General features: G+C 37.3%; 2 protein-coding genes, 1 long non-coding RNA gene and 1 other non-coding gene across 4 annotated transcripts; 2 read left to right on the forward strand and 2 right to left on the reverse strand.

Annotated features, from left to right (window-relative positions):
* Window positions 1-84498: 84498 nt before the first annotated feature.
* Window positions 84499-486002, reverse strand: LOC134751464 (uncharacterized). Its single transcript, XR_010128665.1, has 2 exons — window positions 485932-486002; window positions 84499-84575 (listed from the first exon to the last, which is right to left on the reverse strand). It is a non-coding gene; the product is annotated as an uncharacterized LOC134751464 (long non-coding RNA).
* Window positions 120915-478805, forward strand: LOC134751431 (uncharacterized). The gene is made up of 7 exons (XM_063686839.1): window positions 120915-121052; window positions 452477-452691; window positions 453034-453169; window positions 453395-453528; window positions 476877-477058; window positions 477679-477824; window positions 478630-478805. Exons 1-7 carry the CDS (start codon window positions 120998-121000, stop codon window positions 478689-478691), a joined length of 930 nt encoding a protein of 309 aa, XP_063542909.1. The 5' UTR covers window positions 120915-120997; the 3' UTR covers window positions 478692-478805.
* Trnat-cgu (transfer RNA threonine (anticodon CGU)) lies at window positions 424480-424551 on the forward strand. Its single transcript has one exon. It is a non-coding gene; the product is annotated as a tRNA-Thr (tRNA).
* LOC134751587 (uncharacterized) lies at window positions 457398-458252 on the reverse strand. The gene is made up of 2 exons (XM_063687062.1): window positions 458069-458252; window positions 457398-457804 (listed from the first exon to the last, which is right to left on the reverse strand). Exons 1-2 carry the CDS (start codon window positions 458250-458252, stop codon window positions 457398-457400), a joined length of 591 nt encoding a protein of 196 aa, XP_063543132.1.
* Window positions 486003-487587: the final 1585 nt, after the last annotated feature.

Below are 487587 nucleotides of genomic sequence, written 5' to 3' on the forward strand. Positions count from 1 at the left end.
TATACTAAGTTATCAGTACGGTTTTTACTCACTATTATTTTTAGTCGCTTTTGGCGACATGTTTCGGATTCTTTGGGAATCCATCCTCAGGCACGAGTGTCCGCGGCGGTTGTACGTCGTGCACTGCCCGAGCGACGAGGCGGGCGGGCGGGACGTCGTGCACTCACGACGTACAACCGCCGCGGACACTCGTGCCTGAGGATGGATTCCCAAAGAATCCGAAACGCGACATGTTTCGGATTCTAGCGAAAGCGACTAAAAATAATAGTCAGTAAAAACCGTACTAATAAATATTTTGAAATATGTCTCACGATAGTTTAAGTGCGACTATACTAAGTTATCGACACGCGCCGATAATGTTTTGCTGACCGCCATAAGGGGTAAGACAAAAAATCGTCCGTATGCATTACGGGCGACTTTTCATCTTATCCCGCTTGAAAAACCTATTCAATCTTACCCCAACGCACCCTATGACCCTCGGGAGAAAAGAGAGGTTTTCTTCAAAATACACTCGCTTCGTCTAATAGCGCTGTGCATCCGTCCATTATAATGGTTCTCGGCAGAAGAATCTTGTTATTAAAACGAAGAATATGAAAATAATCTGCTCCTGCCAATCCCCAGCCTCGGAGTGTTTTCGTGCCTTTTTTCGTAGATTCACCCATTTTTAATAGCAAATGTTTTATTCAAAGGATTTGCTTAGGTGCTCAAATTAATCAAAATCTTTCCCTCTTTTTATTTGGGCCATATTTCCGGATTGTCAATAGATTTCTTTTCTATCAGCGTGAGGCAAAGGACCGTTTTGTTTTAGTCTAAAAATGTGGATTTACTAATTTTTATACGGAATGAATTTTAAGAGATTAGGAGTCTTGAATATTGAAATTATCAAAAGGAAAGTTTTTAGAAACGACACTTGAAGAAAATAACTACAGAAGGATGAAAACTGACGTTGTTTAGCTGTTTTTTAGAACACATTAGTAGCAAACAAGCATACGGCCCGCCTGATGATAAACGGTCGCTGTAGCTTATGGAAAATGAAAAATTTTCACTCCTTTTCATGTTCAATGCATGTATATTTGTATTTATTATATTAAAGTATATAATTGTTTGCGTCTTCAGTTTGTTGAATTAAATGTTTATTGGCACTACCCGTTCAATGGTCGTAAGTTCTTAGTTTCCTGCTACCTAAAGACTATCTGGAAGAGATCGCTTCTTAGCGATAAGACTACCTGTTTTTACCTAGCATTTAACTGTATTTCATTTTCTGTCTATTTTTACTGTATGGCGCACATTTAAGTATATTTACTTACTTAAGCATTTCAAATGGGACTCGATTAATTTGAATTATGCAGCGCAGGTGAACAAACCACTTTCCTCAAGCACCGAACCGAGGCACGGTGGTTCGTGCGCCTCAGAAATGTGGACAAAATAATAAACTTAGCACTTTTTCATATTTATATAGAACAACGACATTTAAGAGGCAGGGAATTTGAGGGAGGTTTTTTTTATAATTAGTAGTATTTTAGTTTTGTCCCTTAGGTTTTAAGGTTTAGTTTTAAGTTAGAGTTTTGAATGATTCACGGTTAGTTTCACTAGACTTATATCGACCGGGACACGAACGCCAACGAGTGTGAACGCGACCGGACCAACAAGTGTGAATGCGACTGTTGGTAACGTTGAAAGTGAACGCAGCCGACGCGCAAGAATGAGGGTAGACAGAGCGCTGTCTACACAACTTTGACACCCACCCGCTATCTTCAGTCACCCGTGAACATGACGCATGTAACTGCTCACAAATAATACAAAAGGTAATCACGGTCTATATCCCGGTCATTATAAGTCTAGTTTTAAGTTATTCATTTTATCACTTAAAACCATAGTCCTACGCAATATAATTTTACTGACGTTTGATTAGATGGACACTATATTTAAAAATAATTCATAACAATTGTGATGAAGCGTAAATAATTTTCATTAGATTGTTGTTATATTACAAAGTATGAATCAAAAAACTGAATCCTCCTAAATTCCTATGCCGTCATTTCTAAGCGTCCTACAAATTATAAATAAATAGAAAAAATGAATTCGTCTTTATCCGTCATCTTGACATTTTGTATTTGCAAAGATAGATATAACTCCGTAATAGATGGATACAGTCTAAGGAAAAAACGTGCCTCGAAAATCAAGAAAATTTGATTTTCGTTCAGAGGGCGCTACTAGTTTTGGCCTACAGTCGTATAGATGGCGTTGACGGTTTCGTTTGTTATTTAACAATTTTAACGCATATCAGTGAAAGAACATGGGTCAAAATCATCAAAATAATTAATGCAAATAAAAAAAATCATTTATCTATATTTAAATATATTTTATCGTATTTTTACAAATCTTCATTTTTAGTTTTAAAGTGTGTCGACAGATGGCAGTGAATTTACTGGGGTTACAAAATTTACTATGACAGTACCGCTCTAGTATAAGTTACTCTATGGTATTTGTTAAAGAGATATAAAACATTGTTATTAAGAAGGGTTATATTAACTTTTGTCTAATTTGTCAATGCAAGCGGCCCACCGTGCGGCGGTCTAATGTTCCCGTCGAATTAATTTGATCTGCGTTCAATCAGCGAACTTGCCAGCTCATGGGTTCTCAATTCATTCACGGATCTCCGATTTGGGGTTACTCTTATTAAGATTCGGAAATACCTACTATCAAGCTTAAGCTGAAAAAGTTTTAATAATGAAAGTAATTACTTAAATATATTGAGGCTTCTTTATATATTTTATTGCATAATAAGATAAAAGGAACAGCGATACATATAATAAACTAAAATCTACTTAACTATTACAAAAATCTTAACCTAAATTAAACTAAATCCTAAACTATATTCACAAAATACGCCCCGCGCCCCTCCAGATGCAAAGAAGCCCATCACGCTCGCCGCGTTATCACGTTAAATATCATGATGGCAACTAGGGTTAGGTTAAAAGTCCGCGGAGAAAAAGATCCACTATGAACTATAAACTATAAATTAATTATTTATTGACTTGGTTATTTTGGCCTTCATTTTATTAATGTACCAAATATAAAAGTTTCACCAGCAACATACGTATAATAGTTATTTTTTTGGCAAAGTTGGCAAACAAGCATACGGCCCGCCTGATGGTAAGCAGTTACCGTAGCCTATGGACGCCTGCAACTACAGGGGTGTTACATTAGTTCTGAAAAATGTGACGTTCTGAATCAAACGGTACCACATTGTCGCTTGCCATAAGGACGCTCTGACAGGTTATTCGTATAAAGATACGAGCAAAATTCATCCTTATGGTAAGCGACAATGTGGTACCTTTTATTTTATTAGATTTTTATAATAATTGGAGTATTAAAAGTATTAGTCTCTTGGTTTCAGGTTTACTGAAGAGGCTAGTTAAATTTAAAAGCCTTTTATTAAATAAATACAAACGAACGGGCATATCAAATTTATAATATTTTCTATAAAGTTAATATCCATAGAGGAAAATGGGGAATACGTTTGTATGAGAAAGCGTTTCTAAGCGGTCGTCCACTTTCCTCTTCATTAGGTATATTTTTAAATCTGGCTTCTTGTTTTTGGCAATACTTTTATCTATAAGAAGACATTATTCAAAAAGCTAAATAAAACAATGTTGTTTGAAAAAGTATGGTAAACAAAATGTTTATATTTTTTTATAAATTATAATATTGTATATTCTTATAATCAAAATAAAAAAGTAAAAACCATTTATTTACATACAAGATATATACAGTGGTACTACTAAACGAAATTAATAACTAGCTCAAATCTAAAATAGGCCCTTGAGGCATTGTACCAAGGATGCTGGCGGCATTTCCTCGCTGTATGGCAATGCTGATACGTTGCGCGTGGAAGCCGCCAGCTCTTCGGTCACCAGTTACGTCAACCAGACGCTTTGCGATTTTAACAAAGTATAAAAATTTTACAAAGTATTTTTGATTTTGTAGGTTTTAAGAGCTGTACCGGAATATCTGTCGTTTCCAGACGAAGGAGCTAACTCGATCTCAGCGGCGATTGTTGCTGAATGTTGCTGCGGTTTGGGCCTGTCTCAGGCAAAGGGAAGGAGAGAATAATTTGTATTTATTTAATAATAATTAAGGGTCCCGGCAAGCTCGGTTCTCCATACAACGTAGTCACGCTCTCATTTCACGCTATGTATTAGATTTTATTGATATGTATGAGTATGTAACTATAAAGGAGAAAATATGATCACTTTTTATTTATTTTATTTCAACTTTTTTGCAAAATAAAAATACGTACAAATGGCGGACTTAATGCCTTAAGGCATTCTCTACCAGTCAACCATAGGGCGAAACAGAGATTCTCGAACGGGGATTCTCCTATTGTTTCGGTTATAGTTTTATAAGAATATCCCCAGACTAATATATCCCAGCATTGAGAAATATTTAGGTTAAATTGGGTTCACCTTGTTTGCCTGTTTGACATGATTTTGAGAGTTTTCCCTTATTTGTTTGACTTTGTGTGTATTTTTTAACGGAATTAAAACGGAAGTATAAATAATAATAAAAAAATTATAAATATAATATTGGTTATTCTATTTTTAATAGACTAATAAACAAGAAAGGGCATTTTTTTGGCATTATTTTTATTTATTTTATTTTTTTACCTAGTTACCATATTAATAATGTATTGTGTGTTCTTAACACTATCTATTGCGTAATCAGTCAGCTTTATTAAATATTCTTCTTTTGTTTGCGTAATATTAGTAATTATAATCTATAAAAACAAAATTCTTTAGATAAGTTTATGTGTATTTTTCCAAAGGCTTTTTGTAACCAGTATAATGTTCCGTTTAAACTCCTGAAGCCCCTAGACATGTATTTGCCGGACAGTTTGAAGCTAAAATTCTAGCCAAAGGCATTATTCCCAACAATTAAAGAGCAGGGGCAAGGTAAAAGATCAGATGAATTTTCTGCCCCAACGCGCATAAAGGTGACATTCAGATGTCAACTGCATCTGCATTACTGCGACATTGCTACATTATTGCCGCTGTATCTGTCAATTTCCTTGACGATTTGCGATTATGACGATCCATCACTCATTTTATGAAGGAAATTGACATATTCTTAGTTGACCTTACGAAAGTTATGTTTATTTATGCTATGTCAAATGCTATCTTCTTACTTTCCATACTTACGTGTAAATTTGATACAGATCCTATATGATATTGCCTGCCTGTCAAATATCTACCAATAATGCGACCAAAATTGGAATGATGTCAAAATAACGTCATCGGAAGTTGTATCTATTTGTATTGAATTCAAAAATACGAGTAATATGTGATTGCTTAAAGTATTGGCTTTTCTAACAGTTCTAATATAAGATACCCACCGTGTCTTCCGAAAACAGTTTTTCGTATTTTTCATGTGGCGCCATTTAAGACCTGTGGTCACACCACACCTGATCTCGTGTATACAATAGTAACACGGCCTTGCCAGGTCGCGTTATGGCCTTAGGGAAAATGGGCGAGAGAAGCGTTAGAACGGGCAGTGTATTCCCGTAGGTAGCAAGAGCACTGGCGAGTTGAGTTGATGGGAGAGTACTGTGAGTAGGTAGGTTGTTTCGTAATACCACAGAATAAGTAATAGAATAACATTCAATAACAACGTACAGTCGCCATCAGATATATCGGAGCGGCCGAGGGACTCAAAATTATCTGAACACGCACCTAGCGCCATGACAATAGAGGCGTGTTTAGATATTTGTGAGCACCTCGGCCGCTCCGATATAACTGATGGCGAATGTACATTAACGCGGGCGCTGACACTGTCAATTACCTTGTCTTATGGTTTTCGGAGGCCCTTAGATCTTTTGTGCAGTTACCCCCCAGGAAATTTTCTTGGTTTGGTTCCAGATAGCCTGAAATTTTACTTTAATGATGACACTGTCACACTTTTTGATTGCAAATGCCATGCAGAGTTGGCTTGGTTCAACTCTAGTCTAAATTTATTCTTAAATTCTTTTTTCTGTAGGTATTTCGAAACAGTGTAACGATCCAACACCGAACAATACTTTAAAGCGAGACAACGACACGACATCTGTCGGCGACTCGGCGAAAACGACACAGTAATAGAATGTCACTGTTGCAATGCACAGCGTAGATAAACAACAGTGCTTCACTCATAAACTGAAATAGGTAGATAGATACTAAAGTGACCAAGACGGGTCACTCAAGTATTTTAAGTCGAAGAACGCTCGACATGTTTCACTCCGTACCGAGGAATATCGTCAGGAGCTTGCGTTGGCCCGCTGGTTGAGTGACCCGTTTTTAATATATTTAATACTAATTTTTTCCCGCGACTTCGTCTGCGTGGAAGTAATAGTAATTAGAATATTGAGTTTTATTCCGTACTTAAGAAATTATTGATTTCCCATACAAATTTCCACCCCCTTTTCACCCCCATAAAGGATGATTTCTGGTATAAAAACTACCCTATGTCCTTCCCCCGGACTCAAACTATCCTATACCAAATTTCAGCTAAATCGGTTCAGCGGTGTAAGCGTAACAGACAGACAGACAGACACACTTTCGCATTTATAATATTAATATGGATGTCTGTTTCTCACGGAAGTTTTGTTAAAGTGACCAAGCCCTCCAGTGGCAAAGGCCGGATTCGAACCATCGCTGGTTCGAATCCGGCCTTCAGGTTAAGCGGTTAGCGGCCTGGACATCTAGGCTCCTGGGCCATGGCGGTACCCTACCCAATTTCTCGAGTACGAGTATATGCAATCTTCGATAGACTAGGCGACTCTAAGGGCGTGTATCCCTTACGGGACTACGTTATAGCGAGCGATTGTGTTGCCATCTGTACAACTTACGAGACGTAGGGAACAAAAATGTTTGTTATTAATAATTTAATTTAATATATAGTGAAATTTTAACCACCGTTGATACTCTACGTAGTGACTTTATAGGTCATACTGAACAACTTTTATTATGGGACCAATGCCGAAATCCCGCAAAAAAAAATGCTCTTTCATTCATTCCGACTGATATGATGCCGCTGATTTCTATGGGACAGCCAAAGTTTTTTTTTGCGCTTTCGGCATTGGTCCCATAATAAATTAGTATGATCTATAAAGTCACTACGTATAAAGTATGAACGGTGTTTAAAATTTTTACCTTGTATAAATAATTTGAAGTTGTAGTGCTTCAGAAATCAGAAATCAGAAATTATTTATTTGCATTACAGTATGGCGATGTTACAATAAAAATGTTCACTCGTTATTGGAGTATTCTTTTATCATCTTCAATTTTTATTTCAGACAATTTTTTATATATCATATGGGTGGTCAATAAGCACATATCCCACCAAATAGTAAGCATCTACGTGTCACATACGGATCGACAGATCCGGACAAGACGAAATTATAAGCGATCCGATTTTGCCATTTTGGAACCCGAAAAACCCTCAATATGTTCCATTGGACTTGGGATGAAAATTCCGGTAAAAATCTGATGATTTTTTCGGGAATTTTACAAAATTTCGTTCTTTTCGGTTTTTTCCAGTTCTATTCAGAAAAATTAAATACGTCACACACAATGCCACTGATGAGTGATGACAGTGTCAATGCCATAAACAAACACATTAGACATGCAACCTTAACCTACCTGTTTAAATTCTCAATTAAGTACCTATGTGACTTGACTGACAGACTGACCAACGTAAATCCCTAGTAGCTAAGGTTATTAGCATTAGCACCTATCTTCACCTTTAGACATACTTTTTTTTTTTTTCAATCTAGTTTTTAATTCACTACCTGGTCGCCCAAGATACAGGCTATGCCTAGTTTGGGGACCCCTGTTCATACTGTTATAAATGTACCGGTGTATGCGCGCAACCTGGACCTCATGTATACTCCATCTGCAAATTCCCATCTTTGTGTGCAAAATAAATATATTTTACAGTACATATGGTGCTACTTTCTCGCACTAGTGCGTAAAAGAGCACTTTTCGTGCATATGTCGAAAGTTTAAACGGCCATATGTACTGTAAAATGTTGTACGATACACGTGCGAATAGGTAATTCGTAACTCGTGTCGATTTAAAACACTCCCTGCGATCGTGTTTTAATTTATCGCCACTCGTTTCGAATTTCCTCTTTTCCGCACTTGTATCGTAAATAACTATTTCATTTTTCATTTTCATTTTTCATTTTTTCATGTACATTGAAAAATACAGAAGTTTTGATAAACACTTGGTTTTTTCAGCTTTATTCTTTTTTCGGAAGTATCGTAACTGAAATTTGCAATGTTTTTTTCGAAAGAAACTTTTAAAAAAAACCAGCCGTTTTGAAATTTTCCCGTAATTTACCGGGTGTTTTCAACGCTACATTAGACTACCATTGGACTTGGTGTGCTATGTGATAATCGGTATGTCACTCCGTGCAGCCGGACAGCATACTGTCACTTAAACACATTGTGAAAGCTCTACTATTTACATTGTTAACAGTATTTTTATTTTAGTATTTTGGTCCTTATTTGTAACAGGTATTACGGTATTACGTAAACCTAACTTAAACTTTTGACATAAGCACCTTCCGACATCCGATATCGGAAAGGCGCTTACGATAAATTCAGCCATGTCGGAGCCCCCCGTCAGCTGTCGGACCCATAATAGTTGTTTGTGTGCGTATGTGTAGGCATAATGATCGTTGTAGTGTGCGTGACCGCTAAAGATGGCGCCCGGGCGCGCCCCCGCGGCCTGACTACGCGGATGTCGGATCCTACATCCGATATCGGATCGGACAATGTGAAAACGCTTTAAGAATGCACCGCCATACTTCATTTGGAACGTGACGGATCGACAAATAAAAGAACCGGCCAAGTGCGAGTCGGACTCGCGCACGAAGGGTTCCGTACCATTACGCAAAAAAACGGCAATATAATCACGTTTGTTGTATGGGAGCCCCACTTAAATATTTATTTTATTCTGTTTTTAGTATTTGTTGTTATAGCGGCAACCGAAATACATTATCTGTGAAAATTTCAACTGTCTAGCTATCACGGTTCATGAGATACAGCCTGGTGACAGACGGACAGACAGACAGCGGAGTCTTAGTAATAGGTCCCGTTTTTACCCTTGAACCCTAAAAACATTGGTCATTGATTTTCTTGTTAACATTCTTTTGATATACAAGTTAGACTCTTGACGACATTTTTCTGTGTCCTGTCTCTAAAACTTCTTAATTAGATACCTGGCGTCCTGTCACACGTAATGTTCCCCTGCCATTTCCTCACGTATCCAATACGAGTAATTTTCAATCAAAAACCAGTGAGCCGCGCGTATTGCCCGCGCTAACGGACAGGCGTGACAAGCCAATTAGATTTGTTTTCTCACAGCTGCCGGGCTAGCACATGATTAGCGTGAGAGTATCTCGCCGCGACATAGACTACCCGTCCCCCTTTAATTCATACAGTTAGTAAAAGACGGGTAGTCTATCTCGCGGCGAGATACTGTCGCGTCAATCATGTGCTCGGCCTACTGGACGCTGCTATTAGTTGGAAAGATAGTTGTGACTTTCGATTTCACAAGTAAAGGTTATATTCGAATTATGACTGCAGCGGTTACTGTGGCAAAGTACGAGATGAGAGAGAATTCAAATTCCTTTACTGTAGACATACATAGACTACACTTATCCCTTCATATAGTCAGGTAAACATCCCACTGGCCCAGAGCCGCAAAACCGACGCTTCAGAAAACGCCTCAAATATTTACCACGTTCTTTGTTACGGCATCAATTATTCCTGGTCTAGTATTATATTTGCTTACTGACCATACGAAAGCATTTGACTTGAATAACCAGTATAAATTAACCTCTAAACCTAATAATAATGCCTAAGCGTTAGTCATACGTAGACTGGTTTGACGTAGATCTCTGCGGTTATCATCATAAGCTCGTCGTATCCCTTTCCGACTTATGACAAGTTCTGACCGGTATTAGTATAGATACACTTTGGAGGTTTTGTGAATGGTAACGATAGTACGTGCTTATGTGTGTGTGTGTTGTGTGTGCTTGTGTGCATGTATAAGGGGACCGTAGCCTCGTGGCCCAATGTGTACTCAGGCTTTACAAGTATATTAAGTAGTTGGTTGAATGTCTGTTTTCTTTCTTTAATTATTATAAAAAGAAAACTTAGTACTTTATAAAAAAAATCTTTTTAAACTTTTATGCATAAATAAATAAATGAATATTATAGGGACATTCTTACACAAATTAACTAAGTCCCACGGTAAGTACAAGAAGACTTGTGATTTGGTTACTCAGACAACGATATATATAATATACAAATACATAGAAAACATCCATGACTCAGGAACAAATCTGTGCTTATCACACAAATAAATCCCCTTACCGGGATTCGAACCCAAGACCATCTGCTTCTTAGGCAGGGTCAATATATACCCACTAGACCGGTCGTAAAGGAATAAATAGAAGACGTTTGAATCGAAGATAAAAGAAGGAACGTGGGAATTGGTCAACATCTGTTTCTGTGTATCCCTGTGTATCTGGTACTGGGCGTTGTATTTAAAATATTGTTCTCTATTTTTTCATGTCACTATTTGATGTAACTATACATGTATTACTTGGAAAAAGGCCCGGGATAAGTACCTTTTTGCAGTTAGTTTTGAATTTGTAATTTACTTTCTATTCTACTCAATTTTAGGACAATCTTTACAGGGCTTCTATAGAATCAGAATCATACCTTAAGAACTAAGTACAAATATAAACATGAATGATTGGGCAATGGGCTCCAATCTCAGCATATGCGAAGCACTCCAAGCAGAGGGCCTAGCGCTGGTTTTCAGATTGGACCCTTGAGATCGGTCTGTCGCAGGTTAACAAATTACCGTGATTAATAATTAAAAAAAGGGTAGAATATCTTTAATGACTTACTTAAGTAAAGCCAACTATTTACGCCACAACTAGGCCAATATGACACACCCCTAAAAAGCGCCGTCGAGTGAGTTGTTTCCCAATCAGGCTCATGAATTATTTACCAGCATAGGGGGGAAAGTAGTTTCATCTAACCTGGGAATTTACCTAATGATCCTTGAAAGATGTTTTGAACACGTGGCTTTTGAATTAGGTTATATATTGGGTAAATACATAAACAATATAAAGAAGTAAGTAGTAATATTTAGCAACCATAAGAATGGCGCTTGACATATCGAATTATATTAAACGCAGGAACGTTTATAAAATTCAGATTCACACTTCACCAAATTTTTTGATGAATCTGATACGGAGCATATCCATCAGTAATAAATCAGTTTTTTGTTCCCCTTTCAGTCTCCAGAGAAATAAATTTGAAGTAGTGCAAATTTAATTTCGGACAAGAATTAATATACTTACACAATGCTCATTTGCTAATGTATGGTTTTATTTTCTTGTTTTCATAATCATAATCATAATCATAATCATTTTATTCATAAAACCAATTTACATGTCAAATACTTATAATTACAATACAGTTAAAATATAAAAAGAGATAAAACTTAAAACTTAAAAACTTAAAACTTCATTGTGCTAACGTACTTTTGGCAATATTATAATACATGTAGAGGCCGATTCTACATTGCATATGAATAATTTGATATGGTTTTTATCTTATTTTGATACGACCTTGATCATGAGTACCAATCAGCATCAGCGGCTAACACTGAGCCGTTAGACATCTCGTACGTATCGTACGCGTAATAAAATGAGATGAAAACCATAAACTCTCAATGCGCTTGGCTATTGTCGCACACAAAAATAATATACTTATAGAATAATAAGTTCTAAGCTATGACAAAAAAATATCATAAGACAAACTGACTGCCAATTTGAACAATGATCTAGATATCAACTAGATATGATACAGAAACGATAACGAGATATTTAAGAAAGTCATGTCAAATTTGACATTTCCGCGATTCCGAATATTCCTTTGAACGATCTCTTTAAGATTTTTTTAAGATATTACTTAGACATCCAATGGATATCTAATGGATATCCCAAAACGTCATAATAATTGTAGCGTGAAATGCCAATTGGTTTCTCGAATCGAAATGCAAAAGATAACTAGTTGAGAAATAAACTATAACGTCTCTATTAAATTTCGTATTGTTCTCGTATCTAGTAATTATCACGTTGTTCAAATTGACCGGTGAGTCCCACAGTAAGCTCAATTCAATTGATGTGTTTTATTTGCATGATAGAAATGAGAGAAAGGAGCTATAAAATAAAAAGTAATCCATTTTCATAAGTTTCATAACCCTAGATTACCTACACTTTGTTTTTATTTCATAGCAGTTTGTGTTTATATTATAAATAATATATCATGCATATACTTGTCGTATCTTGTCGGTATTACCAACTGACCCTAGCAACCGCTACAAATGCCAAGCGGCGGACCATGAATTCTCAAAGGAGGTTACATAATGCGGAAAGCCACTGCTCATGTTTACCTACCATGCATGACAACCGTATGTGATATATGATGTTCAAATTAATACTAATTTTCCAATGACAGTTAAGGTAGCATTCGAATAACGACAGCATTACTGTTGCAACGTTACTGCTGCAGAGTTGACCGGGTCGCTCCTTGAGAAACATAGTGTCATTAAGAGAAAAACGTGTTTTAAGGGTACAGAGCTTTAAAATTTTGGAAGTCTTCAAGTACGCCTTAAACTACCGTATTCTTGTACCGTAAGATTCTACATGCTTTATTAGGATATGCAATATGCGATATAACGTCGGTCCCTTAAGTCGAGTATGGGTAGAGTTGTGGCGTTCTCGAGAACATTCTCTAGAATGCTACAACTCTAAGCAAGCGTGTGTGTTATATTTTAAGGTTTATCTCGCCCTCCATGCTGTACTCTATAATGTTATTATTATATATGTAAACACCTTGTAATACCATGGTTGGCATTCAGTAAATGATATGATATAAAAACTATTTTCCTTTCAACAAAAATATCGATAAGTAGTTTTCCCTTGTCATTGCGAGTCTATCGCTACTCTTCCGACTTTCCTAATGAAGACGTCTAAAAAAACTTACATAATGCTGCGGAACCCAAAAACTATTTATACTGGAAACTAAGTGATTGCGACATTAAGTCGCGACTCGCGCCGAATATGCCGTATGCATTATGCATCGCGCGCCTGCGCTCTGTGCCGGCTTCGTTCACACCGTTACGGCTCTATATATCTGTGATATCGGCGACACCGCTTGTTACTGGACTAACCTACTTGCCCTTATTAACTTGTCGAATTCGCATAGAAAAGTATAAATATTGTTATACCGAAGTTAATAACTGGCGCAGTCAGTAGGATACGATTTTTAAAAACCAAGAAAGGACGCTCTATAATGATTATATATCCACGTTCAGTCTGAGAGAGTTTCAACATTAATGAAATAGTCTATTAATCTGTAATATCGGCGACACCACTTTTTACTGGACTAACCCTACATTACATACCCTTATTAACTTGTCGAATTTGGATATAAAAGTATAAACACTGCCCTCCTAAGCCGAATATCTCAATAACAAATGATTTTGAAAATGGAATTATTAGCTATAGAAACTAACGTTTATCTTAGCAATGAATATTTGTTTGAGACAGGGCTATTTGGCTAAGTAGTTGCTACTGGCGCAGTCAGTAGGATACTAAATTTAAATTTATTTCATTTTATTTATTTGGGATCACCAACAGACAATACATGATGAAAAAATAATCTGTAGCTTTCATAACATTGAGGTTAGATGTTTCATAATCATAATCATTTATTTGCACATAAAAAGGGTTTTACATAGATATTATAAAAGTTACATGGTCTAGCCTTTTTAGCTGTTTTTGGCAGCATGCAAATGGGTCCTTATAATACATCCAATCCAATCCAATCAATAATAAATCAATAATTTGTCCAATTATAGGTAACCACAGCTTATATACAGCTTATGAAAACGAAGAAAGGACGCTGGTGCTATAATGATTATGTAACCAAGCTCAGTACGGTGTAAGAAAGTCTCTACACTAATGAAATAGTCCATAAATCTGTGATATCGGCGACACCGCTTGTGACTAGACTAACCTATTTACCCTTATTAACTTGTCGAATTTGCAGAGAAAAGTATAAATATTGTTATACCGAAGTTGATAACTGGCGCAGTCAGTAGGATACGAATTTAAAAAAAACAAGATAGGACGCTGGATCTATATTGATTATATAACCACGCTCAGTACGGTGTAAGAAAGTCTCTACACTAATGAAATAGTCCATAAATCTGTGATATCGGCGACACCGCTTGTTACTAGACTAACCTATTTACCCTTATTAACTTGTCGAATTTGCAGAGAAAAGTATAAATATTGTTATACCGAAGTTGATAACTGGCGCAGTCAGTAGGATACGAATTAAAAAAAACAGGATAGGACGCTCTATAATGATTATATATCCACGTTCAGTGCAGTGTGAGAGAGTCCCAACATTAATGAAATAGTCTTAATCTGTGATATCGGTGACACCGCTTTTTACTGGAGTAACCCTACATTACATACCCTTATTAACATGTCAAATTTGGATATAAAAGTATAAACACTGCCCTTCTAAGCCGATTATATAACCACGCTCAGTACGGTGTAAGAAAGTCTCTTCACTAATGAAATAGTCCATAAATCTGTGATATCGGCGACACCGCTTGTTACTAGACTAACCTACTTACCCTTATTGGCTTTCTTTTATTGGGGCTCGTTAGCCGGGATGATTTAGACTGAGTTATGGGATGTCTTATTATAAAGCGGTGTCAGGCGTTTGGGGTTATTTGTTATTGAGTACCAGCTATAGGCAAGAAATACACACGGCTACATTGATTTATTGTAACATCGGTAGTGAATTATTAGTTATTAAGTTTTCGCAAAGCTGCTTTGAGACTTATTATAAATGGGTTTTTATCTTTGTATGGAGTCCACTCTACTTATTTCTTTATGGTCTAACCCTAAGCATGTATTAACACTTAAATGACCTTCAGTGCGCCTTATTGTCTTTGTAATAAGGATTGTCAATTGTCAAATCAACAGTGATGAAACAGCAACACTAAGGTACTGTTCGGATTCAGAATTATCGTCTGAATCCGGTACCTTTAAATGACCAACGACCATTTAATATTAACAGCAACATTCTTAACTGCCAACACTGGACCTTAATGTCTTTAAAACAAGGTTCAATAACTGTCAGTTTTCATACGCTGAGGGACCTACCGCGGACACCGGAGTTCGCAAATTGCGGGCATCTTTCTCTTTTACACCAATGAAGGCGTAATTAGAGTAATAGAGAAACATGCCCGTAATGTGTGAACTTCGGTGTCCGCGGTAGGCCCTCTGGTCGCATATGGCGACATCGTTATTCAGACGCCCCACATTAATATGGAGTTAATAGGGGTTTATAAATGTTAGAATTATGTAGGTGTCATGTTACTCTGTGCATGGGTTTTAGGGTTGCAAAACCCTTTTTAGGGTTTTAAATGAGTCTGTGCAATTAGGTCAGACGTTTGTTAAAATGTCAGCTTTGTTGATGAATACACTAAAAAGAAATGAAAACATACAAGGTGACCCGTTTTTAATGATCTTTGGTAAGTGTTTTGGAAGTTACTACAACTACTCTACTATTATCTACTACAGTCAAGTAGGATAACTAGATAAGAGGAAATATTCCCTAATTATATGAACGCGGCTGACAGCAGTGTACTTTTTACAATCTTTGAATCAGGCTTTATCAGTTTAGGGTCAATTTTTTAACTAAATTAATCGATAGTAAAAAAAATCTAAAGCTACCCCTCTGTCTCCGGTTATCCCACTTGATGCCCTTGATGGTACTACTGCGATTACCATTATTCTAATATAATATGGTAATTGGTTACCCCAATGGTTATTATGGTAATATAACAATTAGCGAATTCCTCGTCCAGTATTTAATTGCATTAATAATAAATAAATATTATAGGACATTTTTACACAGATTGACTAAAACCCACGGTAAGCCAAAGGAGGCTTGTGTTATGGGTAATCAGACAAAGATATATATAATATTTAAATACTTAAATACATAGAAAACACACATGACTCAGAAACAAATATCTATGTTCATCACACAAATAAATGCCCTTACCGGGATTCGAAGCCAGGACCATCGGCTTCACAGGCAGGGTCACACCCGGTCGTCAAAAACCAACAGCAAACAGCAAGCAGCAGCAGGTAATTGCATTATTACATAAGTACGCGATGTAATTATTTTATTACAACGATAATGCAGCCAGGAATGCAAAAATTTTAAAGTTCATTACGACTTCCAAACTCGCGTTCGTCTTGTAAACGTTAAGTTAATTGTTAATAAATATTAGCGAGCCGGCAATCTCATTAGCAGGCCCGGGATTACGGGCTTACCCGCTTTTTTGCCCTGTTGGCACGCGATCGGAAGGACTCCCGTTTAATTATTGTTTGTTTAAGACTTCACTATTCAGCGTGGTAAAACGGCTTGTGAATTTGGAAATTTGAATACCTAAATACTTGATAAATCCAACTTTCGTATCTACCTACGTAAGAGGAATTTGTGGTACCTGTACCTACAATTGATTCAGTGATATAGATATATTTATTTTTTAATATTTTTGATCGAGAAAACGTGAAGTGCAAGAAAAACATATAAATTTCAGCTTGTGCAAAGAAACTTCCGTAGGTATAGTCCGACAAGAAAGTAAGAAAAAATATATGCGGGGGCCACTTTCTACGTAACTGTCACATTTTTGACGTAAAATGCTTAAACATGGCAACACAAGAGAGCCCTATTCTGCGCCACTTCACGCCAGTTAGGTATTCCGAGGGCGGACAGGTCTTTTAGGGCTTCGTCCCTCCAGCGGTATCTGGGACGCCCAGGAGACGGACGTTCTGCGTGCCCCACATACACGGAGAAAGAGCATGTTCAATAACAGTTTTTTTTTCTTAATTAGATATTGACTCGTAAACAAAGAGCCACTAATAATTTTAAATAGTGTAGAATACAATAACTTAACTAACTTAGCGGTTTCACTCACGTGTTTTTAGTCACTCGCGCGCACAACATGTCGCGAGTCTGACGTGAGTGAAACCGCTAAGTTAGTTAAGTTAATATGTCTCACGATAGTTAAAATTCGAGAATACAATAAGTTGTGTTGCTCGAATTTTAGCATTTTACATATAAAATTGTACCTATTTGTGGTGACCTCGTGGTCTTTGTAAACGTTTCACAAAGCGGAGTATGTGTAGTCTCTGAGATAAACATTCCTTCAGACATATACTTGTTTTGCTATAATGAAAAATGAGGGTACTTTGTGTTACAAATGTGTTGTTATTACTAGCATCTTGTTTGCGCGGCAAATGTAACGAGTTCGTAAACAATTACGTGCTTAGGTGTAGATAATATCTGTAATTGCTCATCTCTTAGCACAACATATTATGAAACTATATTAGCAAATGTATACTATATTACTGGGTCTCTATCGTTTTCCATATTAGTTTTAAGTCATAATGTATTGTTTGTCCGCATTTTCGTTAGTCCTAATTTGGTTTTCCTCAGAAACGCGTAACTTTGCATGATTGCCATAAAACAAAGTTAACCTAACCTATCTATAGGATAACCTGAAAAGTTAACAGTTTCATAATGACAATCATTACATTATGACTCAATAATTATGTCAAACAAAGGGACCCCTATATTATATGTATTAGCAGGAAAAGGGGTCCTGTGTTGATAAGGGCGATTATTTATTATATTACCCTGCCCTTAAAGGGATAAGTTCGCGTTTGTACTGCCTATTCTGTGCCATATTTGTGTTCCTTGTTTTGTACAATAAAGAGTTTATACCTACATACATACATATTTTGGACATGTAGCCTCGCCTTATTCGCTAATGGCCATTCTACCAAGAATGACCCGAGCAAATCACATTATTTTAATTCCAAAAATTAGACACCAAAACCTGTATTCAAATAAAACACACACAGGCTACAACTACAGATGTACTTACAAAAAGAAACAACAATGTTATTAAAAATAAAAACATTCAAAATCCGTCGAAGTAAATATATTTTTTCCAGGCTAATCTGGCGTTTGCTCATACAATACCTACGCCGCAGGCCTATCTCATTTGCTTGCCGCAATGATGCTAAGTAATCTGTACAGTCAGCGACGCATATGAATTGTGTATGATTTCATCTCCGCTAGTTCGCGGGATGAGTCCAAAGTTACGACATTTGTAACAAAACACCATGGAGCGTTAGGGAGGGGACGTTTTGTTGTTTTGTCAGAAATTGGTCGACCTTCCCACGCACAGATCGAGATTGTCTAAAACACAACTACTTACAAGGTAATTCCGTTAAAATCTTATTGTAGGTACTTCAAGCACATAAATCTATAAAGCGCACATCACACAAGTGAATAATGGTAGCTACTAACGGTATAAAAACAAACAATCTATCGTATTCACATATTATTTAAACTATCTGAAATCCTTGAATACGTCTATAGTAATAAAAAGTGTAAATATTGATGAATAGGTATAAATAATGCAGTCAGGAGCCCGTTTCTCAAAAGCTTGTAACTTGTATTACAAGTGGAAGTCCCATTCTAACAAAAGCTGTTAAAAAGTGACAACCGCTTGTATTACAAGTTACAAGCTTTTGAGAAACGGGCCCCTGGAATGCCTTAGATTCATTACGATTTCATTACGACATCCAAACTCGCGCTCGTCTTGTAAACGTTGTTAATTGTTAATAAATATTAGTGAGCCGGCAATCTCATTAGCAGGCCCGGGATTACGGGCTTACCCGCATTTTTGTCGGCAACCTCGCAATAAGCTTAAAAATTTAAAAATATAAAATACTTCGTTAAGTCCGCATTTCTTGCAACCTAGCAACCGAATCACACTTACTTCCTAGAATAAATTTTATTCAAAATAAAATATTTATATCTACAAATCTTTTAATTCTGTGAAAGTACTCATTCATTCATCGACATCGGTTAATCAACAAATACATGTGAAATTCAAGAAATGTTTTTAGTATGTTAAAGACAGACGATTTTTTTCGTATCAGATGGGGCAATCACCGGATAACCAGACCGGTTTAGAGTAACTAGAGCCGGCTGTCAATATTGTGCTTTATAAGTGCATTTATTCTTCCTAAGTTCCAAGCGCACTTACTTGAAATTAAAACGTTGTGCTCGCGTGTGAACCTACAGTTATTTTATATCCTTTTTATTTTAATTGTATTAGTTAATAAGTTTTAGAGTAGGTACATATTTCATGGCACCTACTTAACTACGTTGTTGGATATCTATATCACGCGAGTGACTAAAAATACGCGGGTTAACCCGTCAAATCAGGCGTACAACGTGTAAATATAATAATATATTTTTTTTACCTAAAATAATTCCGTTTTCAATTTCCTTACATTTAGCTTCATTTTACTCTAAAAGTTAATATATAAAACTCATTTTGAGTTTCAAAATCGTTTATTTAGTCGGTGGAACGTCCCTAGCATGAAGGGAAGAAGCAGGGTTCCGCATAATGCAATATCTCTAAATCCCATGAATACGGTATGACAGCGGAAGCGGAGAACTGCGTTGGGAGGGTGGAGAGACAGTGCTAGCGTTTTTCGACGTGCTTCAGAGCAGTTGGGACTTATTTTGCTAAATAGTCAACTTGATTGAGAAAAAAAACTGTAATAGATGTCATATATTAAAGAAAAAGTGACGAAGCCCTCCAGTGGTGAAGGCCGGATTTGAACAGGCGTCTTTAGCTATCGCGGATAACGAGATTGAGAAAGTTGATTGAGAAAGTAAAAATTCCATTATTAGGGCGTTTTCTAAAATAAATATTGAAGACGTGATTCTTACCGATCCTGGTGTTTTTGGGTTCTTTCAACTCAGAATCACTAGCATATTCAATCCTGATGATAAAAAAAATGTCCAAAAAATTTGTATGAAAATTGTACATTCCACTTACGTCACACAAATAAAAAAAATACGTAACGTAACGTATGGAACGGGCGAACGTTCCATTACGTTACGAGTGTCGATTCTGAGTAGAATGAGCCCGAGAATGTCCAGATTTGAAAGAATCAGGTTTCATATTTATTTTAGAAAACGCCCGTGTTTGTTTCTTCACAAAGTGCTACATTGGTAGTACCTATCCTGCTACCAGACAGGCGGCATGTTTTTATTTTATATTTTTTTAACGCTTTATACCTCAAAAGGCGGATTTAGTTCCTCGTGGTATTCTCTGCGAGTAAAACATAGAGCTAAACAGAAATTACATCAAGTATTGCAGTACCTACATTATCATATTACACCATAACCGAACCGTCATAACACGCTAAAGGTGACGTTCGGATGTCAACTGCAATTTCATTACTGTTGCGGAATCGTTGTTGCCACCGCTGTAACTGTCAATTTCTTAATAAATTAGTGAAGGAATGAACGTTATAATCGTGGCAGTAATGCGGCCGCGAAACTGACAGATAGACTGTCGGCAACAACTATGTCGCAACATTTATTTCATTTATTTCATTTATTTATTTGCACACATGGACAACATATAAAGTATTTACACCAATTTTTGTGAACATGTACCCTGAGAGGGTGTAGCAACATAAGTACTTAATACTAAAAACTACAAACTAAACTTAAAACTAAAATAATTAACTTACAATAAAATTAATTGTTTTAACATTACTATATATATGTATATTATATGCTTTGTATTACTAGGGCCACTTATCATTCAAGAACTCTGTTATATCGTAATACACTTTGTTCACAGTAACGCAGCTTCAGTTGATATCCGAACGTCACCTTAATATAAAGGATCAACTCCTGTCATCGCTGGCAATGTGACCCATTCTACTGCACGCTAACATTGTGGCCCAACCTAGTGTGCGCTAACATTGTGGCCCAACCTCGTGCCCGCTAACATTATGGCCCAACTCTGAGCTAGCAGTGATTTGCGGTATGGTCGTAAACTAGTTGTTACTTACCCTCGTAAAAACCGAAACTACTTGACAGACGGATAGTGCACGCTTTATATTTATGAATAGTTTATTAAATATTTTATACAAGATACCGTATCATTGACGTTGAGAAGGAAAAGTAGTTGGAGGAAATAATAAACACAAAAAAAAACAGCCTAATATCAGCATGTATCATGGATAGCTTTATCTATACCTTACACCTTAGTTCAATAATTTCCTGACTAGTCGCACTTGTTAGTAGTACAGAAATTGTGTACATGATGTATATTTTAAATGTATCTATTACCATGTGTTGATGAATAAACTATCTATCTATCTATCTATCTATCTATCTATCTATCTATCTATCTATCTATCTATCTATCTATCTATCTATCTATCTATCTATCTATCTATCTATCTATCTATCTATCTATTTATCTATCCATCTATCTACCTATCTATCACTTTTTAATACTACGATGATATAGAATTTTTATGTAACGCAGTGTCGTAGACAAATTTAAGGTTTTATTAGTAGGTTATAAATATTGTGTTAGTACATGAGTTATGTCTTGGGTGTGAGAATGAAAGCTAACACAAATAAAGGGAATTAAAAAGAAAGAAAAAAATCAAAACTTAAGAAGTATTTAAGTACATTTTACTCACTGGCTTGGCAAGCTTTGCTTTTAACTATTTCATACGTATTTGATAGTATTATAATTATGCACTACTTCATTCGTACCATTGACGTCATCATTATATTTATTTTATTTTTAATTTATTATAATTCATCAAGAAATTGATTACATATATAGGTAGCTTGAGTCTACCAGTTCAAAATTATGAATGAGTAAAATCATAAAAATTAAATCAAGATTTAAACTCCTAAAAATAATCAAGGAAAAGCCTTTACTATAATTATTTTAAATCGACGTTTAAAACGTCCTGTTCTAAAACACAATAAGTAAAACCCCACTTTACTGTAAAACATTTTAAACGTTGCAAATTCCATTTGGCAGCGACTTGTCGTCTGTCTGTCGCGTTTTTGCTGCCATTAGCCGCCTGTCGGCGATTAGTGTGGACGTGCTCTTATTAATAAAAACAGCTGCCTTTGTTGCAATGTTGCCTTATCTTTCTGTTTATTATACTAAACTCATATTAAAGTTATCCATTTATTTACATACAAGATATATACAGTGGTAGGCTAGGTAGGTGGCCTGTGGTAGACCATGTCGGTCTCGCATCGGTCTATTCAGCCACCAAAAACGGTGTCTCTCCGGTGTTACACCATAAATCGTCTGCAATAGACGCAAAGGCCAATGATGATGATGAATACTAAACGAAATTACTAACTAGCTTACATCAAAAATAGGCCCTTGAGGCATTGTACCAAGGATGCTGGCGGCATTTCCTCCCTGTACCGCAATGCTGATACCATAGAGTAACTTATACTAGAGCGGTACTGTCATAGTAAATTTTGTAACCCCAGAAAATTCACTGCCATCTGTCGACACACTTTAAAACTAAAAATGAAGATTTATAAAAATACGATAGAATGTATTTAAATATAGATAAATGTTTTTTTTATTTGCATTAATTATTTTTATGATTTTGACCCATGTTCTTTCACTGATATGCGTTAAAATTGTTAAATAACAAACGAAACCGTCAACGCCATCTATACGACTGTAGGCCAAAACTAGTAGCGCCCTCTGAACGAGAATCAAATTCTCTTGATTTTCGAGGCACGTTTTTTCCTTAGACTGTATCCATCTATTACGGAGTTATATCTATCTTTGCTGATACGTTGTGTGAGGAAGCCGCCAGCTCTTCGGTCACCAGTTATGTTAGTTACATAATTATATTCTTCAAATGTTGTAGAGCTTCACTATGTAAGAAATTATTATTTTTTAGCTTTTGACACCTTCAAATCAGGCCAACTTGGACGTGTACTTGACATCAAGCCGATATTTGAATGACATTAGAATCATATCTGTCCGCCATTTCCGGGTTCTAAATACCATCCAAAATAGTATATGTCTTTCCCGAACTTAAATTACCGTAAGCAGTATTTCCCATGTGAGTGCGAGCAGGCAGTAAATTTACTAGTAAATTTAATATTTCCTATATTGGGTAATTTACCGGTAAATATGAAAAAATTCCCAGTAATTTTGGAAAACTTTTTAATCAGTATATTTATGTTAATCTATTTTTATATATAATGCAATAGTATAATGTATACGTAATGTTTTAGTGTAAAAAAAAACATTGATAATAATAATAGAAAAAATTGTTTATCGTAAATTACTGATTTTTGGGAACGATACCAGACGCTACTGGGAATTTACTCGCCTTGGAAAATTACCTTTTTTTTTTGTCGGAGTGGGAATGCACTTACGCGCGGTGTGTGGGACTCGCCGCTCCTTTTCCCTCTCTTGGCGAGAGGGGGGGAGAATTAGCCCTACCCACTAAACCCACTCCGGCGTTTCACCCTCTTGGCCGTTCGTGAGGGCGCACTGGGATCGATAACATTCCACCACGGCGCCCTCCGGTTGGAAAATTACCTGGGAACGGCACATCACTGCTCCCGCCCCTCCGTTACCGAAATTCTGAAACTAACACGTCATAGTACAAAATTTACATATGCATTCGATCAGGTTCACATTATAAACACTTGAATAGTATTGGCGAGATAATGCCTGCAACTACCTCGAGGATCACGAGAACACAAAATGGTACTGCATACCAGAACCAATATGTACAGTAAGTTGCAGAGATAACTGACCCCCCAGGCAAACAAATCTATATGCAAGGGGGTCAGTTATCTCTGCAGCTTACTGGTACTTGAACCAACACCAGAATCTAGAGCTCTTCCTAGTGAAATAAGTGGGTACCTATGTTAACAATGTTTTTTAGAAAGTGCTAATCGCCCGCAGAAGTCTGCTTGAGGTTATGTTGCGGAGAAATTACATGAAGGAGACAGGTTTAATAAAAGCTCGTACAAAATGTAAGTGACTGTTTTAAAACATGGCTCTTTTATGCGACTTTTCCCCTATCACTGGTTGACGCAAGTCCTCGACTCGCTAATGCTGTATGCAAAGAGAACACACGATCAGTTTTATTTCGCAATAAATAGCGATGCGGCAATTTATGGAGCATCAGATGCGAAAACAAGCGCGTGGCAACATTTTTCAGGCGGTTGACAAGTTTTGTATGCGATATTTATTAAATTTATGTTTATTTCAATAAAATCTGGATTTTATTTGACTTAGAGTTTTGTCATGGGCTTACATATTTTTACCTGAGTATTGCAAAACCAAAATGAAAGTTAAAATTTTAGCAGTATTTATGTAGGTATGTGTTACCGTAAAACCGGTTTTAGTGAAAACGCGTTTTACCTAGTTAAACCTAGTTTTCCGTATTGTCTTAGTAAATACGCGATTTCACTAGTTTTCCGAAATGCCTTGGTCAAAACTAGTTTCCACTGAGATTTTCCAGTTAAAACTAGTTTTATGTGGCAGTTATCTTATAACATTATTTTAGGAACATTCGCTCACATGGAAAATTACTGGTTACGGTGATTTACTATGGGCACAACACTTTGGCAGGCAAGACTTGGGATACGTTGCCAAGCGGACCCCAGACTCCCATGAGCCGTGAAAAAATGCCGGGACAACGCGAGGAAGATGACAATCTTATTTTACAAAAAAATATTTTTTTGTGTTATGTGCTTCGTTTAGTCAAAACTAGTTTTCATTCAAATATATTTTTAAACAATTAGTCATTACCATAATAACCATAACCATAGATGGTGCTGGCCGGGGTGCAGGCAGGCCGAAAAGGAGATGGCGGGACGACTTGGACGCATTTTATCCGGATTGGCGGGACACTACAAACGACAGGGTCGAGTGGAGGAAAACCAATTTTTACTGAGGCGATATAAACAGGGAAAATGCGTTTTCGCTAAAAATGGGTTTTTAAGGTTACATATTATGCATGTAAGTGTGTAAGTGGATGAATATGATTGTGTCCTTGTTTAAACGACTTCTAAAATAGGAAGAGGTTTTCCATGCAAAGAAAAAAAAACATGTTACCTATACTTGTACCTATACGATACTTAAGGTATATCGTAACATTTTTTCGAGCTTCGTTTACTTGGTAACAAGTAAAGTGAGGATCTAATACAGGCTTGCCAACCTTTCAAGAAAAATAATTCAGCTAATAATTCTTCTATTATTACACTATTTTGGAGCTCGTATCATGTGAGATTATTATTATTTTATCGCTGATACATTCGTGCTAGGCATTCTAAAGATGACTTTGTATAAGGTCAGAAAAATAGCACATTACTACAAAGGATGGGAAGTTAGGGATTGCGTGACGGGAATACGTATTGTGAGTCAGGAAATCTCTGCTTTTGTTAAGGTATACAGTTTTTTTTAAAGAACTTATTTATACAAAAAACCGGGTGAGTGCGAGTCAGACTCGCCCACCGAGGATAAAAAAATCAAATTTTTAATATTTGTTGTTATAGCGGCAACAGTAATGCATCAACGATGAAAATTGCAACTGTCTATCTATCACGGTTCATGAGAAACAGCCTGGTGACAGACAGACGGACAGTGGAGTCTTAGTAATAGGGTCCCACTTCTTTATAATATAGGAAGCAAACGACCAGACAAATAGCCTTACGGTAAGCCATTTTTTTTTATTCAATTACCATCGCCCATGAACACCTGCAACACCACAAGAGTTGCAAGGCCGTTCTAGCCTTTAAGATGGGAGTACGTTTGAAGGTCGTCTCGGTCCGGAAATATGAAATTTAGGTATGCGAGGCAGGAAGTTTGTAGAAAAAGGCACAGTTGACACAAGACCAACTGTTTGAGTGGTCAAGATAAAAATTTTGCTTATTTGTAAAACACATTAACAATTTGAGAAACCATTACAGAGTGAATCAATTGCTAGGAATATCAATTGATCTATCTAACCAACTAGTATATATTTATATGTACATTTACATTTATTCATTAGACATAATATATAGGTACAATGGAACCGGGTATGTCCTTAAACTGCGTCCGGACCCGGATATGTCCTTAAACTACGTCCAAAAGAGAGGTATGGGCACTGTGAATGACATCTCGCTTTGTGTGGTAGGGCACAGGACAGCGGATGTCATTCCAAATCTAGAGCAGAGCCCAACTGGGGAAGTACCTCCACCTTACAGAAAACCGCAGCCAAATAACACTAGATCCTACTCATAGTGTTGTGTTCCTGCCGGTAAGTAAGGTTGCCAGAGCTCAACGAGGGAGAGGAGTGTTACGGTCGGCAACGCGCGTGTAATATTTCCGGTGTTGCAGGCGTCCATAGGCTACGGTTAATGCTTACCATCAGGCGGGCCGTTTGCTTGATTGCCACCGACGTGGTATAAAAAAAAAGACTTCTCGAAAAATAGTCCTATCTTATCCCAACACACTGCTAGAAAAGACAAGAAACTGCCTAGAACCGCTATAAACCTGGTTCTGTACACAAAAGAGTATTTATTCCAATTAAAAACTGAAAAAACTCATGGAACAATTGCTTCTCGAAATAAAAATACTTTGCGATTAAGGCGGCACCTGCTCAGATTAAATAAATATAGACTTGTGGAGGCTTATTAAACAGAAAATGAGGAGTTTATTTGTTTAATCGTTTGACCAAACAATAGATTCGAGTAAAATATAAGAAATAAGAATTATAAAAAAACCGGCCAAGTGCGAGTCGGACTCGCGCACGAAGGGTGACTAAGGGTTCCGTACCATTACGGAAAAAACAGCAATAAAATCACGTTTGTTGTATGGGAGCCCCATTTAAATATTTATATTATTCTGTTTTTAGTATTTGTTGTTATAGCGGCAACAGGAATACATCATCTGTGAAAATTTCAACTGTCTAGCTATCACGGTTCATGAGATACAACCTGGTGACAGACAGACAGACAGACGGACAGATGGACAGCGGAGTCTTAGTAATAGGGTCCCGTTTTTACCCTTTGGGTACGGAACCCTAAAAAGCTATATTCAGTGTCTTTGTCCGTAGGACTGCGTCTTCACTAGGCGCGAGCAGTACCCGTACCACGAGTCACTAACAGTGTCAAAACTGACATATACGCTAACGTCTACGTAATTTCCTTTCTACATCTCGCTCGCACTAATATGCGAGTACGAGCGAGATGCATAGAAAGTAAGTTACGTTCTCGATAGCGTTTATGTTAGTGCCAAACTGGTGGTAGCCACACAGGTCTGGTTGACATGAAACTCTCTTAGGGCAGTCGAATAAGAGAAATAAGGAATTAAAGGATACAAAATAAATAAATAAAAAAGTACTTATTAATGAAATAAAAAAAAATGCAAAATATAAATCTGTCAAACGGCCTGATTCGAACTTTAAGATACGTCAAAAATTTGCTAAAGATACGATATGGATCGGATATGTCGTATATTTAACAAATTTTTGACGTAATTTGCAGTTCGAATCAGGCCGAAGGCCTAGTAAAAGGTCCCACTTTGCCGCTTACCATAAATAAGGACAAGATTTGCTTGTATCTTTATACAAATAGCGTCCTTATGGCAAGCGACAAAGTGGGACCTTTTGCTTGGAAACGACACAAATATCTCTATCGAGTTGTAATAAAATAAATTATGTATAAAGTCTCATAGAGTTGTACCCATATAATATCATGAAAAGAGCATACAATTTCATTTTATGTAGTTTTCGTGAAATTAAGTAATATTTTACTTTAATCTTAACATACTTCACCTTAAGGAATATCTCAAAAAAGCGGAACATAATAGTAAGTTTAAAATGAAGCGGGATTCAGCCCGCAATTATCCGCGCATAATAAAACTTGCGCCTCAAAGGATCGCGCGGAATAGCTAAGGATGTGCCGCGGAGGCCGCTACCCATACAAGACAATTTTCTACAGAATTTTACTTATCCAGAGCTATGGCAACGGACGGGCCACATAGCCCGAAGAAAGAATGACCGTTGTGGCGTTTAACCTCTGTTAGGTAAATAAAATATATGTCTGATAGCTTGTTAGATATAACAGACTATATAACGCCACAGGGTTTGCCATTTTTATTAACTATTATTAAAATTAACCTATAAACCTAAAAACAAATTAAAACTAACAAAAATAAATTAAACTACGAACTAAACAAACTAAACTAAAACTACCTAAAAAGTCCTATAAATTTAACGCCTATAAGCTGTATTTATATTCCAAATTCAAAACTCCAATTCGATTGTACCATTTGTTCGAACAATCTGTTATTTCAGTACCAAATTGGCAAAATTGATCAATTGCTCGTAAAATTTGCTGAGAAGTGCATTTTGTGGCGATTGATGAGAGCGGCCTAATGTTCAAGAGTAGACACAAAACTAACAGTCGTAAGCCGTAGTGTTTATGGTATTCTCACGCAATCAAATTCAAATTTAAACTTAGCGGATTTTACAAAGCTACAAGTTACAATTGTTTAAGCTGGCACCCTTCGCGCGGTTGTTTTATGCGATAAACGAAGCGTTGAACGCATGCATCAACGAAATGTAGGAAAAATGACAATGCGATTAGCGCGTAAAACAATGTAGTGTCATTAGATTACCTATCTGATGTAAAAATGGGTGTGCGACAACCACATTGCGTTTATCGCATTTCTAAGATTATTGCAAGTGCAAGTCAAATCATTTGTAAACATTTGTCTTTGAGTATAACATGAAGATTTCTAAAATACCGTAACAGACTGATATTACTAGTTATTAGTTTATTAAAAATGACTCTTGTTTAGGTGTAGTTTTCTTATTAATATGAATGATTGAAAATGTAATTTTTTAATTTAATCTTCAAAATATTTTTTACATGTAATGATTGTGTGCATTTACGAAATATATGAATATGAATAACTGATGAATATTAACAGCCGACAATGTGGTATTTTAAATGAATATTAATATGAATGGTTGAATATGGACACAATGTGGTAGTTTTTGCCAAAAAAAAAAAAAAAACCGTTTGTATGGCGACCGCCGCCTCAACGATTCAAGGAGCGTAGTTTTATTTCCAGTCATTCTTCTGGCTTTTATTTAAATGTCTCTTGTGAAGTCTTCAATGCTGACTACAAATTTAATAGATAACTCGAATCCGTTGGGAGCTATTGGCTATTCAGGACTGGAATTATGCATGCGACTGTACCAAGGTCTGAAATATCAATGCTAACAATAAAAATAAAAAAATCTCTTCTTATTATGGCTTTGTATATACGTACGAAAATTGGTTACATTTATCGTTGGTTATGTAAAAATGGTGTATCGATATTTTCAACTATAATTTCAAGTAAGTACTTAAAAATCTCACCAAGTATTCATAATCAATTTAAAGTTGCGATGTGTGTTGGTAGTTACAGTTAAGTATAGACTTTAAAAAAGATCTTTGTAAAATATTGAAATTACATAACCAAAATATATGTTCAACTACGAAAGTCTACTTAAGAGTTCCCGGCAAGCTCGGCCGATTTCACCTTCCCATACAAACGGAGTTTCGTTCTCATTTTAAAACTACGTGTTAGATTGTAATGAAACTTTGCACATACAATGACATGAGGTATATCAAGGTCTGTAAGTTTATATAAACTGATATATAAAGCAAACGAAACAGAGCAAAAACAAGTTTTGTATGAAAAATTTAAATTCGCTTAAATTAAAACTTAAATTTCAAAACAATCTAGTTTTAAAATGAAAGCGTAACTACGTTTGTATGAAAAACCGAGCTTACCGGAGACTCTTAATATGTTCACATAACCACAGATCTAACATCCGCCTTTGGCAAATAATACGTGTATATCGACTAGACATTTTTCTGTGAACAAAGACACTTCGCTTGATAATAAACGGTAACCGTAGTCCACTAACTAAAACTTACTATCACATACAGACGGGTCTCTATTGTTTCCTATAAAATTTTAAGTGATAATGTATTGATTGTCCACATTTTCGTTAGACATAATTAGCTTTTTCTCAGAACCGCGTAACTTTACAGGATTTCCAAAAAACAAACCTAACCCAACCTATCTATAGGATAACCTTACGAGTCCTAAAATATAACGAGTTCAGAATTGACTAATGATAATCTGAAGTTACATTATGACTCAATAATTATGTCAAAGGGACCTCCATACAGACATATTGCATTCAGACGCTTGCAACTTAAAGGTACCGTTCGGATTTAGAATACACCAGCATTACTGCTGCAGTATTGCAGCGTGACATTACTGCCGATTACATTGCTGTCGCAAATGCCAAAAACCAAGACAAACACATAAATTTTCACATTTGCTTAAGTAATGCAGTCTGAATCCAAACCGACCTTCAGTTGGAAGTGTCAGATGCGCGCCCCCATAAAGACCTTGTTTTTGGAAGAACCCCATGTTGCACTCGTAGAAATCCCTCTCCCTTGTTCTTACACCCATAGCGTTAAAGCCACCCGATTTATCAGCCATGTTACAAGACGGGTGCGTTGTCGCTAAGTCAGTAAGTTGCGAACTCGAAATCGTGTCGCTAATCTAGCAACCGCGGCGGTCGCTAACACCGTACCTATAGTATTTATACCAACTTATACTTAAGGAAACGGGTGATTATACAGTTTCAACGTGTATGTGACAGCCATGAAGAGGCGAAGATCCATAGACTGCAGTAATCGCTTGATTGAATTATGTTTCAAACTTTGCTGTCGTCTTGTAATCTTATTCATAAAAAATCCTTACTTATTTACTGTAACTTACTTATTAGGGTTCCGTACCCAAAGGGTAAAGACGGGACCTTATTACTAAGACTCCGCCCTCCGTCTGTCTGTCTGTCACCAGGCTGTATCTCAGGAACCGTGATAGCTAGACAGTTGAAATTTTCACAGATGATGTATTTATGTTGCCGCTATAACAACAAATACTAAAAAGTCCGACTCGCACTTGGCCGGTTTTTTTTAGGAAACACTTTTGACGCGTAGTATGATCCTTTACTTTGGATACTGACTGTATATATATAGGCCTCAACCAAGTTTTGATTTTTTGTCAACTTGACAGAGTTAAATTTAAAATAGCATCTTGATACCCAGTTGTCAGGATGCCAGACTCGTCATTTATATTTCTGGACTAGAACCATACAAAGCTGTCACGCGCCCAATATTATTAGAACGGTAATGGAACCCGACAGAACCCTCGACACGCGGAGTGCACTTCCTCTCGATCCGGGGCACGTCTCTTTTATATAACCTTGGAACAGTGGGGACGAGAACAGTAGAACCTTTTGGTGACCTTAGTGTGTTTACCTAAGAAACTGCTTTGCATCTAGGTATAAGGATTGTGGAAAACACTGTAAAAATAATATGTAGAGGACAAAACCAGGGGGTAAGGGGATAATCAGGGCCATGGAATACTGAGCTAAGGTCTAAAAAAATTTAAAAATTGGACAAAAGAAGGCAAAAAACCGAAATAAATACATAATAATTATACATACTCTGTATAGATTACCTCTGTACCTCTGTTTAGACTACCTAAGTCTAGAGTAATGTATAAAATAGATGCAGAGATTTGATGTGTATAGATTAATTTATATATATATATATATATATATCAAAGCAAAGAACAGATTTATCGTAAGAGCGTGTAAAAATTACAATGACAAATATTCTCATGTTGACTTGTTTTTCATTCCGTCAGTACAAAAATTTGTTTCTGCAATTAAGAGCAAATGAACAAATAATATAAATTCAAATGTTTTATTCATGATAAACTTAAAACTAAAATTACATACAAAAGTATACTAAAGCTATAGAAACTTATAAAATAGGTAGGAGTTGAAGTTTACCACGAAATGGTCTCGCCTCAGCATAATGCTGAACCGAAGGTCAGCGCTGATCTTCCGGCGGGACCATTTTGGGTCACGATCGCAGCCGTACGACACGGCCCAACCATAAGCTGAACGCAGCCTTTGCAGCAGCGACCAGCGCCATCTTGTCTACTGTCTATGGCAGTACTTGACAATGTCATTATTGACAACAACATGTGTATGAGAATAAGAAATGGCTATGCCGTACAACGCGATAAAATATATTTTGCCTTTCATACGTTTAAATGTACAATTAACAAAAGAGATAAAACAAGTACAACAGAACAAAAGTGGTGATATTTACTTTGTCGAGGTGAAAGTTTCAGCAGTTGACCATGGAGTGATATAGTTGGGAGTTTATACTGTGCACTAAGGGAATTACATATACTCGTATTAAGGAAAATAAATAACGAGATAGCTACAAGAATATAACCACACGGGCAATTGTAATGTGGGACAGCAAAGAAATTCATTACAACAACAACTATATACAGACGCGTTGGGTGACCGTGTATAAAGGACAGAAAAAACAGGTATACATTATTATTGACTTGGCTATATGTAAAATACGTAACTATGACTAAAATTATATTACATTATATTCTATTAAAATTATATTAAAAGCAACTTGTGTCATGTCGTAATGCCTCCTGTGACTGCTGGTGTTGAAGTATAAGTATTTTAAGTTTAGTTTTAAAACTTGTTAAACTTTGTAGGTTCCTGATTGGAGGGGGGATAATGTTCCAGCACTTGGTCGCTACATACCTAAAGCTCCCACGAAAAGCCGCCGACGCATGTTGAGGTGTCATCAATTGTACACTGCAATTGCGTGCTCCAAGTGACCTACGAGTGGACATCCATGACAACTTCTCGAAGAGATATGACGGGGAGATATCTCGAAGAGATATATAATATAACTCTGCTACTATTAGGGCAAATAATATAATTGATTTTGATAGTTTACTATTGTAAAATTAAGTTAAATTAATGCATGTCACGTTTGTGGTTTCAAATTCGCATTGTTTAGTTCTTTAGCACTAGATCTAGAGATAGTTTAATTGAATTGTACAAACAAGTCTTGTCTGAGCAACCATAATTATCTAATTTCAGTAGTGGAAACTGTTTTGGCTTATGTATGTATTTAAGTGTAATTATCTATATGTGTCATCTTTCGCTGTTTGTTTCCCATTATCAATAAATAAATAAAAAAAAAAATATATATTAATTATATACCTAATAGTATTAAGCAAACGCGGATCGGACCGCACGATCTCGCCAACTATTACATAAACCCTAGAGGTTTACAATAGTGGCATGCTGGCAAAATTTGTATTAATATTTAAAGTGAATAAATAAAAAAATAAAAAAGAATATAGACGATTTGCCGGAAGCATGCAGGACTTGTTAGCACTCATACCGGAAGCAAGGGATTTACTACTCAATTTATTTAGGTATTAAATTGTAAATATTTCATTTCTGTGTACAGTACAGGAATTTAATTTTCGACCCATTTCCCCATCCCATTCCCATTTTACCTTGTCAGTGACAATCAATAATGAAAGTCGTACAAAATGGGTCGGAAATCAAATTATTTAACTGTAAATTATATGTTTATTCAAGAATAAAGCAAACGACATAATAATAATACTCTGTACAGCACGTCGTGACATGTGGGTCTTGACCCACAAAGGGTTGTAGCGTCACAATATGAAGTACCGTAAAATGGGGTGAGTAGGAAGAAAACCAACATTCAAACATCGATAACATTTTATTTTTACATATGCAAACTGAATGGTGTATGTTCCGGACGTTTGTGTTTTAGTTTTTATTTTATTTTGGGTAGTTCCATTTCAAAACTTTGACGATAAACAGGAAACCCCACCTCACCCCGTAAGTCCCTCGTAATTGGGGCGAGATGGGTTTTCATCAAAAGGCGATTTTGGAAGATTGTTGGATCGATTCTTTTTTATTATGAGTATTACTATAGCTCCATTTTAAATTGGAATACATTATTTTTGTAGCAGTAGCCTTAAAAACCCATCTCACCCCCCTTTCAATCCTTCTCTCCCCATTCATAACCCAACTCTCCCCGCGAACCCTACTCACCCCATTTTACGTTAAGTAAAGTCGGTTCTACTGTTTATTGTGTGTACTATTAGTCCATTGGCACCTCTGTCACGTGCCTAGAGAATCGTCGCGTCGCAACCCGGGTAAGTGACGAATAACAAGTTTATCCGGGCCTAAGTTTATCTCAATTGTTTCAACCTTACGAATCCTACGAAACTTACGAATTATATTTAATGGCGGATTGGAAGTGCTTTATGGAGGTTTTATTTTGGCTAGTTTTTAGGGTTCGAAACCCCGTTTTTACCCTTTGGGTGCGGACCCAAAGGGTAAAAACGGGACCCTATTACTAATACTCCGCTGTCTGTCTGTCTGTCCGTCTGTCACCAGGCTGTATTTCATGAACCGTGATAGCTAGACTGTTGAAATTTTCACAAATGATGTATTTCTGTTGCCGCTATACTTAACAACAAATACTAAAACCAGAATAAAATAAATATTTAAGTGGGCTCCCATACAACAAACCTGATTTTGTTGCCGTTTTTTTTTTTTTTGCGAAATTTAAGGTCCCTCCTGTGATGGAAAGCCACATATTACCCATGTAAACAATTTTAGTGCTATAAATTTACAAATTACACAAGCATGTATGCGCATAAATAAGTTTTTTTGTCAATAATTAAATTTTTGATACAAGCTTTTATAGCTGTCTGTACTTTTCTGTCAACAGACAACTGACACTCATCAAGACAAATCTAACAAACCCAAACACAAACATGTTGTGTTGTTACGTCACATAGTTCTTATGGCCACCTTCTGTGTCCATCATCAAATCATCTATGTATATGGTACCATAATATTTCATTGGTACCCAAACTATATGTTTGTGAAGTTGTAGTTCAATTGGAAGTGGGCCTAATTAATAAGCTTGCAATATTTGACCTTAACATATCAGTACAAACAAACATACATATAGCCTGCATCTTCTCAAATGATTTTTACGCTAAAAACAGTAAGCTGTTAAACAAAAGCCATTGTTCCTTTTGTGCGAGCGGTCGGACATTGTGTGACATTGACTCTGAGCGCGGGCTACGGCGCGTGCCATTGTCAGACCGACCGCTCGCGCAAAAGGAGCTTTTGTTTAACAGATTACCGTCTCAGGCGTAAAAATTATTTCAGAAGATGCAGACTATACACACATTGCAAGTTAAACAAAACCTTGTAAAAAATAAAGCGATAGGTACGGTGTGACACACAGCCATGTTGTAACAAATATTCAACTGTTAGCAATATCTCTCTGTCACTCTTTCGCGGCGGAGCGAAAGGCCGTCAGTGTTGACAAAAATTGGCAAATGAAAAAAGTTCGCGAACGAGTGAATGAGTTGAGTGAGCGGATTGAATGGACGTGAACTTTTATTCGAATGGTGTATTTTTCATTTGGATTTCGAGTGACTTTTGGATTAACTTCACGGTATTTTGATTAGAGTTTTATGTTATTCATTTTTTATAAGTAATAAGTGGGTAATGTCAGTAATGTTTAAGAAGTGTCATTTGCCTTTATACTCTTGTTATTCGAAACGTGTCATTATGCATATGCAGCTGCATTGCTGTTGCGACATTACTGCGACCATTTCCTTCATAAAATGAGTGATAGATTGAAGGTTATAAAAGCTACTACAAGTATATTATTCTTCTTCTTTTTCCTAGCGTACAAAATTCCGAAAAACTCATTGGTATGAGCCGGAGGTTGAAACCGCGACCTCCGAATTGAAAGTCGCACGCTCTTACCGCTAGGCTACCAACTCTTCAAAGTGTAAATGTAGTACTCGTTCATACAAAATAAGAAAATGCTTTTCCACTTCTAAATAATTTTCCATTCTCCATAATTTTTAGTACGTTATTGACACAATGAAAAGTCTTTCAAAAACATTTTTTTTTATATTTTTTTTAATCGAAATCTAAAAACCTAGCGGTGGAACCTGATGTGCGGAAGCTCCAGGTTCAAGACTGACGAGAAACAGCACACGACAGGGATCCGTGGCGAGCAGTCGTGTTGGAGGCCTAGACACACTTTGGGTCGCAGAGGATTATAAACCTAGAATATATTATGCTGAAGCGATCGACATCAAAATCAAAGCCCTCAAAAAGCGCAAATACGGGAGTCTCGACACCAGCTACAACTTTGTTGCATTTGGAGTCGAAACTCTTGGTCCGTGGGGCCCCGCAGCACAGGGCCTATACCGGCAATTGGCAAAACGGCTGGTGGATGGGACCGGGGATAAGAGAGCTGGCAGCTTCCTCGCCCATCGAGCATAGCGATTCAGCGAGGAAATGCTGCCAGCATCCTCGGCACCATGCCACGAGGGACCATTTTAGATTTGGATTTTTAGTTTTATAGTAGTTTTAGTTTAGTTAATTGTAGTTTATTTGTATAATTTGATTCATTGTAATTGTATGTCATATGAAACAATAAACTAAATCAAAGTGTCTTCGGTTACCGCGATAGTTACTCATGAAATAAAACTACAACCAGCCTTAAAGTTTATAGTCTATGATTGTTCATTATTTTAGTATGTGGGTATTTTTGCACTTTGTAATTTTTCCTCAGTCACCCGTTGAACACGAACGCTGTAAAGGGTTCGAAACGTCGGGATGTATTATGAATTCAATATACGCGATATAATCCGTTTTCATAGTTTTATTTCATAAATCAAAGTGATTTGTTAATTTATTTAGTGGAAACCGTTTTCTCCCGAAATGGAAATTGTATCAAAAAAGTGCCATTTGTCAGCTATTCCCTCTAGATTAAACGCTACTGCAAGTATATTATTTTCTAGAATAGTAATAATATACAGTTAAAGCAAGCGCTGTCCGTCGCAGAACAGCTGAAATATTTCCACAACTGGCCAAACTATTGCGCTGTAGATCAAGCTAATGCGTAGATCCGATATCTAAACATTTTTTTTTATCCATATATTTTTTTTTAGATAATTATTATTCAATTAAAAGTAAAACTAAAACTAACCAAGAATAAGAACTTATTAATAATAAAAATTAAAAAAACAAAACTACTCTTAATTAAAAAACATCTAAATAAGGCCCCTGAAATAAGGCCATTAATATCTAAATAAGGCCATTATTTATTGAATGTGACAATCTTACAAATCTAGAATGACGCTTACGCTAAGATAAAGATAAAACACAAGTTTCTTGAGCTTACTATGGGACAGTCAATCTGTGTAAGAATGTCCTAACCATAATATTTTTTTATAATTGCATTTCTTGGGGATACTTTCAAATAACAATTTAGGTATATAATATTGTCTTCGGTTACCGCGATAGTTACTCATGAAATAAAACTATGAAAACGGATTATATCGCGTATATTGAGTTTATAATACATCGGGATGTATTCAAATACAATAAAAATGTCAAATGAATGAATGAAGGAATGTGGGTTGTTATAAATTCAATATACGCGATATAATCCGTTTTCATAGTTTTATTTCATAATTTAGGTATAAATATCAGAATGAAAATTGTACAATAAATCCATCTCAAAACCAAATTTTTTATTGCTTATCTTAAAAAATATATAAATAACGTACTTGGAAAGTGAAATGCTCTAGAGCAGAAACGTATCACTTTCTTCACGCTTCATAGAACAACAATGACCCACTTTCAGAGCATTAAAAATGAAAAAGCCATTACTTGTATGAAGTATGAACATTACATGAGAGTGAAAGAGGCACATTAAAAATTAAAAAAAACTTGGTCACTTGAGCTTCATAGAGATCGCTATGGCTAAAAAATACGAAAAGCTATATTTAGAAGATACGGCGGGTGGTTAACCTTAGAATATTATTTTGCAAAGGCAAATAATTTACGCAATCACATAATATTATTTCTGAATTCAATAACTATGACACTTGACATCATTCTAATATTGGTCGTACTTTTGATATCTTGTACATTTCAGATCTGTGTATTCTCCATTCTTTTACTCAGAACCTAACGCTCAGTACCTTTCAATGTCGACTAAACACTTCGTACTTATTTATTTTTTCAAAATCTGCCGTTCCCCTACATTTCTTATAAACCTTTCTGAGCTTACAAACTCCCATTTTAAAGCTCTCGAGTGAATGATTGAATGATTGATGTGCTAAGTGAATGGAACGGGTTAGCGCGCGAGGCAAATGAGCCGATTTGGGGGTGTATAGGAAAATGATTATTTGATGACGAGAATTCGTCATTCCAAGTGTGAAGTTATTCATATTTCACCCTGTCGACTATATGAATAGATTGTAATATCATAAAGTAACTTATACTAGAGTAAGTACTACGATAGTAAGCTAGTAGCGCCCTCTGAACGAGAATCAAATTTTCTTGATTTTCGGGTCACGTTTTTTCCTTAGATTGTATCCATCTATTACGGAGTTATATCTATCTTTGGTAATATGGAGATAAGATGTTGTTGAGTAGTAATATTGCGGAAATTCTCAAAAGAAAGTTTTAAGGAATTGTTGGGTATAGCGCAGGATTTTTAAGCCTCCGTACCCAAAGGGTAAAAACGGGATCCTATTACTAAGACTCCGCTGTCCGTCTGTCCGTCTGTCTGTCACCAGGCTGTCTCTCATGAACCGTGATAGCTAGACAGTTGAAATTTTCACAGATCATGTATTTCTGTGGCCGCTATAAATAACAAAAACTAAAAAGTACAGAACCCTCGGTGCGCGAGTCCGACTCGCACTTGGCCGGTTTTTTTAATGATATAGTCGCAAATGGACACCCGCAACACCATAGGGGTCGTAAGTGCGTTGCCGGCCTTTAAGATGGGATTACGCTCTTCTCTTGAGGATCGATCTTTGGAGAGATTCTTGAGGGATGTGTATAACAGACATTGAAATTGACATTATATAGGTATCGATATTTTTGACATAAACTTACAATCGTTGTAAGCATGTATATTATTATTGTATATTTAATTTTAATTTTATAAATTTTGGTTAAATATATTAAATATATTAATGACGGGTCACTCACGTGTTTTAAGTCGAAAACGCTCGACATGTTTCACTCCGTACCGAGGAGCGTCATCAGGAGCTTGCGTCGACGGTGACGGACCGGCGCAGACTGCGGGCCGCAGCCCTCCGCGCCCGATGACTCGGCGCGGGCGCCGGTGGCGGCAGGGGGGGCGAGAAACTACCCTACTTACTACCCTACTTTTGGTTAAATAAAATCAGTTATGAACTTTAGAAATAACTATATATTATATAATACAACTATGAAATTATTAAAAGTTAAATAAGACACTGTCAAATATATTGTACATATATAAATTAATCTTTAGATTTAAGATAATTGCCTTGCCCTACCAGGGCCCATGTGAAACTATTATATATGTAACACCTGTGTACCATGGATGCAATAAATAAATATGAATATGAATATGAACAGAACGATCTCAGTTATCAGTCGCGCGTTAATTTCGCTCGGACTTGTCCGTACATAAATGACAACAAACTGACATCATTCAGATATCATTTTGATGTTGCACGCTCGAATTGGCCTGTTAATTACCAACGTTTTTAAACCAAAATACATTTTATATAACAAGCTGACCCTTATTAAAATTAATCTATCATCTGATTTCGGAATCCTTTGCCAAATTGAATGGTAATTAAATGCGGGGTAAATGAGCGAATGAGTTCACTCAGTGCAGCAATTATTATGTTTTAATCTAGTATTTTAAGCCCTGCATTTTAATGCTTTGAATATAAAAGTATGATAATTGGTACAAGAAATTAGTGATATAACGATTTAACGTTTAACCTCAACAGATATTAAATCACATTTAGAAACGGGTCTATCGCGAATTTATTTTGTTACCTTTATTTACCGACGTTTCGACACAGGTTTCACTGGTCGTGGTCGCGGCTAACTGACGTCCCAGCAAAATGTCAAAACAGTGATTTGTGTGACTACCCCACGAAAAGTGCATTTAAAGTTCGAGGTAGACATCACATTTTCAAACCACCCACTACACATAAAAGTTAATTATTGTCAATAGTCCGACACACAACACTCACAACATCCGCGCACACATCCGAAGATAGATCCCTTGGCTTTAACTTCTGGATCACTGGTCCCCAAGTTGCCGATAAGTTAAAACCATCTTCCCTATTAAAATTTCTGGGGTGCTTCTTGATTTCAATCGCTTCTCGCACAACTCGAGGATAATAATGGCGTTCAACCTCAACAGACTTCGCACTGGCCACGGTCGCTGTGCTTACTACAAACACCGCTGTGGATGGGTGGAAACATTCAAACACAATAGAGGATTGCCCCATAACGCGCTATGCCAATGGACCTCAACGGAATACAACTAAACAACAATCAAATTTATTATTTATATACGTATTACTTTCTTACTGCATTTATAAACTATAGAAAGAATTATCCAGTAAAAACTTAAGATCCTGATCCGACAAGACAATGTAACCAAAAATTCAATTTACTGTAGATACTTACGAGTAATAAGAGAACGCATTTCACTTGGCAACTAACCGATTATCTATGAATACCTACAGAGATATCGCTGTGCCAAAGTGAATGTAAATTTCAATAAGTGAATGAACGAATCCATTCCATTCACTCTCTCGACCGCAGTAATATCCCACGTTAAAAGTTTGGACGTCCACTTCGGGATTGTAATGAACATGTCAAAATGTGGGATATGGAGGAAGTTGGGAAGTCTAAATGACTGTATATAATATGTCTGCGGTCTATTTGTGACTTTGTATGAAACTTTTATTAGGAGGAAGTGAGTAATTTATTTTGTCTTTGTCCAAGACTTAGGTGAGATTTGAAACTGCAGCTGTATTTCCTTGATAAAATGAGGGAAACGGAACGGAATAAACATCATAATCGCGGCAGTAATGCGGCAACTAATGTCACTCATTTTGTCAAGGATATTGACAGATAGACCAAGAAAAGTCTGCAGCGATTTTGTAAGCACACGCAGTGCAAGTGTTATTTATACGTCATAATTTCATAGAAGTTTGACGTTTAAAATAACACTTGCACTGCGTATGCTATCAAAATCGCTGCAGACTTTTCTTGGTCTAGCTCTATAAAGTGTATTCATCCTTACTTGTAACCTACCATGTAAACAGACACTTTTCGAAGACATTATCACTTTTCTCGGGAATTACAGAATAATCATTGCTTAAAGTGGTGTTGTATGCTTAAACAGACTCACAAAGTATTGAAATCAACCAAATAACCACTGAAAAATATTATTTCTAATAAGATTTTCATCAATAATCGCAGTAACGAACGGATCACCTCAAAAACATGTGACATTACGCGATGTCTAGATTGTCTATAAATCGTATTGTGGGAATCACACTGACGTAAAGTTTGTTTACATAATAATCATTAATCATAATCATTTTATTCATAAAACCAATTTACAAGTCAAAAAACTTAAAATTACAATACAGTTAAAATATAAATTGAGATAAAACTTAAAATTAATATCTAAACAATAAATATACAATTAGGTATAACAAAAATAAAGAATAAAATAAAGTAAATCAAGGTCGAAATTAGAAATTAATATCAAAAACAAAAGTCAATTCACATGTCACAAAAAATTATGTAACATTTATTATAATTATAGTTTTTTTTTTGTTTTAGTTTTTTTTAGACACGTGAGGATGAATATACACTTTAGCGGCGGCGGCAAGTGACATTCTGATATTACTGTTGCGAAATTACAGTTTATGAGTGACGTTCGCATTACTGATCTGATTGTGACGTTCAATTCGTGAATCATTTTGTCAAGACAATTGACAGATACAGCGGCGGCATCAACACCGCAGCAGTAATGTCGGAACAGTTATGCAGCTGTAGTTAACACCCGATTGCCATCTTTAGGTACAGATGCATAATGTGTCAGGTCCCTCAGGTCTTTATCCTTACACATGCACTAAAACCAAACATTAAATAATTTCACGGTTTAGACAATTGTTTTAGTCACTCGCGCGACATGTTTCGGAGAGCCCAGGTCTCCTTTCTCAAGCACTAACAGTGCGAGCAGCGTTCGTGATGGCCGTGTATCGCGTACTGCGGCGCGCCGAGAAACCGGTTGGGGGAGACCTTGCGCTGTCGTTGTAGGCGGGCATAGTGGTGTGTTTGGGTTTGGGTCACCTAAAACCTAAGAAACCTAGGCTCTCCGAAACATGTTGCGCGAGTGACTAAAAACAAGTCAGTCTAAACTGTGAAATTATTTAATGTTAGTATATCTCACAACAGTTTAAATTCGAAAACCAAACATTTTAAATTATAATTAAAAAAACAAATTGTCAAGCATAGGATTAAAAGCTACGACTTTCATTTGGTTCAATCACTAAGCGCCACTTGCATCATCCCACTGACCCGGGGTTAACCCGTTAAACCTTTAACCCAGTGTCAAATTGTACTGGTAACCATGTTAACCCCAGATTTAACCGGTTAACCCCCGGTTAGTGGCATGGTGAAAGTGGCTAACCTAGTTACATATTTCTAAAACGAAGTGGACGGCGTGCCTAACAGCTCCGACTCGTTAATGCCGTTTAATGGACGCGGGCCTAACTCGATTAGGTCTTGGCACGCTGACGTGTTTTAACGCTGACGTGTTTCAACGTCCAAAGACTTCTTTTAAAGGCCTAAAGTAATGATTATTCTTTTCTTATGATATAGGAGGCAAGCGAGTAGACTGATCACCTGATGGTAAGCGATAACCGCCGCCCATGGACACCCGCAACACCAGGGGGGTTGTAAGTACGATGCCCGCCTTTAAGATGGGAGTACGCTCTATGTCGATCTAGTCTTAACAACAGTTGTTATGGTAATGTATCCTGCGTTACTTTTAATCTCTTGTTTGTGTTTTGATATTTAACTATATGAATATAATTATGATAAGGATCGTGACAGCGATTTTTTTTGCTCCATACAGCACAACCGAGCATAGAACCCACGAGTTTGACCACCACATTTTTATTTTTATTTTTTTCCTATCTGGCTTTTACGCCCTGTAATTTTGCACAGGGTGAATTTGCCAATGTCAGGACCACCACATTTATGTTCTAACAACAGTATAAGGCTTATATAAGGGTTTGGCGTCGCGTTTGGTGGATGCCACGGGCGACCAAAGGGCTGGCCAGTATTTTGCCCAGAGAATTAGCATCGCTATTCAACGGGGAAATGCAGCCAGCCTGTTGGGCACACTGCCTGCTGGCGGCGAGTTAGAGGGGGTGTTTGTAGGGTTTTTTAATGTACATAATTTTAGAGTAAGTAAGTTGACGAAGCCTGTTGCGGATAGTGAGTTTGTGTTCACCTGACGAAGCCTGCGTTGCGGATATAAAATTTAGAAATGTAACATTTAAGTAATAAAAATACCAAAGGGGATTATCTAACAAGTATGTAAGTGCGAAAGTGACCCATGACATGACAGGTGATAAAAACGCGACCATGATACTGCTGCTGGTTCTAAACTGTGTAATTTTATGCAAATCTCGTCCAAAATATTTTTTATAATTAATTATATTTTCGTAAATAAAATGCACTCGACCCAACATCATCATATATTTATCTGCAAAGGATCAGTCTCACGTAACGGCGGCGTAAATATCAAATCTCGGCGACTTCGCCCATAAATTATTTAGGTGTTCCCTTGCCGTAACTCACTACTGACAGATGTTGCAATCCATATCCATACTCGAATTTGAACTGTTGTGAGACATACTAACATTAAATAATTTCACGGTTTAGACTCACTTGTTTAGTCACTCACGACGACGAGCAGCATTCACGACGACCGTGTATTGCGTACACAATACACGGTCGTCGTGAACGGTGCTCGCACTATTAGTCCTTGAGAAAGGAGACCTAGGCTCTCCGAAACATGTCGCGCGAGTTACTAAAACAAAAGAGTCTAAACCGTTAAATTATTTAATACATATCTATACGAATATTATAATTGCGAAAGTGTGTCTGTCTCTCTGTTACCTCATCACGCTTAAACCGCTGAACCGATTTATAGTTGAAATTTGGTATGGAGATAGTTTGAGTCCCGAGGAAGGACATAGGATAGTTTTTATTCTAGAATTCACCCCTTAAAGGGGTGAAAACGGGGGTGGAAGTTTATATGGGGAATCAATAAAAACCAGATTGGTTAAAAATAAGCTCCCCAAATTACTTATTCCACGCAGACGAAGTCGCGGGCAAAAGCTAGTCAATATATAAGGCATTTCTTATATAAAGGCCTCGTTGCCTGATTCAAATATTAAATAAATACTTAAAATGAAATAGTTCATTCGCTTAAACAAATTCTTATTTATAGTCCAAGGAATATCGTGGCGAAATTTATATGAAAATTGACGTTTCCTGCAGTAATGCATTACTGGCGTTCAATCCGTCCCTCATTTTATCAAGGAAATTACAACAGTAGCATCAACAGTAATGTTGCAATAGTAATGAAACGCCACTTTTAAATAACACGAATGAACTGACAGTAGTACACTGGCGGCCCTAACCTTGTTACATAAAACATAGGTACACGTCGCATTTGCGTAAATAAGACGACGGCCGCGACACTTGTGTACGTCGCATTATATATAAACTTGTTCTGTTGTGTTGTGAGTGATCTCCCGTTAGAAACGTTGTTGTATACAGTCTGACAAAGATACCTCTAAATAACATTTGCAATGACAAAGTGTGCCAATGCCATAGTTAATGTCTAATTTCGATGAAAATATGACATTTAATAATGACTCTCCCTCACTTTGTTCTATTCAAATCGGTGCAAAGTTAGCTTGAGATAAGATAAGATAAGATAATCGTTTATTTGATAAAACACGAGTTACATATAGGATGTAAATATGTACAAATTCAGTTCTTTACATGTCTGGCCGGAATTTCAGCATTCAAATATTTATCACAAAAATAATTACAAATATTAAATAAGAAGTACAGAAAAACCAACCTTGGACCAACTCTAACTTCCTATTGCCTTACTTATGTACTTAAGGTGACGTTCAGATGTCACCTTGCAGCATCATTGTTGCTATCGCTGTATCTGTCAGTTCCGTGATAAATGCCGCGATTATGACGTTCAATCCGTCACTCATTTTATGAAGGAAATTGACAAATACAACAGTAGCATCAACGCCGTAGCAGTAATGCCGCAACAGTAATGAAACGCCACCTTTAAAGAACACAAATGAACTGACAGTTGTACACTGGCGGCCGTTACATTGTTACATAAAACATACACGTCGCATTTGCGTAAATCAGACGACGGCGACACTTGTGTACGTCGCGACGTACGCGTCGCGTTATATAAACTTGTCCTGAGTGATCTCTTGTTAAATACGTTGTGGTATAGGTAACTTCTTATTGATTTACTTATGTATTTATTCACTTATTACATTTTACCTTGGTTTGACGAAACCACTCGATGAAGAAAGAACCCACCATCAATTACAATGTCACTACCAGGAAGGTTGTTGTGGATCAGACACGTGAAAATTTTATTTTGGATTTTAACATGATTATACAAAAAAAAAAAACAATTCAAAGTGGCGGCCATTTTTAACAATCTTTAACTACAAATTTATATTAAGCTATCTTTCGGATCCTCATATGTAAACTTTGGACTGGCCTAAAAAGGGCCTCTACGTCTTGGCTTCGGCCCCGTGCACGCCTCCCAAATGTCCGAGACACCATTGTTCCATGATGCGTAAAGACATACTATTTTTATTTCTTTCATCCCATAACCTACCCTGAATCGTAAGGTCAATTTAAAGGTCCAAAGAAGTTAGGTTTAGCTACGATAGTAATATAAAGTGGTTTTTAATTTTACTTGTTTGTTAAGGATTGCTAAAAATGTCAAAACCGTAAACCTCCCATACTTAATCTTCCTGTTGTAATGAATATAAAACTTCATTACGTATAACAGAGTGTCTTCCGCCATCTTGGAAACTTCCGTCTCCTATTTGTTCCACTCCACACTTCCGGTACGTTATGGGGATGAGAGGCCCTATTTGAGACGTTTTCATAATGCTATATCACCGATTTTATGATGTGGATGGTTAGTTAACACGATTCACACTATTTTCTAAAATCCTATCATATTATCTAGGTATGTTAGGTACCGTAAAACGGGGTGACCAGAAATCGAGAGCAGTTTTCGCATTAACAAAAATACCATACTTTTTTGTAACCCAGTAAGGTTTTTGAGGACATGCGGTGAAATTACTCTTTTATTGTACAAGATAGGCAACTCTATCCACCTATCTATATTTTATTGAAATCTGACTTAAAAAATAGACACAAAAATAAAAATCTGCCCAAATAAGTAAAAAAAATTCAGAAGAAAACATTAAAAACAGCTTTAAATAAGTTGTTCCCGAGAGAATTGGGGCAATGTTTTAAGCGGCCAATAAAATATTAATTATTCGTCTAGACGAAAGGCGTTATTGAGATGAATTGGGTCATTTGATATACATACGAGTGTTTCGATTTTCGATTGTAGATTTTTTTTTGTTGATATTATAAAGAAACTAGCTTTTGTCCGCGACTTCGTCTGCGTGGAATTAGTAATTTAGGTAGTCAACTCAACTCATCGCACCTCATCTTATCCATATTATAAAATTGGTGAGTAACAAATAACAAAGAGGCCTATGCTCAGCAGTGGGCGATAAAGGGCTGATATGATGATGATGAAATAACAAAACATAAGGATAATGTTAGTATTACTTAAGGCTAAAACAAAAACTAAAAAGAAAATACCTATTAGTACTATGCTATAGTGATGTGACGATTACTAAAACCGATTGTTGAGCTGCACTCGCGAAAGCCTCATTATTATATATATTTATCATTTATTGCAGACAACATTGGTCCATATACATAATAAGCATAACACAATAAGACAACAGTTGCAATTATAATAAGAATTAAAATAAAATTATAAAATTAAAATTATTAAAATTAAAATTATTAAAATTAAAATTATGTTAAAATTAATAATAAATAAATCTTGACATTTAAATTTAATAGATTGATCATAATAATGGATACTGGTACTGGCACTAATAATAATAGATTGATTATACTCTGGGAAACCCACTTTGTCAGTCGACAAGGAGCGAAATTCAAGTTTTCTATGGAACCTTTACACCTACACCTACACCTCCTTTATACCTACTTTTTCAATTTGCTACGTTATTCTACTGGCGGAAATGGCTTGCCAACTACATTCATGGACAAATTTAGATTAACGCAAAAAAAAAAGTTTAGATACTCATTTTAAGAAATTACTTTAGCACCTGTTATCCAGTAATAGGGATGATGACACATGTTGAATTTTATAACATAACAAAATCTAGTAACATAGATAGCAAATGAGTAATTTATCACAATAATGTAGATATTAAAATAATATACGGAAATAATACAAAAATACAGGACTTAAGTTTCAAAATTTAAGTTTTCAACTTCCAAAAAGGAAAAAAGTAAAGGTACCATTCGATTCCTTACATTTTATCAAAAAAAATAATTGTACAGCAACTATATACATAAACGCAATATTTCACCGACAAAAACGCAATTTTCTTATTTTGTCCATACATTCAAAATGGGCTCTCAGTGAACTTGACGTCACGTTCACTTATCGTTTTGTTAGAAGCGTTTCGCGAGTGAAGTACGACTGTCTGGCTTGGACTATCATTTCTGATTTTTGTACTGCTTTAATGCAATGGGTCCCATATAGACATTAGATCCTAAAAATAAACCTGATCGATTGATACCATTAATGAAAATTTGTCATCTAGCCTTCTTCTTCTTCTTCCTCGCGTTATCCCGGCATTTTGCCACGGCTCCTGGGAGCCTGGGGTCCGCTTGACAACTAATCCTAAGAATTGACGTAGGCACTAGTTTTTACGAAAGCGACTGCCATCTGACCTTCCAACCCAGAGGGGGAACTAGGCCTTGTTAGGATCAGTCCGGTTTCCTCACGATGTTTTCCTTCACCGAAAAGCGACTGGTAAATATCAAATGATATTTCGTACATAAGTTCCGAAAAACTCATTGGTACGAGCCGGGGTTTGAACCCGCGACCTCTGGATTGAAAGTCGCACGCTTTACCGCTAGGCCACCAGCGCTTTGTCATCTAGCCAATTAAACCTTTTTTGCGTTCCTCTAAATTTATCCATAAGTATGTTATATGTTTTATCTCAATAAATAAAACCTTTTCTTGCTGTCAAAATATGTAATTAATTGTAATAAGCCCCGCACCCAAGATGACAAACTTCGATGACCCTTTTGTGGCCTGACCAGACAACAAATATTTAACAATACAAGACCACCAGCTTACCAAGACCCTCCCGTACCTATCAAGTTTTAGTGAAGAGAGTCCAGAAAGTTCTGACGGTGTTTAAGTCAATGTTTGAAACGGAGACTTGCGCCAGACAATGTCCTTTATTAGGTGTATAGTAAACTTGTTCCTTGTGTTTATTAAGGCTTTTTAAGAAGCTCGTTGTTGGAGTAAACAATGAAAGAGATATACAGTTTACAAGTTTTGGTCGGGAAGGTAAGCAGTTTGAGAACGAAATTGACTACCTAAGGGAAGAAAATAAATGTAGTATGGCTAAATTTAAAAATGAGTTAAAAAAAACGTTATTGGAAAAGATACCCTAATATTAAAACTGTAAACTATATTTGAATATACCTTAATTAGTTGTTAAAATAGTCTAAAAGGTGTAGTGACAATTAAACAAAAAGATAAAATAATATATCTTTTTTTTTTAATAGTCATCATAAACTATCGCCATGCATGTTCGCTTTTCGGATAGTATCTAAGTTTAAGTTTAGTTTAAGTTTAGTTTTTTAAGTGCATAAATGCTTAAAATTTTAATGTAAAAATGAGCGCTATCTCGCCAACAAACTGCAATCGCAGTTTGGCGAGGAATATAGTTGTAAGAAAATTGTTGTGATGTACATTGAGATAAATAAATTAAAAAAAAAAAAAAAAAAACTGTTCGTTTGAAAACTAATATTAAAGATATTATACATTTTATTGTTCATTTTTGTTAACCGTACTGTGAATAAATAAAGTTACAAATTCATAACATTATCATTTCATAAGTTACATATTATTATTCATTTCAGTTTGGCGCATTTATAGTATATATAAGTGTGTAATTGTTTTATATGAATAAATTAATTAATAATGGTAAATATTTTGTATTTCAGGCGATTCTGAGTAGTTCGAAGTCCAATAGGTAGTTGATTTTTACTACCAATACAATTTCATACGTCTATTATTATTACAGTTAAATTATCTATGGTGGTATTTTCTTAGCTACCTATATTATATTCTATGATATTCGTAAAATCGAGGGACACTTCTGGATGAGTGAGACTAGCCTAGGACCAGAATAAGTGGCGTACACGAAGAGAGGCCTATATGCTTAGCAGTGGCGGACGACTGAAGGCTAAAATGATGATGATGGTGATGATATTCTATAAATATATAAAACTATAGCCCTATAAATACATACACAATACATAAAGTCTTAGTACCGATATAACTTTCAAATTCTAGTCAACCAACGATCAGGAGGCCTATTAAGATAGTAAAATCTTGTTATCACTTTGTTACGCATAATCTGAGTATGAAAATCACTCTAAAAAGCTATCCAGGATGTTTGTTACTCTTGGATGAATGTGCAGACCGAGGCGTCGTTTTTCCTTTCATAAATAATGAAGTGTCGGACGCCTCGTCCCGGACCCGGACCGTTTTTGTGTGGTGTAAGTCATCCTTTAGGTGTAGGTACATTGATATAAGTTATGATACATTTTAATCAACAAACATGAACAGGTTCAGGCAGACTCAGGACCGGGACAAGTGGCATACTAGAAGAGAGGCCTATGCTCAGCAGCAGTGGGCGATAAAGGGCTGATATGAGGATGATGATGATGATGAAATATGATCAGCAGTGGCGTAGCTAGGCGTGGGCGAAGTGGGCCGTCGCCCACGGCCTCACGCCCCAAGGGGGGCCTCGCGCGAGGCCACTTGGGGCACAGTGAAAGAAAAGGGGCCTCGCAGATGCGATTTCACCCAAGATTAGTTCACGGTATACCACTGATGATCAATTTCACTGCAACAAACTTCTCGCCTAATTATCATGCACACTAACTATTTCTGATTCGAGACAAAGCGAAGTTCAATATCAGTTTATCAATAGTTGCTAATGAATTCAAGTTGCATCTCGCGAGTTGAGGAACAATGAGATACGCGTAAAGCAAGTTGGGCGTTGTTATATTGAGGGACAAATAAAATTGTATCAAGTGTGTATAAATTCACAGAGGTCGTTATTAATGAATAACAGAAACAATAAGGCATAATGAGGCATATGATGTTTTTTTCACTCATTCCCACACCGAAAACGCCGATGTATACAAACTATACTAAACTGACTACTACTAAATACTGTAACAAACTAAAGGAGTTAATGTTCCAGCAGTCCATTCAAAATGTGCAGACTTCCCTAACAGACTTAAAGCAGCAAAGCGACTTGTGTCGCCTCTAGCTGTTGTCATCAGAACACATATTAGCATACGTGTGATACCATGTTACGGTATGTGTAGTGTGCCCCGGGAAAGAGCGGCAAGCGATTTTTAAATTTCTTTACTTTAATTTGAAACTAGCGACCCGCCCGGCTTCGCACGGGTGTATTGCTGAGGTATTATACACATAAACCTTCCTCTTGAATCACTCTATCTATTTAAAGAAACCGCATCAAAATCCGTTGCGTAGTTTTAAAGATCTAAGCATACATAGGGACAGACATCAGACAGCAGGAAGCGACTTTGTTTTGGGCGAGGCGAGGCGATATCTTTGTACTCGTGAAGTAATGATATACTTTCCGCACTAGCATCGAAATGTACTATTATGTTTTTTTTTTAAAGTAGCCACACTACTATACACGGTGGCAAAAAAATTAGTGCATTCCTGTTGCCAGGGAGGTTTTAAAAACAAATAATATAAGTATAGTTTGTCAAAGGACTGTCTCATTTCAAACATAGACAGAAAGAATCATACTATCTTTGTCTTACACTAGTACTAGCACCCAAAAGAAAAGGATGAGTATAGTTTTTTGTTTTTATTTACTGGCAAGATATGCTTGACCAACTTTATAATCCCATATCCTCCCTGGCAACGGGAATGCACTTGTTTTTAGCCACCCTGTATACCAATTATAAACTGAAATAGCTAGATATCATTATACACTAAAGAAAGAGTTACCAAGTCCACCGGTGGGCGAGGCGGGAATCGAAGCGGGGCCTTCAGCTTATGCGGGTAACGTCCTGACTACTAGACCACCCGGCCACGGCGGTACCCGTCCCAAATTCTCTGGTGTATGCTATCTTTGAAAGGCTAGGCGCCTTTGACCAACTCTAAGGGCGAGAAGTGTGTGCTTGCACCTCCTATACGAATCCTTTACTGGATTACGGTATAGCGAGAGAGATGGTGCTGCCATCTATCAACTAGGGAACAAAATTTTATTAGTTTTTTAACGCTTAATCTTATATACCATGGGCCATCGGACATGGCATTCACCGTGTATTGGCTTTGATAAAGCGAGTGCAGCGCCAGAGGCGCACTTTTAATCTATGAAATGGCGGAAATAATAAATATGACTTTGAAAAGAAATCTCCGCTTCGGCAATCGAGATAATTTGCGGTTGTCGGAATGAAAAGACTACTACATAGAGCATACTAATAGAATAATGCAACATAATTTTACAGGGTGGTTATAATGGTGGTTAACTAGCATAATTTGTGGGTATTTTTGCACTTTTAAGTTTTTCCTCAGTCACCCATTGACCACGAACGCTGTAAAGGGTTCGAAACGTCGGGATGTATTATAAATTCAATATACGCCATATAATCCGTTTTCATAGTTTTATTTCATGAGTAACTATCGCGGTAACCGAGGACAATGTTAGCATAATTTGTTTTAAATAAATAAATAAAAAATATGAAGCGTAGGTACGTGCGAATAAAGTGTAAGCTGCAATGGAGCATTCGAAACGCATTTTATTTCCTGGATGATTATTTTTCTGTGCATATTTTTGAACATTTGTCACCGAAAACCGTGATAGCTAGACAGTTGAAATTTTCACAGATAATGTTTTTCTGTTGCCGCCATAACAACAAATACTAAAAACAAAATAAAATAAATATCTAAGTGGGGTGATTTTTTTGCCGTTTTTTGTGTAATGATACGGAATCCTTAGTGCGCGAGTCCGACTTGCACTTGGCCGTTTTTTTAACATCATTTTCATACTTAGTAGCAAATATCGACAAACTAAGATGATCTAAGAGTGTCATACGTACATTGAGTTAGTGTTAAAGCCTGTTAGAATTTAAGGATGACTCACGTTAGACCGGGCCGTGTCCGGGCCGGAGCTTCCGGCGCTTCGTTTTCTTTGGAAAGCACCACGTGAACACCTGTCATGTCATAGAAAAGTAAGCGCCGGAAGTTCCGGCCCAGACACGGCCCGGTCTAAGGTGAGTCATCCTTAACTTGAACAAATCTCTTTATAAATTCATAAAGCGTACGTGCGAGTATGACAAACTGCGATATTGATGATCGGAGCATGGAAATAGAAAATGGCATTGCAATCGCACGAATAATATTTCATATGTGCCGTTATTTGTGAAGAGCTTACTTACACCTTCCGACTTAGATAAACTATCTTACAGGCGTATTCTAATTTTAGTTATTCGATCTGTTTCCGATAGAATCAGTGTCAAAAGTGACATTTCTTCAACCAAAAACGTCACTTGACACTGACAAATCTACTGATCATATCGGAAACAGATCGAATAACTAAAATTCGAATACGCCTGCTAGTTAGTTCCTAGGTAAAAGAAATAATTAGAATTTTTCTCTTCAAGGATTTTGTAATTTTTGTATGATTTTTTTGTAGTTGAAATGCAAGTCAGTGCAGCATCTACTTAGACGGACGGTATTTTTGTGTGTTGCCATTTAAATATGAAATTTATTAATTGCATAAAAGGGCCCACTGATTATCAGGCCGCCGGCCTGTCAGTTTTACGGAACTGTAAAATTTTTGTTCTAACTGACAGGCTGATATCGTTTGGCGGACTGATAATCAGTGAGCCCCTTCACAGCTACAAATTTCTTTGACTACTCGACAGAACCACCATGATCACTATTTCAAGAGTGTACTGCTAACGAAGAATGAAAAATGAAAAAAATATTTATTTTTGCACACACAAAAATGGGATTTTACAGAATGGAATATACATGAGTCGAGGTTGCGTGCATACAGCGGTACTTATATATAGAACAGTATGAACAGGGGTCCCCAAACTAGGCATAGCCTGTATCTTGGGCGACCAGTTAATGAATTAAAAAACTAGATTGAAAAAAGTATGGCTAAAGGTAAAGATGGGTGCTAATATTTTACCTTAATAGCTACTAGGGAGTCTGATGTCAGTCAAGTCTCTTAAGGCTAAGTGTTTATATCTATAAGATAAGTGACTAATTATGTAACAGAGTACTACTTCATATGGGCAGAAGTTGAGGCTTATGGCCGTGATATTTAAAGCATTATACAATGCTTCTTTTCTCCATACAATTGCACCGTAGCGTCACTGCACTATCTCCTCAGTTTTTTTTTTAATATACCACGACGGTGGCAAACAAGCATACGGCCCGCCTGATGGTAAGCAGTCACCGTAGCCTATGGACGCCTGCAACACCAGAGATATTACATGCGCGTTGCCGACCATTTAAAAACCTGTACACTCCTTTTTGAAGAACCCCATACTGTAGGCCCTCGGGAAAACCTCGGCAGGGAGCTCATTCCACAGCCGAAGCGTACGCGGGAGGAAATTCCTCTTAAACCGCACAGTACGCGACCATAATCGATATTAGTTAGCAACCAGTCACAAATAAGTCGCTTTGCCTGTGAAACATAGGTCCTTGATGTAACAGTATTTAAGTATTGAATAATATAATACATGTAGTCCCCTTGTCGTGTCGTGTAACTGAGCCCCACGGAAATGCGTTTTAAATTCACCTGCTCGAGTATCGCATGTCTGTGAGAGGCGGAGCGGGGATGACGGCATAGCGTATATTTTTCAGAGCCACGGTGGTCTAGGAACAGTACCATAAGGGCCCCTTATCCGCGCTATAATTCCGTGCATTCGGAGGTCGAGGAAGTGGGGGTGTGCGCCGCGCCCGTACGTACAAATTGACACCACTCGGTCATGACGCCCAACATTCCTAACATTCCTCAGCCATGCACGGAATTCGCGCGGGGATAGTAAGTGGTTGTCAGCCCTATGGAAAATGGCGTCGCTGCTCAGTAGCGTCAACGTTGCATCGAGTTAGATGCTGACGCTAGTGAGACGCTAGTGTGGAGTGGCTCTAAGACTACAATAGTTGTATCAGGTTTCAATCAATCAATAATAAAAACTGTAATAGATGTCATATATTAAAGAAAAAGTGACGAAGCCCTCCAGTGGTGAAGGCCGGATTCGAACCGGCGTCTTTAGCTATCGCGGCTAACGCCATGAACCCCTAGGCCACCCCGCCACAATAATTAATATATAGTAGTGTGACTACTTAAAAAAACACAAATCAAAAATATTTAATAAAATAATTTGATTTGTTCCCAAACTTGTTCAATCAATAATAATTTATTTCGAACAAAAGTCCATAATGTGTTAGTAACATACATACTAATACTTAAATCTAGGGTTAGTGCAAACATAACATTAATACAGAATTTTACATAATTTTACATAGCATATTTTTCTACTTTTTCTTATTTTTCATGAATAATTCTTGCGAATCTGAGTAGAAAAAATAAGAAAGTAAAACTATAAAAACTTGCGTGAGTACAATTTTACATTTAGCTGCACCCAGTGCTTTAGCCACGGTGAGTCCCACCGGTCGGCAAACTTGCAGAGGATGGTAGCTGGCGCGCCATCGCCTCAACAGCGAGCTACACCGCTTCCTGATGATCGCGTGGAAACCATCGATCTGTATGATTAGTATTTGTAAAATATATAAATTTATTTGACTGTAATAAGGAACAAAGAGTAGAAAACACGAAAAAGGAGTAAAATCTCTATGTTGAATGGGTGTTTTTTAACACTTGTAAAAATTGTAGCATATTTTTCTACTTTTTCTTATTTTTCATGAATAATTCTTGCGAATCTGAGTAGAAAAAATAAGAAAGTAAAACTATAAAAACTTGCGTGAGTACAAATATATTAAAATAATTTTAAACAGACCATTATTTCATTAAAATTATGCGAAAAACTCGTTTAATATATTCAGTATTAATATTTTAACCCATGAAAAGAATGTATGATGCTGTTTTCTAAAAATTCTCATACAATTCAGGTTATTGCCAGTAAGGCTGCCTTTCCTTTCCTTTGCCTAAGGCGGAGACGAGCGGAGATGATAATAGAAGTGCCGGAATCAATAGCATTGATTGTAATTCAGCGGAAAAGGGATGTAAATTACAAACAATACAATTAATTGATTCCCGCACGTGTCCTCTCATCTCCGCTTATTTCCGCCAGTGAAAGCCAGCCAGCAACAATTTGCGATTACACTACTGTTTGTTAAACACTGTGGCTACTACGACAACTTGACCGGTATAAATATGAATGGGTTTTTCTGAAGCACTCCTGCGATTTATCATAGCTGTTTGGATATCACTTTCCAACCTTTGTTGACACTGTTAGCTACGGTATTAACTTTAATGCAACGAGATAAGGGTTAATAGACCAGCCCCGAAAAATGGTAAATGTTTTCAAGTGCAACGAAATCTGTGCAATTAGTTTGCTGTACTCTTCTTACGTCTTGAGGGGCCCACTGATTATCAGTCCGCCGGATGATATCAACCTGTCAGTTGTTCGGAACTGTCAATTATTTGTTCTAACTGACAGGCTGATATCGTCCGGCGGACTGATAATCAGTGGGCCCCTTTACGTATCGTCTTCGTCGTCTTTTTCTTGCATCTGGCTGACATGCCAAAGTTGTCTCATTTACAAGACAGGACTATTGAAATTGTTGACCATTTTTCGGGGCTAGCTCCCCGGCTATTACTATATGGGTGGCCAAAAATACGTTCACAAAAAAGTTATAGGAGCCCCCCTTAAATATTTATTTTATTCTATTTTTAGTATTTCTTGTTAGAGCGGCAACAGAAATACATCATCTGTTAAAATTTCAACTGTCTAGCTATCACGGTTCATGAGATACAGCCTGGTGATAGACGGACAGACAGACAGCGGAGTCTTAGTAATGGTCCCGTTTTTAACCTTTGGGTACGGAACCCTAAAAACTAACTTTTAGTTGCAAATTAGTTCATTCAATCGTAATGTTGACGGCTTATTACTCGACTCCAGCTAATGTTAACAAGATGTAAGGTGACGAAAGAACTAATGAACTAGAGCGACCCTTTTAGTGGAGTATGTCACATGTCACGCGCTATGATTAATAGTTCCAGCGGCGCGGACTGACAGTCATACATATTTTACAATGTGATATTTGCAAGGACTTGTGACGTTAATGCGGCTAATCAACTTAAGACCAAAGGCTGCATTACTGTATTTACTGTTGCGAGATTACTGCTGCGGCCTTGGCGCCGGCGCTGCCACTGACAATTTCCTTGAACAAATGAGTATATAACATTTGTTACTGCATTACTGCCGTGGCGCGATAGGCCCCTATTTCACCACGGTGACAGCTTAGGTGCGACCATCATAACACATCACTGTTGCTAAAGTCACAGGCAATCATGGGCTAGTTACCGCTTACCATCCGGCGGGCGGTGTGCTTGTTTGCCACTAGCATTTTTTCTACCCTATAGGGGCCATACAATAATATATATATATGAACTTAGTATTTCAAATTTGTAACCAAGTGTATGGATAAATAAAAGCTATAATAGCATTTTAATTAAAAAAAACTATTATACCGCCAACACATAAGTACTTATACTGGAAGAGATCCCTGAAAGGGATAAGTTCGCCTTTGTACAAATTATGCGTTTTTATCTTGTTTTATGTTTCTTTTTGTACAATAAAGAGTTTTACTACTACTAATACTACTATTTGTTTTGCGAAGCTAATGACAACAACTGTCACAAGATTTAAAAGAATTTTTGGTAATTCTTGACAGGAAATGAGTTGTGACGGAATTTCGTGACAATTGTCGTGTTTATTATGACAATTTTGTCATTAGCTTCGCAAAGCAAGTACTTATTTATTTAGAGGATTTAGAACGTTGAATCTGTCATCATTCTATCAAGGAAATTGACAGTGCCAGTGCTCGCGGCAACGCCGCAATTGTCTTGCATATAGCTGCAGTTCTCATCTGAATGTTACAACAGTCAAATGGCGAATTCATTTACTCACTAACGAAGAGCCGGAACACGGTTCAAGTGTGAATTATTGAGACAAGTGGAAACTGAGATTCCGGCAACTTTGCTCGTAATTATTAAGCAGATTCAAGTTTCCACAATGGAGTTACTCGGGGAGCTGTACTGGGACCGTTTTTAATCCTTCAGTGTGGAATATGATTTAGTCGAATGATGAATTTATAAAAAGACTTAGCGATCTCTGTTCAGGACTGACAGCAAATATTTAATATGTGCAAAAAAATGAACAAGAGGCCTCTAGGACTATGACGTTTAAAAAAAGGTGGGACTTAGGAGGTTAAGACAAAGACAACAAATAATATTTTTTTGAAGTATATCTAGATCTGTAATAGGTATATTATATTACTTAGTAACCAAAAAAAAAGGCATACCATCAGATCCACAGCGCAGGCTTCGTCACATTAAAATAAGCTCATCCACCTCAGGTTTCGTCAAAACAGAACGTTCGACACACACAACAACACAACAAACAAACACAAACAATATTATATTATGCTATATACCTATCAAAACAAACAATACAAATAATACCAAACACAATAATACACAATAATAATAATAATATACAATAATAGTTACAAATAATATTATATTATATACCTATGGCCATGTACGCAATACTTGACCGTTCGAAAAAAAAACACAAGTAAATGCACTCTGTTAGTTAAGGCTAAATTAAAGAAAAATCTATTACAATAGTTTCATAACACTAAAACCTACTCCTTATTTCAATTTGCACGTTACACTTCAATTGGGTTTTGTTTCCACATGTTGAATTTTATAACTAAATCTAGTTAAATAGATATAAAATGAGCAATTTATCACAATAAATTGAAAACTTTTTATTGTGATAAATTGCTCATTTTCTATCTATTTAACTAGATTTAGTTATAAAATTCAATATGTGGAAACAAAACCCAATTGAAGTGTAACGTGCAAATTGAAATAAGAAGTAGGTTTTAGTCTTATGAAACGATTGTAATAGATTTTTCTTTAATAATCAGTTGTGATTTTTTCACGAATGGTCAAGTATCGCGTACATACATATACATACATACATGGCAATCCAGCGCGGGAACGCTGCCTGCGTGATGGGCACCCTACCAAGGGCACAAAATTTTGATAGGTATTTTTAATTTTTAGCTTTAGTTATTACAATTGTAGTTAGTTTTAGTTTTATTATTTATTTTATGTGTAATTGTTATATTTTTTTTGTACCTATAATACTCTTTGTATTCAACATTACATACATTGCGTACATATTTATGCATTTTATAAATCGTTATTAAGTATTAAAAAAACCCTGCGGCCTGACTACGCGGATGTCGGGTCCTTGGTCTCGGACAATGTAAAAACGTCCTTAAAGGCCCCAAATTTAAACTAGTATTTATGTGGTTTCTACCTACGGAGGAGCAGTGTTACAAGCTTATATGTTTCAGTTACTTACCTCTGACATTTATTTTATACAAAGTAGGAAACATACCTCATGTAAACAGCGAATACATACTATGTATTTTACCGTCTAATCCGCATATAAGAGCCCTAAAATCATAAAACCGCCACAAGGCGCGCTTATTAAAATTGTATACAAACTGCTGGAGCTAACTATAACTATATTCTTGTTAGGTTTTCGAGTAGATAGCTCAGACTTTTCACTTATTATAAACCGCGTGTAAAAATTGTAGGTATGTGAAGTCTGCTTGTTTGCCTCTTAAATCATGAAAATAATCATAAAATGGGCAGAAAATAACAGGGAATAGAAATTTATGCAATCTAGTCAGCTCACTGCATTTAATAATTATTCGGGTTTATAATGTAAACCTCGTCACAGGCGGATCGATAATATATCGGCCAATATCGGCAGATACTGACAGATATCTGCGAGTATAGCTAAGCACCACACTCGCAACGATACCAAAATATAATTATATCGCTCTATGTCTAGCATCACCTACATTGAGAGAGACGAAATATACCGACCGATACATCGCAAGGCATCTGCAGATACCAAAATATATATTACAGCTTCGTGTGTGCTCTGTCAAATAGTACGTAAAAGATATCGGCAGATGCCGTATCTGTCGATATCTGCCGATATATTTTCGCTCCGTCTGTGATGGGCTTAATTTAATAGAGACGCCAGCTAACAATAACATAAAAATACTCGCTCCAGTAATTTGCGTACCTTAGATTATCTACCTGCATATATAGGTACAACTCCAAAAAGTAACAATGTATACGGTAAAAGAGTAACTGACTTTCTACTCCCATGTATACTAAACACCTTACCTAAAAATGTACTGTATGATCTCATTAACATTGTTGAAAACCACGGCAGATGTATGCCAAGACTAAAAAAATACTACCTAAGTCTAGAGTAATGTATAAAATAGATGCAGAGATTTGATGTGTATAGATTAGTTTTTATATATATATAATAGTATAATATTATTATATACCTAATAGTATTAAGCAAACGCGGATCGGACCGCGCGAACTCGCCAACTATTACATAAACCAAAGAGGTTTACAATAGTTGCATACTGGCAAAAGTTGTATGAATATTTAAAGTAAATAAATAAAAAAATAAAAATAAAACATTAGGAATCCATCGTTCAGTGACTGATTTAACTACATCAGTCACTGAACGATGGTTTCATAACCTATGAAATGTGTATAAAAATTATTTATTCTTTGTATGAATATAGGTAGTTACTGATGATCTTTATTAAAATTTATTTCTTAAGCCTTTTTTATATACGCAGTTTTTTTATCTGTCAGTGTTTGAGAAAAACCACACTTTTTCTTTAGTGAGTGTAGTTGACATTTTTATTTAAAGTTCGTATTCGGTATGTGGGTACCTAAATCAACTTTTTAGTCACTTGCTGCCATGGTGACGTTTACTTGAGTCACTATTGAAACCTTCGCTTTGTGATATTTCAATTCAATAAAGATGTATTTTTTTATTAAGATCTTGCCATAAGGGCCTTCTAAGTCCTAAGCATATCAGTAGACAATTTCATGTAACAAATTGTCTACTGATGTCCTCTAGCTGACGGGACTAAATATCAACTAGATACATATCAATTACATTGATCGACAAATTTTCCGAGTGATTGTGTTGTTATCTCTAGGTTTCTCAAACGGTCCCCTAGAGATTCTCTGTGCATGTTTCATGACGGCTTTCTTTCGCGGCTGCCACCGCACCGGCTTCTTAAAATTAACTGTTCAATAACCATTGATGCTTATGTTAGGGAATTAGACTTTAAGAAATTATTTTATAATAGGTACAAACTACAGTGCTGAGTATTAATACTTGAAATCCATAAAGGGGCCCACTGACTATCAGTCCGCCGGACGATATCGGCCTGTCAGTTGTTCGGAGCTGTCAAATTTTTGTTCTAACTGACAGGCCGATATCGTCCGGCGGACTGATAGTCCGTGGGCCCCTTTAGACACGTCACGTGGTTCGTGGTTCAGTATGTACAGGCAGTAGTGGCTCACTCCGCGATTTCGTCGCGTAGCTACAAGTACATGCGGCCCACACCAATTTTGGTGTCTAGCAGTAGTAGTTGTCGCGCACCGCTACGGAACGGAGGCCTGTTCACGCATGCGCCACCTAGCGGTCATATCTGTCGTAATAGATTATTATTTATTCTGTTGTACAGGGGACTAAAATTATAATGTAACATGCAGAAACGAAGGTCAATGAGAGTAGATACATACTGAACCACATGACCTGTTTTATCGATTTCAATTATAATACTCAGTTGTAGTTAGAATTATAAAATAACTAGCTTTTGCCCGCGACTTCGTCTGCGTGGACTTAGTAACAGCTAAATTAAGTATAGCGCCTGGAAAAATTCTTATAGTAATCATTCAATTTGAGCATTATTATGCACACAAATTAGCAGGCACTTTATTAATTACCTCAATTCCACCCCACTTTTCACTTTCTTATGGGATGATTTTCGAGATAAAAACTATCCTATGTCCTTCCCAGGGACTCAACTTATCTCTATGCCAAATTTCATCTAAATCGATTCAGCGGTTTAAGCGTGAAGAGGGAACACACAGACAGACAGACTTTCGCATTTATAATATTATTAGTATGGATTCCATAGCTTATAAGCATCAATGCTGCAGTTGAAATCCGAACATCACCTTTACTGTAGACAGGCTACAAAGAATCCCGCAAAATCTTCACTGATTGGCGCCCGCAGGTGCGCTCAGACAGGTCATATAACCGTCATAAGCGCTGCGTATGCATGATCTCGGGATAATAAGAATACAAATGGGAATTCATCGCGAACACATGGTGCGCGGGCGAATATATTATGGTGATGATTTATTTATAAAGATATCTGTCATAGAGGCCGACATGGTGTACGGTAAGTATAGGTCGTATTAGTGAACAGGAAAACGAAAATTAAAAATAATTGGATATTCTAATTTGATCCTAGAGTAGACAAAAATCAAAAGTCAACGTGTAAATTAACAAAAAACAGGTATATACAATATATTATTATGATTTCGCTTGTGTTACAATTCGCATCTTGTATATTGCACCGTTACACTTACAGATATGAAAATTGCCGAAAGTTTCCAAAAAGTTGGAACAGTACTAGCAAATTTTAGGTAAAATTTTGACGAAAAAAAAACCTTTATTTCGGAAATGAAAAATTTCGTTTCCTATACAAAAATATGTGATTGTCCGAAATGTTTCTAAGTAGAAGCTTTGCAATTATGGAAATTTTCCGACGGAACATCAGTACACTGGAAGCAGCATTAAAACTTAAAAATAAATGATTTGATACTTGTTACTCGCGGTATCTGGCTCATACTGAGCTGAACTGAACTGACTTTATATATTACTGAGCGAAACTGACTGCAGCTATTGTCAAATCAAGTTAAATTCCAATGCTCAAATGCAGCTCTAAGAGCGTTTTCACATTGTCCGATCCGATATCGGATGTTGTAAAGGAGCAAAATGTAAGAAATATGTGTTTCTCTGTATTTATTTATACATTTAATAAATCATTATTGCAAAAAAACGATAGACAATGCAAAAAAGGCGGACTTAGTAGCATAGTTAATGTCCTGCAGCTGTTTTTGTCATAGGCGCCTTACGACATCCGATATCGAAACATCGCTTCCGATAAATTCAACCATGTGGGAGCCCCCCGTTAGCTATCCTGCAGCTGTTTTTGTCATAGGCGCCTTCCGACACCAGATATTGTAAAGGCTCTTAAGATAAATTCAGCCATGTGGGAGCCCCCCGTCAGCTGTCGGACCGATTATATTTGTTTGTGTGCGTATGTGTAGCCATAATGTTTATTGTAGTGTGCGTGACCGCTAAAGACGGCGCCTATCGGAGATGTAGGATCCTAAATCCGATATCGGATGTGAAAACGCTCTAAGGTACTGCGTTTCCTAGGACAGCGATCTCAAAGGTCCTATGACTATTCGAGCACATTCATGCTCGCAGCTGCGCCCAGTAAACGGAATAAATGCAAGTATTTTTCAAAAATCTACCAACTTTCCCAAACATCTATCTAACCCCATGTCTTCATACAAATCTGCACTCTATTTCAAAAGGAACACAGTTGCTTTTGCACTGAATTGAAGCAGAAGATACGAGGTTGAGAGAGTAAAATGGAAATGCACTTCTATGACTGCTGTTAGGTTCTGGGAACAGATATACGTATGTTAAGTGTAGGAGTTTCTTTCAGAAAGGAACAAATTATATTTAAAATACATGAAAATTAATGGTTATAATTGTATTAATGGTGTTTGTTGTATTTTTCCCCCATTCTTCAATACAAGGTTTTAACGCCCCTTTAACCCTAGGATATGATAAAACTTCACCTGTGTAAATAGTAAAAATTCATTCAATGTCGCATGATTGAGTAACATACAAATAAAGCAATAAAAACAGGTAAATTTATATACAATTTTTGCCGTATACGTTCATACATTTGGCATATTATCCAATTTCTAATTATATAGTTATACGAATACACAATACTGAACAGTAAATAGTTTGTTATTTTAGGCAACAAAATGTAATATGTAAGAACCTTTAAAAAGAAGATTTTAAAAGCGCTGTATTTACTCGTAAATCTATCACCGATTTCGTCAGAAGCAAATACATTTTAAATCCTAGAAACTCAATCCAATACTTTTCTCTTTAGATACCAAAGTAAATTTTAGATGAATGTTTTCACGCTCACATCGTCTGCGGGAGTGTTTCATAAATATTTGAGGACACGAGTGCGCTACGCTTTGCTTTTTATTCGTAAAAAATGTCCACATTCATCTACCCCTAAAACAGTAGCCCTACAGTCTACTAAAACACCGTTTAATTTTTTTACAAGCTTGAATTCCTCTGCTTGGGACTGTATGGCTTTTATAACTCTGTGGCAATAGTAGATAAGTTGGTGCGATAGCGAAGCTTCATCAATCAACAGTCAATATGAAAGTAGTTCCATTTAAAGGAGCCGTGGGATACTGTGGATAAATGAGCTAGACGTGTCATATTTGTCAACGTCTCGGGAACATTGGCTCGGCATTTGTCGGGAAATTTGTCCGGAATTTGTTTCCTATTTCCCATGTGCGTATCTTATAGAGGGGAAGTGACGAATTTACACAGGCTGTATAGTGAGATAGAGTGGAGATACCTATAGATAGATAGAAGGAATACTCTTTATTGACACTTCAGTAAAAATATACACTTACTTACTTACTAACTGGTGTGGCGCAACGACCCGAAGTGGATCTTAGTAGTAGTAGTAGTAAACTCTTTATTGTACAAAAATACACATTAAAAATTACATGGTACAAATAATAAGATGTACAAAGGCGAAGGGGATCTTGGCCTCCGACTCCAAAGACCGCCATGCTACTCTGTCAAAAGCCGTTTCTGTCCAGTCGACGGCGTCGAGTTCGCTGAGGTCTTTCTGTCTTCATAAAAATATACAGCTTAAAGAAAAATATTGAGGTACAGGCAGACCGATTTGTAAGAAATTAAAGCAAAATTCAAAATTACGATGGAATATAAAAACTTCGCTCCTAAATTTTCAAATTTGCCGTATTTTACTGCTGACAAAATTGTTTCCCAGACCATAATCATTCTGTATAGTCAGCATCAAAGGTAACGTATCAGACTATAGATAAAACTTAAATACCTGACATAAAGCATTCATAACTCAGGATAAACAGTGTGATAAACACACAAACATATGCCCTTACCAGGACTCAAACCCTGGATCTCCTGCTTCGAGGCATGATCATTGATCACTACCAACTAGGCTAGGAGGTCTAAACTATGCGTCAAAAGTATCTGCCATTCTCTGCTAGCTTAACAAAAAGAGATAATGTTTCTATACACAGAAAAAAAACCACACAGAAGAAGAACAGAACACACACACACACACAATTAACACACACACAGAAGAAGAACACAACAGGAAGAAGAAAGGGCTACCCGAGGTTTTCATCGATTTTTGGCAAGTTTTGAATCAAAATATTTAGATCACTACGGTTTCACTTACTATTATTTTTAGTCGCTTTTGGCGACATGTTTCAGACTCTTCGGGAGTCCTTTCTCAGGCACAAGGTGTCCGCCGCGGCTCTACTCCGTGCACTGCCCGCGCCGCCCGCCTCGTTGCTCGTTGCGTAAGTTTTGAATCGTATCTCCTACTTTTGCACTACAGATAGAATTATAAGACAAACGGCTATCGGTTCTTCAATCTTTTATCTCCATTTTTGCCTACTGGATTTTGAAAGAAATGAATACTTACGTTTTTTTGCATTGTCTAAAAACACACTTTTTTCGTATCTAAGGTATATTGCTGTGAAAGATCTAACATATCCGAAATCTACATATTTGCCCAAGCTGCCCTGTGTTGAGTGATTAGTATAAAACAAAGTCGCTTTCCGCTGTATGTCCGTGTGTCCCTATGTATGCTTAGATATTTATAACTACGCAACGGATTTTGATGCTGATTTTTATAAATAGATAGTTATTCAAGAGGAAGGTTAACATGTATAATTTGTAAGTGTTTTGTGTAAATTGGTTGAACTACCTGTGCGAAGCCGGGGCGGGTCGCTAGTATTTCTCTATGATAACTTCAGATAAGTCACTTGGAGCAATTGTTCCTAGTCCATTAACGGCCGGCGCCGATAACGGAAATTCTCATTAGTGAAACAAACCCATTAGCAACATATATAAGCGCTTGCGCATGACGACAGCCAACAAACATGGATCGTCTCTTGGTAAGAAATTGTTCTAATTAAGTAACGATTATCAGTGGTATTTTCGTCTAGTATAACGGTACATTTAATAAGTTGATTTGCAATTATGTCTTGTATGCCAGTATCATTAAAACAGGTAGTGAAATATGCTCGGAGGTATTTTTGCGAGTTCGGTCAGCAAGAGAACTAATTTCGTCGGCATAGATCAGAAATTTGTCTGACTGAAGTGGAAGTGAGGGGACATTGCTTGATATCCACCGGGGCAGCAATTCGTGAACCGGAGAACGCAGCCCACGAACTGGATCGACAATCGTGTCGTGTCTAACATCGCAGAGAACCGCCGTTACTCTAGAGAATTGGATGTTCTTGTGGAAAATCAGCGTAATGTTAGTGTTAGACGTTTGTTTGCTGACGAACATGTAGTTATGCGAATATGTGTATGCTAGTGTAGGATGATTACTTAGATTTGTTGGACGCCAGTGTAATGAAGTTTCTAGATTCTTTAGAACTTTGCATATTCACAGAGCGCACTTTTATACTAAGTACTGTTGCGTCAGCAATTTAAATGAAGTGATAAACAGTAAAAAATACAGATTACTGTGGCTTAATTCAAATTAAATATTTTTTAAACAAGCAACAACCCTTCTAAATTACGGTGTTAATTGATGGTTAAATAGGTAACTTAATTACTTATTAGAAACTTTTATATAATTATAGGATTAATATCCTAAAATGAAAGAAAAAACAGTGGTCAATTATTCATGCCATATAAATTTAAACCGTAACCGTTTAGGAATAAATCTCTTTTGGGTTTAGTACATTTCGCACGTTTTAGTAGTATTTCCTTCTATAACATCACTATAAACTTTTATACTCCCCATTATACAGTCCCCTTCTAAGGATTAAGAATAATTAAACTAGTTCTCAAAATTCATGTAATACCTTAAATAAATTAATAAATATTCATTACAGATCTTCGCCAGTCTGGCGCTAGCCGTTCAGGCGCAGCCAATAGCGCAAGAAGTGACAGAACCAACAACATTACCAGCTAAACCAGCAATGCTGAGCGCTGAGCAAATCCAGCTACATCACCAAAATGGCTGGACACTACCTCAAGCTGGACCGGGACCTCAACCGACTCACGAAACTCCATCATCAAAATCACAGTCTCTGCTGACTGCTGAGGATATACAGAAACTTACTTTAATGGCTTTTCCTTTGCCAGCTCCAGGCCAAGGAATGCGACCAAAACGTGAAGATTCAATTCCTTCATCAAATGCAGAAATTGCCGCTACTACTGCATCATCTTTGGCCTCTCTTTTTAGTGCTGATCTAATCAGCCAACATAACCTCATGGGTTGGTCTCTACCTGAACCAGGAATCAAATCTAGAACCGTGCGCACGGCACCAAGGCCGCTACCTGCGCATAAAGCCCATGGTCCTCGTGCCCTATTGCCTCATGGTCCATATGCTTCTAAGGGCATTCGTGTGTAAACTCCAAAATAGTTATTTACGTAAGACGGTAACATAATTTTATAAATATAAATAAAATTGCTTTTAATCAATGTTTTATTTAAACTTCTCTGATACCTACTCAACATCGGATATTATGACGTGCATAATTTTTAAAAAACACAACTTTTAGTGCATCCCATCGCAAGATTTTGATAACAAATACAATATTAAGTTTTAACTTCCAGCGTCCCATAGTGGTCCCACAGTCCTAATAGTAGTATAAATTACATCAAATAAAAGGTATTTATATATGAAACAGAGTTGCTTGTATTTTGATCGTTCGATTAAAAAAAAATCAATTTTATTTTCTAATTTTCTAATATACTTGATTCAAAATTGACTGCTAATATTTTTTGTGTAGTGGGCCCCGTGGGTCGCTAGAGATTGAGATCCAAAATTATGTTGGTAAATATAATAATTAAGTTTATTCTAAACTAAAATTTTAATTCACGTAAAATATCAATTCGATCGTAACTACTTCAACGCTCTTATAAAATCTAGTATAAATCAATTTAGACAATGGAAATATGTAGGTAGCCAAGAATGTTACATAAAATCTTAACCTAAAAACATAAGTTATGAGCACGTATAAGGGCGGCAATCCAGCCCTGACGCAACCCAGCTTATCGTCTAATGAGCCGAGCTCATAAAATTACTGGAACACTTTTTCCCATCGGCAAGAAGCGCCATACATTATACCGGCTCAGACGTGCGCGAAACAATCGCTTATTTTCCCCTCTCGCGGCCAAAACCAACATTAACACACAGGTGGCTGAACGAGGAAACTTCATGATTTTCGTACCATATATTCCGTTTTCTTACCAGGATTAGAGAGAGTCAAATTCACAGACTAACCAGCGTAAGTAAAGCTTCTGACTCGTAAGAATTATAACGAAATCGAAAAGCGCTTTTATACTGGTTATGTAAGAGTAAGCAATTTTAATGCGGTGCGGTCGCTACAGCTAAGTTTCATAGACTGTGGCGCCTCTCGCGGCAGATTCGGTATTGTGGTGGTTGTATAAATGCCCTTTTTAAGACGTCTAATGTGTACAAAAACCTGCGTGCGGCAGACAAATGACTAGCGGGAAAAAATATATTACAAGGTAGCGGCTACCTGCCTTAACAACTAAAGCGATACCATCGTTGTGCGTAACGTACATTAATGGTTATGTTTGAGAACGTATGAGAACGTTCCATGTTTAGCTAGCAATGGAAGAGGTGCTATGGATTCGATTGGGAGTGAAAACAATCTTAGATTTTGTCCTAAAATTGCTTCGATTTGAAATATATTTACTCAGGAAGATATAAAATGAACGGAATGAGCTTTTTATACTCTATTAAAGGACAAAGTGCTGTGGAAGTGTTTTAAGGAACTGTGTGGGGTTTACTGGCGTCATTTGATCGGGGAGCGAACGCGAGAGTAATTTCAATGGACATTTTGATGAGTACAGTAAAGGCCGTTTCAGAAAAAGAGCGGGTTTTGTCTGGTTTCAGTTATAAATTATTAATGGATAATTTATGTTCTTCTGTTTCCTGTTTAGACTCTTTGGGTTGACAATCGTTTGTCAAAAATAATTCTAATTAATGGCGGCACATGACATGACACTTAGTAATATTACTATAGAGATGACATACCAAACAATGAAATTGTCGCAATCACGCGACCAGTCGTAAGCGTTTAGGTCGCGAGATTTACGCTCCGCTTCTATGGTTTGATGCCAAAACGGCAGCAACTCATGGTGCAAAATACTGGTTCTCTGTGCCGGTTCTATACATTAGTAATAATAGTTAAATGGCGCATAATCACTTGAACACTATTGTTGCGCTCGTACTATAAAGGAAAGTTTGTCAGAAACCAAAACATAAATTTAGTGAAAAATGTTTAAAATATTGGTTGAAGACTCTATAGTCTATAAAACAATACAGTCATTCAACGAAGCCGTCTAGGGTGCCTGCGGGGTGCGAGGGGCGACGGGTGTACCGCACGCACCCGAGCTGCATACATTCGCCATTATTAGTAGCTCGGTACACGTCAAAGTCGTCGGTCCACTGTATACTTTTTACACTGTGACTACAAAAAATTTTTGGGGGATACTTTCGACGGCCAGAATATATTTTCATTATAATTGAGATAAAAGGTAAAATCCCTATACATTATCTTAATAATAAGATGATAGACAATAAATGTTTGCAGAATAATTCCTCATATTACAACAGTGCAAATGTAGCGATATATAGGAATACTAGGAGAACAAAATTTTAAAATTATACATTCTGGGCTTGACAGCAGCACTTCCGGTTTCCGAGCGCGCCTCTCGAGGCCTTCCGGTTGTTCCATGCCATGTGATGACATTTGAAAAGTTACAAGTCGAATACTAACAGAAAAGCTTTAGAAGGCATATAATTGTTATTTACGATATGTGTGAAAAATGGGATTTCGCGTTTACATGTACATATGGCCCTTTAAATTTAGACGTAGTTACGTAATGTGCTTATTATAGCACCTGATGTCGTAATGTAGCACCAGATGTGTAAAATTTGTTTATACTAAATATATCACCGTATAGGTCACATTGACTGCAACAATAACGTTATGGCTCCCCTACAAGATGGCCCAGCGTAGGCCAGTCTAAGGGACGCAGCTATGCGATAGAATGAGATATCAATATCACTTGCTCCCTCTAACGCGTAAATTCGTCCTTTGGACTGGCTTACGCTGGGTCATCTTGTAGAGGAGCCATTAAAGTTGCAATGCTACAGTGACATCGCCCTAGACGACGTAAGATAGTTGTTATTAATTTGATTAAAATTTGAATCAGGCAATTACAAACTACAATTACATTACAAATCGGGCGTCCTAGATATCGCTGGGGAGATCAAGACAACTGGCATTTACTCGTGTCGGAGGCCAAGTCATTAGACTCATTTTGGGTCGCTGCGCCATTGAGCAAGTAAGTAATATTACAAATACTTTAGACTAACATAAATATTTTCATAAAAGTTATGCCACAAATATGATGTAGCTTTGATTAATTTTTAGTGTACAAAACTTTGTTCACGGAATCTCCACATACACATAGTATAAAACAGTCGCTTTCCGCTGTCTGTCCGTCTGTCCCTATGTATGCTTAGATCTTTAAAACTACGCAACGGATTTTGATGCGGTTTTTTAATAGATAGAGTGATTTAAGAGGAAGGTTTACGTGTATAATTTGTAAAGGTTTTGTGTAAATTAGTTAAACTACCCGTACGAAGCCGGGGCGGGTCGCTAGTATTTTCATAAATGTTATGCCACAAATATTTTGTAGCTGATTAATTTTTTGTGTTCCGTACAAAACTTTGTTCACAGAACACTTATTGATTATAAAATAAAAACCGGTAAGGTAGTGGCTACCCTAAATACTTATAATCTTAAACATGCATTTTTAACCAAAACTTATTTCAAGTAAGATTTGTGCCTGAGACGTTTCAATGCGCATTTGAGGGTATCTCAGACCGTGGCACGGAGCCAGTGGCCGTATTCTGATCTATGATATCGTTAACTTGGTGACATTCGGTTAATCACTTCATTAACTAAACTGCTAATTCGTGAATACTAAAGGACCAAGCTAACTCTGCATGGATTTAGCAATGAATGAATAATTGATTTATTTGCATATTTTTTTGGGTTACTGTAGGTGTTGGGTACAAGTTGCGGATGAGTGACGCCGCGTGCCCGTGACTCCACCCCAAAGGCAGAGACGAACACCCCAGGTTTTTAGTGAGTAGAAATTTCACATATCCTCAGTGTCTCCCCCTGGCACTGGGGAATCTTTCGAAGATTTTTCCTGGGCAACAAAAAAAATAAAGGTGTTGGGTACAATATACAAAAAATACAAATATTTAAAATAAAAAAATGTTGTTGTGTTGAGTAAATGTTTATGGTTCAACTGACATTTCTATGGAATTTTATGGTCCAAATTAGGAGCTCAGCAGCGCTTGTGTAGGATATCACATAGAGGACATGTGTGTCAACAGCTTAAGCTATGCTGATGACATGGTGCTGTTGAGCCCCTCGATGGGGGGTCTAATAAAAATGTTAGGCATTTGTGAAACGTATGCTGAGGCCCATGGGCTTAGGTGCAACGCGTCTAAAAGCGAGCTCTTGCAATTTAAATCAGGCAACAAAAGTTACCAAATGCAGGAGGTTAAGCGTTGTGGAACTCCGTTAAAGAGAGTGGATAAATTTGAGTACCTGGGCCACTGGGTCACAGACACACTGTCTGACGTCGAGGACATCGAGCGGGAGCGCCGAGCGCTGTGTGTCCGCTGTAACATGTTGGCCCGCAGGTTTGCACGTGGTAGTAAAGAAGTAAAGTCTTTCTATACGTGCGGTCTGTAGGCTAACTTTACGCAGAGGGCGTACGGCGCTCTGCGTGTTCAATACAATGATGCATTTAGGATGCTGTTCAGGTTACCGCGGTATTGTAGTGCCTCAGCGATGTTTGCTGAGGCTCAAACAGACCGTTTTTTTGCCATCATGAGGAAGCGATGCGCGTCACTCCTCAATCGCAGCCGAAACGGCAAGAACAGCATCCTAAGTACGCTGGCGCAGCGTTGGGACTCGCCCCTAGTCAAGCGGTACATGCAGCTACACGCACCTGTTGCTGCTCCGCCGCGAAACTTATAAATGTAATGTTCTGTTATGTAATGTTTTGTTCTGTTTGTTTTGTCCAATTGTTTGTTTTGTCTAATTAATTGTAATACTAACTCTAGATTAAGTTATTGTATGACCTAACCCTATGGACGTCAAGTTCGAAATAAAGAATTTAAATTCAATTCAATTTCAATTAAAGTTTTTTTTTATATTTTGAATTTGTTTCACTAAGATTCTACCTACTCGTATACAGGTGTACATGCAGTGTATATTGGCTTGATTATTCGCTACTAACAGTTATGTTTGAGTGTGTGTTTTTAGATACTTATAAATAATGATAATGTTTGTATGTAATGTACGTTTGTAATAGGGCATTGGTAGCCTACCATTAAGCTGTCGGCTCAATCCGGAGGTCGCGGGTTCATACCCCACTATGTGCCAATGAATTAGTAGTTTTCGGAACTTAGGTACGTACGAAACATGATTTGATATTATTTACCAGTCGCTTTTCGTTACATATAAACATCGTTAGGAAACCGGACTAATTCAAATTAAGGCCTAACTTTTGTTTGAATGGTCAGGTGGCAGTAGATTGAAGATCGGAAGGGATTTTACAAATACAAATATTTATTGATAACACCAATGTTACATGCCAAAATAGGTAATTATACATTATATAACTATAATGTTACATAATATAAAATTTATCATTCGCTATCAGATATGTATGTCAATAGCAATTTATCACATCATGTTTTGTGTGCATCGTAACTCAAAAAAGTCTCCCACGCTGTACAAAGTTAAATCAAGCAGTCACTTGCGTAGCCATTCTAAATTATGCGGTGGAAGCTGCATCTCTGATATATACTGAGGTAGCCTATTGTACACTGGCGGGCCCATTATGTAGACGGACCGTACAGATTAAAAGAAAATCTGAATATAAAACTCCCGTGAGACTCAAACATATTAAATTATTTTAAACCGGGTCACTCACGTATTATTAAGTCGAATAGCTCGACATGTTTCGTGCTCCGTGATTTGAAGACGGTCCTCGTAAATTGGACCGAAACATGTCGAGCTATTCGACTTAATAATACGTGAGTGACCCGGTTTTTTTTTAATTTTTTTAAAATCTAAATTTCCCGGAAATTTAAAATCTGAATAGTTCTCCTTATTCGCTGCGTGCAAGGCGCTGGTGTCACACCGGAACCGAGGACGCGATAAATCCACGCAGGCGGCGCGTCATAATGCTAAAAAGAAACGTTCCATAGGATGACCCAAAAATATTATGTTGACAAAGAATTTTCACGAATGTTTTTCTCACCTAAACTATAATCATTTAATTAAAACAAAACGTATCTTCAAAATATTCTCTTTTAGCTTTGATACAAATGCAAACGTTTGTTAAAATGATCAATATAATGTACCTACGTAAAAAGAATTGACAACGTATTTTTGGGCCAAAACGTAATGCTGCAAAGAAATGCTATATATAAACGCGCAAAGAAAATCTGAAGCGCTGCAATCGTCAAAAAAATTTAGCATTTTTTATTTATAGTTAAGAACTCGTAACTTACGGCAATAAAAATCCCGAAATATGTATTTTTTATCAATGTTGTAAAGGACAAGGTTACGGTCCCATATTTGATTGGCCTAACTTGTTAGATTCCAAGTAACCTGAAATCAAATATTTAATTAAAATCATTTTGTTTAGTGATTTGTAAAAGCCACATACCTACTACGCACTTATAATAAAATCAATATCCGAAATGTCATCCACTTATACTGATAACATTGAAATGAAATAACATTCAAGAAAAATGGCCGCAAGAAACAAAGAAACTTCACGAAATCCCACAAATCATAAATAAGGACTAACTTCCGAACTAAATGACTTAACTGACATGGGTTTTGGAACAACTTAAGCTGTTTTGGAGTTAGGGTGGTGTGAAAAACAAAACGCGCCGTTCGTCGCGTCGCGCGACTGACATTATCATAAATTGCGAGATATCGTGTCGCAAAGTTATGGGATGTAGTGCTGGTCAAGAGAACCCTTCTACTGATCTATGGTATTGAGATCATTGATCTGACTATTGTATGTCACTTCGTCCGCGTACAAATTGATATCATCATCATCAGACCTTGTCCATCTTTACAGATGATTTAAGCAGCATCCATGAGTTGTGTTACTAACGACAGCGTCGCTCGTGGCTAAATAACCCGATCCTTGAACGGCACAGTCGTCCACATCTATAACAAGCAAAAGTACATTGAGGGTCCACAGCGAGGCGACCCTCATCGCGGATGCGTCTTATGGCGCGTTTTCGGGCCAAGTCTTGAAACCAGGACCTATCGTGGTTTTCGCGACCTCTTAACAGGCTGTTCCTCCAATCAGCGCGGTTTGTTGCCAGGTCTTCCCATGAGTCGCAGTTGATGTTAAACGCAACCATGTCGCGCTTTACGCAGTCCTTAAAGCGGAGTAATAGGCGTCCCACGTTGCGCTTGCCTACTGCTAGTTGGCTCAGCATGGTCTGTCTGGGCAAGGGTTCATTATCCATGCGTTGCACATGCCCCAGCCACCGTAGGCGTCTCTGTTTGAGCAGCGCGGTAATACTAGAAAGCTGAGCAATCTCCAGCGCACTCTCGTTTGTAACCCTGTCTTTCCGTGTTATGTTTAGTATACTCCGAAGACAGCGCATGTGGAAGGTGTTAAGTCTTCGTTCCTGATTAGCGTACGACGTCCAGGATTCAGCTCCGTACAAATTGATAAAACTGTTCATAAACCTACCTTCTCTCATAAGTACCTACACCTGAAATAACTTACAACGGGTTGTCTAAACTATTGATCAGATACGAAAAATTTAAGCCAAACATTAATTAGCCATTTTTTTGAGCGGTCAACAAACGTCCAACTTAGAGATTAATGGCATAGAGATGGATGGCGACTTCAGCAGCGATACTGTTGCAAGATTAAGGTGACTGCATTACTGTTGCAACACTACTGCTGGGCCTAGTCACGGGCTTTGTATCTGTCAATTCGCTTAATCAAAATACTGAAGTTCGCCGCCGCATTACTGCCCCGATTATGACGTTGAATCCGTAAGTAATTTTATTAAGGAAATTAAGACTTTTGACGCGTAATCTGATCCCTTACGTTTGATTTTGAGTGTACACTTGGTAAAAATATGGGTGCACACATCATACTCAAAAATATGTCCCATAGTTCTTAATTCGCTGACATAAGAGTTATGGAACATATTTTTGAGTACGATGTGTGCACCCATATTTTTAAACTTGACTGTACAACATTTTTTTTTGCTTCTTGCCACAAACTTGTTTATCATTAGTAAAGTTTATTTTAGTGCTATCTATATACTTTCGAATTATTTTCAAAATTATTGATCGTTTTATCAATTCAGATATATTGGACAGTGACTGTTATGTTAGCGTGACATGAAAGCCAATCTCTTAGAGAATTGATCATATTTTAGCGGATTTTCCTTATAGGTACCGTAAAATTGGCAGTGATATATTTTTTTATTACTTTGACATATTATTGCAGATGAGATTTAATATTAACATTAAGGGCCTGTTTCACAATGTCCAAGTAAAGTCCTGAATAAGCTACTTGCCACTTATCTGACGAATAAAGTCATCTTTGGCGTTTCACAATCTTCAAATAAGCTTAACTGGTAGATAAATACCTTAACAACTGAAGGTAGTTTTATCTGGCAGTTAAGTTATTTGTTAATTAGCTATCAAATACTTTACTTGGACATTGTGGAACAGGCCCTTAGTCTCATAAACTGTTAAATTTTGTACCTACTAAAATAGAAATCGGATTTAGACAATAAATATGGATGTTTGCCCTATTTTTAGTGTTCCGTGCAAAACTTTGTTTTGACAAACGGAACACTTATTCACATATACTGCTGAACGAATTAAATAGGATGTAATTTACAACCACAGGACCCTGAAATAAATAACCTAGAACGTACATTTATAATATTCATTCTGGTCAACGGTTTTGAAGAATAGGTCTTACACAAAAGCTAGTTTTACCATAAGCTTAGGTTATTTATATTTGCTTAGCAGCCGTTTTGTAGGTTACTTTTCAATACTTGAATCTAAATACTAGCACATCTAAATAAGCACCTTTCATGTCCAAATTCACTAAGCACCTGAAATCCTTAGCAGCCTCGGGCCTAAGCCCTCTTCAAAGCCACTTGCCATCTCCGGACGGACATATTCCGAAGATTATCGAGAAAAATCATATTTTTTTGCTTCCAACATATTTTTATCCGCTTAAGCAACAATCCGTAAACACAGTTACCAGCAGAACATAAAAGAGGCTAAAGCATATCGGCTCTCGCTTTAATCTGCCATAAACAATCGCGGGAACAAAACCTCGCAATAGTAAATTTCACGAAAAGTCATCCGAGGGAGTAATGGCAGAATTTTCTGATCAGTCTATCCTTTCAAGCAACTTCTAACTCAATCTCCTTTTTATTAAAGTCCCTAATAGCTTGCAGCAAACTCGTAGCTTTGCCAGACTAGGCCTTAAACCTCAAAGCGATTTTTAACTTTATCTCTTCACGTCAAAGTTCGCTTTTGGTTGTCTTTGTGATGGGATGTAAGTCGCCGTTTAATCTGGAACTGTTATTTTTCCGGTAATACATCAAAGCGACGACTTTCCGCGGCAAATTGTATCAAATTCGCTGATGTATGTGAGTTGCGTATGTGTGCGTGGACAGTATTATTATAGTTCATGAAATTTGGTTGTCTGGTTCGGTTGGGTATCAACATTATCAATTAACTTGATGAAATATGACAATTTTTTTTGAAACTAGACTATTCGTTCAGGGAATTCACAATTTACATTTAATAATATACATATAATTATAATAATAATAAGTAAACCTTAATAAAAAATACATTTCAATTATAATCATATTTTACATAATTTAATTAATAAAAGTCAATTTATTATGCATGAAAACATTATTACGAGTATTTAAATTTATAAATATTATTAAGGATCTGCACAGAGTAAAGGCCTCCTCCATTTTTTTCCACGGGTCTCTATCAGTTGCCTTTTCCATCCAATTGTTTCCCGCTCTTTTCACAATTTCGTCGCCCCATCTCTGCGCTGGCTTTCCTTGCTTTCTCTTGCCGGTAGGGCTGGTCCATGTGGTCTTTTTGGTTCACCTATCGTTTTTCATACGTGCAATATGGCCGGCCCATTTCCACTTTAGTTTTTTGCAGTTTCTTCTGCGCTTTTCTTTTTATCTTTTAATCTGAGTTTCAGGATGCTACGCTCCATGGCTGTTTGAGTTGTTGTTATCTTATTTTTAGTGTGTTTATTGAATATCAATGTTTGCGATGCATAAGATAAATTCGGTAAGATACACGAATCCAAGACTATTTTTTTCAGTTTCATCGGAATATTTGAATTAAGAACTTCCTTGAGGCTCCAAAACTTGTTCCAGACCATATTTACATGTCTAGTTAGTTCATCTTTTAAAAGATATTTGTTTAACCGGGAATATTTATATTCCTCAACATATTCTAGTGGGGCGTTGTTAACATTTATGGTAATATTTTTATTGTTTGTCATTATTTTAGTTTTTGTCTGTTAGAAGCGCTGGTGGCCTAGCGGTAAGAGCGTGCGACTTGCAATCCGGAGGTCGCGGGTTCAAACCCCGGCTCATACCAATAAGTTTTTCGGAACTTATGTACGAAATATCATTTGATATTTACCAGTCGCTTTTCGGTGAAGGAAAACATCGTGAGGAAACCGGATTAATCCCAACAAGGCCTAGTTTCCCCTCTGGGTTGGAAGGTCAGATGGCAGTCGCTTTCGTAAAAACTAGTGCCTACGCCAATTCTTGGGATTAGTTGCCAAGCGGACCCCAGGCTCCCATGAGCCGTGGCAAAATGCCGGGACAACGCGAGGAAGACGATGATTATTTTAGTTTTTGTCGTATTTAATTGTATCAAAGTCGCTGATGTATGCGAGTTGCGTGTGTGTGCGTGGGAAGTATTATTATAGTGTATGGTTCGATTGGGTGACAATATTATCAATTAATTTTATGAAATATGTCAAATATTTTGTTTTTGGAAACTAGACTACTCGTTTCGGGTATGTTGGTGATGAAAAACATATTTTACGTAGTAACTCATAATACAAAAAAAACCTACGCATAGCTGAGAGACACCGAATAATTCTTTTGTACAAAATATGAGTAGTTTTTTCAAGTCAAAGTTTCGCAATTTCTGAACTTTTCGAAGGCACATAAATATATTCGATATCTAATTACATACAAATGTCAACATAGGATTGTGTCTTACATTTTGCTCTCTGAATTCGACCCAGAGAGGGACTTTGAACCCCCTTCCCCCATAACCCCCCTCAGTCATTCATTACCGTAAATCGATGTTCTCTTTGAAGTTTATATCCGTCCCAATTCAGTATCAATTAATGGTTCGTCTTCAAATCTTTTCCTCATTTAAATTCAATGGGAGTTTGTGGTATCTGTATATTTCGTTTCTTAATTGGTATTAGTAAATGCGGTGGTGGCTGAGTGGATATGAAATCCTGGCTCGTACCAATGAGTTTTTCGGAACAAGTACGAAATATCATTTGATATTTACCACTAGCTTTTCGGTGAAGGTAAAACATCGCGAGGAAACCTACATAAGTACCGTAAAATGGGGTGAGTAGGCGCAAAACTGACATTCAAACCTCGATAACATTTTATTTTTACATAATAAACTGAATGGTGTATATAATAAGTGTTCCGGACGTTTGAAATTTTAGTTTTTTATTTATTTTGGGCAGTTCCATTTCATCTTTGACGATAAACAGGAAATTCCACCTCACCCTCCCTCATCGTCCCTCGTAATTGGGGTGAGATGGGTTTTCTACAAAGGTGATTTTGGAAGATTGTTGGATCGATTTTTTTTAATATTATGAGTATTACTATAGCTCCATTTTAAATTGGAATACATTATTTTTGTACCAGTAGCCTTAAAACCCATCTCACCCCCCTTTCATCCCTTCTCTCCCCATTAATAACCCAACTCTCCCCGCGAACCCTACTCACCCCATTTTACGGTACATCTACAAAGAAATTCAAAGGTGTATGTGAAGTCCCCAATCCGCATTCGGCTAGAGTAGCTTGTTACCCAAACCGCGTATAGCAAGATGAGAACAACGACGTCCTTCCAGCTCGCCGAAAATTTGTTCGATCTTACCCGGGTATACCAAGACTTTAGCACTTTCAAATGGTTACCAATATACAGGCTCAGCCTAGTTCGGGGACCAATGTGAAGTATACAGTCAACATTAAAAGTAACGGATCAGACTACGAATCAAAAGTATCTACCATCGGTCTAACCCGGGTATACCAAGCCTTTAGCACTTTTAAATGGTTACCAATATACAGACTCAGCCTAGTTCGGGGACCGATGTGAAGTATACAGTCAACATCAAAAGTAACGGATCAGACTACGAATCAAAAGTATCTACCATCGGTCTAACCCGGGTATACCAAGCCTTTAGCACTTTCAAATGGTTACCAAGATACAGGTTCAGCCCAGTTCGGGGACCAATGTGAAGTATACAGCCAACGTCAACAGTAACGGATCAGACTACGAATCAAAAGTATCTACCATTTTCAAATAACTTAACAAAAAGAGGCATGTATCCATGTGTAGAGCAATAAGACTATTACAGATCCACTTTTGAACGCGAATTGTAAAGATATATTTCTATTTGGACTATTCCACGGTGGCAGATAATTCTGGCGCGTTGTTTCTACTACAACGGGGATCAGAATCGGTTTTTTGCAAAAACTTCGAAATAACCATTATATTTCGAATTATTTTATCTCCAAATGTAGGACTCAGTTGTGTTTTTAGGTAAGGGCTTCGTATTATTAGATTGTCCAATTAGAAAGTCACTCACGTATTTTAAGTCACCGTCAACGCAAGCTCCTGATGACGCTCCTAGGTACGGAGTGAAACATGTCGAGCGTTTTTCAACTTAAAATACGTGAGTGACCCGTTATTAATATGTTTAATATGTCTGTGTCTGTCTGTATTAATATGTTTAATATGTCTGTAATATAATATTAGAAATGAAATAATTAACAAAGAACGAAAAAATACCGGTTTTGTTCCCACATAAAAAAATCCGGTATCCGATCCCTGCTACTACTTCTAATGCTGACTGTAAGGATAAAATACGACAAAAGTTACGTCAACTCAATCATATCACAAGTTGACTTTAAAACGCTCAGAGTTCAAACAAAGTATCGTTGGCGGCATGCAGTGAACCGCGGGGGACGAACGAAATTAATGAAAAATATTCCGCTCCGAGCTTATTGGCGTCACTGGCGCTGCATATATTGGAATACTTGCAGCGGCGGTTGCAACGCACTTGCTGGTAAAATAACTGCTAGACTGAATATTCAATGTTTGAGAAACGTTCATGGTACTATTAGTAGGTAAGGGTTTAATACGTACCGTAAAATGGGGCGAGTAGGGTTCGCGGGGAGTTGCGTTATGACTGGGGAGAGAAGGATTGAAAGGGGGGTGAGATGGGTTTTTAAGGCTACTGCTACAATGTTGCTATTATTTTATTATTTCGAATAGCTCAATTACGCAATTACGCACAAACCAATTAGCGCAATTTAAGAGGACCGTCTTCACGGTGCACGACACGTCTTCACTGGTCCAGGCCGCGCCGTGTGTGTGTGTGTGTGCGGTCTAAAATAATTTAATATGTTTGAGTCTCACGGGAGTTTTCATTTTGTTTTTCAGTTTTCAGCTTCAACGAGCACGTCGTACAAATCTCGCTAAATCTACCGGAGCATAATAGTGGCAAAGGCCGCAAACCATCGACCTGGTGGTCTAAAATAAAAGGAGACCTCAAGCAAGCCCATATGTCAGAATCGACAACCCAAGACAGAACGTCTTGGCGCAAATATGTGAGAGGCCCGACCCCAAATAATGGGAAAAGGGATGGAGGAAAAAGAATCTAAAGTGGTGATCAACTTAAGTAAGCTCTTTATTTGCGTTAAATGCGGTTAACAAAAGGTCTTAAACATTATAAATTAAAAAAGTATCACACGTTTAGCTGAATTTGCAGCATGCAAAATATACACCTAAATCTAAAATCTCTCACAACATGCAACATGTACACAAGTTATATACAATTAACATATCTAGGAGTTGAAAGCAAGAAAAACAGAATTTAAATCATTATTAATTTGGCTATTTTGAAATCTAAATTTATATGAATTGTAAAAACAAGGCAATAATTAATATTTAGACTTAATTTGGGGTTACTTTGATACCCCTTTTTTTTCGACGGATATGTTATTGTGGCCACCAGTGTACGGAAATGTAGTATTAAGAAACTCATGTAATACTTCCCGGTTTATAAGTTTGTTGGATTTTTAATTTAACAGCATTCGTACGTTGTTCTTACCTATGAGTATATAAGAGGAAGCCTGAAAGTTGCACCCATAACAGAAAAAGTAAGGGCAAATCGCCTAGCATGGTACGGGCATGTGATGCGGAGGGATGCAGTCATGTGACGAGAAAGGTATTAAGAATGAATGTGGAGGGAGGTACGAGGAGAGGAAAACCTAGGAGAAGGTGGATGGACTGTGTGAAAGATGATATGAAACTAACGCAAGTGAATGATGAGATGACGGGTGACAGAGAGGTATGGAAGAAAAAGACATGCTGCGCCGACCCCAAGTGAATGGGACAAGGGCAAGCGAATGATGATTCGTACGTTGTTCTTACCAGCCTTGTTTATAACTTATACTAGTTAATGCATGCGTCTCTGCCTGCTTGGGATGCAAGTTGGTGAAGCAATAAGGTACCGTCCGGAATCCGGATTCAGACTACACCGCGGCATTGCTGCCGCATTGCAGCGCGATCCTACTGCCGACTGCATTGGGGTCAAAATTCTTTTCGTTGTCTTTTTTCTGACATGTCACGCTTCTATTTTTGTCTTCAGTTCAGTTCAGTTTATGATATACATTTGAAATACGACATTTATATACAATTAAATATGATAGTTAGATAAAAACACATTTTTTTATGAAATAGGAGGCAAACGAGCAGACGGATCACCTGATGGTAAGCGAATACCGCCGCCCATGGACACCCGCAACACCAGAGGGGTTGTAAGTGCGTTGGTCAAAGTTTACAATTCCTTAAATAATGATCGTGCAATAGTTGTTAATACAATAATATTTTAAAATCTCTTTCATAAAATCATCAACAGAGTAACATGCTTGGTGTAGGAGTAAACATTTAATTTTTTTAGTAAATATTGAATCGCTTTCTGTAAATTTAATGTCATTAGGAATTTTGTTGTATATTTTTGGCCCGATTTATGAAATAAATAAAAAACCGGCCAAGTGCGAGTCTGACTTGCGCACCGAGGGTTCCGTACTTTTTAGTATTTGTTGTTATAGCGGCAGCAGAAATACATCATCTGTGAAAATGTCAACTGTCTAGCTATCACGGTTCATGAGATACAGCCTGGTGACAGACAGACAGACGGACAGACGGACAGCGGAGTCTTAGTAATAGGGTCCCGTTTTTACCCTTTGGGTACGGAACCCTAAAAAGTGGGGTGCTATTGCACGTCTTTCTAGCTGTGGATTATAATTATCTCGAGGAAAATTAAAAACTGAATTTCAACTTATACAAAAAGCTCCACTGCGTCACATTTTTTTACGACAAAAAACAAGACAACGATAGGAATTTTGAACCATTGGTAGTAGGATCCAACCCCTTTGGTATTTTTTTTGACAAATGGCGACAAGTTTTTTTTAGTAGTAATTTACTTGCTTAAATAGTAGAATTGTGGTGTTACAATGGTTGAGTGAACGTACATTCAGACTTTAATAAGTCATCCAAATTATTTACTTAATAGCTAAATTTTATTTCTGGAAGCTAAATTATTTCTGAAGAAGTTCACTTGCATGATTCTTGGGACCTTTACTATGTAAACCAAAGTGTAACTGTGTCAAATATATCGTAATATTTCATACAACGTATGTGAATATGGTTTAAATCAAATTGCAATGTTCAGAATCGTAAAACGGGTGGCGAGTGCCAAAAAATAGATTGGACCGAAATAGTCCTTTAGCATTGAGTAATGCGCTTAGAGTAACTCCCACAGACTACGCAATTGAAGTGATTATGAAGATTTAAGGAAGACTCACGTTAGACCAGGCCGTGTCCGGGCCGGAACTTCCGGCGCTTCGTTTTCTATAGAAAGCATCACGTGATCACCTGTCATGTCATAGAAAAGTAAGCGCCGGAAGCTCCAGCCCGGACACGTCCCGGTCTAACGTAAGTCATCCTTTAAGCCAAAAACTTAGGACTTTTTTACTTGATAATGATAAAGATAGTTTTACTAGTACTATTCAAGTAGGCATATAATGTTACAATGCGCTTATGAACATCAAATAAAGCTACGCCGGCTCTAACCCTACACCTCTGCCCCGAGAAGATTTAAATCCCCCCTCAATTGGAGGAGGTTCTCCCAATGTGGAACCGGCAACAAACTCTGCATCTCAAACATGCATTACGAGTAAATAAGAAAAAATACAATTTAAATTACTATAGGACTTAAGATATGAACAAATATCAATAATGGTCGTCTACCATCTTTTCCCCCCTTTTTTCTTCTTCGACCCGTCCCCCCCTCCATAACCTAAAACAGGTCAATTCGTATTCTAGAGACCACGAGGAACACATCCATTCCAGTTTTAGGTATTTAGAAGAGATGTCGACGACTCTTCTCAAAATAGGTCGGTTTCCTCCATTCTATTCCGCTTTCATCATCCATAAAAGTCCGAAGCCTGTAAGTACGTAACTGAATTAAGCGGCTGGCTGATACATTACCTAGTATAATTTTATACTTAAATATAATTCTCATTATCTGGTATCAGTTAATGTAAGATGTATGTATCTAAACACATTATTGTACATAAGACTGATTACAAATATATACAATATACAAAGGCGAACGTATCCCTTAAGAACCATCTAATAGGTAAGTGGTCTATGGTAATTCGAGGGCAGCTGGCAAGCGCGATATGCCAGTCGACTCGCATTCAAGTTAACTTGAAAAAAAAGCAGAGGCGAAATGAATCCAGCATAATGCAAAAAAGAAGGACTTGCGTAATGCGTTTAGGTTCTTCGTAAATTGGATTTGATTTTTTTTTGTGTCTGTGCTGGGCGTTGAATGCAATTTATAAATTCAATGTGTACATAGTTTATTAAGGCGAAGTTTAGTAGTTAATAGGAAAACCGGCCAAGTGCGAGTCCCTCGCGCACGATGGGTTCCGTACCATTACGCAAAAAACGGCAAAAAATCACGTTTGTTGTATGGGTACTTAAATATTTATTTTATTCTCATCATTCGCTTGCCCTTGTCCCATTCACTTGGGGTCGGCGCAGCATGTCTTTTTCTTCCATATCTCTCTGTCACCCGTCATCTCATCATTCACTTGCGTTAGTTTTATATCATCTTTCACACAGTCCATCCACCTTTTCCTCGGTTTTCCTCTCCTCGTACCTCCCTCCACATTCATTCTTAATACCTTTCTCGTCACATGACTTTCATCCCTCCGCATCACATGCCCGTACCATGCTAGGCGATTTGCCCTTACTTTTCATTCTCTTTTTAGTATTTGTTGTTATTGCGGCAACAGAAATATATCAAAATATTTATCAGTACGGTTTTTACTCACTATTATTTTTAGTCGCTTTTGGCGACATGTTTCGGATTCTTTGGGAATCCATCCTCAGGCACGAGTGTCCGCGGCGGTTGTACGTCGTGCACTGCAAATATGTCTCACGATAGTTTAAGTGCGAGAAATACGTCATCTGTGAAAATTTCAGCTGTCTAGCTTCACGGTTCATGAGATACAGCCTCGTGACAGACGGACAGACAGACAGACGGACGGGCAGGGGAGTCTTAGTAATAGGGTCCCGTTTTTACCCTTTGGGTACGGAACCCTAAAAAAGGTAGAAAAGGCTATGGGAAATTGAATTTTTTTATAGCTAGTTTAAACCTCGCGCGAAAACGCCTCGCGTCCATTTGTAACGTCACGGTATAGTTGTTGGTAGGGTGGTGGGTCCCATGAGCAATATGTCCCGCCCACTGTCTTTTTAGTCTCGCCACTCTCTGAGCTATGTCAACAACCTTGGTTCTCTCTTCCGGATCTCCAATTTAAAGTATATTACTACTACTGTGAAGGGCCGAGGGACTTACGAGGATAATACAGACGTATTGGCAGAGCCCGTTTCTCATTAACACCTAATTCCGATGCATCCCTTTGACGGTAACTGATACAATGACGCACATGCTGCCAGTACCTATTCCGAAACGAAGACTAGTCGACTGAAATATTGACACTATTGTAAATTAAACCTTAAATTTAAACAACTAGAATACATACAGTCGCCATCAGATATATCGGATTGGCCAAAGTGCTCATAAATATCTGAATTCACACGTCGGTACTGTCTGTACCATGATAAAGTGTGACTTTAATTAAATCAGAAAAGATATATTCTTCTATCACTTGAGCAACATGTACTAAGTACAAGACAACAAAGACAAGACTTGTACAAGTTGTGTTGTTAAGTGTTGTAAAATGAAAAACACTAAGTATATAAGTCTTATAGTGTGTCTTTTTAAATTATGAATTACTCCCCATAGGAAGTAGTATGAAACGCTCATTCAGACTCAAAAGAGTTCTTAGCAATACTAATTTTAAATAAAAACCGGTCAAGTGTGAGTCGGGCTCGCGCACGAAGGGTTCCGTACCATTAAAAAAACGGCAAACAAATCACGTTCTATGGGAGCCCCACTTAAATATTTACGTGAGATACGGCCTGGTGACAGACGGACAGACAGACAGACAGCGGAGTCTTAGTAATAGGGTCCCGTTTTCACCCTTTGGGTACGGAACCCTAAAAAGGAGGGAGTTCAACTAGTCATGGTAAACCTACGTTACATTTATGTAAATATATCTTTGTGAATTGCACCGCACACACGCAGTGATTATTGGTGCTTTGTGAGGCAACAGAGGGTGCTCGTTGTGGCTTGCCAACCAATGTGTACTATATATTATTAAGTCTATGTAAATATAATTTGGGATTAGTTTATTGTGGGTATTTTTAAGTAATAGGTATTTTTAATGATGGTATTTTTTTATAATAATTTTATTGTAATGTTGTACGAATAAATTATTTCCATTTGGGATAATAATGATGATTGATAAAAACCGGCCAAGAGCGAGTCGGACTCGCGCACCGAGGGTTCCGTACTTTTTAGTATTTGTTGTTATAGCGGCAACAGTCACACACAGTCAGTACATCATCATCTGTGAAAATTTCAACTGCCTAGCTATCACGGTTCATGAGATACAGCCTGGGGACAGACAGACGGACAGTGGAGTCTTAGTAATAGGGTCCCGTTTTTACCCTTTGGGTACGGAACCCTAAAAACTATTCTGTCTCTAAAGTCTCGGGCCTAAAACTATCTGTATACTATATTTCATCTAAAGAAATCGGTTCAGCGGATTAAGCGTGAAGAGGTGACAGACAAACAATAGTTATTTGTTTTACTAGGGGGCAAACTTGCTGTTTAACCGCTGTTTAATCGCTAATTGATACCCGAGCAAGCGAGATTCCAAATTTGATCTACGAGCGTAGCGAAGAGTTCAAAAAGTGGAATCTGGAGCGTTTCGAGGGATTCAAGGCAAGAGGGTTAAACAAAATTTGCCACCGAGTGAAACACAAAGTAAATATTTATCATTCAAAATCATCATTAAAAGTAAATTCTACAAAATTTGCATTAATTTACTTTGCCACTCTTATGGATAAAACGCAACGTTCTCATCAGTTTTTGAAAAATGAAGAGGGCTTTTACTGGCCTGGTGTGGTGAAAAGTAACTTTCGCATTTATCTTTCGCTGTCACGGATCTAACTAGTTGTATTCCCATATATTATTTAAGAACGTTTGTCAAAACCCGTCGAAAACATCAAACATTTTATTCAGCAAATAGGCCACAGGGGCACTTTTACATGTCGAATTTTTACAAGTAATAAAAATAATCAAAAATTACAAAATACAATTACAAATATGGAATCAATTAAATATTAGATACTTTATTAGAGATTAAACTAACTACAACAACAGCGCAAGACCTCCCTCGACCGGTTATCTCATCGCGCGGGCACGCGACGTGGTAGACCGCGGGCCAGGAACAGATTTCCATGACCAATCGCCTCCCGGGCGAAAACTCGTATAGTGGTTAGCGGCTATGTATGATGAACCCTCGTGAACGTCAGCTGCCGCTCCGTTGGTGGGTTGAGGAATGGCAGCAAATAAAGTCTATAAAAAAATTTAGTCATCGCCTCCCGCTTGATACTTTGTCAGATGATAGTTTAGATGCTATTGTGAGTAAACAAAATAGTCAGCCGATTGTATCGCTGTGGAAAGACCGTCAGCTGGTCACATGAATATGTAAAAAAGAAAATTATTTTCAGTCATCGGCGTCATCGCCTCCAGGTTGATACTTTGTCAGATGATAGTTTAGATGCTATTGTTAATAAAACAAATCGTCAGCCGGTCGTATCGCGGTGGAAAGACCGTGTTACGCGTTTCGGTAGCTGCCATTCCTCAACCCACCAACGGAGCGGCAGCTGACGTTCACGAGGGCTCATCATACATAGCCGTTAACCGCTATACGAGTTTTCGCCAGGGAGGCGATGACTGACGAAATTTGCGCCTGGCTCGCGGTCCATGGCGCTCGGCGGTACGTAACGCCCACCCGTCGTGACCGCTACTCACTCAGGCACTATTAGTGTTGGAACATGGAGACCTAGGCTCTCCGAAACATGTCGCGCGAGTGGCTAAAAATACGTGAGTGAAACCGCTGTTAGTTAAATTAATATGTCTCACGAAAGTTTAAATTAGAGATGTATCTAGTCTCTAAATGTCGAATTACACAAAAAAAAACTATAATAAAAAAATATACAAACCACAGAAATACTAAAATCCTTAAAAAAAAAAATAGTTTATTGATACAGTGAATCTTATGATTTAAACAAGGTTAAGTATACTTATTCTAGTTAAGCACTGCTAGATGTTGTTGCAAGATATAGAAATTGCCCGTGACACCTGCACTAGGCTATGCCTGTCTCGCAGGATGGCACTTTTCCTAGTTTGCCAGTTTTTTATTGCTTAGGCGCTAAAGAATACACTACTATCAGCTAAAATACCAAAATGCATGCTACACTACAGTCTACTACTAAGAGATGTATAAGTCTCTAGTCAGATAAAAAAAAACGATCATCAAATTATCCTTAGAGATGTAAAGGGTCTCCAAGAATTGATTTCTTATATAAATAATTAAAAGACTATCAGGCAAACAGACAAGAACAGAATGAAGTGTCTACTTAATGCCACTCAAAAGTAAAGTTACATAGGTACTTATAACATGTAGCCCGTGTGAGTTTTTAGCAGGCCGGTCTCCACAAACATCGCCCGTTCACGAGTATGACGCGTATCTCAGCCATCGCCTCCCTCAACCTTCATTCGATATTCCGCAAATAAAAACCTTTTGTCAACTTCTTCCCATCTCAAAACTAGCCTTTTCAGTTTGTCGGCTATTTATTTATGTAAGGCTGTCAAAACCACCGTCAGCAACAACCCGGCTTATCTCTAATCGAATTCGTTGCTGACCGTACGGTTATTGAATGTCTGGAGGGATGTTTTGAATGGGGCGGATTTGAGAAATCCTCGCAATATTGATGGCCTTTTCGGAGCATTATGAATAAACGCTTTTCAGGTTTTTTTCGATAGGGACTTTTACGGGTAGCATACATTTTTGGTTGGTAAATAATTAGGTTGGTAAAGTAAGTAAAAGATATGCTGGTCTTACAAACAACCACATATTTGCGGCGTTCGCGGTAGAGACCCTGGAGCTGTGGAGACGTGACGCTCATAATCTTTTTAGGGCCTAAAAAAGACTGATTGAAACTTCGGGTGACCCTAGGGCTGGCTCATTCTTTGGCCAAAGAATAGGCATAGCTATTCAGCGTGGGAACATTCCCACATTCCTGGCTCTAGCCAGCCTTATGGGCACCCTTTCATAGGGGACAGATTTAGGGGACTTAAGATAGGTGGGTAAGTTTTATTTAAATATTTATTTATTTTATTAGATTTAATTTACTTAGTGAAAGTCTTTATTCATCAATTTAGACATATTACAATGCACTTATGAATGTCAAAAACTACTATCGGTTCTAAACCTACACCACAGCCCCGAGAAGATACCGGCGCAAGAAACGCGGCGGGACGCAATTTTTAAGACTGTCTGTCTGTCTGTCTGCCTGTGTGTTACATTTCACGCTTAAACCGCTGAACCGATTTAATTTAAAAAGAGCGTATTCCCATCTTAAAGGCCGGCAACGCACTTACAACCCCTCTGGTGTTGCGGGTGTCCATGGGCGGCGGTAATCGCTTACCATCAGGTGATCCGTCTGCTCGTTTGCCTCCTATTTCATAAAATAAAAAAAATAGTTGAAATTTGGCAAATAGATAGTTTGAGTCCCGGGGAAGAACATAGGATAGCTTTTATATCGGAAATCATCCCTATAGAGAGTGAAAAGGAGGGTGAAATTGAGAGATTTAATTAATTGCCTGATAATTAATGTCAAGCAATTGAGCTTACGCTCAAATTAAACGACTGCTATTACACTTCCAGGCGCTAAACTTACTCTAGCTACTGTTACTGATTCCACACAGACGAAGTCGCGGGAAAAAACTAGTAAGTACATGAACTAATGTTCATAAGCTTAACTTATAGGTATTTATGAAATTCCAAACAAAACTAGTTAATTTAAACATGCTTAGGTAAACCAGTGTCAATTAGGATAATATAGAATAGGGAGGGGGTAAATACCCTATAATATTATAATAATATAAACATAAACGAACTGCCGGTAGGTCTCCAACGAGATGGAGCGACGACCTGGTGAAGGTCGCAGGAATTCGATGGATGCGAGCGGCACAGGAACGGTCGGAGTGGCGAGCCTTGGGGGAGGCCCAGCAGCAGAGCAGTGGACGTCATCGGCTGACATGATGATGATGATGATGATAAACATATAAGTAAAGTACTAGCTAGGTCTCTGTCCTCCTCTGTACATGACCATTATATCTCCTTTCACAAAATCTGTTACTTTTACGAATGTCTTTCAAAGTTTTAAAATATTATCTTTTATTCAACGTTTCGAAGCAAATGGTCCGTCGGGAACGTCAACCTTTGAGAGTTACCACACCACCTAACCAAATAAACCAGTATAATTTGATATTTGACTACGTATAGTTCCTTTAAATCTCAAGGTCTTAGTTAAATTGGTTAGCCCAACTTACAGTCAGTGTCGATGCAATGTGAAGACTTGTACGAGACAAATACAATTTCGTATGCCACTAAACAACCCTTGTTACCATAATATTCTCTAAATAATATGATATTTCAAACAGGTGCATTATATTGTTTAGTTTTTAGCTGAAGTTCTTAACCCTATATGTTTTCAGCGTTTTAAATGCACACATTTTTTATGACTATTATTCCACCAAAATAGGTAACGATAATTATATTAATTTACTTGATTTAATTTATTTGACTTGACCGATTTATTAGGAGCAAATGGGTCTTACACGGCACTTTGTCCTCTCATCTCTCCTGTGGACTTAAGTAATCAAAGTTAGCCCCGTAATTAACTTTTTTGATTGATCCCTTATTATACGTAACGAGTGTTTTTTTTTTATCCAGCGGTTTGATATAGTCATCTTACATGCATAAAAATTTAAGTTTTGGTCAAAAACGTATCGAAATATGTCGAAACGTTTATTATACGTGAGTCGTGTCTAAAATAATTTTAATATTGTTTATAGTTTAAAGACCAAAGGGCAATGTCCCCCGCCCAATTTTAATATGTCCTCCGCCCAATTTTAATATGTCCCCCGCCCACTGCCACTTATGTCTGGCTTTCTGAGACGTTTCCTTAGTTATCTTGCTTACTAAAATTAATACAGCATTTAAATAATTTATTATCATCCGGAAATGTTTTACACTAGCCAAAAAATTGGTTTAAACTGTAAAAACAGAAACTATTTTAACATTACTAAGTACATTTGGAGCTAACTACGTATTTTTAATTTATAGTTGGGTAACAATTTTACAATAAACAAAGTTACAAATACACAAAATTATTTCCGCACCCAAAATTCCAGGGTATGAATTATTATACGCGATGGCTAGAAAATAAGTGCATTCCCATTGCCAGGGAGGTTTTGGGATTATACTGAGCAACTTTTACTATGGGAACAAATCCGAATTCGCGAAAATAATTTGGCTGTTTCATACATTTTGGCTGGTCCATTTTCTATGGGAGGGTTAATTTTTATTTCGCGATTTCGTGGTTGGTCCCATAGTAAAAGTTGCTCAGTATAATTCCAAAACCTCCCTGGCAACGGGAATGCACTTATTTTTTTTCCAACCTGTATAAACTAGTTTCTACCCGCGAATTAGTATTTTTATATACTACTTCCTATAAAATCCGCCTTTTCACTCCTTTAAAGGAAGATTTTCGGGGGTAAAAACTATCCTATGTTAACCAAACCATCTCTATCCATACCAAATTTCCTCTAAATTAGGTAGTTCAGTGGATTAAGCGCGAGGTGGCAAGAAACAGACAGACATACAAACATACATACAGAGTTTCTTTCACATTTTTTAGTACCTAAGTAGATATCTAAATTTATTAATTTCTAAATCTAATTTATTTATTTATCTTTGTATATAAAGCGTACATGCGATGAGATAAATGTCGCGTTTCCCTATCTTATTTACTAGAATTTCTATTTTAAAGTCAAAGCGAGGGCATGTTGCTCGCAAAGGCTTTATTGTAAAGAATTTAATGACAGTTAGGTACGTGACATAATTACAAAAGTGTTTATGTCAAGGTAAACGGAACATAACCCGCTCATCATCATTATCATCATCATGTCAGCTGATAGACGTCCACTGCTGGACATAGGCCTCCCCCAAGGCTCGCCACTCCGACCGATCCTGTGCCGCTCGCAACCACCGAATTCCCGCGACCTTCACCAGGTCGTCGCTCCATCTCGTTGGAGGCCTACCGGCAGTTCGTCTTCCGGTACGCGGACGCCACTCCAGAACCTTTCGGCCCCACCGGCCATCAGTTCTGCGAGCAATGTGCCCCGCCCACTGCCACTTAAGGTTTGCAATTCTGCGAGCTATGTCGGTGACCCTAGTTCTACTGCGGATATCATCATTTCTGACTCTATCACGCAGAGAAACCCCGAGCATAGCTCTCTCCATTGCCCTTTGCGTGACCTTGAGCCTTCTTATGAGGCCCATCGTTAGCGCCCACGTCTCAGATCCGTATGTCATCACTGGCAACACACACTGGTCAAAGACTTTTGACTTTAGACACTGCGGCAATTTGGACGAAAAGATACTGTGGAGCTTCCCGAACGCTGCCCAACCGAGTCGGATTCGACGAGTCCCCCGTGAGGAACCCGCTCATACTCATACTCATATATTTATTGCATCCATGGTAGGTGCACAGGTGTTACATTGTAGTTGGTCTCACATAGGCCCTGGTAGGGCACGGCTCTCATTAGGTTTGACCTATATTTTGTCCTATTTAAAGTACGTTAGGCTATATGAGGTTATACAAAAACCTTGCAGCACTACACTATATTTGCTTATCAATTTAGATTACGTATCCAGTTTGTATCACCTCAGTTAATTAACTCTCGAGACCTCTTTAGCGACAAGATCACCGATTGTGTTTCCTCTTCTTTTGAGATTATGATTTGTATATTTTCTTTTATTTTTATTGAGATGAGCAGTAAAAAGTAGGTATTGTATTGTACGTCAAGGTCAAAAACTGTAATAAATTTAATTTTAGTGTGGGATGCTACCTGCGTAGACACACCGGCACTGTCCGTCCTCCAACGGACTAATGTATAAGCGGGCGGAGCTGCGGAAAGTGCCGAAATTTTAAAACGTAATAAATATAAGAGCCTCGGTAAAGAGTACCATTTTGTTCCATTTGGAGTTGAAACTCTAGGTCCATGGGGTCCCAGCGCGCTCAAGTTTGTTTGCAGAAATCGCTAAGCGTCTGGTTGACGTAACTGGTGACCGACGAGCTGGCGGCTTCCTCGCACAACGTATCAGCATTGCGATACAGCGAGGAAATGCCGCCAGCATCCTTGGTACAATACCTCAAGGGCCTGTTTTAGATTTAAGCTAGTTATTGATTTCGTTTACGTAGTACCAATAACTACTATATATCTATCTATAATAATCGTTTCCTATTTTTAAGGCTCAACTTAAAATGCACTATCTGTCACTTCCTTAAGCTTGTTAACCATTCGATTACTATCTCTGCTATATTATATATGTATGTATGTGTATAGATATTGTATTTATTTTTAATATTTAATAGTATGATCTTTAATATGTATGCACCTAACTATTTATGTATGTATATTGTTATATATTTATCTGTGCTGATTTTATTTAAAAAAAATCTTCTACTCTTGTTATCCGTTTATTTTTCTACCCATTTATTTCTTCCATACAGTAAATTCTACTACCTGAAGGTTGTCTGTAAGAGATCGCTTTTTAGCGATAAGACCGCCTGTTGTTGCTTAGTTCGCTATGTTAATTATAATGTATCTAAATTTGTTTTAATTATGCACAATAAAGAATATATTATTATTATTATTATTGATGGTTAATCATTTGTTTAAATACATTTATTTACATACAAGATATATACAGTGGTACTACGTAAACGAAATTAATAACTAGCTTAAATCTAAAATAGGCCCTTGAGGCATTGTACCAAGGATGCTGGCGGCATTTCCCCGCTGTATCGCAAAATTGTTATCTGAGCATATTATTATTTGTATCTCCTTCTGGATTTCACGGGCCTATAAATCCCGGTCTTTTGATAGGCTTGCGTGGGGATATAGATCCAACACGTAGAGGCCCCTTGGAGAGCTTTAATGTCATGTAGAATGCCTGCTGGAACCCGTTCACAGGCGCAACAATAGACACCCATGAACCGGTCGCAGCAGGCATTGGGACTATTGCAGAAAAAGTGAACAGTATACCGGTCTATGGATTGAAGTTTGGGTGGAAAATGAGACTGGGCTATTATAAAGAACTCCGGACACCTGCCATAACAATGTTAATACATGTTATCGAGGCAGGTGGTGACTTGCCGCTGACTAGATGGGCCCCTGAAACTGCCGTCGTGAAGACGACCAGGAGCAACACCGGTGTGAGCGGCTCAGGGGTGTCGAGAGGTGTGCGCCGCTTTCTACCCAGTGGCTGTTAGCAGCCACTGTGCCAACTCGCGTCTTATGCATCTTTCACTTCCACCCCTGGAGCATATAGCTCTTACGACTCCCCTCTGGACGGCCAATGAAGGCAAGCCAGAGCTGAGAGTCCTGCGGGTCCCCTTGGGGTCCACTCCGACCGACGAAGACACGCCGGAGACGGAGACGCTGACCGACTCTCTGGAGCACTCGGGTCCGTGGGGTCGTCACTCCCCAACAGCTCGCCACAAGCTGCCCTGCGGGCTTATTATTATTATTATTATCTTGTATGTAAATAAATGAAATATTTATTTTAAAGCAATTTTACACGCAAACTAGTTGTTAGCACTTCGTATAATCGAAACTATTGCTTTCGAGATTGAAGGACAGATTCAATAATAAAAAACAGCAGCGAACCTGGCTCAATATTCCTATCACTTACGTAGATATTGCCTAAACTCAAATTAAACGCTGGATACATAAGGGTACCCTTTCGGATTGAGACTACATTAGCATTACTGCTGCACTGCGGTGCGACATTGCTGCCGACTGCATTGCTGCTGCAAATGTCATTAATCTGGACAGCAACATAGATGTTTACATTTGCGGCATTAATACAATCGGTAGTAATCCGAACGCTTTACTGAAAAACCACTGAGGGGGACCACATAAATAATAAATAAATGGGGACAATCTTACACAGATTGACCAAGCCCCAAACTAAGCAAAGCTTGTACTATGGATACTAGGCGACGATATACATACATACTTTTACATATCAAACACCCATGGCTCAGGAACAAATATCCGTGCTCATTACACAAATAAATGCCCTTACTAGGACTCGAACCCGGGACCATCGGCTTCGCAGGCAGGGTCACCACCCACTAGGCCAGACAGGTCGTCGAAAGTCTTAAGTTCATGCAGAAAATGGTTCAATTGAGACCCAAATTTATCTGCCATAGGCAATGGGAAGAACAGAGGAGCAAACGCGCGCTGGTGCTAACATTTGCGATATAACGGGCAGCCGCAAACAATTTGAGCGCACAGACTGTACATCAGCCACACCATCACAGTCAAAACCGGCATATATTTTTATTTCCAGCACTTAGATGCTTGGCCGCAAGAGCTCCCGATAACCAGTAGCAATAATATCAACGACATCTATTTCAGTTAGAATTGCTTGATTAGCTTCATTTTTTTTCGATACACACATGAACCACCATAATGTACTCACATCAGATCTTAGTCCATATTTTTTTAAATCTTAAAATCATTTATTTACATACAAGGTATATACAGTGGTACTACTAAACGAAATTAATAACTAGCTTAAATCTGAAATAGGCCCTTGAGGCATTGTACCAAGGTTGCTGGCGGCATTTCCTCCCTGTATCGCAATGCTGATACGTTGCGCGTGGAAGCCGCCAGCTCTTCGGTCACCAGTTATGTCAACCAGACGCTTCGCGATTTCTGCAAACAAGTTGTGCGCGCTGGAACCCCAAGAACCTAAAGTTTTAACTACAAATGTTACAAAATGGTATTCTCTACTGAGAAGCATGCATATTTAATTAATACCTATGACACATGCAAAGCTCACGATCTGTTAACACACGCGAATAAAGCGTGGGCAATCAACGGTTAATCAACTATTGCCAATTGTGGGATTAATTGTATATTGCATTTAAATACGCCTTTGATCGTCGCTTCAATCGCGGCAATAATTTGTTGTCTATTGACTATTGACTTAATTTTTGCAAAGTCATGAGTACAAACTAAGTTTTTTGTACCATGTCAGTGGAAAACAAACATACGATGTGCCTGTTAATAAGCGGTCAACGTAGCCTATATTGTTGCGTCCATTACAGAAAAGAGTCGGATTTGTGACGCTTTAACACTTCTGATAAAGCTAAGAAACCGCTGTGTCATCATAATAGCGTTTGATAACTTAGCCTTAAATTCAGCCGTATATAATCTATATTTTTAAGCTGCCATACTCTTCACGTCCCCGACAAAATAGGCATTTTTATGGAATGCCCTTCGGGGCATTGGGCTATGGGGCAACAGAAGTAAAACCTTATTTTAAGTGACTTTGCTGTCCTAAAAATCCTGTGCAATGTTTGTTTGTCGCCAGTGATTGGGAATTTGATTAAAACTAGCGAAAAATGCGGGACGCGACACTCCGCCCGCCGCGCCCACAAAACGTTAACACACTTTCGATAAAACTTTGATTTACCTAAAATACCTATTTTAGGTTAATTTTGTATGAAGCAAAAACCTCTGCAAACGATGCTATTAAGCTTAGAAACAAATTAAAAATGGAAAAATGCACTGTCTTGGATGGGACACCCAACCCCCCAACAACTTCCAGTGAAATTTGTGATGCAGGAAATTTGTGTGAGCTAGGAAATTTGTAGTATTGTATAGATCGCAGACGATAAACGAAATTAAGTGTGAAGGAGAGGGTGAGGGTAAACTATTATTAGACAAAAAAAGAGTACATAATCCGTGCTTTGAATAATTAGAGAGTAAATGTACGTGTTTGTAAACATGAAGCAAACTTAATAACTAAAACATTGCATAGATGTTAAATAGATCATTACCTGATCGTCTAGCTACCTTGTTAGAGGCCTTTCCCTGTCCCTAAAGCTATTCCTTCGTTTCGTTCATCATTAATTGGTATGAATCTCATTATATGACAATTTGCGCATGCTAATTCTAACCAGGGAATATCCCTAATGAAACTTCATTAAATTATAATTTATACAATGGCGCCACAAAATGATAGCTTACAATTAAATTAGGCTCGATTTGTCTAAATTGGAATCAACATTTTGTGAAGTTATAAGATACTAATGGATTAACTTATTAGTTTTGTTACCGAGTTAGTAACCTAAGTACATGCTTAAAATAATAATGGGACGATAATTATCAAATGGTCGGTTAAAAAAAACAGATGGTCAGCAAGAGTTAGTTTAGTTTAGAATTTTGTTGATCAAAACATAAATTTTTGGCAGACTAATTAAATTATACCCGTAAAGAATTAATAAAATGAAAACCTCTCAAAACCAACATATGAATTAGCCGATTCTCGAATAGAGCAGCGTGTGTGAGCCAGATAGTGAAATATGGGCGTCACCCAGCGACAACGATGAATTTATTGCGGGTCGAATAAGCGATCTAGGGATTTATATGACCTTTGACTTACCTGTCTAGCCAATCATGCTTACATCTTATAGTCGGTTATTGAAATAAGTCGTAAAAATTGATGCAATTTCGTGAAATTGCTCGGTCTGATCGTAGCCGGCCTGAACACGATTATCTATTTCAGCGGAAATTTGAGAGCATGATAAGGGTTTTTTTTAAGCTATCTAGGGATTTATTTGACCTCAGATCAGCAGAGATTTGGGCAGTCAATCATGTTTACATCTCATCTTTGAGTTTGTTATTGAAACTGTTCGTAAAAAAACCGGCCAAGTGCGAGTCGGACTCGCGCACCGAGGGTTCCGTACTTTTTAGTTTTTGTTGTTATTTATAGCGGCAACAGAAATACATCATCTGTGAAAATTTCATCTATCTAGCTATCACGGTTCATGAGATACAGCCTGGTGACAGACAGACAGACGGACAGATGGACAGCAGAGTCTTAGTAATAGGATCCCGTTTTTACCCTTTTGGTACGGAACCCTAAAAATGGCTGCAATTTATGAAATGCATTTATTATGCTCTGCCGAAATTGCTCAGCCTGAAACATGATCGTTATCAAATTCATTTCAGACTCAGAGTCTGATCATTATTTAATGTTACCGTGCATCTTATATATAGGAATCTCCTTTTCATCTAGGAGATTCCAAATTAGTGCGAACTGCGCATAATGTCAAATCAAGTTCAGATTAAGAATTTGAATGTCGCTCCTAGTCTGGCAGAGACGATTGCATGGGACTGAATCTGCGAGTCAGTATTTCAACCGTTGTCAACACAGTTAACTGTTATAATAATAGGAATAAGTGTTTCCGAGCTCTTTAAGGTGCCATAAGTGCAGAGACCAAAGTTTTGAAAAATCATAGCCCTTTTTTTAGATCACAATACGGTTGTCAAAAAGTTCATTATCAATCTTGAAACCTTTCTCTAGTAATTTCATCGATTTGTATCCTGATTTTTTGACTTTCAATCGAAAAAAAAACACGAACATAGGTCTAAAACGCACCTTTAAAATTTGTAACAATTATTGCACAAAAGCTAAATATATGAAAATTGCTTCTAAAAATGAACAAAATTATTTTAACGAACTCATCGATCACTTTTTATTTATTAAAACTGACAAAAAAAAACATGAACATGATATCCTCTATCCTGGGCACGCAAAGCCTCGCTCACGCTTACGCTCATTGAGAGTGATAGAAGAACCTGAACCTACGGGGCCCAAGAGCGCAGCCACACTGGCGATTTGCGAGCGAGTCGCCGCGAGCACGCAACGACTTCGCTCCTATTCCAGTATGACAGTACGCAGCGATATCTAATAACAAAACACATGTCGGCATGTGTGTAATATATTTAATAATATTATAATATAAATAATATAATATTAACATGCCGACATGTTGCTCTACATGTTTTATTAATAACATGTCGAGCAATGATCGACTTTATAAACGTGAGTGACCTGGCCCCGTAGACAACATGCCAATCGCTAACGCTACGTAGCGAAGGAAACGCAACTGTCACTGTCACACTAATATGTAAGATTAATAGAGAGACACAAAGCGATTCGATAGCGAAGCGCAAGCGATCGTCGCCTTGGCTAAGTCGCCTGGTGTACTATATTTAATACGCAGCGATATCGTTGCGCGCTCGCCTCGCTTTCAACTCGCTCGCAAATCGCCAGTGTGGCCCCGTCCTAAAGCATTAAATCAAACAGATGGGACAATCTACGAGTATCTAAATGTGCAACGTCATGCGTAGAGAAACGTCACTGGCGATGCTATGCGAGCAAAGCACGTCATTGCCGAAGCCAAGTCATGCCGGTCGAGCGTCAATTATCTCGTGCCGTCACATACATGACGTGGATAGCAGTAATTTGCGTTTGCCTTTCTCTACTTAACACGCGATTTCGAATACGTGCCTCTATCGTTTACTACCACTGCTAGGGACTGCTTTTAAAAGGGCGAAAGAGGACGACCGCGCCAAACCGCCATTTTATACAATAGTCTACATTTTCCTGTCTGGATATTAATATTATAGAAAATATTTGAAAAAGCCGCCGCCGGAGATTTGAACCGGAACTTATTTGGGTTTGAAAGAGGCACGCCGCTTTTCTCAATTACTGTCGCTTTTGTGTGAGGTTTTTAAGAAAATTTGACTTGTAATAAGGTATTGATAAAATATTTGCATCACCAACCTATACCTAAAACAAAGATATAGCGAAATACCAAAAGTTTTTTTTTTAATCCGTCAACAACTCGAAATAAATCGGAGCAGAACTCGTTCCATAAACATCACCAGAGCCTTTAAACAAATATGGACGCGTTAAAAATTCAAAAGAGGAACGATTTCGATTGGATCGGAAATGAACGAGATTGACGAGCGACGAGTTTAGACGTCTCATTTCCGAGTCTCACTTGATTTTGAGTTTAGAGAGTTGTTTTGTTTAATCATTTGTTTATTTTCTTAAACTTTTGACATTGTCTTAGATTTTAATATATAGGTAATCCTCACCTGACGTTCGGATTTAGACTGCACTAGCATTACTGCTGCAGTATTGTAGCGCGACATTACTGCCGTAAATGTCAAAAATCCGGGCAACAACATCGATTTAGACATATTTGTGGCAGTAGAGACTGACTGTATCGGCAGTAATGTTGCGCTGCAATACTGCTGCAGTCGACTGCATTACTGCAGCAGGTAACGTGAATTTTCATATAAACCTCTCGATAAAATTACTTTTTTTACACGATGTCGCTGCCCGATTTTTGACATTTGTGGCAGTAATGTAGTCGGCAGTAATGTCAAGAGTAATGCTGGTGCAGTAAGCTGGCAAATATGAACCATATTTAAAAAGGTTAAGGTTACTTTAACAGCGTATGCCATTATAATACTTATGAACTTTTGTCGCTGTGGGCACGACAAGAAATGAGCGTACTCCCATCTTAAAGGCCGGCAACTCACTAGCAATCCTTCTGGCCTTTGGTGTTGCAGGTGTCCATGAGCAATCAAATGGTACTTGTGTACCATCAGGCGATGTGCTCGTTTGCATATTATATCATGAAATTTATAAAAATATAAAACGATAACTCACGTTGCTTGAGGTCTGGAGTTGAAAAGTTTAAATATATTATACCCTCGCGTAGGCAGCTATCTCACGTAAAGGCTTGCCATCGCGATACAATGCGGGAATGCTGCCTGCGTGATGGGCACCTTGCCAAGAGGCCAATATATGTTTTAGGTATTTTTATTTTTTTCTTTAGGTATAGTTTTTGTAGTGTTATTTTATAAATAGCCTTAATTTTCGTTGTATTTATCATCTTTTTGCAATAAAGAATATTTATATTATATGTATTCGGTCAAAAACCCTCTGTTAGGGTAAAACAAAAAATAGCGATCTTTATTTTCCAATTCAGGAAAATTAAAATGCATTTATACATGTTATAAATATTAATGATTATTGTACCTATTTCAAACGTTAACAAGAAATAATAAACACAGCGATACCCTGCACTTAGAATGTTTCAAAACTGAACTCCTTGCGGTCACACTTCATCATTCTATAATGAAAAGAAAAACGCAATTTTTTGATAAGCGGTAATTTGCCGCATCTGTTTGCGGAGTCGCGCTAATTCCTCCCGACAAACACAATTTAATAAAACCAACATCAACAGCTTCCAAGAGATGGTATCTCAGACTGCAAGCTTCTTGGTTCTTTTTTTAAAAAGTCTTTTTAACTAGTTTTTAAATGTGAAATGGCAGTTGAGTTTATACTTGTAGAGATAAGCGCATTCAAAACGTTTCTTACTTACGCACAGATTTTTAATCCAATACCACCAACCAACTAACCTTTCTCACTCAAGTTTCCTCTTGTGTTTATATGTAAAAAAAGGTAATTTGAAGTAAATGTGAACTTCGTTAAATTGTAGGATCAAAACAACAATAAAACAATTATATAAGCGTGGTTTTATTTAACCACACAAATATAACTTGTGTGAGCGAGGTTAATTTTTTGCTGTTTAGCTATAATGATGCCAGGGGCCTAAAAATATTCGATTGGTATATGAGAATTTTCGATAGTGCGGTCTTCTTAGACTTCATAATAAGTTTCTTATCAGACTATAACCGCAGGTAGTCCATACAAAAATGTACAAAAAAATAATGAATTGCAAAACTAAAAGTTAAAAGAAAAAAATTACAATAGCTAAACATATTCCAAATTACTACCTGCCAAAAATCCTAAAGTTTAGGTACCTATCGAATCATTCATTCCTTGCAATGCATATTACGATCATTTAAATGACCATCTGTAAACCTTATACCTTTGCAATAAGGTACAAAACTGGTCACATAACAGTGCGGTACAAATGTCGAATAGCCTGGTTTTGTACAGGGTGTCGAGTGTGTGATGCGATGGCCAGTCACGTTTCATCGCCGAGAAAATCAGTGTCGTAAACAATCGAGTACAACTCATATTGGTTTTGGTTTTATTTTGTTATACTCGTACAATTTACTTGGTTAAAAGTGTGTTAGGTGTTTTGTTTAAGTTTACGTTACAAGTACTTAAATACTACAGTCCAGTTCTAACAGTTGTAACAATATTTTTCCATGTTACATTTATCATGTGGGACTTGGTTCAAATTTTCGCATTACTTTAAATGTTTTATTGTGCATTTTCGAATTTATGGACATTAGTTATTTGAAATCACACTTGAGTGGCATTCAAATCTTAAGAATCTGTTATTGTTTTTTCTTGATATGACATTACTCTTAGCGCATTTTACTTCCATGATGCGCTTGATAAAAAAAGATCTAATTGATATCAATCATGACATACCTATGTAAACTCATATTGACCAAGTTAATAAATCCACAGCACGTACATACACACACATAACCTTTGTTTGAAGAATTACCATTCATCTACTCTCCACAGCAAAACGGTATGACCGAGCGTTCGAACATTTATACACCCTTTCAGCTGATCACCTTAATTTTCTACCTCATAACCAAAACGTCATATCTGAAAATCTACCATTCAAATGTCCACCGTATGTTACTTTTTACAGAGGTGAAGTTTCAGTGGATTAAGTTCGATTGTCAGATAGAAACGGTTGCAATGGTGCCATTTGATTAGCTTGGACAAGTGTTGGCGCCTGGGTGCCAATCAACGGAACGTTAGGATTTATTCCTGCTGAGTTGAGCAGTTCCTTTTCGTAGCAATGCAATGGGTTTGATTTTGGTATTATGTTTCTAGTTGAGGTTGAGTTCAAGTGGTGACATTTAGTCTATTGTTTATTCTATTATTATACAAAATTGGCCATAGTACCTAGTCTAGCCATAAATTTCGTTATAACGTAAATTACATTATTAGATATTGTCATCTCTTGCGCATTTACGTGCAATGAAGCAGCGAAGTGCCTCAAAAATACGCACGTCTTTTTCACCACCTACCTCCGTCGGGAATTTTTATGAGCTTTTTTTTTCTGTGACAAACTATTTTTTTTGTATCGCGTAGAGCAGGCCTTGTTCTTTAAGATACATAACATTTTTTTATTCAGTGGATCAAATATTGACTTGCCGAGAGTCAGTAAAAGTTGCCTTAATAACCTTGGTAGATTAATCCATATTCATGCAGGTTTCGGAAAAAGGAGTTACATCTTCATCATATTATCATCATCTCATCATCTCATCATCATCATCATCATCATCTATATCATCTTTTAGGTATGAGCTTTAACAAAACTTAAGCATCTATTACGTTATTTTGTTACACTCGATAAATTTTTCGCAACAATTGTGATTAGGTAGTGACCATTTTGTCAGGGCCTGCTCACAAAACCATGAAATACACGTGTAGTCTTGCAGCACTTTGTTAACTACATCTACCGCTTCCTTCCTTCTTTCAGACAAGGAATGCATTGAAAACTGTAAAGACTGGTCACCTGAATATTTTTTTCAGAACAATAATGTCATATTTTCGCAAAAAATAGTGCGTAAATTAGGCCCTCTTCGCTTACTCCTTAAAAGGCATGTAATAAGGTGAGGGCGGCCAACATGGAATTATTATTAGGCATTTTTATTCGTTATTAGTCCCTTTATTAGGTATATAAAACTTTATTAAATAGCTTTATAGTAATAGTCTCTAGAGACAATTAACTTTGTTACAGAATTTATGGCTAGACTAAGTATAATAAAATTATGGTAGTTAACTAAATATTTTATTAATCATAACATTTTTCAATTTCAAGTTCAATTTATTTATTTCCTTTAAGTACAATTTTAATTTACATCATGTTGTTTATAAGAGCAGGAAACGATTCCTCCGTACTAGTAAAAACTGTATGACGGCAGGAAGCACCACCTCTCCCGGATCACATTTAATCTTATCTAGCAGTAGGTATACATGTATTTGCGCAGTACTAGATATATATACATATATATATGTAATATTGTATAAAGATGACAAGAAAATGAAAAAATAAAGAATAAAAAATAAAGGCTGCAACAAGAAAAAAAAACAAAGCAAATAGCATTGGAAATAAGTGTTTGTGTATGTGCGCGCGTGTGAGTGTATTTGTGTGTGTGTGTGTGTGTGTGTGTGTGTGTGTGTGTGTGTGTGTGTGTGTGTGTGTGTGTGTGTGTGTGTGTGTGTGTGTGTGTGTGATGTATGTGTGTGTTTGTGTGTGTAGTTGTCATCACTAGTGAGATTCTAAAGATCATGAGAAGCATAGCATGTATGGAAGCATATATGGATATATGATGGATATGTAATATGTGAGGGAAGCACAACGTATATAGAAAAAAAAATAGATATCAAGATTATCAAGCATTGCGTGTTCATTTTAAGTGGAGGGTAATTCTTTAAAAGTCCAGGTTTTAGTAAGTTAGGTAACCTTTTTGTATTAATTGTATTTAGTTTAGTTTAGACAGTGATTTTTAGGAGTTTTTCAGTGTCATCGTAGTCGTATAGTTTCAAAAAAGATGTAACGGCCGCTTTACAACGATTCACTGTTAGTTGATTTAAGTTAACATTTTTCGAGATCTTGTTGTACAGAAATGGGCCAAGGAAAAGGGCAAAGTCATGGGCAAAGCTAGTTCTACTAGGTGGATTGATAAAAATTCGGTTTCTCCTTCTCTCAGAAACTGCTGAAGATGGTGCTTTTTTGTGTTGTTTTAGAATGATGGACTTTATATATAATTGTCTTACCGATAGAACATTAAATTCTCTATATATAGCGGTCGTTGAGTATCTGAAATTTTTAAATGTAGCTACCTTAATAACTGCTCTTTGATTCAGCATTAACATGTTATGATTAACAAAATTATAACATGAGACTGACAAAGTATTACACAATTTTTATCAAAAGTTGTCACAAAAAAGGCAAAACCAGGTCAAATACTTACGTCAAGTTTTATATCGTAAGCAGCCTGGAATCTTTGGAACCTTGTCTAACGAGGGCGGAAGCGTTTGGTTATGTGGGAGCACGCGCGAGCGAGGGGTGTTAGAGAGGGGGGAGAGTGGGGATGATTGGATGTTTGCCGAAGGTTCGAGGAAGCTGGACATGGAAATTTGTTAAATGTGTTAAATGTGTATTTATTTAATTAGGGGAGTAAAATGAAACTTCCTTTTAGCTCGTTTAATAAACCCACACTCGTATTTGAATGCCTTTTAATATGTAGCAGTCCGCTGTATGTCACTTAATATTTTATTATCTTCTGCACAACAGCAAGTTTCACTGCACAGGCGCACACGGAACCCTAATACTTAATACTTACACACGTATTTCCGTCCGGATTCCAGCTGGTCCGCCAATTATCGCATCGTCGGACAATGGGATCACCCATTAACAAATTCATTTGTGCCAAAAAACCTCACATCATGCCATGTAATTCCAATAACTAGCGAAAACATGGATATTGTTTTGGGCCCAACAAACTAGAATAACTATATTGTTTTTTTATTCCGTAGACTAAAATGACATTTCATGTGGTACTCAGAAATGTCATGCCTTACACATGAAACGTCATTTTAGTCTACGGAATAAAAAAACAGACCTTAAAGATGAAGTCTGACAAAAGCTCATAAATGACCGGACGTGTATTGTGTCATTTGTGTCGCGAGCGACTCAACTAGGTATTTTGTGCCGCTCGACAACTTCAAATATTGTAATGCTCCGATGTTTAGTCTTGTAGATGTATAATTATGTAACTATACACATAATTGGGTATTATAACACTTGTGATGTTTCATGAAACTCCCTTTCAGCTCGTTTCATAAACCCACACGTGTTTTAATGCCTCATGTTTTAAATATACTTATTTGTAACACGTTTGTATGAAATGTAGTTTGCCATGAATAAATGAGATGTAGATGTTTGACATATAAAATTTTATTTTAGCCAATCAAAACTTTTAGTGACCAATCACAACTTTTTTTAATGGCGGGAAATTGTGTATTGGATAATATTCAAAGCTGCGGAAATTCGCGTATATCGGGGTTCACGGGGAATCCTCTAATTTTCAATTTTTGAAACAGGATGGTCCGCAGGATTTCTGCACCCAAAGACAAGTAAATGAACTGCATACTCGTATTTTTAAGTAAACTGGTGAATCCACTTTATGTGTAGAAAAAGGCGCGAAATTCAAATTTTCTATGGGAGGTCAACCCTTCACGCCTAGATTTTTTAAATTTTCGGCCTTTTTCCACTGGCGGAAATGGCTTGCCATACTATAAATAAGCAATCCGCGTATAACACGAGGCATTTTAGCGCGAATTTGAAATTTGCGCTAAAATGCCTCGGGTCGCGTAAATCGGGGCATTACTGTAATTATAGTCATTTGATCCTCTAAATAAGCCTAATTGATTGATACCGTCAATAGAAACTTTTCATCCAGCATGTTTATGCTAAGGTTGCCAAGTAGACTTCTAGCTTCATTAGGATATAACCGCCCAGGTAGCAAAATGACGTCAAATGACGTCAGCGACGTCATAATGACGTAATAATGCCGTCATTATGACGTCGCTGACGTCATTTTACGTCATTTTGCTACCTGGGCGGGGGATACAACCATTGATTAGATAAAATCTACGGATCTTGAGGTCTCACATATATTTGGTGGACATGAGGCGAATATTCGCACACGTCGGGCGATGAAACAGTCATGATCACTTGATTCACTTAACATCACTGCTTTACAATTGCAATTATTTTTGAGAGCCAGAATGACTGAAGTCCTTGTGAAAGTTAAAGCCACATTATACTTTAACTATTTTGTAATAGAGGGTACATTTAAATGTTAAAATTAATCATGAAGTCTGCGCGTATTCAAGTGTACATTTTCAATTATTTTATTATTTTGGCTTTATCTTTATGATGAGTTGCTGAAAGGTACGAGATTTTTATTTATTTAATTGACATCCATTAGCGGCATGAGAGTATCGAATAAATACTATAGATAAATTCTAAGTATCAGTGTTTTCTATTTCCTTATTTAATAAATAAATCAACATTATAGGACATGTTTACACAAATTGACTAAGCCCCACGGTAAGCTCAAGAAGGCTTGTGTTGTGAGTACTCAGACAACGATATATACAATATACAAATACTTAAATACATAGAAAACATCCATGACTCAGGAACAAATATCTGTGTCATCACACAAATAAATACCATTACTGAGACTGCGTACGCGCCGTCCCCCCATAAAGTATAATTATTATCGTTTATCTGGTTTGACTGGTACTGTACCGGTTAAATTTTTTCTTTGTTTGGTAGATTTATGATAAGGACATATATAAAAATCATATACCAAATATAAAAATCAAAAATAAATTACCGGGATTCGAACCCGGGACCATCGGCTTTATAGGCAGGGTCACTACCCACTAGGCCAGACCGGTCGTCGGTTATTTAATATTTAATATTGATACTAATTTAAAAAATGTTATAGAAAAAGAGTTGTAAGAGTAGAAATGAACAACGATTGCGTTTAAAATTAATTGGGTTATTTCTTTTTTACATTTTCATAAAACAATTTCATTTAGCGTCAACTATACATAGGTAGTATGTACGATTCAGCTGGATGTCAGTATCAAAAGTGACGTTTCTTCAAACAAAAACGTCACTTTTGACACTGGCATATTTAATCCATATCGTATCTAGACGTAATATTTGACGTATCTTAAAGATCGAATCGGGCCGTTAGTTGTAATTGGAATTAAGACTAACAAATTTGCGGAATACTTCTCAAACTCGATAGTTTGCTATTGGAAATCAAATTATGTGAGTTCATACCGGCGGCGAAGTTTGGTATCTGAAGTGGAGACAGAGGCAGCCATACAAGGATATATGTTTTTTTTAAGCAATGTTATAATTGCGAGCTATTTGGTCTAGATAAAATACATACTTATTTCGAAATACGGAGCATGATTTAAAATGTTAAGAATGTGTACGAACAATAGTTGGGATAGTAACCAGTTTTGTTACATTTTTTTTTTGTAATTATTTTAAATTTATTTGTTTTGCGTGTAAAAAAAAATGTCAAGTATTTCTTATCTTTAGCAGCTGAAGAAAAGAAGTAAATAAAGAAAATTCGAAACATTGAATGTTGTTCGTATGGTCTTTGATTGAAAACATTGTAAAAAATTGCCTTTTTTACCCCAATGGATATGACATGTTATGACGATATTTTTTTAACAAAAATTAATTATAAGTATCCCCTTTTTTCCTTTGTGTTCAATACACTATATTATAAAAATAATATATATTTATTTTAGATATAAATAAATATAAATAAATAAATATTATAGGGACATTCTTATACAAATTGGCTAAGTCCCACGGTAAGCTCAAGAAGGCTTGTGTTGTGGATACTCAGACAACGATATATATAATACTTATACAAACACTTAAATACATATAGAAAACATCCATGACTCAGGAACAAATATCTGTGTTCATCACACAAATAAATGCCCTTACCGGGATTCGAACCCAGGACTATCGGCTTCACAGGCAGGGTCACTACCCTCTAAGCCAGACCGGTCGTCAAATAAAATATTTTATTTTTTTCAAATGACGAAGTTACTAAGTTACTGAAGTGACTGAGGTAACATGCCATAAATACGGTCGAATTAATAACCTCCTCCTTTTTAAGAATATGGTTAAAAAATACTGCACATACTAGTATGATGATAAGAGTATTATTATTAGAACAGTAATAAAAGTCCATATTATTAAAAAGTGGTGACCGAAAAAAGTTCACTTATTACCGTAAATACCTATAAAAATGTTTCATGAACTAATACATTATTATTTACTTAATATAAATATATTTTTTAATTACTTTAAAGAGCACATAACAGTAAACTATAAATAAACTTTAAAATAACTTAAAGTATAACTAAAAATATCTCCTCATCATACCTATAAAAATACCTCATTGCCTGACATCATATTCGTTATTTAAATCAATTTTTACGTTACCTATAATTAGATACCTAAACTATAAAAGACAATTTTATAGCTTGAATGCCACTTTTAAAGACAAGAAGTATAATAACCCTGAAGCGGCAATATATAATTCAGTAGTTAAATCTATTTTTAATTTATTGACACGAAATTACGAGATGAAGCTAGACAATATAGCAAGCTTGGAGAGACTTTCACCTCGTGTCAGAGCATTTTCACTTAAAAGTGTACCATATACTTTTTTCGAAAATCTATTAACTTTTGGGTTATTTCTACTCAGAACCACGAGGACTATCGATTTAAAAAGTAAAAAAATGTGTCCCCAAAAAAAATTCAGTTTTATAACGTATTTTCACATACATTTTGTATGGACCGTTACAAAACTGACACCCAAAATTTGTATGATAAACTGAGGACACTTTTTTTTCTTTGTCTCATTTAATAGTACTTTTGATTTTGAGTCTAAATTACCCAAAAGTTGATAGTTTTTCGGAAAAAGTAAATGCACGACGACGTACAACCGCCGCGGACACTCGTGCCTGAGGATGGATTCCCAAAGAATCCGAAACATGTCGCCAAAAGCGACTAAAAATAATAGTGAGTCAAAACCGTACTGATAAATATTTTGAAAAGCAAATGGTACACTTTTAAGTGAAAATGCTCTGACGCGAGGTGAAAGTCTCTCCAAGCTTGCTATATTCTGAAAACCCCTATCAAATCAAATTGAGATTTGTATAGTTTGAGTGCAGCTCCTGCGTATAACGGATGACACTGGCATGTAATCAGTGAGCGGAGTGGATACAACCCCCTCCCGGCGGAGTTGCGCCCCCCATATGTCGTTGTTGCTCTAGTAGAGTTGTTAAGTTTCGTTTTAGTAAATAATTAGATTTTGTACGCCCTTAAAAAATCCTCCTATACCTCATCCGCTCCCTCATATTCACACTCTTGTGTATTGCTGTTTCGCTCGCACTCGTGCTGCGAGCGACATCTAGCGGAGCAATTGTCTCCAATCCAATATGGCGATTTGAGCGTTCCGTGTCGAATCCTCTCGTCTCTAATCAAGAAAAATCTGTGTAATTTATGTGTTAATCGAACAATCCGTATAATGAACGTGTGTGATGAGTGTTTTGTCGAAGACAACGAGAAAAGTCCAAGGCCTTGGTGAAAGTCAGCTCTCATGTGGTGATCGCAAGGAATACACGTGCCGGCATTCCCAAAACGGACATTTTTCAAGTAAGTGAGTGTGAATTTCCCATTTTCCCCTCTGTTTTTCCTTTCACTATTTTACATCCGCAGAATCAGTCAAATACAGTCCACTAAACGCGCTCGTGACTGAAAAGCACAAAAAAGCGCACCGCAAAAATAAAATTAACTATATGGGAAAGATTTTCAATATTTTGATTTAATATCACCCATAGTTTTGGTCACATCGATCCGAATATTCAATTAGTTTTGCAATCTAATTATCAAGTGATAAGCCTATTCTTAAATAACAGTAATATCACACTACTTATTATTCAGTTCGAAATAAATCTGGGCTAAGTACCTACTTTATGCTTGATTAATCAAATTAGTTATTCTCCCTTTTTTATTCATTTCTCAATACCGCACCGCAGGTAACTAATTTGATATTTCGTATTTCGCTCCCGCAAATCGGCATTATAAGTAAGTGTTATTTATACCTAGTTTTATCATTCGAAACGCAGTTGTTCGAGATTTCATTAATATCGCTCAAACACAAGTATTTCGCATAGTTATATCACATCTACCCGAAACTTGAAGGTTCGTTCGTTCTGGATTGTTCGACTACATAGTTCACATAAAAGGTCGTAAGCGCAACTTGTATCGCATACAGTTACGACCTTCTTCCCGCAAACCGCATTGATTTTAATAATTTTACGCACTTTAAATACTTTAAGTTTCATATCGAGTATTTGTCGTTTATAATACGTGAATTCATAAATTTCATTGCTTAGTTGTTTAAATTTCGCGAAATAATATTAGCATTTCAGTTCGCTCTTATTTCATTTGTACTAAGGTTTAATTTGGTACCGTATTGAATAATTACCGCCGCTTTCTGTACGCTGTTATTATTAATTACTGTAGGTATATTTGTTGTAAATTGCCGCTTAGTAACAAGTTTTAACCATGCCCGATGATGATAAAGATGCAGCCATCACCGGCTCCGGTGAACTTGTCATCCTCGAAGGTAAACGTAATGCGTATTTTACGCGTTTACAAAATATTTATACCTTATCACTTAAGGCGCAACAAGATGAAATACAACGCAATTTGTTTGTGAATAATGTCGCGGCTTTGGACCAGTTGCGGTCTGATTTTGAACGTGTCTTGGACACTTATAACTCGCGATTAATCCAACAAAAACCTAACGCTACAGTTAATTATCAACCTTTGATCGCTTTTGATGAGATGTATTGTCAAATAAAACGCGTGCAGGCTGAAATAAAGGATAATATGAATGAGGTACAAAAAAGTCAATCTTATGCTGTAAAACATAAGTTGCCCGCCATTGAATTGTTACCATTTAACGGTGAGATTCAGAATTGGCCTTTATTTTATGAGCAATTCAAAAGTGTCATTCATAACAATCCGCGTCTATCGGACAGCGAACGCGTGCAGTTTTTAGTAGGTAAATTGACGGACAAGGCGAAGTCTGTATGTGCCGGACTGCCGGCCACAGGTGAGAACTATCTCATTATATGGCAAGCTCTTATTGATAAATATGAGGATAAACGCGCGCTGGCTATTGGCTACGCTAATCAATTATTGAATTTTAAAACTATACCGACCGGGTCGGAAGCAAATTTGGATGCCTTTCTATGCAAATTCGACGCATCTGTAAGGGCGCTAAAGGCGCTCAAGTTAAACGACTTGGCAGATTTCCTCTTTTTACATCTCGCATTACAAAGATTGGATTCGGAATCTGTTAAATTATTCGAAATGTTTTATCGTAAAGAAAAGTGCCCGTCTTATGCTAACCTTGTTGAGTTTATCAAAGAGCAGACCAAGGTCGTACCTCACTCGCTGTCAAAACAAACTTTTCACGCGTCTAAACCTACTAGTTATGATAAAGGTTTACCTACTCCAAAAAACATCCAAACCAAATCTTTTGTCAGTCGACCCGCCCAGACACCAATTTGTCAGTTGTGTAAAACCGATAAACATGAACATTTGTATCAGTGTTCCGTTTTTACAAAAATGACACCGCATGAAAGGTATAAATTCGTAAAATCGAATTCAGTTTGTAATAATTGCCTTAGTTACAAACATAAACTGTCCGCTTGTAGTTCTCAACGAACCTGCAGTGTGTGTGCATCTAGGCATCATACACTGCTTCATTTCAATTCGCCGGTAAATAAACAGTCTAGTTTAATGCCGCCGCAAAACTGTTCTTCCAGTTTAGTGCCGCCGTCGGCACTCGCTTGCACACCTGTGCATAAACCGACAAACGATACGCAACCGCGCGCTCAAGGAGATACGGTTGATAATAGTTTGCAAACTAGATCCACTTTAAGCCATGTAGCGTACGCGCCTTGTAGCAGCGAGGCGGAATCTAATGACGATGACGCGGACTGTTTAACCCTTTTAGCTACGGCAAAAGTTAAACTTATAGAAACGAATCATGCTTCTGGTGAATATTTGCGAGTTTTGATTGATCCTGGATCGCAAAAGGATTATATTACTCTTGACTGTTGCAAACGTTTATCTTTACCAATTTCAAATAAAAATCGTTACTCGAACGTTAAAGGCATCGGAAATATTTCAGAAAAAATATTCGGTCTTGCATCGGTAAAGTTTAGCTCTAGGTTTGACAATCCTCATGTCTACTCAGCAAAACCGCTCGTAATTGAAAGGATTACGTCAGAATTACCGGAGGAGTCGTTAGATTTATCGGTAATAAAATTATTTGAAAATTTACCTCTGGCAGACGATAGCTTTTATGAACCCGGACCTATTGAAATGCTCTTAGGTGTCAATTTCTTTGTCGAAATTTTACGGGATCACAAAATTCGCAACGTTGGCATACCGGCAGCCATAGAGACTACTCTAGGTTATTTAATTATGGGAGACAGCAATTGGCCGTCCTCACCACACTCCGAGACGCGCGCCTTCTGTGCGTTCACGCATGAACCGCTTAACGAAAGTTTGGAAAAGTTTTGGGCTCAAGAAGAAGTTCCAAATAAAAGGTTTTTAAGCCCTGACGATCAGGCATGTGAACAAATATTTACCACAACTACAACGCGTAACGATAATGGTTCTTACGCTGTGGACCTTCCTTTCAAAGAAAGTCCTAACGCTTTAGGCAATTCCTTTCTAACCGCAAAAAAGAGATTTTTAATGCTCGAAAATAAGTTTTCTCGCAACCCGCAACTTCATAAAAGTTATAATGAGATTATTCTCGATTATTTGGATAAGGGAATTATTTCTCTGGTTCCTCCTGAGGAGCTCCTCGGTCCAGGTTTCCATCTACCGCATCACCCGATAATTCGCAACGACAAAAGCACTACTAAAGTGCGCTTAGTACTGGATGGAAGTTGTAAGACGGACAGCGGTCTGTCCTTGAATGACCTTCTACATACTGGTTGCAACTTGCAGGCGGATATTTTTCAGATTCTTCTGAACGTCCGCATATTCCGCATTGCCTTTTTCGCCGATGTTCGGCAAATGTACTTATGTATCGAAGTACATCCTCCGCACCGCTCCTTTCAAAGGATATTATATCGCTTTTCGCCCGAAGAACCGCTAAATACCTTCTGTTTTAACCGTGTCGCTTTCGGTCTTCGATCTTCTCCATTCCTTGCATTGCGCACACTTCGTCAGCTCGCTAGCGACGAACGTGATAGGTACCCGCTCGCAGCCGATGTCCTCGAACGAGACGTTTACATGGACGATCTAGCTTCTTCTGCTTCTTCCCACGAGGAAGCAGTTACGACAGCGACCCAGTTAATTAGCCTATTCAAGGCTGGTGGGTTTGATTTAGTTAAATGGACTAGCAACTCTCCTCAGTTGCTAGAACACATTCCCGCAACCCATCGCCAGCCTGAATCCGTCTCTTTCGACGACAGCGGCTCTCTTAAGATACTTGGCCTTCAATGGCTTCCTGGGTCTGATGAGTTCGTTTTCACTGTCTCACCTCCTCCGCTTACAGGCACGAAACGAGCTATTCTTTCTGCCACCGCCCGCTTGTATGACGTTCTTGGCCTAGTAGGGCCCGCTATTCTTTATTCGAAACTCCTCATAAAGGAGTTGTGGCTGTTGAAACAAGGCTGGGATGATTTGCCACCTCAGCACATTTTATGTTTATGGCACCAGTTTGTCAGCGAGCTGCCTCTTATTTCTGACATAAAATTTTCTCGACATCTAGGCATTGAAAAAACCTCAAAGGTAACGCTTATTGCTTTTGCTGACGCAAGTGAAAAGGCGTATGGCTGTGTCATCTACGCACACGTCGTTACGGACAATCAACATCCCGTCATACGCTTAATTTGCTCCCGCTCGAAAGTAACACCGGTGAGGACGGTGACTGTTGCGCGTCTGGAACTTTGTGCAGTTGTTTTAATGTCAAAGCTGCTTCGTGTCGTCCATGACACATTATCAGAACGCCACAGCATTGATGATGTCTACGCATTTTCAGACTCAGAGGTCGCTTTATGCTGGGTGCACTCGTCACCGCATAGGTTCGCTACCTATGTAGCCAACCGCATCGCTCAATGTCAGGCAAATTACGCACCGGAGCATTTCTATCATGTGTCCGGATCTGAGAACCCGGCAGATTGTTTGTCTCGTGGACTACTTCCCTCCCGCTTAAAGGACCATAATCTCTGGTTTAACGGTCCGTCCTGGGCATCCTTACCAGTTAACGAATGGCCTATAACTAAGTTCTCGCCCACAGCTAAGGCACTTTCTGAGGAAAAGGTTGTCTCTTTTGTTGCTACTAATGAAAGCAACAGCAGTCACTGGCTTCTGGAGTTGGGTGAAAGGTTTTCTTCATGGCACCGGTTTCTTTTGCTGATGATTTACGCAATATTAAAAATGGCAAGGTATGCTCACCCTCACTTCGCAAGTTATTTCCTTTTGTCACTGATGACGTTCTACGAGTGGGAGGACGTCTAGGCAACTCTTCCCTGGATTATTGTAGTAAACATCCCGCAGTGTTGCCCAAGAAAGGGCACCTTATTGAAATTTTAATTGATTTTTTCCATCGCGAAAACTTGCACGCCGGCCCGCATCTTTTGCTTTCTATTTTGAGACAGAAATATTGGATTTTGTCCGCACGTCGAATTGTGAGACAGCGCTTTCACAAATGTAACGCTTGTTTCAGAGTCAATCCGACCAATACGTTCCCTTCTATGGCAGACCTGCCAGAGTGTCGCGTTAATGAAAGTAAAGCATTCACGCATACGGGGGTAGATTATGCCGGTCCTTTCAACATTACCATGGTCAGAAAGCGTGGGGCAAAAAGCCAAAAGGCATGGCTGTGTCTTTTCATCTGTATGGTGACAAAGGCCGTTCATACTGAACTCGTCTCGTCGCTCAGTTCTGAGGCATTCTTAGATGCCTTCAAAAGATTTATTTCCCGCCGTGGGCCGTGTCAGGTGTTATATAGTGATCATGGAACAAACTTCGTAGGCGCTAAGGCTTATTTTAAAGAACTTTATTCTTTTCTTAACACCGAAGATTGTTACAAAATGTTTCGCGAGGAGCTCTTAAAGCATCGTATAACTTGGCGCTTAAACCCTCCCAACGCACCTCACTTCGGAGGCGCTTGGGAAAGTAATATTAAAAGCTTTAAAACGCATCTTCACCGCGTCATAGGCAAACAAATTCTGACTTATCAGGAACTATTGACGGTGACAATTCAGATCGAGAGTCAGCTGAACAGTAGACCTCTTTACGTTTTGAGTTCCGACCCATCGGAACCTACTGCTCTGACCCCCGCTCATTTCATATGTACTGCACCCTTGCAGCACTTACCCGCAGCCGATTTGAGTCAGGAACGAACGGACCTTTTAACCCGGTATTCGTTGTTAGATTCAATTGTCCAATCATTTTGGAAACGTTTCCGAACTGAATACCTGCACAACTTGCAGAGCCGGGAAAAATGGAATACTCCAGCTAAGCCATTAGCCGTAGGAACTGTCGTACTTATCAACGTTAATAATGCACCGCCCTTGCAATGGCCTATCGGCGTTATAACACGTGTTTTTCCTGGTCGAGACGGAGTCGTACGAGTTGCGGAGGTGCAAACGCGAGGAGTTAAATTGGAACGACCTATAGTGCGGTTATGCCCACTGCCTACTCAGTAGAGTTCATTTATGTTAACTTTATTAGTACTAACTGTTTTTATTGATACTTAGTTTATAGTTAAGTCAAGCATAACTGGGTGGGTACTTAGTATTCATTTATTTCTATTTTTATATTAAACTTCTATTTCTTTTTTTGAAGGGAATCCTTCAAGCCCGGGGGGATGTTAAGTTTCGTTTTAGTAAATAATTAGATTTTGTACGCCCTTAAAAAATCCTCCTATACCTCATCCGCTCCCTCATATTCACACTCTTGTGTATTGCTGTTTCGCTCGCACTCGTGCTGCGAGCGACATCTAGCGGAGCAATTGTCTCCAATCCAATATGGCGATTTGAGCGTTCCGTGTCGAATCCTCTCGTCTCTAATCAAGAAAAATCTGTGTAATTTATGTGTTAATCGAACAATCCGTATAATGAACGTGTGTGATGAGTGTTTTGTCGAAGACAACGAGAAAAGTCCAAGGCCTTGGTGAAAGTCAGCTCTCATGTGGTGATCGCAAGGAATACACGTGCCGGCATTCCCAAAACGGACATTTTTCAAGTAAGTGAGTGTGAATTTCCCATTTTCCCCTCTGTTTTTCCTTTCACTATTTTACATCCGCAGAATCAGTCAAATACAGTCCACTAAACGCGCTCGTGACTGAAAAGCACAAAAAAGCGCACCGCAAAAATAAAATTAACTATATGGGAAAGATTTTCAATATTTTGATTTAATATCACCCAAGAGTACTCTGCGACATTTCTTGATTAGACATATCTAAGTGACATAACAAGCTCGCACGGATGACTACTTTGCCATAATATGCAAGAGAATTGCCTCGATGCTCTGCACTGCGGGCCAGCTCCAACCCCATCCTGGCTACTGTAGCGGGCCGATAAGACACTTATAATTCGGCATTTTGAGTGTGTCATAACCGCTGTTAGGTGATAGTTATTGTAATTGCTGTCTGTTTTTGCTTGTCGCTTCCTTTTTTTGTTCCACTAACACTTAGTTTTTAGGGTTCCGTACCCAAAAACGGTACCCTATTACTAAGACTCCTTTGTCCGTCTGTCCGTCTGTCCGTCTATCCGTCTGTCCGTCTGTCCGTCTGTCCGTCTGTCCATCTGTCTGTCTGTTCGTCTGTCCGTCTGTCCGTCTGTCCGTCTGTCCGTCTGTCCGTCTGTCCGTCTGTCCATCTGTCCATCTGTCTGTCTGTCCGTCTGTCACCAGGCTGTATCTCATGAACAGTGATAGCTAGAGAGTTGAAATTTTCACAGATGATGTATTTCTGTTGCCGCTATAACAACAAATACTAAAAAGTACGGAACCCTCGGTGGGCGAATCCAACTCGCACTTGCCCGTTTTTTAATCTTACTTGTCACTAACCATTATGGGCCATTGTTGTCTTTTAAATTAATAAATTGAAATTGAATTTGAATTAGCCGTAGGTATACGGGTGCAATTAAATTATATTAAAATTAAAAATCTTTTATTTTGGATTAATTACATCCATAAAATTACATATATTATTATTAAAATTAATTAATATAACCGCTTTTACAATAAGATTAAGATAATTATTATTCAATGTAAATTATTGACAGAATTACTACATTCAAGGTCAGATTTCAGATCTTGATATTTAATTGATAGGTTTACAAATAGATAATAAAGGAACAAACACTAAATTATTATTGTTTACTTGAAGGATGTCACATTTATTATCACGATTTAAAAATTATTTGCAATTGGTATAGATAAAACTTGAGTCGATATTTAATTCTATTTTATTTTGATTTTGACATATTATCTATCATAATATAATATTCATTATTTAAATTTATTGGATCGTGATTTCATTGTTGAGAGTTTAGTTTTGATTCTCTCTTCTTCCTACCCTTATCCCACGTTATGTGGGGTCGGCACAACATGTTTTTCTCTTCCATTCTCCTCTATCTTTCGTCACCTCAGCACTCACTCCTTTCTTTCTCATATCCTCTTTCAAACAATCCATCCATCGCTTTTTGGGTCTACCATACGCTCTCCGTCCATCAACATTCATCCCTAACATTCTTTTGCCTATATGGCATTCATTCCTCCTCATCACATGCCCATACCACGCTAACCTACTACTTAGAGTTTAGTTTTGATTAATTATTTTATTATGTTTTGATCTAATTTTAATGTATTTAATAACACATAGCTATAACCATCTCTTCCTCGGTCTCTCATTGCTGAGGATCGCGACCATATATGCTTCGTCTCCATAGATAGATAGATAGATAGCGTTTATTCGTGGCAAAAAAGAGGAAAACACGGACATAGGAAACACAACATAAATAATATAAGCCACGAAATCGTCCCGACTCAGCATGGTGCTAGCCTGGCTGGGCTAGCGCTGATCTTCCGTCGGGGCCATGAACTAGTGCAGTTCTAAGAATACTAACACAATATAAAACAAATAATAAAATACACGTCAAGATTAATTAAAACAAATAAGATGCAAAAATAAAAATAAACAACAATTCGTTAAATAATAAAAATGAGAGTGTGTGGCGGCATAGTGTGCGGTCATAAGCCATATGGGTCACGCGCTGCATGTTGCCGCCAACTACCCTCTTCGCACTCAGACCATCTCGTGGGACCATTTGGTGGGTGGGTGCTATAACGATGGTACTAAAAATATTGTATGGAATTTTGAACGTTACGAAATAAAGATTTAATTTTTTTGTTTTATTTTAATTACTTAATCACTATCGATTACTCAAATATAATATAATATTAAACCTCATCTGGATAAATGTGTATACTTGAAAATACTATTAACTATTTTTCCTATTGCATGCGTGTTGCTTTCTGTTAAATTCCTGTAAGGGACTCGGCAGGACAGGCTCAGCCTAGTGTCAGAGTCACTGTGAAAAATTTGTTAACAATGTTTTCTGGCAATAAATATTTTGTATTTTGTATTTGTATTTTGTATTTTTTCTATCATCAGGGGAAAAAACGTACCAGTGACGTTTTTGCCCCTGATAAACCAGGCTATAGTGATAATAAATTGAAGACTGAGTTATTAAGCACGTAGTAGACAGCGGAATTTGATCTCGCTCAAAATTGGAGCAACAAACTAAGGAACTACATCCAACTAACATACTTATAAAACCGCATCAGAATAATATTCCGTACATATACTTAATATAGTGTTGTTTTATAAGTAACTAGCTTTTGCCCGCGACTTCGTCTGCGTGGACTTAGTAACAGCAGCTAAAGTAAGTATAGCGCCTGGAAAAAATCTCATAGCAATCATTCAATTTGACCATATTATGCACACTTCATTAATATCTCAATTCCACCCCGCTTTTTACTTTCTTAAGGGATGATTTTCGGGATAAAAACTATCCTATGTCCTTCTCAGGGACTCAACCTATCTCTGTGCCAAATTTCATCTAAATCGATTCAGCGGTTTAAGCGTGAAGAGGGAACACACAGACAGAAAGATAGACAGACAGACTTTCGAATTTATAATGTTAGTATGGATTTGAATTAAAATAAATTAAAATTAGTTTGACTCCAGATATACCCTAGATAAGTAAGTCATGTTTTATGCGAAAAATAATAATATGTGTGATCCCATTAGCTGTAAAGTGTATTTTATCAATAAACTAGCGACCCGCCCCGGCTTCGCACGGGTGCAATGCTAATGTATTATACATATAAACCTTCCTCTTGAATCACTCTATCTATTTAAAAAACCGCATCATAATCCGTTGCGTAGTTTTAAAGATCTAAGCATACATAGGGACAGACAGACAGTAGGAAGCGACTTTGTTTTATAATATGTACTATTATTTTATTTTATTTATTAGGAAAACTTACTAAAGTAACAATTTAGGTAATATGATATAAACTGCCGGTAGGCCTCCAACAAGATGGAGCGACGACCTGGTGAAGGTCGCGGGAATTCGGTGGTTGCGAGCGGCACAGGATCGGTCGGAGTGGCGAACCTTGGGGGAGGCCTATGTCCAGCAGTGGACGTCTATCGGCTGACATGATGATGATGATGATGATGATATAAACTGAAATAGATATCATATATTAAAGAAAAAGTGACGAAGCCCTCCAGTGGTGAAGGCCGGATTCGAACCGGCGTCTTTAGCAATCTGGGCTAACGCCTTGAACCCCTCACCCCGCCACGGCGGAACCTGTCCCAATTTCAATGTAAAAACACATTATGCGGGTAAACGTATAAAGCGAGTTTTATTCTAAAACTAAACACGTGATAACCCTAACAACTTGTCACTCTAAATTCATACGCAAACTGTAACTTATTAAACAGAATCCGCGAGTATAATGAATCTCGTAGCGCTACGCCGTAGCGGCTCTACGGGTGCTACGAATAGCTACGCCAGTGTCGACACAGCGCCCGCGGCAGGCGGACGCCCGTTCGCGACTTTCGCGTGTGAGTGACCGTTTGAAACAAGTGAACTCTAGTGAGTGACTCGAGTGTTGATGACCACCATGAAGCGGATTGGGATCCTGTTTAGACTTTTGTTCCTGTTAGATGGTAAGTAAAAAACTGGCCAAGTTTTTGAAGTTTGCGAGATAATGACAGTTAGAAGTTTAAGTAATGAGTATGTTTATGAGAAATACGAATCCTTACGGAAGGTCAAATATATTAGTGGGTTTTTCAAATCTTTTGAGAATTTAATTCAAAAGAAGAACATTGAATTTTGTTTCGATATAGTCTCGGTTATAACTGAGTTTTTCTTATCATAAACACTTATATTTGTAATTAATAACGGATTCATAAATTATATGACATTTTTTACGTTTAATTTACCTACCCTTTATAGGAATTATTACTTTTGTAAGATATTTATTACTTTTACCTATCTATATTTACAATCAGCAAAAAAACACCAACCTAACCTACAAACTAATTGCACAATAAAAATTTTTTCGGTCTCATTTTTTTTTTATTCAAAGAGTAGAAATTTTTATATTCATAATATGTTTTAATTTACACTAGCCAATAAAAAATGATAAGCACAGAATAGGAATCAATATTAGACCCTTGGCTTTTACTAAGACTCCGCTGTCCGTCTGTCCGTCTATCTGTCTGTCACCAACCGTGTCTGTGTCTGTGCGTCTGTGTCTCATGAACCGTGATAGCTAGGCAGTTAAAATTGTCACAGATGATGTTTTTTTTTTGTGGCTATAACAACAAATACAAAAAAGTACGGAACCCTCGGTGGGCAAGTCCGACTCGCACTTGGCCGCTTTTTTTCTTGTTTTAAGAATATACAGTATGCAAATATAAAGTTAATGAGTTACCGTCCCACCTCTTTCAATCATAATGACAACTTTGTTACATTTAAAAAAATATAAAAATAAGTAAAATATTTTTCACTTTGATTACAAGGTATCGTTAGTGCGACATTAAATAGTAGATTGTACAACAAGGGCATAAAGCGACCTATTACTATACGAGGCAAGTTATTGGTCCGAGCGCAGCGAGGACCAATATAGTCGAGGATAAAAATGGACATTTATGCCTGAGTTTTATACACTCTACTTTTTACTCGATATGTAAATATTAAAATATATTATATGCATGTTAGTAATAATCAAGTAGGTATAGCAACTTAGTTGTAAGTAATACATATTTATATAGTAATACGTGGATCAATAGTTAATCCATTGCTACTAGAATATGCTCATTTTAAGGTACCGACACCATTCGTTAGAGCTACTCTCAGACCTCGCATTTCACCCATGTTCGTAATTCCTAAGACCAGCACAATGACACTAGTCACTAGTCCTCTATTTATCGCACTTAACCATATTAATAACATAATTTTACATAATCCCACTCTTGACATATTCTCGCAATCAGAACCGAAATTCCTAGCCACAGCAGCCCGCTACCTAGAATCAATATCCACGCCCACAACTATTAATATTAATTAATTTAGTGATAAGCATATTATTTTAGTTTTAAGTACATATATGTTTATAACCCATAACTTGCATGTTTGGTTTAACTGTAAATGTAAAGTTGGTTAATAAATAAAATAAATAAATAAATAAAATATATTTCTACGCCGATAGAGGCAGAATATGCCGCACTTATTGTAATTTGACCATCTTTGTACCATATTCTATGAAATAAACATTTGTATTGCATTGTATTGTACTTCGATTGTGAGTAAAATATACACAAACATCCAATATTGTAGGTTATTTTACTGTATTTATTCAAAACTAAAGAAATTTGTACTCGGTTGTGTCGGGGGCGCGGGGCACGCCGGTCGGGAGCGCGCCGGTCGGGGGCGCGCCGGCAGGGCTGGCAGTTTGTATGGCAGATTTTGGACATTATTGCTAAGCCAATAAGGGTCGTAATAGATGATTTAACTTTATGCTATAGAACATAATAAGCAACTTTATGTCATCTACGCACGACTTAAAGTCGAACTTTACGAGCATGACAAATGAAAATGTGCTTTATATTGATATAAATTTAAAAAAATTACATAATTTACAAATATAAAATCAAATACTTTCTTCTGGGAACCTGCAAGAATAATGACTTATTCTAATAGAAATAATGTCTGTTAAGCTCAAAATATTTTGCACGCACTCATATTTCATAGCAATACAGTTTTGTGCAAATCATTTTCACAGCATCCATCACTCGTGTATTGCTGACTGTACTACCAATTTTCAACAGCCTCCTACCTAGCCTTTTCGGTAGTAACCGTGCCTGCGAAGCGGGAGGTCCCGGGTTCAAATCCTGTTAAAGGACATTTATTAGTGTGTTCATCACAGATATTTATTACTGAGTTATGGATGTTTTCAGTGTATATATAACTATATGTCGTCGTCCTAAATTTTAGGGATTTTATATATATTCTTTTATATACACAGATTAGCAGCTTCCACTATCACACTACAACATGGAAATAACTTTTTCAATTAAAACTGTCAGTTTGGTAATGACAATAAAATCAATAATTAATAATACTTATATTTTCTTTTATCAATGTCTCCCGGAGCCTTAAGGTCCAGTTGTATATAAGCTCCGAATAATCAAAATTTTTGTATTTATTAAGTGGTGAACGGTGTTGGTCACACATACTGTAAATAGTGTTAAAACTTCTATATTTAAGTTTCCCTTGTAGTGATTGTTTGTTTACCTAAATAAATTGAAAAAAAAAAAGAAAAAAAAATTAAATAGGATAATAGGTATAACACCCATATAAATAGGATAGTTGACAATTTTTTAATGGTAACAGTCGATCAGGTTTGTTTTGAGGATCAAATATCTATATGGGGCCCATTGTCTTACAGCATACAAAAGTCAGAAATGATGGTCAAAGTCTGGCATCGCCACTTTACTGAGCAAACGCAACACAAATGGCAACACATCGTGGCGTCACTGTGTCACTTTGCTTAGAAGCCAAGAAAAGAGCGTATTCCCATCTTAAAGGCCGGCAACGCACTTACAACCCCTCTGGTGTTGCGGGTGTCCATGGGCGGCGGTAATCGCTTACCATCAGGTGATCCGTCTGCTCGTTTGCCTTCTATTTCATAAAAAAAAGCCGTTCCGATGCATGGAAAACAAGGAAATTGCGATTTTGTCGGTGAAATGTTGCGTTTATGTATAATGTTGCTGTATAATATTTTTTTTAAATAAAATGTAAGGAATCTAATTGTTCCATTATTTTTTTCCTATTTAAGTTTAAAAAAAAAAGTTTTTTTTCGAAACTTGAGGTCTTGCATTTTTTTATTATTTTCGTATATTTTTTAATTTTCCAATTTATTGTGATAAATTGCTCATTTTCTATCCATTTACCATTTTTTTGACCCGGGTATGTCCTTAAACTACGTCCAAAAGAGAGGTATGGGCACTGTGAATGACATCTCGCTTTATGTGGTAGGGCTCAGGACAGCGGATGTCATTCCAGATCTAGAGCAGAGCCCAACTGGGGAGGTACCTCCACCTTACAGAAAACCGCAGCCAAATAACACTAGACCCTACTAATAGTGTTGTGTTCCTGCCGGTGAGTAAGGTTGCCAGAGCTCGAGGGAGAGGAGTGTTAGGGTCGGCAACGCGCATGTAACTCTTCTGGAGTTGCAGGCGTACATAGGCTACGGAGACTGCTAACCAGCAGGCAGGCCGTTTGCTTGTTTGACGTAGTATAATTTTTTTTTAACTAGATTTAGTTATAAAACTCAGCATGTGTTTTGTCATGTGTTATTTTTAAAATACAATAGGGTAGTTGCCTATTGTATTTTAAAAATAAACAGTTAAATTTTCAAACAATAAACGTTTTCTTTCACTGCGCGATCTCTTAAGTGGTTCATCATAGAAACTTTCAGTATGACCCACGTTAAGCTTACTCTACGTAAACTTGTATGAGACCTGCACGGACAATAACGATGTGGTCGCAAGTCTCGGGAGACCTGTGAGTCCATTATATATTGTCCGCGACAGTTTGACCAGCGGGGCAGTTCTCAAGTCCCAAAGGCTAGGCGATCTGGGCTTTCTAACTGTTATCTGTATGATTAGATTAGATTTATTCTCGTATAATGAATTTACATTATAAATTATGCAAGACTAATCTACGTGAATTTATAATATGATCGTCATTAATATTTACATAATATTATTTAATATATTAATAGATACAAATCAAAAAATGTCTTATAAATATTATTAGATTAGATCTTTCATATATAACGTCAAAAAAATGGTTGAACTATAAAGCGCCTTTCAACAAACTTGCGAACTGTCGTTTAAACAACTACATTTGAACAACTTTGTTTTGTACAATAAAGTGATTTACCACTACTATTACTACTACTACAGTCGCCATCAGATATATCGGAGCGGCCAAGGCTCTCACAAATATCTGAACACGCCTCAAGGCGTTAGAGTGCGTGTTCAGATATTGTGAACACCTTGGCCGCTCCGATATATTTGATGGCGACTGTACAACTAGTAAAAGTCCTTGCAAAATGGCCTCTCTATTAAATTTTCAAGTGTCAATTTAGGTTACGTAGAATCTATGGTCATCTTTTCTTTTAGTATATGACATCTATTATAGTTTATAATTTATATATAATAGTGTCTAGCATTTAGGTGAAGGAAAACACGAGGAAACCTGCATACATCGGCGAAGAAATTCAAAGGTGTTTGTGAAGTCCCCAACCTACATTGGGCTAGCACGGGGACTATAGCCCAATCCCTCTCTCGCATGAGAGGACACCTGTGCCCAGCAGTGGAACGTATATAGGCTGAAATATTTTTTAAATATTTATGTATTAGTGTGACTACAAAAAAAATACAAAAAAAATTTAGATTGTTTCCCTAAATCATCTAAATTAATAAGTTTAAAAGAAAACAATAGTAATGACAGTGTTTTATTAAATATCTGATAATTTATGAAAGAAATACTACCTATTTTGTTCAAAAAAATTTAGAGGTTTTTTAGGTATTAGTTATTCTTTTATTCACAGTATTGATACATACTGCGACGTTTATAAACGTTTATTCAGCTCTTCTTTTCTGTCGGTCACTTTGAGGCGTCCTCATCGCGGCATCGGTAGTAGAGGCGGACACAGCTCTTCGCACGATCTCCCGCCATCTCTCTTTGTTGGCAGACTGTCTGGCACGCCTTCTCCTTCCAACTGCAGATTTTATTTGGTCAGTCCAGCGCATAGGTAATTTGCCGCACGATCTGGTTCCCTCCACTCTTCCTTGTACGACCAGTCGCTCCATGGATTCGTTATCTCGTCTAGAGACATGTCCAAAGTACTGCAGTAGACGCGACTGTACTACGGTCGATAAACGCTGTGTGATGCCGAGCTCCTGGATATTCAGCTACTTGAGACAGATTATGTAGACATATAGAAACAAAAGCCATTGTCTCTTTTGTGCAAGCTGTCGGCCTTTGCGTGCCATTGTGTGTTGGCGCGTGCCACGGCGCGTGCGGCGCTCACACACAATGGCACACAATGGCCAACCGCTCGCGCAAAAGAGACAATGGCTTTTGTTTAACAGATTACCGTCATAGACGAAAAAGTCATTTGAGAAGATGAAGACTATAGATGGACCGCATCCCATGTACAACTTGCGTAAAAATTACACAGCAATAGCGTACAGCTTAGTGACCAATAAACCTTGAGGCCCTATTTAGAAAATAGAAGATGGCAATTTTACAACCGAATGTATAAATAATGCGGCATGACAAATTACAAAATTGGTTCGGTCGAGACATTGTTATTTTCTGCCATTCTTTCAAGTCAAATAAGACCCTAAGTTGGTCTATCGTAAATTGTATACAATATAGGCTTTGAAGCCTCTAATAGTGTAATTTAATATTTATAACATACTAGCGACCCGCCCCGGCTTCGCATGGGTAGTTCAACTAATTTACACAAAACCTTTACAAATTAAACATATAAACCTTCGTCTTGAATCACTCTATCTATTAAAAAACCGCATCATAATTTATTAGCCTTAAAATCCGTTACGTAGTTTTAAAGATCTAAGCATACATCCCTATGTATGCTGAGATCTTTAAAACTACGCAACGGATTTTAAGGCTAATAAATTTTGATGCGTAGTTTTAAAGATCGCACGCAACGGATTTTAAGGCTAATAAATTTTGATGCGGTCCCTACAGACGGACGGACAGACAGCGAAAAGCGACTTTGTTTTATAATATGTAGTGAAACCACAAAGGTTGAAACACATGGAAGAACTGAATAATTAACGAAGTGTTAATATTGGTGACAAACGAATATATAAGGTATCCTTAATTAGCTTTTAAACAAAGCCGAAATGAATATCGGTTTGGGCGTTTCAAATACGCATATTATCTACGAAGAAATTAACAATTTACGATTAATTGTTACGGTGCAGCCTCTGTTAAATTGAAATTAACCTTTTAACTGAATTTAAAAAAAACTGTTTCCTCCTTAACGTCCTAAAGAATGTGCATACTACGGGTCAAACACATTTTAGAAAAAGGTCACTTCTCTTCTGTGGAAAATGAAATAAAAGTTAATGACTAGTACATGTTGGTATATATCTATCCTGTTTTTCTTATTTGGACCGTACCTACTGAAAAGTGCAGTGTAAAAATTAGCTTTAGATTCCGTTACCTTTGCGATGTCTACGGGAAAGACGCCAACAATTTAAGCATACTACCTATTAAAATGTGTATGACCCATAACCCAAAAAATACAAAAAAGTTGATGCTATTGGTTCGTCGCTTTTACAGTTGGGCTATATAAAGTATATAATATTAAAGTAAGCCATAAAGAGGGTTAAGGTATTGACCGGTTCCAGATCAATATAAGTCTATTGAAACTAACCGTGAATCATTCAAAACTGTTAATAGGAACATTCTTATTGAATGGAATCTTGAAATCACTCCGATTTTGATCGCAATATTGGTATTTAACAAGCAATTTTGTACATTCTAGACTTGTGTGAAAATCTGAAATCGTTTCGTGGAAATCGAGAACATAATCCATACTAATATTATAAATGCCAAAGTCTGTATGTCTGTCTGTCTGTCTTTCTGTCTGTGTGTTCCCTCTTCACGCTTAAACCGCTGAGCCGATTTAGATGAAATTTGGCATAGAGATAGGCTGTGTCCCTGAGAAGGACATAGGATAGTTTTTATCCCGAAAATCATCCCTTAAGAAAGTAAAAAGCGGGGTGGAATTGAGATAATTAACGAAGTGCCTGCTAATTTGTGTGCATAATATGCTCAAATTTTGATTGCTATGAAAATTTTTCCAGGCGCTATTCTTACTCTAGCTGCGGTTACTAAGTCCACGCAGACGAAGTCGCGGGCAAAAGCTAGTCATATAATAAAACGAGAAGAAAACTTAAAAACTTTATCGTAGACGTTTAGTTCTTCAGCTCATGAAGTTCTTATTAGTTGGATTTGTTTTTTATTCTTAGAAATCTCTCTTTCATGAGCTTTTCAAAACTTCTTCAAGGATGCTTGAGTTATCTATATCGTTTATTTCATATTTCAAAGAAGAAAAATTGTACGGCTATGATCTAGGTGAATTAAAATGTTCAAACGTTAGATACTTAAGCAAAGTTAAGAGAGTAAGGTGGGTAGCCTGAAAGAGATCACTTTTTAGCGATTAAACTACATGTTGTCTACCATAGTTTAATTTATATTCTATAATTTATATTGCCATACATACTACGTACAACACTTTGAACTGAGTTGTGACCACATATTTAATTATACTGACAGATCTACCGCGATTTAATTTTTTTGATTTAAGGCCTAAATCACAGAAAAACAAATAGTACTACCGTACAGATAATTCACTTCTTCACAAAAGTCAGATTTAGATATAAAATTATACCTATACTCGCCGCCTGCAAGCAAAATTGAAACTTATAACCGCGCACGAACCGTGAATTTTCTTTGCGCGCCGCAGTTTTATGACCGAGCTGCGAGTGTCGGCACGGGGTTGTCACGTCACGCGACAAGTTTTTATACCTATACCTACTGGTTTATTTTTTTTAAGATAAATATGTAGGAATTACAAACGTTGATTCTGTAAACATATTTTTTTTATCCGGAGATAGTAGGTATGTCTGATTCTCACGGAAGTAGGTATGCCACAGAAGTACTTATTCCTTTGAAAATATGTCGGTCAAAATAGTCCGGAATTAAAAAAAAATGTTATTTCTGCTTCCTTCTTCTTCCGTTTATTCAGACATCCGTAAACAGAACAATATCTATAGATTTAGGTTTCGAAGGCATTTATGTATTTTCAATTTTGCGCTAGTCGAGCGGCAGCCCACTGCCATACGCCTGCCCGGGAGGCGCGCCGGCCAAATGTACCTAAACTGCGAAGTGAACGTCAGAATTTAAGGTAAAACAATGAAATTAAATAGCGGTAGACCCGTTCGTAAAATTAAATATACTACGTACAGTATTCATACAGACCCAAATATCCATACCTGTTCCAAATATCCATAAAGCCTATAAAATAACATGTTCATCACTAAGATTATCCGACTCCCATTTGCAATATCCATTTCCACTCTTTTTTACAACTCATCAATGGGCTCAGTTGCAAGCCCATTACGGATATTAGTTTCTACAATTTTATTTGATTTTATGGACAATACTACAACATATTTGGAGCTTTCGTCTCACGGGATATACCGGGTCCTTCTAACCGTAAAATTTGTACCAGTACGGGTTTAATATTAAAAAGATAGATGCTATTATTTATGACAATCCAAGTAGGCTGAAAAGGTGGCAAATACTGCGGCTAGACCAGAGGCACTATAGAAGATAAATTATATTCTATGTTTACGCAAATTTGCGCAAGCTCACACGGATGACTACTATGCCATAATACGCAAGAGAATTGCCTCGTTGCTCTGCAGAATGCGGCATGTTTGCGCAAGCTCACACGGATGACTACTATGCCATAATACGCAAGAGAATTGCCTCGTTGCTCTGCAGAGTGCGGCATGTTTGCGCAAGCTCACACGGATGACTACTATGCCATAATACGCAAGAGAATTGCCTCGTTGCTCTGCAGAATGCGGCATGTTTGCGCAAGCTCACACGGATGACTACTATGCCATAATACGCAAGAGAATTGCCTCGTTGCTCTGCAGAATGCGGCATGTTTGCGCAAGCTCACACGGATGACTACTATGCCATAATACGCAAGAGAATTGCCTCGTTGCTCTGCAGAGTGCGGCATGTTTGCGCAAGCTCACAACCCCATTCTGACCACTGTTGCGGGCCGATACGACTCACCTATAATGCGGCATTTTGAATGTGTCATAACCGCTATTAGGTGAGTTGTAAGAATGTTATTGCTGTCTGTTTTTGTTTTGTCGCTTTCTGTTTTTTGTGCTCCACTAACACTTAGTTTTTAATCTTAATTGTTACTAACCGTTATGGGCCAGTGTTGTCTTAAATAAATAAATTGAATTGAATATAAAAGTCAAGAGAGAGTATTAATTGGAAGACCTCTCAAAACCCTTAAAAAGACAGAACATCTGATTATGGCTAGAACGACCGATTGCAGATAAAATGACGGAAAAAAAATTATACCACTTATCTCAGACGTAGACGGTTGGTGAAGAAGTTATACAATGATGTTTTTAGCAAAAATAAGCTGTTTTTGAGGCTAAAACTGCTTAAAACGGCTTAATAAATAAAATAAAATTCTGAAGTAACAAACATTAAAAATAATAATAATAATAATAAACAAATAACCGAATAGAGAACTGTGTAATAATATCGAAGTCTGTAAAAATGTGTTGGGTTGTAAAAACGAATATTTATGTTTTAAACAGAATGTTTGTTTCTTCAGCTGTTGGGGCAAAATCAGATGTTAAACTGCAGCTGCTTTACTGTTGCCGCATTACTGCTACGGTGTTGAGTAATTGAGTCGTGATTGACGGATACACTCGTAACATTCTAATCGCGGCAGAATGCGGCAATAAACGCCACTCACTTTATCAAGGAAATTGACAGTGATAAAGCCCGCGTTGCCATTCGAATGTCATCTTTACATAAAAAGGATATGCAAATAGGGAATATTACGCAAAATTCTGCGTAGAGGGCATCACTGGTACAATCACAGGAGCTTTCGCGAAACACGAAATTCGAAAGTTCGGTTTCTGCCTCTATCACTTGCATATTCGCTTGATAGAGGCAGAGATGACGAAATTTCGATTATCGCGTTTCGCGGTAGGCCATCTGTAAACAAACCGCCTTGATGCGTCCATGTCATAGTAAAAACTTGTCAAAAAAATCGTTATGGCACAGTTTGTATAAGTTACTCTATGGTTTCGAGGTGCTAGTGCTGCACTCTGGCGGCAGAATTTTGCAGTGATACTCCCTGTTGAGCCGTGATTGTCGGATATACTTCACGGTAGAATATGATGGAACTACCTGTGGATAATACCTCCTCCAATTTGCTGCAAATATGAAGGTCAATGTATAGAGTCTGTTACCGACACAAAGTTTTTAGGAGTACAAATTGATGAAAACTTATCTTGGAAAGCCTATACGGAGGAAATGTGCAAAAAACTTAGTCAGTATACCTACGCCCTACATATATTAGCAAAAAAAGCAAGCCCTCACGCAGGAAAGGAAATTCCACAAATAGAGAATTAGTTTTTAAGGCACAAAAGAGGTGCATTAGAGCAATGTGTGGAATCAAAACACCCGACAGTTGCGTACCGTATTTCAAGGAATTAAAAATTTTGACGATGCCCTCGCTTTTCATTTTTGAAGTAATAATGTTTGTAAAAAACAATGCAAGTTTGTTCAAAAAACATGCTGATATTTCTCATAGAAATCTGAGAAACAAGCATATACACAATCTTTGCACAATTCCTGCAAAAACATCATTGTTGCGAAAAAGCGTGTACTACTTGGCCAGTAAAATATATAATAAGTTGCCGACTAATTTTAAGTCACTAAGTATACTAGAATTAAAAAATAAGCTAATGACATTATTGATTCATAAATGCTATTATTCCATTGCAGATTATTTAAATGATGACTTAGAATGATGTGTATTATGACAATTTGTTTTATATTTTTAATAGGCATCTAATATTAATAATAATAATCTATATTTTATATTTTGATATCTATAATTCTTATAAACTATGTACCTGATATTCATTATTGATTTGTCATAGCTGTAAGTAGGATTACAAACTCGTACTTGTTGAGCATGATAGTTTATAGTTTCTAGTATTAAGTTCAATGTTTTTGTACGCCGTTTGGTAAAATATAGTGAAACTGTACATAATTATATAAACTGACCACCACTGTAATTGTACCTATATTTACAAATAAAACACTTACTTACTTACTTACTTACTTGCATTAATTCTAACTTAAGATCACATCAATGTACCATATTCTGACAGATAAATACATTTCATTTCATTTTATACTCGTAACATTCTAATCGCGGCAGAATGCGGCAACAAACGCCACTCACTTTATTAAGGAAATTGACAATGACAAAGCCCGCGTTGCCATCCAAATGTCATCTTTACATAAAAAGGAGATGAAAATTGCCATTTAAGTAAGTACAGCTGTAGTGCATAATTGTTTTCCATCGTATTTTCTCGGAAACGTTCGTAATTGTCATGCTACTTCAGTCAACCACAGTAATTTTTTGTACTGAAAAAGCAAGACACGTTAGTACGTGTCCGTGAAAATACGATGGAAAATAATTATGCATTACATCTGTAATTATTAGTATTAGTAAGTTCCTATAGCAACGATAAAAGGACAGTTAAAACATAACAAAAGATTCGGAAATTTCAAATGCCTTGTATTCAGTTTTCATTGTCTTTTTCTCCCGTCAAAAATAAACGAATTTCAAGCATTTTCGGAATATTTTAAAAGTGCCCGTAGCTCCCTGCGGTCCGGGGGTTCATTCTTGAAACAAATGCCGACTCCCTGGAGGAGAGCACGTCTGTCCACGTTGCTAAACTGGAGTTTTGTTTTATACAGTGTGGAAAAAAATTGAGGGAAAGTTCCTTAAAACCTTAAGTTAGCTCATTGTACTTAAAGGAAGTATTCATTTATGTTTTTAAATAGACAAAACTGCATTCACAGTTTTTTTTTAATTCGCTTGTATCGCCTGGGAATCGAACCGACTAAAAAGGAAAAAAAAAACGTTTGCTATTTTATTCCACTAGTCGATACAGTTCATGTTAATGTTAAAATTTATCCATGAAACATTAGGTCTTACACTCGTCTGTCTAAACCTTTTTAAAAAGGCACTCCCCACTTATAAAATAAGAGTGTTTATTTTATGAAACTTACATTATAAATTCACAAATAATTGTGGGAGGGAAAATACGAAATCATAATTTGTCCCGAAAAAAATGTACCTAAATATCTGCGTGATTTTCCTTTGAATAAAGTATTTATTTTAAGTGAGACTATTTCTATCCATGCACGGACCTGGATAAATTTGATTGAAAATTTACGGATAAAATTCGGCAATGATTTAAACAGGAAGCAATTTGGGCACGGTTTAAGCTTGACACGTAGTAGCGTAATCCAAAAGATGGTTTTATTTTGCACCACGCTCCTGTTTTAATGCCTTGCCGCTTTAAAGAAATGTATGATCCGCCGCAGCCACGTCTCAGGTTAGTTAAAGCGACAGGGGGGTAAAATGAGCGTACCTTTCCTGCCGGTCTCTTGTGGGTTTAATATAATGCTGGAATGAACATTGGAATAAGTCGAAAAGAAAATGTTGGAAGTAAGTTTTTAGCCAGACAGTAGTTAAGTACTCGTAAGTTTTTGTGACTTCGTTTACTTAGCAGATTGTATTTAGTTAAGAGGGGACTAACCAGAATCTTTTGTTTTCTTCTAATATCTCAGATTGGCTGTTGTATTTATAAATATTGCTTTGTATTCTTGTCTTGTCTTGTGTCACTGCAAATGACATTTCGTCAGGTAAAACTCACTAATTACCACTACAAGCTCATAGCCATAGCGAACCCTATTAGTACCGTGATGAGGTTGATTTTTGTGTAATTAAATAAAAATCAACCTCATTACGGTACTAATTTAGTAATTAGGGAATGGAATGGAAGCGCTGGTGGCCTAGCGGTAAGAGCGTGCGACTTGGAATCCGGAGGTCGCGGGTTTAAACCCCGGCTCGTACTAATTAGTTTTTCGGAACTTATATAGGAAATATCATTTGATATTTAATTATTTACCAGTCGCTTTTCGGTGAAGGAAAACATCGTGAGGATGGTCTTGGGTTCGAATCTCGGTAGTCCTTACTATGGATGCTAGGCGACGACATACATACTTATATAGATACATACATAATTATTTATATACATAGAAAACACCCATGACTCAGGAACAAATATTTCTGTTCATCACACTAATTAAATGCCCTATTATTTATTAAGTACAAGTTTTGCTTAATTTGGGGCTAAGATGATCTGTGTAAGATGTCCCCTAATATTTATTTATTTAAAGGACACTAGAGATCCCATTACATTGTCACTGTGACAAGGTACGAAGTTGTCCAAAAATGAAAACAATCCCTACTTATATACGTACTTATACCTAAATGCGAAAGAAACTCTGTCTGTTTGTCATTCTGTCATATCTTCACGCTAAAATCGCTGAGCCTATTTTGATAAAATTTGGCATGCAGATAGTTCAAGTCCCGGAGAGGGACATAGTATAGTTTTTATTCCCAAAGGGTAAAAACGGGACACTATTACTAAGACTCCTGTGTCCGTCTGTCTGCCTGTCCGTCTGTCACCAGGCTGTATCTCATGAACCGTGATAGCTAGACAGCTGAAATTTTTACAGATGATATATTTCTGTTGCCGCTATACCAAAAAATACTAAAAAGTACTGAACCCTCGGTGGGCGAGTCCGACTCGCACTTGGCCGGTTTTTAAGTTAGAATTGGCATCTAGATAGTCTAGATATATAACCTTTTCTCATTGCTTTATCATCAAATTTTCAGACAATTCTATAACTATATTACTTGAGACGTGGCTTGCTTAGTGTTTGCGTTGAATATTTGCCTTATGTCTTAGTCGTCTAGTGCCTCAGTTTTGGGCTTAGTTCGGGACTGTTTGTTTGCGTAAGTTTGTCCTTGTTATTTATTGGATAGTAATACAAGGTCGTTGGATATTTGCTTAATCAATACGATAATCTCTAGTACGAGTATTATTGAGACGCAGTAAGAATAATTACATACAGGGTGATTCAGGGAATGTGAACAGGGTTAGCCCTACGTACTCAGTATTAGTGATATTAACTTTTATTTTGTTATGGTTATATACCAAAAGTTTAAAAACTATTTACGACATGCATGGTCACCATATTATTATTTACGGGTATTTAGGGTTCTCAAGGGTCGGCAATGCTTGAGTGGCTCCTGTGGTGGTGCTTATGTCCATGGGTGACGATGACCGCTTCCCATCAGGCGGCTCGTCTGCTCGTTTGCTGACTATCACATATAAAAAACTACTTCGGTCAAATAGCGATACTCTTTGTCAACGATAAATATGTCAAATTGAATGTCAACAAATGACAAATTGAATGTCACTGGAGTCTGTTCCTATATTATCGGCTTTAGTTCGAGGGCAGTGTAAAAATATATATTGTAAATACGACATAGGTTATTAAATCGAACTTATAAGACGTAAATAAAAACATAAACATGAGAAATAAGTTTTTGGCAAATTTTTCATTATTGGTACAAGCTTTTATCGCTGACTGTACTTTTCTTTCCACAGGCAACTCATCGAGACAATTCTAAAAACCCCGAACACAATTAGGTTGCGTTGTTTTATCACAGAGTTCCTATGGCTACCTCCTGTCTCCATCATCAGATCAGCTCGATGGTACCATAATATTGCATTGTCACCCGACTTACATATATATATGCAAATTTTCAGCGTCATAGGAAGTTGGGAAGTGGGTCAAACTTAACTTGCAAGATTTGACCCTAACAAACATATACATACACATAGGTACATTGCAAGTTAATAAAAAGCTTGTAAGAAGTCCCATCAGCAATTAAGCATTTGATGAATCATACTGTTGAACATTTTGGGACTTGGACGATATGAGTAAAAGTCATTATGGTATTCAGCCATTTTAAGTAGCGTTGAAAAAACCGGAAAATTCCGGGAAAATTTCAAAATGGCTCGTTTTTTTTTCAAGTTTGTTTATACTTAATAAGGAATTTAAACAGGTAGGTTAAGGTTGCTTTTTCAATATACTTAATAAGGAATTTAAACAGGTAGGTTAAGGTTGCATGTCTAATGTGTTTGTTTATGGCATTGACACTGTCATCACTCATCAGTGGCATTGTGTGAGACGAATTTAATTTTTCTGAATAAAACTGAAAAAAAAAAACCGAAAAATCGTAATTTGGAAAAATTCCCGAAAAAAAATTTGGTTTTTTCCGGAATTTTCATCCCTAATTTTAAGAAGGCAACAATTTGACATTCAGGTATTTTAGTAATAAGTTGTTTTGAAATGTACGACAAATAAAGCCAATGGCTTTAAGAAATACAGGCGCAATAAACCAAAGCTCAGTTTCCTTATCCAGGACGTTATTGCCAAAGATTGACACTTAACACGAAGCACATCTAACTGTACCGTTGTACTGTTTCTACCCCCAAAAGACTTTTTCAGCTCACAAGCTGTTTATCATACCCACGCACCGCCCATCGCACTGACACCTGTTTTTGCCTATTTTGGCCATTCCCCGCATTCTGGTCTGCCCCTAGATTTATAGGAGCGAAGGCTTTCAGGCCGTGTTGTCGACATTCCATTCCGTGCCTGTTATTTAAAGGCCTATTTTTTCGGCGGATAGCGCAAAACTTCGAGGCTTTCAGAGACTAGACAAAAAGAAATGTAAGAGAGAAACGATTTGTAGCTCCCATAAGAGCGTTCACACTGTCCGATCCGATATCGAATGTCGGAAGGAAGTAAAATGTAACATATATGTGTTTCTTTGTATTTATTTATGCATTTAATAAATCATTATTAAATACGGACGGCTATCCATCCATCTTCTTCGCGTTGTCCCGGCATTTTGCCACGGCTCATGGGAGCCTGGGGTCCGCTTGACAACTAACCCCAAGAATTGGCGTAGGCACTAGTTTTTACGAAAGCGACGGCAGATGGCAATCTGACCTTCCAACCCAGAGGGGAAACTAGGCCTTGTTGGGATTAGTCCGGTTTCCTCACGATGTTTTCCTTCACCGAAAAGCGACTGGTAAATATCAAATGATATTTCGTACATAAGTTCCGTAAAACTCATTGGTACGAGCCAGGGTTTGAACCTGCGACCTTCGGATTGCAAGTCGCACGCTCTTACCGCTAGGCCACCAGCGCGGTGGCTAATACGGACGGCTATGGGAGGGTAAATTTATTTTCGTGATTTCGTGGTTGATCCCATAGTAAAAGTTGCTCAGTGTAATCCCGAAACCTCCCTGGCATCGGGAATGCACTTATTTTTTAGTCACCCTGTATAATACAGTACACATGGCGGCGAACGCTACTGTGGGAATGTATTTAACAACAAATTGTGTAATAAAGATAAAATAAATCAATACTTATATGTACCTATTGAAATAGTACCCAAATAAGTACATAATTGATTATAATAAAATAAAATAAAAATTATAATAAAATAATAAGTAATTAATATAATAAAATAAGTATAAAATAATATATATGCGTTATTGATATAAATGCGTTAATTTTAATTTATGTACCTAGTTATAGTTTAGTTTTAAGAAATACTTGCTGTGCCCTAACAGGGTTCATGTGTGAACGTACCCTAATGTAACATCTGTTTTGTACCACATGATAATAAGCAATAAATTATGAATTATGAATTATGAAAAACGACACTCAGTTTATTTTATCAAGAAAATTACAAATTCAGCATCGATAACAACAATGCCGCAATACACCTGCTGTAATGCAGTAATACATCTGCTGTTGATATCTGAACGTCACCTTAATCTAAATATTTTACAAATATTGTGCCAATAAATTATCTTTACCTTTATTAAGAATTGTTATTTTTGTAATCGAAAGACATTTAAAATATCTGATGCAACTACATAACTCCGCTTTACTACAAGAATTTCACATCAAAGCGGAAATTCCCGTTTCTTGCATTCCCGACCTCAAGCATTCGGTCTACCTCTAGTTATTTTAAAGGACCATTATTGAATTGTCTTCCCCGAACAATGAAAACTGTGTCACGAAATGTCAAATATAACAAGCGCCGGCAAAACTGAACCAAGAGTCCGATTTTGTTTTTATAGTTTTATAAGGTTTTGATATTTTTAAAAATACGATCTGGGAGTCGTGTTAAAGCACTAACATAGGGGCGTACCTTGATATTTTTTTTTTTTATTGAAAATTTAACAAAAATTATAACATTATAAGTACCTTAATCTAATGTTCGCCAAACTGTGAAACAGTTTGTTGGCGGTGCGCTCTAAAATAATCTTAAACTAAATAGGTACACTAAAATTAAGTAAGCAGTTAAGTAGTTAGGTATAGCATTAGGAACATACTTATATGCTCCGATACCTGTTCGATCGAGTAGAAAATGGTCCGCCATACGTCCGTTAAGGACGCAGCTATGAGTGAACGCGAATAAGAGATAAACTGACCGTACCAAGTTCGCGGTCCAGTACGACCGTCTATTAGCAACATTAAAGGGCATCCTCACGACTCCTGATTACATTCCGTGAGAGCCAGCAATCAGCTTTAGCGGCTGACGCTGATTCGTGCAGCGACGTTATTGTTGTTGTTGTTGTCCTATGGCACCCCAGAAGTGCAAAAAGCCTTCACAAGCTCACGCCACGCCTTCCTATCTACAGCAACCCTTCTGGCCTCGCTCCAGCTCAACCCGGTCGTAGCTCACTTATGACGGACCGTTGCCAAGAGTGTACATGCTGCCCGTGGCCACGGCTTCCGTCCGGCGGTTTTCAACCGAAAGCGATGGTAGCGTTATTCGTTTCCCCTCTCCGAATAGTTTTGTTCTATCCATCTCCATGTGCAGCGACGTACCCTGCCTTAATTACATCAAAATAAGACCATAATATGGTTTGATATTATCAAATTTAACTTTACACAATTAGTCACACTGCTATGAACTGAAACTTGTATTTTTTAAAGCATTGTATCTATTATAAACAAATATGCTCAAGAAATTGGGACGGGACGTAAGCTGAAAGTGCCGGTTCGAATCCAGCCTTCGCCACTGTTTCAATCTATAATCCATATCAAATTGTTGAATCAGAATCAGCCACCCGGGCAGTCACACAATGAAATTGTCATTTGTGCAATATTTCAAGCGAGTTTCAAAGAAAGTTAAGGGGTAAAAGGGGGAAGTTGGAAAAAGTGCAACCACCTGGGAATTATTGGGAACAGCAGTCAACCTCTTTAATTTACTTCCGATTGTTAGTGTTCAGAGTTGAGATTCTTTTTCTTGTAAATAACGTATGTTTGTGCTGTGTAAGTATCTGCAAACATTTGCAAATGGCGTCAATGTGAATTTTGTTGAATAGATTCGATTCATTGAACTATTATTACTAAATTATAGAACCGGCACAGAGAAGCAGTTTTTGACAACAAACCATAGAAGCGGAGCATCAATCTCTCGACCTAAACGCGTAAGCGCCATGAATTTTACGGCGCTTACGACGTTTTGGTCGTTTTTGTGAACGCAACCATATAGAAGACAATGGTTTTATTCCTGTATCCACCGACAGTTATTACTATAGAGAAGCCATACCAAACAATGAAATTGTCGCAATCCTAACCTGTACCACAGGGCGGACACGCTATACATCAAAAATCACTTGCGTTTCTATGTGTGAACGGTACGTCTGTACACGCGTCATGCGTCATAGTGTGAGTAAGTTGCTTAAAAATAGTAATGAGCGGCCGGCAAACGGCCGTCAATCTGCTGTCGCGGGGCGAGGTAATTCGAGTCGGGGCGGGGCGGTGCGTGGCCGTTCTGTATGATTATACTATTACTGTACTACCTGTACCATGCGACCAAAATATCGTAAGCGCCGTAAAATTCATGGCGCTTACGCGTTTTGGTCGCGAGATTCACGCTCCGCTTCTATGGTTTGATGTCAAAACAACATCAACTCATGGCGTAAAATACTGGTTCTCTATGCCGGTTGTATACGTTAGTAATAATTAATAGTTCAATGCCAAAAATATGCATCCTTCGAAATATGTAAGTTTATCTTTTCTTGGCATATTATTTACTTTTGTTTTACTATTAAGATACTATACAAAAACCTGATATAAGAGAACCTCTCAAGACGCACTGTTTTCCTTATTGCGATCGAGCGGGAAATCCCGCAATATTATGTTAAAACGGAAGTTCCCGAAAATAATCCTTGAGATTTTCCCGGATGGCGTCAGGCTGAAACAACCTTCATAGCTCACACATACATATTTTAGATGCTGATTAGGATTGTGATTTGTGTTTTTGTGAAAACACACTCATTGTTGAGTAAAATTAGGGTCAAAGAAGTAAACATTTACTTAAAGTACCTTAGATTCCAGTCCGCATATTGTGTAAACTAAAATTAATTTTAATTAAGTAATTTTATATAATATTGTCTTCGGTTACCGCGATAGTTACTCATGAAATAAAACTATGAAAACGGATTATATCGCGTATATTGAATTTATAATACATCCCGACGTTTCGAACTCTTTACAGCGTTCGTGGTCAACGGGTGACGGGTGGTCGGGATGTATTATAAATTCAATATACGCGATATAATCCGTTTTCATAGTTTTATTTAATTTTATATAGTTAGTGGTGTTTCTACTTTTATAAACAAACTAAAGTATTTTCATAAAATAAGTTGATTGTTGGTAAATAAGATTAATAGTATATATATATATTGTTGTATGTATATATTTATTTTATCTTCATATTAAATTTATATTTGTGCTTATTAATTTAAAGCATTTAGTTTTCGTGTTCTTTACATACCCCGCACCAACTATGCTTCTCTGTTTGGCCTAAAGGTTGACTGGTAGAGAATGCCGAGTAGCATTAAGTTCGCCTTTTGTCACTCTATATTGTTTTACTGTGCAATAAAGTTTAAAAAAAAATAAAAAAAATAATGTTTTTTGGTAAAAACATGCGTACTGGGAATATTAATGGGTTGTTGTTGAAATGAAACACATTTATTATTGGTATTTTGTGATTTTCAAGTAGATTAATATCGTAAATTGCGTGTATGCTTACAATCAATTGTAAACTATTGAGTTTTTTGGTGTAGCGTGACTAACATTTTTATTTATTTTATCGTTATATTCCCCGATTTCTCGCGGACGTCTAGATCCTAAAGAATCAAGGGCTCTTCAAATATAATTGGCACACCTATGATAATTTCGATATCTTTTTATAGAACCTCGTTCATTTGCTCTCGAAAATAACCATTTGCGACTGTGTAGTCTCTCGTGTAGTCTCTCGCGTCTGACTATGATCAATTAGGGTTCCGTACCCAAAGGACAAAAACGGGACCCAATTACTAATACTCCGCGCTCTCCGTCTGTCTGTCCGTCTGTCCGTCTGTCTGTCATCAGGCTGTAACTCATGAACCGTACTATATTTACCACAGCTATGCCCCCTTTCGTTATTTAGGGTTCCGTACCCAAAGGGTAAAAACGGGACCCTATTACTAAAACTCCGCTGTCCGTCTGTCTGTCTGTCTGTCACCAGGCTGTAACTCATGAACCGTGATAGCTAGACAGTTGAAATTTTGACAGATGATGTATTTCTGTTGCCGCTATAACAACAAATACTATAAACAGAATAAGTGGTTAAGGGGGCTCTCATACAAGAAACGTGATCTTTTGCCGTTTTTTGCACAATGGTACGGAACCCTTCGTGCGCGACTCTGACTCGTACTTGACCGGTTTTTTTATGGAGCAGACGTCATAGTTCTTCAAATTTTTTTATACATATTAATCCCAACCAAAAGAGCCTGGAGGGAATTTTCATACGGACCATCATTCAATGCGAGAGGTATAAATGAAGACTATACAATGATGGCCTTATACACAGGATTTTAAAACTGAGTAATTTTTTTACTAGAAGATTTTTAAGTAGGTTATATGTACGTATATAGGAATGTAATCTTCTTATATTAAATCACATTTAATCAATAATAAATTAATTCATTATTTTATAATTGTGTAATCTTCTTCTTCTTCCTGCCCTTATCCCACGGTTTGTGGGGTCACCACACTTCCATTCTCATCTATTTTTCGTCACCTCAGCACTGCTGCCTCCGCTGCGTGCACTCTTCTTTCATCCGTCACTTTCGTCGCCCAGCGTATAGGCATGTAATATACTGTAATAAATAAAACACATTCTCATTAAGTAAATCACCAATCTCCCCACCTGTCAGAAATTCAAGCTTTGTGTTACTAAAATTCCCAATACCCCTTTTCAGCATCTTTCAATCGTTTAAAATAAAGAGACGTAGCTATCTCAAGGACTCAAGTATCGCAGTAATAGGTATCGTAAGCGAACCGTAATACAGACGGCAATTCAGGGTCTCCAGGAAACCTTTGTGTTGAATGTCACGAAGCGAATGACATAATTAATTCAATATAATTTTGGGTAGTCAAAGATGAAGATAGGTTAAAGGTCTCGCAATTTAGAGACGTTGACGGAACAAGATATGAATATGAATATATATTTATTAGGGAGCTTATGCTCCCTGATTTACCTATTGAACTTTTATTCCTAACGTTCTATACGTTATACCGGCACAGAGAACCAGTATTTTGCACGTGAAACTCGCGATCTATACGCGTAAGCGCCATGAATTTCACGATGCTCACGACGTGTTGGTTGCGTACCACGGTGGTACCCACATGTTGTGATTGCGACAATTTCATTGTTTGGTATATCGTCTCTATAGTAACAATAACTCAGCGGATTTACCAACAGATCTAAAATGTTAAAAAAAATAAAAATTATTTTTTTTTTTTTTTTAATTAAAATTTAAACTGTTTATTTCAAGAAAGATTACAAAGGCTATTTACAGACTTAGCCTAATCTACATTCTAATAGATTGTATGTAAGTAGGTATGTAACTGATTGCTTGTCAAATATCAAGTGAATAATTCAGTAGTAGGTAAGATGTGATTGGGTGAATTATTTACCTGTTAAAACAGTATAATATATCAGCAGTTAGTAGGCAGTAGTAGTGTCAGTTCTCTTGAATACAGCTCATATTTTTCAGTCCATTACCTTACGTTTTGGTACATTGAAGCGACACAACTCGCACTCGTGAAATATACAGCCAGCTTCAGAGTTAGTTGACTCCCCCTGCATAGAAATTTGTTTGCAGGGGGTCAATTATCTCTGCAGCTGACTGTACATCTACGAGATGACCTCCCGTTTACACACTTCAATTATTTATTATCTTTAAGCTTAATCGTCATTGTAGATCTGTGGGTCTACCATTCTAAGCATAAAGTAGAATAGTACCATACCAGTCAATTTTTGAAAATTGTATGGAGGAACGAAGGTATCTTTTTGAAAAAAGTTTCATATCTCAATCCTGGATTCGAATGTCACGAATTGTAAAGAAATATTTTAGAATAGCGTTAAACTCCCCCTTATCTTACACAGCAAACAATTGAAAGTCGAGCACGTGTATTGATTCAACTGTATCCGTACCACGAGTCACTGAAAGTGTCAACACTGACGTATACACTAACGTCTACGTAATTTATTTTCTATACATCTCGCTCGCACTTATATGCCAGTACGAGTGAGATGCATAGAAAGTAAGTTTCGTTCATGCTAGCGTTTATGTCAGTGCCAAACTGGTGGTATGGTAGCTGTACTGAGCATGTAATCCGCGACGAGTATTTCAACTCATGAATATTTATGTCAAATAAAATTTATTTTTGAAGAAAATGGTATGAAGAGAAAAGAAGTGTCCTTATAATTTTTAGTCCGTTTGGTTACGGTTGTATAGAAACAACCTTCTATGACCGTAACAAAACGAACAAAAAAGTTTTGTATGAAATTTTGGGGACACTTTTTTCTCGTATTAGGATCGAAAGAGCTCGTGATTCTGAGTGGAAAAAATATAAAAATTCCAAAATATAAAATGAATGGGGGAAATATACAACTTTAAATAGAAATGCCTAATGGGCAATATATTAAAGTACTCAACTAAATCCTTAACTTCTCAAGAAAGATTAGTTTTCAAGAATTCTAGTTTCACTTGACTTTCCGTCCGTGAGGTATTTATTTTCAAACCACTCAGAACGTTAACAGTTTATCAAAACTGAGAAAAGGGAGCCCGAGGCAAGTAAAAAGTCAAAAAATCAAAATAAACATTTGTAATATATCCAAACATATTCAATGTAAGTACCCATACTAACACTTTACTTACTCATATGTACAGCTTTATCACGTAACAAAACAAAAGCTATTTTATACTTAATAACATCTATTAATAGTTTAGTTCGAATCAGAAGTCTAATGAACGACAAACTTGTATATAATATACGTGTGTTGTATAATACCAAACTATCAAAGTTAGTCATAAAAGCCGACTGTGTCCACTTATCCTGGAGTTATCTTGAACTATGGAGTTGGAAAAGTTGAGTTAATCTCTTAAAGTAGTCGGTCTCCCGCTTCAACACTTGCTAATAAAAGTTTTATACATGTTTTATTTAGGTACCTGAAAAACGGGAGACGAAATGAATACGATAGTGAGCAGGAAATAGACATGAAATATGAGTTATAACTACAGTTTAATCAAGTTAGTCATACCGAGCACGTTCGAAATGAGAACGCGGAAAGTAAAGTCAGCAATAGCTTAACACCCCTGCATACATTTTTATATGCAAGGATGCTAAGCTAAGCTAATAGTTTTACTGTCTGTATCTAACAGCGGTAACACTGTGAGAAAAAAGAAGTACGATCAGAAACATTAAAGTTTTGAAATGTAATGTAAAGACAAGTCAGGAAGGCCTTATCTGGGGGCACGGCCGTGCCCCCGCCAAGACGAGACAAAGGGCAAAAGGCAGTGCATATCTTTTCTCGGCACGTTTCGCCGTATTTTCGAACCCTCGTAGTTTCGGCTTGGACAATGCTAGAGAGCTGAAATTTTTTGTATACCATGTACTCAGTAGACTTATCAAAAACACCAAGTTTTATTAAGCTACCTATTATACTTAAAATTTTATAGTACCTTAATTTTCACTGTCCGAAACACATGAAATTCGCGTCATAGAAAATACAGACTACTTCCTGAAGTCTTAGAAGGCTGAAATTTGGCATGTAGGGATGGATCTGTATGCAGACACATATGGTGACCAGAAATCTGTAACTTTCGCCCTGCAACCCCTTAAAATGGGGGTACCTAAAAATACCTCTAATCCTGAAAACATTGGTTCCTGAAGTCCTAGAATCGTGAAATTTTGTGTGGTAGCAGTGATCGGAATGCTAATATAAAAACAACGGTAAAAAAAAACAAAAAGTTTTCGAAGTATCGATTTGAACCAGGTTCACGTAAACCAGCCAAAATAGCGCCCTCTATATTGGCACTGTTTCTTGCACGAATTAATAAACTAGTGAATATGAAATGACAGCTATTTAGCGGCATACATTAATAGCAACTTTCCATTCCAATAGGGTTTTACCGGTTGTCATTTTTAGAATGAATATCAACTGTAGGTAACATATACCACGGTCTAAAATATAATGTCAAAGTTATGAAACATAATCTGTTCTTTAATTATTTCAAAATAGCTCGCCTAACACTAATCTAATACAGCTACTCAACACTGGATGGCGCCGTAATGAACTTTAAAAAATATATTATTAAAATCGCTTACTTATCACACGCGAGTGAAGGGCTAAACAAACCGGTATAAGTAAGCTCTCCGATTACGCTTATTTTGTTACGGAGCTTACGGTCAGGTTACACTGGTGGGTCCGAGATATCTACACGCCTACGAGTAGCCAGCTGTTGAGAACTCTGTCTGACACACCGGTGACGGCAGTGACGTCCGAAAATAAAAGGTCATATGTGAATGTAAGCTTCCTATTATGATATGACTATTTACCGTTCGCAGTAGCATTTGAGAAGCATAAGTTATTTGACATTTAGGATATCGAATATTTTAGACAAATATAAAGAATAACGACCAGGTGGCCTAGCGGTAAGAGCGTGCGACTTTCAATCCGGAGGTCGCGGGTTCAAACCCCGGCTCGTACCAATCAGTTTTTCGAAACTTATGTACGAAATTATATTTATCAGTCGCGTTTCCGTGAAAGAAAACATCGTGAGGAAACGGGACTAATCCTAATAATGGAAATCGCTTTCGTAAAAATTTGTGCCTACGCTTATTACCTATTCTTGGAATTAGTTGCCAAGCGGACCCCAGGCTCCCATTAGCCGTGTCGTGGCTAAAAATGCCGGGATAACGCGGTGACGCGAGATGGTGAACTTTAAACACAAGGGAGGTTCTGTGAGCTGTAGAACCTCGCGAACATAGCCTAAATAAGTGTAGCCTATTAGAAAAAAACATAAAACTGTACTTTTTGTTTTCGGATATCACAGTACCATCAAACAGTTCCCAACGATTGGCAACTCGCGCCGTGTAGAGATCTCGAAACACCAGAGTAACGCGGCCGTAAGATCCGTAACAATGTATGCATATTCGGAGAGCTCATTTATATACCTCTTGACTCGCGTGTGATAAGTGAGCGATTTTAATATTTTTTCAATAAATTCTGCTCAAACAATTTTGCAAAAATAAGTTGAGTAATACGTACGACTTATACAGAAGAACAGCCGGAGAGCTGGAACGGCGCGCACTTCGCACTCGCTAAATTCAAATTTTAATTTAAAAAAATACATGTCAAACTCTAATCGTCGCACTACAAAGCCGCGGTTTTCCAACTGCACCACGATAGCACGCATAGCATAAGTATGTAATGTACCTACACACCAAAGTATCTAGATCCCTAGGTGAAATTTGGCTACTTATTCTCTATTAAGAATTAAATATCTAAATAGATAAAATTTCTGCATTAGATGTTTGCATGTAGATAAAACACATGTCTCAAAAAGAGAAAAATGCCTAATGATATCGAAACCGCTACTTCTTTAGGCGCTGATCTACAAATGACTCCGTGATTTTGTATATTTTCCGAAAATGGAATATGTACTTAGTAGTAAACATGAACACAAAATTCACAAAAATCGATTGAGTGAGCTGAATCGGAGACCTTCACTAACGCTTACTTCATGAAAAACAATTCCGATTATGGTAAAAATGCTTCAAAATTTCTAGAAACTTACAATTTATAATACACAAAATTCCTGACTTTATATAGGCCCTACATAGATAGCGCTAGCAATACGTAAGTTTTATAAAAATCTAATGTTAAAATTATTATATTATCGTAGATTCTATAAACGAATAATTGTCATTTCTAGCTGGTATATCAACTTACAAAAATGAATGAAATCCCACCAAAAACATTTCATGTAAAGTGTTGCCAAGACTAGGCGCATAAAGCTTTTACACTAAAAAGCTATCAGATCCCGTAGTAGGTACCAAGACTTACTCTGTAAGTCCTAACTTTATAAGCTCTAACTGTATAAAGCCAACATCTTGGTCAAACGTACAGTACGGCTTGGCCGTTTCGTTGTGTGGTGGACTTGTTGTATAAAGTAGTAACACAAGTCTTTCTAATTCTGAGTGTCAGTAAGGGATTGTCCAATTTGTCCATTTGACAGCAACGAAACGGTCAAGCCGTACTGTACGTTTGACCAAGATGTTGGCTTTATACAGTTAGAGCTTATAAAGTTAGGACTTACAGAGTAAGTCTTGGTACCTACTACGGGATCTGATAGCTTTTTAGTGTAAAAGCTTTATGCGCCTAGTCTTGGCAACACTTTACATGAAATGTTTTTGGTGGGATAGTAGTATTGTTACGGAATCGATGCAGTATGTAGCGCTTATTTCCTTCTGATTGGAGCGAAAGTGGGTACAAGAGCGGAGCGTACCCGGGCGTTTTCGAAAATAATTATTGAAAACCTGATTCTCTCAGATCCTGATGTGTTTGGGTTCTTTCAACTCAGAATCACTAGCATATTCAATCTGGTTTTTTTTTTTTTTTTTTTAGTTAAGTATTTGTTTTTTGTATGGATTGACATGTTATCAAATAATTAATTAAATTGTATGTAGTTATTACAAATTATGAATTTTATTTTATTTGTTTTTCACTTGTCTTCACTTGTTATTTTATTATTAAAAATATATTTATTTGCTGACATGTCCCTTAATTACTCAGTTTAATTTAATTAAGTTATAAGCATGTATGTAATAATTCGTAAGATTTCTAACACAATGCATTATTGTTAAAGAAATAAATAAATGAAAAAAAAAATGATTATAAAAATGTCCCAAAAAATTGTATGAAAATTGTACATTCCACTACGACACGCGTGACGTAACGGTTTTTTTATTTTTTTTTTATTATTATAAACTGATCGGCGATTGGCCCTAGTCACACCTGATGGAAAGTGAAGACAGGGCCTAAGATGGAGCTCACGGGTTCAGTAACAGCCTATTTACTCTTGTTTTAAAGATACCGAGGTCATGGAATGGTCATGGCCGAGGAATGGATATTTTGGGACATCTTTTTTTAGTGGCAGGATGGAGAATGCTGTCGATTCTGAGTAATGAGACCAAGTAATGAGATTTGAAAGAATCAGGTTTTCAATATTTATTTTAGAAAACGTCCACCCTCGCAGTCTTCTCAGTCAAGACGCAAAAATATAAATTGGTACAAGGGAGATTACGCTGCAAGTAATAATATATCATTAAACTTGTTTTACGGTTTAACTAACGTGTTTTAGACACTCGCGCGAGAAGTTTCGGAGAGCCTATGGGTCTCCATTTTCAAGCAATAAGAACACTGAGTACCGGTTTTATACCACCGCGCACTAGCGCACGTTAAAGAACAAATCAACAACTGATGTTACATTTTTAATTTCATAGTAGTAGTAGTAGGAGGAGGAGGAGAAGTAGGAGTAGTAGGAGGAGGAGGAGAAGTAGGAGTAGTAGGAGTACGAGTAGGAGTAGTAGGAGTAGGGGCAGTAGTAGTAGTTATAGTAACTTTATTGCACAAAAAATACATTTTTTTTTTTTTTTTTACTTTATTTAGAACACAAACAGTCACATATACAAATGGGTTTGAAGTACAAATGTACTTAACATACTTAAGAAAACAGACCTGGAGGTTCATTAGTAAGTACATAATGTTAACATACACACTAAACAGCAAAGATAAAAAGGAGATAAAAGAAAAACAGAAAAACATGAGCCTACGGTTGTCCTACCGGAAAGCCGGAAAGTTACATTTATACATTTACTTATTTATATTTATACTTGACATATTAAAACAACTTATGTCTAAGTTTCATTCTAAGACTAGACAGGGAAGTGTGAAAAGGAAGGATACATAACAGAGAATACAAAAATTAAGCCAACCTTACTGATTTTGTACCTATTCTTTTCTGCTGTCAGGACTTCAAGCAAACTTGTCTAAACATATAGGAGAAAACAGAATATTTCACTGCGTTATACGCCCCCAAACACCGATGTGCTCAAATACTTCGCAACTTTTAACACGATAATTGATTCCCAAAGTTACGGAATTGGTTCCGGATCGGGTTTCATTTGTAAAGCGCCGCTGCAGATTCTTGTTGTTTTTGAAGGCTGTTGGGTTACAGTGCGGCGTCTAAATTGATTGTTGTTACGAATCGTTCGAAAATATACCCAGTTTCGATCCTGTATTCGTTAGGATAAATAGCGAATATTTGTATTAAAAATTAACTTCACAGTTTTATATTATATAATTTATTTTAACGTCTCAATATGTTCACATAATTAATTTAATTCATATTGCATGTTTTTTAACTAAAACATTCAATGATATTATAATTTAAGTCTCAATGTTCTGATTTTAATATGGCAATTTTGTATTCAAGACTTTGACAGTTAGGGCTTTCAAAAACTCACCATTCATTCTCTCGATTCCTAACGACAATTTCACTTTGCCACTTTTGTACTTCTTCGTAGTTTAGAAAGTAAACCAGCATTTAAAACTACAGTCCACTCTTATTTCACCACCTAAACAACACCTGAGACCAGCGAAAATTTTACATGGTCCTTACGAAGCCTCTGAATTGCGAGAAGGCAAGATTGTGGCATCGAGTCGAGCTCCGCCTATTCAACGGACCTTCTCCAGTGAAGCCGTGAGTCATCTAGGTTGGCGCAGGGCACATCCAGCTACGTGCAAGTTCCAGAGCTGACACTCATCGAGTCCCAGCAGTCAGGATCGACGAGTGAACAAAGCCGCGACGGACACACGGAGCGTCCCATTGCAGCGGGAATCCAGCCGTAACCACCAGACAGTTACGGAATCCAGCCCATCCAGCACCAACCAGACCAGTCCAGGAGCATCCAGTGGGGATCAACATCAACCAACATTCAGATTCAGATCCAGAAGCAGTCAGCACAGAAAGAAGAAGCACGAGAAAGTGAGATCGTTCTATTTCCTTTCAATCCACATTTCCTTTGTTTTGTAGCTGCACCATCAATACATTTCAACCATATCCATATAAGTAATTCATATTCATTACTTTTCCATCTAGTGCAGAAAGTAAATTCATTGATTTCATTGCCATCATTTGATCAGTAGCAAGTAGATATTCACTAGATCACTAGTATTCATTAGCGGCATTTATAACTGTAGGCAAACATAACCTCTTAGCACATTTCGTAGTAATAAATAAGATTTCATTTCACAATTACACTTTTAACTTGATACCTAACTGTTAATTAATCACAATATTCATTAATTCATCAATATACTATCCTTTTTTCGATTTAAACATCACAATCGCACGTGAACACGTTATTCAGTCAATTTTTATAGCGAACTGCAGTGTGCCGGGAGCTCGTAAACAAGGTAATTAAACCATTGCATAATTTTATTGCACCTCAGATCTATAGTGCATAAAAGTTAAGCGCCTGAGAATTTCGCATAGCAAATTTTATTAAAGACAATTTATTTCATTTCAAATTAATTTTGAGTAGGGTCATACTTAGTTTATCTTAGTTCACAATGTCTTCGGAACAAGATTTAAAGAAACTTTATTACAAGCGTGGGGTTATTAAAGGCAAACTTAATGCTTTTCAGAAGTTTGTTTCAAATGTAGCAGCCGAGCCGCAATTAAGTGATTTGCAGGTTGCCGAGTTACAGTTAAGATTTGACAATACAGTGCCTATATACGATGAATTTGATGCATTACAGACAGACATCGATATTTCGTTTGCGTCTGCAAGCGGAGGGGATATCGGAGAGGAGCGGGCTCTTTTCGAAAATACCTACTTCGCGAGCATGTCGTCTGCGCAAGTGCTGATTCAAAAGCATTCGAGGCGTTATTCTCCCGGTAATGAGTCGGAGGTAAGCGCTACTAATACCGTTGTCAAGGCACACAATTCAGACTTCATCAATTTACCTAAAATCAATTCACATAAAATACGGTCAGATTCAAATATTGACATCCCGAGTTCGTGGGAGTCAGATTCAATTCAATCACAACAAAGCGTTTGTGAGGAACAGTCTTTAAAAACTGATCCTGATGATTATTTCAAATATTCAATGCAGTTGAAGGAGTCGCCTGAGGTTCTAGGGGACTCATGTCAACGTGCTTCGGCTACGTCTCTTTCAATGGAGCGTCGCTTAGAAAGCAATCCAGATAGGGGATTCATCGTTAATTTGCCAGAAATGGCAGAACAATCCCTTGTTATCAATCAAGAACCTGAGAACACATTCACAAGATTAATACTTTCTACACGGTCACCTCCGCTTCTCGGTGATGGCAATCTCATTTGTGTGGGGGGAAGACTGAGCAACTGTAGCTACGATTACGACATCAAACATCCAGTGTTGCTCAGTTCAATATTCAAGTTACATTACAGCACGTTCTTGCATGCTGATCCAGTCAAGATATCCAACCAAAACGGTAACAGTTGTGAGTTTGTGTGTCTTGCAACGGAAGTAGTTCAAGCAGTGCACCTCGAACTCGATTCACATTTAAATGAACAAGCATACAATACAGACTTGCGCCGGCTCATTGCGCGCTGGAATGAACCTCAGACAATGTCTGATAATGCATCGACGTCATCGGAAGTCACTAAAGGCATCAAGTGTTCATTCATACCATCTTCACACATTACATACGAAGGGATATCTGCTCTTCTGATTCAAATTAGGGCAATTTCAATCTTAAGGCCGCTGACTTCAATGTCAGATGAGTCAAATAGCTTCAGTCCCTTAATTCCTTCCCACTTCCTTATAGGGCGATCCACAATTTTCATACCTCATGCACAGATTGCTAACTCCAGGACTTCGCCAAATCGACGTTCGTGGCACTATTCAACAGGAGAACTCCAGGAAGGCGTTCTGGTTGTCGTGCAGGACAAAACTGCCTCCTCTTCTCTTCTGGCAGCTCGGTCGAGTCATCCGAGGCATTCATGGCAGCGACGGCGTCGCAAGCGGAGCAAGGATTTATAGACAAAGAGAGGGGACTATCCGATGGGCCTTCAAAAACATTCGCCCTCTCCCTATCGACCAATAATTGAAGCTCTCACACTTCAAAGCCGGGAGCATGTTACGAATCGTTCGAAAATATACCCAGTTTCGATCCTGTATTCGTTAGGATAAATAGCGAATATTTGTATTAAAAATTAACTTCACAGTTTTATATTATATAATTTATTTTAACGTCTCAATATGTTCACATAATTAATTTAATTCATATTGCATGTTTTTTAACTAAAACATTCAATGATATTATAATTTAAGTCTCAATGTTCTGATTTTAATATGGCAATTTTGTATTCAAGACTTTGACAGTTAGGGCTTTCAAAAACTCACCATTCATTCTCTCGATTCCTAACGACAATTTCACTTTGCCACTTTTGTACTTCTTCGTAGTTTAGAAAGTAAACCAGCATTTAAAACTACAGTCCACTCTTATTTCACCACCTAAACAACACCTGAGACCAGCGAAAATTTTACATTGTTGTGACTTGTTTATTCAGTACTTGTAACGGTCTTTATTTTAGCGCTTGGTTCGAATTAATTTTGTAAATTTATTTTTGTTGATGGGTAAGATGTCCCAAAAGCGAGATGGAATTGTGTGAATCATTTTTGTAAGACAAACTTGTCATAATAACAACATTTGAAACAGCTCTTTCTTTGGACTACAATTTAAAAAAAATCACCCAAAAATCCTAGCGTCTAGCCATACAAATGATGGAAATACAAACTAATATAGGAATATTAACAATAACAGTCTATTGAATGTGTGAAAATACCACCAGCCTTTTATGTGTTATGCTTTAATTAAAATTTTCTTTGAATTATTTTTTAGGCATTCAATCCAACTTTATGTATATAGACGTTTATTTTGTTTTTTTGTCGCGGTTCCTTAAAGGATGAGTCTCGCTAGAACGGTCCGGGTCCAAGCAGAGGCGTCCTTCATTTCAGTTTTCTATATAAAGCATCACGTTATAACCGAAAACATCAGTACTTACAGCTATCAAACAGTAGACCTAACGACAAAGAGAAATGACAAAAGCATAACCACACATTTTCACTATCAGGTACACCCCTCAAATGACCTACGCACTACTAATATGCATCAACATATAACGACCCGTTTATCTCTCTAGTTTAATAGCAATTGTCGCCGTAACTAGCCACTCCACGCATCCACGGCATATTAATTACTACACGATAACGTAGGCTTGGAACTATAACACCGTAAACGCCTACTTAACAGTAAGTACTATACGGCTTACACGCAGTGGTATAGTATGAATTTTATGAGATGATTTTTTAAACAATCCCTAATGTTAAACAAAAGCCTTTGTTTCTTTTATACAGCGGTTACCAATGCTACTGCTACTGACTGAACGGGAACAAACTTGTTTAAACTCGTAAAAAAATCGATCATCCTACATTACCCAAACTTGTTATCTCAGAATGAGCTGCTACATGAATTTAAACCATATAAATAGGACTGTAAAATTGATTTTTAAACGAGTTTTTTCCCGTTCAGTCCGAAGCAGTAGCATTGTCAACCGCTGCATAAACGATACAAAGGCTTTAAAACAGATTAGCGCCCGAGCCGAAAAAATCATCTCACAAAATTCATGCTACATATATGTACCTACGCCTCTTCACCTAGTTTATAATGACCCTATGAAGCTGAAAATCAGAAAACATAGTTGGCACAATAGCTTAGCTACTAAAAATAACCGAGGGACAGTCATTTTTAACACGAAATCCAAAAAGTATAGGTCGATTTAATGTCATTGAGATTTCTAACATCTCTGAAATAAAGGAATTTGATTTAACCTCATTTATAGTGTCAGTCGAGTTAATATTTTATTGAATATGTGATCAAATGCCGCAAAGGAGGTTATAACATGCGGTTCCTGAAAACATCGTAGAGAGCTTACAGTGTGTAGAAAAAGCAGTGTCGTGTATAATTATGTACATGCAAAATCGATTCATAAGGCTAGTTATGAATCGATAACACAACTATTTTCAAGTAAAGATATATATACGCGATAACGCTACGCCGCCTTCAACCCTACACCTCTGATCCGAAAAGATTTAATTCCCTCCTAAATTGTAGGAGGGTATCCCAATATGGGACCGGCAACAAACTCGGCGGGACACATCTTTTCAAAACATATTATACTCAGAAAGTCTAACATCATCCAACACAAAAGTCTCACAGTCTATGTCTCGCTTGTTCCTTTATCAGATGGACTACCGGATCCCAAGTTGTACATAATTAGTCAATAAAACTTTCTAGTTATGTTTTTATGAAACGAGCAGAAAGCGAGCTTATAAACCCAAACTCGTATTTAAAGCCTTTCATTATGTAGCAGTTACATGTACTACTAAATATGATTAATTATCGTCTTTGTGCTATTGTTAGTGTGGATGTCTACGATCTCTGTGTGTTCACAGTTTATTATTGTACTCTAAATTTATGACTGTGCGGATTATAATTGAGAGATCGTTTCGAGCGTGTTTTGTAGGTGATACAAGCGTTAATAGGAATTGGTAGTTTATTAACTTTACTAACTTGATTGTAATTAAATTTGCATGTACGTTATAAAGGTAACTTGGTGGTAATGGTAAGGGATCTAATATTATTATACAAGTCACACGGGTTACCTTGTGCGGAGGTTTTTAAGGTACTTAACTCATTTTTAAGGTACTTAACTCATTATATAACTGTAATATCTCCGGTGTTGCAGGCGTCCATAGGCTACGGTAACTGCTTACCATCAGGCGGGCCGTATGCTTGATTGCCGACGTGGTATTAATAATAAAAAAATATATATTTTTTAATGCACCGATAACCTTTAATATTATTATGTGTGTGGTGGTCAAAAATCGTGGGTGGGTCAAAATGCCCCACCAATGTATTTTCCTCGTGTTGGAGAAGATAAAAATAATTCTAAAAATACAAAAAGATGACACGATGACTCACTTTTAGACCCGGTTCTGAGTCGAGGCATCCGACACTTCGTTTTCTATAGAAATCATCACGTGATCACCGGTCACCTGTCATAGAAAATGAAGTGTCGGTTGCCTCGGCCGGAACCCGGGCCATTCTGTCATCCATAAAAAGTCAAGATCCTCACCATACACGAACAAGAGGTTAATTAAAATATTTTATTAAGACAAATTACAACATTTTTCAGAATCGAACAACAACAAAGTTAAAAGCAGCGTTACAAAACAACAGTCATTTCCACTCTCTAATTAGCAACTGTGAAAACCTTATTCTCATTACCTAGTTATTTTATAAGAGATTTCATTCCACTGTAAAAGTAACATATATTTTCAGCTCGTTTACTAGAATTTCAGTTTCCTCTCTGGACATTCACATTATATAAAATATTTTAACAAAACTTAATTTAAGTACTTACTATATTTACCACAGCCTATGCCCCCCCATTCGTTTTTTTCTTTATTTTTTTACATCATGGCCCTCAGAAGGTTGTAATAATTTTATTAATAGTCACGGCAATGGAATAGAGTACTAGGTAATTTCAAAGAAAATGTACTCAGCCTTTAAATCAAGTAAATATTAAAACACCGCGGTTCCCGTAACATATTTTATTCCATCAACTGAAATGGGTTACTGCATTGAAGCTCTTTGCGGCTTAATTAAATGCACATAACTTCGCCTTTCATAAGACTTACGCTAGTTTCTGAAGGAATATGTAAGTAAAAGTTTTCTTTGTGCCCACACAATGCCACATCGATGTTTGAAATGACTTTTTGTGATGAAAAGACGGTACGTTCAAGTGTAGGAACACAATTCCAAATGACTTTAACCAAGTACAAAAAAGAAGCGGTTAGGAATACCTTATTCATTAATTGTTTTTTATAGTTATGTATAAGTTTATACACATAGGGTCTGACCACGTTAAGATTTCATGTTTAGTGCTGCTTCTAATATATTATGGCTCTCCTATGAAATACTTATTGTATTTTATATATTTATGTATGTTATATGTATTTTTCTACTTTCAAGTCTGTGCAACTTTAGCGCGTTCAGAGTCCTGACACATATTGTCTGTAGTTTTTGTCGGTGAGGGGCACCATTCGATATAGTAATTATTAACTATTATAGTAACCTGTATTATTTGTTTCAGGTATGACTAATTGTTATTCATCAATCATCGTTCTACTAGTGGATGAATAACTAAGTATGCTAGACATCTGTTTAGAACAAGCAGAGCGTACGGATTCTAGGTATAATAAACAGCACAGTAGGTAAGTTATTGTTATAATGTTAAACAATAGGGCTAAGGGTTTCGTTTGTCCTTTCTCATCTAAAATTAACATTAGGTACTGAAATAAGCAAGAAAGCAACTTAAAACACTATTACAGATACTATGATTTTTAGTAGAATTTATAGAACTCGAATTTACATTTAATAAAATATCGGTGGTCGTAAAATAGCAATTTTCGCATTCGGCGCTTTATTACTCCAGAGCAGCATTCGCATTTTAGAAATATGGTTGTGACTTGACATTGTCTCATTTTACTCTCAGTATATCTCACTCTCACTTGATGTAACGTTGCTGTCGAAACGGCTGGGCCATGGTGCGCCGAGGCCAAAAAGCTGGTCAGGGAGATCGGGCGTCGGTTGAGGGACAGAGGCTGTGACCCCCGTGCTGGATCTTACCTGGTCCAACAAATATCCTTAGCCATTCAGCGTGGCAACGCAGCTGGCATATTTGGAACATTTGGGCCAGGTAGGGAACAGTTCGGGACTTAAAAGGAAATTTTTGACGGGACTAGTTTGTGACGGGACTAGTTTTTAGTTAGTATACTATATGTAGTATACTAAGTGTTTAGTTTAGGTTTAATAGGTTAGTTTTAATTTTATAATATTGTAATTTTATTTATTATAATTGTAACGTTCGGGTGTAATTAATCAGCATCTGCATTACTGCTGTGGCATCGTTGTTGCTGCCGCTATATCTGCCAATTTCTTTAAAATTATTGACGGAAATGTAATAATAGCGGCAGTAATGCGGAGGTGAACGTCACTCATTTTATCAAGGAAAATAGAATATAAATAATTTATTCGTTAGCAACTTAGCACACACATATAGAAAATTATATAAAATAGAGAAACATAAGAAAGAAAAAGTGACACGAAATGGTCTCACCTCAGCATGTTGCTGGCGACTTCCAGCGCTGACCTTCCGGTAACGCCGATGACGCCGCAAGTCATTACTTGCGGCGTCGTTTTCCTTATTGTAGCTGCATTCAGCTACAGTTGATACCCAAACGTCACATATCGTATAATAAAACGTCGTATACATAAAGAGTGACATCTAACTGAACGCATTTTTTCAAGAAACGAATACTATATAAAAATTTGCTACAAATAAATCGCTACTGGAGCTCTCAATAAATTTAATCTCTTAGGATTTATTTATTATCATTTCCAACTTGCCGTTAATTTATGTGAATGACAGAAAATGCTTTTCTAAAATCTTTGGCGCGAGTGCTACAGAAACAAGCAGCAAGCAAAACAGTGTAGACTAAAAATTAATTATTGAATATGATGTATTAAGTAAATAAGATTTATGTATTCATATTTTCATTATTACATTTTTGGACCGGGTATTGTTATTTTGTTTTAAGATATTTGGGGGTATCTGGGTGGGGCCGGAAGGTTCTGGAGTGGAGTCCGCGTACCGGAAGACGAACTGCCGGTAGGCCTCCAACGAGATGGAGCGACGCCCTGGTGAAGGTCGCGGGAATTCGGTGGTTGCGAGCGGCACAGGATCGGTCGGAGTGGCGAGCCTTGGGGGAGGCCTTATGTCCAGCAGTGGACGTCTATCGGCTGACATGGTGATAATGATGATGGGGGTATCTGAAAAGGTGGAACAAACTACTGTTTACTTACATTAAGACCTGTAAACGTTACCCTTTTTTGCAAATAAAAATTATTGTATTGTATTGTATTGTATTGTATTGTATTGTATAGTATATATTTGGGCACATCGGTAATACGGTGTTTTTTTTAAATAATAAGGTTTGCTTTTGGCTACGCTAACTGATACCCTGTCCTCGAATTATAATTGTTACAAATAATTTCTTTTGCACGAATAAATTATAAATATAATAATGTTTCCTAACGAATATTATTGCTTCCAAAATGTAGAGAGAAGGCCGCGTCAGGAGATTATGTTTTATAAAGTGTGGCCTAGTTGTTTCTCTCCTTCGAATATTTACTAAAATTCGGACTCATCTTTTCTGTCATGTCAAATCAAAATAAGATTATTAATTTTCGAATGCCACCTCGAAATTCACAAATAAGTCGTTCTTTCCTCAAGTTCATACTTGAGGATAGATGTAACGGCTGTAAATCGTATAAGCTAAGTGATAAGTTCTTAAGTTATGGGAATGGACCATTCACACACTAATATATTGCGTTGCCTCATGTATTAGTTGAGGGTCCCACTGACTATCAGTATATCGGCCTGTCAGTTAGAACAAAAATTTGACAGTTCCGAACAACTGACAGGCTGATATCGTCCGGCGGACTGATGGTTAGTGGGCCCCTTTACACGTGTGGCCGAAGACACCTGCCGTTATAAAATACTTTTAAATACGTTTTGTCTAGGACATCCCAATATCGGACAATTCTTAATAGGTACCTACCGGTATTAAAATTTAATATTGATCCGGTATTTATACCGGAATTCTGGTTTTGTTGCGGTTATTGGAATTTTGCGTTGGAATTATATAGAAATATTCGCAACAATCGCGGCAACAAAACTAAATAATTCCAATATCGTAATTTCGATATTTTGTAATATCGTAAAAACCGGTCCGTTATTCCGGTAATTCGGGATTTTGGAACTCCGGTAGGTACCTACATATTACCACAGTTTCGATCATATTAGACTCATAATCATCATCATCATGTCAGCCGATAGAGCTCCACCGCTGGACATAGGCCTCCCCCAAGGCTCGCCACTCCGACCGATCTTGTGCCGCTCGCATCCACCGAATTAGACTATCTTCGACATTTTCTCGTAAAGTTAGAATGAATGAATGAATGGCAATGCTCCGTCAGCACTGTAGCAGTAACATTGCATCCGTAATACATACTGGCAGATAATCCAAATATCATTTTTATTGACTGATAGAGACTAGAAGATAGAAGAAGATAAGAAGTAGTAGGTTAGCGTGGTATGGGCATGTGATGAGGAGGTATGAATGCCATATTGGCAAAAGAATGTTAGGGATGAATGTTGATGGACGGAGAGCGTATGCGAGAAGCGATGGATGGATTGTGTGAAAGAGGACATGAGAAAGCACTCCTTTCTTTCTCATCAGTGCTGAGGTGACGAAAGATAGAGGAGAATGGAAGAGAAAAACATGTTGTGCCGACCCCACATAACGTGGGATAAGGGCAGGAAGAAGAAGATTGACTGATAGAGACTACACCTTTAACACATATAGATGTAAGAATAAACATAAAGAAAATCTAATTCCAACGGCATATTAGATTTCAGAAACGTTTATATAGGTAAATACTTATGTACCGGTCTGGCCTAGTGGGTAGTGACGACCCTCCCTATGAAGCCGATGGTCCTGGGTTCAAGTCCCGGTAAGAGCATATATTTGTGTGATGAGGTCTTGGGTGTTTTCTATGTATTTGTATATTACATATATCGTTATCTGAGTACCCATAACACAAGCCTTCTAGAGCTTACTGTGGGACTTAGTCAATATGTGTAAGAATATCCTGTAATTTTTATTTATTTATGTACACACAAAAAATGACATTACGACGATTATTTCACGACCAATACGACCTTCAAGAAAAGAGCACACCTACTCCTAACTTAAAGGCCCTGGTGTTGCAGCTTTTCTTACTATAACGTGACTTGTCTGCTCGTATGCCTTCTATATATATATGTATATAGGTATTATTAGAAATGAAGTAAAAAAACCGGCCAAGTGCGAGTAGGACTCGCGCACGAAGGGTTCCGTACCATTACGGAAAAACCAGCAAAAAAATCACGTTTATTGTATGGGAGCCCTATTTAAATATTTATATTATTCTGTTTTTAGTATTTGTTGTTATAGCGGCAACAGAAATGCATCATCTGTGAAAATTTCAACTGTCTAGCTATCACGGTTCATGAGATACAGCCTGGTGACACACAGACAGACAGACGGACAGACGGACAGCGGAGTCTTAGTAATAGAGTCCCGTTTTTACCCTTTGGGTACGGAACCCTAAAAACTAAGCAACATATACCTACCTACTAGAGCCACGGGGTGTTTGTATAAGCAATTTATTTACCGTTTGGCTTTAGACCACAAGGAAGAACAAAAGTTTCGAGCGGAACCTAAACGTTAGAACTTTGTTTCGTGCAGACCGCCTAAGTTTGGCGAAATCTAAATAGAATTGTTGTTAGTTGCATACTTCCACGTCAGTTCACGCTGTCAATATCACGCTTTAAACAATATTCATGAGAGAAAACGAAAAAAGTGTACGCGTGTAATCTTTGCGCGCGATTGAAGTTAAACTTCTTTGACGAGGACGTTTATCGCTATGTTGGCACTTTGACGTGTGTCCTATTGTGCGTGTGTCACTACTGAGCGTTACTTCCGTCAGAAAAAAAAATCGAGTTACCCTCTAGTCGCGCCTAAAGAAGTCGCTACAAAACGCAAGTGTCAAAGCTCTCCATAATTACCCTTAGCTTCGCCAAACATCGTTAACACTCAAAAGAACGTCAACACAACGCAAATACGCCAATGTCGCCAAGCAGCGCAAACACGCAATTGAACGCATACCCAAACTCGCGCTTGCGCGTGGCTCGAGCGTTCCGCAAATAGAAGGTTCCCCAGGTGACAAAGGTTTGAAGAATACTTGAAAGGAAGATGCTATTTAAATTGTTAAGGTGTTCAATGGCTGGTGCTTAGTGATAAACGAGTAGCGAATTTCGGAATGCGAGTTTTTTTCTCTTAAGATGAAATTTTTGTTTGGATGTCGAATAATACAGCTGCATTACTGTTGCAGAATTGTTTTAGGGTTCCGTACCCAAAGGGTAAAAACCGGACCCTATTACTAAGACTCCTCTGTCCGTCTGTCTGTCTGTCTGCCACCAGGCTGTATCTCATGAACCGTGATAGCTCGGCAGTTGAAATTTTCACAGCTGTTGTTGTTTTAACAACAAATACTAAAAACAGAATAAAATAAATATTTAAGTGGTGCTCCCATACAACAAACGTGATTGTTTTGCCGTTTTTTGCATAATGGTACGTAACCCATCGTGAGCGAGTCCGATTCGCACTTGGCCGGTTTTATTTAAACTTTTTGCTTGTTATTCAACGTTCAACTATGTAGTTACACACAAATAAGAAGCAGGAAATTTCGATTTTTGAAGTAGGTTCAAATTAAACAATTACAGTATGCCCCTAAAATACGTTAAGAAAGATTTTTTATTCGAAATGTTGTTGATAATTTTAACAATCGTTTGCGTAACCAAATATGAAACGGTTTTATAATCCCGTAATTAACAGCTGTTCTTGAGGTCGGGTAGACCCTTGTCACAGTGCACGGCTTAATCTACGGAGACTGTCTTGCTTTTTCTACATTCCAAATACTTCTATTTCATTTTAAATTGTATTACAGCACCTATGAAATTTGTTTTAAGGTAACGAAAAAAATAGTTCTAATACTGAAAAGTGCCTATAAAATTTCATGATTTTATAACCATTTTATATCACACCATCCATCCATCCATCCATCCATCCCAATAACCATCCATCCATCCATTCGTCCATCGCTTTCACCCAATAACCTAGTACATTTTAGATTTCGTCCTTACACCCTGTCGGGTGCAAAAAACCTTTACTTACTTAGAAATAGGGACATAATGGTGACACGTGGGTGACACAGTTGTTCAACAGTAACAAAGTTGTTTCCATAGAGCATTCTCTATTACAAAAATAGCTAATCAGTCTCTTAGGAACCACAAAGATCAAAGATAATAATTTAATCGTATTATGTAAAGTAATATATTACTTTACCAAATCACAGCACTAACCACAGGTTAGGTTACCTAAAAAAAACCTCTGCGTGCGTCCCATGTTACGGGCAAGGGCAGCATCCGCTCCGTGGACCCCTTACATTTCACTAAAGTATCAAAAGGGCATCTATTAAAAATATAAAAGAGTAATAAAATAATATATTTTTTTTTAAATAAAAATTAAATATTAGTTTAATATATTTAATATGTCTGTGTCTCACGGAAGTTTTGTTATTAAAATTAGTTAAATTTGTTAAATATTAGTGTAATATGAAATATTATCGAATTTAAACGGTTGTGAGACATACTAACATTAAATCATAGGCTATCCTAGCTCCTAGCTCCTGGCTTTATATCCTAGGCTCTCCGAAACATGTCGCGCGAGTGACTAAAACAAGAGTCTAAACCATTAAATAAAACTATGAAAACGGATTATATCGCGTATATTGAATTTATAATACTCACTGACCGAAATAATACTCACTGACTGGTGTCACTCGTTGACCACGAACGCTGTAAAGAGTTCGAAACGTCGGGATGTATTATAAATTCAATATACGCGATATAATCCGTTTTCATAGTTTTATTTCATGAGTAACTATCGCGGTAACCGAAGACAATATTAAGAGTCTAAACCGTAAAATGATTTAATGAAATATTATTATTAATAAACGAGTATGAGTATGAGTATGAGTATGAGTATGAGTATGAGTATGAGTATGAGTATGAGTATGAGTATGAGTATGAGTATGAGTATGAGTATGAGTATTGTCCGGAACACCATTGTTTACATCATATTTTTACTTTACGCACGACTCGTTAGTAAAATAGTGTAATACCATTTGGATCCTAAACTTTTAAGTGCCTATAATTTATTTACAGTACATATGGTGCTACTTTTCTGCACTAGTGCGTAAATTAGCACATTTCGTAACTATGTCAAAAATTTTAACTGCTAAATGTACTGTAAAACGTTGAACGATACACGTGCGAATAGGTAATTCGCAACTCGTGTCGATTTAAAAATTTAATTTATCGCCACTCGTTTCGAATTTCCTCTTTTTCGCACTTGTATCGTAAATAACTATTGTTTTATTTTATGCCAGTAACAAAATCGACGATGACGATGATGACTCAGAACGATAATATTCACAATGATGATGATAAAGGGATAAGTTCGCCTTTGTACTGCCTATTTCTGTGCCATATTTGTGTTCTGTTTTGTAGAATAAAGAGTTTATACATACATACATAATCAAGGATTTATAAATGATTAGTTAGTTACCATAGTAGTAATCACTATGTTAGTAATGACAAAACAATTTATATTTAAGTATATACATTATTTACATAAAAAAAATTATACATTAATAACTATTATCATGCTGGTCATTTATTCATCCGGTAGAATAGGACATGCATTGAGGAAAATACTTCCAGAAGGGATTATTAAGCCTCTCTCCAATTTCGGTTAGAAAACTGTTGGAGCTGTTTCTCAATCGGTGCATCTGAGATGCAGTGCTTTTTCTCATAATGACGTAGAAATTCATTCGTGCCTCCGCAAGCATCCCAGATGCACTGCAAAATCGAGGCAGCCCCAACAGCATTCTGTAGCCATTATTAAAATTGGACGCGTAGGGCGCCGTAACGGCCCGGCCACGACATCGCGCGGCGGCGCGGCGGCAGCAGCGAGCGGCGGCCATAGGTGGGAACGAAAGGTCCGATCGCTGTGTCTCGCTCCAACCTATGGCCAGCGCGCGATGTCGTGGCCGGGCCGTAAGTCCGCTTCGTATATGTGATCCATAGGCTGCATGCAATATTGGTTTGGAAGACATGCTTTTGGCACTTTTATCAAAATGTTCCTAACAAGAGATCAGGAAGGGCATTTAGTGCCTGTGAGCCAGCCGGACCACTGACATACAATACGACCACTTCCTCGTTAGCGTCGGGACGAGATCATTTTCTAGATGGAGCACAGGTATCAGGTATTCCTTTTCAGTCTCACTTTATTTTCACTCTCACTAGTCTCGTAATTACCTACAGTGAAATTCAAATCATTATTTAATATAGTGGCTTTTGTTATATTCATTTCTGAAAACAAACAAAAAACTATTTAATTTCAAGTTTTACTGCCAATTTTTATTGTATGGTCGCTAGAGCCGCTCGAGGTTATGAGACGATTAGCTTATATTCAGATGAGACGATCACTTTGAGTTATAACAAATGTTTTAGGTGGTTTTATTATTATATTATCTGTAGAATAATGAAAGCTAATAAACAAATAATTATTATAGCAAAGAAGATAGTCACTTACGGTCCATATAAATAAGCAAAAAGAATAGCATTTGTTTTACTTAGCTAACTTAGCGGTTTCACTCACTATTTTTAGCGTTTTTTTTTGGCGAGCCGCAGTACGTGACGCCCACCTGTCGTGACCGCTACTCACTCAGGCATTAGTGCTGGAGCATAGAGACCTAGGCTCTCCGAAACAGGTCGCGCGAGTGACTAAAAATACGTGAGTGAAACCGCTAAGTTAATATGTCTCTCGTTAGTTTAAATTCGAGCATTTGTTTTGTTTCGTTTCTTTCTTAAACAAACAAATTCATCTAAATTCATACAACAAGGTTCAAAAAAATATAATTTTGTATGGTGGGCCTTACGAGATTAATCTAAAATTATAGATTTTGACTATACAAAGGCAAGAGTAAACGAAAGAATTTTTAGACGGTCTTCCTTAGACCTTGCCCACATTGACCTTATATAATAACTGGGGGCATAGTCAAGATGATAATCGTTTGCGCTACGACAACTAAACGCTAGCTGTATCTCTATCACTCGTCCATATTAGTGCGATAGAGAAAAGATAGCGTTTTATTGTCCTTCGCTAGGCGCTGTGAATCCAGAATCTATAGGAGGTAATCTCTATATAGTCGGGCCTAAACGAGTGTCATCAGATATGCAGAGCGATTCAGCCACCTCACTAGGTAAGGACGTGATTGTTACGAGTTCCATTGGTAGATAAGCCCTTTCTGTTTTAAAGTCAGGATCTTTGTGATGGATCGTCAATTCGGGCGATATCATAAATTACGTACATACAGAAAGATCATTCCGGGCGTGTTTCTGTCCATATACAGGTACTAAAAAATAAGGCGAATATGCCCTTGCCTGAGTTTACAGTGCATTGTGCGAGGGGAAAAATAAGATCATGACTATATACTAAATAAAAGTGACTAAGCCCTCCAGTGGCTGATGCCGGAATCGAACCTGCGTCTTCAGCTTACGCGGCTAACGCCCTGCCCTCTAGGCCACCCGGTCACGGCCGTACCCGTCCCAAATTTTCGAGTATATGCAAACTTTGAAAAGCTAGGCGCCTTTGATCAACATTAAAGGGCGAGCAGTACGTGCTTGTATCTCCTATCCAACCATTTCAAACATTTACCAAAAAATGAAACGACAGGTTTTTTTTATCTAACTAGCAAAACTGCTCATAAAATTTCACGAGATTCGGTTGAGAAATGCAAAGGCCCTTTTTAGGGTTCCGTACCCAAAGGGTAAAAACGGGACCCTATTACTAAGACTCCGTCTGTCCGTCTGTCCGTCTGCCCGTCTGTCCGTCTGTCTGTCTGTCCGTCGATCTGTCACCAGGCTATATCTCATGAACCGTGATAGCTAGACAATTGAAATTTTCACAGATGATATATTTCTGTTGCTGCTATAACAACAAATACTAAAAAGTACGGAACCCTCGGTGAGCGAGTCCGACTCGCACTTGTCCGGTTTTTTTAAAAATCCAAACATACTTTTGAGTTTGACCCTCATCACACACCGCAGTCAACTCTCTGTCCCCTTTTACCCTGTGTCCTGTAACGCACGTACGGCCAGCCGCAATTACTTGTATGCAGTGCGTCACGTACCGCAAACCGCACCGTCGCTTGTGACGTTCGGTTCGGATAGAGACTAGCAGAGTGACGTTCGGATGTCAATTGGAGCTGCATTACTGTTGCGATGTCACGCTGCGGCATTTATGTCGGATTAGGAATTAGAAAATTAGAAATATTAGTGACTGAACGTCTGAATTGTGGCAGTGGCTGCGGCTAATGTCACTCATTATATCAAGAAAATTTACAGAGACAGCGGTGACATAAACGCCTTCAGTTAACAGATTCCTTAAAGGTAAGGTAGGCAATTGGGTAGTTGATAATTTTTTTAATGGTATCAGTCGATCAGGTTTGTTTCGAGGACAGGGACCGGCCCGCTATCCCTTATCGGGGTTTTATAAGGGTATTGCATAAGGCTTAACTCACCATACCCTTTGCCAGACGAAACCCTTTGTTTTGCTTTTAAAAACCCTTATATAAAGCTACCACATTTAAGTAATCGGTAGCCCAAATACCCTTACAAAACCCTTATCATCCGCTCACCAACACCTTGCATATTGCTTATAAGGGTTAGCCTTATAAAGGGCTTCCCTTTTAGCATATAAGCGTGCTAATTTAAGTCATCTACCTTGTTCATAAAGCACACATTACTTCGAATCCGAGCGATCGTCGACGGCGACGGCGGCGTTCTTTGACTAGGCACGTATTTTCTTTTCTTTTCATACACTACCGTAGATATATACTAATCCTGTCTCTTTCACGCAAAGGGAAACCTTTATAAAAAGCGCTTAAAGATAAGGGTAACCCTTATTAAGAGCTAGCCTTATTTTTGGTTAGCTTTTCGGTAAGGGTTAGTCAAAGGTAAGGGTATGAATGGGCTTGCAGTTCAAAAGGGAAAGTCTTTCAATGTGTTAGCCGTGTTTAAGTGTCGCCCATTGAAAGGGTTTTATCGCGGGAAGGGTTGTCCGGTCCCTGTTTGAGGATCAAATGTCTGTATGGGACCCATTGTCTAAAAGCAATACAAGTCACAAATGATGGTCAAAGTCTGGCACCCGCACTTTACTGACGAAACGCTCTAACAAAATGGCAACATATGGTGACGTCACTGTGTCACTTTGCTTAGTATGTGACATATTTTAATTTAGTTTACTTATGGCCGAACGCCTGTTCGAATACACTATCTCTTCTTCTTCTTTGTCCAGCCCATTTCCCAGTTTAGCTGGGGTCGGGCCTCCTCGTAAGTCGGCGCCAGGACAATCTATCCTGGGTTGTCTGTGTTGTCAGGTTTTGTGTCCTCATCTCTTTTTCGACATTGGACCACCAGGTTGCTGGCCTTCTGCCTCTTCCCCTGGGGTTGCTTGGGATGTTCATAGCCTTCCTTACTGTGTAGTTTTCGTCCCTTCGCATAACGTGCCCATACCACCTCATTCTACTCTCTTTGAGTTCGAATACACTATATTATTCTCATTAATTTTCGGGAACAGAATATAAAGATCAAGGTACCTTGCCAACCATCAGAGTTAAGTGGTATGGGTGCCTACTTAGAATGATCCAATAACGTATATTCATACCGGAATCACGCGCCCACAAATCAGATTAGCCGACACGCCGACACGACACGTCGACACGTACGGCGACTTTTATGTCGGGTCGAAATTAGCTGGCTTAGTACGGGAAATTTATGATAAGCTCGTACGTAGGTCAGAGTTTTAAAGCCAGGCTGTTTTGTGATTTTTTAAACCCCTTACGCAAAGAATCTACGTCAATGTCTGTCCGGGGTTATTATTGTTTCCCATAAAGTTTTAAGTCATAATGTATTTAATATTGTCTTCGGTTACCGCGATAGTTACTCATGAAATAAAACTATGAAAACGGATTATATCGCGTATATTGAATTTATAATACATCCCGACGTTTCGAACCGTCTCGACCCAGTCACCCGTTGACCACGAACGCTGTAAAGAGTTCGAAACGTCGGGATGTATTATAAATTCAATATACGCGATATAATCCGTTTTCATAGTTTTATTTCATCATAATGTATTGTTTGTCCGCATTTTCGTTAGTTATAATAAATCATTTATTTCGAGTAACTTTTACAGACTCATAGCTTGTGTTAGTAAGTACTTATAACTATGTTAATGCTTACATCTATCACTATATATACAGAATAATTATTATCATACAATTAACATTACAATAAATACATAAAAACAATATTGAGATAAACTTAGTTATGTTTTTAGAAGTACATACCCAAGTAGCTTATACATAATAAGTACTTCTAGAAACATGCATGTCCTCACAGTGCCTCATATATGGGCAGTCAAACCTCTCGGCTATCAACCGCAGGATGGGGTTGGGGCTGTAACTTATACATACTGTGCCTTTAACAGTTTTTAGACAAGTTTTCAGAGATAATAAAATATGACTCTAGTGAGGCTTAGTAGAAGAATGTACCTATGTAAACACTTTATTGTACATAAGAGAGATTACAAACACAACAAAAACAAAGTATATAGAATATACAAAGGCAAACTTATCCCTATCCTTATCTTCCAGTCAGTTTAGTAGGGTGGTTGCTATAGTTATTCGCCTCTTCATAGTAAGTGGCTACATTAATACTTTCTATTGCCTTGTTTCTTTCTGCTTTGTTAATAATCAAGTGGCCAATTACTCTGGAGGGGCCAATAACTATAGCAGATACCCTATGTACTATAAGTGGCATAATGCACAATTTAGGACAGGTTATCGGCCTTATCGGGGCGCTGTGTAGGGCTGTCGATCGTAATGACGCCACTTTGCGCGGCCATTGTCACTCTTGACCGCTAGGGTTGTCACGCACTGCATGCATGAGCCACAAAATAAAAATAAATATTTAAAAAATGTGAAAAACGATTTATTCGTAATAGAAAAAATAAAACACAATACATTTCAGTAAAGACGATACAAGCTTGAGTACAGAATATGGCACATCTTTAATTAAAAGAAAACACTAATCTACAAATCTTTCTTTCTCAAAAGGTAGTTTCAAAATTATAAGAGAAAAATAAGAGCTACGAGTATTCATTGCTAGAAGTTAAGAAAGGTATAAACAATAACAACCGTGCAATTTTATTTGCCTTTAATTGCCTGGAAAAGTTAATAGTGGTCGGGAACGCGGATGGCAAACGTGCCAGAGGCCGGTCTCCCACCAGGTGAACAGACCAGCTAAAGAACTCATCTTCCTCTAAGTTTTGCTCTATAGTGAAGGATGCGATGGTACCATACACTGTAGGTCAGATGGTGATGACCACGATCATCAGTCATGAGGATCCTACTCATAAATGTAGCACGCACTATTTTTAATATTCTCCAGATAAGGAAGGGCGGTACCTCCTGGCACAGGCTATATTTAAAGCTTAAAAGGAGGTTCTAACCACTAACTTTAAGATGATGAGACTGTTAAAGAAAATAAACATTTTTTTTTGATGAGAAAACGACCAGAGAGAGAGAGAGAGAGATTCTAATTAATTCTATCGATTGAAAAAAAAAAAACTTTAAATAAATTATAATTTTTTTTTAGTAAACAATATAATACGGCTCCAATATTTTTATTTATTTATTTAAACTTTATTACATAAAATACAAAAAACCGGCCAAGTGCGAGGTGCGAGTCGGACTCGCCCACCGAGGGTTTCGTATTTTTTAGTATTTGTTGTTATAGCGGCAACAGAAATACATCATCTGTGAAAATTTCAACTGTCTAGTTATCACTGTTCATGAGATACCGCCTGGTGACAGACAGACGGACAGACGGACAGTGGAGTCTTAGTAATAGGGTCCCGTTTTTACCCTTTGGGTACGGAACCCTAAAAATATGCCTAATGGCTACCAGCCATGGGGCTAAACAGGGAATTTATGGATTTAATTATGAGTTAATACTGGCTTATAAATTAAAATATTAAAAACTAAGTTTATATAAAAACATTAAAAAGGCTAAAGTTTAATAAAAAATAAATCTTGTTAATGATACTAGGACCTATGATCAAATTTTAAGGAATATTAATGTCAAAATATTTATCAGTACGGTTTTTACTCACTATTATTTTTAGTCGCTTTTGGCGACATGTTTCGGATTCTTTGGGAATCCTTCCTCAACGACGCACGACACACAACCGCCGCGGACACTCTTGCCTGAGAAAGGATTCCCAAAGAATCCGAAACATGTCGCCAAAAGCGACTAAAAATAATAGTGAGTAAAAACCGTACTGATAAATATTTTGAAATATGTCTCACGATAGTTTAAGTGCGAATATTAATGTTTTGAATTTCCAAATATGTATTAGCATTTACTTATTAAGGTGCTTATTAAATTGTTAATAAAACATTTATAAATCTAACAAGTTTATTACTTGCTAGCGTCAAATTAAATATTATTAAGTTTTTCTAAGAACTCGAAGGCTAAACAAAATTACCTAATTCACTTGTAAGAAAATATAATTGAAAAAATTGTATACTACGCTTTATTAAACCCATAATATTCTCAACAGCGTTTATCAAATTAATTCTCTCACAATTTAATTTAGCTACTTGGACAAAAATCTCTTATTATTATGTTCATTGTAAGAGTCTAATAAAGCAGGCCAACAATGGCAATATTCGTGAACGCATATCTACTTAAATAAGATTATGAGGGTATTGTATTCGTCCGAGCGGAAAATTACTAGAGCGCACCCGAATTTTCACGAAAGGTCCCGAAGTTTATCTGACTTACGGCCCGATTCGAACCGTAAGATACATCAAATATTACGTCTAGATACGATATGTATTAGATATGTCCGTGTCAAAAGTGACGTTTCTGTACAAAAAGGCCGTCAGTGCCATTGCAATATCGTACCACGCTAGCGACTCGAAAGTTCAGGCTCCTGTTTTACCACTATGACAATTATCACCCTGACATTGACAATTCGCTCTATATTGCCGGTCCAACTACAAATCTAGAATGACGCTTACGAAGATAATGTGTGCAATCAAGGTAATTCGCAACTCGTGTCGATTTAAAACACTCCCTGCGGTCGTGTTTTAATTTATCGCCACTCGTTTAGAATTTCCTCTTTTCCGCACTTGTATCGTAAATAACTATTAGGAGATAGGGTGGGTGGTTATATTAGATTAAGCTGTTAGAAAAGTAAATAATTCACACAATCAACATGTCGTCGGAGATAGTTAAGTGCAATACCGCGTAACTAAAATGTTCGATAGAGTTCGAAATTTAAATAATGTTCCTTTAAAAATTTAAATAATGTAAAATGCTCCTATTTCTGGGCGGTTTGCCCTTCGGGCATCTGAAGCTACCTATCGAACCTAACCTACCTCCGTCTAGTTTAAAGTTTGTCAAAGGACCGTCTCATTTCAAACATAGACAGAGAGAATCATACTATCTTTGTCTTACACTAGTACTAGCGCCCAAAAGAAAGGGATGAGTATAATTTTCCTGCTTGTTACTGACTGACAAATTGGTTTGACCAACTTTGGTTGCGAAGGAAATGTTTTTTTTAAGAAACAGTTCTGGTTGAGTTTAGACTTTTTTCTTTTTCGGCAACTGGTTGCGAAACTACAAATTTTCATCTCATAATCTCAAAATCCACTGCATGATTCAACATAATTTCCAAATAAGTATATGACTTTTATTTTGGAAATTATGTGACATTATTTAAATACTATACCAATTGAATTTAATTGCATTGAATTTTATATGAATGTTTTTGATAAATTATTATTGTATCTTAATATGTAAGTTTTATAAGATTTATAGATATTTTGTAAGATATTTTTTGCTATGCCCTACCAGGGTATCAGTGCCTCTTGCTTTGCAAATACCATCTATGTATGCAAATAAATAAATACTAAATACATTTATCGGTCGCCGTGGTAAAACCTAGGTTTTACCGCACTTCGGGCTTTTACCGTAACATATACATTTTTTATTATTTACAACGACGGGACTTAATTGTAAGTCCCGTCGTTGTAAATAATAATGAGTAAAAATCGTGAAATTTTAAATCAGTATATACATTTTTTACATTATTTACATGGGTAATGAGTTTGGCAAACATAATTTAATAAGCATAATTTAATTGGATGTATTGTATTTGACAGGCAATCCATTCAGGCATATATTATAGGTCCGTGATTGTGGCAGGAAATCGGCAGGCACTCTGAATATACGGCCTGCTAAAAATAATTCAAAGGTCTGAATTAATTATACTGAAAAGGCTGTATAATTATTTAAACCCAATGACGAACTGCTGAATGTTGTAAAACAAGTCGTTGGAGTTATTTTCGGGGTACGGAAGGAAGTTCATTTATTTATTTGTTCTTGGCCTGAATTCGGCGACTGTTAATTTTTCATTGATTTCAAAATAAATAAATAAGTAATACGAGTAGATAATATGTGTCATTCTCAATCAAAAGGGTACTTATTGTCGGTTGTCAATAAGGCGCTATTTCCATATGACTTCAATTTAAAATCAACCTTATTGACAACCGACAATGTGGTACTTTTTAATTGAAAACGTCACATATTGTATCCGGTTACCGCGATAGTTACTCTCAAACGCTGTAAACGTCGGGATGTATAAATTCAATATACGCGGTATAATCCGATTTCATAGTTTTATTTCATTACATATTATAAGTATCAAACTATGTAGTTCCACAGTAAACTGTAAGGTTTGTGTTGTGACTTGAATACTTACAAATGCCCTTACTAGGATTCAAACCCGGGACCTCCTGCTTTCTAGGCAGTAAAAATATAACAAAGCATAAGCTTAGATATAAATATAAATTACAACAAAATTTTAGATTTTTGTTTATTTTAAACTTTATTGTAACACAAGTACAACAGGTTGGAATTGATGCCTTCAGATTAGTCAACCAAATGCCCCTAAACGTAAATGCGATACCTAAATATACTTATATTCGCAATGTGTTTTTTACTATACTTATATAATATATTATTTTATTATTATTATTAGGGTAGTTGCGGGTCTTTGAGTGCCACGTCGACCTATATTATAATATTAATATTATGTTAAATTTTAGAAATCATCAAACTGCGATACATCATATCATCAGTTAACTGTAAAAAGTGTAATAAAACTATGAAAACGGATTATATCGCGTATATTGAATTTATAATACATCCCGACGTTCCACTAGCACCATCCCACTAACCCAGGTTTAACCAGTTAAACCGTTAACCCAGTGTCAAATTGTACTGGTAACCATGGTAACTCCAGGTTTAACCGGTTAATACCGGGTTAGTGGGATGGCAAAAACAAACAAAATTTAATTACCACGAGTGTACCCGAAGGGATTTCCCCTCGGCAACTTGGAACTATCCATATCCAACTTTTGACGAACTAACTTTCTCATCTGCTCAAACCCTGAAGGGTTTCTCAATATTTTCGGTATCACCCAATGTGTAAGAAATTTTATATACAGGATGTCAAAGCAGGGCACAGATTCTATTTTCTATAATATTCACATGTGTATGTTAGTCATCGGATCAGAAGTTTATGTGAGGGTATTTTTAAATTGCCTGTAGTAATATTATTTTATTTCATTTTCATAAATCAAAATTAATGATGGAAATTCCACATCTGTTGAAAAACTCGCACAGCTAGAAGACGTTGATGTCGTCTTTAGCCAGTCTTCCTCCGATACCACGGGGACAATGCCGTCCTAGAAACGTTGGAGGTAATTTTATCGCTTAAGTATACGCGATCAAGTCCCGTTTAAGTAAATACTAATGTGTGGAAATCGTGAAAGGATAAATCAGTTTTCCATTTACATTTACCTTTTATAGAAGCACAAGTAAAATACAGTAAGATTCTCCTTCAGTAAGATAAACACAAAAGCTGTACCTAATTAACAAAAACATGGAGTATTAGAGCAGAATGTAATAAAGCCTAGGTTTTTCTCACAAAAGCCTAGTCCTAGACATTCTTTGTCTAGGAGATAATCTGTGGCGTAATACTTTGACCCGAGACAATTAAGTAATACAGACTGAAGTTTTTAAACGTACGTACGTACGTACGTTCGAATTGGCCTGATTGTAATAATAATATAGATAGCGGATGCGAGACAATCTTTTTGTCTGAAAATTTACTCGCGATCATTGTTTACCTCTTAAACATTGGTTTTGTTACACCACCCATGTCTAATGCACACCGATTTGTTATGGTTTTAACACACGCACATATTATTTGCGTAATTATTGCGACAAATAAAATTAAACGATTATGATTATTATCTGTTTTAAATTTCCCACTTAAACTATCGTGAGACATATTTCAAAATAATTATCAGTACGGTTTTTACTCACTATTATTTTTAGTCGCTTTTGGCGACATGTTTCGTCGCACGCTTTCGTCGAGCGAGGCGGGCGGCGCGGGCAGTGCACGACGTACAACCGCCGCGGACACTCGTGCCTGAGGATGGATTCCCAAAGAATCCGAAACATGTCGCCAAAAGCGACTAAAAATAATAGTGAGTAAAAACCGTACTGATAATTATTTTGTTTTAAATTTTACTTAATTTTATAGTTATGTGACAACTGGCGTCATTTATTTCAAAGTATTAATTTGAAGGATTTATAGAGATAAGCGGGGCTGAAACTGCAATAGGTATTAAAAATGTGTGTCAAAAAACTCACCGTATGGCGCCACCGTATCCTCGGTGTATCCGTATCCTCGGTGTGTCCGTATCCTCGGTGTATACTGGCCCGAGAGAATATCCAACGTAGACCAGCAGATCAAACGCCGCAAGTGGAACTGGATCGGCCACACGCTCCGAAGGGACCCGAATCACATCCCGAGGCAAGCCCTAGACTGGAAACCCCAAGGAAAGCGGAAACGTGGTCGCCCTAAGCAATCCTGGCGGCGGACGATCATCGTAGAGGCGGCGACCATTGGCAAGACGTGGAGCGAAATGAAACGCGAAGCTCAAGACCGAACGGGATGGCGGAGCACTGTGGATGCCCTCTGCCCCATCTAGGGGATATAGGACCATAAGTCAAGCAAGTAAATGTAAAGTTAAGGTATAAGTTTGTCGTTGTACTTGTTTTATACAGTCACCATTAATAAGGTAAGAAATAAACACTTAATTGTACAGTCACCCTGCAATTATATGTTACTAGCGACCCGCCCCGGCTTCGCACGGGTGGTTTAACTAATTTACACAAAACCTTTACAAATTATACATATAAAAAAAGGGGCCAAACTGAAAACCAGCGCTGGACTTCAGTCTAGCACATGCTGAGCTTGGTACCCATGGCCAACATGTATTGCAAAATTTGATTATCTATTAGATTAGACAATAAGTTAGTATTTAACCTAGAATAATTTAACACTATACTTAAACTAGAACTTTTGTATTGTATTGTTGTATTGCTATTTTTTGTACTATCATGTTTTGGCAATAAAGTGATTTGAATTTGATTTGAATTTGAAACCTTCCTCTTAAATCATCAAAATCAATGGACGGCGTAGTTTTAAAGATCTAAGCATACATAGGGACAGACGGACAGACAGCGGAAAGCCACTTTGTTTTATACTATGTAGTGATACAACGAAGGCCGCAAAAATAGCTAACTCGATCTTACAAGTAGCACGATAAGAGCGCGTCACATATTTTTGCGGCCATCGTTGTGTAACATATAATTGCAGGTCACTGTACAAAAAAGTGTTTATTTCTTACCTGAAATACTAATAAGGAATACTTTAAAGAGATATGCAGTCTTTAGTATTAACCAGTCTCTACATAAACCTAAGTTTAAAAACACACAAAAGCAGGTAATTTCCCCTCTTTGTTTTCTTGGCTTTGTGTTAACTTTGCTCCAGTTAAAGCACACGTTTTTATTAGTTTTAAACGTTTATTGTGGGCAATATTAAACTGAAATCATTTAAAATGCTTTTGCACTGTTAAGACTTTTAAAGCTTCGAAATTGAACAGTTTGTGTATTTATGGGTTGAAACCATGGGTTGTTATGCCCAGAGCGAAAACCAACACGCAGAGGGCCTTCCGACAGTTTGATTATGATTACCTATTTAAATGTAACTACACTGAGCAGATGCTTTTGCCCTTGCCACACATTAATATTATTTTATACTGTCATTTATTATATCCATCATATTATATTGCATGATTAGATAGAATAGGGACATATAGAAATGTATTGTGACTTTTTAAGAAGCATATCCTTTTTGTAATTGATAATTAAATTTTATATGATTGTATATTTAATTTTATATTTGCGAGAAATAAAAGGTTTTATTTTATTTTATTTATGTATTATATCTATCCGCCCAGAGGCCTGTGTCCCATTCTATTTTAAATCTTTATTTTGATACATTAAAATAGCTTTTGTTTTGGCAAGTTATGATTTGTGGGCGGCTAAATGATAATTATTGTTGAACATACGAGTACGTACACAGGTTAAAATGAATCAGGTAGATAAAATTAAGCATTAACGAATCCATAGACGTAATGAAGTCTTCTTATCTAACTAAAACACTCCCAATTCATCACTCATTCCTAAAACTAAAGCCCAAATACATCCCACATCCACAAACTGTGTAATACGTCGTCAAATTATCATAAACCACTTTAATGTGACATTCTCAATCAAAAATTACCATGCACTTTGTCGCTTACCATAAGGTCGCTCCGACAGGTTAATTGTATAAAATTACAAGCAAATTTCGTCTTTATGGTAAGCGACAAAGTGGTACCTTTTGATTGAGAACGTCACAAATTAACATATACGTATAGCATCCATCTTCATTCAAAATATTACAACTGCGCAAAGCCTAAGCGACTTCGCTGAGACAAAACCATTCTAATTTAAGAATTTGTCATGGTTTTGAATTAATTTTGATACGACCCTGACGATTGTCTCTGTCACACACGACTTTCACTTCATTTCGCTCGCACCAATCAACGTGAGAGATCCCCAAAACCATAAATAATGGTTAAGTCTTTATCGGGTTCACCATATATAGTTTGGCAAGCCATTTCTGTCATTAGAAAAAGGCCGCAAATTTGCAAAATGTAGGTGCGAAGGACCGATATTCCATATTAAATTTGAATTTAGCGCTTTTTTTCTACTGACAAATTGGGTTTGCCAGAGTATCAAGGTCAACTTAAGATGGCGCCCGAAAATTGGACTTGCGTTCATTGAGGCTCAACTATCCGACGGGTTCATTTGAATGCAAAGCACGCAGCCCGGCTCCGATTATTAGGGTCACCGTGCACCGTGATAATGCTCCCCGATTAGTGATGTGCGATTTTAGGGACGTACGTATTCCTCTCGTTCTGCGTGAAAGCGTTGCTAAAATTTTTTATGATATAGGAGGCAAACGAGCAGACGAATCGCCTGATGGTAAGCAATTAACGTCGCCCATGGATACCTGCAACATCAGAAAGATAGACCTTGAACATGGGGGCGTTCTTTTTTAAGGTTTGAAGGTGGTATCTGTCCAGAAATACCGCGGGCGACCATTCATTCCACAGTATAACTGTGTAAGGCAGTAACTCTGGAGAAACGTACAGTGGAGGACTGCCAGCCATCTAATTGGTGAAGATGGAAATGTTGTCGCGTGGAGCGATGACGGAAAGAAAGTATACGAGTAATTCTTTGGATCACTCCCCGTTATACATCTCTACGCAGCGCCAATTAGACAAGTATATCTGAAGCTCGGCTTATAAATATTTCTTGTAACGGACTTTATCGCTGTTATTTATTTATTTATTTAAGCTACATACGTCGTACAACCGCCGCGGACACTCGTGCCTGAGGATGGATTCCCAAAGAATCCGAAACATGTCGCCAAAAGCGACTAAAAATAATAGTGAGTAAAACCGTACTGATAAATATTTTGAAATATGTCTCACGATAGTTTAAGTGCGATTATTTAAGCTTTATTGCACAATACATGAAGGTACAAAAGGCAAAGGTGTTATCTCTTCTGATGACGCAATAAATTCTATTGATATCGAGTGATTTAAGTTGTGCACTTTTTCCAGTTCAACACAGAATTGTAAAAGACGTCAGAAAGCTCAGAAACATGCAAGTCCATCCACCACATCGATTGTGACTATAAATAATTGTGGTGTTTTATGCCTAATGAATGGGGATAACATGAAGCTTAAGAAACCTTTAGGCATTAAACGCCACATATTATGTCTTTGTTTGTTTATAAAAGCAAAAAAGCAGACAAATATGACATTTTTCATTTTATAATAATCAATTAGGGTATGTGGCGAGCCCACTCACTTCCGTTTTCTTAATGTCAAAACGAAGAAAAGGCGTAGGCATTTTATCTTAGCTAGCAGAGAGGCGTGTTTAAAAATGGTTTAGAAACCTTTGCAAAATAATAACAGAAAAAACGGTTGATTTTAGCCACTTACCAACTAAAAAGTCTCGGTTCTGAGCGTTCTATTCTGCTGCTAAAATAGATCGTCAGTAGCAACCCTCACTTTTTGTCGTAACCGTAGGATCTGACACGACACTTGCGATAAAATTGATGTGCTAATGGACGGTCTTTGTCGCTCGCGATTACTAGTGTCGGACGAGGGTGAACTTGATTAAGTGGAGATTACCTTGTACTACGGTATTAGGAAATGTCAGTCTACTGTTGAGTGTACCTGTATTTTGATGAAAACTAGCACTTTTACTGCCAGTTAGCACCTAAGTTAGTTACAACACCAACTAGGGAGGGGGAGGGGAAGATACTGCGCATTATTTTAAATATTTTTAATTAATTTGTTACGCATATTTACACTTACCAAATATAGGAACAAAATTAAGTTCCATGTTCCTACTAATAGCAATATCAAGCACTGAGACATTAACCCTACCCACCGAAGAAAATTTAGCTTTAATAGTGCACTTGTTAAGAGGGTAACAGTCTAGTAAGTGACGATAACGAACTCCTTCTACATTTTCAGCACTACTTTTAAGACTTACTCAAGCTTTAGTGCTCTATTTGGAGTTTATTTCTTTACAACGTAATATACGACTTCATTAAGTCTTAGAGGATTTATCTTTTCTTGGAGGTCGATTCTAACAACAATTTGTTATGATTTAAATCTGGTTTTGACACGACTTTTTAGCCTTACCACGAGTTTGACACTGACATAATCGCTAACGTCTGCGTAAGTTACTTTCTATACATCTCGCTCGCTATATGTCAGTACGAGCGAGATGCATAGAAAATAAGTTACGCACACGCTCAAAGTCGTCAAAGTCGTGGTAAGCTACTTCAAACCATCAAAGAGCGTACTCCCAGCCTAAAAGCCTACATTTTATCATAAAAAATCGGCGAAGTGCGAGTCGGACTCGCGCACGAAGTATTCCGTACCATTACGCAAAAAACGGCAAAAAAATCACGTTTAGTGTATGGGAGCCCCACTTAAATATTTATTTTATTCTGTTTTTAGTATTTGTCGTTATATCGGCAACAGAAATACATCATCTGCGAAAATTTACTAACTGTCTATCACGGTTCATGAGATACAGCCTGGTGACAGACGGACAGCGAAGTGTTAGTAATAGGGTCCCGTTTTTACCCTTTGGGTACGGAACCCTAAAAATGATCTAGACGATCGTCTTGGTGATTGGCGCGCATCTCACGCACAACTTTTTTTTAATACTACGTCGGTGGAAAACAAGCACTTCATTACGCATGCATCAATAAGCGTGAGCGATTTTCAAAGTTGTATCAAAATAAGCACAAAATCTTAATAAGTTAAATCTGAACTGGGCTCTTGGACTCTCGGTTACCAAATGTACAGTAAATTAGTCCGTTTATTTTAGCGTGAAGGCACATAATAGGTAGGGTAGGGTAGGAAACTGTGGCTCAGCTCGTACAGTGGCTCAGTCGCCCCAATATCGCCTCTATCATGCTGGAATTAGGTTGAGTGAGCCATTTGTACCCGGCAATTTTTTTCCGAGCCACTGTTTCCTACCCTACCCTACATAATAGTATCTGTAAGATAATTTAGCTACTAGTATTTACCAGAGAGAGACATGTTGTTTAGACAGCGCCTATCCTATTATCTGCGTTCATTATTTGAGTCTAGACAATTTGGAGTTACGTGGGTCATATACAATTTAGGTTTTATTGTGTCTTTTCTTTTGAATATAAACACTGGAAAAATAAATGCGCACTGATTGATAGAAACAAAAACTTCGTTAAGATTTGGTTGTGTCCAATTTATGTAGTTATTTTAGTTATAACCAGAAAAAAGCTTATAGTATCCTAAACTTTCTGGAACGGAAGAGCCAATTTCGGTTTTTCTGTTTATGTTTGACCCATGCATAAAATTTAATATGCATGCTATGACATGCTACGGTATGCAAGGTTTTCTCTAGTAGTTACTTCAAGAAAGGACTGTTCAAGGAATCGATAACGTGCGAGTTAACATTCCTGGACTTATAAGTGTTCATAGGCTGATAGCTCCTGCCCAGGATGCAAAGTGACGTCAGCGACGTCATAAAAGTAGTGCGTGGAATCCCTCCGCGCGAAAGAAGTGAAACTTCGTAATGTGGAAATGAAAGCAGTGATGTCAGTGACGTCATAATGACGTCTTTTATACGTCATAATGACGTAACGGACGTATCAATGACGTATAAATGCTACCTGGGTTAGCTTCGGAACCCCTGGTGTAAATTTAATTCGATAGCGTGACGTGCGATCGCGTTTGCGTTATGTCTCATTTTGTATGGGATTTCGAACAGCGTGCCAAACGGGTTTTGGAAACTCAAAATCCCATACAAAATGACACTTAACTCAAACGTCACGTCACGTCACGCTATCGAATAAAATTTACACCAGGGGTACACAGGTGATATGTACGATTGTTTTCTCACTAATGTAGTTTTAAAAATCCCATTAAGTATTATTGACCTCATGTTATTTTACGCTACAATCAAGATACTTAACACATTCACTGCCAACGTTTTCGTAACAGCAGCTTCCCGGCACTCAATGTGTTAAAAGTACCCACATTCCTGTCATCGTGTCGTGTCATCTGCCAGATTATTATCATGCTGAATTGCCCCGGATAACTCGATTGTGAGAGTCAATAAAAACACGAAGCTCAGTTGAATTGTCATAGAATTACAAGTGGAATATTAATGTGAATCGATTAGCTAGATCGGCCGTAATCCAACGTGATTGGACGTTTGGCCTAAGGTATATGCTGTAGCAATTTGAGGCGTTACTTTTTTTTCATTTCTGCATTCAATTGCGAGACTTGTACAGGGTGGCCAAAAAATATGTGCATTCCCGTTTGCCAGGGAGGTTTTTGGATTATAATGAGCAACTTTAACTACGGGACCAACCACGAAATCGCTAAAAAAATGTTTACCCTCCGATAGAAAATGGACCAGCCCGACCAGCCAAAATGTATGAAACAGTCAAAAAAAATTTCGCGATTTCGGGGTTGGTCCCGTAGTTAAAGTTGCTCATTATAATCCAAAAACCTCCCTGGCAAACGGGAGTGCACATATTTTTTGGCCATCTTATATAAATGTCTATTAATAACGATCATTGCTTCTTCTTTTGTCGCGACCTTTTCCCATCTACTTGGGGTCGGCCCTCCTTATCCTTCTCTTCCACTGTGCTCGGTCTTGAGCTGTGCAGGCGTCCAATCCTAATTGTTTTAGGTCTTTCTCGACCGTCGTAAGCCAAGTGGTGGGTGGCCTTCCAGGTCCCCGTTTCGTCGTTGGCAAATCTAGGGCTAGCTTTACCATATGGTCCTCTGGCCGTCTTTGGATATGGCCGTACCAGCGGAGGCGGTTTTCTTTAACTTTTTCTGTGATAGGCAGAACCTTAAAGCTTCCCCTGACAAACTCATTCCGGATTTTGTCTAACCTGGTGACACCCGCAGACCAGCGAAGCATCCGCATTTCAGTTGTGTGTAGTTTGTTGAGGTGCTGTTTGGTAGTAGCCCAACATTCTGACCCATACAGCATTGCGGGACGTACAGCAGTTTTATACACATGGCCTTTCGTTTTTATTGGAATTTTTGTGTCACACAGAACCCCTGTAAGTTGTCGCCATTTGAGCCAGCCAGAGTTGGTTCTATTTGTTACATCCACATCAATTTTTGCATCGTTACTAATTACAGAACCGAGGTACTTAAATTCAGTTACAGTAGGTACTTGAGTTGTCCCAATAGTGAACTTTACGCTATCGGATGTTGTGATACTGTCAAATATACATGACATGTGCTCTGTTTTCTTTCTGCTTATTCTCAGCCCATTGTCTTCGAGTGCCTCTACCCAGGAGTTGAAGTTGTGTTGAAGCTCGTCCACGTCATCCGACATTAAAACAACATCGTCTGCGTATAAAACATTCCAGGGTAGTGACTTTTGGCATTTTCTTGTAAGATAGTCCAATGTTGTATTAAAAAGCAGAGGGCTGAGAGTAGAGCCTTGATGCACTCCGACCTCCAGTTCGAACCTTTCACTGATACCAGCTGGACTTAGCACCTGTGTGGTGACCGCTGTGTACATATCCTGGATTAGATTCACATAGCACTCGGGCACTAGTTGTTGTCTCAGTGCTTCCCAGATCAGGTCCCGTGGTATGTGGTCAAACGCTTTCTCCAGGTCTATGAAGATCATGTGGAGATTTTTGTGGTTCGCTTTTGTCTTCTCTAACATTATTCGAACTGTCTGAATAGCATCAGCTGTACCTTTTTGAGCCACAAAGCCACACTGATTAGGCGTTAGTATTATAATGTTGTTTAGCCTACTGTTAATAACTCGTTCCCAGATTTTCATAGTATGTGTCATCAGTTTGATCGCTCTGTAATTGCTGCATTCTCTTACATCGCCTTTGCCCTTGTAAAATGGAATTAAATAGCTATTTCTCCACGAGTTTGGTATGTTTTGACCCTGAACAAACTTATTGAAGAGTCTGTATAGGAAAAGAATGCCTTCTTCGCCTAAGTGCTTAAAAACTTCGTTAGGTATTTCATCTGGGCCCGGTGATTTGTTGTTTTTAGATTGCTGTATAGCTCTTTTAACCTCCTGAGGTTCGATCGCCGGGATCGGGCCATAAGTTACATTTGGACGATGATAATTGTGGTTTCTGGGATGCGTTATATTAAGAAGCTCTTTGTAGTATTCCGTCCACCTATCTTTGATATCACTGTCTTTAGTTAAAAGTGTGCTTATTTTATCGTTTATGTATTTTACCGACGAAATATCTTTTGTATTGTTATGACGCATTCTCGCTACCTTATGGATGTTAATATCTGTGTCAGCTGACTGAAGTTTTTCATAAAATTTGCTATTTGAATCCGCCACTGCAATTGCCACCTGCCGTTTAGCGTTTTTCTTACTGGCTCGGTACGCTTCAAGATCCACTTCTTCCTGTGTGGATTGCCATTGTTTGAATGTGTCTTTCTTCGCAGAGATGGCATCCTTAATGTTTGAGCTCCACCAGTTTGTTTCTTTGTTAGGACCTTTTCTACTTCTTGTTCTTCCGAGATGTTTTTCCGCTGCCGTTATGCAGGTTTTCTCAAAGTTACTCCACATTTCGTTCGCTGAAAGGTTTTCACCGTCGTTCAAATTGAGGTGATCTTTAAGGTCCTTTAAAAAGAGTTGTCCTGCTGGCTTGGTTATATCGCTCCACTTGATCTTGGGTATTAGTTTCTTACTCAGATTAATAGCTTTTGGCAGTTTATAGACCGCTACCAGAAGTCTATGTTGGGTTGTCAGTGGCTCTCCAGGGATGATCTTACAGTCTTTGTATTTTCCCAAGTTGGTGCGTCTTGTCAGCATGTAGTCGATTTGTGTACTATGTCCGCCACTTTTGTAAGAAATTAAGTGGGTTTCTTTTTTCTTAAAGAAGGTGTTTAATATGGCTAGATCGTACGTGGACGCGAACTGCAGTATGGTTTCTCCATCATTGTTTCTTGTACCATATCCGAATCCACCATGCCATCTATCATAACCTGTACTTCTTGTGCCAACGTGACCATTCAGATCTCCTCCCAGATGTAGCATTTCACAAGGTGGAATTGCAGTAATAAGATTATGTAGGTCTTCCCAAAATGCCTCCTTTTCGCTGTCAGAACAACCCGTTTGTGGTGCATAGGCTGATACAATATTAAAGCAAGGCTGATTCTCCAACGCTATTTTTACTGACATTAATCTGTCGCTGACCCTCTCAACTTTAACAAGTCTATTGGTCAAATCCTCCGACAGGACAATGCCTATGCCATTTCTGTTCGCCTGGGATCCATTATATAAAAGCTTATACCCTTCGCCGATCTTTCTTGATTTTGACCCTTTCCACTTGGTCTCTTGAACACAACATGCATCTATTTTCCTTCTTTTAAGGACGTCGCTGAGTTCAGCACTTCTGCCTGTCATAGATCCAACATTCCATGTGGCCAGTCGTAGAGATGCGCTTGTGTAACTTCGACCGTCGCTTCCGGGGGACGCCCTAGTATAGCAGCCTCGATCGTCGCTTAAGGGGGACGCCCTAGTGGTTAAACGTTTTTCTTTAACTTGCACTTTCATTAGGATAAGGAGATTTGTAATGGCTTTGTAGTTTTACGGCCGGTTGCCACCTGACGCCAAACGATCGCCGAACGATCGATTAATAACGATCATTGCACCGGTGCAATCAGAACGTATCCATCTTTCTCTGCAATAACTATAATAATAAGGTTTTTTTGAGTTTTTGGTGTATTTTTTCTTGAAATAAATTTATGAAAACGGATTAAGGATGACTCACGTTAGACAGGTGATCACGTGATGCTTTCCATAGAAAACGAAGCTCCGGAAGCTCCGGTCCGGACACGGCCCGGTCTAACGTGAGTCATCCTTTATATCGCGTATATTGAATTTATAATACATCCCGACGTTTCGAACTCTTTACAGCGTTCGTGGTCAGCGGGTGACCGGAGAAAAGCTACAATGTGCAAAAATGTTGTATTGGATGATGTTGGACATTCTGTGTATAATATGTTTTGAAAAGATGTGTCCCGCCGAGTTTCTTTCCGGTCCCATATTGATATACCCTCTTACAATTTAGGAGGGAATTAAATCTTCTCGGGTCAGAGGTGTAGGGTTAGAGCCGGCGTAGCTTTATCGCGTATATCTTTACTTGAAAATAATTGTATTTTATAACCAGCCTTATAAACCGATTTTGCATGTATAACCACCCTTAAAGTTTATAGTTTATTATGGTTAGTGTGATTTGGTAATTATGGTGGAAAAATTGTTTGACCTTGGATTTATTTCGGGAAAATGTGGTACCTAAACAATTCAATGATTTTGTGTCGCTTTTTCTTGTTTTCCGTGATGAGGCAGAACAACTAGCGGGACAACTAGAGTTCATCTCAGCTAACTTAGCAACGACTTGAACAGAACAAAGTGAGGGAGTATCATCACACTGACACTGACACTGATATTTTCATAGATATTTGACATTACTGGTAACATATAGCTTCGTTCGTCTAGAGAGCAATTGTTACGTTCGAAACATAAATATTAGGTAATTTTATGATGATCAGAAATAGAGTAGCCACCGTTGTTAAATCCTTGTACAGTCGCCATCAGATATATCGGAGCGGCCGAGGTGCTCACAAATATCTGAACACGCACCTAGCGCCTTGACAATAGAGGCGTGTTCAGATATTTGTGAGCGCCTCGGCCGCTCCGTTATATCTGATGGCGACTGTACTGTGTCACTTCTGTCATTTGTCAATTGCAATTGAAATATTAATGTTGATCGATTGGATAGTTATAGTGTAATTTGAGCTTAAGGTATAAGCGACAGCGAAAATATAAATAATATCATTTGTTTAATCAACAAGTAGCTTGTGCGTGGAAAAATATATATTATACATCCTATCCATACAAAAAGAGAAAATGTTTTTCCACTTCTAAATATTTTCCATTCTCCATGATTTGTAGTATGTTATTGACACAATGAAAACCAGGTATATAGGTTTTCATCTTTTCAAAATTTGCAATACAAAAACATTTTTTTAAGCGAAACCTTTAAATCTAGATTATATAATGCTGTAGCGATTGACATCAAAATCAAAATGATTTAATTGTTAAGATTTAATTAGTGGAAACCGTTTTCTCCCGAAATCGAAATTTCATAGAAAAAATACCGTTATTTCGTTACGATCGCAAATCTATTCTTCCATATTAACGCTATACTTATTTACAATAAAAGTTGTCATCTACAGTGAAATGTATACAAATAGCTGGGTGAAGAAATACTTCAGAAATTTTATTATTGAAGCAAAACTTCTTTAAGCGCGACTAGAGGGGTAACTCAGATTTTTTTCTGACGAAAGTAACGCTCAGTAACACACACGCACAATAGGACACACTTCAAAGTGCCAACATAGCGATAAATGTCACACAAGTTTTACCTCAATCGCGCGTAAAGATTACATGCACACACTTTTAGGGTTCCGTACCTCAAAAGGAAAAAAACGGAACCCTTAAGGATCACTCGTGCGTCTGTCTGTCTGTCTGTCCGTTTGTCATAGCCCATTTTCTCCAAAACTGCTAGACCAATAGACACATATGTAAATTTGTGACCCAAAGATAGTTTAGAAGTTAATAAAGAAAATAGACAAAAGATGACCCCCCCCCTTTATCTCCGACACTACTGGGTATTTGAAGAAAATACACAAAATAATCCTTTACCTATAGATGACAGGAAAACCTATTAGAAATGTACAGTCAAGCGTGGGTCGGACTTAATTACTTAGTTTTTGATCCGACCCCTACGGGTTTTTAAAGATATATCATTCACGTTTCACATAAAATAATACTTTGTTCAAAATAGTGTAATGTACGGAACCCTTGGAACGCGAGTCCGACTCGCACTTGGCCGGTTTTTTTTTGTAAATATCTGCCACTACAAGCATGATGCTCATTTACAAATTTGTTACGGTTAATATCTTATTTTGATATGACCTTAAAGCTCGCTTACGCTGATTGGTCCATGCGAAATAAATTGAAAGTCCTGTGTGAGATGCGCACCAATCACCAAGAGAATCGTCAAATTCGTATCAAACCCAGTTCAAAACCAAAACAAATTATAAAATATATATATATATATATATTTATTGTAGTATATATTTATTTTATCTCCATATTACATTTATATTTGTGTCTATTAAAGCATTTAGTTTTAGTGTTCTTTACATACCCCGCACCAACTATGCTTCTCTGTTTGGCCTAAAGGTTGACTGATAGAGAATGCCGTGTAGCATTAAGTCCGGCTTTTGTTACTGTATATTTTTACTGTGCAATAAAGTTTAAAATAAATAAATAAAATTTTATCGACCTCAGAATTTCGCCACGTCTTTTAGCCTGTATAATTTATATTTTTGAAAACAATACTGTAGTTTCTAAAAGCTATGAAGTTCAAATGCACTCATACTTTCACCGCATAAAAACCACCACACTCAGGTTCACCGAGTAGCAACAGTTTACTGTTTTATTTTTCCGTCTCTGTCTACACAAAACTTTCATTCCACTTAGTTAGCTCGCCCTTTTAGAATTACGCACGCCGCTTCCCCTGGTGCTTTGAAATCGTCACCTGCTTAACTAGGAATGTTTTTAAAATGCCATTGAATTTTCTGCGTAGGTTTTAATGTGGCAAAGTACGTTCAGTCCCGCAAGGAAGTGCATTGGGTTTTTTTTTTTGCTGCTTTGTAGGGTTCCATACCCAAAGGGTAAAAACGGGACCCCATAACTAAGACTTCTCTGTCCGTCTGTCCGTCTGTCTGTCTGTCACTAGGCTGTATCTCATGAACCGTGATAGCTATTAGACAGTTGAAATTTTCACAGATGATGTATTCCTGTTGCCGCTATAACAACAAATACTAAACAGTACGGAACCCTCGGTGCGCGAGTCCGACTTTCTTTTACTTGCCGTGTTAGTTAGCATGCACAAACAATTGAGGTCATTATTTGATAACTATTTAGACCAGCGACAATGCAATCTAATGATAACTGTTGATTGTATATTGTATACCAAAGATGGCCATAAAAACTAGGTGATAAGACACACAACCTAATTAAGTTTGGTGTTAGTTAAGTCGCCATCCTTCGCCTCGATGAGTAGCAGATAGCTAATAGCCATTAAAAAAAATACTCTCAGTGAAATAAGCTCGTATCATAAACAAATCTTTGTAAAAAAACTTATTTAAGTATTTTACGAGTACTATCAACGAGCGAGCGTAAGCGAACGTGGCGAGCCTTGGGGGAGGCCTATGTCCAGCAGTGGACACGTCTATCGGCTGACATGATGATGATGATGATGACGAGTACTATAAAGATTCCTTTTGTTGATTTAAGTCTACGTCATCTGAATCTAACAGGTTGCAATAAATGTAAACCTCATTTATCAGAATCTACTCTTTGTTTCGACGCTACGTAAATTACATACAAATTACGCCTGTATACATCTAAAAATCTACATCTACTTCTGTAAATTTTATGTAAACCTGTATTGTGTAATTACTACTATTATTACATACTTACTTACTTACTTCAATGGCTCAGTGACTCAAAAAGGATCTTGGCCTCTGACATAAGATAGCGCCACTCTGCCCTATTCTGCGCCACTTCACACCAGTTGGGTATTCCGAGGGCGGACAGACACAAACACATGCACATATCATCATCATTATCATTAAGAGCTGTGGGCTCTTGTCGGTGCAGCGTGATGAAGTTATCTCCACCTTGGTCGATCCGAAGTCAGCCCTTTAGTATCCTGGTACGACACGGCCCCTGCATGCTCCTTTACTTGGCTCATATAACTTTTTCTTGGCCTTCCCCTACCTCTTACCCCTTTATTTTCCCTTCTATGATGTTCTGATGAATTGGTCGAGTCGTAGCAGGTGGCCGATCATTTTTCCTCTTCTAATTTTAATAATGTTCATTATACTTCTCTTTTCTTTCACTCTTTTAGGACGTCTTCATTGGTAACTTTTTCCGTCCAACATATTCCTTCCATCCTTCGCCAGCACCACATTTCAAATGAATTGCAAATACATACACATATTATTATTACATAGAGTACTGAAATTATAACCCTTTCTTTTGTTCGTTCTAGTCTAAATCTTGTTTATCTTTTGCTAAACCTTTTAAACCGTCGTTTGAGATTTTGCAAATCCTCGAAATCCACGTTTAATGCTCTAGTGCAAACAAACTGGCACGTAGAGTACACATAGTAAAGTTTTTTGTTGACGTTCCGCTCTGTTGACAGACTAGTCTAGACCGCGTCACGTGTTTTATCTTTTATTTAGCACGTTCAGCCACAAACAAGCTAGAATTAATAAAATCCGTGAGACACAGACATATTTAATATAATATATTAATAATCGCTCACGTATTTGAAGTCGAAAAACGCTTACGGCATTATTGTCAAATGATGGGTTGTACACAACACTCACTACGTCAAAATCTTTGGCAGAATTGTGGAACATTCTTGTCATAGCTAATGGAACAATTAAGGCCGGTATTTCACTCATGTTTGAGCCACGCGGTAGTTTTAGACCGCGGGCCAGGAACAGATTTCCATGACCAATCGCCTCCTGGGCGAAAACTCGTATAGTGGTTAACGGGTATGTATGATGAACCCTCGTGAACGTCAGCTGCCGCTCCGTTGGTGGGTTGAGGAATGGCAGCAAATAAATTGTCATCGCCTCCAGCTTGATACTTAGTCAGATGATAGTTTAGATGCTATTGTGAATAAACAAAATCATCAGCCGATTGTATTGTTGTGGAAAGACCGTCAGCTAGTCACAATGAACATGTAAAAAAGAAAATTATTTTCAGTCATCGGCGTCATCGCCTTCCGTTTGATACTTTGCCAGATGATAGTTTAGATGCTATTGTTAATAAAACAAATCGTCAGCCGGTTGTATCGCGGTGAAAAGACCGTGTTACGCGTTTCGGTGGCTGCCATTCCTCAACCCACCAACGGAGCGGCAGCTGACGTTCACGAGGGTTCATAGAATATAATAGAAGAATAGAATACATTTATTAACGTCACACGGTAGGTTACATAAGAGAGTGTAAAAAAAAGCAGCGGACGAAAAAAGGAATTAATTAATTAACTCAGCTTAATGCCACGGCTAGCCACAGCGTAATTCCACGGCTGGCCGCAGTGTTGATTTCGGTAGGGACCTAACTAATAACTAACTTAAGATTAACATTAAAGTAACACAGACAAACAATGAGAGAAAAAACTAAACAACAAAAAATAATGAGAAAAAAAGAAAACAATATTTTATTTTAATAACAAAACTTCCGTGAGACACAGACATTAAACATATCCACATCATGTCAGCTCCTGATGACGCTCCTCCGTACGGAGTGAAACATGTCGAGCGTTTTCGACTTAAAATACGTGTGACCCGTTCACCCGTTATTAATAAGTTTAATAATTTATTTATTTATTTTTAATAAAAATGAATAGATTATTATTACAATTTAATGCCGTCGCTAAGTTTAAATAGGTTCAATGTCTATTGCAATTTTGCTTAGTGCGTGGAGGAGATGAATGAAGTAAGTAATTCAGAAAAAAATAAAAAAAGGTATGTAGTTGCTGCCGTTAGGTATTCAGTTGTGTCTTGAAAAACATACATAGCCGTTAAGCGCTATACGAGTTTTCGCCCGGGAGGCGATGACTAACGAAATTTGCGCCTGGCTCGCGGTCTATTTGGCTTGAGTTAGTTAAATGTTGGACGTCGGACGCCATCTGATGGTAGAATGGTGTAAATAAATAAATCTTGTTTTGTCTGTTTAATTCGTCTTTTAGTTATGTAGTCATTCTTCTTCTTCCTCGCGTTATCCCGGCATTTTGCCACGACTCATGGGAGCCTGGGGTCCGCTTGACAACTAATCCCAAGAATTGACGTAGGCACTAGTTTTTTACGAAAGCGACTGCCATCTGACTTTCCAACCCAGAGGGGAAACTAAGCCTCACTGGGATGAGTCCGGTTTCCTCACGATGTTTTCCTTCACCGAAAAGCAACTGGTAAATATCAAATGATATTTCGTACAGTATAAGTTCTGAAAAACTCATTGGTACGAGCTGGGGTTTGAACCCGCGACTTCCGGATTGAAAGTCTCACGCTCTTACCGCCAGGGCACCAGCGCTTGCTACGAATTAAATAAAATATCTTTATTTCGGAACGTTCAAAATTCCATACAATATTGTTAGTACCATCGTTATAACTATGTTTTAGTAAATACATTAAAAACAAAACTTTCCACAATGAAACCACGATCCAACAAATTTAAATAATGTATATAATAAAAATAATTAATATGTCAAATTCAAAATAAAATAAACTAGTAAGAATTAGAATGTCAAAATTATCATTTTTTTATTCAAATTCATATAAATAATGATTTCATGTCAAAAGAGCAACAGATACAGAGCACAAATAGTCTTGTAGACTTTATGATCACATATTGATATGGACAATATTATTTCTTAGTTACAGAACACTCCACTTAAAAAAAATCTTTCCCGTTTTCGATATTGCTGACATTACAGTTCTAAATTAGTGTATGAGACGGAGACATTTTTATTTTATTATTGATGTGAAAAATTATTTTGTTACCTTATAGATTAGCCTAAAATCATGAACTGACTTTATATAATATAACATCTTATTATGTACATGACAATACAATATTGAATAAATGACTAAATTACAAAACTAGTTTGCCCCATACCCGCCAGGGCGGCGCCACACTCATGAACATTACGAATAGAAAACAAAAAAAAAATCCCCGTCCTGTGTTGCTTACCATCGTGCGAGTCGTCTGCTCATTTGCCTCATCTAATCTTTTTCATCTGATCATTAAAAACAACAAGAATATAGTACGACCAAAAACACTGCAACTCGATTTACTGCACTTCGCCATTTAGCGGCTCGGCATCAGTTATGCTAGTTGGAATACTCGGAATATATTTCTTGAAGTACAGCTTCAGGCTGTTGGTAGTCACTTTGCGTTGTCAGAACGTTTAGATTAAAGTTAAATTAAGTTTGGAACGCTGTTAGAAGCAGCTTTTAGCTGCGCTTTTACATGTTGTAAATATGTTAGCGTACTAGGTATGTATGTGTACTATGTCTAGTTATTTGGATTATGCGATGGATAACACAAACGTGATTCTTCCTATTCGTGATTCCCATACAATATGAATTCCACACAACTGCAGTTTACTACATTCGTAGGTAATTCTACACAGTCTATATTTTGACGCAATCGGGATTCTTCCTATTCGCAATTCTACACAAAATGAGTTTGTCGCACTCCATTCGTAATTCTACACAGTCGATATTTTCACGCACTCGGGATTCTTCCTATTCGTAATTCTGTACAGTATGGTTTCAATGCAACCGCAGTTTACTACATTCGTAATTAGACACAGTTAATATTTTAACGCAATTGGGATTCTTCCTATTCGTCTAACGTATCTTATCCTAACTAAAATATTTCGTCAGACAATCATCTCCCAAGTATCCATGCCATGTTATATGGCAATTCAATTTTCTTAGGTAAAGTTTTATTTCAGTAATAATTTTTGGGTTCACGGCATTCAATTTCCGAATGGAGTAGAAGAATTCATGCGGTGATTTCTCGAAACTACGAACCAAAACTTTTGCGTTTTATGTTTTTGGAGTAAAAGTAGTAAAATTCCTTGTTCTAGCTAGCTGAAATTGAAAAGTCAAAAACTGTGTTAAAGAAGTGCGAGTCGGGGTCGCGCACCGAGGGTTCCGTACTTTTTAGTATTTGTTGTTATAGCGGCAACCGAAATACATCATCTGTGTTTCAATTGTCTAGCTATCACGGTTTATGAGATACAGCCTGGTGACAGACAGACAGACGGACCGACGGACAGACGGACAGTGGAGTCTTAGTAATAGGGTACCATTTTTACCCTTTGGGTACGGAACCCTAAAAAACAAGGTTTTTAAAACAACTGAGCTGACTAAATGTATTGTGTAAGTCAGATAACTTAGTATTTTCAAAAAGGTAAAAATATAATTTTACTTAACTAACAAGATGTAATAAAACTATGAAAACGGATTATATCGCGTATATTGAATTTATAATACATCCCGACGTTTCGAACCCTTTACAGCGTTCGTGGTCAACGGGTGACAAGATGTACTTAACAAGAGTATTTTCAAAAAGGTAAAAATATAGTTTTACTAACAAGATAGTGACTTCTACAAGAAGCTTTAAAAAAACGTATGATATAAAAGAAAAATATGCAGATGAATCCCCTGCGGCCATAGCACGGTCGCATTTTTATCACCTGTCACCATGCCTGTCACGTTCTAACAAGTATGTAAGTGCGAAAGTGATAGGCATAGTGACAGGCGATCAAAATGAAACCATGCTGCCACCGCTGATAAGCAATTAGCGGCGCCCAAGGACACTTTTAACACCAGAAGTGTTGAAAGTGCGTTGCCGGCCTAAAGAAGGAAGTATTTACGTTTTTTTTTCTTGAAGGTTTGAACGTCGTATCGGTCTGTAAATACCACAGATGACAGATAAGGTACCTATTTTTAAAGTAACAAATACATTCATACATAATTACGAGCGGCACTCGGAAAAAAGGTACCTACTTAACCTAATTTATCTAGACGTTCGCAGAATTCAAAGTTTTTACCTTAAGGCCGTTCCATCGGTTTGCCGCTGTCTCTGTCACATTTCGCAAGAAAGAACGGGAAAGACCATGCGCGCCAAGTGTCCATTTTTTTATCGAATTTTGTCGATTTTTATTTAATTTAAAAACGTTACCCTACAATATCGAAATTCGAAAGCTATGAAATTACTATTTAAGTTAAGATTGTTTTTTCTTTTTTTTTTGTTTATAGTATCACATAATAAATAACCGAGTAAAGTTTGATTAAAAGTCCGAGTTAGAGGTTACTTTCGGAATTAATTGTATCGAGCGAAGTGTCATAATTCGTGTATCGGAAGCTATGATATTAAAGATAATATAGTCAAGAACTACATATATTTTTTCCACGTCTACGAATATCAACGCCTCTTAGAAAAACATGATCATATAAGGAGATTTTTCGCCTTCTGGCTCAGGGAACCGCCTTAAAAGCTTAACGATACTTCTGTTTACAATATCAAGTATTTCCAAGTAGCTTCCACCAGTCCCACTTTACAGTAATCTCTGAGAGTACTACAAAAAGATTTGCACAATCTACAGCTCCATTGAAAGACCCTCCAAATGTAATCTTCTTTATTGGAAATTTACAAGTAGTTAATATAGGCTGTTAAAGCGGCCGATTCTGTAAGAGTTGTAACAATAAGTGTTTTGTACAAAAATTTCATTTTCGATACAAGCTTTTATCACTGACTAGGTTTCTTTCAACAGGCAACTAATATTCATACACAATTAGGTTTCGTTGTTTTATCACAGAGTTCCGACGGCCATCTCCTGTGAGATTCATGTCCATCATCAGCTTGATAGTACCATAATATTGCACTGTCACTAAACTTACATTATGTATTTGAATTTCGGCTCAATCTGATACAGGGAAGTGGGTATAATTTAGCTTGTAAGAGAAGACCTGAACGTCCATGCAATACAATCTGTACATGCAGGGGGGGTCACCTATCTCTGAATGCGACTGTACATACATTGCAAGTTAAATAAAAGCTTAGCTAAACGAGTCGCCTCATAACCCTTTATGTTATAAGAAATTTCCAATTCAAGCCTCATTGCCACCTTATAAATAGTCCTAAAAATTTTGCAAAATAATTTATAGGATGGTCGTTCTTTCCTTATATCTTATTGAGCCCTTTAATGGTTAAAGCATCTCGCTCGCACTTATTCGTACGCGTGAGATGCCTGATGAGTCCGATGACATTACTCAAAGTCGTATCAAAACAAGATAAAAACCTTATCAAATTATTATAACATAAGGCCGATAACATCTATTCTCAACTTAAGGCAAATTGTTTGATATCCCGATAGTCTCAGTATCCGGGTACTTTTGAATCGGACTGTGAACACAGGGTAGTTTGGTTTTAGATTATTTTAAACCGGGTCACACGTATTATTAAGTTGAATAGCTCGACATGTGTCGGTCCAATTTACGAGGACCGTCTTCACGGAGCTATTCGACTTAATAATATGTGTGACCCGGTTTAAAATAATCTAATATGTTTGAGTCTCACGGGAGTTTTATGGTTTGGTTTTGTTAAATTTTGATAGCTTTGCATATTTAATGATATAGAATTGGTTTTTTATACCTACATATATCTATTATCGATAGTATAACAAACTGTGCGTGTTATTACAGCTTTATTTTTTATTATTAAAGGCCTCCTAGCTAGGTAGGTAGTGTAGCTGCCTACGAAATAGGAGATCCCAGTAAGGTCATTTATTCTTATGATTAGTTTATCACGAATATTTGTTTCTGAGTTATGGCTAAAAGGCTGGCTTCGGATCGACCAAGGTGGAGACAACTTCATCACGCTGCACCGACAAGAGCCTAGCTCTTAAATTGAATGATGATGTTGATGAATTATGGATGTTATACATGTATCTAAGTACATACCTATAATATTCCTTATTTATATTGGAACTTCATAATAACTTTGATTTCTTAATGATAAGTTAAATAAGTTAAGTACATATGTAACTAGAGACTGATGACCCCACAGTCAAAGACTTTATTGAGTTTTGCGGGGCTATGATTATAGTAAGAATACTCTGTATTTTATTAAATAAATAAATAAATTAAAAAAATGCAAAAGTTAACTCGTAAATAAAACAAGTATGTATAACGAGCAGAAAAACCTAAATTCTAAATTACAACGATCAAAATTTTCCAAGGATCTAAATCTTGCCCGCCCGAAAAACTGCGAATGACTTACAAGTGTTAACTTTGATCTCGAAGCACTCTGCACCCTCCTATATACTATAACAGGTACCTACCGATTGAAATATCCATCAGGACTGCAGAGGCAATTCACAAGAAATCCCTCCTCTTCCTGCCTCCCACAGCTACACTATAGAATGAACTAGAGATGCAACGGATAGTTGTTTGACCGGATACTGGATACCGGATATTCGGCCAGACCGTCGCCCACATATTCGGTATGCGGCCGCAGTATATTCGACTGGTTAAACATTTTGAGTTTTACAGGTGCGCGTCGCAGCCCAGGTAGCATTTATACGTCATTATGACGTTAGCGACGTCATAATGATGTCATAATGACGTCATAATTACGTTTTTATGACGTCGCTGACGCACCTGCTACCTGTTTCGTAGTTGACGTTCGCGCGGACTCATTTCTAGGTTCGAAATGAGTTTTATCATGTTATTAAGAGTACGTTCGTTTATAGTATGCGTGCGCTCGCGTATTTTGTTATAAACCAATTACACGTTGAATGTATATGTTACGCAAATGTTACGTCTGGATTTTTCAACTATAATCAACGACTACGATTGACTGACTGTGTTTTAGATTCCATTTGTTCACACCAAAATCAAGCAAAGCTACTATCCGGTATCCGGCCGAACCGGTAACCGAATATCCGGTGCATCTCTAGAATGAACTGTCGTCCGCGGTATTTTCGGACCGATACGACCTTAGAAAAAAGGGTACTCCCATCTTAAAGGACGGCCGACCCACTTGTAACCGCTCCGGTGGAGCAGGTGCGACGGTCATTTCTATATAATATATATATAAAAAAAAAACTAGCCAGAGCCAGTGTGATGAACGCTGATTTTCTGATTACATTATATTAGTATATTTACAGTATATTAGTAATGTGCTTATTTTTTAGTTAGATTTAGTGTCTTTGTTTGTATTTTTTTTGTCTTATGTGTAAATATTTTTTCATAAATTTTAAGTTGAAAAAAAAAAGATTTATTTTTATATGTAGTTGGAACTGTAATGACTTTGATGTATGGAGTTATGTACTTAAGAATTGTCTCGTACGTTTCCTTACATTTGTACAATTTGTGTTCTTGACGACACGACTATTTAGAATGTAAATAGGCATTTGCAAATAGACACCTCTCTACCCTCAGCCCTCACACCGGTGTTGCCCTTTAAATAAATAAATAAATAATAAAATAAAAAGCTTTTATTTCAGGCATTTTGCACCCATATTGCGTACAAAATTAAATACAAAATTAAAAATTTAGCCATCCTAGATGGTCCGCGTAAAATTGAAATTGAAACAAAAAAAAATTAGGCCGACGTCCGGTTTTATATCTCTTGTATTTTGTCCGTCGCTATCAGCCAAATATTTAGTGTAGTTCATTTTAGATTCCATAAGCTCTCAACAGTCCTTAGACCCCTGGCGGGTGCTGCCTCTGCGTGCATCCCATGAAAAGGCAAGGGCAGTATCCGCTTCGTGTAACTTACATTCATTTGAGTGCCAAAAGGAAGAGTCCTTTCCTTAAACAAACGTGTTGGTTTTGGTGAGACATTTTTTTATTAACAATTATTTTAGATATTTTGCTCAGTATTTATTTGTAAGATTACGTGAAAATACCCAATTAAATAAAACACAATAAACCTCGCCCACTGTCACATTGTGCCCGTGAGCTAGGAAGACGACCCTCATTTTGTTTCGGATTTCCTAATTTTTTTATGAAAGCGAGCATTGTCCTTGATTGACTGACCTTTCTAATGAGACCTATTGTGGGAGACCACCACACCGATTTGAACGTACAGTTGATATCAAAACAATACCTAACCTAAACAATGTCAGTTAGTTATCATAAGCGCGAGCGAGACGCACGGGTGAATGATTACTAACTGACATCATTGAGATATCGTTTTGACGTCAAGTGTACGTTCGAATTAGCCTGCACGTACCTAATCGAATTTAAACTACCGTGAGACATACTAACATTAAGCTAATTTTACGGTAACTTACAAGTTTTTAGTCACTCACGCGACATGTTTCGGAGAGCCTAATAGATCTCCTTTTTAAAATACTGACAGTGGGAGTAGCGTTCACGATGGCAGCCCTTCGAACGCTACTCGCACTGTTAGTGCTTGAAAAAGGAGACCGAGGCTTCTGGCCAGTTATCTTGGCCCACAAGTCATTCGGCATGTTAATTATTAAATTACAGTAATTGTAGCTCTATAGTAATCTTTCGTATTTATTTTAAAATAAATACGAAAATGTATATAAAACAGGTAATTAATTTCACTAATTGAAAAACTTCTTGCAATATACATAAAAAAGAAGAAACTTTTAAGCTTCCAAAACCCACCACAAACTCCACACTTATTAAAAATAGTAACTTAAAATCTTCATTAACCCCGAACCGAGATTACAGCAATTAAACTGCAGAAATGAATTAACCCTTCCCCCGCTCGTAATATCGCGGGGGCATAACGGTTATTAACCGTTATAACCCGTTATGAACAGTTATTAACGGAGATAGGCTCTCTTGAGATGACGAACTTTGTCTCAGTAATCTAAATGGGAGGATTTCCTTCACTACGAAGGTTTAGCACCTCTGCCCTCAAATTGGGGTTCTAATTGGTCGGTTATTAATTTTAAATGCTCTGACCCTTTTTTATGAAAGGGGTAAAATGAAATTTGGTAACGAGTTTGCACAGGTATTGTAGTTTATTCTGCTTCAAATATTGTACGGAAATCACATCAAATTGAAACAAGTGAGTCTAAACCGTAAAATAATTTAATGTTAGTATGTCTCACAACAGTTTAAATTCGACCACATCAAATTGTATGAAAATTCATGAAATAAAACAACAATGAAAACGGATTATATCGCGTATATTGAATTTATAATACATCCCGACGTTTCGAACCATTTACAGCGTTCGTGGTCAACGTGTGACGTTTTCATAGTTTTATTTCATGAGTAACTATCGCGGTAACCGAAGACAATATTATGTATGGAAATTGTGTTTTTTTTTCTACTTTGATAAAGTACTTGTTACGATTTTTAACTAGTTTTAATACGATGTTGATGATTGTCTTGGTGATTGACGTGCTTATCTGACGTACGACTTTCACTTCATTTCGCATGCACCAAGCATGAGCGATCTTCAAGATCATAAAAAAAAAAATATTGTAACAGTTATAATTATTTAGGAAAAATTTAATAATTTAATTCCAATTATGTTGTGTATTTTTGCCTTCGATATTATAATTGCTAACTGTAAACCATAGGTTAAACCTTTAACTGTACTAGCATTACACAAACCACCAAAAACGAATCCACATACCTCTTTGATGACTGGCGACGACGACGATGTGCGCTAGATTGTTCACGCACAGATTTAAATGTTTCGACCGGGCCCAGCGTATATCTTTACGCACACACACTTATAGTTATATTACAAATCTTTTTAGGTAAAGATGAGTTCACTTCTCACACTTATTTTTAATATAAATCTTAGTTTGATGCACCGATAAAACTTTTACATTCCGACATTTTTACAACCGACAATCAAATCAATCAGATCATAATAAAATGAAATCAAAACCGTAACAAGTTGTTTAAACTGAATCGGACTCCAGCGAATTTGGACAATTCTTGAGCTATGCAAATTAATTTTTATTTATTAGCCGAATCAACCTTTCGTATGCCTTGTCCCGTATACGTACCACACAATTTGGACTGTAATTTACAATTTCAAGGTTATTAATTTAGTAGCAAATTTTTGACAAAGCATACGTAGGGTTAATTGTTCCACTGATGGACAAAAGCATCCCCTCGTTTCCTCCCTCCTCTTGTTCCGATTTTGCCAACGTTTCGTCGAAATTGTGGATCGGCACATACAATAACAATTTCACGAATTTGGAACTATTTACATCAATAAATTCCCAGTAAATTGTATTATCCTTGTTGATAGTAAACACACGTGTTCCTAATTAATATTACAGCCAAATTAACACGAATCTGGTTTAATTACTGATCGCGGCGACGATTGAAATGCTCGTTCGACGAGCGAGTGCGAGTCGAGGTGTCAAACAAACCGTTACACAGACATTGATTCTTAATCGCAAATAATCGCTAATTCGCTATTAAAAAAACCAGCCAAGTGCGAGTCGGATTCGCGCACGAAGAGTTCCGTACCATTACGCAAAAACGGCAAAATAATCACGTTTACCCCACTTAAATTTTTAGTTTAATCTGTTTTTAGTATTAGTTGTTATAGCGGCAACAAAAATACATTATCTGTGAAAATTTCAAGTCTCTAGCTAACACGGTTTACAGCCTGGTGACAGACGGACAGACGGACAGACAGACAGACAAACAGACAGATAGACAGCGGAGTTTTAGTAACAGGGTCCCGTTTTTACCCTTTGGGTACGGAACCCTCAAAACCGCATTTAAAAAACTCACTCGGTAAGGAATATGATTTGAAAAAACTGATAATTAGTTGTAAGAGGTATCCTAACTATGCAACTAATTCCAACAGACTATCCAACTATTTAACTTTACAGCTATGTGGCCTATGGGGCAAATGCAACTACCTATTCTAAAAATATAAGAAGGGAGTCCAGAGCTAGAACCATTTTTTTTTATTAAGAAACAAACAGTCTTATAAAACAGATACTTAGTTTTATAATTATACCATGGATGAACTCTTTTGCGAAAGCGTGCCATGAATACAAGTGACTCTAGTTCTAAACTTTTTGTATTATAGAGTAGTTCCATTTACCCCTTGCAATTGCCTTGGCTGAACTTAAAAAATTAAAAATAGGTGTTTTGGCTTCCTTGAGCTTTAAATTCGCTCGTGCTTGGCAAGCAATTAAAATAGCAATCCCAGATCTATTGACGTCTACCAAATCACAATGTAGGTCACCTAAATAGATATTGGAATGTGTATTAATGTAAATATACTTCGTGTTTTCTATTGAAAACTACAAACGTGATAGATTTTGCAGTGAATGGAAGGCCAGTTGACAGCTGACTAACTTTATTCATTTGTTTTACTAACGTATCATTCTTTAAGCAGCCAGTAGTACAGGTTGTAACTAGATATTGTATTATTTAATATGGTCTGTGGATAATAGTTCCCTTTTACTTTTGAACTAAGTTACAACAATTGTCTTGTCGATAGCTTAAATCTCTGTAACAGGTAGGTAGGCGGAATTTTAAATTTCCGAAAATCACAAAGTAAACTAATTATATTCATAGGTTCATAGCAATTTAAGCAAGACTCCCTTGTATAGGTATTTACCTATTTATTTTACTAATATTAGTGTTGGCTCCTGTTCAGTATGTCGTGTCACAGCAAATTCAGCTGCACACTTGTGTGCTATTCTCGTCTTCAATATACATTTCACGACAATTAATTTCTCTCGGTATGGAGATGAGGCTTCAGACGCAATATTCCTTTACATTTGCATACACCCCCTCCTATATCCTATTCTTAAACAGGTGTTGTCTCAGCCTTACCATAACTATTGTAACTTGAGCCCCATCTTCATACTAGTTGTTTGTAGTCGGGACTCCTAGATAACTGGACGCGACAGGGTCGCCATGTAAAGCATGTGAATGGTAGCAAATTGCATAGTGCTAACAGCAGTAACGATATTGTTGGTGATAAGCTGGTATTGTAGTAGATAATTGTAAGATGGACGATTTTGGAAAAAGGAACAAGGTTGGTGCGAATAAATAGTTATTTGTGCAACAAAAGAGGAAAGTTGGTTTTCTTGCGAGTGTTTACTTTGAGTCCCGAGAAAGCGAACCGTACCGTACCGTACCGTACCGCACCGTACCGTACCGTACCGTACCGTACCATAAAAAAATGTAATAAAAGTATGAAGTTCATGGCCTTCACTTAATTAAAAAGCTACATTGTTTCACTCCCTGGAGTGAGGAAAGTGGCACTTTTCTCACTCCAGGGAGTGACGAAAGTAGGCTTGTTCGAGCTGCTGAGGTGAAAAAGTATATTTTAACACGCGATGGTTTTTATTCCGTTCACATAATGATTTGTAATTAATTAAACACCTTTTAATGACAGTTACACATTATGTTACATTTTATGAGTTTAGATGGAATATATCCTTCAAAGAAATAAGTTCGATTTTGTACTTGTTTATTCTACTCTGAACTTATTTTATGCAAGAAAGTGCTTGTACAAAAACTTTAAAGAGTGTAATATTTATAATGTAATGAAAACCTACGATTGAAAACCTATATATACCTAAAACCTACTTATAAATACTTAAAATTTATAAGTTTTAGATCTCTATATTGGTAGTTTTTGATGTCAGTAATTTGTAATGTAAGTACCGTTACTTTATTTTATTCTTCTTATTTTTACTTTGGACTTGCAGTTTTATCTATAGTACTAGCGAACATGGACGAAAAATGTATACCCATTCACACTTTAAAAAATGTGATTTAAAAGTAGGCAAGCTGAAGAATCGGGCCATCTTAGGCGTAAATATCTTACGCCACAATTGCCAAAACTTTCGCGATCTCAAGATCTCACTAAAACGTCTACACAACCCCGGTTACAAGGCCCCTAGGGCCCGCCGTGACAGCCCTTACTGATGACGTCGTCAGGCTGACTTATTGCCCGATCTTGTCGGGCAGTCTTAGGTTAAGCCGTGTGTTTAGGTGTATTGTGTGAGAACGTTTTTTCAGGGGAAATTTACTTTATTTGTAAGAGTACTCTACTATATTTCTAAGGGCCGATTGCGCTAAACCATCAGTCAACGTCAGTCTTCGTTATTTGCTTGTATGAAAAGCACAGCCCACAATGTACAAGATATAAGTGGGTTCAAAATCTAAATGATGTCAAGTGGTGTTTCATTTAGAACTAATATGTGATTGCGTAAATTATTAGTAAAACAGGCCAATTCGAACGTACACTGACATCTAAATGATGTTATTCAGTTATCGTCCATTTTGCTGCTACTTGTTCGTTTAGTATTGGCGCGAGCGAGACGCACGATAACTAAATTACATCATTTAGATATCATTCCGATGTCAGTGTAGTCTATTATTTAAAAAAAATTGTAAAGAAACATTACTTACAAAATAAATACGATTTGTGTCGAAAAAAGTTTCATTTACCTAATAATGTGTCGATATTATCCCAGAAACACAAAGTATCATATTACCTAGTTATTTCCATGGATTTGACGTGCGGTAAAAACTTCACACCTCTTTTGTTCTTTTGTATTCATAAAGATTAAGTCAATGGAAAGAAGTATGACGGGAACACGCAGACTAGACAAAGTGAGAAATGAAGACCTGAGACAAAAAACAAAAGTGACCGACATACTCACTAAAATAGATCAGCAGAAGTGGAGATGGACTCATGTTGAGAGACAGGCGGGAAAAATGGAGCAAAATAGTAACAGATTGGTATCCAAGAGGTTGTACACGGGGCCAGAGGAGACCTCGAACAAGATGGGAGGATGAACTCAAACTCACAGCGGGCCCGAACTGGAGAAGAGTGGCCCACGACAGACCTCAATGGAAAGAGCTAGAGGAGGCCTTTACCAAGCGGCACACTGAGCTACGGGACATACTCTAGCTCAGAATAAAAGGGCTAGATAGATAGATAGAGATAGATAGAAAGATTAAGTTTTGTGACCAATCGGTGCAAATTATATTTCGTCAACTATACTACCTATGGGACGTAACGTATCTACGTACCCACTGAATATATATTAGTACTTGGTACAGAAGATTCACTCTCTAACAAAACGCAGGCGTCCATTCCATAGCGGTGGGCGGCAATAACTATGGCAAAACCTCAAAACTGAGGCGGCCGCAGGTACTTGTAGCGACGCGGCGAAATCGCGAAGTGAGACACGCCTGACGTACCTAAAGTATCAATTTTCATCATTTGTAGATTGTATCATATCAATGTCCAAATCATGAAACAATACCGCTCCAGAGATTACGTACAAGTGAACAACGCGTCTCTGACCGCAGCTGTTTGAATAAATAAAGACAGAATTACACAACACGAATGAGCGTTAGCGCTGTAATGTATGTATAACATTGTAATCGCTGAGGACGGTCTGACAGGCTGACCCGCGGTTGTTTGACTTCAGAACCTTGTATCGTCAAATTAAGGATGAGGGGCACGTGAGTTAACTTTAGACAGAGGAAGTACTGAAAAATTCTACAACACCGTGATGCGTATTCAAACATCAAACATCAAACATTTATTCAGCAAATAGGCCACAGGGGCACTTTTACATGTAAATTTTTACAAACAATAAAATTAACCCAAAATTACAAAAAACAATTACATAAATATAAATGTTAAATTACACAAGAAAAAAAAAAACTAATAAAAACTATACAAATAACAGAAGTACTAAAATTGTTTAGAGATGTAAAAGTCTCTAGGTGTCAGAGATAAAATGTATACAATAATAAAAAAGATCATCAAATTATCCAGAGATGTAAAGGGTCTCCGAGACTTGAATTGTTTTATAATTAATAAAAAGACAAAATATTAAATCAGACAAACAGACAAGAACCGAATGAAGTGCCTCACGTTAATGCCACTCAAAAGTAAAGTTACATAGGTAAAATGAAGACCGATATTCAAATTATAATTACGGGTTATAAATTTGATCTATATTTATTACTAGCGACCCACCCAGGCTTCGCACGGGTAGTTCAACAAATTTAAAAAAGCCTTATAAATTATACATATAAACCTTCCTCTTAAATCACACTACCTATTAAAAAAACCGCATCAAAATCCGTTGCGTATAGTTTTAAAGATCTAAGCATACATAGCGACAGACGGACGGACAGCGGAAAGCGACTTTGTTTTATACTAGGCTTTGGTCATATTTATAAATGGGAATAGGACTGTGACATATTATGAACGTAAAACACTCTTTGCAGCATTAATTGACCGAGCTTTAGCGACGGTCTCCTTTTCTGCTTGGGCAAATATGCTTTCGTATGTCCGTATGTTCTCTGCAGGTCGCATTTCTCTGAAATTTTGTAAGCAAGTTTGGTAGCTAGATAGAGTTTTTCTGTCGTTCCGTTTTTTGGAAAAAGCTCTGAATGGTGGTAATTGGCAATATTGGCATAAAGAAAAACCGCCAGTAGGCTCTATAACACTTGAGACTATTATGAGTTCGCTTTGATAATGACTCAACGAAGTAAGTTAGTATTTTTAATTGTTAAGCTTATCGCAACTCGTTTTAATATTGGTTTTTCTATCACCTCAAATAATATTTGGGCGTCTTTCCCGTAGATAATATAAAATAAGTTTTTGACCCTTTACCACTTTCTCCTGCACAACAGTGTAAAGGCAAAGGGCGTAGGGTCCGCGGGGCCAAGCCTCGACAGCATCTTACAAACGGAATTAGGGTCCATTGAATACTTGGACCCGTCTCGCCGAGTTGTCAGTTGTGCCAGGATTATAGAACTGGAGCCGAGATTGAACGAATAAAGCATCTTTCAAATCATCTTTTATATGAAATAAAATTGTATACATCTAAAAAACCAAAACAATTAAGACGGCGCTCGCAAAATTGAACTTTTTACACGTTTTAATAGCTAGTATATTATACAGCCGAGCGAGAGGCCCGAGAGATCTACGCACAAGTTTTAAGCAGAAGAATATTTTTAGAGTTATCGAGATAAAAACCCCAGCGATGGTCATTTTCTTCCATACTAGTTCCGCGGCCCGCTATTTATTTATTTTATTAATTTAAGACAACAGGTTCAACACAATCATTACGTATTACAATGTAAAAAGCAGAATTAAAAATAAAATAATAAACAGTATAGAAATTTTGAAATTCAGAATAAAACATTTAAAATATAAACTATTCATGAAATAAAACTATGAAAACGGATTATATCGAGAATATTGAATTTATGATATATCCCGACGTCCATCCGTTGACCACGAAAGCTGTGAAGGGTTCGAAACGTCGGGATGTATTATAAATTCAATATATGCGATACAATCCGTTTTCATAGTTTTATTTCATGAGTAACTATCGCGGTAACCGAAGACAATATTATTCAGTTAAAAATAATAATTTACTCAAAATTAAATCTATAAGGATCTTCTCTCCCTTTATAATTTCCTGAGTTTACGCCCCAGAATAGAATCGGCCTTGTTGCATAATCCTCGTGTGATACAGGTACAAGTGCGAGTTTGAACTGTATCCTACACATGACGTAATGCTCGACACGTTATATAATCCGTACACCCCAATATTCGGCCCATATCCAATTACATGGCACATACAAACATATTCATGGCTCAATGAACTATACCTACCTAATATTAACCCGGTTTTTCGGGGGCAAAAACGCACTAGCACTAGTGATAATCATTATCGATAATTAAGTATCGATGTGAAATTTCTTAGTCATCAATAACAAATTATTATTTGGAGCTTTTAGCGATAAGATCGCCTGTTTTCTGCGTCTTTTATCAATTGTTTTTCCTGAATCTGTATCTTTTTCTGAGGTATGCAATAAAGAGATTCTATCTATATTTTTTGTAACTTCATTCTTAGCCAGGAAAATTAATAGATTACAACCCAATCAAAATGGACGGCTTTCTGCAGACATGACAAGATTACAAGCATTGTCCTCGTAGATGTAATTTCGTTCCGTTGCCATTTTTTTGCTGTCAATTTGTCAAACGCCAGTTTATGTCTAACTTTGCTTGAAACTGAAACGTATTTTGATTGATTGAAAGAAAAAACAACAATTTTAAATTTTAGTCTGGACTAACTCACAATGCATCTCTCTCGTCCCGATATTGCTGCGTTTGAGTTGAGACAATCGCTATATTATTAATAAAATTTATTTTGGCAGAAACTTTTACTCAAGGGCTATTTACCTACAGTACCTTCACTATGAGTTTTTGTTTTCTTTCCTAGCGATTGTGTCAACTCAAACGCAGCAATGTCAGTACGAGAGAGATGCATTGTGAGTTAATTTAAGCAGTCGCTAGCGAATATGACAGTATCAAACTCGTGATACAGGTTTATATACAGAAAACACAAAAATTTGGAGCAATAGTTAACTCAGCGGTAAACACTGCAGTTATAAAATCTGAAGGATTGGGTTAAGGATGACTCATGCTAAAACGGTCTGGGTCCAAGGTTACAAACGTCCGACTTCGTTTTCTGTTGAAAGCATCATGTGATTGCCATTCTATAAAAAAATCGCCTCGGTCCGGACCCGGAACGCCTAAAGGATGATTCACGCTAGACCGGGCCGTGACCGGGCCGAGGCGTCCGACATGTCATTTTCTATGACGGCTGATCGATGATCACGTGGTGCTTTCCATATAAAGCGAAGCACCGAAAGCTCCGGCCCGGCCCCGGCCCGGTCTAGCGTGAGATCCTTAATGCCCGATAAAAATCTTTCGGATAAAGGTCTATTTCCACTGAAATAAGTGCTAATCGAATTCCATCCTATTTCCCGCGGACTTGAGATTTGATATGTCAACACGTGTTATCCCGTCTCGATATACCAATATCGATGGCTTGGTATTCCGTGTGAAACACAATACTCGTACAATATACACACCTCTGTGTTATACGTGACCCAGAGACAAGGTATTGTTAGAGTCTCGAAAGTCACTTTAGCGAGTACCTTTTTTTTATGATGAATAGGCAGGCGTTTGACCACGATCCCACCTGATGGTAAGTGATGATGCGGTATACGGTGGAGCTTACCTATGAGATACCTATTAACTCTTGCCTTGAAAAGCCCCAAATTGTACTCATGCGGCAACACAGACTCAAGCAGGGCGTTCCACTCCTTGGCAGTTCGCATAAGAAATGTGGAAGCAAAACGCTTCGTGCGTATTTTTGGAGTTCCTACCATGAAGCGATGCCGGAGTGCCGTTTGTCTTGTAGTCCGATGGTAAAAATGGGACTTTCAAATAGAACGCAAGTCTTTACTATTTACAAGTCTCTGTGTCACGTGAACTGTCCATTGTCGCCAGATATCTGATATTAAACTGGCTGGCATTGTCTTATGAACAAGGAGATACATGCCTAGTGGACCGCAATATTTGGCAGATATAATTTCCTGTATTAGGTAAATTCGAATATTGTGAGTGTTGTGTGTCGACCCGGTAGCATCCCTAGTGCGCAAAACGTTCAAGTTAATAAACAAGACCAAGTGCGGGTAGTTCGAAAAACTCGCGCGCCTAGAAGATGTTGATGTCAACTTTAGCCAGTCTTCTCCGAGACCACGGGGACAACGCCGTCCACGAAACGTCGGAGGTAAATTTAAAACTACTTTACGCGATTAAGTCCCGTGGAGATAAATAATAATGAGTAAAAATCGTGAAAGTTTAAATCAGTGTCCTGTATTAGGTATCTACGAGTAGATACTGGTGTATTCATACGTTTAATAGCAATATCGAAGAATAAGTTCTAATTTATTTATCAAAACTTTATGACTTACTAAATCTAAGATACTTGCAATTAGTCTTGATGCCATGTTTATCTGCCCTAGCTAAGATGGCAATAGTTGAAAGAAAACGATAATCAACTTTAATAATGTGTGGAAACAGTCACGTACCCGTATATTGGGATACCCTCCTACAATTTAGGAGGGAATTAAATCTTCTCGGGTCCGTGGTGTAGGGTTGGAGCCGGCGTAGTTTTTATCGCGTATATATATCTTTACTTGAAAATAATTGTAGTGTATAACTAGCCTTATGAACCGATTTTGCATGTACAACCAGCCTTAAAGTTTGTAGTCTATGATTGTTCATTATTTTAGTATGTGGGTATTTTTGCACTTTGTAATTTTTCCTCAGTCACCCGTTGACCACGAACGCTGTAAAGAGTTCGAAACGTCGGGATGTATTATAAATTCAATATACGCGATATAATCCGTTTTCATAGTTTTATTTCATGTCAAATTCTTCTTGTTTGCGTTCCTAGCAATCGGTTTGCGGCAACCATACGATTCACACGCGCAACACCGTGAAATAGGGTTACTTCGATCAATTTAAAAATTTAAAAGTATTAATCTCCCCAAATATGCACTCAAACAAAAGGAAAAACATAATGAAATAATTTAATTTCTTCTTCTATCGATTTCACTAATAAGAAATATTTGAATATAAATATATTTCTTTAAAAAAGGGTTGAGCGCATGATATTAGTCATAGTCATAGTCATTTATTCATAATATTCTAAATGTTACATATCAATTTAATTAGGCAGTAGGTATTCAGTTGTTATACATATAATATTCAAATTAATTAAATTATTTATTAAGGTTACTATGATATCCCCCTTTGTTTAAACGGATTTTGATAGTATCTAACTCCTAAATAGGAAACATTCATCAGTACCGCTCTGTTCTTTGGCCTTTAAACTTAATGACTATACAATTCATCGTGCCTCAATTAAAGCCCGAAGTCCCATATCTCTTGCTCTCAGTGCCAAAGATATAACCGTTACAGTAACATGGATGTTAGAGAGGGTTATGGCTTCATCAAGCCTGGTTCACACTAGTTTAACATTTGGAGTGTGTGATAACACAGAATAGAAGATGGTTTGGTGAGAGTCAAGATAACTGGAGCAAAATAAGTCCATATTTCGTAACGCATTGGCATTTTTAAGTAACAATAAAATTAGGTATACAATCTTTGTTCAATACAATTTTTTTACTATACCTATTCTGTGACCATTTTAGTAGTAGTTTTTTTTTAGTAAACAAATATACTAAAAATGCCAAAACATTTGGTAATAAATTATGTAGTCGTCCACTAACTTTTTATGGAAATATCGATTAGGCTATCGAAATATTATTTGAGCTTTGAGCATTTCACAATTTTGTAGCCTGTTACTTTTGGTTACAAAATAAAGGGAAAATCATACAAAAAAACTTGTTGACAATTCTACAAAGCTGGGTCTAGAACGAAAACACTGACCGAATGAAACCCAGACCGCTGGACTGTGTCACGTTACTCCCTCCTCCACGTATATTGGAGGAGTGAGTAACGGAGCTGGGAGTGAGGAGGTAGAAAGGAAAAGATAGATATAACAGGGGTAGGTTCTTTATTTAACGGCTTTTGTCTAAATATGACACGCTACAGATGGTTTAAATTACAAAAAGAATAAAATAAAGTTTATAGTCGCGCTAATAGCACGTGCAAGGCAGGAGCACGCACACGGATAGGCGCGCTGATAGCACGCGCAAGGTGAGGCGCGCTGGTAGCACGCGCACAGTAAGGCGCGCAGATAGCACGCGTAAAGGTAAGGCGCGCAGATAGCACGCGCAAGGTGAGGCGCGCTGGTAGCACGCGCACAGTAAGGCGCGCAGATAGCACGCGCAAGAGTAAGGCACGCAGATAGCACGCGCAAAGGTAAGGCGCGCAGATAGCACGCGCAAAGGTGAGGCGTGCTGGCAGCACGCGCACAGTAAGGCGCGCTGGTAGCACGCGCACGGTAAGGCTCGCTGGGTAAGGCGCGCTGATAGCGCGCGCACGGTAAGGCGCGCTGGGTAAGGCGCGCTGATAAGCACGCTCTTCAAAGAGGCGAGGCGCAGTGACAACACGCGCCTGTTGAGGCGAGGCGCGCCGATAGCGGGCGAGGCGCGGTGACAGCACGCGCCTGTTGAGGCGAGGCGCGCCGATAGCGCGCGCCTAGGAGACGAGGCGCTCCGCTAGAGCAACTGCAAAGCACCACCGGACTTGGGTGCGTGCAGAGAGCGCCAGACTTCGCCAGGAACACAGGTAACCTTTTAATGAGCGCGATCGAGGGTTTCTTGATGGTGCGGGGCCTGGCTTGGCCCCGCACGGACCCTTACAACTGATGTTCCTTTGTTGGGAACTAGAAGCAAACTGAATTCAGATGTCCGCTGGGCCGCTTATATAGCTAGCGATAACATTTTCTAGAATTATTGTTTACCTTATTATTAATTTTGAAAATATTTGAAAATATTTGTTCACCAGTAACAATTTTTAGATAAAATTTAGAACAAACTACTTGAAAACTATACGACCTAAACTTCATGCTAAAGAATTTTGAGTAAATTATTAGTTTGACGGATAATGTCAAAACAAAGAAACAAATATGTCAATGGAAAATTTATAGTGAATTTTAGGTCGATTAGCTTCGAAATTATTATAAAAACATGAAATGATTAGAAAAACAGCAAGGTAAGTAACCGGACGGGTCAGGGCCGTATTAGGGTAGAAGGAGTTTAGGGAGAATTTAGAAATGATAGCCAGAAAGTAAACATTTTATATCAAAAGTTTCAGGGAGTAATTTGGAAGACGAGAATCAGACAGAAAGAGAACGCAAAAGCGTTAAGGAATTATAGCCGATTGGAGAATCCAGAGCATCAGCCCGTGGGAGTAAGAACTGGGAGTTAGGACCCAGGTATGAGATGCTACATTACCCCAAAAACCACGGAAAAAAAACTTTGTCGTAATCTTAAACGGAAAAGTTTTTTTTTTGTGAAGAGTTAAGTTTTAGGGGAAAGTAAAGGAAGTAAGTAGTTAAGTAAGCAGGTAAGTAAGTAAGTAAGTAAGTAGGTAGGTAAGTCAGTAAGTCAGAAGAAAGAAAGAGCAAGCTCGTTAATGGGGATGAATAAATGGAACGAGAGGATGAGTGATATAATGGAGAAGAAGATGAATAGATCGAGGAACTTCCCTGCACTCATACATCTCCTGTCATAATCACGCATTCATAAGTCTCTGGCAAAGGAAGGGGATGTGGTTCACGCTCTATGACACACACTCCTAAGAAGTCCTCGCTATGACCTGAGGCTTCTTTATAGAAGGGAGTAGTCAGCCGCTCCACTAGAAAAGATAATAAGATAATAATGAACGACCTAAGGCTTATTTTAAGGGAGTAGTCAGCCGCTCCGCGAAGATAAGTTTATGTACAAGTTCTAGTCGGTTTAGAGCCGACGAGAATAGAGAGTAGGGGTAGAACCTACTTCTAGGTTGTGGTAGGGGTAGACCTACCACAGTAGAGTAAAAAAGAAGAGTTTGACCATAAGGCTTATTTTTTTCTTCAGAGTTGGACTACCGCTCTGCAGGGTGAAGAAAAGAAAAAGAAGGGCACCTGGCTTATTAAGCCACCCGAGAATATGAAGAAATATCTACAGATGACACACTCACACAAAATGCAAGAAATGTAAAATGGAAGTTAATGAAGAATGAAAACGAGCTTGAAGAAGAAAAAAAAGGGCGAAGGAGGACGGGCTGAGCTGAAGAGTAAAAGAAGTACAATTATTATAAAGTTAAAGACCTATAAAAAATACATCTTTAGAAATAAAAGTGATAAAAAAAGTAGCTATCTAGTCTGATTGCTATAATAAGATAATCTAAAAAACGTGCCATATTGACTAAGGAAATAGAAAATTAAACAGAAAGAGGCCGAAAAGTTATTTAAAATTTAAAGACACGGATTCTGTCTATAATTTAGAATTTAGTGGGTTAAGAAAGCCGGTAAATTTAAAAGTTGGGCGCCAAAACTGTCACGTTACTCCCTCCTCCACGTATATTGGAGGAGTGAGTAACGGAGCTGGGAGTGAGGAGGTAGAAAGGAAAAGATAGATATAACAGGGGTAGGTTCTTTATTTAACGGCTTTTGTCTAAATATGACACGCTACAGATGGTTTAAATTACAAAAAGAATAAAATAAAGTTTATAGTCGCGCTAATAGCACGTGCAAGGCAGGAGCACGCACACGGATAGGCGCGCTGATAGCACGCGCAAGGTGAGGCGCGCTGGTAGCACGCGCACAGTAAGGCGCGCAGATAGCACGCGTAAAGGTAAGGCGCGCAGATAGCACGCGCAAGGTGAGGCGCGCTGGTAGCACGCGCACAGTAAGGCGCGCAGATAGCACGCGCAAGAGTAAGGCACGCAGATAGCACGCGCAAAGGTAAGGCGCGCAGATAGCACGCGCAAAGGTGAGGCGTGCTGGCAGCACGCGCACAGTAAGGCGCGCTGGTAGCACGCGCACGGTAAGGCTCGCTGGGTAAGGCGCGCTGATAGCGCGCGCACGGTAAGGCGCGCTGGGTAAGGCGCGCTGATAAGCACGCTCTTCAAAGAGGCGAGGCGCAGTGACAACACGCGCCTGTTGAGGCGAGGCGCGCCGATAGCGGGCGAGGCGCGGTGACAGCACGCGCCTGTTGAGGCGAGGCGCGCCGATAGCGCGCGCCTAGGAGACGAGGCGCTCCGCTAGAGCAACTGCAAAGCACCACCGGACTTGGGTGCGTGCAGAGAGCGCCAGACTTCGCCAGGAACACAGGTAACCTTTTAATGAGCGCGATCGAGGGTTTCTTGATGGTGCGGGGCCTGGCTTGGCCCCGCACGGACCCTTACAACTGATGTTCCTTTGTTGGGAACTAGAAGCAAACTGAATTCAGATGTCCGCTGGGCCGCTTATATAGCTAGCGATAACATTTTCTAGAATTATTGTTTACCTTATTATTAATTTTGAAAATATTTGAAAATATTTGTTCACCAGTAACAATTTTTAGATAAAATTTAGAACAAACTACTTGAAAACTATACGACCTAAACTTCATGCTAAAGAATTTTGAGTAAATTATTAGTTTGACGGATAATGTCAAAACAAAGAAACAAATATGTCAATGGAAAATTTATAGTGAATTTTAGGTCGATTAGCTTCGAAATTATTATAAAAACATGAAATGATTAGAAAAACAGCAAGGTAAGTAACCGGACGGGTCAGGGCCGTATTAGGGTAGAAGGAGTTTAGGGAGAATTTAGAAATGATAGCCAGAAAGTAAACATTTTATATCAAAAGTTTCAGGGAGTAATTTGGAAGACGAGAATCAGACAGAAAGAGAACGCAAAAGCGTTAAGGAATTATAGCCGATTGGAGAATCCAGAGCATCAGCCCGTGGGAGTAAGAACTGGGAGTTAGGACCCAGGTATGAGATGCTACAACTGACTGATATACGACCGGTACAAATGCTCTTGATGGAATAAAAATGGCGGACTTACCCGACAAATAGCGTCTTACTTCATTATATTTCACGTCGGGGAAATGTTACTGGAATTGTCGGTGCTTTTAATGTTTTTCGCTTCGCTGTAACAGTTTAGTTTAAAAATCGTATATCAATGGAATATAAAAAAAAACTTACTTATGGTGCCATATGGAGGTGCCAACAGAGCAAAACGAACGCGCAGACATTTGTATCAAAATAAATGAGATAGTAATGACGCATGATTCTGGGCCTGGGCAAGGGAATAATAAGAAAACTAATATTGAAATAAAAAATTTGAAAATTATAATATTACTCTAGCGGTTTGGGTATAAATGTTTTGAAATTATGATTGTAATTGCAGACTCATAAGTCAAACAAATAAAAACATAGAATGGTGATTTCAAGACCAATCTTTGCAATTATTTTCTATCGAGCCGAATACGTTAAATCTTGTACTATAATCATTTATCTTTGAAACATAATCAATATTAACTTATTATATATTTTTTGCTTTACTAAAACAAATAGTTTTTCTTTAAAAACATCAATTTCAAGGGTGTTGATGTTGACAGCCCCGGAATCACGGAAAACATGTGATCTATAGTGTCTTGAACGCAAATGAGCCAGGCCAGTGTCATTAAGTACAATGCGTGCTTCAGTGCTCTTTTTCCATAAACTTTCTGATTCTTCATCAGTAGGTCTACTTCGTAAAATGCTGCTTTTCGAGAGCACTTGCACGTGTAAAAAACACTTTAGGTACGCTTATAAAATTTGAGGAATTATCTCGTTTTCTTAAGGATCACGGCATTAGATCTTCTTGACAATAGGAGCATTTAAAAAGCATAGGTACCTTCACGTTTTTTTGGTCTAGCTGGTAATTAGTATCATTAGGTAAACATAAAAAACCCGATGAGTTGAGAGCCTCCTCCTAGCATCAACCAATAGCATTGATTGTAATCCAGCGGAGCGGAGAAGAGATGATATTGGTTGATTTCCGTACGTCTTCTCTCATCTCGCTTATCAACGCCTCAGTGAAATGGCAACCTTAAAATTGTTGGCGGACCTCTGTGTCGCAACAGGTGATTACTGCTTTTTTATTTACCTAATTTTTAACGCTAGTTTGTCTGTAAGATGTGGCTGCAGTTGACTTCTTATATTAGACATCCAGCAAACTAGATCATTTAACTCTGAAGAACGTGGCATCACACTAACTTCAATCATTTCACCATATAAATCACCAGCCCAATGGCTGAGTAAACGTCCCACGACGGCCGTGAGCACGGAGCGACGATTTTATAATAATTTTATAGGCGATACGTGTCTCTGCCATCGCTTTACAGCCATATACCGAGATTGTAAACTAGGTTGCTTGTTTATTTAAAAAATGGATACGATTACGCAAAATTGCGCTGTTACCAAAGAATGTGAGCTTGAACGTTCAAAGTATGGCTTAAATATATCACCATAGGTGTCGCTGCTGTGTTCTTATTTTTTTTTAGTCTTCGGGTACTTTTTAAGAGTACTATCAACTGTTTTGTCTAAATATTTAATAATATCTCTCCATCGTATTGATACTGCTAGTCCTTAGAGTTCGCCCAATGTGCGTAGCTTTTCAAAATTGCATGTACTCGAGAAATTGGGTACCATGGTGGCCTAGGAATTATAGCGTCCTCCATAAACGACACCGGGTTGAATTCAGCTTCGGATACTGGAGGCCTTGGTCACTTTTCTTGCACATATGATATCCATTTCAGTTTATAAATCGGGATAATGTTTATTAGTATCAATTACAAAACACAAGTAAATAAAATGAAATGAAATTCAGCATTTATTTCGGACACAAATACATCCATATTATGTTAGTAATAGCTTATATTAGGTGTTTTAGTAGAAAGTGTAAATACCATTAGAATTTACATGTAAAAACATCCAGTGAGCGAGGATAGGGACGTCTATCCTCTCAGCGATCACCTTCAGGGGAGTGTTGGTACTACCCGGCACGCGCTCGCCCAGGGACGCCACCCGCTTGCGTAGCACGGTTAATTAAAACGGCTAAATATAATAAAGAAAAACTTATTTAAAAAACCTAGGTCTTTGTGACATGCATGCATGTGTCGTCACCGCGCCTCAGTTCGCGCGTCCGCTGTATCCCATCCTCGTTAGGCTGGTTAGGGTGTACAGAGAGCTGAACGCATTTCCTCGCAGGATGGCAATGCTGATCTGTTCAGGGAGATAGTGGCCAGCCCTCTCGTCACCAGAAGCCTATAAAGGTCTTTAAAGTCTTAAAACGTAAACAATATAATTATTATAGGTCGAAAATAATTTTCTCCTTTGTTATCCGTAATACAGACATTGAGTGCGATCGAAACCGAAGCTCTCAGGCTGACAATACCCTCGTCCATTGTATCAATCAACATAATGGGCATAAACCCATTTAAGCAAACCCTTAATTGGGGCAACAAATAATCACCGTTTAAAAATGTCTAACGTACAGCTAGTAAGGTATTTTGAGGCTTATGAGCAGGGCTGAAGGTTGAGAATTGTGTAAACGATGGTGGAAAAAAAAAGAGAATGGTATCGGTGGATAGGGTCAGCTTGTTTACTTTGGCAATGTACGGTCGTTTTATAACTAGTGGCTCTGGCTGAGTTGTAGACGTCGTTGTAACTAGTGGCTGAGCTGTAGACGTCGCGAACCTTCATGACTCCGCCATTTTGAAAATATTACATAAACCGTGAAGCTAACCGTGAATCATTCAAAACTCTAATATTACATAAAGCAAATCGATAAAAACATTTACATACCTAATTATCGAACCTGCTTACCAAATTTCACGAGAATAATTGGTTGAAAAAAGCCGCCTTGTGAACGAGAACATCTGCACATAATTTATGATTAATGCGTATAATTTTAGATTAAATAAGTATGTTTCCCTATGTGGAACTATGTTGCCGTGCCCTAACAGGGCGTCACATGAACAGCTTATATTTAAGAACACCTGTACCTGCTATGTGATATGCAATAAATGATTTCAATTTCAATTTCAATTTCACATATGTCAAAAGATCTTATAAGTAATATCCGAAATGACATCAAATAAGTTTATGACAAATCATTTTTGAAACAAGCTTATGTCGATGACAGTACTTTTTCTTTCAACAAGCAACTAATACTTGTCAAGACAATTCTAACAAACCCAAACACAATTAGGTTGCGTTGTTTTAAGAATAAGAAAGAGAAAAAAACCTTTTTAACATTTGTCATTATCCTACGGTCCTACACTTTATCACAGAGTTCCTACCACCATCAGATCAGCTCGATGGTACCATAATATTGCATTGTCACCCAACATACATAATTAAGTATGTATAATTTTCGCCCAATCGCCTAAATGGGAAGTAAGTTTAATTTAGCTTGTAAGATTTGACCCTAAAGGCTCCCACTGACTATCAGTCCGCCGGACGATATCGGCCTGTCAATTGTTCGGAACTGTCAAATTTTTGTTCTGACAGGCCAAAATCGTCCGGCGGACTGATAGTCAGTGGGCCCCTACCCTTTGATACATTATAAGTTAAATTAAAGCTTCTAAAAATTAAACGAGTGACCAAGCTGCGTTCTCTGGCAGTACAAACACTCCGAATCACCATTTTTATCGAATACCCAATCCGACCTAACCCTTCGCTATTAAAAATCGGCCATACATTACGCATATCGGCGTCATCGGACCCTCGTCTTTGTTTCCGAGTGTCGTGATGTAGGATAGGAATTGATTTACTAATGGATCAAGAATTTCGGTCGTTTACGGTTACGAAGATGTGTGGCGATTGAATTGGATGGAAACTAAGAGATTTATTTATTTATTTAGCGGCGCTTAATGAAATTAAGTTATATAATAGTTAGATAGCTACCACTTTGCCACCGACGTAGTATTAAAAAAAACTTAAATTTTTGAGATACTGTTGCTTTTTAAAGGGTCTGAACATTACTTATACATATTTGCTTCTGAATTCTTCACCGAATACACTAATACAAAAATAATGTGAATACGTATAAGTTTTACGTAATTGGAAAACTTGCATTTGAAACTTTTGTTAATTGGGTTTAGAAACACACGAACATAAGCAATCCCAAGATCGGAAATGCGTTGCTAACTCTGAATATTACTTGAACTTTAGCACGTAACTGGCGCAGTCAGAGGATAACTACATATAAGTAATATTATTTGAATTGTAGTTTCGATTTCAAATCTTCAAGTAAAACTATAATGGATTCTAAATTAATTTTTAACAAGCAGAAACGTCTGCGATCGATGCTATTAAGCTTAGAATAAATTTAAAAGTGGAAAAATTACTGCCTTGGGTGAGACTTGAACTCACGGCCTCTGGATCGATACTACAGCGCTCTGCCAACTGAATAATTAATTCTGACAAGAATATTTAATTTTACCAGGTCAACATCTAATTGCTTTAGGTATATATCGCTGTAAAAAGCAATTTTTATACCGTTTATTGTGCAAAAAGGGTCTTTATTATTTCCCATGAAGTTTTAAGTCATAATGTATTGTTTGTTCGTATTTTCGTTAGTCATAATTTGGTTTTTCTCAGAAATGAACTTTTCAGAATTTCCATAAAACAAACCTTACCTAACCTAACGTATCTATAGGATAACCTTACGAAAATCCTTAAAAGTTAACGGTTTCAGAATTATGACTACTGATAATCTGACAATCATTACATTATGATTTTATAATTATTTAAAGTCAAACAAAGGGATCCGGTACAAAAAAGATTAAAATAAACAGCTGTTTAGCGTTAGTGCGGTCAGCGAAATAACGTACCAAAAGTATCTGCCCTCGATAATTCGCGTTCAAAATCAGTCTTCAACATTTTAATAATTCAACTAGGGAACAAATTTTATGAATAATTTGATTTGTGTTTGACTAGATTTAGTTACATAATTCAACATGTGTCAACAACCGTCTCCATTAATATTCATATTCCATCATGTTGTCATAGCATCCGTTCTCCATTTTAAACGTACTTTTTTCTAAACAATATCTTGGGCACCTGGCATTCCCAATCGATGCCGCAATTCGATGACCGAAGCAAAGTTCTGACACCACTGGGGAATCAAACTCGCACCTGGACTCGACGTGACGGATGACAGCTCGTAAATACAGAACTTTCATCTACGCAGTTGGATAAAGACGGAGTCGAGGCGATAGGTTAGTTACTTACGACATTTAGAACATTCAGGTCCACCTGAATTGAAGACGGCTGATTGACTGAGTCTGCTATAGGGACAGAAACTGATTGCAACCTTGATGGACCTATGTTCAAAAGTAGTTTAAAGCATAAATAACTTATTATGTATAATAATAAAACTTATATAATATTAAAACTTATTATGTATTGGGGCTACAGTATGAGGTTCTTCTAAAAAGGAGTGTACAGGTTTTTAAAGGGTCGGCAACGCGCGTGTAATATCTCCGGTGGTGTATAGGCTACGGTAACTGCTTACCATCAGGCGGGCCGTATGCTTGATTGCCACCGACGTGGTATAAAAAAAATACCAGCTTAGCATAACAGCATCAAGCCAAAGACATGCTTTGCTTATTATTTATAACCGCTACTTAGGTATGTACTTCTAGAAACATAACTTTAATTATAATAATGATTCTGTATATAGTGATAAAAGTAAGCATTAACATAGCTATAAGTACATACTAACACAAGATATGAGTCTGTAAAAGTTACTCAAAATTTAAATGTGACGTTTTCAATCAAAAGGTACCACATTGTCGCTTACCATAAGGACGAATATTGCTTGTATCTTTATAAGAAAAACGTGTCAGAGCGTCCTTATGGCAAGCGACAATGTTTGTTTTTTTTTTATTACTACGTCGGTGGCAAACAAGCATACGGCCCGCCTGATGTTAAGCAGTCTCCGTAGCCCATGTACGCCTGCAACTCCAGAGGAGTTTCATGCGCGTTGCCGACCCTAACACTCCTCTCCCTCGAGCTCTGGCAAGCTTACTCACCGGCAGGAACACAACACTATGAGTAGGGTCTAGTGTTATTTGGCTGCGGTTTTCTGTAAGGTGGAGGTACCTCCCCAGTTGGGCTCTGCTCTAGATCTGGAATGACATCCGCTGTCCTGTGCCCTACCACACAAAGCGAGATGTCATTCACAGTGCCCATACCTCTCTTTTGGACGTATTTTAAGGACATACCCGGGTCCGCTCTCCATTTAATTTAATAAATATATTACAGACGTATCTCAAGCAAACTGCAATGTAGACTGATTGATATACAGTGTGGAAAAGTTATTGGGCTCTGGAGGGAAAGTAACTTAAAACCTTAAGCTCACTTAAAGGGAAAATACTTTTAATTTTAAAATGAAACAAAGCCACATTCAAAGATTTTTTTAAATTCGCTTCCCTCGTCTGGGAATCGAACCAACTAAAAATTTAATACTAAATATTCGATTTTACGACGATATTTGATATTTTGTACGACAGAGGAGTGTAAAACCTAATGTTTCTTGGAGACATTTTAACATTAACATGCCTTATATCGACTAGTGGAATGAAGTAGCAAGTTTTTATTTTGTATTTTTAGTTGTTTTGATTTCCAGGCGATTTAAGTAAATTAAAAAAATCTGTGAATGCTGTTTTGTTTATTTAAATAAATAAAAGAATGCTTCCTTTAAGTAAAATGAGCTAATGAAATAAAATTTTTTTTTTTTTTTTTTTTTTTTTTTTTTTTTTTTTTATTTCATGAGTAACTATCGCGGTAACCGAAGACAATAAAATGAGCTAACTTAAGGTTTAAAGCCACTTTCCCTCCAGGGGCCATAATTTTTTTCTGAACAGTATATCAACGAAGTAGAATAAGTAGCTATAGAAATCTGACAAGGGCTTAAAAATTATTTTGCGTGTAATGTTACCGTGTTGCACAGGTACAGTTTTTTCACAAAAGTTAACTGCTGGCAGTTCATAAGCTTATTTTTCACTAACGGCACAATAAAAGATGAATGTGAAATGGTACTAAACATATTTTATTATTTTTATTTTATTTATTACAAATTTTATTGAGTCACTTAGGCGCAATGTTTCGGAGAGCCTAGGTATCCTTTTTCAAGCACTAACCGTGCTAAGCAGCAGCCAACGTTGCCCGATCATGCTTGCTGCCCAATGATTTTATTTATGCAATTTCTCGTGCATATAAAATAACTTCATCTTAGCGCTTCCCTGTTTGCATCCCAAAGGAGCTCAAAGTTTGCTTAGGTAGCCAAGGAATTAGCGCATATATATATATATTAGATTTAAAGCGTATTAGATGAAGTTTTTTAATGTTATGGTTAAAATGATTACATTAATACTAATACCTAGCAGACTTTAGATTTAAGACTATTGCTGTGCCCTACCAGGGTCCATGTGAAACCCACTATGTATGAACCACCAAATGTAAACCATAGATGCAATAAATAAATTATGAATTATGAATTATAAAATTTTTGTCGAAAAATCATTTGATATTTAACAGACATCGTGAGGAAAGTTTAGTTTCAAGCTTAGCAAAGCTTAGTGAATACTTTCAAGGAAAACTATAGCGAACTTCCCTTCTTAGTAAAAGTGCGGCTAAGGTAAGGGTTTTGCTTACAATACAGAATACCCAAAAAATATCCCCTGTTTGTAGCAGTATATTATAATGGAGAGGTAACTACGGAACCCTACACTGAGCATGGCCCGACATGCTCTTGGCCGGTTTTTTTTCATTTCAAACGGACAGTAGGTAACTACATTTTACTGCCAACCACTTGTTCCATCGACTACATATTTAAAGCCGGCAAGATTGAATTTCCATGAAAACGTGTTTGCATTCACTTTAAACGCAGCGCGGAAGGAAAGAGCATTTCTCAGTAGCGAGGATTCAATGCGACGCTAATAAGGAGCTGGATGTAATAAGAAAGTAACTTGTGAGCGCGACGGTGCTTTAAGTGCAGAATAGTGCAGAAATATCACTTTGCGTGTTGCTAGTTTATTTATAACGGTTATAATTTTTTTCAATTAAATGACTGCCAGTGATATCGCCAACGCGGCGCGTAGGGCGAGTCGGCGCTTCTATTTAAATGATATCATAATAGCAGTGTTATTATACATTATTATTCACAACGACGGGACTTAATCGCGTAAAATAAGTTTTAAATTTACCTCCGACGTTTCGAGGACGGCATTGTCCCCGTGGTCTCGGCATGGTCTTCTCCGACCACGGGGACACGGGGTCGTTGTGAATAATAATGAGTAAAAATCGTGAAAGTTTCAATCAGTGTAGTGTTATTATAATATGAATATTCATACAATATAGTACAACTACTGTACATCAGTCATTACGAAAATATGATGAATAGGTACATAGCTCATTTTACGGTTTAGCTGGCGTATCTTTAGTCACGCGACATGGTTCTAATCGTGACCGCTTCGTAATTCATGCACTGTGCGTGCCTGAAACTAGAGAGAAAATAGGCTCTACAAAACATGTCGCATGAGTGACTATAAAAATACGTTAAGAATACCAAGTGGATTCCGCAAAATATGCGCAGACGTGGCAGGCCCAGACGGAGATGGTGGGACCACTCAGACACCTTCATCAGTAACTGGCCGGAAAAAGCACAACAACGGGAGTTATGGAGATAGAAGGGAGAAGCCTTTGCCCAGCAATGGGACACTATAACGGGCAAAAAACCTTTCATATGTTTGTGGTTGTCAACAATGGTGGGTTCAAAACTTGGTTGTGCTGTATACAGTGTGTTTTTTTTTATACTACGTCGGTGGCAAACAAGCATACGGCCCGCCTGATGTTAAGCAGTCTCCATAGCCTATGTACGCCTGCAACTCCAGAGGAGTTACATGCGCGTTGCCGACCCTAACACTCCTCTCCCTCGAGCTCTGGCAACCTTACTCACCGGCAGGAACACAACACTATTAGTAGGGTCTAGTGTTATTTGGCTGCGGTTTTCTGTAAGGTGGAGGTACCTCGGGTACCTCCCCAGTTGGGCTCTGCTCTAGATCTGGAATGACATCCGCTGTCCTGTGCCCTACCACACAAAGCGAGATGTCATTAGCAGTGCCCATACCTCTCTATTGGACGTAGTTTAAGGACATACCCGGGTCCAAATTATGGGCCCTGGAGGGAAAGTGCCTTATAAACTTAAGTTAGCTCATTTTACTTAAAGGAAACATTCTTTTATTTTTAAAAAGAAACAAAACTGCATTCAATGATTTTTTTATTTCGCTTGTCTCGCCCGGGAATTAAACCGACTTAAAATTCCAAAAAAGAAACACTACTTTATTCTACTAGTCGGTATCGGTACAGTTAATGTTAACGATAACATTTCTTCAAGAAATATTAGGTCTTACGCTCGTTTGGCGTACAAAACATCCATAAAATCGAATATTTAGTACTCATAAATAAAACTATGAAAACGGATTATATCGCGTTTATTGAATTTATAATACATCCCGACGTTTCGAACTCTTTACAGCGTTCGTGGTCAACGGGTGACTGAGGAAAAATTACAAAGTGCAAAAATACCCACATACTAAAATAATGAACAATCATAGACTACAAACTTTAAGGCTGGTTGTACATGCAAAATCGGTTCATAAGGCTAGTTATACACTATAATTACTTTTCAAGTAAAGATATATATATATATATATACGCGATAAAAAAAAACTACGCCGGCTCCAACCCTACACCACGGACCCGAGAAGATTTAATTCCCTCCTAAATTGTAGGAGGGTATCCCAATATGGGACCGGCAACAAACTCGGCGGGACACATCTTTTCAAAACATCAGAATGTCCAGCATCATCCAACACTAAGGTCTCACAGTCTATGTCTCGCTTGCTCCTTTATCAGATGGACTACAGGATCCCAAGCTGGTGGTAGAGAAAAGCCATCTTCCCTATTAAAGTTTGGATATTTCTTAATCTCAATGGCCTCGCGCAGCATTCTGGGTATGTAACGCTTCTCCTTGGCAAGAACCAGAGGCTTATCAAACTTGATTGAGTGATTGGCTTTATCCATGACATGTTCACAGACAGTAGACCTAGGTCGACGGTGCTTGACATCAGCTATGTGTTCCTTCACCCGAGTGGAAATGCTCCGTTTCGTCTGCCCGACATATGCGACGAAACGGAGACCTTAGTGTTGGATGATGCTGGACATTCTGATGTTTTGAAAAGATGTGTCCCGCCGAGTTTGTTGCCGGTCCCATATTGGGATACCCTCCTACAATTTAGGAGGGAATTAAATCTTCTCGGGTCCGTGGTGTAGGGTTGGAGCCGGCGTAGTTTTTTTTTTATCGCGTATATATATATATATCTTTACTTGAAAAATAATTATAGTGTATAACTAGCCTTATGAACCGATTTTGCATGTACAACCAGCCTTAAAGTTTGTAGTCTATGATTGTTCATTATTTTAATATGTGGGTATTTTTGCACTTTGTAATTTTTCCTCAGTCACCCGTTGACCACGAACGCTGTAAAGAGTTCGAAACGTCGGGATGTATTATAAATTCAATTTACGCGATATAATCCGTTTTCATAGTTTTATTTCATGAGTAACTATCGCGGTAACCGAAGACAATATTATACTCATAAATATTTTTAGACAAGCAAAATTGAAAAAACAAATCTTTAAATGCAGTTTTGTTTCTTTTTAAAAATAAAAGAATGTTTCCTTTAAGTAAAATGACCAGGGCCCATTATTTTTTTCCATCGTGTATATAGAGAAGAAAAAATCGTTCCGGAAAAAATGTGTTTGTGTCAGTTTAAATTCGAATGTGATAAATACAGCTGCACTATCAATGTTGACGCCCAAATGCAAACAAAAAACTAATATTTACAAGGCTTATGCTCGGAAAACGTGAAAGGTTTCTGTTTGCAACCTTTTACGATTCAAATCTAGCAAATATGGTTAGACTGCAAACGCGAACGCGGATGTAAAATGTAGAACGCGAGATTTGGTTCTGTATTCTTGTTTGTACGGAATATGTAGCCCGATTCAGATTGAAAATTCGTTATGGTTTTGAACTGTCGGCTGCCAGAATCACCACCCGCGGCAATGAACGGTGACCAACGATTTGGTTGCCACAGTTTCCGGATCTAAGGTAAGGTTACCTTAGATCCGGAAACTGTGGCAACCAAATCGTCTACATTTATTATACACTTTAGTTTATAATAACTTCCCGTAATGATAATTGTATGTGTGGAAATAAAATAAAATAAAATAAAACTTCATAATTTCATTTAAATCTATCCCAACTTCTTGCTCCATCCCTAAATTTTACTTTCTATATCGTCCCTTTTTCTCGCTAAATACAGTCAAACATTTCGGTCCTTCGAACCGGATAGTTTGATAAAGTTCTTATGGTATGTCGTTTCTCGCTAAATGATGCGCTACTGCCAGGGCAGAAGCTGCAAAACAACATCTTCCACTTCTAATAATGTTGTTTTCACGGCTGCCAGGGGCGCAAAACCTTTTCCAACTTACTCCCGACAATTTGTCATTCCGTGTTTTTAAGAAGGCAAAAGCAATCGGCACCGTTCATGAATATTGGAATAGAAATTCTGTCATCGCGATATTGCCCCAATTGACAGGATTGGACGCACTAGTTAATGAGATGTCTTTTTTTAGGGTTCCGTACCCGTTTTTACGGGACCCTATTACTAAGACTCCACTGTCCGTTGTCTGTCTGTCTGTGTGTCTGCCTTTCCTTTGTCTGTCACCAGGCTGTATCTCATGAACCGTGATATAGCTAGACGATTGAAATTTTCACAGATGATGTATTTCTGTTGCCGCTATACCAACAACAAATACCAAAAACAGAATAAAATAAATATTTAAGTGGGGCTCCCACACAGCAAACGTGATTTTTTTGCGTCATGGTACAGAACCCATCGTGCGCGAGTCTGACTCGCACTTGGCCGGTTTTTTAATTAATGCCGACTTGTGAATTGGGAACGCTTTTTTGTGAAACGATTTGAGATTTCAGAGTTTTCGACATTAAGTAAGTTGCTTTTATGACTAATTAAAAACGTACATGTGAATTAATTAAGGTGACATATTTAAGTGTTTTTCGTATAGTCGCCATCAGATATATCGGAGCGGCCGAGGTGTTCACAATATCTGAACACGCACTCTAACGCCTTGACAATAAAGGCGTGTTCAGATATTGTGAGCTCCTGAGCCGCTCCGATATATCTGATGGCGACTGTACTCGATTGGTTTCTTCTTACCAAACTATTTGATACTTATTTAAGACAGAACTTCTAGTGTAAATTTCATTGAACATCGCACCAAGCGGGACGTTTTGGAAACTCAAAATCCCATACAAAATGACTTAACGCAAACGCGTACGGCAAGTCACGCTATCGAATGAAATTTACACTAGAGGTACTGTTGGTTAAGAGTTACGTTTGAGTCTTTTAATTTACCGATTGAGTTTACTTGGTTGAGTTTAAAACATTGGAGTATCACATAAATATGTCTGCTTGTATAAAATACTAATATAAATATTGTCAATAATTTATTTAAATTTGTGCCTACGTAACTATTTTAATACTTTCAATTTTAAGTAATTTTATAGCAAGTCATTAACCAGCCTAAGTGGAAGGCCTGAGTGGACGCTCGAAGCGGAGCGTTCGGCGGGGCGTGCAGCGTGGCGTCGGGCTCACAAGTGATTTGAGCAGCGTGCACTAAGACCGCTCCTATACGTTTGCATTTGTTTAACATGCACGCCGCACGCTGTACGCCCCGCCCCGCTACACGCCCAACTCGAGGCCTTACACTAAAGCATCATATAAAAAGTTTCCAAAATTATATAATTGTCTACCTCTCTGCTAATTAAACAAAATGATCTCAAGTCTACATTAGTTAAAAACATCGGATAACATAATTCCCTCAAGCAAACATGCTTCTGTCAACGAACAGAACAAATATTAATGACTGTAAATGTGTTTATTTTGAACAAATTAAACAGAGTTTTGTACAAGAAATAATTTGCGAGAAACCTCACAGATGACACAGTTAATAAAGAGTATATTGACTTTGAATAAACGCCATCATCATGACAAAAATAATTAATATGAAACATTAATATTTTTCTTAGTATTCATATTGTATATTGGCACCGGCAGATGAGTAATAAGTACCTACCTTTGAAGTAGACTAATTTATTCCGTATTAACTAGTGATTATTATATAAATGGGCAAGCAATTGTAGTAATACATTCCTAATAATCCTAATATACGGCGATACAACATTTGTCTTAACTGGATCAGCACGTGCGCTCTAACTCATATGTCATGTTATAGTTATCGTCACGCGCTGATAATATTTTGCTGACCGGCATAAAAGGCTAGTGAAAAGGTATTAGGTATCCTATAATTACATAGCCATTATACTGTGGAAACCTTCCTTCTAAGATTTCATAGCGTGTTTAAAATAACTATGTACTTTTCATTATCTATATTGTGTAAGCGCCCACAAAGCGAAACCGGAGACTGAAATTTGTGGAATTCTGGAACTCTGCGGTTTCTGTAATTTAGGAAATGGTAATAATTAGCACGCCACCATTTTGATTTCATAATTAAAACCCCGGCGATATAATATCGCTTTGGAAAAGTTGTACAATTTCTAACGAGTTGACTTAAGAGTTGAGATGAGATGAGGCAGTAATTGAGAAGGGTTTGAAGTTCCAACGTTCGAGTCAAAAGTATCGAGTGGCAAGGTAAAAATGAAGGTACCTACTGGAAATATCTAGGTGTCTTCGTTACCTGTATACTTGATACTTTTTATACAACTTTCTCGATCATTATTTACTTCTGGCACAGAATAAATAATGGTATTAGGTACAGAAGATTCACTCTCTAACAAAACGCGTCTATTCCGACAGATATGACCGCTAGGTGGCGCAAGAATTGGGGGCGGCCGCATATACTTGTAGCGGCGCGACGAAATCGCGGAATGAGTCACGCCTGCTTCTTTCAAATCGTATAGTTGAAATAAATACACACCTTGTAAGGTAATTATTTTTGAAGATCTTCTATACGTAAAGCAAAGCGTAGACTAGCAAGGACTGGAATTCAATTTACGTTCCTAATAATAAATATAATGACAGGAATGTGAAAGCACCTCAGTTTTCCTACTAGACTAGAACGACATGAACTATACAGTTGATTCATTAGAGCATAAGCCACGGACGGACAGAGACTATGATGCGACTATGGAACCCCAAAAATAACTGAGCACCGCGCCAGTTTGCGGACGGCCCCCTCAAAAGCAACTTTTATTTCGTCTTCGTTCCTTAAAAGTAAATAAAAATTCCTTTTTTCACAAAATTAACAAAATAATTGACACGTAAACGTTAACAATCTTATATCACTTAATTAAAAAACACTTTTTAACAAAAGTACCTTTTAGCAGACTTATTACTTATTAAGGTAAAAGGAAATCGAGCTCACAAATAAATGACCTAAAAACTCGGAGACGGCCAACTTTTTATGATTTTCACGGAGAGGAAATGAGAAAAATTTAACTGATTTCCTTAAATGAAATTCAACATAAGGCCGGTGTGTTTTGCACCTTCAAATGTTAATGAAAAAAAATACAGGTGGACATTTTCATTCGAGAAAGCGGGACAGTTAGGAGGCGACAAATTACGCTTGGGGAGCAGTTATAGCGCCGTTTCAACGCGGTTATAGTGTTGTTCGTGCAACGGGTCACTAAGGTGTGTTTTAGCATTTAATATCCTTTATGTGTAAGATGTGTTGTTTAACCATAACTGGGTCAAATAGTGTCGTTTTATTTAAACTTTCGTAGTATCGCAGCTGGAATTTTGAGCTGGAATGTACTTAGTTTTAGCTTGCTGTTTTAGAACCTAGACAAAACTGACTATAGTGATACCTATACAGGATGGCCCAAAATATATTGTCATTTATTTAATGCGGCATATTGTTGATAATTTTAACAAACGTTTTCGTTTCTGTATCATAGCTAAAACAGAATACATTGAAGCTAATTTATTTTCAATTGTATATCGTTACTCTGCATATAATAGCAGTATAATTTTAGAAAAAATCTGACAAGCAACATTTATAACAAAAGTATATTTTCAGAGTAATTAAAATAAAAGTTAATGAGCGTTTCTTTTACTTTGGCAATTTTTTATGTGACCTTTTTTTGCACCTTTTGTGTTATTTTTACTCAGAATCACGATCTCTTTTGATCCTAATGGGATAAAAATGTCCCAAGGTTTTTTGTGATATTGTGTTACCATTTCCCAATATACTTTGTATGGCGGTAACAAAAAGCGAAGTTTGAAAACTGTATGGAAATTTTTTGACACTTTTTTTCTCCTATAAGGATGAAAAGGGCTCGTGATCCTGACTAGAAATAACACAAAAGTGGCAAAAAAGGTTACATAAAAAATGGCAAAAAAAGAAACGCTCTAATGATAAAAACCGTCGCGACAACCATATATGCATATCTTCCCTAGCGCGCCACATCTTTTGTTTTCTTCTAATATCCTGGCACGTTGTACGTGGCTTCTTAAAAAACATCCAAGAATAAGCAAAACATTAACATTTCCGCTGTTAATTCTTATCTAATTCTATTCCCAATCCTATCGCAAGTCCCACGGGACGGCAATCCCGCTGAGCGTTTATTTCGCACGCTTTGACAAACGAGCGCAACCCCCGCATTTGTAACGTGCCTAGTAGCTTGCAAAACTCTCGTAGCCGATTGTTAGTTTAACCGTGGGAGAATAAACCCTAGTCGCTATACATCAATACACCTTAAAAACCGCCCCCGCCGCGTCTGTCTGTCTGTATGTAGGTACGCGATAAACTCAAAAAGTACTAAACGGAATTTCATGCGGTTTTCACCTATCAATAGTGATTCTTGAGAAAAGTTTAGGTGTATAATTTATTAATTACCGGTAACCTTACTGGTTTATGTATAAAGTAAGGTCTTAAATAGCAAAATCTGAAACAGGTACTCATCAGTGATATAACATCCTAGTGGCATTTAATAAATAGTGAACTACGATTTTAGATAATTAATTATCTGTCGCAACTTGTCTGGGTTTTGTATTGATGCGTGGAATAAAAGAGCTTTTTCTTGCCTGTACCAAGTGGTACGTATGTAGGTTTGACCAAGATGGTCAAAATGGCGAAATGCCCGCGTCAGGTGACGTTTTATTTAAGCACATTCTTTAAGGATCCGAATGAGAACATACAATTCTCTAGTTTTAAAATAAAACAATTGACAATCACTTCAAAGTATTTTCAAATAAGAACCAGCATTACTCTGAGCTTCTATTGTCCGATTGAGTGCGAACTCAGCGGTTAAGTGCGGCTGCAACGAAACATTTCCAATAATATTTATTCAATTCAAAATGGCGTCCTGCATTCGTTTTTCGTTCCGTTCCATTGGTTTCTTTGACCAAGCGTTTCCATTGGTTGCTTGAGTGTGGGCAAATTGAGTCCTTGGGCAAGCCAGTGTTATAGAACTTTCTTTTATATAAATTAGTAGTTTATTATCCTAGGTAAATAGGAATTCATCTGAAAAAGGTATGCCTGGAATAGTTCTTACCAGAAAACTGATATGAAATGAAATAAAATTTTTATATTCTGGAAATAAATTTCCACAATATGTACAATAAAATTAAACTATTTAACTAAAGTCTACAAGTAAAACTTAACTTAACTAAGATATAAAACAGTGATTGGTGATGCGAATAACCAAAGATAGATATAACTCCGTAATAGATGGATACAGTCTAAGGAAAAAACGTGCCTCGAAAATCAAGAAAATTTGATTCTCGATCAGAGGGCGCCACTAGTTTTGGCCTACACTCGTATAGAGGGCGTTGACGGTTTCGTTTGTTATTTAGAATTTTAACGCATATCAGTGAAAGAACATGGGTCAAAATCATAAAAATAATTAATGCAAATAAAAAAAAACATTTATCTATATTTAAATACATTTTACCGTGTTTTTATAAATCTTAATTTTTAGTTTTAAAGTGTGTCGACAGATGGCAGTGAATTTACTGGGGTTACAAAATTTACTATGACAGTACCGCTCTAGTATAAGTTACTCTATGGAATAACTGAAAATCTTGAGTCCCATGAACCTAGCTGCCGCGAAGTAACGGTCTCATTTAAAAACGACATGAAATTTGACATGAACATTTAATATACCTATGTTTGGTACTAGTTGTTTTTGTAAATTAGAGCGAGTAAAAGTTTTACAAAACTTCCGCTCGCTAAATTTTGTATTACAATTTTTAGCACGAAAATCAGACGTAAATTAGGTGTAAGTAAGAAAAATATGATTTATGATTAGATGTAAGTGACTGCAATAATGTAAGTGCATTGGTTGTAAAAATATAAATAACAAATGTGATATAATAATATAATGTATAAAATTAGGACTATTAGATATGGGTTTATAATAAAATGCATGCATAATTAAATAAGTACGAGTACCTACCAAATAAGAAAAGAATAGTAAACGATTGCGATTATTGTAAATTAAAATATGTATGACATTGCAAGGCAGGGCCCATATGACTCTGAATGTACCTAACTATTAATTGTACTGAACACACTATGGTTGCAATAAGTAAATGACTAAAATTATTTGTCATCTTTTGGGCCACCCTGTAACTGGCAATTACGAGTAGAAACTCGCGGTCGCTCGCAAGAAACTGAAATACTATTCGCTTGTAATTAAAGTTGTGCCTCTTCTCGGAAATTATTGTTTGCTTTAATATTTTCTTGTTACGAGTTTGATCTTGCTTCGGATTCAATTATAACCAGTTGGTTATAATTGAATCCGAAGCAAGATCTAACTGTAAGTATGTACAAAATTGTATGAAATATACGAAAATCAACCTTATACCCAATTTCCCGGTTCCATATTTTGATAGAATATCTAGTTATTCGTTCATTTCGTATCTGTCGTGGCCAGGCCACGTGAATAGAAAATGGCTACTGTTGCTAGCCGCGGCTGACAGCCGATATTGCTGATATATCGTCAACGTCAGTACGGCGTCGAGAAATGCATAGTGTTTTCGACCACTAACACACATAAGGTTGGTTCAGATGTAATGTAGTTTAATTTTAGTGACATTTTGTGAATTTAAAAAGAGAGCCATCTAAAATTTTCTTTTCACCTCAGCAGCTCGAACAAGCCTACTTTCGTCACTCCCTGGAGTGAGGAAAGTGCGACTTTCCTCACTCCAGGGAGTGAAACAATGTAGCTTTTTAATTTAGTGAAGGCCATGAACTTCATACTTTTATTACATTTTTTTTATGGTACGGTACGGTACGGTCCGGTCCGGTCCGGTCTCGTATCGTATCTTATCGTATCGTACATATTATAATACTTTTTTTTCTGTTTATTCTGTGTAATTCGAAATACATTTTAACCTTTAATATGTTCATGAAATAAAACTATGAAAACGGATTATATCGCGTATATTGAATTTATAATACATCCCGACGTTTCGAACTCTTTACAGCGTTCGTGGTCAACGGGTGACTGAGGAAAAATTACAAAGTGCAAAAATACCCACATACTAAAATAATGAACAATCATAGACTACAAACTTTAAGGCTGGTTGTAAATGCAAAATCGGTTCATAAGGCTAGTTATACACTATAATTATTTTTCAAGTAAAGATATACGCGATAAAAACTATGCCGGCTCCAACCCTACACCACGGACCCGAGAAGATTTAATTCCCTCCTAAATTGTAGGAGGGTATCCCAATATGGGACCGGCAACAAACTCGGCGGGACACATCTTTTCAAAACATCACAATGTCCAGCATCATCCAACACTAAGGTCTCACAGTCTATGTCTCGCTTGCTCCTTTATCAGATGGACTACAGGATCCCAATCTGGTGGTAGAGAAAAGCCATCTTCCCTATTAAAGTTTGGATATTTCTTAATCTCAATGGCCTCGCGCAGCATTCTGGGTATGTAACGCTTCTCCTTGGCAAGAACCAGAGGCTTATCAAACTTGATTGAGTGATTGGCTTTATCCATGACATGCTCACAGACAGCAGACCTAGGTCGACGGTGCTTGACATCAGCTATGTGTTCCTTCACCCGAGTGGAAATGCTCCGTTTCGTCTGCCCGACATATGATAGGCCACACTCACAGTCCAGCCTGTACACTCCTGCAGTCTGTAGAGGGGTATTGCATTTTACAGGCCTCAGGAATTGTGACATCTTCTTCATTGGCTTGAAATATGTTTTTATAGAAGCACGCTTCAAGATGTGGCTGATCCTGTCCGTGACCCCCCTGACACAAGGCAGAATGGCAGGCCTGCGCTCGACTGTGGGGATCTTAATGTGGGACCTCTGGTTGACCCGCGGTATCCTGAGCTCGTTTGCCTGGAGCGCGCGCCTGGCATGCTGGAGCTCCGCGGCCAGATGCTGGTCATCACATATCCTCTGGGCTCTCTGAAACAAAGATTTGCCTACTGTAACAAGTTGACTGGGATGGTGATGCGATTTGCCATTTAAGTACCTATCAGTATGAGTAGGTTTCCTATACACAGTGCGACCTAGGGTGTTATCAGGATTTCTTTTTACCAATACATCTAAGAAGGGGAGAGAACAGTCTTTTTCCAACTCCATAGTAAATTTTATTTTGCTATGGATGGAATTTAGGTGATCCAAGAAAGTTGAAACACTACTTTTTGGAAGTATAGTAAAAGTGTCATCTACGTATCTTTTAAATATCTTCGGTCGCACAGGAGCCAATGAGAGTGCCCTCTCCTCGAAGTCCTCCATAAAGATGTCAGCGACTACTGGAGACACCGGAGACCCCATGGCCACGCCGTCGACTTGAAGGTAGAATTCACCATTCCATAGCAAGTAGCCAGATGTAAGGCAATGTTCCAACAGCTTAGCATATTCCTCTGACATGTTCTGCTCACATAACCTCTTCTTGACAATTTCAATGCAGTCTTGTACCGGTAGGCTTGTAAATAGCGACTGAACGTCAAAACTGACCATGATCTCATCATCAGTCAATGTTAGGTCTTTAATCTCACCGAAATAATAATAATTTAATATGTTCTCACTACTGAGGTGAAAAATTATGTGTGCAACACGAGAGCAAAGTTATTTTACATCCCGTGTTTTTGAGTCCCTCGCTACGCTCAAGATTCTACCATAGAATCACTCGCTTCGCTCGTGATTCAATTATAGAATCTTTTGCTTTCTCGGGACTCAAAATAAACACTCGCAAGAAAAACCAACTTTCCTCTCTTGTTGCACAAATAACTATTAACTATTCATAACTTTTTTGTAACTTATTTAAAGAGATACATTCTTTAGTCGTATCATTTGAAATGATTATAGCTTTAAGACCTACTAAACTATTTATTTACAAAACAGATATTTACAGAGGTATTACAGTAATTGTATAAATACTAAAATAAATTAGTAACTAGCTTAAAACTAAAATAGGCCCATGAGCTCATAGCTTTTAATTCTCAAATGTTATTATTTAAAACAAACTTCTGACATAATTGTCGCTCTCATTTTAAAACGAAATGCTAAAATGACAAAAAACTTGGAATGGATATTCAAGTAACTTATTATATGTATATCAAAATCTGGTATTCGTTTTCTTATCAGAATAAAGAACGGATAAAATAGAGCGTGTACAAGTTTAAAATAATAAAATAAAACGTTAACTATTAACAACCTCTAGTTAATTAAGTTTAGTGTTATTATCACAGTGGTTATTATCATCTAATATCTTGTTCTTGTTTCAGGTAAATTGCTGAGAGTCCTCTGCTGTGAGTTAAGCCGCTAAGCTAGGCTTACCCTGTCAGAACGGAGACTGGAAGGCTCTGTACTCATGTAGTTCTAACTAGTATCTATGTATAGGGTAGGGTAGGAAACAGTGGCTCAGCTCGAACAGGGGCTGAGTCGCCCCAATATCGCCTCTATCATGCTGGCAGTAGGTTGAGTCAGCCACTGTACCCGGCTATTTTTTCCGAGCCACTGTTTCCTACCCTACCATACTCGTATTCCTATATCCCTTACCAAGAGTTTACAAGTATAATCACGGCGTAAACTGCGTCCTGTAACCCTAGTGTAAACTGTGTCCTGTAACCCTAGTGTAAACTGCGTCCTGTAACCCTAGTGTAAACTGCGTCCTGTAACCCTAGTGTAAACTGCGTCCTGTAACCCTAGTGTAAACTGCGTCCTGTAATCCTAGTGTAAACTGCGTCCTGTAACCCTAGTGTAAACTGCGTCCTGTACCCCTAGTGTAAATTTCGTTCGATAGGGTGACGTGACGGTACGCGTTTGCGTTAAGTATCATTTTGTATAGGACTCTGAGTTTCCAAAACGTCCGGCTTGGCGCGCTGTTCAAAATCCCATACTGATGGCACGTGGTCGGAGGTCGAAGGGATCTTCAGTTGTCGGAGGGAAACCAGCGTGTATCTTTTATGACGTATATTCGGAAAATAAACGAGTACATATTTCTTATACCTATTCAACCTATGGCTAATTGACTACAGCGCCACCTATGGACTTTCTCATGAACTACGTACTCTGATGGATGCGTAAAGTAGGTAAACCATCGAGGGTTCGATAGAGAATAGAGGGTTGTCCCATAGATGGCGCTGTTAACGCAAGTTAACACATACAAAAATAGACATAATGCAAACGCGAACGCACGTCACGCTCTCGAATGAAATTTACACTGACTGGAACAGTTAGTCAAGATTTTATTTGGCCTTGGCCATGTTGCCGATTTTGTACTACTACTATTTGTGGTACTAATTCAGTTCACTGGTGAGGAGGCTCTTTGACAAAAGACGTTAAAAGTCATCGAATATCACCGATATAAACAAGAAAATATTTGACTCCATATTATGACTGAGATGGCGAGATATACAATATACTTACTAGGCTAAGCAATTTAGAATTCATTACAAGTATAATATTAATACCATAGAGTAACTTATACTAGAGCGGTACTGTCATTGTAAATTTTGTAACCCCAGTAAATTCACTGCCATCTGTCGACACACTTTAAAACTAAAAATGAAGATTTATAAAAATACGATAGAATGTATTTAAATATAGATAAATGATTTTTTTTATTTGCATTAATTATTTTTATGATTTTGACCCATGTTCTTTCACTGATATGCGTTAAAATTGTTAAATAACAAACGAAACCGTCCACGCCATCTATACGACTGTAGGCCAAAACTAGTAGCGCCCTCTGAACGAGAATCAAATTTTCTTGATTTTCGAGGCACGTTTTTTCCTTAGACTGTATCCACCTATTACGGAGTTATATCTATCTTTGTTAATACCAAACCAGTATCTAAAGCGTCAAGCGTCAGCCAGCAGGCGTAAATAAAAAACTCGCAACACTTAATAATACATTCCCAAGCGACGCGAGGAGAGGGGGGCAAAGAGGGCACAGGGGGGCGTTTGATCAGATTAATACGATATACTGAGTGTTCCGGATTTGAATAAACTAGCCTTTTTCAGTAACAGGCCTCCGGGGAGATGGGGAGATTTTTCATATTTTTCGTTCATTTTGTAAGCAAATGCTGAAGATTTAGGCTAGGAAAAGGAGCTTTTGTATCGTGAGTTAAATTTACGATGGCCGTGCTAGTGCTAGTGGGCTGTAGTGAATTAAAGGTATTGGATAGAAAAATAAAAGTGACCTTTAACGTTACTGCTGATGATTATCAAAGTTATGATTTCGCCAATGTCAAAAGCGTGCACATTGTTCGGTAGTTGATTTTAATAAAGTGATAGCTGGACTTTATTAATAGCAAAGACTGATTTTCGAGTATTGACTAAATAATGGTTAAACGCGCGTCAAGATAGCTGCACATTTTAGTTCACTGCAATGAGCAAAAAACAAAAATATATTCTCGGGATGACTTCGCCATTTTGATGTTCAACCGGGAACTCTACTGCAGCATGATCGACTAAAATGAAATTGCTGCTGAATTGTTACTGTATTGTTACCTCAATAGGGAATATTACGCGAAACTGCGTAGAGGGCGTCACTATCACAATCACACGAAAATCGAAAGTTCGGTTTCTGTCTCTCTATCACTCTCGTATATTCGACCGATATCCCTATCGGTCGAATATACGAGAGTGATAGAGAGTGCCTCCCGGCAGATAACGAAATTTAGATTTTCTCGTATCGCGGTATGCCATTTGTGAACAAACCGCCCTGATGCATCAACGTTATAGTGAAAACTTGGCAAAAAACTGCATAAGGCACAGTACGTATAAGCTACTCTATGGTTTTCGATAGGTGTTAGTGCTGCACTCTGGCGGCAGAATTTTGCAGTAATACTCCCTATTAGAAAGTAAACTGATTGAAGGATTTAACGTTCTTATCTCTGCTGTAACCCGGCAACAACAGCAACGCAATTTTTAAGGAAATGACAGTGACATTTCTATTTGACAGCGGGGTTTGCTATTTACTACAACTACTACATACTGATTTGACTACTATAGACTGTCAAGTCATTTCCGTCAATAGAAAAAAGAGGCAAATTTAAAAATGTAGGCGCGAAGGGTAATCGTCCCATAGAAAATTTGAATTTCGCGCCTTTTTCTACACAAAGTTGTTTAACCGGCTATATTATCTAGTATTAAAGAATCACGGGTTATCAAAGCAATTTGTTGAACTAGGTTATCTGACAAAACTCAGAAGGCGTAAAAACTACTTAGGGTAGGGTAGGAAACAGTGGCTCGGAAAAAATAGCCGGGTACAGTGTCTCACTCAACCTAATTCCAACATGATAGGGGCGATATTGGGGCGACTGAGCCACTGTTGCCTATCCTACCCTATTCTCATCCTCATAACAATACTTCACATATTTAAATAATATTGTTTCTCTCTCATATCCTTGGTTCGGCGCCAACGTCTTCGAAAAACTCAATTTGCGTCTCAAACGACCGGAATGAATCGTGTCTACCCCCTACATGATATGGCTACACGATACGTTTAAACCAGAGACATGTTAGTAACTACAGATTTTCAACGTACAAGATTGCCTGACAAATAATAACAAAACCAACAGCCGTCAGGATCATTATAAATCTGGTCGTCCCGCACATAAGGGCACATGATGAGCACAGTGTATAATTTGTTTGTCACCGCTAAAGATTTAGTCCTTGATATTATTAATTTAACACTTTCGCGCGCGGTAGTCACGGTCGCGGTAGGCAGCTCGCAAATCGCTGCGATGGCAGGATCGCCATATGAGTATGGAAGTCGGGAGACGTATTGATACAACCAGATTCTAAATAAGACTACTCTTTATTCATAAGATCATCGATTATATATCATTGGAATACACTTACATAAGCATCAGTACACTACAAAGGAAAAAAAATTAAAAAGAATTACAAGTGTTCAAGACCACTACATTTAAACGTCAAGTATTAGTAGATGTATATAGTTGATGTTGTAATGAATTTCTTCGCTGTCCCACATTACAATTGCGCGTGTGGTTATCTTCTTGTAGCTATCTCGTTATTTATTTTCTTTAATATATGTAACAGGGACCGGCCTGCTATCCCTTATCGGGGTTTTATAAGGATATTTCATAAGGCTTAACTCACCATACCCTTTGCCAGACGAAACCCTTTGTTTTGGTTTTAAAAACCCTTATATAAAGCTACCACATTTGAGTAATCGGTAGCCCAAATACCCTTACAAAACCCTTATCATCCGCTCACCAACACATTGCATATTGCTTATAAGGGTTAGCCTTATAAAGGGCTTCCCTTTTAGCATATAAGCGTGCTAATTTAAGTCGTCTACCTTGTTCATAAAGCACACATTACTTCGAATCCGAGCGATCGTCGGCGGCGCCGGCGGCGTTCTTTTTCTAGGCACGTATTTTCTTTCCTTTTCATACACTACCGTAGATGTACTAATCCTGTTTCTTTCACGCAAAGGGAAACCTTTATAAAAAGCGCTTAAAGATAAGGGTAACCCTTATTAAGAGCTAGCCTTATTTTTGGTTAGCTTTTCGGTAAGGGTTAGTCAAAGGTAAGGGTATGAATGGGCTTGCAGTTCAAAAGGGAAAGTCTTTCAATGTGTTAGCCGTGTTTAAGTGTCACCCATTGAAAGGGTTTTATCGCGGAAAGGGTTGTCCGGTCCCTGATATGTAATTCCCTTAGTGCACAGTATAAACTCCCAACTATGTAGTTAGGCATGATCATGATCAACTGCGGAAACTTTCACCTTGACAAAGTAAACTTCACCACCTCTACCTATTTTATAAATTCCTATAGTTTTAGTTATACTTTTGTATGTAATTTTTGGTTTTAAGTTTATCACGAATAAAACATTTGATTCTGATTCTGATTCTGAAGTATTGATTCGCAGCAAATCTATGTACCTAACAATGTTAGCAAAACGAAAAAAAGGTTATATGTTGGTATACGTTAGATTCCATTGAGGGTCCAATCGGCTAACAAAATTGATGATCTGTTTTATAAGGTATTTTTGTCGGTTTATGGAGCTAAGCTCGGTCTCATTGGTAGCTTTCCTTTTTTTACACTATTTTGTTCATGAAAAAGTGCACTATTTAATTAACATTTTGTTCCTTCCACTACTTTTCAAAATTTTTTTAATTGAGCCTACTATTAATTTCTAATTAAGCCTACTTAAAACTTTATAAGACATGTACTTATATAAAACTGAAACCTGGCTAAATATAAAATAACACCCACGATACGGAAGGAACCCGCATGAAGTCTTTATTATTTACCGGTCTTTCGGCTAAACTATTGCAATCCGTGCCAAAAAGAAAGTTATAAGCTCCAAGAAAAACGTAGTATTTATGTCCTTTATAAAGACATTTTTGATTCTTAGGGTTCCGTACCCAAACGGTAAACGGGACCCTATTACTAAGACTCCACTGTCCGTCTGTCTATCACCAGGCTGTATCTCATAAACCGTGATAGCTAGACAGTTGAAATTTTCACAGATAAGTAATGTATTTCTGTTGCCGCTATAACAACAAATACTAAAAACAGAATTAAATAAATATTTAAGTGCGGCTCCCATACAACAAACAACATTTTTTGCCGTTTTTTGCGTAATGGTACGGAACCGTTCGTGCGCGACTCCGACTCCCAATTGGCCGGTTCTGTCATATATCACTACTGTGTGGGGGGTTAAATGTGCCTTTATGTCGTTATTTAAGTGTTATGACGTTACGTTGTTTGCTACGGAAGTATTATGAAAGTTTTCGTGATTTGCTTCATACGCATGTAATGTTTCACGTTTACTATGATTTATAGATGTACCAAATAAAAATATGGTACCCTATTTTTATACGGATAATTAGGCGTAAGGGTCGTTAGAAGCTAAAGAACTAAGAAGTTAACTTATTGTGCATCCTTTTTTTTTTTTTTTTTTTCGTTGGAAAAATGCTTTATGCATACCCACACCCTCGGGGGAGAAAGTGCGGGTTATGTGGGACTCGGCAAAAGGCGCCACTACCCACTAAAAAACCAACGGTATGCCTGCGCGCCGCCAATGGGGCGTGGCCACGGGTTCTCTTAAGTACGCAACCGTATTTACTCCCTAGCCCCCCCCCCAAAGAAGGGCCCGCTGCATGTGGTAGTGGCGGGCGGCGCCGGCGTGGTCACGGTTGCGTACTTAAGAGAACTTATTGTGCATCCTATTCTAGCTTAATTTAAGTTAATGTAGTTAGTAATTAATTAAGTTAATTTAAGGTAGTCTTATGTAACACAAATTTAATGTATTATAAGGACCCATTTGCATGGTGCCAAAAACAGCTAAAAAGGCCAGAACATTTAACTTTTATAATATCTATGTAAAATCCCTTTTTATGATTACGAAGCGGCAGCAAATTTTATAAAAAAATATATTCATAATAATATTTGAAATCTTCATACTACTACTATAGTTGACGCCATTTTTTTTTATTGCTCATAACATAATGGCGTTATTCATAAACGCGTTACTGGCCTGAATTAGCTATGAATCGTTTGTCTTTATCTGTCATTTTGACTTTTTGTGTTTATAAGAAAGGGATAAAACATAATTTAACTAAATCAGGCTCTCATTGTACTTTACAAAAATGTCTTAAAATTGATATTTAATTTATAAATTAAGATATCGGTACTACTAGCTACATTTTTTGCTAGTGATATGGTCTCAAGAAATGAAATCAAGATTAGAAAAATGTGGGTGTCTTAGCGCCACTTGCACCATCCCACTAACCCGGTGTTAACCGGTTAAACCTAAAACCCAGTGTCAAATTGTTAGCCGGTAACCATAGTAACTACAGGTTTAACCTGTTAACCCCGTGGTTAGTGAATGGTGCAAGTGGCCCTTAGGTTTTTTAAGCTAACTGACTAAGATATACCACTTAAAACGTTTACTTCCGTCTTATTTACTTGTCAATACTTGTAGAAGCACAAGCACTCTGACTAAAACTTCCCAAAACTAATCCTATTCAGAACGATTAAACAAAAGGTCCTCAAAAGGTCACTTAGCTATTTAACATTGCCATTTGTAAGTGGTTGACCTTCTGGAATCCATTTTGAAATTGGCCGGTTTGGCTTTTGAACCCTTGAATCAAAGAGCGGTCGGCCGAACTAATAATATAAGTACAAAAACTTGTTTATTTAATTGAGGAACTTTAGACTGATAGTTCCTTTCGGTACTATCCTTTTAGGTACTAAAAGTAAAAATACTGAATAGAACAACTTTTTCCTTGCGATTTGAATCATAAAAGAGAACGTATTACCTTACTTCAAAATATTCTCCTTTATCTTTAATACACAAACGCATACTTATATTGAATTTATCAATAATATGCCCCAGTATAAAAATAACGTATTTATGGCCCACCCTTCACTGATGCCAACTATATGTAAACAAAACATACATGCAACGGGATCAATCAAATGAGCCGTTGGCAAGCATCACACCTCTGTTAGAAGCCCCGAGGCCCTTCGGATCGGCATGTAATCACGAGATTGCAGCTTTGTCAGCTTGAAGATAGATGCTCCATGGAGATTAAATACAGATGTACCTATTTTGGTAGATCTGATAGTTCGAGCAAACGCTTAACTATTGCGTGCCTGCTAAGCTTTCTCTTTATATCTGGAGATGTAATACTCTGATTGTTAAGGATATGAGCTGTCAGTGCGAAAGACTATTTTTTTCCACTAGGAGAAACTATAAAACATTACAATTCAACTCTAAATGAACGCTACCATCAATCAAAATGATCACCTAAAAGTCAATTCTACAATCCAACATGGGGAAACGACTCAAAATTTGTATCATATTACTTTGCCACTTGTGAATAGTTTATGAAGCATAAAGAGCTTTTACGAGCTGATAGTGAAAATATATTTGTGTACTAGCCTCTGTCCGCAATTTTATCCGCGTTGAAATCGTTTAAAGTTTCAACTTCATGACATTAAATTTTAAAAATGTGTTAGTGTAGCTCTATCCTCCTAAGTCCCAGCTTTTTTTAAACTTCAGTCCTAGAGACCTCTTGTTCATTTTTTGCACATAATAAATATTTTCTGTCAGTCCTCAACAGACTATTTACAACTCTATGGACTGTCAGAATACTCCGCGCGAGCATTCAAATTTGAAATGCCCCCCGCATCTAAACATTTTGTACCGAAATATGTACTATCGGTGTTTATTACCATAGTAATTTACTTAATGCTGGGACTGAAGGGTGACTTTTATTATGTACAAAATTTGGTACCGCAGGACTTAGGAGGCTATAATAATTTCTGAAGGATATTTTAAATGTCAAAATTATGTTTCATTTATAAATAGTCTTTTGATGTCTATCGACTGTTTTAGATATTTTATATCTAAAACAATCTCTATCTTCTAATAATTAAGTTAAATGCCTAAAGGTGCATCCACAACGCAGTTAACTTGGTAGAGCAACACTGTATACGGTAACATTAGGTAACCTACCTAGTTACTTTTACTCCACAGTTCCTCCAGATGCACCTTATTAAAATCGAAAAATCATGACCTTTATGACTCATGTTTTTAAACAAAAAGCCTGTAGTGAATTGTATAAAAAGACCGTTACTCGGTACTCTATTAAAAAAAGGGATGCACCGGCATGCGAAAAATTGTAATAACCTTTATAAAAAAATACGTAAAACATTTCCCTGAACGCGGCCAAGCTTGTTTGACCATCGGCTAGATAATTAAACTGCATGAATTTGCATAGTGTGCAGTTTTCTATGCACCGTTGCATTATGCATGAGAGAGGACTAATCATACGGTGGGGAAGCGGATCATTGCTCGTCTTTGCTGTATTATAATATAAATATGTATGTACTATATAGTTAATGGCTTTGATACGGGTTAGAGCATTTTCACATTGTCCGATCCGATCCGATGTAAAATGTAAGATATACGAGTTTCTCTGTATTTTTTTATGCATTTAATAAATAATTATTACTAAAAAACGATAAACAACGCAAATATAATCGTAAAACCCGAAAATGGGACCTTCAAGGCCCCCTTCCAGCTCAAGGGCTACGGCCGGGGACTTTTGAGATGTTTACCTCCTAACTAGTCCAAACAAAGTTATAAAGTCAAACATTATGTTCTAAGCATTTCCCTCTACAACTTTTTTGAACATTAATTTCCTGGCCTGATGAGTCACTAATTAAAATCAATAAAAGCAATTCAAGGAACTAAAGACAACATTAAACTAAACATCAATCGGCCGTAATACCAATTAGCACTGATCAAAGTGCAAAATTTTTTAATTATAAAATCTTTAATTAATGGGTCGTTCGTTAAAATGGATCCCAATTTCATTATACTAATTGGGTACCGCTTAAACTTGTTTATTAAGGAAATTAGTGAACTGCGTTCGTTAGAAATTGGAGGGGGTATTTTAAGCAGTTGAGTATTCAAATTGAGTTAAAAAGGCCGTCGTACTAATATTCTTTAAGGGTTGATAGTATTTTAGATTAGCGCATTGAAAAATCATGCATAAATAAATACATTTTCATCATCATCATAATTTAAGAGCAGCATGATGGATCTTGTCGGCGGAGTACCTATGCGCCAGTTTTCTCGGTCCTCGAGCAATTCATTTTGTTTAAAAAAAAATCTAGGTTTGATTACTATGGGCCACAATGCCATTTATTTATTTATCGTATGGCAGTTACACACTCATTTAATTTACATTTGAAATCAAAATTTACAATTCTGCAAATACAAACTCTCCGTGCGATCGGTTAGTTATGAAAATATCAGATTTTTATAAAATTTTGCCAAATTGGATTTTTTTTATTCCGCCCAGAATAAGGAGCTCTTCAAATTTTACAAAATCTAAAACAAAAAAAGGTTGCTATGTTGCATGACTAAGGGGTTAATTTATAAACTTGAATTTGAAATTTGGCGTAGAGATAGTTTGAGTCCCGGGGAAGGACATAGGATAGTTTTTATCCCGTAAGAGGGTGAGAAGCGGGGTGGAATCATGGTGGAATTGAGATAATTAATGAGTTGCCTAATATTTGTATGCATATTATGCTCAAATTTAAAGATTGCTATAAGACTTTCTCCAGGCGCTATTCTTACTCTAGCTGGGGTTACTTTGTCCACGCAGACGAAGTCGCGGGCAAAAGCTAGTAAATAATAATAAACACACTCTGCGGCCCTGACCACCGGCAGCTTGGGCCCTGCCCCGCTGCTGGCGGCACCCTAGGTTAGTTTTTGTGTTCTTATAATTTCTTACTTTTATATATTCATATCATAAATGACCTAGCCTAAGATGGAAAAGAAATAAAGGAATAACTAAATAGATGAATATATATATTTTATTTTATTTATAAACTAACGTACATTGACAGTTAGACCAAACATGCAAGTTATGGTACTTAATATTAATTATAACAATAAGTTTATCATTAACTTTAATTAACATTAATCAGTTGTGAGCGTATATATTGTTTCTAAGAAGGTAAAGGGCTGCTGCGGCTAGGAATTTCGGTTCTGTTTGTGAGAATATAATATCAATGTAGAATAATGATAATAATATGATTAACATACTGAGGAGTAATGACTAGTGTCATTGTGCTGATATCGTGAATTAAGAACAAAGGTGTAATGCGAGGTGTGTTTGTAACGGTACCCCGTTCATAATCATAACTTTAAAAATAAACCGAGAATTAATCGCTTAAACTTACGTTTATTATAAATGCCCTGACGTTTCGAACGTGACGTTACGTTCGTGGCCACAGGCAGACTGGCGAGGAATTGTATCAACGTATTCTTGCTGCGCGGGTTTTGCGAACTACCCGCACTTGATCTTCAATCAATCAATCTTTAGGTAGTATGGCTCCATCGATACTGTCGATGATTTCGCCAACGTCAAAGTGGGGTCCACGTGGGATCGAATTAATATTTCAGCCAGTAAAATAATGGGCCTCTAGGGCTCTAGCCAGACACGGTTAGAGGTAGAAATACCAAATGCTCTTAGAGCACGACGTTGTTCGGTAGTTATTATTTGTAGTTGACTCGTAAAACCGATAGCTGGATTTTACAAGAAGCACGTGGACTACCGGCCGTTGACTCCAAAATGGTGGTTAAACACGCTTTGAGATTAATTCAATTCAAAAAACAAAGTAATTAATCACGAGGCTACTATCAAGATGGCGTTCGAACCGGAAGTCCCGCACTTGATCTTAATTATTCACTTGTACGCGGTTGTCACTGCCTACACATAATACGACATCCGATGGTATGTGATGGGATTTCACCCTTACATTTGCTAATCACTGGATCCCCATAAGTCCCGTTTTATTTTGTTGTTGTAACTCGTGTTAGTTTAAATCAACATAAGGGTACCGTTCACCAAGCAAGCAATTCCTCCTGTGCAATCCTTTAGAGTTCTATTCAAATAAGTATTAAACAAGTAATCTCCCTGTTCGCGAAACATCCGGTTGCCAACGCAACCGCACTCGCGATCCTTACTAATTGTTCCCGTATTTGTCGGTACTCGCACAAACGGCATCGCAGAGCGTTTGCAGCGCACTCTCGTTATGGCTTCTGAAAGCTTTCAAAATAATGCCCGTTTCAAATGGTTATGTAACGTTGAAATTAAGTTGGGTTTTATTTAGCCCGATTCAGAAAATAACGTGTTACGGTTTTGATCTTGTTTTGATACGAAATTGAAGATTGCTCACGCTGGTTGTATGCGAAATGAAGTGAAACGATCACTAAGACGATCATCAAAGTCGTATCAAAACCAGTTCCAAACTAACAATTTGATAAATCTGAATTGGGCTTTGGGAAAACGAATAAATTCATTATTTTGTTCGATTTATTACTTTCTCAGGTATGAGTATCGCTTATATTATGGATGGTATAGAAAGGATCGCAATCTCTTATGGCAGAATTGTTGTAAAAGTGACCGCGTTAAGCTTCAAATAATAGTTCCTAATCTCTCCGGTGGCGCTAGTTAGGCTCTGGGACATGAGTATAACATGAACCATATAAGGCAACAAATAACCCGACCAAATTACGTAGGTTGTTTTTGGTAGTATTTCGGTGTATGGTGGCGCCGCCTAATTACTCTTTTTTGATGGACACTTTTCATACATAGAGATTTGGCTCCTTTATACAGTCTCCATGGCTTATATTTTTGTAACGGTTGCTAGGTATAGTGTGAAAAGACATGTTTTCTATAAAAAAATGTTACTGAATAACTTAGCCAAATATAATTATGTTAATATAGGTACTAATTATGTTATCTTTTGACATTAAATATTATTTTTAGCTTTAAGTAAGAAATATTGTACGCCATTAAGATGGTAGGCTATGGTTTTAGTACCCATAAAATGTAACACCTTTTTTTTTACCTATAGTCACAAAAAATATATTATGATTATAAATAAAAATATATATTTACAAAAAAATACACCCATTAAATAACCCCTTAATGCTCCTGTGCCTAAAAACACACACAAAATAGCCAATAGGCTATTAAGTAACCGCTAAGTAAATGGTCCAAATAAAAACATTACCTACCGCCCACATTTCAAGCTGAAACTATTACTGTAGAGATGGGCCGAAGATGTACTTTACCGAATACGAATATTCGGTCGAACATTCGGTTCAGCTCATACCGAACCGAATATTCGGCCGAATCTTTGTTCATACAAGTTCTGTGTTCTGTGTTCAAGGTCTGCACTCATCACGTGTTTTTAATCCTTCCCCTTCCGAACGACCGGGAAATTTTTAGGAAAAGAAACGGAACCGTCTCATGCCTAAGGGGCCTACCGTGAACACCGAAGTTCGCAAATTACGGGCATCTTACTATGTCACCCTAATTACGCCATAATTGGAGTAAAAGAGATGCCCGCAATTTGCGAATATCGGTCTTCGGGGTAATAAGGCCCACTAATCGCAAGGGTGCACTTTGCCAGCTAGCGGACGCCCTTAAAAAAATTGTTTAATCGGTAAATATTCGGCAGTGCGAACCGAACTATTCGGTCGAATACGAACATTGAAAAATATGCCCAATACCGAATTATCGAATATTTGGCCCATCTCTGTGACATTTTAGTATTGCTTTGTTCAACCAATTTACGATCAACGACAGATTTAACTACAAGAACACAAAGTCTATTATACCTTAACTCAACTAACTGTTATGTGTGTAGCTCAGTACAAAAACGTCGTAAGTGGGTATGAGACTGATACGATTTCTCATTCGTTTTGGTTCAGGATTTCGCATGTAAGCCGATTCGATACAGGCAGTTAATTCATATTTAAACGACCGTAGGGAATACTTGCAAATAACGTCGTGTTAATAAAAGTGTGTTAATAAAGTAAAGGAAAATTTTACACAGTTTTATCGGTTCCAATATCGACTTTAGTACTCATTTTAATATCATTATCATAATTTGGTCTATACACGCTCCACTGCTGGGCAGACGCATCATCTCACAAGAGTGATTAGGCTGTAGGTAGGTACATAGTTTAAAAAAAACGTACAAAGCTTCTACTCGGTCCATTTTATTTGTATATCAATATATAGACATTTTTTATCAGTATCATTATATTCTTTATCAACTATAACTAAATAGATATATTAATGATGGAGGGCTGGCCTATTTTTACGTTCTCCTGTAAAATTTGGTCTGAAGCTTCGTTCGGCAATTTGCGCTTTGCGTTTGCAAAATGACGGCGCCGTTTGTACAAAATGCCTGCGATATCGATATATGTGTATCGGAAGTCGATAAATGAGAACTCCCTATGACAGTTCAAAAATGCCACAATAATTCCGGTCTCTGCTTATAATCCTGCGATTCGTCTGCTCGCTTGCCTCCTATATCATACAATCAATCAATCAATCAATCAATCAATCAAATGTTTTATTCGTATACATATTTAAAGATGGTATTCGGATGATGGCTGTTTTATTGTTGCGGAGTTTCTTGCTGCGGGCGATGTCACTGACAATTTTCATTTGAAATTGAGTGACGGATTGAACGTTCTAATCGGGATGATAAAGATGATGGTTGTGAACTGTAGCTGCATTACTGTTGCGACATTACTGCGGCGGCGTTGGTGTACCGCTGTATCTGTTTATTTCCTTTTGACAAAATGAGTGACGTTCGCCGCCTCATTACTGCTGCGATTTTTTTTTATGTCAATATCCTTAATAAAATGATTGGCGAATTGAACTCCTGTATCGGTATACAGCGCTCGCATCAAGGCCGTAGCAGTAATGTCGCAAAACATTTACATTAAACAAATTCAGAAACAGTCCAGTAGGTAACTCAATGCGTATATACATATACTAAATACTTTGAATAAGTTTAGTGCAACAATTTACTGCAGTTTGCACCCTGACCTTCTAGAAAGTAACTCAGAGCACCCGACCGGCAGGTAAAGCTATAGATAGTTGTGAATTATAGCCGTCACAGTACACACAATTGAAGCAGCAAGCCGTATTGCTGCTGGCAGATTTGATTGGTTAAGTCGCTAATATTGTTAAACAAGGGACGAAAGGCACCGATTTCTGACGAGATATTTTGCTTCGATCGAGCGCGATCGATATAGTTCAAATAAGAATGTGGGAACACACTTGCACACAAATATATACCATTATCGGAATTCAAACTCAGGCCTACTGGTCTTAGGAGCAGAATCGCTACCAACCAAGTTGAGTTTTTTGAGCGAGTGAAGCGAAGGTTTCCGTTTCAACTTAGGCTTTATATATATAATGCTTTCTAATGCCCGGATATTCTTATTTACACGTCACATTTCTCAACCGATTCTCGTGAAATTCTGTGTACAGGTTCAATAATCAAATGGTTTAATTTGTCAATTCTGTATGTGGCTAAAAATAAGTGCATTCCCGATGCCAGGGAGGTTTTGGGCTTCTACTGAGCAACTTTTACTATGGGACCAACCCCGAAACCGCGAAAAAAAATTTTTGCTGTTTCGTACATTTTGGTTGGTCCATTTTCTATGGGAGGGAGATTTTTTTTTTCGCGATTTCCTCGGGAATGCACTTATTTTTTAGCCACCGTGTATACCAATGTTCCAAATGGCAGAGCCATGGGAATTTGCGAGGTCTACAGCTCACAGAGCCACTAGTTGTTAACTTACAATACAACTTGTAAAACTGAGGACTGATTAGACTATAGTTCTCTTTTAACAATTAATAATACTGTTTACTGCGGCCCGTACTTCATTCGGAAGGCGATCTCGCCGCCCGACTCAACGTTGGAACGAGATTGTTCTTCGAGGATCAAGAACATTGTATTTGTAGCTTTATTACACGTTTGTAAACTGTTAACTATGACCCCACGCAAAAACCATTTGGCTTCTCGTGCTCTAGACGGGAATGGTGCCAGCTGAATAGGCTCAGAACCGAACGTGGACTCTGCGGAGACATGTTTAAGTGTGGCTGGCGAAACTCGCCGGCGTATGATTGCGGAGTTCCAGTGCAGTCTATTAATCACATCATCTACGACTGCCCCAAGATGAAATATACCAGTTTCCCTGAACCTGCTCTGCCCTGATGTGAACGCAGCCCGATGGGTGAAAAAACTAGATGTTAAATTATAGTACCTACTTAATAAGCATTTAATTATTATACAGGCGACTTTGTTTGCCATACGATGAAAAAAATTTGTTAGTAAACTTAACTGTTTTAATGGTACTTACAATGGTTTCAGTCGAAGAAAGTGAGTACTTATCGCGAACCTCAAAGATCAAAGTTTCGTCTATTTACCTTACCGTTGCTCTTGCACCTTCGAGCGGCAGAGATAGACGAAACTTGGATTTTCAAAGTTAGGCTATAGCCCTGTGTTTAATATACTTGCCCTCAAAGATTTAGCCCAATGGTCCTCTCTGATGAGCCTTTGGTTGGATAGTTAGCGCATACGCATGTGTATACACGTAAATTTTACGTGTTTTATTTTACGTAAATTGCCATTAATGCATTCTTCATTTTTAAGATGGAGATAGGTAATAAATACCTACCTTTATTATGTGCGCGCAAAGCGTAGTGTTAGATAGAACTTGAATTAGATTAAGATTATCGAATTTAAACCTTCGTGAGACATATTAACTTAGCTAACTTAGCGGCTCAGCTTAGATTAAGATTAGTTTTAATATCGCTCTCGTCCTTAATCAGGAAATATTATTATTTTCGCACTGTAAATTTAGACCTAGACTTCGAAAACAAACGATACTACATATTATATTACTCCAAAATATGAACGGACGCGAAACTTAGAGCACCTATATCTAATTTACTTCCGTAAATTAGTAAAACTGCCATAAGATCCGAATTCGGGCCCCAAAAGTACTTCTTTGCGGCCTGGCCACAAACTTGGTAATTGTTATTAAGCACCCGAGTATTTTAATGTTCTTCGTAATTCGGTTTTATTGGAGCGGCTGCTGTTTTTGCCAAATTTTTTGTTTGAATTTAAAAAATTACGTGTTCGATGTGTATTGCGTTATGTTTGAAATTGTGCGGTTTTTTATCCTTTTTTCTGAGGCATCCATTCATTTGACAAAGGGGAAGCGACTATATTCAACCGCAAAATATGCAGGTGTAAAATTAGTCAGATCCTGTTACTAAAAGACAGCTACTGTAGCGTGTTGCCACATAAAGAAATCGGCTTCCTATCCTTAATTTCTTGAATAAAAATTAAAGTGTCGGGTTACTGGTTCCCTGTCTGTCACTAGTGGCACTACGTTATGATATTATTATATTAATAGTTGCTCGCTATCTGTTCACATTTTCAGCGAGTACCTACGAAGAGTAAATACTTGCTTACGAAGGAAACCTCGCTCATCGTTACTAACATCTCGCTGACTTTTCAAGCTGAGCTAGTTGAAGATCCTATAGTATTGTGTATTGTATTAGAAACAAAAAACCGGAGGCGCCATAAAAAAGGTTCAGAATATCATCTCTAATTAACTGTTCTGGACTGAAGTGGCCGGCACGCGCTATACCAGAGATTATTCCGCCGGTTATATATCGCAGTCGTAGTATAGTTATATATCGTAGTCGCAGTTCATTATTATATTTACTGCCATAGATATTATAATAGATAAACATTAAATACCATTCTGACCCTTTCTTGTATGGCGCCACTGGTTTTGCGATTTCTAAGGCGCCGAACCCACGTAGTGGCGTGGCGCCGTGGGCCCGGTCGAGGCGGTTTAACACCGTGATACACTTCGCGCGGCGGAGCGGTGCCTCGCCGATACGTGGGTTCTGCGCCTAACACCTACAATAAATAAATAATAATAAAATCATTTATTTCAGAAAACACAGGTTCCATAATATGGTTAGTAACTCTTTACTTAAGAACTATGTTAGAATATTATTAAAAGGAAAGGAAAACTGAACTAAAATTAAATTAAATTAAAATTACAAAACAAAAAAAAAAACATATAAGATGCGGCCACCCCCTCCGCCGCTTCATGCATCCCGTGAACTCCTTCTCATAACATGCAGATCCATGAAGCGGCCGAGGACGGGCGAGTCCAGCCTGTCCGCTATCATCTGCAGGATGCTGTTGCTGCTCCCTCGCACACGTCGTATAACGGACGCCGACTTTTTGCGTATTATAGCATAAAAATCGTCGACGGCCGCATCTGCAAACATGCCCGACGCGCTGCAATAACGAGGGAGCCGCATCAGGGCCCTGAATGCGTTATTGTATTGCACTCTTAGTGCATTGTACGCCCGCTGTGTAAAACTGACCCATAGACCACTCGTGTAAAAACTTTGGCAGTACGCTCTAAAAAGAGATAGTTTTACAGGCGCACTACAGCGAGTGAATCTATGAGCCAGCATATTGCCGCGAACGGACAATGACCTTCGCTCACGTTCTATATCCTTATCATCTTTAAGGTCTTCGGTTAGCACATGGCCCAGATATTTGAACTGTGACACTCGCTTCAAAGGCATACCGTTTAAAAGAAGTGGTGGAATGTATAGTGGCAACTTGTTCTTACCTTTGAAAATCATGAACTCACTTTTTTTCACGTTATACCTTAAGCCGTGTGCATCCGCATACCTTTCACATATTTTAATCAGCTACAATAGGTACGCAATAAGATCTCCAACTAGCTCAATGTGCAAACTAAAAATATACAGTTGCTTTACGTCGTGAGTCTTTTCAGTTAGAACAATGTAGGTTAGGTACATTGAAAACAAAAGAAGCTAGAAAGTTTAACATAGTTCCATTTGTTTTTCAAACCCGAGAAAATGTGCCAAGTTCAAAACATGAGAAGAAAGTATCTTCCATTCGACTTTAAAGACCCTTAATAATTTCAAACTACTTTCCACCACCCATAACTTTAAAACTATTCACCTTACAAAGTTCTAAATTTGCGTTGCCTGGTAAGTTTACCCCAATTAGTTACTGCGAAGTTTATTGAATAAAAGTTATGCAGCTTGTGACTTTAGTTTGCTTAGATATTTACCCTGTAAATATAGTCTATATTTATTTAGAGGGTAGGTGAATTAAAAAGGATAGACGAGAAAAATTCCGACACAAAAAAATGTACTTCTTAAAAATTGGCATGTAGAAATACATAAGTATGCCTCCTGTTTTTGGAATCACACACTTAGACCTAGCATATTATTATTAGCCTAACTTCTGGTTAACTAACGTAGTTTTCAGAAGTGTCAAAATGGTGGTATTTGTATGTCCTTTTTGGTACCAGAAAGACAGACGTGAGCACTGAACCTGAGTATGAACCTAGAATCAGGGCAATATTAGGTCTTTAGGCATTAATAAAGCCAGCGTTCGGTAATTAAAATAAGAAACCTTGAAATGAGAAACAGTAATGTTTTTCCCCAGCTATCTAGAGTTTATTAATAATTTTTCTTTTCTGCTATTTTTTTCATCACGTCTGCCCTAACCGTCAGGCAATTTTAATTTGAATACCCGCTAATCTTATCGTAGATATAATATAATAGTCATTGACTGGACTGGACTGAAAACCAGCGCTGTGGCTGCTATTCTACACTGTACCACAGCAACTGCTGAGAGCATCCATTTTGTCACACTGTCTGTTACTTCCTTGTTTAGTTATTAAGAAACTCGGTTTATTTTTCGTTTCCGTTTTACCTTCTTGTATGACTGTGTACGATTATGTGAGTAGCAATAAATCATTACTCTATTCTATTCGAATTCTATTCAAATTTCTACACTTCTTCATCCGTGAAGGATAAGCTAACTATAAGTATTTATATTTAAGAAAATCATGCCAATTATACGAGATGTTGTATTTATCTACGCAATAAGTATGTAGTTATGTTCAAATCAAATGTACCGCTATAATTTAATGGAGGCACGTTTTCAAAAGCTCAGCGTATATATCTTCCAAAGCTTTTCGTATAAATCACGGAAAAATATGAAAACACGCATTTCACGCTAAGCTCACCAATGTTAATGTTATACAGAAAAACTTTTCAGAATGAAATTACGTTAGGAAAATTCCTAAGGATTTATATAAAAAATGTTTTGTAATTTAAATGCGAAAATACAATAAGCGGTACATATTTATATTATTTCAGCAAAGAGGCTTAGAACTAAATCCATAATAAACAACTGTTAAGTTTACATTTGGATATTAGTGTGGCTTCTTAGCCTCAACTGTGGTCCCATCCAGCAGAAATCTCAAATATTAAAAGAGAAATTAAGCATAAAACTGATTTTTGTTAGGACATGGAGCCGTACTATTGTTGATTATTCATAATTATGACTTATATTGTTTAAATTTTAATTTGTATATTGTTTATTTGAATGATCTTAAATTTGTAATGACTAATGATTTCAAAGGAGGAGGTTCTCAATTAGGTTGTATGTTTTTTTTTTGTTTTTTGTTTTTTTTTTAATGTTTGTTACTCCATAACTCCGTCATTTCTGGACCGATTTTGAAAATTCTTTTTTTGATTGTAAATACAGATTGGTCCCGTTTTTGTCAAAAAGCAGTTCTGATGATGGGATCCATGAGGAATCGAGGGAACTCCTCAAATGTGAAAAGCATACATATAGCGATTTTTGTATTTATATCAACAGATCCAGCATTTCCATTTTAAAAAGTGACATTTGATGAAGTGGAACTGCTGATGATGATCAGAATGGAACTCTTTAATGACGCATAGTTTACGTTTGGCGATTTGTCCACTTCTTTATGTTTGTTAAGCAACTTAAGTTTTTAAGACATATTTTTGTCAAGCTCGAGTTCTGATGATGAGACCCACGAGGAACCGAGGGAACTCCTCAAATGTGAAAGGCATACATATAGTGATTTTTGTATTTTCATCAACAAAACCAGCATTTACATTTAAAAAAGTGACATTTGATGAAGTGGAACTGCTGATGATGATCAGAATGGAACTATTCAATGACACATAGTTCACGTTTGGCGATTTGTTCTCTTCCTTATGGACCCAAACCCAAACTTGGACCCGGACTCGGACCCGGACCCGGGTCTGAACATGGACCCCAACTCGGACCCGGACCCGGACCGAACTCTGACCCAAACCTGGACCCGGACAGCCGGACACGGACCCGGACTCGGATCCGGACCCAGACCCGGACCCGGAAATGCTACTAGAAAAGTGGGTTTGGTGGGTGGGTGTGTTTTGAACTGCGATTCTCACAGAACAGAACTGCTATCAGAAAATTAGGTTAGGTTAGGTTAGAGCTGTGACCCTTACAGAAACGAAATGCTACCAGAAAAGTAGGTTAGGTTAGGTTAGAACTGCGACCCTTACAAAAACGAAATGCTACTAGAAAAGTGGGTCGGTTTACCTCCTTTTCTACATAATTAGGCAAAAGATGCTGTCTTTTTCATTTCATTGTCTGGAATCTAAGAATGCTTTCAGCGGCATCCCCCATTAAAGTCGGTTTTTTTTTCTTAAAAATTATAATAGTATTTGAATGTTTCTTCTATAGATTTTTTATTTTGTAACTTAGTATGTAAGCGACTTAGACATGATCTGTAATGCTTATGTATTTTAATCAATAAATCAAATAGCTAAAATAATTTGAAAACTATAAGTCATAACAATATACTTCCAAAAACAATCGTGCTAAGGAGCCAAACTATGTAAATTATAGCTGTAATACTGTTGCGACATTACTGCTGCGGTGTAGATGTCAATATTACATCTGTCAATTTCCTTGATAAAATGAGTGACTTTTGCCGTCGCATTACTGCCACCATTATGACGTTCATTCCCTCACTTATTTTATCAAGGTAATGTCGCGACAGTAATGTAGCTACAGTTTACATCCGAATGTTACCTTAACGCTGCTACAAACCATCTAAGTCTAACCATCAAACCATTTAAATCTTCAAAGTATACAAAAGTATACCTAGTACATAGAATACATTTAATAATATGTGTTAGGTACACAAACGTAACTAATCGTAAACATAGCGGAAAGTAATATAAAGGTTCTATTTACTTAGTATAAAATACGAGAGCACTCAACGTATCTAAAAATAGTTCGATTTATGATCACACAGTCGCAAGATGCTTTCAAGAAAATTGAATACGTACTTACACGCAATATAAAGTTATGTGACAATTTTATATTGGTCTATTATATAATAAACAAAAATCTTGTGTTAAAGTTAATTTAAAGTAACTAACTCACGTTTTAAACTGTATAAACGCTCGACATGTTCGATCAGTATTTGAAGATCCATTGTAGAAAAATCCTGTGTTGTTATGTTATGATTCCATTCATTCCTATCTTAGGTACTTTGTATTCGTCAATCTCACCTAAATCTATGTGGCTTCTAAAAAGCTTAGATCTAACTCACGTAGGTATGCCTACAGTCACTGTCAAATAGTGCATGGCTTCTTCTTCTTCGCGTTATCCCGGAATTTTTGCCACGGCTCATGGGGGCCTGGGGTCCGCTTGGCAACTAATCCCGTGACTTGGCGTAGGCACTAGTTTTGACCAAAGCAACTGCCATATCTGACCTAACCCAGAGGGCAAACTAGACATTATTGGGATTAGCCCGGTTTCCTCACGATGCATTCCTTCACCGATAAGCGACTGGTAAATATCAAATGATGTTCCGAAAAACTCATTGGTACGAGCCGGGGTTTGAACCCGCGACTTCCGGATTGAAAGTCATACGCTCTTACCGCTACCAACACCAGCGGCAGCGCTTTTTTTAGTGCATGGCATTTTCCTTAAACAACAATAATTATGACTTTCGGTAATATGTCAAATTAAACGATTTCTACACAAACGAAGTTGCGAGTAAAGGTTAGTTATGCCTAGTTATGTAAATGTAACAGTTTTGTGTCTCTTAGTTACCTTTCATATACTCGTAAAGAAGTGCATTAAAGCAGAAAGTTCCGTGGCAACTTGAATCCTCAGCTGAACCATATTGCAGGCAAAGAGCTTCATGAATGATAAAGGAATCTCGCCACAGAAGCTGGCTTAATTCCCTTAATGATGCTCGCATTGAACGTGCGCTGACTCGGTCTTTACTAACACATAGGTTATCTAGATAATACGGTGCAGAGGTCCTCGTTATCAAGTTAATAATTTCTGGATGAAACTACTTAAGCTACATATTATTATGTCAAAATTATTGTACATGCTAAAATTAGAGGAAGGACCCAAATTTTTCGGGGTTCATAGTTCAAGCCTATATTCCTGGCCATCAAAGCTAAAATTGGTATTTACTTATCTCAGAATTAGCATATTATTAATACTTGTTTTAGTTTACATACCCAACTCAAGAAGCACTTCTTAAAAATTATCCCCCGCTCAGAAAACCGCCCCGCGAATCCAGTTAGTTATATTCGGATATATCGATAAAAGATGTTCGTGTTCCAGAAAAGAATAAATCTACAGCATACTCAAGTTCCAGTTCTGTCGGTCTACAAATCGCTCCATAGCCCGGCTAACTCAATACATTTTGTTTGTTCATAACCAGAATAATTTGATCTCCCATTTCGTAAAAACTATGCGTAATCGGAGTCCAGCTTGAAGTAGATGTGAATAACTGCCCAGTTCAATCGCTTCGCATGTAAATCGGCATCTTTGCCACTTGCGATCCGATTTCCATATATACCGTCTTGGGTTCTGTTTAGAAATGAATTAAATATCAATATAAGTAATACCAATCCAATAAGATTGAAACTCGAGTAGCAGTGTGAAAATATTAAACTGATCTTTATAGAGATCCTATGCCCAGTGTAGACCGATTTGATATTGGAGACCTTTCAAAGAGACTCAGGGACGCAACTGGGGACCGGAGATCTGGCAGCTACCTCGCTCAACGCATCAGTCTGGCAGTTCAGTGGGGTAACGCAGCCAGCATTTTCGGGATCTTGTCGCATTTTTGTTTCGTCTGTAGGAAACAAAAATGCGGCAGATACAATCTGAATTGATGACTTTTGCCGGAAAATACAGGTGACCTGAGGAAATGGGTAGAGGTTACGTGAGAAGGACATACTTAATTAATTATATAATATGTATGTAACATTGGATCAACTACCGAGGAAGGTCTATGTCCAGCACTTTGTCTATCATGATGATAATAAAAATAAGTAAGTACGCTCAAAATGACTACCTTATTGGATGTATAAAAACTTAGGTTTTGGCAAAAATTAAATTTTTGATACAAGCTTTTAACGCTGACTGTACTTTTTTCCACAGACAACTAATACTCATCGAGACAATTCTAAAAACCCCAAACACAATTAGGTAGCGTTGTTTTATTACAGAGTTCTTAGGACCACCTCCTGTCTTCATCATCAGATCAGCTCGATGGTACCATAATATTGCATTGTCACCCGACTTACATGCGTATGCAAATTTTGAGCTTCATCGGAAACCGGGAAGATGGTTAAATTAGCTACCTTATCTCAAATATACGAGACTTAAAGAATATGGTTTATTATTTAACAGTATGTGTGGGACTAACTGATATATTAGGTAATGTAGGACGTTAGCGATTTATTTCTTGGACATGCTATGAAATGCATATACATCAATCTTACTAAAAATATTCAAAAAAAACCGGACAAGTGCGAGACGGACTCGCTCACCGAGGGGTACTTTTTAGTATTTGTTGTTATAGCGGCAACAGAAATACATCATCTGTGAAAATTTCAACTGTCTAGCTATCACGGTTGATGAGATACAGCCTGGTGACAGACAGACGGACAGAGGAGTCTTAGTCATAGGGTACCGTTTTTACCCTTTGGGTACGGAACCCTAAAAAGAATCAGAAAGTACTTAGCAACTTAAAAACAACAACCCATATCCCGGTCAAAAGTCTAGTTAAACTAACCGTGAATCATTCAAAACTTAAAATGTTTTAAAATTCATAATTTTAAATTGTGCGCTAATTTTAAGTTTTCATGCTAATTAAGTTGCGATCGCTAGTTATAGGTAAGTTTAAGCGAGAAAGTTAGACACCGTGAAAGTTATTGTATTAAAACTAACTAGGCGCTAATAAATTCCGAAGTTGTTTTTTAACTCGTGAAACATCCTCTTCTCCGTAAGCATTTGAGCAATAAATTTGCGGAACTCTACAAATAATCCAAGCGCATATCGCCCGTTCGTTAACGAAATGCTTTGTCTTGATTTTCTGATCGTGCCTAGTATAACTTGACCCCAGGCGAAGCTACTGTGTTCTCTTAACTAGAAATCAGCGGTCAGGGATTGACATAATGAAACTTCATATCATAATTATTTCAATGTTGCTCCTTTGGTGCAAGCAAGATGCACTGCGTTTTGAGTTGACGCAGTCGCATTTAAGGCCGCGTAAAACTCATGGTGAGTGTACTGAAGTATATAACTTAGGCTGTGCTATAGTCAGTAATTTAATTCGCTCGTAATGGTGGAAATAGTAGGTACATTATTATACAATTGTGCTATGTTGGTCATTACACTCAAGGCGATATTGTGCGCGCGAGTAAACAAGCGCGCAATAAGAAAGCGTGATCGTGAAGATGTGTGTAATGACCAAAGCACATGTGTTACATACGACGTTTATCAATACTCTTGCGAGGAAAAAGCAAAATTTGAATTGTTAAAACAATAAAAGTACAATTAGGGCCCGTTTACGAGTATTAACTGGGTTGGTCTACCTGCGACAAATTGCCTGTGGACTGTGAATGCTGTGGGAAATTTACTTTAAAATAAATCACATTGGATCTCCCGTTCATTGAAACGGGAATACCTTTAAACTTTCCAACTGACAGACTAAAATAAACCTTCAAACTGTAAGCAAAAGATTCAAGTTTCACTGTAAAGGGTTAAGGAAAAGTTGAAGACAGGGAATTAATATGAAACTAGAGCGCAATTTGTGGACGTCGATTTTGTTTCGAAAGGAAATTCAATTAAATTGGACTGATAATGGGGGGTATCAATTACAGGTATTCAGTGGAGGGGGGCTGTCGATTAGGATGAAGAGGGGCTGATTTTAGGAGCTTTTTCTTTTTAATTGGGACCAAGGCAGATTAGTCAGGTAATAGGGTAACGATAAATCAATCAAATTTAATTCTGTCTCATTATGGGATATTATATTTAAAGTTATACACAAACCTTTTTTTATTTGGGTTTTTTATTTTATTCCTAATCAGAATCTCGAGCTCTTTTAATCCTAATAGGAGAAATAGTGTCCCAAGATTTTTATTTTCCTACCGTTGCCATTTTTCATAGACTAGCTGTGTATGACAGTAACGGAATAGAAGAAACGAAAAATTTATGGAAATATACTACGTACTAAAATACTTCCTATATATACTACTACTAATAAAAAAATAAAATTTGATTAAATTTTTAAATAAATTATGCAATAACCCCGTGTTCACAGGTGAAGGCCTCCTAATATATGTTTTATAATAAGCTACTTATTACTATGGTAATTTATTTAAAAAGATAAAAAAGATAAAATATATTTATTCGTGACGATTACAACACAATTACGAACATGTACAGACAACAACAGCAAGAAAAGAAGAAATTAACAAGTGTGTATCACGAATTGGACCCAACTCAGCATAATGCTAGCTATAAAGCCAGCGCTGGTCTTCCGTAGGGCCCATTCGGTGATGCCACGACAGATAACACACAAAGATACATATTAAAACATTACAAAAATACACTCAAGGAATAATTACGAACATATAACACAACCAAACCAAAACATACATTAAGAGCACAAACAAAAAAAAAACAAGTATACAAGAAAAAAAGAAAAACATTAAGAAACAAACAAATCCATAGACAATTAATAATTTTGAACGCGATCATACCGTGTGTCAAACCTGCTTGCAGCTGCCAGCGCCAGCGGCTACTGTTGAAACTAAAATTCAATTCATTTACCCCAAATTGGAGCAGAATTCGCCATGGATCCACTTACAATATTAAAAACTTATTAAGAATGTAAATATACAATCTTAAAACTACGCTGCAGCGGCAATTTTCGCTGAAATTAAAAATCCCAGTTCATTCCCGGGAGCTGGTTAAGTTTGACAATTATCACTCCAACTATCCGATTCGCTAATGATGTGCTAATTTCCTGTGATTAACGCGCCTGTGATTGACCAATCAGCGTAACCGTGGGTTATGCATAAATATTGTGTTTACCGTTTGTTTATTAACTTTATGGATCTCCGGGCAGAGGAAGACCAACACGTGAAAAGTGGGACAGGACCAAATTATTAATAATAGACCAAAAGGAAAAATCATTGGCCTTTGCAGCAAAGCAAAGCCGAGCAGCTCGGCAATAAAAACAGTCACTATATGCGACTTATTCCGAATACTTCTCTGGCAATAAATTGCAACCCCAACTTCAACCTCAACATGATGAATTCTGGGCTCTAAAATATTCTTTGACTTTTTCCATGCTGTAAATTATTTTTGTGTCGAACTTCATCGAAATCCGTTTATCCGTTTTTGCGTGATAGAGGTACGAACTTACAAATCTCCAATTTCACTTTTCACCCTTGTGTATCCAAAATTTTATAATATGATTGTCAGGAAAATAGCCTGGAAAATGCATTTTTTAAAGTTTCAATATGAAGAGATTAAGAAGTTAAATGGATCAAAATGTAGGTATGTACAGTCAGCTGCAGAGAGAGGTGACCCCCCTGAACAGAAATTTGTTTGCAGGGGGGGTCACCTCTCTCTTCAGCTGACTGTACATACATCCTTTTGATGTGCGACTGTTCCGTCCATTGCGGGTGCATGAATGCAGTTTTTTTTCCCAAAATACACGACAAGTCACGTGCATTCTGATCAAAATGGCACATGGCACCAATTTCATTGCCGTATGCATGCGTAAAATATATGGGAGAAACATTTTTTCCACACTTTTGTGCAGTTTTTTGTGATACGGCAATATTCTTAAGATTTTCTCTTAAAGCATGACATTTTAGGACTCCCTACACGGCAACCCTGAAATTTGTCAGTAACAACACTTCATGAATGTATTACATATCTAGAGAATAGGTACTTCCTATAAGTTCCACTATATAATATTGTCTTCGGTTACCGCGATAGTTACTCATGAAATAAAACTATGAAAACGGATTATATCGCGTATATTGAATTTATAATACATCCCGACGTTTCGAACTCTTTACAGCGTTCGTGGTCAACGGGTGACTGAGGAAAAATTACAAAATGCAAAAATACCCACATACTAAAATAATGAACAATCATAGACTACAAACTTTAAGGCTGGTTGTACATGCAAAATCGGTTCATAAGGCTAGTTATACACTATAATTATTTTTCAAGTAAAGATATATATATATAAAAAACTATGCCGGCTCCAACCCTACACCACGGACCCGAGAAGATTTAATTCCCTCCTAAATTGTAGGAGGGTATCCCAATATGGGACCGGCAACAAACTCGGCGGGACACATCTTTTCAAAACATCAGAATGTCCAGCATCATCCAACACTACGGTCTCACAGTCTATGTCTCGCTTGCTCCTTTATCAGGTGGACTACAGGATCCCAAGCTGGTGGTAGAGAAAAGCCATCTTCCCTATTAAAGTTTGGATATTTCTTAATCTCAATGGCCTCGCGCAGCATTCTGGGTATGTAACGCTTCTCCTTGGCAAGAACCAGAGGCTTATCAAACTTGATTGAGTGATTGGCTTTATCCATGACATGCTCACAGACAGCAGACCTAGGTCGACGGTGCTTGACATCAGCTATGTGTTCCTTCACCCGAGTGGAAATGCTCCGTTTCGTCTGCCCCGTTTCGTTTCGGGATGTATTATAAATTCAATATACGCGATATAATCCGTTTTCATAGTTTTATTTCATAAGTTCCACTATAGTTAAATCACTAGCTAAAACTAAAAACTTCAAACTCTACTTAGACTAAAGTTTGACAATCCATGCTTCTATTCTCGCTAATGAGCGGCTAATGCCATTGGTCGGGGATTAGCCAATCAACGCCCGGGTTAGTTTAACTAATGCTGATAATCGGACTAAATAGGCTATTCAGGCATTTATCAGTACGGTTTTTACTCACTATTATTTTTAGTCGCTTTTGGCGACATGTTTCGGATTCTTTGGGAATCCATCCTCATAGTGAGTGCAGTGTGCTTGACTTCGTTCGATACAGCCGCCCTACCAGACCTTCACTTGACGACTCCATCTGCGGACTGCCCCGCGCCCCCCGCCCCCGCCCCATCAGCGCGTGCGCAACGAGCGACGAGGCGGGCGGCGCGGGCAGTGCACGACGAACAACCGCCGCGGACACTCGTGCCTGAGGATGGATTCCCAAAGAATCCGAAACATGTCGCCAAAAGCGACTAAAAATAATAGTGAGTAAAAACCGTACTGATAAATATTTTGAAATATGTCTCACGATAGTTTAAGTGCGATTATTCAGGCATTATTGTGTGGATGTGATGGCAAATATGCTGGAAATATCTGCTTTGATATAAAAGTGGATTTCGAAATTGTAGGATCAAGATGTAAAAGAATATCAAAATTACAGATAATTTTGTAAAGGTTGAATGTCTATTCTGATCTGGTACATAATCAAAACTTACCTATGCATGAAATATAATTTATAATTATTTCTTTCCCTTTTAAATACTCGCCACTATTCACTTCACAGTTCGTTACTTAACAAACTTTTCCCATCCTCAAGACAGTTACAATTCAAATGCAAAGTGCTCACAATTTTGATAAATTAGCAGAGAGATTTCAACAACTTTTGACTCGAGTTTACTCCCGAGCGACGAGAGAGGAATTATGACTTAAATGTATAATTTCTCAGGTTAATTAAAATGAATGTATGACAACTGACAAAGCTGTGTTACGAGTATGTGACGCGAACGTTGGTTGTTATAAAGATGGATTAATTAATTAATTGAATACACTTAATTAACAAAATCCAGTACATTCTAATTACAGTCCACTGCATTACTGCAGGAAATGTCAAAATGATCATTATTCCGATATAAAGAAATTTATATTAAATTTGAGGTTTCCTGCATTAACGCAGTCGACTGCAGCAGTATTACTGCGCGACAATACTGAATACTGTATTACTGTCGCAAATGTCAAACTCGGTGTTGCTGCCCGGATTTTTGATGTTTGCGGTAGCAGCAGTCGGAAGTAATGTCACGCTGGAACACTGCAGCAGTAATGCTGGTGCAGTCTGAATCCGAATGTTACCTTAAAGGTCTCTTTCTAATGGCGACTGCAGCAACATTACCTACTGTTGCAGTCTCGATGTAGGCTTCTTAAGAAAAGGATTACCTACTTGATTTGTAGATTGAACGAATAGCAGCATTAGCAGCATTAAAGGTGATGTTCGGATTGAAACCGCAGCAGCATTACTGTCACACTGTTACTACTGCAGCGTTGACGCGGGCAGTGTCACTGACAATTTTCTCGGATTTTTGTAATAAGTACGTAATATCACAGTAACGAAATTTATCAAGAAAATTGATATTCTAATGCTACAGCAGTAATTAGGTCATCGTCAGAATCCGTCCTTTCGCAAAACAATAATAATACATATCCGAACACAACACTGTAACTAACTCAACAGAATTAAAAATGACTGATGTAAAATTTACTTTTTATCGACGGGCAATTGTTAGATTTACTAGGCAGCAAGTGACAATTCAGGCAAACGCTGGACATAAATACTCGTCACCCCTCCATATCTCCCCACTGCACCCTTGTTTGCAGCGTAAATTAAATTTTTATCGCAGCACACCCCATAAAGCAACGCTTCGTATTATTTTTATTCGCTTTGTTTCTGTAAATTACTCTAATCTGCCTCTGGCTTTATATTCCCGGCTTTTAGCGGCTTTTCATTTTTACCGAGCTAACCAAGTTTGCGCTTGTCGGTGATAATTTCTGTAAATTGTGTTAACACTGTGTTAGAGTTGTCAGGTAAAATTGCAGAATAGATAATTAATACAGTAGATGCACTATGTGTATACACGGTGTTACCACTGAAAACCTGAGACACCCCAACAGATTTATTTTATTTTGAACTCATCTTGAGTATTTATTCTTTAATCCGATAAATAATAAAAAAAATATTAGTTGTTTAGTTTTCTTAACAATTCTATTCGACTGGTAGTTCTACACAAGATGCTTCGTCGTTTTAGTGACGTCAAACAATTGCTAGTTACCATCGTAAACACTGTTAACTGACCATTTGCATACCTTACTGCAACGAGATAAGGTTTACCAATGGCCGGTTAAGGATATTGCTAATTGACAAATAACGTGTCAAATGCTAGTTATTCATATTATGGCTTTACAAACTTGTAGACTGGGCATGTAAAAATAGTAAAAATAATTAAAAAATACCCCTTTTAAAATATAGCGCGTTCGATTCTTATATCGATTCTGAACAAACTGTTTTTAGGTGTTAAGTGGGTCATGAAACACCCTGTAGATACAGTTAATTATGAATCATTTTTAATACCACATCGGTGGCAAACAAACGTATGGCACGCTTTACGCTAGCGGTTACCGTGGTTTAAACAACTGCATCTTCATAAGTAGGTGTCACAATAGTCATGCTTGTTGGTGACCCTGTAGAAACATGAAGATAAATACACATCTCTTTTGAAGAACCCTATACTGTCCTGCTAACAAATCAAATACACATCCCATATACATTTTTAGACACGCATCTCCTACCAAAGGGTAGCTACAGATATAAGATACAAATGACTCTCCAAGATTAAGCGCGCATCTTGCTCATTACTTCCCAGAACCTGCAGAATGTGGGATGAGGTATTTCCTTTGTACTACGACATGAGGTCCTTCAAGAAGCGGGTATTCAGGGTTCTCAAGGGTCGGTAACGCATAATTGGCTCATCCAATTTTGTTTATGTCGATGGCGTCGGTGACCGCTTCCCATTAGGCGGCGCATCTGTTCGTTTGCTGTCTATCACATTAAAAACGTAGTAAGAAAAGTGATCAGTAGTATATCACTGAATATTTTGGGCACGCTATCCGAACAGTACATAATTAAGGCACAGCTTAGAGAGCGAAAAAGAGACCGTATCATGCTTTAGGAAAGAACAACATGGTTCATAAGACCCAAGCTGCTGGTAGTTAGGACGGCAAAGTGAGGAACCGACGGACTATCCACGTGGATTCCAACTATTCCAGGAAATCTCACACAATACGATTGAATTCACGCGTAGCTCCGGTGATCCCTAACTACAACGTAACAATGCAGTCGCTTTGTCTTAATCAACTGTTATTCGATTCATTTAGTAACTCGCCTTTATGCTGGGATAATCGGACGATGCGACGGATAAAACGACGAGACGACTGCGACACGATACCGACTAAATGATTGTACGGTACGAAAGTGGTTTGACTATATGCTCTTTTTAGGGTTCCGTACCCAAAGGGTAAAAACGGGACCCTATTACTAAGACTCCGCTGTCCGTCTGTCCGTCCGTCTGTCCGTCTGTCTGTCCGTCTGTCCGTCCGTCTGTCCGTCCGTCTGTCCGTCTGTCCGTCTGTCTGTCTGTCACTAGGCTGCATCTCATGAACCGTGACAGCTAGACAGTTGAAATTTTCACAGATGATGTATTTCTGTTGCCGCTATAACAACAAATACTAAAAACAGAATAATATAAATTTTTAAATGGGGCTCCCATACAACAAACGTGATTTTTTTGCTGTTTTTTTCCGTAATGGTACGGAACCCTTCATGCGCGAGTCCGACTCGCACTTGGCCGGTTTTTTTCATTTATTTCTTTGTATTTCCACGTTAATATCATACCGATATTCACGTGACCGATTAACTGATTGAGTGAAAACGAGATCCGTGTTTTAGCTTTTGTAAAAATGCTTTCACATATCTGAGGAGTGTCTTTTAAAAGTGTTTTTCATAGAGAAATAAACACTTTTGAAAAGACACTCCCCATCTGTCCGTCTCCTTGTCACATTTCCCAATGGATTCTCGTGAAATATTGTGTGCAGGTTCGATAATTATTGTTTATTTGTTTGTTGGTTCAGTTGTTGGATTTTTATAAAAAAAAACATATGTAACATTTCAATGGGGTAATACTTTTACCCATACCTATTTGATTTGAAGAAGGTATATTTGAACAATCCATTTTAAGAAAACGATGTTGGTGCCTGTAAAAAAACAGCTACTTTATTTATTTTTTAAATAACAGGTATTATACATATAAAGTTACAGAGCCCACTCATTCGCTCTTTTGTATTTACAGTTTCGTGTCGCTTAAATGAATGGTTTGTATGGGCGCTAGTATTATTATTGCGATTTCATGTTGATATCGTATCATTCGTATCGTATAAACCGTACTTATTAATTAGCAGTTGGATCTGCCGTAACAGCATCGAGGACAGTTTGAAAAGGCACGAGATACCTGTTGCGGTCGGATTGTGTGGTTTCGTTCAAACCAGTACTAAGGTACATAAAATTTTAACATTTTGGTGATGTTAAAAGAGTACTCTTATTAAAATATGCTACAAAAAGATTGGTTTTACCATTATTGAGGATCATGTAAGAAACCCTGGATTTATAAGTATAAGTTTCAAGTGCCATGGACATAAATATTTTTATCATTACTTTTCTGTATTTACTTTTTGAGTCACGTAAAGGTAAATAACCATTAATCGTGCACGATATGACAAGATATTTGCTGTTTCGTACCGTATAAGGTAATCTACTGCGTTTATTACTCGACTTTATCGTCTTCTTGATATCGTTTCGTATAAACCGTGCTTATTAATTAGCAGTTCGATCAGCCGTAACAGCGTCGAGGACAGTTTGAAAAGGCACGAGAGACCTGTTGCGGTTGGTTTGTGTGGTTCTATTCAAACTGTATGTACAGTTTTTTTTTAAACAGTATATTAACGGTAAAAGAGTACTTTTATCAAAATATACTTTTTAAAAAGTTCGGTTTTACCATTTTTGGGGTTTGTGTAAAAAACTGGTTTTTTTTAAATGTAAGAGTACCTACTCAAGTGTCATGAGTCACATAAAGGTCTAAATTGCTTTTTGAGTCACATAAAGGTCACTATCAAGGTAGGCCTCCGTGGGTGGCCCAGTTGGTAGAAGCGATTGGACCGGTGTTCCAATGGTCGCAGGTTCGAGTCCTGCCGGAAAGGTAAGTTTTCCATTTTTCCTTTAATTAAAAATTTGGGAGTAAACAGTTCTGTTTATTAATTAGCAGTTTGATCCACAGTAACAGCGTTGAGGATACCGTCGCGTCGGTTTCAAAAGACACGGACCTGTTGCGGTCCGTTTATGCGGCTCATTCAGGTATTTGGTGAGCAAATAGGAAGAGGCGTACACAGCATTTGTATGCACTTGACTTATGAATTACGAATTTTGTCTCATTAAATAAACAACTATTTGATGAGTGCCTTAATTTAATTCAATGTTTTATTGATAAAATATACATTTTACACGTCAAATTTAGAGGTACATGTACAGTACTTAATTTAGAGGTACTTAGTTTATTTAATATGTATAAATTATTATGTTAGCACATCTGTGGAAATTTATATACTATTGACGCGATTTAGTTAACTTTTGGCTCAAAGTAAAAATTTTCTCCATACTTATATTGTTCTCAAATAGCAATAACTATAATTAAATATGTCAAAGAAAAATAAAACGATCTTTATTACTCTCCAATACTGCTTAAATCACAATCCTTCATTTTATTAAAACAACTTAAGACTTACCTGAGATCACCTTAAAACTTAAACCAACCCTTTCCACAAAAGTTAGAACTGGCAAGATTTAGAAGAAACTCGATAAAAGCCGCTGCCAAAACTAAAGACCCGAAGATATCGACTAATATATGGACTAGACGGCTAATGCGAAATCCGAACTCGAAGTCTATGTTCGTCTCTATCGCTCTTGCATATTCGTGTAACAGGGATATAATGTCGATGTTCGCGGTAGACCATTGCCGCTGCTGACGCCAAATGTAAATCAGACCCCACTTGAACAAGTTTGTGTGAAACGAGCCCGATTTAGATTGAACAACTTGTTACGATTTTGAACTGGTTTTGACACCACCTTAAAGATCGCTCAGGTACAGACAGGGCGTTTTCTAAAATAAATATTGAAAAACTGATTCTCACAGATCTAGCATAGAGTCACTATTCGATTGTTTAAGGTAAAGTCACCGGAGTATTTAGCGTGCCATTTGAAGTCACATAGCTTAAAATAATTATAAATTGTATTAATTTGAACCCCTCTGTAACAGTGGTAATTTAACAAACACGTTAAAACTAGGATCGTAACAGGTATGACCGAAACTAAATTCGCAGATAGAGCAGACAGACGAACAAACAAACAAATAATGTAGAACTTTTAACTGGAGATAAGGGTGTGAGATACAACTAGTGTTAAAGTTGTGCTAAGTGTGCAGCCTTTTCACTCATAGAAAAACTTGCGGTTATATCCTTATTATAGGTCATTATTATACAAATTGAATAAACCCCAAAGTAAGCTCAATAAGGCTTGTGGGTACAATACAATATCGAAAACAAAAACAAAAGTTGTGTCTTCTGTTTCCGAGTTTAAAAAATACTGAAGTCTAATTTTGATTATGACATATTCGGGAGCATAAAAAGATAAATTAGAATGAATATTTGTTTGACTCGCCTGTTATTATATTTTCATAATTTGCAACAAGAGATGATAAGATAAGATAAGATAAGATAAGATAAGATAATATTTATTGTATAACTGTGTACGATGTTGGTAATAATACATTTAGGATTCAACAGTTTGTTAATCACGGACGTACAATATACTTAAGACTAACCTATAACTAAATAACAAAATTAATGAACGATTTTTAAAGCTGTCAAGCTTATGTCACGTTTATCCTTGTGTAATATATTATTATAAATGCGAAAGTAACTCTGCCTGTATGTTCTGGCTTAAAGCGCTGAACCGATTAAGATGAAATTTAGAATGGCGTTAGCTTGAGGCCCAGGGATGGATAAAGGATATTTTAATAGATTAGATTAGATTAGATGATTTATTTCATGAAAGACAATTTACATAATAAGTTTGCATTAATGTCAAAAATATAAGAATTTCTATCATGATCGTCAAAAAAAAAAAATTATAACAATACTGATGAAAATAAAATTATAGCTCCAATAAGGAATATCAATCATCATTATCATTCCAAGAAGTTACAGGCAGAAGTTAGTTATAAGTATACTTATGTCAGTGTATGTATTAAATTATATTTCTAATAATCGTATTGTTTGTTGCAGGTACGCAAATACTTAAAGGTCATGATAAATCCCAGACATGCTTGATGCCTATTAGAAGTAAAATACTATTAGAAGTAACTTCTAATAGGCAGAAGTGAAATCCTATCGCGTAAGTAACCCATGGTTCCAGTTTTACTGACTTCGAGCAAACACACGTGTATTTGCTGTTTTTGTGTTTCTCATTATTTCATTATTTAGATGGTAACGATGACAAAACGATCGGTTTTGCAAACCCAAAAAGCTCTCTGGGCCCTATCGTGGATTTCGCCCCACCGTCGTATAGTTTGTAATACTATCTGTTATTGCAGTATATTGCTTATCTTTATTCGCCGCTACGCCGTCATAAAAGGTCGTAAAACTTTCTCTCGTAAAATATATTCAATGTAAACAATTTGGGTGCAAATTCAATTGAGTTTTGTTGTTGAGCGCGATATTTAGTTATCTGATTTGTGTACTGGGACCATGTTTTTATTGGTTTAAAAATCGGTTTTGAATTTTAGTTTGTTTTTCAGTAGGGTTAGTATAATTGTTTATGAGTTTAACACGATTGCGTGTCCAATTTGACGGAACATTCAGCTGGTGATAGATAGTGAAGGAGGAAGTCCTCAAGAGTAGAACCTGATAGCAAATAACAATTTAAGCATGACTCACGCCAGAACGGTCCGGGTCCAGGTCGAGACGCCCGACACTTCGACATGTCGGAAGCCTCGGCCCGGACTCGGATCTTTCTAGCTTGAGTCATCATTTAAACGTTATTTTTTTAACATTAGATTTCCGGTTTTTGATCCAAATGTGCTCATCAACTCCACTGACTAGCAACTTCAACTGAAACTAAAATAAATCAACTGCTTTAAACTCTTTATCTTAAGAAAAGAAGCAATAAAAATCTGTTCAGTTTCCTCCCCATAATGGAATCGAGAAACACATTTTAGTTCATCAACATCTTGACAAATTGCTTCTGTACTCATTTGCCAACACCATCTCAGTTCCCCAAAGCGTGTGGAAACACTCCGACTTTAAAACGACTTAACTCTTCACTGAATCCTAGTCACATAAGCTCTTCTTCTCTTACACTAGGATTTAGCGCATAAATTTCCAAACGGCGTAAACTTATATGAGTGCTATAGAGAGTTACGACGTTGCTAAAGTTGTGATATTTGGATCCGCGGATTTGTTAAATAAAGCCCTAATCTTCCCAGACAAACATGGCGAAAGCGTAGATCCTTCGGAGATATGCAAGTGCTAGGGAGAGATGAAAGACTAATATTTCTCTTAGGTTTTGTGATGTTTAGTTGATAATTACTGTACATTAAACCCATGGCTTCAAAATTTTTAAATATTACATCAAAACTTTGGATCCTAATAATAGGAAAAAAGAAAAGAAAATAATGATGCTTACGTATACCATCTAGTCACCCAGACATCAAAATTTCCCAAGATAAATGTAATTTTGATTTGTCAAAATAAATATTTAAATTAGAATGATACGGGAGACTATTTTATAGGCCTCTACCCCTCTTATCCCTCCCACCTTTAAAGGAGTTACCCTACATTTGACTAGATGCTGCTCTGCTCAGTACGGATATGATGGTCGTTCTTGTCCACGTGACAGCGTGATGAAACGGTGTGCATCACTTTCTATCCCGCGATCTGAAAAAGTGACAGTTATTAATCGCGTGAATAAAAGCATCTATAATACGCCTGCAGGTATCTTTGTCATTGAGTTCTATAATAAAATTTTGGTAATCGTGTGTCTCTGAACATTTGTTTTTTTGTTTTTAACCAATTGACTAGCTACTTCATATTATTTTTTGTAACCTAATGGAATCAATGTTAGGTCCGAGAACAGTTCATTTCATCAAAAACTAATTAACGGTTGTGTAGTAACCTTTATGTTTCCTTTGTATCTTTGTTTCCTTAAGTTTCTACGTAAGGACCGTTAAATAGGTCTTTTAACGTTCCTGGAACCGATAACCTTTTCCAATTGTATATTTCTCCTACCGGCGTTTGAACAAATACGAGCCATTAACTCAGAAATGTCGCGTTACAAACTTCAAAACAGAAAACTAAGACGTCTCAGCGTTGTCTCCAATAATTCCATCTTAGTGACCCATTTTCTACGAATCTCCATTCTGAACTCTATGCGGGGAATTTAAAGGTGCTTTTTCGCTTGTAAGTCGAGAATTGAAGGAAAAATGCCACAAATAGTGTCGATCGAGTTCCCATTCGGGCTAGAGCCTAGGAAAGGTGTTCTGTATTGGGTTTGGTGCTACCCTTTCAAATTTAGCTTGAATAACATTGGCTGCACCCTTTCTACGCTTGCGTAACTTTGATTACATGTCGAAATTGGAATTTGTAATGTTTTTGTAGTTTTTAGCGTAAATAAAGCAAATAGAACATCATAGCAGTGGATCCTTGGAAATACCTAGTGAGGTTCCCTGGGAGGTCGAGATTTAACAATTTGTTATTGTTATGAACTAGTTTTGACACGACCTTGACGACTCACTTCATTTCGCATGCACCAAATACTAATCAGCGTCTGCGATCTTGAAGATCGTATCAGAACCAGTTGAAAACTATAATAAATTGTTACATCTGAATTGGGCTCTTGTTCTTCAATGGAGTCGATTTGCTGAATATAGTTGTAAATTTCGTTTAATCTAATCGTGTCATCACATCATTTTTGAAGTACGTTTTTTTTATAAGTAGGCCTCATTTTAATTTTGTTATTATAGTTCCTTTTACATGTAAAAGTTTATTATAAATATGTGGCTTTCCAGTAAAAAAGGATCCATGTCCGTGCACATAAGGACCCTGGAAAGCCACATATTATTTGATCTGTAAAATTGACATTCGTAGACTCATCCCCTCCACCCCCCTTCACCCCGATCAGCAAGTGCAGACACAGCAGTACTCGGAATCAATGTTATTCGGGTCATCGCAGCTGATAGGCAGAGAGCTTTTCATTTTCAGCAGCGGCTTAGGTAGATATCCATTTCATTTTTAATTAAGGTCAACGCAAATCCGTCATAGGGACAATTCCGTATAGAGGATATAATAAATTGGTCACATATATTAATATATCATTAGTATAAAATGCTTAATAGTAGAAAATGGTTGTTATATGGACGTCTCAATTTTCCTTATGGCTCAAGTCAGTATCCATGACATCGATCGGTTTTAAGTCGGTATTAAAACGTGTGATGGGTATTCAAAATAAATTTAAATTAATCTTAATCATAACCATTTATTTCGTAAATGCACACAAAACATTACACGCATTATTATGTCAGTGACCTCAGTAGAGTATTTTAAATGAAATTTTATTTAAAGTTGAGAAAAATTGGCACCTAATGATAAAAAATACTGTGAATTTTGTCTTAGTTTATTCTTTTTGCAAGACTTCTAAAAGAGGCGCATTTCCTAAATTTAATTGAAACATTGTTGTTACTATAGGTAATTTGAAATATTTTTGTGTTGAACAAAGCAATATTGTAACCACAACGATCCCAATCACGTCTAATGCCAGCAGCCAATAAAAGTTCAAATTCCAACATCACAAACAAACATCAAAGCTTCCTTTCCGGTTGGCTTTTTTTTTAATTATCCCGCCGTCTTTTCGTAACACTAATTGGATTGTTTAGGAAACAAAGGGGCTATTGTTTCCCCACTTCTTTGCCTCTTTGTTAGTTATTTTGTGCGATACATTTCCGGGACATATTGCGTGTTTCTATTGCTATGGAATTTTGGGCTGACTTTTTTTTGTGATTGAATCTGGATAAGACCTGTTTGATTATTTTGTGATACTTGTCTTATTTTTATTTTTTGGAAGTACTATCGAAGAACTTGATTTTTTGGCCCACTGTAACCTTTTTCACATTTCATTGGTTTCAAAGTAAAATTAATATGACACTTACTGTGAAAACGTTCTATGCTTGGTCACAATTTAGTTGTTTCGATTGTAGATACATGGAACGAATGGTAAGGGAGATAGGGTTATATACTTTTCACATCACCATTTCGAAAAAGGGATTTTTCTTCCCAGCTAGGAGGGATCAAAGTGGCAATTTTCTTCCCTGCTAGGAGGGATCAAAGTAACACTTTTCTGTTCTAGGACACTATTTAAAAAAAATTGCACATTTTTTAGCTTAAATAATATTTTTAAACATCATAATCTCCATAACCATCTTGGACGTAACACACTTGAATCCCTCACTACGCTCAGGATACTACTTTAGAATCGTTACTCTCGGGATTCTATTATAGAATCCTTTGCTTCGTTTAGGATTTAATGTACGCCCTCGCCGTAAATATGTCATTTTGCTACCTTGTAACACAATCTACTATTGATGTCCAAATTAATTATTAAGACTTTAGGTTACATCCTGATGGCTGATGGCGTAGCCAAAATAGAAATTTTAATTTGAGTTACCAGTATCTTTATTTTGGAGCTCAATATAAATTATATATTCATACAATTCAAATAGACGTAAAAACTACGTTGTCCACTTTCTAGAAAAAAAATATTGAACCTATATGATAAAGATTCTGACCAATTTTTTTGTAATTTCTTGGCCTTTTTAGGGTTCCGTACCCAAAGGGTAATAACGGGACCCTATTACTAAGACTCCGCTGTCCGTCTGTCTGTCAGTCCATCTGTCATCAGGCTGTATCTCATGAACCGTGATAGCTAGACAGTTGAAATTTTCACAGATGACATATTTCTGTTGCCGCTATAGCAGCAAATACTAAAAACAGAATATAATAAATATTTAAGTGGGGCTATACAACAAACGTGATTTATTTGTCGTTTTTTTGCATAATGGTACGGAACCCTTCGTGCGCGAGTCCAGCTCACACTTGGCCAGTTTTTTAGAAAGGTTTTTTTCTGCTCTATAATACAGCACAACCGAGGTTTGAACCACTTTTTGACCACCACGCTCTTAAGAAAGGTGAAAACGTTGATAAACTTTATACCTATTTAAATAAAGAAACCATTATTTCATTACATTCTCTTTTATTTCCTATCTGACGCCGTATTGAATGGAGCGTAGACAGAAATGGACATGTAATATTTGGTATTGGTCCATTGAACACGGCGAAATAAAACGAAGACTTTCAAACGATGTCCAAGAATACAATAAAAGGTTGTAAACAATTTAATGTTTACTGAAACGTTTGTTGTCGTGTTTATTTATTTAATTATGGACGATGGTAAAAATACATTTTGGCGTGAATCGACACTGAACATTTCAAACAAATCTTACTTACTTACTTAGTCCTCTGGCGCAGCGATCCAAAGTTTGTCTTGGCCTCAAAACACGACTGATCCAGTGCTGTTTCTCGCCTGTCTTGAACCTGGAGCTCGCGCAGATCAGCGTCCACCACATCCGCTCATCGATACCCAAAACCGCAAAAACGACGAAGTTGAACAACTAGTTGCTGAACCAAACATCATTGGTGTGACAAAGGTGCAAAAGCTTCGGTGGCTCGGCCATCTTGGGGATGGGACGCGATCGGGCAGTGAAAAGAGCGTTTGAGGGAAAATCGACAGCACGACGCCGCCCGGTCGGTCGACCTAGGTTAACCAAATCTAATGTTTTTAATTTTGTTTTAAGTCAAAACTTGCGTAAATAATACACAGACTTGCATAAATATATTAAACCGTCACTGCAGTCTGCCGCGGTCCGACAACAAGTGCTCCCGGTGAAGCTACTCGTTATGAAGCGAAACATGTCGAGCAATGTTACGTATGTGACCCGTTTTAATACATTTAGTTTCATACCTACAATTTGCCTAATTAACTTTGAATACAAGAGTTAAGTAGTATTTAAGATTATGAATCTACTCGTATCAGAAAAAACCGTTAGGTGTCAAAATTGTTGTGCTTAAATCTAATTTGTAATCAATCTAATACATATTTCTGCTACAATATATAGTCACAAATATTACATTAAAATCTATTCTATATATCTATTAAAATTAAATCTAGATTTATAGTAATTTTAATGTAATTTATAAAAAAAAAACGTTTATTCAAAAATCTTACTTACAACTAAATATATTTTCTTCTGCCAAACCACACAGTGGTTTGTTGGCAGACGAGGCTCCTTTGCGTTTGTGTTAGCGGTTGATATGTAACTTAACTTCATCTTAAACCTAAACTTACCTACTTAACCCTTCACTGCATGCGCAGCCTTATATGGCTGTTATGTATTTAGCTATTAAAGTTTACTTTTAACCAAATACTTTTTTTTATTTTTGACATGAAGTAAGGGGTTAACTTTCTAATCTGAGCTTTCTTTTTATTGTTATATACGAGTGTGTTGTTTGTTATAATTTTATATAAATTATGATCCTAGTTGGCCAAAAAATTTTATTATGAATGATGAAAATTAACTTTTGTAATCGTTGTTTAGTCAAAGTTTATCACTATATATTATTATTAAACGTTACAATAATGTGATGAACTTATTAACAAAGTCAATATGATACTTAACTAGTGAAACACCTGGTGTTTCTGAATGGCAAAATCGTTGACTTTTCAGATGAAATAGTCGCCATCTCTAGCGTTTTGGCATTGCAAGATGCTCAACGTACTTAGCTGCCTCAAACGAAAAGATTCTCTTAGTGGCAACATTTTGTGTCCTCACAAAAGGATTTAATATCCTAGGATCGGATAACATTGTCACAGTTCCACTTATAAATGTGATTGTGAACCCGATTCCGATTTAAAATTTGATGTGGATTTCATCTTGTTTTGACTTAAGCTTGACCGTGACCACCAATCAGCGCTGATTGGTGCTGACGAGATGCAATGAGTACCCTCACCATGAGTTTTAGGCAACCTTAAATGCTAGCGACTGCGTCAAATCAAACGCAATGTCAGTACGAGGGATGCATTGTGGGTTCGTTTACGCAGTCGATAATGAACATGTCAGTGTCAAACTCGTAAATAAATAAATATTATAGGAACATTCTTACACAAATTGGCTAAGTCCCACGGTAAGCTCAAGAAGGCTTGTGTTGTGGGTACTCAGACAAGGACAGGAAGGAAGGAAGGACTCGTGGTAAGGATGCTGTAGTTGTTTCATAAGGCATTTCACTCGAACTTGTTGGTGCGAGTGAGATATCTGTCGCACATCGCCAAACGCCAAACAAAACAGAAAATAAATATAAATAATAAATAAATAAATATTATAGGACATTTTTACACAAATTGACTAAGCCCCACGGTAAACTCAAGAAGGCTTGTGTTGTGGATACTCAGACAACAATATATATAATATACAATTTTTTTTTTTTTTTTTTTTTATTAAGTAAGTATTAAGTATTTTATTAAGTAGTAAATACTTAAATATATAGAAAAAATCCATGACTCAGGAACAAATATCTGTGTCATCACACAAATAATTACCCTTACCGAGATTCGAACCCGAGACCATCGGCTTCATAGGCAGTGTTATTAACCACTAGGCCAGACCGGTCGTCAGAAAAATGTATAGGAATGATGCAACGAAGTCACGAGACTATTACCATACATTATTGATATTTCCCATTGAGCCATTCGTTTGGCCATTGGGGCGGAAGGGTTCTCGAGTGGCGACCATATACAGGAAGGCGCATCGTGGGTAGAACCCCCCAAGGTGGAATGATGACCTCGTAAAGGCCGCGGGAGTCCGCTGGATGCGGGTGGCGCAAGACCGGTCATTGTGGCACTCTTTGGGGGAGGCCTATGTTCAGCAGTGGACGTCCTCAAGCTGATATGATGCTTGATGATAACACGGACTCAAGGTCGTATCAAAAGAAATAAAAACCATATCAAACTGGTAAAATAGAATCAGCCTTTGTGCTTTAGTTGGGCATAGAGAGTCAGATGGCGTGAGATTAAATGGAGGTATAAATACGCTTTTGTGTCTTTCATGAAAGCCGATATAGTCATTGTTAAATAAGATTCGGGCGAAATCACTGATTTCTTATTGAGAATAATATGTAGATATATAAAATAATTATTATAAACTTCCTTTAAATCTTCTCGGGGCAGAGGTGTAGGGTTAGAGCCGGCGTAGCTTTAGTTGACGTTCATAAGCGCATTACAATATGCTTACTTAAATAATAAACCTTTATCTTTCTGAAAGAAACATTAACATAAAAAAAGCGAAACTAAACAAAGTCATAAGAAGTGCCCATCATGTTCACCGCGTTGCCACAGACAGCCCCTGCATCAGGAATGATCCGAAACGATGGTCATGATCTCTCTCCCTTATACATTAAAATTGGATACATATAAACATCTTAAACTTAGTATTTTGCTTAGAATTTATTTAATAGTGGAAAAGTTACTTAGGCGAGACTTGAACTCACGGCCTCTGGATCGATACTCCAGCGCTCTGCCAACTAAGCCACCAAGACCTTATCCAAAGTCAGCAAATCTTCCCAGACGCAGACTACTTGTTAAAAATTTATTTATTACTAGCTTTTGCCCGCGACTACGTCTGCGTGGACTTAGTAACAGCAGCTAAAGTAAGTAGCGCCTGGAAAAATTCTCATAGCAATCATTCAATTTGAGCATATTATGCACACAAATTAGCAGGCACTTCATTATTTATGTCAATTCCACCCCGCTTTTTACTTTCTTAAGGGATGATTTTTGGGATAAAAACTATCCTATGTCCTTCTCAGGGACTCAACCTATCTCTGTGCCAAATTTTATCTAAATCGATTCAGCGGTTTAAGCGTGAAGAGGGAACACACAGACAGACAGACAGACAGACAGACACTTTCGCATTTATAATATTAGTATGGAGTATGGATAGTATGGATTTGGCGTTGGTGTCTGCTATTTTCACGTTTCGTACTGTATAGATTTCTTGGATCTTACCTCTTCATAAGAATCTAATTGCCTTGGTATAATTTTAGATAGAATTTAATTATAATTCTACATTAATTTATCACAAAGGACATGAACATCTTTCCTTTATTATTAATTATTATTCCTTATTCATTAATAATTTAAGAAATTCAATTTCATCCCAATTCAGACAATATTCACACCTACTCAGAACTTTCATGCTAGACAGGGGAAACTTGCTCGCTTGGTGGAAATTTAGTGGCAAACTAAGTAGGATCTTAAATTTCATTTGTATAACTATCATAGCGGGCATTTTTGATATCTGGAAAAGATCGCTTTTTAGCGATTAGACCTCCTGGGAGCCTAGCCAAGATGTCGATCGTACATCGAAAAACGACAAAAGAACAGAAGAAAATGTATCAGGATGACACTACGAATAGTCACGTGACTATCTCCATACAATATTTAACAAGCGTACATTCTTTTAATATCGGGTCACTAAAAAAGTGTCATTTTTGGTAGAAGAAATATCACTTTTGACACTGACAGATGAGATTCATAACTAATCTAGATCTAATTCATAACCTGTTATTAAAATTAGAATACAGAATACAAGCATAAGTTTCAATAGGGAATATTATACGAAACTGCGTAGTGCGCCACTACCATAATCTGAGGGTCTATCGCGAAACTAGAAAATCGAAATTTCGTTATCTAACATCTCTGTCACTTGCATATTCGAGCATTAAAGAGGCAGATATCGAAATATCCTCTGTAAACAAACCGCCTTGATGCATCAATGTCATGTTTTATTGTCTCTGAAAACTTGTCAAAAAACTGTTAAAGGCACAGTATGTATAAGTTACTCTATGGTTTACTAAAAAAGCTAGTGCTGCACTCTGGTGGCAGAACATTGCAGTAATATCCCCTATTGTAACCTTGGCTAGGTCACCTGGATAGAGGTAAACTACGAGTATCCTTAATAAATTGTTTTCTTTTCTGTACTATTTAATTTGATTGAGGTGTGCAATAATAGTAGATTGTGTCACAAGGGAGCAAAATGACATATTTACGGCGAGGGCGTACAATTGAATCCTAAACGAAGCGAAGGATTCTATAATAGAATCCCGAGAGTAGCGAGGAGTTCTAAAGTTGAATCCTGAGCGTAGTGAGGGATTCAAGTGTGTTACGCCCAAGATGGAAATAATTTTGCTACCATATGACACATATTGCTTTTCACATCACCTATGAGGTAATTATAATGTTTAAAACTATTATTTAAGCTAAAAAAATAATGTAAAAAACATGTAAAAATAGTGTCCTAGAACAGAAAAGTGTTACTTTGATCCCTACTAGCAGGGGAGAAAAGAGCCACTTTGATCCCTCCTAGCAGGGAAGAAAAAGCCCTTTTTTGAATTGGTGATGTGAAAAAATATATAAGACAAGTAAGTATTCAAGAGAAACTGTAACTTCCTAAATTCTTGTACGAGTATGTTGGGGTCCGAATCCAGCTTACTCTAATCATAAATGTTTTTATTACACATTTGTTTAATAAGATAAAATGTTATATCCACCTAAGACAAATACCCCAAGTCTGTCCCCTGCGGATGGGTGAGATAAGGATAGCTACATTCCAATACTGAATGGCAAAGAATGAATGAATTGAATGAGACAGCCCTAGGATCACCCGTCGTCTCAAGAAGTCTTTCCTTAGGCCAAGAAAAAGGTTGTAAGCGTCGCGGCTCCACGCCATGGTGCTCCTTTAATTTAATTATATTTGAGAAATAAAATAATTTTAGACATTATTTAGTTAATATTTTTAACCCACCTTAATATAAATTTAGAACCTCTTGGCCGTTCTCAGAAGATTGAATTAAGTGCTCTCAAATTGGACGTCATACTTCCTAAATCACTCGAGCATAATCTGGGACAAATTCGACTTGATTTAAGTATAGTTGGTGACAATATGACATCTATAGTATGTTTACTTTTCTTAGAAGTGATGATAGCAAAGGGGCCAAGTATTAATTTCTTGTATTATAATTCAATAAAGGTGATAAGTTCTTACTTCAACTTGTTACATTTATTTAGGTTTATTTTATTTTACAATGGTGTGATATTTGAAATGTTGCCATTGTATTACCATTTAGGTTTCAAGATATTTAAAACAAAACTGTCACAGTGCAGTAAACTAGTAAAGTAATGGAAATGTGGTATTGGAGGATCGTCATGATGAATAACAGGCCAATAATAATTCTAACGTGCACTGACATCAAACCGATATTAAAATAATATTGGAATCAGATCAGTTAGCTGTATTTCGCGCGTTCATCATTTCGCTCAGTCTTGTCCGCACAGATATTAGTGCGGGCGATACGCCCGCGCTAATGACAGCTAACTTATGTGATTCTAATATCGGTTTGATGTCAGTGCACGTTCGAATTATCCTGTACGACTTTACTTATTTCCAGATTTTGACAAAAAATATGTTCAGCAAATTTCTACAACGGCACAATTTTGATGATGTCGCGATTAATCAAAAGGCAATGTGGAATTTGGGCTCTGTCGAAACACCGGCCTTAATAATAAACCTTTGTTACCCCTAGTAAGGATAAGGAATGAAACTTTTATGGAGTCAAGTTACGCAAGGCTTCTTTATTAGCCAGAGAATCAGGAAAGGTTTACCTTGCCTTCAATTTCTGAGTGAAATTATTTTTTTACTATCTTTACCTAAGTCAATTATTTTTCACAACCAAACATAAAAATTACTGACAGGATTGGGTCATTTGTCTGACAATTCAAATAGAGTCTGACCACGTTAACTTTGCATAAACAAAATTGTAATTTGCAGTGCCCTTTCAGAGTTCATAGCTGTCCAATATCCAAATGTAACACCGCATGTACTTACCTATAAAAGCAATAAATGATACTGGTAACTGATTACTAAAATTAGCAGTAAGAATGCAAACATTATCACCATAAGCTTTATTGTAGCACTTGACATGAAAACTTTGCGAGGTCCGATTTCATAGAAATTTCACGTTTAAAGTAACACTTGCACAGTCTGAGCTATCAAAATTGCTGCCAACTTAGCTTGGTCTAACTATCGGATATTGGTTATTGATTTATAAAAATCATAAGAGCAAGTTATGTATTATATGGCGACTTATTATGAAAGATATTATAATATTGCAGGTGACTTTAAAACTAAATTCCAAAATGAGATGATTTTAAGCAGCCGCATTATCCGCGCCAGCCACCCCGTAAAATATTTGACCTGTAAACAATACACGAATTAAACTAAAATTTAGTCGAGAATTTCTAAATTTTACATTATAAAGGCCAACAATGCCAATATTGTTGAATTCTGGACAGGTAAACTGACTGACAAATATTTTCATAAAGTATTTAATATTCGGTTACTATTTGTTATATTGAAACTCGCGCGCCAAAACCTCTCTAAAAGCTAATATTGCTGCATTTGGAATTTGTTGCTGTAGTAGGTATTCCATAAAAAGTTTAAATGTGGAAGAGGCGAAGTTCAGTATTGATCAGTTAGACCGGTTGATCCGTGCAATTTTACTTTAACTTTTATGTCGGCATGTTGTAGCTCTTTGTATAAACTGTATTTTTTTCGGCTTATTTTATGTTTCTTTCTTTTTGTCTGTACCTTCCGTGATTTTTTCTCACTTGATGGTCTCATCGGAAGGTTAGAGCTGGAAGTCGCCAGCGACTTGCTGAGATGAGGCCATTTCGTGACACTTTATTCTCACTATGTTTTGTATTTGTATTTATTTTCCACACTTACAACTATTTTTACAGGTAAAGATAAGATAAAATATTTAAACCTAAGACAATAGTGTAACTATTAATAAAAAATATCTAGAGTATGTCGTCACGTCTATAACATAATATATACAATGCTGATTTTGTGAATTCATTCAGAGAACATGAGAATATGTCAATATTTTCCGCTGTTATGTTGAGGGTCCGCACAGCGCGCGTCAACGGCGCCAGACCGAGCAAGTTGGTGCGCCCGCGCGGCTCGGCCAGTAATCGCGGCCGAAGCCGGCGCCACACATACCTGTCGGGCACATAGACACTCACATAACTCAACACCTGACTGTTGTCCAATTTGCCCCTGAGTAGCTTAAAAATATATGTTACCAGGCATAGTTCCCTGCGCACCCGCAGCTCGTTGTATCCTACCATACCAAGCACATATAAAGTTGGATACATTAAGGGGTAGAAAGGATATACACCAATATTTCCGCCAGTACAAAAAACGTACAAACTTGTTGTTATTTTTATGTATGTCCATTTGTCTGTGTGTTTACGAATAAAAACATTCTATTCTATTCTAATATTACTTCAGAAAAAATAATTGATATCTAAATGGGTGTCAATTAAGTTTTGTAGGTTCATAGAATTTTGCCTCAAGTAGGAAATTTATGCTTCATCCCTTACTTGCAAGAACATAAGTCAAAATGATAGATTAAGACAAACGGTTAATACAAAATTGAGGTTTGTGTTTAAAATTACTACAAAATATTTAAGTTGGCGAAAAACGTCATCATCATTATCATAACTTAAGAGCTTTGCTGTTGTCGGTGGAGTAATTGCCAATCCTTTCTTTCCTGAGCCAGTCTTTTGATGCAAGATGTTAGGACACCTAATACGAAACGAATAACGTAGCGTACCTATATTAAATTACCTATTCTAAGTTTTCCTCATATTTTTGCAGTACATATGGTGCTACTTTAACGCACTAGTGCGATAATTAGCACATTACGTAACTATGTCAAAAACTCAAAGGGCCATATGTACTGTAAGACGTTGTACGATACATGTGCGTACAGTTTATCGCCACTCATTTCGAATTTCCTATTTTTCGCACTTGTATCATAATGTAGGTACTATTAGGGGCCAACGCGTGTCACATTGCGATAGGTTACATTGAGAAGTTTTCCACTCACCAAGCCAAACGCGTCACTTCAAAACCAAAATAACTGTTACAACGAGTTTTACCATTGTAAGCGCATTTTTGCAAAGTTGGAACCGTTTTGCATATTCCCACTTTTCCAGTTTTAGACGGAAAATATGTCAAGGCTGCACACAGAAGCTTAATTTGAATTTCATGTTGCAGCGTCAAACGAATACAAACTTTAAAAGTCAAATTTTCGTGTCAAAGACATGCAAGTTTTCTTGCAACAAGTAGATGGGACTTCAAAGCGACTTAACCACTGTAAAACTAGTAACTTACGTTACTAGTAACGTAACTTTGAATAATGGCAGCGTTCTCGCTAATTTGACAAAACCTGAGGTGGATGAACTTATTGTAATGTGACGAAGCCTTCGCTGTGGACCTGATGGTATGCCTTTTTTTGGTTAATAAATTACATTGTATTTGTGAAAGTAATGTGTTCCTTGCCACTTTAATTGCTTACTTTTGTCCTCATCTCACCGCATTTTCGATTACAATTTACTTTTTATTGGTGGCAGGTTGCTTAGCGGTCTGTAAGCGCACTCGTCTGTGGAAGTTCCTCGAGATCTGTTTGACAACCTTGTTCAAGAATCTGAGCATGCACTATTTTTTTAAATAACTGTTTGATTATCCAGCTCTGAGGGACGTCAAGACAAATAAACAACCTGAAAGCTTGATGAATATAATACAATATAATGCTGTTTTGTGTTGTTAGATCTATTGCTATCTGTATTTATCCACAAAGTAAAATACCACGCAATAAACCTGCCGACAAACAACCAAAACCTTACTCCAATACACATTCTTTACTGAACCCTAAACTGAAACCTCGGAAGGTCCAATTACCTACCTACCCGCATTAAATAATAACGATCAAACCTAATCCAGATTCGGTTTGTTCGGTTTGGAGCCTCCAGAGGCTGATTGTGATTTAAAAATTTGTTACTACCTTGACAATATCTGACCGGCTAGCATGAGACTCGATGTATAGAGTAGCGACGCAAGAGAACGCAACTCATGCTAGCAGGTCTGACGCTGATTAATGCAAGCGAAATGCATGAAAGTCATGTCATTAGACAACGCTAGCGTTTATTGCTTCACGAAATATGCATTGTGAGTCGTGTCATAACAAGATCAAAACCTTTGAGGCTTTGGACTTTCACCTCCGAATTGGTTGCGGGTTCGACCAACGGCTCGTATGAATCAGTTTTTCGGAACTTGCGATTTAGGTATCATTTGATATTTACCAGTCACTTTTCGGTGAAGGAAAACAGCGTGAGGGTACCGAACGTACCCACTGTATAATGTCTAGTTTCCCTTCCAAGTTGTAAGGTCAGATGGCAGTCGCTTTTGTGAAAATCTAGTTCGTACGCAAATTCTTGAGATTAATTATTTCTAAGCCTCAATGATCCGTTGGGAAAAAGCCTAAACAACGCCATGAAAATTATGAGATGATGAACAAAATCAAAACCAAATCAATATTTTATTTCAGAATCGACCTCTTGGGCAATTTTAGGCGAATTTGATAGATGGAGACCGATTGAGGGTAGCTGATAGTGATAGCCTTGGGCCACCCGATAGTTTTAAACGTATTTTAAGCGCAGTTACCAATGTAACATTTATAATTAAATTTCAATTTTGTAACGTTTATCAAAGGTCCAGTTTGAATTATGAAGTTAACATTATGCACTAATGGGATGTTTACTCGTATATTTGGAAGTGAGGTCTGCGTAAAGATAAATCCAATTGCCGTTTTGTTTAAATTTATCTTTTTTTTTAAGTGAAACTTTTATTTTACAGCCCCAATTGTTTTGGTTTGTCTTTAGCATGTCGCATTACAGAATTACAGCATTAGTAAAATTTTATTTTATTTTATTTCTTGTATTTAGAGTTCATAGTCTTTGAAATAAGCTTAATTATCGGACTAAGGTTGCAATACCTATTTAATTCACGAAGGCTGATATTTGCTTGTGATTTCATACAAAATTTTGAGGACAGTAGACCATATTAACCTTAAATACGGTAAGGTTTAATACAAACTCTCTATCTGTCAAATTCTATGGCGAATGGCAAATAGTCATATCATAATAGGAAGTTTACAGTCACATACGACTTTTTGTTCTCGAACGTCACGGACGTCACGATTCCGTCAAACAATTACCAACGGTTGGCTACTCGCAAGCGTGCAGACATCTCGAAAACCCCAGTGTAACGTGACCGCGAGATCTTTAACAACCTATGCGTAATCGGAGAGTTTACTTATACCGGTTTCAGTAGTCCTTGACTCGCGTACGATAAGTAAGCGATATTAATAATTAATTACAGCGCCATTCCGTGTTACATTGCTGTATTACATTGGCGTTGGGAAACCTATTGTAAGATAATTAAAGAAGATATTTATTAAGATTAAAAACGCGATTTTAATACCCTAAATAAAATAATTTTCTGTCTATTTGTCTAACAAGCCCTAGGTTTACCTAAAAGTCAAATAAAGTCGCTTTTAAAAACTAGGACCTATGCCGATTGACATTAGATAGTCGAGTTATTAAGGGTGCAACGGGATACGTGCCACAACGTAGCGGATTCCGAGCGCCAAACAATTCTCACCACTTTAATTTAAGCAAATTGTCAGCCCGGCTTTTTAATTTTGCAAAGTGTCATTAACTCTGTAGTCGATGTCCCACGGGATAGATTACGGGATCTTTCTTTATCCCTGTCCGTTTAATGTCTTGGGATGAGACTACCGCGTTTGGAGTTTTGTTTTCCAAATTAGATTGGAATATTTCTGAGTTATTTTGATGGCCATGGTGTTTTAGGTGATTTAAACCGGGTGGGCCGAGTTAAAAGCGCGAAACCAGGAAACTAAAAGGAAACAAAAGGAAGAAGAAGATATAACCTTACCTTTTATCTGTCCCACTGTTGAGCAGAAATCCAATGTACTGGAAGGATTAGGTCATGGCCTCTAGGCTAGACCAGAATGGATTAAAGACTTCATGTATGCCTTTGAATTTCTTCACAGATGTATGCATGCTTGTTCATGATCTTTTCTTTATCGAAAATCAACTAATGAATATCGAATATTTTGTACATATGTTTCGAGAAAGATTGATACTAGCTGGGGTTCGAACCTTGATACTTTTTTTTCTTTCTTCAATTGTCATGCCACACCAGGCAAATACTTTATCAAACTATAAATTTGTCGAGTAAGTGAACAGCAGACGATATTCTGTGTTTTCATTATTTTATTATAAATGAAGCTCGAAATAAACATTTTATTTCATTATTTGCATTTTAGTTCGGGTATAAATATTTATTTTTGAGTGTTTTAAGGCTATGATTATTTTCCTAAGCAAATTTTCGATCCTTTGTCACAGGAAATACCTGCAAATGTTCAGTAATTTTGCATTTACACAGGACAACCGGTGAACGAATTTATTAAATGCTCCAAATTCAACTTTTATCTGATTTCTTTCGCCTAACGACACCGTATAAGAATAATATAATACTGTGACACCGTCGTTTATAATATTTTCTTAAGGACGCAACATAATAATATATCCGATCTCTTATACGCAACAGTGAACATTAAAAATGGACTAAGCCCCATGATCGTAAAACAGAACTCCAACTTTATTATTTATATGACATTGAAAGTTTCGTACTTTTTCGCGGCCATCTTTCTGAAAAACATTATCATGATTTCATTAATCAAAGTTTCTTCCTTATCTTGAAATATGGGTAAACAAGATTAAACAGGGTGAATAAAAACAGCGGCAGAAACTTGTCAAAACAAGATGGTGACGCAAATATTGGGGTAATATGTGCTGATCTTACCGAAAATGGTTGTGTTTTTGTAAACAAAATGCTCAGTAATATACTTTGATTAAAGTTTGTGCAGAAACACAAAGAACAAATTTAATTAGGGTTAAAAATGGCGCCAAGGTAACAAGAATAAATTAGCACTTTTTGTTACACTGTCAGGTTTAAGCGAAAGCAGGTGGCTAAGAATATTTGCTAAAACAAGCGCTTTGCTACATAGTTGCTTATCTTACATAAGGTTAAAGGTTCGCTCGGTATCGTATTCTTATAATTTTACTTAGGCACTGGATTTGCTGATCTTTGGATTCAAAGATAAATCTTTACTTCGGTATAAGGATTACGGTAATTTTCTCATGATGTTTTATTTCATTGGAAAGCTTGTGAGTGGTAAATATCGAATGTCTTTTTAGGGTTCCGTACCCAAAGGGTAAAAACTCCGCTGTCCGCCTGTCCGTCTGTCACCAGGCTGTATCTCATGAACCGTGATATATTTCTGTTGCCGCTATAACAACAAATACTAAAAAGTACGGAACCCTCGGTGCGCGAGTCCAACTCGCACTTGGCCGGTTTTTTTCATACGTTAAATGAACTTCTGGATAAGATTCAGGTTTTTCACCGCGAATATAAAAAAAATGTACTCACTACTGAGATATACACTCTTATATGTGAATGTAAATAAGGATGAAAACAATCACAGCTGGGATATCTTTCAAGCTTTTCATTCTCTAGAGCATAAAACAAATTCACTTAAAACCATCATCTCAACGCTCATCTCTAAAACACTCAAATCTCAGTAAAATCCCAAATATACCTCGAAACGCCCCGAAGGCGGGAAACAAACGGCCTTCTCTCAATTATTAATAGAATTAAAAGATGGCGCCGCAATCGCCGACCGCCATTTAAGTTGATGTGGTCGAGATCATTGGATGAGGGTGCCTTTTGGGTTTCGTAATGTTCCAGGAGGGTATTCGCGAATAAAAATTTACAGAATTAGATTCTTTGGTGATTTTTACGAAAGAACTTGAGACAACCTGAATATATAAGAAGAAAGCCAAACAACCCGCTTTGGGCCAGAGTTCAATGTCAATCCAGCAGGTGCAAGTGACCTATGCCCAGCAATGGGACGTGTAATGCCTGGGGTGATATAGTGCTACGCGATAATCCGAAAGTTTATAAATAAATAAATAAATATTATTGAACATTCTTACACAGATTGACTAAGTCCCACGGCAAGCCCAAGGAGGCTTGTGTTATGGGTACACAGACAACCATATATATAATATATAAATACTTAAATACATAGAAAACACCCATGACTCAGGAACAAATATCTGTGCTCATCACACAAATAAATGCCCTTACCGGGATTCGAACCCAGGACCATCTTCACAGGCAGGGTCACTACCCACTAGGCCAGACCGGTCGTCAAAGTTATAAAGTTTAGAATATGAAATAAAACTATGAAAACGGATTATATCGCGTATATTGAATTTATAATACATCCCGACGTTTCGAACCCTTTACAGCCACCCGTTGACCACGAACGCTGTAAAGGGTTTCATAGTTTTATTTCATGAGTAACTATCGCGGTAACCGAAGACAATATTAAGTTTAGAATATTTAAAATAGATAATATCTACTAAACTATAACCACTTTCTACTGTTGTAACAGTAAGCAAGATGCCTTGATAAGCATAACTACCACGGGGTAGTCACGACAACACAATAATAATGACACAATAATTGGGATAGATTCGACGACGCTGTCGACTATTTTTAAGATTGAATTTATCTTCGAATCAATTTATTTGAAATGGGGCCTCTATTGTTTCCCATATAGTTTTAAGTCATAATGTATTGTTTGTTCACATTTTCGTTGGTCATAATTTGGCTTTTCTCATAAACGCGTAACTATTCAGGATTGCCATAAAACAAACCTTACCTAACCTTACCTAGCTATAGGATAACCTGGGGAAAATCCTGAAAATTTATCGGTTTCAGAATTATGACTAATGATAATATGACAATCATTACATTATGTCTTTCAATAATTATGTCAAACAGAGGGACTCCTTTGAAATCATTTTATTTGAAATAATTATATAGATAAGAAATTATCTAAATAACGCCCAAATCTGCTACCTAGTTATCATTCGCTGAATTTCGCTCGTAATGTAATGGCGCGAGCGAGACACACTGGCGAAAAAGATCTAAATGATATTATTTAAGGACTCTGATATCAAAACGATATTACTACCAGTTACTGGCTGCCTTTGATACATTTGAAATGTGGTGATAGCGTCGCCTACTGAGGATACCGTGGACAGCCCATCGCACAAATACCTCTGTTCTGAAGGAGCTAAAATTGGAAACCACGCCGCGTCTGTCTTCTGCCTGCTTGCAGCGCGTTGTGAGATGTTTCGGCCATTATGCGCGCAGCGGCGCGGATAACTTGAAAAACTTATGGTCACAAGAGTGATCGAGGGTAAAAGACCTTCGAGGCCGCAGTCTCATTCGATGGTCAATTGGTTAGACCAGATATCCGAACAGCTGAATATGACCGTGAGCTCTGCACTAGGTACACCAGGCGACTGAACGTAACCGATGGCGACAACTGGTCAACACGGTCATAAGGAGTCACGATCCTCAGCAGTGAGGGAACGATCAAGAAGAAGAAGAGACTGGCCTCAGTTTTAGTAAAGAAGCGTTATTATTAGCGCTCTCATTACGCGACATCCGAGCGCTATAAATCTAAGCCAACTTAAATTGCTTCAACAAATTTATTGCCAGTATTGTGTATTGCTGGCACAGTGGATGTTAGAACAGCAGTTCAATTAAAATTACTTCATAACATTAAAAAATATACCGGGTGGGGCCTGTAAAACGAGCAACTATTTAACTCAAACATAGAATGTACTCTTCAATCGATGACACTTTTGTTCAATAACTTTTAAAAATTATGAAGTCTTTTGTCTTCCAATTTTTCATACAAATTAAATGTTATCTTCAATGTACGCTTGTCGTTGTTTTTCGCGCTTTAAACATAACAAAATTCGCAATACATTTTGTCTGAGAATAAACTTTAAAGTGTCCTAAAAACTAATAAGTCATCATCATGTCATCGTCATGTCTAAAAGTCGTATATTACGCATATGTGAGATCCATTCTTGAATATGCATCACCTATCTGGTCAGTTTGTTACGCTGTTCATAAATACCGCATCGAAAAAAATCCAAAAAAAATTGTAGCTCATTTAAATTTTCTAAATAAATCTGGAAGAGTATATAATTATACTGATTTAAACTTTCACGATTTTTACTCATTATTATTCACAACGACGAAACTTGATCGCGGTAACTAAGTATTAAATAAAACGTCGGAGGTAAATAATTTAAAACTTAGTTTACACGATTAAGTCCCGTCGTTGTGAATAATAAATAATAATATTTTATATTTGTATTCATATACTCGTACTATTTAACGTTAATATTTATTTTATTTACTGGCACAGTGGATGTAGGAACATGTGGTAACTTATTTATTTTCACTAATTAGGTATATACAAACACTCGAATATTATATTAATTGCCTATATTTCCATTCTCTGTTGGTTTAAGTCTCACATTACTCATTATTTAATTAGCAATTTGCTGCTGCTGGTTTAATATTTAAATCATAATTACTTCAATTACGAGTATTTATTATAAATTATTAATTATTAAGTTAAGACCAACATAAATTTAAATTTGTACAATTAAATTATATTTCTGTTATTATTACAGTAGATTGTAATATAATATTGCACGTATTATTTCATATATAAAAGACTGAAACCAACTATTTGAATACCAATCAGAGCTATTTGCATCACAAATATTTGCACAGAACCTATGCATAGTTTAATTTGAAGACCAGTAAATAATAAAGACGATCAATTTATTTACTAATGTTATTATTAAGGCCTAACGGAGATGGCGGGATGACCTGGACAGCTTCCTGAACAACTGGCCGGAGGAAACACCAAATCGGGAGTCGTGGAAATCAAGGGGAGAGGCCTTTGCCCAGCAGTGGGACACTTAGTAGGCTTAAAATATATATATAGAATAGGATTTAGATGTAGACTTAAAATTAAATTGAATTGAATAATGGTTGTACTAATCTATAAATAAAGTTTTCATTTTATCTTCAAAAAAATGTACTACCATCAGAGGGCCTTGACAAGATGATAACCGTTGATAGTAACGTCAATCAAAACTTAAATAACGTATGGAAATAGTAACGTGACTTTTCATAGCATCTGTCACCCCGATACATTTTTAGGGTTCCGTACCCAAAGGGTAAAACGGGTCCCTATTACTAAAACTCTGCTGTCCGTCCGTCAATCACCAGGCTGTATCTCATGAACCTTGATAGGTAAACATTTGAAATTTTCACAGATGATGTATTTCTATTGCCGCTGTAACAACAAATACTAAAAACAGAATAAAATAAATATTTAAGTGTGGCTCTCATACAGGAAACGTGATTTTTTTTTGCCGTTTTTATGGTATTACAAACATACGAGCAAACGAATCGCGAATATAGTAAGCGATTGCCGTCGCCAATGGACACCCGCAATACAGGAAGGGTTACAAATGCTTTGCCCGCCTCTAAGATGTGAGTACGCTCTTTTCTTGAAGGTTTGAGGCTTTGATTACTAGGTGGCCTATTTGAGAGTTTAGTTTAGTTTAGCTATGAAGCGTCTCTCTGATCCCTGTAAATTACCACTATCACCATTAACGCGATTTAAATGAATTCAGTTTAGTTCTACATGTATTGTATTGAATTGAGATTAACAGTCAATATAATTTATTTATCTCTGTTAAAAGCTATGTGGTAGTTTGTTTTCCATTAAGGTTAGTCGATAAATCTTTAATGAAGTTTGCAAAGATGCACTAAAGCTAGGTTTACATAAGCTTAGTACTTTTGGGTCAGATCGAGATCTTTAGGGATACTATTATTGCAATAGTATCTCCAAAGATCTCTTTCATCTATTTTATGCAAGATTTAGTTATTCTGCGATGTTTGGAATTGGAATGTCATTATTAAACATACATTAACATTTTTATTAAACATCTTTTTTCTTTCATCCTATTGTCCTGTGTATGTGTGCTTTATGGAATAAATGTCTTTTTTCTTCCTCTTCTTCTTTCTTCTATTAAAACCATAATCGACGTTATTTTATTATTCACTCGACCCGCCCCGGGTTCGCACGGGTTACACAAAACCTTTACAAATTATACACTAAAACCTTCCTCAAGAATTACTCTATTGACAAGTGAAAACCGCATCAAAATCCGTTGCGTAGTTTTTTAATCAAATTTTAATTATTTAAAGTATGCAGTCTTGCATCTGGCGGCGGCCGCCAGTCCGCGTGGTAAAATATACTCGATCAATAAGAGAAGGCTCCGTTTCCATGCATATTATTAGCAATCAGTTACCTTCTTAACTCAGATAATATACTGAAAAAAAAAACACGCGTGTTTAATATCTAAGATTATGAGCCAAAAATCGGTGGAATAAAAACGTCGTTTTGAGCAAGTGTGTTGAAAAATAAACATAAAATACTATACGCTCTTCGTATCCAGTATAATGATGCCTTAAGACTCCTGCTGAGGTTGCCACGGTTCTGTAGCGCGTCAGGAATGTTTGCCAGGGCGCTTACCGACGACTTTTATGCGATCTGGCGAAAGCGGGTCGCATCTTTCTGTTCTAAACCGCATTCGACGCAGCGACAACAGGATACTGAAGGTAATCGCTGACAGACCAGACAGTTCCATCCTGTGCACTTGGGTCAAAATTATTATTTGAAAATACGTCGCATATTTTAATTTTTTTAGGACATTTGTTTATTTTTATTTGTACTTTTGACATGAAATCATTACTTATATGAATAACAAAATTGTGACATCCTTTTCATTCTAAGCAATTTTTTTTATTATATTTATTTATTAATATATTCATTATTTTAATTAATTTTATTATAAATGGTGTTCTCATTGTCAAAGGTATTGTGTCGATTATATATATAATGTTAAGATTAATTTTAATGCACTTACTAACATGTAGATATTATAATGATAATTATGATGATACTAACAATGTTTTATGGAATTTTTAGATTTCCGAAATAAATATATTTTATTTTAAAAATAGCATTGGTACTTAATTAAGTGTTGAACTTGCGGACCATATTTGTTGTATTGGATTATGGTTGGGTGGTTTCGGTACATGCTTCGTCTAATAAGAAAGTGATCTGTGACAAAATGGAACAAAATGGAATTAACCGCGGTGTCGAGACGCTAACGAGACCGCGGCGCTAATTACTAAATAACGTCGTAATTAAATAGTAAGGAATTAATTCGAGTGCTGGGAAAATGTAGAATTTGACCTGATGCGGGCCTAGTCAAGAGGATATTACTGCAGAAAATGTCAAAACTAATATCGGTGTCCGTCACATATATAAAAAAAACCGGCCAAGTGCGAGTCGGACTCGCGCACGAAGGAAGGTATTTTTACCATTACGCAAAAAACGGCAAAAAACCACGTTTGTTGTATGGGAGCCCATTTACTTACTTATTCCACTTAAATATTTATTTTATTCTGTTTTTAGTATTTGTTGTTATAGCCGCAACAGAAATACGTCATTTGTGAAAATTTCAATTGTTTCATGAGATACAGCCCGGTGACAGAAGGACATACAGACAGACAGCGGAGCCTTAGTAATAGGGTCTCGTTTTTACCCTTTGCGTACGGAACCCTAAAATGGAGCAACAGTAATATATGTAACCTTTATTTTGCTCTTGTAAAACTTGCGAAAACAAATGCGATTCCGATTTTTAAAAATAAAGATTCAAATCAGAATGGAACGGAAGACCTTTTTATAGGTCTCCGGCGACTAGGATATTGCGTAGAGGCAAAAACGGGCTGCATACGCATCCGGTGTGTCCATGCCTTACAGAACAATTTATTACGTGACGACTTCGCTACCCGCAGTCTCAACACACATTCGCGCGGAACGACCTCGCGAAAGCACTTGCAATTCTTTATAGCATTGTCTGAAACAAGGAGCTGGCATGCAAAATTCCCATTCAACAAGCGATAGGATTATTCCGACACCAAAATCCTCAGTTAACTCAATGTGTATGCACATAATGGATTTTGGCAACTGAGATGGGGCGCGGCGCCAAAGCGCTGTAAGTCGCAAAAATTGAATTTTGGGTTTATTAACATAAAAATGGCGTTTAAGGTTCTTGAAGGCAGAGATTTAAAGGTGTTTTATGAGACAAGTATAATATACTTGAGATTTTATTAATGAGAATGAGAGGCAAGTAAACGTAAGATGTTTTCAAAAGAAATCCAATTTAGTTTAGTTGGTTGTAATTTAACCTCTAGCCGCCCGAAGGCCTATAAAAAGGTCTCCCGTTCCATTAAAATTTTAATTTTTATATTGACAAATTAAAATTGAATTTGTCTTGACAAGTGTTGATCGCGGGTGGCTAGAGGTTAACGTTGACTAGTATAATGACGTTGACAGGTATAATATACTTGAGGCTTTATTAAAGAGAATGAGAGGCAAGTAAACGTAAGACGTTTTCAAAAGAAATCCAATTTAGTTTAGTTGGTTATAAGTAATTTAACCTCTAGCTGCCCAAAGGCCTATAAAAAGGTCTCCCGTTCCATTCTAATTTTAATTTTTATATTGACAAATTAAAATTTAATTTGTCTTGACAAGTGTTGATGTTGGGTGGCTAGAGGTTAACGTTGACTAGTATAATGACGTTGACAAGTATATAATATACTTGAGGCTTTATAAAAGAGAATGAGAGGCAAGTAAACGTAAGACGTTTTCAAAAGAAATCCAATTTAGTTTAGTTGGTTATAAGTAATATAACCTCTAGCCGCCCAAAGGCCTATAAAAAGGTTTCCCGTTCCATTCTAATTTTAATTTTAATTTTGACAAATTAAAATTGAATTTGTCTTGACAAGTGTTGTTGACTGTGTTTGTGACCGCAAATCTTGACTATTTAAAATATTTTTTTATACTACGATAATTTCAAAAAAGCATACGGGGTTTTAAGTAGAATGATCGAAGGACTCACTCACTGTGCTGACTTCTCGGGAGAAAAATGCGGGTCGGGCGGGCGAAGAGATGGAGACAGGAGGATGCCATAGGAACTCTGTGATAAAACAACGTAACCTAATTGTGTTTGGGGTTTTTAGAATTGTCTCGATGAGTATTAGTTGCCTGTGGAAAGAAACGTACAGTCAGCGATAAAATAATGTACCAAAAATTATTGTATTGTAAAAAACCTATTAATGTAATGCCATAAAATTAACTAACGTACCAGCAAGTTAATACATAACCTATAAGAAATAAATAAATATTATAGGACATTCATACACAGATTGACTAAATCCCACGACGGTAAGCCCAAGGAGGCTTGTGTTATGGGTAATCAGACAACGATATATATAATATATAAATACAGAGAAAACACCCATGACTCAGGAACAAATATCTGTGCTCATCACAAAAATAAATGCCCTTACCAGGACAACCAGCTAACTATAAAATATACCTAATCCATTATTGGCCACAGCATATTGAAAGATACCTAATCCAGGCTTTATTTATTCTATTATTAAATGTTATAAACATTAATTACATTTTAACGGCATTAAAATAATACGGTTGCAAACAAAAACCGTTTAATAAATCACTGTATCAACAACAAGCTCAAATAACGTTAAAAATGCCGTCGACAAATAAGCAACCGCGTTATTTCAGTGTTATTTATTGCCTAACTAATGGCTGCGAGGTGAAATTGTGTAACTGGTTTTCGAAGTTAATACTAAACTTTACAATGGTAGCCTAAAATGGAGGAGAAATTTATTACTTAGATTTAAGTTTATATAGGGACCGTGCGCGTTGGAGGGTCTGCCATCTTGTGGCCTAAATTGGAACCATAAACATGTACATTGACACTTCACGCCAAAGCAAGTGCTGCCATCTTGTGGGCTACTTTGGAAGCATAAACTACACATTTACGCCTCGCGCCAAAAATCTGACGTCTCTGTGCCCCTACAGTTTATGCACGCTCCCTATTGTATGCGGGATTTCTTATAATATACTTGTTATTAAATCACAATTACAATCGAGTCTATCGCGAATTTATTTTGTTACCTTTGTTTACCGATGTTTCGACACAGGTTTCACTGGTTGTGGTCGCGGCTAACTGAAGTCCCGACTGATAAACCCGATAAACCCGATTGTAAATGTAATTTAACATGTGTTTAAAACGCGAAAATTTAAAATGTTATACTTGTTATTAACGGGAACCCTACAGGGTGCGTAGCTAAAGCCCGGTTCACGTTTGTCTGACGTGTCGTGATGCACGTTGCGTCAGACAAATGTGCTCGCAACCATATTAAATATATGAAACCGATATGCGTCACGACACAACACGACACGACAGACAAATGTGAACCGGGCTTCATGCGAATCGTTTACGCTCCGTAGCGAACGAAACGCAACTGTCACTGTCGCACTAATATGGAAGAGTGAGAGACACAAAGCGTTTAAAGCGGCTAATAGGCACCTGATGTTGTTCTTTCACACGAAATCAAGCGCTTGAAATTCAAAAATCGGGCCCCTGCCCCCTCTACCCCTTGATTCATATAATCTGTGTGTTATGATAATACCTATATAGTCTGTCTGTCTGTTAACTTTTAAGTTAAATAGTCCCTTGTCTGCTCATCAGTACGTCTTGTCACTTCCCAGGTAGCATTTATACGTCATTGTGACGTCCGTTACGTCATTATGACGTATAAATGACGTCATTATAACGTATAAATGACGTCACTGACGTCACTGCTGCCTGGGTTGTCAGATCCAGACAGCACAAAAGTTTTAATATCTTGCCTTATATCCACAACGTGTCCCGTCCCGAACTATGCTGTCCCGCACACTCCGCTGGCTCCACAAAAAACCAGCGCCGTTGACCACGCTAGTCGTGCCAGCTGCATTGCTGAGTGGAGACCATTTCAGCTTCACATCTCTATTTCTACTGTTTCGTTTATCTTTGTCTTGTATTTGCTATATATGTGTTGTATTGATGTGTTGTCTGAATAAATGATTTCTATTCTATTCTATTATATTTCTATATAACACCGGTGTAGCATATAACCTGTCTGCCCTCTAACATAATTCAAACTCAACATTAATGCTCGAAATCCGCACATAAATATGGAAAGTTCGGGAATATTATAACTTGGCCGCAACTTCTTTCTTATTGCGAATGTTCTACCCTTTATTTAGTATCCACATAGAGTAACTTTACTTACCTATATACTAGAGCGGTACTGTCATTGTAAATTTTGTAACCCCAGTAAATTCACTGCCATCTGTCGACACACTTTAAAACTAAAAATGTTCTTTCACTGATATGCATTAAAATTGTTAAATAACAAACGAAACCGTCAACGCCATCTATACGACTGTAGGCCAAAACTAGTAGCGCCCTCTGAACGAGAATCAAATTTTCTTGATTTTCGAGGCACGTTTTTTCCTTAGACTGTATCCATCTATTACGGAGTTATATCTATCTTTGGTATCCAGTACATTACCAGTTTCATGAATGCTATGAAAGTTTGAAAACGCAGTGAGGAGTCACATTATAACATAATGTATTATTATTTTGAATATTATATAACACATAACTAAAACTATAGAAAAACTATAGAAAAATAAAAAAAATATACCGAAGTTATAAAAAGAACATCCCGTCTAAAACCTCCGCCTGCGGCATTGACCCCATAACGCTGGCTACGTTACCTCTCTGTATTGTCAGCGATATACGCTGGGAGAGGTAAGGCAGTAGAAATATCTATAGGTAAAATTGCCTGTATCTCTTAAGGACTTTTCCTATGTAAATTCGGCAACTTCGGAAACTTTTCCTTGGTACAATGCTAAGTAGTTTTAACCATAAATATATCTTATTAGAAATAGCCTCTAACCACGTTTATTTAGCACCTCTACAACCCATTTTCACCCCGCAATCAACCCGCATATCCAATTTGCAATCAGCTTTAATAAATGAACCTCCAATCCTATTAATTAACTAAATCCGAGCTTACGTCGTTTTTCTTGTTTACCCCATTTTTCCGGCGCTGGCGCCGGCGCGAGGCGATTTAAAATCCATTTCCGGAAGGCCGGAAACCGATGCGTTCGGGGCACAGATCACCCTCCATTAGATAGAGCATGTAACTTTACTACTACTAATCTAGTATGCGAGTGAACCTCAAAACTTCAAGCATAGCATTGTCTGTAGGTACATGTTCGTGCATGTTTGTAACTGTCACAAATAACGGTATTTTATCTTTGGCAATCACTTGTAATTTTAATAACAAAACTTCCGTGAGACACAGACATATTAAACATATTAATAACGGGTCACTCACGTATCAATCACGGGTCAATCACTTGTAACTTGTAATACTAACCAATGTCTATTTTTAAGTTAAGTAATACCCTTAGAAAGGGAGATTTGTAATTTTCAAAGTTACAGCCTTTCGTGGAACGGACCTATGTACAGTCAAGGGTATAAATATAATATACATTCCCAAAGTTTCAAAAATATGTGTACGCTCTTACACCTTAGACAATAAAGTCGTGTTCACATATTTTTGAGCCATTTGTGTGGATCGATATTTTTGCCTTCGACTGACTTAAAAATATAATTGAAAATTGAGTCATGGAAAACATAAGCTAACGGTAGGTATAGTTACAATGAGCCAGTGTGTGGTGACCTTGATTTTTTCTAATCGAAACAGTGTGCACAAAAATTTGCGAGGCATAAGTAATTTTTCAGATTTTGCTTTTTATCAGGTTCGTCTCCTATCAATAAAAAAAAACACATAATGCAGAGTCTACTATGGATAATCTATGGTTCGTATAAAATCTGCTGCGGACAACACGACCTAGATAAATAGGTTTTAGGGTATATTCCTGCAGATGCATTTTTGGAGGCTTGCTACTAACAACACTATAACTGATCAAAATTGTACCTTATGCTGTTGAAATACGGTTTACGAATTGTCAATTAACACGATGGTACACTAACAAACAAGTGTACGTGATGTTTTTTGGCGATTGTTTGAGTTCTGATCCAACCGACTGCGCCAATACAAATACGAATGCACTAACAGCGATACACTCAATTAACTATTAATAGACTTTAAGTTAATGCAATAGGGTTTAAAATGGTTATAAAGCTGTGTTGATGACGGTATGAAGTATCTGGATTGATTCAAATGTATGCTATAATTATGGTTAAGCTATAAATATGTATTATTTACTTCATTGACTTACATGCTAGTATGCAAGATTAAATATATAATTTATTTATTTTTTCCTTTTGAAAATATATAAAATAAAGGTAGTATTAGGTCAGATGTTACTAAGGTTTATATGTAAATAATAAGATATTTTTAATCGTACAAAGAAAAATCCTTCAAAACAATTTTTATTTGCACAGCAGATTGCTGTTTTTCTATGTAATTACTAATTAAGAGTTTATTTAGTCTAGTTAGGTTAGTATTTTTTGCTGATCTTTTAAAAAACAGTCATAAATAATACATTACCTACGTTAAAGATGCTATTAGTAATATCTTTAGCATATATATTATAACGTAGCCACAGCACTGCACTTCTAAGCTTCACTTTACTACTTATCAACAAAACGTGAACATTTCCAATAAAATGCTTTAAAACCCTTCAACATGAAACCTAAGACTTCGCAAGAAAAATCAGAAATAACGATAGAAAACAGGCATTTCCAGGCGATGCGTTTATTCAGCTTCTTTTTATCTTTTTTTAAGTAATGCTTTTAATAGAAGCCCTCTGCTTCGGAAAATGAATAAAATAAACTGGGAAATCGTGACTAAAATTTATATTATACACAATTGCTATTCCTGTAGAAATTATTAATAATGAAAATTCTGTTTAGAATTTTTAATTTCTTTTCAATTTATTCAGTGTTCTGTTTTATTTACAATATTGTAATTTATGCAAAAGTTTTAAAACTAAGAAAATATTTTCAGTTCATTGTCTACTTACCTATTCATAGTTTGTTAAGTATAGTTTTTTTATTTTATGAAATAGGAGGCAAACGAGCAGACGGATCACCTGATGGTAAGCGATTACCGCCGCCCATGGACACCCGCAACACCAGAGGGGTTGTAAGTGCGTTGCCGGCCTTTAAGATGGGAGTACGCTCTTTTCTTGAAGGTTTGAAGGTCGTATCGGTCCGGAAATACGGTATGTATTGTGTTATGACACATGATAGCGGATTTTAGCTGACGATGAAGCCTTTCGATCTTGAAGCTTTTAGTTCATTCCACAGTTTAGTTAGTTTGGTACAAGTTGCTTGTCAGAGAGAATCATACTGTCTTTTTCTTATTCTAGGACTAGCTTTTGCCCGCGACTTCGTCTGCGTGGAATTAGTAATTTGGGTACCTTAATTCTTAAACAAATCTGCTTTTTAATCCATCCTTTTTCACCCCCAAATTGGTCCACACTATACATTTCCACCCCATTTTTTACACCCTTAAGGGATGATTTCGGGGATAAAAGTTATTCTGTATCATTTCCCACAGCTCAAACTATCCCCATACCAAGTTTCATCTAAATCGGTTCAGCGGTTATTGATTCCCCATACAAATTTCCACCCCCTTTTCACCCTCTTGAGGGGTGAATTCTGGGATAAAAAGTATCCTATGTCCTTCCCCGGGACTCAAACTATCTGTATACCAAATTTCAACTAAATCGGTTCAGCGGTTTAAGCGTGAAGAGGTAACAGACAGACAGACAGACAGACTTTCGCATTTATAATATTAGTATGGATAGTATGGATTGCAAACCAAACATGGGGATGAATGTAGTTTGTTCAACTAGTATTACTGACAAAATTGATTTGCCAAACTTATTGTTGGCAATGCGCTCGTTGCATCTGAAGCTAGTTAAGTTTTTACTTATGAGTAAAGTTGTCATGTTAAATTAGATGTTAATTTCTTAAAATTAAAGTTCAAAATTGTTTGTGGTATATCTAATGTAAGTAATACAACTCGTTGCTGGCCGCGAGCCTATTCACATACACACTCGTAACGTTTTTTAAGGTTCCGTACCCAAAGGGTAAAAACGGGACCCTATTACTAAGACTCCGCTGTCCGTCTGTCTGTCTGTCTGTCACCAGGCTGTATCTCATGAACCGTGATAGCTAGACAGTTGAAATTTTCACAGATGATGTATTTCTGTTGCCGCTGTAACAACAAATACTAAAAACAGAATAATATAAATATTTAAATGGGTGTCTGTTAGTTCTGGAGTCCCTCAGGGCTCTCACTTGGGTCCTTTGCTCTTTACTCTTTATGTAAATGACATGTCTAATTACATCCAGAACTCTAAATTATTACTTTACGAAGATGACACAAAGATTTTTAGGACAGTTAAAAATATTAGCGATTGTAAAAAATTACAAGATGATTTAAACAACTTAGTTAGATACTGTGAAATAAATAACCTGTTTCTTAACTTAGAAAAATGCAATGTCATCACTTTGTCTAAAAAGAAAAATGTAATTAATTACCCCTACACCTTATCCGGTAAAACCTTAAACAGAGTAACCGAAATCAGAGATCTTGGTGTGATTATGGATACCAAACTCACATTTATCCCACACATTCTGTTTTAGAGTTCCGCGAAGACGAGAGCGCCGTTGTCGTAAAAGAAACTTATTTTCTATACCATTCAGTAGGACTGGTTACGGTGGGAATGTATTCATCAAACGCGCATGTAAACTATTTAATGAGAACCTTAAACTTAATGATATAGACATTTTTAACTGTACACTAACACAACTTAAGAATGCATTTAAATAGTTAATATCTATAACTAAATTTAAATCTTGTTCAAACGCACTTCATTGATTTACATATTTTAAGTATATTTATAGTAATTGTAAAATACAAACTAAGTCTTTCTCTTATGTAGTTAATAGCCACGGACCTATTTATATGTTATTTTGTTATGAAACTATAGGTCTGATCTTCTTGTCTTTAAACTAAGTTCATAAACTATGTATGACTGTTTGTTTCTAAAAAAAAAAAAAATGGGGCTCCCATACAACAAACGTGATTTTATTGCTGTATTTTTCCGTTATGGTACGGAACCCTTCGTGCGCGAGTCCGACTCGCACTTGGCCGGTTTTAATTGTATTTGTTTTTCCGAAATACATCTTCGTGTTACAACATCGGCTTTTCTTCATACGTTCAGACAATTACACACATTTATTTATTTTGAAACATGTTTACCCGTAATATACCCGTAATATTTTATTCGTTCATTCGTTAAAGCAAAGATAGATATAACTCCGTAATAGATGGATACAGTCTAAGGGAAAAACGTGCCTCGAAAATCACGAAAATTTGACTCTCGATCAGATGGCGCCACTAGTTTTGGCCTACACTCGTATAGAGGGCGTTGACTGTTTCGTTTGTTATTTATAATTTTAACGCATATCAGTGAAAGAACATGGGTCAAAATCATATAAAAATAATTAATGCAAATAAAAAAATCATTTATTCATATTTAAATACATTTTAACGTATTTTATAAATCTTAATTTTTAGTTTCAAAGTATGTCGATAGATGGCAGTGAATTTACAGTGGTTACAAAATTTACTATGACAGTACCGCTCTATCTTATTATATCCTCATTGGTTAAAGCCAACATTAATCGTGAAATCAAAGCAATCAGCATCTGACTTGCTTAAACATATCAAAAAATCTTAGAATTTCGCTACACCCGCATTTAGCTGATCCAACATTGACATTTTTTCCTCGACTCATCTTTCATCATTTCGTTGATGAAATGAATTTCGTTAAATGTTGAGTGTTGAGGGGCGGTTTAAATTCATTAAGCTGTAAACATCCCCCTTCAGCCGTCTCAAACAATTTGGGAAGCTTTTAAGGTCCCCACATGAGTTAAATTGCAATTATACTGCGGTCGTCGCCGTAACTCGGCGTTAGCGTTAGTGACGTGGGTCCGCAATGTTTTGGGCACGACAAATAGTGGGGAACTTTGATTTTGCAATATTGGCGAAATTCATTAGAAACAGAGAACTGCCGGTACTTTGACTGGTAAATGCGGTCTGGGCAGCGTACCGTATTCGATGGAGGGATGTCTATAATTTTGTGGATGATACCTACATAGATGTTTTGACTGTTATGACTGACAGTCAAGCCACCAGTCACTAGTACGTCACGTCTGCGAAGCGTCTGGTTGTCGTAACTGGTGACCTAAGAGCTGGCGGCTTCCTCGCACAACGTATCAGCATTGAGATACGACGAGGAAATGCCGCCAGCATCCATGGTACAGTGACTGTGCTTCGCGAACCTATTTTAGATTTAGTTATTAATTTAGTTTAGTATTTGTGCGGTTACTGTAATTATATATCTATGATAATTATAATGTTTGTTTTTCAAGGAGTAACTGGTTGCGTCTTTGTATTTCAGGCTGTTTTTCACGTCATAGCTTTTCCAATAGCCAATTTTCAGTTTTTTTTTTTATAAACTTATAAAGCCTGACCAGTAACATGTGATCATTGCCAAGAGGGCGCTGTTATTTTTATGTATAGGGTGACAGTTTATTATATTATGGGGTAAAATATACAATGCGGATATATTGGGGTCGGTGGGTATTTGTGTTCCGCGCACTTGCGGGGCGCGCCGTCAGCCCGAGCTGCTGGCCGTGCCGCGCGGGCGCACCAAACTGCTGCGCGAGGCGCCGATGGCGCGCGCCGTGCGTTCCCTGAACCTCATAGCCACGCATATAGACCTATTCTCATGTACGATGAGTGAATTCACAAAAGTAGCATTATTAAATCTTTGTTATATTGAATAGGTAGTTATGTAGGAATAAAATGATTTGTTAGATATAGGTACTTGTATTTTGTATGTTTATACATTTAACTTTTTGCTAAATTATCGCATTGGGTTCATCCCGTAATGATAATTGTATGTGTGGAAATAAAATAAAATAAAATAAAAATTATAAAAAAATAGTTCTAGTGAAATTCCGCAACATGGCGCGCGTGATCATATATTCCTGGTCAGGCTTTAATTAAAAATAAAACAAGTTTTTCTGCTTTCAGGTCAAGTAACTAACGAGCATTTACTTTAATGAATGTAAATTGTTGTCTCAGATAGTGGAATTAATTAGTTAATCAGTAACGAAGAGTAATGAAATCTCTTGTAACGAGTTGTTTTGAAGCATTTTTTTTAACACACATTACTAATTCTTGTAGAGATTTCATAAGAAATAATTAAAGGAATGAAGATTAAAGGAAGGGGAGGAAGGAGGAATATGTTTTATAAAGGAATAAATGAATGAATGAATGAAAGGTTTCTAATAATGGAGATTAGGTACCTACTTACCGTTTTCTAAAATCATTTGTGTAATTTCAAACTCTATAACCTAAAGTACTTATATACCTACTGCATGCATAAGCTCTTAAAATTCTAAGCTAGTTAGCTCGCTGCAATAGGAGAACTCAAGTGAAATAATATAGCCGTCTTAAGATTGTGGATGCTTTTAAAGAAAATATTTTTACCGTCGTAAATTCAATCGCTTTTGTTAAAGATTTTTTTCAATATTGGGGTAAATTAGACTTACATTTTCACGCGTTACACATTAATATCGATTCACAAATCTACGAATAAGGTATTGCTAAATACTCAAAAATAATATCTTCTAGAGCTGACTTCTTATCAAAATGTGTTCAGAGTTAATCAATCAATCAATATTTTTATTTCAGGCAAAAAACCCATAGATAAAAATTACAAAGTAAACTTAATAATTTACATAGACATTACATTACACTTATATCAGAAATCAAATTAAAATTACAATTAAAATTAAAATTACAATTAAAAATCAATTAAAATTACAATTACAATTAAAATTACAAATAATAAAATAGTATCAAAATTTACCGGTAATTTTATCCCAGTCTGAACTTAGTGCAAGATGAACAAGGTTTGGTTAATGAGACCAGGCCGTTATAACGCTGTTTCCTTTTTGTAGAACGTAATGTACGGTGTTGTTTTAAAGTCTATTTTAACTCTGCGATATAATATTGTGGTAAGTAATATACGGAACCGTTTTTAGTTTAATGCCAATGCCATTGCCAACCCTATATATTAAAAATATAATTCTAAAATATAGAATCGTCCAAACAGTTGTCATGACAGTTGGCAATGTCATCATTGATGTAAAATTTCTATGAAAGTATGATGTTTGTTATGACACCAACTCACGTTGTCATGCACTAATATTTAGAAATACCTTGCAATAGAAAATATAGAAATAGCCAAACATTAAAGCGGGCAATTTCCGCTCTCATTTTAAAACGACTGGCTAGATTGCTCTGAAACTTTGTACTTACAATAGGATAAGGTATATCTATTGTCTATAATTAGTTCATGGAGCTTCAGATACCATAGTTAAAAAAATACAGCGAATATAAGTTTTTCATACAAAATTTGTTTTTGCTCTATTTCGTTTGTTTTATAAACTGGAGCTATAGAAACTAATTACAGACCAATATACCTCATGTCATTGTAAGCGCAAAGTTTCATTACAATCCAACGAGTAGTTTTAAAATGAAAGCGGAACTACGTTTGTATGAAAAGCTGCAATTCGGTCAAGCTTGCCGGGCTCTTAACGATTACTTATAGTTCTACCATTATTCAGAGCCCACTGTGTCCCACTGCTGGGCAAAGGCCTCCCCCCTCTTTTTCCACTCGTCTCTGTTTAATGCTATATCCGGCCAGCCTGTCAAGAAGGAGTCCAAGTTATCCCGCCATCGCCGACGAGGTCTGCCGGATCCCCGGTTAGACTCGTGGGGCTCCCACTCCGTGGTTAACTTGGCCCACAAGTCATCCGGCATTCGGCAGACATGACCAGCCCAGTCCCATTTCAACTTGGCCGCTTTCCGAGCTACGTCTATTATTAGTTCTACCAATGTTATGTAAAATTAGTAAACGACCAGTTTGTAGCCATACGATTAAATAAACGAACGCCTCTGCTAGCTAGGAAGAAACGCGTTAAATAAAGATTGTTTGCGATAATCGCAGTTCCGGATATAAATCACGGGTATCGCCGCGATTCGAACGCATCAATCCGGGTGATATATTGCTGGATTATCGCTGAGATGGCTAAACGCTATTTTGATATTTCCTGGTCAGTTCTGTATCTTTCATACTTCTCACTGTAAATTATCAGATCATGTGGAACTACATTGTTTTTTTTTGTTACGGTTTTTGTATTTAAGGCGCACAAGGAATAATAATGTTGTCGTAAAAAGTTCGCTTTCGCATTCAAGATTAAAACGTAACCGAAGCGCGAAACTTTTTATTGACACGACAGAGTCCTGCAGAACTCTGCTTCACTCATTACAAAAACTTAAAAAGGAAAAATAGATTCGTTTATAAAAAACCGGCCAAGTGCGAGTCGGACTCGCGTTCCAAGGGTTCCGTACATTACACAATTTAAACAATGTATTTTTTATGTGAAACGTAAGTGAAATGTCTTTAAAAACCCGTAGGCGTCGGATGAAAAACTAAGTAATTAAGTCCGACTCAGGCTTGACTGCACATTTGTAATAAGTTTTCCTGTCATCTATAGGTAAAAAACTATTTTGTGTTTTTTTTTTTCAAAATTTTAGACCCAGTAGTTTCGGAGATAAAGGGGCCCCTGGTCATTTTTTGCCTATTTTCTTGAATAACTTCAACTGTTTATCCTAATATTATAATAAAATATATATTCGAGATTCACTCAATGAGCTCTCTCTTTTGATATATAACACGATATAGTTTCAGAAACTTTATTTTTTAATTTTCTCATTAACCCCCCAAAAGTGGCCCCCATGTTAAAAATTCATTTGTTTACATTACATCTCCGTCTTTGGGTCACAAACTTACATATGTATACCAATTTTCAACTTAATTGGTCCGGTAGTTTCGCACGCACGAGTGATCCTATAAGGGTTCCGTTTGTTCCTTTTGAGGTACGGAACCCTAAAAAGAAAACCGACTTCAATATATCATTTAGCTTGCCAAATAGTTACAATACTAGTTAATAAAATTAAATAATACCCCCAAACATATAATGGACAGCTTTCTTTATTCTCGAACCGCACCAGGGTCGGAATTCGGTTTGACAGTGTGTTGACGCCTTTAAGATTTAGATATTTTACCTTTGAATTTTAAATTATATAATTTAGTACCTACTAAGAACATTAAGTACGAGTATCTGATTTAATTTGCTTACCTATACAACTCTCATGTAATTATGATATATCTGCAAAAATTAATAACACCGTTTGAAAAAATACTTTAAATCAACTGCTCATTACAGGAGTTATCGTAACTCGTTACTGTCTAACTAATTAATTCCTAACTAAATCGAAACTTAAATAATGTATGTTAATTTCGTTTAGTAGTACCACTGTATATATCTTGTATATAAATAAATTATTTAAAATAAAAAACTGGCCAATTGCGAGTCGGACTCGCGCACCGAGGGTTCCGTACTTTTTAGTATTTGTTGTTATAGCGGCAACAGAAATACATCATCTGTGAAAATTTCAACTGTCTAGCTATCACGGTTCATGAGATACAGACGGACAGACGGACAGACGGCCAAACGTACAGACGGACAGCGGAGTCTTAGTAATAGGGTCCCGTTTTTACCCTTTGGGTACGGAACCCTAAAAAGAACATAATAATGTATGGAAATATTCATTTTAAAACGACTAGCGAGATTGCTCTGAAACTTTGTACTTACAATAGGATAAAGTATATCTAGGTTTGTAATTAGTTTATGTGGCTTCAGATACAAAACTAAAATAAAACACTCTTCACACGTCATTGCGGGCAGTCCAACAGCGCGTGAAACGCAACGATATCGCTCAAGGAACGAACGAGTTATGGACAGGTTTATGCGACGAACGAATCGCGTTATGCGTAAGGTTTGCAAATTGTTTTGAACAAAGCTTCAAAGGAAAGAAACCTTGTGTCGGAATTTAGATGTAAGTATATGTGTGACCTTTTTGCTTGTTTAAGTGTGAAATACTCATAAAGGTACAAGTAAAGGGGATATAGCTTTTAGCGAGCTATAAATGTATTAGAGTAAAAGAGTTCTACGTTTCGTTGGAAAGTTAAAGGTGAACGAAATAATTTCGCGATAGACCCGTTAAAATTATGATTTCATATGGGACTTTAAAGGGGCCCACTGACTATCAGTCCGCCGGACGATATCGGCCTGTCAGTTAGAACAAAATTTTGACAGTTCCGAACAACTGACAGGCCGAAATCGTCCGGCGGACTGATAGTCAGTGGGCCCCTTTAGGTTAAAAACCCGTCCGTGTGATTCGTTGCCAAAGCAAAGCGCACTCAGCTCAATGTCAATCACAAAGCCTAGTAACACATTTGCGAGCACTTAGTCGAACTTAGTTCTACTTAGCCTAGCTCAAGCTATTTAAGTTGACTAAACTGTCTCCACAACTGAAACACGCTCGCTCAAAAGTAGTTTCTGGTGGTGTTTTCGGGTTATCGAGAATGATATTATTGACTAATAAAATACATTTTTTAACTCCCCAAATAATATGAAAATAAGTATTAGCAAACAAAGCAATTGAAAAAGACATTATTTAAAAAAACGATATAAATCTAATTACAGTTCATTCCTATGAATCAATGTTGGTTTTACAAAGTGCAGAATAGTTAGAGATGCAAACATATCTATACTCGCAACTCGAAACAAATCAAATTATTCTATTAAATATTTTGATTTGTGTTTTTTAAGTAGTCACACTACTATATATTAATAATAAACTGTAATAGATGTCATATAATTAAAAAAAAGTGACGAAGCCCTCCAGTAATTAATTATAATTTGATTTGTTTCCAAACTTGCTCATAGATGGCAGCACCAGTCTCTCTCGCTATAACGTAATTCCGTAAGGAATTCGTTTAGGAGGTGCAAGCGTGCACTGTTTGCACTTAGAGCTGGTCAAAGACGCCTAGACTTACTAACACGGCATATAGTCGAGAAATTGGGACGGGTACCGCCGTGGCGAAGTGGCCTAGGGGTTCATGGTGTTAGCCGCGATAGCTAGACGCCAGTTCGAATCCGGCCTTCACCACTGGAGGGCTTCGTCACTTTTTCTTTAATATATAACACCTATTACAGTTTTTTATCTTCTTTATTCGTCAGTTGGTAAAAAAATGTATGAAGATAAAAATTTTGCGCATAATACTTAAGATATTAATATCATCCACATTGGACCGCGAAGCACACTCAGCTCAATGTCAATCACAAAGCCCTTGCGAACACTTAGCCGAACTTAGCGCAACTTATCCTAACTTAGCCTAACTTGACTAAGCACCCTCCGCGTTCTTAAGACACGCTCACATTGATTAAGTTCTCAGATAATTAGGTTAAAAGGGTAGGGGCAGATTGTGTTTTTTGTGCTTTTTGTAAGGAATTACAGAGGCTTTGTATTGGATCCATTGTTCATCCAAATTATTGATTAGTGGAAAAGGCATTAGTTTACTTAGGAGAAACATCTAATGTTCGTTATTTTTTCTAGTTGATTCGATTTAGATAATGGAAGTAGAATAGCAAAACTTTATTTACTTACTGTTTTTTTTTAAAATTACGTACGTAGAAAAGTGTTGTTCAATTCAAACAAGCTATACAAGAAAAAATACAGTTCAACTAATGTGCCCAAAGGCAGATAAACGCACTGAGTAACGCTGTCAATTCCATAGAAACTCATCTCCGAATTACGTAAACTTTCAAATTACGTAACTTTTAAAGTCTGAATCTGTGTCTGGAGGATTCTATTCAGTGTGTGTATTTTTATGTGTAAGTTTAATATTGGTTACAAAATTCTATCCTAATACAATAATATAGAAGTACCTAAACGTGTAGCAAGTATTTCAAAAGTAAAATTAGGGCCATCAGAACATTTCGGCAGTAACCTCTATAACCAGATTTGACTGAAAACTGTTCCGATGAATATCAAAGTTTAGAGCCAGCCAGATTCTGTTTTCAAAACCATTCATTTTCAAACTAAACTAAATAGATGCTAAGCTACTACTAAGCTAATTTTACGGTTTAGCTCACGTATTTTTAGTCACTCGCGCGACATGTTGTTAGGTCTCCCTAGGTTCTCCGAAACCGAAACAACCACTCCAAAGCTTACCATTAATTTTCGTTGAACATTCATTGGCCATAATTTAAGTACTGTACACGTATGCGACTACGAGGCGAATGGGTGTATTTTAAAGGATGTCACTACATAGTATAAAACAAAGTCGCTTCCTGCTGTCTGTCCCTATGTATGCTTAGATCTTTAAAACTATGCAACGGATTTTGATGCGGTTTTTTTATAGATAGAGTGATTCAATAGAAAGGTTTATATGTATAATACATCAGCAGTGCACGCGGGTCGCTAGTTTTATATAATCTAAAGACTACACACCTAACAAGCCGTAAAGTAAAAATATCAATTTTAAACGTGTCCGATCGCCGTCGTGGATTGTTCCACAATTACCTTGCCCTGCTGCGAGCATCGCGATGAAAATAAATCTCAATTACAGCACCCATTACTCACTATTACGGGCTTCGATCCGAGACAGAGACGAAAGACTGCACGTGTCTTGCAAGAATCTACTTGCACGTTTATGTGAATTATTCATAAGTGTACACTTTTTCCATAGAAACGTAAAGCACGCGTTAGGTAATTTTAATTCGTTTTACTCATACTCATTTAATCATTGCTTTGTGTACCTTTGTGTAGTATGCACCTTTTTCGTGGCCTAATCATAGATTTAGATCATATCTTGAAATGCCGTTTTAGAATATCACTTCATGATTATGGTTATTTTTACTTTTGTTTCTGAAGATACATAAACATAATTACAGACCTAGAGCCCTTATCCTATTGTAAGTACAAAGTATCTGAGCAATCTAGCTAGTCGTTTTAAAATGAGAGGGCAACTACGTTTGTATGAAGAACCGAGCTTGCCGGGGACTTAAACGCCTGAAAATTCCAAATTTCCATCTTCACCACGTAGATTGTTTGCAGTCTTCTGTGTGTTTGTCCATAAACTTCCTGACTCGCACAGCTACAATGTGAAATGATCAGCTCCCGCGATATTTCCAAACTGATAAGGCCTTCAAGAAACCTTCATTTAAAGAGCGTCCTCTCGCTCGTCTTACAGTAAATATATCACCTTCAGTTTTTTACGGCAATTCTATTTAGGGTTCCCTAGTCAACTATGAACCCTAAAAAAGCCGTAAAAACCTGAAGGTGATATATTTTTGGCCGGTACTGTAAAGGCCGGTAACACACCAAACCCTCTGGTGTTACAGGTGTCTATTGGCGACGAGGAGGCAATTTATTACCATTTTCCTGTCCTGGGGATATAAAATACAAATCAATTATGAATAGAGTTTTGAATGATTCACGGTTAGTTTCACTAGACTTATATTGACCGGGATATAGACCGTGATTACCTTTTGTATTACGCACTATTGCCTGCAGAATTAAAGAACACATTGCTGCGGTCAAGAACAATGACGTTCGCAAGTCAGCTATTGCTCAGCATCTCCTTGAGTCGGGTACAAATCACTGGATCGAGTTGCATAGTCCCAAGGTCATTTCGACAGAACGCCACTATATACCAAGATTGGTAAGAGAAGCCGTTGAAATTCACAAATACAAATATTTTAATCGTGAAGATGGGTTTAAACTGTCAAATGTGTGGAATCCTGTGATTTGTTTGTGTAAAAAACCAGTGATATCCGAATCAAACACGCGTAGTGACACCGTGAGTGTAGTGTGTTTGGAAAGACCAACGAGTGTGAACGCGACCGGACCAACAAGTGTGAATGCGACCGTTGGTAACGTTGAAAGTGAACGCAGCCGACGCGCAAGAATGAGGGTAGACAGAGTGCTGTCTACACAACTTTGACACCCACCCGCTATCTTCAGTCACCCGTGAACATGATGCATGTAACTGCGTCGAAATATCGGGAGCTCACAAATAATACAAAAGGTAATCACGGTCTATATCCCGGTCAATATAAGTCAATTATGAATACTGTACATATTTAGCGTATGAACGCAAAAACATCAATAACGAACATATGTTAACAATTTTTTTTGTACAATAAAGTGATTTACTACTACTCCATAATTTTAAACTAACACGGGACATAGGATCGGTTGCACCAACTGTTTGTGATCGTTAAAGAGTTCGCTAAATTTCATTGTATGGAAAGTTTCATAGTTAACCGCCACGGCGCGCCGGTTGACGTTGATCAGTCTGTGTTAAGACCTATCTTAACAAGTAGCAGATAAGTAGGTATTAGCATACCTAAGTACCTACTTACCTAATCTAGACAGATTAAGTCTCTCAATCGTCCTATGATATGTAAAGGTGACATCTACCGAAACTATTGTGTACTAGTATAAGTGCTCAATAAGCTGTTAGCTATGTTAATGTATGTAATAGTTCCTAACCAATCCGTAGTGTCATAGAGTGGCGCTGTACTTAACTATATAAGCTTCTACATGTATGTAGATAAACGCACTTTTTCTAACCAGCCTTCTGTAAGCATTAAATTTAGATATCAGTATTTCCCTGCTTTCATTTGGTCGCCATTACCTCCAACGCTGAACAGTCTGTTAAGTACGGATGGTGCAACTGGCACTTAATCGCGTAAAAACTTACGTCCCGTTGTCATTAAGTCCCTTGTTAGTTCACACTCCTTTCCTATCCTTATGTTTAATATACATAAATGTAATATTGCCATGCCTAGTACTAGGGTTCACTGCAATGTACCCCTGAAATATAGGGCTACCTCGTTTCACGCAAAATAGGCACATTGGATGTCGATTTGCGGATAATGCCCCGTAAAACTAACTAACTAACCTCTGTGAAATTGTGTTAAATAAAGATAACTAAGTTTTATTTTTAGTTCAAAATTATGAGAGAAAGTCGTTTTAGTTTAGAGCAAAAACATCCGTTTAAAAGTTCTCAGGTTGAAACAGTATTTCAAATAGCTGCGAAAACCGCCCGTCTGTTTCGCGTTCATTAGAGCGGTCTGTTTGTTTGCCGGTCCCTAGTGCACACAGTTACAGTACAGTAGATGTGTTGATCTAGTAAATTGACTAGAAACATGTGCCGAAAAGCTCAAATGTCGATCAGACTAAGTAAAAAGTATAGACACAGAATATGGGACTTAATAAAAATGTGGACATGAGAATATGGCAGATAAAAAGGCCACCCTTGTTTTCAGATTTACACTGCACCGGCGTTACTGCTGGAGTATTGATGTGCAGCAGTGCTGTCGACTGCATTGATGCAGGCAACGTCAAAAACTTAATTTACTAAATTTGAAGTAATGCACAGCATTGAGTACGCGATACACGGCCGTCGTGAACGCTGCTCGCACTATTAGTGCTTGAGAAAGGAGACCTTATAGGCTCTCCGAAACATGTCGCGCGAGTGACTAAAATAAGTGAGTAAACCGTAAAATTATTTAATGTTAGAATGTCTCACAACAGTTTAAATTCGATTTAATGCACAACAATACCTACAGGATATGTGTATTTAATACAAAATTACCATTTTTAGCAGTCCAAACTACGAAATTTACAAATAAGACCGACAAAATCAGTGATTTACGCGCGTTTACCTAAACGTCCATCAGAAAAAAAATCATTACTAATTTAGTGAGTCTGTTTAAAAAAATATCTATTAAACGGCAAGACCAGAAAACATGCTAAGAGAAACCAGTACTTTTTATTTCTATTACGTAACAAAAGGTGTACAATTTCACCGACTAAATTTATCAGTTTTACATTTCTGCGATTAAAATCGATACCGAGCTCTTAACGCTGCTGCAGTCTGAATCCGAATGTTACCTTTAGAAAAAATCCTCCGTAGATCTGTACCTAGCTTAAGTGTAACATACGAGTAGGTAGCACAAAACATTGTGTGTGAAGGGTCGACAAGTTGCAGGCGTCCATAGGCTACGGTTACGGTGACTGCTTAACATCAGGCGGGCCGTATACTTGTTTGCCACCGACGTAGTATTAAAAAAATGTGTTCTTAATTAGTATTACACGTCAAACCAGCCTGCGTAGTATATTTTTAAGTGTAAAATCCAATTAGAACAATCCCAAGTCCCATACAGAAGGCGTATTAATCCCCGGAACAACTTGTTCCATTAAATCCCTCAAAATGCTTAACGCGCCATAAATAATACACCCTGTATACTCCACAACTCCCGAGCAATTATAAACTTTAAACACAAAGCGACACAGTCCAAAACAGCTCGCAACAATTCGCGAAACATGATGAAGCTGTAACAATTCCGCCCATTCGAATTTGGAACTAAGGACGCTTGATTTATAGACCAAATTTGCGCAGCGCCGCGACTATGCAGGACATTATAATAACAATACCAAATAAGACATTTCTCATGCAATAAATTAAATTGTAACGGCTCACAAACGTTCGCAAAGACCTCTCGTCACTTGCCAAATAGCCTTGCACAAGTTGCCGCCACTAAAACCCTATTATTCTAAGCTTAAAGTCTATTTTCACGTAGTTCGGTGGTTAGCGGTGGTGCATTCCCGTGCGTGTGAAATTCCGTTATGGGATGAAATGTGGTGTTCCCGTTTCGTTAATTTGGCAATTCGCTGGCTTTTGTCTTTATGTTGCAAGTAATTATGCCTCAGGCTGTCATGTTTTGCTTGAAATATGAGAAGTCTTTGTAGCTTGAAAAGCAACATGCTGGGAAAACATGTTAACATTAACAGTTATGAAATGTGTTTGTGGCAAACGCGAAATGTGGATGTAATTGTGTATACACTATGACCTAAGAATAATGTTTTAGAGGAAAATGTAGACTTACAAAGGTACAGGTAGAAAAAATATAATGAAATCTTAAAAGTAGGTACTTTATTTACACTTTTTTCTTTCTAAGAAAGACCAATAAAATTAGATTTTTTCGAAGAATGAATCCTTAGCAAGATGGAAATCGTTTTTATACCTTCATTTGGTCCTAAATGGGTGTAATCCGAGTTAGCGCAATCACAGATGGTGAGCATAAATTTTTGCCCTTTTTCAGTTTTTTGCTTGTAGCTCGAAAACGGTCCGACGGAAAATTTGCTCTAGTCATGATGAAAATTGATATTTGAGTATCCGAAAGGTACCTTAATACGAATTGGTCTACAAGTCACAAAACAAAGAGCCAAATAATATTAGAAAGAGTGAGATAAATTTATGAATTGGAAAAACTTCTCAGAAGTGTAATAGGTAGATGTGAACTGACCCGGCTAAGACCTGAAAACTCGGGACATAAGGCCACCCGTATTCGATGCGGGGACCTGTCCCAACTAATCAGTAATAGGCACCTACAAGACATATCAAATATTGCTTTTATAAACCGGTTTTTATTTGTATGAAATTTCGTCTAATAACCGGTTATTAACCGGTTTTATCATTCAACGTACCCCTTAGGTACGGAACCCTAACAAGTGGTTTTGTGAGCTGTAGACCTAATAAACTTAATAAAAAGATACACAAACTAAAAACACTTAAGTAGTATTAAGCGCTTATTTAAGTCCTTTGTTTCCGCTATTTAGAACATTTTACAAAAAACGAAACAAATTTTGCAAATCATTCTATGAAGCTACTTACTATAACCTGCGCTCACGAAAATCGGTTAAAAAATGCAACCCTGTACAAGGCGTGGCTCACTCCGCGATTTCGTCGAGTCGCTACAAGTACATGCGGCCCACACTAATTTTGGTGTCTAGCCATAGTATTTGCCGCACACCACTACGGAACGGTCGGAACGGATGCTTGTTCGCGCTTGCGCCGCCTAGCGTAGCCTTGGTCATATCTGTCGTAATAGACGCGTTTTGTCAGAGAGTGAATCTTCTGTACCCAGTACTATTATTTATTCTGTGCCTGTACGGAATCCTTTTTTTCCGAAGCTGAAACGGAGACCTTCGATGAAAGCTTCGTAGCAATTTTATTTAGTTTCCAAATTTTCCTAAAAACTCCAATATTTTTCCTAATCCGTATTAAAATCATATCAATCTCCATGAAAACGACAATGCGTCGTTAATGGAACATGGCCTAATTTAATTTACATTTCATAACTCTAGTACGACGTGACGTCATTAATCAAGATTGAGGGTGTCATTGTGACGTCAGCACTATGATGTATGTACTCAGCTTGCAAGTTCCTCAATTTACTACCAAATAGTCATTAAACACTGACTTGATCCACTAAAATTTGAAGCTTATCTTGCAAGAAATAGAGTTCATATTCCTTCTTTTACTCATTGTTGTTGCGACGTTGTAACACTGTTGTAAGTTGATGAGTCATCGTGATTTGAGAGTTAGGAAGACGCAAATAAGTTTGGTAATGATAGAACTGACAATGCAGAGGCTGATTTCTGGAGAAGAATAATAAAAGTGGTTGTCATCATCATTATCATCAGTTTTGAGCAATCATCTTACGATAATATAGACAATCCTACTGTCCGTGGCATTTTACTATGTAAGTAATAAACACTACACACTACTACTACTACTACACTACTACTATTCCACTACTACACTACTATTACAGTTTTACACTACTACACTACTACTATTACTATTACTATTTTTTTAATTAATATTGACGATTATTATTATTATTGTTGGGGTGTTGTGGGCCTGTGAGTGTCACGTCGACCAAGCAGCATATTGACGATGCGCGTTGCACATAAGTTACGTGTAAACGAACATTCTGTTTTGACGAAACCTGAGGTGGATGAGCTTTCTGTAATGTGACGAAGCATGCGCTGTGGATCTGATGGCATGCCTTTTTTTGGTTAATAAAAATTGTGTTCATAGTAATACATTTTCTTGAAATCTCTGAGGGCTAATTCACCAATCAGCGCGAGCGATCTTCAGGCGCCGTGATTTCAGGGGGCTTAGCCAAGATGATAATCGTTTGCAGTACATTATTTACGTTTCTCTTAAATAAATACATAAAATATTAAAGGATATCCTTACCCAAATTGACTAAGCCCCACAGTAAGCTCAACTTAGGTACTCTTTGCTATTATCTTAGCGTTTTCTTTACCGTCCGACGTTTCGAGGACGGCGTTGTCCCCGTGGTCTCGGACATGGTATAATAATATCAAGGTACTCTCTTCCGAGACTCGCGAACCACGTGACTGATAAGCCTACGTCATCGTGGAAGAGAGTACCAGGCGGCGTATATTATTATACCATGGTCTCGGAGAATACTGGTAAAATTGGCTAAAATTGACATCAACATCTTCTTGGCGCGCGAGTTTCTCGAACTACCCGCACTTGGTTTTGTTTATTAACTTTTTTATACTACGTCGGTGACAAAAAAGCATACGGCCCGCCTGATGTTAAGCAGTCTCAGTAACTAGAGGAGTTACATGCGCGTTGCCGACCCTAACACTCCTCTCCCTCGTTGAGCTCTGGCAACCTTACTCACCGGCAGGAACACAACACTATGAGTAGGGTCTAGTGTTATTTGGCTGCGGTTTTCTGTAAGGTTCAGGTACTTCCCTAGTTGGGCTCTGCTCTAGATCTGGAATGACATCCGCTGTCCTGTGCCCTACCACACAAAGCGAGATGTCATTCACAGTGCCCATACCTCTCTTTTGGACGTAGTTTAAGGACATACCCGGGTGCGGACGTAGTTTAAGGACATACTCGGGTCCATAATTGAACGTTCAAGACCAATCCGAGACCACGGGACAACGCCGTCCTCGGAGGTAAATTTAAAACGTAAATTTTACGCGATTAAATCCCGTCGTTGTGAATAATAATGAGTAAAAATGGTGAAAGTTTAAATCAGTCTTTTATTCCAATTCCATTAACTCCGTAGTTCTACGTTCAACGTTTAAAGATATTAAATTATCAATGCAGAACAAACGTTGTGCTGCAACTGAATACATCCGTAAAGCTACAGCTAATTTACAATCGCACAAGTTGGTAACTACTTCAAGGGGAATGTGCCAAAACGTCGAGTTATTACGGCCGCCATTTTGCAGTGCTGTTTCCAAAGTTTCAAATGGTATTTATAACTTATTTCAACAATTGTAAAAAATAAAATATTATTATAAACGTGCCCATAAAATAAAATGTTGTTGGCTAAACCATTTTTTAAATGCTGACCACTTTTCAGATTACATGCACCTAGGTATCTTAAAATTTAAGGAGACGCAATTAATACAAACACGAAAAAAATCATCAATTTTGTAGCGCTATTTCGAAAGTTTCAAATGGTGTTCTTTATTATATTTGCAATAATTGCAATACGGTATTTGACTACTAGTCAAATCAGTTTCTTTTTTCGAACTGTCAAAACGATTTTCCTACTATGGAATTTATATGAAACACTAGCATGTGACGTCACAATCAAATTACCTACTCTTTATAGTTATATACTAAAAGTGCTATGACTAACCTCAAAAAGTTACGGAAGAATCGTGGTATAGGCCTTGTTACTAAAGTACGATTAGTGCGGGCGCTGGTATTTTCCATCTTTATGTACGGTGCAGAAACCTGGTGCATCAAAAGCTTGGACAAGAGCAAAATCGATGCTTTCGAGATGTGGTGTTGGAGAAAGATGCTAAGAATCCCATGGACCGCAATGAGAACAAATGAGTCCATTCTGAGAGAACTAAAAATCACCAAACGACTCTCAACAATCTGCCAGGAGAGGGCTCTCAGATTCTTTGGGCACATAATGCGATCGCCACACCACAGCCTCGAACGTGACATCATACTGGGGCAAGTTGAAGGCAAGCGCGCTAGAGGAAGAGCCCCGGCAAGATGGTCGGATTCCATTAGACAAGCATGTGGTTCCATGCAGAGGGCAGCCCACATAGCCCTTGATCGCGTTAAATGGAGGGATATAGTTCTTGGTCACGATCCTCAGTCATGAGGGAACGACGAAGAAGAAGAAGATTGTTATATACGGGTTTTAGAATAGAAATTGTGTCTAAAAATAACTGCTGTCTACGTTTCTCTATTATTCTTCTGGTGCTTTATTCCATGCATGGTATAAAATAATTTATCTTAAATACCGTCAAATGCCCTATTTAAGGTAAGTTTAGAGTCGAACCAAGCTAACTCTGTATGGCATTTGTGGTAATATCTTGCACAGTGTGGTAATATCTTTTAGTAGTATCACTTTTAACACTGACAGATCAGTATCATATAACTAAAACTCGAATTGGCCTGGTAGTAAAAAAACTTTATTAATTTCCTCTTGTAGTTATGTGCAAAGAGCGGCAGATGGATGAAATACGGTAACAAAAGCACAAGATAGATAATACTTTAATTAAACTTCAGTAATATATATGTATAAATATAAATGAAATATTTGAGCAATGGTGATAAAGTTCTAAAATCTACTTTACGAATACGCAACTCTACATCTGTAGATGTATTTATAAAGAGGTAATTTTTTCCCATAAATATAAGTGGATAGTGAACTATAAAACGAATGGACTAAAATATTTAATATAGACATAATTTAAATTATTTACTTCAACAATAAAATTAAAATTATATAACATTTTTGCAATTATTGTCTCTTTTTTAGTGTTCCGTACCCAAAGGGTAATAACGGGACCCTATTACTAAGACTCCGCTGTCTGTCTGTCTGTCAGTCTGTCACCAGGCTATATCTTATGAACCGTGATAGTTAGAGAGTTGAAATTTTCACAGATGATGTATTTCTGTTGCCGCTATAACAAGAAATACTAAAAACAGAATAAAATAAATATTAAAATCGGGCTCCCATACAACAAACGTTTTTGCCGTTTTTTTTGCGTATTAGTACGGAACCCTTCGTGCGCAAGTCCGACTCGCACTTGGCCGGTTTTTTTAATCAATTGTTAGCGTATCTGTATTACGTATATCGTTCGACATCATTTTGACGTAATTTGCAACCGTCAGCCGCCCATTATGTGGCTGTACATTACTCTTTTACATGGAGTTATTGATAAAGATCTGTAAACTTTAAAATGCCATTGAAAGCTCTTGATTCTCATTTTACGGTCGGAGCTAGACGTCCGGACACACATTGCGTTCTGCATTACTTTCGACTGCATGACTGCCGCAAATATCAAAAATCCGGGCAGCAACATAGATCTTGACATTTGCGGCAATGCAGTCGGCAGTAATACTGCTGCAGTAATGCAGCTGACTGCATTATTAAAATACCATTAAAATCGTATAAATACATACATTAAACCAAGTTTAATAAACTTTAATATTGCAGTATATTCACTACAACAAGATCAGAAGCTTTCATGAGCTCATAATTTTCAAAATTATTTAACTTAACACATAATTTCCACTAACATACTAAATGAGCTGTAGCAAGATGCAACGCGTAGTCATTAATAATTATGAATATTATGATTCTAGTTCATGCTCGTTACTACAGCTTAATAACACAAAGTCATAAAACTATGAAAACGGATTATATCGCGTATATTGAATTTATAATACATCCCGACCATTATTTTAGTATGTGGGTATTTTTGCATTTTGTAATTTTTCCTCAGTCACCCGTTGACCACGAACGCTGTAAAGAGTTCGAAACGTCGGGATGTATTATAAATTCAATATACGCGATATAATCCGTTTTCATAGTTTTATTTCATGAGTAACTATCGCGGTAACCGAAGACAATATTAAACACAAAGTCATGTTTAAACGCATTGTTGTTATTATAATTTTCAACCCTATCACTATAATTTTACGATTGAAATTAAAGTGGAGTTTCTATGGGGTTATACGGAGTGTATTATTAAGGCAAGCGACGTAATTTTAATAGGTTTTGTATGGATGTTGGTGGGGTTTTCGAACTTCGTTGAGCTAGATGATAATGTGTTACGAGTAGGCAGGATATTAAATTAAAGACTGGAAGTAGGATTTAGGTAAGTCAAAACAATGTGTAGAGTTAAGTACGTACAGTAAAACAGGCCTAATACGATCGCTATTAAGACACTTCACACTTAAGAGGCCGTAGTCGATTTTGGAGCAAAAAATTTAAATTAATAGATTTAGTCGTTGAAATTATACACATTTTGTTACGTAATATCTAAATAACAAGTATTGGTTTCTATTAGCACGTCTTCTCATCTTGCCTTTTAATAATGAGGTCGCAAGCGTGCGTCACCGATAATATATGAAAAGAAGGGGCAGTTTTTAAAAAATCATCAAAAATTTATGGTGGTAAATTATACAAATTGATGTATAAGAATAGTTTCAACAAATGTTGTAGATTTAAGAATCAAAATTACGTTGAAATTAAGTCGATTTTCAGAGAAATTGTCACTTGTTTTGAAGTAATTTCTGGAGAAAATTGATTTCGTCTAACTTTCATTTACACTACTTCAAAGTCATAATAATAAAAATGTAGTCTGATAAACATCAAGTACAGGATATGTGTAATACAAAATTACCATGTTTAGCCGTCCAAACTTTACGAAGTTTACAAATAAGAGCGACAAAATCAGTGCTTTACGCGCGTTTACCTAAACGTCCATCAGAAAAGCAAACATTACTAATTTAGTGAGTCTGTTTTCAACAAATTGATCTGATAAAAGGTAAGATAAGAAAATGCGCTAATAGAAACCAGTACTTGTTATTTCAATTAGGTAACAAAAAGTGTACAATTTCACCGACTAAATCTATCAATTTTACATTTTTGCGACTAAAATCAACACCGGCCTCTTAACACGTAAACACGTGACTCAGGAACAAACGTGACGTGACGTGTCAAAAACTTTTGCCTGGTTAGCTAACCTTTGAGCAATTTGATAGTAATTTTGTGAAAATTATAACGACTTTTTTAAATAGCTATTAGGTACTGTAAACTGTAAGAAATATGCACTTACATCGTATCAACCATGTTATCACATTTCTTCTAATTCGTAGTCAAATCACTCTAGGTAACTCAAAAACAAAATATATGAAAAAAAGTAAAAATATATTAAAAATTATCCGTCGGTAGATATAACTGATTAAACGAAAGAAAATTCGCTTTACTCGTATTGCAAGACATTAAAAATATTTATAAAATGTCTATATGTTTTCAACATGTACCTCAGTCTTAAAACGCGGTTCAGTTTCAAATAGCGCACAGCAAATGAAAGTAAACAGGAACTGTCTAACTTTTGTGTCAACGTACTATGTTCACAATGCTCGGGCTGCAACCTTTACCACAATATTAAATGCACGTTGCACTGTTAGACCCATAAATAATGCAGCTCATTTTCCACACAACTGCAATCTCGTAACACGAGTGTATTAGCTAAAGCACTAAATAAATCACGTTTTTGGCCATTACAAAGGCTAGTAAACATAGAAGCAGCGTATGTAGTAATTGTCAACTATAATAAAATATTAGCATACAACAACATTTAATAAAATATGTATTCCCGTTGTCACTATTTTATTTCGTTTCTAGCAGATCACTGCTATAACAATACGCATTTTGTCTAGTTAGGAACTAGTTTTAACTGTTAAGACTCCGCTGTCCGTCCATCCGTCCGTCTGTCTGTCCGTCAGTCACCAGGCTGTATCTCATGAACCGTGATAGCTTGACAGTTGAAATTTACTCAGATGATAAAAACAGAATAAAATAATATTTAAGTGTATGGGAGCCCCATACTACAAACGTGTTTTTGCCGTTTTTTGCGTAATGGTACGGAAGCCTTCGTGCGCGAATCTGACTCGCACTTGGCCGGTTTTTTATTAACAAAAAACCTTTCCTAGTTGGTCATGATCCTGACCACAAAGCAGGAGGTTAGAACCCTGGTAAGGGCGTACATACATTTATGACAGCTAGTTTTTAAATCAAATTTTAATTTGTCAATTAAAACGTCATTCCAAAAGTGACCTTACGTTAAATGTCAAAACAAGTCAAATTCTCCAGTTTAAATATTCATGCCTCTGACGGTCTGAGTACATTGAATCCATCACCGAACTCAGCCTGTATGTGCCGTGAGGATTGCTCCTGCATTTTGATTTCATGTGTCTGCCATAGTTGTGACTGTTGTGAGCTTGATGTCGATTCTAATTTAATAATTTGTTATTGTTTTGATAGGACCCTGATGATCGCATCTCACGTACGACTTTCACTTCATTTCGCACAAATCACCGTGACCGATCTTCAAGGTCGTAGGAATGAGACCAAAACTGCATCTAGTTAAATTTAAATCGGGCTCCTAGTTAGGTTTTGGTTACAGCCTGCCTTTGCAAATATCATGGCGTTTGCCTTTGCAAACACTTGTGATAATACAATATAAAAACTTAGTCCCTCTTAAATCATTGCTTCAAAAGTGGCCTTACGTTTACAATGTCAGGACAAGTCGAATTCTCCCGTTTAAATATTCATACCTCTGACGGTCTGAGTACATTGAATCCATCACCGACCTCACCCTGTATGCGCCGTGAAAACTGCATTTTGATTTAATGTGTACCTTCCATGAGTTTACCGCTGTCATAGTTGTGAGCTTTATGTCGATTCTAATTTAATAATTTGTTATGGTTTCGATACGACCCTGATGATCGCTCGAATACTCTCGTTTAAATATTCATGCCTCTGACCAAAGAGAATTAATTAGACATAGTGCTCACTCCATACATCAGTTTTGTTACCAAAAAAAATATTATTATCGTAGTCGACATCTAGCGACAAGTAGCGGAATTTAGTACTGCTACTCGACAATAGATGTCGCGACGAACGGAAAGTCTAATGCCCATCGATTTTCAGCTAATATTATAACCGGATTAACCGGAACTCTATTTTCAACTCCTTCTGTTTATAATATTAGTTGTAAATTGTTGAGCAATACACTTTTCGTCAGTCAGCGACACAAGTGACATCTAGTGTCGAGTAGCAGTACTGATAATTCCGCTACTTGACACTAGATGCCAACTACGAAAATAGTAGTATTTTTGGTAACAAAACTGATCTATGGAGTGAGCACTATTATGTCTACTTAATTCTCTTTGCTCTGACTGAATCCATCATCGAACTGATCCTGTATGCACTGTGAAAATTGCTCCTGCATTTTGATTTAATGTGCACCCGTATTATGAGCTACAGCTGTCGTAGTTTGTACACTGAGCTGCAAAATTGCATGACCACTTTATGAATGACATACATACAAACATTATAATCACGCCTATTTCCCGGAGGGGTAGACAGAGACCAAGGAGTTTTTTTATGAATGAATCCATTTTTAATGTTTTCGTGAAGATAAGATTATTGAACTCAATTTTATGAATTCAAATATCTGTTCGCCGGTTAAATTATCGCTTTAAAAGTGGCCATACGGTTACAACACCCAAATAAAAGCTTACCAGGATTCGAACCCGGGACCTCATGCTTTGTAAGCGACCAATACCGACTAGACTAGGGGCCCGTTTCTCAAAAGCTTGTAACTTGTAATACAAGTGGAGGTCCCTTTCTAACAAAAGCTGTCAAAAAGTGACATCCGCTTGTATTACAAGTTACAAGCTTTTAAGAAAACGGGCCCTAGGAGGCCATCAAAACTCAAAAGGAAATAACTGCCCCACACTAGACTAAGGCATCAAGAAAAGGAACATTTCCATAAAATAATCCTATGAATCTTGTTAGTCTAGAGTGTAGAGCGACCGCGCCGAGACTAGAGCGACACTCGACACTCACCCAATTTGGAGATCACGCTCCGTCGGGAATTTTAAGGATGCGGTATTTGGGTGTGAAATTTACAGTTTTCTGTGTTTATTTTAAGAAAATTCAATATGTACTACTAGAAATTTTGATATTCAGAAATGTCGTGTACCGTCGAATAACTTTATATGTAAAATATTTAGATCAGTACGGTTTCACTCACTATTGAAACATGTCTCACGATAGTTTAATTTTCAACTTTATTTGTAAATAAATGTTTTCAACCCTTTGTAGTTCTCTGCAAGGTGAATTTGTAAACATCCTAAATCACATTCACGTATTTTTGAATCTGTCTTCAAAAACTTTTTACAATTTCTAAGGCAGTTAGGAAAAACTTTGTCAGATTCTCAGCAGGCAAAAAGCGAACAACACGTCTACGATGTTTATCATCACTGAAGCATAACAACTATTCACCTTTCTAAATCTATAATAGTTTCTAAATAATACTTAAGCACTTGATGACTGAAATGACATTTAAATTTAGTTAATTTTCAAATCAAACTAAGAGTTTTCTTTCATTCCACAACTCATATTCCTGGACCATCGACTATAAACTGGCATAAAAATATCTTTCAACATTTCTAGACTTCCCAAACCTTCGACAATGCCCAATTCGTACCCATCACATTACAATTTCCAAGTACCACAAATACCTAACCCTGACCGCATATTCTCATTGTCTGTACGGTCACTGTCAATTCAACTAGTTAGCCATTGTAACAGAACCCCCCTTATAGCAAGTTAGTACGCGTCGGTTGTTACTCTTATACTGGTTATATGTAAGTTTTAGAGTAGCTCGCATTCGGCAAGCAATTTTAACGATAGCACTAGAGTCCGTATGTCAGCGGCAGTCACCATCTCCTGCCATGCTTGAAACTAACCAATATAGTATTATCTTTTGGAACGAAAAGAATATACGTAGAGGGAGTTCAGGGTTAGACTGGTTTTGATGGATACAGATATTTCTCTTGCCTAATTTAAAATTCCACCGACTCTTGGCAGCAAGTTGCCTTTTTAAATCTTTTGTTCTAAGGAAACTTTCAGAATTTCAATTCTCGTCTCATTTGCATGTACAAGTCTGGAACAAGTTGGAGAGTTGTGTTATTTTTTATTAATAATGAAGCTCGAGGTAAGTTTCTTGGAAAATAATTAGTCCATGTCTAAACAGGACAATTTTTTGTAGCAAACCGATATTTTATTCAATTTTTTTTATATTGTGTGAACTGATTTTATTAAGAGGTATACTTTATATCTTTTTTTTTGTAATACGTCTCTCTCTCTCTCTCCTTGGCAATTATTATTCCCATCCCATGCTGCCTTCCTTGTCTTTTCCTTCCACTGTACCCTGTTTGACGTGTCGGCTTCAGAGACATGAAATAAGTATGTATATTGATATTTCGAATCTAGATCAAAGTCTCAATAAGTACATTATTAATCACAGCATAATTAAGTTAAATATATTTATCATTTCGAACAAAACTTGCAGAATGAACCGTTGTAAAGCATCAGCAACATCATTTAAAACGAATCCTTTACAAATTACGAATTTAATTCCATTGGTTCAAACAATTTCATGCAATCAAATTTAAACCATATTGTATACGATGTACGATTTAAATCGTATAAAAGGTTAAAAGGGCTTGATCGTTTTCTGCGCTGTCACTTGTTTCTGTTTACCTGTGCGTGGGAAATTCCGAATGTTTCAGAATACAAAGTTATTTAAAACTTGAAATGAGGTAAAATCAACCTTAACTCTTTGATATTTAAAGTTATCGGTAGAAACTGATATGTTTACGGTGAATGTGGATCCGTACAAAATGCCTCCGTCTCAATTTGATGATAAATATACTGAGGAGATAACATAGTGGCTTGGCGAAATAGGCTTTAGGCTACTTTTCGCTCATGTCGTCGCAAATATGGACATATTTGGTATCAGTGCATTCAGTGTGATGTCCTGAACACAAATATATGAGATGACAAGCGCGATAGTGGTGGGGGTAGTTGTGACGTTAAAAATTCGGCAGTACAAAGTTTTTTACTTTTTTTCTTTAATCATACCATTTGGGGTATCAAATGAAAGGGATTTGTAAGTAGATCACAAAATGTATAACATACTGTAACATTTTCACTACTTAGTTTAACAAATTATTAGAAAACTTTCAAGAATTTCACAATCCACAGTTGACTTTGGACTGCTCTAAATTGAAAATGACTGAATGGGGGGGGGTTGTTTTTTTTTCTTACTATAGCTTTTTGTTTGTTATATAGTTTTTTGTTTGTTTTAATAATAGTTGCAGTTTAATGTAACAGAAAATTATACTTTTTCAACTTGATGTACTTTTCTTATTTTTGGTTATATCTGGTTAATTATTTTTAAACGTTATATAGAGGATATTCACAGTCACTTGGTATGTACTTTGGAATGATCCATTCAGTCATTTTCAATTTAGAGCAGTTCAAATTCAACTGTGGATTGTGAAATTTTGGAACGTTTTCTAATAATTTGTTAAACCAAGTAGTGAAAATATTACAGTATGTTATATATTTGTGATTTACTTACAAATCCCTTTCATTTGATACCCCACATGTTATGATTATAATAAAAAAGTAAAAAACTTTGTACTGCCGACTTTTTGACGTTACAGCAACTACTCCCACCACTTTCGCGCTTGTCATCTCATATATTTGTGTTCAGGACATCACACTGAATGCCCTGATACCAAATATGTCCATATTTGCGACGACATGAGCGAAAATCGATTTCTAGAAGACTCCTAGACCAAAAACCACCGTACTAACAGTGAAGTTTCCTAATTTAGATGTTAACTACAATACATCAATATACTTGAAGGAAGGAAGCACAATAAGATTATTCTTGTCTACTATTTAGTGTACTGAGCGACCTTTAGGCACAGAATAAATATTAGTACTAGGTACAGAAGGTTCACTCTCTAACAAAACGCGTCTATTATGACAGATATGACCGCTAGGTGGCGCAATCGCGAGCAGGCATCCGTTCCGTAGCGGTGCGCGGCAACTACTACTGCTAGACACCAAAATTGGTGTGGGCCGCATGTACTTGTAGCGACGCGACGAATCCTTAAATTAATAAAAACGATTCATTCTATATTGAAATTGTTTTTTCAGTAACTCGAATTTGCATTACAAGCAGATATTTGTGCAACAGCATACGACAGCGATCCCGAGCGAAGGCTTTTACGAGGCGACGGAGCCTGAAAGCGCTTTAGTATTTGAGGACAGATGTCGCCTACTAGATGGAGTGATCCGTACCGTAAAATAAATAAATAAATAAATAAATATTATAGGACATTCTTACATAGATTGACTATGTCCCACAGTAAGCTCAGGCTTGTGTTGTTGATACTTGGACAACGATATATATATTAAATACTTAAATACCTACGCAGGAAATAGCCATGACGCAGGAACAAATATCCGTTCTCATCACATAAGTAAAAATAAGTAAGTAATAAAGTAAGTAAACACTTTATTGTACGAAGAAGAAAGGAATGAAGGTTACATCAGATAAAAGTAGTACAAAGGCGAACTTATCCCTAAGATAAATAAATGTCCTTACCGGGATTTGAACCCAAGATCGGCTTCATAGGCAGGGTCACTACCTAGGCTAGACAGGTCGTCATGTGGTGTATTTATTAAAAGGTTTCAAGGAGTGATTGATAGATAACCATCAAATTAATCAAGATGAACTGCGTGGAGCGTGTTATTTTACGGACAAAACATCACCTATGGGTCTCCCTACATATATACGCGGAATCGGCAAAAACCAATAGAAAAAACCTTTACGTCTGCGCAATAAGAGCGAAAAAGGTGTCGGCGCGTCGGCAACTCGGCAGGCGTCGGCCGATGCGAGCCGAGCCTAATGACGACTTTTCCGCTCTTATTGCGCAGAAAAAGGTTTTTACTATCGGCTTTTGCCGATTCCGCGTCAACATATGTAGGGAGACCCTATGTATGGTGGTCTACCCAAACGTTTCATAAAATGGCATCTGTAGGCGTTAGTCTGGTTTCATGTACTCGTACAAATAGGGACATATGGACATTATTTGCTTTTACTCTCCATATTCTTTATATTCTAGATGCATCTTTCCGTTTTAGTACGGACATAATATTACGTCTGTGAAACGTAGTGAATTGACATTTTGCTTGTATTTAGATATGAAATGAGGAAACAGGGGCCCATTTCTCGAACGATAATAGACTAATATTATTAGTGTGTTGCTATGGAAACTCATACGATTTGACAGTTCGTGGACTAATAATATTAGTATAATACCTTTCGAGAAATGGGCCCCAGGACGTCCACCTTACATTAAACCGCTTTTAATCTATAACTCAAGTTCAGAGGGTCTAGCCAAAATGGCAATCGATGACAGAAAACGCCAAATCTTTTTTTTCCAAAGTTTTGTATAGATGGCAGCACCAGTCTCTCTCGCTATATCGTAAATCCGTAAGGAATTCGCATAGGAGGTGCAAGCACGTACTGCTTTCAGGCACGTTCGGCTTGTAACAATTAAATGCATGTTATTAAGTACCTAGGTATAAAATTGGCACTTTTGCTTTGAGCTATGAGAAATGAGGCAAGAGTTAAATAAGAGTATTTTGTATTAAATCACAACTATAATCGGGTCTATCGCGAATTTATGTTGTTACCTTTATTTACCGACGTTTCGACACAGGTTTCACTGGTCGTGGTCGCGGCTAACAAACGTCCCAGCAAAATGTCAAAACAGAGATTTGTGTGACTACCCGACGAAGTGTATGAAAAAGTTTGGGGTAGACAACACATTTTCAAATCACCCACTAGATAAATGTTAATTATTGTCAATAGTCCGACACGCAACACTCACAACATCCACGCACACACCCGAAGATAGATCCCTTGGCTTTAACTTCTGGATCACTGGTCCCCAAGTTGCCGATAAGTTAAATCCATCTTACCTACTAACATTTTCGGGGTGTTTCTTGAGTATTTTGTAGTTCGGAGAAATTACAAAACAATTTGAGTTTTACAAATAATTTAAAGTGTATCCTTCCTATTTCGGAGCACATTTTTTTTAATTAACCTGTACCAAATTTCCTTGTTTCAGGTATGACTTCATTGCTTTTCAACGATAATTATTTAACAACGGTATTGTACCTACAATTTACTTTTCACCTCAGCAGCTCGAACAAGCCTACTTTCGTCACTCCCTGGAGTGAGGAAAGTGCGACTTTCCTCACTCCAGGGAGTGAAACAATGTAGCTTTTTAATTTAGTGAAGGCCATGAACTTCATACTTTTATTACATTTTTTTTATGGTACGGTACGGTACGGTCCGGTCCGGTCCGGTCCGGTCCGGTCCGGTCCGGTCTCGTATCGTATCGTATCGTATCTTATCGTATCGTACATATTATAATACTTTTTTTCTGTTTATTCTGTGAATTCGAAATACATTTTAACCTTTAATATGTTCTCACTACTTAGGTGAAAAATTATGTGTGCAACACGAGAGCAAAGTTATTTTACATCTCGTGTTTTTGAGTCCCTCGCTACGCTCAAGATTCTACCTTAGAATCTTTCGCTTTCTCGGGACTCAAAATAAGCACTCGCAAGAAAAACCAACTTTCCTCTCTTGTTGCACAAATAACTATTTCAGACGTTAACGAGATTGAAACATCATTTAATTTTGCTCTCTATGTGGCTACCACCAGTTTGGCACTGACATAAACGGTATCGAGAACGTAACTTGCTTACTATGCATCTCGCTCGTACCTACTCGCATATTACGCGCTGGCCACGACATTGCGGGACTGGCTTAGGCTAAGGCGACAACCATAGGTTGTAGCGAGACACAGCGATCGGACCTTAGCCGTTGCGCGTTGTCGCCTTAGCCGAAGCCAGTCGCGCAATGTCGTGGCCAGCGCGTTAGTGCGAGGGAGATGTATAGAATAAAACAAGGGCCTGACACTCTTTGATAGAGAAAGATAGTCTTATTGCGATTCCTATAAGAGGAAAGAGAAAATAGTGCTATGCTTTGTCCTTATCACCAACCGGGTGGCATCATAGGGTAGGAGGCGATGGCGAAATACCGAAATTTATAAGAGTGAAAGAGAAAAAAATCCTATGCTGCCCAAATTTTATATGAATAATCTTTCTCTTACCCCCGGTCGCTCGGTGGCGCGTCTATAACTACTTGTATATACTATGTCTATAAAAAACAACGTAGACGTTATCGTATATATGTCAATTTTGACACTGTCAGTGAGTTATGGTATGGGTTATGTAGGTAAATAGGCCAATTCGAACATGCACTGGCATCAAACCGATATTAGAATGATATTGGAATCATACTCTTGTCTATATAATTAAATAGACATGTAACTTAACGATAAATAAATAAATTTTCATAAAATCAAACAATTTTCCTATATACAGATCGCTTTGCAGAAAATTAAGATTCCAAGCAGTTTCCTAATCAATTGGAACTTTAAGACTTCTAGACCACTTAAGTAAGTCTAGACCGAAGCCAAACTGAAGCGATGCGATTACAAACAAACTTCTAACTTCACGGTATTTTCTTAACTTTACTCGCGCTTTTAGAAATAAACTAGTTTGAACAAAAGGAAATACTTATACAGTGTTTAAAGCCGAATGCGGCAGAAGGAAATCTGAAACCAAAACAGGAGGAAAAATCTTAATAAATAAAACATTAATAAACATTATTCTTAAATAGGTGTAACTAGGCCGATTTTAAAACTAAAAACTACACACATCATAGTTGCGATTGCAATGTATTATTACGCAACCCCGCAGTTTATATATTTTCCCCTCACTAGCTCGGAAAGCAGTCTATTATCCTTGAAAACAAGCGGGGAAAAACTCATTTTATCCACTAGTGGGGAAAGTAATTTGACCTTGGATGGAGCGTGTTTAAGTAGCTTGACAGATAACAAAACGTAAAACGCTCATAATAATGGTTCGTTCGATATTAATTATCATTAAATAAATGGTTTGAGAATGTAATAAAAAATACCAAATTTAGCTTTATTTAATTCTGAACGCACAAGTTGAGTCGATGCAATTTCAAAACGCATCGTTGACATTTCATACGTCAGAACAGAAATGTCAACATTGTCAACAAAATTTTTACTGTTCTTCTCACCTACTCACGTAAAAATCAGAATTTCTAGTGTTTTCTGTTATAATATCGTAAAAAAATTAGTGATTCCAGTGATGAAGATGATAGTGAGGGGAAAAGTTTTGTGTTACACACGGGTGCAAATGTATTTTACTTCTCGTGTGTTGAAACACTCGCGGGTAAAATACAACTTTGCACCCTTGTATAACAAATAACTATATGTACACTACACTTCAATACTGTCCGTCATTCCTTTCATTCTAATCACTACACTATCACTTTTAATGTCATTACTCATGATAGTATCTGGCCCGTGTTAATTAACTATTCTGCCAAACATTGTCCGCCTTTAAAACCAATGCTAACTGGCACGGACGCGTGCGATGGATTTTACTTACAATGGCACCCGCGTACGTGCGCCCGCTGCGTCCACCCGCGCCATAGTTATCGGTTACAATTTTGTGTCCATGCTCCCGTTCGAGTCGGGGTGTATGCTTGTTTAAGTCTAGGTGAGATCAGTACAAGTGTGGTGTATTTGATTTATGTTAGTAGTAGTAGTAATAGTAATCACTTTATTGTACACAACACAGGTTTACAAAAACCACCAATTCTGATTCTGATTCTGCGTGCACCCGCGCCAGCTAGCGAACGCTAAGGGCTAGTGGACGCTCGAAGCGGGGCGTTCGGCGGGGCGTGCAGCGTGGCGTCGGGCTCACAAGTGATTTGAGCAGCGTGCACTAAAGCCGCTCCTATACGTTTGCATTTATTTAACATGCACGCCGCACGCTGTACGCCCCGCCCCGCTACACTCCCAACTCAAGCGTCCACTCAGGCCTTACACTTACTCGTATATTTAGGTTTCCGTACCCAAAGGGTAAAAACGGGGCCCTATTACTAAGACTCCGCTGTCTGTGTGTCTGTCTGTCTGTCCGTCTGTCACCAGGCTGTATCTCATGAACCGTGATAACTAGAAAGTTGAAATTTTCACAGATGATGTAATTCTATTACCGCTATAACAACAAATACTAAAAACAGGATAAAATAAATATTTAAGTGGGGCTCCCACATGGTTTTTTTGCCGTTTTGCGTAATGGTACGGAACCCTTCGTGCGCGAGTCCGACTCGCACTTGGCCGGTTTTTTGTCTGTGTCAACAGTTTTTCTGTGTAGGTAAACTAATTTCTATTATAATTGACAGACATCTAAAACGAGGCAAATATCAATTCTTGGGCCAACAATAAAAATAATTTGTTTCTTCCGAGATCGGTTTTTTCGGGCGTGGAGTGGGAGCGAAAGAGGTCTTCAAAGGATAGCTACTAAGTTTAATTACATCATGTTGCGATGACGTTGGGTTTTTAAGGGCCCCGGATTTTTCGTCGGAATTTCCTTTACCCTGGTGTTATTGATAGTTCGTAATACGGTTTTTAAAGAATTTCGCCTTATACAAATTTTTTTAGTAGTATGTAAGCTTTATGTAAGGCCCGTTAAACTTAATTCGATATTATTAGGGTTCCGTACCTCAACAGGAAAAAACGGAACCCTTATAGGATCACTCGTGCGTCTGTCTGTCTGTCTGTCTGTCACAGCCTATTTTCTCCGAAACTACTGGACCAATTAAGTTGTAATTTGGTACACATATATGTAAGTTTGTGACCCAAAGACGAACATGTAAAGTAAACATATGAATTTTAAACATGGGCGCCACTTTTGGGGGGTAAATGTGATAATTAAAAAATAAAGTATTTCAAACTATATTGTGTTACATATCAAATGAAAGAGCTCATTGTGAGAATCTATACGTGTGTTATTCTATACCTACTCTATTAATATCATAACCACTGTTCCCATTTGGGATTAATTGACTTTTTATTTATTGTTTCTATTTTTATTGTTCTTGTGTGTTGTGTTTTTATTGTTTAGTGTAAGTTTTGACATTTTAAATTTACTTATATTTTGGATTTGTAAGTATTTATCTACTTAATCTTATTGCGATTGTGTTGACAATCCTTATTGGAGCTATAATTTTATTTTCATTAGTATTGTTATTATTTTCATTTTTATTTTGACGATCATGATAGAAATTCTTATATTTTTGACATTAATGCAAACTTATTATGTAATTGTCTTTTTTTTTAATCTTTATTAAAGGGCTTTTTCGAGTGTCGCCCCAATGTAATTGTCTTTCATGAAATAAATCATCTAATCTAATCTACTTGATTATACCCATGACTCAAGAACAAAATAAAACATTACAAAAATCTTAACCTAAACTAGAACCTAACAAACACAAAAACTATTCACAAAATGCGCCCCGCGCCCCTCCATATGCAAAGGAGCCCATCACGCTCGCCGCGTTGCCACGTTGAACAGCGATGGACAACCTTTGCAAAAGGAACGACCCGGAGCGAGAGTCATGACCACTCTCCCGCAACCGTCTGCCCACTTCCCCAATAAAAGTCTTGGCCTCAGCACACCAACAGCCAGCGGTTTCCACGGCAAGAGGGACAAATAGGTAGTGCGTCAACACCGCATACTTTTCCCGCTTCCGAGCCGCCGCTAGCTCAGCCGCTGCCCCCGCCGAACGCACGGTGCGGCTAATATGCGAAGCAGCAAAAGTTTTGACGCGCGTGGCGTCCCACAACACACATTTGCCCCTCTCTCACGGGACCAAGGTCAACCCGTCGGGCCTCTTTCCATCTGATCTGCTAAGACCCGGTGGCTCCAGCACACACGGAACATTCGCCGAGACCAGCGCCCTTCGTACGATACCATTCAAGGCGTGGTGGCGTGAGAACAAAATAAATGTAGGTATTATGTGTTCATCACATGAATTCATGCCCTTACCTGGATACATAAATGAAAGCTAAACAAAACAATGAACCATTCGTAAACACAGCTAAAACAAAAAACACTTCCACACTAAAGACCACAATACCGTAAGCTCTGCCACCAAACGTCTGTATTGTGTCGACTGTCGTGTCTGCGATTGTCGCAGTGTCGGCCTTTGTCTCGATTACGAAATGCATTGTGCGATTTCGCAGTATGGAACTATTGTATTAGTGCATCGGTGTTGTACTCAGGTCACTTCCAAAGACAATATAGACTCCGCATTATAAAGCGTTCACAAAGAACAGGTCACCACACATAGGTGCATTTACTTATTAAAAAACCGGCCAAGTGCGAGTCGGACTCGCACACAAGGGTTCCGTACCATTACGCAAAAAAAAACGGCAAAAAAATCAGGTTTGTTGTATGGGAGCCCCACTTAAATATTTATTTAATTCTGTTTTTAGTATTTTTTGTTATAGCGCCAACAGAAATACATCTTCTGTGAAAATTTTAACTGACTAGCTATCACGGTTGATGAGATACAGCCTGGCGACAGACGGACAGACAGACAGCGGAGTCTTAGTAATAGGGTCCCGTTTTTACCCTTTGGGTACGGAACCCTAAGAACCTCATATTCAAGCAGCACGTTGAGTTGTATTCTACACCATTTTATACTAATAACCAGCCGAGGTACTACTACTAAAGCTTAATTAATAAATAATTTTTAATTTGCATATTTGTACAAGAACGTTTATTTGTGGTGACCGTGATTGTTTCATGTGCTCCGTTTAGTAGTTGAGACAGTCTGTGCTTCCATATCAACTAGATGACTTGGCGCATCTATGACAACATTGATAACTTATCGATGTTACGAAATATTTTATAGGTGTGTTGTTGGCAACATTATATTTTTAAGCGACTTAAAAAAAGAGGTTATCAATTAGAGCTTTTTTTGTGTTCGTTACTTCAGAATTCCATCAAGTGTAAACCGATTTGGAAAGTTCTTTTTTGTTCAAAATTTTTTGGTTTCAAGTTGATCCCACTTTTGACAGATCTAATTCTGATGATAACAGCCATGAGGAAAGGGCACAGTATCAGAATTCAAATCAAAATATTCATAATACCGGTCAATAATAGGTAACCTACCTACCTTACCTCAAAGAACTAATGAAGAGCTTTCTTACTTTCTTCTCGCCTTACAAATATGCCATAAAATTGATTTTCAATTAAGCATAAGCACACTTGCTTAAGTAAAAAGTGTGATGCGAGTTCAAGGCGTAAATATAAACTGTTCTTACTACAACACTTTTTTACTCTTTATACTTAAAAACTACTAACTAAAACAACTATTTTGTAGTTGCTTAGTAAAATAGTTACTTTTTTGCAAAAATGTGATGTTTTTTTTTTATTAAGCACCGTTACCATGCGCACAGATACGGAGTCTGGAAAAGAAGTCTAGTGACGTAGCATAGAGTTCTTATTACCACTATATCGAGACCTCCGATTCCATAGCAACTATACATAGTAACAGTTCACCATTAGACTGGATTTTGATTAGCTGTAACTTGTGCGCCAAGCCATCGAAATGACAATGTTTGCGAATCTGATGGTTGTATTGTGGAAATTGTAGTTAGCTGGCGAGATATGCCAGGGATGATTTGTGGTATTTTTGTCGATTTTCTTGCAGTTGAACTTCATGGCAAGACAAGACGAGACTGCGTCTCACCCAGCCAGGAACATGCCTGCTGCGGGCTAGCCGGCATACCAGGGGATGAAATTTTGCGAGGAATGACACGCTCTGGGATGGAGAAGGGATAGTTATAATCAGCCGGCTATGCAGCCTGAAGCCAATATTGGAAGATAGAGGTAGGTTATGTCGTCGAAGGAGAGGTGAAAAGAAAATTGTGTAAATTGTGCTGCCCGTGATGTTGTGTATCTGAATTTGTCTGTGCAAGTTTTGAACTTAGAATAGAATAGAAGTCATTTATAAACGTTCATTCGTTTATTTATTCGTTCATATTTTTTTTTACTTAAAGAAGGTAGTCTAAGCTAACTTTGCACCGATTTCAATAGAACAAGCTTCATATTTTTCTAGAAATTGCACATTAATAATGACATTGCTACACTTTGTCATTGCAAATGCTATTCAGTTATCTTGTCCCGACTAAAATAACTGTAGATACATAACTGGCAGCGTTACAAAATTATATAAAGATTGGTAGGGAACCGAATCGAAAATACCGAAAATCGTTCGTTAGGTATTTATATTTTTTTTGACCGGCATTTATGGGCACGTAAATTTTCTGATAGATAGATAGATAGCCGTCTGTTATTTGATTATCTAACTGTTACCTGGGATGATGAAATAAATAAATACACACTATACACAGCACCGTATAACTAATATCCAATTATAAATTGGATATTCAGCTATAACAAATATAAAACGGAATAGGCATTAACCACGCACCAACTAACATTTAATTAACATTAAAGTATACACGCCTGAAAGCAGCTAGCTTTCAAACACGGGCCTGTTGATTATGTAATTTTAATGAATGTTATTTCTAAAGCTTATTTGTTTAAATTGAGTTTTTGATTAGTTAGATTGCTGAACATTTATTTTCTAGACTTTTAGAGACAAATTATTTTTTAATATGAATTGTGATCCGAAATCGTGGAAGGTTGAAGTTGAAGGCATTACTTTCCATTTTGACATTGTGAACGTTTAATAAAGTGGTTTATTAGTTACTCTGATCATAGAGTAACTTATACTAGAGCGGTACTGTCATAGTAAATTTTGTAACCCCAGTAAATTCACTGCCATCTGTCGACACACTTTAAAACTAAAAATGAAGATTTATAAAAATACGATAGAATGTATTTAAATATAGATAAATGATTTTTTTAATTTGCATTAATTATTTTTATGATTTTGACCCATGTTCTTTTACTGATATGCGTTAAAATTGTTAAATAACAAACGAAACCGTCAACGCCATCTATACGACTGTAGGTCAAAACTAGTAGCGCCCTCTGAACGAGAATCAAATAATAAAAAATAATATTAATATTAGTATGTCTCACAACAGTTTAAATTCGATTAAATTCGAGAATCAAATTTTCTTGATTTTCGAGGCACGTTTTTTCCTTAGACTGTATCCATCTATTACGGAGTTATATCTATCTTTGCTCTGATTCAGAAGGTCAATTTTATTGGTGATAACGAAATGAAAATAAGTACAGTAGGCAAATTATGGATGGCTTCATTCACGTGATAAAGTAAGTGTCACTTTTTAATACCAATTAAAAGACAAGGACACTGTCTTTATCACGCTGTCACTAAATAAATATAACCATCATATCTGTACGTACGTACGTACGTACGTTTGCCGTATGCCGGATGATTTGTGGGCTAAAATAACAACCAATTGGGTCCCACATCAAGCCCGGGGTCGCGGGAAACCTCGACGGCGTTGGCGAGATGACCTTGACACCTTTGACAGGAACTGGTGGGAGACGAGTCAAGACCGGGATACGTGGAAAGAGGGGAGGGAGGTCTTTGCCCAGCAGTGGGACACTCTAGGCTCATATAAATAAATAAAAAAAGAACTAAGCGAGTTAAGGTAACATTCGAGTAGCAGCTGCAGCCGCGTTATCTACTGTTGTGGCATTACTGCTGAGGCTTTGAAGTGCCCGCTGCCACTGTCGATTTCCTTGATATAATAAGTAACGTTTATCCGTCGATTAGAACGTATAGTCCGTCACTCAACGTCTTTAATAAATTACATATATAGTTAGTTCATAAATTACGAATACATAGTTATGAACGATAACATTTTTGAATGATTTACAGTTAGTTTACTAGAAGCGAACGCAGCCGACACGCATGAATGAGGGTAGACCGAGCGCGGTCTAAACAACTTTGACACCCACCCGCTATCTTCAGTTACCCGTGAACAAGATGCATGTAATGCGTCGAAATATCAAGAGCTCGAAAACAATACAAAAGGTAATCACGGTTCATATGCCGGTCGAAATAAGTCTACTTATGAACGAAACAAATCAAAATTGATGAATTGATGGAATAAATAAAATTATTTTGTAAAATTAGTTGCGTAAAATTGTAATAGAAACCCACAGACAGTTTTGCTGAATCAAAATGTAAATTAATTAATGTACAAAACAAATATACTCATTGGAGCAAATTTTGCGCATTTACATTTCCACGAACAGTATTGACATATCATTAGTTGAACATTATTGGTGCATCTATCATTGCATCAATTTACGGCACTGGCGTGTATCGTATGCAATGACACTAGATCACCTAATTGCCATGTCATCTATCACCATTATCATTATTGCCTCTAGAACATTATTGTACGAGGGTAATGCAGAAAGTTGTTTTTAATACTGTTTAGCGTGCGGAAAGTTGGTTTTCGCGAACTAGTGTTAGCAACACTAGCAATCTTTTTAAATAAATCACAAGAAATGTGGGTAAGAATTGATTTTTAATAAATAACAGGCGGGTATTCTAGAGAGTCAAGATGATCAAGGCGTAACGGCTGGTTCTTTGTAAACAAAAAAAGATAAGTATTGGATAAATTGAAGAAGCTTAATATATTGGTTTACAAATCGAATGGTGTATTGTATTTCCAGAGGCTGATGAAGTGATGTCCTTTAATAATAATGTGGATGAGCTTTCTGTTAGATGAAGAAGCCTGCGCTGTGGATCTGACGAGGCTGATGAAGTGAGGACTTCTAATACTAGTGCTTTTAACTTTTTCATTTTTTTTTTAATTTATACTTGTTCCAATTCATGACTACTTATTGATGAGTATAGTTTCCTTTAAACGTAATCAACATAGAAACCTACTGTTAATGTAAGAATATGAAAAATATACATATTTCATATTTTATTACTTACCTCTTCATCATTATAACACGTTTATTTTTTAATATTGAATATTGAAAAACCGTTCTTATTAATAAGTTGTCTGAATGGAACGGAATAGCTATGGAAGGTAGAGGTAGGAAAAGCTGCCGAAGCGCCTGTCAATGAAGAGGCGTTTTTTTCTTACTTTTACTACTTACCTTAAAAATACACATAAAGGTTTATTTGAAAATCAATGTTCCTAAATGCCCATTCTGAATACTTTCTGGCTTACTTTAATTTTTTTTCTGATTTCAATTTAGATAACATAATGTATGATCAATTGTTTGCAGTTTATTCTCGCGAAATGTTAGACAATCCACTGAAATCTGCGCCCAATTTTTAATATTTGGTTGGACATGGACAACAAAGAAACGGCTAATTCATTACCCTTACCTCCGTTCTAACTGAAAACCCAGCCCATTTAAAACAACCGTTGAAAAACTGGACAAATAAGAGTCGGTTACGCACCCCAAGGGTTCCATAACAATACAATACAAATATTCTTTATTCTGCACCAATATCGAAATAAACTTGACATATAAATTAAATAATAATTAAGCTATATAAAAATATAAAAATAAGGTAGTTTAACACATTGAGTGTTCTGTTCGTAGTCACTTTCCTCTACAAATCGGGAAAATCTATAATCCGCTACGAGCGTAGCGCTACGAAAATGTTGGATGCGAATGCGTTAATTTAGCGATTCATTTGCCTTGTTTATTTTCCTTTAAAGTACACCTCTAAAAATAAAAAATAAAACGTCTTAAACGGCTGCTTTAGTTTTTAGGGTTCCGTACCCAAAGGGTAAAAACGGGACCCTATTACTAAGACTGCTGTCCGTCTGTCCGTCTGTCACCAGGCTGTATCTCATGAACCGTGATAGCTAGACAGTTGAAATGTTCACAGATGATGTATTTCTGTTGCCGCTATAACAACAAATACTAAAAAGTACGGAATCCTTGGTGCGCGAGTCCAACTCGCACTTGGCCGGTTTTTTTTATTTTGATTAGACCGTATTTACCGTATACAGATATTATCGCAGCGCTAAGCGATCTCTTACAGACATCCGTCGGGTAGTTAGTGGAGACAAGGCAAGAAAATAGATAGGTAATAGTATGGCAAATATTATATACACGCAATATTTCAGTGTCAAAATCGTAGTTTTGGTTTTTAGGGTTCCGTACCTAAAGGGTAAAACTGGCTAAGTGCGAGTCGGACACGCGCACGAAGGTTTCCGTAAGTACCATTAGACAAAAAATGGCAAAAAATCACGTTTGTTTTATGGGATATATTATATATTAATTCTTAAATATTTTATTCTGTTTTTAGTATTTGTTGTTACAGCGGCAACATAAATACATCATCCGTGAAAATTTCAACTCAGCCTGGTGACAGACAGACGGATAGACAGACAGACAAACAGACAGACGGACAGACGGACAGCAGAGTCTTAGTAATAAGGTCCCGTTTTTACCCTTAGGGTACGGAAACCTTAAAAAACAATGTTTGTATGTGATGAACAAAAAGCAAATAATATAAACTACATACACATTGTAGTGTTACAATACAATAAATATCATTCAAGAAGAAGAAGAAGAAGTTTGTTAATTATCAAAATAAGTTTGCACCAGCAACTGAAATACTCACTCTACTCGAAACCCGTATATAAAGCGTATAGAATTCCTTTTGTCACTCTTCAGTAGGCTTTGGCACCAATCAAACTCTAATTAATACAGTGAGAATAAGAAGGATATTCCCATACAGGTACGGAACCCTAAAACGGCCTTTGTCCACGTAATTCCCCCTCCCAATTCGTAGTAAATAACTAATCAGGCCCCCAACTAGGCCTTAATCGCACTTGTATCAGAATTCCTTTTATTTCCCCATTCGCCGAGCCTAATTAACTCTCCCAGAGACCCAGAGGACAATACCACCTAAAATAATATCATTTAATTGCGACAAAGTTCTTTAATGCCCCTGGCCGGTTTTATTGTACAACCTTGTCGAATTAAGCGCCGTTTAAGAGGGTTTCAATAAAAAGGGAGCAATTAGCAGACCATTATAGAGGTCAAAGCAGGGTTAACTGTCGTGTGGAAATAATTGGGTTTGTTTTGCGACAATTGACTGAGCAGACATAGGGTTATAGGTAGGTTATTGGGAGCGGTTATTAGGCTACAAATTCTAGTTTTACGTTCATCCGTACGATATTATTCCAAGGGGATAAATTGGGCTTTTTTTCGATAAAAGCTGAAGTGACATTTGACATTTTGTGAAAAATGGCGATGTTGCTTTCAACATCACGCGACTATGACTACAAAAAGCAACGAAGAGATAAAACCCTAGAACAGAGACAGAGAGAGAGAGAGAGAGAGAGGGAGAGAGAGAGAGAGATTTAATATTCAAAAGCTATACATTAAGTTATACAGTTTCCTGCAAACCTGTTTTCACAGTTTGTCTGCAGGTAAGATAGTTAACTAAATTATTCTACTTGCCATGCTACTTAACTTATTGCTTGTTATGCTAAATTATTATTAGTATTGGCACACTTAAGCAACAAACTTAAATTAAAATTAAATATTTATCTAAACAAATTAAAACTAAACTAATATTAAAATAAAACTACTTAAAAATTAAAGTAATATAGATAAATACCCACCCATGAAAGGTCCCCCAAGTCTGTCCCCTACGGAAGGGTGCCCATGAGGCTGGCTACATTACCCCGCTGGATGGCTATGCCTATTCTTTGCCCAAGGAATGAGCCAGCCCTAGGGTCACCCGAGATCTCCAGTAGTTTTTTTTTAATTCGTGAAAAAGGTTAAGGGCGTCGCAGCTCCACGGCCCTAGGGTTTCTACCGCAAACGCCGCAAACATGTGGTTGTTTGAGAGAACAAATTAAATTAAAAAAAAAAACATGAAAATACAAGGTCTTTTTAGGGCTACATTTGAAGGATCGGAACCAACAGAGGTGAAATTAATTAAGAAATTAAAATTAAATACTTAATTTTACACACATACAGCTATACAGATATCTAAGCAAAACCATAAGAAACCTAAGGTACTAAAATTAAATATAAAAAAAATAGAAAACATAAGGTCTTTAAAGATTTTTAACGATTTAGCGTCCTTACATTTTATATTATAAAATATTAGTCCCAAAGGCTAATAAAATATTTACACAGAAACTTTTCCCTTCGTGGCAAGGTTTACAACTTGCGAAAATGTGAAGTGTTTGCAAGTCAACCTAATTGCGCAAAACAGCAGGAACCATTAATGTGGCGCCACCGCTCATGGTTTAGATGTTTAGCCTTCCATCATATCCTTAGCAAATTGAACGGTCGATAATGTAGGCTAACGATTTTAGTCGCTTTCATATTAATCTTTTATTTTATTTTATCGGATCTTAAGGATAAGGATCCAAATAAATCAATTAAAAAAAAGTGTGTGCGTGTAATCTTTACGCGCGATTGCAGTAAAACTTCTTTGACGTTTATCGCTTTGGCACTTTGACGTGTATCCTATTGTGCGTGTGTCATTACTGAGCGTTACTTCCGTCAGAAAAAAAATCTGAGTTACCCTCTAGTCGCGCCTAAAGAAGTTTTACTTCAAAAATCCTACATGCAAACGTAAACTTTGAAAACATCAATCTATAATATCTAAATAGATAGGTACCCCACAACCACCATACTAAACCACTGATGATCAAAGTTTAATACAAAAAGGTCCTGAAGAAAAATAGGCCGTATACTTTTCAGGTTGATCCCATCATAAAGAAAATTTGTACACATCGTCAAAAAGAGTTAATAAAAGCGATTATAAAACAAAATGTTGTATACTTTCAATTCGACCTTAATATAAACTAGTTAACTGGTGTACACTAGGTAATGTTAGTCATTAAAAAATACTAAAATTTTACTTAAGAATAAGAATAATTTATTATTTTAACAGAAACATGGTATAAATTGCACAAATGTTGTCCTGTGCTTCCCAAACTAGGCTGAGCCTGTATCTTGGGACGCACCGAGTCGGTTTTACATGAACATTTTACCCAATTTACCCAATGATATCTACCTATACATTAGGAAGTTACATTACAAACAACAAAAAACAATAAAACACAAACAATAAAATTTTAATATTACATGAAAATAAAAATGTGTGTGTGTGTGTGTGTTAAACCCACAAAGCTTACTTGGAATTCGCATAATATCTTCCGTGTCGTTATATGAGAGGGAAGCAAACCATTTCCTTAACTTCTTTTTAACTTTGAGCAAGGTGCAAAGTTAAAAATAAGTTAATTATCTACTTACATATAAGTAGACAGGTGTCTACTCATTACAGGTTACAGGTAGGTACCTGTATTAATAATGCTAAAGTGCTAATGTTAATGTGTTAAATTGTATATACAGATGTCAATCACAATGAAACAATCAACAATGATCAATCAACTCTGGTCAACGTGGGACTCGAACCCACATCCTTAGATTGCCGGCCCAATGCGTTACCAATTGCGCTAGCTGACCATCCGTCAATCAACGCGAATCATTGCAACTGTGACGATGTCACTAGCGGCATCTGCATATTAAGGTTCACAACCTTGACCACCTCTGAGGACATGCGTTAGCGCATGACATCTCCCAGAGTTGATTAATCGTCGTTGACTTTTTCATTGTGATTGACATCTGTATATACAATTTATAGATTGTAATAATGTGGTACGTCGCACAATAAAAAAGGAAAAAATATATTAACATTTAAGTTAATGTGTTAATTCTAATACAGTTAACTGTATCAGTAATATATTCCTAATATTGTTTAGAACCCACGTTAATTTCGATCTCAATACCTGGGAGCTCCACCGTGATTAATTAACAGCATTACCTAGGCACAACCTAGGCACACCTAGGCACAAGTAGGTAGGTAGGCATACCTAGATACTAAGACAGAGCCTAATTGGGTTCGAATAATCACAGGTGTGGTGAGCCTCAGAAACAATTGGGAGGCATATTTGAGCATTGAAAATCTTATCTTAGTCTGTTATTGATATGATATTAATGTCTGTATTTTGGTCACAGCAATATAAGAAAGAGCGTTATGCACTGACATATAATAATTATGTATTTATTTACACATACATCATAAATCCTTTATGATACATTCAAAAATTGCAAATTACGGCCAGCTTAAATAGAATTATGTATTAGAGCAAATTTCTTATCTGTGAAAATGTTTTTACTGCGTTGTAATTTCGAACAACTTAGAAAAACCTAGGAATTCGATTTGACCTCATTTCCAATAGGTATCAGTCGAAATGACTTTTGATGTAATGTGTGATCATATGCCGCAATGGTGGTCGTAACACGCGGTTACTGAACACGTCATAGAGAACTTTTAATATGTGTAATATGTGTGTTAAGCAGTGTATGTAACTGTACATACATAATTAGGCATTAAAACACTCATGTGATGTTTCCACAGACCCCACGCCCCTATTTTAATGGCTTTCATTATTTAGTAGTCACATAAACTACTATTGTATGTCAAATTTATTAATATACGATTTTTTCAGCTGGAATAGGCCTCTAGGCTTTGGGCTGTGGATTGCTTAGCATTACCATAACAGGATAATAATTATTATTGTACGTACTTAGTTGGTAGGTATTATAAACTAGTATTTTCCCATGACATCGTCTGCAAAAATATTCCATAAGTACTAGATTTATTGTTCTATCTATCTCATTTTGGCCTGCTTTTGCCTCGGGTGATCTACGATGCCCATTCGGTCGCTATTAATTGGAAATGGGAAAATAACTACCCTTAGTACAAGGACCCTTAGGGCCACTTGCACCATCCCACTAACCCAGAGTTAACCGGTTAAACCTGTAGTTACCATAGTTACCAGTACAATTTCACACTGAGTTAACGGGTTAACCGGTTAATCCCGGGTTAGTTGGATGGTGCAAGTTTTTAACGAGACACGAATTGCATAATAAGTGTTTAAGGCTTGCTTTATAATTATAACCATAATTTTATACAAAAAACTGATAAAATCTAATCAATACTAAAGTACTTGAGCTTGACCGCTTATTAAATTTAATTACCGATAATATTTAGTATATTGTTTAGCGCTGGTGGCCTAGCGGTAAGAGCGTGCGACTTTCAATCCGGAGGTCGCGGGTTCAAACCAATGAGTTTTTCGGAACTTATGTACGAAATATCATTTGATATTTATACCAGTCGCTTTTCGGTGAAGGAAAACATCGTGAGGAAACCGGACTAATCCTAACAAGGCCTAGTTCCCCCTCTGGGTTGGAAGGTCAGATGGCAATCGCTTTCGTAAAAACTAGTGCCTACGTCAATTCTTAGGATTAGTTGTCAAGCGGACCCCAGGCTCCCATGAGCCGTGGCAAAATGCCGGGATAACGCGAGGAAGATGATGATTTAGTATATTGTTTATTACTTTTTTGAAGTATGTCATTGCTTTATCGACGATATCGGAAATCGCAACAAAAACCCGTGCAATCATGAATACCGTAACGATGAATTGACTTTGTACGGCTCTTTGGGACCAACGATTTGATTTTTAGGGTTCCGTACCCAAAGGGTAAAAACGGGACCCTATTACTAAAACTCCGCTGTCCGTCTGTCAGTCTGTCGCCAGGCTGTATCTCATGAACCGTGATAGCTAGACAGTTGAAATTTTCACAGATGATGTATTTCTGTTGCCGCTATAACAACAAATGCTAATGTGGTGATGAAAGTTTGGAGAAAATATCATCCTATGAGAGCGATTACTTATAGCAGTAGCGTCCAGGTTTATGACTTGTACTAACGTTTCATCTATGTGTGGTGATCTGGTGACCTGTCGCTGTTCATAAATTAAATGCTTTATATTGCAGTCTATGTAGCTCGGATCGTGCTAATGAGTTTCTTGAAATGTATGTACGAAATATCAATTAATTTAATAGTCTCTGCGGTCATAACCAGATTTTTAGACCATCTTAAAAGCATTCCCATAATGATTCCAATGAATGATAGGAATTTAATGCATTATTTAGATTTACTTGCTCGAGCTGCGCCGAAAAAGGGTCATCGTTATTTTTTTAAACAATAAAAATAATTAGCCGAACTTATTGAGCAATGCAAATAACTGAAAAAGATTTTTTTATCAATATCCTAAAACTGATTTTGTTGTTACAAACTCACCTTTTGGGCGGTGTAAGTGTAACACATAGTTCGCAAGTCCTAACTGTGTAAGTAGTAACAAAATATTGTATTACTGTTACACAAACATTTCCTTCAGTGTAGGTATTTTAGACGAGAAAATTTATTAGGTTTGCTTCCCGAACGCTAACCGTAACAATTTTACTACCAATCGCTATTTGTTCAAGCAACAATGTTTCTGCAAGCTTACATTGTTTGCACTTTGCTGAAAAACGCTAAAACCAAGGCGTGGCTTGAGGCACGACCCGCGATAATTGCTGGCGTCTGTCCCAGTGTCGCCAGCACTTTATTAGCACATACAATGCACTCTACTTCACCTTGACTCCTACACAATAAGGTCTAAGTTAGTTTAAATCAGTAACAAAGAGAAAGCGCGACCGCAAATTATGCAGCTCACGTAAGCATTCTTCCTTTACAATAAGTTTCAAAATTGAATAAACCGCCCGCAGCGTGTTGCTCTAAAGTAGGGATGAGACAATGAGCCCGATGCATATATATGTTTTCGTCTAGTTAGACCATTTTTGGAGGTTCTCCCGTATGTACAAAAGAAATGTTTGTTAAAAAAATATGTTTTTCTTAGCCTATTTGAGTGTCCCACTGCTGGGCAAAGGCCTCTCCCCTGGTTCTCTACAACTCCCGATTTTATGCTTCCTCCGGCCAGTTGTCAAAATCGTCTCGCCATCTTCTCCTGGGCCTACCCCGTTCACGCTTCTTTACGTTACACATGTTTAATAATGTAGTTTAATTTTATATGGAGATATTCTACAAAAACTAAATACAAATACAAAAAATAAAAAAATACCATTTATACTGAAAGAAAAAAATAGATTTTTTATTTTTTCGGGAAGGAATATAAGAGATGTAGGTATGAAGGGCTATTACCAAAAAAAGCCACACAGCTCTGCCAATGTACTGACAATTTTGCTTCGACCTCATGCATGCAGAAGTGCTGAGCAGAGGACTTCATGATTTCGACAACGTTTTCTAACCAATGTAGTAATAAACTGTCATCAACGCCGTCGAAAATTGCAAGTAAACAAACCTGACCAAAACCACGAGTCTTGGCATGTGGGGCACGACATTTACTGACTTTATGAAACTTCTGCTTCTTCTTTATGACTTTGTACTTTCTTTTCTTTTTCATTGTCTTTTTTTTCTTTTTTTATTGAATCAATGGGGGCGAAAAGGTTTAAAGATCATTCATTCAACAATTAAAGTATCATCCAATTTTATTATACGATCAAATTAAACTAGATTAATTAAACATTACTATTATAGCTTCCATTACTGATTCGAATGATCTACACGTCTACAATTTATTAGAATAAACAAAATATTTGTGTATAACTAGACGAACTCCACTGCATCGGGGCTTATAAATTGTATTGTCTATGTATTAAAACGAAACTAGTTAAAATAAATTGTCCGACTCTAGTGCGTAGGTAATACGGCTGGTAGTCGCGTCACGTATAAAACAAAGTTGCTAGTGCTTAGCGACTCACTTAGCCTATATAACTTGTGGTTCCGTTTAAGCGGTCTATTACCTTTTATGTTATGTTTGCAAATGAACTAAATGAGCTGAGAATTTCTAATGGGAGCCAAACGTCACCAATAATCTCATGCGATTTGCAATGCATTGCGGGATTTGGTCGATCGATTAAATTCGGTGCTCCAACTTAGCAATTATCTAGAAGCCTTAACTATAGAAGATTTTCGTCTTCGTTTACCGCGATAGTTACTCATGAAATAAAACTATGAAAACGGTCTTAAAGTTTATAGTCTATGATAGTTCATTATTTTTAGTATGTGGGTATTTTTGCACTTTGTAGTTTTTCCTCAGTCACCCGTTGACCACGAACGCTGTAAAGGGTTCGAGACGTCGGGATGTATTATAAATTCAATATACGCGATATAATCCGTTTTCATAGTTTTATTTCATAGAAGATTTTCTTTGAATTACATAGATTTTTATGTCAATGTCGCCATTACGTTGTCTTGTATATTTATAAAATGTTCTTATTCCATAAATCCCAAAAAAATGCACGTGTTGGTTATATTACTCATATTTAATAAAACCAAATAAAGCACAAGTAAAATTAACACCGACAAAAATCAACATAATATTTTCCTTAAACATGTCAAATAAGCACAGAAAATGATCTTGATGCCGTAATATTTGATATTTTGGACATGTTATCATCTGTAATAATAATATAGGTAGGTAACAGGAAGATATTGTGGAAATATTTGGACAACAAGGAAACGCCTCGTGTTTTGATATGGGACGTAAAGGAGAATGAACTCGTTCATACTGAATATAGGTTTATTCTGTCTTTAATAACAAGTACAAGCCATTATATACTAAGCTATGCACCTGTGTGGGTAAGGCGTAGTAGACACACTACAGTGAACTTAACAGCAGGCATGAACTGAAAACCGATAAATATTTAATTCTCAGGACAATATTTTGATATTATTACTTTGAAAAGTACTGTTCCGTTGCTAGAAATTGATATACTAAAAAAACGAGAGCAAGTGGAAGTTTTAATTTCTTTGTGTTAGAATTATATTTTCAAGTAATTTTACGAATAATACATTTTACGGATACGCTTTTAAATGACTAAGTAGGTACTTAAGCTCCCGTATAGTTTTTACTGAGTGATTGCAGGTTTACCGTTATAAAAAATAAATATTGCGTGGAGTCCCTCCGCGCGAAAGAAGTGAAACTAGCATCAATTACCCTACTTTCGGGAAATTACCCTGTTTAACTTACTGGTCACACTCTTGTTTCGAAGTTAGATAATTTAGAAAAATTTGAGCGTAAACCTTCTTCATAGTTATGTTCGCCTGGTACATGTATGTATATTCAAACAAGTATACAGAGAGAGAGAGAGAGAGAGAGAGAGAGAGAGAGAGAGAGAGAGATAAGAGACACCGTGCTATTCGAGCGAAAGTTAACTTTAGTGAGCTAATAATAGAGTATAGAATTAAATTATCTATGGTAGCGTTAAACGTTTAACGCAACCTTGTTGGAAGTCGCATTAGAAGTTTCACTTCAATAAAGAATTAAGTAGTAAAATTTACTTACTGTCCCGAAAGTAGTTAAAGGAGTACCTGGCGTTTGGCTCGTTGGGTGAACGACATTCGGAAGATTGCGGGTCACTCCGATGAGATTAGCTCAGAACCGGGATAAGTGGCGTACTCGAAGAGAGGCCTATGCTCAGCAGTGGGCGATAAAAGGCTGATATGATGTTGATGATGAAAAATAGTTAACCGAAGACGGGCCGATTTTTATCTTGTTAACGATTTTGTTATCAGGCTGTCAAAGAGAAGGCACAGGACCGCGAAACATGGAAATTGCTCCACCGACAAGAGACTTACTCTTAAAATATATATGATGAAGAACGATTTTTTTAATCGGCGGCTTTAGCATGGTAGGATTTTTATCACTTGCCTGTCACTTTCGCACTTCCATTCTTGTTAGAACGTGACAGGCATGGTGACAGGCGATAAAAATGCGACCATGCTCTACAACTGCAGATTTCGATAAAGTTTGATAAGATAAAGATAAAAGACATTTATTCGTGACGATCACAACACAAGTACGAACATGTACAGACAACAACAGCAAGAAAAGAAGAGATCATCAAGTGTGCATCACGAAATGGACCCAACTCAGCATAATGCTAGCTATAAAGCCAGCGCTGGTCTTCCGTAGGGCCCATTCGGTGATGCCACGACAGATAACACACAAAGATACATATTAAAACATTACAAAGCTACACACATAGAATACCTAATTATATACAAACATATTAACCAAACCAAAAAAATATACATGAAGAGCACAAACAAAAATAAAAAAACAAGTATACAAGAAAAAAAAAAAGAAAAACATTTAAGAAACAAACAAACAAATCCATAGACAATTAATAATTATGAATGCGACCAAAAAACCAAAAATCTGTCAAAAAACCAGCTTGCAGCTGCTAGCGCCAGCGGCTACTGGCAAAACTAAAACTGCCTGCAACTGCAAGCACGGTATAACCTCAACTAAATGGTATTATCGCAACATAAGACGTAATCCTAACATACACTTAAAATTATAAATTAAAAGAAGTAACATGGCAAAGCAAAAGGGACAAAAACGAACGGTAAATAAATACGAGAGACAATTTATATGCAACTAGTGTCATGACTCAAAGTTTCCTGTGATTGTTGGTGTAAATACATAAACTTCTTGAGTTTGCATCTAAAAGTGTTAACATTTTGCAGGTTCCTTATTGGCGGAGGAATGTTATTCCAAATCTTTGCTCCTGTATATCGAAAACTACCACGAAACGCTGATGTAGCGTGTCGGGATGTCAGTAGCTGTATCGCACACTGCCGGCGTTCACGCGTCCTATCGACCGTTTGGTGGATAGATCGTTCCGTATTCTATACAATATAAGTATACGCACAATTTTACAGTTCTTTAAGGACACTTAAAGATCTTCCCGTGAGTTACGAAAACGGTATTTGCATAACTCAACGAAAAATTACAAATAGGTATTTTTTTCGGGACAAGTTTTGATTTCGTATTTATTTTGCCTAGAATGAGCTCTTCAAATCAGTCAAATTTTGTCCAAATCTAACGGAAAATAAAAAAACCGGCCAAGTGCGAGTCGGACTCGCGCACGAAGGATTCCGTATTATTAAGTCTTGTTTTTAGTATTTAGGCAACAGAAATTCATCAACTGCCTTCCTATCACGGTTCATGAGATGTATCTGGTGACAGTCAGACCATGTCAGACGGACAGTGGAGTCTTAGTAATAGAGTCCCGTTTTTAACCTTTAAGTACGGAACCTTAAAAATCGACAACAAAATCAAAATTGGCCCATACACTAAACAAAATCCTCTTTAAAATTGTACGAGTAGCTTTTCATTATCTAAAGGCATTGGATGGAAAATAGTTGGAAGTTTCTCTGAGCCGCAAAAGCCGGAACATTCGAGATTCCGAGTAAGAAGGCTGGTTTAATAACGTTATCGTACCAGCTATACACAATGTAACTATTGTTGCCAGTTGTTTAACTTTGAATTAAACGCCTTATTTCAAGTAAAATATAAAAGAATATCGATAAACTCCAGTTAAGCGTCAATTTAGGCAAACCTAAGACGGATAGTACTTTATTTCTGACTTATAGCACAATATTTTACTGAAATGATAGTTACATCCCATAACGGTTACGATTATTACTTAGTAGAAACACATTATTGTATACGACATTAGCTCCACATTTACAACGCAACCATGATGTGTTTTTAGTTTTTAGTTTTAAAATATATTGTTTTCAATATGTATGCTAGTTTTAAGGTATTTATGGGCCAATAGTTGCCTGAAATAATGTTATTTTATTATTATTCACAACGACACCACCACCACCACCACGGGGACAACGCCGTCCTCGAAACGTCGGAGGTGAATTTAAAACTTATTTTACGCGATTAAGTCCCTTCGTTGTGAATAATGATGAGTAAAAATCGTGAAAGTTTCAATAAGTTATTTCATTTCATTTCATTTCATTTTCAATTTTACAGCATAATAATAAATTTTACTTTTGACAGCATACAGATTTTAGAAATTGATAACAACATTAGACGTCCAGGATGTCATGGTTTATAATTGTTTTGTAAGCTACCTTTGTTTGGCATAATATAGGTATATTAAGTAAGGAGATGTAAGTAGCACAAACTACGAAGTAAATTTATTATATCGCCAATCGTACTACAAATGAAAGGATTTAAAAATATTACACGTTATTAACTTTACTTCCTATTTCCTTCGCTTTTAAGTCTCGCTTCGGAAGTCTCAAAAAGAGGAGAGTTTAAAAGCCAATCAAGTGAGTAATTTCAGCGTTTCTCGCGCAGTCCACTGTATCGGACGCTGTGTGAAGTGCATTAAGTTCGGTACACAGGTGAACTAGTGGTGCAAAGTGCAAGCGGACAGCGGGCATGTAAGCGGAGCGTATAATAATAATAATAATAATAAATTTCTTTATTTCAATAACACAACTAAAAGTTACATTAAGTACTTATAAATAGGTAAGGATGGAGGTACATACATCAGTCTGATTTAGGTACGTAAATAAACTAATTTAGTTGTAAAGTTATACATTATGAGAAGAATGAGTCCTTTACTCCCCGTACTAGTTAAAACTGTATCACGGTGAAGTAAGATTCGTCACCCGCAAACACAATATTATTGCATAGGATTTATGTTAACAGTAGTTACAAATGTGTAAGCAAAAATAAAATTAGAATCGTATACATTTATGAGACGAACAAATAATATCAGTTGACGGTATCTTGCATTATTTCTAACATGCCGGCATCAGCATGTTGCTAAGCGTTAACTTAATCGTAAACAAGTAGAGTATGCAACAATACAGATGCATTCTGTAATTACAAATAGATGTTTACTTAGTAAAATCGTACTACACAGTTAAATTAAATTAAGGGCTTAATTTTAAAAAACACTATGCACACCAGGTATAAATAATGTACGTACTGTGTATGTGGATGTATGTATGTATATAGTGTGTGTGTGTGTGTGTGTGTGCGCATATATATATATACATACATATGTGTGTGTGTGTATGTGTATGGATAGGTAGGTATGTGTTTTGCCATTTATTTTAATAATTTTTCTGTGTCTTCGTAGTTAAGGGTATTCAGAAACTTGTCTAATAGTCTTTTACACTCATATAAACTTAAGCTACGCAATTGAATGTATTTACTTATTATATTGTACAGTTTAGGGGCTAGATTTTTTTGAAACTTTCGCGCAAAAGCAGTCTTCGATGCGGGGATAGTATAGACAATGTCAAGTCTGCGGCGTGAAGTGGGGTGGTCTGGAAGGTTTTTATGTTGAGCTAGGATTAGGCCTTTTATAAATGATTGTCTTATTGTTAAAACCGACGTATCTTTATAAATGGACTGTGTCGGATATCTAAAGGGTTTAAACGTCATAACTTTGAGAACAGCACGTTGAGCGCGCTCAAGTGTAATTAATGTAGTTTTCGCAGCACCACCCCATGCTGTGATGCAATAAGTTGCTATTGATTGACAAAGTGCGTAGTATATGGTGGTTAACAACTTAACATCACAAACATGACGGATATTCTTAAATATATATATAAGCTTTCTAACCCTGTTAGTTAAATTTGTAATATGTCTATTCCAATTCAGGTTTTTGTCTAACTCAATACCTAAGTATTTTATAGAATCAGTACTTTGGATAACAGAGCATGTACACTCAGTCAACAGTGAGCACGAATGAGCTTTGATTGTAATCAAACCAGGCGTAGGCTGAGTATTATTGCGTATACTAAATGTAATATACTTAGTTTTAGAGGAATTTAAGGTAAGGAGATTATAGTTTAGCCACTTAATTACTTGGTTAAATCCTAGTTGCGCTGTCTTTGCTAACTTAGACCAAGTACTATCATGGAAAACTAGGGCTGTATCGTCAGCGAATGTTACTATTTGTCCATTAATTGGTGTAAGGTGACATAGCTCGTCGATATATATTAAAAAGAGAGTAGGTCCAAGGACACTACCTTGTGGAACGCCATAACGGACCTTTTCTTCAGAGCTAAGAAGTTCCCCTACTCTCACAGCCTGTGTCCTATTTGACAAGTAATCGGTTAGTAGTAGAAGGGGAAGACCTCGAACACCTATGCTTTCTAACCTTTTGAGAAGGATGGGGACAGAGACTGTATCAAAAGCCTTTTTTATATCAAGAAATATTCCTAAAACCTTATTGTTATTGTCAATTTGGTCAACTATATGTGAAGTTACATTTTTAACTGCATCACTAGTGGATTTACGTTCCCTGAAACCAAATTGGTTAGCCGAAAGTATATTATTTTTCTCCAAATGTGATCTAAGTCTATTGATATAGCAGCAATATGTGGGCATTGATCGTCCTGCCTACTGTATGTACCTATTACAAACGGAAGTCTTTCTAACAAATCCCTATCTATCTAATTCAACCCGTATCTACTCACTGCTGATAGACCACTTCTTTCGTACCCTTCGTATTACGTTTTTTTTTTTTGTGAGAAAACCAATTTTTTGTATGAAAAGGTAGAACAATTATGAATTCTTTCAAAAGTGAATTCCTCGTTCCTAAATTACACGAAAATGATATATAATTTGCCCTAGTTGCTAAGAGCAGATAGAAATTTAGCACAGATTGGACCTGGGGAATCGACCCTTCCCCTATTTTGGGGGGGATTACACGGTACGATATCGTGGCAACCGGACCAAATCTCCTTATTTGACCTAAGGAACAATCGTGCCAAGCGGTATCGCCTGAGAAAAAAGTGCATACTTCTCCAATTTTTTCAAAAAATTCTGCACTTACTTACCCTAGTAGAAACAACAAATAATACGTAAGATAAACTGCAAAACTATTCTAATGTTTAAATTTAAATTTGATTCTTATTCCAAGTAAAGTTTTCATTTCAGACTTTCGAAGGTAAACTTAATTTACCTCATTTTCATTACACTCTCATGACTTGCACCACACCAATCCACTCCCCAAGTTACGACTTATATTTCACACGTTGTATTTCCACCTTGTTATCGCATGTCGCGCCAACTCTCCCGGGTTTTTACTACCGGCGGTCGCTTCGTTACGAACCACTTGTGAAACAACACACATTTTACCCGTTTAATACTTGGTCACCCTATTTCGCGTATTACGTGCCGCGCGCGAACTACGATGAGCATGCTTGCGGGATTTTAATGGACTTATTTAATAGTTGAAAGCTTTGCTTGGTTCTTGTTATTGTGTGTTGATGGGTTTTGTCGTAAAATTGAGGGCTTCATTGTTTTTATATTGATATTAACGTTAAAATTGAACATGAACGTATACTATAGTGACTTTCTGATGGAATATAATTAGTGTCACGTGTTTTGTTTTATACAACCTTACCTATAACATATGTATATTCGGTACTACTTTTAATCACACGGCTCAACGGCTGAGTACTGCGCCCCAGTCTGGATGAACAGTGCACATACTTCAGCTGTCGACACGCAACTAAACCAGACACTCCGACTAACTACCGGATGCTTAAAGCCTACCCCAGCCCACTGGCTCCCTATTCTGGGCAACATAGCTCCTGCACACCTCCGTAGGAACAAAAGCCTTCACCAAGAAGCCATCAAAATGCACAGTTGCTCTAACCTTCCCATCCACCGAGACCTCAACGAGATGAGCATAGATTTAGATTCAGATTTAAATATTTATTCTCATAATATAAAATTACAATATAAATTATCTTAGACTAATCTACACGAATTTATATTATGATCGTCAGTACAAAAAGTAAAAAGGTTAAAGTCCAGAAACCCTCCTGCCCTACAGATGCCCAATCAACAAACCACTTGGAGTTTGGCGGAGGCGTGGCAAGCGGAATGGGAGCACCATGGGGACCAAATAAACCCTCTCATCCATCTCTCACTTCGAACACCTCCTACCGGCTTCAAAGAGCCCCGCCGCGTATGGTCCGCCCTTAACCGCTTTAGAACCGGAATTGGTAACGTTGCACACCACTGGCACAAATGGGGCTGGAGCGCCTCGCCTGCCTGCGACTGTGGATACCCAGACCAGACCATCGAACACATAGTGCTGGAATGTCCCCTCACAAAATACACGGGCCATGTGAGTGACTTCAATATCTTGGCTGAAGAAGCGGCTGCTTACCTGAGTAGTACCCTTTTAATTTTAAGTTTATTTTTGTATCCAGTGACATATAACGAAGCCATACGATAAATAAATAAATTAATTAATTTAAAGTAGAATCACACAAAAGACGAATTTAGTAGTAAAACTCCTTTCTCTAACGACGGTTTGAACACAAATACCCCTCGACTCAATTGATAGGTGTTCCCAAATTAATTTAACCGTATAATAGCTTGTTTATTAAAATTCCTTCGTTCGCGCTCAGTTCTAAACTCCAAATAGTTGGACTTTTCGGGGGCGCATTCGTCAAACATTCTCTTTACAAAACCAACTAACTGCCGTCACGATTCAAACGAATATAGACTTCTTCTTTTAACGTTAGAGTTCATTAATGTTTAAGTAATTGTTGGCAGTTACGTTTATTTATTTTTGTGCGGTATATCTATTAGTCTACACAGAGAGGGGGGTGAGAAGTATAAGCTAGTATTTATATGCGAAACGCTGAAGTGTTTGTTTATATTCAATGTTTAAGCTATATATTTAGACTCGATTGAAAAATAACACTTTCGAAGTAATTACAGACCCTCCACAGAGTATCCCGATATCTTACCCGGTTTTTAACATTATTTCCTGATCTCGCCCGCTTCCCGCGTGACAGACAGCTAGTAGCCCCCTAATTAGTCGGGTATCCGGGTACTCGCCGAACCGGATAAACCGGGTACACAGCTGCAGCTGCAAGAATCGACCAGCTGGGGATGAACGCGCTAATTGCTTCTAACACCGTAAAAAACAATGGTGGTTGATTCAACAAATATATTTGAAGTGTAATACTTTGATTACACGTTTAGCACATTACCTAATTCATTATTAAAATGTTTTTTTTAACTTTGTAACATTGTACAAGCTTTCCAGCCGCAGATATTTGTTTTCAAAATCTATTTGGTGAAATTGGATGTGAATTAATTTTTTTGAAATCCACATTTATACAGGCAGGCTATGTTCCATCCGCTACTAAGTGATGACAGTACAATAATTTGGGTGTCTTTGAATCACGTTTTATCATAAGGAAAATTTGTCAATAGCTACAAAAGCTGTCACCGCCGCTCGATCGTCAATATACTTTGTAGGTGTTATTTGGGTGGCAACTGCCGCTACATTACTATTGCAATATTACTGCTGCGGCTCGATATAGGCGTTGTATCTGTCAATTTCCTTTATAAAATTAGTGACGGATTGAACTTCACTCAATTTATCAAGGAAATTTACAGAAACAGGGGCCGCAGTAGGAATGTCGGAGCAGTAATGCAGCTGCAGTTGACATTCTTATGTCACCTTATAGTCATAAGTCACCTTTATATACCCTTATACTCTGTCTCTCAAGAAGTCTCTAGGAATAACAAAATTAGGTGTCTTAATCAAGACAAGAATTGTTACAATTCCACATTAGTGGATGACGATATTGTTCCAGATTTCAAGTAATATGTGGGAATCACTCTATTTTATCCCAAAATACTCGTAGCTCAATTTTATTCTTGACACGTTTTTTCTTATAAACCCATTGCGAATAAGGCCTAAGAAATCTAAGGATTCAAAGCAATATAATTACGAAAATTATCAGAAACTCAGGGAAGATTACAGGAAGTCTGACATCACGAGCTTTTTATAAGGCGTATCACGTCTTGAGAACAACCTTGTACAACCAGCCAAGTGACAATATACCCTAATACGTACAACATAAGATCTTTATGCGTCAACTGAATATTAAGAGGTCTTTTATAATAAGTTTTATAAATAAGGTTCTTGTAGGTGTATAGAAGCATTAGAGTTAAATTCGTAATTAATCTTCTTGATATTTAAAATTTCAATTAGGAAAATTTTGTCTAAAATTAAATATTTTGCCTACTTAAAAATACGAACTTATTTAAGGTTTTGGTTTGAAGTATTTTTTTAAAGTTTTAAGTATTTTTTTAAGTTTAATTAATTTTGTGTGTGTACCTACTAACATTAGTTGTAAGATTAAAATGTGTTACTAACCAAATTGATCCTTTGTTGGTCTTAAATAAATTTAATTTAATTTAATTTTAATTTTAATTTAATTTTAATTTAATTTTAATTTAATTTTAATTTAATTTTAATTTAATTTTAATTTAATTTTAATTTAATTTTAATTTAATTTTAATTTAATTTTAATTTAATTTTAATTTAATTTTAATTTAATTTTAATTTAATTTTAATTTAATTTTAATTTAATTTTAATTTAATTTTAATTTAATTTTAATTTAATTTTAATTTAATTTTAATTTAATTTTAATTTAATTTTAATTTAATTTTAATTTAATTTTAATTTAATTTTAATTTAATTTTAATTTAATTTTAATTTAATTTTAATTTAATTTTAATTTAATTTTAATTTAATTTTAATTTAATTTTAATTTAATTTTAATTTAATTTAATTAATTTAATTTAATTTAATTTAATTTAATTTAATTAATTTAATTTAATTTAACGTCTTCCGTAGCCTAGTTGGTAGTGGCCCTACTTTCCCCCCGCAAAAAATGGCAGAAAGATTTGTAAGGACGTAAAAGAAGAAATCTGTGTGTTAGGTACTTATTTTTTAGGGTTTCGAACCCAAAGGGTAAAAACGGGACCCTATTACTAAGACTCCACTGTCCGTCTGTCTGTCTGTCTGTGTGTCACCAGGCTGTATATCATGAACTGTGATAGCTAGACAGTTGAAAGTTGATTTATGTTAGTTACTTTATATAAAGACAACAATCATAACTATGAAAATAAACCAATTCTGATTCTGATTCTGCGTGCACCCGCGCCAGCTAGCGAACGCCCACTCGTATATTTAGGGTTCCGTACCCAAAGGGTAAAAACGGGGCCCTATTACTAAGACTCCGCTGTCGTTGAAATTTTCACAGATGATGTATCTGTTGCCCCTATTACAACAAATACTAAAAACAGAATAAAATAAATAATTAAGTGGGGCTTCTAAACAACAAACGTGACTTTTTTGCCGTTTTTTGCGTAATGGTACTTGTAGTCCGACTCGCACTTGTCCGGTTTTTTATTCTACTGCTACAAAAATACAGTTTATATATCACACACACAAAGCAGAACGATGAATAGAACTGCCAACGTCAGCAAAAAATATGAGTACAAGAGGTAAATATCGATTAGCGACCAGCTGACGGTTTTTATTAAACCGGGCCTCGGTTATAAATTACCCGGCCGGGTACCCGGGTCCACTTTTCAGTATTTTTATGGCCTTTTTATGCCAGTGACCCGGATAAACCGGTAAACAATGCTTTTTAAATATTTACACGTCATTTCTTTTTTAATATAATTTATATTTGTAAATATGTGTTAATACTTACTTACTTATACAATTGACCCTGTTGAGTAGATAATCCTTTTGGCATTAAGTCCGCTATTTGTATTTTTTTTTTTATTCATAAATTGTACATAATGTACATTAAAGTATGCAAAATACAAAGAGACAAAAGCCGTGCTTGTCAGAATGTTATATCTTAAATTATGTTTTACTATTTACTATTGATACTAAATCCGTGTTATTGAGTCCATGACCCGGATAATCCAGTAAACAACTCTCTATAAATATGTACACGTTATGCTGTTGTTTAATACTATCACTATTAAATTTGTATGGATATGTTGTGCCTCGCACAACTAAATTGTAGAATACACTGTCGCCCGCGGTATTTTCGGACCGATACAACTTTCAAACCTCCAAGAAAAGAGCGTACTCCCATGTTAAAGACCGCCAAAGTACTTGTAACACCTCTGGTGTTGCAGGTGTCAATGGGCGACGGTATTTGCTTACTATTGGGCTCTTCAAGGCAAGAGTTAATAGGTATCTAGACTACATCATCACTTACCGTCAGGTGGGATCGAAACGCCTGCCTATTCATCATTAAAAAAAAACTATCAGGCGATTGATCTGTTCATTCGCCTCCTACGAGTATATCATGAAAAAATATATCACATTAATCAAACATTGGATTTGAATTGTATAGCATGGCAATTTACCATTATGTAGAGAACTATCTGTCCATTTTGTAATGTTTTGCATAGGTATACAACGTGCGTCTCAAAAATCAATCTTCATAAAAATACAGTCAGAATCACACTAAAATATAAATCTCCTGTCGTTAGAAACATTTTTTTTAAATATGAAAAGCTTGGCAAATAAATTCTATCATCACTATGTTGGATCTTATTGAAAGTAAGTAACAAACAAATCAATAATCAATTGAGATGAGATGTTTAGGTTGGATTGGAAAGGTAAGTGACATACATGAGTTGGTATATATACACAAGGACTGAGATTACGTCTGTAGTCCGTGGCTAAGCGACCAAGCGATGTGTGTATGTGGTTACGACGTAGCCTAGATGCATCTGATCCTAGCCATGTATTCCCTATTTCTAATGTAGGAACTTGAATCACATCTTTAGGCAAACCAGTGCAACTGTGACTTTGTTGTAGTTACCTATCTACCGCTCGCATTGAATATTTGTCTTTTCTATTTTTTATATTTATCACAAAGAACACAACAATTTTCTAACAGTTATATTCCTCGCCAAACTGCAAGTAAGTAAAGTCTCTATGACATTTAATTTTTATACGTAGTAGCTGTTACGTAAAATGTTTGTAGACATTTTTTTGGAAGTTTAGCATATTAATTCGTTTGAAAGTGTAACATTTAAGTCATAAAAATACGGAATTTCTTAAATTATTTTGTTAAATTAAAGTAAACCAAAAGAGACAAAGCATAAGAACTATCTTTAGACGCGAGAGGGATTATGCTTGGAGCGGATACCTTATTATACTGATTAAATACAAAGCTATTTAAAAAAGGCCCTATTTAGTTGGCATATTTAGCTACAATTAAAATTGACAAATACTCATTATAAACACGTTCAACATCAACAGTTTGATATAAAATAAAAACTGCAAATATCTTACTGAATATTGACAAATTTATGGAATGTGACACAAAAAAATTAAATTGTGACTTTTAATAGACACAATATATAAGAGAAAAAGAGAAAAGGTAAATATTAACAGCTGCCAAATCATTTTGAGCTTTGTCAGGCTAATTGAGGAAAGAAATAAAAATATCGCAATCCGATAAAAAACACGAAATGAGTTGCCGGGAAACGACAATATTTGGTACAATTCATCAACTTTATCGCTTTTTACCGTATTTGTCGGATTGTTATTATTAAACAAGGCCCAGGCTGCGCTCGGTAGGGTATTGGAATAACCCTGGGCTATAAATTACGTCACGACCGGTCAAGTTGGTGAAGCCGGTTAACCGGTACGATACAGCTCAAGTGCTTGCTTGCAGTATACCAATCTATTTTAATTTTGAAGGTATATTTTTATAACTATTAAGGTGACGTTCGGAAGTCAACTGCAGCGTCGTTGTAGCCGCTGCTGTATTAGTCAATTTATTTGACAAAATGAGTGACGGAATTAACGTCGTCACGGCAGTAAAGCGGCAGCGAACGTCACCCATTTTATCAAGGAAATTGACAGATACAGTGCGGCAACAACGATGCCGCAACAGTAATGTAGCTGCAGTTGAAATCTGAATGCCACCTTAACATAAATCCTCAAACGGCAAGCTCCCTGCTCTGGGAATTATCTAAATGTCAAGTAACGCTGTTAAATTTTTCAATTGCCGCTTTGTCGTGCCTCTCACCAATTTTCTATAACTATCGGTAATGTATATACATGTAGGCACTTGATTCTAGGAGCATATAACCAACGGAGACGCCTTGTCTGTAATTTGCTGTGCAAAAAAGTCTGCCAATTTTTGCGGGGGAGGGGAACGTCAAATGTATACGTAACGTCAAAATAGCCATGTCAGATAACCGTCAGTCCATACATTGTGTATGACCATTGGCAGACTATTTTTGTCCTAATAGGGCAAAAGGTAGCCGCCTTTATATTAATAAATTATAGTTAAATTAGGAATACATTGCGACATTTTTGGATAAATGTCCAATCTGTCTGAGTGTTGCCCATCTTTCGTGACATTTGTGCCTAATGACAGCTAAAGATATTGCCTCACATTTTTGTAACAAATATCTACTCTCTTTTATTAACAGTTGAGGTCAAAAAGGAAGGTCATCATAACTTTTTTTTGTTTCATGGTACGATTGTAATGAACTTTATTATATTTCTGAGATTTATCGCAATGTCAAAGCAAAATTTACATTTTAAGTGTTGTTACAAATATTATATTTCAGTAGGCAGTTCAACATTATGTACCTACCTAATATATCAAAACACTGATTTAAACTTTCACGATTTTTACTCATTATTATTCAACAACGACGGGACTTAATCGCGTAAAATAAGTTTTAATATATCAAATTTAAAAAATAATTAAAGCTTGGTAATTTAAAAAAAAAATGTGGAGTTTATGTTATTATTTTCTGTTGCAATCGGTTTTTTATATTATTTGTTTAAGTTTTTTTAATGACTTACAGTAAAATTTAAATTATAAAGGGGACATTCAGATGTCCGAATGTTGTAATCTTATATCATATTGAGAATAAAATGTTACACTATATGATGACTCTTGCCATTTGAATGTAACCTTTAACGAGGTTTCAGATATAAGATTGGTAAGAAAAGATAAGGACCTATCCTAAATATGTTTCTCTACAACAATCTAAATTTACATTACATTGTATTCTCAACTAGCGACCCGCCCCGGCTTCGCACGGGTGCAATACATATAAACCTTCTCCTTGAATTACTCTATCTACTAAAAAAACGCATTCAAATCCGTTGCGTAGTTTTAAAGATCTAAGCATACATAGGGATAGACAGACAGCAGGAAGCGACATTGATTTAGTAAAAAATTGTGTTAGTGATGTCGACATATATAATAATATTAATTTGATATATTCATATATTATTTTTTTGAAGAAAGGCCAGGTCAAGAGCACCCTAAACCGGCGAGCGTGTATGAGGAATGTCATGAAAGTGAAGCAAGTGGAAATCCGTGGTCTCTGCCTGGTGGGAAATAGGCGTGATTATATGTATGTATGTATGATATATTAATTTTGCTCCAACTATACCTGTCCTCGCATCACGATCACGAAAACAACAATCCGTACCGCCGTAAACATGTTTTCACTCAACTCCGTTTCCGCCAAGATGTTATATAAAAATTGTTATTCGTCGAAACAAGGACTCTGGACTTCAGCCAATTTGTGAACGGCTTAGTCCAGTGGGAGGTGGGTTGAAGTATGGGGTGGGGGTAAGTGAATTTGGGGCATAAATGTGGACGGCGATGTCTTCGGGAGACTTTGTTGGTAGTAAATTGAGGAATTAAGGCCAGCGGGAACGGGATTTGGTTACTCGTGTTTATCTGGTCAGGTGCTATTTTAATGGGTTGGAATGAATTTAGATTAGGGAGTTGAAATTATAAGTAACGTGATAGCTTAGAGCTGTTATAATGTGTACTTTATATTTTATTTTCAATAATATTCGTATGTCAAATGCAGCCGCATTACTGTTGGCACATCAGCATGCTGATGATGATGATGATGGCAGCAGCATGTTGGAAGATCAGCGCTGGAAGTCGCCAGCAGCATGCTGAGATGGGGCCATTTCGTGACACTTTATTTTCACTATGTTCTTTTAATGTATGACTATTGTCTGTGTGTTTACGAATAAAACCGATTCTATTCTATTCTATTCACATTAGTGATGCGGCCTAGACGCGGGCGCTACTGTCAATTTGCTTGATAAGATGAGTGACGTTGGCGGCCACATTACTGCCGTAAGTATGACATTCAATCCGTCACCCATTTTATTAAGGTAATAGACAGGTAAAGCGGTAGCACACACACACACACACCGCAAAAATGCCACAGGAATGTCACAACAGTAATACAGCTGCAGTTGGCATATGAATGTCACTTTAATGTTCAAATTTGTTCCCACAAAATAATAACAAAAATAAAGTGTTCGAGCATAAAACAGCTAATTATATAAATAATGTGGGTATTGGCGCAGTCAGTAGGATGTTACGACATTTTTCATTTCTATCACTATTTTGACGTTCGCCGTTATTTTGCCGCTATAACAACAAATACCTAAAACAGAATAATTTAAATATTTAAGTGGGGCTCCCATACAGCAAACGCGATTTATTGCCGTTTTTTGCGTGATGGTAAGGAACCCTTCGTGCGCGAGTCCGATTCGCACTTGGCCGGTTTTCTTTTTAATAAACTGTCAGTTTTGTCGTTTTAGGTACGACTTCACTAATTTTCAACAATGATCTGTGGCGACTGCTGTTACGGCATTCCACAACACGATAAGTATTTTAAACAAGATATTATGAAAAAAATCTGTGCAAAAAAAACTAAACTGTATAATTTTTTTATGAGTTAAGGACGTCTAAAAGATTCCATAAAATTTGTTGTTTTAATAATATATATTTACATAAGCGACCATGGTTAAAATAGTACATTTTACAACTAGTGTGAAAAGACATTTCACACGTGTTGTAAACGACGTTTTTTAATACAATTGCGAAAAAATAATAAATTACCTATAATATATCATTAGTAGAATCATACCACCAAACCAAACCAAAACTAAAAGTACCTATACAGCTAAGATACGCGAGCTGCCGCAGCCCGCGATACCTTCATACTAGTGCGCGCCCCGGCCGCGGCCGCCGCGGGCCCGGCGCGGGTTGGTCAACGACACCTCATAACTCATGAGGCCCTGGTACCTGCTCCGCGCTAAATTCAATTTTAACTGCGTTTCGAAAGTATAGTTTGGAACTAAAAAGTAAAAAGCACTAGTTCGAGAAGCTTCTCACACGCTACGCAGCCACAAAAAGTACCACTTTTTGAGCAACTGTATTAAAAAATCTATTTAAGTTTTTTTTTTCATCACACTTGCTCGGTAAGCGTGCTATGTCACGCATGTGCAGCGGAAGGTAGTCCATTTTATAGCTTTTTTTTTTAAATTATGTCACTAACTCATACGAACCATGTAGATCCTAAGTAAAATACTTGTTAAAATTAAAGGTATAAAGTATTTTTTCTTTCAAAATACTAAAGTTTATAATTTAATTGTCTTGTTTATGTTTAAAAATATTTAATTTGATTAATTTAATAGCCGTTTCAATCGTGGCTGGATGTCTAACCTGTCAACAAATGACAATATGGCGGACGAATGTTCGATATGTCACCGTATTTAAGAATTATTTTACTTAAAATTTAGTTTTTTCTTCGCAAGTGTGATTAAAAATATTGTGTGTAACTCCGAGGGAAAGAATATTGCAAACTCAAGTCTTTAATGCACTCCAGCCTGCGGTTGTCGTGCATCTAAAGACCTCGTGTGCAAAATTTCACTTACCCCCCTCGTTGCACAATGTACTATTTCCTCTTTCGAACAAGTAAAAAATATGGAAGCATTACGAGTAATCTACACCTACATAGCTATTTTAAAATGCAATCAAGAGCAAATGATTTAAACAAAAAAAAATCACACAAACTGTTCCGTTTTAATAATTCTAGTGAAAAATAAGGCTACAGTTTTCCTGCCCCTAGCATGGAATCTCGGCGGTGACCTCCGCCATTATTTAGTCAACAAAAGCTACTACGGTCCCAACAGGGACAAAACTTGCTAAAAACCCCGCTTCTCGATTCCATTAAAAGTTAAAAAGCGAGCCGGTCCGAACCCGGGGGTGATATAGCGTGAAAAATTAAAACTTGAAAAATATGGGAATTAAATGAAACCAAACGAACCAAACGGTTTGTTCTTTAAGATTTCTGAGTGCTAATTTTTTTTTTAAGCGCTATTCAAGTTAACCTTTTTAGAGTTCCGTTATTGTACCTATACACCAGCAGTATTATGTTACTCTTCGAAGGCCGTAAAAATATGTGACATGCTCCTATGGCTCTACATAGGTATAAGGTCAGATATTTTTGCGGCCTTCGTTGTGTAACAAATTATTGCAGGTGACTGTACCGTTGAATTTAAGGCTAAGCTATCAAATGTTGTCATGCCAAATATCAGCTTTATCAGAAATATAAAAATAACGTCAATTTAACTGCTTTGTTACACCGTGCGAACCTGCGGGCGAGCATGTTGCCTCTCACTGCCGTCGACCTTCTCTCTCTTTCCAGGTCTAGATCGTTCTTCAAGTCATCTGTAAGCATATGCCCCAGATACTTGAAGCGATCGACAACTTTTAGGGGTACGCCACACAGCATGATCCTCGGCTCTGTTGTCATGCCAAATAACAGCTTTATCAGAAATATATAAATATAACAATACCGTTCTGGAATGCCCCTATTGCAATTAGAATGTAACTTTCAGACGACAAAGGAACACTAGCGTTAAATACATTAATTTAAACAACTCTTGTACTCGTTGCTGCTAACAACACAAACTAGAATTGTCGAAACTACACTCGCAAATGAACTCGTACACAGGGATAATTAAACACCTAGCAATTAATATTATATATATACATACGTAATACCACGTGTGACAACGTCTGTGATAGTGATGTAGTTATAACTGTCTTTAGATCCACTACGCAACTAAGTTTTCTACGCAAGCAGCAACGAGGCAGAATTTCTGCAGTTCTTTTCTAGTTGTACCTCGGTCAAGTGGGTATTTCCCTTTCTTGTGTCCCATTATGCTAAACGGTCAGTTAAAAAAACAGCTAATGAAGAATATTTTTTTTAAATTAATGATCTACAATAGTCAGCTTTAAAGTATGCTTCTTTTAATTATAATTTTCAAATTACGCGAGGAGCAAATGATAAATCAGAGAAAAATGTAAAATTTTTAGATCAATCATCTTACCGGTGACAATCCTTACACACTTATAATGTTAACGAACAAAAGCACATCACTACCACAACCTCAGTTATGCGCAGTTTCAGCTTTCCTAACAAACATGTATGTAAATACATACATGAAATACGTATGTTATGCACACCGCACGCCACTTCAAAGGAGGAATGTTAGTGGTTTTTATTAATACCTATGCAGATTATTTGTATGTTTTTGGACGTTGCATCCGCTTTTAGACTATTTGGAATTTATGATTTGGGTCATGGAAGGTTTTAGGTTCTCATTTAGGTAAAACTTTGCATTAAGGAGTTCGAAATGCTATCTACACAACAAATAAATGCATGCAAGTTTAGTTCATGTATTAAATAAAGTCCTTTTTCACTTCTCATGCTCTAAAAGTGCTTCATATTAGACCTGCAAAGCGGGGCAAAAATCGTATTTTAGTCCCTAGGGAAAATATGTATACATACTTTTGATTTCGCCTACATTTACTCCCGAATCGAATCAGAATTCAATAAATCTGCCCGGAATACCTCTTTGCCTCCCCAATTGACTCAGTATGCAATTAATCTATCCGGGAAAAACATAGCTCTACATATTAAAAATTGTATCAATTGTACTTTTAATATCTCATAAAATATAAAATAAGTACCTACCTGTTGTTTTTTCATTCAAAGTGAAAAGTAGAGTGTATAACTCGGTAATAAAACCCATTTTAACCTCGCTGTGCCTATCGACCCTCGCCGTTCCGGCTCGGGTAGCACACCTCGCCTAAAATGGATCGTTTTATTCCCTAGTCATACAATCTACTATTTTTTTCCATTTTTTTTTTATAAAATTGACAGATTAAACGTTCTAATCGCGACAGTAATGAGGTTGCGAATGTCACTCACTTTATAAAGTAAATTGACCGCGTGTAACATGGCAAACCTGCATAGTGCAGCCACCGCGCGCACTGGCCGGTTGTAAAATAAAACTAAGCCGTCTTTTGTTTTTTCTCATCAATTTTCTGTTGGAATTTTGTTTCAAGTAGCACAATTCTGATTTTAATTATTTAATGTAACTCAATGCTTATGATTTGTATTAATAGTAATTACGAGGGCTGCGTCTAATGCAGCCGGGCTAGCACATGATTGGCGCGAGAGTATCTCGCCGCGACATAGACTACTCGTCCCCCTTTAATTCATACAGTTAGTAAAAGACGGGTAGTCTATCTCGTGGCGAGATACTGTCGCGTCAATCATGTGCTCGGCCTACAGGTTAAATTTGTATAATTGTATATATAGTTTTAAGTTTCTGTTTATGTTTAAATTGAACCTAATCCAAGTCTAATTTGTACCTCACTGGTTCTTGTAACTGACTGACCCGAAATCTAAGAACGCAATCTTCTTTAAAAAAACCGGCCAAGTGCGCGTCGGCCTCGCGCACGAAGGGTTCCGTACCATTACGCGAAAAACGGCAAAAAATCACGTTTGTTGTATCACTTAAATATTTATTTTATTCTGTTTTTAGTATTTGTTGTTATAGCGGCAACAGAAATACATCATCTGTGAAAATTTCAACTGTCTAGCTATCAAGGTTCATAAGATACAGCCTGGTGACAGACGGAAAGACAGACAGACGTACAGCGGAGTCTTAGTAATAGAGTCCCGTTGTTACCCTTTGGGAACGGAACCCTAAAAAGTAACGGATTAAGCTTTCTAATGGCCGTAATGCCACAAACAGCAATGCAGAAATAGATGCAGTTGCATCCGAATTAGCCACCATCCTAATGTATCCTTAACAATAATTTATCTAAACTAAGGGTATGAAAAATATTCCAGAAATATTCAACATCATTAAGAGACGGAAAATAGCCTATCTGGGTCACATATACAGAAATAAGAAATACGAATTATTACAAACAATTATTGAGGGAAAATTCGAGGGAAAGGAAAGGGGAGAGGTAGAGGGAGAGGGAGGGTGGATAGATAACGTTAAGGACTGGACACTTACAAAAGACGCAGCCACCCTCAAGAGATTGGCAAAGACCAGAAAGCTGAATGCCATGGTGACCGCCGACGCCCATTAGATGGGCATGGCACCAAAAGAAGAAGAGAACGGTATGAAATTGGCGACTATTCTATTTTATACTGCTGTAAGCTATTTAGAAAGGTCAAGGTAACTGTTTCGGCCCTTAGAGCCTTTTTCGTAGCAAATTTTTTTTTATACCACGTCGGTGGCAATCAAGCATACGGCCCGCCTGATGGTAAGCAGTTACCGTAGCCAATGGACGCCTGCAACACCGGAGATGTTACACGCGCGTTGCCGACCCTTTAAAAACCTGTACACTCCTTTTTTGAAGAACCCCATACTGTAGCCCCTCGGGAAAACCTCGCGAAAACCTATATATGAAGTCTCAATAAAAATCAATGTATAAGAAGGCCTAATATGAAGGTCAACCAACTAGTATGAGGCACTTATCCTTATTGACCTTATTTATTGCTTTGTCTATTCCAATATTAATCGGATCTTACACTAACATTGGTCTATGCAGAGTGCTCGGTAAGTAAATAGCCCAGAGCAGTAATTGATTGGCCGTAAATCTAAGTAATAGAAGCAATATCTTGTCTGTCAGTTGGAATGGTGGTGGGGGGTGTTAGACTCGCTAATGATCTGTATCTGTTTGGTTTATTGTCAGTTTATCTTTACGAAAAATGTTACGAAATATGGACTTAATGGGTGCAAATTAACGTCAATGTGTTATTTATTACATGGGGCATTGTAAAAAAGTTAACGAGTAAATCTAAATAAGAACCAGAAGTTCCGGAAAGAATAATCTACAATTTACCGAAAAATACAAAGTGTTTTTTGTAATATATTACCAATACTTAATTTTGATACAAAACGTGGTTGACCTCAATAGACAAAAATCGCAAAGTTAGCTCTGGTTTTTAGGGTTCCGTACCTGAAAAGGAAAAAAGGAACCCATAAATAGGATCACTCGTGCGTCTGTCTGTTTGTCCGTCTGTCATAGTCTATTTTCTTCGAAACTACTGGACCTACTGGACTACTTCAAATTTGGTACACATATGTAAGTTGGTGACCCAAAGATGGACATATAACGTAAACAAATGAATTTGTAACATGGGGGCCACTTTTAAATGTAAATGAGAAAATTTAAAAATAAAGTTTTTCAACCTATATCGTGTTACATATCAAATGAGAGATCTTATTTTGAGTATCTCAAATATATTTTGTTTATAACTTTTGGATAAACAGTTTGGAGTTATTCACGAAAATAAGCACAAAATAATCATTCCCCCCCCCCTTTATTTCCGAAACTACTGGGTCTAAAATTTAAAAAAAAAACTACACAAAATAGTTCTTTACCTGTAGATAACAGGAAAACCTATTAAAAATGTGCAGTTAAGCGTGAGTCGGACTTACTTACTTAGTTTTGATCAAACCCCTACGGTTTTTTAAAGACAATTCACTCACGTTTCACATAAAAAAATGCACTGTTAAAAATTGTGTAATGTACGGAACCCTTGGAACGCGAGTCCGACTCGCACTTGGCCGGTTTTAATTAAGTGGACTAATCGTTGGTTAAAACATTAAAATAAGTAAAGTAAGTAAGTAAATATTCTTTATTGCACCAAAATTATACATTTTACATACAATTAAAACTACAAAGAAATATTTAAAGAAAAAATAGAACCAGGTAACAACAGGCGGTCTTATCGCTAAAAAGCGATCTCTTCCAGACAACCTTTGGGTAGCAGGAAATGTAGAACTCATACAAAAGTCAACAGGTAGTGCAAAGAGCTAAATATGGAGACTATTAAACACAAACACACATACTACAATTACTACTTATACATATAAGTATTAAAACAAAACCTAACACACAAATAAATATACAATACAATATATATTTATACAAGCATATATACAATATATAAAATGGCAACTTAAGGCAGAGATAGAAAGTATAGTTTTAGCTGATTTTTGAATATGGGGAGAGATTTAGCTAATCTTAATTCTACTGGTAAAGCATTCCACAGCCGAACAGCCCGGAAGGTAAAAGAGCTATTATAAAATTTAGAAGTAGATGAGGGAGGAGCAAGAATATGAGTCTGAGAACATCTGATAGAAGAGAGATACTTGAAACGCTCTTTGAGATAGGTGGTGTAGCGGGGTTAAAGAGAATGCCATAGAGAAGGGCGAGAACATGAGAGTCACGGCGAAGACAAATAGGAAGCCACTTGAGCTGAGAACGTAACTGTGACACATGGTCAAATTTGCGCAGACCAAATATAAACCTTATACCGAGATTCTGGAGGCGCTCGAGCTTATTCAGCTGGTCCTCCGTAAGGTCCAGATAGCAAATGTCGGCATAATCTAATATGGGCAATAAGAGGGATTGAGCTAGCGCAATCTTAGTGGCGTAAGGCAAGAAATTACGGAGTCTGCGGAGTGATGCAGTTGCAGCAAACATTTTCCTGCTAACCTCATTCACCTGAGGTACCCAAGAGAGACTCTGGTCCATCATGACACCGAGATTCTTTACCTGGAGAGAGTAGGGAATCTGAATACCGTCAAACACAATGGCAGGTAGAGAACCTAAATCAATCCGGGCAGTGAGCTTTGAGCTACCTATAACTATAATCGTAGCTTATTATTTTAACTTAAATACCTAATTATCATTTGATGTAATTTTACTCTCACGTATTTTTAGACACATGCACGCGGCCATTGCCGCGACTTGCCGAAACATATCGCGTGAGTGACTAAAAATACTTAAGTTAAATCATAAAATTAGCTTTAAAATATTAGTACTCACGACAGTTTACAATTTAAAAGTGCTTGTTGCTAGGCCTATTTTAATAAAGAATATTTTGACTTTGAATTTGACTGTCTGCAAACGATACCACAACGCTTAGAAATAAAAGAAAAGTGGAATAACTCACACTCGGGCGAGATCTCAACATGTTGGCTTCGGCTCCATGCACGCCTCTAAAATGCCGCAGAGATTGTCCCATGTTTTTAAGATGATCAGAGCTTGTCACATTTAATAAAATTTAAATAAAAATGAAACTATGAAAACGGATTATATCGCGTATATTGAATTTATAATACATCCCGACGTTTCGAACTCTTTACAGCGTTTGTGGTCACCCGTTGACCACGAACGCGAGTTCGAAACGTCGGGATGTATTATAAATTCAATATACGCGATATAATCCGTTTTCATAGTTTTATTTCATGAGTAACTATCGCGGTAACCAAAGACAATATTAAATAAAAATGATTCTAACACCGTAAACAATTGCGAACATTTAAAAATTTGATAAAATCACCACCTATTCTCCTAACAAATGATGCAAATAATTCCTCCTGGGCCTGCCAGTGACAACCATTGTTTACCCAATAGGCTCTTTTGTGCTTTAAACGAGTTTTATAAGCTGGCGCGTAAAGGAAGAAAATTTGGAAATGATCCGCTCGTTTAGATGGAGTGGTAATGAAACAAAAGTTTTAAGACAAGCTGTCTTAAAACTTTTGCTTCATTTGCTGTGTGAAAACCAGGATGTTACTAAAAAAACCTTATAGTTCCCTGTCAAAACCATCTAAGGCCATTTTTTAAAACGCGCTCTGTGGACCACTGTAGGTATCCTCAAGAGATTAATTCAATTCAATTCAATTATTAATTTCAAATCATTTTGGTCCATATAGTGTTAGTAAGTACCACAAAACTCAAAATTAATTAAGGTTAGTGACATACACATTTGAAATCGGGTCTATCGCGAATTTATTTTGTTACCTTTATTTACCGACGTCCGCGATTCGCGATAGACCCGATTTCAAATGTGATTTAATATGTGTTCGAAACGCAAAAGTTTTTAGGGTTCCGTACCCAAAGGGTAAAAACGGGACCCTAATATTTCTAAGACTCCGCTGTCCGTCTGTTCGTCTGTCCGTCCCTCTGTCCGTCTGTCTGTCTGTCACCAGGCTGTATCTCATGAACCGTGATAGCTAGACAGTTGAAATTTTCACAGATGATGTATTTCTGTTGCCGCTATAACAACAAATACTAAAAACAGAATAATATAAATATTTATATGGGGCTCCCATACAACAAACGTGATTTTTTGCTGTTTTTTTTCGTAATGGTACGGAACCCTTCGTGCGCGAGTCCGACTCGCACTTGGCCGGTTTTTAATGTTATAGTGACATACAATTACAATTTACAAAACACACACATAGGTACAATAAATAATAAAATAAATAAAATCTAGGCAATCTACACTACAATGCACCATTAGATTAATGCGAAATTTATAAATTGAAGTCAAATTTAAGTCACGTACAAGTGTGTATTTACAGTTGAGTAAATAATTTCTTAAAATAGGTTTTAGATTTGGGTTTGCTTTGGGCGTATCACCTGAGCCTCAAGCAAGTAAATAAATCAAGTAGTCGGTCAAAAATCAACAACGAATTCCGAATCAATAAATACACTGCGAGAAAGATCACCTCATTGAAAAGTTTTTTTTCTGGGTGAGATGAGTTTAAGATGCAGTTTCGATTGAAAAATAAATACAATTGTATATTTTTCATTGGGTATTTCGGCTTAAATAATAAGCCTGTTTTCTGTATTACTTTTTTACTTCTTATACCTATATGATGTAAGTAAAGTTTATACTCAATTTTAAATAATATTAAGTAATTCAGAAGAATAATAAAAAAGTTTCAATATGATTGATCCAAATTATGGTTTAACCCTAATTTTAATTATCGTATTGACTGCTATTATAATTGCATGTGCATTTTAATTTGTATTCGATATAAAATGGTGTAACTAGTATTCACTGTAGATGATATTCAGTGTTCTAAGTAAAATATCTTAGCACAATGTGTCTTAAAGCTACGTAAGTTTGTGGCAACAAACTAATTTAACTTATTCTAAACGCTAACAAGATGCAAGTTTCTCTGTATTATCGTAACCGTGTTTATCTACTGTAACAACTAAGATATACTGTATACAAATAATAATAAGGGATCTTAGTGAGTTAGTAACGTAGCCCGGTTTTTCGGGGGCAAGAATATACCAGTGCTAATGATTAATTAAATATCGACTCAACTTTTATTGATATCGATAGCAACGCAATTTCTAAATCATAATAACAAATGTGACTCATCCTTAAAGTAACCAATTTCCCGACTAACCTCTGCAAATAAAAACTTTTGTTACAAAAAGAGAAAAAAGAAAAACAATGTTAATCAAGAGTGCTATGTGCGAAGCTTTTTGATTTATTCTTATTTCAACTGTTAATTATTAAAATTACTACGAATAATAATTTAGTTTATTTCAACCAATATTTAAATAAATTGATTTAATTTAATAAAACCCTTATCTCATGTAACGTCCGCATGTCGTTTAAATGGCCGACCAACACCGACGGTAAATTGGCATCAAGGCCCGCACCTGTCCGGACAACTCATGTCTGGACTCTGGACAGGTGCGGGCCTTGATTGCCCCTGTCATCAGAGGTGACGATCCAATCGCCGAACAAAGTCGAGACATACAGGCCATTTCGAGTTTTAATAGATCTGTTTCCAATATGATACTGATCTTTATCAGTGTCAAAAGTGACGATTTCGCTTGAAGAAATGTAACTTTTGACACTGACAGATCAGTATCATATTGGAAACAGATCTAATAATTAAAACTCGAATTGGTCTGACAGACTAAGAGCAACGAATATCGGCTATGTGTTAAGCTAAAGTGAATAGCAGTATTTCAATGAAAATTGAATGCAAACATGTACCTTGAAATGTTAATCTGAAAGTTCATTTTTCAAGTTCATTTGTTTTTGAGATACAGCCTTATACCTTAGGAGGGCAGTGTGGATGTTAGGGCAATACGCAATACAAGCTACTAACGGCAACGCGGCGCGGCGCAGCATGAAAACATGCATGCAATGATAATATATCTTACATACTATTTTTACTGTATGAATTCAATTTCAATGACAAACGCACTAGTTTTTACGAAAGCGACTGCGTTTTATCCTTCCAACCCAGAGGGGAATGAAGACCTTATTGGTTTACCCAAGGCGTTTTCTTTCACCGAAAAGCGATATGTAAATATCAAATGATATTTCAAACATAAGTTTGAAGAAACTCATTGGTATTGCACGCGACTGTAAAATAACGAACGTCTCCCATAAATAATATAAAGATAAAATGACACTACCGGTATTGTCACAGACGTGTTTCATATAAATGGTCGAGGAAATAATTCAGTCAGACGCAGGGCAGTTTCCACTGACGCTGCAGCCTTGTCAGTTGCAATTCCCTTGGCTTCGGCTTACCATTCTTGGCAGCTATTTGATTTTAAAAGCTTGATACGTCTAATTGTGAGATAAGATTTTGACCTGTTACTTATTCTCTGCTCACCATTTTGCTCTCGTAGAATTTGTAAGACGACTTTTTTCTTAATAGATCGGTATTGGGTAATGTACAAAAATTAGGGCCATGTACCTATTGTTTTCTGTTAACTTACCCAAAGTAAAGATCCATAAATATGAATTAATTATGTATATGTATCATTCGCATAAAAGTACTCCATTACATAACACATATGCATATATTTTTTGTAAATATAAAATGTGCCAAGATTTATTTTAAAATGAGTGTATGAAATCACCATGGTACCATGAGACTCAGATATAATTAATACTGCACCAACAACGCGCGAATTTACCAGTAGTAGTAGGTACACTGACACTTCTATGTCACAACTATGTGCAAGCATTAAATGTCTCTATAGTTTAAACTGTGTCACTAGTTATTTATTAATAATTAATTAGGTAAGTACTAACTTTCGACTATTTCATTATTTTCCACTGTTTTTTGTTGACGTGATCAGGTCCTGGCAGAAAATCAGTGCTTTTCCTAATGGGTGAAGCGTAATACTGAGCCAGAACCTTTTTGTTTTGCTGCGACGCACACAGGATTTTTATTTGTATAAAACAGTATTTTTATGTATTTTTTCCTTTTCCTCTACATATTATGTAAAAATCGGTGTGACTTATTTGTTGTTGTAATTTTTATTTATTTTCTGGATTGTTCTGTGTACCTATGTCATTTCTGTATTTGAATATTTTGTGTGTATTGTGGCAAACAAATAAACAGTTTATCTATCTATCTATCTATCTATCTATAAGTAGGATCACATTTCAAAAGCACAAACGATTTCCTCCACAAATTGGAAGTGTACCGGAACTGAGGAAATTAGCAGATTGTCCGCGTTTCAATCAGGCTGTTTGCCCGCTGGGAGTCGCGGGATTTCCCCCGGGATCTCGATGCAAATGCCTTTCGAACCAAGGTACGATGAGTCAATGGAAATGCTTTGCGGGTATATTATTGAATATTACTTTTTAAAGATAATTGACACTTGGCAGACATGCCATAATACGGAAAGCGTTTGAGTATTTATGTGCGCATGTCACGTCTATATATACGCATCAATGTGTATGTAAGCTCCTTCGGGCAGTGAGATGAAAATACTCTAAGAACAAATTAAATTATTTTCTATGAAAATATTTTAATCTGTGTTTTTTCAAGTAGACACACTACTATTTAAATTATAAACTGAAATAAATTACATATACGAAGGAAAAAATAACCAAAGCCTCGAGACTGGACTGGAGGCGTTGGTAAGATCGATTTAGTACATGTAGTGCAAATGTTATTTATACGTCATAATACTCATAATTTTAAAAGAATTTTGACGTTTAAAATAACACTTGCACTGCGTGTGCTATCAAAATAAATGCAGGCTTATCTTGGTCTAACTCTAGGTACAATTCCAGCTTACAGACGACTAACGATTATACCTTCTTTTTCTACCTAACGTTATCCCGGCCTTTGTCTTTTCTACTTGCCTTTCTCCACTTTTCTCACTTCAGCCCTGGGCGTCCTCTCGCGTAAGCCCGTTTGCGCTCATATCCGCTTTCACGACATCACGCCATCGCTTTTTTGGTCTGCCCTGGGGTCGGGTCGTTGTACCTATGTCAGGTAATTGAATTAGTTAATTAAATTTATTTACTTAATTTAATTACATGAGCTTAATAAACACAGTATTTCAAACAAACGATTGAATAAAAGCCATATTTTTTTAACTAACACAGGACTTAATCGCGTAAAAACTTACGTTTATTTATGCCCTGACGTTTCGAACGTCACGTTACGTTCGTGGTCACAGGCAGACTGGCTAGGAATTGTATCAACATCTTTTTGCTGCGCGGGTTTTGCGAACTACCCGCACTTGATCTTAGTTTTTAACTTGTACGCTAGGGTTGTCACTTACCACGACCACGAACCACGAAACGATACAGGCCATAAATACACGTGTTTTTACGCGATTAAGTTAGTTTAAAAATTATAAAAGCCGTAACTCCGTACACCATGTTTATTACTGCTACCCAACGCATGTTATAATAGATCACGAACCTTCAGGGAGTTAAAAAGAGCGGTTTAATAATACATTCACGCGTTCAAAGTGAGTAGCAATTCAATTGCTGTTCATATAATATGGATGGGCTTGAGTGCGGAAGATGGTTCAATGGAAGGTAAACGTACTTTTTTTAGGGTTCCGTACCTCAAAAGGAAAAAAAAGGAACCCTTATAGGATCGCTCGTGCGTCTATCTGATTGTCTGTCTGTCCGTCTGTCACAGCCTATTTTATTTAGCATCACTGCGTATATACAGTCTGGAAAAAATTAATGGTCCTTGGAGGTAAAAATCCTCTAAACCGTAAGTTAGCTTATTTTACTATTCATTTATTAAAAAAAACTGCATTCACAGTTTTTTTTAAATTCGCTTCCCTCGCCAGGGAATCGAACCGACTAAAAATTCAAAAAATCGGCCAAGTGCGAGTCGGACTCACTCACCGAGGGTTCCGTACTTTTTAGTATTTGTTGTTATAGCGGCAACAGACATACATCATCTGTGAAAATGTAAACTGTCTAGCTATCACGGTTCATGAGATACAGCCTGGTGATAGACAGACAGACGGACAGCGGAGTCTTAGTAATAGAGTCCCGTTTTTACCCTTTGGGTACGGAACCCTAAAAATACTAAATAATATATGCGATTTTATGGATATTTTGTACGACAGACGAGTGTAAGACCTAATGTTCAGTGGAGAAATTTTAACATTAACATAAACTTTATCGACTAGTGGAATAAAATAGTTTTTTAATTTTTGGTCGGTTCAATTCCCGGGCGATACAAGCGAATTAAAAAAAAAATCTGCGAATGCAATTTTGTTTATAAAAAAAAAAAGAATGTTCGCTTTAAGTAAAATGAGCTAACTTATGGTTTTAAGGCACTTTCCCTCCAGGGCCCATAATTTTTTTACACACCGTATACGTGTGTCAAAAGCGACATTTTCTTCAACCAGAAACTTCACTTGACACTGGCAGGTCTTATCCATAACAAATCAGATCAAATTCATAACCTGTTACTACAATCGGAATACATCTCCTGGGTTTTGCACATGCATTGTACGTGTATTGTGCAACTCTGTTTTGGCCCAACCCTCAAACTGTCTTAGTTGAAGCCTAGTAAACTAAAATAGATATCATGTACAAAAGAAAAAGTGGCCAAGGCCGGAATCAACACTACTATAGTATTTTTCAAACAGCATGGGTACGGTGACAGATTTTATCTCAATTTTTTTGTGTCGGAATCGACGTAAACTATTTTCAAAATTAACATTTCCTGTTTCTTGTGAAATTTTCCTGAAATTTTTGAGAATTTTTCAACTTAGTAACTTTATCAACTTGCACAACTGCAGATAGCGAGAGATGAACTGCGAATAAATTTACTTAGGGCCACTTGCACAATTTACTAACTCGGGGTTACCGATCACACCTGGAGTTACCAATGGTTACAAGTACAATTTGACACTGGGTTAACGGCTTAACCGATTAACCCCGGGCTAGTGGGATAGTGCAAGTGGCGCTTAGTCGCTAACGTTTATTTACGCTGTAAACTCATGGTAAGGGTACATAATATGTTTTAGTGCTTATTAGTGGGAAACTACTCGTTTCACTGTGAGCGGCGTTGCCATGACAACACACATGTGTCGGCCCGCGGGTATCGCTTTGATCTGAAGGCAAGCAGCCAATTTCCGGCCTCTGGTGGCTTCCGGTGCGAAACTATCTGCTTATTGCACATGTTTATATGGTTAATTCCATTTTTAAACGCCGACAGCACGATATCGTAAAAAAATGTGGCTTTCCATCAGAGAAGGGTCCTTATGATAGTACTTGGACCATAAGGCCCCTTTTCTAATGAACCCTTATCCACACGAAGCAATTCTATTCGATTAGATTTTCTTCACATTTCCTTTATTATAAATGGTAGAAGAGCCGGGCGTAAAATTTTGTACCAACTTGATACCGCGATGAAATGCACAATGATTTTCCATAAAAGTGATGCTAAGCTTAGTCTGCCACGGCGGAATTTGCCGAAAGTCCAAAAAAAGACCCACCAATCAAATGGGTCGCGGCCCATAGTTAAAAAAATATGGTTGTCTGTAAAGTCGATTTACGGGCGATAATTTTGCGTGATATCGTCATAAGAAAACATTGATGAAAAATTGCATACAACGTGGCCGTAACGTTACCATGGAGATCTGTCCACAACGTTACCATGGAGATCTGTCCACAACGTTACCATGGGGATCTGTCCACAACGTGAAACTTTTTTATATAAGATTTATATAAGACGTTATCACGTCAAAATATACACGAGTTCAGCCTCGTAATTCCTTATTCGAAGAATAAATTCATATTTCCAAGTCATATTTAAGTTGATAACAAATCTTAAAAAGATCTTTGTCCCAAAAGTTGCCTTTCACAAGAATCTTTTATATTATTTTTCTACTTAGAACCCACAGAACCAGAGTCATCTTTCTCGCTATGTATATAAAAATTCTAAAGGAGTTAAAAAGGTTCTAGCGGTCACTTAAAGATTAATCCCGTTCAAACTTTACCTACTAAATGGCTAAATTTTAATGTTTAACTATTAGTAATAAATACTATTAGGTTTACTAAAGCTATAAAATTTTGGCTTGCATAATTATAACACGTTTTTAACTATTGCTGTATTGAACAGACTGAATTTAATTTTTTTAAATTAAATTAAACGGTTAATAAACGAATAAATAAAAAAAATCATTTCGAAACACTCAAAATTCCGTAAAACATTGTTAGTGCTATCGTTATAGCTACGTACCTACATTAAAATCAAATCAGTGATAACAAAGAGGATATAATATTATAGAGCGGTACTGTCATAGTAAATTTTGTAACTACAGTCAATTCACTGCCATCTATCGACACACTTTAAAACTAAAAATGAAGATTTATAAAAATACGATAAAATGTATTTAAATATGGATAATAGTTTTTTTTTTATTTGCATTAATTATTTTTATGATTTTGACCCATGTTCTTTCACTGATATGCGTTAAAATTGTTAAATAACAAAAGAAACCGTCAACGCCCTCTATACGAGAGTAGGCCAAAGGTACTGGCGCCATCTGATCGAGAGTCAAATTTTCGTGATTTTCGAGGCACGTTTTTTCCTTAGACTGTATCCATCTATTACGGAGTTATATCTATCTTTGGTGATAATATTGACATACCTAATACTTTCAACAATGAAATCAAGAATCATCAATCAATCAATAAATCATTCATAGTTACTTTTTTTATACGTCGGTGGCAAACAAGCATAAGGCCTGCCTGACGTTATTGGAAAAGATACCCTAATATTAAAACTGTAAACTATATTTGAATATACCTTAATTAGTTGTTAGAATAGTTTAAAAGGTGTAGTGACAATTAAACAAAAAGATAAAATAATATATCTTTTTTTTTAATAGTCATCATAAACTATCGCCATGCATGTTCGCTTTTCGGATAGTATCTAAGTTTAAGTTTAGTTTAAGTTTAAGTTTAGTTTTTTAAGTGCATAAATGTTTAAAATGTAAAATTGAGCGCTATCTCGCCAACAAACTGCAATCGCAGTTTGGCGAGGAATATAATTATAAGAAAATTGTTGTGTTGTACATTGAGATAAATAATATAAATAAAAAAAATGTTAAGCAGTCTCCGTAGCCTATGTACGCCTGCAACTCCATAGGAGCTACATGCGCGTTGCCGACGAACACTCCGCACCCTCGTTAAGCTCTGGCAACCTTAAGCCCGGTTCACATTTGTCTGACGTATCGCGTTGTGTCGTGACGCATACCGGTTTCATACATTTAATATGATTGCGTTCACATTTGTCTGATGCACGCTGCGTCGCTTGCCAGAAGGACGCTCTGACAGGTCATTTTTATAAACATACGAGCAAAATTCATCCTTATGGTAATGGACAATGTGGTGCCTTTTGATTGAGAACGTCACATTTATTTTTTAACTGTAATAACGTGATGAGCGTTTTCTACAACAAAATGTTAACCCGTAGCTTAGACCGTCCAGTACGACTCTTATCCCTCATAACATATAATTCTTATGGACATCGGGGTCACACTGAAACCGGTTTTGTCTTTAATAATAACAAACTGGATCAAACGCCTAAACGGGACCCCTGCGGGTCCTGAGAGGGTCTGAGGGCTCTTACCGCTGTTATTATGGTATTTTTCCCTGAGTGTCCCTTTGTTTCCCCATCTATAACTTATATTTGTAAAGCCACTTGAAAATAAAACGCTGGCAAGATACAGTTTTATGTAAGAATGGAATACTTCGTTTCAGAAGGTAGTGTATAGTCCTTTTATATATGCTGTGATGCCTTTATTCAAGCAATGAGGAATAAAGATAATAAATAAATACTTTTATACATAGAAAACCTTCATACGTATATACATAGAGATAATCATAGGTAATTTATTTTTTATTATAATTTCACGCTATCTTCGAGATTTTTGAACAGCATGCCGAATTATTTAAATTGTTCATACTGCTAGTAGGATAGGGAAGTGTAAAATATAAGATTTGAATTTGAAATTGATGAAGAACCGTTTCTATTTATAAATTATTGCCTTAATCATATATTGTTCTCAGTATGTAGTTGAGTAGTAGGGTAGAGATGTCAACGCACATGTTACACCCGGGGCTTACCGTTATCATCTAAACGGCTGTTTAACATGCATTGGCCAATATGATTCCACCTACTTCCAGCTTGTAAAATATTATTTTCACAAAGTGAAAATGCGCGTTTTTTTCAAGCGGTTACTCTGATAAGCTGTTCAACGCTATTCCAAGGATGACGAATAAAATGATGTTCAAGCCTCGAATCTTTGTCTTTTGATCTTTCTCATCGTGTTAGCATTTTTGGAGAATGTGCATTACCTTTGAAGACAGTTACACTTACTCTCGTATAGGGAGGTACGTTTTTTTTTTTTTTTTTTTTTTTTTTTTTTAATTGATAATGGGAAACAAACAGCGAAAGATGACACATATAGATAATTACACTTAAATACATACATAAGCCAAAACAGTTTCCACTACTGAAATTAGATAATTATGGTTGGTATGGTTTATCATAGAATAGAATAGAATAGAATTTTTTGCTCTCATTTATTATCTTATTTATTGCTCTCATGTTGGTGTACAGGTCTTACTCTAAGTACAATGGTTCGATTACAACATGTTACCCTAAAAGGGTATTGCAATTACACGTACATTAAAATATGCAAAGACAGGGGTACATAAATCTTTCAATTATAGTTTGTCAAGGGACTGTCTCATTTCAAAAACATAGACAGAGAGAATCAAACTATCTTTGTCTTACACTAGTACTAGCACCCAAAAGAAAAGGATGAGTATAGTTTTCTTTGTTCCTATTTACTGACAAGATTTGCTTGACCAATTTTTCCCTTTTGACATCAACTTAATTTTCTCAGTAAGTAAACATTTTTTTTTGCCTGAAGATGGATCCAAAGGTGACATTTAGGAACAGCAACAGCATGACTGCGACGTAACTGCTGCGGCGTCGATGCGGACGTTGTCACTGTCAATTTTTAGGGTTCCGTACCTCGAAAGGAAAAAAACGGAACCCTTATAGGAGCACTCGTGCGTCTGTCTGTCACAGCCTATTTTCTCCGAAACTACTAAACCAATTAAGTTCAAATTTGGTACACGTATGTAAGTTGGTGACCCAAAGATGGACATATAACGTAAACAGATCAATTTGTAACATGGGGGCCACTTTTAAATGAGACTTGTAAATGAAAAAAATTAAAAATAAATATATGAATACACAAAATCGAATTAGCTGCGTATTTAAATGTTTAATCAAGTGGGCTTATACACATCGAAAGTCTATAAATCAGTGGCTCCCAAAGTTCGACCCACCTAACAAATACGGCCAAATTCGGGACAATCGGGACCCACCTCATGGCCGTCTTAAATAAAGAGCATGAAATATTATTAACACCGGCTGTAAAAACGATCAGTAGGCATGTCGTCTTATATTTCGGGGCCCACTCAAATTTCGCTCGCGTCCCACCAATCAAAAGTCGATTTACGGACGATAATTTTACGTGGCCGTAACGTTACCATGGAGATCTGTCCACAACGTTACCATGGTGATCTGTCCACAACGCGAAACTTTTTCGTGCATGCTACCGGTGTTCATCGATTTATAAGACGTTATCACGTCAAAATATACACGAGTTCAGCCTCGTAATTCCTTATTCGAAAAATAAATTCATATTTCCAAGTCATATTTAAGTTGATAACAAATCTTAAAAAGATCTTTGTCCCAAAAGTTGCCTTTCACTCGATGATCGAATGATCGACTCCTGTTGGATATTCCGTGAACTACTCAATGAAATACCATATTAAAGAATCCAAAATATATTGTGCATCCGCACAGGCATACGATTACAAGAGAAGTGACATCTATCTAGAAGACTTATTATTCTATATAACCAGAGTTTATACTGGGACATATATATGAACTCCATGTAGATATATTAGGCACATGCCAACCTCATTGTTCTAATTATATTAGTTCCAACAATTCCTACCAAACATAGATAATAGGAACCACCGCAACTCGCTTTCAAGTGAAAAAACGCATCTTAATCGGTCCATCCATTTGAGAGCTACGATGACACAGACAGACAGACGGAGATATTGGCGTTAAACATTATAACACCCCTTTTTTGCCTCGTCGATTAAAAATAGTTTAAATATCATGTTAGAAATTTAGAAAAGTTTCAAAATGAATCCTTTTATCGAATTGGCAATACAAGCTATAAATATCTTATTCAGCTGCCACAAATAAAGCGGTTATTACATGTCCAACCCAACTCACACAATAGCTAACCTAAAACTTTAAACTAGTTCGCTAGTGTTTAGAAAATCATATGTAACATTAGAACATTACATATTTGTCTTGTAAGTTGTAAGTAGTCATCGGTAACAACGTTTTAATTTCATGCTTTATCTTCCTAAAAAAACCTGCCTTTTTAATTGTACGGTGATGCAAGCAAGTAAATTACTTCTAGGCAGAAAATCAAATTATAAACTATAGTTATACTAATTCTAAAAGTTAAGCTCTTTGGTTTCTAGCATAGCACAGATATTTGGAAATATATAACACCCGCGTTGCCCGATAACATCTGACACGGGTTAAACTTAAAATCTTTACCGTGTCGACTTGTTAATGTAGATTTACAAGTTTGGAACAAAAAAGTTGCCAAGTCTGCGGGGACCGGGTCGTAATAGGTTTTTATTGAAGGTTTTCTTTTAACTTTCGTAGGGTTACCTAGATTTGTAATTTAAAAGACTTTGTGAAAAACTTTTTTGGTTAATATGGCAAAATTTATTTTAAACTACATTTCTTTTCACTTAATTCTTTTGTTTCCAAATGAACTAGACCAATTATTATTATTTCCAAAGATAGATATAACTCTGTAATAGATGGATACAGTCTAAGGAAAAAACGTGCCTCGAAAATCAAGAAAATTTGATTCTCGTTCAGAGGGCGCTACTAGTTTTGGCCTACAGTCGTATAGATGGCGTTGACGGTTTCGTTTGTTATTTAACAATTTTAACGCATATCAGTGAAAGAACATGGGTCAAAATCATAAAAATAATTAATGCAAGTAAAAGAAATCATTTATCTATATTTAAATACATTCTATCGTATTTTTATAAATCTTCATTTTTAGTTTTAAAGTGTGTCGACAGATGGCAGTGAATTTACTGGGGTTACAAAATTTACTATGACAGTACCGCTCTAGTATAAGTTACTCTATGTTATTTCGTATAACTTTTGGTACTAATTTAACTTTTGCAAATTAAGTATCATCTTTAGATTGATCAGGGTCGTTGTACAGAAAGATTAAAATAAGTGAACTTGTCTAAATGACTTTTAACAATTAGATTTAGATTTATTTATTTCATTATATTATAAAATTACATTATAAATTAGTTTTGAACTAATTTATACGAATTTATATTATACATTACTTTTTAAGTTTGCTCAATGGTTTTACACTTTATAAATTGTCTTAATTATTTCTAATTAATTTGTATGCGATTTTTTTGGCGGTACAAAAAATATATACTAACTAGCCTTTGCTGGCTACTCCGTCCGCGCTGCCCAATCTTACCACATAGTATATTCTGGCCTGTATTTCATCGCCCAATTATTATTTTTTACCCAATCGCCCAATTTATCATTAGTCACACAAACCCGCCGCAAAAAGCCGCTTCCATACAATCGAAGTTACGCTCTCTATAGACATAGGTAACATTATGAGTAATATATTTGTCTAGGAAAATTGTTATACTTAGGTAAGTGCTATGAAAATAGAAAGAGTAGTAATTAGAGCGAGTAGAAGTTTTGTATAATTATAAAATTTCTACTTGCTCTAATTTCTTTGTTTTACAATACTAACAACGAAAACTTACAAGACATAGATATTATTGTTACTTCAATATTCATGTCAATATTTTAAATTTTCGCGGCGTGCGGCGCGCAGCCGCGAGGTGGCAAGCTTTCAATATTAGAAATGGCGGCCGCCGCATGCGCGGATGTCGGGGAGGGTCCAACTTGCCGCACAAGGGAATATTGTTTCAGAAAGTTAACCGCCAAGTTTACTGCGATTTACCGCCGGTAGATTCATGTAACTCTTTAGGGGATAAGATTTGCCCTTTGATGTATTTCGAAGTACCAGTTTTATTAGTAAAAACTTCGCAAAGACAAAACACCCCACAGTTAAACATTAAAGCAAACCATCCAAGTTGTGCTAAAGAAATACCTCAAGTACCAATCTACTTGAGCCTATCTTAACAAAAGGGGGGTCGAGTATTTGGTAGGTATATTTCTTATGCTTGCCGAGTTTAAGGGCTGCATTGAAACATTATAAATTGATATGTATTATCTCATTTAAATATTTTTACATCACTAGTAATGAATCTCAATTGCGCCAATAAGTGCGAGCCAGGCACCAACCAACAAGATAACAACCATTGACCGCGGCCGCTGCTGAAAACCATCGCAAACACGGACTTCAGATTCTGGCCGACCAGGCGTAATCTGATGTTAATAACAGGTTATGAATTCGATCTGGAATAGTTATGGATATAATCTATCAGTATCCAAAGTATATCTGGTTAAAGAAATGTCATTTTTGAGATAACTAATTCAGATCGTGCCAGCTCAAATTACTTGAGCCCCCCGGCATTATAAGAGACAATGGTAAGAGACCGGACGGAATGACTAATTCCGTGGAAGATGGGATGGGTGCTGGTGTGGGACGTGACCTGTGTAGACACCCTAGCCCCGTCTCATCTCCACGGCACTTCTGGTAAAGTCGGCGCGGCGGCAGAAGCGGCCGAAAAATTAAAAATGTCTAAGTATAGGAGTCTCGGCGCCGAATACAATTTCGTACCTTTTGGCGTTGAGACCCTTGGCTCGTGGGGTCCAAGCGCCCTTAAGTTTGTTAAGGAATTACTATCGAAAAGATTAGCAGAGGTCACCGGTGAGCGCAGAGCTGGCAGCTTCCTCGCTCAAAGAATTAGTCTAGCGGTACAGCGAGGAAATGCTGCCAGCATATACGGCACCATCCCGCAGGGTGGGATATTTTTTAATATTTTATTTAAAGATTACTATCATTTATTTTTAGATTCAGCTTTAATGTTTTATAGTTTAGTTATCTGTTGAAAAGTAAATCTTTAACTTATTTAGATTTAATTAATAATCTGTTCCGTATTGCGGTATTGCGGCGGTCAGTTAGTCTAATATTTAGCATGACGAATAAAGCCCCTTACGCGCTCTAAGTGTATACTGGTTTGTTAGAGATGCTTGTAAGTGCGATAGGAATTAAAGCGTTGGGTCGTCTGAAATAACATTTGCTTTGTCCTGGCGAGTTAAGTCGTAGTTTTAGAAAAATATTCGCTGCAACGCACACAGAAAACCTACATTACATTTCTTTTTCTAAATCTTGTATCTTGTTTGCTCTTTGTATCTCTTTTGTTTATTTTTTATATGTGTGTATTATGGCAAACAAATAAATGGTTTATGTATCTATTTATTTCAAATTAATCACGTTCTTATAGTTTCTTTTATTGTAAAAACTATGAGTCAGGAATAAAGGTTATTTCAATTTCAATTTCAATCACGTTCTTATGTTGTTAGTTTTGATTTATTGGAGGCACACGTTATTTAGGAACTTCAAAAAGACTAGGTATTTTATCATAAGCCTATGTATCCTACTGCCTGCTACAAACAAACCTCTCTAGACAAATTTATGTTTTGAAGCTGTATTCTGATTGTAATAACAGGTTATCAATTTGATCTGGATTTGTTATCGACATAGGTGCTCTTTAACCAGAAACGTCACTGACAGATCATATTCAAATTCATTAATGTACTTTACTACCTCGGTAAGTAAGTATAGTATGCAAGCAGCCTAACTAACAGGAACAAAAAACTTCATACTTTCAAAATAAATTATAAACCGGTCTACAGCTTGTACTTTAGCACAACTTTAATTTGGAACACGTCACCAAACTAAATCACTCCGGTCCCACCCGCATGAAAAGGTAATCTTTTTTTTTTACTAGTGCCTCCGTCACAGATATAAATATACCATAGATGAAGCAAATGCATCTACTTCGCGTCCGAACCCCGAGAAATCCTCGGGGTTGACTGTCGCGCATATATTTCATAAATCTTTTATTTACAACAGAGTTATGAGTGTTATGACTGAAAAAGTAAAATTTGTGTCAACTCTCCTTGGTTTCCCCTACTTATCCGAATACGTATTGGCGTGAACGAGACGCGCGGGCGAATGATAAAACGACATCATTTAAATATCCTATTGATATCAAGATGTAAGTTTAGATTGGCCTGTTGGCTGTATGAGCCGTCGAGCCTTTCTCTAAAATGGCTATTGTTATCTACTACTTATCAATATCGGGTGAATAGTTCTTGTGATTGCAAAGGATTTGTGTTTAGCCACTTGACTATTCAGAGATAGGATGGGGTGCGCTGAGGTAAAGGAAATGTTTTTAGGGTTCCGTACCCAAAGGGTACAACGGGACCCTATTACCATAGAGTAACTTATACTAGAGCGGTACTGTCATAGTAAATTGTGTAACCCCAGTAAATTTACTGCCATCTGTCGACACACTTTAAAACTAAAAATGAAGATTTATAAAAATACGATAAAATGTATTTAAATATGGATAAATGATTTTTTTATTTGCATTAATTATTTTTATGATTTTGACCCATGTTCTTTCACTGATATGCGTTAAAACTGTTAAATAACAAACGAAACCGTTAACGCCATATATACGACAGTAGGCCAAAGCTAGTAGCGCCCTCTGAACGAGAATCAAATCTATTACGGAGTTATATCTATCTTTGCTATTACTAAGACTCCACTATCCGTCTGTCTGTCTGTCTGTACATCTGTCTGTCACCAGGCTGTATCTCATAAACTGTGATAGCTAGACAGTGACGTATAGGTATTTCTGTTGCCGCTATGATAACAAATACTAAAGAATACGGAACCCTCGGTGGGCGAGTCCGACTCGCACTTGTCCGGTTTTTTATATTAGCTAATTGGATGACAATTAAATAGCCTTGAACTTATATCTTTCTAATTTAGTTTAATAAATTTTGTCTTCTATTCTAATTGAAAAAAAAAAAACATTAATTTATAAGGTAGGTAAGTATCATATGTAATCATTTCATGCTATCTTTCGTTTGAATTATCTTCTTATTCATTTAAACGTTCCTCTGTTTTTTTTTTCAATGAGACTACTGCCCTAAATACGAAAAAGTCATTCAAAAGGTACTTTTCTTCTAATGGGTTCAAGCCAATTTGCAATTCGAATAGTTCAAAGACATTTTATTTGAGAACTCACCGACGAGAACAGAACGGCAGCGTCTTTGAAAAAATAGAAAAAGACTTTTATTTGATCTTTAAAAGTTAATTAAAACTTTCAACAACACAAAGGATCTTCGTTAGGGGTTGTTCTAAGTCATAAAAGCCAAAATATGGGGTAGACAACGAGCTTTAACATCCAAAGAAAAAATAATCATATTTCTTTGAGACGAGTTGATTTTTATTCGTTTGAAGCGCTTTGACGATCGCCTTCGTGACATTTTGTTCCATTGTATACCAACTTTATTTATCAAGAAATAAAGCTGATTTTTGATTGAGGTATGAAATAGAGTTTTCGCAAGGGATTAAGAAATCGGATTGTTATCGAAAATAATCATTTTTGTATCGATTTTGATTGTGGTCGAAAATAACTTGAGAAGAATTCGCTTCGGCGAAGTGAAATACCGTTTGACATCAGTTCATAATGGTCATTGTTAGAGTTCCAGAATTCTGAATTGTAGTATTGAGTATTGTAGTAGATTCACACCTGGGTTCACGTCTTTTGCAATAATGAAGTATTATATTCTCTGTATATTGTATTATTATATTATATTTCTAGGCCTACGGGATAGAGATATGAATATCGTGGCTATTATTGAGATAGCGATGTAAAATATTTTGTAAACAAATAGACGATCAATATTTTATCCCCTCGATTTGTTTAGCATTATTTATATCGTCACGCAAACCATAGAAAAACATACACAACTTAAAGTATAAATTAATAAAGTCTACTTGCTGTTTTAAACAATCACTATACCGCGCAGATTATTATAAAATTTTCATCATTATTAAAAGCTATTATCATAACTGACACGAAAATTACGTAAACCGTTTTCTCATTTTCTTTATTCATACATCGCATCCGAAACACGACTTTATCAGGACCGAATAAACTTTATTTTTGTTTGGTTTTCTTTGTTGGGTGGGTATTATGGAATAACAAATTGTTTACCAGAGTCCGTCATCGATTCTCACTATTAATTTCACGTTTTCTCCCTCTATTATATGTATAGCTCTAGGTAGATAGACTCACACGTGAAGACAAAATAATGGTATTCATTATAATAATGTTTGTAAGGTGGAAATCATTCTAAGATACCGTTACCGGAAAAATATAGGTACGACAATAATTATTTCGTTTGTTTTTCGTTGAAAAGATCTGTTATTGTTACGCATCTAATTTACTTTAAATATTTAAAGATAATCCCAAATCTAAAAAAAACAATAATTATGCATTTGAGTGATTCAAAATCAATTATACTTCAACAAAATTATAAAGCATCTTAGTAGAAGCAAAGACACAAAATCTACTGATATTAGATAGGCACTTAAAATCAATTTAAAACAATACTATTATTGTACCTATGTACCTACTTATTTGGATAAGATCAAAATTGTTTGAGATTACTCAGAAACTCCTAAAGGTACCTATCGATATTTGATAATAAAAATCGTATTCTCGTTCCAATGTTTGGTAAAAATTACTTAAGAGGATTGTGCGTTTAAGCCTTGAGCACGTTTATAGGATTTCATTTTGGACGAATATCATTGAAATCGTCTTAGTAGGTATTTCTTAGAAATAAATCTGAATATACATCTCAAATATTATTTAGTATTGCTTGAGCAGGAACAGAAACGTTTTCTGTGGCGGAAACGATTCAGATGAGATTAATACATTCACTGCCTGCAACCCGCCAGGCGGGTTCTCTCTTCGTAGGTACTTTTAGCTACATAGGGCCACACTAGCGTCTCCCGAACGGCGGCTGCTGCTCCACACAACATTGGCGCAACTGCGCAGCGACGCCATTTTCCATAGCGTTGACTTCAAAAGATGCTAGTGTGGGGTGGCCATGTGCCCGCCCATACTGCCCTCGTACCGCGTAGCTCACACTGACAGTGAGTGTTTTAACCGAAAAATCAGGCCTAGAAAGCGTTAAGGGCCACCCCACGCTAGCGTCATTTTAGCGTCGGCGTCTAGTCAGTGCTATGCAAAATGGCGTCGCTGCGCCGCCATTGTTGACTACATGCCGACGCTCAGGAGACGTTAGTGTGAGGTGGCCCTTTGCGGGCATTTTTTTCTGTCACTCTAATTACGCCTTCATTGGAGTAAAAGAGAAAGATCCCGCAATTTGCAAATTTCGGTTTTCGCGGTAGCCCCACTGACACTATAAACTATGTTGTTTTAATTTTTAATTGATTGCCTAAGATATTTTATGTACATGTGTCATACGAATAAAAAGAAGTAAATTATCGCATTATCTAGTATCGGTATCTACAATTGGCCATTGTTTAGTCAAGGGGACTGGGATATTTCCTGTCCCATAATAACCTACGTACTTTTTAGGATAATGGAATAAGGAGTATACAACAAACGACCCTAATTTCTTACTGCAATTTATTATAATTTATTACCTTATACATTTCTCCGATTGTAGTAATTGTACATTACTACATTTACTACTGGCCGGGAAACGAAAGGTTGCGGGCCAAGTAGACATAGTGCTTTTCTCAAACTTGCAGTCAAATAATAATAAAAATATGATAATAATGATTCTTTAATGTCCTAATGTGATAGGTTATTCAGTGCGTGAGGTATTAAAGGGGAACAAAAATTTGATTATTTTTGCGCTACGACACACGGTTTAGGAGATACAGCCCTATAAGCCCTATCCTAGGGGATAAGTTCGCTTTTGTACACATTTACTGTGTTCTCTCTGTGTTATATACCTGTTTTGTGCAATAAAGTGTTTACTACTACTATTACTACTACTACTACTACCTATAAAGATTTTTTTTTTCGCCAGGAAAAGTTATTTAGCCATGCAGAAATCTTTATAGGGCTGTATCTCCTTAACCGTGCGTCGTAGTGCAAAAATAATCAAATTTCCGTTCCCCTTTAATAATACTAAGTAATAATAATATTATATATAATAAACATTTGGTTAACAATTGTGTACCGAATTTATAATAATGCATTGTAATTTTAATAATTTAAAGGATGTGAATAATAATGTAATTTAGAATAGCATTGTAATATCATTACTATGACGTGTAAAATTTTAATTTTATTAATAAATGATTGTATTGTATTGTAAAAAAAAACACGAAAAGGAAAAAAAGCGTAATGGCAGAATGTCACAAGGAACCAAAAATATTGCTTATAGGTTTTTTTAAATGGTTAATGCCAAAACGTTGTGTTACAATTTGACGTTTAAAAACAAAAGAACGTTGCTTTACAGGCCTAGGTGTGTATGGTATCAGGTTGTACCAGCGCCGTTGACCACGCTAGTCGTGCCAGCTGCATTGCTGAGTGGAGACCATTTCGGCTTCACATCTCTATTTCTACTGTTTTGTTTATCTTTGTCTTGTATTTGCTATACATATATGTGTCGTATTGATGTGTTGTCTGAATAAATGATTTATATTCTATTCTATTCTAAATTCCTTTACATGCTCGTATCATCTTCACTCATCGCACCGGATACGTAGTATTTCCGGACCTCATTTGAAGTAAGTTATGTCAATATTTCATTGCAATTTTGAGAAAAAGCTATATATATTCTGCCTTCGCGATGGAAAGTGATAAGTAAAGGTTTCTAGTTGACAACGGAACCCAGAAAAGCCTTTCAACACATAATAGAAGTAAATTGCGCTAATTTATGTAGGCTTGGTTACATATGATTTACTGTTAATCGCCGATTCGCGTGTTGAGCGCCCTTTACAGGATTCACGGTACTTAAGTATTAATAGTCGTGTAACGGCAAGTGAAGATTCCTTGTGTCACACCGTGTCGACTAATCACTACATAGTAGTAGTAGTAGTAAATCACTTCATTGTAAAAAAAAAATTTAACATGAAATAAAGTTAAGTCTATGATTGTTCATTATTTTTAGTATGTGGGTATTTTTGCACTTTGTAATTTTTCCTCAGTCACCCGTTGACCACGAACGCTGTAAAGGGTTCGAAACGTCGGGATGTATTATAAATTCAATATACGCGATATAATCCGTTTTCATAGTTTTATTTCATGAGTTACTATCGCGGTAACCGAAGACAATATTATGTTAACATGAAATTCATAGTCACAGGGCGGACACGCCATACATCAAAAATCATTTGCGTTTCTATGTGTGAACGGCACGTCTGTATACGCAGCATGTGTCATTGTGTAAGTTGCTTAAAAATAGTACTGAGCGGCCGGCAATCGGCCGCCAATCTGGTGTCGCGGGGCGAGGTAATTCGATTCGGGGCGGGGCGGTGCGTGGCCGTTCTGTATGATAATACTATTACTTATTCTGTGACATAATAGTATAAAACAAAGTCGCTTTCCGCTGGTTGTCCGTCTGTCTCTATGTATGCTTACTTCTTTAAAACTACGCAACGGATTTTAATGTGTGTGTTTTTTAATAGATAGAGTGATTCAAGAGGAAGGTTTATATGTATATTTGTAAAGGTTTTGTGTAAATTAGTTGAACTACCCGTGCGAAGCCGGGGCGGGTCGCTAGTTACTTATATTAGTATAAGTGCGGTTAAATGTCTGATTTTACGGAAAATGACACTAGTACAGTCAAGTGTAAAAATATGGGTGCACACATCTTACTCAAAAATATATCCCGTTGTTCCTTGCATGCTTGATGCATATAAAATATTTACCAAAAATAAATAAATATTTCAATACGTATAAAATAACCGATACCATCACACTAATTGCGGAAATTTAAAGACCCATTATTTATGACAAAATTGAAGAAATGGCTAGTAAATAAATGTTTTTACACAATCAAAGAATTTCTGGACGAATAATGTTAATAAATAAATACATGACAATAAATTATATGAACGAATATGTAGTTTTGTAAGACAATTATAATATCTTAAAAATAATGAATGTATGTTCAATTTAAAGCTACAATGGAAAATCAATGTCACGTAAATAGTTTATTGTTAATGTAAATAATGTATATAGCATGTATGTAGTAATGTAAATATATGTATGTATGTTTTAAGATCAATATTTGCATGCTGCCATTGGCTAAACATGTGATACTGCTTATAATGATTATGTGAACTTAAAATTACCATGTTTAAGCAAATGAATCATTATCTTATCTTATCTTATCTTATTTTATCTTATCTGCCCTTACCAAGATCGAACGCAGGAAGTCAGGGCCACCAACTTCGTCAGGGTCACCAACTAATTTAAACACACACACGCGGGTCAATCGTGAAATATTCAGTTTCACCCTCGCGGGGACTAATTAGGATACAAATGGAGGGAATAATTTAAGTTTGACCCTAAAGCTGTGATGATATTGGGGACCTTATGTAAATATCGGCAGGTGACACCTACTCAAAGTATCTCAGACACGTGGATATTATTAGGTGATGTATAAATTATACATGTACCTATAAGTAGGTTGAAATTACGTGTATTTAAATTCATTAGCTGTAATAATTAGGTATTAAAATAATTATGCTTTAATAGTTCCATAGCTACTGCAGTTCGTAGGTTTGTACGTTCGCTGGTAGCCTAGTGGTAAGAGCGTGTGACTTTCAATCCGGAGATTGCGGGGTTCAAACCCCGGCTCGTACCAATAAATTTTAATTTATGTATGATACCTTTACCAGTCGCATTTGATATTTACCAATCGCTTTTCGCTAAAGGAAAACATGTGAGTAAATCGCACTAATCAGAAAAGGCCTGGTTTTCCCTCTGGGTTGGAAATTCGCTTTCGTAAAAACTAGTGCTTCCGCCAATTTTTGGGATTAGTTGCCAAGCGGACACCAGGCTTCCATGAGTCGTGGCAAAATGCCGGAACAACGCGAGGAAGATGATGATGACCGTAGTTCGTTATAAATAAACGCATACTCAACTCTCCAATACATTTTTATTTGAGAATTATACTTCATACCTACTGAAATTCGTATTCTCACTTTTTTATTTCGACATCCCCTTTCATTTCTGATCACGTACCCGCAGTCACCCTGTATAACCTGTAAGTAACCTTAATAAATAAAGCCCCTTTCGATAAGGTTTACGAGTGACTCAATCTTTAAGCGATAATGAAAAACAACATTATAGCTTGGGCCTAATAGGTCAATTCGAACGTGCGCCTGACATCTAAACAATATTGGATTAATATTGGAATCATATCAGTTAGCTCTCATTCGCACGGGCGTCTCGCTCGGACTAATACAAGTACGGACAAGTAAGAGCGAAATGGACGTGCGAATGACAGCTAACCAATTCGAACGTGCAAATGCATCAAATCGATATTACAATCATATCGGAATCGTAATAATATCATAATTATTGTCATTACCGGGTCTAACGCGATTAAATTTCATTATTTTACCTTTTTTCCGACGTTTCAGTTAGGTTGCACTAGCTGTGGTGGGAAAAAAAAGGTAAAATAATGAAATTTAAACGCGTTAGACCCGTTAATGACATTAATTACCCATGTGTACCAAACGCGAGAGTTTATAGTGTTATATATAACAATAATATCAGTGACAACTGAATGACTGAACTAAATTCCAATATGATTTAAAAATCGTTAAGTGTTTCTTAGTTTTAATTTAGTTTTAAGTGTCCATTGTATACCCCAATTTGGGTTACCGTTGAAACTCACATGTACATAACACCTCTGTAACACGGTTGTACAATAAATAACTATCTTATCTTATTTTATCTTATCTTATCTTTGCTTTGATGTGCATTTTCGAATTGGCCTGTTTATCTTTAAGCGAAGCTGGAAAAAAAACATTATAGCTTGAGCCATAGTTTCCCGCCGCGCTCCGCCTTGGAATGGCGTCGTTTAGAAAGGTGGCTTATAGATTTCAGGGTTGTTCACAGAGCTTACTTTAAGGCTTTAATAATTTAGACCAGTTTAATTTTGGCTCCATAGTAAAATTTGTTCAGTGCGTGTACAATTGTACATAATTCACCTCTCAGAGTATTGTCACACATAACAATATCATTATGTATAATAAAATGTTAAGTACTAACCCATTCACTGTCAGCACGAACTGCGCGCTACGCTTGTTACTGATAGCGCGTTTTTCCGCTATAATATAGTCACACACCACCACACCGCCACAGTCTCCTGACCGTCGTGGCTGACAGATGGGACAGTGGCCTGATAAGACACTGGTCCTCTCTGCATTTATCTTTAGCACCTAAGATAGTTATTTAAGTTTATTTTTAAGTTAACCGTAGTTATAAGTTTTATTTAAAAACTAACAAAATATGGACCATGTCTTATTTTTTTTTTATAGTGGAAAGTGCCAACGAAAGACGAACTCGCCTAGTGGGGCGCTGGCAGTGTATGTTATAAGGCAGTTAGAGCTAAAGCGAACTTTCTTCAGGCGATCTAAATCATCATTCGCTTGCCCTTGTCCCATTCACTTGGGGTCGGCGCAGCATGTCTTTTTCTTCCATACATCTCTGTCACCCGTCATCTCATCATTCACTTGCGTTAGTTTCATATCATCTTTCACACAGTCCATCCACCTTTTCCTCGGTTTTCCTCTCCTCGTACTTCCCTCCACATTCATTCAGGCGATCTAAATATTCCCTTAAAAAAAATTTTTTAATCATTTTCTTGTAATTATAATCATAAACAAACCAAAAAATCATTATCGCGAGTGGGTCGCGAAATAAGCTTAATAATGATCCTTTCTATTTATTTTATACGGGACCCCCTGTACAAAACCTTTTGTGAATATGTAGGCAGTAATAGAGGTATCAATGTATAGAGATAAAAACAGGTAAGTATGTTACGATATTATGAACATTCACCTAACGTGCTAGCGTCCATGTTTGGTTTTTTGTTTATTTTCACCTTTTAGGCTCTGTTTTCAGAACTACTACTAATATGAGTACTTTGGCAAAGTTTTTCTTTTATTAATTTCAGTATTTGATAGTTTTTTTAGCGCCTGACATAATTGCAGTAGGTATATGATAGTTTTTTTTTTCACAGTTGAACAAATTTTTATATTTTATTGTTCATCAATCAAAGTCATAAGAACATAAAACTAATTAAAAACTGATACCATATATAACATGTCTAAATATAAACTACCTAAATTAAATCTAATAAAATAAATGATATGATAATATCTAATATGATAGTTAATTATAATATTTCTAGCGCTTTGTGAAATGAAGAGAATGGGTTTAAATTAATAAATGTCATTAACGGGTCTAACGCGATTAAATTTCATTATTTTACCTTTTTTCCGACGTTAATCGCGTTAGACCCGTTAATGACATTAATTATGTGTACAAAACGCGAGTTTAAAGTGCTGTATGGATTTAAATTAATGAAAATTGAGGTAGATAATTGTGGAATAAAAATATAGGGGAGATTAGTCCTAAACCGTGACACTGGGTAAAACAAGGACACGGCAGTATGGCTACTTAGATAGTTTCAGATTGACGAACGCGTTGGTCACTACTGTTACCATATTGGTAAGTTTGTCAACTAAAGTTAAATTTAATAATTCCATAGAATTCATCACCATACCAATTTGTCGTACGTTGACGTAAGTACAATTTCTATTTTTTATGCGATTATGTATGTACTAAGGATCAACAAAAATATTTTGATTGTTATTGCATTACGATTTTGTCAGCAGATTTTTTAGTTTCTCGTAGGCACGTTCTGGTCAAAACCGGACTGGAAGATCGGGTCGTCCATTTTGTACAAGTGCCTTTTTTTGTACAATACACGGAAAAACGATGCTTGGGTACAATGTCTCGAGTGTAAAAAATGAGCCCATGAAGGGTGTACTGGTTGGGAACCTGAAGAACTTGTCTGACGTGTTCCACGACTATTTTTAGTAAGGGGCAAAATCGGGTATAGGAGTTGGTATACCCGGTTTTGGACAAGGCATGGAACAAAATCGGACAAAATAGAGATTCAAAACTTGATTGTTTTTTCCACGTGTGATAATGTAATTAGTGATCTCACTAATGAAATATGTAGTTAATTAAGTCAATTAAACGGAGACTAGTAAAGTTCGTAGAATTTTCTACAAATATGTTTTTTACTCAACATTTCCCTTAGCGTCCCGGTTCTACCCCACTTTTCGCTACTTATAAAAAACAATAAATAAATAATATTGTCTTCGGTTACCGTGATAGTTACTCATGAAATAAATAAGTTTTTTTTTTTCAGGTATGTTCTTCGCTCCAAAACCAAACTACTTCAACCGCAGTGACAAAGTAAGGTAGAATTATAGAGCACTGTTACCTAAATACCATTGCTACCATTTTTTCATAAGTATAATTGAAATTCAAATTCAATTCAATAGCTTAATAGGTATTTATCTACATATCAATGACAAAGTGAAAGTCTTTTCAATGCGTAACTTGTGCAAATGTCTTAATATTAAACAAAGTCTTATTTTTACAATTTAATATTTTTGCGCAACCGCCATAATAGCTAGCTTAAGTACAGTATGACACCTACTGTATTTAAAATCCATCCTCTATCTTATTAAAGTCGAACCGCGGGCATTTTAATCAAATAAATGTTTTTCCTGTCTCACTACGGACCCCTATCTCTTGTTTAGCGGACGTGTAACAAATAACATTGTCCACAATAGCCTCCCCATGTATCGACTCGAGATTGCACAACTCTCGAAACTTGGCTTTTTTATTGGTTGGTTTTGACACAGTTATTATGGAGCAGACAGTTATTTAACTTAGTGTTTTCATCATCATCATCTCAGCCGAAAGACATCCATGGATAGTGCTTTTTACATGCCTAATTACCATCCCACCTGTATAAAATAAATAAATAAATAAAACGTTTATTATATGCCAACACGTAGCCCCAGTACTCAAGTAGCAATTCATAACTATGGTTAAAATTATTTTTGCAAACAGAAAGTTACAAAAATAATAACTTGCGTCGGTGTTGCCTGTGAATTTAATAACCGCTAAATGCTGCGTGACTTAGAAAAAACACAAGTTTTCCCTGGTAGATATTGACTATGTGACGAAAAAATTAAGTTAAAAAGGTTCAATGCTTGAAACCGAATAGCATTAAGAACTTACCTTAGTTTCAAATATCATCCAAATTGACTGACTACCATTCGAATAATTTTGCATCAACTGTAGGCGCTCGTTATTCCGACTCTGGCCTATCGGGCACGCCCAGTAATCCGGCAATTAGCGACTCAGGTGACCCAATCTATTTCCATTTACACAGCCTAACGATAGATTACAGAGCGGTTACGTTTAATTACACATCTATAATTTATATTTCCCATACAAATTCAATAATCCGGCAGTTCAGGGAGAAAATATTAGTACGGCTACCATCAGTTTGGCACTGACATAAACGCTAGCGTGAACGTAACTTACTTTCTATGCATCTCGCTCGTACTGACATGTCAGTGCGAGCGAGATGTATAGAAAGTAAATTACGTAGCCGTTAAAGTATATGTCAGTTTTGACACTGTCAGTGACTCATGTTACGGGTATAGGTGCCGGTTTACCGAGAGCCTATTGTATCTTGCTGGTCTAAAAAGGGAACATATATGCATGGACTTAGGCTAGTTTAATCTAATTTGTATGCCAGTTTGTAGGCACACTGTGGAGATCCTATGTAATTACATATTGTAAATAGTTTTAAGACCTCTGTAACCCATATTGACAAACAAATGATCAATCAATCAATCAATCAAACAACGTCTAGTTAATGTACTGCTTAAAGTCATCAATATACTGCGGTATCTTCCAAACTTGGGTTCTACAGGAGGGTCGAGATTTATAGCTTTATACTGGTGTAAATTTGATAAGTAAGGGTTAAACTAACCCTTGGCGAAGTTAAAGCTCTCGGTTGTTTTATTATCACGAGGTTAGAAAGTTGTTAGTATGATTTGTGATGTGGAAAAGACATAATTGAAACTTTTATCAAGTGATATGAAGAATGTTTGTGTATGGAATATACAATTTTGGGATGTATTCTTTTCAGTTTCCTTTAGAAGGTTATCACACTGATATGGTTTATAGATGCGGCGATGGAGTGATAACCGCCATAAGAGTCACTAGATCTTAGCGACCACCATACAATTGATGTTACGCTCTCATTTTAAAACGACATGCTGATATAATATAGGGTGCCTACCGAACGTTTATATAATAGTTTCGTTGTAAGCACACTATTAAAAATAAAAATAAAATATATTTTCAGATAGCTGAGATCCATTGTTAGTTACAAGACACTTATAAAACTACATTAGTAAACTACCTATTACTTAAAAAACATAAAAATACTTATTTCCTAGGTCGTACGACATGAAGGTCGGTGTATCGGCGGAGGATATCCGAGTCCCACCTTTCTGCTATCATTCTCAGGATGCTATTTGAGCTCCCCCTCATCCGCAGCACCACAGATGCCGTCTTCTTCCTTACTATGGCATAAAAGTCCTCTACGCTAGCATCGGCAAACATCCCAGAGGCGCTGTATGTATGTATAATTGAATAGTTTAAGCACAGTTACAAGCGTGAAGAAGAATCACAGTAATAAGTTACATTAATATGAATTAATACTTTACTGCTGTGTGCAGTGATCATCACAATAACATGAAACTTAGCATAAACATTGAAGTAAAATTTATAGCAATTATATCGTAGTCGTATAATATTTATAATGTTTATAGTCGAATTTAAACTGTTGTGAGACATACTAACATTAAATAATTTCATAACACGAATTAGCGAGTGACTAAAACAGAGTGAGTGAGTCTAAACCGTCTAATTATTTATTGTTTATGGTATTAGTTTTCGTTGCTACAAAATATGACGCACAATATTAATAGTGATAACAGACTAGTATAAATATGAAAATAAATGATCAGAATCTCAAGAACTCAGAATTTTAAGAACTTGAGAATATTTTAAGAAAAATCAGTTTTTTGGTGCGTCACATGGGAGGCCTAACCAAGATGTCAACCGTATGCACATCTAACAAACGGCAAAATCAACATGTGTCGGGATGACAGCATGCTATGAAGAGTCACGTGACTATTTTCATACGTTATTTAAGTTTCAATTGGCGTTTTCTATCAAGAATCTTGACCACTGTTCCGTTGCTCCATACTATAGGCCAAGATTTTGGTTACAAATTTGGGGCAGTTATACTACTTTTGCGCGGTCGAAGTTACTATAACTAGTTTAATGATTTTGCCTAACTCTGACATTCACAAAGACCTGTTCTCCCCTACTCCCCTCCACACTGTCGTATCGGAAGTCGCCCCTCGAAAGTAACTTAGTTCCGGCAAGTCTAAACAGTTGGCAACTGTTTTGACGGCGCTGGGCGGTGGCATGCTTAGTTCCGCTTTTCTGCGCTCAGAAACTCTTAACCGTTCATTATTAAATAGAACTTTAATTTTGCACTGCTTTATTGTATACTTAGTTGCACTGCTGTGTGTACCTGTTAGTACAGGAAAGCTGAATTAATAAATAGATCCATTGACAATACCTAATTATTCAATTCCAGCACTAAACGTGTTATACTAATCTAATGTGAATTAGATCGTAAGCAACAAGTTGTTGTCAAACGCTCCGGCAATAAAAATGGATTTAAAACTATCTAAAGTGAAGTTCAACAGTTGTTATAGTGTAAACTAGGACAATAAATTATAAAATTTCAGCAGTGTGTAATAATCCAAGTCAATTAGTGCTAAATTATAAGACAATTTACATTGAATCTATTGCAAACCATTGAACACGATTTTGTAAGTTACCCGACATATTCACAATTAAACCGTCTCGATCTAAACGCGTAAGTACGCGCGTTATACGGCGGTTAAGACTTATCGACCGCGAAGGGTGCGTCGAGTGCGGTATTGGGAGCATTTATTACCGTGCAACTACAACGAGTTTTATAAGCTAGTACTGGCGCTCTCCCGTGCGTGCGCATTTATTACAGTGCATGATAATTATATTAAAGAAAATAAAAAGCTTTTTTCCGCGCCGTCTTACCAACTCTGAACTATGGCCGATCAAGTTGTGGAATGGGCCTGCTGTCCATCGACTGACACAAATGAAAAGTTCGTACAATGTTGTCTGTGTAAAAAAGGCTATCATTATATATGCCTAGCTCTTGACTTCTCTTCCGAACCGGCTGACTGGATATGCCCGATATGCGCTTCAACAACGTCCAAAGTAAAAAAAGACGACCAAACTCCGATAAGATTCAACACCGGCGCTAGTGCACGCGCTGGCAAGAGACCAGCATTACAGTCTCCACCGGATGTATCAGGGGCACCGATTACAGAACAGGGCATACGTACAATTGTAGAGGAGGTAATGGAGAACCAATTAGAGACTTTAATGGCAAAATTTACGTTGAGCATGGGGGCGATTCTAAACAGAGAATTAAAAACAATGCGAGAAGAGATAAAGGGGATTAATGATTCTGTAACTTTTATGAACCTTCAGTACGAGGACATAAAAAAAGAGAGCAAAGAAGATAAAAAAAGAATAAAGGAACTGCAAGACCAGAATAATAAAATGTCAACTACCTTACAAGATATGACAGGCCGTCTCAATTATTTAGAACAGCAGAGTCGGGCCAGCAACGTCGAGATACAGTGTGTACCCCAAAAAAGTAATGAAAATGTAATTAAAATTGTTATGGACTTAGGGAAGATTGTAAAAAGCGAAGTAAAAGAAGAAGACGTCTCTCACTGCACGCGAGTCATGAAGTCAAATAACAACAATAACCGACCTAAATCCATTATTGTGCAATTTAATACACCCAAACTTCGAGACTCATTCTTAGCTGCAGCAATTAACTTCAACAAATCTAAACCTGTTCCCGAAAAATTGAACACGTCACACCTGGGATTTGTGGGTGTGAAATCCCCGATATACGTTATGGAACATTTGAGCCTCGCAAACAAGTCACTTCATGCGGCAACACGAATAAAAGCAAAAGAGAAGGGATATAAGCATGTCTGGGTGAGAGGAGGCCGCGTCTTTGTGAGAAAATCTGACGTTTCCGAATATATACTGATTAGAGATATGGACTCTTTAAATAAGATAGTTTAAGATAGTTTAAGATACCTAGCAAGCTGATTTGTTATAACTATTTTAAAATTCTCGAGCATTAATATATATTATCAAAACATAGGTGGTCTTAGAACCAAAACTCATAGTGTTTATACGAATGTCTGCTGTTCTAATTATGATGTTATAGTTTGGACTGAGACCTGGCTAAACAAAAGTGTTTCTTCACATGAACTTTTTGATGACCGTTATACTGTATTCAGGAGGGATCGAGAGTCAACCGGCTTTGATTGTGGTAAGGAGGGTGGTGGTGTTCTTGTAGCAGTATTGAAAAGGTTCGCGCCTGTTAGAATGTATAGTTGGGAAACTAACTGTGAAGATTTATGGGTCACTCTCGATCTCCCCTTGCATAACTCATGTGCCAAAATTGCTTTATGTGCCGTATACTTACCCCCACCTGTTGTGAAAACTACCTTAGATTATTTCCTCTCAAACTGTAATGAGGTCATGGAGTCAATTGATAGCTCGACAATTCTTATAGGAGACTTTAATCTGGGACGCATAAACTGGGCACAACCGAATAATCAGCAATCACTTAACGTTAAATTGTCGCTGACAGAAGAGATGCTAATTGATTTTGCGAATTTAAATAACCTTGTTCAGCGTAATGGCATTCTTAATAATCTCGGCAGAACACTCGATCTAGTTTTGACAGATATTATATCTACATCTGTTTCCAATGCTTGTGAGATTCTTTCTAACCCAGGCTCTCATCATCCGCCCATTGTTATCACTATTCCTTTAATCGAGACCAATAGTTTAAAGAGCAACAACCTTCCCTTGATCCCAAACTTTCGTAAAGCTGATTATGACAGCATAAATAAACACTTAGATCGTCAAAACTGGGATGAATTATTTGGAAACTGTGACGATGTTAATGAAATGGTATCAACGTTCTATGAGGTTCTTATGGATGCAATTATGTTACTGGTCCCTTTTTATAAAAAAACCCATTCGAACACATATCCAATTTGGTTTAATCGTACTCTTATAAAACTATTAAAAGAAAAAAATAATGCAAGAAAACGGTACAAAAAGTTTAAAAATCCGCGAGACCTAATTGAATTAAAATTACTAAGAAAAAGATGTGACGCATACGCAATCTCTTGCTATAACTCCTATATTTCTCACGTTGAAAATAATATACATAATAATCCAAAATATTTCTGGTCCTTCATAAAAGCAAAACGAGGAGGTGCGAGTAGCTTTCCTGCTTCGATGACAGACGGGGTTACTGTAAGCTCGGAAGGATTAGAGATTTGTAATTTATTTGCTCAATATTTTTCATCAGTTTACAGGGAGGATGACACCAATAACTTTAATATGGCCAGTGTCATAAAATCATCTGAATGTCTTAATAACGTAACATTAAACCTTGACTCGATTAATAAAAAACTGAAACACCTTGATGCTGCTAAAGGAGCTGGCCCTGACGGTATCCCCCCATTTTTTATATCTAATTGTTCAAAAACATTATCTTATCCGCTACATATTATTTACCGTGAATCGCTTGAAACTGGTATTTTTCCAGATGTATGGAAAAGAGCTAAAGTTGTTCCAATACACAAGGCCGATGATATTAGCGTAGTGAAGAACTATAGACCGATATCTATACTTTGCACTTTTGCCAAGATATTCGAATCCCTTATCTGTCCTTTTATTCAATGTCACTTCAAACAGTATATAACCGATCATCAACATGGTTTCGTTCCTGCACGGTCAACTTCTACCAATCTTGCCTCCTTCTCTGAGCTTGTCACTACGGCTGTTGATATTAATAAACAGATCGACGTTATCTACACCGACTTTAGTAAGGCATTTGACCGAGTTTCTCATATGGTCTTGATTCAGAAGCTTTCTTCCTACGGCGTCACGGATCCCCTACTAAAATGGATTGAGTCATATCTCCATAACCGTTCATTTTATGTAGTTATTAATGGTTTTTCTTCTCAGACTTATAATATCCCTTCAGGTGTTCCACAAGGCTCCCACCTTGGTCCAATATTATTCAATATATTTATAAACGATTTGCCCGCCCAACTTCATCACTCTATCCCGTTCATGTATGCAGATGACCTCAAATTCGCTAGAATGATAACTTGTCCTTCCGATATCGCTCTCCTCCAGGATGACATTGACAGACTTAATAAATGGTGTTCAGAAAACGGTATGTCTCTCAATGCCAAAAAATGCTCCTCTATTAGTTTTACACGTAAGATCAATGCAGTTTCTTCATCCTATCATATTGCTGGCGAATGTCTTCCTAAAGTGCAGACTATACGCGATCTAGGAATTATCTTTGACACAAAACTTACATTCGTTCCTCACATCGATGCAATAGTAAAAAAAGCTTCAAGTATGTTAGGATTTGTCATAAGAAACGGAAAGGTATTTCGTAGGACACAAACCAAAAAACTCCTCTATTACAGTCTAGTACGCAGTCACTTAGAGTATGGTAGTATCGTCTGGCGACCACATTATGCAACTCATTGTCTTCGGATTGAAAGATTGCAAAAAATATTTATGTGGCACTTGGCTCGATCGGTAGGTCTTGCTAAAAGATCTTTCTCTTACAAGGATAGGTTAAAACGTTTTAAAATGATATCTCTTGAGAATCGTAGAGATCTACTCGATCTCAAATTTCTCACTAAGCTTATAAGAAATAGTATAGATTGTCCACAACTCCTGAGTAGCTTTCGATTCTCAGTGCCTAGAAGAACACCGCGTTTTGCTATCAAGCCACTGTCTCGCCCCCAGCGCCGAACTGTTTTAGGGTCAAACTCCCCGGTACCACGCTTGAGCATTTTAATAAATAAATATAGTGACAAGTTCGACATTCACTTTGACTCCTTGTCCAAAATTAGAAATTTATTCACTAGTAGTTAGTATATTTAGGTTTAATTCCATATTTAATAATACAACTTAAACAGTCGACATCATGGTTGCGCTTTGCTCCTTATTCTACAATAATAAGGTGTTCAAATGTGTCGGCTTTGTCGTTGACTTTGCTTTTAAATTATTCGCATGTGGTGTTTACCAGTAATTAGTTATACATTTAGCATGTAATTAATGTTTGAATAGATGTAAGCCTCAATGTAATAACTGTCGGTGAACCTTAAAATAAAATAAAATAAAAATAAATAAAATACAATAAATGTTTACATTTCTGTCTTTTATGTAATCAATAATTAGAAAAATTTATTCAGCCGCGGTTTTGGGAAATGTTGTGGGGCAGAAAGGACCTACTCAAACATACACAATCATAATTACCCTTTCTTTTAGCTTCACACTAGTCAGGAAAAAAATCGTGACGGATTCTAGAAAGGTTCTTCACATCTAAGGCATTGCCCCAAACAACGAACTAAAAGCCTACCAGTAAATCAAGCTGAAAGTTAACAGATTGTAACTTCACCGTACGAACCAAATTTCTGAAAGACACAGCTAAGAACGTAACCAACTTTAAGTACTACATTATCCTCCCCCCTTTCTTCCCCCTCCCTTCTCCCTTTTTCTTGGGGGCAAGTTTTCGACTGCATTATAAACAACTATGACTCGAGACTTCTGCCAGCAATTCTCAAGTTTCATGCTTAACTTTTAGTGTTTTTCGTTACAACACGTGGTGGAAATACGTGAGTATTTTATTGTGAAATTATCAACACTCTTGATTTCTTCTTTACGAAAATAGGGGCGGTATTGCCGGCAGCACGCACAACACTATCTTACGATGCGGCGAACATAAAAACCGGACAAGTGCGAGTCGGACTCGCCCACCGAGGGTTAAAAAAGTAAAAAATTGTAAAAAAGTTTAGTATTTGTTATAGCGGCAACAGAAATACATCATCTGTGAAAATTTCAACTATCTAGCTATCACGGTTCATGAGACAGACAGACAGACAGACGGACAGATAGGCGTACAGAGGAATTTTAGTAACAGCACAGGTCTTTAGCGGTCACGCATACTACAACAAGCATGATGCCTACGCACACAAACAAACACAAACAAATATTATCGGTCCGACAGCTGACAGGGGCCTCCGATCTTTTTCATCGGAAGCGCCTTTCCAATATCGGATGTCGGTAGGCGCCTATGACAAAAACAGCTGCAGGAGACTGCCATTGGCATTAAGTCCGCCTTTTTGCGTAATTTATCGTTTTTTTAGTAATAATGGTTTATTAAATGCATAAATAAATACAGAGAAGCACATGTATCTTATATTTTACTTCCTTACGATATCCGATATCGGATCGGACAATGTGAAAATGCTCTTACAATGATTCTGCCATTTCTGCCCACTGACGCATTAACAGTTAATACCATACATTTTTAAAATAAAAAATAAATAAAAAAATAAAAAAAATACATAGAAAACGCAATATTTTTTTTTTACTATAGTTAAAAATACCCGTTCACTTGCATTCACTAAATTACAAATTTAAGCATGTTCTCCTATAGCTATTACGGCTGTTATGTATGCATTAGGCAGTATTTCTCTAGTAAATATCAAATGAAGAACTGAAATAAACAGAACACCCCTATAATCATCCCCTAAATAAGGGTCCAAATGGAGAGTACCCAAATAACGATAAAATAAATATTTTTATACATCGCGACTCCAATATATTTTTATTTAGTCCTTCATTACGCAGGATTACATAATAACAAATAAGGAAATGGAAAATATGGCAGAGGCAGAAAAATATATAACATTTTTAGCAATTCTCAAACCGATGGTGGCGTGCGGATTAGGCAAAGCGATGTTTTCCCAAATTTATTTCATTTTTACGGGAAATTACAAAATAGGTAGCTGTAAATTAATTTACCAACTTCTTTATTTTCTGTCTTTTATTTAGAAGAAAGATTGTCTTAGATACTTTTGCACGCTTCGATGTGCTCATTGTACCTCTAGAGTCTAGAAGTACTTCAGTACTTCAAGTAGATATTGGTAATTCCATAGGTAACATAACAAGTTCATCATTTCAATATAACAACATGCTATGATCGTAAGTTGTCAGTCTCACTCATGTTAAGTAATTAACCGCTTGTTAGTATCAAATTAAACTGATATTTAAAGTAAAAGTGTAATATGTCACTACCTATATGGAGTGAATACGATAATATGAAAAAGAACTTGGAATGGAACCATCTTGACGGATAATACATGCGATACAGATAAAATAGTTGACTACTAAAAAAGATATAGGTACCTATGTGTAGTTAGTAGTAAAAACCTCTAATATCGAGATAGATAAAGATACTCAGAAGGACGACGTCATATAGGTCACACTTGACCTCTACGTAGGATTTACCCAATTTCCTCGAAGGACGCCATTACCTTTCTTTCCCTATTCTACAAAATAACCCATAATCTATAAATCCATAACTTTCCTTATAGGCCGATTCTATAATTAAAATTTGATATGGTTTTGATCTTATTAATCAATGATACAAGCGTTCCAAAATTGAAGCGCAGTTGTACAAATAGTACAGTTGCTCTTTAGTCGCGCCTGGGCAAGCTATAAACATGCACAGATAAGGAGAAAGAAAAGCTTAATATGTTCAATAACAAGTGTAACAAAAATGAAATGGTACGCGAAAATTATTCAGAGCCCACTGTGTCCCACTGCTGGGCAAAGACCTCCCCCTCTTTTTCCACTCGTCTCTGTTTAGCTCTATATCTGGCAAGCCTCTCAAAAAGGAGTCCAAGTTATCCCGCGATCGCCGACGAGGTCTGCCGGATCCCCGGTTAGACTCGTGGAGCTCCCACTCCGTGGTTAACTTGGCCCACAAGTCGTCCGGCATTCGGCAGACATTACCAGCCCAGTCCCATTTCCTAACGCGAAAATTGAGAAACAAAAACAAATTCATTCGTAGGTAATGAAATAAATAGGGAAGTATTTTATGTGCTCCTTAAATATATCAGTATAACCTATCTATGGGAATATAATATCATTGTTTTAATACGACCTTGAGTTAGCACCAATCAGCGTTAGCGGTTCACGCTAATTGTTGATTATTGGTGCGCGTGAAATGTCTGATATCGACTCAAGGTCATAGCAAAACCATACCAAATTGCTCAAACAGAATCAACCGTATCTCAGCGTCCTGGATCTCAAAAAGGGCTTCGACGTCAGATAACCTATTTTTATCATTGCTCGATTGAGGTAAACGATCATAAGACTAATGAACCGACATATCTTCGTACCTACATATGTGCGTCGAGATATATTTGTAGGTTTGCTTCCATTTGCATAACGTTGTCCCGGTTTTTAATACTTATTCTGGGAAGCGTCTGTCTATTTTTGGAGTTAAATTTTTTTTTTACTACAGCACTTCTATTTGTAAATTAAATGACTGCGAGCGCTTGTCTAATAGACAATAGATCCCATAGACAATGTCTATGACTTAATTACTTTTCCTTAATACTTTTTTTTAATTACTTAGTTTTTGATCTGACCCTACGGGTTTTTGTAGACATTTCACTCACGTTACACATAAAAAATATATTGTTAAAAATTGTGTAATGTACGGAACTATTGGAACGCGAGTCCGACATGCACTTGGCCGGGTTTTTTATCTATTCTGACTTCTTGCCAAAAATTACTTCATACCAAAAAAAGTGCGTTCACGATGGCCGCGCGTCGCGTACTGCTGCACGACGCGCCGCGCGCTGAGTGCGCGATGAGATAACCGGTTGGGGGAAACCTAGGCTCTCTGAAACATGTCGCGCGAGTGACTAAAAACACGTGAGTTATTTTACCCGTTGCTTTACGATCGCAGCAGTCGTACACTATCTTCTACTTAGACGAAGCCGCGTTATTTTATGTGTAACCCGTAAACTGATGCCAACTGTACGTGAAACTAACTAGGTCGAGAAACTTCTCGTAAAATATTAACGCGAGCTTATAAAGCTAGTTTGGAGCTTTCATTTCTGAATTCAAATTTACTCCGCGAACTGTTCAAGTTTTTGTACAAAGGCGGTGTATTTTGCATTTTTTAATTCTAGTTTTATTTATTCCTTTTAGTTACGTAACAAAGCAAAACATTTATTGCATACCATTTATAATTTTAAAACTAACAAGGGACTTAATCCCGTACAAACTTACGTTTACTTATGGCCTGACGTTTCGAACGTGACGTTACGTTCGTGGTCACAGGCAGACTGGCGAGGAATTGAACTACCCGCACATGATCTTGATTATTAACTTGTACGCTAGGCCAAAGTCCCTTGTGAGTTTTAAAATTATTGTGAATCCTGTTATAAGTTGGACTTGGAACAAGACAAGAAAATAAATGGATAAAATATCTTTAATGGTGTTGTTATTTTACAGTACCAACTAACAGACGCTAGAAACTACATTCATTCAAATCAAATGCCGCGTCAAAGACACATCGCGAATCGCAAGCGCGAAACCATTCCGAGCCAATTTTCGCACAAAAAACTCCACTATAACCTAATCTTGCCACGTATCTCGGCCGGATCCATTGCCACAGATTACATGATAAAATATAGCAGATACGCTATAAAATATTGTTGTTTATCGTCAATGGTGTAGGTAAATGTACAAGTTGGTATTACATCAATTCAGTAAATTGTTTGCATTGTCTAACCTTTAACGGTCCAGATTAAAAAAGATCGACACGTTTCGAACCTCATCGCCTCTTTAAATTCCTAATAATTATGATAAAAAAACGGATGATGTTACAGTGTAGTCATTTTTGCCGTATAATATCTGTACAGGGATAAATGAGGATCTTCATGTTATTTTCCTTGTTATATTCTGCTGGTACCATAGAGAAATAATAATAATAATAATAATAAATAAATCTTTATTGATCAAAACATACATGGTACATATGCAGTTGGAGCCCTGGAGACTGCGTTAGTTTACACTGTGTTGCAGCCCCAGTGTTTGCCCGTATTATATAATCAGTTAGAATTATAAAGAACCATTAGACTTAACTTAACTTGTTACATAAAATATTTAATATATAATTTAGGTACAAACAATAATATAGCGGGAAGCCTATTCAAAAACTTGCATGCATTTGTGTGTGTGTGTGTGTGTGTGTGTGTGTGTGTGTGTGTGTGTGTGTGTGTGTGTGTGTGTGTGTGTGCGTGCGTAATGTAAACTTGTTTGTTTTAAATACGTACCTTCGAATTAGTGACTGTGTCTGACATTTGGCTGAAGACCTCGCGCAAACCTCCTTGGCTATCATAACAATCCTGCGTAGAATATTCAATCTGCGAACAAAATTTCACGAGAACTTGAAATCCGTGCACTTTTAGGTAGGCAGAGTCAGTCCGAGATAAATCTGCAACGATTTTGATAGCACACGCAGTGCAAGTGTTATTTTAAACGTCAAATTCAAGTAATTATACTACAGTACTAATCTAAGACCCATAGTATTTCATACAAAAAATCTAAGCGAATTTCAATATTAAAATTTAAGAACTCATCACATTGATTTTATGAAACTTACATTATAACGTCACAATAAAAAAAAAACAGTAAATAGAATTTTAATTAAATATTTCCTGTGTATACGGATATGATAGTCCCGACCCATGTTTGTTACTTTCTATTAAGGCGGTTCCCTGAGCCAGAAGGCGAAAAATTTCCTTATATGATCATGTTTTTCTAAGAGGCGTTGATATTCGTAGACCTGGAAAAAATATATGTAGTTCTTGACTATATTTTATTTAACAACATAGCTTCCGATACACGAATTATGACACTTCGCTCGATACAATTAATTCCCAAAGTAACCTCTAACTCGGACTTTTAATCCTACTTTACTCGGTTATTTATTATGTGATATTATAAACAAAAAAAGAAGAGAAAACAATCTTACCATAAATAATAATTTCATAGCTTTAGAATTTCGATATTGTAAGATAACGTTATTAAAATAAATAAAAACCGACAAAATTCGATCAAAATTGACACTAGGCGCGTATGTTCTTTCCCGTTCTTTTTTGCGAAATGTGACAAAGACAGCGGCGAACCGATGGAATGGCCTTAAGCGGAGTTAAAAAGTGACAGTTGCTTTGTCACTTCAATACGACCGTTCATGATACGCCCGCGCGTTTTTACAGCAATGGCGTATCTCGTATTACGTAATCCGCGCCACCGCGTATAACACCAAAGTTGGCTTTTTTTGGTCCTCTCCCCCCTCACACCCTTCCCCCGGAACTCCGGGCACTTTGTCAAGGAGGCCGGATCGCCGTTTCCGAGGAGCTTTAATTTGATATGTCTTGTTGTTCAGATTTTATTTGGTGAAATATTGTGGCGGGGCGTTGCGGCGACATTTTTACTGTTTCGAAAGGGATTGTGCTGCTTTTAATTGAGTTGCGAAAAAATATTGTCGTGTTTATGTCACAATTGAGATTTTGTAGCTTTTAGATGCACTTACATTTAGAAATTACTAGCTTTTGCCCGCGACTTCGTCTGCGTGGACTTAGTAACCGCAGCTAGAGTAAGAATAGCGCCTGGAGAAAATCTCATAGCAATCTAAATTTGAGCATATTATGCACACAAATTAGCAGGCACTTCGTTAATTATCTCAATTCCACCCCGCCTTCCATTTTACTTTCTTAAGGGATGATTTTCGGGATATAAACTATCCTATGTCCTTCTCAGGGATTCAACCTATCTCTATGCCAAATTTCATCTAAATCGGTTCAGCGGTTTAGGCGTGAAGAGGGAACACACAGACAGACAGACGGACCGACAGACAGACAGACTTTCGCATTTATAATATTAGTATGGATATGGCCCTGACATCTTTAAGGACAGCCACACCGGATACATACATACATTGCAATGACGCAGCGGAGCGCTTGCGATCGTGTCGCTGCCTGTCGAGGCGGCGCATGACCTTGCGGTCGTCAAACATACTTATTGGATTCTTCCCCGGACGTTTGTCTATTGGGTTTCTCTTTTAAGTAGTTTGTACGTTTAGTAAATAATATCTTAAAAGTAGAATCCGACAAATGCTTTTAACGTATTTTAATTCTTACTAAAATCCATTTAAGGTTCGAATCGTAATGAGGTAACACCGGGTAAGTAATAGTAACTGGTTCTACGTTGTGTGTTTAGTTTAATTTAGCGTAAATATCTCTGTACTAAATACCTATAAATGTGTATTGTGTGGTTCTTCCACTAAGTAATACTACAAAATTAAGCCTTAAATGTACTTGTAGTATTTAGTTCTAAATTAAAACTTAAAATCAAGTACTTATTGGGTTATCAACTCGGCATATTTCCGTGATACATGTCAAATCCGCTTATCTGATATTACCATTAGATTAAGCGATACCGAATCAATCTAAAACTGTTTTTACTTTAAAATCTCACTATTTGTCACTTATTGGGTTTCACCAGGCAACCCTCGTTCTCGTCCCTATATAGTTTAAATTTAATTTTGGTTGGGAAAGGTAAAGTGACCAAGTCCACCAAGTCAGATATATTGTACTGTGCATTCTAAATACTTAGTACAACTTCCAGAGCTATAGAAACTATTGATAATAATAATAACATTAACTTTTTGTGGTCTTAGCTGTAGCAAAACAAAATCACATTTTGCTCCTATGTTGAATAAGTTTTGTGCTAAAAAAATCATTTTTGATACGAGCTTTTATAGTCTACTACTTTTTTTTCAACAGGCAACTAATGCTTTCGAGACAATTCTAACAAACCCAAACACAAATAGGTTGCGTTGTTTATTCAGAGTTCCTATAGCCACCTCCTGTCTTCATCATCAGATCAGCTCGATGATACCATAATATTGCATTGTCATCCAACTTACATATGTAGGTATGTAAAGATTTCGCTTAATGGAATAATGGGAAGTGAGTCTAATTTTTCTTGCAAGATTTGACCCCAGCATACATATTTACATACATTGCAAGTTAAAATAAAAGCTTGGAAAACTACTTAATATCACAACTGAATAGCAAGTTTTAAAAACTGCTTCTACAAATCCTATTCAAATCCGCAAAATTGACTCTCGCATTCCCCAAAGCAATCATCACTTTCCACTAAACATCGAAGGAAAACATTCCAATCCACAACCCTGCCAATGAATTTCCAACTGCATGCTCCAGCAATACGGTTTACTATCCAATATTTATTTCACTCTTTTTTAATGTCTTACAAAACCTACCTGAAAACATGCCATTGAACATGCGACTTTTTGTCTCCGCAATACGGTTCTAATTTCGTTGAGTGTGTTTATGCAAACGGACTAGCCACAGAGCGTGAGCTGGGCGTGAAGCGCAGTCGAGCGCTATGTACGATTCACATCAAACTGGAGTCGAGACGCGTCTTACTAAAGCTAAAGGAATTTAAACCTTCCACACAATAGTTATAATATATATTTGAGTGACAGCGGTGCTCCTTGCCACTCGCTTTCGATTGCTCGCGCTCACTAGCGATGCTACTTTGAGATGGATTGTAAGTACTTTACACAAGGTTTATATTCCTTTGGCTGTAGTGTGTTTTGTGTACATTAGTATGCGGTGCGCGCGCGTCGATCGGTTTCCGATACTGTGGGGTAATGGAGGTCGAATGCCGGTAATTAGGTTCAAACATTAGCTGCTTCGGTTAAGCAAAAAGTGAACTGAACAAATGAGTGGTTAATGGTCCTGAACATACCTAGTGATCGCTTTTATGCTGTTCTTGAGTTTTTCTAAGGTTTATTAAATTGCCAAATATACTAAAACTTCCAAAAATATAAGTGATCGCTTTATAATACTTTTTATTCCATTTATTTTCTTTGCAAATGACCTTTTCCTCAAACATATTTTGAGTCAAAATATAAATCAGTAAAAATATCACACTCAAATTACTAATAAATTATTAATTAATTCTACTATACTCAATTGCGTAATAGTTATTTGTGCAACAAGAGAGGAAAGTTGGTTTTTCTTGCGAGTGTTTATTTTGAGTCCCGAGAAAGCGAAAGATTCTATAATTGAATCACGAGCGAAGCGAGTGATTCTAAGGTAGAATCTTGAGCGTAGCGAGGGACTGAAAAACACGAGATGTAAAATAACTTTGCTCTCGTGTTGCACACATAATTTTTCACCTCAGTAGTGAGAACATATTAAAGGTTAAAATGTATTTCGAATTACACAGAATAAACAGAAAAAAAAAGTATTATAATATGTACGATACGATAAGATACGAGACGAGACTGGACCGGACCGGACCGGACCGGACCGGACCGGACCGGACCGGACCGGACCGGACCGGACCGGACCGGACCGGACCGTACCGTACCGTACCGTACTATAAGAAAAAATGTAATACAAGTATAAAGTAGGCTTGTTCGACCTGCTGAGGTGAAAAGATATTTCCATATGTGTGACAGTTTATTTATAAAACCCTGAAAGATTTTTTATTCTACCTACCTCACATGGAAAAGAAATAAAATAAACACACATTTAATATAAAGAACATGAAGAAATTTCCTAATCCGCCAGCACGTGTGGAAAGCGGATTTTCAATCAAAAAGCCCGATATTTGTCGAATCTCGCATACACCGCACATGAACATTGTACCTATACTACAAGCGAGACGGATACGATACGATTTTCAATTTAAAACCGGATTAGAAATATATTCCTTCCAAATCTATTCTCATCAGCCTACTGTAACTTGAATAAGTATTTTTCAAATCGAGAGTGAATATATTATATGTACAACTTGTAGGTAAGCATGCTGCATGCTAAATCCTAGACCGTATCGGCACTTACCATCAACTAAATAACTAAAATGTGAAACATCAACTAATGTGAAATAAATACAACTCGCCCAGCCTCGTTCCGCAAAACACAGCAATCACAGCATAGGCAATTAGGCAATGCGTGTCTGATAATGACAATGATGACACATCAAGATCTGGCGTTTTACATGTAAGTTCTTACTTCTTAGCAACAAAAAGGGTCGAAACTTACAGTACTCTTCTTGACCAAAGTATGAAACTTTGGCACAGTTGTTCTTACGCAAAAATGAGCCGATTTAGATCGGGAGCCCAAAGACAGGGGTGTTAAAATACCGTTCCGGTCCCCCCCCCGCCCCGTTTATCTATTTAATAGGTCATGTTTGGTATAAATTGCAGAATCAATAACTTATAATTTATTTAGGTCCCTTTGCCCTATTCCACCGGCAACGAACGAATACCGTAAAATATTTTAAGATAAGATAAGATAATACATATTTTTTTGCAAAAATGTAGTGGTAAACATAGTTGGACAGTGGGTAACTTTAAGTGCGTACATTTTACTTAAAGAAGCATGCAAACATTCCTTATTAACTATTACTTTATAATTGTTTGGCCGGGATTTTCGAATGTACCTACCTAATAATTGAGGTGGAGTAAAGTAGAATAATTTTAATATAGTCCGCAATTTTTTTTTCCACGGCCCTAATCGTACGATGTAAAGATCCCGCTAAACCAATAGTATGGAACCGAATGGCCGACGAAGGGAATTTAATCTCCTTTGAGCCGAGCCCTGAAAAATGCGAGCGGCAGTTATTGAAAATTAGCCGCAAACATATGGATAAAAAAGTTTTTTGGAACTGGTGTACGAAATATAGTATGGTCTATATGAAAAATATTTCTTATAAATAAAATCTGGATACACCGATTGTTGATTTTAATTATTCACTATTTATAGTCTACATTTTTTGAACTGTGCTAATGAATAGGATTTAATCAGTATTGTGTTTAAAATGACAAACGGGAGGCAAAACTAAAGGTTTCGGACGACATCGACATGTCATATTTGTCAATTGACTGATTTGACTACCCTATTGAAGAATTTAAGCATTTCTAGCCCAAGAAGGGTTCCTTTAGGAGTTAGATTTCAAACGTAAATCAACACTAAGGTCATTGCCTCAAGCTTGATTGAACTCCGGTCACCACAAACCATAATTAGACACGGCTAATTGACACGTCAGGTAACAAACACGTCATTTGATGAGTGTTATTCCAATAGCTGAACAAGAGAAAGTCAAACTTAAGGACCAACCAGATATTTGTAAGGCTCCCAGACCCTACACTAGCGTCTCCCGAGCGTCGGTCTCTAGTCTCTTTATGGCCGCTGCTCGACGCAATGTTGGTGCAACTGCGCAGCGACACCATTTTCTATAGAACTGGCTAGACGCTGACGCTCAGAACACGCTAGAGCGGGATCTTCCTGTGGCAAGCGTCCGGCGGAGCGCTCGGCAGAGTGTCGAGCGTCAAAAACATGCACTGGCAGCTCGCATACGTTTGTGTTTGTTTCTTATGAACGCTGCACGCTCCATTACGCTGCACCCACGACGCTGTTTTTATGAGATCTTAAGTTTACGATTTTACGCTGGCAGTGTTAAAGGTTTATGAGTTTTACACAGCGTTCTTTAGGGATTAATTTGTACTGTTAAGGAAAAAGTCACGTGTCAAAGATGCTAAATAAATGACGTACGCCGCATTCAGAAATATAATATGTGCAATAACGATGGTTTAACTTTACTGTAGTTTGCCAAAGCTAGAATAGTGTACGCTAGTTAAGCAGTAGTGATAACACACGGCAAGTAATCGGCTAATGATTCGGTTACACGTTAAGCCTATGTAATCAATCGTGTTTCATGTAGGTACTGCTTAATGTAAATCCAGACACACCAGCATAATGTGGCTCCTTGCCCAGACAGGCTGTTGCTTAGTTGTAATAAATATGGAATTATAAAAAAATATTACAGATCTTTAAATTTTAATAAAAATTAAAATTGATCTAAGATTGTAAATATTAATTGTAAATAAATTGTAAATTGTTGTTTAAGTTTAAATTAAGTACAGTTTCTTGGTTTGTGCCCTATTTTCCAATGGAAGAGCGGTGTCTCCCGACACAAGCATCTTCATACTTAATGGGAGATTCCAGCCATTTATGTTTTGTGTATTATGTGTTAAAACCAAATAAACTAATTTGTATTTTTGTATTTGTATGGAATTATACATAATACTAAATGTGTTTTGGCTGGCATATAATGATTCTCATAAATCGTTATCGTGTACACATTTAGTATACCTACATATTTATGAGGAGTTTTAAGACTTTTAAGTATTTGTGCAACGAGTCGTTTATAAATACTTGCCTACAACGTAAAGAACCCAATACACTGCTGCTCAAAAGACATACAATTTAGGCAGCAAAGTGGATTCATATTATTATTGTGGATTCATTTTCTTAGTTCAATAATTTCCTGACTAGTCGCACTTGTTAGTAGTACAGATATTGTGTACATGATGTATATTTTAAATGTATTTATTACCATGTGATGATGAATAAACTATTATCTACCTATCTATCTCTGTCAAAAAATATCAAAAACGCTACGCATATACGTCACGCAACTGTGAATTTGCATTTAAGTGCTGTGCTGGTTCTCTGAGATACGCTCGTCTTCACGCCAATTGTAATGTATGGAATTGCATGTTAGATGTCACATAGATTGCGTTGCGTGCTATTTGCCTAACCAGTATTATTCACATTACAAGATGAATGGTTAGATTTAACACGTTTGACCGTATTAACCTTTCCTCCAACGACTACGCCCACCATTTATCCTCTTATTACTTTTATCATCTAAACTTTAAAAGCAACTCAAATTAAACTGCTATTAAAAGTAATCAGAGATGAATCAACATTTCAGGAATAGCGATGTTTTCTTCAAAAGTACAGGGTGGCATAAAAATACGCTAGTAAAAAATGTTTAGCAATGTTTTTCTCACTAACACGTCTGTTACAAAATATTATTAAAATTTAAACTACTATAATTTCACTGTATTACCTTTAAAATTTATTAGTTTATCATTTTTGATAACAAAACTTCCGTGAGGCACTGTCATATTAAATATATTAAACCGGGTCACTCACGTGTGTACAAGATGATTGCTCGACATGTTTCGCTCCATAAAGTAGAATTTTCAAGGAGCGCTCACGTTGGTGGCCCGACGCAGACTGCGGGCTGCAGCTCTTCGTGACCGACTCGGTGCGGGCGACGCTGGCGGCAGGGGAGACGAGAAACTACCCTCGTTTTCGGCATTATTGTCAAATGATGGGTTGCACACAGCACTCACTACGTCATTCGCTAAAGGATCGTCCACACTGACCAACAACGTAGTACGTAACACAGTTTTCCAGCTTGGAGCCATTTAGCATTGATACAAAACGCAAACCTTTTTTATAATTATCAACAAGATGCCGCAGTAAAAAAAATGTTAACGTATTTTTGGGCAACCCTGTAGGTACTAAGCTGCGTAGGTGTAAAATTATTGTAAAAAATTGTGAGCTGAGAATTTCAAAAGCTGCGTCAGTAGATGTAAGATTATTAAAAACAATATGAGCAATAAATATACTTAATTTTTGTACCTAATTAGCGTCTCCGCTTAGTATTAAAATTATTGAATTTTTATGCTGGCTTAAAAAATGTTTTCTATTTTCGGTAAATATTTTTGCTGGCGGGTGCCTGCATTACCTTCACGACTAGTAAATTTCTTAAATAACTAGCCAGTATTAGAGTCAATAACTTTTAGTATGAGGTTAGTATGAGTTTGGACCCGGGTATGTCCTTAAACTACGTCCAAAAGAGAGGTATGGGCACTGTGAATGACATCTCGCTTTGTGTGGTAGGGCACAGGACAGCGGATGTCATTCCAGATCTAGAGCAGAGCCCAACTGGGGAGGTACCTCCACCTTACAGAAAACCGCAGCCAAATAACACTAGACCCTACTCATAGTGTTGTGTTCCTGCCGGTGAGTAAGGTTGCCAGAGCTCGAGGGAGAGGAGTGTTAGGGTCGGCAACGCGCATGTGACTCCTCTGGAGTTGTAGGCGTACATAGGCTACGGACTGCTTAATATCAGACGGGCCGTATGCTTGTTTGCCACCGACGTAGTGTAAAAAAAAAAAAAGGTTAATATTTGCTGTGGTCACCATAAAACTATAGGTAATATAAATAATAATGGCTTCGGCCCTACGTACTCCTCCCGAAGGCCCGGGACCCCATGGTCTCGAGATATGGTAAGACATACAAATAACAATAACTCAGCCTACATACGTTCCAATGCTGGGCTCAGGCCGCTTCTCATGGCTATAGTTCTTAAGCTAGCCTAATTCGTATTAGGGACTTCACATACACCTTTGAACTTCGCAGGTTTCCTCGCGATGTTTTCCTTCACCGAAAATCTAGTAAATATCAAATTATATTTCGTAGGTACTTAATTCCGAAAAACTCATTGGTACGGAGCCAGGATTTGAACCCTCAACCTCCGGATTGAATGTTTGAAGTCATATCCACTTGGCTACTACTAAAAAAAATGTACGTTCAAATTGGCCTGTAAGTAGCCAGTACAATAATTATTTCGATAATTTTCCTTTCCTTAGTCGTATTCGGACATAACCATCCGTTCATTCAATATTGATTATTTAATCAGCTTATATGCAATTCCATCGAGAAACTGATTGAATAGGTATTACCGGATGTAAACTATATCTGTTTGAACTATGGAACAAATCATATTATTTTATGAAATACTTTGATATGTGTTTTTGTAAGTAGTCACACTACTATATATAAATTAAATAGCCTTTCAAAGATAACATCTCTCTCTGTGGTCGCTCCCTCATGACTGAGGATCGTGGTCATCAGTGGATGTGGATGCTTCACACCTGGTTCTTTTAATCTGCCTCCATCGGTGCCTGTCCATCGCGTCTCTGACGACCGAGCAAAAGCTGGTTGAGGATGGGGCCCCTTTTACTTGATCGCTCCATCTAGTTGGAGACCGTCCCCGGCCTCGTTTGCCCTCCGTGTTTCCAACGATGATCAGCTTTTCAAGGCTTTCATCTCCCCTCCTCATTATGTGGCCGAAGTAGGACAATATGCGCTGCTGACAGACTGTGGATAGGCGAGTTTGGACACGAAGCTGTGAAAGGATCGATACATTGGTGCGCATGGCGGTCCAGGGTATCCTTAACATACGCCTCCAGCACCACATCTCGAATGCATCGATCCTTTGCCTTTCTCGGGCTCGTATCGTCCATATTTCCACGCCATACAGAACTATGGGGAATACTAGAGCGCGTACTAGCCGGGTCTTGGTGGCGCTGGTTATACCTCTCTTCTTCCAGATGACATTCAGTCGGGTCATATGCGTCATAGCTTCCTTAGCCATACCAATACGCCTTTTTATCTCCGGTACGCAGTCGCCATCATCGTAGATAAGTGCGCCCAAATAGACATAGTGGTCCACGATATCAACCCCTGGGACGATGTTAACAAAGATAACATACACCAGAGAATTTGGGACAGGTACCGCCGTGGCCGAGTGGTCTAGTGGTCAGGACGTTAGCCCCGTAAGCTGAAGACGCGGGTTCGATTCCCGCCTCGGCCACCGATATGTATTTATATCTATATCTATTTCAGTTTATTTCTGTTTGCTTATTTTGTAGTTCTAGTTGTTTTCTTATTTCAGCAAGTTTCATTCAGATTTCAATTAAATCAAAACCGATTTGAAGTGTATTTTAGAAGGAACAGATGTAGTTGGAATAGACCGATAGACGAACTTAATTCATTTTCATTTCATTTCATTTCATTTCATTTTATTTATTTATTTCTATAACAATATGATATTGTGTTAGAAAAATCTTACAAACTATGTATTAGCACATAAATAATAGCGGGACATGTCAAGAAATAAAATTCCAAAAATACAATTCAAACAAAAAACAAACAAAGGACAGATGAAGTAGGTAATAAAAATGTCATCATTCATGTGTAAAAGTTACATAAGATAATTTTGTAAAAACAGTTTAATTTGCAAATATCTCGTCGATGCTGTAAAAGCACCCCCTCAATAAAAATATCTTCAAGTGCTTACTAAATATTTTATAATCTGTAATATCCTTTAGATTTGCAGGTAGTTGGTTAAAAATTCGAACGGCTTGGTATCTTACACTATGCCTTGCTACTTGTTGTTTAGGACAGAAGAAGAGGACTCAAAATTAGCAATATTTTTCACAAAGTCAGTAAACAAAACGAAATTTGTACCGCAGTACCTACCAGCTTCTCCCTCTAGACCGCATCTAACGGAGAGAGGCTCGAATTGTCAGCTGCCAGCGTATTTCAGACTTGGCATGTATGGCCCGATTCGAACGATGCTTCTAAGAAGTCTTAGCGATACGATACCGATCTGTCAGTGTCAAAAGTGACGTTTTTTGGTTGAAGAAATGTCACTTTTGACACACAGATCGGTATCGTATCGCTGTGACATCTTAGAAGCATTGTTCGAAACGGGCCAGTAGCCTCGCTCTGCCGTGCTCTGAGGAATTCAGATTAATCCCCGCCGCTTCTTTCCGCCATCGCTCTACGCGACAAAATTTCCATCTTCACAACTTAGATGGTTTGCAGTCCTCAATTTGTGCGTTTCTCCAGTAACTTCCTGCATCGCACAGCTAAACTGTGGTATGAACTGTCACCTGCGGTATTTCCGGACAGATACGACCTTCAAGAAAAGAGCGTACCTACTACCATCTTAAAGGCCGGTAACGCACTTACAACCCCTTTGATGTTGCGGGGGTTCATGGAAGATGGTAATCGCTTACCATCAGGCAATTGGTCTGCTCGTTTGCCTCCTATGTGATAAAAAAAATCCTTTTTTTGAATTTGCAGACAGCAGTAGCGCTGCTCCAATGATCATATAAATGTAACCTTTATCATATATTCTGTGCCTTTATTAAGCTTTGCAGTGACTGTAGGTAGGTAAGCTGTAATAACACGCTCTGTATAATTTTGCGTTACATTGTCAGCGGCACTCTTTGGCGAGTCTATAATAGGAGATGATATCAGCTCAACGCGGGCCTAATCTCTCTGAACGGTAGGGTTGCCACTACTTAAACCTATGTACTTATGTGGCCTGTAACAGCCGATCCTATACAATCGAAGTTACGCTCTTATTTACACACACAAACAACAAAAACAACAAACAACATGCAACATGCTTAAATTACATGACACTTTGTATGAAAATTAGGTAACATATTTATATGTAGGTATCTATATCTAAGTAATATGGTACTAGTATTTGTTTCTAAAAATGTTTATACAAAAAAATGGAGCGAATAGCAGTTTGATATGTATATCTTCTTATTGGTCTAATTTCTTTATTTATTATTTGAGGAGCGTCTTTTCAAAAGGGTTTATTACTCTACGAAAAACCATACAAAAATAAGCCTTGTGTGTCTTATAGAAAGTACAGTGTTCGAAATCGAAAAAAGTCAAACGTAGGGGCACAGCTATGGTTATTATACATCAAATTATGTAAAAATATTTTCAATTATGTCAATATCCAGAGAGGAAAATGGGGACTACGTTTGTATGGAGAAGCGGCCGTCCCTTTCCTCTTAAAGGGATGAAAATTAGGTTAATAGTTTTTAATGAGTTCTTCGTACGAGCGAGAGGCGCTCGATATTCCAGCGCTAGCTAATCCGGCACTCCCAGTAATCCGGAAATTAGCCACTCCGTCTGTTTACATAGTCGATTTTCCATAAATATAATGCTTTTATTTCCTATACAAATCCAATAATGCGGCAGTTCCAACAATTCGGCGTAGGGGAAATTTTAGGTGCCAAATTACCGATCGCCTACTGTACTTACAAATAGTCATAATCATTTATTCATTTCTTGAATGCGGTACAATATATATATAATATTTTTTTTTTGATTAGCACCTGCCTGAATAGGCATAGAAATAATAAGTATTTACCTATACCTATAACTGATGTTCGGCTCGGACACCAGATCTTCAATCTCCTGGTTCTTGCGGAGTCTCCAGATTCCATCCTCTCGATGTGTGGGTCCCAATATCTTGCGGTAGATCTTCCGCTCGGCTACCAGCAGCGCGCGCTCCTCTTTTTGTGTTAGTGTCCAGGCTTCGCATCCGTACATAAGAATTGGCCTTATGACCGTTTTGTATATTCGAAGCTTCGTGTTCCTGGTCATTAGCTTGGACACTAACACTTTGTGCAGGGCAGCAGCACAGCGTAGAGCATTCTGGATCCGGACTTGTATCTCGCCCTCTCTCTGGTTGGTATCTGTGACGATGCATCCAAGATTTGAACCTCTCCACGCCATTGTATGAGGTATCTCCTACTGTGAGGCCTTTCCTACGAATCCTTGTGTTTTTGTATCTCTTCATGTGAAGGTACTCAGTTTTGTCGTGATTCACTCGTAGGCCAACCTTAGGAAACGAAAGCCGCCAGGCTCCGATGGCTCGGGCACGTAGTCCGGATGGGGGAAGATCGCGCAGTCTGGAGGGCGTACTATGGAGTACCAAGTGGCCGAAGACCGTCTGGACGCCCTAGGTACCGCTAGAGAGACGAAGTGCAGAAAGACCTCAGCGAACTCGGCGCCGTCGACTGGACAGAAACGGCTTTGGACAGAGTAGCATGGCGGTCTTTGGTGTCGGAGGCCAAGATCCACTTCGGGTCGTCGCGCCACAGCAGTAAGTAAGTAAGTATAACTATAACTAGATTCTTACGACCTAGAATGCAGCATGCAAAAATAATAATACGAACTTATACTACACTAGCGACCCGCCCCAGCTTCGCACGGGTAGTTCAACTAATTTACACAAAACCTTTACAAATTATACATACAAACCTTCCTCTTGAATCACTCTACCTATCAAAAAAAACCGCATCAAAACCCGTTGCGTAGTTTTAAAGGTCTAAGCATACATAGGGACAGACGAACAGACAGCGGAAAGCGACTTTGTTTTATACTAAATTTAATAAATATGCGGCATATAGTCTAAAACATTCTTAAATACAAATACAAAATTCTTTATTTCTTTAAAATGTACTTACATTTCCTAATAGGAAATCACCGATTATTAAGACGACTGCATGGATTGGACCGGCCGTCACACAGTGTAACAAGACATACGACATTAATAAGCTGTCATAGCTGTCATTTCGATATTCGTTCACCGGTCACCTCGTATGCTCGATGAAATAGCCGAAATCTCTATCAGCTCTATTTCTTCAGGTATAATAAATATGGAGTACTATTGGTTATCGGTGTGTAATGAATAATGATAAAGACGACAACGACATTATTTTTAGCCCGTAAGTAATTGTATCTTTCCAACCTAACTGAAATATGTGCTTGAAAAAGGTACCAGGCATAGATACCTACATATAAATGTTACACGAATGTTCATGTCATGTTAGAATTTCGTTCTAAAATGAAAGCATAACTTCGATTACTAAATACTACTACTTCTGTTGTGGATAGTATAGATTAGGTAGGTAGGGACTGTATAGGTTCGTGTGACGCTTAAGTAAAACCTCAATAAACTCATGTCTTTCTACAAACACCACTTTACACCATAACTATAGTTGTGGTAAACACTCGCTGTGCGCGAAGCAATTTAAAAAAAGAAAACGCAGCTACGCCACTACGTATTCGTATACAGCGAGTGTTTGACTCAACTAGGTACATTATAATTCCATCTTATATCATTAAAATAGTTGTGTGTGTATTATTGTAAATTATCTATGTGAGGTGTGCAATAAAGAGTATTGTATTGTAATATGTGAAGCGACAACCCTAGACGTAATGGTTCGTAAATCAACCGGCGGACACCCGTAATTATTAGTTCGGGCCGCATAATGTTGTTTTAAGCCAAAATGGATCCAAGCCGCTATGAAACACATATGAGTATAGGCCATTTTAGCTCGGCAAGGTAGTGTAATGTTGTTTGCCATTGTGTTATCGCGCCGGCACATGGGTCAAACTCCGGTGTTGAGACAATCTCATCAATGTTCGGGAAGCAATTTAGGGTGCTTACATCCTGTATGTGGTTTAATATAGCAGAGATCCTACTTCACAGGGCAGACACAATAAAGCCATTGAAATGCCACATTTCTCCTTGCATTAAATATAGCCTAATTTTTTTTAATTAAAAGCTGAACTACTTTCGTGCCCGTAACCTACAATAGTAGTTTTCACATCACCAATTCGAAAAAGGGGTTTTTCTTCCCTGCTAGGAGGGATCAAAGTGGCACTTTTCTTCCCTGCTAGGAGGGTACAAAGTAACACTTTTCTGTTCTAGGACACTATTAAAAATAAATGCACATAATATTTTTTTGCTTAAATAATATTTTTAAACATCATCATTACCTCATAGGTGACGTGAAAAGCAGTATGTGTCATTTGGTAGCAAAATTATTTCCATCTTGGGTGTAACACACTTGAATCCCTCACTACGCTCAGGATTCTACTTTAGAATCCCTCGTTACTCTCGGGATTCTATTATAGAATCCTTCGCTTCGTTTAGGATTCAATGTACGCCCTCGCCGTAAATATGTCATTTTGCTCCCTTGTAACACAATCTACTATTGTTAACCAAGGGATGAAAGGCATTCATTTCTGGCGAAGTAGTTTGGCGCTCTAACGCAGTGAGAGCCCCAATAGTCTGAGGCTGAAATGATACCTTTCACCCGAGTTAAACACTCTACTTTTCATTTCGAATAAGAGGAAAGTAAAATATATGTGTTATTAGGGTTCCGTACCCAAAGGGTAAAAACGGGACCCTATTACTAAGACTCCGCTGTCCGTCTGTCCGTCTGTCTGTCACCAGGTTGTATCTCATGAACCGTGATGGCTAGGCAGTTGAAATTTTCACAGATGATGTATGTATTTCTACTGCCGCTATAACAACAAATACTAAAAAGTACGGAACCCTCGGTGCGCGAGTTCTACTCGCACTTGGCCGGTTTTTTTTTTTATATGTTAAGTACTTATAATTTTATTTAGGTAAAAATAATTGTTATTTATGGAATGCAAAGTTGAATATCAAAATGGAAATTGTATAACAAATCCATTTAAAATCAAAATTCAATTGCTTATTATAGAAAAATTATAAAATCCTACTTAGAAAGTAAAATGCTCTACTGCAGAAACGTATCACACCTTCGTGCACACCTTTTAGAACAACAATGGCCCTCTTTCAGAGCATGTGAAATGAGAAAACAATATTAAAACAAAGCCTAATATATTTTCAAACTTTCCCGATTCAATTGAATACCCAAAGCTAGTTCAATCATGTTTACCTCCACTCGCCCTAATTCCAAACATTATAGTCGATCGCCGATAAAACAAATACTCCCAAATGGAACCATTTCCCAAAACGATTGAAACTTCCTTTCGGGAATGATGTTCCCAATGCTGACCGAGCGCCGAGGCGAACGCCCAGGGGCTGCCAGAAAATCGAAACACAATAATAGCCTATAACCCAGGCAAATAAAGCTGAAAAGCGGAGTCAACCTTATCTCTCATACTAGGAATGAGAGATAATAAGCTGGAAAGTCGTATACAACTTTATAACGTAACTATTACACCTTTACGGCTAGCACGAGTTGACATATGACATTTACTTTAGTGACTGCGTGAACTCGATTGCATTTCCTCTCTATCGCACCACTGCAAGCGAGATGGACTGCGATCGAGTTTACGCAGTCGCTAACGTAAACGTCAAATGTCAAGTTGTCAACTCGTGGTCCAGCTTCTTATAAAGTGTGCGCGCATCGGAAGTTATTCAAGGTGAAATGTCATAATAATCGGTTTTTCAAGAATAAGAAGAGTATCAGCTTATTATTTCTCATTTCGAGGTGAAACCATTAATTTAACTGGGTTATATTGCCTGACTACCGCTCTTGCAGTTTCGAGTAAAAGTATGTCAGTGTCGCTATTGGCAACCACAGCTACTTTACTGTTGAGGTATTGCTGCTGCGGCGTTGACGGAGGCGCTTTTATTGTTAATCCTTGATAAACAATAAAAAGAGTTATGAATATTCTAATCGGGATGTAATACGGGTTCATTTTATCAAGGAAGTGACAGAGCCCATGTCACCGAAGTAATGCCGCAACAGTATCGTTGCTGCCGTCGTCATCCGAATCGGTAAAATTAAAAAATCAGTTCAGTCCAGAGTTTGTAACATGCTAACAAGTTTGTTAAGTTTTTCCACTAATTGAACTTTTTGAATTGAACGTTCCTTATGTCTGCCTGTAATGCCTTTACCCATTTGTAACTTTTTTTTGTATTTTGTGCAATAAAGTTAAATTTAAATAAATTAATAAACGTTGCACATTTGAACGTTCGACTCACTTGAGTCGCTTGTACTCAAAAGTAATACACGAACACTTTCATCAAAATCCTCCCAACTCACCATTGTAAAACCAACCTTATTCCTTAGTAAAACCGTTATATTTACATTGAAATAATCAAATGAACTACTGTTATTAGACTTGGAACTCTAATGTTCATGCAATAAGGGAAATTTTAAAGCGTGTCGGGCGGTTAAATTTGGGAGATGACGTATGTCCAGGACTGATTTAATTTAATTAGTTTTGATCGTGATTAGTGAAGTGGGGAATTAAATTGTAAGTTGATTTATGGTTGAGCAAGACCTGTCTCCGTGCGGTCTGTTAAATGCTCGGTAATATATTATAGGCTCGTTAGGTTAGGGGTTGTTTGGGGCTCTTTCGGATGAAAGAAGCGCCTATCCTCCGTTGGCTCGTTGGGTCGAAATATTGCGGGGCACTTCTGGACGAGACTAGCCCAGGACCGGGATAAGTGGCGTACACGAAGGCCTATGCTCAGCAGTGGGCGACTGGAAACTAAAATGATGATGATGATGATGGGTCAAAACATTTGGGGAAACATGGCGTCATTTCTGTAAACTTAACAAAAGTAACGATTCTGATATACTTTTCTAAAAATTTCATCATAACTGCAAATTTTTAATGCCGGTAAGAAGAGAATACGTAAATTAGGAATGAAAGTCCGTTTATTTTATGATGTCCACAGAAAAAATGCATACTTAAACTGAAAAAGTTTTTGTCAATTTCTTTCTGAAATAATTAATTACACCTAGAAGTTGGTCGCAGTAAAAAATATACTGCCATTAGTTACACACTTAGCTAAGTGAAGCAAAATGATGGACACAAACATAATTTTACTCTCTTGACAATTAAGTTGATGCGACAGTATTTTTCACTTCTCGCCCTTTTGATGATAATAATGCTCCTGACCGATTTCGGCCACAGTGACTGTGTGTTCTGGTGTAGGCAATTTTTAATTCGCGTTATAGTGTAGCTGGTCCACTCTGGTGCGCCCTTAGGTGGCTCACGTACCCTATATTCTTGCTAAATACTCGAGCAGATTTTGGGTACGTCAGCGCACCACCTACATAGTTGTAGGGAATCGAGGTTGGCGGCCGAGCCAAGCTCATCTCGTGTTCTGTCGAGCTCACTGCGGCGTTCAGTCTCAAAATCGCTGACTCTATCATAATTGAGGCGCCGCTGCGCTGCCTTTCGGTCGCCCTTTTAGGTATTACAGCAAACCCAAACTATGGCCCGATACCACAAGTTCAATACTTATTTTTAGTAATTTCTGGGTGTTTTTTGCCGAATATGAAACTACGTTGCCTCAGAACCAAGTAATTCAAAGGCTGGTCGACTTCACGGGTGACCGAAGGCACAGCTTCCTCGCTCAACGTATTTGTATCGCTATACGGCGGGGAAATGCTGCCAGCATTCTCGGCACCATGCCATGCTTGCCCATACTAAATTTTTTTATAAGAAATTTAAAGTACATTTGCAAGCCATAATAAGTACTACAATTTGTCCACGGGCGACGATGACTGCTTCCCATCAGGCGGCTCGTCTGCTCGTTTGCTGACTATCACATAAAATAAAAATAAAATCTCGAACTCGAAGTTGCGACCTTTTGGAACAGTACTCCAAATGCTCTTAACATTCTGAGCTATCGAAGTCTACCAGAAATTTTCCTTTCCTTCCTTTTGTTTACACGGGTGGCGGTAACAGTGTTTAGCAAGGTTATAGCAAAGATAATATATAGGATAGAGGGTTACTGTCATAGTAAATTTTGTAGTCACAGTAAATTTACTGCCATCTCTCGACACATGATAAAAACTAAAAATAAAAATGTACAAAAAATATTAAAAATTTATATAATATATGAATAAATGATTTTACTATTTGTATAATTATTTTTATATTATTTTGACCCATGTTCTTTCACTGGTATGTGTTAAAATTGTTAAATAACAAACGGGGTCGTCAACGCCATCTAGCCGAGAATAGGCCAAAGGTGTAGGCGCCATCTATGCGAGAATAAAATTTTCTTAATTTCTGAGTCACGTTTTTTCCTTAAGGGGCCCACTGACTATCAGTCCGCCGGACGATATCGGCCTGTCAGTTGTTCGGAATTGTTAAAGTTTTGTTCTAACTAACAGGCCGATATCGTCCAGTTGACTGATGTTAGTCAGTGGGCCCCTTTAGAATGTATTCATCTTACACGGAGTTACATACAGGTGTTTGGTTATAGTATCAAAATACCTAAACAAAAAAAAACCGTCGAGTCCGTTCCGAGTTGGTTCTGACAGCCTCAAAACCCTTTGTTCGAGTATATATTTATTTTTATGACTGAATGTACCGCCATTATTAATTCAAGCACCCAAAACAACTTCACAATTTTTCCGGCATTCGTTGCAAAATAAACAGGCAGTTTGTGAACGCGTTCAGAACTCCATTGTGAAGCCAATTTATTCTAAAACGTGCGTAGATTTATTTCATAGACCCCGCAGTCTGAGAAAAAACATAGATGAAGTCGATATAAGTACTGTCCGCGTGCGAATTCCGTGCACAGCTGAGGAATGTTAGGAATGTTGGGCGTCATGACAGAGTGGTGTCATTTTGTACGTACGGGCGCGGCGCACACCCCCCACTTCCTCGACCTCCGAATGCACGGAATTGGCGCGCGGACAGTAGTTATCGTATCGTTCGCCTTTGCTGGTACGGTCAAGTGTTGCGAAAACGAAAATTGAAGTGTGCAAAAGGGAAATCATCACGTATATGAACATTTCATGAGTGCGAAAGAGGCAGAAATAAAATAAATAAAAAATATGACCACTTTTGAGCTTCTTCGCAACGCTTTATAAACCAAAACGTAACAAGGTTAGCGGACTGAAACATATGAGAAACGGTATTCAGGAGATATAATTATTATATTAATATTATGATGATATATTGGACCCGGGTATGTCCTTAAACTACGTCGAAAAGAGAGGTACGGGCACTGTGAATGTCATCTCGCTTTGTGTGGTAGGGCACAGCACAGCGGATGTCATTCCAGATCTAGAGCAGAGCCCAACTGGGGAAGTACCTCCACCTTACAGAAAACCGCAGCCAAATAACAGTAGACCCTACTCATAGTGTTGTGTTCCTGCCGGTGAGTAAGGTTGCCAGAGCTCAACGAGGGTGCGGTGTTAGGGTCGGCAACGCGCATGTAACTCCTCTGGAGTTGCAGGCGTACATCGGCTATGGAGACTGTTTAACATCAGGCAGGCCGTATGCTTGTTTGCCACCGACTTAGTATTAAAAAAAAAAGAATGTAATATACTGTTGCAAAAGCAAACACTTGACATCATTCCGATTTTTGTCGCGTTTTTAGGGTTCCGTACCCAAAGGGTAAAAACGGGACGGAACCCTATTACTAAGACTTCGCTGTCCGTCCGTCTGTCTGTCCGTCTGTCACCAGGCTGTATAGCTAGACAGTTGAAATTTTCACAGATGATGTATTTCTGTTGCCGCTATAACAACAAATTCTGAGAACAGAATAAAATAAATATTTTAGTGGGGCTCCCATACAACAAACGTGATTTTTGTCGTTTTTTGCGTAATGGTACGGAACCCTTAGTGCGCGAGTCCGACTCGCACTTGGCCTGTTTTTTTTATTTTAGACAGGCAATCTTATACATTCTAAACCTGTGATTATGGGTAATAATACTATTGCTTATTGCACAGGTTTTTTTGGTTTGAACTGCCATCAGTCGGTAACGATATACCTAATCAGTCTTGCTGTATACGGGTTGGCTAAAAAATAAGTGCATTCCCGTTGCCAGGGAGGTTTTGGGATTATACTGATCAACTTTAACTATAGAACCAACCACGAAATCGTGAAAAAAAATAACCCTTCTATTGAAAATGGACCAGTCAACCATAGGTCCAGATGGGTTTAATGATAATTGTGTTCTCCTACAGAATAATAATTAACTAATTATTCACAACTTTCGGAACAAATCAATTTTTTTAATTAAATATTTTGATGTTTTTTTTACGGATTGCGGTTCGAATTCTTCACCATTTCGTCACATTTGCTTTAATATATGACATCTATTTCAGTTTATAACTAATTATTATTTAATAGGTGATGTACGGAAGTCGTTTTAAATGCTCCATCTAGGTTATTGATCCACGGCAACACCCCACACGAATGAAGCCCAATCAAATATTAAAGAGAAAGCAGGCAACCGCAAAATTCCGAATTTAGAAGCGTTTATTTTTTTTAAGCTGGGAGCTTTGCAAACAAAATGCGTAACTTAAAAACAGAAAAAATTAGGTCAGCGCGGTCACTGCAATTTAAAAACGCCAAGAAAAACCGTTTGTATAAAGTAAACGAATCAGTAGAAAATAACACTTTTAATTTCATATGTAGTGGAGATCTCCAAGATTTGTTAATTTTGCCATGAACACGACAAAAAGTATGAGACATACTAACATTAAATAATTTTACAGTTTAGACTCATGTGTTTCGGAGAGCCTAGGTCTCCTTTCTCAAGCGCTAACAGTGCACTAGCACTAGCAGTGCACTAGCACTAGCAGTGCACTCGCACTAGCAGTGCACTAGCACTAGCAGTGCACTATCGAGCAGCGTTCACGACGGCCGTGTTAATAGTGTAACTATAATTAATTTATTTAGTCAACACACATTACTAAAGTACAATACATAAAAAAAAACTTAAAACTAATTATTACTAATTAAACCTAGACAAGCTAAAACTAAAACAATACAAATTAAAAACTAAATATAGAAAATTTCCCTAATTAAATTAATTAATAGTTACACTATTGTCTTAGGTTCACCTCTCTTCACATACGATTTTGTAGTATCTTAGATTAAAAATATTTCATGTTTTAATTCCGACGTTGATTGCCATAGACAGAGATGCGTGGAAGGAAAAGTGGAAGCCCATTTGCTTACCAGTGGGACACAATAGGAAAACAAACAAATAAAATAAATAATTTCGACTTTTTGTAAATAATCTTTAGTCCTCTTGAAACGCCCAACACACGTGAAACAAACTCGCTGATTAACTAAGGAACATTTTCCTTTTGGCCTATTTCCTTGGCTTAAAAGGCGCACGCTTATGTGTGTAAGTGTTTGACGTAGTATGAAATTATATATTGGCTATATTTCGTATTGTACTGTACTCGATCATTTGTCTTTGTAGGTACACATTATTTGTTTTCATTTCTCATGCTCTGAAAGAGGGTCGTTGTTGTTCTAAAAGGTGTGCAGAAAATAATACGTTTCTGCACTAGAGCATTTTACGTTCCAAGTAAGATTTTTTTAACATTAAGTAGAAATGCTATTAAGGCCATAGTCCTCAGTAAATTACTTATCTAGTTGGGCTGCTCCAGATTCAAGCTAGATGACATTTCACTGTACTTTAACTTAAAACAAAACTTTTTAACTAGTAACATTTGATTACCCAGTCACCGGGCAGAAACTAAATACGAGTAAAAGCCTATAAAAAGATAAAAGTAACTTTACCGACCGCACTGCTGCGATGGACATAGGGACATAGGATTCCTAAATCGAGGACTGCTGAGTCGATTTCACAACAGCATCATTCTCACCTCACGATTTTACCGGTCATGGGGTCCGCTTTTCGCAATCTAATCCCAAGAAAATTCGCACAATCCAGTTTTTAAGAAAGCTACTGCCGAGAGTCATTCTTTTCCACAGGGAAAATGAGGCCTTATTCATATTGGTTCAATTTCATCACTACGTTTTCACTGAAGATCAACTGGTAAATATAAAACTATTCATTCAAAATTTCAACAAAAACACATTGATATGATCTCCGGTTTGACAGTCATATTCGTAATCGATCTTGATGAATTTGTTTGACCACATTGTCAATCAATAAAGCTGTATTTTTCTGCGTTCAGATGTAATGAAAAGAAACATTTCTCGGTTCATCTGCCAGCCGAGGACTCTATCCCACATTTTTAGTCCCGCTTTATGTGAAATTTGGGATATAGTCTTCATCTCATCCCAAATTTTTAGTCCCGCTTTATGTGAAATTAGTTACTAGCGCGAGATCCCGCGATATTCACAGGTATACAGAGAAGTAGCTTGACATACTACCGAGTATTAAGGGGCACACTGACTATCAGTCCGCCGGAACATATCGGCCTGTCAGATGTTCGGAATTTTTGTTCTAAACGACAGGCCGATATCGTCCGGCGGACTGATAGTCAGTGGGCCCCTTAAACGTTCAACTCGCCTCCGCTTGTTAAACTATTGGAACAACATTCGGTCAAATGGGATGAAAGTCGCTGTACAATACCAAAACGTGTTCGCTCGACAGTTTTTATTGTTTTTACGCAATTTGTCCCGTATTCAACAAGATATTCGATAAACCTAGGTTGTATTGAAACTTTCAATACCACGAAAATACTAGTCGCTACAAAATGCATACACGTACCTATTTTTTATCACGAAATAAATGTATGGCCCGCTTGATAGTAGGTAGACAACGAGACCTATAGACACTACGGTCTCCTTTTGAGTCTGCCTCTGCAATATTTGTACAACCGACATTGTGGTACCTTTTGGTTGAAAACGTCACATATGTTCGTTATTATTTAATGTTACATAAACAAACTATCGCAAACAATCCACTTAACTAAGTGCAAACCAATTATAAAATTTAATATTTAAAATAGACTGTCAACATTAAAGTGTGAAATAAAATTTTACACAAAAATCACGTTTTTTATTCTTTCCTGATTGTTTCGAATATAAAAACGCAAAAAAGCGGACCTGTTATTATAAAAATTAAAACCTAGTTTCAAACATTCTGAAAACAAGGAAACTCAGCTTTAAATAAAAAGGCTATTTATTACAATCGCTCTTACTACATGATAATTTGTTGTAGTCTGTTTTTAGGGTTCCGTACCCAAAGGATAAAAAAGGGACCCTATTACTAAGACTCCGCTGTCCGTCAGTCCGTCTGTCACCAGGCTGTATCTCATGTTTTCTCTGACAAAGGTAAACAAAATAAATTCGCAAAAGACCCGTTACAAATTATGTATTTTGTATGAGCTTGATACTAATGGCATTATTCATAAACGCGTTACTGGCCTGAATTAGCTATGAATCGTTTGTCTTTATCTGTCATTTTGACTTATGTATTTGTAAGAAAGGGATAAAACATAATTTAACAAAATGAGGCCCGTCAAGTTTTATGAATAAGCAAGAAACTATAAAACGCTCTTAACTTAGATACATATTAGTCCTTAAATTGTGTTGATACCTGATGAGAGCTTTAGAAATCAAGCTTGCAATAATATTGAAACTTAAATCAAAAGCCGATAAAACTATGCATCAGTTTAGTCTCTGGAACACATCTGGCGGTCTGGCATAAGTTGCGTTCTCGCGCGCGACTCCATACATAGCGCGACTTCAAGTATGGACTCGCGCGCGAGAACGCAACTTATGCTAGACCGCCTGCTCTTAGTCAAGCTTACTTAGAGCGTTAACTCTTTGGCTAGTTGGCTACCCTTACTTATTAAACAATAAGTTGTGCGGGAGGTATCGTGAAACTTATTTCCTAATAGTTATAAGCTCACTAAAAACTTAATATTATCAAGCTTCAAACTTATAATTTATAAATAAGATTTCGCACACCTCGCTTAGAACTTATTATAAATGGGTTTTTGTCCATAAACTACTAAACTACGGAGTGAGCTAAACTTAGTGCTAACATACTTAATGTATCTTTATAAACTGAAATAGATAACATACACTAAAGAAAAAGTTACCAAGTTCCCTAGTTTTGTTCCCTGGTTTAATGTATCTTTATTTCCCATTTCTGTTGTACAGCTATTTAATTCCTCCTTTGTTTCATTTTCTTTCGCAACCGCTTCCGAAAATTAACAAATTTTGGATGCCGTCCAATCCGCATCGATAGATCGTGTAATCAACGGAATTACTCCAAGAAAAATACCCCGTCAATGTTAACTCGGACATATCGCTCCATTATAGCGGCGCCGGTCGTTTTCAAGATGGCGTACATACATCGCCGCTCGCGCACTGCGCACGTACATTTATTACGGTCATTAGCGGCAGTGGATGAGGATCTCTGGGATGTTTCGAGGTACGATGTATGTACATGTAATGTGATTAGTTTTAATTATGACGCCGTGTTGTCGGGGCCCGGATGTAATGTGATATTTTTCTGTCTTGAGGTAAAATATAGGGTGTATATTTAAGGCCCAGGAGAGATGCGTGATGAACGTCACTATTATTTTAGGTAACTTGGATTAAGCTTAGAATTAATTTAATAGTGGAAAAATTACTGCCTTGGGTGAGTCTTGAACTCCAGCCTCTGGATAGATACTCCAGCGGTCTGCCAACTGAGCCACCAAGACCTCATCCATAGTCAGAAAATCTTCCCACTATATGGGTCTAGGAGACCCATAGTGAGGAGTTGGGTAAGTTCAAGTCTCACCCAAAGCAGTATTTTTCCACTTTTAAATTTATTCTAAGCTTAATATCATCGTGCATACGTTTCTGCTTGTTAAAAATTTAACGGATTGAAAATTTAGATTTTAAATTTTAAGCTTTTCTAATATCCTAGTCAGTATGGATTAGGTACTGAAATATCCCAGTGCTTAACACTGTACCAATAGATGCCATTTTCAATCTTAATCCCGAGAAATAGAGGTGACAAACGAACTATTAAAATTAGGCCGTCTATCACTAGGACGTTATTTTTAAACTATAGAAATTACAACATGAGTAATTTTTAGGGTTCCGTACCCAAATGGTAAAAACGGGACCCTATTACTAAGACTCCACTGTCCGTCTGTCCGTCTGTCTGTCACCAGGCTGTATCTCATGAACCGTGATATTTCTGTTGCCACTATAACAACAAATACTAAAAAGTACGGAACCCTCGGTGGGCGAGTCCGACTCGCACTTGTCCGGTTTTTTTATGTTCATGACCACTTTGTAAAAATAGGTACACTAAAAAGGTATTAGCATATACCTTAGTATTTTGGACTGAATTATGATTCTATTCGAAATTAAATTCAATTTCAATTAGATTTAAGCGGTGTCAGAATAGAACCCAGGTCGCTGTCAGAGCCGGTATTAAATTGAAATCATCTTCAAACCCGTGTCGGGTAAGCCCGGGGAGCACAATCAATTACACCGTGGGCCTGCATAATCTGGTAGCTTGTAGGTCAAGAGCCGAGGCGAGACGGCTTATGTCGTCGAATATTTCAATTACTGATCCATTGCAGAATTGCAAATATACACGGTGGCTAAAAAATAAGTGCATTCCCGTTCCCAGGGAGATTTCGGGATTATACTGAGAACTTTTACTATGGGACCAACTCTGAAATCGTGAAAATTTTTTTGGCTGTTTCATACATTTTGCCTGGTCCATTTTCTATAGGAGGGTAATTTTTTTTTTGCCACCTGGAGGAGGTGCCAAAAATATCAGGTTAATAAGAAGTTTCTTTAATTGTAATTTCCTATTTTGCGTTTAATTAAAGTCATGGTAATAAAAAACTAACATGGTAAGTGAGGTAATAAAAAATTTCAGTACTGAACGACGTTTCACACGCGAACTCAAAACGTTTTGCACAAAAAAAGCATACTACTCGGTGAAAGAATTCCTAGACGAATGACTAAATATGTCGAAACCTTAATTTTTTTTAAATGTAATCGTTTCATGACATTTCAATTTTTTTTATATTTATAATTCAGTTCAATGAAAATATGCTTAAATTATGTTCATCATAGTTCATTTTATTTAATCCAATCAATAGAAATGCATTGAATTGCATTTGCCTTTTAAATGTATTATTAATTTTATAATTGTATTGTTCTTCTAAGTGTAAATAATTTTTGAATATGACGATGTACAATTACTACAAATAAAAATATTCTATTCTATTCTATTCATGCTAACGATCATTCGTTTTTACATTAAGATATTATTGTATATAGGTACCACGATCAGAACGCATAATTACATCGAGTTATGCAGATTCTGATATCTATATTAAAGTATTAAATATTCGACAAGGTAAGTATTTCACGTGCGAGCGTCGGGGTACAAAGGTCTTTAGCAAACAGTTCGGGTCAGGACACGGACAAAAACATCGATAGTGGATTTCGGTTCGCGTGGTCACAGGACTTAGGAGGAAGGAGAATTTTAAGCACTTTTTGTGTAAACTACGCTATTTTTTCGCCAATGTTGTTGAAGTTAGTAGAAGCAACTGTTTAACTAAAGTAAACCCTTTTTTAGGGTTCCGTACCTCAAAAGGAAAAAACGGAACCCTTATAGGGTCACTCGTGCGTCTGTCTGTCTGTCCGTCTGTCACAGCCTATTTTCTCCGAAACTACTGGACCAATAATTAAGTTGAAATTTGTCATACACATGTAAGTTTGTGACCCAAAGGCGACCATGTAACGTAAACAAATGAATTTTAAACACGGGAGCCATTTTGGGGGGTGAATGAGAAAGTTTTTCAAACTATATCGTGTTACATATCAAATGAAAGAGCTCATTGTGAGAATCTCAAATATATTTTTTTTATAATTTTAAGATAAACAGTTTAGAAGTTATTCAACAAAATAGGCAAAAAATTACCATTCCCCCCCTTTATTTCCGAAACTACTGGTTCAAACATTTTGAAAAAAATATACACAATAGACCTTTACTTATAGATCACAGGAACACCTATAAGAAATGTGCAGTCAAGCGTTTTAAGTTTTCATCGTTTCACTTAACAATACCCGTTAACTCGAGTCCTGAAATTTCTGCTAAAATAAATAATAAGTTCTCGACGACGTTCGATTTTCACGTGTGGGCGCCGGGACTATAAAGGCCTAAGCAAACAGTTCGGGTCAGGGCACGGGCAAAAACGTCGATAATGGGCTTAGGATTCGCTCGAGGTGAAGTTCAAGAGAGAGAGGAATTTTAAGTAAATGTCCTATAGGTAGAGTTGACACTACATACATACCTAGTAACTGTATAACTTCATTTTGTTAGGTACTTAGTTAATTTTTAGGGTTCCGTACCCAAAGGTTGAAAAAGGGACTTATTACTAAGACTCCGCTGGCCATCTGTCCGTCTGTCTGTCACCAGGCTGTATCTCATGAACCGTGATAGCTAGACAGTTATCATTTTCACAGATGATGTATTTCTGTTGCCGCTATAACAACAAATACTAAAAAGTACGAAACCCTCGGTGCGCGAGTCCGGCTCGCACTTGGCCGGTTTTTTATCATAAGACAAGTCACTTTGTATTTGTAACTAAATTCTGATACTCGAATTGTAACTGGTTCACCGCGATACAGGCCGTGCCTAGTGCGGAGACCTCTGGTAAGTTGTGGATTTTGTAATTATATAATTCATTATTCATATATTTGCATAAGATAGTGTACATGCAAGTTCATACAGTTTTGCACATAAGTAGGAATCAACTACCTCGTCGCATAGTGACATGCAAATTAATATGGTCTTAATCTATACATACATTATTAATTCATTATTGAGAATAACACTAATAAAAAAAACAATAATAAAATGCGCATTACCACCATTCGGACCACTTATATAAAAACAAATGTCAGTGTATAGAATAAAGATTTTATTATTTATTATTATTTATAGGTATCGGATACCGTAGCATGTGAGTAAAATAACATTCGTAAATAACAAACAGCAAAGAACTTTTATTTTACATTGTAAGTTAAAAAACTAATAAAATATTAGTACCGTAAAATGGGGTGAGTAGGAGCAAAACTGACATTCAAACCTCGATAACATTTTATTTTTACATATGCAAACTGAATGGTGTATATAATAAGTGTTCCGGACGTTTGCATTTTAGTTTTTATTTTATTTTGGGTAGTTCCATTTCATAACTTTGACGTTAAACAGGAAATCCCACCTCACCCCGTAGTCCCTCGTAATTGGGGTGAGATGGGTTTTCATACAAAAGTGATTTTGGAAGATTGTTGAATCGTTTTCTTTTATTATGATATAGCTCCATTTTAAATTGGAATACATTATTTTTGTAGCAGTAGCCTTAAAATCCCATCTAACCCCCCTTTAGATAAAGATAAAGATTCTTTATTTGCAAGAATACTTAATTCTAAAAAATACAGGTGTTGTTTTGTTAAAATATGGTGTACAGTATTCAGTCGCATAACGACATGCAAATTTTCAAAAAAAAAATGTTATCTAAAAGTATAATTAATAGATTAAAATTCCAATATTAAAATTCATAATAAGTAATTGATTGATTAATTAACAATAAGAACACTTAACTTAAAATAAATACATTTTTGAACCATTAATTCTTAGGTACTACTGCAAATTACATTCCAAATATTCCTTAACGCTATAGAAACAGTGCTCTAACAGCTTTCATCCCTTCTCTCCCCATTCATAACCCAACTCTCCCCGCGAACCCCATTTTACGGTACCCAAGAATATTATGTATTGTACCTATGGGTACGTTTATGTTTATGGATATCAATTTTTTGGGTGCATAGCTGTGCTGGAAAACCGCACAAAAAGGTAGCATGCACGTTTAAATCTTATAAACTATAATTTGGTTGCATCGGGCTCAGCTGGAGAACAATGTTAAAAGCACATTTAGTTCACAGAGAACAACTTAACGATGCCGTTATTTTTACTGTCGTAGTAATTGTCGCAAGCAATAAAAAGGAGTGCTTTCTATTGGTTAAAATAATCTATAGGTATATCTACTCGTATTAGCTTTTGATAAAACATTACTTTAAAAAAATGCACAAACAAATATTTATTTTAAAAATAATAAATTAGATATTGTAAGAACACTTACAGCTGCTAAATTCATAACCTAATCTTTATCACCTAATACAGGGTTTCTTAAAATAGGGTCCACAGACCCCTTAGGGGTCCGTAGCATGTTTATCATGGGTCCGCAGTAGGTCAGTTAGGTACCTACTTTAAACATACTTATTAGGAAATTTTGTAGTAAACTTGACGAGATCTAAGTGTAATAAAACTTCATTTTAAAATTATAGATTAGGGTTTTTATTATTTACCTAAAATATTTTTTGACCCGGGTCCATGGAAATATTTAAATTGTGAAAATGGTCCGTGACTGCAAAGAGTTTAAGAAACCCTGACCTATTAGAAATTCTAAAACACTCGGCCTGAGGGCCTACCGCGAACCACGTTCGACGTCTTGCCTCTCTGTCGCGCTTGTAAATTCATACGTAAGTGTGACAGGGTGGTTCGCGGTAGGTCCTCTGGTCCGCGTTAGTTTTAGTATACAACTCGAGTCTCTAAATCCGGCATATTGCGATCGTAAACCGCTATACTATTACAATAAACAAGGATTCACTTCCTAGTGCGAAAACTAGATACCCGCGGGTTAGGGATCGTAGATTTTCTGTTAATGATGTGATAAGTTAATTTTACATTTTTTATGTATACAATTTATTCATATCGTTAATTGTAGATAATTGACCGAGCATTAGCGAAGGTCTACGTTTCAGCCTAGGCAAAAATGCTTTCGTATGTCCGAATGTTCTCCTCTGCAGGTCACATTTCTTAACCGAGTAGGTTCGGTAGTTAGATAAACAATGTCTATCGTTTCTTTTTTTTTTTTTAGGTGAAATAAATAATTTATTAACCTTACTTTTCAGTTTACATTTAATGTACCCAGAGGCGGTTCGGGATGTTGAGTTTAAATACAGTTTTGAGAAGAGTGAGTAACACGTTTTGACCAGTCACAATTAAAAAGATATGACCTTTAAATAATCTCTCACCACCTCTTTACACAAAATCTGATTTTAGCCATTAACCTTTGGTATGCTTAGGAGCAGATCTGCTCCATATACGTTCAACTTAAACTTGTAGAATATGTTCAAATTGGCAAAAATTTACCTAAATGACTTAAGCGCCAGTAGAGTATTGTTAGTTCTCTGTGATAATGATTGAACGAAGTCGGATCATATAGCTTAGGAGAGTCATGCAAGTTGACTATCCCCCATATTAGGTCAGGACTGTAGCCCATATACGGAGAGCCATGTAAGAATAAGAATAGAATAAGAATAAGAATGATTTATTGCAGTACTGTGTACATTTGTAGGTGGTAATCATGATACAATTACAATTTGTTTCAACAGGTTACCCATTTCGGGTATGCAATACTTAAGTAACTTATGAACTAAACTTAAAATAACATGCAAAGATATTTACAAATTAATTACATTCCAATTAATAAGATGACTCCTATATATAATTATCCTCTCCTCCCAAGTAGTGTGATTCGTAGTAAACCTAGATAATTCAGTATATAAAGGATTGTATCTTTTGGATTGAGTCATTACATCTTCAGTATTTAACCAACAGTCTTGTGTTTTACTACTGTCCTGAGTCCCATCCTTATAATATATGTATTAATTTTTTTAAGCTTATTGCGAGGTCTTACACTCACAGAGCTACTAGTATTATAAAAAGACATGATAAATACTAGGTAAATTTTATCTGAATCGGAATCTAAATCATAAAAAAGTACCGAAGTAAATTATGTTTGAATTTCGGTGTAGTAAACAAATTCCCCTCAATTTATTTTAATATCTGCAATCTTTTACCTACTCTCTGTTATATGTTGATTCTGTTAATAAATTCATTTTTCAAACTCACTGAATTAAATCCGCCACAAAAGTTCCACAAAGTGACCTTCTCCTGTTTACGCATTCGAAAATAAAATATTCGTATCAATCCTCAAAACTTATTCTACTGCGCAAACCTTTAGAGACCCATCAAAGGGTAAACATTTTATTCAAAAATATTGTAAAAATTGAAACGTCATGTTTTATTTAAATTCCGCTCAAGTGTTTATCAACTTGCTTCTGCAAATGAAATTGACCTCAGGTTTGTCCTGCTCATTTTATTTATTTTATTTTATTGGTATATATAACAACAGCCGTAGATATAACTAAGACATAATTATGTTTACATAAAACAAGGCCAATAACAGTCATCCATTGAGTTACATTATGTAACAATTAAAAAAAACAAAAAAAAAACAAAACACGAGAATGTACATTACATAAACACAAATGCTCGCTGCGCTAGAAGTACTACATATTGGTTGTAAAATATTTAAGTAATATAGTTTAATTTACTTCTTAAAATTATTTTAATTTCACTTAATCTAATTCTGATACAAAAACATGAAACATGAAACAAGTCAGACATCAGCCAAAATCCACAGAATAAGCACCTGGACCTGAAGTTCTATAACTAATAGAATAAGTAGGAATTAGAATTTAGAAAGGTATCTTCCTATAACGTAGGTACAACTAATTGCATTTCCCTGGCACTCAGGAGCACATAGCTTGAAAAAGTTATGACATATTAAATACTTACTTAAATAAATTGTAATAGGATGTTTATCATGTATATATACCTATTTAACAAACGAATTATTACCGGCCTTATTATTATTTATATTATGCCTTTTGAAAGGACACAAACCTTTAGGTTAGATTCATACGGCGTACTTTGGCGTAAGATAAGCCAGGGCCGCCGGAAGGAGTCACAGTAGGATCTCAGGCATCCCATGACTCCTCTAAAACGGTAAGAAGCTTAAGTGGCATTTACTGGGTATACCTCCTCTCCTCCTCTCAATAGAAGAGGATGGCTGCAGAAGGGAGTCTCAAGACAGGGAGGGAGGGAGTCATAATACCCCAATGGCTCCCCAGGCCGGTGGAATGCGTAACGCATTTTACCACTCCGTCAACAAAAACAAAAGTTTCACACGTCGTTAAATTTTTCCGTATCGTATACGGGATTTTATCGAATACCATAGTGATAGCAAAACTTGTAAGTTGCCATACAAATGATGCTGTCACTACGGTATTCGATTAAATCCCGTATAGTAAGTAATAGCAGGCGGGGGGGGGGGTGTTGCAGGCGTACATAGGCTACGGAGACTGCTTAACATCAGGCGGGCCGTATGCTTGTTTGCCACCGACGTAGTTTAAACAAAAAAAAATACCTACGGAAAAAATGTACGCCGTGTAAACCTAGCCTTACAAACTTATATCGACTTGCACAAATTACACAAAATTTTAACCTTATGAAAAAGCTTCATACATACATATAATTTTTTTTCATTTAATACAATTCTTCAAAAGTTAGAGTAAGATAAAACATTACCAAGTTAAATATGCGAGTAACTAAAATTAAAACTAACGTGACTTCATACAAAAATGTACGCATCTAGGTTACACAGCCAGCAAACCAGCTAAAAAAATAAATTTGTATCAGTTACAGTCGCCATCAGATATATCGGAGCGGCCAGGGTGCTCACTAATATCAGAACACGCCTCTATTGTCAAGGCGTTAGAGTGCGTGTTCAGATATTTTTGAGCACCTCGGCCGCTCCAAAATATCTGATGGCGACTATACCACCCTGTAGAAGCATAATGATATTTACTCTCTGCCCTCGAGGTAACCCTTTAAATACAGTGACTTAGATGTGAATTATAATTCAACCCTTTCGGCTAAAATTACGCAGTTTATCTGCAGCTTTGCATTTAAATTACCCAAGTGGAGTGAGGGTTAAATTGTAGAAACTTAATGTTAGTTTTAGGTAAAAGTCCTAGACAGTATTAGACAGCCTCATCAGCCTCAAATAGCAGACTCCAATAGTTAATAGTCCGTTCGTCATCTCTATTGCTTGAAATAAGATCGAAGATGGCAAATATTGGGATAGTCCAGCAGTAGGAAATTTTGTTATCAATTCGTTGAAAGTGTAGCCTCTATTACCACTACTTTGTACCTATGACTGACTAGAATATTAAGCTTAAAAAAAAAAAACAATTTCTAGCCACGCAGGTGCTGTTTCCTAGAGTCTCCTTGTGCAACATTCATACAATATAAAATAAATACATAAAATATATATCAAATAAATTTTATCACGCATAATTTCTGAAGAACGCTGGTTACGATTTTCCTCAGTTTATATAAAAGCCTTATGCAAGTAGCTGGCTTGGCACATAAGGTTTGTTTACTTAAATTAGTTGTCATAAACAACATTAAGCTAGCAATTCAATATGCAGTATTTGACAATCATTAGTCCATAGGCCCCAATTTCACTTCGGTGACAGGTACGACAATTGTCACAAAATATGACATATGTAGAATAGGGTATTTGACTACTAGTCAAATCAGTTTCTTTTTTTCGAACTGTCAAAATATTTCTGCTACTATGAAATTTAGATGAAACAGCATGTGGCATCACAGTCAAATTACCTACTCTGTATAGTTTTAAGCGGGTTTTAAAATATAAATTGTGTCTAAAAATAACTGCTGTCCACGTTTCTCTATTAAACTTCTGGTGCTTTATTTCATGCATGGTGTAAAATAATTTATTTTAAATACAGTGAAATACCCTATTATCGGTTAATTATAAAATTGTAATAGTCACCTGTCACCTGTCGCTTGACAATTGTCGCTCGACATATGTCACTAAAATTGTAGCCGTGGTGAAATAGGAGCCAGGTCTATTTAATTTTCTTTGACATAGAAAACAAGAGATGCAGATTGGCATTAAGAAAACAATATACATAGTTAAGTATCGTTTATGTGAGATACCATATTCGAGTCAGGTTTTTAATATGCTTTAGTGCCTATCGACTTAAAGTACGGTATCAACTCTGAGCAACGATTATAAGAACGAGCTTGAAATAGCTAGAACGTGTTCAACGATGACACTTATGACATGCTTATGACTATGAAGTGCTAGACAAGAACTATGAAGTGTTGAGGACTCGGCGATATTTTTAATAAAAGTGTAACATGCCGTTAACTCAACGCTTATAGATAACGACAGATCGGCGTTTTACATCCTTAAAACATGTTCCAAGTTTAAAATCTTTTAACAGAAGGCGATAAAAGAAACCATAAAAGTTCTTCAGTTGTAAATTGTACAACAAGGGTATAAAGCGATCGCGAAGCGCATAATTCCATAGAAGTTTGAAGTTTAAAATAACACTTGCACGGCTGGACTATCAAAATCGCTGCCAACTTAGCTTGGTCTAACTCTAGCGGCTTGAAATAATTCACCTATACATGTCAGTCGTGCTTACAGTCAGTCAGTCGTGTCGTGAGGTCGTGACCTAGGTTCTCCGAAACATGTCGCGCGAGTGACTATAAATGTGTGAGTGAAACCGCTAAGTTAGTTAAGTTAATATGTCTCACGATAGTTCAAATTCGATAACAAGATGTGCTCCACATGCCAATAATAGATATTTAACGTTCGAACACTACTGTTTACACGCCAGCATCTCAGATACAATCTAATTACACTCGATCATATTAACGATCAATATTTATAACAAACACAAACTAGTTACGAGCGAGAAACTCACTTACGACTTCAGTAATGAACCTGAACGACGAACGACGAAAAATCTCTAAAAAGTAAAGTAAAGCACCAACTCGTGATTTTGTTAAACGCGGAGTTTTTCGGAGCTCAATAGATAAGGTATACATTTTCAAATTACTCGGTGATATTGTCTCAAGTTTGGGGGGATTTTCGGCTTGTTACGGCCCTTGGGAGCGCCGCTTCCAAATAATGTTTAGATGGAGGGTTCCGTGACATAATAATGTGGTTGTTCTGTGCTGCTTTAAGAGATATGTTTAATATTAGTAAAAATCTTTATTGTATTTTTTTTGTTTTTTGTAAATCGAATGTTCAACGTTTGAATTAGTTCTATATTGTTAGTGATCAATTAATATAAGTCAAACATTTAAATTGTTTGACTAGGTAAAAAACAGAGGTTTTCATACAAATTTACTTGAAATCATTTGTTTCAACTAACACAGACATCACAGCTGGCTGTAGTAGCGTCGTCTGATTTGAAGTAGAATTCACCAGCCCGCCTACTCATTTTACTATTTATTAGTCATTGAAATTTGGCACACTTATTTACACAAAGCCTTTATAAATAAAAATAAAAATACTATATTTTAGTCAAGAACCAATTCATACAATTTGTTTACTCTTAACTTTACCTACGCAATAAGAACGACATAATATAATACGCCTACTGAACCCCTCAACTGCCACAATTTTTATACATAGCATAACGACCTATATACTGCGAGATAAAGTGAGCTCCCTCGGTGTATTCGTCTGTCCGTGAAGTCCCGAGGGCAGGTGTGATTAGTGACCGTGCTACTTAACCTGCAGGGGAAGAAGTATACACAACTCTGCCATAATACAATATATTATCACCAGGCATCGTAAACTGCGAGCGAAATCCATTAAAGTACTAGGGTTTTCATACGTCTAACTGGTTGTCATACGTCATTTAAATGGATTTCGCTCGCAGTTTACGATGCCTGATTATCACTGTCACTTGCTATTAACTTTGTGCGAGACAGTGCGATCACAATTTGAGATGAGACAAATATTCCATAAATTACGCGACAGAATCGTAGCAGAAAGAAATCTGTGAATTTACTTATATTAAGCGTTTGGCAAAACATGCATAACTAGAATATTTAGCTAATTTAATGTTCGGATATCAATATCAATATCAAATGCCGCCAGCATCCTTGGTACAATGCCTCAAGGGCCTATTTTAGATTTAAGCTACTTATTAATTTCGTTTACGTAGTACCACTGTATATATCTTGTATGTAAATAAAGAGTTTTTGTTTTAATTGCAGCTGTAATTGTTGCGGCGTCGTTATTACCGCCGCTGCATCTGTCGAAAAACGAGTGACGAAATGAGCGCCATAATAGCGGCACCAATGCGTCGACGAATGTTACTCATTTTAGCAAGGAAATTAACAGATACAGGGGCGGGATACAAGTTGACATTAGAACGTCACATTTCGCGTTCACAGAGCAACAAGGGATGCTACAAATTTCAAACGATCGCAATGGACTGATTAAATTTGGAAGTATAAAATAATCATTGCTAATTAATTGACTATTCGTTGAAAGTGTAAACTAGTGCTTGCTAAACTAATGACAGATAGTATTCAATGGAACGCCATGAAATAAGAACCTAATCACAAAGGAACAATTGTTTAAATATGCTTGGTTCCACTTGAAACGAAATGTAAACAATCATTAAGTACTTCTTTACAATTATTTATTTATTGAATATTATTTAACTGCTTGCTAGCGTTTAGTAACTCTAGTTTCGATGTTGAGTCTGGTATCAATTTTTCTTGGACACCTAAACGTAACAGTAATGAATTCAAGTTTTACGAATACATACATATTTATTAGCTTCGAAATCATTCGAATCTCGGATTTGTAACGATAATCCCTTGAATTCATAATTCAATATTAATGAATTTCATATTGAAAATATTGTAGAATTATCGAAAAATAACCAATGAAATCGTAGAATTATCGGAAACCATTCAATCATAAATAGGTAAAAGTATAATCCTGATTTTAATTTCAAAAGCTTGGCTAAGTATGAATCGCGTTTTTTTGATCTGATTAATGTAGCAGAAAAAAATGTACATATTTTTTTTATTAAATTAGTTAATCTGGGAAAAAAAATGATAATGGATCAATTCACTGAGTTTGGGTCCGTAAGGACCATTTCAACTGTTGGAGAAAAGCGATATTTTTTTTTGTTTGATAGTTTGTCTTTTCAGTTCGTTATACAGGGTGGCTAAAAAATAGGTCCATTCCCGTTGCCAGGGAGGTTTTGAGCATATACTAGACAACTTTTACTATGGGAGTAACCACGAAAACGCGAAAAAAATTTTTACCCTCCCATAGAAAATGGACCAGCCAAAATGTATGAAACATCCAAATTTTCTTTCGCGATTTCGGGGTTGGTCCCATGGTAAAAGTTGCTCAGTATAATCACAGAAACTCCCTGGCAACTGGAATGCACTTATTTTTTAGCCATCCTGTATATAATTCATAAATACTTAGGAACAAATTTAATGTCCGTGCTTATTACACAAATAAATGCCCTAACCGGGATTTGAACTCAGATCTATCGGTTTCATAGGCAGGGTCACTGCCGACTAGTCCAGACAGGTAGTAAAATTAATGAGTTCATTAAGATGGATATTTTATTGTTTCAGGAGGAGTATGGTCGCTCCGCAACCTCTCCATCTCAGTCCCTCGCGCTGTTCTCTCCGGTGAAGGCCAAGCGGCCGTCTTACGATGCTCGTACGACTTAGAGGGCGCAGCGCTGTACAGCATCCGCTGGTACCGCGCGGAGACAGAGTTCTACCGCTACGTGCCACGCGAGCTGCCGCCCACTATGGTGTTCCCTCTCCCAGGGGCATCTGTCGATGTGAGTATTGCTTGTCATTTGCCACACTCATCGCTGTCGATCTCCGTTTCTCCGGCTGAAGCTGTATGACTTGGAGGGCGCAGCGCTGTACAGCATCCGCTGGTACCGCGCGGAGACAGAGTTCTACCGCTACGTGCCGCGCACCTACAGAGATGCGAATCCCAGAATTCCAGAATTTAAACACCCGCCTAAACCCGTCTAAACCGGTCAAACCTTAATAAGGAGGAAGGGAAAGCGTAGCGGCAATACATATGACAGTTTTTGCATTGATACAAGTCAAATGATAAATTTTAATATGATTGCAGTTGATATATTACCCATTGTATTTATCCATGTTTGCAGCTCACGCAGTCAGACGAGCACCAAGTCCGCATAGTCAACCTCAACAGGCGGCTAAGCGGGGACTATCAGTGCGAAGTTTCAGCTGATGCCCCACTGTTCCATACGGACATTCGTTCAGCACCATTAACTGTCGTAGGTAAGTATACAACTAATATAATCGAACAGTGTCACAATTATTGTATATTTATAGTTGGTCTGTAAATAAGAACAAAATAAACTATACTCATCCTCTTCTTTTGGGTGCTAGTACTAGTGTAAGACAAAGATAGTATGATTCTCTCTGTCTATGTTTGAAATGAGACAGTCCTTTGACAAACTATATTATTTATTTATTTATTTAAACAAAATGTTACAATTGCAGACCCACCATTCCGCGCGCCGCGGATCACGGTGTCCCGCGGTAACTACGCGCGCGGTGACGTCATTAAAGCGAGCTGCACAGTGGACGAGGCTTACCCTGCGCCAAACATCACTTGGATACTGGACGAGCATAAGGTTAGTAGCGGTCAGATACTGGACGAGTGTAAGGTCAATAGCCGTCAGATACTGGACGGACATAGGGTGAGTTGCGGTCAGTTGTGACCGTGACGTTGTTTAGCTAGTAAATATTGGCGCGGTGTCGTCATAAAAGCGAGCTGCACAGTTGACGAGGCTTACCCTGCGCCAAACATCACTTAGATACTGGACGAACATATGGTCAGTAGTGGTCAGATACTGCACAAGCATTAGACAAGCGATAGCATAGCGATCAGTTGTGACCGTTTCGTGGTGTAAAGGTCCCCACAGAAAACCAGCGCCACGGTTTGCCGCGGCACTATGCGGAGTTGGGATCCTTTTTGGCGTCCAAATGTTTTTTTTGTCTGCATGCTTTTCTTTTTTATGTACTATGTTGTGGCGTCAAATAAATGTATTTTCTTTCTTCTAAAGAGTAAATACGGGCATATGACGTCATAAAAGCGGGCTACAGTTGACGAGGCCTACCCTGCGCTAAACATCACTTAAAAAAACGAAAATCGTATTTTCTTTATCCTCCTCTATCGCTCGAGTATTCAAGAGCGCCCTATGGACGAGCATAGGGCCTGGCCACATGTACGCGGTGCGACGTCGCCGACGCAACGCGGCGCGTTTTGCGGTGCCGCCGCCGCAACGCAGAAATCTGCGGCGCCGCTCGCCGCAACGCAAAATCTGGCGGTGCGTCGTGCGACGCCGCGCGCGGTACCGCAAAACGGTGCGCGGCGCCGCCCGCCGCAACGCAAAATCTTGCGGTGCGTCGTGCGTCGCCGCGCGCGGTGTCGCAAAGCGTTGCGCGTCGCCGCGCGCGGTGCCGCCCGCCGCAACGCAAAAATTAGGCGGTGCGACTTGCGGTGCCGCGTCCGTCGTCGCGGCACCGCATGCGGCGCCGCGCTGCATAAGTAGTAAAGAATTCGACTACCAGTGTTTGGCTGTTATTAAGAAGGCGCAGAAATAAGAAGCAATTGAAAAGAAAATTTTGGGTAAACCCATGTCTTCATGTCATGAATGATGATGGATATCATTTCAAAAGAAAATACGAGGCATTGAAGATGACTGAAAATAAATTTCATAACAATTTTCGACTGTATGTGTCGTGTTTTGAAGAACTTTTAAGCAAAATATCGCCTCTAATAAAGACCCGTCGGGCCTCTGGAGATGTTGGGAATAACAATAAGGTAAGAAATCATAACTAATTTTGTATGTAAATTATTTTTATTCTTTAGACCATAATTATTAGGTAATTATAAATAGGTAAATATAAAAAAAACATGTAGGTATATGTCTTTTTGCAAAATCAACATGATATAGGATTGCCTTTGTTAGGTATATAAAATATGTTTATACTTGTGGCTAACTAAATCGACAACTTTTATTTTTAAATTATCATTTTTTATGTACCTGCTAACATGACTATAATTAACTTTTTTTAATAAATTTTTTTGTATAATTGTTTTACGAAAATCAAAAACTTCCATGAAATTACAGTGGAACAACGATAAGGCGAATTCCTCGTTAACGCGAAATAAAATGCCAATGCCATTCCCTTTCCTTCATAGTCCAAAACCTCCATAACTAGAAATATTTAACCTCACAAGACGAAGTAACCAACTATTCACGACTATAACTCGAAAAAGATATAAAGATTGTACTTTTTCCGTTTCTACAATTACGCCTCTTTAACACTAATAATTTTTCGTGCGTTTTACCTCTGTAACTCGAAACCTCTTTAAAACGAACAAAAACCCACAAGAACCTCTCTAAGTCGGTGTCCTCTACAAGAGGAATCCTCTTTGTTAGCACGTATTTTTTGGCATTTTCCATGAGATTCGTGCTATCGAGGTTCCACTATATAATTATAACTGTAATCGTTAGGTACAGAAAATCACAACTATGTAGTTTATAATTCTAAAAATAATACCACCACCATTTTACAAAAGCTTAAGTATAATTAAATAATTATACAAATTTGTAATCACAATTAAGTCAACGTTCCATAAATAATAGTATACTATAGATAGGTACATATTTTTAAAAATCAACAATCGTTTATCTATAAATATGGTTCTAATGATTACTCACTAATTCACCAACTGTCATACAGGCTTAATATATCTTAGAAAAAATCAACAACAATCACAAACAGCTTTACTTACAAGTCAACATTCCAAAAATAATTTACACGCCTTTAGAGATAATGACAATCAGGTCGTGTTCTAAAATTCTAAAATTAATACCGCCACCATTTTACAAAATAATATTTTTTTCTTTTTTTAAATACTTAATACGAAAGTGGAGGACCCGCGCGAAATCGCCGTTTCATACAAACGTGTAGTCCTGATTTTCCTCTCTGGTTATTAACATTGTTGAAAATATTTTGACACAATTTGTTGTATAGCTATGCCCCTATGGTTAATATATATACATCAAATTATGAAAAAAAAAATTCCATAATGTTAATATCTAGAGAGGAAAATGGGGAGTACGTTTGTATGGATTAGCGGCCGACCCCTTTGCTCTTGAGTATATTTTAATAATTTTGCAAATCTGTAATTACAATTTGAATATATGTATATTATATAAATCAACTATCGCTTATATAAATATGGCTATAATGAATACTTGCTAATTCACCAACTTTCATACAGGCTTAATATAGGTATCTTAGAAAAAAATCAACAGTGTTCAATGTTTTCATATAGGTACAGTCGAGTTCACAAACATTTTTACAAGTAAACATTCGAAAAATAATAATATTATATAGGTATATATCTTATAAAAAATCAACAATCGTTTATATAAATATGGCTATAATAATTACTTACTAATTCACCAACTTTCATATTAGAAAAAAATTACAGGTTTCATATAGGTACAGTCGAGTCCACAAACATCTTTACAAGTCAACATCCAAAAATAATTTACACGCCTCTTAAGACAATGACAATCAGGTTGTGGGGGTGGTTATATTATATTATTTTACTACTACAAAAAAATCACCATTTTTATATAAACAACTAAGTTTTAATAAAATCAAATTTTAGTCAAAGTACGTACCTACTTTATTAGTATTATAATGTATGTATATGTGCTGCCTTTTTTTTATTATGAAAAGTCAAATTCAGATTCATTTGTCTTGTTTGATTGATTGTCGCTTTCGTTGGTCACTGGTTCGACAGGTGTTTGTAAATAATTAGGACCTGATGATGATGGGACTGTTGGTGGATAATTATTAAATGTTTGTTGGGTTCTTTGGTAACCAGAATCATATGCTGACGAGTGGGGTCTTGGGTAACCATCTTGGTAAGATGAGTCTTGTTTTAACCTATAAATACATAAAATGAGTAAGATGTGAGAAGTTTGTTTATTACTAATTAATATTATACCTACTTACCTAAGTATGTGCCGTTTTCAAGCGAAAAATAACTTGTTGCCAGTAATGCCAGTTGTTAATACGACACTACGCAGGAGGGCCTACCGCAAACACCGAAATTCGCAAAATTCGGGAATCTTTCTCTTTTACTCCAATTGAGGCGTTATTAGAGTGTTCGCGGTTATAGCCCTGCCATCAAGATATAGTATATGTATTATAAGGTAGTGAAATAGTCTTTAAAAACTGACAGTGTTGCAACGTGGTATTGTTTGCCTGTATGCATCACATTTATTTATGCATACGGATAAGAAATATTAATAAATTATTTAAAACATATGACTACCTATTTCTTATATAGTTGTTGTCAAGTAGCATGCATCTTACAAATATGTTTATGTGTTAAAAGGATAATACAATACAAGTATACTAAGCTAATAGTTTTGTACATGCGAACGGAAATAAAACCTATACTAATATTAAATTATATTTTACTTAATTGCCAAGTAAGGGCTCCCACATCACTAGAAAAGTATTTACAGAATTCATTTCTTATGTTAACTGGGTTTGTCGAGGATATATAATTTGTTGAATGATGTAAATCTGAAAAACCGTCGTGAATCAATAGTTCTTCAGATGGTTTAATTCCATCTCTACTAATAACAAAATTGTGAATAACACCACATGCCTTTATGATATCTGTTGCAAAGTTATATTGGACATTCAATGGTCGGTGAAAAATGCGCCACTTATTAGCTAAAATACCGAAAGTACATTCAACGTATCTTCTTGCGCGACTCAAGCGATAATTAAAAACTCTTTGTTGTATAGTCAAGTGTTTTCCTGGATATGGACGCATTATGTTATTCGTTAAAGGTAAGCCTTCGTCTGCTACAAATACATGGGGAATTGACGTCTGAGAACCAGGTAACGGCTTTGGTGCTGGTACGGGAAGCTGGCCTTGTTGTAATAATTCATTCAGTTTTGTATTGTGACAAACCGTTGAATCGCATTCCTTGCCGTAAGCTCCTATATCCATATATACAAATCTGTAATTGGAATCAACAAGCGCCATCAAGACTATAGAGTTGTAGCCTTTATAGTTGAAAAAAAGAGAGCCACTGTGATCGGGACTACAAATTCGAATGTGTTTACCATCCAGGGCCCCAATACAATTGGGGAAGTTAGTGTTTTTAAAAAACTCGTCCGCGATTTGTTCTAGTAGATTTTTTGTTATACTAGGTATACCTTTACCTAGAAGGCTTTTCCATATAGCTTGACAGACTTCTCTAACTATTTTTCCAATTGTACTTCTTCCACGATATTCTGTAAATTCCATATCTCTGAATGTGTTCCCAGTCGCCAAAAACCTGAAAATAAGTATTTCATAGGTTACATATATATGTATGCATATTATTGCATATACAAGTTAATAGTTACGCAGCCATACAAAGTGACAACAACCATGCAGTAAATGTATATATGTATATTATTTTATTGTAAGTTTGTTATTAATTATATGGTTGGTTTTAATGGTTTTAACAGATGGCTTTCATGCTATAATGCGCAAGCGCGTTGCGTCCTTGGTGAGGCGCCTGCGCGGCAGCCCGAATAGCCTCCTTCAGACGGTGGCAGAGCGCCTAGACGGCCCTTTCCAGCTTCACTGGGATAAGCTGCACAGGGCGTCTAACTGAATCGTTAGTTTTATGATATTAGTGTTAATTTTAGTTTTTATTGATTTGAATTTTAATGTTTTCTTTTTTTTTCTAATTTTATTGATGATTGTTGTTTGTGTAAATAGTTGTAATTATGGATCATGTATCTGAAATAAATGAATTTATTATTATTATTATTATTCTCTTTATTTATTCTTTTTCTTATGCTAGGTTTTTTATAATATGCATATAAAAGTAAAATATAAAAACACTTACAAAACAATACAAAATACATATAAACAAATTATAAAAAACCTAACCTAGGGTGCCGCCAGCAGCGGGGCAGGGCCCAAGCTGCCGGTGGTCAGGGCCGCAGAGAGAGGAACCGGCGGACTATCCGCGCCGTGTCCAAGATCACCGCCTTCTGCATCTGACCCTTGATCCAACCACCTAGCGAGAGTCTCTCAAGGTGTTGGTCGAGACTCTTCGCTATGAGACCGTTCGCTGAAACGACTATCGGGACAATGATCGTCGAATCAACATCCCACATGGCGGTTATCTCGTGAGCCAAGTCTAGGTACTTACTGGACTTGTCCTTCTCGGCTTTCACGAGATTCTCATCATGGGGGATGGTGATGTCGACGAGCACGGCCCGGCGCTGCGATCGATCTATTATCACAATGTCAGGCTTATTGGCTACAATAGTCCTGTCAGTGATGATAGATCGATCCCAATAGAGCGTGGCACGACCATTCTCGAGAACTGGCACAGGTAAATACTTGTAGTACGGTACTTCGCAGTCCACAAGGCCGTATAGAAGAGCAAGCTGCTGGTGAATAATCCTGGCTACGAGATTATGTCTGTGCAAGTACTCGCCGTTAGCAAGATGAGAACAACCGGAAATGATATGCCTGAGTGACTCTCCGGGACGGCGGCATGCCCGACAAATGTCGACCGTGCCGTCCTTCAGGATATATCTCCGATAGTTGTTCGTCATCATAACTTCGTCCGCAATTGCACAGGCAAAACCCTCGGTTTCTCCGAAGAGGTCCCCGAATCGTAACCAGTTCACCGACGCGAGCAGGTCTACATCGGGTCCCGTGAGGGCCTTGTAGAACCGCCCATGTAGCACCTTACTCTCCCATACCGCCTTGCGGCCCACAGCACTTTGTACCACAGGTTTGTGCCAGTTCTCGTTTGCCAAGGAGAGCGGCGTGAAGTTCCTGTCCACTGCCACCACATCACGATGCATCTCACACTCGTTGTTAAGGAAATAATTCCTGAGATTGCACACCTCGCGGTTGTGGAGATCTTTGGCGTTAAGGAAGCCTCGACCTCCACACTTCCGTGAGATGTACAATCTCATAACTGACGAGCGTGGGTGTAGCATACGGTGTGTGGTGAGTAGTAGACGGACCCTCCGATCCAGGGCGTCCAGCTCAGTCTGAGTCCACCTTAGTATGCCAAAGGAGTATATGAGTATGGGCATTACCCAGGCGTTGAAGGCGCGCACTTTATTGCCTCCTGACAAAAGACTGTTAAGGACTTTTGTGAGCCGACTGAAAAAGCGCTCCTTCACCGACCGTCTAATACCCTCGCCCTCAATACCCAACGACTATGACATACCAAGGTATTTATAGGTTTCTGATTCAGAGATAGATCTGAAAGACATTGTCTCAGAAAGTTGTAAATTTGTTGAATTTACAACCTCCCCCAGCTGTACATGCATAACCGCACACTTATCGACACCAAACTCCATTCTGATGGCGGTACTGAAAACTTCTGTGGTTTTCAATAGCACCATCAAGTCTTGGTTATTTGGCGCAAATAGCTTGAGGTCATCCATGTACAGAAGGTGAGAAATGACTTCACCCTCTCTCCGAAGCTGGCAACCTAACCCTGAATCCTTCAGCAGGGTGCTGAGGGGATTCAGAGCTAGGCAGAACCACAGGGGACTCAGACTGTCACCCTGAAATATTCCTCGCTCGATCCTTATAAAGTCCTGCGGGCCAGGGCGGTCATCCCCACCTCCTGGTTGACGAAGGACTGTGGTCCACTGCCTCATACACGCACTTAGGAAGGATATTAAAGCTGCATCAAGTTTATACAGCTCCAATACCCTTCTCAGCCATGAGTGAGGCACCGAATCATAGGCCTTCTTATAGTCAATCCAGGCGGCCGAGAGGGCCCCCCTGTTCCGCCGAACTTGCTGGCATATGGTCATGTCTATGAGGAGGAGCTCTTTAGTACCACGGGACCCAACCCTACATCCATTTTGAGCGGAGGCCAAAATGTTGTTAGCGACAATGTGCGCGTTAATTTTTGCTCTCAAAATGGATGTAAGGAGCTTGTAAAGTGTAGGCAAGCACGTGATGGGTCTGTAGTTCTTTGCTTCCGTGGTACTACCGGACTTGTGGAGCAGGAAGGTTACACCAGTTGTTAGGGAAGGTGGGAGGGAACCGAGCTCTAGGGCTTGTTGGAACTGCGTTGCCAACCGTGCGTGCGAGCATCGAAACCATTTTAGCCAGAAGTTGTGCAATCCGTCAGGTCCAGGACTTTTCCAGTTCTGGGTCGTACGGATGGCACAACTTACGTCATCGGGGCTGATGGTGATAGCCCCCATAGGTTCGATGTTCTCGCTCTCACGTTCGACAACGTCTATCCAACCGCCCTCCGTGTGTTCTACAGGCACTGACCAGATGCTACGCCAGAAATCAGTCATGGCAGTAGCATCCGGTAGCCGCACGTCGGACACACGAGAGTCGGCTTCCTCCCACCTTCGGTACACCTTCCTTTGGTCACTTTGAAAAAGACGATTCTGCTGGAATCGATCCACACGCTTTCTGTAGCGGCGAATACGGTTTGCCCATGCATAGACTTTCTGCTTTAGAAAGTCGATGCGCTCTGTGACATTGGCCATGTAGTCGCGGGGCCTGACATCCGTCCCCGCGAACGCCTGGTTCACAAAGCGCATTACTCGGGGGCGGTTGTTGCCCCCCCTAAAACAGATCAGCTTTGCAATGAGAGTCCTAAACGAGCTGATACGTCGCTCGATCCGCGCTTGCCATGCAGGGACACCTCCGGCGGTCCTAGGTGCACGTTCAGCGTCCGGAAACTTGACTCGAGCAACACGGCACGCCGCGATGGCTCCGCAGTACATGATCGAGTGCGTATCATCTAAATCTTTACTAGTCCGTAAATGTGGCTCTAGTAAAGCGTTTAGGGCTCCCACTAGCGCTAGATTGCGTCTATTTATAGGCAGACGTGGTAATCGTGGCCTAGAGTTGGTTGTGGCGCGATACTGCGTAATCGCCTCTTCCAAAGTCCTCCTCAGTTGCTCATTGGCAGATGTACTCACGCTCTGACTCACAAAATCCCCCTCGTCGGTACTAAAATCAACCCGCGGCGCCCCCGGTGCCAGGTCGGGTGCGGGCACCGGATCCGGCGACGTGGCGGGCAGATCTCGTACCGAGGTGGAGTCCGCGCGAGCAGAGAGAGCCTCCTGGCGAAGCTGATCAAGTGTCGCGTCATCCAACCGCTTTAACCGTTGAATGACGCGCACCTGGTCCGATAGTCGCTGCTCCGATACGGTGATGGTAGGTTCAAGTGCCTGAAACAGAGGCAGCATCCTTGAACGATACGCGGACAGCCGGGTTCCCCCCTCTGTAACCCCATAGTAGGCGCGCATGACGTTCTCATTCATGGATTGAGTCCATCTCATGCGACGCACTACACCACCGGCAGCGGGAGCCGTGGGCGGGGCAGGATGTCCCGCAGGCCCCAAGCGTGCCGGCAGCGGTGGCCGCCCTCGTCGCGCAGGTGGTCGTGGCGGCGGCGGCGGCGGCGGCCCGCTCTCGTCACTCGACTCGCTGGTGTCGGGCGCGGTGGCGAATTCATCGCCCGACGACAATTGCGAGGAGACGGACGAGGCGGGCGAGGGTGGTGGGCGTGCGTTGGTTGTGGTAGACGCTTGTGGACGCGTTTTACTCCTTGTGATCATTTTCTTTTCTTTATAATTCGACCATTGTTTGTCGGCTAGTTTTGTACATATGTAGTTACATTTTTGCGGTCACGTATCCTTTGCGAGTGTCGCATTAATGTGAAGAGGTAACTTTTCCACAAGAAAGTACAAGGAAAATGTAGAAAAAGCCAGTAAAAACATATTTGATCAAAAAGAAAAGGAAAATTTAGTAAAAAACGCGTCTGACGTTGAATTGATTTATTATTATTATTATTATTTAATAGATACCCAAATGTGTATTAAAGTTTAAATGACATAAGTAGGAAACAAATAGTCGGACAATTAATATAAAACTTTATCAGACAATCTCGCGGTCACGTATTAATGTAAATATTAAAATGCCATTTGAGTGACAGATACCGTTGAGATGGTTTGAGTCACTCAAGAAACAAAAACAAAGTTAATGAACGTTGTATGCAACAATTTCCAGTTTGACTAATAAAATTTCCTATTACATATTATAAGTAGAGTTAGATCAAGAAAAGTCTGCAACGATTTTGATAGCATACCTACGCAGTGCAAGTGTTATTTATACGACATATTTTCATAGAAGTTTGACGTTTAAAATAACACTCGCACTGCGTGTGCTATCAAAATCGTTGCAGACTTTTCTTGGTCTATCTCTACATGTGTAATTTAATGCAAAGGTCGAAAATTTGCAAACAGTCACTAATAATCTGAATAAGAGATGTTTTTTTTTGACAATGTAAAATGTTTTAAATGAACTTTATTTTTTAGGAAACGAGGTGATAAAAAAGTGGAAAAACCTCAAAGATAATTTTACAAGATACTCAAAAAGGCTTGAAAGCTTATATAAATCGGGCGCTGGTGTGACAAGAGTAAAAAAATACCATTTCTACAAGCAACTAATGTTTTAAAAAAAAAATGCTGCAAATTTAACTGACTCGAGCATAGTCGAGGACCAAGAAAGTGACGAAGATGGCCAGACAAATGAAACTACAAGCAGATCTCGGTACCAGCCTTGTTCTCGGAAAAGGAAAACGACCGACCAAAATAGACCTTAGATTTCTTACCTTATTGTTATTCCCAACACCTCCAGAGGCCCAACGGGTCTTCTAAATATGTGTTTCTTCTTTATTAGAGGCGATATTTTGCTTAAAAGTTCTTCAAAACACGACACAGACATTCGAAAATTGTTATGAAATTTATTTTCAGTCATCTTCAATGCCTCGTATTTTCTTTTGAAATGATATCCATCATCATTCATGACATGAAGACATGGGTTTACCCAAAATTTTCTTTTCAATTGCTTCTTATTTCTGCGCCTTCTTAATAACAGCCAAACACTGGTATTCGAATTCCTTACTACTTATGCAGCGCGGCGCCGCATGCGGTGCCGCGACGACGGACGCGGCACCGCAAGTCGCACCGCCAAATTTTTGCGTTGCGGCGGGCGGCACCGCGCGCGGCGACGCGCAACGCTTTGCGACACCGCGCGCGGCGACGCACGACGCACCGCAAAATTTTGCGTTGCGGCGGGCGACGCCGCGCACCGTTTTGCGGTACCGCGCGCGGCGTCGCACGACGCAACGCCAGATTTTGCGTTGCGGCGAGCGGCGCCGCAGATTTCTGCGTTGCGGCGGCGGCACCGCAAAACGCGCCGCGTTGCGTCGGCGACGTCGCACCGCATACATGTGGCCAGGCCCTAAGGTCAGTAGCGGTCAGTTGTGATTTGTGATCGTGCTGCGAACAATGCGCGCGATGACTTCTTTAAAGCGAGATCTGGATATTAGACGAACATGTTATAAGTGCAGCAAAGTTTCTTTTCTTGCTAAATCGCTATAACAACCGTTTACATAGATGTAAGGCCTGAGATACACTTGCAAGTTTTACTTACGTAAGTAGTGACACAGCTATACTACAGAATGGGAAATGAATATATAGCTTTTTCCCTACTTACGTAAGTAAAACTTACAAGTGTGTCTTAGGCCTAACATAAGTTTTCTTCTATTTTTGATATTAAATACTTGTACTTGAAACCTATTCTTTAAATCTATTTAAGACACATAAACACTAACGGATCATTGATGCACAATTGTCAGTCGTAGAATAGTCAGTCGTTGTCATCCATAACTTCAATTCACAAGTCGCTAGCGATATAGCGAATATATATAGCGAAGGCCTTCGATCGCGTCTGGCACAAAGCACTTCTTTCGAAGCTACCATCTTATGGGCTTCCCGAGAGATTATGTGTATGGGTCAGTAGCTTTCTAGCAGACAGAAGCATAAAGGTCGTAGTTGACGGCGAATGCTCAGACTCCATGTCTGTGAATGCTGGTGTCCCCCAAGGCTGTGTGCTATCACCCACGCTATTCCTTCTGCATATCAATGACATGCTGCAAATCAGCGGAATTCATTGTTATGCTGATGATAGTACGGGTGATGCCTCTTACACCGGCCGCACCAATATCTCTCGGGAAAACGTCATCGAGAGCCGGAACAAACTTGTGTCTGAAATTGAGACTTCCCTAAAAGAAATCTCTGAATGGGGTCGACTAAACTTAGTCCGTTTTAACCCTGCCAAGACACAGGTTTGCGCGTTTACCGCAAAAAAGTTAGAATTTGTCGTATCACCTCGTTTTGAGAGCACTCCCCTGACTGCCGCAGCCAGTATCGGAATCCTCGGCGTCGACATTTCGAGTGAAGTCCAGTTCCGCGGCCATTTAGAGGGTAAGGCCAAATTAGCCTCAAAAAAGCTCGGTGTGCTCAACAGATCGAGACAGTATTTCACGCCGGCCCACCGCCTACAGCTCTGCCGTGTCAGACGTATCTCTGCTATCTCAAAAAACATAGTTTTGAGTAAATCGACTTTAAAGTTTTTGGTGAGCGTGAAAACTAATAAACTCATATATTTCGTGAGTTTATTGAGTTAAGTCATTTTTAATATGTGTTTTGTGTTTCAATAGACGTGAAGAATAATATTTCTTTACTTTTTTTTTGTAAAAGTACATAGTTTTTGAAATAAACGCATTGACATAGTTTGGCGTAACCACTGTTTCATACATTTGGTGGTTGCGCGTAACTATGTTAACTTAAAGTTAGACGAGTTCGTTGTATGAGCGCTCATACTATTTCGCGTGGCCACGGCTCGCGGGCTTATTGCGGTTTTCGTTTATCTAAAGTTAGAAGACTACATTGTATCAACTTCTAGTAAAACGTGTAACCAGGGCATGGGGAATATTGAGGTGGTCACGCGTAGTTCTTTTATCTTAAGTTGTAAGAGTTCGTTGTATTAGTGCTCCTAGTAAAACGCGTAACCAGACTACACAAGATAATCCATTTTATATTGTGCTAACTCACATTACATACAAGGAGCCCGATTTCCATCAGTCCTTACATCATTGGTTATAAAGTAGATCAATCGTATGGTGGAAAGAGCCTTATGTTTAATAGCGTTTGCATGTATTACATGTATGTATGTATGTATGTATGTATGTATGTATGTATGTATGTATGTGTGTGTGTGTGTGTGTGTGTGTGTGTGTGTGTGTGTGTGTGTGTGTGTGTGTGTGTGTGTGTGTGTGTGTGTGTGTGTGTGTGTGTGTGTGTGTGTGTGTGTGTGTGTGTGTGTGTGTGTGTGTGTTTGTATGTACTTTATTTAATATTTAATCCCAGTAGAAGGTCAGTTACTCCAAAAATTTTAACCACCTTAAAAAAAAGGTTCTCCGTTTTACCCGTATGTTTGTCCGAGATTATCTCGCGTTTGGCTGAACCGAGTTTGATGCGGTATTCAGAAAAATGTTTGTTATATTTTGGAGAAGGTTTTAGTATACATAGATCTGAGCTGATGCTGAACCCTGGCTGTACCTAGTGGAACTCAGGTTTGGTGCAACGTAGGCAAACGCTGTTTTGGTCATCCGACACGCCTTGATGAGCACTTGGGAGAGCAGTACCCAAGATAGAGCGGATGCTGAACCCCGGCTGTACCTATTGGAACTCAGGTTTGGTGTAACATAGGCAAACGCTGTTTCGGTCATCCAACACGTCTTAATGAGCACTTGGGAGAGCAGTACCCAAGATAAAGCTGATGCTGAACCCTGGTAGTACATAGTGGAACTCAGGTTTGGTGCAACGTAGGCAAACGCTGTTTTGGTCATCCGACACGCCTTGATGAGCACTTGGGAGAGCTGTACCTAATAGTGGAACAGGTTTGGTGCAACGTAGGCAAACGCTGTTTTGGTCATCCGACACGCCTTGATGAGCACTTGGGAGAGCAGTACCCAAGATAGAGCTGATGCTGAACCCTGGTAGTACCTAGTGGAACTCAGGTTTGGTGCAACGTAGGCAAACGCTGTTTTGGTCATCCGACACGCCTTGATGAGCACTTGGGAGAGCTGTACCTAATAGTGGAACTTAGGTTTGGTGCAACGTAGGCAAACGCTGTTTTGGTCATCCGACACGCCTTGATGAGCACTTGGGAGAGCAGTACCCAAGATAGAGCTGATGCTGAACCCCGGCTGTACCTAGTGGAACTCAGGTTTGGTGTAACATAGGCACACGCTGTTTTGGTCATCCAACACGTCTTAATGAGCACTTGGGAGAGCAGTACCCAAGATAAAGCTGATGCTGAACCCTGGTAGTACCTAGTGGAACTCAGGTTTGGTGCAACGTAGGCAAACGCTGTTTTGGTCATCCGACACGCCTTGATGAGCACTTGGGAGAGCTGTACCTAATAGTGGAACTTAGGTTTGGTGCAACGTAGGCAAACGCTGTTTTGGTCATCCGACATGCCTTGATGAGCACTTGGGAGAGCAGTACCCAAGATAGAGCTGATGCTGAACCCCGGCTGTACCTAGTGGAACTCACGTTTGGTGTAACATAGGCACACGCTGTTTTGGTCATCAAACACGTCTTAATGAGCACTTGGGAGAGCAGTACCCAAGATAAAGCTGATGCTGAACCCTGGTAGTACCTAGTGGAACTCAGGTTTGGTGCAACGTAGGCAAACGCTGTTTTGGTCATCCGACACGCCTTGATGAGCACTTGGGAGAGCTGTACCTAATAGTGGAACTTAGGTTTGGTGCAACGTAGGCAAACGCTGTTTTGGTCATCCGACACGCCTTGATGAACACTTGGGAGAGCAGTACCCAAGATAGAGCTGATGCTGAACCCCGGCTGTACCTAGTGGAACTCAGGTTTGGTGTAACATAGGCACACGCTGTTTTGGTCATCCAACACGTCTTAATGAGCACTTGGGAGAGCAGTACCCAAGATAAAGCTGATGCTGAACCCTGGTAGTACCTTTTTTTTTTTTTTTTATAGAGGGGGAATGCGTTACGCATACCACCCAGGCGCAGGGACGGGCCTGGGATGGTTATGTGGGACTCCCATACAGGCTAATGGGACCCATGGTTTACCCACTAAACCCCCTCTGTTGCCGCCTCACTGCTATACGGCGAGGTCCCAGGAACGCCGAAGTACTCTTCCGCAACCTCGCCAGCGGCCGTCCGGACTCGGACCCGGCTCTTGGGGAAATTACCCCTTCAGCAGGTTTTCAGCGATGATTACAAAGTGAGATTAGCTAAGATAATTAGTCGCACAACCTTTGTTTTCTACCACATTTCTATCACTACACATTCGTAACAAGGTATTTTGAACAATCAACATAAAAAAAACACCGGAACGCTAACTTAACCGGGTCAATATTACGTACGTAATGAAATGTAAATATGACGTTTTCAATCAAAAGATACCACATTGTCGCTTACCATAAGGACGAAAATTGCTTGTATCTTTATACGAAAAACCTGTCAGAATGTCCTTATGATAAGCGACAATGTGGTACCTTTTGTTTGAAAACGACACAAATAAACAAATACACATGGCAAGGAGCGACGAGCCGCTCCCTCCGCGCCCCGCCCCCCGCCTCACCGCGAGCCGCCTATCGCCGTACTACCTGCGCGTGGTTACGCGAAACTATGATAACTCGAGATAGTAGATATCCAGTTTGCCGTAAAAAAACTGCGAAGAGTTACGCATAATTATTCTAACTTGAGTTAGAAGAGATACGCATAACTCAATGTCCAAAAATTCGAAAACGTCTATCTTAAAACATGAAATATCTCAGTAACTAAAGACATTTTTTGAAATTTTGTTTAAGTATTATATAAAGCATAGTGTCTAGTTTCATTTTGCACTGGTTAGGCGTATCTCTGCTATCTAAAGATAGCAGAGATACGTCTGACACGGCAGAGCTGTATAAAGCGCAGGTTCGCCCACACATGGAATACTGTTCTCATCTATGGGCAGGGGCACCCCAATACCAGCTTCTCCCTCTGGACCGCATCCAGCGAAGAGCGACTCGAATTGTCGACTGCCGGCGTACTTCGGAACGGCTTGACTCCTTGGCGCTGCGTAGAGATGTGGCCTCGCTCTGCATTTTCTATCGCGTGTATAACGGGGAGTGCTCCGAGGAATTGTTCGGATTAATCCCTGCAGCTTCTTTTCGCCATCGCCCTACGCGAAAACATTACCATCCTCACCACTTAGATGGTTGGCAGTCCTCAACTGTACGTTTCTCTAGAAACTTCCTGCCTCGCACAGCTAAACTGTGGAATGAACTGTCGCCTGCGGTATTTCCGGACCGATATGACCTTCAAACCTTCAAGAAAAGAGCGTATTCCCATCTTAAAGGCCGGCAACGCACTTACAACCCCTCTGGTGTTGCGGGTGTCCATGGGCGGCGGTAATCGCTTTCCATCAGGTGATCCGTCTGCTCGTTTGCCTCCTATTTCATAAAAAAAAAAAAAAAAAAAAAAGTCGCGCAAAAGAGAATTGTTTTTCACATGCATAGCTTAACTGGAGGTCTGGAGTTAGGTGAATTTTCAACGGGAATAAAACATACTGCAGTATTTAATCAGGTCCTTTTATAAAATAAAACGCAACGCAGAAGTAGGTAGTTAGTTTTTAGGCGCAGCTATCAGTAGAGAAAAACGCAGCACGAAAATATTTACGGCGGGATTTTTTCATTTCGAGAGATTTCAGTTTGTTCAACAGCGTGGCTGAGCAGCACTAAAACGTGGTAAATGGGTTTCTAAACACTTAAACTCTAGTTCATGTGTAAAATTCAATAAAAAAAATATATAAGTCATATTTTTAATGTATCTACTTAAGTCACATTTTATTAAAATTAAGTCAAGTTTTATAAAGTGGCTCCTAGACTAGTACTATTTACAAGATAAAATCGACTAATTGGTTTTGATAAGTGTTTAAGTGAATCAGCCAGTATCAGAAAATTAAATACTTTTAAAGGAATAACGCTTTTTCTTAGACTTCACTGTAAGATTAAAATGAGTAGGTATTGAGTAAAAAAAATTAAGTAGTACGTCAAGAGGGCAACTGTTAGGTTAATACGAAAGTTCGTAAACTTCGTTGTTGCCCAGATTTGTTACAAAAAAAGTAACCTGATTGATTGGTAGAGAATGCCTTGAAGCATTAAATTGACACATCTTGTCGCGAAAATGTGTACTTGTGCGCGTGCCAATTTTTATTGTGCAGTCATAAAAAATATAAAGCCTTTTACCCGATTCTGTCACACCTAAGCCACCGCAGATCGCCGTTATCCGCGCCCACTGGCCAAGAAGCAAAACAAAACGCAGAGCAAAACGAAACGCAGAAAAACGAAGTACGGAACAAAACGCAGCGCTGCTTTAATGAATGCTGTGAGGAATTGCGTTTCGTTTCCGATACCGGTGGGAGTTTGCAACTTCTTTGCTAAATACGACGATGTTTTCTTTAGAGGTTTTACTGCTCAAGCTAGCAGTTTCATGCCGTTTGACAATAAATGGCGACGAAATATAAAATAATTTCTACTTCCTGGTGCTCAATTTGATGCAATCCAGAATTTTCTTATCCAGATCTATTGAATAGTATATACCGTACCGTCACACGGGTTGAAAAATGTATTCACTATTCATTATTTTTTTATTATACAATAAGTTCATGTAGTAACGAAACGGCCAAGCTACATATTTTGACTAAGGTGTAGAGTTTGACCTCCTTACACCTCCCTACACCTTCAAATTGCATCAAATTGAGCACCAGGAAGTAGAAATTATTTTATATTTCGTCGCCATTTTTTTTCAAACTGCATGAAACTATATTTGTGAGCACCTTGGCCGCTCCCTTGATATCTTATGGCGACTGTACCTACACCAGTACACAAGCGTTTAGCGAAGCACTAAAACTCCAAGATGGCCGTGAGCATTCATCAAAACCAATCAATACTGAACCCTCATAAAATTCAGCTTCGAATTTCACTTTCAACTTCATTAAGAGTCAAAAGTTTCGGCGAGAGGCAATTTGCTAAAAATCTTGAACAATTTTCTATTGTCAAAGTTACGAATGTGTTCGGCTTATTAAAATTTATAAGGACATTCGTATAGCGGAAAAAGTTAAAAGGTCAACTTATTATATAATAAAAATATTTTTAAAGTTTGTCAAGAATTTAAGAACTTACAGGAAATGGTGACGACGAAAAAAGCTCTACATAAAATAATATATGTACCTACTTGTACGCTTGCAAATTTCATCTTATTGAATTTTTTGTGTGTGTGTATGAATCAGTACAGAAAGAGATCATGACATGTCATATCTTCAGAGACATCTTATCTTTTATTTACTTACAATTTCATTCATACTTTTAAACTAGTACCAATTTACATAAAAATTCTACGGTTTTATAATTAGGTCTGTTACCATTAAGCCGTTATTAATGGATTATGGATTATGGACCTGAACAACAAAATACTATCCATTAAAAGCGATAAAATATTACAGTCTGTTATTTCCATATCAACTTGCATACTTTAATCCATTTTATTCGGAGCCTACGGTCGCTTTTAAAACTGAAATACATCAAAGATCAACCATTATACAGCGTATAATTTTGATATGATCGCATAAGGTAATTAGACTAATTAATTAAGGCCTTAACTCAAATCATCGCATTTACTGACGCGACGTTACAACTATCACAAGTGACCACGATGTAAGAAATGCATTGCCGCTTTAAAAAAAATCGAAACTTAATTAATGAACTGGGCCGGCCACGTCTATCGCATGCATACGGATAGGTGGGCTTACATAGCAAGTGGATGACGGTAAAGAAGCGTGGGCGGGGTAGGCCCAGGAGAAGATGGCAGACGACTGTGACACCTTCCTTTACAACTGGCCGGAGGAAGCATAAAATCGGGAGTTATGGAGAACCAGGGGAGAGGCCTTTGCCCAGCAGTGGGACACTCAAATAGGCTATGAAGAAGAGAAGAAAGAATTATGCTCTGGTGGTTAAGTTAAGATTAAATAAAAAAAAACTTTCAGAATCATTTCATAACACTAAAACCTACCTCTTTTATATTAAAAAATACACGCAGTAAATACTTCCGTATAGCATTATCCATGTAAAAATTAATTTACATCCCGAAATCCTGAATGATGTTCAAAAGTAATTTGAGTCGCTTTTGTTCAAACATATAGACGGATCGACGTGAAATTTTAATCAAAATTTAAGCATCCATTTTAACTTTTTGCTTTTGGGAAATTTCACGTTTAATCATTATCGTTCCGTGTACGTGTTTATTATTTATGATGATATTTAATGGGCTGAATACAAAGCGGGATAATGAAGGTAAAGATGTGGAAGACGATGTATTGGGCATACTGATGCGACTTACATAGTCTTACTCTAAGAACAAATGTGAAAAATTTATTTATCAACCTTTACAATAGTATTTTTAACAATAATAAAACTATAATTAAAAACTAAACTAAAAATAAGACTAAATAAATCTAAAATAAAAACTATATTAAATCTAAAAAAGGTCCCTGCGGCATAGTACCGAAGACGCTGGCAGCATTTCCTAGCTGGATTGTTAAACTAATACGCTGAGCGAGGAAGCTGCCAGCTCTTCGGTCTCCTGTGTCGTCTCTGAGTCTCTTCGACAGGTCTTTGAAAAGACTCAGAGCGTCAGGGCCCAGAACAAATTAAATTACTTTCTATGATAATATTTTAATTTGTGTTATTTCAAGTAGACACACTATTATCATCATCATCATCCTCCTCATCATCATTCATATATGACATCATCATCGGTCATTTTTTCCTTCGTATATGACATTTATTTCGTTCTATACATAGTCTTGTTTCCTCATGATGTTTTCCTTCACCAAAAAGGGACTGGTAAATATCAAATGATACATAGATTAGATTAGATTAATTTATTTCTTATTGGGAATAACATGATATTTAACAATGTCACAATGTATCTAAATAACATGAACTCACAAAAAGATCGTCAAATTGTAAAAAATATTAATTCAGTAAAATAATTAAAAAATAAATAAAAACAAACAAATCATAACAAAATAAAAAATTAAAAGTCAAATACAGTGAGATAAAATGTCAGAAAGTAATGATAGTTATACTAAACACAATGTCAAAAAATATCTCTTCAGAGTTATACTCATTAGTTCCGAAAAACTCATTGGTACGAGCCGGGGTTCGAACCTGCGACCTTCCGATTGAAATTCGCAGGCTCATACCGCTAGGTACCAGCGCAGCGTTTCACCGCCTGAGCGCTTATATACGAAAATACAATTAATATTACTAAAATAGTTTCAACTAAGTAAAAACTAAATGAATATTAAATACAATTACTCAATAATTATATTTTTAAAGTTAGGTTCAATGAAGTGTCACTAGTTTAAATCCTAAACTAACAAAAACCTTCAATATTTAACAAAAGCTAACTACAACAATTTACATTAATAACTAATTATTAAAATATACCCCAACCTAACTGAATAACTAAGAGATAAAACTAGGCCAGCGAATAAAATAGTAAAACTTGTAGTTGCCCTCGAGGCACATCGTTAGTCCGGACAGTTGAACTTGCCCGTGGAGGCGGACACTCATTAATTAAATATTAATAGTTAATATAACAAAAGCTCTGACCCGAAACTTCGCCAACTTGCTGGTTCATCACCGCGTACGTGTAGTGTTGTGCCCTTCACAATTTTCACGGGAACGGGAAAAAAAAAATGTTTTTCGATTACGTACAATCATTACAAAGGTTGAAAAATTAATAGGTTACAAAAATTTAATGCCTCTTTTTATACTTGTGATGAGTAGACACACAAAACACACATACAGAAAAATGTATACAGAAAAGTGCTTGTTATTTAAATCTATTTTTATGTAATAACTAATAGGAGGGAGCAACATTTACTACATAATGATGTTAATAATGTAAAAAAAAATGTAAGTACTATCGTTGAGAATATTTACCGACGCCTGGTACTTTACTTAACTTAGACACTAACCCTTTATTTATTGAAAAAATAACAAGTCATTCGAAATATTAAAGTAGCCGATAATGAACTTTTTACATAATTTCACGTATTTATTATCAAAACGAATCTACGATATATGAAATAAGTAAGGAACTCAACAAAACGTTTATAAACACTAAAATTTACGTAAATATATAGAGAATTTACCTTTAACAAATTTACCGCCGAGCTACGGTCGTAGCGCTACGTCGTAGCCGATAACATAGATTTCCCTGTATGTTGCGGAAATGAAACGACAACGTGTCATTATTAGCGCTGAATGGATTACAATATTATGTTAGTCTTCTGAATGTTCTAAAGTTGCCAACAGGAGTATCTTATTGCTGGCAATATTGGGTCTTGTCAGCAATTTGCCATCTTGTGATCAATTTTATCTTCTTATCAGCAAAACACCCCACGTGATAGCAGAACAGCCTTTTGTCATGCCAGCAATTCTGCTCATGCAAAACTAAATTCTTGTCAGCAATTTTGGCTCCAGTATTCCTACTTATTTATCAGCAATGCCAATGTTGCCTTCTTATCAGCTATACTGGCTGCGTTTCTTTTGTCAGAATAAAACTACCGTTTTGATAATATTCCTGCCATTTACTCATTAATTTATTTACCTTATTTAGTCACCAATCGACGGCAAAAGGAGCATTTAGCATTTTATTTAGCAAAGGAGGAATTAGAAAGCTAACCTGGATGGACAACATTAAAAGCTGGTGCAATATTAATGACACTGCCAGTTTGTCTAGACTGGCACAGGATAGAACCAAGTTCCGTAAGAAGGTCTCCGACATCCGCTGAGGATATGGCACAACAGGAAGAAGAAGTCACCAATGTCTCATGTACATTTTCCAAATGTCTGGCGCCACATCACTACGCACGAAGCTTAATATTTAAGCTCGCATTTTACACCATGTTGAGTTTCAGCATAACTTGATAGCGGCAGCTTTTGGCTTCTTCGCTCATAAATAAATAAGCTTCATGTTACAGTGAATTAGAGGGAATTTAAACGTAGAATAGTATAAATGCTTTGAGATGCACTCATTATGCAGAGATTAGATACAATTTATACTTTAAAGCAAAGATTACTTGAAGTTTGAATTTTATCCGTCGGATTCACTTGTACCCAGGTAGCAGTGACGTCAGCGACCTTATAATGACGTTATCATGACGTTATTGTGACGTCGCTGACGTCATAATGACGTATAAATGCTACTTGGGTAGTATCCGGTTCAAAGCAAAAGAGAATTAAGTACTTTTACATTTTCTTTAGTGACATAGAATCCACCGTCAGTAAGTTTTTAATGGAACACTACTTTTTGTTCCGTAGTTTAATTTAAAACCAAGCCTCTGTCTGTCTTGTTGTTAAAAATGTAGCTATATTATTTATTTTAAAAAGTGAAATACGATTTAAGTAAGTGTTTGATGACATTTAATTTAAGGCGGTTCCTTGAGCCAGAAGGCGAAAAATCTCCTTATATGATCAAGCTTTTTAAGAGGCGTTGATATTCGTAGACTTGGAAAAAATATATGTAGTTCTTGGCTATATTATCTTTAATATCATAGCTTCCGATACACGAATTATGACACTTCGCTCGATACAATTAATTCCCAAAGTAACCCCTAACTCGGACTTTTAATCCAACTTTACTCGGTTATTTATTATGTAATACTATAACCAAAAAAAATATAATTTCATAGCTTTCGAATTTCGATATTGTAAAGTAACGTTTTTAAAATAAATAAAAATCGACAAAATTCGATCAAAATTGACACTTGGCGCGCATGATCTTTCCCGTTCTTTTTTGCGAAATGTGACAGTGACAGCGGCAAACCGATGGAACGGCCTTAATTCAAGTAACTCCATCACAGAGTTCGCAAACAAAGAAGGGTCGATTTCTAGACAAATAGCGACTTGGGGACAAATAGAGGCATCTTTGAAAGGTCTTTACGCACCGCCTCTGAGCAATACGATTACACTGATAAGTATCAGAAACTGGGACTGTAATAATCTGTATTATCTGGTTAATGAGCCAATATTAATACCTAATTATAAATGACGTAGATGTAAATACGTAAATTGATATTGTGTAAGGTAACATTGCCTATCAAATGTGTACAGTCTAAGAAGAAGAGCTTCGATTTCAAAGCAAATAATTGGATGAGGTTTTTGATGGCTATTTCGGTTGTTAATAGGGAATATTACGCAAAACTCCGAGTAGAGGGCGGCACTAGCACAATCACATTACCTGCCGAGAAATACGAAAATCGAAAGTTCGGTTTTCGCATTTTGCGATAGGTCACCTGTGAACAAATCGCTTTGAGGCATCAATGTCATAGTGAAAACTTGTCAAAAACTGTTTAAGGCATAGTAAGTATAAGTTACTCTATGGTTTAGGATATGCACTAGTGCAGTGCTGCACTCTAACGGCAGAACATTGCAGTAATAAATATTCCGTATTGTTATGCATGTTGCAAATAGCTAAAAATGGCAATGAGTATCTAGTACATTATTGATTCTGGATTTCTATGTGGTTCTTAGCTTGTCAGTAGAATGTCTGAGGTCAGTAGGTGAGAGATTTAATTTCATTTCATCGCAATTTTTTATCAAGCAAATCGTCTGGGAGCGATACTACAAATTATTACATTACAGGAAAAATTCACCGCTTCGGGTAAGACTCGAAAGATCGCAAGTTCAAGTCTTGCCCACGCGATTAATTTATTCCATTTTTCCTTCAATATAAAAATTAATTTCATCATACCAACGAATGGGCGAATTGTCTTCAAAGCAGTAACCCTCAACTTTTGCTTATTTCATTAATCTAAGATGATAGTTTTATCATAAATTTAAAACACAAGCCATGACCTAAATCCACAGCGCAGGTTCCGTCAAAAGCGTACTAAAATTCATTGATTGTTTTGCCTGCAGATCGCAGAAACGGTCGCGGATCCTGTATCGGAGTTGGACTTCACAGAACGTGGAGCGTCGAGCCAGCTGGAGATAACAGTCTTGGAGACGGAGCAGTACCGAGTTGGGCTGACGTACACCAGTAACAGCCTGGCCAGGGCCTACCACCATGAGGAGCCTAGCAAGAACCATAGTGTAGTCAAGTATGCTAATATTAATCAGATCTATGACCATTAATTATCAGTAGCCAAAACATCCGTTGGACAGACTTCCCCTCACAAGAGGGTTTGGGCCATAGTTCCCACTCTATCCCAAAAACAATTTGACGCTGTACACGTCCCGTATATTTTTCTGTACAGTTTTATGCACATCGGTTGATGACATATATCATGTCGCATCGCGTTTTAATAGTGTACCTAAATACTTACGCCTTTATAATACTTACACTATGGTTATTTACTGCGTGGCTTTTGAATTTTTACAGAATGTAGAAAACTTTTGTGTCGGGTAATTTTCTGTTCCGTATTTTATCCCTATATATAAATGTTCGGTTACTAATTATAAAACCTTAATAGTTAGTAGCGAGGTCTTCTGTCAAAAGTATTCACAATACTTACAAGGAGATTCCAAGCATAACTAAATTGTGAAATGTTGTAATCAATAAACAAATTTTCAATTTTTCATACCGCCGTATTGATTACTTTCGGCAAGGCCTTCATATTTTTCAATTTTCAGAATGCCATTTGGATTTCTTCGATGTTTTAAGATGAATGATGTTTTTAAAGATCTTGACACGTTTTTAAATAGTTATTACGTTTATCAGGTATACGTTGGTGCCACCGCCTAGCGGCCAATTCGAATTGGGCTGTGTGTCAACCATACTGGATATCTACGCGCGCCAGTCCGAGAGAGTGACGGTGCGAGAGGATGCGCCACGCCCCGCTTCTGTCACTGGCGAGGATTCTGCGGGTAACCAAAAACATTTAACTTTAATTGTTTTTTGTGCTATTGCGTGTCCGTCATACTGGACATTTACTCACGCAGGTCAGTGACAGTGCGGGAACACGCCACGCCCCGCCTTTGTTACTGACGGGAATTGTGCGGGTAACCAAATACTCTACCTAACTTTAATAAAATTGTTTCTTGAGTTATGCGTGTCCATCATACTGGACATTTACGCGCGCCAGTCCGAGAGAGCGACCGTGCGAGAGGACGCGCCCCGCCCCGCCTCTGTTACTGGCGAGGACTTTGCGGGTAACCAACTATTTAACAGTAATTGACTTAGAGTGTCGGTGTGGAAACGGATTTTACTCCATCAAACTTTAAGCCTATATTGTCGAACGGGCGACCAGTCAGTTATATTATATCAGAATGATATCGTCCGTTTTGCTCGTACTTGTCCGTACATGTATTAGCGCGTGAGAGACGCACGTGACATTATTTAGTTATCGTTCATACTGATGAAAGTGTACGTTCGAATAAGCTGTTAGTGATTTACACGGGTTTTACGTAGTATAATTTGATACACCACACTGTTGCACCAGCCGGCTTAGCTCGCCCACGAGATTACACTACCCGTAGTGCCCGTATTTTTCTAACACACACAGATCAGTTTCGTATCGGTGTGACATCTTATAAGCATTGTTCGAATTGGGCCGTTACAGTATTAATTAGAGACAGACCGGTAGTCTATCTCGCGGGCGAGATACTGTCGCGGCGCTCCCAATCTGTGGTCATGGATAAAGTGGATTTTAAAACAAGTTTTTCCCCGCAGGTGCCGCTCCCGCCCTCAGCCTCACCCTCGCCACGTGCGCGTGCGCGTATCATTTGTTATGATCGCCCACGCACCCCCGAAACTGAATGTTGTGATAGACACATAATACTTAAGATAATATATACGTCAATGTTGCAGATTATATGTGAATATGTAAATAAATTCATTAGTTACTATATGGTTGTTTTATTTTCAAGAAGGATTTTAAAAACATAGCCTTGGCGGCTTAAGCGCTATACACATCATACTTAATTTAGAATCCTGAATTGTTAAGCGCGTTTATTAAGAGTCTGCTTTTACCATTGAACTATTTTTACTCACGTATAGAACCGGCACAGAGAACCAGTATTTTGCACCATGAGTTGCTGCCGTTTTGGCATCAAACCATAGAAGCGGAGCGAGAATCTCGCGACCTAAACGCGTAAGCGCCATAAATTTTTACGGCGCTTACGACGTTTTGCTCGCGTGGTATCGGTTGTGATTGCGACAATTTCATTGTTTGGTATGTCGTCTCTATAGTAACAATAACTCAATGGTTTTTACACTTTTTACTAACCCCTCGTGCGGCAAGATATATCTAGTATTTTTTTTTTTGAATGTCAGGACTACTGAATTATGTAAGGTATGAGAAACGTTTTATTGAAATTGTAATAACAGATTATGAATTTAATTTGGAAATGACCTGTCAGTGTCAAAAGTGACATTTATTCAACCACAAACATTACTTTTGACAATGACAGATCATAGCCATAAAAAATCCAAATCAAATTCATAATCTGTTTACAATTAAAATAAGCCTCCTGGTTAATCTTACGATGAATTGATTAGGAACAAGGAAACAAGTACATTACTGGATGGTGATAGATAATAATTAAAAAGGAATAAAGTTCTTAAATAGACTTATATTGAGTGATATTGTAACCAGTATATTAAGCTATAGACTCTATTTGGGTTCTCTCAGGGTTGTGGGTCTCGACGCTAGATGTCGCCAGGAGTGTCGAAACGAGATTGGTTCCAAGTTACGATTTTGAACCGTAACATTACCACCTAACTTAGATAAAAAAAAAATGTTTTACTGACATTTTTTTTTTTTTTTAAATACCTTACTGCCTATTTCCGCTTTGCCATGAGGCATATGCAGCACCAATAATGAAGTTTAATATGTTTACACCTAACATGCAAGAACTATAGTCTAAGTGAGTTTGGGAGCGATGAAGATTGGTGATGCAGCGAGCACAGGATACCTGAGCGGGGTGCACGTCCAACCTTTGCCGACTTCTCAAGCACTAAAAGCTAAGAATAAACTATTGTAACACCAGAGCGTGGTGTACAGATAGGAAGAAAACAAAATTTTCGATCCTTGTCGACTCCATGGAGACGTGTAGTAGAATGACACGAACTCCCCATGCACGGATTGTAAGTGAGAGAAAATCCAATGCATGAAAGTAGATAAACCGCGACTTAGCAGTCAAATAAACGCCTAGTTAAAGAAACTACAAATTTTTTACTTTTATTTTAAGTGTCAAGACCGGTGATACATTTTACCCCCTTCTCCCCTTTTGTACCATATGTGCAGAAATGCACCGAAGACTTCCGTCCCCTTCCAGAGATACAAAGAGAAGCATTCAAAGTAACCATTTTACCAAGACATTAAGTCACGTGAGTATATGTCCCTCAGGATTTTGTTCCAACAGAAGTGGAAGCAATTTCCCCATACACTGTCCATAGAGAGAGAGAGAACAGTGTACAATAAGCAGAACATACCTACACAGAGATTCAAGTTAAAATTAAAATTCAGTCATACGAGAAAGTCAGTTTTAAATAGAGATGGGCACTAATTACCCCAGTCTCCCCTTTTCCAGTGTCAATGTGTGTAAGAACACACCATGAAATAAATTTCCACAATAAAGAACACAAGAAAAAAATAAAACTTCAAGTCTGAATTAAGTTTTTTCACGTGAAATGGAACGCACCCCGTCCTACGTAGGAGCTTCCCATTCCAAAAGGTCATAAGCGCCAAATGTCATCGAAAATTGTAGGTTGTATGAGAGCATGTTATCAAAATTTCGATCCAGATGGGCTCGAAATTCCATCCAATGCTCAGAGGAGCATGAATTAACACATAACTGCACTTTTCAACCACAATTTTCACTGCACAAAACACTTTTTATCATCACTTTATTAATGAGCACTAGACCGACCTCAAAATCTAGAAAACCAGCTGATGTCTTGAACACCAGAGGACAAAATCATAGCCAAGCCTCCTCGACAACGAAAACTCGACGTCAAGAAGCAACAGTTTCATTGCCTGTAATGTACCATAGAAAAATCCAGTGTGAAATTCAACATAACAAAGACACTTTATTAGGTTATGGTGAATTAAAAAGTCAAGTCCGAGATATGTATTTTCAAACAGTGGGCACTATGCCAAACTATTTGTGTATGTGATCCTAACAATTAAAGTAACCAGATAACTTGCTTTGTTGTTTTATTTTCAACCATGTTTATTAAACATTTAGATAGCAAAGTTATCAAGTAATAGACCTAAGCTAAGTGTTTAAAGTAATTAGTATTTACAAGAGTAGGTATTCGTACTTTGCAGAGAGGCAAAAGTACAGCGTTCATTTTAGAACAGAGAAAATACCTAGACAATATTCCTTTGTTGAACATTGCATAAACAAAAGACAAATTACAGAAGAGAGTATACACCTATTTGTTGATGCATTAGTAACCTATGTAAGAAAATTAAAACTATGCTTCGTGTGCTGGCTATCTAAAAACATTCTAAAACTATAAGACTTAACAAAATGAGATAAAATAATACCTACAGGGTAAGAATAGGTATTGTCTATATGACTTAAGTACACTATGTTCCTGTTTAGAACACAGAGAGAAACTTGAGTGACATTTTGCTTTATAAACATCACTTCTAATAGGAAAGAAAATTAGGTTTCTTAAACCTAACTATAGTAGTTGCAAATTAATACTACTAAGAAAGAATGAGTAAGGCGGCATTAAGTTACTTTTAAAAATTAAGTTTCCTAAATGTAAGTATGAAGTGTTTAGAGAAAATTAAATGAGAATAGGTACCAGCTGTCGGCTTAGTACAGAGTTCTTATGGTAGAATTTAAAAAAACAGTTTCACTTTCAATGAGTATCAGTAATAATAATAGAGTGCTTTAGCCTTCAATTGCAAGACCTATAAAAGCAATGAATGAATAAATATAAGAATAATTAAAGTGAGATGGAGCGAACTAACTTTGACCTTCAAGCAGCGAGTAGACCTGAACGAATTGAACCAGAGATGGCGGTGAGACAACGATGTGAAGTAGGACCACGAACAACATCTGTGCAGACCTGAAATTTTACCAGCGACCAACAAATTTGAAGAAAGAAGAAATAAATTAATTTTAGTGCAGTCGCTTGGTGCCTTTAAAAAAAATTGTTTAAATTATAGTGGTCTCTTTCACATTCATTGACATAGAAAATTGAGTTCATCTTGAACCAACAGTAAGTATTTATATGTAAGACTATTTTACATACACAGTAAGTAATTAATTTAAACAAAATTAAGTACAGAGTAGTTAAAATTTTAGAGAATTTCCTATACAGTTTCAAAAAATACAGATTCTTGTTTTCAGTAAAAGTAATAAATAATACATCTTTCTATATATTATGTTAGACAAGTAGAAGGTCAAAGTATTAAGTAAGGTTGTAGGCGAGCAAACAGGGCAAGTGGCGTTTCAAAAGTAAAGATGTGCGAAGTGCATGCGTTAGCAAGCTCAAAAAATAGCTAAGAGAGATTTCCTTAGAAACCACCGACTGTGATAACATTATAAGAAGCAAAAGCGTCGCTCCACCAGTTGGGTAGCCAATTGTAACCAGTATATTAAGCTATAGACTCTATTTGGGTTCTCTCAGGGTTGTGGGTCTCGACGCTGCTATCACAATACACGTCTGGCAGTTTCCAAGATATCTCCTAGTAGATAAAATATATGAAGCTAAAGAAAGATTGGGCGCCAGCACGCATAAAGCGTGCAAAAGAAAAGAGGATTAATATGAGATAAAATAAACTATTGTTTGAGCTCAGTTACACATTAAATCACAATCCTTAAATAAATAGATGACGGGCAGTAGGCCTGATACAGAATTTACATACTTATGGTAATTATGCTAGGGTGAACTATGCTATAATGAGACGTTAAACGTTAGAAAGTCTATGAAGTCCTGTTTTCACGCTTAGCACTTTGCACTTGAAATCAAATCTAAGAGGCCACTATTATATGTTCCTTGCTAGGTTAATTTAAGTCTTAAGAGATCACTAAAAGAAATTAGAGTTGACCACACCTGAGACACGTGTTGCTACAGAGGCAGCAGGACTGCGGCTACATGCCGCTCCAGTCAGCAGACGGCAGGAGTCGCGATGATACGCAGCGAAACCGTCGTTGCGTATCCAGCCAGCCGTTCTAACCAGTACGCCACAGCCGCGATGAACAGCACGGAGTCACAAGAACAATACTGCAAGGGCAGGCTGCGCCAGCACGTTCCAGAAGACAAAGCCAGGTGTGCAGGGGCGAAAGGAAGGACCCGGGGAAAGGACCGGCTTTCAAGCTACAAACAAAATTACACATTGAAACACATGTTGGCAAAAGCGCATGCCCATGTGCACCTTGATTTTATCTCCCACGAAAACAGACCAGACAATAATTAAAACTCCTACATAGTAACATACTAGAGTACATATAGAGTACTACCACTCATGAGAAAACGATTAAATTTCGTACCCATGGTCATTATTGCCACGTATGCACAAAGACAAAGAAAAAAACTACACTTTTCCATATTAAATCACTGTTCCTTACCCGGACTCTTGATGAAATTGTTGGTATCAACCTCTAACATGTTGACCCGAAGCCAAGTTAAAATGATTCACAAGGAATTCAAAAGAAAGGACGCCATTGCCACGTTGTATGCTTTAACAAAGAAACCAAAAATTAATACAAATCAGCACTATAGAAATTGCGCTTTCACGATAACAAACATCAAGAAACTTACCTCGCTACGGGTTATAAGCTGCAAAGTGTATTTGCATTTTAGAGCTGCTCGCTCGACCAGAATTGACTCTCCATCGACGATGTCTCGCGCTTCACGCCATGCCGAATTGAAAAGTGACGGAGCATCGTACGCCTTCCACGTCCCCACGTATTTAAGTTGCCATATCAAGAGGACAAAAAAACTCACACTCGGCCATCGAAATTATCTTTATAGTCGGTCAAACCAATCTGTCAGTCAGTGACAACTGGAAAAATCATTCATCCCTTTCTTTCGGGTGCCGGTACTAGTGCAAGACAAAGACGGCATGATTCTCTCTGTCTATGTTTGAAATGAGACAGACTAAAACCAACAACAAACAATTGACAAACTATGAGTCTAAAATAATTTGAGAAAGACGATGGAATATATTGGAAAATAATCCGTGTGCGCTATTTTCAATTATACTCCCAGAACAAGACCTTAAATAATGTATCGAAGCATCTGAGAACACGCCTTGCAGTAAATGTTGCCAGGTTTATGCAAAGGTGTTATCAGACCCCGACAGATGGCGTCAAACGCCTTCGACCCGACTATCGTTTTAATCTACTCAACACTATTCCTAATCTCGCCGCTAGATGTCGCCAGGAGTGTCGAAACGAGATTGGTTCCAAGTTACGATTTTGAACCGTAACAATATAGTGACTGAAGATAGCGCGGTCTACACAACTTTGACACCCACCCGCTATCTTCAGTCACCCGTGAACAAGATGCATGTAACTGCGTCGAAATATCGGGAGCTCAAAAACAATACAAAAAGGTATATAATTACGGTCCATATCCCGGTCAATATAAGTCTAGTGAAACTAACCGTGAATCATTCAAAACTAATAAAATTCTTAGCTTGTAAAAAGCTAATAATACTTCGTCGCAACTACAAAATAAATTCCTTGATCATATATCTAATTAGATACGACACTTGGGAGTTTTGTAACTACAAAACTTGATCAATTATTTATTTTTAACCAAGACTAGGAGCTGATTCGGATTTAGCAATATATGTTAGCGTTTAGATATTATTTTAATACGATCTTAAATATAGCCCAGGCTGATCGGTGCATGTGGAAGCACAAAAAAACAAATCAAGAACTATCCTAGGCCCTGTCACCGCCATGTGAATAAACAAAATGACAACACAACAACAACAAGGCTACAACAGAGAAGCTGAGTAGTCGATACAACCGAAATTTGAGCGTCAAACGTAATTTTTTTTTTTTTACTAGCCCATTATGGTGTCCCACTGCTGGGCAAAGGCCTCTCCCCTTGTTTTCCACGACTCCCGATATAGTGCCTCCTCCGGCCAGTTGTTGAGAAAGGTGTCTAGGTCGTCCCGCCATCTCCGTCTGGGCCTGCCGGGTCCGCGCCCCTCTTCTGGCATCCATTTGGTGGCTATGCTAGCCCATCTGTCTGGATGCATGCGGCCGACGTGACCGGCCCAGTCCCATTTGAGCCTAGCAGTCTTCTCACCGACGTCAGCAATGCGGGTTTTTGCGCGCGTCAAACGTAATATCATTCTTAAATATTAGAATTCCTCATATTGACTGCAACTTAGGTATTACTTTGACTTTTTTGAATTTCAGTTAGCGATGTACTAAATACATAATATCCAATATAAGCTTGCTTATAATACCTCTACAGATTTCCTATTGAAAAAAAAACCAAGTCAGCAAAATTACCGCACAACCCGCCCATACAACACACACGATGAAAACACCGCGATTAAGGGCCTCTTTACGACCCATAAGCGGCAGATCATCGTAAAAGCAGGCCGTTATTACCATCGCTTTCTCCAGTGCCTCGAACCAATGTAAGTTTGAGCTCTGAGGGCCTACCGCGAACCACGTTCGACGTGTTGCCTCTCTGTCACACTTGTAAATTCGTACGCAAGTGTGACAGGGACGCTACACGTCGAACGAGATTCGCGGTAAGCCCTCTGGTCCTCAGTACCCCCTAGTGTAAATTTCATTCGACGATTCAGTGTAAATTGATGTGACATACGCGTTTGCGTTAACTGTCATTTTGTATGGGATTTTGAGTTTCCAAACGTCCCGCTTGGCGCGCTGTTCAAATCCCATACAAAAATAGACCACGCAAACGCGAACGCTCGTCACGTTCATCATCATTCGCTTGCCCTTATCCTATTCATTTGGGGTCGGCGCAGTAAGTCTTTTTCTTCGATACACCTCTCTCGCCCGTCATCTCATCATTCACTCGCGTTCGTTTCATATCATCTCTCACACAGTCCGTCCACCGTTTTCTCGGTTTTCCTCTCCCGATACTTCCCTCCACATTCATTCGTAATTTCTTTCAGGTTATCGAATGAAATTTACATTTTTTTACAATTTTATACACCACTGTAATAGTTTTATTACCTAATATGTTTTACAAATAAACACTTTGACTTTGACTTTCACTTACACTAGGGGTTCTGTACTGATACAATTCATAATTATAATTTGACGTAGGAGAAATTATAAATAGGCGATTTCACTCCACAAAATTTTATATAGCAGAAACGTTTGCGAGGGATACCTACTACAATATTTTATATTAAAGAAAAATTCATCGCTTTCGGCAAGAACACTTTCAAAACACCGGTCCGATTGCTACCACCAGCTGAGCTATGGAATATGGAATATACATGCAAAATAGACTTATTATGTAAAAACCATTTATTTACATACAAGATATATACATTAACACAAGCCTCCTTGGGCTTACCGTGGGACTTAGTCAATCTGTGTAAGTATGTCCTATAATATTGATGTACCTATTATTTATTTATTAAATTATTATACGGTGGTACTGGTACTACTAAACGACTAAACGATTAATAACTAGCTTAAATCTAAAATAGGCCTTTGAGGCATTGTACCAAGGATTCTGGCGGCATTTCCTCGCTGTATCGTAATGCTGATACGTTGTGCGAGGAAGCCGCCAGCTCTTCGGTCACCAGTTAAGTCAACCAGACGCTTTGCTATTTCTGCAAACAACTTGTGCGCCTAATCCCATGGACCTAGAGTTTCAACTTGAATCTTATTATAAATAGAATTATGGTATGCTCAAATTATACTGGTTTTATACGCACTAGGCAATAGCTAAAAGGCATGAAGCAATCGTATATCGGCGCATTGTGACGCGTTTTTAACAACGGCCGTTTTGGGAGCTGAATGGTTGACGAGGTCAGTAATTTCCTTACTAGATTCTCGATTTAATGCAGGAGCTGTATTTTTATAATATTCTTTAATACCTATTCGACATTTTTGGGGTTCCGTACCTCAAAAGAAAAAAAACGGAACCCTTATAGGATCACTTGTGCGTCTGTCTGTCTGTCCGCCTGTCACAGCCTATTTTCTCCGAAACTACTGGACCAATTAAGTTAAAATTTGGTATACATATGTAAGTTTATGACCCAAAGGCGGACATGTAACGTAAACAAAGGAATTTTAAACATGGGAACACTTTTGGGCGGTAAATGAGAAAATTAAAAAATAAAGTTTTTCAAACTATATCGTGTTACATATCAAATGAAAGAGCTCATTATGAGAATCTCAAATATATTTTTTTATAATTTTAGGATAAACAGTTTAGGAGTTATTCAAGAAAATAGGCAAAAAATTACCATTCCCCCTTTATCTCCGAAACTACTGGGTATAAAATTATATATATATCACAGGAAAACCTATTAGAAATGTGCAGTCAAGCGTGAGTCGGACTTAATTACTTAGGTTTTGATCCGACCCCTACGGTTTTTTAAAGACATTTCACACATGTTTCACATAAAATATACATTGTTAAAAAATTGTGTAATGTACGGAACCCTTGGAACGCGAGTCCGACTCGCACTTGGCCGGTTTTTTGAAGTAA

Source organism: Cydia strobilella, chromosome 22 (genome assembly GCF_947568885.1).
Source record: "Cydia strobilella chromosome 22, ilCydStro3.1, whole genome shotgun sequence".
NCBI lineage: Eukaryota > Metazoa > Arthropoda > Insecta > Lepidoptera > Tortricidae > Cydia > Cydia strobilella.

What these genes read in the sequence shown, in the direction of transcription:
- LOC134751587 (XM_063687062.1), bottom strand. Translation starts at nt 458,252, where the DNA reads ATGGAATTTACAGAATATCGTGGAAGAAGTACAATTGGAAAAATAGTT. An exon ending in TTGTATTGGGGCCCTGGATG is followed by an intron (nt 457,805 to 458,068) that starts GTAAACACATTC and finishes ATGTATTTGTAG; the next exon opens with CAGACGAAGGCTTACCTTTA.
- LOC134751431 (XM_063686839.1), top strand. Translation starts at nt 120,998, where the DNA reads ATGACCACCATGAAGCGGATTGGGATCCTGTTTAGACTTTTGTTCCTG. An exon ending in TCCCAGGGGCATCTGTCGAT is followed by an intron (nt 452,692 to 453,033) that starts GTGAGTATTGCT and finishes CCATGTTTGCAG; the next exon opens with CTCACGCAGTCAGACGAGCA. An exon ending in CACTGGCGAGGATTCTGCGG is followed by an intron (nt 477,825 to 478,629) that starts GTAACCAAAAAC and finishes TTTTCCCCGCAG; the next exon opens with GTGCCGCTCCCGCCCTCAGC.